This window comes from Mobula hypostoma, chromosome 13 (assembly GCF_963921235.1).
Source record: "Mobula hypostoma chromosome 13, sMobHyp1.1, whole genome shotgun sequence".
Classification (NCBI taxonomy): Eukaryota; Metazoa; Chordata; class Chondrichthyes; order Myliobatiformes; family Myliobatidae; genus Mobula; species Mobula hypostoma.
This window is the reverse complement of record NC_086109.1, coordinates 59,645,635-60,222,350: the sequence shown is the minus strand read 5'-3', so window position 1 is coordinate 60,222,350 and position 576,716 is coordinate 59,645,635. Positions and strand designations below refer to the sequence as shown.

General features: G+C 43.2%; 6 protein-coding genes and 2 long non-coding RNA genes across 19 annotated transcripts; 4 read left to right on the top strand and 4 right to left on the bottom strand.

Annotated features, from left to right (window-relative positions):
• Positions 1-52,600: 52,600 nt before the first annotated feature.
• On the top strand, positions 52,601-93,886 carry minar1 (membrane integral NOTCH2 associated receptor 1). Of its 2 annotated transcripts, none has more exons than XM_063065783.1 (4): positions 52,601-52,802; positions 53,230-55,369; positions 79,628-79,855; positions 90,685-93,886. In XM_063065783.1, exons 2-4 carry the CDS (start codon positions 53,246-53,248, stop codon positions 90,880-90,882), a joined length of 2,550 nt encoding a protein of 849 aa, XP_062921853.1. In that variant the 5' UTR covers positions 52,601-52,802; positions 53,230-53,245; the 3' UTR covers positions 90,883-93,886. The 2 variants fall into 2 exon arrangements, with proteins under 2 accessions (XP_062921853.1, XP_062921855.1); XM_063065785.1 differs by lacking the exon at positions 52,601-52,802 and adding an exon at positions 52,807-52,867.
• Positions 93,887-239,748: 145,862 nt separating this feature from the next.
• Positions 239,749-286,606, bottom strand: mthfs (5,10-methenyltetrahydrofolate synthetase (5-formyltetrahydrofolate cyclo-ligase)). Of its 2 annotated transcripts, none has more exons than XM_063065782.1 (3): positions 286,511-286,606; positions 273,170-273,431; positions 239,749-241,066 (listed from the first exon to the last, which is right to left on the bottom strand). In XM_063065782.1, the coding sequence occupies exons 2-3, from the start codon at positions 273,375-273,377 to the stop codon at positions 240,843-240,845; spliced, it is 432 nt and encodes a 143-aa protein (XP_062921852.1). In that variant the 5' UTR covers positions 273,378-273,431; positions 286,511-286,606; the 3' UTR covers positions 239,749-240,842. The 2 variants fall into 2 exon arrangements, with proteins under 2 accessions (XP_062921852.1, XP_062921851.1); XM_063065781.1 differs by lacking the exon at positions 286,511-286,606 and adding an exon at positions 281,931-282,103.
• LOC134355624 (uncharacterized) lies at positions 244,793-269,851 on the top strand. Its single transcript, XR_010020136.1, has 4 exons — positions 244,793-245,107; positions 245,189-245,266; positions 249,841-249,931; positions 253,083-269,851. It is a non-coding gene; the product is annotated as an uncharacterized LOC134355624 (long non-coding RNA).
• Positions 286,607-296,583: 9,977 nt separating the features above from the next.
• LOC134355621 (bcl-2-related protein A1-like) lies at positions 296,584-298,454 on the bottom strand. Its single transcript, XM_063065780.1, is given in 3 exon segments — positions 296,584-296,953; positions 297,931-298,410; positions 298,413-298,454. Coding segments are annotated over 3 exon segments (636 nt in total). The 3' UTR covers positions 296,584-296,839.
• A 20,290-nt stretch (positions 298,455-318,744) lies between these two features.
• On the bottom strand, positions 318,745-335,247 carry LOC134355622 (uncharacterized). Its single transcript, XR_010020135.1, has 3 exons — positions 335,145-335,247; positions 325,821-326,148; positions 318,745-318,838 (listed from the first exon to the last, which is right to left on the bottom strand). It is a non-coding gene; the product is annotated as an uncharacterized LOC134355622 (long non-coding RNA).
• Positions 334,904-402,705, top strand: zfand6 (zinc finger, AN1-type domain 6). Of its 6 annotated transcripts, XM_063065774.1 has the most exons (9): positions 334,914-335,029; positions 355,391-355,516; positions 356,899-357,067; positions 364,726-364,888; positions 371,218-371,326; positions 383,776-383,871; positions 395,423-395,532; positions 397,389-397,505; positions 401,835-402,705. In XM_063065774.1, exons 4-9 carry the CDS (start codon positions 364,741-364,743, stop codon positions 401,981-401,983), a joined length of 729 nt encoding a protein of 242 aa, XP_062921844.1. In that variant the 5' UTR covers positions 334,914-335,029; positions 355,391-355,516; positions 356,899-357,067; positions 364,726-364,740; the 3' UTR covers positions 401,984-402,705. The 6 variants fall into 6 exon arrangements, with proteins under 6 accessions (XP_062921843.1, XP_062921849.1, XP_062921844.1 ...); XM_063065773.1 differs by lacking the exon at positions 355,391-355,516 and having other exon boundaries at positions 334,904-335,029; XM_063065775.1 differs by lacking the exons at positions 334,914-335,029; positions 355,391-355,516 and adding an exon at positions 335,060-335,236.
• A 23,689-nt stretch (positions 402,706-426,394) lies between these two features.
• On the top strand, positions 426,395-496,236 carry fah (fumarylacetoacetate hydrolase (fumarylacetoacetase)). 2 transcript variants are annotated; one of them, XM_063065771.1, is made up of 14 exons: positions 426,399-426,655; positions 438,952-439,062; positions 442,892-443,013; positions 448,132-448,181; positions 450,386-450,476; positions 461,949-462,046; positions 473,288-473,340; positions 481,501-481,600; positions 482,982-483,112; positions 486,836-486,911; positions 488,063-488,109; positions 490,788-490,889; positions 491,854-491,971; positions 495,773-496,236. In XM_063065771.1, the coding sequence occupies exons 1-14, from the start codon at positions 426,575-426,577 to the stop codon at positions 495,850-495,852; spliced, it is 1,260 nt and encodes a 419-aa protein (XP_062921841.1). In that variant the 5' UTR covers positions 426,399-426,574; the 3' UTR covers positions 495,853-496,236. The 2 variants fall into 2 exon arrangements, with proteins under 2 accessions (XP_062921842.1, XP_062921841.1); XM_063065772.1 differs by lacking the exons at positions 473,288-473,340; positions 481,501-481,600 and having other exon boundaries at positions 426,395-426,655.
• A 16,356-nt stretch (positions 496,237-512,592) lies between these two features.
• Positions 512,593-573,238, bottom strand: LOC134355961 (cortexin domain-containing 1 protein). 4 transcript variants are annotated; one of them, XM_063066518.1, is made up of 3 exons: positions 571,859-571,875; positions 569,716-569,910; positions 512,593-513,837 (listed from the first exon to the last, which is right to left on the bottom strand). In XM_063066518.1, the coding sequence occupies exon 3, from the start codon at positions 513,793-513,795 to the stop codon at positions 513,604-513,606; it is 192 nt and encodes a 63-aa protein (XP_062922588.1). In that variant the 5' UTR covers positions 513,796-513,837; positions 569,716-569,910; positions 571,859-571,875; the 3' UTR covers positions 512,593-513,603. The 4 variants fall into 4 exon arrangements, 3 of the variants coding, with proteins under 3 accessions (XP_062922588.1, XP_062922587.1, XP_062922585.1); XM_063066517.1 differs by lacking the exons at positions 569,716-569,910; positions 571,859-571,875 and adding an exon at positions 572,442-573,238; XM_063066515.1 differs by lacking the exon at positions 569,716-569,910 and having other exon boundaries at positions 571,859-571,977.
• Positions 573,239-576,716: the final 3,478 nt, after the last annotated feature.

Genomic DNA, 576,716 nt, shown 5'->3' with positions numbered 1-576,716 from the left:
AGGAGGGTGGCTAGATACCCTGCAGGACGAAGAACAAGACCTGTCAAAGGGCGGATGAACCCTCTTGTAGGGTCAATGGCCATCTAGCAAACACATGCCGTGAAGTGCGGAAAGGGCATCCCTTGCATCGAAGCTTGGTCTGGCCATTCACTGCAACAGAACTTCCCCCAGCTGTCATTCTGCTGGATCCGGGAGGGAAGGTCGAGAGGGGGGTCTGGACCTGTGCAACCCCCTACTCACTTAAAATCCACTCGCGCACACTCTGTTCCCTTCTGAGGAGTGGGGTACCACCCCACTGACTGACTGATAGGAACCATCATCATCCTATCAGATGGATAGCCAGAGAGAGAGAGAGAGAGACTTTACAATAGGGATGGTGTTACCTGGCTGATGCACAGTATTAGATTTATGCCACACGTACTGCTAAGTGTTGAAGCCAAAAAGTTCCACTTTGTTCTCATCCAACCACAAAACCTTCTTCCACATCTTTACAATATCTTCGAAGTGGAGATTTGTAATGTCTTTACGTGCAAGGATATGACCCTTTTTAGCCAGGGCTTCCTCCTTGACACTCTGCCATAAATACCCTTTTTGTGCAAGACCTTGGAGATTGTGGAGCCATGAACCTCGTCTCCAGTAGCAGCCACTGACTTCAGCAGCTCACCCAGAGTGACTGTCGATATCACAGTAGCCAATCTCACAAGTGCTATTCTTCTCCGGTGACTCAGTTTAGAGGGGCATCCTCAGTGGCTCTGTGGCTGTGGTTTCATATTTTTTCTCTTTTCCGTGATGGACTGCACTGAGCTCCAAGGTATATTTAGAGCCTTTGAGATGATCTTGTACCCTTCCCAGAGTGTGCCTCTCTATTATCATTTTCCTGACTTGTCTTGAATGCTCTTTGGTCTTCATTGTGGTTTGGTCTGTTGAAAATATACTATCCTGTTGGATCTTGTGGGAGGGGGTAGTAATTTTTATTAATAACCAGGTGATCCTCCAATTTCCTACATCAACAAATTGGGTGATTTGTTAAGGTAATATTGAGGAAGGTTGGCATAGTAATTACAAAAGAGGATGTATACCTTTTTAGCCTCACAATTTGGTTTTTAATTTTTAGTGAATTGTTGACAGGTTTTGGAATTTTTCTTTTGATTTGACATGATGCATAATGCTTTGAAGATTAGCTCAAAACTCCCACTTCAATATATTTTAAATTTAGAAAATGAGAGAGTAAAATATGAACATATTTGTTGCAGATGAATACTTATTCCAGGCACAGTATAATATAGCAACAGTTAGTGGGAAGGTAAAGGATTGGGAAACGTTTCGAAACCAACAGAAAGCAACAAAAAAGCCATAAAGAGAGGACAGATGAAATATGAAGATAAGCTAGTCAATAACATAAAAGAGAATACTAAAAGATTTTTTCAGATATATGAGGAGTAAAAGACAGACAAGAGTGATATCAGTCTGTTGGAAAATGACGCTGGAGAGTTAGTAGTGGGAGACAAAGAAATGGCTGAGGAACTTACTAAGTATTTTGCATCAACCTTCACTGCGATAGACACTAACAGAATGCCATAGATGCAAGAGTGTCGGAGGGCAGAGTGAGTGCCATTGCTATTAATAGGGAGAAGGTGCTTGGGAAGCTGAGAAGTCTGAAGGTAGATAAGTGGCCTGAACCAGACAGAGTACGCCCCAGGGTTCTGAAAGAGGGAGCTGAAGAGATTGTGGAGGTATTAGTAATGATTGTTCAAGAACCACTAAATTCTGGAATGGTTCCTGAGGACTAGAAATTTGATAATGTCACTCCATTCTTTCAAAAAGGAGGGAGGCAGAGGAAAGAAAATGTTGGAGATGTTGGAGAGGATGAAGTTTGGGGGTATTCAAGGCACATGACAAAATATACCAAAGTCAGCATGGTTTTCTAAAGGTGAAATCTTGCCTGACAAATCTTCTGGAATTGTTTGAGGAAATAGCAGGCAGGATAGACAAAGGAGAGTCAGTGGTTGTTGTTCATTTGAATTTTTAAGAGGTCTTTGACAAGGTGCCACACATGAGGCTGCTTTAACAAAGTAGGAGTCCTTGGTATTATGGGAAACATACCAGAATGGATAGAAGGAGGAGGCAAAGAGTGGGAATAAAGGAGGCCTTTCTGATTGGCTGCCAGTGACTAGTGGTGTGCTGCAGTGGTCAATGTTGGGACCACTTCTCTTCACATTGTATGGCAGTAATTTGGATAGAGGAATTGGTGGTTTTGTGGCAAAGTTTGCTGGCAATATGAAGACAGGTGGAAGGACAGATAGTGTTGAGGAAGCAATGTGTCTGCAGAAGGACTTGGATTAGAGGAACAGGCAAAGAAGTGGCAGTTGAAATATAGTATAGGGAAGTGTATGCTATTGCACTTTGGAAAAAGGAATAAAGGGGTGGACTATTTTATAAATGGGGAGAAAATTCAAATCTCAGAGGTGTGGAGGGATTTGGGAGTCCTCATGCGGGATTCCCTATGGGTTATCTTGTAGGTTGAGTCAGTGGTAAGAAAGGAAAATACGTTCATCTTGAGAAGACTAGAATACAAAAGCAAGGATGTAATGCTGAGGCTTTATAAGGCATTTGTCAGACCACACTTGGAGTATCGTGAGCAGTTTTTGGACGCTTATCTAAGAGGTGATGTGCTGTCTTTAGAGAGGGTCCAGAGGGGGTTCACAAGAATGATGCTAGAAATGAAAGGGTTAATGTATAAAGAGTGTTTGATGTCCCTGGACCTGTACTTGCTAGAGTTTAGAAGAATAAGGGGGGGGATCTCTTTGAAATCTATTGTCTGTTGAAAGGTCTGGATAGAGTGGATGTAGAGAGGATGTTTCCTATAATGGAGGAGTCTAGGACCAGAGGGCACAGCCTCAGAACTGAGGGGTGTTCTCTTAGAACAGAGATGAGGAAACAGCTCTAGAGTCAGAGGTTGGTGCATCTGTAGAGTTTTTTGCCACAGATGGCTGTGCAGCAGGAGTCATTGAGTTTACTTAATGCAGAGGTTAATAGGTTCTTGATTAATCAGGGCATCAAAAGTTATAGGGAGATAGCAGGGGAATAGAGTTGAGAGGAATAATAAATCAGACACAATGGAATAGCAGGGCGTACTCAATGGGCTGAATAGCTTAATTCTGTTCTTAAGTCTTGTGGTCTTATGAATATTTGGAATGAAAATTAAAAATCATATACTTTTGGTTTTATTTATTAATTGAAGGATATAATGAATTACATATAACTAAGACTTTTTCACGTTTCAAAAACTTTTTCTAGTCTGTATTACAAATCCATTGTCCGGGTCAATTTTGCATCCGGATGAAAGGTGCATCTTAATCCTCATTAGACTATCCAAATGTTCCACCGCTAGTCTGTTTCTGGATTTACATTTGATTGAATCCACATTCACAGTCAGCACTAGAGGCTTGAAATATTCCAATAACGTCAACAAGAATTGACAGTTCTTCAAGTTCTTCGTTTCTAAGCATGTAGTTCAAGTTATCAGTGAACGTCTTAATTGAATCAATCTTAACTTTCTCAGAAAAAACAAATTTGAATTCACAGTATTGGCCAATATTTTTGATGCAACGCTTTCATTGTCATTTGTAATGGTAGCCGAGTATTTTATTGTCAGTCGTACAACAGTCTCTTTTCGAAACTCAAAACCGGTTGCATTTGCAATAGCAACAGGGTCAAAAGCTTGCCATTCTCTTAACTTATTGTCAATAAACCTATTATCCAAATGATTACACACACATTGAATGAATCAAATAAAAGGCACGGTATCAACATCAGGACTTATAGATGTAAACTGATCTTTCACTTTGTCACTCCAATAAATGGTAATGCCAAGATACTGTAATGTCTTTTTTCCTTTTGCATACTGCTTCAGTTGGATTCAAACAGCCTTCCTGAAAGTATTTTCAGAGAGATGTTAGATCTTCTGAAACATCATTAAGGATAGTTAATGCTACTCAATATTGTGGATATTGACCTTCAGGCAGTAGTTGTTGATTGGATCGTTACATTCATTAACTTGCTGTTTGCAATACAGGATCAAAACTTAATAATTCCTCATTAAAGCAGTGACAGCAAAATGTCTTGTCAGCCTTCTCACTTCGCTTAGTGGTTGACACAACATCACATTCTGTGACATTAACTAGCTCTTTCAGCTTTTAGCCTTTAACCAACGAAGTGCTGAACATTGTCTGCTCTATTCATAGCAGTGTTTCCATATCCTGCATAATTGATATTTTTTTCCATGTGTCATCTACTCCCAGGATTTCTGTGTACAACGCAGCATTGCTCAGACAGATGCCTTGTTTCTCCACGAAGAATTGCTGACACACCGTTATTCTTTACAAGCTTAACATTTGCCGATGTGAACATGACCAACTATCGAATATCAAGATTGTTATTAGAAACATAGAAACATAGAAAACCTACAGCACAATACAGGCCCTTCGGCCCACAAAGTTGTGCCGAACATGTCCCTACCTTAGAAATTACTAGGCTTACCCATAGCCCTCGATTTTTCTAAGATCCACGTACCTATCCAAAAGTTTCTTAAAAGACCCTATCATATCCACCTCCACCACCATTGCTAGCTGCCCAGTTATTGATATAATTTTTTTTATTGCTTCAAAAATAGTGATACTGTCACATACAGTTAGTTTCAAAATACCCACAAACATGAACTTAAAGGAAGTTTAATTTTCTGGTCGAAACTTCAAGGACAAAGTTAATACTTTCTGTACAGAAATGTCTATATTTTTTATCAACGATTAGTGTATGGAAAGCAGATTTTCGCAGTTCTTCCATTACCCGTTTGTGAAGCACAAAGCTGATGCGGTTAACAAATTCAAACACATAGTAGTGGCTGCACCACTATAATTACATAATTGGCCATGTGCATGAATTTCTTGCACGGAATGCATAGAAGCAATCAATTTAATTGCTAAAATAATGTTGCCAATGACCACTTTGACCGTATCAGAGTTAGACTTCTTTTGTGCATCTTGTTTCAGTCTTGCTCTATGCTCTTTTTGGAGTTTGTTAACTTGCACAAACTTCCACAATTCTTCTGGATGTGTAATTTGGTGACTGCATCTATATGAATTCTCTGGTTAAAATGTTGTTCAAAGTAATCCAAGTTCCATTCTTCCCATTTCTCCCCTGACTGAACTCACCTCCAACATTCGCTTCTACACAAATGATGGATACAACATTGCCAGTATCTTGATATGTAAAAATATCAGCAATTTGAAGTTGTGTTTTTGAGGTGAAGACAATGGTTCAGTATTTGAGTTGCAAAAGCCATTCTACCTTAAATTTTTGCACAAACTTCATTCTTCAGAGCATTTAACTCCTCTTCTGCTTTTCTTTTCCATACCCTTAGGATACTAAAAATAATATTATTTGAAAAATTACACAAGGTAAGTCAAAAAATATATAATTTTATTAAAGTAACCTAAATCGTACATACAATTTTATACACATGAATTTTTACCTTGTACTAACAGTTTTTTAAGTTTCAAAAAAATCTTATTAGGTTACAATTTTTTTGAAGGATTACTGACCAAAAAAGTTAGAATATAGATTCTTTCACATCAAACAAACACAAGCCACCACTCGCAACACAAGTAAATGATGTCAGCCAGTCAAAATCACTGATAGGCACAATGACAAAAGTAAATGTTTTGACTAGATGGCTTTGGTGTCCAGCAGGCCAGCAGTTTATTAATAATGAGTTACAGACTTCCATTCTGTAATACTCACAAAATGCTGGAGGAACTCAGCAGGTCAGGCAGCATCTATGGAAAAGAGTAAACAGTCGATGTTTGGACCGAGAGCCTTCACCAAAACGTTGACTGTTTATTCTTCTCCATAGATGCTACCTGGCCTGCTGAGTTCCTCCAGAATTTTGTGTATATTACTTTGATTTCCAGCATCTGCAGATTTTCTCTTGTTTGGTCTTCCATTCTGTGTTTATTGTTACAATTTGTAAGTGTTATAATTTGAAACACCAACTAAGTACATATGTTGAAGTTCTAAAAATGGTTCAAAGTTAAGGTTGTGATACAATTATTATTTAGAAAATCCATGGATTATATTCATTAGAACATAATTAATTACAGGGTATTTCACAAAACATAATTTCAAAATTATATTGGCATTATATTGTCATAGAAAACTACGGCCCCTTCACAGAAACAGGCCCTTCATCTGATCTAGTCCATGCCGAACCACTTAAACCACCCAGTCCCATCAACCTGCCCCTGGACCATATCCCACCATATTCCTCCCATCCACGTACCTATCCAAACTTCTCGAAATTGCATCCACCTCTAGCGCTGGTAACTCATCCCACTCTCTCACAACCTTCTGAGTGAAGATGTTTCCCCTCAACTTGCCCTCCAACTTTTCACTTTTCACCCTTAACACATTTCCTCTAGCCGTAGTCTCACCAAACCTTGGTGGAAAAAGCCTGCTTGCATTTACCCTATCTATACCCTTCATACTTTTATATACCTCTATCAAAGCCGCCCTCAATCTTCTATGCTCCAGGGAATAAAGTTCTAACCTATTCAATCTTTCCTTATAACTCAGGTCCTCCAGTCTTGGCTAAATCTTTGTAAATTTTTTCTGTACTCTTTCAATCTTATTTACATCTTTCCTGTAGGCAGGTGACCATAACTGCACACAATACTCCAAATTACCCCTCGCTATCATCTTATACAACTTCAACATAACGTCCCAGCTTCTGTACTCAATACTTTAATCTATGAAGGCCAATGTGCCAAAAGTTTTCTTTATGGCCCTATCTACCTGTGACAACACATTCAAGGAATTATGAATCTGTATTCCCAGATCCCTTTCTTCTACAACACTCCTCAGTGCCCTACAGCTCACTGTGTAAGACCTACCCTGGCTGGTCCTCCCAAAGTGCAACACCTCACATTTGTCTGCATTAAATTCCATATTTCATTTTCCAGTTGGCCCAGATTCCGCTGCAAGCTTTGATAGTCTACCTCACTATTCGCTACACCCCCAGACTTGGTGTCATCTGCAAAATTGTTGATTCAGTTAACCGCATTATCATCTCTAGATCATTGATATAGGTGACAAACAACAACGGAACACAGCACCAATCCCTGTGACACTCCACTAGTCACAGGGCTCCAGTCAGAGAGGCACCCATCCACTACCACTCTCTGGCTTCTCCAACAAAGTCAATGTCTAATCCAATTTACTACCTCATGTTGAATGCCAAGCAACTGAACCTTTTTGACCAACCTCCCATGCGGGATCTTGTCAAATGCCTTACTGAAGTCCATGCAGACAACATCCACTGCCTTGCCTTCAACTTTCCTGGTAAGTTCCTTGAAAAACTCTATAAGATTGGTTAGACATGACCTACCAAGCTGACTATCCCTAATCGATCCCTATCTATACAAATACTCATTTATACGGCCCCTTAGAATACTATACAATAGCTTTCCACTACTGATGTGAGACTTCACTGACCTATAATTTCCTGGTTTATTCTTAGAGTCTTTCTTAATCGGTGGAACAACAATAGCGGTCCTCCAATCCTCCGTTACCTCATTTATTGCGAAGGATGATTTAAGTACCTCTGCTAGGACTGCAATTTCTACACTTGCCTCCCACAAGGTCCAAAGAAACACCTTGTCAGGCCCTGGGATTTGTCCATCCTAATTTGTCTCAAAACAGCAAAACATCTCCTCCTCTATATACGTATGAAGACCAATGTGCCGAAGTGCTTTCCGCACTACTATAGATGATGTCCATCTCGCGAGCACATACAGATGCAAAAATCCATTTAAGATCTCTCCCATCCCTCTTGGCTCCATGCACAGATTGCCATTCTGATCTTCCAGAGGACCAATTTTGTCCATTGCAATTGTTTTGCTCTTAGCATAACTGCAGAAACCCTTGGGATTCTCCTTCACCTTGTCTGTTATAGCAATCTCATGCCTTCCTTTAGCCCTCTTGATTTCCTTCTTAAGTGTTCTCTAGCATTTCTTATGCTCCTCAAGCACTTTTTTTGTTCCTACCAGGCTATATCTGCTCAAGCACCTTCTTTTTTTCTTAACCAGGGCTTCAATTTCTCTCAAAACCAAGGTTCCCGAAATATGATATCCTTTCCTTTTATTCTGACAGGCACATACAAGCTTTGTACTCTCAAAATTTCACTTTTCAAGACCTCCCACTTACCAAGTACGCCTTTGCCAGAAAAATAACCTGTTCCAATCCACAGTTGCCAGGTCCTTTCTGATACCATCAAAATTGGCCTTTCTCCAATTTAGAATCTCAACCTGAGGACAAGACCTATCCTTTTCCATAATTACCATGAGACTAATGGCATTATGATCACTAGATGCAAAGTGTTCCCCTACGCGAACTTCTGTCACCTGCCCTGCCTCATTCCCTAATAGCAGATCAAGTATCACACACTCGCTTGCAGGGACTTTTATGTACTGATTTAGAAAACCTTCCTGAACACATTTGATAAACTCTATCCCATCTAGTCTTTTTACAGTATGGGAGTCCCAGTTCAAATCACCTCCTATAACAATCTGTGATCCCTACAAATTTGTTCCTCTAAATCCCTCGGACTGTTTGCTGGTCTGTAATATAGCCTCAATAACATGATCATATCTTTCTAATTCCTCAGTTCCAACTCACTAGACAAGCTCACTAGTCTGTTCTGACTGAGCACTGCTGTGATATATTTCCTGACTAGTTATACCTCCCCTCCTCCTTTAATCCCTCCCCCTCTAACATGTCTAAAACAACGGACCACCAAAATATTGAACTGCCAGTGCTGCCCCTCCGCAACCTTCTCACTAATGGCTACCATATCATAATTCCATGTGTTGATCCATGCCCTGAGCTCATCCGTCTTTCCTACAATACTTCTCGCACTGAAATATACACAGCTCAGAACATTATTTCCACCATGCTCAACTCTTTGATTCCTCACTTTGTCTGTGGTCTTAAGAACATCTGTCTCCACGACCACTCCACTATCTGTTCTGGCACTCTGGTTCCCAACCCCCTGCAGCTGTAGTCTTACCACCAACTCTGCCAACAACCACCCCCCCAACCCGTGCAGCACTAACAAACCTTCCCACTAAGATATCGGTCCCCCTCAAGTTTTGGGTGCAAACCATCTCTTCTGTACAGGTCCCAACTTAACTGTAAGAGAGCCCAATGATCCAAAAATCTGACGCCCTCCCTGCTACACCAGCTCCTTAGCAATGTGTTAAACTGTATGATCTCTTTCTTTCTGGGTTCACTAGCACTAGGAAAATTCCAGCTGCGCAGCAACAATGGCTATGTGCGAGGGAGCATTTCAGTCACTGTGCGGCTTCGAGGGAACAGTGATCATTACTGGACAGTGAGCAAAGAGGCTCACAACATTTTGTAAGTATTTGGTTGAGCACTTGAATTGCTGAGGCAAGGAATCTATGGACTAACTGCTAGAAAATTAATTTGTATGGATAGATATTTGATAGTTAGCATAGACAGACTGGATTGAAGCACATCTTTCTGAGCTGCCCAACTTTACCTAAAATTGGCAAGTGGAACTTTTAACTTAAGTGTGAGGAAGTGCATTTTGGAAAGAACAACAGAACAAGGAAGATTCAATAAATGGGAGGATGCTAATGCTGTAGGGGAACATAGAACATTACAGTACAGTGCAGGCCCTTCTGTCCACAATGTAGTGCCAACCTTTTAATCTACTCTAAAATCAATCTAAACCTTTCTTCCTACAGAGCCCTCCATTTGACTATCTAAGAGTTTCTCAAATGTCCCTGATGTATTTGCCTCTCCTAGCATTGCTGGCAAGGTATTCTAAGCACTCACCAATCTCTAAGTTAAAAAAAACTTATCTTTAACATCCTCCAATGCTTCCTTCCAATCACCTTGAAATTAGGCACCCTTGTATTAGCCATTTCCACCCAAGGAGAACATTTCTAGCTATTGACCCAATCTATGCCTCATATCATCTTGTACAACTCTATCAAGTCTCCTCTTATCCTCCTCTCCAAGGAGAAATGCCCTAGCTCACTCAACTTTTCCTTATAAGATATTCTCTTTATTCCAGGCAGAATCCTGGTAAATCCCCTCTGCACCCTCTCTAAAGCTTCCATGCCCTTCCTATAATGAGGAAACCAGAACTGAACAGAATATTCAAAGTGTGCTCTGAACAGACTTTTATAGAGCTGCAACAGTACCTCGTGGCTCTTGAACGGAATCCCCTGACCCCTGAAGGCTAACACACCATATGCCTTCTTAACAACCTGATCATCTTACATAACTACTTTGAGGGATCTATGGACATTGACCCCAAGATTCCTCCATTGCTAAGAATGCTGCCATTAACCCTGTATTATGACCTCAAATTCGACCTTCTAAAGTGAATCATTTCACATTTTTCTAGGTTGAACTCCCATCTGCCACAGCTCAGCCCAGCTTTGCATCTTGTCAATGTCCCATTGTAACCTATGAGAGCCTTCTGTCCTATCCATAACTCCATCCACCTTCGTGTCATCTACAAACTTGCTAACCTACCTTTCCACCTCCTCATATAAAAGCCACAAAGAGCAGGGTCCCAGAACAGATCCGGAACACCGACCCCTCGGCAGAATATGCACCATCTACAACCACTCTCTGTCTTCTAGGGGCTAGCCGATTGGGAATCCACACAGTCAAGTTTCCCTGGATCCAATGACTCCTGACTTTCTGTATCAGCCCATCATGGGGAACCTTGTCAAACTCCTTACTTATATCCATATGCACATATCAACTGCTCTACATTCATCAATGTGCTTTGTAATATCTTCAAAGAATATAATCAGGCTCGTGTGGCATGACCTGCCCCTCACAAAGTCATCTTGACTATCCCTAATTACTCTATGCTCTTCCAAATGCTCATAAATCCTGACTCTAATAATTTTCCTACCACTTAAGTAAAACTCAATGGTCAATAATTCCCAGGGTTATCTTCACTCACTTTCTTGAACAAGGGAATGTCACTTGCCACCCTCCAGTCACCTGGTATTACTCCAGTGGTCAGTGAGAACAGAAAGATCATTGCCAAAGGCACAGTAATTTCTTCCCTAGCTTCCGAAGGGAATATTCTGTGTTCTACAGTATATTGTATGTTTGATGTTCCATTAGTTAAACGACAGATCCGATCATAACTTTACAGGAGTCACACACACAAAATGCTGGAGGAACTCAGCAGGCCAGGCACAGGATTACAGGAGTGTTGTGATTGTATGCTAGAGGGTGCAGAGGAAATTCACAATGTTGCTAAGAGGATTGTAAAATGTTATCCATCAGGAAAATTGTGCCTTAAGAATTCCTGACTTATGGATGAGCATTTGAACGGTTCTAATATTATTAAATTCAGAAGTCCGATACACATCCGTCTGTTGGTTCCTACAAAGGACAGAACTAGCTTCCTCTTTCATTCCATTTTTAATAATTGTTCTTTCTTTTCAGTCCTTTGTACTTTCATGCCATTCATTACAATACTGTGGAGATATGGTTACCATATTAGGTGTTTTGTTTTTGCGTATTTTCTCACTGTTCATAACCCAGAGGTGGCCTATAGACAGCATTGGAGCAGAGGATACTAAAAGGAGCATTCACTGACAAATGCAAAGTTATGAGGAGCCTAGAGGGTGCATTATGCAAGCTGCTTTACTGAATTCACTGCTTCAGTAAAGCAACCAATATCATCAAAGACTGCATCCACCCCAAATGTTCTCTCTTCTTCCCCTCTCCCATTGAGCAGAAGATACAAAAGCCTGAAAGCACGTACCACCAGGATCAAGGTCAGCTTCTACCCTGCTGTTGTAAGACTATTAAATAGTTCCCTAGTATAATAAAATAAACTCTTGACCTCACAATCTACCTCATTATGATCTTGTTTACCTGCACTGCACTTTCTCTGCAGCAGTTACATTTTATTCTGTGTTATTATTGTTTTACCTCATAGTACTTCAGTGCACTGTGTAATGAATTGATCTGTATGGACAGCAAGCACAGCAAGTTCCATACTGTATCTCAGTACATGACAATAATAAACCACTTCAATTATCAAATAGCAGTGGGATTTCAAAAACCAGCATGCACATTAAAAAAATAGTTGGTAGAAGGATGAGAGAGGAAATGCTTTGCACCCAGAAGGTGGTGATATTCTAGACTCAGTGTCAGAAAGGATGATGGAAGCAGAAATCTTCAGTACTGAAGCCACGACAAGCCAGACTATGGACCCAGTGCTGGATGGTGGGCATGAGCAAAGATGGACATCAGGGACAGAATGGCCTTTTCTGTACCATAACTTATGTTTGATTCTACGATTTAAAAACCAATCAGCTTTATTTTTATAAGGATTAAAACTAGACAAGATAAGGCAAAATTAGCCCACCTCTGAAAATGTTACACCTTTATATGAGAGTCAGGCTGTAAAATTGCTCCAATGTTCTAAGATACTGTATATCTATTTGTGTTTCAGAGCAAAATGAAGAGAAAGAGTGACTACTCCAGGGTCTATGTCTCTCTGTTGTAATATTCATTTGTCCCTGCGTTCCTTTCACAGTGAGAATCTACGTGATAAGGTTTATAATAAACCGGGGTAAGCAATTGGAAAACCTTGCCATGAAATTACTGGCAGGCAAAATGTATCTCTCACATGCTTCTCCTGTATAAATGAGCTAATGATTTATTTATCAGTCCCTATTATTACTGTCTGAGACTGGAAGCAAATTGGCAGAAAATCAAAACAAGTCTCATTCGAATTTACCCTAACAGTATTTTCATTATTGTCGCTAGTAACATACAGACCAGGTGGGTGGGAATCCTAGTTTATGAATGTTACTCTATGATTCTATTCCTGATCTGCACCACATCTCCTGATGGAGGGTGATATGATTGCCTTTACAAACCTACCAACCATCCTTTCTTTGTTTTGATGTAAATATCCCAATGTGTGTTTTATTCTCTCAGGCTAAAAAGAGAAAAAGAACCACAGGAATTAATCATCCATGGTAGGTGTTACAACTAAAAGGCTTACACTCCAAAGGAAATTATAATTAAACCAGTCAAAACACTGATGCTGTTGTCAGTAATTTATTCTGGCACTTTGAGACTCGTATTTTCTTATCAGCAGACTGCCAATCTTTTCTCTGTTACTATGCTACAGTGGGTTCACGGAGCAGATTCCCGGCAGTGCTGGTGGAATGATAATGTTTAATGTGTTTCCAAAGGGAAACAGACATCTTCAGAAAAAAAACAAAAGTGGATTCAAGCTTATTAGAAATGGACCTAGTCTGTATACTAGGACGGTAGAGTGTACTATTGTATGTCCTGTCCTGCTACAGACCACAATAAGTACCAAATAATCATTAAAAATGTTAGATTTTTATTTAAAAGCCAATCAAGGTTTCTACAGATAGTAGAGAATCCATGGGTGATTATTGCTTATACTTCCCCATTATGGAAATTGGTTCCATTCTAAAATAGATTGCTGAAGTGTACTGGAAAGTGACAATTTCACTGGCTGCTTCCAGGTAATTATTTCAGCAGCTTATTAGAAACTCAATGCTTATATTTCATTTGAAATAGCCTATTAAAACATAGAGTGCATTGATGCATGCTATGCAGCACCATTAAATCGAGTGCAGAGGGGCAGATCGATGGTTTACTCCTTCCAAATTTTCATTTCTCTTTTGCCTTGTTCATTCTCAGGATTAGAACAAGACTAGCAATTATTGCCCAACCTTAGTTACACTTGGTAAAAAGGCTGTGGGCATTCTTCTTAAAATAGTTTTTCTAATATCCTTAACATAGTCCCAGTACTTGAGAATTAAAAAACTACATTTGCTGAAGCTCTGAAATTAAAAATAAAATGCTGAAAAATACTCCAGTTTTTGTTTTGTCTCAAACATCACATCGTCACAGTAATTTTCCAGAGGTCAGGCAGTATCTGTGGAAAAAGGGAAAAAAGTTTACATTTCAGGTTAAACACCCTTCATTAACAGAATGTCAAGGCAAGCTGGTTGTAAATTGCAGGAAGGGTGAAGAATAGGATATATCAGAGGGAATATCTTTGATAGGGGTGAGGACAGAGTTGCCTAGGTGCTTCTGCTTTATATATGGAGCTATCTGGTTGGCAAAGAAAGACAAATAAAACTGAACAAGCTGGAATCTGAAACAAAAAACGAACATGAAATACTGAAAGAACTCAGTCAGCCAAACAGCATCCGTGGAAAGAGCAACTAGTTAACGTTTTGGGTCAGGCATAATTCCTCAGAACTGGAAGGAGGGGGCAGACTAGAGAGCTCACAGTTTTCAGAACAGAGCTGGGTGGAGGAAAGAACTGTGAGACAAAGGGGTCCAGGGAGATTAATGAAGAGACACAAGGTGATAAGGAGCATCTACACTGACCATTGGTGGGAGATTTTATAGAAATGAGGTAAACACAACACTGGGAAACTACAAGAGTGCAGATTACCTGCAGTTAGAACATTCAGTTAGAGAGGAACATGTTACAGCTCTAATTACAGAATATCAACATATCCACTTAACTGATTTTTATCTCCCCTCATTAACCTATGAACCTGACAGCTCCATAAACAGCAGAATTATCTCAGCAATCCTGACTTCATGATAGCAGAGATATTCCCCTGGATCTCAATCCTCCCCCTCCTTCTCTGCAACTTCAAACAACCTTATTTGTTACTTCCTTAGTCCTTTAGGAGGATAGAGTCAGAGAGCATTACAACAAGGAAACAGGCCCTTTGGCCCATCTAGTCCATGCCCAACTACTATTTTGCCTAGTCCCTTTGGCCTTCACCGTGACCATAGTTCTTCACACCCCTCCCATCTATGTGCCTATATGAACTTCTCTTAAATGTTGAAATCGAGCTGGCATGCACCACTTCCACTGGCAGCTCATTCCACACTCACCACCCTCTGAATGAAGAAGTTTCCCCTCATGTTCCCCTTAAACATTTCACCTTTCACCCTTAACCCATGACCACCAGCTCTAGGCTCACCCAAACAGTGGAAAAGTATGCTTACATTTGCCCTATCTATACCGCTCATAATTTTGCATATCACTATAATATTCATTCTCCTACCCTCCAGGAAATAAGATCCTAACCTATTCAACCTTTCCCAAAAATTTAGGTCCTCAAGTCTAACAATATTATTGTAAATTTTCTCTGTACTCTTTCAGTCTTATTCATGTATTTCCTGCAGTGGGTAACAAGAACTGTACACAATACTCCAAATTAAGCCTCACCAATGTCTTATATGACCTCAAAATAACACCCCAACTTTTCCACTCAATGATTTGATTTATGAAGGCCAATATGGCAAAAGCTCACTTTATGACCCTACCTACCTGTGACGACACTTTCAAGGAATTAGGGACCTGCATTCCCCGATTCCTTTGTTCTACCACACACCTCAGTGTCCTACTGTTCACCGTGCAAGACCTACCCCCAGTTTGGTCCTACTGAAGTGCAACACCTTGCACTTGTCTGCATTAAATTCTATCTGCCATTTTTCAGCCCATATCTCCAGCTGGTCCTGAGCTTGCTCCATGCTTTGATAGCCTTCCTCACTGTCCACTATGCCCCAAATCTTGGTGTCATCCGCAAATTTGCTGCTCCAGTTTACCACAATATCATCCAGATTGTTGATATAGATGACAAACAACAATGGACTCAGCACCAATCCCTGCAAAACACCATTAGACACAGGCCTCCAGTCAGAGGGGCAATAATCTGCCACCACAGTCTAGCCTCTACCTTGAAGCCAATGTTGAATCCAATTCACTACCTCATCTTAAATGCCAAGTGACTGAATCTTCTTGACTTGCCTCCCATGGAAGAACTGGACAAAGGCCTTGCTAAAGTCCATCCATTCCCTTCCCTTCATCAGCTCTCCTGGTAACCTCCTCAAAAATCTCAGTAAGATTGGTTAGACATGACCTACCACATACCAAGTGTGGGCGTGGTGGCATCAGCACCGGACTTCAAGCCCACATTGTTGTTCTGACCCTCAAACCCTGTCTCCCATATAACCCCCACCCACCTTAAATTCCTCCATTTATCTGTCTAGTAGTCTCTTAAACTTCACTAGTGTATCTGCCTCCACCACTGACTCAGGCAGTGCATTCCACGCACCAACCACTCTCTGAGTAAAAAACCTTCCTCTAATATCCCCCTTGAACTTCCCACTCCTTACCTTAAAGCCATGTCCTCTTGTATTGAGCAGTGGTGCCCTGGGGAAGAGGCGCTGGCTATCCACTCTATCTGTACCTCTTAATATCTTGTATACCTCTATCATGTCTCTTCTCATCCTCCTTCTCTCCAAAGAGTAAAGCCCTAAATCTCTGATCATAATCCATACTCTCTGAACCAGGCAGCATCCTGGTAAATCTCCTCTGTACACTTTACAATGCTTCCACATCCTTCCTATAGCGAGGCGACCAGAACTGGACACAGTACTCCAAGTGTGGCCTAACCAGAGTTTTATAGAGTTGCATCATTACCTCGCGACTCTTAGACTCTATCCCTTGACTTATGAAAGCTTACACCCCATAAGCTTTCTTAACTACCCGATCTACCTGTGAGGCAACTTTCAGGGATCTGTGGACATGTACCCCCAGATCCCTCTGGTCCACAGATCCCTCTGCTCCTCCACACTACCAAGTATCCTGCCATTTACTTTGTACTCTGCCTTGGAGTTTGTCTTGCCAAAGTGTACCACCTCACACTTCTCCGGGTTGAACTCCATCTGCCACTTCTCGGCCCACTTCTGCAACCTATCAATGTCTCTCTGCAATCTTCGACAATCTCCTACACTATCTACAACACCACCAACCTTTATGTCATCTGCAAATTTGCCAACCCACTTTTCTACCCTCACATCCATAATAAAAATTTCGAAAAGTAGAGGTCCCAGAACTGATCCTTGTGGGACACCACTAGTCACAACTCTCCAATCCGAATGTAATCCCTCTACCACGACCCTCTGCCTTCTGCAGGCAAGCCAATTCTGAATCCACCTGACCAAACTTCCCTGGATCCCATGCCTTCTGACTGTCTGAATAAGCCTACTGTGTCGAACATCTTCCAATAATTTATCCACTAGTGATATAAGGTAAACCAGTCAATAATTTCTTCACTTATTCTCAGAGCCTTCCTTAAACAACGGAACAATGTTAGCTATCTTCCAATCCCCCGGTACCTCAGCCGTGACTAAGGGTGTTTCAAACCTCTCTGTTAGGGTCTCTGCAATTTCTGCATTAGGTCTGAGAGGACATCTTATCAAGCACTGGGGATTTATCCACCTATCCACCCTAATTTGCCCGAAGACAGCAAGCAGTTCCTCCTCTGTAATCTGTATATAATCCATGACCTCATTGCTGTTTTGCCTCAGTTCTGCAGACTCTGTCTGTCTCCCAAGTAAATACTTCAGATCTCTTCCATTTCTTTTGGCTCCAAAGATAACCACACTGATCTTTGAAAGGACTGATTTGGTCTCTTGCTATACTTTTGCTCTTAATATGTGTAGAAGTGCTTAAGATTTTTCATCATCCTATCAGCTAGAGCAACTTCATGCCTTCTTTTAGCCCACCTGATTTCCTTTTCATCTGTATTCTCTTGCATTTCTTATACTCCTCAAGTACCTTGTTTGTTCTTCCCTGCAATGCACTTCCTTCTTCTTCTTAACCAGGGCCTCAGTATCTCCCAAAAGCCATGGTTTTCTAGACAAATTATCCTTGCCTTTCACTCTGTCAGGAACAAACAGACCCTATACTCACAACATTTCACTTTTGAAAATCACTCACTTACCAAGCACCCCTTGCCACAAGATAACTTATCCCAATCCACACTTGTCAGATCATTTCTGATGCCATCAGAATTGGTCATTCTCAAGTTTAGAATCTGAATCCAAGGATCTGACCTATACTTCTCAATCATTACTGGACAAAGATTTTGCTTCCTGAGTACTTCTGAGTGTATCTTATGGATCTTGGGCTACTGATCATGTAAAGCAAGATAAAATTTCCAAATCACACACCATCTTTTAAAAAATCATCTATATTAGTTATTTCAATTCATAACTCAAGTCAGAATAACTGATGCCATGATTAAGGAATAATCTTGGAAGGTGGTTTTGTTGGTCCATAAATCAAACAGGTCATCAGTGACAGGCAATGCAAAGAACTTCTTGTGGGACCGGAGAAAATCACATGGAAGGCATTCAATGACGTTGCTGAAATTTTCCTGACAAGAACAGAGCATCAAACTAGGTGCAGCTGATTGACAACATGCTTCAAGCATACAAAACTATGAAGAGCAACATGTCACTATAGATTCATTTTCTGCATTCCCATTTAGACCTCTTCCCTGCAAATCTTGTTGCTGTCAGTGTCGAGTATGGTAAACGGTTTCACCAGGACACTGTGGTCGTGGAGAAATGGTATCAGGGAAACCAGAATCAATCAATGCTGGATAATTACTGTTGGACACTTAAATGAGAAGCCTCAGACACTGAGTACAAATGAAAATTATCAACAAAATACTTTCAGATTAGTTGAACTATTGCAGTGCGTCAGCACCTTTAAGCACATTATATTCAATAAAAGTTAATTTCTTGTTTCTGCAAATTCCTACATGATACAAGTAGTCTGAAATTATATTTGTGTTCAGCTTCAAGTGGTTTATCATTAAAAAAAATCTGAGCCAACAACACTTCTGAAAAACATTTGTTGTCCAGTATTACCATGAAACTAATGGAATTATGATCAGTAGTTCTAAAGTGTACCCCTATACACACTGTGTCACCTGCCCTGTCTCATTCTCTAACAGGAGATCCATTATCACATGCTCTCTGGTTGAAACCATTATTTATTGAGTAAGGAACCTTTCCTGAACATATTTGCCAAAGTCTATCCCAACCAGCCATTTTACAGTACAGGTGTGCCTGGCAAGATGTGGAAAGCTAAAGTCACCTATTATCACATCCTTATGTTTCTTGCAACTGTCTGCAATCTCTCTACAAATTTGCTCCTCTAAATCCCAATGACTAATGGATGGTCTATAATATAAATAATATTAACACGGTCATCCTTTTCTTATTCCTCAGGTCCCCCCATATAGAGTAGTGCTAGAAAGTTTGTGAACCCTGTAGGATTTTCTCTATTTTTGAATAATTATGACCTAAAATGTGATCAAATCTTCATGTAAGTCCTAAAACTAGATAAAGAGAACCCAATTAAATAAATAACAAAAAGGCAGAGCTTAGGAGGGTTAATGGCGCCTAAAGATGACTACTTTGCTTGCATCTTCAGAAACAGCCCTATTTCCATCTTTAATACCTTTATTTTCCCCTTTCGGGGTTGACCCACTCTCGGGGTTTCAGAACCGGCCATTGTTCAGCACACCAAGGGCTCAGCCTGAGAGCTCCACTCACCCTCGGAGGCCCTGGATCTCGTGGCTCTGGAGATGGGGAGTTGGAGGTTGGGGCCTCTGCAGGAGATCGGTATGTCATTGGAGATGGAAGATCTCTGGCTGTGTGCCCAGAGACCTGAGATCTTTGGGCACAGAGCTCGGAAAAAGCGATGCAACAGAGTTTTAATATTGTAAACCAGCAAGTTGTTTGTTATGTCTCCCCTCTCGCTGTGAAACAGAGACACCTCTCTCTCCCTTATTAGGGAGAGAGCGAGTCTGTGGTATGCTGAATGCCAGGTGAACAATGTAGTCGTTGGAGTAACTGCAAGTCTGTGTCTTTGCTGTTGCTTTGCTCATGCTTGAGTGCTTGGTGGCGGGTGCCGATGCTTTTTTTGCCGGTGGGGGAGGGGGGATTGTTGCTTGCTGTTGCTTATGCGTGGGAGGGGGAGCTGGGGGGACTTTGGGGTTCTAACATTTAACTGTCATTCATTCATTCACACAAACCACAAGGCTACTAAACAGCTTCCTCCCACAGGCAGTCAGACTGCTAAATAGCTGCTCCACCTGACTCTGCTTTGGACACTTTTAACTTGCACTGGACACTTATAACTGATTTTAACTGACATGTGGCTGTTGTGTTTTACTACTTATTGTTATGTTTATTATTTAATATTGTATTTGTTATGTTATGATTGCACTGCCCCTGAGAAACGCTGTGTCATTCTGCCCTGCAGAGCTGATGTATGGTTAGAATGACAATAAAGTTTTTTGAATCTTGAATCTTTGAATCTTGAATTCTTTGGGGGCACTCCTCTGTTTTCGTGGATGGTTGTGAAGAAAAAGCATTTCTGGATGTATATTGTATACATTTTTATGACATTAAATGTACCTTTAAACCTTTGAAAAACATTATACTTGTTCATTTACTTATTGAGAAAAATGATCCAATATTACATGTAGTTCATGGAAAAAGTATGTGAACCTCTAGGGTAATGCCTTCTACAAAAGCTATTTGGAATCAGGTGTTCCAATCAGAGATGAGATTGGAGGTGTTACAGGTGCCCTGCCCTATAAAAAAGGCACACAAAGTCATGTTACTGACAAAGCCTGCTCTTCTCAAGAAAGATCTGTATGTGCACCATGTCTCGATCAAGACAACTATCGGAGGATCTTAGAAGAAGAACTGTAGAGATGCACCAAGCTGGAAAAGGCTACAAAAGCATTTCTAAAGACCTGAGTGTTCATCAGTCCATAGTAAGAGAAATCTCTTTTAAATGGAGGAAACTCAGTACTGTTGCTACTCTTCCTAGGAGTGAACATCCTGCAAAGATCACAACAAGAGCACACCATGCAATGCTAAAGGAGGTGAAAAAGAACCCAAGGATTAACAGCAAAAGACCTGCAGAAATCTCTACAACTTGCTAAAGTCTCTGTTCATGTGTCAACTATAAGAAAAACACTGAACAAAAATTATGTTCATAGAAGGACACCACAGAGAAAACCACTGCTCAGCAAAAAAAATACTGCACATCTCAAAACCACCTAGATGTTCCACAACACTTCTGGGATAGTGTTCTGTGGATAGATGAGACAAAAGTTGAACTTTTTAGCAAAAATGCACGTTGCTATGTTAGGAGGGAAAAGGGCACTGCACACCAACACCATAACCTCATCCCAACTGTGAAGCACGGTGGAAGGAGCATCATGGTTTGGGTGTGCTTTGCTGCCTCAGTGGCTGGACAGCTTGCAATCGTTGAGGAAACAATAAACTCAAAATTGTATCAAGACATTTTACAGGAGAATGTCAGGGTAGCAGTGCATCACCTGAAGCTTAATAGAAGTGGAATAATGCAACAACGCAATGATCTGAAAGACAGGAGTAAATCAACAACAGAATAGTTTAAAGAAGAAAATTCATGTTTTGGCCGAGTCAAAGTCCTGACCTTAATCCCACAGAAATGTCATGGAAGCAAACAGTTCATACAAGGAAGTCCACCAGCATCCTAGAGTTGAAGCAGTTCTGTGAGGAGGAATGGACTAAAATTCCTCCAAGCCGATGTGCAGGAATGATCAACAGCTACCAGAAATGTTTGGTTGAAGTTTTTTTTTCTTTTTTTAATTTTTTATTAAACTTAAAATACAGAATTTTATTTTTGTTCTCACAAAATCAATTTACAACACTGGCAAAAAAATAAATTCACAACTGAGAACATACAAATAAAAGTGTGGCTGAAGATCTGGTACTTGAACAAGAAATGCCCTTTTCTGTACCAACTTGTGCACTTAGTTCTGCAAGTAATTTTGCCAGTCTCATATTTCCTTATCTATATTTAAGATGGTTTGGCTGTGTGACGATCATGTTCAGTCCATCATGAAACTATCATTCGTGGTGCAATACTCATTGACGTTAATTCCTGAAAGAGAAGTTTACAGGTATAGAGTTGAAGTTATTGCTGTACAAGGGGATCACACCAGTTACTGAAAGTAAAGGTTTACATACTTTTTCCAACAAATACATATAATATTGGATCATTTTTCTCAATAATTAAATAAATGAACAAGTATAATGTTTTTTATGTTATTTATTTAATTAGTTTCTCTTTATCTAGTTTTATGACTTACATGAAGATCTGATCACATTTTAGGTCATGTTTATGCAGAAATATAGAAAATTCCACAGGGTTCACGAACTTTCTAGCACTACTATAGTCTCCGTGACAAGCTCTCCAGTCTGTCCTATCTGAGCACTGCCATGACATTTTCCCTAACTAGGAATGCCAGCCCTCCCTCTTTAATCCCTTCAGTTCTATCATGTTTAAAACAAAAGAACCCAGAATACCCAGCTACAGGTCCTGGCCATTCTGCAAACAAATATCACTAATGTCTACAATGTCAAAGTTCAAAGTAAATTTATTATCTAAGTACATATATGTCACCATATGCAAACCTGAGAACCATTTTCTTGCGGGCATACTCAGCAAATACAAGAAACACAATAGAATCAGTGAAAGACCACCCCCAACAGGACAGACAAACAACCAATGTGCTAAAGACAACAAACTGTGTGAAAAATAAAGAAAAAATAAGAAGAAGTAGTAAGCAATAGATATCGAGATCATGAGATGAGAAGAGTTTGAAACTGAGTCCATAGATTGTGGGAACAGTTCAGTGACGGAGCGAGTGAAGCTGGGTGAAGTTGTCCCCTCTAGTTCAAAAGCCTGATAGTTGAGGGGTAATAACTTCCTGAACCTGGAGGTCTGGGTCCTGAGGCTTTTTCTTCCTGATGGCAGCAGTGAGAAGAGAGCATGGCCTGGATGGTGGGGGTCCCTGATGATGGATGCTGCTTTCCTGCAACAGTACTCCACGCAGATGAGCTCAATAGTGGGGAGGGCTTTACCTGTGATGGACTGGGCCGTATCCACTACTTTTCGTACATATTTCCATTCAAGGCACCGGTGTTTCCATACCAGGCCATCATGTAACCAGTCAATATGCTCTCCACCACACATCTATAGAATTTTGTCAGAGTTTTAGATGACATGCCAAATCTTTGCAAACATCTCAGAAAGTAGAGGCGCTGCCATGCTTTCTTCATAATAGTATACATGGTGGACCCAGGACAAATCCTCTGAACTGAAAACACCAAGGAACTTCAATTTGCTGACCCTCCCCAGCTCTGGTCGCCCGATGAGAACTGGCTCATGGACCTTTGGTTTCTGAAGTCAATAATCCTCTCCCTGGTCTTGCTAACATCGAGTGAGAGGTTGTTGTTGTGGCACCATCAGCCAGATTTTCAATCTCCCTCCTGTATGCTGGTTCATCACCACCTTTGATTCAGCCAATGACAGTGATGTTTTCAGCAAACTTAAATATGGCATTGAGGCTGTGCTTAGCCACACAGTCATAAATGTAAGGCCAGTAGAGCAGGGGGCGAAGCACACAGCCTTGAGGTGCACCTGTGCTGAAGGAGATCGTGGAAATGTTGTTGCCAATCTGAACTGACTGGGGTCTACAAGTGAGGAAATCGAGGGTCCAGTTGCACAAGGAGGGATAGAGGCCAAAGTCTTGACGGTTATTGATTAGTTTTGAGGGGATGTTAATGTTGAATGTCAAGCTGTGGTTAATGAACAGCATCCTGATGTATGCACCTTCGCTGCCCAGATGTTCCAGGGTTGAGTGAGGAGGCAATGACGTGGCACCTGCTGTTAACCTGTTGTGCCGGTAGGCAAATTGGAGCAGATCCAAGTCAATTCTCAGGCAATAGTTGATACGTTTCATCACCAACTTCTCAAAGCACTTCATCACAGCGGACGTTAGTGCTACAGGGCAATAGTCATTGAGACAGGTTACTGGGTTCATCTTAGGCCATGGTATAATTGAAGCCTACTTAAAGCAGGTGGATATCTGAGACTACAGAAGTGAGAGGTTAAAGATATCGGTGAACACTCCTGCCAGATGATTAGCATAGGTCTTTAATACTTGGTTAGTTATCCCACCTGGGCCAATGCTTTCTGTTGGATCACTCTCATGTCGGCCACGGAGACTGAAATCACAGGGTCATTGGGGGCTGTGGGTGTTCATGAAGGTTCCTTCATGGTTTGACACTCAAAATTGGCATAAAAGACATTGAGCTCATTTGGGAGCAAAATCATGTCACCTACTGTATGCCATTTGGTTTCACTCTGTAGGAGGTGATAGCATTCGAGCCCTGCTACAGCTGTTGAGCATCCTTCAGTGATTCACATTTGGTTTGAAATTGCCACTTCACATGTGAGATGGCTTTCTGGAGATCATACCTGGATCTCCTTTGGTCACCAGATCTAAATGCTACTGATTTGGCCTGCAACAGATTGCAGATCTCATGGTTCATCCAGGGTTTTGGTTGTGGTAGATTCTGAGTGATATTGTGGGAAGACACTCATCTACAACTGTTTTTATAAAGCCCATGACAACCATGGTGTACTCATTCAGATCCTCTAATGAGCCCTTGAACACAGCCCAGTCCACTGACTTAAAGCAATCCTGCAGCCACTCCTCTGCCTCCTGTGATGACTTCTCTGTTGTTCTCATCTCTGGAGATTTGTTCTTTAGCCTCAACCTGTACACAGGTCGAAGAGAACAGGCAGATGATGAGATTTCCTGAAATGCAGTCCAGGCATGAAGGGCATCGAGGTGGGCTGTCCCTTGTTTGCTGATTGCGACATTCAATACATCAAGTGCCTGGTCAGCATCAGCCTTTGGCAATATGTAAACTGTGGTCGGGATCACAGAGGAGAACTCTCCCAGTAAATAGAGTGGTCAGCACTTAATCATTAGATGTTCCAGGTCAGGAGACAAGAGTGCGACAAGACTGCTGTGCCCGAACACCGCAAAAAGTGTAACATTAAACACAGACCCCACCTTTCGCCTTCTTCAAATCAGCTGCTCCATGTACTGAGTTCATCCACTTTACCAACAATACTCCTTGTATTGAAATAGACCCAACTCAGAACACTAGTCCCACCATACACAACCTTTTGATTCCTGTCTTTGTAAATAGGCTTACCAACATCGTTCCCTACACCCACTCCACTATCTGCCCTGACTCTCTGCTTCCCACCCACCTGCAGCTCTGGTCTAAGCCCCCCTGAGCAATACTAGCAAACATTTCTGCAAGGATATCAGTCCCTCTCCAGGTCAGGTGCAAACCACCCTTTCTATACAGGTTATTCCTTCCCTGGAAGAGAGCCCAATGATTCAGATTTCTGAAGCTCTCCCTCCAGCACTTTCTCCTTAGTCACATGTTAAACTGCAATATCCTCCTATTACTGTAGGTAACCGTATTATTCATCCCTAATAGGCCGTTCAACAGACTCAGTGGGCCAAATGGCCTAATTCTGCATCTATGTCTTATATAGTCTATTCTGGCCTCACAAACATGTCGCAATTTTGAGATCACAGCCCTGAAGGTCCTGTCCTTTAACTCAGCACTTAACTCCCTGAACCTACTTTGCAGGACCTCATCAAGCTTTCTGCCGATATCATTGGTACCAACATGGACACTCTCTCACTTAAGAATGCTATGGACTCAATCTGAGATACCCCCTGACTTTGCATCTGGGAGATAGCATACTATCCAGGAATCTTCTTCTCACCTCGAGAAACTTCGTCTCCCCATCACTACAGCTCTCCTCATCTCCCACTGTCCTTCTGAGCCCAGAGCCAGATTTATTACCAGATACCCATGGCTTTCCTCTTCTAGGTTATTATCCCTCCCCCCTCCCCAACAGTACTCAATAGACAATAAACAATAGGTGCAGGAGTAGGCCATTCGGCCCTTCAAGCCAGCACTGCCATTCACTGTGATCATGGCTGATCATCCACTATCAGTATCCAGTTCCTGCCTTATCCCCATAACCTTTCATTCCACTATCTTTAAGAGCTCTATCCATCTCTTTCTTGAACGCATCCATAGATTTGGCCTCCACAGCCTTCTGGGGCAGAGCATTCCATACATCCACCACTCTTTGGGTGAAAAAGTTTTTCCTCAACTCCATTCAAAATGGCCTACCCCTTATTCTTAAATTGTGGCCTCTGGTTCTGGACTCACCCATCAGCAGGAACATGCTTCCTGCCTCCAGTGTGTCAAATCCCCTAATAATCTTATATGTTTCAATAAGATCCCCTCTCAGCCTTCTAAATTCCAGAGTATACAGGCCCAGTTGCTCCAATCTTTTGATATATGACAGTCCCACCATCCTGAGAATTAACCTTGTGAACCTACGCTGCACTCCCTCAAGAATACAAGAATGTCCTTCCTCAAATTTGGAGACCAAAACTGCACACAGTACTCCAGGTGTGGTCTCACCAGGGGCCTTTACAGCTGCAGAAGGACCTCTTTGCTCTTATACTCAATTCCCCTTGTTATGAAGGCCAGCATGCCATTAGCTTTCTTCAATGCCTGCTGTACCTGCATGCTTGCTTTCAGTGACTGATGTACAAGAACACCTAGATCTCGTTGTATTTCACTTTTGACTCCATTTAGATAATAATCTGCCTTCCTGTTCTTGCCACCAAAGTGGATAACCTCACATTTATCCACATTAAACTGCATCTGCCCACTCACCCAGCCTGTCCAAGTCACTGCATTCTCATAATATCCTCCTCACATTTCACACTGCCACCCAGCTTTGTGTCATCTGCAAATTTGCTAATGTTACTTTTAATTCCCTCATCTAAATCATTAAAATGTATTGTAAACAGCTGCGGTCCCAGCACTGAACCCTGCGGTACCCCACTGGTCACCGCCTGCCATTCCAAAAGGGACCCGTTAATCGCTATTCTTTGTTTTCTTGTCAGCCAGCCAATTTTCAATCCATGTCAGTACTCTGCCCCCAATACCATGTGCCCTAATTTTTCCCACTAATCTCCTATGTGGGACTTTATCAAAGGTTTTCTGAAAGTCCAGGTACACTACATCCACTGGCTCTCCCTTGTCCATTTTCATAGTTACATCCTCAAAAAATTTCAGAAGATTAGTCAAGCACGATTTTCCCTTCATAAATCCATGCTGACTCGGACTGATCCTGTTACTGCTATCCAGATGTGTCGTAATTTCATCTTTTATAATTGGCTCCAGCATCTTTCCCACCACCGACGTCAGGCTAACCGGTCTATAGTTTCCTGTTTTCTCTCTTTCTCCCTTCTTGAAGGGAAGGACAACATTAGCCACCCTCCGTCCACAGGAACTGATCCTGAATCTATAGAACATTGGAAAATGATTACCAATGCGTCCACGATTTCTAAAGCCACCTCCTTAAGTACCCTGGGATGCAGACCATCAGGTCCCGGGGACTTATCAGCCTTCAGACCCAACAGTCTATCCAACACCATTTCCTGCCTAATATAAATTTCCTTCAGTTCATCCATTACCCTAGGTCCTTTGGTCACTATTATATCTGGGAGATTGTTTGTGTCTTCCCTAGTGAAGACAGATCCAAAATACCTGTTCAACTCGTCTGCCATTTCCTTGTTCCCCATAATAAATTCACCTGTTTCTGTCTTCAAGGGCCCAGTTTTGGTCTTAACTATTTTTTTTTTCCTTTTGACATACCTAAAGAAGTTTTTACTATCCTCCTTTATATTTTTGGCTAGTTTACCTTCGTACCTCATTTTTTTCTCTGCATATTGCCTTTTTAGTTACCTTCTGTTGCTCTTTAAAATGGTATATTTGTTATTGAGGGGAATGGCCAGAGGAACTCTGCAAGGAATGATTATCCCCTTTCTCTCTCCTGATGGCCACCCAGTTACCCATGCCCTGCACCTTAGGTGTAACTACCTCCCTGTATCATCTGGCAATCAACCCCTCTATCTTCTTAAATCCCTGGAATTCATCTACGTCCAGCTCCATTTCCTTAACACGGTCTGTAAGAAACTGCAGCTGGGAGCTCTTTGTGCAGGTGTAGCCATCACGGATACTGGAGGTCTCCCTGTTTTCCCATATCCCATAGACGGAGCTTTCCACTACCCTGCCTGGCATTCCCCACTCTCTAACTGTGCAATAAAAAAAGGGAAGAAAGAAAGTTACTTGAAGTCTATCTACAACCTCCGTCTCTCCTCACTGAAGCCTCTTTAAGCCAAAGTCTCAAGTTCCACACTCTAACACTGTCCCACTCACACTACGGATTCTCCCACAATGGCTGTTCCACCCACTTTTGGCCGTTGCCAAGTACGTAATTACCCCAGGATCTTCGAGCTGAAATATTAACTGTTTCCCTATGACTTGCCAATATTTTTTATTCCTGTATTACCGTTATTCTTTCTAATGATAAACTACAATGAAGAGTCTTTCCTGACTGGTTCAGAAGGCAAATGAGGGCCCAGAATCAGAATCAGTTTTATTATCATAGTCTTATATGGCATGAAATATGTTGTTCTGCACAAGCAGTGCAGTGCAATGACAAAATTAACACAAATCCCAAAATAAATACATAATGTAAAATGTGAGCAAAATAATGAGGTAGTGTTAATGGGTTTGTGGACCATTCAGAAATCTGATGGCAGAGTTGAAGAAGCTGTAACTAAAACATTGAGTGTGCATCTTCAGGTTCTTGTAACTCCTCTCTGACGGTTGTAATGAAAAGAGGGAATGTTGTGGATGGCGAGGATGCTTGAAGATGGATGCTGTCTTCTTGAGCAACCACCTCTTAAAGATGTCCTTGATGGTGGGGATGGTTGTGCCATGAATCTACAACCTTCTGAAGTCTCTTTCGATCCTGAGCATTGGAGTCTCCAAACCAAGTTGTGATGCAACCAGTCAGATTGCTCTCCACCATACAGTATGTCCATAGAAATCTGCAAGGATATTTGGTGACTTACCAAACCTCCTCAGACATCTAATGAAGTAGAGCCATTGGCATGGCATCAATGTGTTGGGCCCCAGAGCAGATCTTCCAAAGTGCTGACACCCAGGAATTTAAAGCCACTCACCCTGTTGACCACCGGCCCCTGGATGTGAACTGGTGCATGCTCTCGCGATTTCTGCTTCTGAAGTCCACAATTAAATCCTTGGTCTTGTTGCTGTGGTGACACCAACCAATCCAGCTGATCCATTTCACTCCTGCTCATTGCCATCTAAGATTTTGCCAACCACCATGGAAACCATTCTGGTGTAAGTCTGGAGATATAAATTCTGAACTCTGCAAGTTTCTTTCAGTCTTTGCGTATTTTGGTGCCATTCTTCCACTTAAAATTTAAAGTGTCCTGTCTCTGATTCCATGGTCAGAGAAATTTAAGTTTGCAGCAAACAGCAAATCTGTGTAACACAATGCAACATCTTTTGATGGACAAACATTTTGATAAAGTATTGAGGAAAAATATCCCTCAACTCTAATCCTTTGTGCATTATCACGTGTAAGTGACTTAATTTTGCTGCCTGATTGCAAATACACCAATCTTTCTCTCATCGCACACTTCAACAGTCCAAGTGGGGTACATTAAATTCATTTGATTTCTTCCCCCTTGATGTTGCTGCTTTGTTATTATAATAACTTTAAAAGCGTCTCATTTTTGGAGCACTTCCTGATTATTTTTAATTATATTTCTATCTCTAGACATTTTGTTTTCAAATATTTTACTACACGTTCCAGTGTTTATTCTGCTCTCAAAGATGAACAAAAAGCAGATTCAATCTCATGTTTAAACACGTCACTTTTACATATGCCTTTCTCCAATTTTCTGACATCTTTTTTTTAAACTGAAATTTTTGTGGCAAATCTGAGAAATACTTTCCTGTTACTGCTATTCTGAAGCTGCCTAAACATCACTGAGTATAAATACATTATTGTGTGGAAAAGGTATTATTCTGCACCAATATTCGCAGACGTCCGTATTTGTCCCGTGTTGCTACTATACCATTAAAGTCCTATCCAAGTGTTCTACCATAGTCTATACAATGCTCGCATACTTCCAAGCCATTCTCACAGCTGGAATGTAAACCATCCTCCTGGACGTGGCCAGGAGATGCTGGTTTCTCTAACACAAACTCGGCAAGCTAGTCCTGTTCAGGATCCCAACTGTGGCTGGATATAGTACTGAAGATGATGTCACATGACCTTTGAGTTCTGCCAACCCACTTGCTCATCCAATCTTTCTCAAATCTCTGCCAAATGTTTTACTTCTTTTGCTTTGCCTCTGGGTTTCTGCAGATTAATGGAGACTCCAGGATTGGCACCATTAACTTTAAGTGAAGGATGGGGAAAGAGCCTTTGCAAGTTTGACATTGAAACATATTCCTCCCCCACAGGTCAGACCGATCATTTTCACGAACTTAAGCAGCTCACAAACAGCATTAGTATTAAAGGACCAACACATTTCCAGTATTTGCCACACTCTGATTAGAGTGCCTGTTTATCATTATAAATCAGGTTTTCTAATCATAATGAAGAGAAAGGTACGCGTGTCCTCCAGCCTGCCTTGTCAGTAAAATTATGGCTGATCTTGCACTTTAAAGTAATAACAGGAAACTTATTATCCACAAGATACCATGGACATACAAAGCAAGATCAAGGCTAACCACATTGTGATAAACTTGATGAGACTTCCAGCTTTCATGGTTGTGGAATATTTGTGATCAAGTAACCTGTCGGGAATCATTCTAGAAATGGACTTCATTGCAATGCTTAATGCCTGGGGTATACAGCACCTTAAGATACTCAGCCAACCATCCTCTTGAATGCACATGGAGCTGAGTCCTGCTTGGAACAGGCAACTATGTGATAATGTCACAACTGTGTTGCATGCCTTATTCTGAAAGTACACTGCAGACCCAGTCCCACACAAATAGCTGCAGTGTTGAGGACAGAGTCATAGAACACTACAGCACAAAAACAGGCCCTTTGGCCCATTTAGTCTATGCTGAACCATTAATTTGCCTCATCCCATCAACCTGCACAAGGATCATACCCCTCCATATACCCCTCCCATCCAGGTATCTATCCATTTTTCTCTTAATGTTGAAATCAAACTGCATCCACCACTTTCACTACCCTCTGAGTGAAACGGTTCCCCTTAAACATTAAACATTTCACATTTTACCCTCAACTCATAATCTCTAGTTGTAGTCTTACCCAACCTCAGTGGAAAAAGTCTACTGCACTTACCTTGTCTATACCCCTCATAATTTTGTATACATCTATCAAATCTTCACTCATTCTTCAAAACTCTAAGGAATGAAGTTTAACCTGTTCAAGCTTCAAATCCCAGAAATACCCTTATAAATTTTCTCTGCAATCATTCAATATTATTTAGATCTTTCTGGTGACCAAAACTGAACAATACTCTAAATTAGGCCTCATACAATTTCTACATAGCATCCCGACTCCTCTACTCAATACATTAATTTATGAATGCCAATGTGACAAAAGCTTTGCTTACAACTCTATGTACCTCCTGTCCGTCCACTCTGCCCTGCTGTTCAGCAAGGTCATGGTTAATCCTCCACTATTCACTTACCTGTCCCTCTTGGGTACGTTATTCTTCAAAAACCCATCTTGCTTTTCAATAGACTCAAAAACTGAATACCCACAAGGAAGTAGAGAATTCCAAATGAAAATGAAAACCAACCAAATGAAAACCATTCTCCACATGGTTTACTCCCACCACCCCAAATAGAGTTTGTACCTCTAGTTGCAGACTCTCCGGTTGAAGAAAACACTCTCCATCTTCACCCCTTTTCAGTATCTTGTGTTTGCAATGAGAGATCATCTCTAATTCTTTAAACTCCAGTAATTATGGCCAACCTTACTCAATCTCGCTTCGTAAAATAGGCTATTCATCTCAGGAATTAGCACTAAATGAAAATCATTAATACTGTGGACTTGTAATAAAACATTTCTACAAAGTTTCTGGCAACTAGTCAGATATTACTTCTTCATCCTCAGCTATAAATTGTTATTATTCGTGACCAGAAATTCCTCAGCACTTAGCAATCAATAGCACTAAATGTGCTACATTGTACCTGCAGTTTGTTATATTCTAGATCCGAGATTAGCTTCCACTGCCATAAAAGGAGCATTCAGTGTCACTGGCTGGGAATAGATTCCCAGGACATTTATAAACATTACTTCTATCTATCTCACTATAGTTATAAACAAATCCCAATGTTCACCAATCTCCAAGCATTTAGTTCTGTGTACCCAGTTAATAACAATCAGCTATAAACCAATAGCACTGTGTACTTAATTATAGTACATGAACAGAGACTTAGTCCTGGTATGCAAATGACTAAAGCCATTAGTGAATATTCCATTCCAGATCTCAGCAGCAATCCCTGGGCAGTGTCTCTATGCCTTCATTGCCCAAACATTGAAGGGGGGGGGGGTCAGACAATGCACAACCTAGAAATGATGTCTGACAATGATTTGAGCCTACACATCTCCATCAACCAAAAACACCTACTCCTTCCTCCTTAATATCGCTTGACCTTTCCCCTGACTGAACACATCACTGCCGAAACTCTTACCTGTTATTCCTGGAATTGATGTTTACAACAATTTCCTAGTTATGTTATCATTTACCAGTACTTCGTAGTCTTCTATATTTAGGCAATTCAAGGGTTCATCCAAATAAATGTTTAAATGTGTGAGCACTTGCCCCCCCCCTACTTTCTCAGGTAATGTATTGCAGATCACAGCAATCCTCTGGATCAAAAAGTCTTTCCACAGACCCCTCTAAACCTTTTACTGTCAGGAAACATAGAGGAGGCTTAACCCAAAACAGTTGTTGTTCATCCTTCGTCGTCAATGAAGACCTCGACACCATCGATGGTGTTGAGACTAGTGCATGATTTGGATTTAAGTGAGGGAGAGTTGCGCAGCGTCAGCCTCACTCTCTCTTCCCAATTCCCATCTGGATCCAATGGCAAGACAGAGTCTAGACAGCTGGAGATGGGACTAGGCGCAGTGGATGACCAGGACACCTTCTGTGTCTTGTCATGCTCTACACATTCCACAACGCTTGCAGAGACCGCCTTCTTGACCGTTGGACCTTCCATTGGTCTCGTCCGCTCATTCCGCCGAAGTCTGTCTTCACATGCTGGGATAGACATCTCCCTATCTCACCGAGGGTTTGAGACCCATCGGCTACCCTCACCTGGTTTAGCCGGCTTGTCGAAGCTGTTGCCCGGGGTATGGCCGCTGTCGCATGCAAACAGCTACGAGGAGTGCTGAGAGCTGAGTGCCAGGTAGGGACCAAAGGTGCACTAACCATCTTGAAAAGGACGCAACGTGTTCCCCCAGCAGAGGTGCTCCCCCTCCCTGACACCCCATACACCCCAACCCAAAACAAGAGCAGTGGAGATGGCTCAGCAATAAACAATAACTTTACTAATAGGCAGCAAAATAACAAGCCACAAGGGGCCACAAAGCAAGAGAGAACGGAAACTAAACACAATGGACAACAAGGTAAACTTTAGGCAGAGAGAGGGCAAGCTAGGAGCAATTGATTGAAGCCAGCTGATTCAACAAGAAATGGGGTTAAATAGGCTGCAGGTGATGAGTCTGGAATGAGAAGCAGGTGAATCCTTTAACTAGGTGGAGATGGGGAGGTGTCAGAGGGAACAGGCCTGACAGGATCTTTCCCTTCCCTCATGACTGGCTCCAGCAGCCCAGATGGGTCCAGTGGAACTCATCAATGAGCAATGAACCCATGATGTAATGTATCAAGATGGCACCCATGACCTCTTCTCCGGGCCGCACCCTTCCCAGTTGACCAGTCACTGTGCACCCTATCCACGGTGATGTGAATCCATCAACCAGCGAACAGCCTTCCATTATCCAAGGTTCCGGAGGTGCAGTCTCAGGTGAGTTTAGTAGACAGTGGGTTTGAGGCAGGACATGTGAAAGGTAAATATGATCCAGACGTGCTAACTGTCTGGATTGATGCGATGGGTGATAATGAAGGGACCAGTGAACTGGGGTGAGATCTTACAGGAGCTGGTGCACAGGGGCCAATCTCAGGTAGACAGCAAGACACGGTTCGCAGACTGGAGTGGGCTAGCTGGGTGCTGCCAGTGGTTGTTCTGGCAGCAGTAGATGTGGCTGGCAACTAGATTAGCTGTCCCTGCCCTCCGCCAAGCATTTTGGCATCAATAAACCAGGGACTTGATGGACAGGATTTCTACCCTGTGTTCTCTGTGGGGAACAACATGGTTTGTTTGGCAGACATGAAGCACTTCAAAGAGTAACGTAACTGTGGAAGAGGAGGTGTGTAGATTGTGGGGCAGTCAGCCCAGAGCAAATACTTCTTCTCTATGAAAGGGTTAGAGTTGGCAACACGCTGTGGAAATTTCTCCACGTTCTCATTGATTGTTTGTCTGCACTTGGAGGCCAGAGGACAAACTCACTGTGATGCGGAGGAGGAAGCAGAAGGCTTGTCAGGTGTGGGAGACAAGTTGTTGGAGGACCTGGCCCGCCGCCTTAGTGTGTTGATGGACCCCTGGGGAGGGCAGTGAAGTGGGCCGCCTTGGAGAAATGGTCAACCACTGTCTCGATCACTGGGCCCCATTGGAAGATGGCAAACCTGTGATGAAATCCATGGCAGTGTAGGACTATGGGAGTGGTCGCAGGAGCCCAGAGGGCTGATGGTTGGAGGAACAGGACTGGGTGCATTGAGGGCAGAAACAAATTTCACAACATGTAGTACACCAGTGATGTTAATTCTGATTCTGAGAGCAGGCAGCGACAAACTGACGTACATCTGAGATCATGGTCGGCCACTAGAGTCATGGAAAATCCAGGGTCCATCGTGTGCCTGGATGATTGGAGCGGGGTGAGGACGGGGACCACTAGAGTCTGTCAGAATGCATGGCTGCCAGGATGTACCTGCGATTGTCAGGTGTGTTGGCCAGAGCAGGCTTGAGCTGTAGGGCCCGGTAGATCTGGTTCTCAAGGTTCCAGGTGATAGGGGCAAGCATGGAATGATGGGCCAAAGGTCGGTCTCTGTTTCAGCTGGGTAGAACTGTTATGACAGGGTGTCTACCTTTCTGTTATTGGAACCGGGTTGATAGGAGATGGTGAAGTTGAATTGTTCGGAGAAGAGGCCCAGCAGCCTGACATGGGCTGAGTTGGTGGATCTCTTGTATGAATTTGAGGTTCTTTTGGGTCAGTGCAGATTAGGAAGGGCTCAGTGTTTCCCATTAGCTAATGATGCCAAGGCCCAATTGACAGTGGGGAGCTCCCTGTCTGCTACTCCAAAATGGCCCTGTGTAGGGTTTAAAGTCCTCGCTGGGAGAGGACGTCTCGGTGCCCTTGTCAGATGTGTCTACCTCTATCACAAAAGTTCTGGAGGGGTTCAGATGGAGGAGAATGTGCGAGTTGGTAAAGCGTCTCCTGAGCTCCTGGAAAGCAAGGTCCGCAGCGGCAGACCAGGTTTATCTGTGAGGTAGATCCCTTGGGAAGGGAGGTGAGAGGGACAGCAACTTGGCTGAAGTTTCTGATGGAACAATGGTTGAAGTCGGAAAAGCTCAAGAAGTGCTGTAGCTGATTGAGGGGGTGTGGTCAGGGCCGTTGACAGCACACACTTGCTCTGGTCCATGATAATGCCTTGGGGTGAAAGGGCATGGCCCAGGATGGAAATGACTGGTGTGTGGAACCGACATTTTCCTAAACTGCAGTACAGTTGGTTTTAAAGGAGACACTGGAGGACTGAGCAGTGGCAGTTCTCAATGGTGATTTTTTGGGACCATGGTAGTCAATGCAGGGATGAAGACTGCCATCTTTCTTTTTGATTCAAAGAATCCCGCGCAAGCTGCGGACCAGGATGGTAACTGAAGCCATGCTGTAGCACTTTGGCGAAGTAGTCATTAGTCATTCATGGCTTGGTCTCAGGAGGAGAGAGAAAAAACAGACAGCCTCGGGGAGGGATGGTGCCAGGAGAAGGTCGATCACACAGTTGTGTGGTCTCTGAGGTGGCGGGGTGCCGGCTCCCCTTTCTCTGGAGAAAATGGCTACGGCGTGATATTCCTGTGGGAGTTTGGTGAGGTCGAAGGCTTCCTCTGTCTCAGCAGATTGAAGGGGTGAAGTCAACTGAGGCTTCAGGAAGTTGGTCTGGTGTATGGGCCCCCAGCACAGCAGTGCACTGGATGACCAGGCAAAGTGAGGGTCATAATTGCAGAGCCAGGAGTAACCCAGGATAAGAGGAGCGTTGGGCGAGGCGAACAGGAGGAACTGGATGGACTCACGGTACTCTCCGATGATCAAGTGCACGGACCTCGTGTGTGCCCTGGCTATCCCAGACCCCAACAGATGCCCATCAATAGCCATTACATTAAAGGGGGGAGAGATACGTTTGGTAGGGTGTCCAAGCTGCACGCACAGAGCCTGATCCAAAAAGCTGCCTGCTGCACTGGAATCCACCAAAGCCTCCTGTTCACGCAGAGCCAACAGAGGGTGAAGGAAGGCAGACAGAGTGAGACAGGCTGTGGTGCTGGAATGAGAGGCCAGGGAGCACGTCTCTCATCTTTAACTGGAGGTTCCATTTCCCAGACGCATGGACATTTGATATGTAGGTGGTGGGCTGCTCCCTAAATGCATGGGTATTGGTAGCATAATTTTAAACATACATATACCCCCCGGTTATTAAAACATCTCTGCTATGGGGAACAGGAGCATTAACAAAGTGAGAGAAACTGTTTCTGGGTTTGAAAATGCCTCTTTCCACTGAGCCAATGAGGTCAGGATGTCAACAGCAGAGTACCACACACAGAACGTTTGAGTAACTCATCAGGTCAGACAACATCTATGGGAAGGAATAAAGAGTTGATATCAGTCTCTGCCATGGCACACGAATTGCCTGATGGAGTAAGTGGGAAGGTAACTAATGAGGTAGTACACCTCCTTCCTCAGTTTAAGTCTTAAGGCCCTCATAAATGCCTCTTCCCGAGTAGTCATGGACTAGGAGTCAGTGGGGATGTTGGATATTTTTAAGGAAGCGTTGAAAACATCCTAGCCTCTCTTTCTGGCCGCTGGTAATCTCTTCCTGTGACAACATGCGAATACGTGCAAGAGGGTTGGAGCGGTACTTTATTAAGGTGCCTTGGTGGCAGCAAGAAAAGAATAATACAGCTGTGAAAATGACAATTAGAATCAAAATGGATAAATCCACATGATAATAATGTGTGGTTTACAGAGCTTCAAATAGTGGAAGGGAAGGGAGAATATCAAACAAATGAGTAAAATTAGGTAAAAAGCAGAATGGAAAAAAGTTCCAGAGCTTGGAGTCATGCCAAAACACTTTAATGCAATAAAGCTTTTCCTTAGGTTGCAATGTAGAGAACCAACACACAGTAATATTCCACAAACAAGCATGTGACAATGACCAGATGAACTGTTTTTATTACTGGATGATCGACTTTGGTCAGTGCATCAGGAATAATTCCAAAGCTATTCTTCAACTTTATGTATGGGATATTTTACATTCACTTGAGAGGGCAGACAAGCATTTCCATCAGTACAGACCTGCATGGATTTCAGAGTGGTTATCAACCACTCTGAAATTAATTGGCTAGTGAAGAGTCAATCGACAGGGCGTGGATCTCCTATGACAGAAACTGGAATTGAAATTGGTTTATTATTGTCACATGGACCAAGACATAGCGCAATATTTAGTTTTGCTTGCTATCCATTCAGATCAGTTCAGAAACATAATTACTCTGGGGTAGTAGATGGGAAGAGCAGTAAAAGAGTGCAGAATATGTAGAGACACAGTTACGGAGAAAGTGCAGTGTAGGTAGGCAATAAGGTAAAAGGACAATGAAGAGATAGATTGTGAAGTCCTGAGCTCAACTTAACATACCAGACGTCTGGTCAATAGTCTTATAACATACCAGACATCTGGTCAATAGTCTTATAACATACCAGACATCTGGTCAATAGTCTTATAACAACAAACCAGATGTCTGGTCAATAGTCTTATAATATACCAGACGTCTGGTCAATAGTCTTATAACATACCAGACGTCTGGTCAATAGTCTTATAACATACCAGACATCTGGTCAATAGTCTTATAACAACAAACCAGACGTCTGGTCAGTAGTCTTATAACATACCAGACATCTGGTCAATAGTCTTATAACATACCAGATATCTGGTCAATAATCTTATAACAACAAACCAGATGTCTGGTCAATAGTCTTATAACAACAAACCAGAAGCCCTTCTTGAACCTGGTGGTGCATGTTTTCAAGTTTTTGCATCTTCTGCCGGATGGAAGCAGGGAGAATTGAGAACGTCTGGGGTGAGTGGGTCAGCCCACTGAGTTCCTGCAGCAGATTCTGTTCAGGATGCCTTTCTAATGCAAAAGAACTGGGAAGGGTGGATTTGCTACTAGATCTGATAATAGAATGCCCAAGAAGTGGTGTACACAAAGGAACATTACAGACCACCTTTTGCATTACCACAGACATGCCTCTGATTTTGCATGAATGATTTGTTCTATGGTCATTTTTTCCTCTTCACTGCATAAATTATCTATAATTTACACTCTACGTGTTGCCTGTATCTACGGGTCTGCAGGGTGTTGCAAGCAAAGTTTTCATTGCACCGGTACCTCATTACACTCGTACACATGACAACAAATTAGACCTGACTTAGATTCACAGAAACAGGCCCTTCAGCCCATCCAGTCTATGATGAACAGTATTCTGTCTAGTTCCTTCAACCAACAGCTGGACTGTAGTCCACCATACTCCACTCATCCACTTACTTAGTTTAAATGCTGCAAAAGGGCCTGAAATGAGCACTTCCACTGGCAGATCGTTCCACGCACAAATCACCCTCTGAGTGACGATTTCCAGCTCCCCTCATTCTCCCACGCTCCAAGGAATAAAGTCTTAACCTATCTAGCCTTTCCCTATAACTCAGGCCCTCAAGTCCTAACAACATTTTTGTAAATTTTCTCTGCACTCTTTCAATCTTATTGATATCTTTCCTGTAGGTAGGTGACCAGAACTGCACACAGTACTCCAAATTTGGCTTCACCAGTGTCTTACATTGTACACCATCATCGTAACAGCCCAACTCCTGTACTCAGTAATTTGATTTTTGACAGACAATGTTCCAAAAGCCCTCTTTATGACCCTCTTTGCCCGTGATGCTGTGCTCAAGGAATTATGAATCTGTATTTCTAAATCCCTCTGTTCTACAACACTCCTCAAAGCCCAACCATTCACTTTGTAAGTCCTACCCTGCTTTGTCCTTCCAAAGTTTTATATCTCAAACTTTTCTGCATTAAGTTCTATGTACCAGTTTTTCAGCGCATTTTTCTAGCTGCTCTGCATCCCACTTTAAGTTTTGATAGCTTGACTTGCTGCTCTCTAAACCCCCAATCTTGGTGTCATCTGCAAGTTTGCTGATTCAGTTTACCACATTATCACCCAGATCTCTGATATACATTGATGAAAAACAACAACAGACCCAACTCCGATCCCTGTGGTACACCACTAGTCACAGGCCTCCAATCAGAGAGGCAACCATTTACCACCACCTTCTGTCCTTTATTCAAAATTAATGTCAAATCCATTTTACTGCCTCATCCTGAATGCCAAACCTTTTTGAGCAGCCTCCCATGGGGAACCCTATCAAAGGCCTTGCTAAAGTCCACGTAAACAACATCCACTGATTTCTCCTCATCAACTTTCCTGATAACCTCCTCAAAAAACTTGATGAAGTTGGTTAGACACAACGTACCATGCACAAAGCCATGTTGACTATTCCTCATCTGGTCCTGTCTTTCAAAGTTCAAAGTGTATTTATTATTAAAGTACATTCATTTTCTTGTGGGCATGCTCAATAAATCCAATAACTACAATAGAATCAATGAAAGGCCACATCAACAGGGTGTACAACCAGTGTTCAAAAGATAACCAACTGTGCAAATACAAAAAGAAAGAAAAAATAAATAATAATAACAATAAATAAATTAGCAATAAACATTGAGAACATGAGATGTAGAGTGCTTGACAGTGAGTCCATGGATTATGGGAACAGTTCAGTGATGGGGCAAGTGAAGATGAATGAAATTATCCCCCCTTGTTCAAGTGCCTGAGGGTTGGGGGGTAATAACTATTCCTGAACCTGCTGGTGTGAGTCCTGAGCTTCCTGTTCATTCTCCCTGCAGCAATTCTCCATGTAGATGCTTGCTTTTATTAGTCAAGGCATTGAGTTAAAAAGTCAAGAGGTTATGCTGCAACTTTATAAAACTCTGGTTAGGCCGCCGCTGGAGTATTGCGTATAGTTTTGTTACCCCGTATAGGAGGTCTATTCAGACTTTGCAGAGGGTGGAGAAGAGGCTTACCAAGATGCTGCTTGGCTTAGAGGGCATGGGCTATCATGAGAGGCTGAACAATCTTGAGTTGTTTTCTTTGGAGCAGCTGAGGGGAGATCTGACAGTGGTTTATAGAATTTTGAGTGGGATAGATAGTATGGACAGGGTTGAAATATCTAATATCGGAGGGCATGCATTGAAGGTGAGAGGGGGTAGTATCAAGAGGGATGTAAGGGGTAAGTTTTTTACTCAGAGAGTGGCGGATGCCTGGAATGCACTGCCTGGTGTGGTGGTAGAGGCAAATACATTTGGGGCTTTGAAGAGATGTTTGGACATGCACCTGAATGTGAGGAAGATAGAGGGATATGGACATTGTGTAGGTTGGAGTGATTAGCTTTGGGGGGGGCGGTTTGATTTACTTTTTATCTGGTTCGGCACAACATCGTGGGTTGAAATGCCAGTTCATGAGCTGTACTATTCTATTAGTAATGGAATGATTTTTTGAGAATCACTTGATTCTTGAATGGCTCCGGAGGGGCTGGAGAACTGCAAATATCACTCCACTCTTTAAGAAGGGAGGGAGGCAGAAAAAAGGAAATGATAAGCCAGTTAGCCTGACCTCAGTAGTTGGGAAGGTGTTGGAGTCTATTATTAAGGATGAGGTTTTGGGGTACTTGAATAAAATAGAATAAAATCAGCATGGTTTCCTTAAAGGAAAATCTTCCCTGACAAATCTGCTGGAATTCTTTGAGGAAACAACACACAGGGTAGATAAAGGAGGATGTTGCTTACTTGAATTTTCAGAGGGCCTTTGACAAGGTGCTGCGCAGGATAAGAGCCCACTGTATTGCAAGAAAGATGCAATTTGATTGGCTAATTGGCAGGAAGCAAAGATAGAAATAAAGAATGAATAGTGGTGTTCCACAGGGGTCTATGTTGGGACCACTTCTTTTCACGTTATATATCAATGATATGGATAATGGATTGATGGCTTTGTGGCCAAGTTTTCAGGTGATACAAAGATAGATGGAGGGGCAGGTAGTCTTGAGGAAGCTGGGAGTCTCCAAAGGATTGGGAGAATGGGTAAAAACATGGCAAATGGAATATCATGTAGGGAAGTGTATGGTTATGCACTTTGGTGGAAGGAATAAAGACGTAGACTATTTTCTAAATAGTGAGAAAATTCAAAAATCAAAAGAGAATTGGGAGTCCTTGTGCAGGATTCCCTCAAGGTTAGCCTGCAGGTTGAGTCAACGGTAAAGAAGGCAAATGCAATATTAGCATTAATTTTGAGAGGGCTGAAATATAAAGGCGAGGATGTAATGCTGAGGCTTTATAAAGCATTGGTTAGACCACACTCGGAGTACTGTGAGCAGTTTTGGGCCCCTTATCTAAGAAAAGATGTGCTGGCACTGGAGAAGATGCAGAGGGGGTTCATGAAAATGATTCCAGGAATGAAAGGGTTAATGTATGAGGAACATTTGATGGCTCTGGGCCTGTACTCACTGAAGTTTAGAACAATGAGGAGGAATCTCATTGAAACCTGTCGAATATTGAAAGGGCTAGATAGGGTGGATGTGGAGAGAGTGTACTGAAACAGTGGAATTAATTTCCACAGATGGCTCTGGAGGCCAAATCATTAAGTATATCTAAAGTGGAGATCGACAGGTTCGTGATTAGTCAGGGCATCAAAGGCTACGGGGAGAAGGCAGGAGAATGGGGTTGAAAGGGGTAATAAATCAGCCATGATGGAATGGCAGAGCATACTTGATGGGCTGAATGGCATAATTTCTGCTCCTATGGTTTTATGGTCTTCACCTTGTCTGCCAGAGCAACTTCATGGCATCTTGTAGCCCTCCTGATTTCCCTCTTAAATGTTCTCTTCCATTTTTATACTCCTCAAACACCTCATTTCTTCCTTCCTGTCTCCTCCTCCTATGCAACTCCTTCATCTTCATAACCAGGGCTTCAATACCTCTCAAAAACCAAGATTCTCTAAATCTGTGAGCCTTGCCTTTTATTCTGACAGGTACATACAAATTCTGTACTCTTAAAATTTCACTATTGAAGCCCTCCAACTTACCAAGCCTCCATTTGCTAGAAAATAACCTATCCCAATCCACTCTTGCCAGATCGTTTCTGAGGCCATAAAAATTAGTTTTTCTCTAATTTAGAATTTCAACCTGAGGTCAGTCCTATCCTTCTCCGTGGTTATCTTGAAACTAATGGAACTATTACCATTAGGTCCAAAGTGTTCCGCTACATACACTTTAGTCACCCGCCTTGTTCCATTTCCAAATAGGAGATCCAGTATCGGCCTCTCTCTAGTTGGGACTCTTTATACAGATTAAGGAAACTTTCCCCAACACATTTGACAAATTCTATCTCATCCAGTACTTTGACAGTGTGGGAGTCACAGTCAGTATGTGGAAAGGGTAAGATGAGGGAACACACACCAGTCCTCATCGAGGGATCAGAAGTGGAAAGAGTGAACAATTTCAAATTCCTGGGTGTCAATATCTCTGAGGATCTATCCTGGACCCAACATATCAATACAGCTATAAAGAGGCACAACGATGGCTGTATTTCATTAGGAGTTTGACATTTGGTATGTCCGCAAAGACACTCGTAAATTTCTACAGATGTACCATGGAGAGCATTCTAACTAGCTGCATTACCGTCTGGTATAGGCGGGGGTGAGGGGGTGCTACTACACAGGATATCAAAGTAAGCTGCAGAGAGTTGTAAACTTAGTCAGCTCCATCATGGGCACTAGCCTTTGTAGCTTCCAGGACATCTTCAAGGAGCGGTGCCTCAAAAAGGTGGCATCCATCATTAATGACCCCCATCACCCAGGTCATGCCCTGTTCCTATTGCTACCATCAGGGAGGAGGTACAGAAGCCGGAAGGGACACACTCAACAATTCAGGAACAGCTTCTGCTCCTCTGCAATCTGATTTCTGAATGGACATAGAACCCATGAACACTACCTCACTACTTTTTTATTTCTATTTTTGCACTACTTACTTAATTTAACTATTTAATGTATATACTTACTGCAATTCATATTTTTTCTATTACTATGTATCACATTGTACTGCTGCCTAAAATTCAACAAATTTCACGACATATTCTAGTGATATTAAACCTGATTCTGATTCTAAAAGTTAAAATCACCTTCCATCTCAATTTTTTTTTGCTGTGTCCCTACAAGTTTGCTCCTCTAAATCCTGCTAACAATTGGATGTTCTATAATATAATCCCATTAACGTGGCCATTCCTTTTTTATTCCTAATTTCAACTAATACAGTAGCCTCAGTAGGTTAGCCCTCCAGCCTGTCCTGACTGAGCACTGCCATGATGTTTTCCCTGACTAGTAATGCCACCCTGTCCCCTTTAAACCCTCCCCCTCTATCATGTCTAAAACAACGGACTCACCAAACGTTGAGCTGGCAGTCCTATTGCTTCTGGAACAAAGTCGCTCTAACAGCTACAATGTCATATTTACACATGCTGATCCATGCTGCTCATCCACAATACTCCTTGCATTGAAGTAGATGCAACTCAGAACATTAGTCCCACCATTCTCAGCCTTTTGATACATTTCATTGTATGTAGGCTTAACAGCATCTGTCTCCAACACCACTCCACTATCTGCTTTGCCATTAGCAAACCATCCTGCAAGGATATTGGTCGCCCACAATTTCAGATGCAAACTGTCCCTTCTATACATGTTCCACCTTCCCTGGAAGAAAACCCAATGATCCAAAATTCCAATGTCCTCTCCTCTGCACCATCTCCTAAGGTATATGTTAAACTATATTATCTTCCTAATTTCCAGTCTCACTAGTACATGGCATGGGTAGCAATCATGAAATCACAACCCTGGATTTCTTGTCCTTTAACTTAGCACCTAGCTCCCTGAATTCACTTTGCAGGACCTCAGCTCTCTTCCAGCCTATATCATTGGTACTGATGTGGACCACAACCTCTGTTTGCTTACCTTCTCCCTTAAGACTCATATTTGAGGTACAATGGTGAAGATCATGGTGGTATCAGACTTGTGGGAAATGATCCTGAGTAAGTGAGAACAAAGAAGGATAAAACCGACAACAGTATTGGCAATCCTGATGTAGATCAGTATTAGTCCAGCGTTCCAGCATCCGTTAATGTTTAATATACCTTTCCAGATCTTTTCAGCATTCCATGTGTGGAGACCCACAGATCTTATTGGACCAACACTTTTAGATTTCCACTGTTTAGAAAACTGCTGCTTTACTTTTTTATATCCATGCATTCACCTGTGTGAATATTAATTTTCCTCTGTTTCACAATTGTTTAATCTATTGGGCCAAAATTATCTTCTTATATATACCACTAATTGAAGAAAAGGGTCCAAATTTGCCTTTTGTGTTTCCTCCTTTGACAATTTGCTGCTAAGCACAAGCCCAGTCATCAGTTGTGAAGTGCATGTAAGTGCCATTCTATTGGAGAAGGGATGTATAGGACAATCTCTGGCTATCAAACAGCTGAATTTTAAAAATCACAGCCAGGAAACTCACACAAATTAGCTTAGCCAGCTGTCAAACAAATCAAGGCTTTCAATATCTCTGATTTCAGAACTGGTCAAAAACATTGAAAAAAGTTATTGTAAATGAATTAAACAACCTGAACATTTAAGTATTATTAAGAATTAAAAGAGAGTTAACACACCAAAAATATTTTAGTACCAACAGGAAAGTACTACTGAATAATGCCCAGCAGGCTGGGAATTTACTTATTCATGCTGGGATTCTGAACTTGGATCCATCACTGTGTAGAAATTGTGGAAGCTTTGTATGGGAACTGTTGGCAAATTACTGCAATTTCCAGTACCTCTGTGTCTCCATATATTTCAAGTTTACATCTGCCCCGCTTATGATACTGTCATTAGCTAATTAGGATCCAGTGCTTTTTCTCCCCTCATTTAAGTTGCTATTAAATGCAATGAACAATGATGCTTCCTACATTGCACTCGGCACAATATACAATGATCCTCACTCTTCTGGTTCTGCCTCCAGTTCTCAGCCAGTTTCCAACTAGGATAATTATCAACAAAACCTAACCTAACTTTTGCTAACAATTCCTTATGTTTCTTTTTATTAAATAGCTTCTGCATGTACTATCACCCATGGATCCTGTCCACTGCTTCAGACAACATTCACAAGGGAAATCATTCAAGGTCTTCAGACACAGCCAACAATTTTCCATTATCTAATGAAATGATTGGTAAGAAGGCTTACCTCTGACCTTATGATGGCGTCATTGCTGAAGAGCTGATGATGTTTGGGATGCAGTACATTCCTTCAACAACCTCCCATAACTAATGTTCGGCTCCCAACAACAAATGACATCTTCCTTTGCATAGAGAACGATCTAACTGCAGGACATTATGCCCCTGGTTTCCAGTGACTTTTGTCTCAATGATGACCTATTTGGTCAGAACCTGATCTGATATCATGAGCCATCACTCAGACCTCATCAGTAGAATTCAACTCCTTTGTCCGTATTTGGTTTAAGACAGTAATGAGTGCATCATAGAGCCACAGGATTCTGAGAAATGCCAAAATGAGCATCTATAAACAGGTTATTAGTCAGTAAGTGCCTCTTCATAGTACTTCTGGTGAGAATTTCTGTACTTTACTGATTATTTTTATAGTCTGTTCAAACTGCAATTGACAATTAAACGGAGACACAAGAGACTGTAAAAGCTACAATCTGGAGTAAAAAAAAAAGCTGCTAGAGGAACTCAGTAGGTCAGGCCGCATCTGTGGAGGAAAATAGACAGAGGACATTTCTAGACCCAAAATGTCAACAGTCTATTTCCTACCACAGATGTTAGCTGACACACAGAGATCCCCCAGCAGCTTGGTGTTTGCTGAAATTGTCCAACTACATAGTTAAATGTTCACTATTAGTGCTGTATTTTAATGGTAGACGGAAGTTCTGTGTGCTTAATCATGCGCTGTTAATGTTGTTTGTTTAACCGCATATTTTATTTTAAATACCCTATTAGACTCTTATTTTCTAAGGTACATGCCGCCTCCTCAGTTCTCCAATCTTGCATTTATCTACATTAAAATTCGTGGCCAATTATATGCTCATTCTTATTTCTTATAATTACATATATCAAACTTCATTCTCATTTTAATATCAGAGAATTTTGATTCCTGAGTCCAATCTTCAATGCAGATTGTAAAAAACTAGTTCCACAAAGATTAACAAGGCCATCGTGATGGGATGTTGCTGCCTCCACATGCCCTCGCATTGGTCAGGAGCCCAGCATTTACCATTAATGCAGCACTGCATTTTCTTTGTTGCTTCAGAAGTTTTAATTTCCAATTGCTGCTTATACCTGGGGATGCAAAATGCTGGAATTTGGTGCAATCGTATGCTTGGGGAACTAAGATCATCAAACAGTATCTGATGCAGGACTTTGACCCAAAACGTTGACAGCTCCTTTCTCCCCATAAGTGCTAGTGTACCTGCTGAATTCCTCAAACAGATTGTTTGTTACTATTTATACATTTCTGTTGCTAAACTGAAACAGTGATTTTCAATTCTATCACAATACAGGTTTTTTTCGCAGTCATGTCAGCCTCATTTCCCATAAAACTACCCATGCAGTAATACTTTCACTGTATTGATTATAGCAAAATGGTAGTATACTTGCGTACCTTTTAACCCACAACCAACTCTCTCTTCAAGGTACCCCAGCATCAGATGTAGATCTACCCTTGAAATAATTATATGTTCATTTTAGGTAACAATTACAGATTAAGCACAGACCCTTAATTCAGACAATTCACATTGCTCTGAATTGAAATAATAATATAGATTGGCACTTTAATGCAGCATGAAATTTCAGAGAAGCCAGGATGCTAAAGATCCTTTGTAATTATGTCACAATTATATATTTTTATGTAACCTCTCAGGATTGAGGATAACTTACTTGGTATGGAAACACCAATGCCTTTTGTACAAAAACACCTACAAAATGTAATAGATACAGCCCAGTCCATCATGGGTAAAACCCTCGCCACTATTGAGCACATCTACACGGAGTGATGTCGCAGGAAAGCAGGGTCCATTGTCAAGGATGTTCACCATCCAGGCCGTGCTGTCTTCTTGCTGTTTCCATCAGGAAGGAGTTATAGAAGCGTCAAGACCCACACAACCAGGTTTAGGAAGTGTTATTACCCTTCAACCATCAGGGTCTTGAACCAGAGGGGACAACTTCTTTGTGCTGTCTTTCTTTTTGTATTTGCACAGTTTGTTGGATTTGTTTGCATATTGGTTGTTGTCCATCCTGTTGGGCACGGTCTTTCATTGATTCTATTTAGTTCCTTGTAGTTACTGTGGTTGCTTGCAAGGAAATAAGTCTCTGGGCTGTCATATATGCACTTTGATAATAAAATTACTTTGAACTTTGAACTCCAATCCCAGTTCTGTGGGCTTTGAGTCTCTGATGAGTCCAGTATGGGCCCTGCAGGTTCTACCACAGATGGAGAGGGAGAAGCTTGGTGGGTGGGCAGTTTGGTAGGTGGTGTGGACCTTCCTCTGTTGATTTTGGGTTTCTATGTGCTCTGACGTAGGAGCTCTAGGGGTTCAATGCTAATCCTCTGTGCCTCAAGCATTCACATGGCACATTCTTCAAGGAGTAGTGAAGATGTTGTACTTCCTTGGAGAGGTTTTGAGCACATCCTTAAATCTTTTCGTATCTTCACCATGGTAACCACTTGCTCTTACAAAGCATGGTTTGGACTCATATTTTAAGCATGTAAGTGATGTGATCTGCCTGGCAGACCCTTATGGTGTGACTGGGTCCTCAGTTCTGGAGACCTTGCCTTGGATGGCACTCTGGCATGGCTCACTTGTTCTTTCAGTGTTCTACAGATACAGCTCTGAATGAATTTCTTCACTTCCTTATGGTGTCTACTATAGGGAGTCCAATTTACAGAAACACATTGGAGGACAAATATCACTGATGCAGGTAGACCTTGAGGTCCTAATCTTTAAGCACGTTTTTCTTCAGTGCACACCCAGTGAAGGAGATGACAAATGTCATCATCCATATCTTCCTTCACTGACAGGTGGCTCCCAACGTAAGGGTTGTGATACAACTTTGCAGAGTTTTATCATGGACCTTAATGTTGCAGAGCAGAGTTTCCAAATGGAGCAGGGTGGCAGGATCAATGTTAAGCAGAAAGTGCTTCAGTGAATGATTTGCAATGACTGTGTTATCTGTATGCCACTGCTTAGACACTGAATCTGGGTTCCCTTGGTTCTGGAGTAGAGAGAACATAGGTTAAACAGTTTCCCAATAATACTGTGGGCTTGCTCCGCACTGACACAAGGATTTATGAAGATGAATTGAAGTATGGCAAACATATGTCAGAACCGATGTCCTATATTCTCCCCATATACACACACAAAAACACATACACACATACACTTCTGTACACAAAGACAGACTTTGTATACAAACACATACACACATCACACACACAAACACATGCATGCACACAGATACACATACACTCACACACAAACAAGCCCTTGCCCACAATCTACCTCTTATTAATCTACCTTAATCTCTCTTAATCTACGTTTTACTAACTCTCTGTTTGGGGGATCAGCATTTATGGATTGGGTGTTGTGCAGTGAACCAGAATTGATTAGAGAGTTAAGGTAAAAGAACTCACAGGGGAGAGTGATCATAATATAATTGAATTCACCCTGAAATCTAAGCAGGAAAATCTAAAGTCAAATGTATCAGTATTACAGTGAAGTAAAGGGAATCACTTCAGCCAGCCGGTGGTGTAGTGGCATCAGCACCAGGCTTCAAGGAAAATGGTCTTGTGTTCGAATCCAGCCAGCTCCTTGCATCCGTGCTGGGTTGTGCATCAAGCTAGCAACTCAGCCTCGTAAATAAAACAGTCAAGTGCTACAGAAATGGCAAAAATGCCACCCAATGCTCCACAGAGGTGTGCAAAAGGAACAACAAAGGAAATTACAGAGGCATGAGAGAGGAGCTGCCCAGGCAATGGGAAAAGAACACTGGTGGTGATGATGGCAGAGCAATGATGGCTGGAATTTCTGGAAGTAATTTTGAAGGTACAGGATATTTACATGCCGAAGAACTAGAAGTATTCTAAAGGAAAGATGACACAACTGGGGCTAACAAAAGAAGTCAAAGCCAACAGAGAGACATATGATACAGCAAAAATTAGTGGGAAGTTAGTGGATTGGGAAGCTTTTAAAAACCAACAGAAGACAAATAAAAGAGTAATTAAGAAGGTAAGCTAGCCAATAATATTAAAGAGGATACCAAAACTTGTTTTTCTAGATACATGAAGTGTAAAAGAGGCAAGAGCAGGTATCAGACTGCTATCCAATGATGCTGGAGAGATAGTAATGGGGACAAGGAAATGGCAGGTGATCTGAATAAGTACTTTACATCAGTCTTCACAATGATAGACGCTAGCACTATTGTGGAAGTTCCAGGTATTGGTGGTCATGAAGTGCATGAAGTTATCATATCTATAGAGAAGGTTCTTGGGAACTGAATTGTCTGAAGTAGATATGTCACCTGGACCAGATGGTGTACACCCCAGGGCCCTGAAGGAGGTGGCTGAAGAGATTGTGGAGGTATTAGTAATGATCTTTCAAGAATCACTAGATACTGGAATGGTTCTGGAAGGTAGGAAAATTGCAAAAGTCACTCCACTCTTCAAGAAGGGAGAAAGGCAGAAGAAAGGAAACTACGGACCTCAGTGGTTGGGAAGATTTTGGAGTCGATTGTTAAGGATGTGGTCTCAGGGTACTTGGTGGCACATGATAAAATAGGCAGTAGTCAGCATGGTTTCCTCAAGGAAAATCTTATCTGACAAATCTGATGAAATCCTTTGAAGAAATAGCAACCACAATAGACAAATGAGAATCAGTTGATGTTGTGGACTTAGATTTTCAGAAGCCTTTGACAAGGTGTCACACATGAGACTGCTTAACAAGCTATGAGCCCATGGTATTACTGGAAAAATTCTAGCATGGATAAAGCAGTGGCTGATTAGCAGGCAGAAAAGAATGGGAATAAAAGGAGCCTGTTCAGGTTGGCTTCCGATGGCTCGTGGTACTCCACAGAGGTCTGTGTTGGGATCAATTCTTTTTACATTATATGTCAATGATTTGGATGATGTAATTGATGGCTTTGTTGCAAAGTTTGCAGATAATATGAAAATAGGTTGAGGGACAGATGGTTTGAGAAAGTAGTGAAGCAAAGGAAGGACTTAGACAGACTAAGAGAATGGGCAAAGAAGTGGCAGATGAGATATAGTGTGGGGAAGTCTATAGTCACACACTTTGGTAAAAGAAATGAAAGTGTAGATTATTTTCTAAATGGAGAGAAAATACAAATAAAACTGAGGCGCAAAGGGACTTGGAAGTCCTTGTGCAAGATTCCCTAAAGGTTAATTTGCATGTTGAGTCTGTGGTAAGGAAGGCAAATGCAGTGTTAACATTCATTTCAAGAGGATTAGAATATAAAAGCAAGGATGTAATATTGAGACATCATTAAGCAGCGGTGAAGCCTCACAGAGTATTGTGTGCAGTTTTAGGCCTTTTATCTTAGAAAGGATTTGCTGAAACTGGAAAGGATTCAAAGGAGGTTCACAAAAATAATTCCAAGATTGAACAGCTTGTCATATGAAGAGCTGTCAGGGCACTGGAACAGGGATCCAATCGCAGACCCAGTACTGTGCACACAGTGATATTAATTGAGTAACAAATCCCAAGGTGCAAACAAAGTCGGCATCAAAGTTCAGGCAGAGATCAAAACATCCAGAGAAATCCAAAAACCAGAATCCGGAAACAGGCAGAGTCAATATTCAGACAGACAGAGTACAGATACAAATGCTGGAAAGGCTCAGGAATATTCACTGCCACAAACAGGTGAAAACACAGGACTGAAATACACTGAGCAATAAACAGAGAGGCAGATGATAGGTGGAGCACAATGAGACAGAAGTGGCAGCAATACAGGTAATAATGAGAAACAGATGAGAGACAGAGTACTCAGTAATACAGGGGCAGGAGTAGAGCGGGAGAACATGGCGATACAAAACCACAGACTGACAGCTGGGGAAAACACACAAAAAGACAAGAGTTCAACTGGAGGTACTGACAAGAGCGTTTGATGGCGCTGGGACCATATTCACTAGAGTTCTAAAGAATGAGGGGTAACCTCACTGAAACCTATTGAATGGTGAAAGGCCTTGATAGAGTGGATGTGGAGAGGATGTTTCCTATGGTGGGAGAATCTAAGACCAAAGGACACAGCGTCAGAATTGAGGGGCATCATTTTATAATGGTGATGAGGAGGAATTTCTTTAGCCGGAGAGTGGTGAGTCTGTGGAATTCTTTGCCATAGGCAGCTGCGTAGGGCAAGTCTTTGCGTATATTTAAGGCAGAGGTTAATAGATTTTTGATTGGTCAGGGCATGAAGGCAGAAGATTGGAACTGAGAGGAAAATTGGATCAGCCTTGATGAAATGGAGGAGCAGACTCGATGGGCCGAATGGCCTAATTCTGCTCCTATATCCTATGGTCTTATGGTCTTATGACTGAAAGCGTTTCTTCCCGGGTGAGACGAAAAGGAACCGCCTCCCAGCAAGGCGAACTTCAGGTAATCATTTCCAAAGTATTGTTTGGCCAACGAAAGGAAGTGTGGATTCTGGGGTCAAAGCTGGTGCGGGGGATATTACGGACCAGCAGAGGTGGAACTGAAAGGCGGAACATCTCCCCATCCCAGTTCAACCTTCATACCGGGTCGTTCTCCCGGTGCCCTGAACAACGTCCACCCGTCTCGCTCAGGCTTTACTCCCTGAGGAAGATCCCTCTGTGCATACTTTCCGGACCCATTCCCCACACAAGTGCGGTGGATAATCTGAAATCTGTGGTATCCCGAGCAGTGTCGGCACCAGCCCCTCTCTCTTTGACGGGATGTTTTGTTGATGCCGTGGTTGTGTTGTGGTTCAGCGGCTGGGTTTCGAAGAGTAAGTTTGAAGTGTCCTGCTCCCCGCAGCCCGGAGCTGAGCCCAGCTCCCTTCTCGCTCCCTGAAGCCAATCCATTGGATTGACTGTCAATGACGTAATGCCGGAGAGAAACAATGTGATTCCGATTCTTTCGGCACCATCCACTCCCCCTGCCTGTGGCCGCTCCCTCCGCCAAACATGCCACTGACCGGTCAGGGGGTTTCGGCGCTGCTCGGCGTTTTCATCGAAGGACATCGCGTTGTGTTTCAGCGTCTGGATATGAAGGGGACGAGACGAGGAGAGTAGACTGGCTGGCTCTTTTCCTAGGAGTTATTGATCATTATTGGTTGCGAATGAATTGTGAAGCAGGATTGCAGGCAGCTACGGAGACTGCACACGGTATGTACAGGGCAAGAACTGGGCATTTGCCGGCTTCGTGCACAGTGCGCTGGGGTAAATATATGGTATGTGCATGGTATGTCCGGGTGTGTGCAGGGTGCGTTCGGGGTAACTGCATGATATGGACAGAGGATGTAAAGAATCTTCACAGAGCAAGTGCAATGCATGCATTAATGCATAGAATTTGTGCAGTATATCAATCGGGTGTATAACAGTGTTTGTATAGTGAATCAGTAAGGTATGCACAATTCTGAGCTCTTTAATTCGAGAGGGGAGAGACCGTTTAGACACCGAGTCACCAAGGGAGCATTTATTGTTTCAGAATGTGTGCATTAGTAAAAGCATCTGAGCGAGTTATAATCCGAAGTAACACGATGTGTAATTCATTGGAGGAAGGGTGGAAATCAATTTTTTTTTCATTCTGTAGATCGCGGACGAGGAAAATGGAAGGGTCCCCGGAATACTCTCTGTTTCTGGTGCGGATACTGGAAGAACTGGACGCGAACCGCGGCACGGTCTCCTACCAGGACCTCTGCAAACTGCTGTGTGCCCGCTTCGATTTAACTCACCTGGCGAAGCTGAGGAGCCTCCTGTTTTACACCGCTTGCCTGGACCCCAATTTCCCAGCCACTCTCTTCAAGGAGAAACTGCGCTGCAGTGTGGACAACACACAGTCCAAGAAGATCATGATCGCCGCCGACATCGTGACCATGTTTAACCTGATTCAGATGAACGGCGGGGTGGCGAAGGAGAGGCTCCCTCACCGGCACCAGCAGAAGGTGAGGAAGAACGAATCCTTTGAGTCGTGTCGATCAGACACCGAGATCAGTCGGATCCGCTCTCCCGGCTATGCTTGCAACCACGACCCGGCTAGCAGAGAACACGCCGCTTCCAGGCGTCCCAGCAGCTCCCCGGCGTCCGACTGCAAAGATTGCCAACGCTTCATCTGCACTTCCGACCCCAATTTTTTCCTCGGGGTGAGGAATGAGGCAACACTGGAAAATAACGGCAGGACCACGTCCTTGGACAGATTGCAGGCTTCTCCGACTTTTAATGGGATCGACCCCTCAGACTGCGTTATGCAGTCCACATATTTCCCCATGGATCCGGGTCAGGAGTCTAACTCTGACCAAGACTCCCCCAGCAGGAAGGCCGACAGGAATGGGACTTTTGATTCCAGCGACGAAGCATTCGCCATCAGCCCGTGTGCCGAGGCCACGTCAGTATTCAACAGCGAGCTTCAGGACATGCTTCCTTGTGTCAGCAAGTTGGTCTCGATGGACAAAGAGTCGGAAGACGAGGACCAGGATCCGCACATCCCAAACACCTCGTCGAGGTTCTCAACTTTTTTCAGCAACAGTTTTGAGGTGCCATACAGTAATCCGTACTGTGACACCATCCCTACCAGTAATCACGAGAAAAGATACGTCAAGCATGAGAGTTTGGACGACCTACAGGGGAGCACTTACTTTGGCCCAAGCACCATATCTCAGGAGCCCCAGAACCTGTCCAAACAGAGCAAGCCGGCTTCCTGGCTCCTGAAGAGCTGGAGCCTCAACACCGAGCAGGCAGAGGACGGGCAGAAATATTTTGGTAGCGGGAAGCGCCCTGGCATGGGTCACCAGTACCAGGCCAGTACCAAGGAGGAACTGATGGCCGAGGCGCGCCAGCGGCAGGCGGCCGCCGCGGCCGAAGCCATCAGCACCATGGACAGGGCTCAGACCTACTTCCAGCAGGCGGACGATAGCGTCCATTTCCCGCCGGCGGCCGCCGAGCCCGCCGGCTCCTCCAACCCTAGGAAGCTGAAGGAGAAGGGTTGCAAGACACCGAGCTTGGAGCAAACGGCTAGTGTGGGCACTCAGACGGAGCAAGTTAGCCGGGCCAGGGGGCAGGCGATCGGACGCTGTGCCCGTCCTAAGCCCGGGGAGAAGGCGGGTGTCCGGCAGTCGGACGAGGACTCGGAGGCTCTGAGCGACGACATCAGCGATATTTTCAGATTTCTGGATGACATGAGTGTCAGCGGCTCGACGGGTCTCCTACAGTCTTGTTACAACAGCAACGGATCTCTGTCCCGTCTCCCCAAGACAGACGGGGGTAGTCCCGAGAAGACTCCGGCCAAGGGAGGAGGTCCACAAAGTGACACCGTCCAGGGGCATCGTCCGTGCCAGTCAGCTGATGAGGAGCTCAAGACCAGCGTGTGCAAGCTGGTGCTAAGGGTAGGCGAGATCGAGAAGAAGCTGGAGACCCTTTCCGGGGTTCGGGACGAGATTTCCCAGGTCCTGGCCAAACTCAACCACCTGGACCAGAAGATTCAGGAACCGGCGGCAGAGAAAGTATCTCCGGACAGCAACACCGACAGCCTCCGCGTCAAAGCCCTAAGAAAAAACTTGTTTGTACGGAGATCTTCCAAGTCCCTGACAGAAGAAAACAGCGCGACGGAGTCCAAAATCGCCAGCATTTCCAACTCGCCCCGAGACTGTCGGGCGATGGGCTGCGGAGGCGAGACGGGCCAGAGCAAGCGCCAAGGCACGGCAGACAGTAAGGACTGGCAACGTAAACACAGAGAGGTATTTGCATCACTTTCTGTCGCCGTGCTCTTTATCCGATCCCATCGTATTCCCCCGGAGTTCCAAGTCGGCAGGTGGGTTAGGAATTGACTGTGGCGAGCTCCAGGCAACTGGGAAAGGTTGGTGTGTGTAAAACGTCCTAACCTGCCAATCGAAACCCCTTGTTTGGTCAATGGGCACTTAAATTCCTTAGTAATTCATCTAAGTCAATGACCAATCACTGCAAATTTTTCTAGAGATGGTCGGTGATCAAATATCAACAATAGAATTGTAGTCAACGGGGAGACATGTGATATTTACAGTCAGTGCATGTCAAAAGCAAAGTAAAATATATTCTAATTACAACGTAACTACCGTTGAACCGGGAATGGAGGCCGGTAGCGCACGTTAAGACATCTCGGTAACTGCGCCACGCGGGGGCTCGTCACTGGTTCACACCTGGGCGGTTGGTGGACAGCTAAATATTCCTAGCGTCAGAAATCTGGATTCCACTGGATCCAAGAGGGGTGTAGGTTCATCTGCCTTTTGTTTAGAGAGTGAATCTTAGTGATAAATTCTTTGTCAGAATAAAAATCTAAACGATGGTTGGAACCAAGAGAAATAGGTCCGAGGGAAGGAACGTTACATTCAATCTTTTCAAGTTGACAGTTAAGATATTGTTTCAAACTAATACCAAGTAAATCAGTGTCCAAATATAATACTCATGACTGGAATGTTTGTAGTTAGAAATGAATTAATGGCAGTTTTCCCTTCCCTGACCCCTGCATCCCAATATCCACCAAATCATACCCTGACTTTAGTTCTTAATTTGAACAATGGGTCATGGAAGGAGATGTGGTTGCATGACAATTGGTGTGAGACAGAATCAGTGTTAATCCAGGATACTGTCACATTTGTCACCAATAAGGACATTGCAAATCCTTTCAATAAATGCTTGAAATGATGTGACTATAAACTTAAACTTAAAATCATAAGGAACCAAAGAAGGAGTTGGCCATTTTGTCCCCCACACCTGAACCAACAGCAATAAGTTCATGACAGCAATAAAGGAAAATGGACATCTGTCCAATTTGGGATGATGGGAACCTCAGAGGGAGAGATAGGGGGAACATGGACACCCATCCAATTCAAGATGATAGGAACCTCGGTGGGAGAGATAGGGTGATATTTTTGCAGTTATTTTTCTCTATGGATGTGATAAATGGAAATGCTATCACCTACAGTGACACATGGGTTACTACTGTAGGCGGCCACATTGTGACTATAATGGAAGAGGTGGATGTTGTGTTCAAAGCCAGTTCACAGCTCAATTCTGAATGGTTTCTGAGATTCCTGAGTATTGCTGTTTCCCTCCTAAGAACCAGCAAGGATTCCCGCAGACTCCAGACCAGCATTTCTGATAGTGTACTGGAGTTGATGGTTCAGAAAATGGGAGTTCTTTTGTGGAAGAATACACACCTTCTAGATGACTTTTGTATGTGCCAATACTGATGTAAATATAATTGCTAACATTTTTTCCAAGCAGTGCTGCTTCTCAAATTTATAAATTATTGGGGAATGAGTGCTGGATTAGCTCAGACAGACATCCCGGAATCCTGGATGGTATGGAGAAGATAGACTGAAGGACCTATATCCATGCTCTCTGTCACTATGGCGTTAAGAAAATAATGTTCCTGGAGGTGCTTACCATGTCACAGTCGAGTTTAAAGGGACAAACTATCAAGCCAGGTTCATTTGAGTCAGAAGGCAGAGGTGTGATTTAATTGAATAGTTTTATAATCAAGAAAGTTGACGGGGTAGATACAGAGAAACTACTTCTACTGGTGGTGATATTCTGAAGCAGGAGACATAATGACAGGGCCAGATTGTTAAGGTGCTTTCATACTGAGGTAGTTCAAATGTAGAGTGCTTTCTTCATGAACCTCACTCAAATGAATATTTTAAGGGTGCGGCTAGGTGGCAGCAGTGAAAGAGCAAAGATAGATTCAAAGTGCAGGTAATTTATGGACTAATGGAAATCAAAATTGTTGAAAATGTAGAGTTAGGAACTATTGTCCCTACAATTAAATGTTGAAAGTCACAGTTTTTTCCATTGGGAGATGGTCCTTGCTGGATAGTGACCAGACAAGGCCAGTACCTGGCCATGGTGACTGTTGGAATTTTGATCTTAAAAAATAGACTCATTCCTGAGATATGTGAGCCTCTCTTAGTCTACAAATGTTGCTGCTTAATATCATGCAGAGTGAAGTGACTAGAATGAGTGCTGAAGTTTATTAGGGTGGGACTTGGGAATGAAGATAGGCAAAGGCCACTCTGTAATTAGAGAAACAAAGGCTGATCAAACAGTAATTGCTTCTGGAAAGCAGAGAATAACAACTTGCTCGTATAAAATCAATTATTTCCCCTTGGTTTGGAAATAAACATACACTGGACCTGCCCTGTCCTGCTTCAGATGACAATGTGTATTTGGATGTAAATTATGGAAAGCTGGGAATTAGAAGGAATGAGGGATTGAATTTAGTGAGATTACAATCTCTAGGGTAGTGGCACCCAAACAACAACTGGAGCTGTGGGCTGGCAAGTCTCAGGTCTTGTTGGCTTTATGCAAGGATCATGAATGATACAGTCAGCGAGAAAGTCAATGCATTGCTTTTAAATTGGCAATATTCATTCTTTTGGGGGAAGGCTCATTTAAAACAGTAACCTATGAATGGGTGTGGAGTGACGACCTTAGTGCTTTACTATAAGAATAAAGCCTGCCACTGACCTCAACTCAGAATTTGGATGTTAAAGATCATTTGCATGCCTAAAGGTAAGATGCTATCCTGGTTGAAAAGAATTAATTTCTCTTTCTCTGCACCCTTGCCACCCATAAGTCAATAACCTACATCAGTCATGACCCTTGCCATATTCCACTACAACATGAGGATCTTTATACTTCTGTCAGGCTCACATTTCACAGCTTTCACATGATGCTGGCTAATTAACCATGATAAACAGGCCACCCAAACATTACATGGCGCTCAGTGACACCCCTTCCACACCCTTACAGGACAAAGTGGTTCAATAGGCAGTGATAATTGACTACAATGGGATAGTCATAGCTGCTCATCACCTTACCCTCATGGAATCGATGATGTTTAAAATATTTGGATGATAGTTTCAGAAATGAGAGCCAAGAACAGAACAAGACATGAATCTCCAAAGGTGTTGATCTCCTTGCACCCAACCCTCGTCCTCCTGTCCTACTTCCTTTCAACCCATTATCAATTCCAATGGGTTAAGCATTATCCTCTCAATTTCTTTGCCTCTCTTACTCTACTTCAACCCTGCCCCAATACCTTTGTTTAACTTCAGTTTGGCAGCAAGCACTCCAACTCAACTGGGTAATAGTTGCATTCACTCAATGGGTGGTGTGTTTCTTCAGAAGTATAGATGCACTCTACACTTTCCTTTGGGACTCAGCATTGCATGTTTCTAATCTCCTATTGAGAGATCCTTCCTCCTTCTTCCTTTACCGGAAACTGGTGTGTGCTGTCTGCTCATCTTCTCTGTCATGTTGTACTCCAATGGCAGTGCTTCCTCAACATTGTCTGGGATTGGATTATTTGTCTAGAAACTTAAAATTAAAACAACTCACAAACTGCAGGAGGAACTCAGCAGATCAGCCAACATCTATAGAAAGGAATAAAGAGTTGAGGTTATGGGCCAAGGCCCTTCATTAGGACTGGAAAGGAAGGAGGGAAGAGGCAAGAATAAGAAGGTGGGGAGGGGGAGGAGCACAAGCTAGAAGGTGACTGGTGAAGCTGAGGATGGGGGGGCATGGGGGGGTTGGGATGAAGTCAGAAACTGGAAGGTGATAGATGGAAAAGGCAAATAGATGAAGAAGAAGGAATCTGACAGAGGAGCAGAAAGGACCATGGGAGGAAAGGAGGAGGAGGGAGCCTAGAGGGAGGTGATAGTTGGGTGGGGAGAAGAGAAGAGATAAGAGGGGAGGCAGGATGGGGAATGGAAGAAGAAAGCAGGGGGATTTGGGGGGAGAAATTACTGTAAATTAGTGAAATCAATGTTCATACCATCAGATAAGAGCTATCTAGATGGAATATGGGGTATTACTGCCTCAAAATGACTTTGGCCTTATTGTGGCAGTAGGAAGGCCATGACTGATGTGTTGAAACAGGAATGGGGACTGGAATTAAAATGGTTGGTCACTGGGATATACTGCTTTTTGCAGATGGAGCAAAGGTGCTTGACAAAGTGTTTCCCCAATCTGTGGCGTGTTTCACTAATGTAGAGGAGGCTGCAGTGTGTGGATTGCATGCAGTAGGTGATCCCGACAGACTCACAGGTCAGGTGTTGCTTCACCTGGAAGGACTGTTTGGGGCTTTGAATGAAAGTTAGGGAGAGGCAAAGCAACCGGTTAGCACTTCTTCCACCTGCAGCATTAAGTGCCAGGAGAGAGATCAGAGGGGACGGATGAATGAACAGGGGAATCAGAGAGAGAGCAATCACCCTGTGGAAAGTGGTGAGTTTTGGGGGTGGGTGGTGGTTTAGCGTCATGTTCGGTGGTTGGATCCTGTTGCAGATGGCAGATGTTGTGGAAAATGATATGCTGGATGTGATCGGTAAAGACAAGAAGAATTCTATCCCTGTTCAGGCAAAGGGAAGATCAGATGAGGGCGACGTCCAGGAAAAGGAGGAGATGTGGGTGAGGGCAGTATCAATGGTGGGGGAAGGGAAATTCTCTTCTTTGAAGAAGGAGGATATCTCTGAAAATGAAAGCTTCATCACGGGGACAGATGCAGCAGAGAGACAGAGGAACTGACGAAAGATAAATTGGAGAGCTCAGCATGGGTGCAGGAAGCAGCACCAATGCAATACAGTGCAGAAAGAGTTGGTGAGCATAACTAGCGAAAGCATGGAACATGGACTGTTTCACCTAGCCAGCAAAAAGGCAGGCATAGCTGGAGCCCATGTGGGTTCCCATAGCTACTCCTTGGGTTTAGAGAAAGCTGGAGGAGCTGAAAGAGAAATTGTTGCCAGATGGTGGAGGGGAACTGCTGAGATCTGTTGTCTAAAAGAAGTGAAGAGCTTTAAAGCCTTCTTGATAAGGGAGAGAACTGTATAGGAATTGGGCACGCCTGGTGAAAGTGTGGCTATCAGGGCTAGGGAATGAAAAGTTGTTGAAAAGACCAAGAGCATGTGAAGTTTTGTGGATGTATGTGGGAGGGGACTGAACCAAGGGGGTAAAGTGGAGTCAATGGACACTAATATTCATTGATACATGGACGGGACACCCAGATTCTCTGAACACCAATAACTTTTCAAATTTCTCACCATTTAAAAATAACTCTTTGTTTCTTTTTTTTAACCAAAGTGTGATACCCCACAGTTTCCACATCATATCTGACCTGACATGCTCTTTGCAATTCATTTTACCTGTCACATTCCCTGCTGTAATCTTCTTGCAACTTACATTTCCATCCAAATTTGAATAAATAAAATAAGATTTGGATAAATTATACTTGATCCCTGCATCCAATTCATTGTTTCCAGATTGATCCATGCATTCCACTAATCATAGCATCCTAAACTGAACTATTTATTCCTATTCTAGACTTGCTGACAAATAATTAGCCTTTAGTCTACACCATTACATCAAATCTTAATTGTATTGCAAGAACTTTTGAATTGCAATCAGAGATGAGATGCCAGCATGTCATATGAATAGGACCATAAGGTATAAGAGCAGAATTAGGCCACTTGGGCTGTTTCATAATGGCTGATCCATTTTTCCTCTCAGCCCCGGTCTCCTGCCTTCTCTCCATATCCCATCATGTCCTGACTGATGAAGAATCTATCAACCTCTGCCTTAAATATTCCCAATGGCTTGGCCTCCACAGTTGCCTGTGTGTGGCAACGAATTCCATAGATTCACCACTCCCTGACTAAAGAAATTCCTCCTCATCTCCATTTTAAATGGCTGTCCTTCTATTCTGAGTCTGTGTCCTCTGGTCCTAGACACCCCCATCATAGGAAATACCCTCTCCACATCCACTCTATTGAGGCCTTTCATCATTCGATATGTTTCGATGAGATTCCCCCCCATTCTTCTAAATTCCAGGGAGTATGGGGCCAGAGCCATCAAACGCTACTCATATGATAAGCCTTCCAATCCTAGAATCATTTTTGTGTACCTCTTTTGAATCCTTACCAATCTCAACATATCCTTTCTTAAATAAGGAGCCCAAAACTGCTCACAATAGTCCAAGTGATGTCTCACCAGTGCTTTATAAAGTCTCAACATTACATCCTTGCTTTTATATTCTAGTCCCCTTGAAATGAATGATAACATTGCATTTTCCTTCCTCACCAAACCCAAACAGAATATTAACCTTTAGGGAATCCTGCACAAGGACACCCAAGTCCACTGGCAACTCAGATTTTTGAATTTTCGTCTATTTAAAAATAGTTTATACTTTTACTTCTTCTACAAAATTGCATGACCATACACTTCCCCACATTGTATTCCATCTGCCACTTTTTGACCTGTCTAAGTTCTTCTGTAGCCTCCCTGTTTCCTTAACATCACCTTCCCCTGCAACTAACTTTGTATCATCAGCAAATCTGGCCACAATAGGCAGCAATTCTATCATCCAAATCATTGACATATAATGTAAAAAGAAGCAGTCGCAACCCAAACCCCTGTGGAACACTAGTCACCAGTAGCGAACCAGGAAAGGCTCCCTTTATTCCCTTTCTTTGTCTCCTGCCAATCAGCCAATGCCCTATCCATGCTAGTATCTTTTATGTAATACCATGGGCTCCTAACTTGTTAAGCAGCTTCATGTGTGGCATTTTAGCAAAGGACTTCTGAAAATCCAAGTACACAACATCCAGCGATTTAAGCAAAGTTATTCAATAATGTTGTCAATTCAACCATGCTGGTAAGACATTTAAATTACCTTCAGCTGTAATTGCAGCTTATCAAAGGGTTTCAGAAAGTACTAAAGCGTCACATCCATTAATTTTCCTACCTGTCCTATTAGTTACAGTTTCAAAGAGCTATAGTAAATTACTCATGCATGATATACTTCTCATAAATCCATGTAGACTCTGCCAAATCCTATTGTTTTTGTTTAAATACCTGCCTGACAATTCCTTATAATAGAATCCAGTATTTCCCTTTTATTCATGCAGTGCACTTTCCTGATTTCTGTCTATCCACCACCACCACACCCCGACCCACACAACCCTTTCTTAATAAAGCAGTTATATTTATTTCCACTTTATGGAGCCTGGCCAAGTGTCTATGGAGTTTTGAAAGATGACACCCAGTGCATCCATTATCTCCATCTCCACCTCTCTCAAAACCTTGGGGTGCAAGTTCTCAGGGCTTGGGCATTTATCCATTTCTGATCTCATTCATTTCTCTGCTTCTATTTACTAATACGACTTTCTTTTAGTAGGTGTGAGTGGAGGTATGGTTGGGTGTGAGTGTGCATATGAGTGGGGAAGGGTGTGTGTTAGAGTGGGTGTGAATGTGTGCATGTTTGTGAGCATAAGTGTGGGTGTAAGTAGAGATGTGATTGTGGGTGAGGGTCTGAGTGGATTGGGTGTGGGTCTGACTGTAGGTATGGGTCTATGAATGGGGATATGAGTGTGGGTGAGGGTCTGAATGGGTTCGGTGAGGGTCAGGCTGTAGGTATGGGTCTATGAATGGGGATGTGAGTGTGGGTGAGGGTCTTAGTGGGTTCGGTGTGGGTCTGGCTGTGAGTACGAATGGTTGGAGATGTGAGTTTGGGCCTGACTGTGGGTGAGGGTGAGTGTGGTTCTAAATTGGGGTATGGGCGTGATTGTGGGTGTGTGTTGGTATGGGTGTGGGTGTGAGGGTGTTTGTGTCTGTGTATGAGTTTGGTTGTGACTGTGAGTGTGAATTTACATGTAGGTATGTGAGTGTGAATGTGTGTGTGTGTGTGTGTGTGTGTGTGTGTGTGTGTGTGAATATTTGTGTAGGAAACTCTGAGCGTGTGAGTGAGGGTGTACATGCATGGTTATGATATATGTGAGTGTAGTTCTAAGTTGGGATATGGGTGTGAGTCTGGGTGTGAGGGTGTTTATGTTGGTGCATGAGTTTGTGAGTGTGACTATGAATGTGTGTGTAGGTATGTGAGTGTGTCTGTGTGAATGTTTGTGCGGGTGTGGTGAGTGTGGTGGCTGGGTGTGGTGTGAATGTGAGTGTGCGATGTGTAAAACTGTGAGTGTAGTGCGTGGGTATGAGTTTAAATATGAGTGTGATGTGTGTGTTGTGTGTGAGTGTGGGCTGTGAGTGTGAGTGTGCCGTGTGTGAGTGTGAGTGTGAGGGTTAATGTGTGTGTTTGGTGTGAATGTGTGTGTGGGTGTATGGTGTCTGAGAGTGGTCTGTGGTATGTGTTAGTTTGAGTATGAATGTGAGTGTGGTGCGTGTAGGTGTGAGTGTGAAAGTGTGTGTGGTATGTGTAAGACTGAGCGTGAATGTGAGTTTGGTGTGAGTGTGAATGTGAGTGTGGTGTGTGTAAGAGCGAGTGTGAATGTGGGTGTGGTGTGTGTAAGTGTGAGTGTGGTATGTGGGTGTAGATGTGGATGCAAATGTGAGTGTGGAAGTGAGAGTGAGGGTGGGTTTAAGTCTGAGCATGAGTGTGGGTGTGGATGTGCATGTGGGTGTAGATGTGTAAGTGTGGGGTGTGTGTGAATGTGAGCATTGTTGTGAGTGAGTGTGATTCGGTGTGTTGGCATGAGTCTGGATATGAGTCTGCGTGTAAGTGTGTGTGTGTGTGTGTGTGTGTGTGTGTGAGTCTGGTTCTGTGTGTGATTATGGATGTAGATGTAAGTTTGGGGGCAAGTGTGATTATGAGTGGGATGTGCATGTGTGTGTGTGGGTGTGAATGTTGATTGAGCATGAGTGTGGGTGTGCGAGTGTAAATGTGCACGTGTGTGTAAGTGTGGGTGGGAATGTAAGAATGTGGGTGTGAGTGGATCTGACAGTGGGTCTGTGAGTGAGTGTGTGGGTGTGAATGTGTGTATATGTGGATGTTTGTAGGTGTGAGTGTGCATGGAAATGCATGTGTGGGTGTGGGTGTGAGTATGAGTGTTGTGTGTGACTAACCAAGAGCCCAAGTGGTAACCCTTCAGAGGTACATAAAGTAATAAGAGTCACAGATAGGGTAGATTGTCGGAATCCTTTTCTTCTGAACAGGTTATCAAAACAGGAGGGCATAAATTTTAGATGAGGGAAGGAGTTTTAAAGAGGTTGTGAGGGGAAAGATATGCTACTAGAACATGGTTGATATCTGGAACCCACTGCCAGTGGAAGTGGTGGAACTAGATATTATTTCAACACTTTAGAGGCATTTAGAACAGGCACTTGAATAGGCAAGGCCTAAATGGATTGAAGCCTGATAGGATTATGGTAGATGGGTGAAAGATGTGAATTGGACTTCTTTTCTGTACATCTGTCGAACTCTGTCTGGAGCAGAGATGCAAAGAGGCTCGGGTGTTCTGAACCCTTGTCGTCACCATTTAGCTATTAACCACCCTCATTCTTCTCCACTTATTAGGGACAGAGGTGTTGCTTCCAGCCGGATTTCCTGCCTGTTGGTTTCTGAATGAAGTGAACTTGGAGTGAGTATCAGGTTAAGTTTGAGGTTTGGGCACAGGCAAGGATGAGGGATGTCACATTGAATGTGACGAGTTGAGCTCAGGATGTTGGACGAGGAGTGAGAGGCATCAGTGGTTCATAAGGACAACATTCTTTGTTATTGTGGTTCGATGTTAACTTGGTATTTGTTTGTCCGGCAATGGACTCTGGATTTAAGTTCAAGTTCAAGTTTAATTGTCTATCAACCATGAATACAGCCAAACAAAACAGTGTTCTCCAGGGCTCGGGTGTAAAGCACAGTACCAACAGTCCTACACAATGCAAGGCACATAGAGCATGTATAAGATAGCAGTAAACATACAGTCACACAAAAAAAATAAGTCCCTGTGTGTCACATCCTGTAGATTGATGGTGCATGGATGTTTTTGGCAAGAACATGTTGATGGCGGTCCGCAGGCAAATGCAGTCCAACTTGTTTTCCACCGAGCAAACACTGGCAGCAGCACTGATGGGAAGGGCAAGCCCCCAGCCCAGCATGGATGATGCACCACAGGCCTCTGGCGTCTCCTCTCCTGGGGCGGCCACAACGGGCGACCCTGCGGCATGAGGCCTAGTCCGTGCTGTAACTGAGGCCACGCAGCTCCCCCACCATCGTTCTTTCCAATAAACCAGTAAGTGGGGCTTGCAGCATTCTATGTTACCAATATTCAGCAGGGTCTTGTGACCACGAGAAAAATGTCCAAGGCAACCACTGGCTGTTGGCTTGGACACTACCTTCACGCATCAACTCCAACACTTTTCTGTAACAGGCAACAACACAATCCGCGCCAAGTCCAGCTCCTCTGCTATTGAGCAATTTGCTGATGGGGTCGACCTGTATTGCTTGAAGTTCTTAATATTCAGCGGTGCCTTGCAATCATAAAAGAGACGTCTAAGCGAGACAGGAATACCTTTGATTGGACCCGGAGAGGCCGCTGCGTTCGAGTGCGCCACCGTCTTACCAGAAAGCAAAACAAGCTACAAACTGCACCACCATCAGATAAGCTGTCCTCACCATCTATACTCTGCACACTTACTCAAGTGAGCGGAACGTAGATGGGGAGCAGCCCTTACCAAGAGCAGGTTGGCCACTGGAGGCAGAAGTTTTCAGTCAAGCACAATCAGTGATTTGGCTCCTGTCTGATTCAGATCTGGGTTGAGATGTGTTGTGGAGGATAAATGTAAAGTTGTTACTGGTAAGGATTTGCTTGGAGAAGAGTAACAGGAAGGAACTGCACTGCAGACTGCTGAGATTAATGTGTTCAAAGTTTGTGCCTGAAAGCGCGTTAATCTCCTGGAATGTTACAGTTGTGAGTTTCCCTTGAGGTGGTGAAGCTCCTCGCATTATGACAATCACCCCCAACAATGTGATATTCAACAGCTTACACTACATGGTAACTTATTCCAAATATCTTGTCATAGAGTTGAAATTACGCCACGTTAAATGATGAATTGATGGAGTCGAGGTCGTCTGTGAATTAACTCAGACCAGACACGCTACTCTGAATTTCACTGTCATACAAACCTAGCTGGGACTTCAAGCCTGGTCTGAGGTGGAGAGTCTGATGTGGCTGCAATGTTTGTTTATATATTTACCAACATTAAAGGGGGAAAGAATTAAAGAATTAATAAGATGTAGGATGGGGTGGGAGGACCCTTGTGCAAATCCCAAACACCAATAGGCCAGTGATCCTGAGTGGCCTTGGCTCTGCAGTAAGATGCACACAAAGTGGAACATAAACTAAATATGCTCTAATACAAAATTACTATTACAAGTGATTTGTCACTTTAATTTTATCAGTTTCGTCCGAGTTTAAGTGAAAACAATAGATTCTCAGTTTGATGCTGAACCTCTAGTGCAGGCAGCTGGTAGCACGGTGCTGCAGTGATGAATGCAAGTATGCTCAGTACTGCATGCATTGCTCTGAAATTTCTAAGGGTCTCTTTGGTAGGACAGGGGTCAGCATGGCATAGATCGGGACAGGGAGATTAGGATTATGACGGGGTAGAACAAGCAAGTTAAAATAAAGTGGTTTCAATGTCTGATGGATCTGGAAGATGGGGGTAGAGATATATGATTTGGATGACAGAATTGATGGCTTTGTGGCCATGTTTGCAGATGATACGGTGCATTGGCCTTCATCAATCGTGGGATTGAGATTAGGAGCCGAGAGGTAATGTTGCAGCTATATAGGTCCCTGGTAAGACCCCACTTGGAGTACTGTGCTCAGTTCCAGTCACCTCACTATAGGAAGGAATGTGAAAACTATAGAAAGGGTGCAGAGGAGATTTACAAGGATGTTGCCTGGATTGGGGAGCATGCCTTATGAGAATAGGTTGAGTGAACTCGGCCTGTTTTCGTCGGAGTGATGGAGGATGAGAGGTGACCTGACAGAGGTGTATAAGATGATGAGAGGCATTAATCGTGTGGATAGTCAGAGGTTTTTTCCCAGGGCTGGAATGACTAGCACAAGAGGGCACAGTTTTAAGGTGCTTGGAACACAGAGAGGATAAGTATTTTACACAGAGAGTGGTGAATGCGTGGAATGGGCTGCCGGCAACTGTGGTGGAGGCAGATACGATAGGGTCTTTTAAGAGACTCCTGGACAGGTACATGGAGCTCAGAAAAATAGAGGGCTATGGGTAACCCTAGGTAATTTCTAAGGTAAGGACATGTTCGGCACAGCATTGTGGGCCGAAGGGCCTGTATTGTGCTATATGTTTTCTATGTTTCTATGATACGAAGATAGGTGGAGAGGCAGGTAGTTTTGAGGAAGCAGGGAGTCTGCAGAAGGACTGAGACAGACGAGGAGAATGGGTAAAGAACAGGCAGATGGAATACAGTGTTTGGAACTGTATGGTCAGGCACTTTGGTGGAAGAATAAAAGCATAGACTATTTTCTAAGGGCCTGGGAGTCACCGTGCAGGATTCACTACTGGTTAATTTGCAGGTTGAGTTGGTGGTGCGGAAGGTAGATTTCAAGAGAATTAGGATATAAAAGCAAGGCTGTAATGATGAGGCTTTGTAAGACACTGGTGAGGCCTCACTTGGAATATCGTGAGCAGTTTTTGTCCCCTTTTCTAAGAAAATCTGTGGTGGCATTGCAAAGGGTTCAAAGGAGATTCACAAAAATGATTCCAGGATTGAAAGGCTTATCATATGATGAGCATCTGACGGCTCTGGGCCTGAACTCACTGGAATTCAAAAGAATGAGGGGTGATCTCACTGAAACCTATCGAATGTTGAAAGACCTCAATAGTGTAGTGGATATAGAGAGGATGTTTCCTATGATGGTGTTAAGGGCACCTCACTGGCCTAACTGCAAACTTCAGTTATTCCTGAAGGGGGGGCCTGAGTAAGTCTCAGTCATAGCACCAGTCACCAGCCCAGATGGATGGTCATGGTGGAAGGAGTGATGAGGGAGCCTGAGAATCCACAACGGGATGGTGGTGGAGATACAGGTACTGGAGGGAGCTCAGCACTGGCAGGTGGATCATAGAACATAGAACAGTTCAGTAAAGGAACAGGGCCTTTGGCCCACAATGCTGTGTTGAGCTAATAATCAAAACAGCAAAAGTCAGAAATACTCAGCAAGTCAGACAGCATCTTTACATAAAGAAACAGCGCTATCATTTCAGTTTATCAGGTCAAGCAGCATCTGGAGAGAAAGAGATTAGACTTTCAGATCAATATTGCCCTCATTGATCTGAAATGGTAACTCGGTTCCTCTCTGCACCAGTGCAGCCTGATCTGTTGTACTTCATGTTTCTGCCATGTTTGGTTTTGTTTCAGATTTCCATCATCTGCAGATTTTCTATTTGCCAACAGTGGGATCAGGGAGTCTTTGGGACATGAGGTACTCTGATGACTTTTGGAGAAAGGCAGCAAATTGAAAGACTGTTGCCTGAACTGGAAGGTATTGTTGGGTGAAGGGGCAGCAATTGTAGAGATAGCAACAGTATAGATATGGAAGCTCACAGTACGGTGTACTGTGGAGGGCTGATGTTGGCAAGCTGTGACCCGAGTATTGCAAAATAGCTCAGGGACTTAGCCAACAGGATTTGCCTCTATTGTTGCAATAGGAAGACCTAAATGTTCCCAGAGTGACAAACAACGTTTGCTCACAGGACAACTCAGACCTAGTTCCTGAAAGACCACTGAACAGGGAATGATGTGGACCTGTGCAGAAACTATATCAGAGCACAGTAATGAATCAGAGCTGGAAGTGTCCAGCTGGATTTCTGGCGCAATGTATTATGACTAGAAACTTTAATGAATGTGTTTCAATTCAGAAGTCCTTTGCAGAAGCAAAGAGCATAATGCAATTAAGCTTCGAGCCTCTTATGCACAGATCTGCATAATGAAAGTCAGTGTCAAAGCAGAGGGCATGTCAACAACTGAATATACTGTAGATTACATAGGAGGATGGGATGATGTTCCTTGAGAGAAGGATAGGAATATGCAGCTCAGACTGGTTTTATTGAATACCTGCTCCTACTCTGTAGTCTTTCTGAAATTCTATGTGTCAGTTTCTAGGGTGTTTTGATTGCAACGCTGCATTGGTTGTACAAGGTTAATCTCAATTAAGACCCTGCTGTGGGCGGCATTGGTGCATAACCATACTCAAGATTCAAATTAGGTGATGGCTGTAGATTAGCCGAAGGGAAGCTTGAAATAACCATGCAGCTTTACATGAATAATAAATAATGTTGGATGAGAGTTAAAACTAAATTAAGTTATCTTCTTTGAAGCACCAGTTTATGAATTTGAATGCACCCAATGAACGTGACGTCACTCCACTTTAGTTCATTTAGCTGAACCAATTTTCATTGTGTGCTCTCAAAATGGACAGAAAAGTCTCCGAAGTCAACCCACTCAAGCAGAGAGAAATACTCAAGTTGTTCTTTGTTACAAGGGACTTGGAGAAACTAATGAAGGCTTTTGAAATAAAACAGAAAATGTTGGATGCTTTCAGAGTTCTGTAGAGAAAGAAACAGAGTTACGTTTCGGAGATGTGACTATCTGCTCCACCTACTCTCATAATGAGACATTAAGACATTTGGCCCATGAACTCTGCCCTGTGATTCCATCATGGCTGATTTATTATCCTTCTGAACCCCATTCTTCTACCTTCTCCCCATTACATTTGACACCATTACTAATAAAGAACCTATCAAACTCCACTTTAAATATTACAAATGACTTGGCCTCCACATCCATCTGTGGCAATGAATTCCACAGATTCACCACCCTCTGGCTAAAGAAATTCCTGCTCATCCCTATTCTAAAGGGAATTCCTTGTATTGTGCTGCTGTGCCCGCTAATCCTAGTCTCTCCCACTAACCGAAACATCCTCTCCATATCCAATAGTTTTCAGGAATGATAGTAAGACCCTTACTGTTGAAGATTGTCATTGTCGCCTGGCCGATTGGTCAAAAGTGGTGTTGAATGAGCATATAGGGGGGAGATTAGCAATCTGGCTGAGTACTGCCACGACAGCTTCTCAATCAATGTCAGGATGATGACCAGGGAGATTATTATTGACTTCAGGAAGAGGAAACTGAAGGTCCATGAGCCAGTCTTCATTGGGGGTGGCGGGAGTGGGATTCAGAGGTGGAGCGGGTCAGCTTGTATCTTTTGTATTTGCACACTTGTCCATCCTCATGGGTGCAGTCTTTCACTGGTTCTATTGTGTTTCTTGTATTTTCTATGAATGCCACAAGAAGGTGAACCCCAGGGTTGTATATGGTGACATATGTGTACTGTACTTTGATTAATCACTTTGAACTTTCAGGCCATGCCTGAGTGTTTCTAGGTCATGCTGCACACTGACACGGGCTGCTTCACTCACTGCAGAATTGTGAATGGGATTGAGCACCAACAGACACCCCACTTCTGGCCTGGTAATGAAAGGAAGAGCATTTGCGAAACCTCTGATTGTACATCGGACCACAGAGGATCTCTTACAGAGATGTCCTGGGGCTGGGATGATTTATCTCCAGCATCCTTTGTGTGAGAGATGACTCCAACCCTTAGAATATTTCCCCCTTAATGCCCAGTCATCAGAATGTTCTGATGCACATAAAGTCAGATGTTGCCTTTAGGTCAAGAGCGGTTTTTCTCACCTTATGCCTGGAATTAATCTCTTCTGGGAGCAAGACTGTGGTGAGACCTGGTGCTCTGTGACCTTGGAGAAACCCAGCCTGTGCATCAGTAAGCTGACTATTGGTGAGTAAGTGTCATTGCTGGTGTTTCCTTCCATTACACTGATGACTAAGAGCGGGCTGACTGGGTGGCAGCTAGCCAAACTGGATTGAGTCCTGATGCAGGGTTTCAACCTAAACTATCAACAAATCCTTTCCTCTCACAGACGCCACTCATTCCGCTGAACTCTTCTAGCGGATTGTTTGCTGTTCCAGATTCCAGCAAACACAGTCCATTGTGTCTCTTTTATTGGATTTATTCTGCTTTTTGTGAAGCAGCATTCCACATTTTCCACACCACTGGTTAATGTAACTGCAATGGAGCAGACCCAATCATATTGGATGTCTGGCAGGCTTGAGGAGCAGATGGCCCACATCTGTTTATTTTTTTTTTGTCTGTGTGTCAGAGTAAAGAAGAAATTTTGGGAAGGTAACAATAAATAGAGAAAATTTAAAAGGTGGGCAATCCTTCAAGAAGCAAAGTTAGCTAGTCTGGGTTGGATTAATGAAGGGAAGGATAAACGGCAAAGTTTCTAACTGCAGAGTTTCACTCTTGTTTAGAGTAATCTTGCAAATATTATACTTGTGTCCAAAAATAGACAAATAGGGTAAAGTTAATTTATAAGTAACAATGGGTCAAGCTTTAGTACTCATCATCTGGAAGTAAATTCATTGTGACTTGGAGTAACATGTATTAATAACTGACAAGAAACCGAGATTTTTTGGACACAAATTGCATCAGACAAACTTGAGTGAGTTACTTGATGAATCAATGGACAGGGTTGACGAGGTTAGTGAGAGTTTTTGTGTGCATGAACTTCAATCGGACATTTCGTGAAGTCAGCAAAAGTGAAGTCTGTGAATTGAAAGAGACCCTGTGAATGAGGGGTTGCAGAAGGCAGAGGAGTGATAAACAGTTCTGGTTTCTGGCAGCAGGGAGGTATTTCTGGGACTGCGGATCACGTCATTGTCTTCTCATCAATATTAATGGTTAGGGCCCACCGTCAAAATGAAAAGCTTGAAGGAACTAAATTAATTGTGCATAAAACAGTAAGAAAGTCGAGAGTAGGTCCGAGGATGACTGAAATACACTGCTGGAGTGATGACAGATGGCAGATGAAATTGAATACAAAAAATCATGAAGTGATATATTTTCAAAGTGCCTGCACTGACTTGGTATAAGAACTGTCCAACTTGTCTCACTGCCCATCTATTGTCTTATTGCTTTGGCAATCCTTTCTTTTACTGGTACATATCAGATTTTCTTTCAAAGGTTGCTCTGTTCTGCAGCTTCCACTCTTAGTCAACACATTCCAGATAATAACAATCTGTTCTGCACTAAAATATCTTCTTCACTCCTTGGATGATATTGTCCCAGAACTAAGGCTCTTTATTATTGACCCTCCAATGTTCTGCACCAAATGTTCCATTAACTTTTGCACTGTGAAAAAAATAGCTTCACTTCATCTGGTCCCTCCATGAGGTCCAGGTAATGTTCTAGCAAATCTCTGCTTTGGAAATCTTCCTAAAGCACCATGACTTGAATTGAACAAAATGTAAGGAATGGTTTATTAAGGAATCACGAAAATTCTTTCTTTTCTCCTTGTATGCCTGTAAGTAAAGTCACTGACTGAAGATGACTCTGCTTTTAAAATGCTTCATCATACTCCACTATCTTCCAAGCCTTGATTGTACACACCTTCAGAACCCTCAGCTCCTCTAGATGGGTAGAATTATAGTATATAATTCCAAAGTCCTTCTTCCAACACACCTTTACCTCTTTGTGGAATATTAAGCTTTCTTTTAATATGAGGCTATTACAACAGCTGGACAGCAGAATTCACAGAGCTCCTGTTCTCAGAGCCATTATGACCTTCAAGGCCAATTGCCAACAATTACTAGCTTGGATCTTGCAACACTCCTTGCCTGAGTCAAAAAGATGTGTTTCCAACCGCAGTGAAGTTTCCAACCCCTTACTGCATCAGACTGTACTAAATAGTAACTTTCAATTCCCACCGCTGCCTGTAAGAGTTTGTACGTTCTCCCTGTGACCACGTGGGTTTCCTCCGGGTGCTCTGATTTCCTCCCACAGCCCAAAGACCTACCGGGTGATAGGTTAATTTGTCATTGTAAATTGTCCAGTGATTAGGCTCGGATTAAATTGGGGGATTGGTGGGCGGCATGGCTCGAAGGGCCGGAAGAGCTTATTACCTGCCGCTTCTCAATAAATAAATATTGTTTTGAGAAGTTTGCATATCAGAAGAAAGAATTGGAGTAGAAGGCAAATTAAGTATTACATTTTTACACATCTAGAGGCACAGAATTCCCTGAAGGTGTACATAATCAAAACTTCAAAAGTGGTGAAAGTTGATGAAGCTTCAAAAAAGGAGAGTGATTTAATTTAGAGGCATGCAGTGAGAAAACAATTAATTATTAGGATTCCTTAATAAATCACTGACTACATTTTGTCTAATTGTGATTACGGTGCTTCCAGTTGACCAGTGAGATGTTAAATCCTGAGGCTTTTCTTGACAAAGAGATCTCCATTCACCAGCTGGCTTAATGAATCATGTAAAAAAAAATCATCTGCTTGCTCTGTGCTCCTTGTGTTGTTCAGTGCCACGTAATGGCTACACATGGCAGCAAGAGGGAAATTGTACAAGCCCATCCAGAATATGGGAGAAACACTGGAAATACCAGCACCTGTCAATTTGGCTCCTCCCTGACCACATTGCAGAAGAACTGCTCCCCAGATTAGTGTTGGCGGTCTTGGTTCACTGTTCTCTGTTCTGTTCTGCTGTCCAGCCAGTAACTAAGAATGATGCCCATGCATAGCAGGAGAGCCACCGGTAGACTCATTCCTACACTAGCAAGCTCCCTCATTGCTCATATCCCCTCATCCCTTTCTCAGAGTCAGAGTCACCTTTAATATCTCCAGCACATGTTGTGCAATTTGTTGTCTTTGCAACAGTGGTACATAATAATAGGAACAAATGGGAATAATGCTAAGTATATATATATATTAAGTAGTTAAGTTAAATAAGTAGAGCAAAAATAGAAATTTAAAACGTAGTGAAGTAGAGTCCATGGGTTCATTCAGAAATCGGATGGCAGAGGGGAAGAAGCTGTTCCTGAATCGTTGCGTGTGTGCCTTCAGGCTTCTGTACCTCCTCCCTGATGGTAGCAATGAGAACTGGGAGACGGGGGTCCTTCGTGACGGATGCCACCATTCTGAGGCGTCACTCCGAGAAGATGTCATGGATACTACGGAGGCTAGCGCCCATGATGGAGCCCATCACTCATCACTCACCAGTAGACCCATCCCTGCACCCAAAAAGCGGTCCCCTCATTCGTGTGTAGAGCTGTTCCTTTCATTTTCCAATCATTACCCAGTTCATCTTCTTAGTCCTGGTAAAAAAAACTGCTGACTGGCTGACAACCCTGTAAACTGTAATTGCCTTTATTGTATCATTTAGTTTGCCATGGTCACTGCAAAATGATTCTCACTTTTTCCTCTTAGACTGAGAATACTTATTGAAATGACATAAGCTGGCAAAATAGTTTGTGATTAAGACATTACTATTCAAGTGAGATCTTCACTCATTCATAAACCTTTAGGTACTGGTTCAAATCAGGAAACAATAATCAGCCTAAAGGCTAATAGAATTACGTTGGAAATAATCTTTTTTGTTGAACATCAAAGCAGTGGCCAGCTGCCTGTGGATTTGCTCATTAGCATACCATGTAACGGGCTATTGTGCAGTCTGGAAGTTGGCAAAGCCATCTGTAGAAATCCATGGTATTGTACAAGTTCTAAGAACTGCTCTTCAGACTAGTGGCATATAATTTCAAACTGAGAGCTCCATTCTTATTGATCGGTATTGCCTTATTATAAGTGGCATCATGTGCTACTTGTAATTTCCTATCTCCTTGAGGTGCTTAACAAAGCCTGTTTGTAGAGCTCATGCTGATCACCACGTCTGTGAGTTTAATAGACTGTGTAAGAGAAAATACTAAACCTTAGTGGATTGATTTCACCCATATTTGCTATTTTCTTCTGACAGAGAAAGAGGCCATTCGGCCCATCAAGACTATGCTGGACTCAGAGCAACCCCCATTACCGGTCTATTACTTATTACCTAAACAGGTGTACACTGAAATTGGTAGCCTGCCAATGGAAATGCAGCAGGTCATGTAACCAGGCCAGTCATTGGATGTTTTTGCTACATGTGCATGGAGATGGGAGGAGAAACCTTTGGGATAAGTGAACTCACCACAGTCATGTTTATCCTTCATCACCAAACAATTTCAGCCATAGAGATAAAAGCCCAGATTCTGAATTTAGATTATAACATTCAAAGATACAAAGTTCAGAAATAACCTGCAAATGAAAATCTGCAAACTGGAAATACAAAGAAAAAACCCAGGGCTTTCTGAAAACATGCAGACCCTTCACTCTGTGGTCTTTGACCCAAAGCATTAATTCCCTTTCTCCCTCTACAGTTGCTACTTGACTTGCTGACTCGTTCCTGCATTCTATATTTTTGTTTAAGTAGTCACTTCCTGAAAGACTGGTATATCGCAGGCGTTTATCGTTCGCCTGGTGTGGGGAAACTGAGCCTTCCCACATTCATGCACAGACTGTATTGTAGTCGGTGCGAAGCACAAACTAACACACTGCCTCATCAATTATGTTTTATTCAGAAATACGGTGTGAAACAGGTCCTTCTGGCACTTCGAGCTACTGTGCCCAGCAATCCCCATTTAATCCTAGCCTAGTCACGGGACAAAACTGTAATGACCAGTTAACCTATGATCCAGTACACATTTGGACTGTGGGAGGAAACTGGAGCACCCGGAGGAAACCCACGTGAATGCAGGGAGAACATACAAACTCCTTACAGGCAGTGACGGGAATTGAACCCAGGTCACCCGTACTGTAAAGCGTTGTGCTAACTACTATGCTACCATGCAGTAATGATTCTAATTTTTTTTTAAGATTTGTAATTGTAAGGAGCTACATAAGTACTTTGTGGCAGACCTCACTGTGGGAAACGCAAGTAACATACCAGAAGTTGAAGAGAGTCAGGGGACAGAGGTGAGTGTAGTGGCCATTGCTAAGGTGAAGGTGCTGGGGAAGCTGAGAGGCCTGAAGGTGGATAAATCACCTGGACCAGATGGACGACAGCCCAGAGTTCTGCAAGGACTAGCTAAAGATACTGTGAACTCATTCGTGGTGGTCTTTAAAGAATCACCAGAGTCAGGGAGGGTTGTGGACAATTGGAAAATTGCAAATGTGACTCTCCTGTTCAAGAGGAGAGGCAAAGGACAGGACAGTTAACCTGACCTGCGTGGTTGGTCAGAATTTGAAGTCCATTACTAAGGATGAAATTTTACAGCAGTGTACCCAGAAGTATATTGACAGGGTGCCACACACAAAGTTGTTGAACAAGGTAAGAGCTGTGGTATCAGATGGAAGGTACTAAATTAGAAGATTGGCTGATTGGTTAAGGTCAGAGTGACAGATAAAGGGATCCTTTTTTAGATGGCTCCTGATCACTGTGAATTTCTGCAGGGTTAAGCGTTAGAACTGCAACTTTTTACTTTATATGTTACTGATCTAGGATGAAGACTGGTGGCATTGTGGCCAGGTTTGCAGATGATACAAGGATGGGTGGAAGAACAGGTTGTGTCTCGGAGGCAGGGAAAAGAAGTGGCAGATGGAATACAGCACAGGGACATGTGTACTTATGCACATTGCTAGAAAGTTAGAGATGTGGTAATGTGGGAGACAACTTAGAAATCCGGAAGTACAAAGGGGTTTGGGGTCCTGGTTCAACTTGCAGATTGAGTCAGCAATAAAGAAGACAAACACAATGTTAGCATTCATTTTGAGAGAACTTGAAGATAAATTCAAAGGTGTACTGCTGAGGCTTTGCAAGGTATTGGTCAAACTATATTTGGATATCTAAGGAAGGATATGATGGTCCTGGAGAGATTTCCGAGGAGGTACACAAGAAGCTTAATTAATGAAGAATGTTTGATGTCTCTTGGCCTATATGAGATGGAGTTCAGAAAGGTGAACCAATTGAATTGAAACCTACTGGATACTGAAAGCCTGGATAGAGGAGAGGATGTTGCCATTAGTAGAAGAGTCTAAGTTCAGATGATACAGCCTCAAAATAAAGGGCTGTCCCTTTAAAACTGAGATGAAGAGGAATTTCTTCAGCCAGGGAGAATCAGAATCAGGTTTAATATGATTGACATATGTTGTGAAATTTGTTGTTATGTGGCAGCAGTACAATTCTTATAAATTATAGTTTTTGTATAAGTTAAATTAAATAAATAGTGCAAAAAGAGAAAAATAAGTGGAGAGCAGCGATTCTGTGGAATTCATTGGGCTGTAGAGGTCAAATCATTGGATCTATTTAAGGCAGAGATCGATAAGTTCTTAATGGGTAAAGGAGTCGAGCGTTACAGGCAGAAAGGGGAGAATGAGATTGAGAATAAACCCATCCTGATTGAATGGTAGGTTAGACTCAATGGCGAAATAGCCTAATTCTGTTCCTATATCTTGTGGTCACACAAGACTGCTGTCTCCTACACTCCAATTTCTGCACACTGATGGATGCAATGACTGGTCTTTATATCATCACCGTGTTCACAAGAGTATTATTCATAACTGCAGACCAATAGTATCAGTCCTCGGAATGGACTGGTAGCTGAGCATCCCTGGTTCCATCAGGCACAGTGTTTATGAAAGGGATAACCACTCAAACCGAACAGTGATACAGGGTGACATGAAGCTGATCTGTTTGCAAGCAAGAGAAGCCTAAAGCTCAGTGTCAGCAGCCTATCTCATCCACCGATGGAAAGGAAATTTAATGCAATGAAGTACAAAGGCAAATGGGAGTCAAATCAGACACAGAAAGGGAATAGAGGAAAAAGGAAAAATTGGTTTGAAAGGGGAGCTGAGGTAAGAAAAGAACATGTTAAAAATAGAAATGCTTAAAATTTGTAAGAATGACTTTGCATGCAAGTTTAAGTTTTTCCCTTAGCAAGTATGCTTGATTAACATAGCATTAACAATTATCACCTTTTCAGTGGAGTGGTCAAGATTTTGTAATTTATTAGTACTAATTACCTCTTGCAATTTTAATTGGTATTTAATCTGATAATCCAGCAAATTTTTAAAATTAGTGGCAAAGTCAAGGACAAGTCTTTATTCAACATGGTGGGCAATGGTCAGCCTTTATGGGCCTTCCCCAACTATCCTTGAGGATATGCTGCCAAGTCACTTTCATGAACCCCTGCAGTCCTCCTAGTGAAGGAGCTCCCACAGAGCTGTGGGATTGGGAGTTCCAATATTTAGAACCAGTGATGATGAAGGAATGATGTTATATTTCCAAGTCAGAATGGTGTAGGACTTGAGAGGAGCCTGCAGGTGATGATTTCATACTCCTGCTGTTCTTGTCCTTCTTGGTGGTGGAGGTCATGGGTTTGGCAACAGTCAAAGGAAGGAACTGCATCACATTTCGTGGAAGCTACACAATGCTGCCACCATCCCCAGTTTGTGTAGGTGATGAACATTTAAGGAGGCTGGTTGGATGTCAGTCAAGTAGGCTGTTTTATCCTGAACAGTATCAGGCTTCCTGAGTCTTGTTGGAACTGCACACCTCCTGGCTTGCGGGGACCATTCCATCATACTTTGTACCATGTAGATTATTTTGAAAGCTCTTTAGTGTGTTGGGATGTGAGCTACTACCTAGCTTCTGACCTATGCTTGTAGCCATGGTGTTAGTGAGGCAAGTTCAGCTAAGTTGCTCACCAATCGTGCTAAAAATGGGGGACTTAGAGAAGGTAATGCAATTGACTGTCAAGGGTGGGCGGTTATGCCTCTCCTTCTTGGACATAGTCTTTGCCCATCATTCCAGTACAAATAGTGCACTGATGTTATTTGATCGCCAACCACTCAAAGTGAGCCCCTTCATGCCCTGAACTTGCAACCGATTTTATATCAATAGTGAGAATGATGAACTCAAATTTTTTTTCAACTGATCGATTTGCATTGAAGGTCATTTGTAAAGTAGTCCAGAATGAATTTTGCAGTTCTGTACCCCACATGTCTTTTTAAGACTTCTGTAATAATTTTAAAATCATTTACCCTTCAGCCAGGAAAACTGAAGTTAGTTTAAATTTTCTGCCGGGCATTCACCTCACTGTTGAGGAACAAAGACCCCATGGAATCACTTCAGCATTTTGGAGCTGTTAGATATTTTACTTGCGGCAATGTTTTTTTTATCTGAGTCACTGCAACTTTTAATGAGATGTTACTTTCTTCTTTGCATTGCACTGCAACCCTTTAAATTCTTTTCTAGGCAGATCGGCGCTGTGTCACCTCACAATCGCATCGGCCATCAAAGCCCGGGAAAGATTCCCTTTTAATTGAACAAGTCTTCAGCCCTCATGTGTATCCCAATTCCATGAAATCCCACATGAAGAACAATCCGCTGTACACAGATCTCCGGCTGACCGAGGTCCTGGAGCAGAAGCAGCCTCAGCCATCGTGGGCTATTGAGGAGTACAATAGGAACACCAGTGAAAAGGTAAAGGTAATAGCTCTGGAAATCTAGGTGAGCTTCAGTGTTTATGCTTTCTTCCCGCTACTGTCCCTTAAGCTTCTTTAAAATTCTCCTGAAGTCAGGCTCAGTGAAGTCAGCCTGCCAAACCTTAGTTGGATTGGGTTGAAAGAAGTCCATCAGACTCGGGGGAGGTTATTGACCCTGTCCACCCTTATACGATGAATGATCTATGTCTCCATCAATCTGCATTGCGTCTGTGACTTTAAAAACATTCCCTAACAAAAACTGTGAGCAGTTTTGGGCCCCTTATCTAAGAAAAGGTGTGTTGGCATTGGAGAGGACCCGGAGGAGGTCACGAGAATGATCCCAGGAATAAAAGGGTTAATGTATGAGGAGTAATCTGATCATTCTGGGCCTGTACTCATTGGAATTTAGAAGAATGAGAGGGGAGATTGAAATCTATTGAATATTTGAAGGTGGTACATTATATTTCTAAGTAAAGTGTTGATTGATGTTCTAATAATTTATTATATTAACAGATGCAAGTGAAAACCACCTGAAGACCTCAGCTAATTCCCACCCATTTCAGTCTAATTAGAATAAGTAAACTTTTTCCTGCATATCTAACTCACAGGAAATTTCAGATTGGAATCAACTACTGTGGCTTTGAGTCTCGTCTAGTGCCACCCCTGCCGATGATTCAGGACATCTTAAGTAACACTTATCTGGTGGGTCTCGGTTGAGAAGTTCATTTATCGGACAGAACAGACAGCAAACATAGCAGCAGATGTTAAATGCTCACTGCATACCCCAGACCGCAGAGTTCAGGCTTCCCAGACCCTTCTGTAAAACAACTGATCTAACAAGGAATCAGGGCAGTCTCGGGTCGCTAATGGTAGTTACAATAGACAATAGACAATAGGTGCAGAAGTAGACCATTTGGCCCTTCGAGCCTGCACCGCCATTCTGAGATCATGGCTGATCATCTACTATCAATACCCGGTTCCTGCCTTGTCCCCATAACCCTTGATTCCCCTATCCATAAGATACCTATCTAGCTCCTTCTTGAAAGCATCCAGAGAATTGGCCTCCACTGCCTTCTGAGGCAGTGCGTTCCACACCTCCACAACTCTCTGGGAGAAGAAGTTCCTCCTCAACTCTGTCCTAAATGACCTACCCCTTATTCTTAAACCATGCCCTCTGGTACTGGACTCTCCCAGCATCTGGAACATATTTCTTGCCTCTATCTTGTCCAATCCCTTAATAATCTTATATGTCTCAATCAGGTCCCCCCTCAATCTCCTTAATTCCAGCGTGTACAAACCCAGTCTCTCTAACCCCTCTGCATAAGACAGTCCAGACATCCCAGGAATTAACCTAGTGAACCTATGCTGCACCTCCTCCACAGCCAGGATGTCCTTCCTTAACCCTGGAGACCAAAACTGCACACAATACTCCAGGTGTGGTCTCACCAGGACCCTCTACAAATGCAAAAGGATTTCCTTGCTCTTGTACTCAATTCCCTTTGTAATAAAGGCCAACATTCCATTAGCCTTCTTCACTGCCTGCTGCACTTGCTCATTCACCTTCAGAGACTGATGAACAAGTACGCCTAGATCTCTTTGTATTTCTCCCTTAGCTAACTCCACACCGTTCAGATAATAATCTGCCTTCCTGTTCTTGCTTCCAGAGTGAATAACCTCACACTTATTCACATTAAACGCCATCTGCCAAGTTTCTGCCCACTCACCCAGCCTATCCAAGTCACCTTGAATTTTCCTAACATCTTTATCACATGTCACACTGCCACCCAGCTTAGTATCATCAGCAAACTTGCTGATGTTATTCACAATGCCTTCCTCTAAATCATTGACGTAAATCGTAAACAGCTGTGGTCCCAATACCGAGCCCTGTGGCACCCCACTAATCACCACCTGCCATTCCGAGAAACATCCATTCACTGCTACCCTTTGCTTTCTATCTGCCAACCAGTTTTCTATCCATGTCAATATCCTCCCCCCAATGCCATGAGCTCTGATTTTACCCACAAATCTCCTATATGGTACCTTATCAAATGCCTTCTGAAAGTCAAGGTACACCACATCCACTGGATCTCCCGTGTCTATCTTCCTGGTTACATCCTCGAAAAACTCCAATAGATTAGTCAAGCATGATTTGCCCTTGGTAAATCCATGCTGGCTTGGCCCAATCCTATCACTGCTATCAAGATATGCCGCTATTTCATCTTTAATAATGGACTCTAGCATCTTCCCCACTACTGATGTTAGGCTAACAGGGCGATAGTTCTCTATTTTCTCCCTGCCTCCTTTCTTAAAATGTGGGATAACATTAGCCATTCGGCAATCCTCAGGAACTGATCCTGAATCTAAGGAACATTGGAAAATGATCACTAATGCATCTGCAATTTCCAGAGTCACCTCCTTTAGTACCCTAGGATGCAGACCATCTGGACCTGGGGATTTGTTAGCCTTCAGTCCCATCAGTCTACTCATCACTGTTTCCTTCCTAATGTTAATCTGTTTCAGTTCCTCTGTTACCCTATGTCCTTGGCGTATCCATACATCTGGGAGATTGCTTGTGTCTTCCCTAGTGAAGACAGATCCAAAGTACTTATTAAATTTGTCTGCCATTTCTCTGTTTCCCATAACAATTTCTCCCAATTCATTCTTCAAGGCCCAACATTGTTCTTAACTATCTTCCTTCTCTTCACATACCTAAAAAAACTTTTGCTATCCTCCTTTATATTCCTAGCTAGCTTGCGTTCATACCTCATTTTTTCTCCCTGTATTGCCTTTTTAATTAAATTCTGTTGCTCCTTAAAAATTTCCCAATCATCCGTCTTCCCACTCACCTTAGCTCTGTTATACTTCTTTTTTAATGCTATGCTATCTCTGACTTCCTTTGTCAACCACTGTGGCTACTTTCCCCCCTTTGAATCCTTCCTTCTCCAGGGGATGAACTGATTTTGCACCTTGTGCATTATTCCCAAGAATACCTGCCTGATCACCTTAGGTCAAGGGAACTGGGATCAGCAAACCAAAGCTCCCACTTCACCACTGCCAGGGCCACACTGGCAGATAATGGTGAGTTATAGATGTGCTTAGCTGTGATTGTGTGCAATGTGGGAACTGCTGGCAGAACTGCTGACTCACCAATAACCTTCTCACCTGCTGCTCAGTTTGGTTTTGTGCCAGTAACACTTGGCTCCAGAGCTTGATGCAGTTTCAGTTCCAACATGGACAAAGGCTGTGAAATCAGGAATCAGAATCAGATTTATTACCACTGACGTACGAGGGGTGATTGATAAGTTTGTGGCCTAGGTGGAAGGGGTCAATTTTAGAAAACCTAGCACATTTATTTTTCAATATAGTCCCCTCCTACATTTACATACTTAGTCCAGTGGTTGTGAAGCATACGGATCTTGGACCTCCAGGAAGTGTCCACAGCAAGGGTGATTGATAAGTTCATGGCCTAAAGTAGAAGGAGATGAGTTATGCAGGTCAACTCTTTGAGCAATGATGCAGAAAGTTTGAAGTTAATAACTCATCAGTTAATAACTCATTAAGGGTGATTGATAAATTCGTGGCCGAAGGTAGAAGGAGATGAGTTATTAACTTCAAATTTTCTGCATCATCACTATAAGATCCTCCGAGGAGCTGATAGCCAGGAACTTGAAGCTGACCTTTTCCGCTGCTGACCCGTCGATGGGGATTGGTTTGTGTTCCCTGGACTCCCCCTTCGTGAAGTACAGTACACCCTAAGTTCCTCAGTCTTACAGAGGTGAGGTGCGATGATCTGCTTTTCATACCAAGATATTAAATATCCTATTGACATTGGAATATTCAAAATCAGAATTATTATCACTAACTTGTATCATGTGAAATGTATTGTTTAAAAGCAGCAAAACAGTGCAAAGACATAAAAGTTACCCTGAATTTCAAAATCAATCAATAATGCTAACAGACAGGAATAGCAAGGCAGTATTCATGGGTTCATGGACTGTTGAGAAATCTGATGGCAGAGGGGAAGAAACTGTTCCTGAGTTATTGAATATGGGTCTTCAGGCTCCTGTACATCCTCCCTAGTGGTAGTACTGAATGGTGAGGGTCCTTAGGAATGGATGCCACCTCCTTGAGGCACTGATGGTAGGGAGGGCTTTGCCCGGGATGGCTGTGATGCTTCGCTCCCAGATGAGCTCAACACCTTTGATGCATCCTTTGAGAGAGAATGAAACTACACCGGTGCATCATCTGGTGACCATGTGATCTCTGCTCCAAAGGACAACGTCAGAACATCTCTCAAGAGGATGAACACTTGCATGGTGTTGGGCAGTGATGGCATACCTGCTGGGGCTCTGAAAACCTGTGCCAACCAACCAGCGGGAGTGTCAAGGACATTTTGAATCTCTCTCTGCTGCAGTCAGAATTTCCCATCTGCTTCAAAATGGCGACAATCATACCAGTGCCCAAGAAAAGCAAGGTGCCCCTCGTCAATGACTATCGACCAGTGACATTCACTCCTATTGTAATGAAGTGCTTTGAGAGGTTGGCCATCATTAGAATCGACTCCTGCCAAGGCAAGGTCCTGGACCCACTGCAGTTTGCCTGCCTCACACTAGGTCCACAGCAGATGTAGTCTCACTGGTTCTGCACTCACCTGGGCTCAAGAAATACCCATGCCAGGCTGCTGTTTATTGACCACAGTTCAGCGTTCTACACCATCACACCCTCAGTTCTAGTGAACAAGCTCCAAAAACCTGGGCCTCTGTAACTGGATCCTTGACTTCCTCACTGGGAGAGCAAAGTCTGGGAGGATCAGAAATGACACCTCCCTCTCGTTGGACAGTCAACACTTGTGCACCTGAAGGATACATGCTAGCGCACTGCTCTGCTCTTTATACACCCATCAATGTGTGTCGAGAAATTTGCCAACAATGCCAGTATTGTTAGCAGAATTTCAGATGGTGATGAGGAGATGGTGAGATCATCAGCTGGTTGAGTGGTGTTGCAGCAACACCTTGCACTCAATGTCAGTAAGACCATGGAATTGATGGTGGACTTCAGAAAGGGGAAGTCGAGGGAACACATACCAGACCTTATTGAGGGTACAGTAGTAGAAAAAGTGAGCAATTTCAAGTTAATGGGTGTCAACATCTCTGAGAATCTATCCTGGACCCAACATTCTGGTAAAATTACAGAGAAGGTATGTGTCACTGCCTTCAACAGGTCTAAAGAAGACTCAGTCCATCTGGCTGTCTGCTCTGCTTTGGAGCATCTCAACAGCAGTAAAACATACATCAAACTGCTGTTTGTCAATTACAGCACAACTCCACTTGGAAGCTTGTTGGAGGTGAGGTTCAGCATTGCAGTGAGACATGTAGAAAACAATGCTGGGGCGATGATACATTCTTGCTTGCTCTTATCTGCACCAACATTTGTTCTGTTCACTCAGTCAGTCAGTCAGTGGGAGCCGAACCGAATCCGGGGTTGGCGGCAACGTGCTTCCATCTTCTTCCATCTTGCGACAGCACCGAGTACAGCCTCTCCTCCAGTTTGTTCTCGCTGGCCGCCTTGGCACCACCCACCACCACCCCCACCGAACTCGAGCCCAAGACCGTGTCGGCCTCCAGCCATGGCTGCTTCTTTGAGCTCAGCCCTTCCTTAGGCGGAGGCCTTAGGCAGGTCCAGGCACACGGTGCAGTGCCCAAGTTCACCATATCTCTTCTAACTAAGTGCATAGCATACGATTTGTATATACGTGGTGAGGCTTTAATCTCTTCCACGGAAGATGGCCGTTGGCTCACAAGGAGCTCATCCACCCTTTGTCAGGTCTTGTTTTCTCTAGTCCTGCTGGGTGACCTCACACCCTCCTCACCAGACTAAGTCTGGTGGGGGAGCCGGCCCAAGTTGCCGACCATTTGGCCACGGCCCCCAGCCGAGCGCTGAATCTCTCCGAGTGTCCGGTGCCTGACTGAAAACCATGGTCGAGCGGCCGGTGACCAAACCAGAAGCCTGTTCACTAGTCTATTCAAAAAACCCACAACATCACCACCACAGCAGAGCAAGGACCACCTTAAGCATAGTAGTAGAACTAAAGTTCACAAAAGGTTCTTGCTTACACAGAAGCTGAGCTCCATGTTTACTGAAGCATAGAAGTGGTTGACTTTACACTCAACATCTAAGACTTGCTCTGTTGCAGATCCAATGGTCAGGGTTCTTTACCAATCTGATCCAGCCCTCCAGTACCATTCCAGAATTTACTGATTCTTGAAAGATCATTACTAATGTCTCCACAATCTCTCCAGCTATGCTGGGGTGTAGTCCATCTGGTCCAGGTGCTCAAACTATCTTCAGACGTTCAACCTTCCCAAGCACCTTCTCCTTAGTGATAGCAGCATCACTCATTCTGCCCTTGAAGCTCTTAAATTTCTGGCATAGTGCTAGTGTCTTCCACAGTGAGGACTGACACAATATACGTATTAAGTGCCTCGACCTTTTCTTCATGCCCTTTATTACCTCTCCAGCGTCATTCTCCAGCAGACCAATATCCACTTTTGCCTCTCTTTTACTTTTTATATTTTTGAGAAAACTTTTGGTATCCTCTTCTAAATTATTGGGTAGCTTACCTTCATATTTCATCTTTTCTCTCTTTATGGCTTTTCATTGCCTTCTGTTGGTTTTTCAAAGCTTCCTAATCCTATAACTTCCCACTAATTTTTGCTATATTATATGCTCTCTCTGTTGTTTTGTGCTGTTGTTGACTTCCCTCGTCAGCCTCATCCTCCCTTTATAATATTTATTCACCTTTGGGAGGTATCTATCCTGCCCCTTTCGAATTGCCTGGTGAAACTCCAGCCGTTGCTGTTCTCCCATCATCCTGCTAGTATCCCCTTCCAAGCAGCTCATCTCTCATGCCTCTGTAGTTTCCTTTACTCTACTGTAATGCTGATACACCTGACTTTATCTTCTCCTTCTGAAGCTGCAGGATGAATCCTATCACATTATGATCTCTGACTCCTGAGAGCTCCTTTACCTTAATCTCCATAATCAAATCTGGTTCATTACACTATACCCAATCCAAAATTGTCTTTTCCCTAGTGAGCTCATCCACAAGCTGTTCTAAAGAGTCATCTGTAGGCGTTCTACACGTGCTTTCTCTTGGGATCCAGCGCCAACTCAATTTTCCCAATTGACCTGCATACTGAAATCCCTCATTACTATTATAACACTTCCTTTTTTACGTGCCTTTTCTATTTCCCATTGTAAGTAGCAGCCCACATCCTGGCTACTGTTCGGAGGCCTGTATATAACTCCAATCAGGATCTTTTCACCCTTGCAAGTTTTTAACTCTACCCACAAGGATTCTACATCTTCCAGTCCTATGTCACCTCTTTCTAAAGATTTAATCTCATTTTTTACGGACAGAGCCGCCCCACTCCATCTACCTACCTGTAGTGTGTATTGATCAAAACCAATGCACAACTTGATACAATGTGTATCCTTGGATTTTATGTTCCCAGCTATGATCTTCCTTCAGCCACAAATCAGTGATGCCTACAACGTCATAGCTGCCAATCTCTAACTGCACCACAACATCATCTGCCTTATTCTGTATACCCTGTGCAGTAAAATTTAACCCCTTCATCACCCTTTATGATCTTGCCCCAATGATACTCTTTGTCCCACTGTCTGCAATTTTGCTCTATTATCTGAAAGTCCTTCCTCACAGTCCCACTATGCACTGCATCTACTTGTATGCCAACTGCCACACCCTCAGCCCTATCACTCCAGTTCCCATTCCCGTGCTAAATTACTTTAAATCCCCCCCAACTGCTCTAGCAAACCTGCCCACAAGAGTATTGGTCCCCTTCGAGTTCAGGTGTAACCCGTCATTTTGTACAGGTTGTACCTTCCCCAGACGAGATCCCAAAAATCCAGAACTCTGAAACCCAGCCCCTGCACTAATTCCTCTGCCTAATCATCCTATTCTTACCCTCACTGGCATGTGGCACCGGCAACAATTCAGAGATTACTATCCTGAAGGTTCTGCTTTCCAGCTTTCTATGTAACTCCCTATATTCTCTCTTCAGGACCTTCTCCCTTTTCCTGCCTATGTCACTGGTACCAATATATACCATGACTTATGGCCGCTCACCCTCCCCATTTAGAATGCTGCGGATCCGATCTAAGACATCCCTGGCTCTGGCACCTGGGAGGCAAGATACTCTCCAGGTGTTTCTTTCATGTCCACAGAATGTTCTGTCTGTTCCTCTGACTATGGAATCCCCTATCACTACTGCACTTCTCTTCTTCCCCCTTCCCTTCTGAGCCACAGAGCCAGATTCCGTGCCAGAGACCTGGTCGCTGTGGTTTCCCCTTGGTAGGACAACCCCCACCCTCAACTGTTTCCAAAGCAGTATACTTATTATTGAGGGGAACGGCCACAGGGGTACCCTGCACTGGCTTCCAACTATTGCAAACCTGCAATTATCTGCTAACAGTTAGCTACCAGAAAATGTCAAAGGATTTCTACTGCTCCTGATTGTTTGTTAAGAACAAGTAATGATCAACTCTTTCAGTTCTAGCAGCTGCAGTGTATACGAAATGCCTTCTCCAGGGTCTCATTTGAGGGCTTTATTGTACAATTCTCTTCCCTTGACACAAATGAGATACATATTAACTTTCATCTGTCCTGATTAATTGGCTGTAGTCAGCTCTGTGTAGACAGCACAAACTCTTCCTTCGCTTTCTCCAGTCTGTAGATAAATTGGAAGACTGGTAGCTCAGGCAGGTTTATTTGTTCAACTGAATTTCACAGCTCGCTGTCTCTCAAAGCGCGTTCGCATATTATCTCATTTAGGAGGGATCCCAGCTGGTGTGCCATGTTGTAGATTGGACAGAGCAGTTAAACTCCCAGTTTCTTTGACTTCATTTTGTCTCCTTGTCTCAGAGTCTCTCTCTCTCTCTCTCTCTCTCTCCCTCTCCCTCTCCCTCTCCCTCTCCCTCTCCCTCTCCCTCTCCCTCTCCCTCTCCCTCTCCCTCTCCCTCTCCCTCTCCCTCTCTCTCTCTCTCTCTCTCTCTCTCTCTCTCTCTCTCTCTCTCTCTCTCTCTCTCTGTGTGTAGGCTACTAAAGAATAGCTGGTAATTAACAAAACAAAGACGCTTTATTATTTTAAAAAAACTTACAGTACATCGTAGAAAGCAGCAATTATAACATGGACACAAAGTCTGCAGATGCTGGAAATCCAGAGCAACACATACAACATGCTGGAGGAGCTCTGCAGGTCAGACAGCATCTATGGAGATGAATAAACAGTCAACGTTTCAGGCCCAGACCCTTCATCAGGACTGAAGCATGAGCATTATAACATGGACCTTTTCCACAGAGACAGGCTATTTCTGACAGTTTCTACAGGAAACCCACATTTTTTTTGGTATCCTCCACACCAAAACAATGCAAAGCCACGTCATCTATGCGTGTGCCCAGAAATGCGAGTTGAAAAAAAATCGAGTTATTTTTTCACATAAATTCAGTGAGAGTGTTCATTAGACAGTGGTTTGTGGATTCCGGAAGGGTGAATTCCCATTACATAAACACATGTAATTCAGGGGTCACCCGTATTTACTTCACAGCTGCAAAGTCCTGTTCAAGCCTGTCTCCTTTCAGGCGATGCTGTATAATCTAATCCCACCGCATTTTCCAAAGAGGGCACTCCAGATATCACCAGCATTTTGCCATCTACCTCTTTACCAAGTCTGAATGAGGGGGTTTCACTGAGGTGAGCAAGGCTCCGAGAGGACTGCCTGAGTGATGTTGAGGAACAGTTCCCTCAGGCAGAAGTGGGGGGCCTAGTTTCCCAACCGTTCAGGAGGGAGAGAATCAGAACTGTCCATGGACCTAGAACATTAATGCTTTCTCTCTGTCCACAGATGCTCCCTGATCTGCGGAGGAGTTCCAACGTTTTCTGTTTTGTTTCAGATTATAGTTCTTACAGTAGTTGAACTGGGACTCAGTGAGACCACAGCCGGATGCTTAAACTGATTTTGTCCCATTACCGCAGAAGAAGTCCAGCAAAGTTTGACCAGTCTGGTTCCAGTGACGGCAGAGATATTGAGTAACAAAATCCCATTTCATCCAGAATGCAATGAGATCTAACTGAACCTTACAAAGTTCTTACAGGATTTGACAGGTTGGATACGGGGAGGGTGATGAGACCAGGACCAGGTATCACAGTCTCAGAACAAAGGACAGGCAATCCAGGACTGAGATGAAGGGGTATTTTTCCACTCAGAAGGTGGAAACAGGAGTCGATGGACATCGGGGGAATGGAGGGATATGGGGATTGTGCTGGAGAAGGGCCCAGGGTGGAGGGTTGCTGATCAGGCTTTGCTGGTCAAGTAGCCTCCTCCTCCTTCTCCCATTCCTTACAGTTTTACATTTATATTCCAGCCTCTGTGATTTTTGGCTTTTAGAGATTTCTTTACGCTGAGGTTTGTAAATCCTTGAAATTATCATATGAGAGGGTGATGTCTTCTCGGTGAGGGAAGGGACTGATCTGTTTATGTTAATGAAGTCAGAGAGGAGTGGGAGGGGGAGAGTGTGTGAGGGAGGAGACTGTGATCCTATTTAATATGAGAGTAGGCTACCTTCTACCCTTGTTTCATGCGTTACTGATTTTACTTACCAGAGAAAGAATTGAACTGCCATTAATCCATTAAGTTTTACCCTCATTTGGATTTAGTGGGACTAAATTACTATTGTTTAAGACAATCTTCTCTGTTTTACGTAGTCAGCTGGAAATGACATTGAGAAGACTTTCTGTCTCCTTACAGAATCAAGAATCTTTGAATCCTAATAATTTAGAATACTGGATGGAGGATATTTACACTCCGGGATATGACTCCTTGCTGAAACGGAAAGAGGCAGAATTCAGGAGGGCTAGGATTTGTAAGATCGCTGCCTTAATTGCAGCAGCTGTCTGCACTGTGGTTTTGGTCATTGTCGTCCCAATTTGCACTATGAAATCCTAATGCTTTTATAATACATGTATCAAAGAGTCTGAATAAATGTCAAAAGTCTCAGATCAGTATGTGCATTTGGGACTGATATTGTTCACTGTTTTATCCTTCTGCGTGCTCTATAAATGGGTTCACAGGATCAGACTCTAAGGTTTTAACTTCACCACAGTGAGCAACAAGTCAAAATGTTTGCATAATCTTCCTCTGTGCAGTGTTTTACTTCAATTACTGAAAAAGAATCTCAACGGGTGACTCCATCAAACAATATGTGCGACACTGTGCTGGAAGGAGTTACCCAGTCTGCAGGTTGAGTGTCAAAATGTCTATGCGATGTTAAAATGAAGACACTGAAAGTGAATTAGGTTCCTGGAAAAACAGCAATGCAGTGATAACTGCTGCAAAGAGCAATGCCTGAGGCCAGTTATGTTTTGACACCAGAATTTGAAGCAGAATACAAATGGCTGACTTTGCTTGTTCGGGAAATACCAGGAATTGAAGCAGAGCCCCACGAACCTCAGTGTGGACCAAATACCAACCTCCACAGGCTCATCCTGGAGGGAAACAAAGCACCGTCAGTCTGCAGCTCACTTTGGACGATGATGAGGCACGAAGCTGGTGTTTACTTGGTTCCCAGGACTGTGCATCAATCACAGGCACACCTATGCTATAATAAATAGAGTTAGGTTTCACGGGGCCAGTTCAAGCACAGCGGTGAACAGTGGATCTGTCACACGCAGAGAAATAAATGCAGCAATAAAGCCATTAAATTGTGTTTCTGCTTGCCTGGCCAGTAAACTCCTCTGGCTGCCAAGGAGCAAAATTATTTGTTATAGACTCCTAAAATTCAGCACCCTGAACTTGCCAAGGTAGAATTTCTGTAGGCAGGGGGTGGTGAATCTGTGGAATTCATTGTCACAGACAGCTGTGGAGGCCGAGTCCTTGGTGATGCCTAAACCTGAGGTTGACAGGCTCTTGGTTAGTAAGGGTGTCAAAGGTTATCGGGAGAAAGCGATAGAGTGAGTGGAGAGGGAAAATAATCAGCCGTGATCAAATGGCGGAGCAGACTCGCTAGGCCAAATGGCCTAATTCTGCTCCTATGTCTTATGCTCTTATGGATTTGTTACCTGTTTTTTTTTCACACTGTAATGGTATTTGAGATAACTAAGAGTGTAAACTGATAACTGGCTGGCTGAGAAACAAACCTGAGACCTGGTGGGTCCAAGGTTCTCTCAGTTTTCCACTGAAACTTAAGCGATGGTGAAGTGAAAATAGCAAGGAATAAAAACCAATAAATTAAGGACAATAGATACCAACAAACACATGGAGAAAAAGGCCAAACTAAGAGAATTAGTGGGGAAAGGAAAGTACATTAAGAAATGTCACAGGCTGAAGTCAGAGGGTTTATTGCTTGGCCTGCAGTTCCGTGCCTGCCCATGTGCGTATGGTTTTGATGCAGTGAACCAAACAATCTGGCGTCCACACCCGAGGATGGGGTCTCTTTGGCAAACCTACTCTCCCTCTTACCCTCCCGGAGGACCCAAGAGCCTCAGGCAGGATGCTGGAACAAATACTCATCTCCTGCAAACATATAAGGGTCTTTGTAACAGTTTTTAAGTCAATTAATAGAAATGTTTAAAAAAATTATATGGCTTAGAGGGATATGGGCCAAAACGTGGACAATTGAGAGCAGCTTAAGTGAGCGTCTTGGTCGACATGGATGAGTTGGGCTGAAGAACTTGGTTCCTTACTGTACGACGTTACGACTCAAAACTTGCTGTAAGTAATTTTTAAATAGAATATATTAAAACCCTAATAAATAGCTTAAAGAACAAGCATGTCAAAATAAATAGATTGGGGATCCTGATTTAAGCTGGTTAGTGTCTCCACTCCCACACCAGGTCCATCGATGTTTGGCAGTCTCGGCAGCGTCAGGTTCTATCTTCAGCTGAAGTTAGGTCCAAGGTGACTGGAGCAGAGTTTGAAGAGCTGCTGCCTTGCGACCTCAGCAAATCGGGTTCAATCCTGACCTTGGGCAATGCCTGTATGGAGTTTGCACATTCTCCCTACAACTGTGTGGGTTTTATCTCAAGGGCGTGCAGATTAGGGATTGAGTTGTCCACTGTAAGATACCTCCAGTGTGTTGGGGACCAGCAAAATCTGCAGTACGTTGATTAGTGTTCGATTAGTGTAAACTGGTGGTTTATGGTCATCACAGATACAGTTGGCTGAATGGCCTGTGTATCTGCCTAACTTCTCTATGACCCACTTGACCCTATGACCCTACGTCCCTGGCTGGGTGGAGCAGCCAGAGGGAAACTGGCCAGGTAGCTGTAACTGAATATATCCGCTCTTCCTGCCATTAAAGGTAAAAACAGAAGCATAGTCTGATGGGTATTGTAACTTGCCTACATGTTGCCCATGCCAGCACTCAAACTTGCACTGACAGATCCAGACAATAACTGCCATTTGTTTGTAAAATTGTAGTGGAGGGTGTTAGAACTTCTAGAAGCTGCTACAGTATAAAAGCAAAAGGACCATGGAAACATGGAACCCAGGGAACAGAAACATATCTGAAGAGAAGAAATGTCCATTTGGTTAGCCATGCTGGTGATGATAATAGGGAAGCTGACCAAAGCTGGGAATCTCCCTTTACTCACCAGTCTGCAACTCAACTGGACTTGACAGGAGAAATTTGGTAACCTTTTGACCCAAGAATTAAAGTCATTCTTTACCATCTGGACATCCCACCTTAAACATGTCAGCGCAGTCTGATCTCGTTTATGACTAGATCAACGTGACGTGGAGAAGGAGACCTCACGTTGTCAGTGCAGGGCTTGTGAATTTGCCCCTTTAATATGTGCAAATATGGAATACATGCATTTCACCATAATTATCGATCATTAGCTGTGAACTATAAAGTGTGTTCAGTCCTGCAATCCCACGTGAAAACTGTGAACTATTACAACTGAAATGAATAATTTTGTATATAATCAGAAAATAAACAGAAATGAATGTAATACCACTTTGAGCATTATAGTGTATAAAATTATTCAAAATCATTCCAACTGCTACTCTGAAATGGTACATTATCTGTGTAAATCATCAAAATAATAGGTGACAAGCTGATAATAGGAGCAAATTAATCTGTCACATGAACTTGAAGGAAAGTCTATCACCAGTCCTTTGCCGCAGGAAAGCCCAGATGAAAATATGCTGAAATATTGAAGTTACGTTCCAATTCAAACTCTACTCTGGCTGGAGTAGGATGATCAGCACTTTACAGCAAAAAAAGCAAGGGTAGGATGGTTTGGATAAGGACGTATGGGCCAGATAAACCTGAATTGTGGGGGTGAAGTTGCTTCCCCAGCGACTGTACCACCTGCCCTCATTGAATGAATAAGCACTCAACAGTCCTGAAGATTCAATCAAATGTGTGGAGCAAATGGCCCGCTCTACAAACCTGCGAGGTCTGCACACCTGGGACAATCCCCTGAACTGGTGGTTCCCACAAACCCTGACTCAGGGAATAACCCCACGAGATTACCCTGCAGCCCCACGGGAGCAGGGGAAAACATGTCAACTTAGCATCCTAAATCAAGACTCATAATCCCCACACTGCCCAGTACCAAAAACAGAAAGAATGCTCGCTTGTTATTCCTTCCATTGCTGGGATGGGAATTCAGCACGCCAATGGAAATTTAGAATGCCAATGGGAATGGGTTAGAGTGAGTGTGGTGTGAGGAATGGGAACTTTACCGGCTGTGTGGGACAGCCTCAGCCGTGCCTAGGATACACCCTGGGATACCCATCCAATGGATTCAGCTAGTGACGCTACACGTTGTACTGGGACATTGGCAGGTCATGGAATGGTGGGGATGAAAGGGTCAAAATTAGGAATGTAGAGCCCCCAGAGGAGCAGAACCAATGTTTTTCCTTTCCTAGGGTTTGGACACTTCAGCAGATCAGTGAACACTATACAGCACCCTCTCTGCTTAGCAGATCAGGCAGCATCTATGGAAAAGGGAAAAAAAACAGTCGATGGTTCAGGCCAAAATCCTTCAGCAAGTCTCACCACATATGTTGCCTGACATATTGAGTTCCTCTAGTATTTTATGCCTGTTACTCTGGATTTTCAGCAACTGCAGAATCTCTTGTGGTTATGACTCCCTCTGCTCTCCTGGATGTTTCCATAATTAAATGCATTTCAAATGGCGGCAGTCCGTCATTACTAAGCTGGTGCCTTCATTTGGAGTCAACTCCTTGTGTAACGCTGAGCTCTCAGTTCAGGGCCACAGGCCAGCATGGTCTAGAATAGACCCATACACCGGAGGTGAGACTGCACTCTCCTTCATTTGAATTAGATATAATTATGGATACCTCATTTGTGTCCAACTTAATCAAATAGCCCCTTCTCCTCTCCAATATTATCTTGGTTAATGTAATATTCTAGGAAAATGGAAAAGTAATGGATAGCATTTTAACACTCTGTTATTTTCCCTGTGTTGGCGCGTGGCCAAGTGGTTAAGGCGTTCGTCTAGTGATTTGAAGGTCGCTAGTTCGAGCCTCAGCTGAGGCAGTGTGTTGTGTCCCTGAGCAAGGCACTTAACCACACATTGCTCTGCGACGACACCGGCGCCAAGCTGTATCGGCCCTAGTGCCCTTCCCTTGGACAACATCGGTCGCGTAGAGACGGGAGAGTTACAGCATGGGCAACTGCTGGTCTTCCATACAATCTTGCCAAGGCCTGTGCCCTGGAAACATTCTAAGGCACAAATCCATGGTCTCATGAGACTAACGATACCTATTAAAAAATATTTCCCCTGTGAATTTTTTGCTGCACCATTCCAGATGTCTGTCTTGAATGACACTAAACAAGAGGTAATTACTTGGTTAGATGCAGAGAATTCAACTAGGGCGTATATGGGACTTGGTTTTTATTGGCTGCAACCTTCCCCAACCCCATCTCTCAGTACAAGGTGAGTAAGAAGACAGTAGATTTAAAATGCTGTTTTATAAAAGGTTGGAATAGGTGTCTTTATCCAGCTGACTCTAAGCCTTGACCTGCATCTACAAAGACACAATAGAAATTTCTTTGGATTAGTGAATTTTTAAAGATCAGCTCTGCAATATATAGGACTGAATTGGAGCAGGGTATAGGAAACACGCGGAAAAAAGCCTATGGAATATTACAGGAAGCCCACTGAGACAGAAGTTCCTCATTTATCTTCTCCATGGACTGCTCCAGGTTAAAGCTACAACTAACATGGTTAACAAGGGAAGGGAAACTAATGGAAATAGCCAGTAATTTAAAACAAATTCTCTACTGGCTGTGGCTGTGTGGATGATATTTCTCAGTCAAGGCATCAGGGCCAGGGACACAGTCATGTTCGGGGAGAGTTGGTGAGACAAGACATGACACATGTCAGAGAGAAAGATAAGAGCAAGGGGTTTCACTAGGATTAGTTTAGTCTCCCCTTGGCAGAGGCCAAAGAGAGCCCTATTAGAAGTTTGTAAAATGATGAGAGGTATGGGTAGGGTAGATAGCTGGTATCTATTTTCCTCAGTCAAATGCTAGAGAGAGCGCATTTATGATGAGAGAAGCCAAGTTCAAAGGAGATGGGCATGGCAAGTTTTAGTGCAGAGAATAGTGGGAGCCTGGATGTGCTTCCAGTGATGGTAGTGGAGACAAATATGATAGAGGCATTTATGTGGCTCCCAGATAAGCACGTGACTATGCAGAGAATGGAGGGATATGGACAGAAGGGATTAGCTTAGGCATTTAGCTTTGAGCCTAAGTAGTTGAACACAACCTCACGGAATGTACTGTTCCACGTCTATGTTGAAATGGAAGGCTCCACCGAGCTGAATGACAATCTCTTGAGGCTGTGGTAACTGTGACACATTTCTCATGTGGAGGAGCCGCCTGTTTTGCTGAACACTTCGAACCTCTCGCCAGTCGTTGTCACCAATAACCCACATTCTGCTCTTTTCTGCAACTAATCACGTTTGATTTGCTGTTATAAACGGGGTCCTTTGTACATTGTGTAATAGTACATGTCAGCAGTCCATGGCACAGCTCTCCTCAGAGTGTGGTTATTGGCCGCAGTGAGCAGCGGGCAGGCGATAGCTTTACAACATCCGAGGGCTAACACAGCGACTCAGACATCTACTGTGAAAAATCTGATTTCCACTATTGTAACTTCGGATAGCAGCATCCAAACGATTTTGAGCGTGTCAAAGGTTACCGAGAGAATGGACCTGTGGAGCACAAATGATTTCTGGTCCCTCAGAATGACAATGGTCATGTTGCCCCACCGTCCTCACTTCCAGTGCCCTTGTTTGCATAAGGACTTTCCAGGCTGCTTCAGGCCATTGTCAGTTTCACAGCAAGTAGGAAGACAATGCAGATAGAAATCTCTGTGCACCCCAGCATCTGCCCTCAATGGGCGTGGCCCCAGCGAACTGCTGAAAGTGTTCTGTCTCGGTCTTCAGCAGGGTGGAGAGGCCCTGGGCAAGGGAATAGGTGCTGGGGGCCAGATCAGCAAGCAAGCTTGCTGGCAGGGAAGTAAGGGGGAACTGCAAACAGGGTTGTCGCTGGCGAGAAGGTCTCCAGGAAGAATCACGGCCAATATGTGTAGTAGTACCCTGTTTCCCAGGGCAGGAATAGCAAACACCAGAGTGCATTTGTACAAAGTTAAGGGAGAGAACTTTAGGGGAGACATCAGGGGTAAGATTTTTACACAAAAGGTTGTGGGTACCTGGAATGACTTGGCAGGGATGGTGGTGGAGGCTAAAACATTAGGGGTATTTAAAAGCTTCTTGGACAGGCACATGGATTAAAGAAAAATAGAGGGTTATGGGGTAGTGTGGGTTTAGTACATTTTTTTAAAGGAATATAAAGATCGGCACAACATTGAGGGCCGAGGGGCCTGTATTGTGCTGTAATATTCTAGTGTCTAGTGTCTAGTGTCTAGTCTTAGAGGTTTTACCCTCCCTTGGTATCTCAGGATCATAGCCTGTGATCAGAATTTGGCTCAGACTGAATAAAAGGGCTGGGAAACTTGCTTGGGCCTTAAGGGATTTTTTAGAGGTATTAAAAACCAATTGTACAAGGAATGTCCATTGTTGGCCACCTCCAAAGCAGCTTGGGTGTATTTTTACCCAAAATGCTCCAGAAAGGTTAGTTGCCTTGGAACTGATTGATAAGAAAATCACATTCAATATTAAAGTCTGGTCAGATTTCCAGAGTGGTGTGGGATAACCTTGGGAATTGTTATTATTGTGCTTCACAGGGATAAAGTCAATACTAAGTCTGGAACATTTTGCAAATCAATCTTTCTTCTTAGATTATTAAGTTTGATTTACAGCTCTCCAGCTTCAAAGGAACAACCTGTTTACCACTTTATTTTATATCACTGACTGCTATGTCTTCAAGAGCCTTCTACTCCTCATCACTTTGTCAAATCAGTAAAGTCCTTAATGTCCAGTGTACCAAGAACAAACTGGAATATGGGAGCAGGAGTTGGCCACCTCGGCCCTTAGGCCTGCCCAGTCTTTCAGTGTCAGCATTGCTGACCCACAACTGCCTCATGTCCTTTTCTGTGCTCGTTCCCAACAGCCATCCACTCCTCGATCTTTCAAAAATATACTGTATCGTCCTCCACTCTAAATATTTCCAATGACCCAGCCTCCACAATCAGCTGGGGCAGAGAATTCACAGTCTCACCATCTTCTGCATAAAAAAAATTCTAAGGCCAGTCTTGTAACTATGACTTGTGTTTCTATAACATATGACCTTGTAACTCTGCCCCCTCACTTCAGAGTATCCCATGATTTGAATGAGGGTGACCTCATTGAAACAACACATTCCAGGAGCCACAATAGGACAGATATGGCCCCTGGAACATGTTGTGTCAATGAGATTACTCACCAAACTTCCGAAGAATATAGTGTGATTTCGACCTGTTTAGTATTTCTTTATAGGATAACCCTCTCATCCCAAGGATTAGCCTAGTGAATCTCCTTAACACTCTGTCCATTGTGACTATATTCTTTCCCACTTAAAGGGACCAAAATCATGAACAGTCCTCCAAGTCTGGCCTCACTAGCAATTTATACGATTGTGAGAATACTTCCCTGCTTCATAACTTCAAAACCTTTGCAATGAAGGGCATGGGACCATTTGTCCTTTCAACTACCTGTTGCACCTTCCTGCTTCCTTGTGTCTGACTTGTGGTACAAGTATTCCTCTGTACTCCACTCATTTACAGTTCTGCTCCATGTTGACAACAGTCAGCATCAGGAGAGAGGAACTAATGCTTTTTATTAAAATCTTTAAAAAATTTTTTAAATAATACCTACACTAAAAAAAAACAAAACAAAACAAAGGCTAGGCTGCCATGTTTCATTAGTTAAAATCATTATTTGTCATTAACTCCACTCCTCTATACACAAACAAAAAGTTATTGAAAAGGATTCGGATAAGTCAGCATATGAAAACATTGAATAAATGGCCTCCGAGTTTCTTCAAATTTAACCAAAGAATCGATAGTGCCACTCCTAATTTTTTCCAAGTTTAAACATGTTATAGTTTGGGAAAACCATTGGAATGTAGTAGGAGGATTAGAATCTTTCCATTTTAATAAAATGGATCTTCTGGCTATTAATGTAACAAATGCAATCAAACGCCAGGCTGAAGAGGATAAATGATTAGAGTCCATCACTGGTAATCCAAAAATTGCAGTAATAGGATGAGATTGTAAATCAATACACAAAACTACTGAAATAACATCAAAAATGTCTTTCCAATATTTTTCCAAAAGAGGACCAGACCAGAACATATGTGTCAAGGAAGCTATCTCAGAATTACATCTGTCACAGACAGGATTTATATGGCAATAAAAACGAGCTAACTTAGCCTTGGACATATGAACCCTATGAACCACCTTAAATTGTATCAGAGCGTGTCTAGCACACATCGAAGAAGTGTTAACTAGTTGGAGAATTTTCTCCCATTTCTCTATAGGTAAAGATGCCTGAAGTTCTCTTTCCCATTCACTCTTAATTTTATCAGATATACCTAGACGTATTTTCATTATTAAATCATAAATAATTGCTATTAAACTCTTCTGAGAGGGATTTAAACCTAAATTTTTTTCTGTAATTTCAGTTTGATGTGGTATCAGAAAAGTAGGTAAATAACATTCAAAAAGTTTCTAATCAGTAAATATCTGAAAAAATGTGATCTAGGCAAATTATATTTATTAGACAACTGTTCAAAAGACATGAGACAATTATCCATGAATAAATCATGAAAACATTTTATTCCCTTCGTTTTCCATAAAAGAAAAGCTTGATCAATTCTGGATGGTTGGAAAAAAATTGGATATAATAGGACTTGATAGGATAAATTTATTCAATCCAAAAAATTTACGAAATTGAAACTTTAGATTCTATTATTGGGCAATTAATATTCGATATCTAACGTTTTGGACACAAGATTTGGATGAAATTCAGTGTCCACAATGGGTGAACCTGGAGGGCAAGTCTGTACAAGGGTTCTCATTGGCTTCTATTTTAGGGGCTTCGCTTCCCTTTGCACTTACTAAACAGAATAAACAAACGATTAATCCAATAATTAAACATACAATACGAATATGGTTTCAATTTCGTAAATTTTTTGGAACTAATGCTTTCAACCAGAAACGATTTCCTTCAAAGAATTAGTCTCCAGAGATCTCGCATCCACATGATGGTTAAGTTCCACATCATTCGCCCAGGAATTCATACGCAGGAAAGCCAAGGTAAAAATATCATTTTGGGTAAAAACTAACACAATTTATTGAGAGCACCAGTCGGTAGAAAGATGTGACATAGGACTGGAAGATATTGAAACCTTGTGAGTTGAGTTCAGAACCTGCAAAGATAAAAGGACCCCGATGACAGTTATATACAGGCCTCCTAATAGTAGCTGTGATGTGGACCACAGATTACAACAGGAAATAGAAAAGGTGTGTCAAAAGGGCAATGTTATGATAGTCATGAGAGATTTTAACATGCAAGTTGATTGGGAAAATCCGGTTGGCAATGGATCTCAAAAGAGTGAGTTTATTGAATACCTACGAGATGGCTTTTTAGAGTTTTTGTTGTTGAGCCTGTTAGGAATCAGCTATACTGGATTGGGTGTTAGGTAATGAACTGGAAGCAATTAGGGAGCTTAAGGTAAAGGAGTCAGTGATCACAATATGATTGAATTCAACTTCAAATTTGATAGAGAGAAAGTAAGTCTGATGTTGTCATGGTCCAGTCCGTGAAGTCCATTCCGGTTCACGGTTCAGTCCGTTGATTCCTTATTCTGGGTTTTCCTGTTTTCCCTTGTTCCATTGGGTGCCTTAATTGAGGCACCTGATTCTCATTTTGGGCTGGCACATAAATACCTCTCAAACCAAGGATTCCCTGCTGGACTGTTCCCTTCCCCTTCCTTCTGAAGCCTCGCCTGCATCCCCGTCAAGTTCAACTGCCAGAGTGAGACCGGAGCCTTGCCATGCCAAGATAAGGAACTATCTATTGTTGAGTTTGAAACTATCTCTTTATGTCCCTGTGTTTAGTGTCCATGTCAAAGAAGAGTCCTGGCCCTAGGTCCTGTTCCCAAGGAGGGGTCCCGGTTCTGTGTTCTGTGTTCCAAATTCCAGGTTCCATGTTCCAGTCCTGTCCAAGTCAAGGCTTCATGTTCTCGTCCTGTCCATGTGCCTCGTCCAGTCCAGGAGTCCTTCATCCAGTCCAGGAGTTCTTCAGCAGTTCCCTCGGCAAGCGTCCTCAGCGGTCATCCCGGCCCTGCATCCTAGAAAGGGTCCTGGCCCTGTGCTCCAAGGAGGAGTGCTGGCTCCATACCCTAGAGCCTAACCAAACCTAGTCCAAGAGTCTCGTCCTACCCTGGAGTACCTTGTTCAGTCCAAGGTACTGATGAGGGTTGGATATAGGACGGCTAGAAAATGAGGCCAGAGAAATAATAACTGGGGACAAGGAGATGGCAAATGAACTAAATGAGTATTTTGCATCAGTTGTCACTGTAGAAGAGTCTAGAAGTGTGTAAGATGTTGAAGGGTTTGAGGGAAGAGAAGTGAGTGCAGTTACGATTGCAAGGGCGAAGGTGCTTAAAAAGCTGAAAGACCTAAGGGTACGCAGACCTGATAACTGCATCCTAGGGTTCAGAAAGAGGTAGTGTAGAGACTGTGGAGGCATTAGTAATGATCTTTCAAAGATTATTGGACTCTGGCATGGTGCCAGAGGACTGGAAAATTGCAAATGTCACTCCACTCTTTAAGAAAGGAGGAAGGCAGCAGAAAGGAAATTATAGCCCAGTGGTTCTGACCTCAGTGGTTGGGAAGATATTGGAGTCAATTGCTAAGGATGAGTTTATGGAGTACTTGGTCACCGATAAGATAGGACAAATTCAGCATGATTTTCTTAAGGGAAAATCTTACCTGATGAACCTGCTGGAATTCTTTAAAGAGATTACAAGTAGGATAGATAAAGGAGATGTAGTGGTTGTTGTATATTTAGACTTTCAGAAGGCCTTTGTCAAGGTGCTACACATGAGACTGCTTACTAACTAAGAGCCCATGGTATTACAGGAAAGTTACTGACATGATTAGAGCATTGGCTGATTGGTAAGAGGCAGCAAGTGGGAGTAAAAGGATCCTTTTCTGGTTGGCTGCCAGTGACTTGTGGTGTTCTGCAGAGGTTGATGTTGGGATCGCTTCATTTTACAATGTATATCAACGATTTAGATGATGGAATAGATGGCTTTGTTACAAAGTTTGCAGATGATAGGAAGATTGGTGGAGGGGCAGGTAGTGTTGAGGAAACAGGAAGGCTGCAGTAGGACTTAGATTAGGAGAATGGGCGAGAAAGTGGCAAATAAAATACAATGTTGGAAAATGCATGGTCACGCACTTTGGTAGTAGAAATAATGTGGATCCAAAAGTCTGAGGTGCAAAGGGACTCGGGAGTCCTGTGGAGAACACCCTAAAGGTCAATTTGCAATATGAGTTGGTGTTGACGAAGGCAAATGCAATGTTAGCATTCATTTCAAGAGGTCTAGAATACAAAAGCAGGGAGATGATGCTGAGGTTTTATAAGTCACTGGTGAGGTCTCACCTTGAGTATTGTGAACAGTTTTGGGCTCCTCATCTAAGAACAAAATGTGCTGGCATCGGAGAGAGTTCAGAGGAGGTTCACAAGGATGATTCTGGAAGTGAAAGGTTTATCGTACAAGGAATGTTTGATGGCTCTGGGTCTGTATCTGCTGGAATTTAGAAGGATGAGGAGGGAACACATTGAAACCTTTTGAATGTTGAAAGGACTAGACAGAGTAGCTGTGGAAAAGATGTTTCCCATGATGGGGGAGTCCAGAACAAGAGGTCACAGCCTCAGGATAAAGGGATGTCCATTTAAAAAAGAAACGTGGAGAGATTTCTTTAGCCAGAGGGTGGTGAATTTGTGGAATTTGTTACCACAGGCAGCTGTGTAGGCTAGGTCATTGGGTGTATTTAAGGAAAAGATTGATAGGTTCTTGATTGGTCATGGCATCAAAGGTTACAGGGAGAAGGCCAGGGAGTGGTGCTGAGGAGGAGAAGAAAGAATCAGCCAAGATTGAATGGTGGAGCAGACTTGAAGGGCCAAATGGCCTAATTCTGCCCCTATGTCTTATGGTCTAAATAGATGTATCCAAGGAGTACTTGGGACAGTTTCTCCATCGGCTCTGTAACCTATCCTGTGGATCTGTAAGTTTACAGGTGCCTTCTGAGGTGAAGTGGTAAGTTTAGTTAGTTAGTTCAGAATCAGTCCTGGCTGTATTCTTTGTCCCAAGGCTTAGAGTCATAGAAGCATAAAGCAGGGAAATAGGCCTTTCAGCTAACCATTCAAGCTTCAGTTGGTTTAACTGTAAACTCTCTGGATTAAGACAAAAAAACAGCATGAACTTTTAGGGCCAAGACTTCATGGTGGGGGTGATATCGACAGAGGTTTTCAATTGTGAGCTTTCATAAAGAATGCAGCATACCAGAGTTATCTCCTGTTAGCTCTCTTAAATATAAAAATGTAGCAGTGATAGCATCACAACGTAATTCTTTAAAGTAATCTGGAAGATAAAGTAAAAAACTGATACAAAATATTTTTCTTATGATGCAGACATTGATCAGTGATAATAGGATGGTGAGAAACAGTCTAGTCTATCAGCAACAGACACCATCATGGAAGTAATGGAGTCTGATAGTCCCATGGTCTGATAGAGTCTGTTAATACTGTATTCATCTTCCTGGGTGGTTGCCATTGTCTATTAGTAACTGACATGTAAAAATAGGAGAGATTGAAAAACAATGTTTTGCTAAAGATAAAGTATGTACTAAAAAGAATTAGTATAGCTTCTGATGCTCTCAAATCTGGAAATGAAAATAAATTGTGTTATTTCCTTTCCAAAGGGGCATTTTTACTTTAGCTTTTCTACACAGGGGTGAGTGAATGGAACTTAACCAATATTTCATTATCATGTGGATGCCAGTATGTTCCTCTGGAGTCTGATTGTTTGAAAGAAATTGTTTCAAGTTAGCAGTATCAGTTCCTGTCTCCTGATGCTGATTTTTCTCAACATGGTGCAAAACTGCAAATTAGTTTTTTTTTAGTTTTGCTTTTGAAGATAGTTCAGTGTTGCATAAGTAGAAACGTTCCCTTCCCACCTCTTCCTCTACCAACCTAGAAACAGCTCTGATGAGGTATCTTATTGTACTCAACATCTTTTTTTCTTTCTTTGCTGGGACAATAGGCTGATCTTTAGCTTAATAGAAAATAGATTTTATCTCTGATGACAAATCACTGTCCTATCGAGTAATTACCAGTAAACTTCCATAATTCACTGTCTGACCATTAGGAAATGCCAATGCAAACACGAGGAAATCTGCAGATGCTGGAAATTCAAGCAACATGCACAAAATGCTGGTGGAACGCAGCAGGCCAGGCAGCATCTATAGGAAGAAGCACAGTCAATGTTTCAGGCTGAGACCCTTCGTCAGGTCTAATTGAAGGAAGAGCTAGTAAGAGATTTGAAAGTTGGAGGGGGAAGGATGGAGCCAAGAGCTGGACAGGTGATTGGCAAAAGGGATACAACACTGGAGATGGGGGAGGATCATGGGACGGGAGGCCTAAGGAGAAAGAAAGGGGGAGGCGAGTGCCCAAGGAAGATGGAGAGAAGGCAAGGAGTTATAGTGACAGGGACAGAGAGAGAGAAAAAAGGAAAAAAAAAATTTAAACTAACTAAATAAATAAATAAATAAATAGATAGATAGATAAATAAATAAATAAATAAATAAGGGGTGGGGTATGAAGGGGGGTGGGGCATTAATGGAATTAGAGAAGTCAATGTTCATGCCATCAGGTTAGAGGCTACCCAGGTGGAATATAAGGTGTTGTTCCTCCAACCTGAGTGTGGCTTCATCTTGACAGTAGAGGAGGCCATGGATAGACATATCAGAATGGGAATGGGATGTGGAATTAAAATGTGTGGCCACCAGGAGATCCTGCTTTCTCTGGCGGACAGAGTGTAGGTGTTCAGCAAAACGGTCTCCCAGCCAATGGCTCAGTGCCTGACTCACCAACTGATGTTTCCTACCATCTTCTGTCCACTAGCAGCAACTCTCAGTTCTCATCCTCACTTGAAACTTCCTGGTTCGTTGGAATGTTATTCTGTAATATATAAAAACATGAAGCAAAATTGCTGAAATAATATCTGATGGTTTGGAAATCCTATTAGTCTGGCACCACCAAATTCCCATCTGTGCTGGACTAACAGTGTTGGGCTGTGTTTGGAGATGAGGAGCAAGTTACAACTATCAGTTACATCAATTCATTAAATGCTGCAAAACTTTTTAGCTTGAATGGTATTGGTTGTTTCCTGAAGGTTCCCATTGCATCTCCTCAGTGTGTAAAGCAGTACATACCTGTAGGCAACAAAGCCTAGACAACATTTGGACGTGGGTTGATAAGTGGCATGTGACACTACTAAGCCCCTACTAAAAACCCCACTAAACAAGAAAAACCCATTAGGTGTTCAACCCCAGAGCCATGCATCATACAAAAAGCTTCTAAAGATGAACATTAAACTGCCAGCAAGAAAAAAGATGTACCAAAAATTTACAATTAGATCGTGGAGGTAATCTATCAATTAAGTCAAATGATAATATCAAGCAAATGAACCCCATCTTCTCTCAAAATCAAACATAGGTTCAAAGGTTCAATTTCTAATTTTCTCCAAACTAAGACATAGCATCACTTGAGAGAACCATTGTGACAAAGTGGGAGCTGATGTGTCCTTCCACTTCAACAAAATGGCCCTCCTAGCTATCAATGTAACAAATGCAATAACATGTTGGTTAGACAAAGAGATACCACGGATATTTTGAGGAATTATTCCGAAAAGCACAGTTAATTTGTTAGGTTGTAAATTAATTTTAAGGTGCTTCAGAAATTGCTGAAAAAACTGAGTTCCATGGCGGAGGATTGGATGCAGATTCTGAAGCTGGTTAACTATTCTTCGAGCTGTGCTAGTCATTCACTGATTCAATTTAAAATTGTACATCATTACCATTTGACAAAGGAGAGACTGTCTAAAATGTTTCCTAATGTTGATAGTTATTGTGATAGATGTAAAACCGAGACAGCTACACTGACACACGTGTTTTGGTCTTGTTCTATACTGGAACAGTTCTGGAAGTCAGTTTTTTTTCGGACAATTTTTTTTTTGAGTCCCCACATTCTATGGGTCACCATTCACCAGACTGACCCAGCTACATAAATCGCGCAGTCCTAAGGCCAGATCAGAAGCTGGGTGTCATGATTGATCCTCACAAAGCCTAAGTCCTTTCATGATGTAGGCCAGAGCCTGAGCTCAGCATCAGCAGCTCTCGAAAATTTGACACTGTCCAGGTCGAAGCACCCCTTCAACCATCCATTCACTGCCTCGAACTCTGACGCATAGTGTGTGTGCCACTTGCAAAATTTACTGCAGTTTCTTGCCTAGGCTGTTCCCACAGAATCTTTCACACCTGTGAATCTCTCCCTCCAGGAAGATGTAGGAGAGATGCCATCCACATATTCCCCTGCAAGTCACACACCATCTGAACAGTCCTCCCTCACCACTGAGTCAACACATTGGAAGAGCACTGTGGGAGGGAGTCCTTCCAGCAGGACTGTCGTGGTTTGGGAGGGTAACATGTCCCCACTTTGACAGGCAGCAAACGTTGGCCTTGTCAAAGATGCCCAATCCAAAAGATAAATCAAACAGAAACCTTTTGCTGAGCCTGGCTCCTGATACCCCAGCTCGGGCAAACATCTTGCCAGCGAGTAATTTGTCAAGCGTCATCGGTATTTTGTACCTGCAGTAAACTGAAAGACGGTGTTGGCTCATTCCGCTAAATTACCCTTCATCGGGTAATTACCACAAACTCCTCGCCACCAACCCTTATCCCACCATCCCCTCCCCCACTAACCCTTCTCCCACCCGCCTCTTCCCCACAAGCCCTTCCCCTGTAAACATCAACCCCACCCCGTCACAGGAATTGGAATATCTTGATAGTACTCAGCAGGTCGGGCAACAACTGTGGAAAGAGAAATGCAGAGATGGGTATCTAATTCCACCTCCTTTGGCACTAGATGTGTACTAGATAAGAACCACTCTCCGGGAAAAATCTTAGTTCTACTGTCTGAATGTCCCCAGAATTCCCTGATTTTATTTGAATACATTTAGTGACTTGTCTTCCAGTGCTATCCATGACAAAAGGCCGCCCCCGCCCCCTGAATCCAGAAATCCTCTTGATCTGTTTGGTCAGGATAACATATAAATTGGTACTTAAGACATCAGGTTCCTGAACTGGCAGGAATAACTTCAATAACCACAGTTTTGAGCTGATTCTATGACCTAAAGACTCACTTTCAAGGGCTCTTTACAACTGATGTTCTCAGTATTATTTTACATATTTGCACAGCTTGTCCTCTTTTACACATTGGTTGCTTGTCAATCTTTGCTGTTTGTGTATAGTTTTTTGTAAAATTCAGTTGCAAATGCCTGTAAATGTCTGCATGAAAATGAATATCAGGGTAGCATATAATAATATAAATATACATTTTTAATTCAAATTTTTATTATTATTTATCCTTATTTTACAAAGCAGCACAGCATATCACAGGGCAGAAACAGTACAGCATATTTACACAGCCATCCCATGAGAGGAAAACTTATAAACAGAATAAATAAAACTTAGAAACAGAAAGAAGTTCTAATTTAAGTTTAAATTAACATAAAACCAAAACTGGTCCCACGTGTCTTGCACTTTCCCCTCACTGTTAATCCTTCCCAACATGTGTTTATATGATGAAATCTTAATCATTTCCTCAGTCCATTCCTTCACAGTGGGACATCTGGGTTTTTTCCAGTTTTGCAATATAATTCTTGTAGCTGTGATGAGACCCACCTTTAAAATAGTAAATTTGTCATTGTTTACATTAAGTATCATTGTCCTGTCACCCAGGAGACAAAGCCGTGGACACAAGGGCAATGTGGAACCCGACCAATTCCCCAACAAACCAAGAACTTCAAGAACTTTACACTAAAATGGACGAACCATAGAGCACTCCCAAATCATGTGAAAATATGATTTTCACTTTGGGGTTCTCGCGTTTGGCTGTCATTCATTCTTTGGGGCACTTCTCTTTTTTCAGGATGTATATTGTATACATTTCTCTGACTAAATTGGACCTTTGAACCTTTGAACCCCTGTGTGAAAATCTTACCCCTCAGATCTCCTTTACACTTCTCCCCTCTAACCTCAAACCTGTGGCCTGTAGTTCTAGACCCACCCACTCCCCCTTGCCCTAGTAAAAAGATGAAGTATAAGTTGAGAAGGGTAGAAATTTTACAGGTTAAGTGATAAGTTTTCTACACAGGGGATGGTGGCTATCCGGAGCAAACTGCCAGGAGTACTGGTAGAGGCAGGTTCAACAACAATTTTGAGAAGACATTTCTCTAGGTACACGAAGAGGGTAAGGTTTAAGAGGATGTGGGCCAAATGCAGGCAAAGGGGACCAGCTCAGGATGGGTGAGGAGCCTGTTCTCATGCCGTAGAACTCTATGACCTGCCAAGGTTGCCCCTCAGGCTCCTACATTCTGGTGATGGAGGGGGCACAGCAGGGGAAAGTAGAGGCAACAGCAGTGGGGATGGGCACCATCTGTATCATTGGCATCAGAAACCTGCCAGAGAGTAACGTGAGCACTCATTCCTGGTCTCAACCTCCTGCAGCACAGTCTGAGAATTATGTTTTGCTTTTACAAAAAAATAATTGGATGCTTGCTAAATATCCCAGTCTGGATAGGTTCATTCCAAATGCAGCTTCAATCTGTGCCTCACCAGGGATCTCAGACGTATAACCAGGTCCCCCATAATCCCTGGTTACACCCCAATCCCCACCACCACCACCATATTCCACCTGACCCAGCTTGAAACAGTGATCACCAAGATAGACAGTGTCCCGATCAGTAGCTGCAGGGCAGGAAACCCTGGACCCATTGAGAAACTCTTAATAATTCCCATCCAGCCTCAAGCATTGAGAAACACATAGGCAGAATATCTGCAGAAACAGTAGCTCCTCAACAAACAAGCCTTTCAACAATGCTCATTTGCAGTTTCTTCTGTAAATAAATACATTTTGCACTTTTTACATTTTAATTGCTCTGGAGGTAGTTACTGGCTGGCAGGTTTTTAACATAGATCAGAAATGTTCCGCTGTCAGGGAAACTTGTATTCATTAGCTGAGCACTCAGGCTGTGATGCTATCATCCTGTTTCAAATTCAACTGATGTTCAGCTGCAGAGAAAATTGGGCTGTGTCACGGCTGGAGAAGAGAAACTTGTTTGTAAGAACAGAGCAAAGTGGTTGGAGAACAGTATGTGAAATATAATAATTTGTTCTAAATAATCCTCAGCAAAAATTAGCCTTGGAATGCATTGGTGTCTAACCCTGGGCACAAACCTGATTGTCAACAGCTGACCAGCAAACAGACTGCACAAATTACTTTGTTGAAGCACACTGGAAATTCCAGTGCATCCCCAGAGAGTACCAACACACCAAAACTGCCAGTGTATCCCCAGAGAGCACCAACACACAAATGCCAGTGTATCCCCAGAGAGCACCGATGCACTGGGAATGCTGGTGTATCCTCAGAGCACCAACACACCAAAACTGCCAGTGTATCCCCAGAGAGCACCAACACACTGGAAATGCCAGTGTATCCCTGGAGAGCACCGGTGCACTGGAAATGCCGGTGTATCCCCAGTGAGTACCGGCACATTGGAAATGCCAGTGTATCCCCGGAGAGCACTGATGCACTGGAAATGCCATTGTGTCCCCAGAGTGCATCAGCACATTGGAAATACCACCAGTGCACCCCCAGGCAGGAACAACATCCTGGGAATGCCAGTGCATCTCCAGTGAGGACCAGCACTTTGAAAACACCTTCCGTGCACCCCTAGAAAGGACTCATACATGGAAACGCCAGTGTGTTCCCACAACTGTTGACACAGGTGGGTGACACAGACGATGCAAACTGAACACCATTAGTGGAGCAAACAAGTTCACTGTGTGTACTTACAGGTTGGGCAGAGACACACAGTGACAAAACGCATCTGTTTTTAGTTTTTACAAGTAGCCTTCAGCAACCTTTTAAGTACTCCTTCCAGATAAGACACTTCACCTGCAAATCTGCTAAGGTCGTCTATTGTGTCTGGTGCTCCCAATGTGGCCTGCTGTACGATGCTGAGACCCATCGTAAGTGTAGATGCCAAGATGAGGTTACCCTTAGGGTGGAGGAGCAACATCTTATATTCCGTCAGAGTAGCCTCCAACCTGATGACATAATTATTAATTTCTACTTCCGATAAAAAAAAATTTCCTCCCCCATCCCCTCTTCCTCTATTCCCCACTCTGGCCTTTTACTTCTTTCCACCTGCCAAGCACCTCCCTCTGGGTCCCCTCCTGCTTCCCTTTTTCCTATTGTCCACTCTCCTCTCCTATCAGATTTCTTCTCCTCCAACCCTTCACCTTTCTTCATCTATCTGGCCTGGCTTCTTCTATCACCTTCCAGCTAGCCTCCTTCCCTTCCCCCACCTTTTTAATCTAGCGCTTCCCCCTTTTCTTGTCAGTCCTGAAGAAGCATCTCGCTCCAAAATATTGACCGTCTATTCATTTCCACAGATGCTGCCTGACTTGCTGAGTTCCTCCATCATTTTGTGTGTGTTGTTCTAGATTTCCAGCATCTACGGAATTTCTCATGTGTATGACTTTTGAAAGACTGCTGTTTAGCTTCTGTCTGCCCGGAAGTGTGGCCTCAGGTTTCACACACACGCAACTACCGACTGCAATTCAGTGGCAGCCGTCAGGTTTCCAGTCATGCTGCCCATGGGCCTCGCCGTGGAGAATCTGATCAGTTCAGCAACAGAGTGTCTCGGTGTACTGTCGATGCCAATGAGTCTGTCAGTGTACTGTCGATGCCAATGAGTGTGTCAGTGTACTGTCGATGCCAATGAGTGTGTCAGTGTACTGTAGATGCAAATGAGTCTGTCAGTGTACTGTCGATGCCAATGAGTGTGTCAGTGTACTGTCGATGCCAATGAGTGTGTCAGTGTACTGTAGGTGCCAATGAGCGTGTCAGTGTACTGTAGCTGCCGATGAGTGTGTCAGTGTACTGTAGGTGCCGATGAGTGTGTCAGTGTACTGTAGCTGCCGATGAGTGTGTCAGTGTACTGTAGGTGCCGATGAGTGTGTCAGTGTACTGTAGGTGCCAATGAGTGTGTCAGTGTACTGTAGGTGCCAAGGCCAATGAGTGTGTCAGTGTACTGTAGGTGCCAATGAGTGTGTCAGTGTACTGTAGGTGCCGATGAGTGTGTCAGTGTACTGTAGGTGCCAAGGCCAATGAGTGTGTCAGTGTACTGTAGGTGCCAATGAGCGTGTCAGTGTACTGTAGCTGCCGATGAGCGTGTCAGTGTACTGTAGGTGCCGATGAGTGTGTCAGTGTACTGTAGATACAATGAGTGTGTCAGTGTACTGTAGGTGCCAAGGCCAATGAGGACCTGAAGCACTTCTGCCCCTGAATAAACAACCATTGGGTGCAAATTTGAGGGCTTGATTAGTCTTTCTAAAGAAAATCCCTTCAATGCAGTTTGTCCAACATCTTCTGCCTGTGGCTCTTTTGTTAGCGTGAGAAACCCAGATGAAGAAAGAAGACCTTTCCCACAGTTGCAGCTTAATGAACTGGATCTGACTTGAGCCAGCCCACACCCCAAGCTCACCCCAAACCTATGCGCAACTTCCTAAGCTTCCTTGATCTATTCTAATTATGCAAATCCAAAACTCAAGACCTGTTAAGCATCTTGTGTGTCTGGCCTACACAGGCAGGCACCACCCAGTCTCCACCTGGCTAAAAGGAGTCACCTGCCATTCGTTTTCAACTCATCACCTGCAGCCTATTTAAACCCAGCTCCCATCCAAAATTCCTCTTCACTCATACAAACCAAGCAACCTCAACCATTTGCTCCTGGACTTCAGTTACCTTGTTGCCTTGTCATGTTAAGTATCTGTCCTCTCTGGTTTTGTGACCCCTTGATTTTCCACCTTCTGGCCAGAAACATTCCTTCTCATCTCTGTTTTAATTTTCTCTAATAACTGGAGACAATTAAAAGCCACTGAAGTAGATTTAAATATTACATGCAATTTAAAGGAATTTATATATTTTAAAGTATAGTTATCTTACATATAAACTCTTCTTGGGCTTCCAGCCAGGTACAGGTATCAAGCTTAACAGACATTTTGATGACAAACTCGGCCATCTTCGTCAGGGATGATGCCTGGGCATGTCTAGTCTAGTGGTACATATACCCTTGACATTACATCCTTCCTGATTGGTTGAGGAGTAATCAATCAGGTTTCCACTGTTCCACTTTGGTTACAATGGAATTCCAGTTCTTACTTAGAGCAAGACTTCATCTCTGTTAAAATTCTTGTTCTCAATTCTTATTTCAATGGCTTCCTACAAATGGCAGTCCCAAAAGTTACTGGCACGCCACAGAAGTTTGGTGTTGTTTTAGACAAGATATTTATCTTGTCTAAATTAATAAAAGTCCAAAATATAAATTAGCATTAAGAGAAAAAAGTAAACCACCTAAATTTTGCATCAAGATCAGTGACTGCATTCACATTAGAGGGAGTTTGCCAGGTTATCAGTCCTGGCTGGGGTCAACCAGAAGGACTGTCTTGCGTTGAGGTATTTGAAGGAGGACAGATGCTCTGGCATCTCACTTCCATCATCTCCTGACCTTGTACGTTACAATGCTCACTCGTGGAAATCAGAATGCACTGACACCCACACTGCAAGTGGTTCACCCAGGAGCACTGGCCAACCAGTGCACGAGAAGACCTGTGATTTCCTGCAGTGGAAGCTTTTGTACTTAAATAAAGTACTTTCAGCCTCAGGTGTGTGCGGAGTAGTCATCGGGAAATGTTCCTTAGTCAGTGTTGTTATTCGTTGGTTTCAAAGGACATTTGTTATCAAAGTATGTAAATAGTACACAACCCTGAGATTCAGCTTCCTCACAGACAGCCACAAAACAAAGAACCACAGAACCTGTTCAAAGAGAAGACCTCAGGCACCCCTCCATGTGCAAAAAAAAGCAACAAAAAATAAATGAGCAGAAACACAGAATATAAAGCACAAAATCAAAAGGCATATTTAAGTTCAGCTCAGTGTTTATTATCTGTAGGCCTCTCTGATTCAAACATCGCCCAAAAAAATAGCAACAAAAAAAAGGAGCGATCAGAAACTAGATCACATCATAAATGTGAATTAGTCCACAATCCACAAACCGTGCTGATTAATCCTTGCTCCGGCATCATCCTCCGACAGCACTGAGGGAGAGAGAGATCACTCAGTGCAAGGACCTTCCCTCGGCAGCAGCGAGGGAGAGGCTGGTAGAGAGTGCTGAACACTCACTCGCCCTCAGCACCTGCCTCCGTGATTTCAATCTTCCTTGGTACTTTAATCAGTGAGAGGTGGGGTCAATCATGGGCTCCTGCCCCGTCTCCAGGCTTCCTGAGCTCCATGCCACACACAGCCTTGTGCAATCCTCTCAGAGACAGCAAAGCCCGAAAACTCACCACCAGAATGTAGATAACAGGTTCTAACAGTGGCAGGTCCATGGAAAAAATAAAAACAAGACATCACAGAGGTGAAGGGAGTTGCTCCGTGAACTGTCTTGAGGATCTCTCCTTTGCTAGTGTTATTCTTCCGGAAGAATGCATACATCCTCGGAGACATTTCTTGTCGAAGAAACTAGTGAGGGAAGATAGATTACTCTACAGAGCTAAAAATCTGCAGTGCTTGAAGTGCTTTCCTTTAATCCTAATTCTGACATTTCACCAGATAAAGACATTACATGAGCTTGCAGTTTACAATCTCAAAAAGCAGTTAACTTTGTTCAAATGAATTCTTTTGGGAAGAGATTCAGCATATTTCTACATATGATAAGAACATAAAAGACTGTCCGGCTGAAGAGAAGCATGGACTAATTATCTTTCAAAGGGATCCTGATTCCACATTACTGCACCATTCTCCCAGTTCCCTCATTCATTACTTCCTTCCTTCCATCTGTTGTGTTTGCCCCACCACCACTCTCCTTTTCTCTCTCTCTCTTTCCACCCACCCCTCATTCTCTTTCTCCTCCCCACACACCCTCCTTCTCTCTCTCCTCCCCACACACTCTCCTTCTCTCTCTCCTCCCCACACACTCTCCTTCTCTCTCACCCTCTGTCTCTTTCACCCTCTCTCTTCCCCTCTCCCATTTCTCTCTTTCTCCCTCCCCTTTCTCTACCCCTCTCCCCTCTGTCTCTCTCCTCTCTCCCCGCTCTCTCCCCTCTCTCCCTCCCTCTCTCCCTCTCTCCCTCCTGCTCTCTTTCCCTCTCTCCCTCTCTCCCTCCCTCTCTCCCTCCCTCTCTCTTTCCCTCTCTCTCTCCATCTCTCTTTCCCTCTCTCTCCCCTCTCTCCCCCCTCTCCCCCTCTCTCCCTGCTCCCTCCCCTTTCCCCTCTCTCCCTCCCCTCTCTCCCTCCCTCTCTCTCTCCCTCTCTCCCTCTCTCTCATTCCCTCTCTCCCTCCCCCTCTCTCTCCCTCCCTCTCCCTCCCTCCCTCTCTCTCTCCCTCCCTCTCTCTCTCCCTCCCTCTCTCTTTCCCTCTCTCTCTCCCTCTCTCTTTCTCTCTATCACTCTCTTTTCCTCTCTATTTTCCTCTCTCTCTTTTCTTATCTCTCTCTGCTCCCCCTCTCCCTCTCTCCCTCTTTCCCCTCCATCTTTACCCCGCCCTCTTTCTCCCCCTCACTCTCTCCCTCCCTTCTCTCCCTCTCTCCCTCTCTCTCTTCCTCTCTCTTTCCTTCTCTCTCTCCCTCTCTCACTTTATTTTCCTCTCTCTCTTTCACATATTTATTCCTCTCTGCAGATCTCATCAATACCACACCAGTACTGTGTTTCTGTTTTTCAAATTAATCTACAATATGTGTTAATAATTTCTTATCGAGGGTTGCAATTAGTCAGGCAGATAGCAAGCTGGCTACCAAAGAGACAGTGGATGATAAATGTAAGTCTCATTCTGGCTGGAGTGCAGTGATTAGTAGCACTCAATTTGCAAAAAGAGAAAGTGTCAGAAATTGAAACTATTGTTTCAAAAGGACACCTACCTCAGGACTGTCTGAGAAGGTGTTGGATAAAATGCAACTGTTCAGCATAGCATGATTTCAGCATGGAGTGAAAACTTACGTAGAAAGATGATAATACGGTCTTCCTGTGAAGAATTCATAGGCTGACATATTGGCCTCATCACTAGCCACAGATGAGGTGCCAATAGACTGGAGGGTAGCAAATGCTGTGCCTTTGTTTAAGAAGAGAGGTAGAAGAAACTTGCATCTACAGACCAGTAAGTCTAACATCTGTGGTGGGTAAGTTTCTGGAGAAGATACTGAGGGATAACAAATGGACTTCGCCAAAGCCTTTGATAAGGTTCCACATGGCAGGATGCTCTGGAAGTTTAAATCGCATGGGATCCAGGGACAGACAGCTAACTGGTTTGATGGTAGAAAGCAGAAAGTAATGGCTGTTTCTCAGACAGGAGTCTCGTGGTGTGCCCCAAGAGTCAGTGCCGGGCCGTTTGTCATTTATATCAGTACAAGGCATGGCTAGAAAATTTTATAGGTAATATTGTAGAGAATAAAGAAGGTTATCAAAAATTAGAGGGAGATCTTAATCAGCTGAGTTAGTGGCCGAGACACCTCATATTTATCTGGATTAAATTCCAATTGGAAGTGTGAGATGTTGCATTTGGAAAGTCAAATCCAGATAGGACTTTCACTGCAAAAGGCAAGGCCATGGGGTGTGTTGTAGAACAGAGGGACCCTGGAATATATGGTTCCCTGAAGGTGGAGTCACAGGAAAACAGGATAGTAAAGATGCTGGCCTTCAACAGTCAGAGCACTGAGTATAAAAATTGGGAGGTAATGGAGCAGTTCTACAGGATGTTGGTGAGGTTATACTTGCAGTATTGTGTTCAGTTATGGTCACCCTGGTTTAGGAAAATGTTATTACAGTAAGGTGGAAAGAGTGAAGAAAAGTTTTACAAGGATGCTTACAGCCTTGTGGGCCAAATGGCCTGTTCCTGTACTGTATTCTTCTATGTTCCATGTTCTTTGAAGCCAGAACTTTAAGGACTGGGTTATTGGGAGAGGTTGGGCAGCCTAGGACTTTATGCTTTAGACCATACAAGACTGAGATGTGATCTCACCAAGCTGTAGAAAAGCATGAGAGGCAGATAAAGTGAATGCAATCAGTTTTTTTTTCCCCAAGAGATGTGAATATGAAGGTTGAAAGTGAGAGGGAATGATTTAGACCATGTAAGACCATAATATATAGGAGCAGAAGTAGGCCCATTAATCCTGCTCCACCATTCAAACATGATCCAATTCTTCCAGTCAAACCCAATCCCCTGCTTTCTCCCCATATCCTTTGATGCTCTGGCTAATCAAAAACCTATCTATATCTGCCTTAAAAGCAAATGACTTGGCCTCTACAGCCGCTCGTGGCAACAAATTCCACAGATTTACCACCCTCTGACTAAAGTAATTTCTCTGCATCTCTGTTCTAAATGGACACCCTTCAATCCTGATGTCGTGCCCTCTTGTCCTAGACTCCCATACCATGGGAAATACAAACATAACTTTGCCATATCTAATCTGTTCAAGCCTTTTAACATTTGGATTGTTTCGATGAGATCCCCCCTCATTCTCCTGAACTCCAGGGAATACAGCCCAAGAGCTGCCAGGCATTCCTCATACGGTAACCCTTTCAATCCTGGAATCATTCTTGTGAATCTTTTCTGAAACCTCTCCAATGTCAGTATATCCTTTCTGAAATAAGGAGCCCAAAACTGCAGACAATAATCCAAGTGTGGTCTCACGAGTGCCTTATAGAGCCTCAACATCACATCCCTGCTCTTATATTCTATACCTCTGGAAATGAATGCCAACATTGCATTCACCTTCAGCACCACTAACTCAACCTGGAGGTTAACCTTTAGGGTATCCTGCACAAGGACTCCCAAGTCCCTTTGCATCTCTGCAGTTTGAATTCTCTCTCCATCTGCCCATTTATTTCTTCCACCAAAGTGAATGACCATACACTTCCTAATATTGTATTTCATTTGCCAATTTTTGCCCATTCCCCTAAACTATCTAAGTCTCTCTGCAGGCTCTGTGTTTCCTCAACACTACCCGCTCCTCCACCTATCGTTGTATCATCGGCAAATTTAGCCACAAATCCATTAATACCATAGTCCAAATCATTGACATACATCGTACAAAGCAGTGGTCCCAACACTGACCCCTGTGGAACTCCACTGGTAACTGGCAGCCAGCCAGAATGGATCCCTTTATTCCCACTCCATTTTCTGCCAATGCTCCAACCATGCTAGTAACTTCCCCATAATTCCATGGGTTCTGATCTTGCTAAGCAGCCTCATGTGCGGCACCTTGTCAAAGGCCTTCTGAAATCCATGTACACCACATCTATTGCATTTCCTTTGTCTACCCTGCTTGTAATTTCCTCAAAAAATTGCAGTAAGTTAGTCAGGCAGTATTTTCTTTTCTGGAAAGCATGCTGGCTTTGGCCTATCTTGTCATGTGCCTCCAGGTACTCCATAATCTCATTCCTAACAATCGATTCCAACAATTTCCCAACCACTGATGTCAGGCTAACAGGACTATAGATTCTTTTCTGCTGCCTCCCACTCTTCTTAAATAGTGGAGTAACATTTGCAATTTTCCAGTCATCTGGTACAATGCCAGAATCTATCAATTCTTGAAAGATCATTGTTAATGCCTCTGCAATCTCTCCAGCTATTTCCTTCAGAACCCGAGGGTGAATTCCATCAGGTCCAGGAGATTTATCCACCCTCAGACCATTAAGCTTCCTGAGCACCTTCTCAGTCATAATTTTCACTGCACATACTTCACTTTCCTAACACTTTGAATGTCCAGTATACTGCAGATGTCTTCCACTGTGAAGACTGATGCAAAATACGCATTCCGTTCCTCTGCCATCTCTGCATCTCTCATTACAATATCTCCAGTGTCATTTTCTATTGGTCCTATATCTACTCTCGACTCTCTTTTACCCTTTATATATTTAAAAAAGCTTTTAGTATCTTCTTCGATATTAGCCTCCAGCTCCCTTTCATAATTCATCTTTTCCTTCCTAATGACCTTCTTAGTTTTCTTGTGCAAGATTTTAAAAGCTTCACAATCCTCTATCTTCCCACTAGCTTTGGCTTCCTTGTATGCCCTCTTTTTTGCTTTTACTTTGGCTCTGACTTTACTTGTCTGCCACAGTCTTGTCCTTCTTCCACTTGAAAATTTCTACTTTTTTGGAATATATCTGTCTTGCATTTCCCTCATTTTTCACAGAATCTCCAGCCATTGCTGCTTTGCTGTCCTTCCTGCTGGCGTCCCTATCCAGTCAACTTTGGCCAGTTCCCCTCTCATACCATTGTAATTTCCTTTATTCCACTGAAATACCGACACATTAGAATTTAGTTTCAGTAAACTTTAGTAAGAAGAATACGTGGATAGGCAACTCTCTTATACAAAGAGTAGTATCTACTGTATCTGCTAGAGGAGGTAGTTGAGGCAAGGGCAATTTTTAAAAGGCATTTTGACAGCTACATGGATCAGAAAAGTTTAGAATGTTGTTGGCCAAATGGTGGCAAATACAGCTAGCTTGGATGGGGCATTTTACTCCACATGGGTCAGATGGGCTGAAGGCCCATTGCATGATTCTATTACTCTAAAGGGTTTTTTTGGGCTTGTAAACTGGAGTCTCCTGTATTTATTGTAAACAAAAATGCGACTCTTGATAAATCCTTCAAGCTCAGCAATATTTTATTTCTCTAAACTCATATGTCCTCCAGAAAATATCAATACACAGATAACTGCACCATGAACGGTCCCAAGCCCGGCTGCGAAAGGAGGTGGGGAGGAGTTGGGCATGGGGCTCGCAACCCCATCCCGTAAAAGCCCGGAGCTGCAGGAATAACCTCGTCCCTGGGAGAGGATGAGCTACGCCTGGGGTAACGTGAAAGAGTGGCCCAGGATGGGGCACTCTGGCGATCTGCTTTCGACAGCCTGAGCCCCAATAAGGGTGATAGGCTAAAGCAGGGTGTAGATCTAATTCAGCTCAATTACAAAGTTAAGAAACGAGAATTAGCCAGAGTGAAATAGGAAACTGGATCAAAAGTTGGGGTGGAAGAAAAGCAGTGGCAGACATTTAAAGAGATATTTCACAATTCTCAGTAATGCTGCAGTATTTTCCACTGAGGAAGAAAGACTTTGAAAAGGATAATCCATCATGGCTAACCAAGATGGCATCAAATTGAAAGTGCCAAATAACCCAAAGGTTAGTGATTGGTTAGAAGATGAGTAACATCTTGGAAACCAGCAGGGGGTGACTAAAAACAAGAAATAGATTGTAAGAGAACAAGTTAATGAGAGCTTCCCCAGTATAAAAGATGAATAAGGTAATTCAGATAAACATCACAGTCTCAGACCAAAAAGTTAACATTTCCCTCCATAGATGCTGCCTGACCTGCTGAGTTCCTCCAGCATTTTGTGTGTGTACTCAAGTAAACACTGGTCCTTTGGAGTGGAGTTAATCATGGGAGGTAAGAAAACGATAGCGTCTTTAAGCAATTCTTTTTACATTTTTTTTGGTAAGACATTAAAAGTATCAGAATAAGAGCAGAAATTCAAGGGCAAAAGGGACCGAGGAACTTTGACCAATCATAATTACCAAAGTAAACAGCTCATCAAACTAATGGGACCAAAGACTGGTGTGTACTCTGGGACTGATTGTGATCTTTCAAAGTCGAAAGGTCTTGACCCGAAACATCGACTGGCCGTTCCTCTTCACAGATGCTTCCTGACCTCCAGCAGGCTGCTTGTTATTCCAGATTCTAGTATCAGCCATCCCTTATGTGAGTTGGAAAACCACAAACGAAATCCCCACCCTCCCCAAACGCCACACGATGAAGACAAGGGCAGAAAATGAGAAATCCTGGATCAGTAAGTCTGATGCTTGAATCCATTATTGAGGAGTTGATGGCAAACGATTCACTGAAAGTCAACATGCCCTTATGAGAAGAATATGGTTTTCTGAGGATTTAATGAGCAGCATGGATACAGGGGAACCAGCAGATGGAATTGGATGAAAGTATATGGAGCACTGTCACAAGAAAGCAGCACCCATCATCAAAGCCATATTCATGAACAGTATTACCACCCTACAGCCATCAGGCTCCTGAACTGGTGGCATGGATAACTTCAATCAACACAACTTTGAACTGATTCTACAACCTACAGACTCACTTTCAAGGACTCCTTACAACTCATGTTCTCAGTTTGCCTTTACTTGCACTTTGGTTGCTTGTCTATTTTTGTCAGTTAGTGTATAGCTTTTCATAAATTCTATTCTATTTCTTTATTTTCCTGAAAATGCCTGCAAGGAAATTAATCTCAAGGTAGAATGTGGTAACATAGAGATACTTTGATAATAAGTTTAATTTGAACTTTGAACTTTGGATTTCCAGAAGGCAAATCAGTAAGATGTAAAATATGCCACGGAATACCTCAGGATGCTAAGAAGTAATTAATAAGGGCAGGGAATTAGCTGTTGGAAAACAGAATTGGGATAAATAATGGATCACTTACCACTTGGCAAGTTGTGATTAGAGGACAAAGGTCAGTGCTTGAGGCTCTACTAGCAACAATCTATGTTAATGACTTGGACGAAGGAACCACATTAGTTGACGGGATGTGAGCTGGGTGGGTTAGCAAGTTCTGGGAAGGACATGAAGTGCCCACAAAGTGATACAGAGATCTGGCAGGGCATAATATTAGGTTATAAAAGGAAATAGATTATAAAAGTGGAAAAGCCTCATTGCTGCTGTACCTGGGGTGGTAAGATCTTACCTGGAGGACAGTTTTACACTCATCCTGTAAGGAAGAAAGTATTTTTAGTGAAAGCAGCTCAAAGAAGATTCAAAAATTTGACTCATGGGAGAAAGGATTGTCTTCTGAGAATGATTATGAGGTTGTGCCTGTACACCAGAGGAGGGAGGAGCTGATATGTCTGAAACTTAAGGGATGCTGAGATTACCTGACAGGCTAAATGTTGAGGAGCTGTTTCTTCTCATGGTGAGAACCTAAAAGCACGCAGGCATAACTTCAGAATGAAGGATCACCAATTAAAGAAACATGCAGAGGAATTTCTTCCCTCATAGGGCAATGAATCAAAATTCTCCAACCCAGACAAGGTATGCAAGCTGAGCCACTGAGTATACTAAAGCAAACACAAGGAAATCTGCAGATGCTAGAAATTCAAGCCACACACACAAAATGCTGGTGAATGCAGCAGGCCAAGCAGCATCTATTGAAAGAGGTACAGTCGACATTTTGGGCCAAGACCCTTCGTCAGGACTAACTGAAAGAAGAGATAGTAAGAGATTTGAAAGTGGGAGGGGGAGGGGGAGATCCGAAATGATAGGAGAAGACAGGAAGGGGAAGGATGGAACTAAGAGCTGGTAAGTTGATTGGCAAAAGGGATACCAGGCTGGAGAAGGGAGAGGATCATGGGACGGGAGGCCTAAGGAGAAAGAAAAAGGCTAAAGACTAAAATACTAAAGACTGAGATTGACAAACTTTGGTCTATGGGGAGGTGAGGGAATCAAGTGGAAGAGTGATGGTAAGTTCGAGATCAATCAGCTGAGCTCTTAGTGAATGGTGCAGCCAGTTTGAAGGCCCTCGCGGGCTTACTCCCAGTCTTATCTTCTCACATTCTAGTAAGAATTTCAGAAATGAGAAAAGGTCAACAGAGAAATAAATAGATAACAGCAGAATGCAGTATACAATGGAAAGGGAATCTTCAATCCATATTCTTATTCCACTTGACTTTCCTTCTATCCTTGTTCACCTAATTCCACCAGTGCAAATTTATTTATCTCTCATTTCCTGTTTAGTCTTTCCTTAAGTGCACCTGCATACTTCACCTCAAGTATTCCCTGCTGTGGCGGCAGATCCATATTCTCATCATTCTCCAGGTAAAGAATATTCTTCTGAAATTCCTACTTGTTTTTCAGTGCCTAACGTATTAATACGTATTAATAGTCTGTTGCTATGACACACTTGAAAATGTTTCCTCTGTCATTTTCTCCATCAACATTAGTACTTTAAGGATCTCAATGTTTCACTTCTCTTGCAAGGTGAAGTGTATCCCAAACAGTGCCCTTGCACTGGTGTCAATGTTTATCTTGCTGTTCTGGTGTTATCCCTATATCTCAGCTTCCATCCCCTCCAGATCTTATAAATCTATTTTAAAATGTGACATCCACATTTTTCTACTGTTCTTGTCAAGAATAAGATATAGGAGCAGAATTAGATGATTTGACCCATCTACGTTGCCATTTGAACAAGGCTGATTATTATCAACCTCATCTCCCAGCCTCTCCCCATAACCTGTAACCTCCTTGTCAATCTAGAATCTATCAGTCTCTGCCTTAAAGACCCCAAATGCCTTGCCTCCGCAGCCCTTTGTGGCAACAAATTTCACAGACTCATCACCTTGTGGCTGAAGAAATTCCTCTTAACCTCAGTTGTAAAGGGGTATTGTTTTTTCCTGGATCCTGGACTCTCCTACTAATGGAAACATCCTCTATCCGTCCACTCCATCAAGACCTTTCATTATCCAGTAGGTTTCAATAAGATCTCCCCTCATCCTTCCGAACTTCATCAAGTACAGGTGCAGAGACATCAAACACTTCTCATATGTGAAAACTTTTATTTCTGAGGACATTCCTGCAAACCTCCTCTGGACTCCTTTCAGGACCCAAAATTGTTCACAATATTCCAAGTGTGAGATGACCAATGTCTTATAAAGCCTCACTGGTAGGTCATTATCTTTCAGCTCAAGTCATCATTAAAAAATGTTAACATTGAGTCCCACTGGAGAGTTTAACCCCGAAACATCGACTGTTAACTCTTTTCTATAGATGCTGCCTGGTCTGCTGAATTCCTCCAGCATTTTGTGTGTGTAACATTGTACTTTCCTTCTTTACAACTGACTCGACCTGCAAGTCAACTTTAAGAGAATGCTGAAGCAGAACTACCAAATTTCATTGCATCTCAATTTCTGCATTGTTTCCCCATTTAGAAAATAGTCTACACCTTTATTCGTCTGAGCAAAGCACATAAGCCCATACTTCCCTACACTGCATTCCAGATGCCACTTCTTTGCCACTCTTCCCCAAACCTGTCCAAGATCTTCCACAGACTCCCTCCCTCTGTGACACTATCTGTTCCTCCACCTACTTTGGTGTCATTTGCAAACTTGGCCTCAGGTGCCAACATTTTCCTTCAACCTGATCGTGAAAGCAATAAGTTCAAAAGCAAGGCCACGTCATCATTCCTCCCCCAAAGCTTCAGCTCAGCTTCAGTAGGCTCCCAGTTAGAGTGGGGTCTTCCCAATCAGTCCATCTACTTGACTGACCGAGAACTATTCAACCTGTGTCAGTTCCTTGCTCAAACCACGGTCACCCAACCTCATTGGTGAACTACAGTATTCAAGGGGCTTTCTGACATATGTGTCCTTGGAGCCAAGCTCCAATTTATCATCAGCAACTAAAGAATCTCTTGTGTTGCCAAGTTATCATCAACTATTTACTAAAGTGATGTGAGGATGACCTCCAATCAACATCCATAAAACTAAGATGCTTCACCAATCTGCTGCTGGCTCTTTAACACGTCTTTGACAATAAATGTCCACGACATGACACCAGAAAATGTGGATCATGTCAGTGAAGGTAGGCAGCCATAATGAAATTTACCATCGCCTTCATTGCACCTGGGCAGCCTTTAGCCGATTGAGGAAAAGTGGGTCTGAAGATGGAGAAATTGAGATTAGCACACAGCTCATTGCTAGCAGGCTGCTGAAATCCGCACCACTGGAACACCTGACAGATCTATCTGCAGGTGCAGCCTGGAAGATGTGTGTCTTCGGGCCGCGGCCCCATGGATGACCCAGTTCCTCGCCAATGTCACCGACTAAAGCATCGCAGGAGATTGAAACATCGAGATAGTGCTGCTGTCAGAATACCCCTGCACTCTCTCGCGTGCTCTCTCTCTCTCTCTCCTTCCCCATCCCCCTCTCCCTCCCCCTCCCCCTCTTCCTCTCCCTCCCTCCTTCTCCCGCTTTCCCTCATCTGTCAGTCCTCAAGTCCGGGGAGTTGCACAAGTAACGCGGCAGATTGTAACGCTGATATAACGAGCTGCTGTTCTTCCGCACTCGCTGTTGCAAGAACCATATTTCTCTCTCCTTCACTAGTGAGGAAGAGCCTATCTGAGATGGCAAAGTGTTGGGATGGACGGCAGTATTTTGACGGACTCTGGATCATGGTCTCTTTGGGGGCCTTGCGGTTGCTGGATGGTGGGTGGTGGGGGCTCGGTGCTTCGCTGGAGCACATGGTGTGGGGGAGGGTTTATACTTTTGCTGATGCTTGTGCGTCGGGGGGGCTTGGGGTTTCTTGTAATGAAGTTTCTGTCATTCATTCTGTGGGGTTTTTTGTTCCATGGATGCATGTGAAGAATAAAAATTTCAGGTTGTATACTGAATATATTCCCAGATATTATATTAAACCATTTGAGTCACTTGCAACAGGAACCTCGTAGACTCGTGGGGTCATAGAGGGAGAGAGATAGTATAGAAATAGAACCTTCAGCTCACTAAATCCACACCGACCATCAAACATCCATTTATACCAATCCTTCATCAATTCCGTTTTCATCCTGCTCACGTTCTGGACTGCAGGCTGACCCCTCCCCCCTGTATATCAATGGCTTCTCAGTAGAGACAGTCAGGAACACCAAGGTGTGCACGTTACTGTCAATCTCACCCCGACCAGCAAGCCACCAAGAGAGGACACCAGTGGCTCTACATCCCTGAGGTGTCTGACGAACGTTTCCACTCACCTCCCATCCTCACCATCTTCTACTGGAGCATCATTGAGAGTGTCCTGACCAGCTGCATCACCGTCTGGTATGGGAATCGCCACGTATCAGATTGCCAGACCCTGCAACAGGTAGTGTTGACTATGAAAACATCATTGATCAGAAGCACTGTATATGCAGTGCCTCCACCATTGTCAGTGATCCCTCCCATCCTTCCCACAATCTCTTTGAGCTCCTTTTATCAGGCAGAAGGGACCACAGTAAAGGACCCAGTATTATCAGGCTGGGTAACAGCTTCTTCCCTGAGCTGTTAGACTTCTTAACATCCTGATGGCACCCAGCACCAGTGCACCTCCTGTCTGGGTGCCTTGCCCACCAGACCCCTAGACTCCCTGACTCACTGTCATCCTGCACTGGGCTCTTCTCATTTTTTGGTGCTACTGTTTCACATTTTGATATAATTGCTTGTTTTATTACAATAGTGCCAGTAATGTGTATCCTCTCGCTCCAGCTTGTACTCAAGTCGCAATGGAGCACAGAACTTAAACCCCTAGTTGCCTGGATTGATGCAGCCCCATTGAGTTAACATATGCAAACATCTCATGGTCACTTTATGCAAACCATATCTCAATCTGTTGGCCACCTTGTGCTTTCAACTTCAATTTATTGCTTGCAATTTACAATAACAACTTAAGACTGGTTCTTGCATGAGTTAATATCTGATATATTCAGATAACTCCAGGACACTCCCTAGATGCTGGAAACATTCAGCAGGTCAAGCAGCATCTGCAGAGAGAAAGCAGTTAATATTTCAGGTCATAGACTCTTCATCAGAAATTGACAAAAGTCCCCAACCTGAAATGTGAACTTTAACAGCTGCTGCGTGTTTCAGGATTTCATTTTCACTTCAGACTTCCAGCACTTGCAATATTTTTGATGTTCGCAGTCAATTGGCTCTTTTAGGCAGGCCACATTCCTCACATGCCTGACACAGACTCCTGAAACAGGGACTCTGTTCTGAACTCTGACATGAGAAGAGGTTATCAGGTAGACAGAGGAAAAGATACAAGGATGTCTTGAAGAAATGCAACATCCACACGAGCCCCTGGAGATCCCTGATTAATGACTGCTTTGAAAGTGGAAAAGGCACCTTGAGTTCATGCCTTGGAAGCATATGAGGTGGTGGAAGGAGGGCAGAAGCTCTCAATGTTCTTACCCTGCCTCCCTTTTGGGCATCTGCCTAGACTGTGGGTTGACTCTGCACATCTCATAAGGCCTCATTAGCCACTTTAGAACAATAGAGTCAGGCTAGAACTCTGTGGAACAAGAAGAAGATATGCTTCTTCAGGACTGGTCACTGTTTTCCATTTCCATCCCTTCAGAAACAAACGGTCATCTTTGTTTGCTATTTTATAGCATTAGCAACCTGTGGTGAAAATTTGTGTACTGCATCCTTTTTTTTTCATCCCCCAATCTTATTTTTCAAGTAATATCTGACCTCTGAGAAAAAAAATCACTCTGAAGTGTGTTGTAATTCCAAACGGAGCAGTTAATGCATGCCCGATACCACTTCCTTCCGACCTCTAACGGAATGGCTGGCTTTCAGCACCCCGACATCCAGTTCTACAGCTGTGATTTCCACACAACCACCTGACTATCCTTTAACACCAACTCTGCCACCCTCACCCACTGTATTTTTAGATCACTTCCAAATTCAGAAGCACAACCAGCCTGGTTTTATTTATGTCATTCATGTCAGTTACATTTTTGTTAATTAAAGTTCCTTTTACAAATTCTCTTCCAATGTGTGAATTGGTTGTAATCGCTCATCAAAAAAAATTCCAAACCCTGAGCAACAGCAGAGTTTAATGAAATGCTGTCAACAAAAGTATCTCAAGCACCAATCTGCTTTATTTAACCTATTTCCAAAAAGAATACACATTGCCTTTAGACCTGAGCAGAACCTTTGAGTAGCCCTGGTCAGAAGAAGGTATCACACCTCCAAACATTTTCTGAAGCCTGATACTGTATCTTGGCATAATCGATTAACTGGACTCTGAAAACTCAAGCTCATTCCTCGATCATTTACTTATTTATGCACAAAGACAACACAGTGAATTCTGAACAGAGAAATGCCACTTTTATACAAAATTGACAAACAGTTACAGATATTGACCATTTGGTAAGCTATGTACAGTATGTTTGAATTGCAAGATTAATCGCCATTCACAATGCACATGTTAAAAGTCAAAAGAAACCACAAGCTAACAACCGTTTATACTTTTATGTTAATAAAGTCATTGTCCCTTATTTGGTGGATGTGTTTCATATTTTTCTGTTACATTCTTACTCCATCTCCAGTAAGCAGAACGGCTCCAGTAACCTGCTATGCAAAGGGAAGCTTAGCTCTTCAAAGACCTTTCTTGCCCAGGCTGTTTGCACTCTGTCAGCAATCTATCCTTGCCTGGACATTGCGTTAATCCTTATAACCATATAACCAAATAAAAATTACAGCACGGAAACAGGCCATCTCGGCCCTTCTAGTCTATGCCGAACTCTTACTCTCACCTAGTCCCACTGACCTGCACTCAGCCCATAACCTTCCATTCCTTTCCTGTCCATATATCTATCCAATTTCACTTTAAGTGACAACATCGAACCTACCTCAACCACTTCTGCTGGAAGCTCGTTCCACACAGCCACCATTCTCTGAGTAAAGAAGTTCCCCCTCATGTTACCCCTAAACTTTTGCCCTTTAACTCTCAACTCATGTCCTCATGTTTGAATCTCCCCCACTCTCAATCGAAAAAGCCCATCCACGTCAACTCTATCTATCCCCCTCATAATTTTAAATACCTCTATCAAGTCCCCCCTCAACCTTCTATGTTCCAAATAATAAAGACCCAACTTGTTTAACCTTTCTCTGTAACTTAGGAGATGAAACCCAGGTAACATTCTAGTAAATTTTCCCTGTACTCTCTCAATTTTGTTGACATCTTTCCTATAATTCGGTGACCAGAACTGTACCCAATACTCCAAATTTGGCCTTACCAATGCCTTGTACAATTTCAACATTACATCCCAACTCCTATACTCAATGTTCTGATTTATAAAGGCCAGCATACCAAAAGCTTTCTTCACCACCCTATCCACATGAGATTCCACCTTCAGGGAACTATGCACCATTATTCCTAGATCCCTCTGTTCTACTGCATACTTCAATGCCCTACCATTTACCATGTATGTCCTATTTTGATTAGTCCTACCAAAATGTAGCACCTCACATTTATCAGTATTAAACTCCACCTGCTATCTTTCAGCCCACTCTTCTAACTGGCCTAAATCTCTCTGCAAGCTTTGAAAACCTACTTCATTATCCACAACTCCAACTATCTTAGTATCATCTGCATACTTAGTAATCCAATTTACCACCCTATCATCCAGGTTATTAATATATATGACAAACAACATTGGACCCAGTACAGATCCCTGAGGCACACCACTAGACACCGACCTCCAATCTGACAAACAGTTATCCACCACCACTCTCTGGCATCTCCCATCCAGCCACTGCTGAATCCATTTTACTACTTCAATATTAATACCTAACGATTGAACCTTCCTAATTAACCTCCCATGTAGAACCTTGTCAAAGGCCTTACTGAAGTCCATGTAGACAACATCCTTGCCTTACTGCAGCTTCCACAAAATCTGTTATGGGAGCTTGGAGAATGATACAGTTGGACCCCAAGTTTCATTGATTCATGTGTTTGCATATTATATACCACGAGGAAAGTTTCAGCTCACACGGTGCTCAGTGTCCATTGAGGTCTCAAAATCCAGTCAATTAGTCACCAGCCTCATTTCTCATTAGAAAGGCATCGAAAAAAGCTTATAACATTGTGCCCAGAAGAATGCACGAGAATTGGCCCAGGACACAGAAATCCCCGAGAACTTCAGAGAAAGTTGTGCCCATTGCTCACTGTTACTTTTTAAGTAAATTAGCTGTTTGTGCATTTAATAGAAGTGTACAGATTAGAGACTTCACGAAACCAACAACTCCAGGGAATTTGGAAATACTGCTGGTGACAGGTATTCCTCACTTGGATAAAGTACAGAAACTGCTTAACCTTTGGATCAATGAAGTGTCCAATCACTTCAAAGCCTCCCCCAGTCAAACAGTTGGGAGAAGTGGAGTTTGAAGGTATCAAGGATGGGGGGAGTGATCAATTGATTAATTCTCACTATGGATACAAATATACATGGATCTTGTGCAGCTTGTCACATCCAGCATTGACAGAGAGGCAGAGGAAGAAAGAGCCAGATGAGAAAGCCATCATCTCAACAGCCAAAGACCATAAACTTGAGTGAAGAAATTGTGGACCATAACCCCATTGTCTCTATCCCGAAACTTTCATGAAATTGATTCTTCCAGTTACACTGTTTCAATTTTCTATTGTTTTTCAGGAATTCGTTGTCCATATAATTGAGGATTTGATTAAATTGGCAAATGGGAAAGTTTGAGAGGTTGGAAGACGACAGTGAATGGATTGAAAACTAGGGGTATAGAGAGACACTGGAAGGTTCAAGAATGATCAATAATAGAGCTGGGAGGTTGTAAAATAACAGAGACAGGCCTGGAAGTTGGAGAGTAATAGGGAAAGGACAGAGAGGTGAGTCAATATTAGAACTAGGATTGCAAGATTGAACATTAGTGGGGAATGGATTGAAAGAGGTGAAGTGATGGAGATTTGGAAGGTTTGAGTATGATGAGAAATTGTATAATGGTGTCAGAATTGGGTGGTTGACCAACGTTGAGGAACTGATTTAGAAGCTGCAGAAAGGGGAACAAATTGGGAGGCTGGAGAATATTGGTAGCAATTTTGAAAGGCAGTGAATGACAATGGCAGAATTGGAATGAAGAAGATTTGAAATGATGGAGACAGAACTGGGAGCTTGCTGTGTAATAGAGATGGTCAGGGGGTGACTTGGAAGATGGGAGATTGTTGCAAAAGAGTTTTGTGAAATTTTGAGGGATGATGCCAGGAATGGAAAACTCTTAGTATGTCACATAATTAGTAAACCATTGTAAACTTTTGTAATCATTTCCATTTACAGATCAAAAAACCCACTGCTACCAAAATAACCCGCAAAACCTGGATGGAATATTCATTCCTCATGCCTTTTTATCATTTGGGCACAGATCATAGGACATGTACTGTATCATAAACTCTTGTGTCTATTTATAATGTTCTTGGACACGTTTGTCAAATATTTGCTGCCTATAAGGAGATCTAGCATCAGGTTAAATAACATCGGTGGTCAAGCAAGTCTGTCTCTTTCTCTGTCTCTCTCCATGGACACTGCCCAATCAGCTGAGTGCTTATATTGCCAGGTGTTGTAGGATTCTCCATCAAGTTCAGTCTCCATGGAACGCTAGCAGCCTCAAAGTTTCTAAGATTCAAAGTACATTTATTATCAAAGTGCATATGCAGTATACAAATCTGATATGTGGAACAGACAGTCACGAAACAAGGAAGAAGCATGGAACCAACCCGTTCAAAGAAAAATATCAAACATCAACACTCCTCCCCCGACAAGCAAAAAACATTTGCACAAACGGCAACAAAAAGAACAAACAAAAACACAGAATTTAAAACACAATATAGGCATACTTCAGTTCAATTCAGCTCAGTGTTCATTATCCGTAAAACACCCCAGTTCAAAAATCTTCTAAAAGGAGTAACAGAAAAGAGCGACGATAACTAGAACTAGAAATAGAACACATCATAAAAACTGCATTATAGTCCAAACCTACAATCTGTGTCAATTAAACCTTGCGCTGGCACCATCCGCTGACAGCATCGCGGGAAAGAGAGATCAGTTGAGTGAAAGGACCTTCCCTTGGGATCAGCGAGCAACTTCACCCACAAACGCAAGGAAGGAAGAAGACATGTACAACACTTGCCCAAAGATTATGTAACTTGATGATTAGTTATCATGCATTTGGCATATTGCATACATCAGCATGTCTTTTTTAGAATGTTACCTTTCTGCAAGGATCAGCCAGCAGTGGTCAACAACAGAGGTAAGGCGAGCCGTGGTTTCCCGGTTATTAAGATTAGATGAATTCCATCATGGACAGGTGGTGGCAACCCAACATTTTGTTTTGATCTACGATACTTCAGGCAGGCATTAGGTAATTTTCTTATCAAGGTGGCAGAAGATACAACTTAACCACAATGGGTGCACCCCTAATATTATTACATCATTGAATTAGTCTAAGCAAACAAATAAACAACTAATTCATTGTGAGATCATCCAAAATGACCAAGCTCTGTGAGTAGCCATCTTTTTATTAGTGTTGTTGGATAGTTCTCCAGGCACCAAGTGGTGCTATTGCCAATGTAAAGGTGCACTTTGTGGCATTTAAACAGTGTGCGTGGGGTCCGAGGGCCCCAACGTTACCACAGTCAAATTGGTCCTATCACTGCAACCAAATGAAAAGGAAGTGTGGAGCTACATTCTGATAGCTAAGACATTAAACCTAATGTGATATTGCAACGACGAAGTAATTGTAACCACCACACCCTGCTGGGTCTGCACAGCAAGCTGGATATAAATGAGCAGGCAGGATCTAAAGATCCAAGGGTGACCTTAATGACTTCTCAGACTTGGGGAAGAAGTGTTCCTCAGGGATTGGTACTGGAAACACTGCCATTCAAAATTTTCTCTAATAATCTGAATTTAGCAGTCAGAAGATGTTTCCAGAGTTTTGGGCTGGTGTCAGATTGGAACATACAGTTAATTTTAAAAAATGTCATTTAATTTCAGGAATAAATAGGACTCTGTAATGTAATGCAAAAATGTAATATTTGAACTAACTGTAGCATGTCACTCACTGATGCAGAAAGCACACATTCTGTCTAGGTAACACATTGTATATTCTCCAAAAGCAAATCAAATATGAGCCACAAGTCTTACAATGTAATTAAGAATATGAACTCTGTGTGTATTAGGAGTAACACAAACTAGAATGTGACCAAATAAGAGTAGCTATTAATAACTTTATAGAATGGACAAGTAATTGGCATGAATTTAAATAAAAATATAGAACAGTTAGGCAGACAATTCTCATATTGTTTTGGTAATAAAAGTCAAAATTGGGTAGAGAAACAGTGGGATGTAGACTCACAGAAACATACGTCAAATGAAACAGCAGTTAATGAGGCTTAACAAGGCAATAAGCTCAAGCACAAGTATTCATTTCTAGTGAGACAAAATGATCAACAGGGAAGTTAAATTTGTGTCCAACTTCAGTAAGACAACGCTTGCGTCTAGTGCATAGATGCAAATAAGGTTCACGGGGTGGCCAGCAGGACAGAAAATTCTCAGCAAAAGAGAACAGGTCAAACAGACCATGACATGTAGAAAGAGATTGGTGATATCAAGTCCAAGTTTAGTTATAATTTAACTGCACACAAAAATAGCCAAACAAAACAGTATTCTTCCAGGGCCAAGGTGCAAAACACATTACCAACAGTATACAGCACACTGCACATAAAACATGGCACAAATAGCACATATTTCAGAAAAACATTCAATCACAAAGGAAAATATATAACCCAAGTCCCCGGGAGGCACACGTGTAAACTGGTCTGGTCCAGCCTGTTCTTCCACTGTGTGAACACTGGAGGGCAGCAAAAAAAGGTGATTTTGATAGATCATCACAGAAAAAATATTTCCATCCAAAACCAGTGGTCATAAATATAGTAAACACAAAAAGTGAATTCAAAAACAGCACAGCATACCGAGAATAGTAGGGAAGTAGGATGTGTGATCTCAGGCCATACAAACAGCCTGTAATTTGGTCTGCAGAAAGTGAGAGGAACAGAAGGAGATAATGTTCATGACACACTACAGGAGGAGCTGAATGCTCTGGAGAGGGTGCAGACGGGATTTATTGGGATGGTGTTCTGGGAGGATTTTAACTGTGAGAAGACGGTTTGTTCTGCTTTGAGCAGAGGAGAATGGAGGGGAGAGCTCTGGCTGAAATCTTCAGCATTGGTGTTTCTAATCAAAGGGCATTGATTTAAGCAAAGGAGTAGGAGATTTAGAGAGCATTAGAGATAGAACATCTTACACCCAAATGATAAAGTGCACTGTCTAAGGGTGTGGTAGAGGCCAAGTTCATCACAACTTTTGAGATGTACTTAGATGGGCACTTTCCTGTAGCCTTTATGGCTTCAAAGAAAGAGTGCCAAGAACTGGGACTAGTACAGTTAGGTAGTTGATAGCCAGCTGGTACACAGAACTTTAAGGTCAGCTATTGGTGGACAGGATTTGGTTAAGCTTCTATCTAAGGGAGAAATTAATTGGACCATCCTGGGTGAGATGGTGGAGCAGACAGATTGTATGTCCAATGTGAAGATGAGTTGGTTGGGACCAGGAAAAATGATCTGTTTCCCACGGTTGAAATGTCTAATACCACAGGGCATGCATTGAAGGTGAGAGGGGGCAGGTTTAAGGGGGCTGTGAGGGATAAGTTTTTTACTCAGAAAGTGGTGATGCCTGGAATGCACTGCCTGGTATGGTGGTAGAGGGAAATACATTGGAGGATTTGAACAGATGTTTGGATAAACACATGAATGTAAAATTTCTATTTTAACTTCATCAGTCCACAGGGCTTGTTTCCAAAATGCATCAGGCTTGTTTAGATGTTCCTTTGAACCTTTTGAATAGAACTTTTTGGCCGCAATGAGCAAAGGTATGTTTGGAGAAAAAAATACACCTCAAAATCCACAATAGACTACGTCAAGAGGTGCAAGCTAAAGGTTTTGCCATGGCCCTCACAGACCCAGACCTAAACATCATCAAGAATCTGTGGATAGACCTCAAAAGAGCAGTGCATGCAAGACAGCCCAAGAATCTCAGAGAACTAGAAGCCTTTTGCAAGGAAGAATGGGCAAAAATCACCCAAACAAGAATTGAAAGACTTTTAGCTGGCTACAAAAACCATTTACAAGCTGTGATACTTGTCAAAGGGGATGTTACTAAGTACTGGCCATGCCGGGTGCCCAAACTTTTGCTTCAGGCCCTTTTCCTTTTTTGTTATTTTGAAACTGTAAAAGATGGAAATAAAAAAGTTTTCTTGCTTAAAATATTAAAGAAATGTGTCATCTTTAACTTTATGCCTTTTGGAAATCAGTTTGTCTTTTACTCACTTAGCTATTCACAGTAACATAAATTTTGACCGGGGTGCCCAAACTTTTGCATCCATTGTATTCTGATTTTATTTCTGTTTTCCAGCATCTGCAGCTTTTTGCTTCTCTTCCCGCTCTTGAGCCTGAAGTACTTTCCAACTTTGACACTGTGGCCAGGGGTTACGAGAAGATAATGCTTCATTTAACTCTGCTGGATGCAATGTTGCCACCTTCCATTTATATACAAAACAAGTACAGCTTCTGGTCATTAATAAAAAAAAGACAACTGATGGTGCAGTTAATCCTGATCAATTTAAAATAGGTCAATCAAAGGTAGAATCCTACAAAGACTTCATGTGCTTCACCATCAGGAAGAGCAACATCTCATATTCCATCTGAGAAACCTTCAACCTGATGGCATGAACATAGATTTCTCCTTCTAGAAAAAGGAATTCCTAACACCTATCTTCTTCCTCTATTCTCACTATGGCCTCTTACCTCTTCTCACCTGTCAATCACCTCCCCCAGGATCCTCTCCACCTTTCCTTTCTCCTATGGTCCACTCTCCTCTCCAATTAGATTCTTTCCACTCCAGCCCTTCACCTTTCCGACCCACTTGGTTTCACTTATCATCTTTCTTCCCCTTGCCCCATTTTTTTATTCCGGAGTCTTCCCCCTGCCTTTCCAGACCTCAAGAAACTCTGACTATTTATTCATTTCCATAGATGCTGCCTGACCTACTGCGTTCCTGCAATATTTTGTGTCTGTTGCTTTGGATTTCCCGCATCTGCAGACTTTCTTATTTATGCTGAGCTTCATGAAGATGGCTTAATTTAGGTGTTTGGGTAAACAGCTTCTCAGGACTAGGCAGCAATCTCTTTGGCCCTGCCAGCTGGCACCTCACAAAGCTCGAATGGCTTTGCATCTTTTTCTTCTCTGTCTCTTATTCATTTCAGCTCCCACGCCTGACAGAAATGTTCAGCTCCCCGGACTGTCAATAGTGTTGGTCTTTGCCCTAATTCTCAGAGAACATGCACTTGAGAATTAGCATTTCTCCAGAAAGAACATTTGTTTCAGGAACAGCTTTTATTTATCCTTTACTCTTGTAACCAATATGGTTTCTATACACCAGAATCAAATTTCATATCATTAATAATTGAACAGCACATACACAGGTCTCAAAAGTACTTCACTAAAATATCTAAAAAATCAGAGTCAAGACAAGGAAGATACTGGGAAGAGGGGTGGAATTTTTTAGGAAAGAGACATGGAAGGGATGGCCCTCAAAGGTGAGTACGGGAGGGGGGTAGGAAGTACAAGCGTTTGGAAACTGACCAGCATTGGTGACACTCTGATACTTAAAGTTAACTTGCTCGAGTAATAATGACATGCCCAGCAGTGCTCAACAACATCTGTGAAATTCCAAAGGAATATTCTGCATGACTGGCAGCAGTACCAATAAGCTGGAAACTTCCGTTGAAGTAAGATGTGCAAGGGATACATTGCTGCAATCCTAGTGATCTGGATGAAGAAGCTGAGCAGATCAGAAGGCCCAGGTAGTGCAAATGTTCTTATGATACTTCATCACACTCAGCACTCTGCAATAAAACCATTCACTCACATCAGGTATTACAATGCATCTTCAGAAAGTAAACTGCAGTCAAACCATCTACAATGATTTTATGTCTCCAAGAAGGCCTGTCCAGAAACAATGAAGGAAGGAGATTAACAAATGGCTTTCAGTAAGGATCATTGAAGAAATTGGGGGAAAGAACGCAGAGTCCTGGCCAGCCCCTTAGATCCCAGAGACCTGCTGGTGAGTCTATTTACAGATATCCTTAACTTCTCCCTACTCCAGCCTGAGGTTCCCACCTGCTTTAAGAAGACCTGGGTCATGGCAGACACCATCTCCCTGGCTTGGAGCATCTGGACAACAAAAGTTGCAAAATACACCTGCTGGTGCTACTTGGACACGTCTTCAGTGATGAACCCAGGGTCATAGGGTGTTTCGGGTCTTTAATCATCAGACACCCCTCCCAGGTTGACCCAGCAGGGAGTGATCAGCCCCCGACTTGCGTCCAAGTGGCGCACTAATACACGGACCCCCCCCCCCCCGGATCCACAGCCACCGCGAGGCCTTTCCAGCAGCCTCCAGAACGTTCTTGGTGGCTCTTCTGCACTGCAGTCCTTTTAGAGTCCGCTGTGATGAATGGCCAGCAAAGCCCTGGCACCCAACTTCGACTGGCCCACAGCAAGCTCTCCAGCCATTGCTCCAGCATTCTGCAACAAGATTTGTGTATCTAGCCCTCTTGCACTCATTGGCCTCTTCAATCCGGTCTTCCCAGGGGACAGTAAGTTCCAGCAGGACCACTTGCTTTGTAGACTCTGATATTAACCCCATGTCCAGGTGGAGCCGAGTGGCTGTGATGTTCTCTGGGAACTTGAGCTGCCTCCCTGGGTCGACTTGGAGCTGCCAGTCCCGTTCAGTGGCAAGAAGCCCTCCCGAGGAGCTAGGCCAATGTTGAGCCTTCTCCCCCGCTCTAATAAAGGTGATGGACTGTTTGGGAGCATGCTGATTTTTGTCGTCTTGAATCGCTGTGCTGATTGTGTCCACCATAGACCTTAGAACTTGGTCAGGGTGCCAGCGGTATCGCCCTTCCCCCAACGCCTTTGGGTTGCAACTTAGGATATGCTCCAAGGTGCCCCTCTTCTGGCACAGTTGGCATGCTGGAGTGTTTGCCATGCCCCACCTGGCAGGTTGGCCGGGCTTGGGAGAACGTCGTAGGCAGATTGGATGAGAAACTTGATGCGCAATGGTTCGGCTCTCCAGAGCTCTGTCCAGGTGAACCTGAAAAGATTCTATATCAGATAGTTATTTACTTACTATGGCTTCTCATCCAACGCAATAATTCCAATTTACCTCACCTCCATATTTCCATACCACAACTCTGCATCCCCTCCTAGGTGTAAACATCACTAGCAATCTTTTCTAGTCCAGCCTTCTGCATGCTATTTCCAAGAAAGCTCACCAATGCCTCTACTTCCTCAGAAGGCTAAGGAAATCTGTCATAACCCCAGTGATTCTTACCATTTTTTTTCTGATGCATGATAGAAAGCATCTTATCGGAGTGCATCACAGGCTGGTGTACCAACTGCACTGCCCAAAACCGCAAGAAGTTGCAAAGAACATAGCCCAGTCTATCGCAAAAACCAGCCTCCCCTCCACTGGCACCATCTATAGCTCCTGCTTCCTTGGGAAAGCAGCTAAAATAATCAAGGACCCCTCTCAAACCAATAATTCTCTCTTTCCCACCCCCCCATCAGGCAGAAAAGTATAAAAATTTGAAAACTTGTACCAGTCTCTTGAAAGGACCTCTTAGACATTAAGGATAAACTCTCGATTTCCATATCTATCGCATCGTGGCTCTTGCATTTTATTTGTTCACATGAGTTGTACTTTTGCTGTAACATTATATTCTACAATCTGCTGACTTTTTACTACCTAGATGTACAGATGTATGAAATGTTTTGAGGATATGGCATGCATACAAAATCTTTTCACTGTATCTTAGTACATGCGGCAATAGTACAACAGTACCAATCTGTGACTTCCGAATGCCTCACATGAAGGTGGGGCTCACTGTCATATTCCTTACTCAGAACCACTCCAACAGGCTGATGACTTCCGCTGAAGGTGAGAGCACTTCATAGAGTCACAGAGTTACACAACTTGGAAACAAGACTTGTGGCCCAGCTCAAGCTTGCCAGCCAAGTCACTGAACAGAGCTAGTCCTATTCGCCTGTGTTTCACCTGCACCCCTCTACACTTGCCCTATTGATCTAACTATCCAAATACCGTTCAAATGTAGTAATTGGTCCTGCCTCCACCACTTCCTCTAGTAGCATTCCATGTACTCGCCAGCTTCTGTGTGAATAAATTTGCTCCTCAGTTCCCTTCCACTCTTAGTTCAAATCCATGCCCTTTAGTTTTGGATTCCCCTACTCCGAGGAAAAGGGCTTTGGTTACTCTCACCCTGGATCCCATGTGATCTAACTTTCCAGCTAGGCCTACCATAAGGTATCTTGTCAAAGTCCATGTCAACGTCTATTGCACTTCCCTCAATAATCTTTTCTGGTCACATTTCAAAAAACTCAGTCAGATTTGTGGAACATGTTTTCCAATGCACAAAGCCATGCTGACTACTCCTAAACAGCCCTTGGTATTCCAGATGATATAGATGCTATCTCTGAATCTCCTCCAATAACTTACACACAGCTGGCTTAGACACTAGTCTGCAGTTCCCAGGCATTTTCTTGCAGCCTTTCTTAAACAAAGGCACAACATCTACTGCATGGATTTGGCATTGGCTTGCCCACATAAAGCAGACTGAGGCAGTTGATGGAGACTATTCTGTCTGGAGATCAGTGATTCACCGTCTTCCACAGCGATCTGTTCTGGACAAGGAAATGGAAGGGTGGGTTCAAATAGCACAAAGATCAGTGGTGCTGTTGATAGTGTTGAAGGTAGTTGTAGGTTACAGTGGCATAGACAAGATGCAGATATGGACAGAGAAGTGACAGATGGAGTTCAATCTGGGTAAATGTGAAGTGATGCACTTTTGAAGGTTGAATTGAAGGCAGAGTACCAAGTTAATAACAGGATTCTTAACTATGTAGGGTCAATGTCTACAGATCCCTCAAAGTTTCTGAACAGATTGATAGGGTGGATATGAAAGCATATGCTGTTTTGGCTTTCATTAGTGTGGGGCCCGAGTTCAAGAGCTACGAGATAATATTGCAACTTTATGGAAGTCTGGATATCATACTTGGAGTATTATATTCAGTTCTGATCAACTCATTATAGGAAGGATGTGGAAGCTTCAGAGGAGGGTGCAGAGGAGATTTACAGGATAATGCCTGGATTAGAGAGCATGTCTTATGAGGATGGGTTGAATGAGCCAGGGCTTTTCTCTCTTGGAGCTGAGGAGAATGAGAAGCAATTTGATAGAGGTGTACAAGATGACATGAAGCATAGAGTATATAGCCAACACTTTCTTCCCTGGGCAGTAATGGCCAATACCTAAAGACATCCATTTACAGTGAGTGGAAAAATGTTTAGGGGAGATGCCAGAGGTAGGTTTTTACACAGAGAGAGCTGGCTGTCTAGAACAGAGTAGCAGGAGTGGTGGTTGAGGCTGATACAGTAGGGACATTTAAGAGACTCTTAGATAAACACATGGAAGTGATAAAATTAGAAGGTTGTCGGCTGTGTAAGGAAGAAGCATTAGATTCATCATGGAATAGGTTTATATCGGTTGACAAGATATCACAAGCCAGAGGATCTGTACGTGCTATACTGTGTGTTCTATATTCTATGTTCTAAAATTAGCCACCCTTCAGTCTTCCATCACCTCACTTATGGCTATCGATGATACAAATACATCTCTACAAGGTGACCCTCTTTTTTCTGTATCTTCCCATGATATCCTATGATACACTTGATCAGTCCCAAGGAATTTATCTACATTAATGTGTCCTATGGCTTTCAGTATCTCCTCTTCTATGACGTGGACTCACTTCAATCTCCATGTCTTTCTCCATGGTAATGGCTAACTCCCATCTCCCCAGACAGATTCTTTACTCCCAGTTGAAGGAAGGTCAGTGAGCTCCTGTTAGGCAAAGGAAATGCTTCAAAGACATCACCAAAATCAGTCTGAAGAAATTCCACGTTACATCTAAAAACTGGGTAGACATTGCACTCAACAGATACAGTTGGAGGAAATCTGTTCAAAAAGGAGCTGTGCTACATGAGAACAACCTCAGAGAGCAAACAGCAGAAAACAAAGAGTAGCTGTGAATGGAGAGAGAGAACAAAATTAATCATCATATCCAGGCGCCTTTGGCACCTTTTGAGGACCTGATCAATGGTTTGACCATGTCAATGTGGACCCTGTTGGTCCTCTTCTCCCCCGCAAGCCCCCACAGTTTCACACACCTCCTTACCATGGTAGACTGTACCACCTGGTGGCCAGAGGTCAACCCTCCAGCACTGATGATGGCCGCAGAATGATTCGGGCGTTCATCAACACCTGAATCGGTGGCCTGTGCAAGCAGTTTCACCTTTCCTTAAAGGAGGATGAGTGTTGGCATGATCGTCTCCCGTGGGTCCTGCTGGGGCTCAGAACAGTTGTCCACAGCTGAGCTGGTATACGGGCAGCCATTATGAGTGCCAGGAGATTTTATTCCTAATGTCGCAGCTGCCTGGTCAGACCCTCAACAGCGTTCCATCCTCCTCAGTAAATTCAGTTCCTTTCCAGCTATTCCTACCTCCCATCATGGCTCACTGTTCGGTTGCTGTCGATCTACATTCTGCCTCGTTTGTTTTTGTCAGCCGTGATGCTCACCAAAAGGCCCCCTTTCAATTGCCCGTTCCGTGTTCTCATGGAACATAACCTGAACGTACTTCAGTAGATCACCTTAAACTGGCCCACTAACATTTGGAGTATTCCTCTTCCACACTCCTGCCGTCACGGCGTGACCATGAGAGTGTTAACACACCCCTGGACGAGCCAGGGGCTCCTGCTGCTCCTCCACCCGTGGAACACAGGACCCGAGCTGGGCGGATCGTCCAAGCTCCAGACAGGCTCACAGCGCCAGTTTTAGTGAATTCTGGGGGGGCCTGTGTAGGGTGACGCAAATGGTGGAAATGTACCTAATTCACAACCACCAACATTGAGTTGAGGTTTCACTTTAAGAGGCTTGTCTGACGTGATGATGTAATTACTAAAAGGGTTTTAGAGCACTTTGTGTTCAGGTTTCAGAGTTGAATAAATACGTTACGGTTTTTTCTTAAACATGAAATGCCTCACGCAGTTTTGTTTGTAAGGACCTACAATATCACCACTGTTGTTCTGGCTGTGTTGTGCCAGCGCTCAGCTCGAGCGGGTGAAGAGCACATTGGATTCTCCTGGGAGACGTGCACTGGAATCTCCCTGCAGGGTGATTGAGACAGAGGTTCTACCCAGGAGATAGCACGGCATTTGCAGATGGCACAAGTACACGGGGGAGGCAAAGAAGCAAAATGAACAGTTTACTGAGTTTTAGTAAGGACCTTGCAGAACAGGGCTGCTAACTAAAACTCTCAAACTACAATGGTACACCATCGCTGAGGCTCCGAAGCAGTAAATTAATACTAAATTAATATTAATTTACTTGACTAAACTGAAACGAAAGGAAGGGTGTTAAATACCAGCACGAAGAACCCCTGATTGGCTGGAATGCGCATAGTCACGAATGGGATTGCTCAACCCTTTCAGCTGCCCACCTGTGAGGGCACCCAGACTCCACGGCACGGTCCGTGGTTGCGACAGGAGTTGTGCATGCACCTCCAGGACCTTCTTCTCATCTTTCATGTTGAGCCGCACGTTGAGAGGATAGAAACCTTTGCTGTGGCAGGGAAGTCCAAGTTCCTCCATGGACCTGATTACAACAGGGCAAGGGGAGCCTCCAGCGGAGCAAATCCCAGCAACCAAGATGCCATCTGCTCCACACTGAGATCAAAACAAAAAAAAACTCCCTGAAATTACAGAGTCTGGGTGTTCTCACTGATGCAGTGTGAACTCAAATGTTGGGGTGTCAGGCAAATGAATGATAGGGCCCTGGGAAGTGTGGTCGAATATCAAGACTTAGGAGTCCATGTACGTAGCTCCTGGAGTGATGTCACAGCTGAAGAAGATTTTTAGCCATGACAATGAATATAGAAGTTGTGATGTTATGTTGCAGCTGTAAACATAGGAACGTAGAAAATAGGTGCAGGAGTAGGCCATTCAGCCCTTCAAGCTTGCAACGCCATTCAGTATGATCATGGCTGATCATCCAACTCAGAACCCCGTCCCTGCCTTCTCTCCATACCCCCTGATCCCTTTAGCCACAAGAGCCATATCTAACTCCTTCTTAATTATAGCCAATGAACTGGCCTCAACTATTTCCTGTGGCAGAGAATTCCACAGATTCACCACCCTCTGTGTGAAGAAGTTTTTCCTAATCTCAGTCCTAAAAGGCCTCCCCTTTATCCTCAAACTGTGACCCCTCATTCTGGACTTCCCCAACATCGGGAACAATCTTCCTGCATCTAGCCTGTCCAATCCCTTTAGGATTTTATACGTTTCAATCAGATCCCCCCTCAATCTTCTAAATTCCAACGAGTACAAGCCCAGTTCATCCAGTCTTTCTTCATATGAAAGTCCTGCCATCCCAGGAATCAATCTGGTGAACCTTCTTTGTACTCCCTCTATGGCAAGAATGTGTTTCCTCAGATTAGGGGACCAAAACTGCACACAATACTCCAGGTGTGGTCTCACCAAGGCCTTGTACAATTGCAGTAGTACCTCCCTGCTCCTGTACTCGAATCCTCTCGCTATAAATGCCAGCATACCATTCGCCTTTTTCACCGCCTGCTGTACCTGCATGCCCACTTTCAATGACTGGTGTATAATGACACCCAGGTCTTGTTGCACCTCCCCTTTTCCTAATCGGCCACCATTCAGATAATAATCTGTTTTCATGTTTTTGCCACCAAAGTGGATAACCTCACATTTATCCACATTAAATTGCATCTGCCATGAATTTGCCCACTCACCTAATGTATCCAAGTCACCCTGCATCCTCTTAGCATCCTCCTCACAGCTAACACTGCCACCCAGCTTCGTGTCATCCGCAAACTTGGAGATGCTGCATTTAATTCCCTCGTCTAAGTCATTAATATATATTGTAAACAACTGGGGTCCCACACTGAGCCTTGCGGTACTCCTCTAGTCACTGCCTGCCATTCTGAAAAGGTCCCGTTTATTCCCACTCTTTGCTTCCTGTCTGCCAACCAATTCTCTATCCACATCAATACCATACCCCCAGTACCGTGTGCTTTAAGTTTGCATGCTAATCTCCTGTATGGGACCTTGTCAAAAGCTTTTTGAAAATCCAAATATATCACATCCACTGGTTCTCCCCTATCCACTCTACTAGTTACATCCTCAAAAAATTCTATGAGATTCGTCAGACATGATTTTCCTTTCACAAATCCATGCTGACTTTGTCCGATGATTTCACCGCTTTCCAAATGTGCTGTTATCACATCTTTGATAACTGATCAGCATTTTCTCCACCACCGATGTTAGGCTAACCAGTCTATAATTCTTCGGTTTCTCTCTCCCTCCTTTTTTAAAAAGCGGGGTTACATTAGCCACCCTCCAATCCTCAGGAACTAGTCCAGAATCAAAAGAGTTTGGAAAAAAGATGTTTGTCAGGCAGCACTTGGAATAACACACATAAAAGTTGCTGGTGAACGCAACAGGCCAGGCAGGATCTCGAGGAAGAGGTACGAGTATTGTCTTTTGGTCTGTTGTTGCGTGAATGAAGTCACTGGAGAAAAGTATGAGTAGATACGAAGCAGCCTCTTTGTTCAACAAAACAAGGTACAGCAGGCATCAAAGAAAATTCAGGACATCCATTTACATTCTTCCCACCACTACACCCAAAACAAGTGCTCATCATTGCCGCATCCATGCCGTGGAAGGTTGACTGGACTCGTGCATATGCAGACAATCAGCTAAGTGCCTGTTTCCTGCTCGGCCTGGTCTGTGAATCTATTCAGAGCTGCATTAAAATCAAATCCACGTCACATATTCAGGTGTGAAGAATAGTAGACAAAGTCATTTGCTAAATGTAAACGTGCCAAACCCAAAAGTCACTCTAACAGGTCACCCTGAGGGAGGGAAGATGCCAGTAAGCTTGAAAGAATGCAGGAAAGCTTTACAAGGATGTTGCCAGACCAGAGGGACTGAGTTACAGGGAGAGATTTTGCACAGTAGGACTTCATTCCTTGGAGTTTTGGAGACTGTAAAGGTGTATAAAATAATGAGGGGCGTAGTGTAGGTTGGGTGAATGCACAGAGTTGAGGAATCAGTGGGCATAGGTTTAAGGTGAGAGGGGAAAGATTTCAAAGAGATTTGAAGGGCAACTTTTTCACATAGAGGGTGGGTACCTGTATGGAGCTGGTTGCCAGAGGATATCGTTGAGGCAGTACAATAACAACAGATAAATATATTTGGGTAGGAAAGGTTTAGACTTTAGAGGGGTTTGGGTCAAACACTGGCAAATGGTTTTAATTGTAAGCAATCTCCACTGGGATCCACATGATCCTCTACAGTGCGGGCATCTGCTAGGCACTGCATTCAATGCATTTCTCTTCAGTGTTATCCAAGGCCACACTACATCAGCATGGTGAAAAGTTGTTGCTACGCAAGGTTGTCCCACCGGGCATTCAAGTGCCCCCTCCCTTGGGGAACATCACATGCAGCAGGAGGAGCTAATTGGGGGCAGCATAATACATGTTATCAGAGTTCAGGCAGCACAAGACAGCAGATCATTGGAAAGCTAACTAGTCAACAGAAGCAACAACAGATAGATGGTAAAAAGAAAATCACAGAGCACTGCAAATTTATTCTTCAGCTAATCGCACAGCTCATTCATTTCCTTCGATTTGTGTTCATGTGCCAGTAAGGCAGATGTTCAAACTGTAACTTACGTATTAAACTCTTGATGCATTAGCTTCTTCAAAGTACTTTGCACAGCAAATAATTCAAACACAACTCACTGACACATCGGTTATCACTGTGGATGTGCTCAGCAAATTGAAAATGAATAAGAGGGCTTGTCTAAATGTACAAAATATCTCATAAAATAGCACAACAAATCAGAAAAGCAGAAGAAAAAAAAACATGCTAGAAAGCAGAAATAGAAACAAAATATGCCAGAAAGACTGAGGAGTCAGGCAGCCTCTGTGGGGAGATAAACCGAGCTATGGTCAGGTCAGTGAACCCTCCGCCAGAGTTCTGTTTTTGTTCCCACAGTTGCCGCTTGACCTGCTGACCATTTTGAGCATTATGTGTTTTTGTGTTGGTAATAGATCAGAACTAAAAGGAGAACCAAGATTATAGTAGTTTGGCTCTTTTTAATTATCTGGTCCTGGAAATTCTTGCCTATAAGAGCATGCAGCAGGAAGAAGATAAGGCTGACCATGGGCTTGACCATTGTTTCACTTTGGTAATGCCCTGCCCTTCCCCACAGGCTGATGCAAATTATGCATTCAGCTATTACACACAGTATGCAGCAATGCAAACTCTGTCCAGGAACCTAAAGTATAACTTTAATTTCCTGTCTAAGCTAACAGGCCTGGAAGACCTATCAGTCAGTCTTCTAGTTGCCTCATGGTCCAATGTCAGTCAGCTACCATAAAGGTTTGCATGCAGCAATGTACTCAGCAGGAAGCAGCCCCAGAGCTGAGTAGCGTTCTGGAGGAGGAACCGAAAGCTTATGTTTGCTGTTCTTCAGTCGTTTAGTCAAGTCCAACTCTTCGCGACCTCATGGACCATAGGGTCCATACAGCACGATACGGAGGTAGAGTGCGAGGCCTTTCTTCTGTGCAGATACTGCTACTGGGACCCGGCTGGGTTTAAAGTCAGGACGATCTGCCTTGAAGTCTACTATGCCACCAGCAGCCTTTACGTAGTTCTGCTTTAGTGATATTGGATAAATGTGTCATGTAGCTGTTGTCAGTCACTTGGTAAATGAGGGTGATGCACTGGTTGATAATTGCCGAAGTTATCAGTGCTCTGATGATGTCTCCTTGTATGGTGATGAAACGTTTGCAAATGGATTGTCAAGATTGAAGAACAACTCATCCCAACAGCAGATGATTTTTAAGCCAACCAGACTGGGTGAAAAATCATTCGAATTAAGGGAGATGTTCTTAAAATTGAGTGATAATGCTGTAAAGTGGTTGCAATTGGCCCTGCAAAAGGAGGAATTATTGTATCCCTATCAGGCAGAGCAATCAAAGTCTCAAAAAGATGTGACGGAGAAAGGGGCCATTTTAGCACAATATATTTGCACCTGCCCACTTTTGTTCTTTAAAGAATTCAGTACTTTTAACTATACTTGTCACTTCAGCTCATATGCAAAAAGGTTTGGGGTGATAATCAGAGAAAGCACATTCCTGAAGTTAACCACCTCAAGTCCCCTGTAGATAAACTGGTGTTGACTGACAACCTTAAACTCACCCTTCTCTACAAAGTGAGATGCAGCTTTAGGTAGGATTATGGTGGGAATGTGCAAGGGTGTAGAAGGGGTGGAACAGCAGCTAGAAGCCACAACTCACTAACCTGCATGTTCTCTTATTTCCTACTCAACCCTTACATGCTGGGGACAGGCCCTGGCAAGGAGTGGATGGGGTTAGGGTGATGGGGTCATTCCTGGGACTGGAAACAGAGGAGAGAGAGACTGCTGTAACTGGGAGAAAGGTACATAAATCACAACCACTGACACTGAGCTGGAGCTCCGCTTTAAGAGGCTGGTCTGATGTGATGATGGCTATATGTAACGGGTTTTTTGCGTGCTTTGTGTTCAGATTTTGTGGTGTTCAATAAAAGAGTTGCTATGGCTTTTCTGAAATATAAAACACCTCCACCATTTTATTTGTGAAAACCTACACAGTGAAAGTCTTTTACAGCTACAAAATGTAATTCTGCATTTGATTACAATTTTAAACCAATTGGCCATTTGAAAGTTTAAAGATACTCAGCTGATACAAGGATCTGTTAGCCAGTACTAAGTTCGGTGAAGTCTGGCATCGTAAGTCCCTCAGGTTTATTGCCCACATCCCACACCCTGACATAAAAGAGATGGAACTAGCAGGCTTTTTCCACCTTTACCATCAAAAGGTTAACTCCACTGGGACACCGGAGGCGAAGCAGGTCTCTTTGTGCCCCCTGAGTGATGGACGAGCGGGGGCTCAAGCTGCTTCCTGTGCTTCCTGCCACCTGTAGTGTTTCTTGGCAGTCTCAGGATGAATGTGCCCTCCCGATCCCTGATCCAGCCTTAGTGGTCCTAGGAAGATGGTCCAGTGGATGAGAATGTGGTTTGTTTGCTGATGGAATAGTAACATCATCTAGGAATGAAGCCCTTCAGATAGAGATAACTAATTTTATGCTCTGGTGTTGTCAGCAGGGCTGGGGCAACTCTGGATTAAGAATGAAATAGACAATGAAGAATGCAAGTCTTTCTTAAAATCCAGTTTTAGTTCACAGTTTGATCTTGTCTGGTGTTAATGAGGATCCAAACTTTGCTATAGGTGCTAAACCCACAGAAGTAACACCCAAAACTGTTTTGGTGCAGTGGTGTCTGTGAGCTCCTCACACCCATAACACTGAGAGCTGTGGGGGTCAGGGTGTAAGGAGAAGACATGCAGGATGTGGGACACAGTCCAAGAGATTGTACTGAGGCAGGCCAGAGGAGAAAAGGCCTGGCCTGCTACTCCACCAAGAGGAGTTCGATTTGACCTCCTCACGTACACACTGCCACTCCTCAGCCAGGGTTTGTGACTCTCCACTCCCTGTCAGATACCGGGGCCCAAAATGAGGCCCTCCTGGTGGTGCCTTGATGTGTCCAGGTAAGTGGAGCAGTTCCGATGAAAAGCCTTCAAACTGAAACATTAACTCCATTTCTCTTATCACAAATGCTGAATACTTACAACAGCTCTAAAATTCGGTGAAGTCCTCCCGTAATTTTAGCAATGAACGTTGCTTAAGTGTAACTGAAGTTCAGGCAAGGAACGTTTGAAGGCTTTGTCCAGAACAATGGCCAGAAAGGATGAAAGTCAGCAGATTATTACAGATGTAAAACCTTAGCAGCACCTATAGAGTGAAATGGACGATCAACATTTTGGGTTTAGGCACTTCATCTGGACCGCCAGATAGACGGGAGATGTCCAATATAAAAAGGAGGAGGGAAGGGATGGAGCATAAGCTGGGAGTGATAGATGGATCCAGATGAGAATGTTTGCTTGGCCATTTTCTCTTTCCTTTGTATACAACAGCATCAGAAGCTCATCAACTATGGGCCAAAATTCCTTGAACTTACTTCTACTATAGTTATTGAGAACTCTGATGTTGTCCACCAGCTCCCACAAGACCTCAGCTGTGTTGCCCTGTATGTTACAATTTCTTTTATTTAATTGTGAACGAGTTCTTACAACCTGTTATTCAAGTGACTGCTTCTATCCCAGACAAGGCAGGATCTGCCAGAAACACTCAGTAGGTGAGGTAAATTGATGGAGAGAGTCATCATCTCAGGTTCATAACACTTCGTTTGAACTGTACTTTCAGATGGGCAGTAGCATCCCCAGCAACGAGGCCACCTTCAAGAAGTGATGCCTTAAAAAGGTGGCATCCATCATTAAAGACCCCCAGGACATGCCCTCTCCCATTAAAGACCCCCAGGACATGCCCTCTTCCCATCGCTACCATCAGGGAGGAGGGACAGGAGTCTGAAGACACACGCTCAACCATTCAGGAACAGCTTCTTCCCCTCTGCCATCAGATTTCTGAAAGGACATTGAACCCTCGAACACTACTTCACTAATTTTTTTTCTATTTTTGCACTACTTATTTAATTTAACTTCTTAAATATATATGCTTCATATACTTCTTGCAGTAATTTACGGTTTTTATTATGTCGAGGAAGTTGTAACATTCACTTTGCCTCCTCAAAGTGTCTGTGTGGATTAGTGGACCTAGAGGGAGATATTTCAAGTGATGAAGGTAAATGTTACAGGTCATTTTTCCATTTTGGGAAAGGGTAAAGCCAGAGGCTGTAAATGAGAGGGAAGTGAACAATAAAGGAGAGAACTCAGTTGTGGCTGATCTCCCTCAGGCCTTGATTTCTCTTTTATGCCACTTCAGCATAAACCTCGATTCCCTGATCTTTCAAACATTTATCTACCTTCACTTTAAATACTTGCAGAAACCAATCCTCCACAACCTTTTGTGAAAAGTAATTTCTGTGTGCCTTAGTGTGAAATGATCACTTCCTAATCTTGCAACTGTGACCCCGCTTTCGAGATATGCCCATAAGTGGAAACATCTTACATCTACCCTACCCTAGGCCATTGGGATCTTCAGTGTTTCATTTAGATCAACCATCATCCATCTAAACTCCAAAGAATACATACCCAATATCATTAGCCTCTCGTGATAGTACACCCCTCTCATCCTAGGAATTAGTCTGTGAGCTTTCAATGCTACTATATCCTTTCACAAAAACTGCAATACTCAAGTATGTCTTCACCAACACCCTATATAATTCTAGAAATGTCTCCCTTTTTCTAAACTTCAAACCCCTTGTAATAAAGGTCAATATGCCATATGACCCTCTAGCATCTCCTGAGTCTTCTTTGGCATTCATGAAAAAGAAACCCAGCTCCCTCTGTGCTTAACTCATTCATAGTCTCACTCAACTAAGCTAAGAGTCTGCCTTTTGATTTCTCTTATCAAGGTGCATGACCTCACACTTGCCAAATTTTTACGTACTCACTCAGTCTATCTTCATTTTGTTATAGACTCACAAGATCCTTAATGCAACATGCCCTCCTGCCTCCTTACGTCATTGGCAAACTTGGTCACTTACATTCTGCCTCCTTCCTGCAGGTCATTGACAGAAATGGGAAAAAAACTGGTCTGCGCTGGCCTATTAAGGACAATACTTATCATACAGAACATCAAATCCGTATTTTCATCGTGTCATTTTAATAGTACAGAATCCATTATCATTCAGACACAACCCTATGATTCATGTGATTTTATCATAGATTCCAACCAATAAGTTTGCAACAGTGCAAAGGCTTTAAACTGGCTTCAGTAGACCTGGAGCTTGGAGCTGGCCACTTCACAACACTTAGTCTCGAATGACACTTCACCCTGGAAGGTTAGTGAGTTTGGGGCAGGACAGAAGATGACACTTACACAATTCTCATCCTTATTTTCAAATCTGCCCAACTGCCTTGCTGTAAAACCCCAAACTCAGCATGATAGGGTCACCAAACAAAGCTCAGTGTGACACAATCAATAGTAGGTGGAACAAGGAACTTGGGAATACTTTATCCAAAGGTGGTATGCATGTGGAACTGGAAACACAAAGAGAAATTAACTTCTTTGGTGTATCTAAGCGGAAGCTGATAAAGAGCTTGAGGGAGAGGGGAACAAATGAAGTTACAGAGCAAGTCAACTGAACTGGAGTAGGCACAGGATGATAACTGGAGCAGTTTGTCTTGATGAATGAATTTGACATATGGGTCTTCCTTTAATGAAACTGTGTTCTCCAGCTTGGCACAGTTGCTCAGGTACTTGGGTCAATGGATCATCATCATCATCAGGTGCCATGCCCAGTTTGAGCTTTGACTGGCATGGCCCACACACTCCTGTTTTGGGTCAAGTGGATCAATTCATTGGTATTCATTTCCAGTTCTCTGGCTGCTGTCTCCATCATCATTTGTCTTTGCCTTCCTCTTGCTTTCTTCCCTTCAATCTTTCCCATAATTACCGTGCATTCTAACCCTTCTTTCCTAATCACATGTCCAATGAAGTTACGTTGCCTTTTCATGATCTCATACATTATTTCTCTTTTTGTGTTTGCTCTGTTCATGACATCCTCGTTAGATATTCATTTCATCCATGATATTCTTTGCCTCCTCCTCAAAAACCACATCTCTGCTGCTACAATACGTTTCCTCATGTTACTAGATATTGTCCAACATTCTGAGCCATATAACATAACTGGATAAACGTAACATTTCAGTACTCTGAGGCGGGTTGTCATGCCTAGTTTAGTGTTGGTCAGTATACTCTTCATTCTCGTAAAGGTGTCTTTTGCCATCCCTATTCTTCTTTTGATGTCCATGTCACACCTGCCATCTGACCTCACCCAGCTTCCTAAGTCGTAAAAGTTCTGTACTTATTCTACGCTTTCCCTGTTTATTCTCAGCCTGCAGATAGAATTCTCCTTTTTTTTTTGGATATCGCCATACATTTTTGCAATTGATAGATAGACCCATTTTTGCACTTTCTTCAACAATTATATCAATTAAGTTTTGTAGTTCTTCGTCCGTACTTGCAATTAACAGTGTCATCTGCATATCTGAAATTATTGATGTTTTCACCCCCATCTTCGATTCCCAAGATGCCTCTTACTTTTTGTAATATTGTTTCACTGTACGCATTAAATAAATGTGTATTTATTATAAATAAATGTATTATTTATAATATAAATATATACTTATGATAAATAAAATATGAATAAAAAGGTCAATGGATAGTTCTTCCAAATGTGATCCTCACTGTTAGTTGTTCTCTTGGGCCAGTTCCCGTACAGTAGGGCTCCTGCTCTGCAGGATTAATGATCCAGCCTCCAGCATTTCTGAGGCGGTCGTCCTGAGATGGCAAGTGGTCTTCTTCTTGGAAGCATCCTCTTTCATTATGACCACGTGTAACTCGGTGTATGATGGTATTGAGACAACACTCCCTTCCACATGTCGGTGTTTTGCTGATGTTGGCTTCATCTTCACTCCATCTCCAACACTTGGAGGTGACAGGCTGCTGACACTTCTGCTGTCACAGTGTGATTGTCTGGCCACCCAATTACCATTCTCCATGTCTTCACACATAGTTCTGGCAGCCTTCCTGTTGCTAGAAGCTGGATTATTGTTCATCTCGGCACAGGAGTGCTCATTATCTTGTGGGCTGGGGTGTTAGGGAAGGATAGTAAGCTCAAAGTGGGGACTTCACAGCATTCTCTGCCTTCCTCTACTCCGTAAATGGTGAGGTGATGCTGTGTAGCATTATCAAAGTGGCCTGTCATTAGAGCGTACTGTGCCCATTATCCATGGTCTGCACATCTACGGCTTCACTTCTCTAAACGGCTCTAAGAGACCGTCAATGATCTTGAAGAATAGTCAGCAGACAACACACATTCTGCATTCTTGTTTTTCTTCTCATAACTCGATGTTCTGATGTCTGACATGATCTGACCAGATGGCACACAAACAAATATTTTCACTACCTCATGGTACATTTGTCAGTGATAAACTAATACCGATACCAATGCCTTTCCTTCTGTTGCTCGGGCAGACCAGATCCACCTCTTCCCCAGGAATGCATCTGATTGTTGAGGAGACTGAAACATTTTCTTTGGATTGCTTATTTTTAAATATCTGCTGGTGTCAAATTTCTGTACACGTTGCTATTGTCCCCATTCAACCCTAGCCAGGAAATGCATCCCTCCTCCTGCGGAAGCAGCTGTTCACCTCCCCGTACGAGGAATACATGCACTCGCTAATATTGTTCCATTACAGCGGTGAATGACCCTTCCACCCCTGTGCTCCACCCGCCTCTGACATGCAAATGTGGTCTGAGGACATATTCAGCCGCACATCATGACTCTTTCCATCCTGTCGAAAGAATGCATTTCAACCGTTGTACTATTCCGTCCTCCAATAGATTCCTCAGCCTCTGCTTCAATGATGGAAATACTGGGATATTTTTCACAACATTATGAAAACAGCAATTCTAAAAACAGCTGTCAGACAGCATCCAGAGAACTCCTTATTTTAGGTTTCCAGTATCAGCAATCATTCTCTTTTCATTTTAATTTACTGTAACATCTACTACCCTGAGATTCATTTTCTTGCAGGCATTCACAGTAGAACAAATAAATGCAACAGAATCAATGAAAAACTGCACCCAGTGGATCTCTGTGAAGAGTATGAATTTCAGGTTGTATACTGTATACGTTCTCTGATATTAAAAGGATCCTAAAGACTGACAAACAACCAATAGTCATTTATTACGTTCATAGTACAAATCTCTGCTGAAGGGAATCAAGGCATAAACTGGGAAATGTCATTGTGGTAAAATATCAACCATAATCATCATAAATAGAAGGCCTAAAAGGCTGGTAGTCCTCAGTAAGTTATAATTGTCCATAACATTTCAACTACGCCGACTCTCAACACTGATGTTCCCCAGGGTTGTGTACTCGGTCTCCAGACCTACTTCCTGTATACCCATAACTGTGTGGCCCAATACAGTGCCATTTGATCTTCATGTTCCTCAGTTATCAACTAGGTCAACAACAACGATTAGCTGGTGTGCTGGATACTGAACCTCTATGGAGGAGAATAAACAGTCAATACTTCAGGTCGAAACCTTTCATCAAGGCTCACGATCGTCCAGCTGAAGGGTCTCGGCCCGAAAGGTCCTCTGCTTATTCATCTCCATGGATGCTGTTGTGCAAGGTTTCTAGCATCTGCTGAATCACTTGTGTTTAAGATAGTGAACCTTGTGTCAATGGTACCAGTACAACAACCTAACCGTTAACTGCAACAAGATGAAAGAGCTGATTGTTCACATTAGGTAGCCATAGTGGTGAACACAACCTTGTCCTCATTAATGATGCTGCTAAAGAGATGGGTGACAGCATCAAATTCCTTAGCATCCACGTCACCAGCAGCCTCACCTGGTCTCTTCTCAATGAGGCAGTGATCAAGGAGCTCATCGGCATAATTACTTTCTTGGGTGGTGTTGTGTATTTAATATTGCAGTAATATTTGAGCCATATTGTAAATATTTTGCTCGATTAAGCATTCTTTATTGTTTACATAATTCATTACAAGTGACATTAACAGTATGTGAGTGACATACGCCATTGCACCACTACATCATATGAGTGTGTCTCAGTAACATAATTAAACTAAGCATGCACATTCTCCCAGTCTCCCTGTGCTTTTGTGCAATTAGTTTTATGTTTTGTCATTACAAAACAGAACAGTAGTGAAGAGTAAGCTTTAAACAAACCCAAAATGACTACCTGCCTGTTAAAGAGCAGCAAGACATTTGAGTTTTTAAAAAAAGCAGAAGCAGATGAACTTAGGTTCATAAACTTTAGGTTTAAATGTGAAACTTCCAGAAAATGCAACAAAGTAGGACTATAGAGAAAGCATGTTGGGCAGACAATAATAAATGGACTGCACAAGGTACAGAAAAAGATAAAAAGTCAAGTTGCAGTGTCAAAAAGAAAATGTGAAACCCAACGTCAATTAGTTATATCAGACTGCACTACCCTTCTCTCAAAGGGTAACGGGTCACCCCGTTGTCTAGTATGTAACAAGCATTGGATAAGTAATATGGCTAACATCAGAAGAGAACATCAAATTAATTAAACTGGAATCTGACACTGCTTGGCTGGTACAGTCATTCCACAAAATGGGGTTGAATGACATTTAAAAGATACTGAACTGAAGCCTGCAGATATCCAACAAAGAACTTATACTCAGAAAGGATAACTCCTGTGGGAATGACAAACATAACAGTGAAATGCAATAACCAACAAGTCACATTAGGCTTGTTTGTGGTAAAAAGATGAGGGCCATCTTTATGGGGTCATAACTGGCTGAGCCAACTACAGCTTGATTGGAGTTCCATCCACCATTTACATGCCACAACACTTGCAACAGAGTCAACTGAAAGTGAATTATGAAAGGTACCGGATGGTAGTAGTGTTCAAAGATGGCACTGGAAAACAAACAAATCAAGGATAAAACTGTGCTAAATGGAAGTGCCACATCGACGTTTTTAAAAGCCTATAGTGTCCCTTATACCATCTGTGATAAAGTACCCAGTGAGCTAGATCGAATGGAGGCTGAAGGAATTTTTTCGAAATTTGAGTGGAGCCCATGGGCAATGTCAGTTGTCCCAGTAGCCAGGAGGAATGGGTCTGTCAGGATCTGTGGTGATCTTAAAGTCACCATCAACCCAGTACTGAAAGTAGATCAATACCCTCTGCCCAGGGTATAGGATATCATCCTTTCTGGAGGAAAACACTTCTGCAAAGTGAACAGCTGAGGCCTACCTACAGATGGAGATGGTCCAAAGTGTTTCTCACCATAAACACTCACAAAAACCATTATCACTATAACAGGTTTATTTTTGGAGTAGCGTCCGCACCTGCACTCCAGCAGAAAGCTAGGGACAAGTGCTGTGAGGCTGCCCAGGCACTCAGTGTATCCTGGATGACTTCATTGTCACCAGTGAGGGTGACAAGGAACATCTCCAAAATCTCAAGACAGCATTAAAAAGATTAGAAGGCTATGGCCTCAGGGAACAATGCAACAAGTGTGAATTCTTTAAACCGAGCATCACTTACAGTGATCACACCACTGACGCACGAGATTTAGATAAGTGTGCTGAAAAAGTTCAAGCACTGGTGCATGTCCCAAGGCTAAAGGACATGTCATAGTTGTAGTCCTTTTTGGGATTTGTCAAATACTATAACAGGTTCTTTCCAAACCTGGCTACTGTTCTCCATCTCTTGAACCGATTATTGGAGGTCGGGAAGAAATGACAATAGAAAAAACAGTGTGAGGTGGCTTTCTAACAGGTAAAGGAAATGCTGATACCTGAAAACTGTACTCACACATTATGATCCACAGCACCCAGAGAAGCTTGCCTATAATACTTCGTCTTATGGTATAGATGCAGTCATGGCACATGTTATGAGTGATGGAAGTGAATGCCTCATTGCCTTTGCATCACAGTCCCTTGCCTCTGCAGAGAAAAATTTCACATAGATTGATGGAGAGGCCTTGAGTCTGATTTGGGGTATAAAACATTTCATCCAGTTTCTTGTATGGAGGAGAGTTTACCTTCATTACTGATCATCAACCACGTGTTCAATTTCAATCCACAGATGGGAGTTCTAACAGTGGCAGCGTAAATGCAGAGATGGGCTCTGTTTCTTGGAGGACTCAAGTGCAAGATCGAATTCAAGAGGACAACTATCATGAAAATGCTGATGGATTGTCCTGTTTACACTTGGAAAAGGAAGTACCTGAAAATTTTGCAAAAGAAGACCCTCCTCTTAACATATTCTTGAGTACAGTGTCAGATGTCACTATTTCCTTTGGAAAGCCACCTCACACTATTTCTTCCATTTCTTCCCAATCTGTAATAATCACTTCAAAGGGTGGAAGACAGTAGTCAGGTTTGGTAGGAACCTGTTATAGTACTTGACTTATCTTACAATGGACCACAACTGACAAGTGCTTTAGCCTTGGGGCTTCCAGCACTGCTTGAATTTTCTCAGCACACTTGTGTAATTCTTGTATGTCAATGGTGTGACCACAGTAAGTGATGCTTGGTTTAAAGAATACACACTTGTTGCATTGTGCTCTGAGTCCATAATTGTTCTAATTTTGAACACTGTCTTCAGAATTTGGAATTTCTTTGTCACCCTCGCTGGTGACGATGAAGTCATCCAGGGGACACTGAGTGGCTGGACAGCCCCACAGCTCTTGGTCCATAGCTTTCTGCTGGCGTGCAGGTGGAGATGCTACTCTAAAAATAAGCCTATTATAGTGATAAAGCACTTTCTGAGAAGCATTTTGGTCTCTTCTTCCTTTTCCATTGGTAGGTAGGTCTCAGCTAAGTCCACTTTGCTGAAGTGTTCTCCACCAGAAAGGTTTGCAAAGATATCCTCTATCCTGGTACTGATCTACTTTCAGTGGGCTAATTGTAACCTTAATATCACCACACATCCTGATAGATCAATTCTTCTTAGCTACAGGGATCACTGGCATTGCCCATGGGCACCAATGTAACCAGATGAGCTTTGCAAAAATTGGCTGTGACATTTTCATCTAATACCATTTTACCCTTTTGAGTTTTCCAATCCCATCCTTGAAGCTTGTTGCATCATCTGGTACCTTTATTAATTTGTTTTGAATTGGGCCTAGTGCAGGGGTGTGGCATTCAAATGGTGGATGGATCCATTCAAATTGAGGAGGAGGGAGGAGAAGATGGCGACGCGACGCAGCGCACGCAGCCGTTCCGAATGATATCGTATGTGTTAACTAGGGGCCATGCACAATCCTGATTTGATGGAGACAGCCATGAGAAGCACGGAGGAACACCTGAAGAAACTTCTGAAATGCCCGCTTTGCTGCCGCTGCTACTGTGCAATCGAGAATCTCTGGAGGGGAAGGCCCCAAATCCTCAGCTTTGTCTATTGCCTATTGCCTCTTGCCGGGGCCGGGGTCGAAGCGCTAGGCAGAGATGGTGCTCAGTGCTCGGTGTCGGAGAGCTGGTCGGAAGCTCGGAGTTTTCGGACGGACTCGGAGTCGGACTGTGGTCGGATGCTTCCAGGATGCTGCATTGGCAAGTTTGCGGCGCTGGAGGTTCACCGTCTGCATGGGATGATGGGACTTTTGAGAGACTTTGAGACCTTCTACCGTGCCCATGGTCTGTTATTTATCAAATTACGGTATTGCTTTGCACTGTTGTAACTATATGTTATAATTATGTGGTTTTTGTCAGTTTTTCAGTCGGTTTGTCATGTGTTTCTGTGATATCATTCTGGAGAAACATTGTATCATTTCTTAATGCATGCTTTACTAAATGACAATAAAAGAGGAGTGTGTGTCCTCATAATCTTATCTAATCTAATCTAATCTTCACTGTAGTTTTAGACGTCTCTGCCAATTAGTTCCCCACAATCCTGGCTCTCCTGATTTATCACATTCAAGTCTAATGTGACTTATTGGTTGTTGTATTTCACTGTTATGAATATTATTCCCAAAGGAGTTATCTTTTCTCCAGTATGGGTTCGTAGTTTGATATCTGCTGGATTCAGTTCGGAATCCTTGAAATGCCATTCAAACTCATTTTGTGGAATGACTGAAAGATCCAAGTCAGTGTCCAATTCCATTCTAATTAATTTGCTGCTCAATTCTGGTGTAAGCCATATTGCTTGTCACTTGTTAGTTTGCACATTGTAAATCTCAAGGCTACGCAGTCCTGTGTCATCCAGATCATTATCAGTTTTTTTATCAATAGTATGCAAAACTGCTCTTTTCAAAACTGCAGCTTAACTTTTCATCTTTTTCTCTTCCCTGTGCAGTCCATTTATTTCTGTCTGCCTGACATGCTCTTTGTATGTGTCCTACTTTGATGCATTTTCTGCAAGTTTCACCTTTAAACCTGCATTGGTCTGCTGTATATGAACCTCTGCCATGATGGTAATACAATTTGTTCGAGCAGAATGGTTTCTGTTTAGCTGTTACAATTTTGTTCATGCTCACTTGCAACTGACTGCAACTTGATTGTATCTCCATCTGCTGTTTCCATTGAAACAGTGATTTCAGCTGCTCTTTGAAATGTGAGTTGTGCTTCAGTTAGGAGAAATTTTTGAATGCTTTCTTGTAAAATTCTACAAACTAAACAATCTCTCAGTGCATCATTAAACCTATTATAGAACTGACAATGCTCATACAATTTCTTCATCTCAGTACGTAAGCTGAAAGGGTCACCTGTGCCCTTTGCTTCCTGAATTAATATCAGGAAAGCTCATTTCAGCTAGTTTGGTTGGACCAGCCAAACCTCTGTGTAAACTGCATGCCTTTCAACCTAATGAATTCAGCAAAACTGGCACTTATTTTTTATTGGTTATTTTATTTGCTTCAAAATACTGCTCAATTTACTCAATGTACATCAGCCAGTTATCTTTTGTGCACTCGTACGAGTCAATCTTTCCATTGTAGTCAGCCATTTCTGTGTTTTTATTTATTATTATTATCACCCAGGACTCATTGTTTAGGAATTGAGAATTTCGTCTATTTTCTGCCCTTTTTTTCTCAAATGTTTCATTGCACTTCAACAGGTAGGTAGTTATTTTTTGTTTGATTAAAGATTCCTCGTCACCACTGTTATAGAAACATAGAAACATAGAAAATAGGTGCAGGAGTAGGCCATTCGGCCCTTCGAGCCTGCACCGCCATTTATTATGATCATGGCTGATCATCCAACTCAGAACCCAGCCTTCCCTCCATACCCCCTGACCCCTGTAGCCACAAGGGCCATATCTAACTTCCTTTTAAACATAGCTAATGAACTGGCCTCAACAGTTTGCTGTGGCAGAGAATTCCACAGATTCACCACTCTCTGCGTGAAGAAGTTTTTCCTAATCTCGGTCCTAAAAGGCTTCCCCTCTATCCTCAAACTGTGACCCCTCGTTCTGGACCTCTCCAACATCGGGAACAATCTTCCCGCATCTAGCCTGTCCAATCCCTTTAGGATCTTATACGTTTCAATCAGATCCCCTCTCAATCTTCTAAATTCCAACGAGTACAAGCCCAGTTCATCCAGTCTTTCTTCATATGAAAGACCTGCCATCCCAGGAATCAATCTGGTGAACCTTCTTTGTATTCCCTCTATGGCAAAGATGTCTTTCCTCAGATTAGGGGACCAAAACTGCACACAATACTCCAGGTGTGGTCTCACCAAGGCCTTGTACAACTGCAGTAGTACCTCCCTGCTCCTGTACTCGAATCCTCTCGCTATAAATGCCAGCATACCGTTCGCCTTTTTCACCGCCTGCTGTACCTGCATGCCCACTTTCAGTGACTGGTGTATAATGACACCCAGGTCTCGTTGCACCTCCCCTTTTCCTAATCGGCCATCATTCAGATAATAATCTGTTTTCCTATTTTTGCCACCAAAGTGGATAACTTCACATTTATCCACATTAAATTGCATCTGCCATGAGTTTGCCCACTCACCCAACCTATCCAAGTCACCCTGCATCCTCTTAGCATCCTCCTCACTGCTAACACTGCCACCCAGCTTCGTGTCATCCGCAAACTTGGAGATGCTGCATTTAATTCCCTCATCCAAGTCATTAATATATATTGTAAACAACTGGGGTCCCAGCACTGAACCTTGCGGTACCCCACTAGTCACCGCCTGCCATTCTGAAAAGGTCCCGTTTATTCCCACTCTTTGCTTCCTGTCTGCTAACCAATTCTCCACCCACCCCAATACCGTGTGCTTTAAGTTTGCACACTAATCTCCTGTGTGGGACCTTGTCAAAAGCCTTTTGAAAATCCAAATATACCACATCCACTGGTTCTCCCCTATCCACTCTACTAGTTACATCCTCAAAAAATTCTATGAGATTCGTCAGACATGATTTTCCTTTCACAAATCCATGCTGACTTTGTCCGATCATTTCACCGCTTTCCAAATGTGCTGTTATCACATCCTTGATAACTGACTCCAGCAGTTTCCCCACCACCGACATTAGGCTAACCGGCCTATAATTCCCCGGTTTCTCTCTCCCTCCTTTTTTAAAAAGTGGGGTTACATTAGCCACCCTCCAATCCTCAGGAACTAGTCCAGAATCTAACGAGTTTTGAAAAATTATCACTAATGCATCCACTATTTCTTGGGCTACCTCCTTAAGCACTCTAGGATGCAGACCATCTGGCCCTGGGGATTTATCTGCCTTCAATCCCTTCAATTTACCTAACACCACTTCCCTACTAACATGTATTTCACTCAGTTCCTCCATCTCACTGGACCCTCTGTCCCCTACTATTTCTGGAAGATTATTTATGTCCTCCTTAGTGAAGACAGAACCAAAGTAATTATTCAATTGGTCTGCCATGTCCTTGCTCCCCATAATCAATTCACCTGTTTCTGTCTGCAGGGGACCTACATTTGTCTTTATCAGTCTTTTCCTTTTTACATATCTATAAAAGCTTTTACAGTCCGTTTTTATGTTCTCCAAAACATAAAACCAATCAAAAGAAAAACATGGGAGCCTGAGGATAAAACATGTCTACTTTGCTTTTACATTTCTCAGGCACTCAAAAATAATGTAATGGTGTAGTAACATATGCCATTCACTTACTTCGTACATATAACCCAAAATGTGTTATGTAAACAACAAAGAATGCTTAATCAAACAATATGTTTACAATATTTTTTAAATCTTACCGAAATATTAAATACACAACAGATGCCTGCCACCCTAGCCATTATTTTACCTTCTGGGAGAAGATCCAGGAGATTGATAGCTCAGACACACAGACCAGGAGCTTGATAACCCAGACATTTGATTAATTTTATGTCTTGGGGTTACAAACCATAGCAGTGGCATTAAGGAAGTTTTAAATGAATCTGAGACAACGACCTAGCTGTTGAAGAGCAGGGAGATGGTCAAGTTTTTAAAAAGTTCAGGAAGACTTCTGAATTTTAAAAAAGTGCAGCACGTGTTTCTTTAGAAACGGTCGAATAAAAAAAAGGCAGAAAGCAGATGATACTCATGGGATCAGAAACAGTGAGTACCAAGTGATAATAATAATAAATTAAAAATGCAGAAGTGGCTACTAAATCAGAAAGATAGACTCATTCAATTGCACAAAAGATAACTGGCTGAAGTATACTGAGCAAATTGAACAGTATTTTCAAGCAAATGAAACTGTTTCTTTCTCACTTCCACCAGAATTCTGAAACAATTACCTCTCACAAAGTAATCAGATTCAATTCTACCCCTCTCAATTATTCCATTATTGACACTTTTGCAGTTCTTTTTGCACCACATCAGATTTCGATTCCACCTACTGTTTCACACTCATTGTATCTGTTATTACCATGTATACTATTTACTTTATGAGCTTCACACAAGCGAGGAATCGCTTTGCTATCTGCTACATATGATAATAAACCGATCTAATCTAATCTTATTCCTAAACACTAGAGATTCTGCAAAAACTGAAAAGCTAGAGAAACACGCACAAAATGCTGGAGGAGCTTAATAAATCAAGCCTACTCTTATTTCTAATGTTCTCTTGGAAACAGAAAGATGCCACACAGACAATGTCCAGTGTGGGAGGGGAGGGGGTGCAGGAAGAAAATTATTAGTTGTATTCTTTACTGAAGTGATCAATAAAATAACCTCACTTCTGTACCTACTATGGTTTCCTAACATAGACCACAGTTGGGATTTCTCAAATGTTTCGTTAATTAACAAACTCTGTCATTCATATTTAAAGAAGTACTTTTACTTCATAATCTTCAAAAGGTCAGTAAAATTTATAGCCCTCATAACAGCAAAGATTCCTCATAATTTTAACTAGATAGCCACTTTCATCATATTTTGAAATGTCACATTGTCCATAAGTATGTATGAGCTCATTACTTGCATGGATCCAAACCATTCCTTGCCTGGCCACCTGACCAGATTGATAGCATGGCAACCACTTGAACTTAATTTATGGGGAATTACAATTTATGCAACACATTAAAATTGCCAGCGATTGAATAAATGAACTTGATAAGCACATTTCTTCTAAGCGTTTTTCCTACTAAAACCCTGAAAATGGGTTTTTTTGATTTAGGATCAAAGAACCCCAAGTCATTATATACATACTTCAAGAGCCAGAGGATAACTAGGGAGAGGGTGGAACAACTCAAGGATAAAGGTGGCTGGAGGTGGAGGATATGGATATGATCCTAAATGACTACTTCACATCAGTATTCAACAAGGAGAAGGACATGGAGGATAGTGAGATCAGTGCAAAGCCAACTAATATGTTAGGGCATTTTAAGATAAAGAAAGAAGTTGATATGTCCACATGGATTTTAGGAAGGCACTCGACAAGGTTCCTCATGGGAGATTCATCAGGAAGATTAAGATGTATGGGATCCACAGTGAACTGGCCATTTGGCTAACCCACAGAAGACAGAGGGTAGTGCTCAAAGGGTTTTATTCTGGCTGGAGTACATGAGGAGTGGTGTTACACAGGGGTTCGTACTGGGACCTCTGCTGTTTGTGATATATACTGATGACTTGGATAAAAAAATGGATGGGTGGGTTAGTAAGCTTGCTGATGACATATAGACTGGTGGTGGTATGGATGGTGCAGAAGGTTGCCAAAGGATACAATGAAAAATACATCTGTTGCAGATATGCACAAGAATTGGCAGATGAAGTTTAATCCAGGTGTTGCACTTTGAGAGATCAAGTGTGAAGGGAAAGTACAGCGGGGCCCTTACCAGCGTTGATGGGGTCCAAGTTCATACCTCGCTGTAAGTGGTTGCACAGGTCAACGGGATGATAGAGAAGGCATATGCCTGCCTTCCCTTTATTGGTCAAGAGGTAGTCAGTTACATTGCAGTTTTATAAAACTCCGGTTGGCCACGTTTGGGTATTGCATTCATTTCTTATAGGAAGGATGTGGAGCCTTTGGAGAGGGTGCAGAAGAGTTTCACTAGGATGATGCCAGGACTAAAGGGCATGTGCAGTAAGGAGAGGTTAGACAAACTTTTTTTTTCTGGAGCAGCAGAGGCCAAGGGGGAACCTGATAGAAATTTATAAAATTATTTGAGGCACAGATAGAGTAGACACCCAGTATCTTTATCTCAGGGTTGATATGTCCAATATTAGAGTGCAGGTATTTAAGGTGAGATAGGAACATTCAAAGAAGATGTGTAGGGCAAATATTTTTTCATATACAGAGAGCAATGGGTGCCTGGAGCAGACTGCCAAGGGAGATACAATAGTGTCTTTTGAGATGCTCTTAAATAAACTGATGAATATGGATCATATGTGGGCAGCAAGGGTCTGGTGTCATTAGGGTAATTGTTTTGGCACAACATGGTTGGCCAAAGGCTTGCTCCTCTGCTGCACTGTTCTCTGTTCCAGGGCTCAGCCTGACTCACCGAATGTCCCTAGCACTTTCTGTCTCTAATTACGTAAATGTAGATCCTGTTCCTAATGAGTGTTTCCTCAGTGGAACTGAACACACAGGTTACCACGACTGGTTACTACATGGCACCCTTGAAGAAACGTAAAGCTGGCTAAGAAAACAGCATTTTCTGTTTTTATCTCAAAAGCCTTAAGTGCACATCAGTGCAAGTAAACGTGTGCATTAGTACAGGTGAACTGCATGTCATGTAAATATTTGTTGAATTTAGTGCATATTAGCCAGCTGGTGGCGTAGTGACATCAGCGCCGGACTTCGGAGCGAAGGCTCTCAAGTTCGAATCCAGCCAGCTCCCTTGCACGCTTTCCATCCGTGAGGGGTTGAGCGTCGAGCTAGCAAGTCGGCCTCGTAAAAATAAGAAAGCCTGCTAAAAAAAACAGCGTCCTGATGGCTCCACTCAGAGTTAAGGGTTTTCTTCCTTTTCTTCTTCTTCTTAGTGCATATGGCACCCAAGAGGTTGGGTTCTCAACTTACATATTTGATAGAACATATTTAAGGATGTAAAGTTTTGGAATCTCCGGACCTTCAGCAAGAAATTTACTGGTTGTTCTTTGGGTTGGGAATTTTGTACTCTTCCAGACTACTGCTCTTTAAAACTGTTGAAGAAGTGTGGCACACGCAGCTCGTGTCTGATTTCTGCCCATCTTCCACGGTAGGAGCAAAGGAAATTCCCGCAGGAACGGCAGATCCTGGAATAAGTCACCCTCGGCGAGGCTTGCTGGGGATAGGAGGAAGATTAGAAATTCATCCAATACCGGAGGGAAAACTGAATTTCACAAGTAGTGGGAGCTGGAGCAGATGGCTCCTGACATGTGGGCACTGTGTAAGGATATTGGTTGCTAACACACTTGCTGCATAATTAATAAATATTGGATTTATTTAAATGATCGTAATCCCCAAGGAACTGACAGTACAAATCAATGTGAAATGTACAACCCAGTATTACGTTGCACTCTGAAACCAGACAGAGTGTATAGCTGTTAATTAAGAACAACATTGGCTTTAAGATTTTCAGGGCATTGGAATATATCACTTGCAATTAAACACGTAATTTTTTAAAAAAGATACCCTGGTTTTCTTGCTTAGGTACAAATAGAGATGGAAATGCTGCTTTTCAGAAAGTGGACTAAATTTAAGTCAGAGACCATACAGTCAGGGGGCATTATTAATTCATTTTGACCAGTCTGCAGTTTATGTGAAAACAGAAGCCTGCAGGGGTGGTGCGGATATAAAAATTTTGCTTTCAACGTCAGGGCCTGAGAATATACCATCCTGCTTTTAACACAGATGCCATTTACAACACGGCCACTTTCAGAAATAAATACCACAATAAAATGTCTATAAGGACCACCTTTCTCTGTGAGACTGCCGAAGAGAAACGTGTACAGAGAGTGATCTGTCATGTCAGAAGAGAAACATAAAAGACAGTCTTCAATTAATGGGTGAGCCAGATGGTGCCGAGGAGAAGGCGGTGAGAGGGGATTTGATGTATTAGCAGGAAGTAATAAAATCAGCCCTTGCTGTTCGGACAGCATGAGGAGCTACAGAAAGCAATAAGGACACAGGTGGAAGCAAAGAGAGAAAATAAGGTGCTGACAGTAGAAATGAGCAAAAGAAAATGACAGAGTGGGGCAGTGATGCAGGATATGATGGAATGACTGAACAAAATGATGTGGATAACCAAGAAAAGCCATGAGTTTCAGAATTTCTACATTTTACATGGTTTTCTTATGTATGCACACATATATGTGATTAAATCAGCAATTGAAAATTAACACAATATTACTATCGTTATAACCATGGTCTTAGATAATATGCAACACCACAAAGAAAAAAATGCCTGAGGTCACCTGATGCAAACTTTTCACAGTTCATATATATTAACTCACCTATTATTAGCAACAATTTAAGACAAAAAGAGCAGCATCAAGGACCCTACCTATTTCTAAACTGCACTAATGCCATGCCTTTAATACAGTAAACAGTCCCAGATTGATATACAAGAGTATTATCAACAGCTGTTTGACACCAAGTACATGAGGAAGGGTAATAAATAGCTGAAAGCTTGGTCCAAGAGGTAAGTTTTAAAGAGTATCTTAAAGGAGTCAAAATAAATAGAGAGACAGTGGTGCCTTAGGAATTCCAGAGCTTGGGCCTTCAGCAACCAAAGGCAAGGCTGTGAATGATAACATGGTTAACACTGCATACAGTCACCAGGACACAGATGGAACAGAATCAGGTTTATATCACCAACATACGTTGTGAATTCCGTTAACTTTGGACTAGCAGTACACTGCAATAGTGATAAATATAGAAAATAAAACTGAATTACAGTTCATATATATATATATATACACACACATCTATAGATCTGTACAAAAAAAACAGGTATGACTTGTGGAGGGCTACTTCAAGAGCAAAGGTACAATTCCGAGCAAGGTTGGAGGCGACATCGGATGCACGTCAACTCTGGCAGAGTTTGCAAGACATTACTTCCTACAAAGCAAAACCCAATAGCATGAATGGCAGTGGTGCTTCACCTCTAGATGAACTCAATGCCTTCTATGCCCGTTTTGAAAGGGAAAATACAACTACAGCTGTGAAGGTCCCTGCTGCACCCGATGACCCTGTGACCTCTGCCCTGGAGGCCAATATTAGGCTGCCTTTAAGGAGAGTGAACCCTTAACCCTTTTGGCAACCCCACTGACACTCGAGCCAACCAGCTGGTGGGAGTATTCAAGAACAATTTCAATCTCTCACTGCTACAGACAAGCTCCCTCCTGCTTCAAAATGGCAACAGTTATACCAGTGCCTAAGAAGAATAATGTGAGCTGCCTTGATGACTATCGTCCAGTAGCTCTCACATCTACAGTGATGAAATGCTTTAAGAGGTTGTTCATGGCTAGAATGAACTCCTGCCTCAGCAAGGACCTGGACCCACTGCAATTTGCTTATCGCCACAATAGGTCTACGGCAGATGCAATCTCATTGGCTCTTCACACAGTCAAGTCAAGTCGCTTTTATTGTCATTTCAACCATAACTGCTGGTACAGTACACAGTAAAAATGAAACAGCGTTCCTCCAGGACCATGGTGCTACATGAAACAACACAAAACTACACCAGACTACCTGAAACAACACAAAACTACATTAGACTTCAGACCTACACGGGACTACATAAAGTGCACAAAACAGTGCAAGACAGTACAATAATTAATAAACAAGACAATAGGCACAGTAATGACTTGGGGGAAGAAACTGTTAACACAGTCTGGTCGTGAGAGCCCAAATGTGTGAAATAAAAGGTTTATTAGTCTATGTTAGTAAATACACTGCTGTTAGTATTGTAAGATACAATGCAGAATACAGTACAAGAAGTTAAGGTGTTTTTTTCAATTTATCTCATGATTGTTGCACTGTAAGAAGAGCATACCTAGAGGTATTGTTTTGTTAATTCACAGTGTTGTAAAAAAACATCTTGAGAAGGGGTATGTAATGTATTGTGTGAGTATTCGTAGTGTCAGAGTGCGTATGACGTCAGGACCTGAGAAGTAAAAATGGAAGTCTGTTGAATAAATATGGTTGTTCAATCTACAGCGCTGTCTGAGTCACATCAATATTACATTTTGCCAGATGGCAGGAGGGAGATGAGTTTGTATGAGGGGTGTGTGGGGTCCTTCACAATGCTGTTAGCTTTGTGGATGCACTTAAATCAGTTGGACAATATGACATCTATGATAGGATGCTGTTCGTTGACTATAGCTCGGCATATAACACTATCAGAGGAGAGGAGAAGTTGGCACGACGCAGCGCGCAGTGGCCTCTCCGGTGATGAATATCTGTTATTTGTCAAGTAGGGTGCTGTGCACAATTCTGATTTGATGGAGGTAGACGTGAGAGCACGGAGGAACATCTGGAGAAACTTCTGAAATGCCTATTTCGCTGCTGCTGCTATTGTGTGATCCAGAATCTCTGAAGGGGAAGGCCCCGAGTCCTCAGCTTTGCCTGTTGCTTGGCAGCCGGGGCGGGGTGGAAGCGCTCGGCAGAGATGGTGCTCGGTGCTCGGTGTTGGAGGCTCGAAGTTTTCAGACGGATTCAGAGTCGGCTGTGATCGGGTGCTTCCAGGGTGCTGCATCGGCAAGTTTGCGGCGCTGGAGGTTCATGGCAGGGAGAGTTTCTCCCTTCAACCGTCTGCATGAGATGATGAGGCTATTGGGACTTTGAGACTTTTTTTTACCGTGTCCATGGTCTGCTCTTTATCAAATTATGGTATTGCTTAGCACTGTTGTAACTACATGTTATAATTATGTGGTTTTTGTCAGTTTTAGTCGTGGTCTGTCCTTTGTTTCTGTGATATCATACTGGAGGAACATTGTATCATTTCTTAATGCATGCATTTCTAAATGACAATAAATGAGGACTGAGTGTCCTCATAATCTAATCATTCCCACAATCCTGATCAATAAACTACAAAACCTGGGCCTCTGTACCTCCCTCTGCAATTGGATCCTTGACTTCCTAACCAGAAGACCACAATATGTGCAGATTGATGATAACATCTCCTCCTCGCTGACAATCAAAATTGGTGCACCTCAGGGATGTGAGCTTAGCCCGCTGCTCTACTCTCTATATACCCATGACTGTGTGGCTAGGCATAGCTCAAATGCCATCTATAAATTTGGTGAAGATACAACAGTAGTTGGCATAATCTCAGACAGAGATGAGAGGGCATACAGAAGAAAGATATACCAGCTAATTGAGTGGTGTCACAGCAACAACCTTGTACTCATTACGAGTAAGCAGAAAGAACTGTTTGTGGACTTCAGGAAGGGTAAGACAAAGGAACATGAAGCAATCCTCATAGAGGGATCGAAGTGAAGAGAGTGAGCAGCTTCAGGTTTCTGGGTGTCAAGATCTCTGAGGATCTAACCTGGTCCCAACATATCAATGCAGCTATAAAGAAGGCAAGACAGTGGCTTTACTTCATTAGGAGTTTGAAGAGATGTGGTTTGTCAACTAAAACACTCAAAAACTTCTATAGATGTACCGTGGAGAGCATTCTGACAGGCTGCATCACTATCTGGTATGGGAAGGGAGGTGCTACTGCACAGGATCGAAAGCTACAGAAAGTTGTAAGACTAGTCAGTTCCATCTTGGGCACCAGCCTCTGTGTTATCCAAGCCTTCTTCAAGGAGCAGTGACTCAGAAAGGCTACCTCCATTATTTAGGACCCCATCACCCAGGACATTCCCTCTTCTCATTGCTACTGCCAGGTACATTAACCTGAAGGCACACACTCAGCAATTACGGAACAGCTTCTTTCCCACTGCCATCTAATTCCTAAATAGTCTTCTGTTTCCTTCTAGAAAATTGACCTAACAATTTCTTCTCCTCCACCACCCTCCTCTATCTGGCAGAACTGGCTCTCACCTTCAACAATTTCTTTTTTGGCTCCTCCCATGTCCTTCAGCTCCATAGAGTAGCCATAAGCACCCACATGGGCCCCAGCAATGCCTGTGTTTTGTCAGCTATGTGGAACAGTCCATGTTCCAAGCTGGTAAAGCTCTACAACTCTATCTATGCTACATTGACAATGGCATTGGTGCTGCTTCCTGCAGCCATGCCGGGCTTGTCAATTTCATCAACTATAACTTAAACTTTCACCCTGCCCTCAAGTTTACTTGGTCCACCTCTTTCTCCATCTCCCTGTCCTCTATCTCCAGAGACAGACTATCTACTGACATCTTTTTACAAGCCTATTGACTAATACCCAGCTTGGGAAATACCCAGCTTCCCTACTTGGGCAAATGCTACCCTTTTATCTCAGTTCTTCCATCTCTGCCACATCTGTTGTCAGGATCCGGCTTTCCATTCCAGAACATCTGAGATGTCCTCCTTCTTCAAAGAACGGAGTTTCCCTTCCACCATTATCGATGCTGCCCTCACCCGCACCTCCTCCATTTCCCAGACATCTGCCCTCACTCCATTTTCTTGCTGCCATAACAGGGATAAAGTTCCCTTTGTTCTTACCTACCACTCCACAAGCCTCCATATCAAACACATCATTTGCTGTAACTTCCACTATCTTCAATGGGATCACACTATCAAACATATGTTTACCTCCTTTGTGCAGGACACAACACTTGGCCCTCCCCACTGATCTCCCTCCTGACATTTATCCCTGTAAGTACTACAGCTCCTCCCTCATCATCATTCAGAGCCTCAAACAGTCCTTCCAGGTAAGATGATGGCATGAACATTGATTTGTCTAACTTTTAGTAACCACACCACCTCTCCCTTCTCCCTTTTTCCAGATCCCATTCTGCCTCCCCTCCCACCCCTTCTCTTCTCCTCACCCTCCCATCACCTCCCTCTGGTGCCCCACCTCCTTCCCTATTCCCCATGTCCCATTCTCCTCTTCTATCAGATTCCTTCTTCTTCAGTCCTTTACCTCTTCCATCTATCACCTCCTAGCTCCTTACTTCAAACCCCTCCCCGTCCACTCAGCTTCTCCCTCACCTGGTTTCACCTATCACCTGCCAGCTTGTTCTCCTTCCCCTCGCCCCCACCTTCTTATTCTGGCTTCTCCCTGCTTCCTTTCCAGTGCTGATGAAGAGTCTTGATCAAAAACATCGACTGTTTATTCTTCTCCATAGATGCTGCCCGACCTGCTGAGTCCCTCTGGCATTTTTGTGTGTGTTGCATCAACAAATGCAACTTGTTGAGAGTTCTGCAAGACCTCCAAATAAAATACGAAAGATATAGAGGAATATATTGTCCTTGCTACAAGTTAATCTGGTTAATTTCAGTACATTCATCCTGAGCACACGTACCATTAATATGGCACTGTTGGGGGCATCTTTAATTCTTAAGACTTCTTAAACAGGTCACTTGTTCAATAAGTAGCATCAGCAGTTTTTGACACTTACACTAGCCTACAGATTCCTTTTAGGATTTTTCACTGAAACCTCAATGAAATCAAGAGCCAACGCTGTACGGCCCTGACCAATGAAACTGAAGAATCCATACAGAGACATCTGGCATTGAAACAGGAGAGGCAAGTTGGAATAGTGATTTGAATATCTGATCAGGCATGGAAAGAGGAATGATAGAGAGGAAAGAGAGGGCTATGAGACAGGACTAGAAAGGCAAAGAGGATATTTAAATCTGCTTCAATCTGATGGCATGAGACTCCACAATTGCACAAGTTATGTTCAGAGAGTTTGATTAAAAGTAATGATCACTAATTGTGCTACTAACTGGTCATGTGGACAAAACTAAACAAGACCTGTTTTGGGCTTTGCATGTCCTTTAGACTGGATTCACTTTCATGATTTTCACTCATTAATCTATAAATCAGATGACTCTACATACATTGGAATCCCCATGGCAACTCTGACCTCACCCTATTGGAGATTCCATTTGTCCTATCCAATACTTTCCCACCCTCTCTTCAACTTAACACTTTTTAAGTCGCTTTTCTCTCTTCCCCGTTCCAACCTGAAACATTGGCTCTGTTTTTCTCTCCACAGATGCTGCATGACCTGCTGTGCGTTTCCAGCATTTTGCAATTTTATTTCAGATTTCCAGCATTTGCAGTTTATTTTGATTTCCAACCCTGTCATGTCCTGGACAGATTAGTTTTTATCTGAGGCAGCTTTATCCTTCTGAATGCATGGTCAGATAATGCTGCAATCAGATACTCTGCTATCAAATGCCTTCAGGAGCAGAAAGGAATTCAGGCAGTATTGCCTCGATTTATGCTTTTTATTTGAAAATGCTATAAACAAGTCACAGTCTATTTTCTAGATAACTAGAATGAAGGTCTGTAGTCTGTCAGTTACAACAAAAACCATCTCAAGTATCAACAACACGATTTTCAAAGTATAGGAGTGCCGTGTATTTAATATTCCAGTAATATTTGAGTGATATTATATATGTATCGGTTGATTAAGCATTCTTGTTCATTTAAATAATTCATTACAGGTTATATGTATTGTGAATTGCATATGTCATCAAGCTACTACGTAATATATGCACACCTCACTTAAAATAAACTTAGTTAGACCGCATTCCCAGACTCCCGTGTCTTCGTTTGAATTAGTTTAATATTTTGAAATTTACAGAACATAACAATGAGGGACAAGTGGTTCAGAGTATGAAGTGAGTGAGTGCTCAGAAAAGGAAAAACTTCTTGATTGATCACAAGAAAGAGGAAGAATGAGAAGATTTTCCTGCAATATAAACGAAAAAGAAAAATGAAAAAAAAATAGCTACAGATGCTGGTAATCTGAAGTTTGCAGTGATTTAGGATGACATCTAAAACTTTGACAAGCTTCTATAGGTATGTGGTGGAGAGTACATTGACTGGTAGCATCACGTCCTGGTGGGGAAACATCAATGCCCTTGCATGGAAAACCTTGCAAAAAGTAGTGGATGTGGCCCAGTTCCTCAGGGGTAAAGCCGTCCCCACCACTGGGCAATCTACATGGAGTGCTGTCACAGGAAAGCAGCATCCATCATCAGAGACTCCCACTATCCAAGCCATGCTCTCTTTTCCCTCCTGCTATCAGGAAGATGGTACAGGAACCTCAGGACCTACACCAGTAAGTTCAGTAACAGTTATTACCCCTCAACCATCACGTGATAACTTTACTCGCCCCACCACTGAGCTGTTCCCACAACCCATGGACTCGTCATCTAATGTTCTCGATATTTATTGCTTATATATTCATTTTCTTTTATATTTACGCAGTTTGTTGTCTTTTGCATATTGGTTGTTTGTCCATCCTGTTGGGCACAGTCTCTCATTGATTCTATTATGTTCTTGGGCTTACTGTGAATGCCCACAAGAAAATGAATTTCAGGGATGCATACGGTGACATATAAGTACTCTGATAATAAATATACTTTGAGCTTTTCTTGAAATACAAATACAAAGTCGTGTAAACACTCAGCATGCGTAACGAGAGAAAATGTCAACATGTTAGGCTGAAGACCTTTCATCAAAAAACAATGTTGAAGTTCTGATGAAGGGCCTTTGATTACTTCTCTCTCTCTGTAGGTGCTAGCTGAGCCACACTGGGTATTTAGGCCCTTGACCTAAAACATTGATTACTTCTCTCTCTCTGTAGGTGCTAGCTGAGCCACACTGGGTATTTCCAGCATTTACTGTGTTTGTCTCTGCTTCAACAACCAGGGATCCTTGTAGCTAGTTGATCAACAGCACCTTCCGGGCTGAAACAGGTGATGGAGCACCTGGAAGTGAGGCTGGCCGGGGAGCTCTGTGCATCTCCCCGGAGGCCTGTGCTGTTATCCTGCCTCACACAGGTGCTTCAACACCCTGCTGGTGGAATGGTCTTTGGGAAGAAAATGCCAAATGAGCAGCAACCAACAACGTGGGATGAAAATGGCCTGTAGTCTGAACAAATTAACATCCTGTCTTGGTATTTGGGCACAAAATGCCTTTTCAAAATTAGGTATTTTTGCGGTAGGATGGCACCATTTTGATCCCCATTTCACCTGGAATGAATCAGAATCAGGTTTATTATCTCTGTCTTGAATGACATAACATTGTCGCTTTGCAGCAGCAACACAACACAAAAGCGTAAAATTACCTGAAATTACAAAATAAGTAAATAGTGCAAAGGAGTTAAGGGGTAGTGTTCATGGGCTCATGGACCATTCAGAAATCTGATTGTGGAAAGGAGGAAGCTGATATTAAATCATTGAGTGTGGGTCTTCAGGCTCCTGCACATCCTCCCCAGTGCAAGCAGAGCATTCCCTTCTTCAGACATTTCCTTTGAAGAAGTCCTCAAACTGTCAGTGCTGGTGACTTCAACATGGATGGGCTGGCCCTTGACCTGAGTGCTGGCTTCCTGTTTCACTGTGGTGTGAAGCTGTCGTTTCTGCACCCTTTTTTGCTTTCTTACTAATGATACAGATGCAGGCCATTCAGCCCCTTGGCTCCATGCCAGCACCCAGTCCCTTTTCAAAATCGGAATCAGAATCACAGGCACACACTGTGAATTGTGTTACTTTGCGGCAGTAGTACATTGCAATACCATAAGTCCATAAGACCATAAGACAAAGGAGCAGAAGTAGGCCATTCGGCCCATCGAGTCTGCTCCGCCATTTTATCATGAGCTGATCCATTTTATCCTATTTAGTCCCACTGCCCCGCCTTCTCACCATAACCTTTGATGCCCTGGCTACTCAGATACCTATCAATCTCTGCCTTAAATACGCCCAATGACTTGGCCTCCACTGCTGCCCGTGGAAACAAATTCCATAGATTCACCACCCTCTGACTAAAAAAATTTCTTTGCATTTCTGTTCTGAATGGGCGCCCTTCAATCCTGAAGTCATGCCCTCTCGTACTAGACTCCCCCATCATGGGAAACAACTTTGCCCATCCACTCTGTCCATGCCTTTTAACATTCGAAATGTTTCTACGAGGTCTCCCCTCATTCTTCTAAACTCCAAGGAATACAGTCCAAAAGTGGACAAACGTTCCTCATATGTTAACCCTCTCATTCCTGGAATCATTCTCGTGAATCTTCTCTGTATCCTCTCCAACATCAGCACATCCTTTCTTAAATAAGGAGACCAAAACTGCCCACAGTACTCCAAGTGAGGTCTCACCAGCGCCTTATAGAGCCTCAACATCACATCCCTGCTCCTATACTCTATTCCTCTAGAAATGAATGCCAACATTGCATTCGCCTTCTTCACTACTGACTCAACCTGGAGGTTAACTTTAAGGGAATCCTGTACGAGGACTCCCAAGTCCCATTGCATCTCAGAACTTTGAATTCTTTCCCCATTTAAATAATAGTCTGCCTGTTTATTTTTTCTGCCAAAGTGCATAACCATACACTTTCCAACACTGGACTTCATTTGCCACTTCTCTGCCCATTCTTCCAATCTATCCAAGTCTCTCTGCAGACTCTCCGTTTCCTCAGCACTACCAGCCCCTCCACCTATCTTTGTATCGTCAGCAAACTTAGCCACAAAGCCATCTATTCCATAATCCAAATCGTTGATGTACAATGTAAAAAGAAGCGGCCCCAACACTGATCCCTGTGGAACACCACTGGTAACCGGCAGCCAACCAAAATAGGATCCCTTTATTCCCACTCTCTGTTTCCTGCCAATCAGCCAACGCTCTATCCACGTATGTAACTTTCCCGTAATTCCATGGGCTCTTATCTTGTTAAGTAGCCTCATGTGTGGCACCTTGTCAAACGCCTTCTGAAAATCCAAATATACAACATTCACTGCATCTCCCTTGTCTAGCCTACTGGTAATTTCCTCAAAAATTGTAATAGGTTTGTCAGGCAGGATTTTCCTTTAAGGAATCCATGCTGAGTTCTGCCTATCTTGTCATATGCCTCCAGGTACTCTGTAACCTTATCCTTGACAATCGACTCCAACAACTTCCCAACCACCGATATCAAGCTAACAGGTCTATAATTTCCTTTTTGCTTCCTTGCCCCCTTCTTAAATAGCGGAGTGACATTTGCAATCTTCCAGTCTTCCGGAACCAAGCCAGAATCTATCGACTTTTGAAAGATCATCGCTAATGCCTCCGCAATCTCCACAGCTACTTCCTTCAGAACACGAGGGTGCATTCCATCTGGTCCAGGAGATTTATCGACCTTTAGCCTATTCAGCTTTCTGTGTACTTTCTCTGTCGTAATGGTAATGCGCTCACTTCTCTTCCCTGCCACCCTTGAGTGTCCGGTATCCTGCTGTCTTCCTCAGTGAAGACTGATGCAAAATACTTGTTCAGTTCCTCTGCCATCTCCTCATCTCCCATTACAATTTCTCCAGTATCATTTTCTATCGGTCCTATATCTACTCTCACCTGTCTTTTACTCTTTATATACTTGAAAAAGCTTTTAGTATCCTCTTTGATATTATTTGCTAGTTTCCTTTCATAGTTAATCTTTTATCTCTTAATGACCTTCTTGGTTTCCTTTTGTAAGGTTTTAAAAACTTCCCAATCCTCTATCTTCCCACTAATTTTTGCTTCCTTGTATGCCCTCTCCTTTGCTTTAACTTTGGCTTTGACTTCTCTTGTCAACCATGGTTGCATCCTTTTTCCACTCGAAAATTTCTTCTTTTTTGGAATATACCTGTCTTGCACATTCCTCATTTTTCGCATAAACTCCAGCCACTGCTGCTCTGCCATCTTCCCCACCAGTGTCTCTTTCCAGTCAGCTTTGGCCAGTTCCTCTTTCATGCCACTGTAATTTCCTTTACTCCACTGAAACACCGACACATCAGATTTTGGCTTCTCTTTTTCTAATTTCACAGTGAACTCAATCATGTTATGATCACTGCCTCCTAAGGGTTCCTTCACCTCAATCTCTCTAATTACCTCCGGTTCATTACACAATACCCAATCCAGTACAGCCGATCCCCTAGTAGGCTCAACAACAAGCTGTTCTAAAAAGCCATCTCGCAGACATTCTACAAATTCTCTCTTGAGATCCAGTGCCGACCTGATTTTTCCAATCTACTCGCATGTTAAAATCCCCCACAATTGTCATAACACTGCCCTTCTGACAAGCCTTTTCTATTTCCAGTTGTAATTTGTAGTCCACATCCCTGCAGCTGTTTGGAGGCCTATAAATAATTGTCATCAGGGTCCTTTTACCCCTGCTATTCCTTAGCTCAATCCATAAAGATTCTGTACCTTCCGATCCTATATCACCTCTTTCTAACGATTTAATATCATTTCTTACCGATGAAGCCACGGCTCCCCCTCTGCCTATCTTCCTATCCTTCCGATACATAATAATAAAAAATACAAATTACAATAAGAAAAGGATATGTATATAATTACATTAAATAAGTAGTGCCAAAAGAGAGCAAAAATAAAAGTGAGCTAATGTTCATAGGTTCATTGTCCATTCCGAAATCTAACAGTGGAGGGGAAGAAGCTGTTCCTAAAACATTAAATGTGTGTTCTCAGGCTCATGGCATGTCCTGGGTGATGGGGGTTCTTAATGATGGTTGCAGCCTTTTCAAGTCATCGTCTTTCAAAGATGTCCTCAATACCTTGAGGGGCCTCAGTCTGAAACTTTGAGTCTTTATTCCTCTCCATAGATGCTGCCTGACCTGTTGAGTTCCTCCAGCATGTTTTATGTATTACAGAAACTGAAAAGTGCCAATGTTCAGGCAACCTGGATCCCTAGATACTAACTACCTGTATTGAAAGTTGCCACTGACTGATCCTGACATAAGACTAATGTTGGCCACAAGTAAAGATGTCTTACTCCAATTATATAGGGCACTGATAAGGCCTGGAACATTTGCCATAGTGTGCAACAAATTGATCTATGGGATACTGTACAAGGCAAAAGTAAATAGCATAGGTCTTTAAATTCTTGAGTTTCAGAGAATGTGAAGTGCTTTCATTGAGGTAAACAACATCCTTCTAGAGTTTGATGTGGTTGATAAGGGAGAACTGGAGTGATTACCTAGAAATATAGAAAACCTACAGCATGATACAGGCCCTTTGGCCCACAAAGCTGTGTCGAACATGTCCTTACCTTAGAAATTACCGAGGGTTACCCATGGCCCTCTATTTTTCTAAGCTCCATGTACCTATCCAGGAGTCTCTTAAAAGACCCTATCGTATCCACCTCCACCACCATCACCGGCAGCCCCTTCCACGCACTCACCACTCTCTGCATAAAAAACTTACCCCTGACATCTCCTCTGTACCTACTTCCAAGCACCTTAAAACTGTGCCCTCTCATTCTAGCCATTTCAGCCCTGGGAGAAAGCTTCTGACTATCCACATAATCAATGTCTCTCATCACCTTATACACCTCTACTAGGTCATCTCTCATCCTCTGTCACTCCAAGGAGAAAAGGCCGAGTTCACTCAACTTATTCTCATAAGGCATGCTCCCCAATCCAGGCAACATCCTTGTAAATCTCCTCTACATCCTTTCCACATCCTTCCTGTAGTGAGGCGACCAGAACTGAGCACAGTGCTCCAAGTGGGGTCTGACCATGACCCTATATAGCTGCAACATTACCTCTTGGCTCCTAAACTCAATCCCACAATTGATGAAGGCCAATGCACCGTATGCTTTCTTAACCACAGAGTCAACCTGCGAAGCAGCTTTGAGTGTCCTGTGGACTCGGACACCAAGATACCTCTGATCCTGCACACTGCCAAGAGTCTTACTATTAATACTATATTCTGCCATCATATTTGACCTACTAAAATGAACCACCTCACACTTATCTGGGTTGAACTCCATCTGCCACTTCTCAGCCCAGTTTTGCATCCTATCAATGTCCCGCTGAAACCTCTGACAGCCCTCCACACTATCCACGACACCTCCAACCTTTGTGTCATCAGCAAATTTACTAACCCATCCCTCCACTTCCTCATCCAGGTCATTTATAAAAATCACAAAGAGTAGAGGTCCCAGAACAGATCCCTGAGGCAAACCACTGGTCACCGGCCTCCATGCAGAATTTGACCCATCTACAACCACTCTTTGCTTTCTGTGGGCAAGCCAGTTCTGGATCCACAAAGCAATGTCCTCTTGGATCCCATGCCTCCTTACTTTCTCAATAAGCCTTGCATGGTGCACCTTATCAAATGCCTTGCTGAAATTCATATACACTACATCTACTGCTCTACCTTCATCAATGTGGTTAGTCACATCCACAAGAAAATCAATCAGGCTCGTAAGGCATGACCTGCCTTTGACAAAGCCATGCTGACTCTTCCTAATCATATTATGCCTCTCCAAATGTTCGTAAATCCTGCCTCTCAGGATCTTCTCCATCAACTTACCAACCACTGAATTAAGACTCACCGGTCTATAATTTCCTGGACTATCTCTACTCCCTTTCTTGAATAAGGGAACAACATCCACAGCCCTCTAATTCTTCGGAACCTCTCCCATCCCCATTGATGATGCAAAGATCATTGCCAGAGGCTCAGCAATCTCCTCCCTTGCCTCCCACAGTAGCCTAGGGTACATCTGGTCCAGTCCCGGTGACTTATCCAACTTGATGCTTTCCAAAAGCTCCAGCACATCCTCTTCCTTAATATCTACATGCTCAAACTTTTCAGTCCACTGTAAGTCATCCCTACAATCGCCAAGATCCTTTTCCGTAGTGAATACTGAAGCAAAGAAATCATTAAGTATCTCTGCTATCTCCTTCGGTTCCATACACACTTTTCCACTGTCACACTTGATTGGTCCTATTCTCTCATGTCTTATCCTCTTGCTCTTCACACACTTGTAGAATGTCTTGGGGTTTTTCTTAATCCTGCCTGACAAGGCGTTCTCATGGCCCCTTCTGGCTGTCCTAATTTCATTCTTAAGCTCCTTCCTACTAGCCTTATGATCTTCTAGATCTCTATCATTGCCTAGTTTTTTGAACCTTTCGCAAGCTCTTCTTTTCTTCTTGACTAGATGTACAGCCTTTGTACTCCACGGTTCCTGTACCCTGCCATCCTTTCCCTGTCTCATTGGAACATACCTATGCAGAACTCCACGTAAATATCCCCTGAACATTTGCCACATTTTTTCCGTATATTTCCCTGAGAACATCTGTTCCCAATTTATGCTTCCAAGTTCCTGCCTGATAGCCTCATATTTCCCCTTACTCCATTTAAAGGCTTTCCTAACGTCTGTTCCTATCTCTCTGCAAAACTATGGTAAAGGAGATAGAATTGTGATCACTATCTCCAAAATGCTCTCCCACTGAGACATTTGACACCTGACCAGGTTAATTTCCCAATTCCAGATCAAGTACAGCCTCTTCTCCTGTAGGTTTATCTACATACTGTGTCAAGAAACCTTCCTGAACACACCTAACAAATTCCACCCCATCTAAACCCCTCACTGTAGGAACATGCCAATCAATATATGGGAAATTAAAATCTCCTACCGCAACAACCCTGTTATTATTACAACACCCTTCTAGGATCTGTCTCCCTATCTGCTCCTCGATGTCCCTGTTACTATAGGGTGGTGTATAATAAACACCCAGTAGAGTTATTGACCCCTTCCTGTTCCTAACCTCCTGCCACAGAGACTCAGTAGACAATCCCTCTATGACTTCCTCCTTTTCTGCAGTCGTGACACGACCTCTGATCAACAGTGTCACACCGTCACCTCTTTTGGCTCCCTCTCTATCCTTTCTGAAACATCTAAAACCTGGCACTCAAAGTAACCATTCCTGCCCCTGAGCCATCCAGGTCTCTGTAATGGCCACAACATCATAGCTCCAAGTACTGGTCCACGCTCTAAGCTCATCCGCTTTGTTCATAATACTCCTTGCATTAAAATAGACACATCTCAAACCATCGGTCTGAGTGCGTCCCTTCTCTATCACCTGCCTATCCTCCCTCTTGCACTGTCTCCAAGCTTTCTCTATTTGTGAGCCAACAGCCCCTTCCTCCGCCTCTTCAGTTCGATTCCCACCCCCCAGCAATTCTAGTTTAAACTCTCCCCCATAACCTTTGCAATCTCAGAATGAGGAGTCGGCCACTCAGGAATGAGAACTGTCCCCACTCAGAGCGTGGTGAATCATTAAAGCGCATTCTCCAATCAACGCTGGAGGCTCACGGTAGGTTCAAGACAGAGATCAATAGATTTTCGGATATTGAAGGAACCAAACACAGCTATTATGGTCATTCCGGATATTCACCCTTACAGAATTAACAAATCACCACTGAAAGATTTGAATATAAAATTCATTCTCAAGGAAATTGTGCATAAAGAAAGTAAATAAGTCAACATAAGAATTATATCTTTGCAATTTGTTCTTCTTGACCCAGGCACAGATGAAATGGCTTCTTGTTGCAGACCCACAGGCTGTAACTCAGGGGCTGCCTGTACAGTCCGTTCTCTCTAAGCTGCACAAGGTGCACGGCCGCGTGGTAACGGAAATGCTTCCACACACATAGACTTTGTTGCCACGCAGCTGGAATAAAAACAGATGAGAAAAAGTTTACAAGATGTGGAAGGGATCGTTGGCCTGCACTGTGAGGATACAACAGTAAAATGGTGTTGTGACCCTATTGAATGCCGGAGCAGGAATGAGGGGCTGAATGGTCTCCTCTTGCTGTACTTACCAGACTCACTCCAAAGCCCCAGCATGCCTGTTATCACTAACCCTCTCTTCTCTTCAACCCCCTGAAGCCCACCTTGGCAGAGGACTGGTTGTTTCTTTGTGTACAGTGCACACAACACAGCAGGACTGTGACTGAAGCAGCCACAGCTACAACACTTAACAGTGCATAGAGCACCTGCTATACATTGCTGCACTAAATCACGTGTGTGTGTGTGTGTGTGTGTGTTTGTGTGCAAACGGGCCGTCGTGTTTACTACATTCCAGCTATTGCTGCTGCTGATGGGTTGAGTACTGTTCTGGGAGACCCTGAGTTCAGGAGCAGTGAGAACTCTTCACAGCCTGACCTTTTCTCCAGGTCAGTGTGGCAACCAATCGCCATTTAACTTTCTCAGACAGACTCAAAACATTTGGCCAATTTCTCTATCAATGAAGGGCGAGAAAAACAGTATGAATCAGCGCATAAGAGGGAGATTGAAAATCTGACGGAGTGGTGCCACAACAACAATCTCTCGCTCAATGTCAGCAAGACTAAGGAGCTGATTATTGACTTCAGGAGGAGGAAACCAAAGGTCCAAGAGCCAGAGCTCATCAGATGTTATTATTTTGCAGGGCCTGAGCCCAGCACGTAAGTGCAATTATGAAGGAAGCACAGCAGCTCTTTTACTTCCTTAGGAGGTTGTGAAGATTCAGCATGACATCTAAAACTTTGACAAACTCCTATACAGAACGGAAACTGACCCTTTAGCAAACTTACCCATGCTGACAGAAGAGCCTAACTAAGCTGGTCACATTTGCCTGGATTAAGCCTACTATTACTACTACTACATTGACTCAGGCCTAGGGGGCCGGCATCGGGCACAATGATGGACTCTCCACTTCTCACTCTCCCTCATCAGTGCGTTCAGTTCATCCACATTAGCCGCGCCGCTGTCTTCTAGGAGCGTGTTGACCATAGTCTTGGAAGGGTGCCCAGGGTTCATCCTCCCACACTTGGGCTCCCATATGATGACTAGGCTGGCAGGTAGCTCGGGGTGGCGTAGACATTGCCCCGCTAGTTGCAGTCTTCTCGCCTTGGTTTTAGTGGTGAGCATCGGTAGGTTGTTATAGAGCTCGACGTTCGTCACGTGCTGTTGCCAACTCATGTCAAGAGCCATCCAGAGCATTCGTGTACAGCAACCATCTAGAGACTTTCGCATCGTCTTGGTGAGTGTCCTCGTCTCGCATCCATACGTGAGAATGGACTCTATGACTGCTATGAAAATCCTCTTTTTAAGCCCTCTGGTCAGGTTCAACTTCCAGATTTCCTTCATGTCATTCATAGCCCTCCACACCAGCGCCTTCCGTATCTTTATGTCCTTCTCCAAACTCATCATTCTTGACCCAAGGTACTTGTAGTCAAAGACTTTCTTAATGATATCATTCTTTACGGTCTTGAGAATACCTTCGTCACAGTTAAATGCCATGTACTCTGTCTTTTTAGCGTTTAGGTGAAGTCCAACTTTATTGCATTCAATTTCCATTTTTGTCAGTAGCTGCTGTGCTTCCTCCATCTGGTCAGAGAGCAGGACTATGTCATCTGCAAAATTGAGATCTGTGAGCGTAACTGGTCTGACTTTTTTGGTTTGTCCTGGTTTTATGGTAAAACCAAAGTTGTCACAATCTTTGGTAGCTTGACGTAGAGTGTAATCAAGGACGATTATAAAGATGTAGGGTGCCAGAGTGTCTCCTTGCAGCACATCAGCTAGGAGCTCGAACACTGCTATTTCTCCATCTGGTGATACAACTTTCGCCATGGTTTTGGTATAGCTGGACTCTATTGCTCTCAGTAAATGGTCTGGCACTCTGTAAGCTTTCAGGATCTTCAGCATTTTACCTTGGTGAATGGAGTCAAAAGCTTTGTCATATCTCTGTATACCTTTCCTATCCATATTTCTGTCAAAATATCTTCTAAACATCTCAGCTATCCCCCATGGCAGTTCTTTCATGTTGTTCATCGTTATGTGCTGTGTCATATGATGTAGATAATCATGGTCTTTCCATGACCATGATTGTTCTTGGCAAATTTTTCTACAGAAGTGGTTTCACATTGCCTTCTTCAAGTCAATGTCTTTACAAGACAGGTGACTTCAGCCATTACCAACACTCTTCAGAGAGTGGCTGCCTGGTGTCAGTGTTCGCATAACCAGGACTTGTGATATGCATCAGCTGCTCCCGTGGCTTCACATGACCCTGATTGGTAAGGAGGTGGGGTCTAGGCAGGTGCTACGCCTTGCCCAAGGGTGACCTGCAGGCTAATGGAGGGAAGGAGTGCTTTACACTTCCCTTGGTACAAGGAGTTCTGCAGGGATGTGTAGTTAGCCCCCCCCCCCCGTTCTACTCGCTTTACACCTATGACCATGTGGCTAAGTACAGCTCCAACACCATATACAAGTTTGCTATTGACATCACTGTTGTGGGCTCTATCAAAGGGGGTGATGAATCAGCACACTGGAGGGAGATTGAAAAGTTGGTTGTGTGGTGTAATAACAACAACCTCTCAGTCAATGTCGATAAGACCAAGGAACTGATTGTAGACTTCAGGAGAGGGAAAGCAGAGGTCCATGAGCCAGTAATCATCGAGGATCAGAGGTGGAGAAGATCAGTAACTGTAAACTCCTGGGTGTCACTATCTCAGAGGACCTGTCCTGGACCCATCATATAGATGTAATTGCGAAGAAAGCACAACAGCGCCTTTACTTCCTCAGGAGTCTTTGGCATGTCATCAAAAACCTTGGCAAACTTCTATAGATGTGTGGTGGAAAGTGTGTTGACCGGCTGCATTACAGCCTGGTATGGGAACACCAATGCCCTTGAACGGAAAATCCTACAAAAGGTAGTGGATTCGGCCCAGTACATCATAGGTAAACCATCCTAACTATTGAGCACATCTACATGAAACATTGCCGTAGAAAAGCAGCATCCATCATCAAAGATCCTCACCACCCAGGCCATGCTCTTTTCTCGCTGCTGCCATCAGGTAGAAAGTACAGGCACCTCAGGACTTGCACTGGCAAGTTCAAGAACAGTTACTATCCCTCACCCAGCAGGCTCCTGAACAAAAGGGGATAGCTACACTCATTTAAGGACTCTTATATTGTTAATTCATGTGTGTTATTTATTGCTATTTATTTATTTTGCACAGTTTACAGTTAAAACTTCCTGATGTTTACAGTTCACAGTTATTGTTCTACAGATTTGCAAAGTAATAAATTTTACTTCAGACTTTGAACTTTGGTAGAGACATTATCTCCACCCCAACTTTCATATACTCACTAAAAGAAACATACCCCTCAGGCCTGCTTTAAAGCATTGCTCTTTCACTTTAAACCTACACCCTCCAGTTTCAGACTCTGTTGTAAGCTGTGTTGAGGTGTTCTAGGAATGTGAAAGGTGACAGAAATCCAGTTTAATAGTTACTGCACTTCATTATCCATGAACAGAAATTCTTGTTCATGTTCGTTTCCTGCTGGAATAATATCAATTCCAAGAAACCTGTAGTTATAAAGACCGGAAATTCTTTGGACATAATTCCTTGACATTGTAAGAGATTACAATGATTGCCACAGCGGTCTATAATTTTGCCAAAGACACTCTCATAGACTCCTGGTTGTGCTGTTGATGTTGGTGTTCTTTAGTAGAAGTAACCTGGCTTTTGTACTGGTGTCTGCTGGTGACCAAGGGATCCCAGCTATTTGCAGAGCACAACTTGGCCCGAACCAAGTTCCCAGAAATGGAGCACTCACTTCTATTCCCGAGTTCTGTGAAACTGTGCCCTCTGTTTGTTGCACCAAGCAAAGGGTGTGATTGACCACAAACACGTCTCTGTTCCCTTTTACAATGTAGTGGGGGGGAGAGGGGAGGGGTGAACGTGTGTGCTCCAAAGAGAAAACACGGTAAAACATTACATTATGCATGTATCACCAATAATACAGTAAGACTCTGATAACCTGCTAATTAATGACCCAGAAATTCCAATGCTTTGGGATCTGGCTTACTAGATAAGGTTTGTACAGTTCCCTGACTCTCACCAAGGCACCTTATCCCATGTTCCCCCAACAAGTTACTAGGATTCTGGTTCCCGGCCAATCTCTGGAGCCTGGTCCTCATATTCCCCAACCAATCATTGAATCCATAGTCCCCATACTCGGGCCTTGCTCCATACTCCCAGCCAATCACTGGGGCATGGCTCCATACTCCCAGCCAGTCACTGGGGCCTGGCTCCATACTCCCAGCCAATCACTGGGGCCTTGCTAGGGGATCGGCTGTACTGGATTGGGTATTGTGTAATGAACCGGAGGTGATTCGAGAGATTGAGATGAAGGAACCCTTAGGAGGCAGTGATCATAACATGATTGAGTTCACTGTGAAATTTGAAAAAGAGAAGCCGAAATCTGATGTGTCAGTATTTCAGTGGAGTAAAGGAAATTACAGTGGCATGAGAGAGGAACTGGCCAAAGTTGACTGGAAGGGGACACTGGCGGGAAAGACAGCAGAACAGCAGTGGCTGGAGTTTATGCGAGAAGTGAGGAAGGTGCAAGACAGGTATATTCCAAAAAGGAAGAAATTTTCGAATGGAGAAAGGATGCAACCATGGTTGACAAGAGAAGCCAAAGCCAAAGTTAAAGCACAGGAGAGGACTTAGAAGGAAGCAAAAATTAGTGGGAAGACAGAGGATTGGGAAGTTTTTAAAACATTACAAAAGGAAACTAAGAAGGTCATTAAGAGGGAAAAGATTAACTATGAAAGGAAGCTGGCAAATAATATCAAAGAGGATACTAAAAGCTTTTTCAAGTATATAAAGAGTAAAAGACAGGTGAGAGTAGATATAGGACCGATAGAAAATGATGCTGGAGAAATTGTAATGGGAGATGAGGAGATGGCAGAGGAACTGAACAAGTATTTTGCATCAGTCTTCACTGAGGAAGACATCAGCAGTGAACCGGACACTCAAGGGTGGCAGGGAAGAGAAGTGTGCGCAGTCACAATTACGACAGAGAAAGTACTCAGGTAGCTGAATAGTCTAAAGGTAGATAAATCTCCTGGACCAGATGGAATGCACCCGCATGTTCTGAAGGAAGTAGCTGTGGAGATTGCAGAGGTATTAGCGATGATCTTTCAAAAGTCGATAGATTCTGGCTTGGTTCCGGAAGACTGGAAGATTGCAAATGTCACTCCGCTATTTAAAAAGGGGGCAAGGAAGCAAAAAGGAAATTATAGACCTGTTAGCTTGACATCGGTGGTTGGGAAATTGTTGGAGTCGATTGTCAAGGATGAGGTTACAGAGTACCTGGAGGCATATGACAAGATAGGCAGAACTCAGCATGGATTCCTTAAAGGAAAATCCTGCCTGACAAACCTATTACAATTTTTTGAGGAAATTACCAGTAGGCTAGACAAGGGAGATGCAGTGGATGTTGTATATTTGGATTTTCAGAAGTCCTTTGACAAGGTGCCACACATGAGGCTACTTAACAAGATAAGAGCCCATGGAATTACAGGAAAGTTACATACGTGGATAGAGCGTTGGCTGATTGGCAGGAAACAGAGAGTGGGAATAAAGGGATCCTATTTTGGTTGGCTGCCGGTTACCAGTGGTGTTCCACAGGAGTCCGTGTTGGGGCCGCTTCTTTTTACATTGTACATCAATGATTTGAATTATGGAATAGATGGCTTTGTGGCTAAGTTTGCTGATGATACGAAGATAGGTGGAGGGGCTGGTAGTGCTGAGGAAATGGAGAATCTGCAGAGAGACTTGGATAGATTGGAAGAATGGGCAAAGAAGTGGCAAATGAAGTACAATGTTGGAAAGTGTATGGTTATGCACTTCGGCAGAAAAAATAAACAGGCAGACTATTATTTAAATGGGGAAAGAATTCAAAGTTCTGAGATGCAACGGGACTTGGGAGTCCTCGTACAGGATACCCTTAAGGTTAACCTCCAGGTTGAGTCAGTAGTGAAGAAGGCGAATGCAATGTTGGCATTCATTTCTAGAGGAATAGAGTATAGGAGCAGGGATGTGATGTTGAGGCTCTATAAGGCGCTGGTGAGACCTCACTTGGAGTACTGTGGGCAGTTTTGGTCTCCTTATTTAAGAAAGGATGTACTGATGTTGGAGAGGGTACAGAGAAGATTTACTAGAATGATTCCGGGAATGAAAGGGTTAACATATGAGGAACGTTTGTCCGCTCTTGGACTGTATTCCTTGGAGTTTCGAAGAATGAGTGGAGACCTTATAGAAAAATTTCCAATTTTGAAAGGCATGGACAGAGTGGATGTGGCAAAGTTGTTTCCCGTGATGGGGGAGTCTAGTACGAGAGGGCATGACCTAAGGATTGAAGGGCGCCCATTCAGAACAGAAATGCAAAGAAATTTTTTTAGTCAGAGTGTGGTGAATCTATGGAATTTGTTGCCACGGGCAGCAGTGGAGGTCAAGTCATTGGGTGTATTTAAGGCAGAGATTGATAGGTATCTGAGTAGCCAGGGCATCAAAGGTTATGGTGAGAAGGCGGGGGAGTGGGTCTAAATGGGTGAATGGATCAGCTCATGATAAAATGGCGGAGCAGACTCGATGGGCCGAATGGCCGACTTCTGCTCCTTTGTCTTATGGTCTTATATCCCCAACCAATCTCTAGGGCCCTGCCCCCCATAACACACAACAAATCTCTGGAGCCCTGATCCCCATACTGTCTAACCAATCACTGGAGTTCTGCACCATACTCTCCTGCCAGCCACTGGGACCATGACCCCCATATTTCCCAAACAATCACTGAGGCCATGGTCCTCATACTCCCCAGCCAATCACTGCAGTCCTGACATCACCTATATGTCCTTCCACTCACTGGAGTCTCGGTTCCTGTACTCCCTCCAAACTGAACTCGTTCTGTTGGACACTTTCCCTTGAAACTTAGCGTGTTTCCTGAAACGTTGCTGCGTTATACATGTGTTTGAAAAGGGAATTAAGAGGTTAATGGAATATTAATGAAGTAGAATCTAATAGTCTGGAAAATCAGCTGGTCTGCAATACTGAAGTTCTGAGAGTTTCAGAGTTATGATGTGCTGTTAAAGAGTGCAGCATTCATTTCATTTTCTATGTTCACTTCTTCAAATTATTGCCATTTTACAGAGGTTCAACTGACTTTATGCAAAATAATAACAGAGGGTTCTGTACGACTTTTCTTTCTCGATTTCTCCATTGAATGCTGTCCCTTCTTATACATATTTCCAAACTGTGAACATAATTTTCCAATTTATATTCTGTGTCTGTCGGTATTCCACATGGATTTCATTAAAGTCTATGGTGAATTGCTCTGTCAGGAAGGGTTATCTTTATTCATGTACTCTGCTGCACTGATAGAATTTAGTCGCCATTAGAAAGAACTGCCCAACAACCTGACACTCATCCAGTCTTTCTGTGTACAATGACACTCTGCAATACTCTCAAGCTAAAACATACAGATTGCTTTATTTAGCTATATTGCAGTAAAACAAGAAGGATTTTGCAATCTGACATGCCAGACCAGCAAACAATTCTCTCTCTCTCTCGATGAGATCTATGAATTGTGAACTCCTTCCATGCACTGTTCAATCCTCATAGGAAAACATTACAGAGCCACAATTACCATGGAGTAACATTCATAAATTGTCACATGATAATGTTTGCTATTCTTCCTCGCACAACTTTAAAAGGATGGGAAGGCTAAAGCTGTAAACTAATTTCTTTAAATGCTTAAAATAGTATCACTGACACATAGTTAACTAAGTTAATAGAAAACTAAGTTGACTTAGTTAATAGAAAACGGAATATTGGGAACAGTGGATTAGCTGTCGGAGGACTCTATACTCAGTGAATTTCTCTCTCTCCTCCACCCTCCTTCTCTCTCTCCCCCCTCTCTCCGCCTTCTCTCCCTCCCTGCCTCTCTCTCCCTCTCTCCTTCTTTCTCCCTCCCTCTCTCTCCCTCTCTTCCTTCCTCCCTCCCCCACCTCTTCCTCTCTCTCTCTCTCATTTGCTGCTGATTCTCAAGTCAGAGAACTTGAAGCAAAGTGAAGCAGCAGACTTTATCAGTGTAATCAGCGAGTTATACTGTTTTTGTCTCCGCTCTCACTGAGTGACAGCTCTCAGCCCCTTTCTTAGGGAGAGAGGGAGGGCCTGTCGCATGTTGAATTGTCGGAAGAACGATTAGTTCTCCTGTACTGTAGATCATGGTCTCTCTTTGGGGCTTTGCAATTGCTTGCTTGGACAGTGGTGGCTGCTGATGATTTTTGCTGCAATAAGTGGGGGAGGGGAGGGTTGATGCTTTGCTTTGCTTGTGCATGGGAGGGGGAGAATGGGGTGGCTTTGGGATTCTAACATTTTTACTGTCATTCTTTGGGGGAACTCCTATTTTCATGGATTTCTGCGAGGAGCGAGAGTTTCAGGTTATACATTGTAAACATTCTCTGATGTTAAACAGAACTATTGAACTACTGAAAGAAATGCCAAAAATCTCCCGTCAAGTTGGTGAATTTTAAATGGTGAGGGGAAGACAGAGAATTCCAGAGTTTAGAGGCAAGGCAGGGAATGGACAGATGCCACTCCTGGGGCAAAGGGATGGTGACGGGTTGAAGGAGGTTTCAGTGATGTGGATACTGAGCTGTAGTCAAAGTCAAAGCTGGGTTTATTGTCATATGCACAAGTACACGTATGCATAGTTACAATGACAGAGTTACCTGCGTCAGCAGCATATTGCATCAGATAAGTCATCATCATCATCATCATCATCATCATCATCATCATCATCAGGTGCCGTGCCCAGTTTGAGCTTTGACTGCCATGGCCCACACGCTCCTGTTCGGGTCAAGTGGATCAATTCATTGGTATTCATTTCCAGTTCTCTGGCTGCTGTCTCCATCATCATTTGTCTTTGCCTTCCTCTTGCTTTCTTCCCTTCAATCTTTCCCATAATTACCGTGCATTCTAACTCCTCTTTCCTAATCACATGTCCAATGAAGTTACATTGCCTTTTCATGATCTCATACATTATTTCTCTTTTTGTGCTTGCTCTGTTCATGACATCCTCGTTAGATATTTGTTTTGTCCATGATATTCTTTGCCGCATCCTCCTCAAAAACCACATCTCTGCTGCTTCAATTTGTTTCCTCATGTTACTAGATATTGTCCAACATTCTGAGCCATGTAACATAACTGGATAAACATAATATTTCAGTACTCTGAGGCGGGTTGTCATGCCTAGTTTAGTTTGGTAAGTAAACTCTTCATTCTCATAAAGGTGTCTTTTGCCATCCCTATTCTTCTTTTGATGTCCAAGTCGCACCTGCCATCTGATCTCACCCAGCTTCCTAAGTAGCAAAAGTTCTGTACTTGTTTTATGTCTTCCCCATTTATTCTCAGCCTGCAGATAGGATTCTCCTTCTTTTTGGATATCACCATACATTCTCTCTTTTTGCAGTTGATAGATAGACCCATTTTTGCACTTTCTTCAACAATCATATCAATTAAGTTTTGTAGTTCTTCAATGTACTTGCAATTAACACAGTGTCATCTGCATATCTGAAATTATTGATGCCAACTTTGATTCCCAAGATGTCTCTTATTTTTTGTAATATTGTTTCACTGTCCACATTAAATAAATCAGAGGAGAAAACACACCCTTGTCTAACACTTCTCTTGATTTTCATCTATTCTTACAGCGGCAGTTTGTTTTCAGTACAGATTTCTGATTAGGCGGAGGTGGTTCGAATCTAGATAGAAACATAGAAACATAGAAAATAGGTGCAGGAGTAGGCCATTCGGCCCTTCGAGCCTGCACCGCCATTTATTATGATCATGGCTGATCATCCAACTCAGAACCCCGCCCCAGCCTTCCCTCCATACCCCCTGATCCCCATAGCCACAAGGGCCATATCTAACTCCCTCTTAAATATAGCCAATGAACTGGCCTCAACTGTTTCCTGTGGCAGAGAATTCCACAGATTCACCACTCTCTGTGTGAAGAGGTTTTTCCTAATCTCAGTCCTAAAAGGCTTCCCCTTTATCCTCAAACTGTGACCCCTTGTTCTGAACTTCCCCAACATTGGGAACAATCTTCCTGCATCTAGCCTGTCCAATCCCTTTAGGATTTTATACGTTTCAATCAGATCCCCTCTCAATCTTCTAAATTCCAACGAGTACAAGCCCAGTTCATCCAGTCTTTCTTCATATGAAAGTCCTGCCATCCCAGGAATCAATCTGGTGAACCTTCTTTGTACTCCCTCTATGGTAAGGATGTCTTTCCTCAGATTAGGGGAACAAAACTGCACACAATACTCCAGGTTTGGTCTCACCAAGGCCTTGTACAACTGCAGTAGTACCTCCCTGCTCCTGTACTCGAATCCTCTCGGTATATATGCCAGCATACCATTCGCCTTTTTCACCGCCTGCTGTACCTGCATGCCCACTTTCAATGACTGGTGTATAATGACACCCAGGTCTCGTTGCACCTCCCCTTTTCCTAATCGGCCACCATTCAGATAATAATCTGTTTTCCTGTTTTTGCCACCAAAGTGGATAACCTCACATTTATCCACATTAAATTGCATCCGCCTTGAATTTGCCCACTCACCCAACCTATCCGAGTCACTCTGCATCCTCTTAGCATCCTCCTCACAGCTAACACTGCCACCCAGCTTCGTGTCATCCGCAAACTTGGAGATGCTGCATTTAATTCCCTCATCCAAGTCATTAATATATATTGTAAACAACTGGGGTCCCAGCACTGAGCCTTGCGGTACCCCACTAGTCACCGCCTGCCATTCTGAAAAGGTCCCGTTTATTCCCACTCTTTGCTTCCTGTCTGCTAACCAATTCTCCATCCACATCAATACCTTACCCCCAATACCGTGTGCTTTAAGTTTGCACACTAATCTCCTGTGTGGGACCTTGTCAAAAGCCTTTTGAAAATAGATCTAGAGTTTCCTGTAATATTTCAAATAACTTATTGTGCTTCACTTTATCAAATGCTTTTGTGTAGTCGATAAAACAAACAAATCTTTTTGCATTTGAATAGCTCATTCTGATAGTATCCTTAACATCAATATTGCGTTTCTTGTACCTTTGTCTTTCACAAAACCACGTTGTTCTTTACCTGTTTCAGCTTGTGCCTTACTTTCAGCTCTTATCATCAAAATTCTTAAAAGTATCTTGGTGATATGACTCATTAAACTTATGGTCCTATGTAATTCACATTCTATTGCTCCAGGTTTCTTAGGAAGAGTGATAAATATTGATTTTTTCATCTCTTCTGGTATTATTCCAGTCTCATAAATGTCAGTGATTAAATCAGTAAGTTTTTCAATTCCATAATCTTCAAGGGCAATAATTTGTTCTATTTCTAATTCATTAGGACCTGCTGCCTTTCCTTTCTTCATCTTACTTATTGCATTACAAACTTCAGATTTTAAAATACTTGGACCTTCGAAGTTCTTCTTAATTTCTGGTTTTTCGCCTCGATTGTCTTCAAACAATTCCTGAATATACTCAGCCCATCTGTTCATAATCTCATCTTTTTCCATAATATTGGTACGGTCCTTTGCTTTCAAACATCCACCTGAAGAACAGAGGAGCTTTTTACCAGTGATATTCCTGATTTGATCAGATAAGTAGCATTCCCAAAACAAATATAAATTTGAAAAAATGTTTATAGGAAAGAACATAATTGGAACAAAAAAAACACAAAGTCAATTTCAGTGCACACCTGAAGATTTGAGTTGAATCACACAGGGCAGTCCAGCACTGACTGTAATGATGCCTGGGCCCACCTCTTCAAAGTGAAGGCATTTTCTGGGGCCAGTCCTTCATTTCAGTTAACTGGATATCCATTTCTTCCCTTTGTCGATTGCTTTACAAATGCCCCATGAGTTCGGTCCACAAAGTAGTCATAGCATGAGGCTCCATTGCCACTTGTGGCCTATCAAGGATGGATTCCCACCTCTTCAGGGATGGGAAGTTTATATTTAAGTTGCTGGCAAACAGAATAGGTCAGAGGTCATTGCCCATGCTCTGCTTGCCCTCTTCACTGGAAGTTGAGGCGCTACTAGGTGTTCAGAATCAGAATCAGATTTACTGTCGCTGAACTATATCGTGAAAGTTGTTGCCATGCAGTAGCAAGAAATAAGAACTACTATAAGTTACCAAAATAAAAAAATACTGCAAAAGATGGGCTCATGGGTTCATCAACCAATCGGAAATCTTATGGTGGAGGGATAGAAGCTGTTACTAAAGCATTGAATGTGGGTATTCAGGCTCCTGAACCTTCTTTCTAATGGCAGTAATGAGACAAGAGTATGTACCAGGTGGTGTAGAGTGGCTGTTGTTTAGGAATAGAACCATTACTACGTGTTTGCTGCTTCGGGGATGCGCATGAGTTGTGATGCTTACTTGAGACCCTGGTTTTGTTCACACCTGAAAATTTGAGCAGAATCACAAAGGCCAGCCCAGCACTGATTGTAATAATGATTAAACTTGCCTCTCGAGCTGAGGGGAGGTGTTCCGGGCCCAACTCATAAATGTCATTGATTAAATCAGTAAGATTTTCAATTCCATAATCTTCAAGGGCAAAAGAATAAACCAAGGAAGGTAGTGCACCCATGGCTGACAAGGGAAATTAGGGATGTATCAGTTCCAAAGAAGAAATATACAAATTAGCCAGAAAAAGTGGCACACCTGAGGGCTGGGAGAAATTCAGAGTCCAGTAGAGGAGGACAAAGGGCTTAATTAGGAAAGGGGAAAAAAAAAGATTATGAGAGAAAACTGGCAGGGAACATAAAAACTGACTGTAAAAGCTTTTATAGATATGTGAAAAGAAAAGATTGGTTAAGACAAATGTAGGTCCCTTACAGTCAGAAACAGGTGAATTGATCATGGGGAACAAGGACATGGCAGACCAATTGAATAACTACTTTGGTTCTGTCCTCACTAAGGAGGACATAAATAATCTTTTGGAAATAGTAGGGGACCGAGGGTCTAGAGAGATGGAGGAACTGAGGGAAATACTTGTTAGTAGGGAAGTGGTGTTAGGTAAATTGAAGGGATTAAAGGCAGATAAATCCCTAGGGCCAGGTGGTCTGCATCCCAGAGTGCTTAAGGAAGTAGACCAAGAAATAGTGGATGCATTAGTGAAAATTTTTCAAAACTCTTTTGATTCTGGACTAGTTCCTGAGGATTGGAGGGTGGCTAATGTAACCCCGCTTTTTAAAAAAGGAGGGAGAGAGAAACCGGAGAATTATAGACAGGTTAGCCTAACGTCGGTGGTGGGAAAAATGCTAGAGTCAGTTATCAAAGATGTGATAACAGCACATTTGGAAAGCGGTGAAATCATTGGACAAAGTCAGCATGGATTTGTGAAAGGAAAATCATGTCTGACGAATTTCATAGAATTTTTTGAGGATGTAACTAGTAGAGTGGATAGGGAAGAACCAGTGGATGTGGTATATTTGGATTTTCAAAAGGCTTTTGACAAGGTCCCGCACAGGAGATTAGTGTGCAAACTTAAAGCACATGGTATTGGGGGTATGGTATTGATGTGCATAGAGAATTAGTTGGCAGACAGGAAGCAAAGAGTGGGAATAAATGGGACCTTTTCAGAATGGCAGGCAGTGGCTAGTGGGGTACTGCAAGGCTCAGTGCTGGGACCCCAGTTGTTTACAATATATATTAATGACTTAGACAAGGGAATTAAATGCAGCATCTCCAAGTTTGTGGATGACACGAAGCTGGGCGGCAGTGTTAGCTGTGAGGAAGATGCTAAGAGGATGCAGGGTGACTTGGATAGGTTAGGTGAGTGGGCAAATTCATGGCAGATGCAACTTAATGTAGATAAATCTGAGGTTATCCACTTTGGTGACAAAAACAGGAAAACAGATTATTATCTGAATGGTGGCCAATTAGGAAAACGGGAGGTGCAATGAGACCTGGGTGTCATTATACACCAGTCATTGAAAGTGGGCATGCAGGTACAGCAGGTGGTGAAAAAGGTGAATGGTATGCTGGCATTTATAGCGAGAGGATTCGAGTACAGGAGCAGGGAGGTACTACTGCAGTTGTACAAGGCCTTGGTGAGACCACACCTGGAGTATTGTGTGCAGTTTTGGTCCCCTAATCTGAGGAAAGACATTCTTGTCATAGAGGGAGTACAAAGAAGGTTCACCAGATTGATTCCTGGGATGGCAGGACTTTCATATAATGAAAGACTGGATCCACTAGGCTTATACCCGCTGGAATTTAGAAGATTGAGGGGGGATCTTATTGAAACGTATAAAATCCTAAAGGGATTGGACAGGTTAGATGCCGGAAGATTGTTCCCAATGTTGGGGAAGTCCAGAACGAGGGGTCACAGTTTAAGGATAAAGGGGAAGCCTTTTAGGACTGAGATGAGGAAAAACTTCTTCACACAGAGAGTGGTGAATCTGTGGAATTCTCTGCCACAGGAAACAGTTGAGGCCAGTTCATTGGCTATATTTAAGAAGGAGTTAGATATGGCCCTTGTGGCTACGGGGATCAGGGGGTATGGAGGGAAGGCTGGTGCAGGGTTCTGAGTTGGATGATCAGCCATGATCATAATAAATGGCAGTGCAGGCTCGAAGGGCTGAAATGCCTACTCCTGCACCTATTTTCTATGTTTCTATGTTTGTGGCTGAAGGGATCAGGGGGTATGGAGAGAAGGCAGGTACAGGGTTCTGAGTTGGATGATCAGCCATGATCATACTGAATGGCAGTGCAGGCTCGAAGGGCCAAATGGCCTACTCCTGCACCTATTTTCTATGTTTCTAACTCTTCGTCTGCTTCAAACATATATCCATTTGTACACTTTGTTTTCTATTTTACAAATGCCCCATGAATCTGGCCATCCTAGCACTCACTGCCCAGGATGGGGAAACCCATTGGAGCCCAGTCTTTTTCCTGCATCATTTTTTAAAACAGTCGCACGACATTTCCTGCTTTCCAATTTACTAGGACCTGCCCAGAGTCCAGAGAATTTGGATTAAGTTATCTCAAATGTACCTGCTATAACCTCTGCCATTTCTTTCAGTAACCTGGGATGCACCCATCAGGACCAGGGGATTTGTCTATCTTTAGGCCCACTAGTTTGCTCATTGCTACCTCTTTAGTGACGTCAATTGTCAACGTCTTCAGCTATATAACTTTTCACTTTGGCATGTTAGATGTGTCCGCCATCATGAAGACTGGCACAAAATTGCCGATCAAGGCCTTGGCCATTTCCACAATATCCAATATTAATTCCTCACTTTCGTCTTCCAAGGGACCTACTTTCACTTTGGCCATCTTCTTTTGATTTAGATAATTATAAAAACTTTTACTATCTTCTGTGCTAGTTTACTTTTATAATCTAAATACCCACTTCTTTATTGCTTGCTCAGTGGTTCTTTGTTGTTTTTAAAATTTTCCCAATTTTCCCATTTCCCACTATTCTTTCAACTTTGATGCCTTCCTTTATCCAAGGCTGCCTCTCCCCAATCTGATTGTCCTTGCTTTTAATTGGAATATATTAAAGAGTACCTTAAAAATCTTTTTGAAAGTTTTCCACTGTTCCTCAACTATACCACTATATAGCCTGTTTTCTCAGACTACCATAAACATGAAAAACCTACAGATGCTGGAAATCCAGAGCAACACACACAAAATACTGGAAGAACTCAGTAGGTCAGGCAGCATCTATGGAAACAGTCAACGTTTTAGGCTGAGTCCCTTCTTTGGAACTGAAATTGAAGGGGAAGACGCCAAAATTGAAAGGTGGTGGGGAGGGGAAGGAGGATAGCAAGAAGGTGATAGGTGAAGCCAGGTGGATGGGAAAGATAAAGGACTGGAGAAGAAGGAACCTAATAGGGGAGAAGAGGAGAAAGGGAAGGAGGAGGGACCCAGGGGAAGTGATAGGCAGGTGAGAAGAAGTGAAAGGCCAGATTGGGGAATCGAAGAAGAGGGGAGGGGAAGGGAAATTTTTTTCTAAGTTCACGTTAGCCAGCTCTTGTCTCATCCCGTTGTCCCTTGTTTGGGCATAATACACTGGTTTTAGATCAAACTATTGTACCATCCATTTGTATGAGAAATTGAATCTTAGTGATTTTTCTTTCCAAGAGGATCCCTAACAACAAAATTGTTAATTTTACTTGTCTCATTGCACAGGACTAAGGTAGCATATTGCCTTGAAAGTTCACTAACATGTTGTTCAAGAAAGCTATCAACAGATGTATCCTCAAGGGTGCATCAACCAGCTCGATTTGCCATTACGTTCTTACATGCATCAGATATTTCTTGGCTCATTGCCCATGCCACTGTGAAGTTACTAACTGGTGGTCTGTAGACAACTCCTGCCGTGGTGTTTGCCTAAACTATTCCTAACCTCTACCCAGATGGACTCAGCATTCTACTCCTGAGCCCATATCACAACCTTAATTAAGAGTGCTACCCCACCGTCCTTACCTTCCTGCCTATCCTTCCGTATTACCTGCTAACCTTCAAGATTTAATTCCCAACCATCTCCGCCCTGCAAGCATGTTTCTGTAATGAACACTAAATCATTATAACCCCAGTGACACAAGCTCACTGACCTTGTTTAAAACACTACAGACATTCAGATAAAGCGCCTTTTTAGAAGATATTTTTCTCACCTTATGCACAATATACAAAGTCACTCACCCAGGCCTCACACACAGATCCCTGATTGCAGAATCAGAATCAGGTTTATTATCACCGGCATGTGTTGTGGAATTTGTTAACTTAGCAGCAGCAGCTCAATGCAATACATAATATAGAAGGAGAAAAAAAAAGAAAAAATGATAATAAATAAATCAATCAATTACAGTATGTGTATATTGAATAGATAAAAAATCATACAAAAACAGAAATAATATTTATTAAAAAAGTGAGGTGGTGTTCACGGGTTAAATGTCCATTTAGGAGTCGGATGGCAGAGGGGAAGAAGCTGTTCCTGAATCACTGAGTATGTGCCTTCAGGCTTTTGTACCTCCTACCTGATGGTAACAGTGAGAAAAGGGCATGTCCTGGGTGCCAGGGGTCCTTAATAATGGACGCTGCCTTTCTGAGACACCACTCCTTGAAGGTGTCCTGGGTACTTTGTAGATTAGTACCCAAGATGGAGCTGACCATCAGCAGTTGTGAGCTAACAACACTTCCTGAAGGCTCCCCTCCAAACGGATATATCACAGGTCTACCATTGTCACTGGAGTTAAATGCTGACATTCCCTCCCCAATAGCAGAGTGGGAGTACCTTCCACAGGAGGACAACAGTAGATCATCACCCCCTCCTCAAGGGCAATGAGGGCTGGTCCTACACATAGTGATGGGGATGGATGCTCCAGCAGTTGCTGAGTTTGAGATGTCCTGCACCATGTACAGTTTCACTGATCGTCCTCAGAACAGCACCTTTCTGTGGGACTGCGCTCGAGGCCACGCTGGAAGAAAGAGCACATCTACTCCGCATTCTTACCGGCCACAGGGAGGAATATGCCCAGATCATCTGTCATCCTTCATCGCTCCACACTGCACTGACCTCCCATAAGCTCCCAAACTCTGGTGCACCCTCCTACTCCAGTGTCCCCCGCACCTCTTGGCATGAGCCATCCACCCCACCTCTGCTCACACTTCACCCTGACTGCCCGCCTGCCAGCCTGCCGACAAACTCCTATCTTCTGACAAGTTGCTCCCAGTTATTTCCCCTTCAATCTGTAGATGTGCTGAAGTCTGCAGTCCAAATCTTCCAGAAAACAGGCCCAGCCCACCGATGCCTTGTGGTGACGCGTACAGAGTTGTGTCCTTGTACAGAACACCGAGCAGCATAGATTCTGTTGGGAAATGTGCAAAATTTAGCCACGTGTGCCTGAGGCTGTTACATGCACTCTGCTCTGTACCATTCTGTGCACCTTTCTGGGAGCTTCAGAATCTCAGTGCAGAGGGATTTATGATCCCATTGCACTGGGCACATCAGTTCTGGAAAGCCATGAAATATGTCACCAACACTAGCAGATCAGGCAGCATCTGTGGAGAGAGAAACATGGTCAATGGCCTTTCACCTGAACTAAGGACAGAAAGCTTAGGTTCTCCAGCGAGTTCCTAGAGCTGTTAGGGACAACTAACAAACATCAGTTTGTATCTCTGTGAGTAATACATGTTTAGAGTTAGAAAGAGATTTGTTAGGATAAATGCAGGGAAGATACTTTCATTGTATCTTAGACAAGGATTTTAAAAACGTTGACTGTTCGTTTCCATGGATGCTGCCCAACCTACTGAGTTCCTCCAGCGTGTTGTGAGTGAAGCTTTGACCCCAGCACAACAAGTTTATACAGCTTTAAATGCTGAGCAAGCACTGAATTATGATACTGTGAAGCAGCATATATTGAAGGTGTATGAATTAGTTCCGGAGGCGTATGGAGAAAGATTCAGAAATTTGAAGAAATCTGTGGAAAAAACTTACGTGGAATTTGCCTACAAGAAATTTGTGTTTTTTAAGACCATAAGACCATAAACAAAGGAGCAGAAGTCGGCCATGCGGCCCATTGAGTCTGCTCCGCCATTTTATCATGAGCTGATCCATTCTCCCATTTAGTCTCACTCCCCCACCTTCTCACCATAACCTTTGATGTCCTGGCTACTCAGATACCTATCAATCTCTGCCTTAAATATACCCAATGACTTGGCCTCCACTGCTGCCCGCGGCAACAAATTCCATAGATTCACCACCCTCTGACTAAAAAAATTTCTTTGCATTTCTGTTCTGAATGGGCGCCCTTCAATCCTTAAGTCATGCCCTCTCGCACTAGACTCCCCCATCATGGGAAACAACTTTGCCACATCCACTCTGTTCATGCCTTTCAACATTCGAAATGTTTCTACGAAGTCTCTCCTCATTCTTCTAAACTCCAAGGAATACAGTCCAAGAGTGGACAAATGTTCCTCATATGTTAACCCTCTCATTCCCGGAATCATTCTAGTGAATCTTCTCTGTACCCTCTCCAACGTCAGTACATCCTTTCTTAAATAAGGAGACCAAAACTGCCCACAGTACTCCAAGTGAGGTCTTACCAGTGCCTTATAGAGCCTCAACATCACATCCCTGCTCCATTTCTCTATTCCTGTAGGAATGAATGCCAACATTGCATTCGCCTTCTTCACTACTGACTCAACCTGGAGGTTAACCTTAGGGGTATCCTGTATGAGGACTCCCAAGTCCCGTTGCATCTCAGAACTTTGAATTCTTTCCCCATTTAAATAATAGTCTGCCCATTTATTTTTTCTGCCGAAGTGCATAACCATACACTTTCCAACATTGTACTTCATTTGCCACTTCTTTGCCCATTCTTCCAATTTATCCAAGTCTCTCTGCAGATTCTCCGTTTCCTCAGCACTACCAGCCCCTCCACCTATCTTCGTATCATCAGCAAACTTAGCCACAAAGCCATCTATTCCATAATTCAAATCATTGATGTACAATGTAAAAAGAAGCAGCCGCAACATGGACTCCTGTGGAACACCACTGGTAACCGGCAGCCAACCAGAATAGGATCCCTTTATTCCCACTCTCTGTTTCCTGCCAATCAGCCAACTCTCTATCCACGTATGTAACTTTCCACTAATTCCATGGGCTCTTATCTTGTTAAGTAGCCTCACGTGTAGCACCTTGTTAAAGGCCTTCTGAAAATCCAAGTATACAACATCCACTACATCTCCCTTGTCTAGCCTACTGGTAATTTCCTCAAAAAATTGTAATAGGTTTGTCAGGCAGGATTTTCCTTTAAGGAATCCATGCTGAGTTCTGCCTATCTTGTCATATGCCTCCAGGTACTCTGTAACCTCATCCTTGACATTCGACTCCAACAACTTCCCAACCACCGATGTCAAGCTAACAGGTCTATAATTTCCTTTTTGCTTCCTTGCCCCCTTCTTAAATCGCGGAGTGACATTTGCAATCTTCCAGTCCTCCGGAAGCATACCAGAATCTATCAACTTTTGAAAGATCATCGCTAATGCCTCCGCAATCTCCACAGCTACTTCCTTCAGAACACGTGGGTGCATTCCAGCTGGTCGGGGAGATTTATCTACCTTTAGACTATTCAGCTTCCTGAGTACTTTCTCTGTCGTACTGCGCACACTTCTCTTCCCTGCCACCCTTGAGTGTCCGGTATACCTGCTGATGTCTTCCTCAGTGAAGACTGATGCAAAATACTCGTTCAGCTCCTGTGCCATCTCCTTATCTCCCATTACAATTTCTCCAGCATTATTTTCTATCGGTCCTATATCTACTCTCACCTGTCTTTTACTCTTTATATACTTGAAAAAGCTTTTAGTATCCTCTTTGATATTATTTGCTAGCTTCCTTTCATAGTTAATCTTTTCCCTCTTAATGACCTTCTTAGTTTCCTTTTGTAAGGTTTCAAAAACTTCCCAATCCTCTGTCTTCCCACTAATTTTTGTTTCCTTGTATCCCCTCTCCTTTGCTTTAACTTTGGCTTTGACTTTTGAGAGATGGGTTTCCTCTAAAAATGTGAATGGGGAGTATAATAAATTAAAAGAGTTGATTTAACTGGAGGAATTTAAAAGGAGCATTCCTGTTGAAGTAAGGATATACCTAATTGAAAGGGACACCGCTACATTGCAGGAGTCTGCTAAATTAACTGATGAGTATACTTTAATTCATAAGAATAAATTTTCTCCAAGTAGGACTTTTAAAAGGAGAAATAGCACAGAGAGTCAAGGTAAACCAGAAATTAAATCTGAAGTTGGAGAGAAAGGTAAGGATGAAGGGAGACATGTGAAGGAAAGACATTTTGGCATTATTTGTAAATATTGTAAGTTTTTCCTGATGTACATTTGACAATAAAGCCTGTTTTCCTGAGGAACCACAGAGGGATTCTAACACGGATTCTTCCTGTGTTGTAACCCGAGCTATGGCTAAGAAGACTGAAGTACAGGATGAGGTTGTTACCCATGGCTGTTCAACTCAGGATGCAAATTTTGAGAATGTGTCAGAAACTTTCTTACCTTCATTATTTGATCAGGATTTTGGTAGTAAGTTTGACCAGGAAGATTTATCTTTATCTCAGAAGAAGATGATAGCAGAACAGGGTGGAGATTCTGAGATAGTTAAATTAAAGGAACAAGCTCTTCCAGATAGTGAAATTAAGAAGGTGCCAGTAGGATATTATTTTGAAAAGGGAGTATTAATGAGAAAGTGGAGATCACCTACAATTCCTGCAAGTGAGGAATGGGTAGTTAATCACCAGGTAGTTGTTCCTAAAGTTTACCGAAATGAGATTTTAACTATGGCTCATAGTAATCCTTTGGGTGGTCATCTAAGTGTAAAGAAAACTATGAACAAGGTTTTTAAACATTTTTATTGGCCTAGTTTAAGAAAAGATGTGGCGACATTTTGCATAACGTGTCATATGTGTCAAATTGTGGGTAAACCTAATCAAGTTACTCCAGTGGCCCCGCTGCAAACGATTCCAGCACTTGGTGAGCCGTTTTCCAAAATTATTATAGATTGTGTAGGCCCATTGCCAAAAACTAAAACTGGATATCGATATTTGTTGACCATTATGTGCACAGCGTCTAGGTTTCCAGAGGCAATACCTCTTAGAAATATAACAGCCAAAACTGTGACAAAGGCTCTTATAAAATTTTTTACTTATTTTGGGTTGCCTAAGGAAATACAGTCAGATCAAAGTAGTAATTTTATGTCTGGATTGTTTCAGCAGATACTTTATAAATTGGGAGCAAAACAGATTACCTCATCTGCATATCATCCAGAATCACAAGGAGCCTTTGAAAGATTCCATTCTACCCTTAAAAATATGATTCGGACTTATTGTTTGGAAAATGAAAAGGACTGGGATTAAGAAGTACATTTACTACTTTTTGCAGTAAGAGAGGCGGTGCAGGAATCATTAGGTTTTAGACCTTTTGAACTTGTGTTTGGACATAGAGTTCAAGGACCTTTGGCCTTGTTAAAGGAACAGTGGATTAATAAAGAGGTACACACTAATTTGTTGGATTATGTTTTGAAATTTAAAGAAAGATTACATAAAGTTTGTAGCTTGGCCAAGGAAAATTTAAAATCAGCTCAAGGGAAGATAAAAACTTGGTACAATAAGGATGCTAGAATGAGGTCATTTAAGCCTGGAGATAAGGTGTTGGTTCTTTTCCCGGTGCAAACGAACCAATTACAAGCTAAATTTCATGGTCCCTATGAGATTAAATCTAAAGTAAATGATGTGGATTACGTGATAAAAACTCCAGATCAAAGAAAGCCAACACAACTGTGTCATATAAATATGAATGAGAGAGAAGCTGCTACTATGACTTGTGGTCAATAATGAGTCTGATCTTACTAAAAACTTAATGAATGATTCATCTGAAACTCATTTTAAACCCAACATTATTTCTGCCAGGTTACCAAATTCAAAAATTCTGGAAAATATTGATGAGAAATTAGCTCATTTACAGCCAGAGCAGAGAGAGCAGATGAAACAGTTAATTTTTAAATATAGGGATTTATTTCCAGACTTTCCTAGAAGAACCACCATAGCTACACATGATGTAGATGTTGGAGATGCAAAACCCATATAACAACATCCATATCGGATGAATAGGGAAAAATGTGAAATTGCTGAACAAGAAATTAAGTATCATAGTCATAGTCATAGTCATACTTTATTGATCCCGGGGGAAATTGGTTTTCGTTACAGTTGCACCATAAATAATAAATAGTAATAGAACCATAAGTAGTTAAATAGTAATATGTAAATTATGCCAGTAAATTATGAAATAAGTCCAGGACCAGCCTATTGGCTCAGGATGTCTGACCCTCCAAGGGAGGAGTTGTAAAGTTAGATGGCCACAGGCAGGAATGACTTCCTATGATGCTCTGTGTTGCATCTCGGTGGAATGAGTCTCTGGCTGAATGTACTCCTGTGCCCACCCAGTACATTATGTAGTGGATGGGAGACATTGACCAAGATGGCATACAATTTAGACAGCATCCTCTTTTCAGACACCACCATGAGAGAGTCCAGTTCCATCCCCACAACATCACTGGCCTTACGGATGAGTTTGTTGATTCTGTTGGTGTCTGCTACCCTCAACCTGCTGCCCCAGCACACAACAGCAAACGTGATAGCACTGGCCACCACAGACTCGTAGAACATCCTCAGCATCGTCCGGCAGATGTTAAAGGACCTCAGTCTCCTCAGGAAATAGAGACAGCTCTGACCCTTCTTGTAGACAGCCTCAGTGTTCTTTGACCAGTCCAGTTTATTGTCAATTCGTATCCCCAGGTACTTGTAATCCTCCACCATGTCCACACTGACCCCCTGGATGGAAACAGGGGTCACCAGTACCTTAACTCTCCTCAGGTCTACCACCAGCTCCTTAGTCTTTTTCACATTAAGCTGCAGATAATTCTGCTCACACCATGTGACAAAGTTTCCTACCGTAGCCCTGTACTCAGCCTCATCTCCCTTGCTGATGCATCCAACTATGACAGAGTCATCCGAAAACTTCTGAAGATGACAAGACTCTGTGCAGTAGTTGAAGTCCGAGGAGTAAATGGTGAAGAGAAAGGGAGACAAGACAGTCCCCTGTGGAGCCCCAGTGCTGCTGATCACTCTGTCGGACACACAGTGTTGCAAGCACACGTACTGTGGTCTGCCAGTCAGGTAATCAAGAATCCATGATACCAGGAAAGCATCCACCTGCATCGCTGTCAGCTTCTCCCCCAGCAGAGCAGGGCAGATGGCGTTGAACACACTGGAGAAGTCAAAAAACATGACCCTCACAGTGCTCGCTGGCTTGTCCAGGTGGGCATAGACACAGTTCAGCAGCTAGACGATGGCATCCTCAACTCCTAGTCGGGGCTGGTAGGCGAACTGGAGGGGATCTAAGTGTGGCCTGACCATAGGCCGGAGCAGCTCCAGAACAAGGCTCTCCAGGGTCTTCATGATGTGGGAGGTCAATGCCACTGGTCTGTAGTCATTGAGGCCGCTGGGGCGCGGCGTCTTCGGCACAGGGACGAGGCAGGACGTCTTCCACAGTACAGGAACCCTCCGGAGCCTCAGGCTCAGGTTGGATACATGGTGAAGTACTCCACATAACTGAGGGGCACAGGCTTTGAGCACCCTGGTACTGACACCATCCGGTCCTGCAGCCTTGCTTGGGTTGAGACGTTTCAGCTGTCTTCTCACCAGTAGAGCTGCGAAGCCCACCATGGTGGTTTCATGTGGGGAAGGGGTATAGTCATGAGAGCAGGGTGGGGGACTGTGAGGAGGGGTAGGAGGGGAGAGTGGAATATGTGTTGGTTGGGGGCCGACAACAGATGGCTCATGTGTGGGATGGGCAGGGGCCACAATGTCAAATCTGTTAAAAGAACAGTTACGTTCATTGGCCCTGTCCACATTGCTTTCCGCCCCTCTGTTGTTAGTTTGCTGGAACCCAGCGATGGTCCTCATGCCCCTCCAGACCTCTCTCATGTTGTTCTGCTGGAGTTTCCACTCAAGCTTCCTCTTGTAACTGTCTTTAGCCTCCCTGATCCTGGCTTTCAGGTCCCTCTGTATTGCCCTCAGCTTGTCCCTATTTCCATCTCTAAACGACCTCTTTTTAGCATTCTATGTGCTAGAGAATAATATTATTAGACATTCTAATTCGAATTGGAGTTCACTGTGTGTTATGGTGCCGAAGCCAGACAATAGTATTAGGTTTTGTACAGATTACAGGAAGGTGAATACTGTGACAAAAACTGATGCAGATCCAATCCCTAGGGTAGATGATTGTGTGGATAAAGTTGGACAAGCCAAGTTCCTTACAAAGGTTGATTTGTTAATAGGTTATTGGTGTGTTCCATTGACTGATAGAGGTAGAGAGATTTCTGCATTTGTAACCCCATCTGGGCTATATGAATATAATGTTCTTCCATTTGGAATGAAGAATGCACCAGGTACTTTCCAGAAGATGATTAATAGTGTGATTCATGGGTTAAAAGATACAGATGCCTATATTGACGATTTAGTTACAGGAAATAATACGTGGAAAGCACATATTACTGCGGTGGAGAAACTATTTGAGAGACTTTCAAAAGCTAACTTAACTATTAACTTAGCTAAAAATGAATTTGGCCATGCCACAGTGACCTACCTTGGTTATGTTGTGGGTCAAGGAAAATTAGCTCCTGTTCAGGCAAAAGTTCTGGTAATTTTAGAAGTACCCACTCCAACCGGTAGGAAAACTCTTCGAAGATTCTTGGGTATGGTAGGATATTACAGAAAATTTTGGAAGAATTTTGTGAACATTGCTCTTCCATTAACTAACTTCTTGAAGAAAAATGAAAAGTTCATTTGGACATAACCTTGTTAAGAGGCCTTTGATAAATTGAAAACTATAGTATGTAGTTAACCTGTACTCAAATCCCCTGACTTTGGAAAATCATTTTCATTCGCTGCAGATGCTAGTGATTAAGCTGCAGGAGCAGTGTTACTTCAAAGAGATGAGTGTGATGAAGTTGATCATCCGGTAGCTTATCTTTCTAAGAAATTTAATGCCTATCAAAGGAATTATTCAACAAAAGAAAATGAATTATTATCTCTTGTGTTGGCTTTACAACATCTTGAAGTGTACGCTGGTACTACTCAGAAACCACTCATAGTTTACACCGATCATAATCCGTTAATGTTTTTGAGTAAGATGAAAAACAAAAATAGAAGATTATTAAATTGAAGTTTGATGTTACAGGAGTATAATATTTTGATAACCCATATTAAAGGTAAAGATAATGTGATCGCTGATTGTCTATCTAGATGTTAAATGTACAATGTAAATTTTTTATGGAGTGATATTTTAACCTTTGTAACACTCCTACTGTATATTAGTTTGTAAGGTGCTGTATGATGATACTGTGTATGTTGTAAATTTTATACATTTGTTTTTTCTGTAAATAGTTAATTGTTAAAATTTTGCTCTTAAAAGACCAAAAATTGTTTTTGAAGGAAGGTGTTACATACCTCATGGATATCTTGTGACTGTCTTATGAGGATGATGTAATGGTCTTTTGGAGGTCACATGATGTAATTTTCCCGCTGATGTGAGGTCACGTGATGATATGTTCACCACGGGTATAAAAGGAGACCCCTGGGGTGACACAGTTAGTTTTCCAGTTAGAACGTTAGCCAGATACTCCGCTCTGCTGCGTATTTGCTTTATGACACAGTTTCCATTTAAAATGGAATTTTACGTTCTATTGGAAGGTACAACAGTGTTAGGCTGGCAGTTTAGTCGATCACTGCCAGGTTGTTGATGTATCTTTTCAGTAGTATTGGAGAGTGAAGACAGGAACCTGAAGGAGTCTTTCGACAGTTGAAAGGATCGACCATTATTGAAATCGTTCAAGAAAAAGTGATCTGCAAGAGATAGCCTCTACTAAAAGTGGCAGAAAAGGCTGTGCAGGATCTAGTATCTAGAGGGAAGGTCAGTGCCTTTAAACCGTTTTATTTCCGTCATCGTGAATCCTGCGGACAAGGCAGGATCCGGCTGGGACTGGCGTGACGTCATGTCTTCGAGGAATTCTTTACTTCAGGAAAGTCTCTCCTAATTGACTGTATAAATCTCTTGGAGTTTCGAATTTACCATTCTAAGAACTGTGTTTGAATTTACCGCTTTAAGAACTGTTTTCGCATGTACCGCTTTAAGAACTAGTACTGAGAGACGGTTTGTTAAGTGGCCGCATAGCAGTTTACTTCCGGTTAAGATTTTCGTTTGTTTATTTTTTTATATATTGAGCAGAGTTTAATAAGTGTTTGATTGTTTTATAAAACCTGACTCAATTCAATTCTATATTCATTGTTGCCAGTCACATGACAGTTTCATGATCAGCTCATTGTGGGGCACAGATGTGATGGTTCTGTCCCAGTTCGGCTCACGCAATCTAGAAAATCTAGCGGCCAAATGTCATCCATTTTATAAGCCGAGGGAGTTTTCCACTATCATCCTGGTAGCAGCATACACTCCACTTCAGGCCAATGTCAGGCAGGCACTGGAGGAGCTGAGCACTATAATCCGCAGGCACGAAACACTCCACCTTGACGCCACCCCTATCACTGTGGGGGTTTTCAACCAAGCCAACCTGAAGAACTCTGAACAACTACCACCAACCTATCTCTTGTGGAATCAGCAGAGACAACGCACCTTACCACGGTTATACCACCATCAAGAATGCTTACCGTGCCATGCTGTGTCACCAACTTCATCAAGACCTGTGCGGATGAGTCTGTGCCTTCGGGAACATACCAAGCATAGCCAAGCCAGAAGCCGCGAATGAACCAGGAGATTCGCAGTCCGGTGAGGGATAGATCTGTGAAATCCAAGACCGGTGATCCAGAACTACACAAAAGTCCAAGTACAAAGGCTACTTTAAAAGTGAAAAGGTAATTTTGATTGAAGACAGAGACTGAATCAGATGCATGTCGACTCTGTCAGGGTTTGCAGGTCATTACTTCCTACAAAGTGAAACCCAACAACATGAATGACAGTCATGCCTCACTCCCAGATGAGCTCAATGCCTTTTAAGCACACTTTGAAAGGGAGAATAAAACTACAGCAGCGTGAATCCCTGCAGCATTTGGCGACCCTGTGAGCTTTGCCTCGGAAGCCGATGTCAGAACATCTTTCGAGAGGGTGAACACTCGCAAGGCGTCAGACCCTGATCTGGTAGGGCTCTGAAAACCTATGCCCACCTTCTGGCAGGCATGTTCAAGAACTTCTTTAATCTCTCATTGCTGCAGCTAGAGGCTCCCACTTGCTTCAAAAGGGTGAAAATCACACCAGAAGAACAGGGTGAACAGATTCAATGACTGTTGCCCAGTTGCACTCGCATCAGTTGTGACAAAGTGCTTTGAGATGTTGCTCATTACCAGAATGACCTCCTGCCTAAGCAAGGACCTGCACCCACTGCACTTTGCCTGTCGCCACAATAGGTCTACAGAGGATGTACTCTCACTGGCTCTCCACACAGCCTTGGATCTCCTGGGCAACAGCAATACCTACATCAGGCTGCTGTTTGTTGATTACAGCTCAGCGTTCAACACCATCACGTCCTCAGTAATAATCAACGAGCTCCAAAACCAGGGCTCTGTACCTGGCTCTGCAACTGAATCCTTGACTTCCTCATCAGGAGACCACAGTCAGTGCAGAGCAGAAATAACCTGTCTTCCTCGCTGACAATCAACACTGGAGTAGCCCACTACACTACTCTCTCTACACCCAGAACTGTGTATCCACGCACAGCTCACATACCATCTACAAATTTGCCAATGACACTATTGTTGGCAGGATTTCAGATGGTGACAAGGAGGCATACAGGATTGAGATAGATCAGCTATTTGAGTGGTGTCGCAACAACAACCTTGCACTCAGTAAGACCAAGAAATTGATTATGGGCTTCAGGGAGGGGGAGTTGAGTGAACACACACCAGTCCTCATCCAGGGATCAGCGGTGGAAAGGATGAGCAGTTTCAAGTTCCTGGGTGTCAACATCTCTGAAGATCTATCCTGAGCCCCACATATTGATGCAATTACAAAGAATATTACACAGTGGTTATATCTCATCAGGAGTGTGAGGAAAGTCACCAAAGACCCTTGCAAATTTCTACAGATGCACCGTGGAGAGCACTCTCACTGGTTGCGTTGCCTTCTGGTATGGAGGTACCACCGTACAAGATCACAAAAAGCTGCAGAAATTTGTGAACTCAGCCAGCTCCATCATGGGCACCAGCTTCCATAGCATGGAGGACATCTTTAATAGGTGGCATCTCGCGTTAAGGACCCCCTTTCCTCCTTGAGGGGGAGGTACGGATCCTAAAGTCACACAGTCAATGTTTTTGAACAGCTTCTTCTCTTCCGCAATCTGATTTCTAAATGGATAATGAACATTACCTCAGTATTTTTGTGAATAACTACCTCAGTATGTTTTATCTGTCTTGCTCTCTTTTTGAACTACTTATTTAATTTAATTTTTTTTTAATATTTCTTTTTGTAATTCTAACATGCTGTAAGGTTTCACTGATAATGTAATGGTTTCTCTGTAGAAGCAAAGGTTTGGTTATGACTAGAGATTACGGGGTTTGGAATGCTGTTGTTCTTTCTTGTGAGTCTGGAAGACAGATTTTTCGCGGGCTTTTGCTGGGGAGAGATGAGGAGAGAAGACGCGAATGGAGAGAACTGGTAGACCGCCGGACGGGGTGAACTTGGAGCGAGGGTCCGAAGGGCAGCGACGATCGGAGGAGTTCGATGGTCGACAACCGGCTTATCAGTGAGTTCCAACACTGAGCAATAGACTGTTTCATAAGAATGGGCCTTTTACTTTTTTTTCATTTTCTTTGCTAACCATATAGTCAAAGTAAGAATTATAAAGCTTAATCGTTTAATCGCATATTTTGTACTGTTTGTTATTTCGTGGTACTGATTTGTAACAGAGGACACAACATGCAGCATCCACCCAAATGAGATTCCTTGTATGGCTGGGCTGGGGTCTATCACCCCCTATATTAAGCCACAAGCCGAAGCGAAAGTTACAATTGTGGGGGCTCGTCCGGGATTGATTCCGTTGGATGCTGTGTGATTACCTTGAGCAATGAACCAGTGGGGCAGATATTTGTACTCCGGATGAATTGTTAATTCACCTGTTAAGTACTGTTAAAGTTGCAATTGTGGGGGGGATGTTTGATAAAATGGCTGGTGCAGCTCTCGTTTTAATGCAGACCAGTGCTGAGGTAGCGGTAGCTGGAGGTGGAGATTTCAAAGACAGGGTTTTATCGTTTCTGAGAAGGAGGGGACGGATTTGGAATGTCTAATTAGTCCACATATCCCGGTGAAGAGTGAGAATTCTGTGTTAGTATCTGCCCTTACTTCTCTGGCGAATAAATGGAAAAATAAGATTCAAAGTTCCAGCTAGGGCAGGCTCTGCCTATTCTCTGGAACAACGCCCACCCTTAAAGGGGAGGAGGAGTATGAGACTTGGGCGGAGCAGATCTCTCAGTTGTTAGACGAGTGGCAGTGCTCTGATGGTGAGATTGGTTGGAAGTTTGAGTGGGCGGGATGCTGACGTTGTGAGAGCTCTCAGGTTGCGGTATCGCGTAGCGACAGCTGCCAATTACATGCAAGCACTGGACAATGCTTTTGGCCCGACTGGAAGCCCAATGGAGCTCATGATGGGGTTTCAAAGCATGCATCAGGAGAAGGGGGAGAGGCTTTCTGTTTTTATTTTTCGGCTGGAGAGGGAGTTAAATTGCTTGCAGCGCAGTGGGGTCATTCAGGCGGCTGAGGTGGATCAGTTAAGAATGGACCAGATAGTTAAGGGTGCCCAGTCCCAGGACCTGATTGCTTGGGGTCTCCGACAGCCTCGTAAGACATGCCCCCCTCCATCTTTTGTTGAGCTGATCAGAGAGGTACGGGAAGAGGAGGATGCGTTGGAGGCACGGGAGGGCTCCGTCAGCAGGGTACAGTCGTCGGTAGTAGTCCCCTGTGGTGAAGTGACCACAGATAGCCTACCCCGGGGAGTGGAAAAGGAGATTGTGGCAGAGTTGAGAATGGAGATACGTCGGCTGTTATCAGCGGGTGTGACCCCCCCCCATATGATGGGGCTGATGGGGGGTGGATCCCCCAAGGGGACGAACAATGTGGAGGGCTGCTGGCAGCAGGTGTCACACCAGAAGGAGAGTGAGCCCCCGGGTATCTAAGCAGAGAGAGTTGTTGGGAAAACCTGAAGGAGACCCAGTGAAAGAACAACCTGGTGTCTCTGGGGGAACACGTTCCCAGCAATATACCAAGGAACCCCTGAAAGCAAAAGGCCCAATTCCTGAAGGCTTAGTGGGTCCATGCTCCAGTGTGTCGCTACAGATAGAGGGTATTTATGCTAAAGCCGCACTCGACACTAGGTCACAGGTCACGTTGTTTTACCATTCGTTTTACAACTGGTATCCGAAGCATTTACCATTGACACCATTCAGGGCACTGGAGATCTGGGGGCTTAGTGCTAGTGATTATCCATATGACAGTTATTTGTCAGTGAAGTTGGAGTTTGCAGAGGCCAATGTGAAAATGTCTGAGGTCCTTGATACATTGGTGCTGGTTTGCCGGACCCTGTTGAGAAGGGCGGCGTTTCAATTCTGGTGGGGATCAACACCCCTCTTATGAGGAGGCTCATGGGGGCCTGCAAGGAGAAGGCTGGCGAGAGCTTTCTGGGAACATTGTCCGTGTACCCGGGGTTTCGAGCTGCTTTTGAGGAAGTGTGTGGCTGCATCAGGCCAGATACCGAATTTAGACAAGGGACTGTGAAGATCACCCATTCAAAGTCAATGATAGTACGGCCCAGGGAAGTAGTGAGAGTGATGGGAACCCCCAAATTTCTCAGAGTGCCTGAGAGTGAGCCCTCTTAGTGGATGCTCCGGAAGACCACGAGGGGGAGTCGGGATTTCCTGATGGGGTACTGGTGAGGCCCAAATTGCAGAAGGCCTCGGTTGTACAGGAATGCAGGATGGCAGTGATTGTCAGGAACACTACGAAGAGGGAGGTTACCTTCAAGTGGGGGATGCCCCTGGCGCGTTTGTTCCCAGTGACGATAATGTCTGGTGTCCCTGTGAGACAAGCCGGAGAGAAATTATTGGAAAAGGGGGAAAGTTGACCGCTGAGTTATTCAACTTTGGGGATTCCCCGGTTCCTGTGGGTTGGAAGAGGAGGCTGGTATAAAAGATGTTGAAGCTGGAAGGCGTCTTTTCCACTGACGAGTTTGAGGTGGGTTGTTCCAAGAGCACGGGTCAGACTATCCGGGTGACCGAGGGTGCCCCGTTCAGAGAAAGGTCGTGGCAACTGGCCCCTGCAGAGGTGGAGGACGTTCAGCAATATTAGTGTGAAGGAAGCTGGGATCATCACCGAGTCCCGAAGCCCCTATGCATCCCCAGTAGTAGTGGCCCAAAAGAAGAATGGGGAGGTACAGATATGTGTGGACTATAGGACTCTGAACAGGCACACCATCCCTGACCAGTATACTGTCCCAAGGATTGAAGACATGCTGGACTGTCTGAGTGGTGCAAAGTGGTTCACCGTGCTGGACTTGAGGAGTGGATATTACCAGATCCCCATCAGTGATGCTGACAGAGAGAAAACAGCATTTATATGTCCCTGGGACTTTTCCAGTTCGAAAGGATGCCCCAGGACATCTCAGGAGCTCCTGCAGACTTCCAGCGGGTCATAGAGAAGGTGGTGGGGCATATGAACTTGCTTGAGGTATTGGTGTATCTGGATAACCAAATAGTATTTGGATCCACCTTGGAAGAACATGAAGCGAGGCTGCTGAAGGTGCTGGGCCACCCAAAAGCTGAAGGGTTAAAACTTGCCCTGGACAAGTGCCAGTTCGGCCAAACATCTGTTAGCTATGTTGGGCACATCGTCTCATGAATGGGGTAGCTACAGACCCATCTAAGATCGAGGCTGTGACCACTTGGCCAAGACCCCAGACTGCGAGCACTCTGCTGTCATTCCTTGGGTTCTGTGGTTACTATCAGAGGTTTGTGAAAGACTAACCGAAGGTGAGTCACCTTTTGAATCAGCTTCTGTGTGGATACCCTCCCTTGGGGAAGAAAGGGACAGGAAAAAAGGCCAGGAGGGTGGGGAATATCTTAGCCTGTCGGAGCCCTTTGGACCGAGGTGGGATGCAAAATGTGAGGAGGCCTTTCAGTCCGTGAAGGAACTGCTGACCCAGGTACCGGTGCTGACTTTTGCAGACCCCCAATTACCGTATGTACTGCACACGGATGCCAACCGAGAGGGTTTAGGGGGCGTCCTGTATCGTGATCAGGGCTCCCGGTTGAGGCCCATTGCGTTTGTCAGCTGGAGTCTGTTGCCCTCCGAGGAAAAACTATCCCACGCATAAGTTGAAATTTCTGGCGTTGAAATGGGCGGTGGTGGATAAGCTGAGGGACTACCTCTGTGGGGCCAAGTTTGAGGTGAGGAAGGACAACAACCTCATAACTTATATCCTGACCTTGGCGAAACTGGATGCCACAGGCCATCGGTGGTTGGCGGTGTTGTCTGCCTATGATTTCAGCCTGAAGTACTGGCCGGGAAGCAGGAACATTGATGCTGATGCTTTGTCCCGATGTGCACATGAGAGGCTGGTCAGGGACGAGGAGTGGGAGAGAGTTCCTGCCCCGGGGGTGAAGGCCCTGTGTCAGTTTGCCATCACCATGAAGGCAGAGGAAAAGGAGGGGCAGGAGTGAACAGTGGATTAACTGGGGGCTTCTGTTGACATCATCCCCCAAGTTTATTGTAACCTGACTGCTCTGAAGACACATCAGCTGTTGGAATTGAGTTCTGGGGAAGTGGCAGCTGCTCGGCGAGATGATCTGGGCATTGGTACCATTTGGGCAGCAGTCGAAAAGGGAAACATGGCTCAGGCGGAAAGGATGAAACACACATTGGTGCCTCCATTACTACGAGAATGACCTCGGTTGGAGTTAAAGAACCAGATCTTATACCAGGTCACGTCACCCCCAGAGCAACCTTGGCATTGCCAGTTGGTTCTGCCCGAGAAGTATCAGAGGATGGCGTTGAAATCACTTCATGATGATTCTGGACTTTTGGGGGTGGAAAAGACCTATGAATTGCACAGAGACCAGTTTTATTGGCCCCAAATGAAGTTGGAGGTCGAAGAATACTGCAAGTCATGCATTCGCTGCATACGGCAGAAGACACTGCCTACGCGGGCAGCTCCCTTGTCCCACCTGCAGATTGCGGGGCCTAGGGACCTGGTGTGTATGGATTTCCTGTCAATAGAACCTGATGTCAGCAACTCAACGAATGTCTTAGTCATCACTGACCACTACACCAGATATACTCAGTCTTTTCCCACCAAGGACCAGAGTGTGTCTACGGTGGCAAAAGTGTTACGGGAGAAGTATTTCATTTATTATGGCCTTCCCAGGTGAATACATAATTATCCAAGACAGGATTTTGAGAGCAGGCTCATCCATGAGTTGCTGGGCATGCTTGGAGTCGAGAAGTCGAGGACCACACCCTATCACCTGCAGGGTGATCCCCAGCCAGAGAGGTTTAATCGGACCTTGCTAGACATGCTCGGGACCCTGGAGATCAGCAAGAAGAGCAGGTGGAGTCAACATACTGGGCACCTGGTTCACAGTTATAATTATACATGAAATGAAGCTACTGTGTACTCGCCATATTATCTGATGTTTGGGTGCAAGGCAAGGTTGCCCATTGACCTTTGTTTTGGGACTAATGAGGGTGACTTACCACCGAGGACTTATCTGAAGTATGTGTCTGACATGAGAAGAGAGTTGAAAAGGGCTTATGAATTAGCTGGGGTCGCGGCTGCCAAGCAGAATCAAGGGAATAAGAGGAGGTATGATCAAAAGGTGAGGTTCTCCCAACTCCTGCCAGGTGACCGAGTCCTCATAAGGAATTTGGGGCTACCTGGAAAGCATAAGTTGGCTGACCACTGGGCAGCTAAGCCCTAAGTGGTGGAGAGTCAGATGCCAAACCTACCAGCTTTCCAGTAAAACCAGAGGATGGGAATGGGCCTGTCAAATTTCTCCGTCAGAACCACCTGCTGCCCCAGGACAAGAGGAGCAGGTAGACCCAGAGCCCGACTTGGAGCCTACACCTAGTAAGAGGACTCAGCGGAAACATGGGGTAACTGCAGGGCCCACAGCAAGTGAGGCTGGGCCGGGCCCCGCCCCTGGGAGGGATAATGATTGGGAGGATGATGATCTGGATGTGTGGTTCGTGCTGCCTGTCGCTAACTCCCCAGCGAATGAAGAAGAGACTCCCGACCCTTCTCCCATTGAGACAGGTGAAGTGGGGGGGGGGTGCTATCTGTGGGCAGCCTAGGTTACAGCGGGACTCTGCAAGGGAGGAAGTGGGGTTTGATCACGGGACAGAGGGCTCCGAGTTGCAGGCGGAAGTGAGTGGTGGGTCGGGGGAGGCCTCGCCAGGTAGACCAGAAGTATCCCCAGTAGTGTCGGAACCTGAAGAGTTAGATGATAGGGTGTGGAGGTCTCGGAGAATTAGGAGACCACTGGATAGGTTGGTCTACGTAGCACCAGGGGAACAGAGTGTGACCCCTACTGTGTTGAGGAGCTACGTCACTGCATTTTACACCTGGATTGTGCTTTGTGTTCTGCAGGAAGGATTGGCAAATTATCTCAATGTCATGAGGACATGACTAAATTTGGTGAGGGTAGAGTGTAACATGCTGTAAGGTTTCACTGATAATGTAATGTTTTCTCTGTAGCAGCAATGTTTGAGTTATGACTAGAGATAACAGGGTTTGGAATGGTGTTATTCTTTCGTGTGAGTCTGGAAGAGACTACCCCCGACCCACAGTCTTTTGCCGGGGAGAGATGAGGAGAGAAGACGCGAATGGAGAGAGCTGGTAGACCACCAGACGGGGTGGATTTGGAGCGAGGATCCAAAGGGCAGTGACGATTGGAGGAGGTTGATGGTCGACAACCGGCTTATCAGTGAGCTCCAACATTGCTCAATAGACTGTTTCATAAGAGTGGGCTCCTTTTCTTGACGAAGGGTCTCGGCCCGAAACGTCGACTGTACCTCTTCCTAGAGATGCTGCCTGGCCTGCTGCGTTCACCAGCAATTTTTATGTGTGTCGCTTGAATTTCCAGCATCTGCAGATTTCCTCGTGCTTTCCTTGTCTTTTTTTTCATTTTCTTTACTAACCATATAGTCAAAGTAAGAATTATAAAGCTTAATCGATTAATCGCATATTGTGTACTGTTTGTTATTTCGGGGTACTAATTTGTGACAGGGGACACATTGTGCAGCATCCACCCAAACGAGATTTCTTAAGTTTGGCTGGGCTGGGGGCTATCACCCCCTATATTAAGCCGCTAGCCGAAGTGAGAGTTACATAGTCTATATATGCATTGCAACGTACTGCTGTTGCAAAACTACAGATTTCACGACATATGCCAGTGATAGTAAACCTGATTCTGATCTGATTAGTTACAGACAAAAAGCATAGGAATCGATGTTTGTTCTCAGGTTGGGGGCCATTGAGCAGTGGGGCACTGCAGGGACGGGTTCCAAAGTTCTAGATGTTCATCGTTTATACCAGTGACCTGGTCAAGGGGATCAAAACTGATATTGATTCACATTTTCTGATGATACTTAGTTGTTATTCCTTGAGGCTTCTCTGCATCCTCCTCAAAGTGGGTTATGAGAATACAGAGACATCTCAGGCAATCTGGTATTGGAGGGGCTACTGCACAGGACCAAAGTTAAGTTGCAGAAAATTGTAAAATTAGTTAGCTCCCTCATGGGCACTAGCCTCCATGGTATAGTCATAGTCATAGTCATAATCATACTTTATTGATCCTGGGGGAAATTGGTTTTCGTTACAGTTGCACCATAAATAATTAAATAGTAATAAAACCATAAATAGTTAAATAGTAATATGTAAATTATGCCAGGAAGTAAGTCCAGGACCAGCCTATTGGCTCAAGGTGTCTCCACAAGGGAGGAGTTGTAAAGTTTGATGGCCACAGGCAGGAATGACTTCCTATGACACTCTGTGCTGCATCTCGGAGGAATGAGTCTCTGGCTGAATGTACTCCTGTGCCCAACCAGTACATTATGTAGTGGATGGGAGACATTGACCAAGATGGCGTGCAACTTGGACAGCATCCTCTTTTCAGACACCACCGTGAGAGAGTCCAGTTCCATCCCCACAACATCACTGGCCTTACGAATGAGTTTGTTGATTCTGTTGGTGTCTGCTACCCTCAGCCTGCTGCCCCAGCACACAACAGAATATCCAAGGAGCGATGCCTCACAAAGGTGGAATCCATCATTAAAGATCCCCATCAGCCAGGACATGCCATCTTCTCACTGTTACCATCAGGAAAGAGACACATAAGCCGAAAGGCACACACTCGACGATTCAGAAACAGCTTCTTCCCCTCTGCCATATGATTTCTGAATGGACATTGGACATTTAATCCATAAGCACTACCTCATTACTTTTTTTAGTCCTGTTTTTGAACTACTTATTTAATTTAACTGGGATGTATGGGGTGTCAGGGAGGGGTAGCATCTCTGGTGGGGGAACATGTCACATCCTTTTCAAGGTGGTTAGTCCACCTTTGGTCCCCACCTGGCACTCAGCTCTCACCTGTGGCTCCCCGTATCTGTTTGCATGTGACAGTGGCCACACCCCGGGCAACGGCTTCGACAAGCCGGCTAAACCAGGTGAGGGTAGCTGACGGGTCTCAAACCCTCGGTGAGATAGGGAGTTGTCTATTCCAGCATGTGAAGACAGACTCCGGCGGACTGAGCGGACGAGACCAATGGAAGGTCCAACGGTCAAGAAGGCTGTGTCTGCAAGCGTCGTGGAACGTGTAGAGCAGGACAAGACACAGAAGACGTCCTGGTCATCCACTGCGCCTAGTCCCATCTCCAGCCGTCTAGACTCTGTCTTGCCACTGGATCCAGATGGGAATTGGGAAGAGAGAGTGAGGCTGACACTGCGCAACTCTCCCTCACTTAAATCCAAATCACGCGCTAGTCTCGACACCATCATAATGGTGTCGAGGTCCTCATCGACGTCAACGATGGACGAACGACTAATTTAACTATTTAGTATTTACAGTATATATACTTACTGCAATTCACAGTTTTTTTCTATATTATTATGTATTGCATTGTACTGCTGCTGCAAAGTTAACAAATGTCATTACATACGGCAGTGATATTAACCCTGGCTCTGATCTACACAGCTGAAGTAAATTGGCAAGGACATGGCTGAAGGAACGGGTTGACGAAAAGAAGAAAATTTAAAATAGAAGGAAAGTGTATTCTTTTTTAAAAAGTGAGATTAGGGAAGACGATTGGAGTTCAGAGGGACGAGGGTATTCAAGCATACAAATCACCGAAGATTAATATGCTGGGAGAGTAAGCAATTGTGAAGGTCAATAGTAACTTAGCCTTTACTGCAATAGGATTTGAGTACAAGAGTTGATACATCTTGCTCCAATTATATTGAGCACTGGGAGATGGCACCTGTGTACAGGTCAGGTCTCCCTTCCTAGGGTATGATATACTTACCATGGAGGCTGAATCCTGGAACGAGGAGGATTTAGCAGACAGCGCTGACTCTGAAAATCAGAATCAGGTTTATAAACACTGACATACATCATGAAGTTTGTTCTGCAGCAGCAGGACAATGCAAGGCATAAAAACTACCGCATGTAACAAAAGTAAGTAAATAATGCAAAAGGCAAATAACAAGATGGTGTTAATGAGTTCACGGCCTATTCAGAAATCTGAGGGTGGGGGTGAGAAGCTGTTCCTAAAACATTGGGTGTGGGTCTTCAGGAACCTTACTTCTTCCCTGATTGTGTAAGGTGGAAAGGGTTTGTTCGGGTGGTGAGGGCCTTTAATGATGGATGACCCCTTCTTCAGTCACTGTCTCTTGAAGATATCCTCGATGGTAAGGAGGGTTGTGTCCATGAAAGAAATTCTACAACCCCCTGCAGCTGCCTGTGATCCTCCGCATTGAGGCTTCCTATCGAGATGTGATGCAATAGTCAGAATGCTCTGCACGGGACATCTGTAGAAATGTGCAAATCTTTGGTGACAGAAAAATCTCCGCAAACACCTCATGAAGTAGTGCCTTCTTGAGGTCTCTCGTGTTAAGCAGAATTTTTCAATGAGGCCTGACAAGGTAGATGTGGAGCAGATGCAAACTGTCAAAATCAGATGATAAGAGGTTGGCCTGTCAACACCAGGTAGGAAGAAATTTCTTCGACAAGAGGGTGGCAAATGTTTGAAATTCTCTGGCGAAAAGAGCTTTGAACTCCTTATTGGGGGAAAAATGCTCTTGCTACAAGAGGGACTGCAACGAAGGATTATTAGCCTGGTTCTTGGAATGACTGAACTAAGGCGTAAGGAGAGAATGGGTTAGGTAGTGAAGCATAGAAGAATGAAATCTATAACATTGCAACAAGACCAGACAGATGAGATGCAAGGAGGATGTCCCCTTTGGCAGGAGAATCCATGACCAAAGCTCACAGCCTCAACCAACAATAATTGCCAAACAGTCATTTAGAGACATTGGGAAATTTTCTACAACCAGAAAATGGTGAATGTGGGGAATTCTCTGCCACATAAGGCCAAATCATCAAATATCTTCAAGAAGGAGGTAGATTTACAAATACTAAAAAGTTCAAGATGTATGCAGAGAAAGTGAGAACAGAGCCCTGGACAGCCATGGCCATACAGAATGCTAGCATAGGAGAGAAAGGCCCAACAGCCTTTTCTCTCCTGTTCTCTATGTTTCCTTGTTTTACCTAGCCCCTGGTACTCAACATATTCAAAGTCAGAGATAGATTACAGGAATCAACGAACAAGGGGTTAGTACAGGAGGTGGAGCTGAGGCAAAAAGCCCTATGTGATCTTATTAATTGCCAGGCTAGAAAAGAGGAACTGAAAGGCCTGCTTCTGTTTCTTATATTGACAAGTTAACAGTGAGCTTTAGCGGGTGACAAAGTTCTTCACAAATAATGAGGGACGTTTGGAGTGGGGTCACTGTGCTAAGAGCAGCTGCAAGTATGTTCTCCAACAGCAAACCTCACAAACAGCAACGTGGCAATGACCAAGTACAGTAATCTTCTTGACTGAGGTGCGTAGAGTAAGTGCTGACCAGGACTGCACTGACAACCAGCCTCCTCTTCCCAAAGAAAACATGGTTATCAAGGTCCCACACAGGAGATTAGTGTGCAAACTTAAAGCACACGGTATTGGGGGTAAGGTATTGATGTGGATAGAGAATTGGTTGGCAGACAGGAAGTAAAGAGTAGGAATAAACGGGACCTTTTCAGAATGGCAGGCGGTGACTAGTGGGGTACCGCAAGGCTCAGTGCTGGGACCCCAGTTGTTTACAATATATATTAATGACTTAGATGAGGGAATTAATGCAGCATCTCCAAGTTTGCGGATGACACGAAGCTGGGCGGCAGTGTTAACTGTGAGGAGGATGCTAAGAGGATGCAGGGTGACTTGGATAGGTTAGGTGAGTGGGCAAATTCATGGCAGATGCAATTTAATGTGGATAAATGTGAGGTTATCCACTTTGGTGGCAAAAACAGGAAAACAGATAATTATCTGAATGGTGGCCGATTAGGAAAAGGGGAGGTGCAACGAGACCTGGGTGTCATTATACACCAGTCATTGAAAGTGGGCATGCAGGTACAGCAGGCGGTGAAAAAGGCGAATGGTATGCTGGCATTCATAGCGAGAGGATTCGAGTACAGGAGCAGGGAGGTACTACTGCAGTTGTACAAGGCCTTGGTGAGACCACACCTGGAGTATTGTGTGCAGTTTTGTTCCCCTAATCTGAGGAAAGACATCTTTGCCATAGAGGGAATACAAAGAAGGTTCACCAGATTGATTCCTGGGATGGCAGGACTTTCATATGATAAAGGACTGGATGGACCAGGCTTATACTCGTTGGAATTTAGAAGATTGAGGGGGGATCTTATTGAAACATATAAAATCCTAAAGGGATTGGACAGGCTAGATGCAGGAAGATTGTTCCCGATGTTGGGGAAGTCCAGAACGAGGGGTCACAGTTTGAGGATAAAGGGGAAGCCTTTTAGGACTGAGATTAGGAAAAACTTCTTCACACAGAGCATGGTGAATCTGTGGAATTCTCTGCCACAGGAAACAGTTGAGGCCAGTTCATTGGCTATATTTAGGAGGGAGCTAGATATGGCCCTTGTGGCTAAAGGGGTCGGGCTTACGGGGGGAAGGCTGGTACAGGGTTCTGAGTTGGATGATCAGCCATGATCATACTGAATGGCGGTGCAGGATCAAAGGGCCAAATGGCCCACTTCTGCACCTATTTTCTATGTTTCTATGTTTCTATCTTATTTCCCATTCACTGGATAGAGAGATATTTCAAAAAGACTACACTGGATTCAGTGCAGACTTGATGGTGCGCTGCGGCTCTAGTACTGCACTGGAGGATATCATCTCATTCACATCGGTTGTCCCCAACAAAGATGGTGGTGGCTGCTAGAGGTCGATCATCCCAGTTCCAGGACATCACTGAAGAGTTCCACAAGACAGTGACCAAGGCTCAACCATCTTCAGCTGCTTCATCATTGACCCTCTTTCCATCTTAAGGTAAGGAGTAGGGGTGTTCACTGATAACTGTTCCTCCACACATGAAGCAGCCCATGCCTGCAGGCAGCAAGACCAGGGCAATATTCTGGATTGGGCGAATTAGGGGCAAGAAATGTATCAGAGAAGTTCCAAGTAAAATCCATCTCCAACACAAAAGTATTTAATAACCTAGGCTTGAGGTACAATGGCATTACCATCACTCACTTCCCCTGAGGGTCACTACTGACCTGAAACTCTACCGTACCAGCCACGTAAATACTATGGCTAAAAAGGAAGCTTCAACAACTCTCAAGAAACTGAATATCATCCAGGATAAGTCAGTTTGCCTGATTGGCACTCTGCCCACCATCCTAAGTATTCATTCCCTCCAGCACCAGCATCCTGTGGCTGCAGTCTGTACCATCTGCAAAAAGGTTACTCTCCCATGCTACTTTGGCAGCATCTGCTAAACCCACATCTTCCAAAGAGGATGGGGATAATTGTCGCAAGGGAGTGTTGGGAGAGGACCCAAATGTGAGACACAGACATTGAAGTACTAGGAACAGGACAAGGTTTATCAAGAAAGCAAGGGGAGGCAGGAAGGAACAATGCTGGACATAAACACAGGCCCTGGGCGAGACAAGGACACTGGGCCTGGGCTAGGACTAAGACTAGGAAAGCGGGACCAGGACAAGGAACTTGGAACTAGGAGCCTGGGCTAGGACTCTGAGCCAGAGACTGGACAGGGACCCAGAACCTGCGTCTTGACTCGGGCTCGGACCCCGGATCCAGGTGAGGACGAGACATGGCTACAGGACTGGACGTGGAACTCCTGCACAGAACGAGGCATATGGGCAGGACGAGAACGAGAACACAAAGCCTTGACTTGGACAGGACAAGGTCCTTGGACGTGGCTTGGACAGGACGAGAGACTCCAGGAGAGGACGAGGGAACTCCAGCACTGGGCTGGGCGAGGTATTCCTGGGCTGGGTGAGGAATCTCCAGCATAGGGCGAGGAATCTCCAGCACTGGGCTGGGCTAGGAACTCCTGGGCTGGGTGAGGAATCTCCAGGACAGGACGTGGCTCTTGAACTAGATTTTGCTTGGCTCTTGGACTTGGCTGGGTTAGGCTCTAGGGTACAGAGCCAGGACTCCTTGGACGCAGGACCGGGACCCTTTCTAGGACACTTGCCGAGGGAATTGCCGAGGTAAACTGCCGAGAGACTCCTGGACTGGACGAGAGACTCCTAGACTGGACGAGGCACATGGACAGGACGAGAACACAAAGCCTTGACTTGGACAGGGCTAGAACATGGCACCTAGAAACTGGAACACAGGAACACAGAACACAGAGCTGGGACCCCCCCTAGGGAACAGGACCTAGGGCTGGGACTCTTCTTTGACACAGACACAAAACGTGGGGACACAAAGAGATAGTTCCAAACTCAGCGATAGATAGATCCTTATGATGGCATGGCAAGGCTCTGGGCTCACTCCGGCGGTTGAACTTGACGAGGATGCAGGCGAAGCTTCAGAAGGAAGGGGAAGGGAACAGTCCAGCAGGGAATCCTTGGTTTGAGAGGTATTTATGTTCCAGCCCAAAACGAGAATCAGGTGCCTCAAATAAGGCACCCAATGGAATAAGGGAAAACAAGAAAACCCAGAATAAGGCATCGATGGACCGGACCGTGAACCAGAATGCAGAGTTCACGGACTGGACCATGACAATAATAGGTGCATAGACCACCATCTCATGCAAGTTCCCCTCCACCATCTTGACTTGGAAAGATATCACCAATGTCTCATAGAGCAAAAACCGCTGCCTGAAATTTCTTCCCTTGGTTTCCACGTCACCCTGTCATATTTCTAAGTTCTACCTATATAGCATCAGTGCCTTCATCATCACTGGTTCAAAATGGAACTCTCTCTGAAACGGTACTGTGGGAGCTCACTCACCAGAGCAGCCTTCTTGGTGGCTCATCACTAAATCATCTAGGGGAATTAGATAACAAATGGTGGGAGATACAGACACCAAAAATGAATATTTTTTAAAAATGCAAAGAAAAAAATGTTACTATAGAATGGATTTGCACAACTCCATTCATTAGTATTAAATCCATGGGTATAGTTTTGTCTTTTTTGCCCTGGTCAACATGAAATCTCACTTGGTTGATTTAATGCAAAGCTGCATATCAGATCATAAACTCTGTTTACTAATTGATTGCACAGAACTCCCAACCTGTTACTAATGCTTCGACAATTTGCCTTTCCCATATTAGTCGGAACAAAAGAATATATTTCATATTTTCAATTGACTTGTTACGCAGATAATATTTGCAAAATGTCACTTGTTATTGTTGATTTATGCTCAGCCACTTTCCAGAAGGAACAAATTAGCAACTACAAATTGGCTGTAAAGTAGTGTCCACCACTTGGTTTGAACCTGTTCTCTTATCAAGGTCAGAGTTAAAGTGATTTAGTCAGCCCACTATGATCTTTCCATAAACAAATAAGACATAACTCATGTTTAAATTTATGCCAGACTTGCAAAGTTACACCAAAAGCAGTGAGAGAACCGTGTAATTACCTCCTTTCCCAATTGAGGACGAAGTATTTTCAGGCCACATTGCTTTGTGATACAGCTGTCTGATCAGGAGAAGGTTGTAAACTTTACTCCTACAAATGAAATTCAATGCTAGATGTTGTACTTACCCTGAGCACACTTTCAAAGGCAGTCAAATCACAATGAACAGTTCAGATTTTCTGTATTAATTGAATTGGCACACAGGTCGTTTTAACTTTTGCAGGAGTCCATTAATCTGTCACTAATGTGATTACTACCACCTCAGTATAGTCATCATGTGTATGCAATCTTAATGAGAAAGAGATTTACTCTGCTGTACAAATCTTTCTTTTAATTTACACAGAATCTGAGTGAGACATTTCTGTAGAAGAGTGAGCAGGATTACTTCATGGATTTTGACTATTGACACCATTTTGATGTCTCTCTCATTGACAACTAGTTTGAAGGTCAATACAGGGGTGTACAAGATGGAACATCATCCCCCAGTGCTTAGGCAAGGTGAAGGTATCTGGGTCAGGCTATTCTTTATGTGAGGTGCAATAAAAGTGCAAATTGCGGCCACTCCAGTGGAAGGTGCATCCCTGAGGTTTAGGTTTATCACTAAGTAGGCATCAGTGAATGGCCACGCAACTCTCAAGGACCTGGCTGTCTCACTCCTACTAGACAGAGAGCCATGGACAGCAGATGCTGAGGTCAGCTGCACAACACCCTGATAGCCTTCTGATAGCTCATACATCAATGCCATTATCCACTTTTCATTACTGAATGATAAGATGGACTCTTGACCTCACAATCTACCTCATTATGATCTGGCATCATCATCATCATCATCATCATCATCATCAGGTGCCGTGCCCAGTTTGAGCTTTGACTGCCATGGCCCACACACTCCTGTTTCGGGTCAAGTGGATCAATTCATTAGTATTCATTTCCAGTTCTCTGGCTGCTGTCTCCATCATCATTTGTCTTTGCCTTCCTCTTGCTTTCTTCCCTTCAATCTTTCCCATAATTACCGTGCATTCTAACCCTTCTTTCCTAATCACATGTCCAATGAAGTTACGTTGCCTTTTCATGATCTCATACATTATTTCTCTTTTCGTGCTTGCTCTGTTCATGACATTCCCATATTTGTTTCATCCATGATATTCTTTGCATCCTCCTCAAAAACCACATCTCTGCTGCTTCAATTTGTTTCCTCATGTTACTAGATATTGTCCAACGTTCTGAGCCATGTAACATAACTGGATGAACGTAACATTTCAGTACTCTGAGGCGGGTTGTCAAGCCTGGTTATGTTGGTTATGATCTGGCACTTCATTGTTTACTGGCATTGCACTTCCTATGTAGCTTTTGCACTTTATTCTGCATTATTTTAGCTTGTTGTGCCTCAGTGTACTATGTAATGATTTTACCTGTATCAACAGTCTGCAAGACAAGCTTTTCACTGTATCTTGGTTCATATGACAATAGTAAACCAATGCTAGTTTCAATAATATATCTGATGATGAGATAAAGCTAAAACAAATGGAAATAATTTCTAAAATACTTAAGATTTCAAAAACCTTTACAAAATAATTTATAATCTCAATTTATTAATTAAAACATTAAAATTAATTGAAATAGAAGAAATGGGGAAAAGCCACTTACTTTAACTTCTCCTTTTATAGATGGTAAAGACCTCCCCGCGACTGAGCGCATCTACACAGAGTGCTGTCACAGGAAAGCAGCATCCATCATCGAGGACCCCACCATCCAGGCTCTGCTTACTGTACAGGAGCCACATGACCCACATCACCAGGTTCAGGAACAGTTATTACCCCTCAACCATCAGGCTCCTGAACCAGCGTGGATACCTTCTCTTGCCCTATCACTGAACTGTTCCCACAACCTATTAACTCACTATCAAGGACTCTTTATCTCATGTTCGTAATATTTATTGTTTATTTATTTATTTATTTGAATTTTGTATTTGCTGTTTGTTGATTTTTGCACATTGGCTGTTTGTCCATCCTGCTGGATGTGCTCATTCCCTGATTCTATTGTATTTCTTGTATTTACTGTGATTGCCTGCAAGATAATGAACCTTGGGGTTGTATATTGTGACATATATGTATTTCGATAATAAATTTACTTTGAACTTTGAATTCCACCCAAGTGATCGGGTCTTATTGATGCTCCAGCCATGGCATGATTGGGGTAAAGCTGAGAGGACAGACACAAGCTGCACATGTGTCCTCAGCTCAGGATGTTACACAACAACCTGGACTTGGGGATGGGGATGGGGGTGGAGGGGGCAAGAAAAGATGTACCTACATCTGACCAGCATGTTCTAAACATCACTGCTGCCGTGCAGTAGGATTTAGAGATGTCTTGTTATATACAGCCGGGAGATTTGGTACCCAGACTATTGTGTATAGATCTGGTCTCCCTTCCTCGGGTATTAAATGATTGCTGCTGAGGGGCTACAACAAAGTTTCAGCAAATTGATTCCCTGGATAAGGAGGCAATAAGCAGTCAGGTTTAGCAGAACAAAAGGTGACCTCGTTGAAACATAAAAGATTCCTGAGGCCTAAGAGGGTAGGTGCAAGGGTTATTATTCTGTGAGTGAGGTGTCTTGAAACAGCAGTCACAATCAAATAGGTACATGCTACGCCAACTGTTTTCTGCTCCACTTAGCCTGGAACCTTCACTCTTAGAAACAATCCTGTCCATGGAAGAGTCACACAGCTCATCTGTGTTTAACCTTCCTTTCAGCATTTATGGCCTGTAAAGAATAACCCGGTTTGTCCAGTCCAGCAAGATAACTTTCAAAATGGGGTTGAAAAAGAAAAGTATTCAGGGTGACAGAGAGTGAACAGATATGTGGGAGAGTTGCTCGAAGAGCCAGGATTGACATAATCGTCAGACATGGGACCATCCTGGGGAATCTCTGCAACCTCTCGCAGGCCTTCCCAACAGCACAGCTCCATGCCGCCTCCAGGATGTGTGATGTTATCTGTAGGGGAACAGACAGACCCTTGGGCCAAACTGTTCCTCTTTCTGCTTCTTCCAGCTGATGAGCCCAGTTCAAGTTAACGAGAGAGGTGGGATTCACTGGGCAGGTGACTCTGAGACTGGGAAAATTGAGATTGGGAGGCACAAAGGAAATGTTCTGGATTGGCTTGTGAAGAGAACCAGTCCCTATGAGCTCATTTATCTTTATTTCCAAATCCTGCCCCTTTTTAACCCTTTGCTGTCAGTGATCATACAAGTTGCTAATCCCATGAATGGGCAAGAATTGCAGGAGAGTTTTGGGACTCCCAGGAAGTGTCCCCAAGCACCCATTGGGAGCCAAAGGGGAGCATTCAGAATCGATAGCCAGCTTCTTGTATTTCAACACAACAGAAGTAGTTGTCTGGCTCCTTCCACAAGGAAAGTGTCCCAGGTATTCTTGGAAACTCTTCAAAGAAAGTATGAATTATTAGGAGAAGGGTAGCTTCATAGATGAAGGGTTTACAGTTGGTCTAACAGACCAGAAGGAGCCAAGGCTCAGTGAGGCACACAGACTTTCCATGGCAAACATAACTGCTTAAAATGTGACCAAGGCGATCAATTGAATTTGAGGAGGAAACTACAGCACTATGTGGCACTTTCTTTCACCAATACTGTTGACAACTTACTCAGTCCAGCAAAATGAACACACCTAAACTGGTTTAATATAGCAATGGCAAACTGTAAGGATAGGCTCTAAATCCATTGCTTTTCTTATCCAGCAAGCGTTGCTGAAGTCACCCAATTTTCACCTTACAAGGTAAATAGGTTATGAACTGAGAAACATGCTTCTCACAGCTCTCTCTCATTGTGGTTGCTTGAGTCCATGTGTAACCACATATTTGCAAAAACAAGCTTTGGTGTAGTACAGAATTATGTTTTGAAAATATAATTATATGTTTCAAAATAAAAAATCCTTTTGAGTTACAGTACACATTATTTATACATGAACTAAACTGATGTGCTTATGGGTACATGCCTATCCTTGCAAGAGAAAACCTCACTGCAAAATAACTAACTAGTATCACTGACAAAGACCTCATTTCATTGCTCTATCTCCAGAACATGACTTCTAATGCTCGGTCCACTGAAGCCCAAAGTTAAAGACACAACCCTAGCACCAACGCAGCCACACAGGCTATGTGGCTAATTGGCACATTCCTTTCAATTATATCAGTGCAACTATATAGCTCAGCATTTCTTACGCACAAACTTCACAGAAACCCTCGATTGAAAGTTGATGGGATGCAAAGGATGGATAAGCAGGAAGAATGCATGGGATATAGTTGGAACAGGCACTACATAGATGTGTCTTCCAGCTGGATTTCATACTTCCATGTAATATAGAGGCTATTTGGCCCATTAGATCTATATGAATACTATAGCAACCCATCAATCCCAATTCCCAACTCATTTCCATGTAACCTCTCCTCTGTCACATGCCCATGAACTCGCCAATGGTCCTCCTGCCATCCACTTACACCAGGGACAATTTACAGTGGCCAATTGATCAATCTTGGAGACCTGGGAAGAAATGAAAGCACACAGAGGTAACCCATATGGTCATGGGGAGAACATGCAAACTCCACGCCAGCAGCACTGGGGTCAGGATCAAAGCCAAGTCAATGGACCTGTGAGGTACCTGCTGTGTCACTGTGCTACCCTGGCAGTGCATGTAACTGATGGAATTGTCAGTATCTTAGGCCTCTGCTATGGCCAGAGTTATAGCAAGTTAACCATAATAATGTGTAATTGTACTATTGAGAGATTATTTGGGACAATGATCCCAAATAATCCCATAACAATGATGCTCGGTTGGCTTAGTTTTTATGCCTGTGTCTACAAAATGGCAGCTAAATCACCTTCACTAACATTGCTACAGAATACATTATAATAAATTGATTGTCAATTCCCCTTTGATTTTGTAGACTGCAGTTTCCTATAACTCTAAATTTCAACTACACAAATGGAATAATCAATACTAGAAAGTGACCCATGTAATTCCTAAGTGAAGAGATAACCAACAGTTGTCTGTCATGATTGAACTGATAAAACTGATGCAGAATGTGAGCTTGTTGGGGCCAGGTCTCATTTGGTCATTATGAAAGGGTTGATAAATGCCTATTGCAGAATGTCTTATTCTTCCCAAGCCCATCAATTGTACAGCTGTCACCATGAAAATCTTCTCACCTTCACACAAGTCAGTATGTCAAAACACGGAGTGGTGCTGCTGAGTACTCTTCCCTCCACGGAGCCTGTGTCAGCTCCTAGGAAGGGTAGGAACACATGCCTCTGAAAGAAAGCACCAACACTTCACCTCCAAATTATTTCAGGGTCTATTGTGTCCAGTGCTCCTGATATGGCCTCCTTTATATTCGTGAGACTCATTGTAAATTGGGGGACCATTTTGTTGCGCACCTCCACACCGTCCACCACAAGCGGGAGTTCCCGGCAGCCAAATATTTTAATTCTGATTCCCATTCCCATTCTGTCACATCAGCCCATGGCCTCCTCCTGTGCCAAGTAGAAGCTATCCTCAGGCTGGAGGAGCAACACCTTATATTCTGTCTGAGCAGCCTAAAACCTGATGGCATGAATATTGATTTCTCCTTCTGGTGAACAAATTCACCCCACCCCTCATCTATTCCAAACTCTAATCTTCCACTTCTTCTCACCTGCCCATTAATTCTCCTGAGTTCCTTCCTCCTTCTCTTTCTCCTATTGTCCACTCTCCTCTCCTGTCAGATTCTCATATCCAACCGTTGACCTTTCTCTAGCCCAAAATGTCAACTGCTTACTCTTTTCCATAGATTCTGCCTGGCCTGCCATGTTCCTCCAGCATTTTGTGTCTGTTGTTGTGGATTTCCAGCATCTGCAGATTTTCTTGTGGTTATAAATTAAGTACTAACAGTTTTGTGCATTGTTGCATTGTCTATAATGGCTTACATGCAGAATGTATGAACAAGATTCATACGGGAGTAAACTAATGGGCTGTGATAAGGAATAGATGTATACACACAAACTGTACAATTCCTAAATTCTCACAGTCATTACTCTTGAAGAACGACACTCCGTGGTCGCTTCATTAGGTACAGGAGGTGCCTAATAAAGTGGACACAGAGTGTATTTCTGGAAGTTCTGTGGTCTTCTGCTGCTGTAGCCCATCCATTTCAAGGTTCAAAGTGTTATGCATTTAGAGATGCTGTTCTGCACACCGCTGTCGTAACATGTGATTATTTGTGTTAACGTTGCCTTCCTGTAAGCTTAAATCAATGATCTCTCTCATTAATACGCATTTTCGCCCACAGAACTGCTGCTCATTGAGGGTTTTCCCTACCATTTTCCATAAACTCTAGAGACTGTTGTGTGTGAAAATCCCAGATCAATAGTTTCTGAGATACTCCAACCACCCCATCTGGCACTAACAGTCATTCCACAGTCAAGGTCACTAAGTTCACATTTCTACCCTATTCTGATATTTGGTCTGAACAACGACTGAACCTCTAGACCATGTCTGCATGCTTTCATGCATTGAGTTGCTGCCACATGATTGGCTGATTAGATATTTCCATTAATGAGTAGGTGTACAAGTGTACCTAATAAAGAGGCCTCTGGATGTACAGTATATGACACGCTTTAGATCATCCTGGGTTATTGCGCTGCTTTTCAGCTAACGATTGCAGTGCATGAGTTGGCTGGTTGCCAACTTCTTCCGTTTTGATTGCAGCTCAGATGTCAGGAGGTCAGGTGACTGCTCAGTCTGCCGGGATGATTGACATTTGGTGGAGAGGAGGGACTCAGATGTGCTAAGAGACAAATAACATTCCACCCCTCACCCTACCTCAGGCATGTTAGTCTATGCAGTGTGTCACACACTCATGAGAATAGGGTCAAAGGCAAGTGTAAATAAATTGTATGCTCTTAGGGTTTTTTTTATTTTACTTAATCTTCATGTTTTTAATTAATCTCTATCATGTAAACATGTACTTATGAAGCATCGAATGAAGCAACATGGAAACAGGCACTTCAGCACTTCAGCCAACCACGTCCATGTTAGCCTTCAAGTTTCTGTCTATATCACTTCCATTTACCAGGATTTTGTCCATAGCCTTCTATGGCTTGTCAATTCAAATCCTCTTTGTAATTATTCAAGAGATGTGGGCTTCGTAGGATGAGCCAGCATTTAATTGTCCATCTTAATTGGCTTTGAGAGGTGCTAGTGAACCACTGCATTCCTTAAAATGTTATGGATAAACCTCCAGAATTTTGACCCAATGACAGTGAAATATCTCCAAGACAGGATGATGCATGTCTAAAGGGAAGCTTCCAGGTTCCCATTTTTTGCTGCCCGTGTCCTTCTAACTGGTAGAAGGTTTGGAAGGTGCTGTCTTAAGGAGTGTTGGTGAGATGCTGCAGTATGTTTGCAGATATTACGAACTGCTGTCTCTGTGCATCCAGACACTTCTTAAATGTGCAGGAGTACCTGCCTCCAACTTCTCAGGCAGTGTGCTCCAGACTGCAAACACACTCTGGGTGAAAAGGTCCTTTCTCAAATGCCCCTGTGAACCTTGTCATCTTAAATCTATTCCCTCTTTCTTTAGGCACCAAAGTAGCCTTATTGTATTTTATTTCATTTTTAATATGGTCATCTTTTCATTACTTAAATCTATTTCAACTGTTTTAAATGCCTCTTGATTGTAAAAAACGTGAAAAGTTAGACATTCCTTGATGACCTGACAAAAAAGTATCTTTTTCCGTCCACCAGCATCTCCTGATAGCCACCGATTTCAATTCTACTTCCCATTCCCAGTCCAGCATGTCAATCCATGGCCTCTTCTTCTGCTGCAATGAGGCCACACTTGGGTTGGAGGAACAACACCTTATATTCCATCTGGGTAGCCTCCAATCTGATGGCATGAACATCAATTTCTCGAACTTCCTGTCATTGCCCACTCCCCTCTCCTTTACCATTTCCCGTTCCCATTTCCTTCTCTCACCTTATCTCCTTATCTGCCTATCACATCCCTCTGGTTCTCCACCCCTTCCCTTATTTCCATGGCCTTCTGTCCTCTCCTATCAGAGTCCCCCTTCTCCAGCCCGTTACCTCTTTCACCAGTCAACTCCCCAGCTCTTTACTTCATCTCCTCCCTCTCTTCCAGTTTCACGTATCACCTACCACCTTGTACTTCTTCCTCCTCTCCCTCCACCTTCTCATTCTTTCTCCTCTTTCTTTCCAGTCCAGATGAAGGGTCTTGGCCTGAAATATCAACACTGACTCTTTTCCATAGGTGCTGCCTGGCCTGCTGAGCTCCTCCAGCATTTTGTGTGTGCTGCTTTGGATTTCCTGCATCTGCAGGTCTTCTCATGTTTGTGAAAAAGGTATCTGAGTGATTTCGAGCAAGGTCTCAGGATCAGCAGGATCAGCCACCTGAGACTAAGATGCCGTTTGTGCCTGGTCTGCAGCAGTGATTCCATGACAATCCCTGAATCTATGAAGCAAAAAGTGTGGCCACAGAAGTAGCACAGGGTTCTGGCACAACTGATCTAGCATTGTCCTTATTTCCACCCAGAACATGCAGAGAATGCAAGTACTGTAGAGCAGTGAAACATTTGGGAATAGGGGAAGGTGAAAAAATTGATTAGGAACATGAGGGGTAACTTTTTCACTGGGTAGGTGGTCTATATATGGAAAGAGCTGCCACAAGAAATGCTTAAGGCAGATACATTAATGTTTAGAAGTTACTTGGACAGGTACACAGATAGGAAATGTTTGGAGGGATATGAGCCAAGACAAGCTTAGATGGGAATCTTGATCGACATGAACCACTTGGGCTGAAGAGTCTGTTTCCAAACTGTACAACTCTATGAGACCAAAATACAAATCATTAAAACTAACAGACAGTTGAAGAAAGCAGAAGGTTAGCAAACTGTTGGCTTTTACCTCAAGTGGGCTGGAATGCAAAGGGGAGGAAGTCACAGTTCAAATATGTGGAGTCTTTATCAGTCCACCTCTGGAGCCTTGTTTGTTCCTTGAAAGTCTGATAAAATGTCATCAACCTGAAATTTAGTCACTGTTTGTTTTCCCACAGTTACTATGTGATCTGTTGGCTGTTTCCAGAAATATTTTCTCTGGAGATCTGTATACTGTTCTAGGAACCAACATCAGGGAACCTATTTTGGACTTGCAGAGAATGCTCTGCAGATTCACCAGAATACTAAATAAGGTTAAAGTGGTAAATTATGATGACAGGGTAAATAAATGTGATGTATTCCTTGAGTGGAGGAGGCTGAAGAATAATCTGACTTTCCTGTATGAAAAGGACCGTCTATGATGGATACAGAGAAACTTGGAACAAACTTCTGCAGGAAGCTCCAGCTGCAAGTGTGGGAACGTAGGATGGAAGGGTAATGAAGGGATGGCTGAGTATGCGGTGTGGTGGAGAGTAAGTAAACTTGGGGGCTTTGTGGAGGGAACGCTGTATGTGGGATAGGCTGGTTTGTGGTTTGTGGAGAAGGAAGGATGGGAGCTTATTACATAGGGTGGAGTGATCAGGTATGATGGGGGGATGTAAGATACTGGTTGGTAATTGGAATTTCAACAGTAAGCTAGATTTATTTTTGTTGAGTGGGCACTCTTGGTTAGGGGTTTTTGAAGGCTGTGGAACCTATTGGTTGGTGAATTTGCAGGATCTGGGGATTTCCCCATCAGCTTCACTTGGACTGGACACTAATTATGTCAAAGGTTTTGAAAAATTCCAGGGTGAGCTCATTCTTTGTAGTACTGATGAAGATAGGGTTGAAACTGATCAACACGAGGATGCAGTCATAGAACATAGATAGAACACCCATGGTGGGTATAGTTTACAGTAGCTCGATTGCAGAAATGGCAACCAGCAGACAATGTATTATATTTTCTTTTTTCCTTTCAGTTCTTTAAGAACAACTTGATAACATCCACAGTCAGAGCAAGTTTATCCTATTGAGCCTGTCCAACCTCAGGATCTCCTCTAAAATAGTCAGGCTTTTGGTCGCAGCCTCAATCAATTCTTTCACTAGTATCCACAGTTTGGACTATCTGATGGGAGCTTTCATCTTGCTGTGTAAGCAAACACAGTGAGACAGCCCTGTCTGGAGGGCTTTCAAGCAGAACAGAGCAGCCTCCACAAGGTTACAATTTCTACCCGCCAGGGACCCCCACAGACATCTGTTCCTCAGATCATAACATGGATTCTGCCCATGTAGAGACATGGTCATTACAATGTAACTCCAAGGGAAATGCAGGGAACTGCATCAAATATGTGCAAATATGTTAGATTAATTAGTCACTGTAAATCGCCCCCAGTGCATAGGTGATCGAATATGGAGGGTAGAATTGATGGGAAAGGTTTAGCTCTCATTCAGTACATGGTGCACACTTTATAATGTTCAATACGGTGCTCAGTGTATTGTGTTGTAGTTCCTCTCTAGTATTCCGTGTACAATGCTCAGTTGTAACGAGCCCTCCTTCAGTCCCATTCAGTGTTCTGGAAGTGCCTGCTGCACTGCTAAAGAAAGAAATTAAAATTCATGCTGTGTCGACATGCTGTTGTAAAGCATTAGCGTCATACCCTGAGGAGCATAGGGAACACAATGAGAGAAAATCTGGATCAATGACTGTTACTTCTGCTGCAGCCCCTTTATGAATGTTAAATAGGAGGAGAGCAAGATTGTAAAGAACTTATGCTGTGTATGCGATGTGTACAGGTCTATGATATGTAGATAAGTTAGAAAGAATAATAAATTATACAAAACTGTGCCGAGTTGAGAATAGCTTGTTAACCAGACAGCTTGCTGATGAACTGGGGAAGGAACATAAGTTTTTGGTTATTGGAATATATGCAATTGACAAAAGTTCACCAAATATAACTCGGAGGGTGTTCAACTAAAATTACATACACACAGTAGCACAGTGACAGCGGGACCTTTAAAATCCTTCCCTTCTATTCTTGGCCTCTGCATGAGTGGCTCAGCAGGAAACTTTTTTGTTTCCAGCTAAGGTCCAATTCTAATGTGGTGGTTGGATCCTAAGGCACACAATGCGTACGATACTGCTGGTGGTCAGTATCCTTCACACAGGAACTGAAGTACTGGTGTTATGTACCACTGTCACACTCCATTTAACCTTATAACTATATATTTTGCAGTTACAGCAAATGATCAGTTAGATAAAAAGGGGTAGAAAAACGGTTTAAATTCCAGCATTTCTTCCTGACAAAGCACATCTAGATGTCATTCACATGGAAAAGACCTAAACCACTTTACGTACAGGACATTTTATCAATTGCAGACCAGAAAACAAATTGTCTCTCCCCTTCGACAATCACCCTGTTTGTGTAGCCGCATGCCCCATCTCAATGAGCACACAGTTGGTAGCTGAGAGGACCTTTATTCCTGGCTGCTTGGCAGCTACAGGTTTCTGACATTGTACACAAAAAGCCATGACAAACGGAAACAAAGTGATGGATTGCCGTTAAAGCAAAGCCCTAAAAGTGCTTCTCTCTCTCTCTCTCATGCTAAGTTTTTCCTCATTTCCAGGTTCATCCCACCTCCACCTCAGCAATCTCCATCTTCTCAGTCAGTTTCTCAGAGTCGGCAGGAGAACAGGCTTACTCTCTCGTGTTATGGGCTTTGAGGTGTCTGATGAGGCCAAGGTGGAAGCCACAGGCGGGAATCATAGCACAGAAGCAGAATTTATCAGCACATCTCATCCACGCTGACCATATCCTCCTACATTAATCCCATCTTCCACTTTAAGAACCATTCTTTCTTATCTAAGTACCTGTCCAAACACCATATAAACAATCTAATTTTTAGTCTCTGTGCCCACTATCTAGTCAAGTAGCTCGTTCCAGGTAATCAGCACCCTCTATGTGAAAAATTTACCCCTCAACTCCCCTTTAAATTTTTCCACTCTCACCTGAAGCCTGTGCCCTACTCTCCAGCCTTGGTAAAACTACCTTACTATGCTCCTTATTATTTTATAAACATCTATAGTGTCAGTCTCCAGTGTTCTAATGTTAATAAACCCACCCTATCTAATCCCTCCCTATAACAGTCCTCCAATCCAGGCCACATGCTGGGGAGTCTCTTCTGCGCTCTCTCTGTTGCAGCCTTCCTTTAGTGTGGTGACCAGAACTGTGCTACTATCCGGCAACAACTCATGCTCAATGCCTCAGCCTATAAAGGCAAGCATTCCAAAAGATTTTCTTGCTACTCTATTCACGTCACCACTTTCGGGAAGCCATGGACCCAAGATTTCTCTGTTTATCAACTCTCTTACGGTCCCTGCCATTTACACTATGTGTCCTATCAGAATGTAACCCTCCCTCCCCACCCCCCCAGATGCATTATTTCAAATTTGTCTGGATTAAATTCAATCTGCCATTGCTCCACTCAACTGCTCAGATGGTCCATGTCCCTCTGTGTCCTTAGACAGCTATCTTCTCTATGACTCCACCAAATTTTGTGTCATCTGCAAACTTGCTCACCTTATCCTACATTCTCATCCATTCATGTATATGAACAACGAATGCTCATTGCACTGATCCCTGAGATACACCTCTTGTTACAGATTTCCAATCAGAAAAACACCCTCCACGCCCAATGCAATGCTGTTACAGCTCGGGTTGTCATAGTACAGAGCTCAATTCCAATACTGTCTATAAGAAGTTTGCATGTTCATTCGGTATTGGTTTCCTCTGGGTGTTCCAGTTTCCTCCCACAGTCCAAAGACATACCAGTTAGTAGGTTAATTGACCATTGTAATTTGCCCTGGATTAAACTAGGGTTAAACAGATGGGTTCCTGGGCAGTGCAGACCTTTTCTGTGCTGTATCTCTAAATAAATAACTTACTAAACTCTCTGCCTCCTATCACCAAACTGATTTTGGATTCAGTTTGCCAACACACCTATATCCCTGTTTGCTGGTGAAAAAGCTCTGTCAGGGTAGATTGGCACGTCCATTGTATGCTGGATAATAGACTACCTGACTGGCAGATCAGTTTGTGTGGCTTCAGAGCTGTGTGTCAAACATGGCTATAAGCAGCACTGTGGTCCCACAGGGGACTGTATTGGCCCCCTTCCTGTATAACTCGGACGTTAGATACAACACTGAATCATATCATCTGCAGAAATTCTCTGGTGACTCAGCAATAGTTGATTGTATAAAGGGAGGATGGGTGGAGAACTTTGTCAAATGGTGCAAGCTGAAGCATCTGCAGCTCAACATCAGTAAGACAAAGGAGATGGTGATGGAGTCAGGAAGACTAAGCCTGCACTGCTCCCTGTTTACTATTGACGGTGAGGACATGGATGCGGTGAGGACCTACAAGTACCTGGGGGTACACCTGGATGACAGGCTTGAATGGAGCAGCAACGCAGAGGCTGTGTAGAAGAAAGACCAGACTCGCCTCTAGTTCCTGGGGAGACCGAGGTCCTTTGGACTGAGCAGGCCTCTCCCTTACACGCTCTACCAGTCTGTTGTCGCCAGTACAATCTTCTATACGGTGCTGTGCTGGTGAAATGGCATCAATACAGGTGATGCCAACAGGCTCAATAAACTGATTAGAAAAGCTGGCTCTGTTATACAAATCAATCTGGACATACTGGAGGCTGTGGTGGATCAAAGGACCCCATGGAAAATCCTGGTAATTCTGGAGAATGTTTCTCACCCTCTGCATGCCACCTTGCCTGAATGGAGGAGTGCTTTTAGTAATAGACTAAGACAATTGTGCTGCTCCAAAGAGTGCTATATGAGGTCATCCTTACCCTTGACCATTAAGCTCTAGTCAAGCTATAGTCAGGGAAGTGATTACCCACTTCTGTTAGACAGTTCAAGGTAACTTATTTTTTATTCTTTCTTACTTCTCTTCTAATATTTGTATATCTGTGCAATTGTGATGCTACTGTGACACTGTAATTTTCCTTTGGGATCAATAAAGTATGTACCTATCTATTCTTTGTGCCTTAACATTCTGAACCAGTCTACTATGTGGGACCTTGTCAAAAGCCTTACAAAAATCAATTAGACAACCAAGCAACATTAGTTATCCTCCAGTCCTCAGTCACCTCACCTGTGGCTAAGACTATTTTAAATATCTATCCAAGGGCCTCTGCAATTTTGGAACTAGCCTCTCATAAGGGCCAAGTGTGGAGTGGATTGCAGCAGACCAGAATGCCATTGCCAACAAGTCCACTGATAAGTACATCTGCATTATAGACCTTGATATGGTTGTCATGTAGAATTGGTGTTAAACAGTGCAGGAACAGAAAGTGGAGGCCAGAGCCAGACTTACAACATCATGACGTGTAATTTCATAGAACAATGAAGAATGAGTTTTCTTGTTTTACTAGAACAAAGAAATAATTGAACAAGTTGCTATAGCAAATCTTTTTATTAATTTAAAACGTTAAATTAAAATGTTAATTAAAGATGTATTTTATTTTCTTCATTTAAAAATATATAAATGTATTTATTTATTTTTCAACATACAGCATCGAGTAGGCCCTTCTGGCCCTTCACTGTAAATACAGAGTTGATTCCATTTAATTGGGACACATCAGGAACAGTACATTTTGATCTACTTAAGCGGCTGCCCCTATTAGCCAAAGTTTCATGAAATTAATTAAAAAGTATAAAAAAGACAAACTAGTCTTTAACTCATTAACAAATTACTTAGATGAAATACAGAACAAATCAGAACACTATCAATACTACCATAGTACTATATAACTGTATTATTAGTTTCCAATAATTATTGACGGAGGAATTCCACGTACATTGCCATGTTCTTTTGACTGACCGCAAATAAACAAACTTAGCTCATGTAGATAATGGACTGCCTTCAACAATGCTGTCCGATGATTGCAACCTCCAAATCTTCATTTTCATTGTAATATTCAAGATGATTGTCAGTACTTTCAAATTCTTCATAGTTCCTAACTTGTTGAAATAGTGAAATCCTCTCATTTTCACTCCCGCCGCTTCTGGCATCTCCAACCCTGAATGCTTGAAATCACAGTGAGCAAAACAATTCTACATTGTCTTACTGCTCATCTCTTGCCAACTATCAGTGACAAAATCACTGCTTTTTGAACACAATCACACGCAACTGACACTATTTAAAAACTGTTTGCTCTAGGCACGGTGCAGTATGTGTCTGACACTACTTAGAAATTGTTCAGCAACAATTTCCTGCCCAATTAAGTGCTATAGTGTCCCAAATAAAGAAAAGGAATCACAGCTAGGTTCTGTTCTTTAAGTTGTCCCGAATAAGCAGCTGCACCCATTAACCAATGGCCCAATTAATCAGAATCCTCTGTATTTTTCAAGCTTTATGAAGCAATTCCTTAGGTATACTCTATTTCTTATCATCTGTGCCATCAATGTTTTTCACAACAGATCAGCAGAAATTGAGATTGCTTTCCTATTAACATTAAATAATTTTTGCAATTAAGTGATTATTCTTTTCAACATTCATGGATAATTAGTGTCCTTTATTTAAAATGAACTTCCTGTCTAATCCGCAGGCTCTGATGGACTCACCTATAGCATCTCGTACAACACTTCATCAATTGGTTTATCACTTTCAGTTATAGGTACTAGATCACATATCTGCTCCTTGAAGGCCAAGGCAATAGTGTAGGGTCTGCCCTTTGGATGCGTCACACAACGCTCCAGGTAAGTGTCATAGTAACCTTTCCCTCTTCCCAATCTGTTACCATGTTTGTCGAAACCAAGACCGGGCATTAGGATTAGATCAAGGCCTCCTGTTTGAAAGAGAAAATAGCATTAATGACCTAACAATACCAAGGTTAAGAGAGCACTATGCTATAACTGCATGTCAGAAGAGAGTTGCTAGCTAAGGAACCTGCAGAAATACACTCAGTGAGCACATGTTTGGGATCTTCTGCTGCTGTAAGGTTCAAGGTTTGACATGTTGTGCATTCTGAGATGTTCCGATGCACACCACTGTTGTAACACGTGGTTATTTGACTTACTGTCACCTTCCTGTCAGCTTAAACCAGTCTAGTCATTCTCCTCTGATCCCTCTCATTAACAAGGCATTCTCACCCACAGAACTGCCCCTCAGTGGGTTTTTTTGTTTTTGTTTTTCACACCATTCTCTGTAAACTCTGGAGACTGTTATGCATTAACATCCCAGGGGATCAGCAGTTTCTGAATACTCAAACCACCCCATCTGGCACCAAAGTCACTTAGATCACATTTCTTCCCCATTCTGATGTTTGGTCTGAACAACAACTGAACCGCTTGACCACATCTATATGTTTTTATGCTTTGAGTTGACTGATCAGATATTTACATACAATGGGTGTACCAAATAAAGTGGCCACTGAGTGTACATCGGTTTTTCTTTTTCATTTGTTGCATGGGCTGCTGTCAAATCTTTTTGTAGTATAGCTGTGTCATTTTTATTCAATACAGTAGAAAAAGATAGTCTAAAAGAACAATGTAAGGATTTAGTAAAGTTTAATAAAGCTGCTGTGAAATATCTCAGGATTTTAATTAAAAATAATGCAAGTTGTCATTGTTGCCCTTGGGATATCTGTTGGGCCAACAAAATTACAGTTAACTCCTTGTCTAACATACCTCTGTTGATGTGGAGGTATTAGACTGTTTAGACAATGATACTGACAAGGGAATGCTGGACAGGACATTCTAGAAAAAGCTCTGCACAATTTTAAGAAATAATAAAACAAAGCCCTGGTATCCTAAAGGTAAAAATTTTGCAGATGAGGAAAACTGTAGTAAGAACAGAAAATACTCACATTTTAGGCCTTTCATTAGAAATAAATATAAACTTTTTTAAGACAAGAAATAAGTGACACTATTATTAGTTTCAGAAAATGTGAAAGGTTGAGAAAATATAAAGGTTACTGTTAACAGGTTTGTAAAAATGTCATTTTCATCTTTTTCATGGTATTTTAAGGTTTTTTTACAGTTGCTTACTTGTTTCAGATGAACAGATTTCTGAACATTAATGGATATTGGGATAATAGAGTATACCAGCCATTATCTTGTTGCTGGCAGAATTTCAGAAAGCTTGCACTCAGCATCAGACAGATCAGGAAACTGATTGTGGACATCAGGAAGAGAAAGCTCCGAGAACACACGCCAGTCTTCATCGAGGAATCAGCAATGGAAAGGTTGAGCAGCTTCAAGTTCCCAGATGTCAATCCTGGGCCCAACATGTTGATACAATTATGAAGGGGGCATGCCAGCAGCCAGAGTTGCAAGAAAAAGTTTGTGAACCCTTTGCAATTACCTGCTTTTCTGCATTAATTACTCATAAAATGTGGTCTGATCTTGCGGTCACAATAATAGACAAACACAATCTGCCAAAACTAGTAACACACAAACAATTGTACTTCTTCATTAATACTGACAACACCATTTAAATAATTAAAGTCTAAGTTCAAAAAAAAGTATCTGAACCTCAGGGGATAATGTCTTCTACAAATGTTATTTGGAGTCCGGTGTTCCAATCAATGAGATGACATTGAAGGTGGGAGTTGTACAGATGCCCTGCCCTATAAAAAAGACACACAAAGTCAGGTTACTAAGAGCCTGCTCTTCTCAAAATAGATTTCCTTATGTACACCATGCCTCGATCAAAACAACTTTCAGAGGACCTTAGTAGAATTGTAGAGATAGATCAAGCTGGAAAAAGCTACAAAAGCATTTCGAAAGATCCGAGTGTTCATCAGTCCACAGTAAGAGAAATTGTCTACAAATGGAGGAAACTCAGTACTGATGTTACTTTCCCTAGGAGTGGGCATCCTGCAAAGATCACACCAACAGCACAATGTACAATGCTGAAGGAGGTGAAAAAGAACCCAAGGGTAACAGAAAAGACCTGCAGAAATCTCTACAACTTGCTAAAGTCTCTGTTCATCTGTCCACTATAAGAAAAACACTGAACAAGAATTTTGTTCATAGAAGGACACCATGGATGAACCCACTGCTCTCCAACAAAAACATTGCTGCACGTCTCACAAGAGACCACCTGGATATTCCACAACACTGCTGGGACAATGTTCTGCGGACAAATGAGACAAAAGTTGAAATTTTTGGCAGAAGTGCATACCGCTGTGCTTGGAGGAAGAGCAGCACTACACACCAACACTAAAACCTCATCCCTCTGTGAAGCGTAGTGGAAGGAGCATCATGGTTTGGGGCTGCGTTGCTGCCTCAGCGCCTGGACAATTTGCAATTGTTGAGGGAACAATAAATTGAAAATTGTATCAAGACATTTTACAGGAGAAAGTCAGGATAGTGGTCCGTCATCTGAAGCTTAATACAAGTTGGATGATGCAACAAAACAATGATCCAAAACACAAGAATAAACCAACAACAGAATGGTTTAAAAAGAAGAAAATTCATGTTTTGGAATGGCCAAGTCAGGGTCCGGGCCTTAACCAATTAGGATGTTGTGACATGACCTGAAGAGAGTTCTCCCAGAAATATTGATGAATAGAAACAATTTTGTTTGGAGGAATGGTCTAAAATTCCTCCTCGTCATTGTACAAGTTTGATCAGCAGCTACAGGAAACATTTGGTGAAGGTTACTGCCACTTAAGAAGGTTCTACTAGTTATTAAATACAAGGTGTCACATACTTTTTCCTGCCTGCTGTAAGTGATGAAACAATGCATTCAATAAAGACATGAAAAGTACAATTGTTTGTGTGTTTTTAGTTTAGGCAGATTGTGTTTGTACAATACCCCGACTTGGGCGAAGATCAGACCACATTTTATGAGTAATTAATACAAAAAACCAGGCAATTGCAAAGTATTGGCAAACTATTTCTTACAACTGTATATTTCATTAGATGTTGGAGTAGATTTGGTATATCACCAAGGTCTCTAACAAATTGTGGTGAGCATTCTGACTGGTTGCATGACCATCTGGTATGCGGGCACCAATGTACAGAATCAGAAAATGCTACAGAGGGTTGCAAACTTAGTCAGCTCCATCATGGGCGATGCATCAAGAATGCAACAGCCATCATTAAAGACCTTCATCATCCAGGACATGTCCTCTTCTCATTATTAACATCAATGAGGAGGTACAAGAGCCTGAAGACACACACTCAACATTTTAGGAACAGCATATCCCTCTCTACCATCGGGTTTCTGAACAGTTATTGAATACACAAACACTATCAGTACTTTTCTCTCTTTCTGCACTACTTTTTTTAAATATATATACCTCGTTGTAACTTATAGAAAGTTTTATGTATTGCACTGTATTGTTACTGCAAAACAACAAATTTTGTAACATGTCAGAGATAATAAACCTGATTCTGATCTTCAAACAACAGTGGAATTTGCTCCTGCTCCAGATTGTTATGTAACTTAGAAGAGGGTTAGGGGGATCAAAAGCTCCCCTAATAAAAATGCTTTGGGGAAGAAGAACTGGAAGCTAGCTGGAGAGGATAGGTCAAGATGAAGATGTTAAGGTTATTATGTTTGTGCACGTGTGAGGTGACAATAGCACTGTCCTTTTCAGACGACTGTACAGGCTACATTTTGTTTAGCAACAGTGTCACAGCCTGGCAGACTCTGGAAACTGTGCCTAAACATTTAGGGCTTATTTATCAATAAAAAAAAACTGCTACCAAGGAGGTGGGACTTATACATTTGGAGGAAGGGTTAAGATCTTATCAAAATCTCATCCTATGATGCTTAAAAGGTGAGATCAAGGAAGAATTACAAACTACAGAACCTGAAGTCCGAACACACAAGTTGAACAAGAAGTGGAGAGAAGAACGTTGCTCTGCTGAAAATGGTATGTGAAGTTGCACCAGCAACATTTTAAGAATGTGTTTCTTTATGGATAACTTAGAGTATGTGCTTTATTTTATTTCAGAGAAACCTGCTGTATTTGATCCTCTTTCACTGTATCTGTCAATCCAGCACACTGGAGAATGATATTGAAGATTTTCTGGTAAGGACAGAAAATTAAATGCCTACATTTTCTTACATTCAGTTTGGCTTACACTAGTTATTTCTTTCTCTGTCTGCTTCCCTTCCTGTCATAATCTTTCAGTCTATTTTTCACTCTTTTCCTTCACCTTTGACTCTCTATATTTATCTTTGATTTGGCATCAGCTTTCTGTAACTCACTAGCTTGCCTCTACTTGGGGCTGTTTTTCCCCTTCTTTTCTCTTTCTTCTAGTCCTATGTTCCTTTTCTCCTTCTATGTTTATTCTTTTTTCACCTTATTTTTTCTTTCTCTCTGACTCCCTTTTTAGCTGTTTCCTACATATCCTATCTCAACCGTCACCCCATCCAATTCTATCTTTGTTTTGGAACCCCAGCTTGGCCATGTCCCTTCCTAACCATGCAATTTCCACTGCAAAAGTTGCTCTACATAACCCATGACAGAAGCAAGACAGATATATCCTGGGGTAACAGCTAAAAGTAATTTTGTACTTTAAACTTCATGGCAATACGAAGTTTAAGAAATAAGAGTACTTTCTTACTCCATCCATTAGGCAAAGCTCAGGTTCTCTGTTTGGAGAAGAGGGAATTGTGAACAAGCATCAAAAGCCTTCAAAATTACGCAAGCATCAGGAGAGAAATTTTTCCCATTGACAAGCTAGTTAAGAACTTGGTACAAAGACTGAATGTGATTGGATAAAAAGACAAAAGGTGAAAGGGGTAATTTTACATAAGCAGTAATTAGTATCTGGAATGGACTGCACAGAAAAAGAAGATTCAATTTGTACTAATTAAAACAGAGATAGATAAATACCTGGAAGGAAATATTCTGCAGAAGAAAATAGAAAGTACTGGGAAGTGGGATCAACTACACTGTCGTTACAATGACGCCTTGTAAAGTGACGGTCAAATGGTCCCCTTCCAATCTATAACACAAGAAAATCTGCAGATGTTGAAAATCCAAAGGAACACACACAAAATGCTCTAAGAACTCAGCAGGCCACACAGCATCTGACTTCTTCCCCTTCCTTTCCAATCCTGATGAAGAGTTGCAGCCTGAAACATTGACTGTTGACTCTTTTCCATTGATGCTGCCTGACCTGCTGAGCTCCTCTAGCATTTTGTGTGTGTTGCTTCCTTCTAATCTATAATACTTTCGTGATGCAGGATGGAAGTTTTCTTAAGTGCCAACCCAGTTTGAGCTGATTTTGAAATTGTTTAAATATAAAAAACACAGGACAGGTTGCACTGTGAGGGGGACCAATATCCTGGCAGGGAGGTTTGCAAAGGCTATTGGGGAGAGTTTAAACTAGAATTGCTGGGGGGTGGGAACCGAACTGAAGCAACAGAGGAAAGGGAGGTTGGCTCACAAATACAGGAAGCTTGGAGACAGTGAGAAAAGGAGGATAGGCAGGTGATAGAGAAGGGATGGACTCAGACCAATGGTTTGAGATGTGCCTATTTTAGTGCAAGGAGTATTATGAATAAAGTGGATGACCTTAGAGCGTGGATCAGCACTCGGAGCTATGATGTTGTGGCCATTACAGAGATTTGGATGGTGCAGGGGCAGGAATGGCTACTTCAAGTACCAGGCTTTAGATGTTTCAGAAAGGACAGGGAGGGAGGGAAAAGAGGTGGGGGCACGGCACTGCTGATCAGAGATAGTGTCACGGCAGCAGAAAAGCAGGAAGTCAGGGAGGGATGGTCTACGGAGTCTCTGTGGGTGGAAGTTAGGAAGAGGAAGGGGTCAATAACTCTACTGGGTGTTTTTTTATAGACCACCCAATAGTAACAGGGACATCGAGGAGCAGATAGGGAGACAGATTCTGGAAAGGAGTTGTTGTGGTGGGAGATTTTAATTTCCCAAATATCGATTGGAATCTCCCTAGAGTGAAGGATTTAGATGGGGTGGAGTTTGTTAGATGTGTTCAGGAAGGTTTCCTGACACATGTAGATAAGCCTACAAGAGGAAAAGCTGTACTTGATCTGGTATTGGGAAATGAAACTGGTCAGGTGTCAGATCTCTCAATGGGAGAGCATTTTGGAGACAGTAATCACAATTCTATCTCCTTTACCATAGCATTGGAGAGGGATAGGAACAGACAAGTTAGGGAAACATTTAATTGGAGTAAGGGAAAATATGAGGCAGGAACTTTGAAGCACAAATTGGGAACAGAAGCTCTCAGGGAAATGTACGGAAGAAATGTGACAAATGTTGAGGGGATATTTGTGTGGGGTTCTGCGTAGATGCATTCCAATGAGACAGGGAAAGGATGATAGGGTACAGGAACCATGGTGTACAAAGGCCATTGTAAATCTAGTCAAGAAGAAAAGAAGTGCTTATGAAAGGTTCAAAAAACTAGGTAATGATAGAGATCTAGAAGATTATAAGGCTAGCAGGAAGGAGCTTAAGAATGAAGTTAGGAGAGCCAGAAGGTGCCTTGGCGGACAGGATTAAGGAAAACTCCAAGGCATTCTACAAGTATGTGAAGCGCAAGAGGATAAGACCTGAGAGAATAGGACCAATCAAGTGTGACAGTGGAAAAGTGCGTATGAAACCTGAGGAGTTGGCAAAGGTACTTAATGAATACTTCGCTTCAGTATTCACTACAGAAAAGGATCTTGGCGATTGTGGGGATGACTTGCAGCAGACTGAAAAGCTTGAGCATGTAGATATTAAGGAAGAGGATGTGCTGGAGCATCAAGTTGGATAAGTCACCAGGACTGGACAGGATGAACTCCAGGCTACTGTGGGAAGTGAGGGAGGAGATTGTTGAGCCTCTGGTGATGATCTTTGCATCATCAATGAGGACAGGAGAGGTTCCGGAGGATTGGAGGGTTGCAGATGTTGTTCCCTTATTCAAGAAAGGGAGTAGGGATAGCCCAGGAAATTATAGACCAATAAGTCTTACTTCAGTGATTGGTAAGTTGATGGAAAAGATCTTGAGAGGCAGGATTTATGAACATTTGGAGAGGTATAATATGATTAGGAATAGTCAGCATGGCTTTGTCAAAGGCAGGTCGTGCCTTACGAGCCTTAATTGAGTTTTTTGAGGATGTGACTAAACACATTGATGAAGGTAGAGCAGTAGATGTAGAGTATATGGATTTCAGCAAGGCATTTGATAAGAAACCCCATGCAATGCTTATTGAGAAAGTAAGGAGCCATGGGATCCAAGGGGACATTGCCTTGTGGATCCAGAACTGGCTTGCCCACAGAAGGCAAAGAGTGTTTGTAGACGGGTCAAATTCTGCATGGAGGCCAGTGAACAGTGGTTTGCCTCAGAGATCTGTTCTGGCACCCCTACTCTTCGTGATTTTTATAAATGACCTGGATGAGGAAGTGGAGGGACGGGTTAGTAAATTTGCTGATGGCACAAAGGTTGGGGGTGTTGTGGATAGTGTGGAGGGCTGTCAGAGGCTACAGCGGGACATTGATAGGATGCAAAACTGGGCTGAGAAGTGGCAGATGGAGTTCAACCCAGATAAGTGTGAGGTGGTTCATTTCGGTAGGTCAAATATGATGGCAGAATATAGCATTAATGGCAAGACTCTTGGCAGTGTGGAGGATCAGAGGGATCTTGGGGTCCAAGTCCATAGAAAACTCAAAGCTGCTACGCAGGTTGACTCTGTAGTTAAGAAGGCATACAAAGCATTGGCCTTCATCAATCGTGGGATTGAGTTTAAGAGCAGAGAGGTAATGTTGCAGCTATATAGGACGCTGGTCAGACCCCACTTGGAGCACTGTGCTCAATTCTGGTCGCCTCACTACAGGAATGACGTGGAAACCATAGAAAGGGTGTAGAGGAGATTTACAAAGATGTTGCCTGGACTGGACAGCGTGCCTTTTAAGAATAGGCCTTTTCTCCTTGGAACGACGGAGGATGAGAGGTGACCTGATAGAGGTGTACAAAATAATGAGAGCCATTGATCGTGTGGATAGTCAGAGGCTTCTTCCCAGGGCTGAAATAGCTAGCACAAGAGGGCATAGTTTTAAGGTGCTCAGAAGTAGGTACAGAGGAGATGTCAGGGGTAAGTTTTTTTTACGCATAGAGCGGTGAGAGTGTGGAATGGGCTGCTGGCGGCGGCGGTGGAGGAAGAAACGATGGGGCCTTTTAAGAGACTCCTGCATGGATACATGGAGTTTAGAAAAATAGAGGACTATGGGTAAGCCTAGGTAGTTCTAAGGCAAGGACATGTTCAGCACATCTTTGTGGGCTGAAGAGCCTGTGTTGTGCTGTAGGTTTTTTATGTTTCTATGTTTAAATTTGAGTTGGAAAAAAACTGGATGTAGTTCTATAATGCACATGGCCAATAGTATGTGGAAACCAGTGCACGTAAAAATCCATAAAGGAGTATGAAAAATTGCTTTGGTGGGAGGTATTCTCCATAGAGTAGCTCAAAGGAATACAAAGGAATATCTGCCCCTTCTTTAGCATTTAACATACCCTATTCTTTTGTGTAATGCCTTAAAGTGTTAAAATCTTGGTTTGGTAGACAAGAATTCCACACAGTTTGGAGGCTTATCTAAATTTTCTGACAGTAAGTGTTTTCTTCCAATTTTTAAAATGGTTCCAGGACACAACTGATGAAGAAGTAGACATAGAACCACTGAAAGTGATCTCCGAGGCAAAAGCCGGAAGTGCATCTGCTTGCGGTTGCTGGGGTGGTGAGTCTTTATTTGCAAGAAGATAGTTCATAGGTGGAACAATGGTTGCTTGTCATGAATCCCAACTGATGCATAATAAGTGATCTATTGCAGCGGTCCCCAACCACCGGGCCGCAAAGCATGTGCTACCGGGCTGAGAGGAAGCGATATGATTTGGCGATAGGAGTCAGCTGCACCTTTCCTCATTCCCTGTCACGCTCTGTTGAGCCATTACGCACGCGAGGTCATTACCCATGCGTCATCCATGTCAGCGCGGGAAGAAGATCAACTCCTCGAACTTGCAAATGACGGCGAGATGAAAAGTACGTTTGACATAACATCTCTGCCGGTATTCTGGATCAAAGTCAAGGCTGAATATCCTGAGATAGCCACGAAAGCACTGAAAACGTTGCTTCCATTTCCAACATATCTCTGCAATGAATGCAACGAAAACTAAGTTGCGGAACAGACTGGACATAAGGAACCCCCTTCGAGTATCGCTGTCTCCCATCACCCCTTGACGGCACCATCTTGGTGCAGGGAAACAAGCCCAGGGCTCCCACTGATTCAGCGATATTGGTGCATTGCAATGATTTTATATGTTCAAACGGGGAAAATATGTGCTGTGTGTTTAATATCCAAACGTTACTTAAAATGTTATGATACTATTGACTTACTTATATAACCATTTAACAATTACAGCACGGAAACAGGCCGTCTCTGCTCTTCTAGTCCGTGCTGAACGCTACTCTCACCTAGTCCCACCGACCCGCACTCAGTCCATAACCTTCCATTCCTTTCCTGTCCATATACCTATTCAATTTTTCTTTATATAATATCGAACCTGCCTCCACCACTTCTACCAGAAGTTCATTCAACACTTACTTCAAGCTCACCTGATAATTGACTTATCACTATATTCATGCAAGGAAAATATGCGCTGTGTTTAATGCTAAATTCGTTAGATAAACCCTTTTAGAAATGAAACTGAGTGTATTAGCCACTTACCACCGACATTCCGGTCGTGATTCACACCCCTCCCCCAAACAGAATCGCCAAAAAGGATTTGCAGAAAGAGGGGGGAGAAAATCGGAAGGTCACGACGCGCATGCGCACTTGCGCCCGCGCAAGGCTTCATGGTCATTGTAGTCTTTTTTTGGGTAAACACAGCCTACTTGACTGCTACTCTTGTCCGTTGGCAACCCTACCCTCCGCCCGCCCGCACCCCCCCCCCGAGGTTGGCCGGTCCGCAAGAATATTGTCAATATTAAACCGGTCCACAGTGCAGAAAAGGTTGGGGACCCCTGATCTATTGAAACATTCACATCTAATGTCAAATTTAACAAAGGCACTAAATGTGGTTTTAGAATCTCCAGGTTGGGACAGGAGGATTTCCATCTGGTGGATGGCCATTGAATCTTCCGCAGATGGAACAGATGTGGGATGAAGTCAGGTTAGATCCTGGTTTACTGATTTCCAAAGTTGAATATTAATATCCAAATAGGGAACTGGATGTTACTGTGAAGCACACATTTTTGTCACTTCTGTGTTAACTCAACCTCAAACTGCCAGGACCTGTAGCTACTAGGATATGATGTCCTGTTGAAATTTCTCGTCCTGAAACGTCAACTGCTTTTCCTGTCCATAGATGCTGCCTGACTTGCTGAGTTCCTCCAGCATCTTATGTGCGTTGCTCAAGATTTCCAGCATTTGCAGGATACCGTGCTTATCCTACGGTACGGTATCCTAAGAGTTCTCCAACTCTTTATTGAGAACCATGACTGAATCTCTCCCTTTATCACCTTATCAAGGATAGTACATTACAGATCATACATAATTTCTGAATGAAAGAGTTCTTTCATGTCTTCTTTCATTCTTTTTACAATAACTAAAATTCTGTCTGTATACTGACACTTCAACCAATGGTAATTTTTTTAATTTACTATATCTAGGTACAGAAGTCCTTGCTTCACTTATATTGACTGCTTGTGCACTTCTATTTTGCCTTTTCATTTCCCCTCTAATGTTTTCATATGCAGTCTGGTTGTATACAATATTAATCCAACATCTGCATTACATCCCCCCCCCCCCTCCTGATTCACCTTGCTCTCATCCCTGTAGTTACTCAGGAAGCTCAAGCTTTGATTAACATGTCCTTTTGTCACATGAATGCACCCATAAATGGTATTCAAGATCATTCTTTCTTTTTAAATCTTTTTATTGAATAAGTATACAAAAAGGTAAACCATATAAACATTAATACAATGTTAAAATATAATAGAATTCCAGAAGGTATCAATACCAAAAAAAATACTACAATGTAATTTAAACATAAAAAACCAAGATAACATAATAGTATACTAAATTTTATATATATATCAATGGAGAAAAAACAAAAAACCCAAAAAAAAACCCACCGTGCAACTAACTAAAAGCAAAGCAAAGCAATGGGCTAACTTGAAACCAAACAGAGTTAAACTTAAAATCACGTCCTCAATCCCGACCTCCTTTAAAGGTATTCAAGATCATTAGCACACAAACATAAGTGATGTACTGTATATTAATTACCTCATGACATTTGGATTGGAAATGAAAGGAAGCGAACAGCACTCTGGGTCAAAAGTGTTTAATTGGAGGAAGACTGTTTCAAAGAAAAAACAATGAATAATATAAAATAAGCACCCTTTATAGAGGATATGCAACACTCTCTGACTCTTGTATCCCAGTTCAGGCAATACATTAGGTATTAATGTACCTAATCTATCTATTCCACTCTCTAACTCTTGCAGCCCAGTTCAGGCAATATATTAGTATGAACATACAGACAACTGCATTCCAGAAAGAGACTGTACTAAGAGATTAGGGGGGAACTGCAAGAAAATGAGTTGACAGAGTCCCTCTTCAGCACATCAGCATAAAAGTGAGAAAATGGGGGAAGTTCAGATGGTGAAAGAAATTACAACCCTCCAAATTCTATTCATTCAGTGACTCAATGCAGACCTCTCTGTCAATGTCAGCATTTGCTGACCATTCCAAATATATTTAAATATTCTCTGCCTATAAATCAGGTGGTAGGGGCTCCACACTTTGATTATTGCATCCTCAATTAGGGCAGAAAGTGGAATTAGTTGTATTGACATTGAATTCTAATCTACAATTTTTATTTTCACAGGCTTTCGTGTGGCATTTGATGTACAAAGCTCCACAATGAATCATATGGTGATACCCGGAAGATCCATAGTTTTTAATAAGATCAATCTCAACCTGGGCAGGGCATACAACAGGCATTCTGGGATGTTTGTGACTCCCAGATCTGGCATATATTTCTTCAGTTATTCTTCGCTGCCATTCAGAGGGCTGCATACTGATGTGGTCCTGGTGAAGAATGGACTGAAAATCAGTAAGATCCACAGTGTGCTTTCAAGAAATGCCAGCCAGCTTGCTAGCAAGAATGCAATATTGCAACTCAGAAAAGGAGATCATGTGTGGGTCCATCTTGAAAACGGGAAACTCTGGAGCAGAGATGGATCAGTTAGTTTTCAGGGATTCCTACTGACTCCCTTTTACTAAGTAGCCAGCTGAAAATGTCAGGGCCATTCTTATTGCTGCAGCACAAGAGCTTGATGGAGTAGAAGGCAACATATCAAGCAAGCCATTGAATATTATTTCTGTAGTCAGAAAATAGCAAGCCTAATTTTACATGCAAGGAATTTGTCTCACCACACTGAAAAGAAAATGGGCTGTCCCTGGCAATCACAGGTGATTTCAAGTGAAGTCGTGCTTTAAAAATGCTTAATAATTTGTGCTTTTGCAGTATGTGCTTGAAACATTGATTTAGTTCACAGATAGTGGCTGAGTTCGAGGCAAAACAAGAAGCTAGTTAAACAGAATAACCAAAAGGGGGAAACAAAGGCACAAAGCACTGAAGACTGTGAGTGGAAGTTAAATTAAGACCTGCTCAGCCGAGATACAAAATAATTCCATCTTCAAAGATACAAAAATGATGCACACAAACTGTATTTTTAACAATGTAATCAGTAGCTTTCGCTGTTTGCAAATTCATCAATAAAAACCAAAGCACTGGCACTGGAGTTTGCGTACAATTTTCACAAAACAAATAATGACTTCTGATTTTAACTAAAATGTCACCAAAATAATGGAAGGTTATAAATATTGCAATTAGCTTTAAGAACTCCATCTTAAACCAATGATTTGAGGATGGGAGGTAATGATAGGATCGGACCATGATTAGAAACTTTTTCCATGGACTGAGCCATACCCCATCAGAGAGTAAGCAGCCACTGAGGAGTGACAGGAAGGCAAGTTGGGGGTGGGGGATGTGAGGAGAGTCTGGAGGCAGAGTTGGAGAAAAAGTTGGAATGGGAAATCTATGGAGGATGGGGTGGGAAGAAAGTTGGAATGGGAAACCTTTGGAGGATGGGGAGGGTAGAAAAGAGAGAAGAGAGAGAGAGAGAGAGAGAGAGAGAGAGAGAGAGGGATTTTGACCTTAATCCAATCAAATATGGCAAGACCTCAAGATTGCTGTCCATCATCACTCCCCAAGTACTTAAAGCAATTTTACACAGAGGAATGGGTAAATTTTGCTCCTTCATGTTGCGCAAAGCTTATCCAAAAAGACTGCTGGCTGCAATCGCCGCGAGGGGTAATTCAACCAAGTAGTGAGCAAAGGGGGATGAATACTTTTGAACTGCTATCATTTCGGTTTTTGATTTTTTAGATTTTCATGCTTTACAATTATGGGTTTTTTTTTGGTCTACCGTGAAAAAAGAAGCATGTGATTCACGAATAAAATTCTCAGTTAAATTGATCAAAACCCCTGCTTGTAACACTCATTTATGTGATCAAACGGTTAGGGGCTGATTGCTTTTACAAGGCACTTTGTAGTAGTTATCTAAATGCAATGTGATTCCAAAAGATGTCATAGAAGACAAACATGAGATGAACAGAATGGATTGTTCTAGTCAACAATGGAGGAACTCAGCAGGCCAGGCAGCATCTAGGGAAAGTTGATTAGTGAAAGAGATACAGAGCTGGAGAAGGGGAAATCTAATAGGAGAGGACAGAAGACCATGGAAGAAAGAAAAGGGGGCAGTGCACCAGAGCAAAGTGAGGGGCAGGTAAGGAGAAAAGGTGAGAAGGAAAAGGGAATGGTGAAGTGGGGGGGGTGGAATTACTGGAAGTTAGAGAAATCAATGTTCACTTCCCCTTCTCCAGCCCTGTATCTCTTTCACCAATCAACTTCCCAGCTCTTTACTTCAACCCTCCCCAACCCACTCCCCGGTTTCATCTGCCACCTTGTGGGTCTTCCTCCCCTCCCCCACCTGCTAGCTCTGACTCCTCGTCTTTTTTTTCCTTCAGTCCTGATAAAAGATCTCAGCCCGAAACATTGACTATACTCTTTTCCATAGATGCTGCCTGGCCCGCTGAGTTCCTCCAGCATTTTGCGCGTGTTACTTGGATTTCCAGCATCTGCAGATTTTCTCTTGTTTGGATTGTTCCAGTGACAATGAATGAGACAGTAATTCCATTCAAGCTTGACAGCAGAGCCCAGGTGAATCAGTTGGCCATGGAAGATGACAGGATTCTCAAGGTTAAGAGCAAGATTTACCAATGCTGTTTGTCTTTATCGAGAACAAACATAACAAGGATAACTAAGCACATCTTTCCCTCCATCCTACTTTTCACATTCCACAGGGTTCGCTCCCTACATGACTCCCTTGCCCGCTCGTTCCCCCCACCGCCCCCCCCGATCTTCCTCCTGGTGTTTATCCTTGCAAGCAGAACAAGTGCCACACCGCCCCTACACCTCCTCCCTCACTACCATTCAGGGCCATAAACAGTCCTTCCAGGTGAAGCAACACTTCTCCTGTAAGTCTGTTGGGGGTCATCTACTGTATCTGGTGCTCATGCTGTGGCTTCCTATATATTGGTAAGACCCGATGTAGATTAGAAGAACACTTCACCGAGCACCTACGTTCCATCCGTCAAAAAAGGAGGGTCTCCCAGTAGCCACCCATTTTAATTCTACTTCCCATTCCCATTCCGACAAGTCAGTCCATGGCTTCCTCTACAGACACGATGAGGTCACACTCACGTTGGAAGAGCAACGCCTTATATTGTCTATATAACCTCCAACCTGATGGCGTGAACATTGATTTCTCGAACTTCTGGTAATTTCTCCCCCACCTCCTTCCCAAGTCCCCACTTGTTTCCCTCTCTCATCTCATTACTTGCCAATCACCCCCTCTGGTGCTCCTCTTCCTTCCCTTTCTTCCAGGTCTTCTATGATCAGATTCTCCCTTCTCCAGCCCTTTATCTCTTTCACCAATCAACTTCCCAGCTTTTTACTTCACCCATCCCCCTCTCCTGGTTTCACCTATCACCTACTACCTTGTATTTCTTCCTCCCCTCACCCCCATTCTGACTCTGACCTCCCCTTTTTTACCAGTCCTAATGAAGGGTCTCGGCCCAAAACATTGACTGATTACTCTTTTCCATAGATGCTGCCTGGCCTGCTGAGTTCCTCCAGCATTTTGTGTGAGTTGATGTAGTGGAAGATACTCCCTAAATTGTAACAATCTATAATGTCCTGCAAAATAAGATGATGAGGGCAGTGGAAAGTTGCCTGATATAAAAATGAATTCTGATTTGGTTAGTGATGAGGGAAGCAGTGAGAGGTCCCATTTTTCCTGCTGATACTACCTCAGTATCCCCATCTTACTGAACCAATTATCTCCCACTAATACCCGCTCACTTGCTCTCTCCCCAGAGGAGACACCAATTTCATCTGCAGAAAATTAAATTCTTTAGTTCACCTCAGGGTGGTGGATCACAGGAGAATGTGCTTTAGAGGAGCACTGCAAACTATGCCCCTCACTGCTCCTTACCAAAATTTTCCAGTCCAACTTCTGTACCCATTCAGCACAGAGTAACATTAGATCCACCCAACTTCAGATTTTCTAACAAAATGCCAGTAATCTAAAATGTTAATATATATCCCTCTCTCTTCAATTGAGATAAATCAACAGTTTTTTTTCATTTCTAATGAGACCTGACATCCATCCTAAAAAGTGTGCATAAGATTTGGCCACAATATTAAATACCTGTCACATCGACCCCTAGCCTCCTCTGAAGTATCAGACCTGTGCCAGTGGTTGTTGGGGAGGATAAAATATACAAGGTAATTTCAATTTACTATCATAAATAGGTTTGTATAGTAGAGAGTATCAGGATTCCAGAGAATTCTGTAACAGGGCAATAGAACACTTTAGCACCCCATCTTTCTTCTGAGCATAAGCCAGCCTTCCAGAGTAAATATCAAATTCAACAATTTCAGGCAATTCACTCACTCATTTTATAACGAGTGATCAGTTCCACTGCATCTGTGACATTAATTCTCTCCAATAATACCTGCCTGATGTTAACTGCATTTCATACCTTTTACATGTTCCTTTATTTTCTTTCTAACTTTCCTCACTAACCTAACAACTTATTGGCTTCATCCATAGCTTATCATTGTGGCAAGACTAACCACCCACTGTCAAAAGAGACACAAGTAACTGATGGTGCTGTAACTTGGAGCAAAACAAAACTCAGCAGGTAGAGGAGCATCCATAGGGGTAAAGGAATTATCAACGTTTCATGCTGAAACCCTGCATCATGAGTTCAAGGCAGCACAGTAGCGTAATGGTTAGCACAACTAGCTGTAAGACTGAGGTTTGATTCACGCCACTGTCTGTAAAGGTTTATACGTTCTCCCTGTGACCACATGGGTTTCCTCTGGGTGCTCCAGTTTCCTCCCACATTCCAAAGTCTTACAGTTGAATTGTGAACATGCTATGTTTGTGCCTTAAGCGTGGCAACACTTGCAGGATGTCAGATGTCCAATACAACCTTCACTGATTTGATTTGATGCAAAACGACACATTTCACTGCATGTTTCGATGTACATATGACAAATAAAGCCAATCCTTAATTTTATAGAACATAGAACATTGAATAGTACAGCACAGTACAGGCCCTTCGGCCCACAATGTTGTGCCGACCCTCAAACCTTGCCTCCCATATAACCCCCCATCTTAAATTTCCCCATATACCTGTCTAGTGGTCTCTTAAATTTCACTAGTGTATCTGCCTCCACCACTGACTCAGCCAGTGTATTCCACACACCAACCACTCTGAGTAAAAAACCTTCCTCTAATACCCCCGTTGAACTTCCCACCCCTTACCTTAAAGCCATGTCCTCTTGTATTGAGCAGTGGTGCCCTGGGGAAGAGGCGCTGGCTATCCACTCTATGTATTCCTCTTAATATCTTGTATACCTCTATTATGTCTCCTCTCATCCTCCTTCTCTCCAAAGAGTAAAGCCCTAGTTTCCTTTATCTCTGATCATAATCCATACTCTCTAAACCAGGCAGCATCCTGGTAAACTCGAGGAAATCTGCAGATGATGGAATTTCAAGCCACACACATAAAAGTTGCTGGTGGCAGGCCAGGCAACCTGTTGCATTCACCAGCAACTTTTATGTGTGAGGCATCCTGGTAAATCTCCTCTGTACCCTTTCCAATGCTTCCACATCCTTCCTACAGAAACATCAACAGATCCTTTCCCCTGCAACTGCTGCTTGACCGACTGAGATTTTCCAGCAGCTTGTCAGGTCCCAACCTGTCAAAGATGCTTCCTATCCAAGCTTCCCCATTTCCAATTCAAAACTAATTTGATTTCCCTTTTCCTTGCATTTGAGGGCCATGGTAACTCCCTTTCTACAGATGCTGCTTGACCTGCTAAGTGTATACAGCATTCTCTATTTTTATTTATTTATAACACCAGGAGATTTACCATGGTGTTGTTTGAGGTGGAATCATTCAGTTGTGCACAGAAACTGGACAGGCTGGGTTTGTAGAAGCCTGGAAACCTTGGATATTTATTCACCAAGATATCTAATACCTCCTCCTTTTCCATGACAATTTGCTCCAGAATTTCATCAACCTTAACTGTCCCTGAAATCTTTAACTACAAAGTCCTTCTCTATTATAAATACAAATGAAAATAAATCATCTGGCTCCAGGCACAGATTACCAGATAGGCCCCATGGTTTTCAATGGAACTCACTTGACCTTATCCACCAGTGCTATTTTATCTCCACTTCCTGTTCTCCTATCTTTTCTTTGTTCCTCCACAGCCCCCTCCCACAATCTTTATACTCCTGAACGGCCTTCGCTTCATTCAGATTTCTGTACCCACCATTGCCCACTTTATTTTTCTTTATTCAACTCCCAAATATTATTTGACATATGAGCTTCTTTGGGTCTGCTGGCCCTAACATTCATCCCTATATGAACAAGTTCCATGTTTTAATTGTTGAATGACTCTCACTGGTTGCACGTAGAGTTTCCTGCAAGTAGTTACAACTGTTTCATTTTTCCCAGATTTTGTTTTATCATTTAGAAGTCAGCTTTCCTGTAAGTTAGGACTTTGTTCCTTTTGTTAACAATTTTAATACCAACAGAGTTATCGTCACTGTCTCTAAAATGCTCTCGAACAGGAAAATGATGCTCTGGAGTGGCATGTATTCCGAGAGCACCTGCCTGGCTTTCTTCCTCTGCCTGGTGGTCAGTCATTCCCTCCCTGCCTTTGTTCCTTAAGCTTTGAAGTTAAGTCTCAGCACTGTTATGCCTTCAGGAATCAAGAGATCAAGCTGGTCAAACCAGTGACATTCACTACAGATGTGGTCATCCCGACCACAAGGAATGCTTCAGAATTCCCATAGGCTGCAAGTCATACAAGACATTAGGGATCTTGCTTCCAGCCAAAGTTTTAATGAAAAAGTTGAATTATCCCATCAGCCCACCCTCAGCAACGCCGCTTCATTCACTGCAGTCCACACTGGCAACTGCTGTGTACATGCTGTGGTTTCTGAGCCTCTCTCTTCAAAAATTCAAACAACATTAGCCTAGTCAGCTGACTTCACTTTCTTTCAGATATAAGTTCTCAGTAGTTTTCACAGTAAACACTGAAGAACTGATTGGCCCTTAATTAACTGTTGATTCAAGCAGCTTTTTAAGTTGAAGGATGCCTAAAAAGTGAGAGATCATCATATTTGGTTGCAAGGCCAAGTTAACTTTTGATTTAACTGAAGTAATCTTATACCCTGACATTTGACTTATAAGCAGCTTCACCTTGATTTAGACTCACTACATAAAATCACCTCATTGATACCAGAACTCCAAAAGTGCATATATTCAAAAGTGGATTGCACTATTATCTTTCTGACACTTTCACTGATATAAACACTGTTACAGTGGTTCAGCCCGCACCACCACGAATTGCTTAAAACACAGTTGTAATGCAGCAGAATGGCTGCACTAACCTCACAGAATTCAATGTTATAGCACAAAAACAGCCAGCTCAAAACAGCTTACAAGCAGGTCTCTGTTCAAAATCAGGACTTCCACAAAGAAACATGGGTAACTATCAGCAAAAGCAGGCTACTCCATGGAAGTCAGCACCAAGAGCAGTTCACAAAAACCTGTAGTGCACTGCCATCTGCTGGGAGACAGTCAGAATTTTCAATGACCATGACAAATAAATCAGAATAATTACATATGTGATAATTATTTATAAAGTTATCAACTATAAAAAAATAAAGGTTATTTAAGTGTCCCTATGCAGAAAAATAGGGATTGGCCATTCTGATGAAAGGCTCTGCCCAGAAGTGAAATTATATTGAATTGTTCTGCAATATATTTAACACACACAGATCCAAGTTCTTTTATTGAAATGGCCACAAGTTGGATTTGGCCACATTGTTTCAGTATGCCTCTCACAATACCCTCTCCAGTCCACAGGGGACTAGTGACACCCTAATGCTGGTTCCCTTTACTGTAGCTTAGTTAACAGCAACCTTGTCCCCGAGTCAAAGTCTTTGGTTTTGTGATCCGCCTGAGAACAGTATACAAAAGAATCTTGTTTGACAATCTAGTCCAGCAGCAGGATGTCACAGCGTCACGTTAAACTAACCCCTTCTGTTCTCTTCCAGATCAATGTAAAAGATCACGTTGCATAATGTCAAAGAAAGTCAAAAGCATTCTCTTCACTAAGAACAGAACAAATAGAAGCAAGGGTAGTAAAGGACCAGTTGACCCTCATGTTTGCTCCACCATTTAATAAAAACCTGAAGATATTTCATGTCAGCACTGCATTCCTGCACAAAATCCATGTCCGTTGATTCAGGAGGAACTAAAAGCCTTCTGATCTTTGTAACACATGCAAAATGCTGGAGGAACTCAGAGGCCAGACGGCATCAATGGAAAAGAGTAAACAGTCGACAAGTAAACCTGCTGAAGGGTGTCAACCCGAAATGCTGTCTGTTTACGCTTTGCCAGAGGAGCTGCCTGACCTGCTGAGTTCCTTCAGTATTTTGTGTGTGTTGCTTGGACTTATAGCATGGACAGATATTCTAGTCTCAGCCTACTGATCTCAGTTCAGTGACTTGAGTCACCACACCCTCTTGGGAAGCAAGTTCCCAAGATTTAACAGCAACTGAGTGCAGAAAGAAAGAGAGAGAGAGAGAGATTCGAGTGTGAGAGTGTGAGAGTGCGTGTGCACGCTAGTTAGAAAACAAAGGTAATGTTCCATATGGGAAAGGACATACTAAGTAAGAGATGAGATCCAACATAGGTATGAAATTGAAACTGTGTGGGGAAAGGGAGGTGCTTGAGGGAACACATAGAGATAGGATTGCAATCAACTGCTGGGGTTGGTGGAGCCAGAGATAGGATCCATTATGGTGGTGAGAAGTGGAGAGATCACATTACCTGGTCAGACTGATGCCACTTAAGTTACATAGAGGATGGCATCTTACAAAGTGGAGATAAACTCCTCCATGGACCATGCATATGCAAATGAATTTTGTGGAGATGGACAGAGTGAGGTGAATACCTGGAATGAATTACCTCCACTGCTTAAAGATGTGTTGCTTACCACATTTAAGTAGTATCTAGGATTGCACTTGAATCAGCTTAAGCATAGAAAGCTCTCCCAGTCAGCATGGACAAGCTGGGTCGAACGGCCTGCCAAGAAAACCAAGGTAGCATGCCTGAACAACTGGCGCCCTGTCGCACTCACCTCAATTTTAAGCAAATGCTTTGAGATGCTGGTTAAAGACATCTGCAGCATCCTACCAACCACACTGGACTGACGGAACCAGTCTACTGATGATGCCATAGCCACACCACTACACATCGTCCTCGCTCACCTGGAGAAGAGGGATGCATACGTTTGAATGCTGTTCTTGGACTACAGTTCAGCATTCAACACCATAATTCCCTCCAGACTTGACAGGAAGCTCAGAGACCTCAGCCTGCATCCCACCTTGTGCAGCTGAATCCTAGACCTCTTATCGGATCACCAACAGGTGGTAAGGACGGGCCCCTCATTTCTGCCCCCCCAGGGTTGTGTCCTGAGTCCCCTTCTCTACTCCCTTTACACCCATGACTGTACTGACACACACAGCTCCAATTTGCTGATCAAATTCGCAGATGACACGACTTTGATCAGCCTTATTTCTAGCGGTAATGAGTCAGCCTGGAGGAGAGGTTGACACCCTGACACAGTAGTGCCAGGATAACAACCTCTCCCTCAATGTCAAAAAAGCCAGAGCTGAGTGTGGATTACGGGACGAATGGAGACAGGCTCGGCCGATCAACATCAATGGTTCTGCAGTTGAGAGGGTGAGTAGTTTCAAGTTCCTCAGTATACACATCACCGCAGATCTCACCTGGACTGTACACACTGGTTTTGTGGCAAAAAAAGCACAACAGCATCTCTTCCACCTCAGGCGACTGAGGAAGTTCAGCATGGACTCCCAAATCCTCAAGATCTTCTACAGGGTCACCAATGAGAGTATCCTGACTGGCTGTATCACCGCCTGGTACAGGAATTGCACAGCTGGGCACTGCAGAGAGTGGTATGGGCAGAATGGGCATTTGTGGGTGTGAACTTCCCTCATTTGAGGACATTTATAGCAGCAGGTGCAGAAAGGCGGCCTGGAGATAATCGGGGACACAAATCACCCCAACCATAAACGGCTTCAACTGCTTCTGTCTGGCAAACAGCTCCACACCATTAAAGCCATGACCAACAGGCTACAGGACAGCTTCTTTCCACAAGCCACTAGACTTTTAAATTCACATGTCCGTACATTGCAACAGAGTCATAACACAAAGATGTTTACTCCCTCATGTTCTGTGATAGATGTAAGATTTAAATAAACTCTAATTCTAACTCCACGCTGTACGATTCTACGACTCTATGAGAAACACAGAAACATAGAAAACCTACAGCACAATACAGGCCCTTTGGCCCACAATGTTGTGCCGAACATGTCCCTACCTTAGAAATTACTAGGGTTACCTATAGCCCTCTAATTTTTCTAAGAAATGTGTGTTCAAGCAGCTATAAACAAAAGGGCAATATATCCCCAAAGTTCTTCAAACAATTGGCTATCCCAATACATGATCAAGTTAGAGAATCATAGTACAGCATGGAATAAGGCCCTTTGGCTCATACTTGTCCATGTCAACCAAATGTATATTCAAATTAATGCCAATTCCTAACACTTGGCCATATCCCACTTTCCAACTTAGTTAATCTTTCCTATAACATGGTGACCAAAACTGAACACAATACTACAAGTGTGGTCTCATCAGCATCTTGTACGATTGCAACATAACCTCCCAACTTCTATATTTGGTGCCCTGACTGATGAAGGCAGCATGCCAAGGGCTTACATCACCACCTTGACCACTGGTGATACCATTTAAGAGAACTGTGTACCTGTACTCTGTACCCATTTTACAACTGTATCCAGGAGCCTTACATTCAATGTAAAAATCCTACCTTGATTTACCTTTCTAAAACATAACACTCCACACCTGAATTAATTTCCATTTGCCATTCCTCCACCTACTCACCCAGTTGATCTTGATACTCATCTTCACTGTGTGACACCATCTACTTTCATGTCATTTGCAAACATATTAACTATTCCTCATATATTCTCATCCAAATCATTAATACAGAATACAATTAGCAAATGGCCCAGTGCTTTCAGTCCTCAGTCTGAGAAGTATTATCCTGTTTTTATTATCCACTTTTATCCTGTTTCCTACCACGCAAACAATTTTGTATCCAGTTTGCTAGCTATGCAATCTAACCTTCCAGAGCAGCCAACCAAACAAAACCTTACCAAAACTCTTACTGAAATCCATATATACGACATCTACTACCTACCCTTCATGTCAATCTTTTCCTCACTTCATCAAAAACTTAAATCAAATTTGTATCACAAAATCTCCCATGCATGAAGCCATGCTGGCTACCCGTAATCAATCTTTGCTTTTCCAGATGTAAGAAATTTTGTCCCTCAGAATGCTTTCCAGCAATTCATCTACTACAGACATTAGGCTAATGGGTCAACAAATACCAAGACTTTTAATTATAGTCTTTTTTAAATAAAGGCACATTTGCTATCCTCTAGTTTTCCAGCTCTCACTAGATGTTACAAATATCTCAGTGAGCGCTCTCACAATTTCTTCTCTAGCTTCCCATAATGTTGTTGGTTATACAATATAATCATGTAACATATAACAATTACAGCACGGAAACAGGCCATCTCGGCCCTTCTGGTCCGTGCCGAACTCTACTCTCATCTAGTCCCACCAACCTGCACTCAGCCCATAACCCTCCATTCCTTTCCTGCCCATATATCTATCCAATTTAACTTTAAATGACAACATCGAACCTGCCTCAACCACTTCTGCTGGAAGCCCGTTCCACACAGCTACCACTCTCTGAGTAAAGAAATTCCCCCTCATGTTACCCCTAAACTTTTGCCCTTTAACTCTCAACTCATGTCCTCTTGTTTGAATCTCCCCGCGTCTCAATGGACAATACCTTGTCCAGATCTGGAGATTTATATATCTTCCTAAACATTAACACATACTCTTCTGTAAAATGAACTGTTCCCAAAACATCTCTACTCACATTGTCAGGCTCTCAAGTCTTCACATTTCTTCATGGTAAAATAGAGGAAAAATAATCATTGAGAACTCTGCCTGCTCCAGTCTTGGATTTCTGGTCTCTGAAGGTCACTGTTCCCTCTAAGCTGCGCGGATGTGCAACTCCACAGTAACTGAAATGCTCCCATATGTAGCCTTTGTTGCTGCACAGCTAGAATTTTCTTTTATGTAATGTTAATAGTGAAATATCCTGTAATTATGTGTTAATGAATATTTTCTAAATATTAAACATTTGAGACATTTTAGAGCTTCAACATTTTTATATTGTGTTTCAAGTTACAACATTGTTACAAATTGTAACGATAAACACGGAATGGAAGGCGAAACAAGACACCCAGAATGCTGGAGGAACTCAGCAGGCCAGGCAGCATCTGTGGAAAAAAGTACAGTACTGTACTTTTTTTCCATAGATGCTGCCAATCTGCTGAGTTCCTTCACCATTTTGGGTGTGTGATTGGATTTCCAGCATCTGCAGATTTTCTCTTATTTATGGAAGTCGTACGCTCATTGTTAATAATCCGCCGCTTCACTGAATGCCGACACCATTTACTTGTGTTGGACTTATGGTTTATGGTTGCTTGATGTGAAAAATTCTATACTGTATTCTGACATCGCTGTGACATTTCAAGCTTCTAGTGCTGACTACAAACTTGGATTTAGTCTTATGAATTCAGTCAAATGTAAATCCAGACACAGACTAGAAGTTGAACATTTGGTTGATCTATTAAGGATTACAATATGTTTTTCACTTAAATGAAAAATTAACCTGGTCAGTGTGTGAGACCCTCCTCTTGTCGGGGTCAACCATGGATATTGCATCCTAGCTGTCTACATGATACGCAAGCCAGCACATACACCAGGGTGGTACAATATGGAGAGCAAGCTGTTGCCCATGTAACAAGCTCCCCCTCTCCATAGCTGATGAATCCAAAGAAACGGCAGAGACCAATACAGTTTGGCACCAGCAGCGTCACAGGAGTAGCCAGTCAGCATTGAATTCAAAGTAGGACTGCTTTTGGTACTTCAGCTCTAGGTTTTTCTTCGGGGTTTACTCCCGAAACCTTCTTCATGAGTGGGCATAGCCATAAGGCAGTGGAGGTTTGTGATGAACTGCCAGCCACTGCTGATGAACACCTTCTGCCTGAAACAAATGGTTTTAAGGCACCAGTAACCCATCTTTACCCCTTCTCTTGTCAGAAATAGTTCCGCCAGACTTAGTAGCTAAGTCACATGTGAAGGCCAGGAGCTGAACTTGGTTGTCAGAGGCTATTTGAGGTGCACGCCATTGAGAGCATTTAATAGGTAGTGGAAGCTTACCCCATTACCACACCCAGCTATTAGAACTTTAAGGAACAGTGTTTATAGACAGTGGATTTGTAATAAAGACAGACGAGAAAAAGTTTACAAAATGTAAAAGTTTTTTTGTTGTACTGTATTTCATTATACTCTTCAGTTAATAAATAAAATCAAAAGTATGCAATTTTTCAATTTTCATTCTAAATATTCATAGTATGCATATTGCAAAAAAATTTCATTTTAAATGCCGAGCAGTTTTCAGGCTGTGTAAATATTTCCTGCTCAGAGCAATGGTTTGTTCATGCAGTTGTAAACCAAAATATAGGGGAAACTTTGCTGAGGGACCTTATTTTCCCTTTATATACTTTAAAAATCTTTTGGGATTCTCCTTAATTTTCTCTGCAAACCCACCTCATGGCCCAACACTGCCCTCTTAATTTCACTTTTGCATATATTCCAGCATCCTCTCTATATTTCCAATGGCTCACTTGATTCCAGCTGTCTGTATCTGACCCAAGCCTCTTTTTATTCTTGAGCAGAGTTACAATATCCCTTAATATCCAAGGTTTCCTACTCCCAGCACCTTTGCCTTTTCTCCTCCACAGATTGTCACCTCGTCATGGTGGAGAAACTTGTGTGGTCCTGTGATCCCAAGAGCAATGCCCTCTGGAGCTATGCTCCTGATAAGGTCACCCATGGTGGTAAGGTCGAGGGTGAGGTCCCTGTGGAACAGGTGGACGAAGTTCCTTCGAATTCAACGGCTGTGAAGGCAGATGAAGGCTGTAACAAATCCATCAGCTCCAATCGCCGTGGTTTCCATGCCATTGGAATCAGTTGGTTGATTTGTGAAGTATCGTGTGCTTCTTGGAGTGCAACATCAAGTACACGTTAAACAAATACATGCACAGATGTCTTCACTCTGTGGGCCACTTCTTCAGAACGAAGACCATTATCCTTGATCTCGAGGGATAGCCACGACGACGACCTTTGCCTTTCACCTTAATAGGAACATGAATAAAAGCAGAATCTTTCTGCATCTCAGACATTTGTGGAAAGAGGAAAAGTTAAGGCCTGAGCTCAAAGGCCCTTGAGCAGAACTGAGAAAGAAAGAAGTTAGTCAGTCAAGATATCAGAGAAGGTAGGAGACCACAATGGGTGGAACAAAGGAAATTCCACTTATTGTTAAAATTACATGGCACTTAAAATCAAATTAAGCTTCTTTGTCTGTGTAATGTTGTTAATGTTGTACAATCTCACCCACTGTGACAAGCCCAGCAGACCAGATACTTTTTATATAATAAAAAAGGCAAGCAATAATGACCACTTCCATACAAACAAAGAGACAGAGCAAATTATCTAAAATTGAACAACATTACATTGAGTACTGCAGGCTGTAATATGAGGTATCATTCCTTGAGTTTGCATTGGACTTTATTGTGACATTTTAGGAGGCAGCACACAGACAGAAATGTCAGAGTAGGAGTAAAGCTCAGGTTTACTCTTGCAGACTGAGTGGATGGGTGGAGAAAAACAACCACACAATCCAGACTTGTTTTCTCCAGTTTAGAAATGCAAACACTCTGTAGTGTACATTGGTTTGGATGGAGTGCAAGTGAAACACTTCTCCACTGAAAAAGACTGCCTGAATCCCAGATAATGAAAAGGGAAGATGTGAAAGTATGGGTGTTGCAACTCCCTCCTCCAATGTACCAGAAAGCACACTGATAGCTGAGGAGTGGACCAAGAGACTATAAAGAAAGCAATTCCAATAAAATGCTGAAAGCATATCCGGTGATGGAATCTTGTTGGAACCAACAGACATTCCCTAGAATTTTCTTTATTTTATTACTGGGTGTCTTAATCTGCTTTAATTTAGATTTCCAAAATCTAGGATTTTAGAATTATTTATTCTTTAAAATAATGTTGTTTAATGGATAACAGAGAAATCTATAATTGTAAAAACACAAAACTAGGAAGATGACTAATGTAAAATAAGATCTGGGGATGGAAGAGATGTCACAGAGGTATTTACAGACTTTGTATAAGTCTTAACAGTTGCAGCAAAAACTAGGTCAAGATTTAATTAAATAAATGGATGTGGGGAGAGAGGAAGCAAATGGGCCATGGAATATGTTCAGCAATTAGGATTAGGATTTTTTTATTTGAAGATTAAATGTCATCATAACGGTATTGTCTGCATTTTCTGTTGTCATAATACAACTCTATGCATTCTATAAAATAACTTTGATTTTATTTTAACTCTAAATCACTTCCAGTTTAAGATGGTGCTACTGAAGATGTGACAGCTCACTGGTAGTTTGAAAGCAAAGGAATTCAGTAAGAGCCATTATTAACACTTTTTATCACCGCAAGCAATGAAGAAATGAGCAAGGGCAAAGTGAATTTGCAGGAAGTACCCTGCTGTTGCGCTGCAAAATCGACACATTTAGAGTTCAAGCCATGCTGGTTGGAATGAATGATACAGAGGGGAGAAGATGGGACAGAAGAGTTGCGATGCTCATTCAACTAACCTTGCTATGGGAGTTGGGGATCGCTCTAAACATCAAGCCAAATTGGAGAGGTCAAGAATGGCTTCTTCAGCAGTGAAATCCAAGTCCAAAGCAATTTGATGGGAGGTGTGTTGAAAGCCCAGAGCGACTCACTGCAGCCAGGCCTGGGTCCTAATGCAAAGTACAATCCATTGTTTGGATAATCTAAATGTCGGTCCATATAGACTGGAAAGGCAGGGTGTCAAGAGATGGACGAGGTTGGATCGCTCAGGGTGCTAAGCCAATTTGGAGAGGTCAAGAACGTCTCCCTCAGCAGCAAAATCTAGGTCAGGAGTGATTCGCCGGCGGCAGGGCCCAGCTCCTAGTGTGAAATTCAGACAATTGAAATGCCAGCCCAGATAGACTGGGGCACCTCCCTCTGCGACACTAACGTTGTGAAACTGCCCCCATTGCTGCACTTCATGTCTGCGAACTCTGCGGCCATTTGTGCTACTAATATACTGAACTTAACACTGAGGCTATGGGCCAACTCCAGGCTGCTCCAAGGACACAATTTGGTTCAGAATGCTGTTGTTGGTGTTTATATGATTTGTTTTGTGTTTTTTTCTGTCTCTGTGAGCAAAGGGAGGGGCGATTGGTCTTTTTTTTTTAAATTGGGTTCTTTCGAGTTCCTTGCTTTGCAACTGCCTTTAAGCAAGCAAATCTCAAAGTTGTATAATGTATACATTCTTTGATAATAAATCCACTTGATTATGCATAAGCAATTTTATTAAGAGAATCTTTATTGAAGCAAGAAGCTCATACTATTATTTTCTCACAAATCAATGGCAGGACAAATTATTACATAGATTATACCAGCGGTCCCCAACCTCCGGGCCATGAGGAAACGATACGAGTCAGCTGCACTATCACGCACCGTTGAACTTGAACATAGGGTTGCCAACTGTCCCATATTAGCCAGGACATCCCGTACATTGGGCTAAATTGGTTTGTCTTGTATTTCCCCCGCTAAGGTAGAGCATTCCTATGAAACCTTTCGTGCCGAAATGGTGCGAAGCGAAGAAGCAATTACCATTAATTTATAAGGGAAAAATTTTTGAGCATTCCCACACCCAAAAAATAACCTACCAAATCATACCAAATAACACATAAAACTAAAAATAACACTAACATATAGTAAAAGCAGGAATGATATGATAAATACACAGCCTATATAAAGTAGAAATAATGTATGCACAGTATAGTCGGGAAAAGCGATTTGTGGGGGGAAAAAATCGGCACGTATGCACATGCGCACACAGGTGCAAGGCTTCATGGTCATGGTAGTCTTTCCTGGGGTAAAGTATCCCGGGATTTGACTGCTACTTTTGTCCCTTATTTGGGAGTTAGAAAGTAGGAAACCCTAACTGTAAAAGACATGGTGAGGTGAGTTTAACCCTACTTGAACACCACCTTCCCCCCCCCCCGCCCCCACACCCAGGTCGGCCAGTCTGCAAGAATATTGTCAATATTAAACCGGTCCGCGGTGCAAAAAAGGTTGGGGACCCCTGGATTATATGTTGAACTACAGGACGAATCCCAATAGCACAATGAAACAGACTGACACTCTGGATAAATGTGAGGTAATACATTAAGAAAGAAAGAACATCGTTTAAGCATCTTATCACAAGAAAAAAATACAAAAAATAAAAAGTCACCAAGGTTAAAACAAAGTCATAAGTAATTATTTTACAAGGTAGGGCTTAGTTTTATATAAGATTGCCAAGTGTAGCGGGTTTTAGAAGTTATCCAGTTTGGTTGCAAGAATAGAAAAGCAGAATATTGTGTAAACAGAGAGAGACTACAGAATGGTAAAGACAGGTCTAACAGTCCCCATTCAAAAAACACAGAAAGTCTGCAAGTTGGTGCAACAAACAACAGATCAACCATGATAAAATGGCAGAGCCACTCAATAAGCCAAATGGCTTAATTCTCCTCCTATATTTTATAATTAGGAACACAAATGGTGCATTGGCCTTTATGACAAAGTAAGGAAGTCTTGCTGCAACTGTTCAAGAAATCGGTGAAACAACACTCTGAATACACTTTTTACACTTTGGTGTCCTTGCTTAAGGAGGGATGTAATTGCATAGAAGCAGTTCAACGTGGTTCCTATTAAGTTGTAAACACAGAAGGAGAATATCACGTGCCTTTCATGGTAACATACATCAAAGTTGCTGGTGAACGCAGCAGGCCAAGCAGCATCTATAGGAAGAGGCGCAGTCGACGTTTCAGGCCGAGACCCTTCGTCAGGACTAACTGAGTTAGTCCTGACGAAAGGTCTCGGCCTGAAACGTCGACTGCGCCTCTTCCTATAGATGCTGCTTGGCCTGCTGCGTTCACCAGCAACTTTGATGTATGTTGCTTGAATTTCCAGCATCTGCAGAATTCCTGTTGTTTGCCTTTCATGGTCTTTTTTTCAAGTAAGTCAATTGTCTTCAAAAAGGAAAAGTTCCAAAAGCCATAAGAATCAGATAGAAGAGTAGACTTAGAAAAGTTAAAGATTGGAGAGAACGCGGGGAGACTCTGATTAGGCTGTCAGATATTAAAGGATATCTAGAAGGAGCAGCAGAGTGAAATTAGATCTGGAAAATATAAAAGAATATTGGGAATACTAGACACACTTCCACAGTTTCAGTGCACAGCCTTATATATCCAGTGCGCAATGAAGTGCTTCACATGAGAAGTGCAGTGCATTAGAACGGCATCATTTTATACCTGTCTGCTGCTGAAACCATATCAGATGCACAATGTGACTCAGGCCAGCAAGTGTCAGCTTGAATTTCCAGTGATATGGAGCGATTTTCTACTTCAATCTCATAGCTTTATTTTATCCGCAAGAAAATGGACAGATTATTTTATTTTATTTTTTTTTTTTTACAGTGAATCAAACAGCAATCTGAAACCAGAGCAAGTAGGCAATATTTGGGCACTGCTGAGGAACCTGTGGGCAATATTCTGTCACCTTGTCCAGAAATAAAACAAGACCCCAACATCATTTATCTAAATGTGTTCTATTTCATTTGAAACACTATAGGCCAACAAGCAGCTTTCTTTGGACCCAAAGAGTTGTAAATATCACCTTTTTGGAATTCCAGTCACACATTTTGCCATCCTTTTTCTTTTGACTTTTATAAAAAGGATCTAGTGCTTTCCCAACATATCTGATGAATAAATTCTTCTCAGGCTTCCAGTCGGGTACAGGCATAGATTTTAACCGATGTTTCAATGACAAACTGTCACCTTCATCAGGGATGAAGCTTAGGCATGTCTAGTCCGGTGGTATATATACCCCCATCATCCGTCCCTCCTGTTTGGTTAGTCCTCGTCCAATCAGGTTTCCACTGTCCCACCTTGTTTACAATCGAATTCCACTTAAATACAATAGTACTTACAGTTACTAAGAAATTGAGGTTTCACTAATGATGCAAAGACAAACAGATTTAAGTTCATTAGTTTTGGTAAGCAACCAAAGTTCATATTAACCAAATTCTATGTTGGTGAAATATAACAAAGTAACAAAGCAAATAACCAGCAGAACAATACGGACAGAAGCTTAAAACCATGAATTACTTCTTGAAAACATACATTTCTGTTTCATTAATAATCAAGCCAGATTTTCACCACAGTGAACCAATCATGGGTGAAATTCACATGCCTTAAAGTGAATTATTTTAGCAAACAAAACTGAATTGGAGGAATAGGCAACAGACACAAAATGCTTGAGGAACTCAGCAAACCAGGCAGCATCTATGCAAACGAGTAAACAGTTGACGCTTCGGGCCGAGACCTTCAGCTGGGTGCTGCCTGGCCTGCTGAGTTCCTCCAGCATTTTGTGGTGTGTTGCTTGGATTTCCAGCGTCTGCCGATTTTCTCTTGTTTGTAATTGGAGAAATAGGTATTTCTTACTTGGGAGTATAGTGGTCAGAAGAGGAAAACAGTTGTAGGGCTGGAAGAGGTCATGAGAAAAGGGAAACGCTACTTGAACACAGATGAATTATCAAGATCAGGAGTTTGCTGCTTTAGCAGTCAACATTGTTCACCCAGCAGAGGGATTAGGTTAACGAAGGGTGGAAGGTGGGAGCCCAGCAATGACAACATTGAGTAAGGAAGTCTGGACGAAATAAACCCACGGATGAGGATTTCACCAGAACCTGCGCTCAGTCAGGGCAAAGGCATATAAAAATACAGGAAACCAAGGTCTGTTTGATGAGGAGAACATAGTTTCAAAGACCAATGCCTGGGTCAAGCAGAGCACTGAAGATTTAAAGTGTTTGAAATCTTAAAGCTATTAATTGCAAGTTTAACAAACCTGTGTTTAAAGCCTCCTCAAGCAAATCATCTTCAGCAGGTTGCTGAATATTCCAGGATGTCACAGGCAGGTTGCAGATTTCTTCAACTGAGCTAAGCTTTACCATATCCATATGGTTGCTTCCAGTCTTGTACCGTGGAATGAAGCACTCTTTGCTACTCTGGAAAACGTCTTTTATTATATCTTCTGTCTGAATTTCATCAGACATGCTCAAAAAGACAGCAATTCTTTGGCAGTTCTGGTATTTGGGATGAGCCAATAACTGAAAGAAAAAGCAGATAGAAGTAATATAGAAAGCCACATGGAAGTTTTAATTAGATCAGTCGGCTAATCTAACAGTTGAAGGAGCCAACACATAGTCATGATTTGAGATCACCTCTTTGAAAGGGTAGTGGAATCAAGTTCAATAATAATTTTCAAATGAGAATTGACCAATTACGTAAGAAATATATAGCAACACAGCAATCAGTAAAGACAAAGTTCAAAGTAAATTTATTATCGAAGTACATATATGTCACCACATGCGACTCTGAGATTCATTTTCTTGCAGGCGTTCACAGTAGTTACAAGGAAGCATAACAGAATCAATGAAAAAATATAGTCAGCCCTCTTTATCCGCGAGGGCTTGGTTCCGAGACCCCCTTCCGGATACCAAAAAACGCGGATGCTCGAGTCCCTTATTTAACCTGTCTCAGTGTGGGTGGACTTTAGGACCCAGGGCAGCACAGGACCCGCCGCAGTGTTTCTGATCCGTTGACTTATAATACCTAATACAATGTAAATGCTATGTAAATAGTTGTTATACTGTATTGTTTAGGGAATAATGACAAGAAAAAAAAGTCTGTACATGTTCAGTACAGACGCAACCATCGTAGCTCTTCTGGGAACGCCGATGCCGCCGTGGCATCAGCTGATTCTGATTCTCCAGTGATCTTTAAGTTCTTGAGGCTGTAGCACTTTACATAGCCAGCCAGCCATCCCTAGCGCTAACACTTCCACGAATTTCAGCTTCTTTCTGCTTTATTATGCGAATCCTTGATTCGTTCTACCCGACCTTACGGCCCACTTCAGAATGCGACATGCCACTTTTCAAAAGATCTAATATTTCTAATTTCTCGGTGAGAGATAGCACTTTACACTCCCTCATTGCTTTGACCACATAATTGCTTTTTAGGAGCCATTTTTTCACAGAAACAAAGTAGCGAATGAACGAGACGCGAGGTAAACAATGCTTGAACGAGTGCTGGAGAGAGAACTTCCGGGTTTCCCCAATTCGCAGTTGGTTGAATTCGCACATGCGGAACTCCCGGATAAGGAGGGCTGACTGTACACAAAGCCAGACAAACAACCAATGTGCAAAAGACAAACAGTGCCAAAGCAAAACTAACAAAATAATAACAATAAATAATTAAATAATACTGAGAACATGAGTTATGGAGTCCCTAAAAGTGAGTCCATAGTTTGTGGAATCAGTTCAGTGTTGAGGTAAGTGAAGTTATCCAAGCTGGTTCAGGAGCCTGATGGTTGAAAGGTATAACTGTTCCCGAACCTAGTGGTGGGGGACCTAAAGATCCAGCAACACTAGTGCCCTGTAAAGCTGTGTCCTCAATTCTTTGCTATACTCCCTACACAGTCAAAAATGTGTTGCCAAATTCTGTTCTAACATCACCCTTGTGGGCCACTTCCAAACAACAGACAGAAAGAGAGAGTCCAGCAGCAATGTGTCCGGACAACAACCTCTTCTTCAGTATCAGCAAAATGAAGAAGCTGGTCAATGACTTCAGGAAGTGGAGTGGAGAACATACCTATGTAAATGGTGCTGAGGTGAAAATAGTTGAGAGCTTCAAGTTCATCAAATATTTCAGCTCGAGTCATCAAAGTCATCATTTAAAGTATAAACAGCAGAGAGCTACAAACACAGCCCAGTCCATCACACTCATCAGCCTCACCTCCATTGACTTTGTCTACATTTCCCACTGCCTCAAAGAGCAGATAATGTTAACAAGGACCCCCTCTTCATTCTCTCTCCTCTTCCCCTACCCCTCAAACAGCAGAAGATACAAGTGTTTGAGAGCACGTACCACCATACTCAAGGACAGTTTCTATCCCGCTGTTATTAGACTGATACTTTAAAAAATAAGATCCTGATCTTTCAATGTACCATATTAAGACTTTTGCACTTTTTTTGATTTGCATTGCACTTTATCTGCAACACCATATTGTGCATTGTGCATTCTTTTTATTTGCATGAACGATCAGTTTTCTCAATCACTATCTATCTGATGGCTGTTTACTTATTTCCCTGCTCTTCTAAACATGAAAGAAAATATGAATTCAGTCATACAGTACCTGTGCAAGTCTTAGGCACATATAAATGGCTAGGGTGCCGAAGACTTTTGTATAGTAGGGTAGGCAGCCATCAATCCCAGGGGCCATGGGTTTGCACCTCTGGTGGACCATGTCCTCCCCAGGGCGCAAGCCTGAGCAAAAACATGTGAAGAACCATTGCCCGTGCAGCAGGTTTCCCCTCTCCACGTCACTGATGTAATCCAAAGGAAGGGCAAGCGCCAATACAGCTTGGCACCAGTGTCGCTGCAGAGGCTGCCAGAGTGAAGTTGTAAACAATACCAAACTGCCTTAGTTCCAAATTTCTTCCTCGGGGTTTACTCCCAAAGCCTTTCCCATGTGTGGGTATGGCCACAAGGCAGCGGAGGTTTAAAATCAGTTTTCCATTTCTTTGGTGGGCTGCTGTCCAAGGCTGACGAGCCCCAGCTGCCCGAAGCAACTGGTTTTGAGACACCAGTGGTCGGCATTTCCCCTTCTCTTGTCAGTAGAAACAGTCCCACTGGGCCTAGTAGCTAAGCAACACGTGAAGACCAAGAGTTGGACTTGGTTGTCAGAGGCTGTTAGTGACGCACTTCATAGGTAGTGGGAGCTTATCCCCACTACCACCCCCGGCTAGGACAACCTTAGGAACCTTTACAGTAGTGTAGTAATTTTATGTCTTGCATTGTACTGCTGCTTCAAAAAAAAAGCAAATTTCATGACGTATGTGAGTGGTGATCAACCTGATTCTGATATTGTCTCTCTTGTGGACTGAGAGTGGGAAGGGAGCAGGGAGAGGGGAGGAATCATGTTTGGGGAAAGAGGAAGGGAGAGGAGAGGGAGCAGGAAGTACCAGAGAGACATTCTGTAATGACTAATAAACCAATTATTTGGAATCAAATGACATTGTCTGGTGTCTCAGGGCTGGGTGTGTCTGCACCCGTACCACAACCCGCCCTGGTACTCCTTCTCTGCCACCTGTCCCACAGCACTCCACCCTCGCCATCCCCAAGATCCTTTGCTCCTGCCAGATTTTGACAAATACAGTATATGCAAAAGTCTTCGGCACCCTAGCTATATACATATGTCAAGACTTTTGCACAGTACTGTATGTATAGTCACAAATATGAAGCCTGAAGGAAGATTGTTTGAACTGATGCTGGTGTTCACAGATTTGGTTAATCAAGATGGCATTGAGGTTTACAGGAATGGAAATCTAGCGTTCATTTTGTCAATGACTAAAAAGGATCTTGTACCTTCCTTCTTAATCAGCAAGATCTGTTTGCTCATGGGCATAAAAAGAAAGCATTTCATTTGTATCTTGTGATAAGTAAGGTCATCCTTTATAGTCATAAAGCACAGCAGCACAGAATTAGGCCTTTCCATGTCAAACAGCTATTCTGCCTAGATCAGGGGTTCCCAGCCATTTTTATGCCATGGACCCCCTACCGTTAACCAAGGAGTCCATGGACATCAGGTTGAGAATCCCAGGCCTAGAACATGGACCTGCACCTAACCCACAGCCCTCCATACCCCTCCCATCCATGTACTTATTCAAACAACTCTTAAATGTTGCAATCAAATCCACATCCACCACTTCTGCTGGCAGCTCATTCCACACTCATAGCTCCCTCTGAGTGAAGACGTTCCCCTCAGGTTCCCCTTAAATCTTTCACTTTTCACCCTTTCCAATTGTAGTCTCACCCAACTTCAGAACTGGACAGACTACTCCAGATTTGGCCTCACTGGAGTTTTATATAACTTCAACATAACATCCCAACAAAACATTCAGTTCTTTGCGGGAATGGGACCTGCTCTCAGAGTTTCACGCCTGGCCATTATTCGACATGCCAAGGGCTCAGCTCACCTTCGGAGGGCCAAGATCTCATAGCTCTGGAGACGGGCAGATTAAAAGTCAGTGTCTCAGCAGGCGATCAGTGTGTCATGGGAGCCAGAAGATCTATGGCTGTGTGCACAGAGACCTGAGATCTTTGGGCACAGAGCTCGGAAAAAGCGACGCAACGGACTTAAAACATCGTAAACCAGCGAGTTGTTTGTCTCCCTTTTCGCTATGAAACGGAGACACCTCTTTCTCCCTTATTAGGGGGAGAAACAGAGAGCCTGTGGTATGTCGAATACCAGGTGAACAAGTAGTCTTTGGGGTACTGCAAGTCTGTGTCTTTGCTGTTGCTTTGCTACACACTTGAGTGCTCAGTGGTGGGCACCGTTGCTTTTTTTTTGCTGGTGGGAGGAGGGAGATCATTGCTTGCTGCTGCTTACGCACGGAAGGGAGGGAGGGGAGCTGGGGGGAACTTTGGGGTTCTAACATTTAACTGTCATTCATTCTTTGGGGGCACTCCTCTGGTTTTGTGGATGGCGAAGAAAAAGCATTTCAGGATGTATATTGTACACATTTCTCTGACATTAAATGTACCTTTGAAACCTTGAAACCTTTGAACTCCTGCACTAAATGCTCTGATTTAAGAAAGTCAATGCAATAAAGATTCTGTGGACTCGATAGAGACACGCAGATGGTATATTGCCTCCCAGGTATCAGGGTCAAGAATATTCCAGATCCTGTCCTCAGCATCTAAAGGGGGGAGGGTGAGCTGCCAGAAGTACAGTATTGGTACATATTGGCATCAATGACAAAGGTAGGAAAGGTGAGGAGGTCCTGAAGAGAGATTTTAAGGAGATAGATAGAAGGCTGAAAAACAGGACCATCAGGATAGTAATCTCTGGATTGCTACCTGTGCCACATGCCTCTGAGGGTGAGAAAAGGTGCATTTGGCAGATAAATGCGTGGCTGAGAACTGGTGCATGGAGCACAATTTCAGATTTCTGGATCATTGGGATCTCTTCTGGGGAAAGTACAACCTGTATAAAAGGGACGGGATACCCCTAAACTTGAGGGGGACCAATCTCCTTGCGGGCAGGTTTGCTAAGGCTATTCAGGAGAGTTTAAACTAAACTGACAGGGGATGGGAACCGGAGTGATAGGGCAGATAGTTTACACACAGAGGTAGTGTGTAGTGAGACTGCTAGCAAGATAGGCTAGAGCAAAATTGCAGTCAACAGGATGAGTTGCAATGTAAAAGATGGACAAAATTGAAAAGAGTGATGAATACAGAACTGAAGGTGTTATACTTGAATGCACACAGTATGCGGAACAAGGTAGATGAACTTGTAGCATAGTTACAGATTGGCAGGTATGACATTATGGGCACCACTGAGTTGTAGCTGGAAGACAATTATGCAGTGCCTATAAAAAGTTTTCATTCCCCTTGAAGGTTTTCAGGTTTTGTTTTACAACATTGAATTACAGTGCATTTAATTTGGCTTTCTTGACACTGATCAACAGAAAAAGACTCAAACTCTTCTCAGGCCTCAAACCAGGTACAGGTAACAATTATAACCAACGTTTCGATGACAAATGCTGCCATCATCTTCAAGGATAATGCCTGGACATGTCTGGTCAGGTGGTATTTATACCCCTACATTCCATCCCTCCTGATTGGATGAGGACTAACCAATCAGGTTTCTGCACTCCTACCTTGTTTACAATCCAATTCCAGTTGTCCATCTTTGTTAAAATGCTTTTCTTCTAGTTTTATTTCAATGACTTCCTTTACTCGGTGGTCCCAAAAGCCACTGGCATGGCACAGTAGTTTTGATTTCCTTCACCTTGTAGCCGTTCTGTATAACAGCCACCATTACGCCTCCCCAACGTAGGTAGCCTCCAACCTGATGGCATGAACATTGACTTCTCTAACTTCCGCTAATGCCCCACCTCCCCCTCGTACCCCATCCATTATTTATTTATATACACACATTCTTTCTCTCTCTCTCTCCTTTTTCTCCCTCTGTCCCTCTGGCTATACCCCTTGCCCATCCTCTGGGTTCCCCCCCCCCTTTTCCTTCTCCCTGGGCCTTCTGTCTCATGATCCTCTCATATCCCTTTTTGCCAATCACCTGTCCAGCTCTTGGCTCCATCCCTCCCCCTCCTGTCTCCTTCTATCATTTTGGATCTCCCCCTCCCCCTCTCAAATCTCTTACTAGTTCTTCCTTCAGTCAGTCCTGATGAAGGGTCTCGGCCCGAAACGTCGACCTGTACCTCTTCCTAGAGATGCTGCCTGGCCTGCTGCGTTCACCAGCAACTTTGATGTGTGTTGCTTGAATTTCCAGCATCTGCAGAATTCTTCATGTTTACGTGGAGCAGTTCTTTCTACTTTGATTAACCGTGCAAACACTATTTCGGACCCGGAGAGACTGAAGGAGGTAATAATGCACAATCTTCTACAGAATTACACACAACGTTCCTGCAGAATGGCTACAAGGTGAAGGAAACCAATTGAACCCTTAAAAGGGCTGACAGAAAAACCAGGAAACCCAACAATGAGGAACCCATCTCTACCGCCTGTCTTCCCCATGTTTCCCACGGTTTCTGGAAGGATCACCAGGATCCTGAAGAAATACTGGATTAATATTATCCACAAACCTGTAAGGAAGCTCAAGTCACAGCTTATGCAGGTCAATGACGACTTGGGACTCAAGGTCAGCGGGAGTTTACAGGATTCCCTGACTAATTGGCCAGATGGAATGCACAGCGGAAACCCACATCAAGGAGCACAGCAGGTATATCTCTTTGGGTTATCCAGAGAAATCGACGGTAGCAGAACAATTGCATTTGCAATGGCCATACGATTGACTATGATGGCACAAAATTACTCTGCCATGCCTATGGCATTTGAGACTGCCTAGTAAACAAAGCGATTTCAAGTGAGTTTTTTTTCCGAACAGGGGCTTTGTCTTTTCCCCTCTCCCATAAAGCTGTGACTGGTGAAGCACTCGGACAACAGTCACTGTATGCACAGTTTCTCCCAAGTCATCCACTGAACCTTGTAACGACTCCAAAGTTGTCATAAGTCTCTTGGTGGCCTTCCTCACTAGTCCCCTTCTTGCATGGTCACTCAGTTTTTAAGGATGGCCTGCTCTAGGATGTAATGTTGAGGCTTCCTAAGGCACTGATGAGCAGTTATGAGTCTATTATCAAAGAAAGGATGTGATATTGGAGAAGGTTCAAAGGGGGTTCACAAAAATAATTCAGGGATTGTCACATGAAGAGCATTTGATGGCTCTGGACATGTATTCACTTGAATTCAGAAGAATGAGGAGAATCACATTGAGACCTATCGAATGTTGAAAGCCCTTGATAAGATTGGATGTATAAAGGATGTCTCCTATGGTGGGGTGTCTAGGAAAGCACAGTCTCAGAAGAGAGGGATGTCCATCTAGAACAGAGACGAGGAGGAATTTCTTTAGTCAGAGAATGAATCTGTGGAATTCATTATCACGTGTGGCTGTGGAGGTCAAGTCATTGGGTAGTTTTAAGGCAGAGGTTGATAATTTATTGATTAGTCAGGGCATGAAGGGTTATGGAGAGAAAGCAGGAGATTGGGGCTGAGTGGGAAATGGACCAACCATGATGAAATGGCAGTGCAGACTCGATGCACCAAATGGCCTAATTCTGCTCCTGTATCTTATGGTCTATGGTCTTAAAAGAAAATGTGTCGTCAGTATTGAGTTTGAACCGAAGAAATAAACATGAGCAATTTTTATTACTACCACAAAACAATTGTAATTATTTGGTGATTAATTGCATCAGTGAGGATAGCATGATTTATGTATTCTACGTGGACAACAGTAATAATTTTAAAGAGGCAAAAAAATATCAGCCCACAGAATCCACACAAATTGGTGACATGAGGTCAAGGCTTGTCATGTGTACCAACAATCAGAATGGGAATGAGTGATGGAGGTAGGATTGACAAAACTGCAAATGACACAAGAATTAGAGCTGCTGTTGTAGAGTTGTCTCGTTTTTACTGTGTATCGTACCAGCAGTTATGGTCGAAATGACAATAAAAAGTGACGTGACTTGACTTGATTTGAGTTGGCCAGCGTCGAAACTGGCTGTTCAGCCCTCGACAATCATGCCAAACTTTCAGTCCTGATGAAGAATCTCGATTGGTCTTTTCCCTCCATAGGCATTCACCTCGCGTATGCCTGATCTGCTGAGTCCCTCGAGCATTCTGTATGTGTTATCCATCTACACTAATCCAATTTGCCTATATTAGGGCCGTGTCCTTCTACATTTTGCATATTTAATGCCCCACTAAACGCTGGCATTGAGGAATATTATTTTTAGTGAGGAATAATATTGAGTGGGTGAAAAGGGCGAGGAGTGCGGACAGATCATAAAACCCATGAGGAACGACTGTTAAGATAAGGCATACTCTGAGGAACGGAGCGTCGGTGCACAAGCCCCAGGTCGCTGAGGCTGGTGGCACAGGGAAATAAGAAGGCACACGAGTGTTGTCTTCAATGGCCCCAGCACCAAACCATCCCGGGAGAGTTGGGCGGACCCCATACTCACCTGCCGGCTCACAGCCACTGATTGCCTATGCTTCTCGGTGTCGCTCAGCGCCGCTACCCTCCGCTTCATCTCCAGGCGCAAGGCCTTCTTGGCGGCCCGTAACGCAGCCATGTTCCCGTCGTAGTTCATCAGCACCGAGGCCCCGCCCAACGCGCACACGTGTGCACGCCCCCTTCACCTCCCGCGGACACGCACGGGCACAACTTCCTCGTGACTACGCGGGCTCGGGGGCACGATTCGTTCTCCCGTTTGCCGTGACCTTTTAATAATTTTCAGATTGTCCAGTTTCAATTTAACGTTGTGGTCTTGTTGCTGATAGTCAGTGTTTCAATGCCATGTCTCACACACCTTTACTCATCTCCCTCTTTACAAAGACTCCGATTTATCTCTGTATCACTGTCGTTCCTCAGATTTACTCCAGTTCTAAACTATCTGCCCACTAGGATGCTCCTGTCACTTACGGTGGGTGTGGTGTGACCAAATTAGTTACCAGTTAAGGGGCTAAGTTTCCTTTTGTCACCTATGAGATTTCAACTTTATTTGCTATATTTATGTTTTTAAAAGTGCCATTTTTTCTTTGAAACCCAGTGTCATCTTATTGTTCAGAACAGATCTGTGAGATTCTCACTAGCAAAAGTAAATTAGTATTAGCCAAACCCAAATTTATGCTTTTCACAATATTGGTCAGGTAAACCCTCGCTCTAACTTAAACAAAAAGAGCGAAAGGAAATCTACAGCACATTACAGGCCCTCAGCCCGTAATATTGTGCCGATCATGCAACCTACTCTAGAAACTGCTTAGAACTTCCCTACCGCATAGCCCTGTATTTTTCTAAGCTCCATGTACCTATCTAAGAGTCCCTTAAAAGACCCTAGTGTCTCCGCCTCCACCACCATTGCACCCACCATTCTCTGTGGAAAAACATACCTCTGACATCCCCCTTGTACCTACTTCCAAGCAGCTTAAAACTATGCCCCTCGTGTAAGCCATTTCAGCCCCGGGAAAAAGCCTCTGACTATCCACACAATCAACGCCTCTCATCATCTTATACACCTCTATCAGGTCACCTCTCATCCTCCGTTGCTCCAAGGAGAAAAGGCCAAGTTCACTCAACCTATTCTCTAAGGCATGTTCTCCAATCCAGGCAAAATCCTTGTAAATCTCTTCAGTACCCTCTCTATAGTAGCCACATTGTAGTCAGGTGACCAGAACCGAACGCAGTACTCCAGGTGGGGTCTGATCAAGGTCTTATATAGCGTTAACATTACATCACAGCTCTTGAACTCAATCCCATGGTTGATGAAGGCCAACACACCATACACCTCCTTAACCACACTGTCAACCTACGCAGCAGCTTTGAGTGTCCTATGGCCACAGACCCCAAGATCTCTCTGTTCCTCCACACTGCCAAGAGTCATACCATTAATATTATATTCCGTCTTCAAATTTGACCTACCAAAATGAACCACTTTATACTTATCTGGGTAGAACTCCATCTGCCACTCCTCAGTCCAGTTCTGCATCCTATCAATGTCCCACTGTAACCTCTGACAACCCTTCAGACTATCCACAACACCCCAACCTTTGTGTCATCAGCAAACTTACTAACCCACCCCCCTACTCCCTCATCCAGGTCATTTATAAAAATCATGAAGAGGATGGGTCCCAGAACAAATCCCTGCGGAACGCCATTGGTCACCATCCTCCATGCAGAATATGAACCATTTACAATCACCTTTTGTCTTCTGTGAGCAAGCTAATTTTGGATCCACAAAGCAAGGTCCCCTTGGATCCCATGCCTCCTTACTTTCTGAATGAGCCTTGCATTGGGAACCTTATCAAATGCCTGACTGAAATACATATACACTACATCTACTGCTCTACCTTCATTAATGTGTTTAGTCACATCCTCCAAAAATTCAATCAGGCTCTTAAGGCACAACCTACCTTTGACAAAGCCATGCTGACTATTCCTAATCATATTATGCCTCTCCAAATGCTCATAAATCCTGCCTCCCAGGATCTTCTCCAACAACTCGTCCACCACTAAAGTCAGACTCACTGGTCTATAATTTCCTTGAAAAAGGGAACAACATTTGCAACCCTCCAATCCTCCATTACTTCTCCCGTCCCTATTGATGATGCAATGATCATTGTCAGAGGCTCAGCGATCTCCTCCCTCACTTCCCACAGTAGCCTGGGTACATCTCTTCCAGACCCAGCAACTTACCTAACTTAATGCTTTTCAAAAGCTCCAGCACATCCTCTTTCTTAATGTCTATATACTCAAGCATTTTAGTCTACTGTAAGTCATCCCCACAATTATCAAGGTCCTTTTCCCCGGTGAATACTGAAGCAAAGTATTCATTAAGTACCTCTGCTACCTCCTCCAACTCCGCGCACGTTTCCACTATTACTCTTGATTGGTCCAATTCTCACACGGCTCATCCTCTTGCTCTTCACATACTTGTAGAATGCCTTCGGGTTTTCATTAATCCCGCTCACCAAGGCCTTCCCATAGTCCTTTCTAGCCCTCCTAATTTCATTTTTAAGCTCCTTCCTGGCAACCTTGTAATTTTCTAGAGCTCTAACAGTCCCTAGTTTCTTGAATCTTTTCTTTTCTTCTTATATAGATTTTCTACCTACATCATACACCACAGTACTTTTAACCTACCATCCTTTCCTGCCGTAATGGAACATACCTATGCAAGACACCATGCAAATATTCCCTGAATATTTGCCACATTTCTGTCATGCATTACCCTGAGAACATCTGCTCCCAAGTTTCTGCCTAATAGCGTCATATTTCCAATTAAATGTTTTCCCAAATTGTCTGCTCCTATCCGCTCCAGTGCTATGGTAAAGGAGATAGAGTTGTGATCACTACCTCCAAAATGCCCTCCCACTGAGGGATCTGACACCTGACCAGGTTCATTTCCCAATACCAGATCAAGTACAACTTCTCCTCTAGTTGGCTTATCTACATATTACGCCAGTTTACCTTCCTGAACACACCTAACAAACTCCACCCTATCTAAACCCCTTGCTATAAGGAGATGCCAATCAATATAAGGAAAGTTAAAAGCACCCATCACAACAACCCTGTAATTATTGCATCATTACAGAATCTGCCTCCCTATCTGTTCCTCGATGTAGCTGTTACTATTGGGGGGGTCTATAAAAAACACCCAGTAGAGTTATTGCCCCCCTTCCTGTTTCTGACTTCCACCCACACTGACTCAGTAGACAATCCCTCCATGACTTCCTCCTTTTCTACAGCCATGATACTATCCCTGATTAGCAATGCCACTTTCCCACTTCTTTTCCCTCCCTCCCTGTCCTTTTTGAAACACCTAAAGCCCGGCACCCGAAGCAGCCATTCCTGCCCTTGAGATATCCAAGTCTCCGTAATGGCCACAACATCATAGTTCCACATATTGATCTACGCTCTAAGTTCATCCGCCTTGTTTATGATGCTTCTTGCATTAAAATAGACACGTCTCAAACCATCTGACTGTGCGTCTTTGCTCTGTCATCTACCTGTCCTTCACCACAAACTCCCTACAAACTGTCTCCACTTGTGTGCCAACCGCCCCATCCTCTGCCTCTTCAGTTCAGTTCCCACTAACCCTAATTCTAAACATTATATCATAATGCAAACTGCACATCAGATTTAACAGAAACAAATGCACACAAGATTTAACAAAATGGTAATATACAGAGGCTAAGAAATCTGGGGTTATCTGCACTGTGAAAAGTTAAAGCATTACTTAAGCAACACACATAAAAGTTGCTGGTGAACGCAACCTCCCTCCCTCCCCCTCCTGTCTTCTTCTATCATCTCAGATCTCCCCCTCCCCCTCCCACTTCCAAATCTCTTACTATCTCTTCTTTCAGTTAGTCTTGACAAAGGGTCTCGGCCCGAAACATCAACTGTACCTCTTCCTATAGATGCTGTCTGGCCTCCTGTGTTCACCAACAATTTTTATGTGTGTTGCTTGAAATTCCAGCATCTGCAGATTTCCTCGTGTAAGCATTACTTAATATGTTTTCAAAATTATAGAGTACTTGGAGTAATTGAAAAAAGAATAAATATTGGCGGAAAGGTCAATAACCAGAGATTCAAATAATCTACATGGATATCAAGGGTATGGGATTTTTTACACTGCATGCTGAAGGTAGAGAGAGAGATTATTGAATGTTTGCAGGAAGTTGGGACAGAGCCAGAGTGCAAAGTACTGGGTAGCTCTTTCTCAGATCCAACATATATGAGGCTTATTTTATGCGGGTAGGTTCTGCTAAGCAAATTACAGGCCAGGAGCTGAACATTTAATCACATCTATGTTGGGTGTTGAAGAGATGGGGGTTGGTGATATGGTTGTGATAACAGAAGACGCAACTGGCTTTGGGATATCGATGAGCAATTGTCATTCACATTCCAGTCACTCTCTCACAATTCAACAAGTTCCAAATTCACTGTTCATTGCTCACTCAGACTCACTACTGAGTCCTATGTCCTTCCTGGGAACTTGCCTCCACTACCATCCTGTGACCCTCTCACCCCGTCTCTTCTCCTCACCTGCCTATCACCTCCCTCTGGATCCTCTCTTCCTTCCCTTTTTTCGATGATCCACTGTTCCCTCCTATTGGATTCCTCCTTCTTCAGCTTGTTACCTCTCCCATTTATCCCCTCCCAGCTTCTTACTTCATTTCCTTCCCCTCAGCTGCTCTCACCTATCACCTGTCAGCATGTACTCCTTCCCCTAACCCCACCCTCTTATTCTGCCTTCCGCCCTCTTCCTTTCCAGTCCCGATGAAAGAGCTCGGCCTGAAATGTTAACTGTTTATTTCCCCCCACAGATGCTGCCTAACTTGCTGAGTTTCTCTAGCACTTCGTGTGTGCTGTTCACTATTTCTTTGACATAAACAAGCTACCATTCCAAGCTTTGGAAACAAAAGCTCAAAAAGCAAGCAAAATGGAACCATAGATTTTGCTACAAATTACATTTTACTTTATTTCTGTAATAACAACCTGCAAGGTACCAAATGTGTCCCCGAGAACACAGAGTTGGGGCTTGAGAGCAGAATTAGAAGGGGTAAAGAGCTAAGCAAGGATTTTGTTGAAGGGTATTCAGACAAATTTGAGTGCCAGGTACGGATAGAATGAATCAGGAAGGAGGTAGAGTCACAGTGTCATTGAGCTACAGAGGCTCATCTCGTCCATACCCACCATGATGCCCATCTACAGTAATCCCACTTGTCTCCAATAGGCCCATCTCTCTCTCTCTTCTCCTTTCGTAATCAAGTACCCATCCAAATGCTTTTAAAAGATTCTCGTTGTTTCACCCTCAACCACTTCATCAGGCAGCCCCTTCCATATAACTACCAGCCGCTCTGCAAAAATCTTGCACCTCAGACCCCCTTTAAACTTCTCCCCTCTCACGTTAAACCTATACCTACTAAATTTGAATTAATCAGGTTTAATATCACTGGCATACAGTATGCCATGACATTTCCTGTTTTGCAGCAGCAGTTCATTGCAATACACAACAAAAAATATAAACCACAATAAGGAATACAAGAATTAAATGAAAACAGTAGTGCAAATAGAGAGTAAAAATAGAGATCGTGCAAAAGGTTCATTGTCCATTCAGAAACCTAATGGTGGAGGAGAAGCTACTCCTGCAAGGTTGATGTAGTGTATTTCATATTTCAGCAATATTTGAGTAATATTGAAAATATTGTTTGTTTAGGCATTCCTTGTTTGTTTACATAATTGATTCTGAGTTATATGTAAGAAGTACATGAATAGATACGTCATTACACCATCGCGTCATATGTGCGCAACTTACTAAAACAAAAAGGGAAAAGAAAAACTAAGAAGGCAAGTATCCTGGCTCCTATGTTTTTCTTTCAGATAGTTTCTGGAGATATGAAACACAACAGCAGGAACGAGGAAGCTTTAAAATTAACCTCAGACAACTACCTACCTGTTGAAGCACAGCACATTTTTCTTTGATAGGGGAAAGAGACATTCAAGTATTTTTTTAAAAGCCGGAAGCAGATGAAATTAACAAGCAGCAAGTATGGCCTTGGGTTCATAAACAGTGAGAACTGGGTGATTATAATAATATATTTTTAAAAAGCAGAAAAGGCTGGCTACATCAGACAAACAGATATGACCGATTGCACAACAGATAACTGGATGATGTATACTGAACAAATTAAGCTGTATTTTGAAGTGAATGAAACAGCTGATGAAAAATGAGTCCCACTGTTGCTGAGTGCAATGGGTGGAAAAGCATACAGTATGCTTTGAAGTTTAACTGCTCCAACCAAATCAGCCGTAATAAGCATTGCTGATATTGTGAATGTAATCAGGAACATTTAGAACCAAAACCATTGTTGATTGCAGAACGCATTAAGGTTTCATAAGTGGAATCAAAAGGAAAGGGAGTCTATTTCAGCTTAGTGACTGAATTGAAGAAATTGTCAGAGCATTACCAGTTCAGTAATGGGCTTAATGATGCTCTAAGAGATTGTTTACTTTGTGGATTCTTACAAGAAAGTATTCAGAAGCAGCTCCCCACTGAAGCACAGCTCACATTTAAAAAAGCAGTTGAAATTGCCCTATCAATGGAAAGAGCAGCTAGAGATGCTGTGGAGTTGCAGTCAAGAATGAAAGTGAGCGCGAACGAAATTGCGACACCTTAAGCAGAAACCTGCCTGGCTGAGCAAATTGTTTTACTGTTGAGCAGGGGCTCACATACACCAGACTAATGCAGGTTTAAGGGCTAAACCTGCAGAAAATGCAACAAAGTAGGACACATACAAAGAACATATCAGGCAGACAAAAATAAATGGACAAATAGTTGAGGCAGATTGTGTTTGTCTATTATTGTGACTTAGAAGAAGATCAAACCACGTTTTATGAGTAATGAATGCAGAAAACCAGGACATTGCAAAGGGTTCACAAACTTTTTCTTTCAATTGTACTTCAAGTGCAACTAAACCAACATTTTGTACAGTTGCAACCTGATGTCCCCACTTACACATAGTGTCTTAGTCTATGAAGGCAAGAATGCCAAAATAGTTTTTTCACTACCTTATACACCCAACTTGAACCACAAAGTTTCTCTGTATATCTAACCCTAAGGCCCCTTTCATTTACTGTCCTGCCATCGCTTGACATCACAAAATTTATTACTTCATTCTTATCTGGTCTGAATTTCTGCACTCTACCCAAACTTCCATCTGATTTCAGGCCCTGTGTAAACTTAGATAACCTCATTTGCTATCATTGCCTCCACTATTTTTTTGTTTTGCCAGCAAACTCACTAATCAGACCAGCAACATTCTCAGCCAAGTCATTTATATAAGTCAAACAAAGGTCTCAGCACCTTTGCCTGTGGAGCACCACAGGTTACAGATTTCCAGTCAGTAAAGCAAACATCTATCACCGCCATCTACCTCCAGTCACCAAACAAAGACAATTCTTTCACCCAAATACCTTGGATTCTATGTGGTTTATCTGGCACAGCCTGTGAATTTACACCAAAATTCTAGCTAAAGTCTACGTATACCACCACACCCTTCATTAATTTTCTTGGAACTTCTTTTTTTGAGGAAGCAACTATCAGATTTCTGAGATAGGAGTTCCCCTGCATAAAAACATGCTGACTTCCTCTAAGGAGTCCCTGCCTTTCCAAACAATAAAACTGCACCCAAGAAATGTTTCCAATAATTCCTAGACAGCTAAATGCAAGGCACACTGGCCTGAGATTTCCTGACTTATTCCTACTGCCCTTTTTGAACGACGGAATAACATTTGCTATCCTTTAGTCTTCTGGTACATCAACTGGAGCTAACAAAGTGTACAAGCATAAGAGTGCACCAGCAAGCTGAATCAGACTAAGAAAACAGGATAAGATTAAAGAGAATAAAGCACAAAGTGGAAGACAATTCACTTATCAACAGGCCATTTTCTCCCACACCATCCTCGACCTTATCAGCTCTGGGGAACCAGGCCACTGTCTCCCACACCATCACTGACCTTATCAGCTCAGGGAATCTCCCATCCACTGCCACCAACTTAAGAGTTCCCACACCCCACACTTCCGATTTCTACCTCCTACCCAAGATCCACAAACCTGCGTGTCCAGGTAGACCCATTGTTTCAGCTTGCCCGTGCCCCACCAAACTCACTTCTGCATATCTGGACACTGTTTTATCCCCTTTTGTTCAATCCCTTCCCACCTATGTTCATGACTCTTCTCATGCTCTGGATTTTGTCAATGATTTCAAGTTCCCTGGCCCCCATCGTCTTATTTTCACCATGGATGTCCAATCCGTATATACCTCCATCCCCCACCAGGAAGGTCTCAAAGCTCTCTGCTTCTTTTTGGATTCCAGACCTAACCAGTTCCCCTCTACCACCACTCTCCTCCGTCCAGTGGAATTGGTCCTTACTCTTAATAATTTCTCTTTTAGCTCCTCCCACTTCCTCCAAACTAAAAGTGTAGCCATGGGCACCAGTATGGGTCCCAGCTATGCCTGCCTTTTTGTTGGCTATGTGGAACAGTCCATATTCTAAGCCTACACTAGTATCTATCCCCCAATGTTCCTTCACTATATCGACGACTGCATTGGCACTGCTTCCTGCACGCATGCTGAGCTCGTTGACTTCATCAACTTTGCCTCCAACTTTCACCCTGCCCTCAAGTTTACCTGGTCCATTTCTGACGCTTCCCTCCCCTTCCTTGACCTCTCTGTCTCTGTCTCTGGAGACAGCTTATCTGCTGATGTCTACTATAAGCCCACGGACTCTCACAGCTACCTGGACTATTCCTCTTCCCACCCTGTTACTTGTAAAAATGCCAACCCCTTCTCGCAATTCCTCTATCTCCACCGCATCTGCTCTCGGGATGAGGCTTTTCATTCCAGGACGAAGAAGATATCTTCCTTTTTTGAAGAAAGGGGCTTCCCTCCCTCCACCATCAACTCTGCCCTCAAATGCATCTTTCCCATTTCACGCAATCTGCTCTCACCCCATCCTCCCGCCACCCCACTAGGAATAGGGTTCCTCTTGTCCTCACCTACCACCCCACCAGCCTCCGGGTCCAACATATAACTCTCCGTAACTTCCACCGTCTCCAACGGGATCCCACCACCAGGCACATCTTTCCCTCCCCCCCCCCTGCACTTTCCGCTTTCCGCAGGGATCGCTCCCTACACGACTCCCTTGTCCATTTGACCACCATCCCTTCCCAACGATCGCCCTCCTGGCACTTATCCTTGTAAGCAGAACAAGTGCTACACATGCCCTTACACTTCCTCCCTCACCACCATTCAGGGCCCCAGACAGTTCTTCCAGCTGAGGCGACACTTCACCTGTGAGTTGGCTGATGTGATATACTGCGTCCAGTGCTCCCGATGTGGCCTTCTATATATTGGCGAGACCCGACGCTGGCTGGGAGACCATTTCACTGAACACCTACGCTCTGTATGCCAGAGGAAGCAGGATCTCCCTGTGGCCACACATTTTAATTCCGCGTCCCATTCCCATTCCGATATATCAATCCATGGCCTCCTCTACTGTCAAGATGAAGCCACACTCAGGTTGGAGGAACAACACTTCATATTCCGTTTGGGTAGCCTCCAACCTGATGGCATGAACAATTATTTCACTAACTTCCATTAATGCCCCTCCTCCCCTTCTTACCCCATCCCTAATTTATTATTTTTTAAATATTTTACATTTTTTTTTCTTTTTTCTCTCTTTCCCTCTCACAATAACTCCTTGTCTATTCTCTATCTTCCTCTGGTGCTCCTCTCCCCCTTTCTTTCTTCCAAAGCCTTCTGTCCCATGATCCTCTTCCTTCTCCAGCCTTGTATCCCTTTTGCCAATCTGCTTCCCAGCTCTTGGCTTCATCCCTCTCCCTCCTGTCTTCTCCTATCATTTCAGGTCTCCCACTTTCCCATTCCCTCTCCCACTTTCAGATCTCTTACTATCTCTTTTTTCCATTAATCCTGACAAAGGGTCTCGACCCAAAACGTCGACTGTACTTCTTCCTTTAGATACCGCCCGGCCTGCTGCAGTCCACCAGCATTTTGTGTGTGTTGCTTGAGACAATTCATGTTAGATATTAGCCTAAGCATTTTATTGAGGTCCGTGATAATAGAAATGCCAAAACTAAAATCGATTTTACCATGAAGTGTGGTAAATAATGTTGATGAACAACAGGCACTAATGGTCATTTGGGAAGATAATGTGACTGCAATTATAGAAATTTGGCTGAAAAAGGAGCAAAACTGGACGTTATATATTCAGGGAGGCATAGTGTCCTGGAAGGTCGGGAAGGAACGAGAGGGCGGTAGAGAGAATTTAACTGAGGGCTCAAAGAGAGCATTTGGTTACTGCTAAACAACGGTGGAGGGAAACAAAAACAAGCTATGTGTTTGGCTGCAACTACAAAGCAAAGTAAAAACAAGGCTGATTATAGATATAAAAAACAAAGGACCTTTTTTATTTTTATCTTCCCCAGTATCTCTTTCATCATTGAGGACTTCCCCCCACTTTTGTCTTTCATGGGAATGTGCTTTAAAACTATTTATTCCTTTAAAGGTCAGCATTTCTTCTGGTAATGTGCTGCCTATCAACTTCTAGTTTCAAATTAATGATTCATTCTCAACTCACTGAAAATTGTTTTGGCATCTCTATTATCACAGACCTTCCAAGCAGTATTTTTTCCTCTCCATTTCCTTTTTCTATTGCTAACCTGGTGTTATCACGAGCTCTGAAAATTAAAATAAGCAAGGTACAAATGAAGAAATATTACCTGCAAGAGTGTTCTGTGGGCATAATAAGCAAGTAGTATTCAAGAATTGGTGCATGGAGGAGCTGGACTACAGAGGACAAAAATGGGAACTTGCATACAGATGTGGTTGTTTTGTATCTGTCTTCGCCAGGGAAGATGTTGCTTCTACAGTAATGGTAAAGGATAAGGTAGTTGTGATACAAGATATATTAAAAACAGGGGTTCCTAACTTGGGGTTCATGGACCCCTGCTTAATTTTATTCATCCATGGCATAAAAAAGGTTGGGAACCCTTGCCTTAGAAGGTGATCACAAGGAGGTGTTGAAAACTAGATTGAACCTGGTGTAGATAAGTAACCAGACCAGAAGAGGACATTGGGGATTCTGAGCCAATCATAGAGAATTGACCACAATATCTCACTGTTCTTCAGTTGTGCTGGTGATGGCTGAGAATTAACAAATAATGCATGTTATTCCCTGCTTCAAGGGATGGAGTGAGGATAAGCCATGGAATTACAGACCATTCAGTTTAACCTCAGTGATGGGAAAGCTTTCAGAAACATTACTTCTGAGACAGGATACGTAATTACCTGGAGGGGAGATGGATTAAAGGCAAGTCAGCCATAATTAATGTTTTAAGGGCAATTTGTAAACTAATAATATAGAACTGTTTGATAATGCAGTGGACTTGACGTACGTTACCAAATAGAAGGGAAAACTTAAGGTCTGGAGACTAAAGGGATTGTAGATGCTGAAATTGGAGCGGTAAAACACACTACTGAAGGGACTCAGCAGATCAGGTAGCATCTATTGAATGAAAGAGACAGTCAGCTTTTTGGGTCTAGACCCTTCATCGTGATCTGAAAGATTCAAAGATGCCTTGCACATTCCCACTGACTTCTGCGTACCTCTATTCAAAGTGGAGAAGGAGCATTTCTATTGGTATGGAGAACCTCTAGGCTATACTTTAGGAGCACACAGAGGCCCTGTGCAGAGTAATACAACTTAGAAACAGACCCTTCTTCCCAACTTGTTTATGCCAACTATGGTACTCACCTAGCTAGTCCCATTATCTTAAACTATCCACCTACCCACCTCATCAGCCACCTCCCATATTAGACTCTGCAATTCCCACTCATTAACTACCTCAGCAACCCACAAAGCCAGAGTGAAGGCAAGTCCTCAAATCCAAAGGGCCACCTAAAAAAGGCAGATAGACTTCCAGCAGGCTTCTGATAAGATGCCAATTAGAGCTTATTATTAAAGTTGAATCACATGGCATAAAATGGGCATTGATAGCACACGTATGAAGCTAACTAAGTAACAGACAACAAGCTATTGTGGTGAATAGTTGTTTTTCACAGCAGGAAGTTTTTAAAAAAATTTATTTATGAGATGTAGGCATCGCCAGCTAAGCCAGCATTTATAGCCCATCCCTAGTTGCCCTTGAGAAGGTGACGATGAGCTCCCTTCTTGAACCGCTGCAGTCCCTGAGGTGTAGGTCCACCCACAGTGCTGTTAGGGAGGGAATTCTATGATTTTGACCCAGCAACAATGAAGGAACAATGATATGTTTCTAAGTCAAGATGGAGAGTGACTTGGAGGGGGATTTCCAAGTAGTGGTGTTCCCAGGTATCTGCCATTCTCATCCTTCTAGACAGTAGTATTCTTGGGTCTGGAAGGTGCTGCCTTAGGAACTCTGGTGTGTTGTTGCAGCGCATCGTGTAGATAGTACACACTGCTGAATCTGTTCATTGATGGTTGAGGGATGGGTTGCTTGTGGAAGGGGTACCAATCCAGTGGGCTGCCTGGTACTGGATGGTGTCGAGCTTCTTGTGTGTTGATGGAGCTGCACTCATCCAGGCGAGTGGCAAGCATTCCATTACACTCCTGCTCTAAGCCTTGCAGATGGTGGACAGGATTTGGAGTCAGCAAGTGAGATACACACTGCAGGATTCCTAGCCTTTGATCTGCTCTGGTAGCCACTGTGTTTATATGGCTAGACCAGGATGTTTCTAATAGGACACTCAGTGATGGCGATGCCACTGAATGTCAAGGGACAATGGTTAGAGCCTCTCTTGTTGGAGATTGTCATTGCCTGGCACTTCCGTGGCTTGAATGTTACCTGCCACTTGACAGCCAAAGCCTGGATATTGCCCATGTCCTGCTGCATTTGGGTATGAACTGCTTCGCTATCTGAGGAGTCATGAATAGTGTAGAACAATGTGCAGTCATCTGCGAACAACCTCACTTCTGACCTTATGACAGAAGTTTATTGATTAAGCAGCTGAAGATGGTTGCCCTAGGACACTTCCCTGAGGAAATCCTGCAGTGATGTCCGAGGATTGAGATGATTGACCTCCAACTATCTTCCTTTGTGTGAGGTACAATTCCAGCCAGCGGAGGTTTTTGCCCCCCCCCCACTTCCCCCATTTCCATTGACTCCATTTTAGCTGGGGCACATTGATCCCATACTCTGTCAAACGCTGCCTTGATGTCAAGGGCTAGCACTCTCACCTCACCTCTGGTATTTAGCTCTTTGGTCCATGTTTGGACCAAGGGGGTGATGAGGTCAGGAGCTGAGTGGCCTTGACGGAACCCAAACTGGGCATCCATAAGCAGGTTATTGCCGAGTAGGTGCTGCATGATAGCACTGTTGATGACCCCTTCCATTACTCTGCAGATGATTGAGAGTAGGCTGATAGGGTGGTAGTTAGCTGGGTTGGACTTGTCCTGTTCCTTATGTACAGGACATACCTGGGCTATTTTCCACATTGCTGGGTAGATGTTGGTGTTGTAGCTGTACTGGAACAGCTTGGCTAGTGGAGTGGCAAGTTCTGGAGCGCAAGTCTTCAGGACTATTGCCAAGATTTTGTCTGGGCCCATAGCCTTTGCAGTATCCAGCACTTTCAGCAGTTTCTTGATAGCACATGGAGTGAATCAGATTGGCTGCATAGAGACATCTGGGATGCTGGGACTTCTGGAGGGAGCCGAGCTGGATAATTTACTCGGCATTTCTGACTGAAGATTGTTGCAAATGCCTCAGCCTAAAGGCTGATTTATACTTCTGCGTCAAATCAACACCGTAGGTACAGCATAGCCGCAAACCCTACGCAGAGCCTACGTGGATACCTACGCCGTAGCCTAATGCGCACCTCTCCCAAAATGTAACTACGCATCACAGCAATGCAGACCACAACAACTGTGATTGGTCCACTTGGTAGCATCGCATTTCCTCCTACACTGCAATAGCTTCCCATTGGGCGACTGAAGGGCAGGGAAGAAACGCTGGCTGCAATGCTTTCCATAAAGCTTTACAAGCTAGACCTCCGAAATTATGGAGGACATATTTCGCTTTTATGAAAAAAGATGCTCGCTTTAAACTTGTTTACCCCGAGAAAGATTACCATGACCATGAAGCCTTGCACGGGCAGGTGTGTGCGCATGCGTGACGTGCACGAATTGCAGAGTGATGCAGACACACCAACGCACAAGTATAAATGCTCACAACAGCGTTGCCCACTTGCGTAGGCTACGGCGCAAGCCTTGACATCAGCCTTTATCTTTTGCACAGGTGTGCTGGGCTCCTCTATCATTGAGGACGGGGATATTTGTGGAGCCGCTTCCTCCAGCGAGTTTGATTGTCCACCACCATTCACGACTAGAAGTGAAGTTTCATTCCTTAGGGTTGGTGTTAAGATCATTCCTTATTTTGTTCTCTTAATGACCCAGAATTGGAAATATGCAGATGGCTCAAAATCTAGGAAAGTTCATGGGCTATGAACAGAAGTGATAAATTGCACACAAGGAGTACTGAAATGGATGTAAAATTGTATTGAGACATCCCAAGTTCATGAAAGGAAATATACAAACAAATATTACTTGCTCCTTACATATTTAAATAAAGCAACCCAAATTCAAATTGCTACAAAATAAATCTGATTTTATTGCGCTTAAACACCTCATCTTTGCTTGGATTCAACAAACTTCACAAAAGTTAATTAGTCCAAGTCCTGTACCAGGTTCTCAATTCAAGGCAGAATGTTCACCTGCTGCATCAGTTTCTAATGTGCAAAGTCTACTGCCACATCTTCACTGCTGGTAGATCACAAAGGAAAAAGCAGCAACTATCCCCGTTACAGCAGCTATCTTGGCATAGAAGTGCGGATTCTTTTTCTCCTGGAAGTGTTCCACAAAGCCCTTCTCCTGTTTAAAAAAAGTACATACACTCAGTGGCCATTTTAGGTACATCTGTTCCTTAATACAAATACTAATAAGCCAATCATGTGACAACAAATCAATGCACAAAAACATGCAGACATGGTCAAGAGGGTCACTTGTTGTTCAAAGCAAACATCAGAAACGGAAAGAAATATGATCAAAGTGAATTTGACTGTGGAATGATTGTTGGTGCCAGATGAAGTGGTTTGAGTATCTTAGAAACTGCTGATCTCCTGGGAATTTAATACATGAGTGTGTAGAGAATGGTGTGGAAAAACAAAACATCCAGTGAGCAGTAGCGGTTTCTTTTGGGGGGGATATATATAGAAATAAAAGAGGAGAATAGCCAGACTGGTTCAAGCTGACAGAAGGTAATCACACGTTACAACAGCAGTGTGTAGAACATCATCTGAGAACACATAACACATTGAACCTCGGAGTGGATGGGCTACAGCAGCAGAAGACCAGGAACATACACTCAGTAGTCACATGGTTAGGTACAGGAGGTGCCTAACAGAGTGATCACAGTGTATATACACCAATGAATGTAGCAAATCACTTCTCACGTTTCTACATATTTCTTCCTACACAGGACCAGTTTTACAATTCCTGATACTAATTGCTATCCTACATGACGAAAGCATATTGTGTTCCTTCTCTTCAGCCCTAATAATTTCAACTTCAAAAACTCCAGATCTGTCAAGTCAGTTTTTAACAAATTATTAAACCACATTAACCCTGCCTAATCATGTTGTGTGCTGTTGTGGTACTAAACCAGCAAAATGAACCAGCTGACTCATACCAGCTCACAAGTAAGAAGTGGAACTTAGCCACTACTCTGGTGTGGGAAATTCTACCATAATATTAACGGACAATCCATCTCCAATTTAAATACAAAAGATGATGAGGTGATTACGTGAACGGACACATTAGATCAGACTGCGACAAAAGTTTACTCTTACCCAGCCACCGTTGTTCTTGATCCAGGCGCCTTTGTGAGTCCAGGTGTACTGAGCCACCCACTGAGCTACGCCCTCAACCAGCTCTCGCTCCGGGACGCCTTTCTCTTTCAGGTGCCTGACCAGGATTCCACAGAAGGCGAACAGAGTCACAATCCTTCCCCAGTTATCAATTCCGTCCGAGTAAACTTCTCTCATCAGGTTGGGGAGCACTCGTTGTGCCTCTTCAAGAGAGCTTAAGTTGAGACTGTCTATACAACGCTCCAACTCCTGGCCGGATGCATACAAGGAGGAGCCAGATCTGCGCAGGGTTTCTGCCACACTGTTGGCTGCTGGCTGAGCTTGTGAACCGTGTAACACAAAGCGAAAATAATCGTCCGCCAAAAAGTAGCAGAATCCTTCGGAGTTTGGCTGTTGGTAACCCATAATATTTACAGGTGTTTGAAATCCAACGAACAACAGTAAAGAAAGCCCTACATCCTTGGTCTATTATATTCACTGCCCACGACAATGGTGGGACTTCCCATCAGCTGACGTAGAGAAATGGCTAGACCCAATTTCCGTTTAAAAGCGCCTTATGCTGACCTCAAGTGGAAAGTGGAAATAACAATCCGATGCAGTTGCCCTTTCTGGAACACACGTATTTTTTTTTCCTCAGAAGTTATTTAAAACTTAGTTTCTGCGTACTTTCTCCTACCTTTATTTAATTTCAGTTCTAAATATTAGCTACTTAAATAGTTTGGAAGAGGAAAAAAGAGCCTACGGTACACAATAATAATCTTTCTTGAGCTTTTACACCAACTCAGCCAAAAATGGTTTGAGATGCAGAACAATCAGTGTGAGCACAGAATGAATTAAAACACACACACACACACACACACACTACTAGAGGAACTAGGCAGGTAAGGCTGCATCTATGGAAGGGTATAAAGATCTGTTTTAGTGAAGTGGATTAAGAGACCAATATTTATTTATAGAGATACAGCACAAAGTAGGCCTTTCCGGCCCGTTGAAATACCCTGCCCACCAATCCCTGATCAGAATCAGGTTTATTATCATCGGCATGTGTACACCATGGATACCTCAGGGAGATGGTACGTAGAACTGACACCATGGATACCTCAGGGAAATGGTGTACAGAATTGGTGCGATAGATGCCTCAGGGACATGGTGATTTGAACGCTGGAACAAATGGATTGAAAAGGCAGTGTGCTGGGACCAGAGGCAAGGGCAAGGCCAGTTCTGCTCGCTGATCCGCAACGTTGGCTCCGCTCTTGGCTGCACTGAGGCTGTGGCCTGCTCTGGCTGCTCTATGCTTCATGTCTGAGTACTCACTTTCACTCTCAATGCTATCACTTACTTTTCTTGTTTGCATGATTTGTTTTTTTTCTGTCTCTCTGCACATTGGGTGTATTGGAACACACACACAAAATGCTGGTGAACGCAGCAGGCCAGGCAGCATCTCCAGGAAGAGGTACAGTCGATGTTTCAGGCCGAGTCCCTTCGTCAGGACTAACTGAAAGAAGAGATAGTAAGAGATTTGAAAGTGGGAGGGGGAGGGGGAGATCCAAAATGATAGGAGAAGACAGGAGGAGGAGGGTTGGAGCTAAGAGCTGGGAGGTTGATTGGCAAGAAGATACAAGGCTGGAGAAGGGAGAGGATCATAGGACAGGAGGCCTAGGGAGAAAGAAAGGGGGAGGGGGAGAAAAATCCAGAGGATGGGCAATGAGTTATAGTGAGAAGGACAGAGGGAGAAAAAAGAGAGGGGAAAAAGGGGAAAATAAATAAATATATATATAAGGGATGGGGTACGAAGGGGAGGTGGGGCATTAAATGGAAGTTAGAGAAGTCGATGTTCGTGCCATCAAGTTGGAGGCTACCCAGACGGAATATAAGGTGTTGTTTCTCCAACCTGAGTATGGCTTCATCCGGACAGTAGAGGAGGCTGTGGATAGACATGTCGGAATGGGAATGGGACGTGGAATTAAAATCTGTGACCATTGGGAGATCCTGCTTTCTCTGGCGGACAGAGCGTAGGTGTTCAGCGAAATGGTCTCCCAGCCTGCGTCGGGTCTCGCCAATATATAGAAGGCCACATCGGGAGCACCGGACGCAGTATATCACCCCAGCCGACTCACTGGTGAAGTGTCGCCTCACCTGGAAGGACTGTCTGGGGCCCTGAATGGTGGTGAGGGAGGAAGTGTAAGGGCATGTGTAGCACTTGTTCCGCTTGCAAGGATAAGTGCCGAGGGGGAGATCAATGGGAGGGGATGGGGGGGACGAATGGACAAGGGAGTTGCGTAGGGAGCAATCCCCGCAGAAAGCAGAAGGGAGGGAGGGAAAGATGTGCTTAGTGGTGGGATCCCATTGGAGGTGGTGGAAGTTATGGAGAATTATATGTTGAACCCGGAGGCTGGTGGGGTGGTAGGTGAGGACAAGAGGAACCGTATCCCTAGTGAGGTGGAGGGAGGATGGAGTGAGAACGAATGTGCGTGAAATGGGGGAGGTACGTTTGAGAGCAGAGTTGATGGTGGAGGAAGGGATGCCCCTTTCTTTAAAAGAGGAGGACATCTCCCTCGTCCTGGAATGAAAAGCCTCATCCTGAGAGCAGATGCGGCGGAGATGGAGGAATTGCGAGAAGGGGATGGCATTTCTGCAAGAGACAGGGTGGGAAGAGGAATAGTTCAGGTAGCTGTGAGAGTCCGTAGGCTTATAGTAGACATCAGTAGATAAGCTGTCTCCAGAGATAGAGACAGAAAGATCAAGAAAGGGGAGGGAGGTGTTGGAAATGCACCAGGTAAACTTGAGGTTGGAGGCAAAGTTAATGAAGTCAACGAGCTCAGCATGCGTGCAGGAAGCAGCGCCAATGCAGTCGTCGATGTAGTGAAGGAAAAGTGGGGAACAGATACCAGTATAAGCTTGGAACATGGATCGTTCCACAAAGTCAACAAAAAGGCAGGCATAGTTGGGACCCATACGAGTGCCCATGGCTACACCTTTAGTTTGGAGGAAGTGGGAGGAGCCAAAGGAGAAATTATTAAGAGTAAGGACTAATTCCACTGGAAGGAGGAGAGTGGTGGTAGAGGGGAACTGGTTAGGTCTGGAATCCAAAAAGCAGCGAAGAGCTTTGAGACCTTCCTGGTGGGGGATGGAGGTATATAGGGACTGGACATCCATGGTGAAAATAAAGCGGTGGGGGCCAGGGAACTTAAAATCATTGAAAAAATTCAGAGCATGAGAAGAGTCACGAATATAGGTGGGAAGGGATTGAACAAGGGTGGATAAAACAGTGTTGAGGTATGCAGAAGTGAGTTCAGTGGGACAGGAGCAAGCTGAGACAATAGGTCTACCTGGACAGGCAGGTATGTGGATCTTGGGTAGGAGGTAGAAACGGGAAGTGCGAGGTGTGGGAACTATAAGGTTGGTAGCAGTGGTTGGGAGATCCCCTGAGCTGATAAAATTAGTGATGGCGTGGGAGGCAATGGCCTGGTGCTCTTTAGTGGGGTCACGATCGAGGGGTAAATAAGAGGAGGTATCCGTGAGTTGTTGCTGTGCTTCAGCAAGGTAGAGGTCAGTACACCAGACTACAACAGCACCCCCCCTTATCGGCGGGTTTTATAGTAAGGTTAGGATTAGTGCGGAGGGAGTGGAGAGCAGAGTTTTCGGAAGAAGTGAGGTTGGAATTGGAACAAGCAGGGCTGGACTTTAGGCTGGGCTGCAGCCCAGGGGCCAGAGCTGCAGAGGGGCTCAAAATACGTAGCTATCATCATGGCGGACAAAAAAAAAGTACGAGAGCGGAGCACAGCAAAGAGAAAAGAAACAAGAAGAAGAGGACCATGAAAAAGAAGCATGAAAAAAGACATTGAAATTAACAGAATTTTTTAAACCTGTTCTCGATGATGCAGCAGTACCATTGCTCTTGTTACAGTCTAAGACCGGTGGACAAATGGAGACTTGTTCAACAGCTAGCACTAGCACCAGCATTAGTACGGGACCACCGTCCTTGCCACAGTCAGCAGCTAACATTGAAGAGGCAGAGAGCATGACGTTGGGATTCCCAATCACAGAGGCCTCCGAACAACCATGTTGGGCCACCGTTAGTGTTAACGTTACCACACTACTGAGGATCCTTACAGCACTGATCCTGCTCACTGGGGAAAGGAAACGTTAGATGACTCAGTCCAAGCCTACTGGGCTAAGAAAGGACCAGAGTCCTGCCAGCATAAGGATGTGGATATCAAAGCTTTGGAATGAGTATACAAACAGCAGAGATGTTTTTTCTCCAAATTTCACTTCAAACACAAGCTCATATCAAGGCAATGGCTCTTATATTCCCCTTCCACCGGCTGTGTGTTTTGTTTTGCATGTCGCATCTTCAGTGATGGTAACTGTCAGTCCATCTTTGAAACTGGCTTTAGCGACTGGAAACATGGCGCTGAGCGCATAGGAGAGCATGAAAATAGCGAACACCGCAGGAAAACAATACTGACCTACGTTACACTAGCGTCTCACAGCAGAAGAATAGGTACAGAACTGCAAAAACAGTTCCAGTCAGAGTGTATCTACTGGACCAACATATTGAGAAGAGTGTTGGTGGTTGTGAAGTTTTTGGTCGAGAGAGGACTGGCTATCCGAGGCTCCAGTGATATATTTGGCAGGCCTGATAACAGCAACTACATAGGCTCAGATCCACAATGGGACAGGTACAGGCTGAGTCACCTTAGTCTGATGTCACTTGAAATGACCTTGTTCGGAAACTGGACTTTAGTGATCTGATCACGGACTTTGCTGCGAAGAAATCCAGAAGAATTAGGCTTTAATTTTGAAAAACAAGCATCTGACTTTGTAAATATCTAGGCTTGTGTGTCAGTGCTGTTCCTGTTTTTGTGGCAATAGGCTAATAGTTGACTGTTTACAAACATAGTAAGTAATAAGTGGTCTTTACTCTGCAAGCCACGTAGTACAGCAATAGGTTAGTATGTGCTAGATCTCATCTTTCAAAAAGATTGTTGGAGTATTGTCAAGTTTCCTAGTTTGCCATAGTGCTATCTCTCTTGGCCTTTTTGTCTCTCATTTCCATTTTACTTTCTCAGAACACACGGTCGAGAAAAATATCTAGATAAAAATGCTTTGGCATTGTTTGAGAGATAAGGCCTATGGTATGTGCAGCAACAGCTAAATAAAGATTTAAGATTGGGTACATCATACTTTGTCTCCCTCATTACTTTACTAAGCTAACTAAGCCTTGGTTAATTTTTGAGTGCTTTCGATGCTGTCCTTCAAACTAAGAATCTGCATTACTTTCTGTCCTCCCTCTTATGGCCTGTAAGCTTATAGCCTATGTATTGTACTAAACCAATGTCTTGGTCCACAGCTTTGATAGTTAGACCAGTACGACCTTTGCTCTTGTTCTTGTCTTTTTTTTTGCTTGGTACAGCAACATTTTACAGTGTCGGCAGGGGCCCATCAGGGCCTCCAGCCTAGGGGCCCAGGCCCCATTAAATCCAGCCCTTGGAACAAGGTGTGGTGAAGTTGAGACGGTTGATGTCCCGTCGGCAGTTAGCAATAAAGAGATCCAGAGTAGGCAGAAGACCAGAGCAGGGTGTCCATGAAGAGGAAGAGGGTTGAAGACAGGAGAAGGGGTCCTCGGTGGGGGTGAGAGAGTCCTTGCCAGAGAAGTAGGCTCGAAGACAGAGGCAGCGGAAGAAGAGTTCAGCATCATGGCGAACGCGGAACTCGCTGATGTTTGGGTGAAGGGGGACATCATCCCCTCTGACCTTCAACTCTCTGAGGCAGAGTGCTCTGTCCTCAGTAAGGACCTTACCCTTGGCCCCCTTTGCCCACACCTCAGCGAGTCCCGCGTTCACCATGACGTGATTTATCACACAATCAGTTCCGTAAGAATCTATGCAAGAAAGTATGAATACACCAGTCTGCTTCTCAAATTATTCCCAGTGGTACCATAGCTGATTCAGCCTCAACATCACTTCTTCATTCTTTCTCCCTGGAACACCCCCAGCTTCTGGTTTAGCATCTACTGAAAGCCGAGTTTTCCCAGAACCAATGTTAGTGGACGATTTCATAGAAACATAGAAATCCTACAGCACAATACAGGCCCTTCGGCCCACAAAGTTGTACCAAACATGTCCTTACCTTAGAAATGACTAGGCTTACCTATAGCCCTCTACTTTTCTAAGCTCCATGTACCTATCCAAAAGTCTCTTAAAAGACCCTGTCATATCCGCCTCCACCACCGTTGCTGGCAGCCCATTCCACGCACTCACCATTCTCTGAGCAAAAAACTTACTCCTGACATCTCCTCTGTACCTGCTCCCCAGCACCTTAAACCTGTTTCCTCATGTGGTAACCATTTCAGCCCTGGGAAAAAGCCTCTGACTATCCACACGATCAATGCCTCTCATCATCTTATACACCTCTATCAGGTCACCTCTCATCCTCTGTCACTCCAAGGAGAAAAGGCCGAGTTCACTCAACCTATTCCCATAAGGCATGCTCCCCAATCCTAGCAACATCCTTGTAAATCTCCTCTGCACCCTTTCTATGGTTTCCACATCCTTCCTGTAATAAGGCAACCAGAACTGAGCACAGTACTCCAAGTGGGGTCTGACCAGGGTCCTATATAGATGCAACATTACCTCTCGGCTCCTAAATTCAGTTCCTCGATTGATGAAGGCCAATACACTGTATGCCTTCTTAACCATAGAGTCAATGTGCGCAGCTGCTTTGAGCATCCTATGGACTCGGACCCCAAGATCCCTCCAATGCTCCACACTGCCAAGAGTCTTACCATTAATACTATATCCTGCCATCATACTTGACCTACCAAAATGAACCAACTCACGCTTATCTGGGTTGAATTCCATCTGCCACTTCTCAGCCCAGTTTTGCATCCTATCAATGTCCTGCTATAACCTCTGACAGCCCTCCACGCTATCCACAACACCTCCAACCTTTGTGTCCTCAGCAAACTTACTAACCCATCCCTCCACTTCCTCATCCAGGTCATTTATAACAATCACGAAGAGTAAGGTTCCCAGAACAGATCCCTGACGCACTCCACTGGTGACCGACCTCCATGCAGAATATGACCCGTCTACAACCACTCTTTGCCTTCTGTGGGCAAGCCAGTTCTGGATCCATAAAACAATGTCCCCTTGGATCCCATGCCTCCTTACTTTCTCAATAGTCTGGCATGGGGTCCAAGGGGACATTGCTTTGTGGATCTAGAACTTATCAAATGCCTTGCTGAAATCCATATACACTACATCTACTGCTCTTCCTTAATCAATGTGTTTAGTCACATCCTCAAAAAATTCAATCAGGCTCGTAAGGCACGACCTGCACTTCACAAAGCCATGCTGACTCTTCCTAGTCATATTATACCTCTCCAAATGTTCATAAATCCTGCCTCTCAGGATCTTCTCCATCAAATTACTGAGGTAAGATTCATTGGTCTATAATTTCCTGGGCTATCTCTATTCCCTTTCTTGAATGAAGGAACAACATCTGCAACCCTCCAATCCTCCGGAGCCTCTCCCGTCCCCATTGATGAAGCAAAGATCATTGCCAGAGGCTCAGCAATCTCCTCCCTCGCCTCCCACAGTAGCCTGGGGTACATCTCATCCGGTCCCGGCGACTTATCCAACTTGACGCTTTCCAAAAGCTCCAGCACATCCTCTTTCTTAATATCTACATGCTCAAGCTTTTCAGTCTGCTGCAAGTCATCACTACAATCACCAAGATCCTTTTCCATAGTGAATACTGAAGTAAAGTATTCATTAAGTACCTCTGCTATTTCCTCCGGTTCCATACATACTTTCCAACTGTCACACTTGATAGGTCCTATTCTTTCACGTCTTATCCTCTTGCTTTTCACATACTTGTAGAATGCCTTGTGGTTTTCCTTAATCCTGCCCACCAAGGCCTTCTCATGGCCCCTTCTGGCTCTCCTAATTTCCTTCTTAAGCTCCTTCCTATTAGCCTTATAATCTTCTAGATCTGTAGTATTACCTAGCTCTCTGAACCTTTTGTAAGCTTTTCTTTTCTTCTTGACTAGATTTATTACAGCCTTTGTACACCACGGTTCCTGTACCCTACCATAACTTCCCTGTCTCATTGAAATATACCTATGCAGAACTCCACGCAAGTATCCCCTGAACGTTTGCCACATTTCTTCTGTACTTTTCCCGACTTAAGCTTCCAATTTCCTGCCTGATAGCCTCATAATACCCCTTACTCCAATTAAATGCTTTTCTAACTTGTCTGTTCCTATCTCTCTTCAATGCTATTGTAAAGGAGATAGAATTATGATCACTATCTCCAAAATGCTCTTCCACTGAGAGATCTGACACCTGACCAGGTTCACTTCCCAAAACCAAGTCAAGTACAGCCTCTCCCCTTGTAGGCTTATCTACATATTGTGTCATGTTCTCTGGTTATTTGTATTATGATTGCTTCTGGGACCTTGTTGTAAATAAACTGACTGTCTCATTTGAGAACACACAACAGTCGTTGGTGTGAACTGCTCCAAGATATTCCAAGAATGTAAAAGGCATAAAAAGGAAGGTTTTCATTTTAATTCCACTTGAGTTGGGCACTTTCATTTCCTTTATTGGTTTAAGTAGAAACAATGTACAATTCTTAAGAAAATATTTTTGCGATATTTATTGCTATAATTATACTCTATTCTTGGTTATTGCTATATTTATACTCTATTCTTGGTTGGTGCAACTGTAACGAAACCCAATTTCCCTCAGGATCAATAAAGTATGACTATGACTACTTTATGGAGAAAACAAAGATAGAAGAGTTTGCAGATGCTGGAAATCTGAAGTAACGTACAAGCACTAAAAGAATTCTGTGTGTCAGGCAGTATCTCAAGAGGGAAATGGACAGTTGATGTTTCAGGTTGGGACCTTCCATAAGGAAAAGGGGAAATAGCCAATATAAAAAGGTGGAGGGGCGAGCTGGAGCAAAAGCAGGCAGCTGATAGGTAGATCCACATGAGGGGATATGATAGGCAGGTTAGGGAGGGGGAGAGGGGGATGAAGGGAGAAACTGAGAGGCGATAGGTGGAAATAGAAATGGGCTGAAGAAAAAGGACCATGGAATAAAAGGAAGGAGGTAGGGAGAGACATTTGTGGAAGGAAGGAGTGGATGATGGGAAGATACAAAGGTCAGGGAATGGGAAATAGATGCGGTCAGTGGGATAAAGAAAATCCAGGAGGGACATAGGGGAGTGGTTACCAGAAGTTTGAGAAATTGATGTTCATGTCATCAGAAATACGGGGTGGTGTTCTTCTAAGCTGTGTGTAGCATCAGCTTGGTAGTAAAGGAGACCAGGGACAGACACAGTGGTGTGGAAATGGGAAGAGAAATTAAAATGGCTGGCCACCAGGAGATCCTGGCTGGTGCAGCAGATGGAGTGAAGATGCTCAACAAAGCTATCCGCCAGCCTGCAATGGGGCTCAGTAATGGAGTGGAGGCCACACCGGGAGCACCAGATGCAAAAAGTGACACCAATGGATTCCACATGTGAAGAACTGCCTCACCTGGAAGAACTATTTAGGGCTCCAAATTGTAGAGAGGGAGGAGGTGTAGAACTTCATGCAGATGGGAAGCAATGAGTGGCCAAGGGTGTCACTGAGTGACCACAGCCTGCAGGGAAAGACGTGCCTGGTGATGGGATCCCACTAAAATAGCGGAGCTTGCAGAGAATGATGCGTTGGATGCCTAGGCTCATTGGCTAGTAGGTGACGACAAGAGGGACGCTATCCCCATTATATCATGGAGGGGTTGGGGGGGGGAATGAAGCAAGGGCAGATGTATATGGGAAATAGGAGAGATGCAGGCGAGGGAAGTAGTGATGTCAAGACAGTTAATGTCTCATCAGCAGCTAGGAATGAAAAGATCCAGAGTTGTTAGAAGGACAGAGAGGGGGTGTCCAAGAGGAACAGAAAGGCTTGAGACAGGAAAAAGTCTCATCAATGTGGTGGGGTGGGGGGGGGGGAAGAAACCCTTGCTGAAAAAATAGTCATGGAGGCAGAGGCAACACTCGAAGAGCTCATTGTCATGGTGGGCAGGGATCTTGTTGAGGTGTTGTCACAAGGGGATGAGGTAAGACCCCTGCTGAGGACAGAACATCCTGCCTCTGGGAAGGGAAGTGGGAAGGAATAGGGACGACACAGCAGGGCTTGAAGCTAGGGTCAGGGAAAGTAGGGTGGGAGGAAGGGGAGGGATCAAGGGGAAGAATGTAATTTACTTACAGTGTTTTGATGCCTAACCATTTATGACATCAATATAAAGTCCACATTACTGATAACATTCAAAACCCAAACCAGATGTATCACATCCGTTTATCGAAGCATGTGATCTCATTACTATAGTTTGGATTAAAATAGCACCAGCTACTTTTAAAAATAAAAAACCCATGAAGTGATTCAGCATCGTACTGTCCAGCGAAGGCACTTTGCTGCTTTCATACCGTAAAGAACTTAAAAGAAGGTGCAGTGAAATGCAGAGATATATCTCTGGTACTTAGATTGATGTACTATATCAGAAATATAAACCCAGATGATGGTGAAACTATCTGTACTTCCCACCGCTGTATCATGAAACTGACAGTAATTTAACAGTTTTTACATCGGTGTGCAAATGCAGAAATCACAAAGCTGCTATCAGTGATTCATTTGAGCAAGTAGCCTGTAGAGTTATACCTGATTCATTACAGAATCCAACCAGGGAGTGAAAGTTTGGACAAATTGCCCATCACTTAGAGCTCAACAAAGAATTACCAGTCATAAACTACCTCTATGGCTCAATTGTGTGCAGTTAGGAGGAGATGTAAGATCTTTTCTCCTATTGATGTAAGTGGAAAAGGAATAGTTGAGCTATTAAAGAATTTGACATTTAAAAGGACAATCAATTTTTTCATTGATTCAACTCTTAAACCTTTCAAAGATTTGAAATTTTAAAAAGTGGTTTATTAATTTGGATTTTTACAGCATTTAAAAGTGATTAAAATGTTTTGAGATTTATTGTGTTTTCAAGTTTAAAACACATTCAAAATCTTCTAAGATATCTCAGCTGTACTCAAAAAGATTTAGGAGCCTTCGTCTGGGATTGTGATTTTAGTTTCTCGGCCTGAATTGTTGACTGTTTATTCTGTGATGCTGTCTGACTGCTGAGTTCCTCCAGCATTGTGTGTGTGGCTTTGGATTTCCAGCATCTGCAGATTTTCCGCTCCCTCTTTGTAGCTGGGTGTGGTTTCGACCATCCTACCTGATGTTTCTTTTGTACCATCCTTCATTTACTATAGACAATAGGTGCAGGAGTAGGCCATTCGGCCCTTTGAGCCAGCACCGCCATTCACCGTGATCATGGCTGATCATCCACAATCAGTATCCAGTTCCTGCCTTCTCCCCATAACCTTTGATTCCGCTATCTTTAAGAGCTCCATCCATCTCTTTTTTGAAAGCATCCAGAGACTTGGCCTCCACAGCCTTCTGGGGCAGAGCATTCCATATATCCACCACTCTCTGGGTGGAAAAGTTTTTCCTCAACTCTGTTCTAAATGGCCTACCCCTAATTCTTAAACTGTGGCCTCTGGTTCTGCAGAACATGCAGCAGGAACATGCTTCCTGCCTGCAGTGTGTCCAATCCCTTAATAATCTTATATGTTTCAATAAGATCACCTCTCAGCCTTCTAAATTCCAGAGTATACAAGCCCAGTCACTCCAATCTTTCAACATATGACAGTCCCGCCATCCCAGGAATTAACCTTGTGAGCCTACGCTGCACTCCCTCAATAGCAAGAATGTCCTTCCTCAAATTTGGAGACCAAAACTGCACACAGTACTCCAGGTGTGGTCTCACCAGTGCCCTGTACAGCTGCAGAAGGACCTCTTTGCTCTTATACACAATTCCCCTTATTATGAAGGCCAGCATGCCATTAGCTTTCTTCACTGCCTACTGTACTTGCATGCTTGTTTTCAGTGACTGATGTACAAGAACACCTAGATCTCGTTGTGCTTTCCCTTTTCCTAACTTGACTCCATTTAGATAATAATCTGCCTTCCTGTTCTTACCATCAAAGTGGATAACCTCACACTTATCCACATTAAACTGCATCTGCCATGCATCTGCCCAATCACCCAGCCTGTCCAAGTCACCCTGCATTCTCATAACATCCTCCTCACATTTCACACTGCCACCTAGCTTTGTGTCATCGGCAAATTTGCTAATGTTACTTTTAATTCCCTCATCTAAATCATTAATATATATTGTAAACAGCTGCGGTCCCAGCACTGAACCCTGTGGTACCCCACTGGTCACCGCCTGCCATTCCGAAAGGGACCTGTTAATCGCTAATCTTTGTTTTCTGTCAGCCAGCCAATTTTCAATCCATGTCAGTACTCTGCCCCCAATACCATGTGCCCTAATTTTGCCCACTAATCTCCTATATGGGACTTTATCAAAGGCTTTCTGAAAGTCCAGGTACACCACATCCACTGGCTCTCCCTTGTCCATTTTCATAGTTACATCCTCAAAAAATTCCAGAAGATTAGTCAAGCACGATTTCCCCTTCGTAAATCCATGCTGACTCGGGCCAATCCTGTTACTACTATCCAGATGTGTCGTAATTTCATCTTTTGACTCCAGCATCTTTCCCACCACCGACATCAGGCTAACCGGTCTATAATTCCCTGTTTTCTCTCTTCCTCCCTTCTTGAAGAGAGGGACAACATTAGCCACCCTCCAATCCACAGGAACTGATCCTGAATCTATAGAACATTGGAAAATAATTACCAATGCGTCCACAATTTCTAAAGCCACCTCCTTAAGTACCCTGGGATGCAGACCATCAGGTCCCGGGGACTTATCTGCCTTCAGACCCAACAGCCTATCCAACACCATTTCCTGCCCAATATAAATTTTCTTCAATTCATCCATTACTCTAGGTCTTTTGGCCACTATTACATCTGGGAGATTGCTTGTGTCTTCCCTAGTGAAGACAGATCCAAAGTACCTGTTCAACTCATCTGCCATTTCCTTGTTCCCCATTTACTCTTCCGAATCTTTCCAGCATTTTGTGCACATTCCCTATGGGAAGGTTACAATAGCTGTATATTTCTTTACAGAAGTCAAACTTCAGGAACTACAACAGTAGGCCATTCACTGGAATCATGGCTGATCCAACATTCCTCAGTCCACTTTCCTGCCCTTTTTCCATAATCCTTTACTCCCTAATAAATTAGAAATTTATCTCTCTCAGTCTTAAATGTACAAAAAAGACTTTGCCCAACATCTCTGTGATTAGGAATTCCAAAGATTCTGAAATTTCAAGAAAATAAATTCTTCCTCATTTTCATCTTAAATGGATTTCACCCTATTATTCTGAAACCATGTCCTCTGATTCTGGACTTTCCAATGTAAGGAAACTTCCCTGCAGCTTTTATCTTGTCTAGTCTCTAAGAAAATGATATATTTCAATAAACTCACCCTGTCGTCTTCTAAACTCCAATGAGTAGAGTCCCGACATGTTTAATGTTTCTTCATTATATAACCCTTCAACAACCAATCCAAGTCTAGCTTCTTTGAATGGTCTCCAATGAAGACACCTCTCTAAAAAGGGATACCAAAGTTGTTCTCGGTACTAAAGATGTTGTCTCACCAGTGCCTTGAACATGTGTAATGAGACCTCCCTGCTTTATGACTCTAACCTCCCCCCCCCACCCCAGCCAAGATAAGGGCCAACATTCCATTGGCCTTCCCTCATTGCTGCAGTCAGAGGTTCTCACCTGCTTCATAAGGGCGACAATCATACCAGTGTTCAAAAAGAGCAGGGTGAGCTGTCTCAGTGACTATCACCCAGTAGCACTCACATCTAATGTGATGGAGTGCTTTGAGAGTTTGGTCATGGCTAGAACTAACTCCTGCCTAAGCAAAGACATGGGCCCACTGCTATTTGCCTGTCGCCACAATAGGTCTACCGCAGATGCAACTGCACTGGCTCTCCACTCGGCCGTGGATCACCTGGACAATACCAATACCTACGCATGCTTCTGTTTACTGATACAGCTCAGTGTTCTACACCATCAGACCCTCAGTTCTAATCAATCAAGCTCCAAAAATGCCTGTAAGACTAAGGGATTGATTGTGGACTTTAGGAAGGGGGAGTTGAGGGAACACACAACAGCCCTCATCGAGGGATCAGCAGTCGAAAGAGTGAGCAGTTTCAAGTTCCTGGATGTCAACATCTCTGAGGATCTATGCTGGCCAACATATTGATGCAATTACAATGAAGGCACAACTGAGGCTATATTTCATTAGAAGATTGAGGAGAATTTGGTATGTCACCAAAGACACTCACAAATTTCAACAGATGTACCATGGAGAGCATTCTAACTCATTGCATCACCGTCCAGTATGGAGGAGCCACTTGCACAGGACTGGAAAAAGCTGCAGGAAGTTGTAAGCTTAGTCAGCTCCATCATGGGCTCTAGTCTTTCCAGCACACAGGACACCTTCAAAAGGCGATGTCTCAAGAAGGACCATCATTAAGGACCCCATCACCCAGGACATGCCCTCTTCTCATTGCCACCATCAAGTAGGAGGTACAGGAGCTTGAAGCCACACACTTGATATTTCCAGAACAGCTTCTTCTCCTCTGCCATCAGATTTCTGAAGACAATGAACTTTTGAACACTACCTTAGTGTTTATTCTGTCTCTTCCTGCACTACTTACTTAATATAGTTTTTTTCTTTATATATACTTCTTATTGTAATTCATGATGAATTAGTAATAGAATGAATTATCGCCCTTGGAGATTATGGAATTGAAAAACTTACTGATTGAATCAATGACATTTATGAGACTGGAATAATACCAGAATGTAGGATGTATGATGATGATGATGCTGAGGACTTATCTGATGATGATGATGATGATGATTGTAACTCATAGTTTTTATTATTATATACTGCAATGTACTGCTGCAAAACAACAAATTTCATGACATATGCCAATGATATTAAACCTGATTCAGATTCTACTATGCGTTGTACTTGTGTGCCAACTTTCTGTGTTTTGTGTGCAAGGGCCTCCAAATCCCTCTGTGTTACAGATCTCTGCAGTCTTTTTTTGTTTAAGCAATACAGGGTTTCTCCAGGTTGGATAAGAGTCCTGAGGACTGTCTGTTCACTGAACTTTCAGTACGTCGAAAGCAATTACCCCAAAAATTCTAATGAGAAATCATTAGCCTTGACAGCTCCTGGGGACAAATTTGCAAAGAATAGACTGGGGAAAGTCAGTGTAGGTAGTAGGAGTTGTTACCAGCAAGTGAATGGTGCCAAATGTTTGACTGAATACAGCCTGGGAAGGGTGACAAAGGGGCTGATCTGCCAGTTCGCAAGAAAACTATCAGAAGTTTAACAAAAGGAAGTGTGCGTTAACAAGTGTCAAACAGTCAGGAAGTTATGTTACAAATTTATAAAATTCTGGTTAGGCTCCATCTGGAGCATTGCATTCAATTCTGGTCATGGCAGTGTGCTCAGAGTCTATGCAGGGCAGTTGGCCGGGGTCTTCATGGACATTTTTAATCTGTCCCTGGCCTAGGCAGTTGTCTCCACAAGCTTCAAGGTTGTCACCATCATGCCAGTGCCAAAGCATTCCACTGCCACGGGCCTGAATAACTTCCACCCAGTTGCTCTCACCCCCATCATTGCAAAGTGCTTTGAGAGACTGGTTCTATCACATCTGAAATCCTGTCTGCCCACTACCCTGGACCTCCATCAATTTGCATACTGCACCAACAGGTCAACAGAGGACGCCATCTCCACGGCACTTCACTCTGCCCTGACCCACCTGGACAGCCCCAACTCTTATGTCAGAATGCGCTCATTGACTTTAGCTCGGCATTCAATACTATGATCCCCTTTAAGCAGATTGCCAAACTTCGCAGCTTAGTATCAGCTCATCCTTCTGCAAATGGACCTTGGACTTTCCGACTAACAGAACCCAATCAGTTAAGGTAGACAACCTCTCCTCCACTCTCACCCTGAACACCCACGTGCCTCAAGGCTGTGTGCTGAGCCCTCTTCTGTACTCCCTTTTCACCTATGACTGCGATCCTGTACATGGTTCTAACTCCATAATCCAGGTCTCAGATGACACCATGGTGGTTGGCCTGATCAGAGGGGATGACGAGACGGCCTACAGGTACGAGGTCCAGCACCTGGCCGCATGGTGTGCCAACAACAACCTGGCCCTTAACACTCAGAAGACCAAGGAGATCATCGTGGACTTCAGGCATACTAGGAGCCACAGTCACGTCCCCATCTACATCAACGGAGCTGTAGTGGAGCATGTATCAAGCTTCAAATTCCTTGGTGTCCACATTTCTGAGGATCTCACCTGGTCTCTGAACTCCTCCATCCTGATCAAAAAGGTACAACAGCGCCTTTATTTCCTGCGGAGCATCAATAAAGCTCACCTCTGTCCCAGGATACTGACAGACTTTCACCGCTGTACCATTGAGAGCATACTCACCAACTGCATCTCAGTGTGGTATGGCAATTGTCCTATATCGGACTGCAAAGCACTCCAGCAGGTGGTGAAAACTGCCCAGCAGATTATCAGCACTCAGTTACCCACCATTGAGAACATCTACCATAAACGCTGCCTGGGCAGGGCAAAAAGCATTATCAAGGATGCATCTCACCCTAACCATGGACTTTTCACTCTCCTCCCATCTGGTAGGAGCCACAGGAGCCTCCACTCCCACACCGGCAGGCACAGGAAGAGCTTCTTCCCTGAGGCTGTGACGCTGCTGAACCTCACATCACAGCGCTAAGCAGTGTTGCACCCATATTGTACTGTCTCAGTACTTTTATATTTGTGTGCTGTAGCACTTACTTTTTATTCACAGTTATTTTGTAAATAACATTATTCTTTGCATTTCTGGTCAAATGCTAAATGCATTTCATTGGCTTTGTATCTGTACTTGGCACAATGACAATAAAGTTGAATCTCATCTAATCTGTTATAGAAAGCATGTGGAGACTTTGGAGAAAGTGCAGCAGAGATTCGCTAGGAGACTGCCGAGACTAGAAGGCATGCATCCTGAGCAAAGGTTTCTCTGGAACAGCAAAGGCTGAGGGAAGCTTATGAGATTATGAGGTATAGATGGAGTAGACAGCGTTCTTGCGCCCCGGGGTTGAAGTGTCTAATACTAAACGGCATGTATTTATGGTGAAAAGGGTAAATTCAAAGGAGATGCACAGATAATGTTTTTTATTAACACGGTGAGTAGTAGGTGCCTCGAACAAGCTGCCAGTAATGGCGGTGGAGGCAAGTGCAATAGAGGCATTTCAGAGGCTCTCAGACAGACACATGAATGTGAAGGAAATAGAGAGATATGGAGCTATGTAGCCATGGGCACTTGCATGGGTCCCAGCAATGCCTGCCTATTTGTTGAAACAGTGTATGTTCCAAACCTAAACATGTATCACTCCCCAACTTTTTCTACATTACATCAACGACTGCATTAGTGCTGTTTCTTGCACCCATGCTGAGCTCGTTGACTTCATCAACTTTGCCTCCAACTTCCACCCTGCCCTCAAATTTACCTGGTCTATTTCTGACATCTCTCTCCCCTTTTTTGATCTCTCAGTCTCTATCTCTGGAGACAGCTTACCTACTAATGTCTATTATAAACCCATTGACTCTCATGGCTACCTAGACTATAGCCCTTCCCATCCCGTTACTTGTAAAAACTCTCCCTCTCTCAACTCCTCCGTCTCTGTCGCATTTGCTCTCAGGATGAGGCTTTTCTTTCCAGAAATAAGGAGATGTCCTCCTTCTACAAAGAAAGGGGCTTCCCTTCCTCTTCCATCTAAGCTGCCCTCAACCACATCTCTTTCATTTTGTGCATGTTTACCCCCACCCCATCCTCCCGCCATCGCACCAGGGATAGGGTTCTTCTTGTCCTCACCTACCACCCTACCAGCCTCTGCGTCCAGCACCTAGTTCTCCAAATCTTCCGCCATCTCCAGTGGGATCCCAGCATCAAGCACATCTTTCCCAACCCCCCACCCGCCATACTTTCTGCTTTCCGCAATTTCCCCTTCCTAAAGAACTGCCGATATGGCATAATTGAACCACAATTTTCCAAATGTCCTGCAAATCCTTCCTTCATTTTTAACATTTTTCCAATAATGGATGTTAAGTTTATTGGCCTATAATTGCTCACTTGTTGCTTCCCTCCCTTTCTGAATGGGGGGTGTCTCACTGGCAGTTTTCCAATTCTCTGGTACCACTGCAGCTCTGGCAGCTGGCCACGCTCTGTAACAAAGGGCCCACTGGCTTGTAGCTTGTTGGATAAATAACAGGAACACACACTGTTTTGAGTAGGCTTCAAAACCTGGAATTTCTTAAAAGTGCAAATAATTACAAACCTTTTAGTACAAATTTACTAAGTACAGCTGAGACGTCATGAGATGCAAAGTTCTCAACAAGTAGTTACATGGTTTTTGAATGTTCCAGAGATAAAGGCATAGTCAAACACAAAGATGAGAACTCAGATCTGAGTTGGCAATCAACTAACTCAGATTTAAGTATCTGAATTGTTTAAAAAAGAACAGCAGATAAAAAAGCCAACTCAAAGCAAGAGGCATGGACATGCAAAACTTCATGTTTCAGTAGGGGAAGAATATTACAATCACCTGAAGTTAAAAAAATAAGCACAGTCTAGGTTATATCAACAACTGAATTAATACAGGAGGAGAAAAGTATTATGGAAATGGAAATGGATTGTCTTTGCAATGGGGAAATAATGGGATTGGACTCCTTTTGCCATATTGTTTCTACACTTGTTTCTACACTACTCTTTATTAGGATCATCTCCCAAACTCTAGGAAGAAGATGTTAGTTCATTTCAAGTTTGATTAGGATCTACAATAAGTTCATAAGTTTATTACTTATTCACACATTACTTTTTTTTTACAGCATCTGGGCATCCATGCCTATGCTGGGATGTATTTGCCATACCTGATTGTCTTTAAAACTATGGCAGAGAACACGTTCCAGTTGAACTGTCACAGCTGTGCAATTGAAACGCCTGGTTTCCTCGGCTGCGTAAGTCTAGGGGAAGACAACCTGGTGAGATTGAGGTACTCTCCCATACCAAGCCCCTGTTTGTGTGGCTGCTGTGTCCTCTGCTACCCCGTTACAAAGTAGTGCCGTGAAGTAACAGACAGTACACCACATATGATTAAAAGACTATATTTATGAATCTTAATTTGACTAAAGGGTTAGTAAAGAAAAGAACAAAAAAGGAAAGGGCCCATTTAAATGAAACAGTCAAATGTGCACAAGTTGGAGCTCAGTCTCTCCATAGTCACCGATCCTCAATCAATCTCGCCCATGGCTTCGTTGAATCACGGTCCCGCTCCAGGTCAATTCCTACGGCCTCTTCTCTCCTGTGTCTTCCCTCTTCACCTCCTCTCAAACAAAAGCCCCAAGCCCAACCTTAGTGTCCCTCACCAGAGAAACCTCCCCTTAATCCGACCATCCTAACTGGATGGCACACATTTCTCCTCATCTCTTATCTTCAACAATAAACCAAACAAGCTGAAAACAGAATGGGCTGCTCTTACAGAACTGCTAAATTAAATACATACAGCATAACAGTAAAAATATGAACCAGGACATTACACAATGGAATATGGTATTTAAAACAATGAAGAAATGGTGATATATATCCAAATCAGAAATCTGCAAGACTTAAAGATCTTTATCCTTGCCTTCCTTGCTGGTAGAGGTCACAGGTTTGAAAGTCAGCATAAACTAGGCAAATGACTGGAATGATTGTAGATGACCCACTGTATAGCCATTGTGCAAATAAGCATTTAGGGTACTTGATGGAGTTCCACTCAAGCAGTCTGCTTGGTTCAGAATTACAATGATTTTCTTGAGTGTGTTGGTCCTGCACCTAGCCATCCACTTTCTGATTTATGCTGTTAGATTGCAGATTCAAGGTGCCCTTCTACACTTGTTACTTATCACCTACTTGCAGGTGAATCATGCAGCCAGGTAGGCAAATAGCCGTTGATTGTGAGAGAATTGGAGGGCTTACTGTAATTGATAAGACTACATCTAGAGAGTATTGTATGCAATTACCTTAGGACTGCAGGGATGGCAGATTTGCCATTCAAACAGAGATTGAGTTGCATAACAACTACCTCAACATTCTTTCTCTCACTCTCCTTTTTCTCCCTCTGTCCCTCTGAATATACCTCTTGCCCATCCTCTGGGTCACCCCCCCCTTGTCTTTCTTCCCGGACCTCCTGTCCCATGATCCTCTCGTATCCCTTTTGCCTATCACCTGTCCAGCTCTCGGCTCTATCCCTCCCCCTCCTGTCTTCTCCTATCATTTTGCATCTCCCCCTCCCCCTCCAGCTTTCAAATCCCTTACTCACTCTTCCTTCAGTTAGTCCTGACGAAGGGTCTTGGCCTGAAACGTCGACTGCGCCTCTTCCTATAGATGCTGCTTGGCCTGCTGCATTCACCAGCAACTTTGATGTATGTTGCTCAATATTCTTGGTCTCTTTTTGCACTACTTATTTTTCTTTATATATCTTTATAGTATTTATTATGTATTACACTGTACTGTTGCCAAAAAACAAAAAAAATCTCATCATATGTCAGTGATATTAAACCTGATTATGATTCTGATTAGGCCTGTATGCTCCAGAGTTTAGAGATCTCAATGAAACTTACTCAATTCCAACAATGTTTGACAGACTGGATGCAGGAAAATCAGCAGTTCGTGAATTCAAAGCTCATTTCCAGAAGTGTGGCACCATCTCCAGTCATAATTGGATATCAAGACTGCAAGGAGAGAGGGGATTACAGCAAGTGGGCAGTGAAATGGAACACACAAATTACAAGCATTAGAAATAGGTGTAGAGCATGAGTTAAAGTTTAATGGGGATCACTGCAATGTAGTCTACCCCAGTAAATGGGGTGATGCAATATTGTGATTAAGGTAGAGTGAAGAAGGGAACAGATAGGTAGATGGGAGTGAAATAATAAAAGTTGATCACACAGGAAGGGGGAAATGCCATGTGGAGTAGACTAGCTCGGGAGGGGGTAACACAAAGGGGAAGCTAACACTCCAATTTGAAAAAGGTCAGAATATTTTGAGAAGATAGGAGGATACATAAATTTGAATTCAACCGCATTGAATAGGCAGGCTGATACAAATCAGGAAATGATTTACTTAGAGTTAATAAATATGCTAATCACATTGTATCAGCAGGAACAATGTGGGTACAGGGAAATACAAGAATTTACATCACACTCCAGAACTATTTGCATACGTTTGAAAAACAAAGAAGTGAAACAAGGAAGGGAAATTGGCTTCAGAAACTCTGCAGGGAAGAGGAGGTGGGGAAACAACTTGTTGGTATCTGAGAAATTCAGAAAAAAATTCAAAGCCTATTGAGGGGTAAAAGAAACCAATGAAGTCCAAAGCATGAAAAATTCTATTTCCAATGAAGTAGGAATATTTGGGAAAAGAGGAAAGATGTCAGAGAAACCCAATGAAACCAAGGATGATGTAATTTGTAATATCCATAGAAGATAGTATTGAACAGCAATCTCACGTTTTCAAAGCAATCAGTGGATCTACAAAGGAAGATGGTTGTGTTTGACTGTCCCCTTATTTTACAGATCTCTCACAAGTGAAAACATCCCAATATCTAACCTGTCAACCCTCACTGGAACCTTACAGGTTTAAGTAAACTTAGCCCTCAGTCTTCTAAATGCAAGGAACAAAGGTCCAAGCTGTCTAATATCTCTTGATAGGATGTGGTTATTTAAGGTAGGATCTAGTTTTGCACATATTGTTTTCTTCTTTCTAAATGAGCAGAACAGCAATGTATTTCCAGAGGTTCACTGAATGTGTAGCATTTTGGGATGCAAGGATCTATACAAAAAAAGGTTCTCCTCCTCAACCCATCACTACTGACGTATATTAGTTTAGATTAGGATCTCCCATTCTATATTCTACCATTATTCAGTCTGAACTGTTTAACAGTGGCTGCCTTTTGTTTTCAGATTCAGATTATTTTATTCATCACATTTATGTTAAAATATAACATAACAACCAACACAACCTAAGGATGTGCTGGGGCACACCTCCAATCTCATCTCATTGACTGGAACACCTGGCTCCAAATAGGTTTTGTAGAAGACATTACCCCAGAGGTTCATATACCTTTTCCAACAAATAAATGTAATATTGGATCATTTTTCTCAATAAATAAATGAACAAGTAGAATGTTTTTATGTTATTTATGTCATTAATTGAGTTCTCCTTATCTAGTTTCTGTCATGGTCTGGTCCGTGAAGTCCACATTCCGGTTCACGGTCCGGTCCGTGAACCCAGGACTCCGGGTCTTCCAGCTGTCCCTCGTTTGGTTGAGTTAATCCTAGGCAACAGATTCCCATCTTTGGGCTTGGAATATAAGTAGCCTTGGGGTTGAGTGTGGGCTGTTGGTTTGTCTTGTCAGTCCCCCCTGGAGCAACTGGTTGATGCAAGGCTAGTGAAACCATTTGTGATCTCCAGGCCTGGTTGGAGGACCACTGCTTCATGGAGCCTTGTTGCCACTTGTTGGAGTGGTCATTGTGGTATGGATTTGGCTGTTTCTGTAGCCAGCCAAGGTTGCTGGCTGCCCTGAGTCTCAGAGCCACCCTGGATTGAGCTCCTTTCCTGTCCTTGCCTCCGTTGGGTAAGCCAGGCTGTAATTGCTGTTACCCTGTGGTTGGTTCTGTCCCTTCCTGTCCCTTGCATCTGTTAGGTAAGCAGGCTGTTTGCTGGTACCCTGCAGTTGGGTCTGTCCCTCTCTGTCCTAGCCTCTGTGGTGTGAAGATCTGTGTCCTGCCCAGGAGAAGCTCCAAGAACCCTAGCCTCGAGGATCCCAAGCCAAGCTCAGGACCTGAGGCCCCAGCCTGCAGCCAAGCTCAGGACCCAAGGCCCCAGCCTCATCCTGTCCTTGCCTGGTTCTAGGGTACGAGCCCAAGGCAAGATCCAGGTTCTGGGGCTCGGAGTCGAAGCCTTGTCTCCTAGTCCATGGTTTCTAGTCCTGGTCTCGCTTTCCCTAGCCCAAGTCTGTGTTCTTGACCCTGCTCCTGGTCTGTATCCTGTCACGTCCCTACTCCAGTCAAGTCCTGTTCCTGGTACTTCAGTGTCTGTGTCTCGCGTTTGGGTCCGTTCCCAGCACCCCCTCGTGACAGTTTCAGGACTTGCGTGAAGATCTGATCACATTTTTGCCATATTTATGCCGAAATAGAGAGAATTCTACAGGGTTCACAAATTTTCCAGCCCCACCGTAAATGCTGCAGCTGAACCCACATCCACAATTTTCACCGGCAGCTCATGCCACACTCGCACTGCTCTCTGAGGGAAAAAAGTTCCCCCTCGTTCCCCTTAAATATTTCACTGTTCACCCTTAACCTATGATCCCTAGTTCTAGACTCATCTAGCTTCAGTGGGAAAAGCTTGTTTGCATTTACCATATCTACAGTATACCCCTCATAATTTTATATACCTCTATCAAATCTTCCCTCATTCTCCTACGATCCAGGGAATTAAGTCTTAATCTAGTGTTATCCGGAAAAAGTTGACACTTTTTATAGATTTTATAGGAAAGATGTGGAAGCTTTAGACAGGGTGTAGAGGAGATTTGCCAAGATATCACCTGGATTAGAAAGCATTTTAGCAAATTCCTAATGCATGTTTTTAAAACAAAATCACACAAAAAATTGAGAATGCGGAACACTATCACAGGCAGGTGAAGTGAATGACATAGAAGTTCAGTGGAAAGTTATTAAGCCCACAGTGAGGAAGGAGTACAAGGATGTGGGTTGAGGAATACAATTCATTTCCTTTAACTATACGTAATTCTATGCAAAACCTCTTCCTTTTCTCGATATCCACACATAGCTAAATGCGTTGTAACAGTTGCAATCAAAAGGAAAATTTTATGTTTGGCAGAATTTAGAAAATAATTGCATATCCATAGTAGTCGAAGTCAAAAGGTCTATGCACAAGTACACGTGTGCCCAGGGGCAATTAGAAACTGAATTGTGGCAGCATCACAGGCACATTGAATCACATAAGCAGCGTTCAAAAGAAAAACATAAATTAAACATGTACACAATTTTCACATCCTTGGAGCACCCCAAGGTAGTCTACAGGTCAGGAACGATGTATGGAACAAAAGTATGCCATCATGTTATGCACAGTACTTTTATGTTTTGTAACTCAAAAATGAAACTAATTGAGAAAAATAAGGGAGTCTAGAATGCATGTTTAACTCACCTATGATGTGCCATGATGACATATGCCAGTTAAGTAACTTTACATATAATCCATAATGAATAATTTAAATAAGAATGCTTAATTGAATATAAATTTACAATATTAAACAACACTCCTCCCCACTTAGCTATAAACTCCAAATTAACATAGAACAAATCTCAGTTTATATGCTGTACAAATACAGTACACTATGTAGTATAACTATATAGACATCCACAGCATAGTAAATTTTAAATTGTCCCATTCACACCTATAGATTGTACAGGATTTCTTACTGTTGTGGGATAATGTCTTTCCTGACCAGGGAGGTCATTTTGCTTGTCAGGTGAGACTTGTGGCTGTGTAACCAGCGTCAGTTCTGGGACCTCCTCCGTGCCGGTTGTAGGAGTTGACTCTGGCACTGCAGGAAGTGGTTCTGACAGCTCTGGGTACCTTCCTTCCAGACATGCTGGCATCCTGAACAGCACTGAAGCTGCTCAATCTGCTGATCCATCCCAGGCCACCACACAAAGCTTCAGCCAACATTTCATTTTGACCACACCTAAATGACCAGCATGTAGCTCCTCCAACACTTTAGTTCTCAGCTTGGATGCTACAACAACTCTCAATCTCCACAAAAGGCAACCTCTGTCAAGGGCAAATTTGTCCCAGTGCTGGTAAAAATAGGGGAACTGGAGTTTCTGCTGCAGATTCCAGCCATTTTGGGTGGCCATGTAGACCTGCGTTAGTGTGGGGTCTTTTCCAGTTTCTCTTTGGATCATCTCTGCTCCAATAGAGAGAATTTTGATTTACATTGGGGAGAATACTTCAGGAGGAGTGTCCTTTTTGTAAGTTTTACAGCTATTTCCTTTTCCAAGGGTAAATGGGATGATCCATCAGCATTTCAATTAGTTTTCCTCTTGAATTTGATCTTGTAGTTGTGACTTCCAAGAAATAGAACCCATCTCTGCATTCGTGCCGCTGATGTTAGTGGAACCACCTTCTGTGGATTGAAGATGGGCACTAGTGGTTGATGATCAGTAATGATGGTAAACTCTCTCCCTTACAGGTAGGTGCTGGTTGAAACATTTTACACCCCAAACCAGACTCAAGGTCTCGCTGTCAGCCTGAGCATAATTTTTCTCAGCAGCAGTGTTGCAAAGGCAATGGGGCATTCACTTCCATCATTCATAACGTGACATTACTGCACCTACTGTATACCATAAGGCAAGGGATTAGATTAGATTCAACTTTATTGTCATTGTGCCAAGTACAGATACAAAGCCAATGAAATGCATTTAGCATCTGACCAGAAATGCAAAGAATAGTGTTATTTACAAAATAACTGTGAATAAAAAGTAAGTGCTACAGCACACAAATATAAAAGTACTGAGACAGTACAATATGGGTGCAACACTGCTTAGTGCTGTGATATGAGGTTCAGCAGGGTCACAGTCTCAGGGAAGAAGCTCTTCCTGTGCCTGCTGGTGCAGGAGCGGAGGCTCCTGTAGTGCCTACTGGATGGGAGGAGAGTAAAAAGTCCATGGTTAGGGTGAGATGCATCCCTGATAATGCTTTACACCCTGCCCAGGCAGCGTTTATGGTAGATGTTCTCAATGGTGGGCAATTGGGTGCTGATAAACCGCTGGGCAGTTTTCACCACACGCTTGAGTGCATTGTAGTCCGATATGGGACAATTGCCATACCACACTGAGATGCAACTGGCGAGTATGCTCTCAATGGTACAGTGGTTCCATTCACACGGGCATCATCACAGGCAAGCTGCACTGGATGATGTGGATCATAATGTGTGAGTATAGAGCTTGATGTCACAATTTTCATTACCTTTTTGAAAACCACTTCACACACACTTTGTCCATTGCCATTTCTTCCTGATCTGTGGGAATGAGATCAAGGGGTGGAGCACAGTAGCCAGGTTTGTTATAGTAAGTTACAAATCCTAAACAGGACCACAACTGTGACACGTCCTTTGGCCTTGGGGCATCCACCACTGCTTGAATTTTCTCAGCACACTTGTGTAATTCTGGTGTGTGAATGGTGTGACCACAGTAAGTGACACTTGGTTTAAATAATTCACACTTGTCCAATTGTGCTCTGAGCCCATAATCTTCTGATCTTTTTAAAACTGTCTTGAGATTTTGGAGATGTCATCCTTACCGGTAACAATGATGTTATCCAGATAACACTGGGTGCCTGGGCAGCCTTGCAACACCTAGTCCATAGCTTTCCGCCAGAGTGTACGTGCAAAAATAAGCCTATGATAGTGATAAGGTCCTTTGTTTATGGAGAGAAACACTTTGGACTCTCTCCCATCTCCACCTGTAGCTAGGCCTCAGCTAAGTCAACTTTGCTGAAGTGTTTCCTCCAGGAAGATATCCTCTATCCTGGGCAGAGGGTATTGATCTGCTTTCAGTACTGGGTTGCTGGTGACCTTAACATCACTACAGATCTTGACAGATCAATTCTTCTTGGCTATTGGGACCACTTGTATTGCCCATGGGCTCCACTCAACCTTGGAAATAATTCCTCCAGCCTCCATGTGATCTAGCTCACTGTCCACTTTATCACAGTATAAGAAACCAGACAGACTTTGTAAAATTTGGGTGTAGCACTTTTAGCTAACACTATTTTCCCCTTGATTTGTTTTGAGTTTTTCAGTGCCCAAGTTGAAAACTGTCATAGCATTTGCAGTACCTTTTTTAATTCACTTTCCTTTGCCCCTATTGCGGGGGATGTGGCATGCAAATGGTGGATGGATCTCCAATCAAGTTGTAGTTGTCTCAGCCAATCATGGCTCCATAATGCTGACCCTCCTGTTTTTACCACATACAAGTCCAATGTGGCTTGTTGGTTGTGCTGCACTGTTATATTAAAACTTGAACATCTTGCTGTGTAAGTTTTGTGACTAATTGAAAGAAAATCAAGGAAGTCTGGAATGCATGCATAACTTTGTTTATACTTCTGTGAGGTGCACACACATGATATGGTGTGATGATGTATGCCATTCATGTGCTTTTACATGTAATAAAAAGTAAAGTAAGGGCATCTGTTAGTCTTGCGAGACCATGGATCTGCACCTAGAAAGTCTTCACTCTCCAGGGCGCAGGCCTGGGCAAGGTTGTATGGAAGACCAGCAGTTGCCCATGCTGCAAGTCTCCCCTCTCCACAACACCAATGTTGTCCAAGGGGAGGGCAAGGGCCAATACAGCTTGGCACCAGCGTCGTCGCAGAGCACTGTGTGGTTAAGTGCCTTGCTCAAGGACACAACACGCTGCCTCAGCTGGGGCTTGAACTCACTCGACCTTCAGATCGCTAGTCGAATGCCTTAACCACTTGGCCACGTGCCCACACTGTAACCCATAATGAATTATTTAAACAATATAGTTACGATATTATTGAAATAGTAAACACATTGCAAGTAAGATCCCATTAGTTATCTGAATATTAATATTATTTAGTGGTATGGCTTGAGAGAAAATGGTTTACCAGGAAATGTGAAATTGTGGAGGGAGCAGCTCAGAAAGATGGTTCGGGCAGTTTTCACGGACACAGGTGACTTCTTCCAGTTTGTCCACAAAACTGCTTATTCTTCTTCTCTTGTGTCTTTTCTCTTTGCAAGTTGGTTGGGGTTCTGTTGGAGCCTGTAATCTACAGTTCAGACTGTTCTTCTCAAGCAATGTGTTTTTCGGACTGTCTGTGTGGCCTGGCACTTCACTGTCTGCAGAAACAGCCTGGAAGATGTGCGTCTTTGGGGAATGGCCCTGTATATAACCTGGTTCCTTGCTGATTTCACCAACGGAAGCATCACGGGAGACTGAAACAAAGGGACAGAAAACAATGTGTGCTGCTGTCAGAACCCCCACACCCCCCCCCCGTATTCGAGTGATCCCCCCTCTCTCTCTTTTGATGGTGAGTGAGAACCTGTTGGTCCTCAAGTCAGGGGTTTGGAGGAACGACACAGACGTGTGTGTGTGTGTGTGTGTGTGTGTGTTTGTGTGTGTGTGTCTCAGACACCACAGACCTGTGGTTTTGGATGGACTCTGGATCAAGGTCCCTTTGAGGGCCTTTGCTATTTCTTGCATGGTGGGAGTTGGGGGAGGCCAGTGCTTCTGCTGGCATAAGTGGGGGAAGGGCTGATACTTCTGCTTGTGTGTTAGGAGGGAGGGGAGGTGAGGCTTTGGAGTTTTGATGTTTCTATTGTTCATAATTTGGGGTTTCTTGTTTCGTGGATGTCTATGAAGAATAAGAATGTCAGACTGTATATTGTATATATTCTCTAATATTATATTGAACCATTTGAATTCCAATGTTCTTTTTCAAATAGTCCGTGGGTAACAACATCCATGACTGTGGAGTGCTCAGAACTAACTAATTGGCTCAGCTTACAACTTTGGATGGATGTCAGAGGAGGTCTTGAACCTACTCACTCCAAATGGGTCATAGTTGACAACGGGGCAAGAGCAAGCTGAGACAATGGATCTACCTGGGCAGGCAGGTTTGTGGATCTTGGGTAGGAGGTAGAAATGGGAAGTGTGGGGTGTTGGAACTATAAGGTTAGTAGCAGTGGTTGGGAGATCCCCTGAGCTGATAAAGTTGGTGATAGTGTGGGAGACAATGGCCTGGTTCTCCTTAGTGGGGTCATGATCAAAGGGTAAATAAGAGGAGGTATCCGCGAGTTATTGCTGTGCCTCGGCAAGGTAGAGGTCAGTACACCAGACTACAACAGCACCCCCTTTATCGGCGGGTTTTATAGTAAGGTTAGCATTAGTGTGGAGAGAGTGGAGAGCAGAGCATTCGGAAGGAGTGAGGTTGGAATGGGAACAAGGTGTGGTGAAGTCGAGACGGTTGATGTCCCGTCAGCAGTTAGCAATAAGGGGATCCAGAGCAGGCAAAAGACCAGAATGTGGAGTCCATTAAGAGGAAGAGGGTTGAAGACGGGAGAAAAGGTAATAGGTGGGGGTGGGAGAGTCCTTGCCGAAGACGTAGGCTCGAAGACGGAGCCAGCGGAAGAAGAGTTCAGCGTCATGGCGAATGTGGAATTCGCTGAGGGGTGGGCAAAGGGGGAGAAAGGTAAGGCCCTTACTGAGGACAGAGCGCTCTGCCTCAGATTTGAAGGTCAGAGGGGATGGTAAAGACCCGGCATCGCCCCCTTGTTCAATCCCTTCCCACCTATGTTTGTGACACTTCTCACGCTCTGAATTTTTTTCAATGATTTTAAGTTCCCTGGCCCCCACTGCTTTATTTTCACCATGGATGTCCAGTCCCTATATACTTCCATCCCCCACCAGGAAGTTCTCAAAGCTCTCCGCTTCTTTTTGGATTCCAGTTCCCCTCTACCACCACTCTCCTCCGTCTAGCAGAATTAGTCCTTACTCTTAATAATTTTTCCTTTGGCTCCTCCCACTTCCTCCAAAATAAAGGTGTAGCCATGGGCACCCATATGGGTCCCAGCTATGCCTGCCTTTTTGTTGGCTTTGTGGAACAATCTATGTTCCAAGCCTATACTGGTATCTGTCCCCCTCCTTTCCTTTGCTACATCGATGACTGCATTGGTGCACTGCACACATGCTGAGCTCGTTGACTTCATTAACTTTGCCTCCAACTTTCACCCTGCCCTCAAGTTTACCTGGTCCATTTCCAACACCCCCCTCCCCTTTCTTGATCTTTCTGTCTCTATCTCTGGAGACAGCTTACCTACTGATGTCTACTACAAGCCTACGGACTCTCACAGCTACCTGGACTATTCCTCTTCCCATCCTGTCTCTTGCAAAAATGTCATCTCCTTCTCGCAATTCCTCCATCTCCACCACATCTGCTCTCAGGATGAGGCTTTTCATTCCAGGACGAAGGAGATGTCCTCCTTTTTTAAAGAAAGGGGCTTCGCTTCCTCCACCATCAACTCTGCTGTGAAACACATCTCTCCCATTTCACGCACATCTGCTCTTACCCCATCCTCCCGCCACCCCACTAGGAATAGTGTTACCCTTGGCCTCACCTACCACCTCACCAGCCTCCGGGTCCAACATATAAATCTCCGTAACTTCAGCCATCTCCAATGGGATCCCACCACTAAGCACATCTTTCCCTCCCCCCCCACTTTCTGCTTTCCACAGGAATCGTTCCCTACGTGACTCCCTTGTCCATTCGACCCCCCCCATCCCTTCCCACCGATACCCCTCCTGGCACTTATCCTTGTAAGCGGAACAAGCGCTACACATGCCCTTACACTTCCTCCCTCACCACCATTCAGGTCCCCAGACAGTCCTTCCAGATGAGGCAACACTTCACCTGTGAATCGGCTGGGGTGATATACTGCGTCCGGTGCTCCCGATGTGGCCTTCTATATATTGGTGAGACCCGACACAGACTGGGAGACCGCTTTGCTGAACACCTACGCTCTGTCTGCCAGAGAAAGCAGGATCTCCCAGTGGCCACACATTTTAATTCCACATCCCATTCCCATTCTTATATGTCTATCCACGGCCTCCTCTACTGTAAAGGTGAAGCCACACTCAGGTTGGAGGAACAACACCTTATGTTCTGTCTGGGTAGCCTCCAAACTGATGGCATAAACAGTTATTTCACTATCTTCCATTAATGCCCCTCCTCCCCTTCTTACCCCATCTCTAATTTATTATTTTTAAAATATTTTTTATATATTTTCTTTTTTCTCTTTCCCTCTCACAATAACTCCTTGTCTATTCTCTATCTTCCTCTGGTGCTCCTCTCCCCCTTTCTTTCTTCCAAGGCCTCCCGTCCCATGATCCTCTCCCTTCTCCAGCCTTGTATCCCTTTTGCCAATCTACTTCCCAGCTCTTGGCTTCATCCCTCTCCCTCCTGTCTTCTCCTATCATTTCAGGTCTCCCCTTCCCTCTCCCACTTTCAAATCTCTTACTATCTCTTTTTTCCGTTAATCCTGACGAAGGGTCTCGACCCAAAACGTCGACTGTACTTCTTCCTTTAGATACCGCCCGGCCTGCTGCATTCCACCAGCATTTTGTGTGTGTTGCTTGAGACAATTCATGTTAGATGTTAGCCTAAGCATCTTATTGAGGTCCACGATAATGGAAATGCCAAAACTAAATTCGATTTTACCATGAAGTGTGGTAAATAATGTTGATGAACAACAGGCACTGATGGTCATTTGGGAAGATAATGTGACTGCAATTATAGAAATTTGGCTGAAAAAGGAGCAAAACTGGACGTTATATATTCAGGGAGGCATAGTGTCCTGGAAGGTCAGGAAGGAACGAGAGGGCGGTAGAGAGAATTTAACTGAGGGCTCAAAGAGAGCATTTGGTTACTGCTAAACAACGGTGGAGGGAAACAAAAACAAGCTATGTGTTTGGCTGCAACTACAAAGCAAAGCAAAAACAAGGCTGATTATAGATATAAAAAACAAAGGACCTTTTTTATTTTTATCATCCCCAGGATCTCCCAGTGGTCACACATTTTAATTCCACGTCCCATTCCCATTCTTATATGTCTATCCACGGCCTCCTCTACTGTAAAGGTGAAGCCACACTCAGGTTGGAGGAACAATACCTTATATTCTGTCTGGATAGCCTCCAACCTGATGGCGTGAACACTGACTTCCCTAACTTCCGTTAATGCCCCACCTCCCCTTCATACCCCATACCTTATTTATTTATTTATTATTATTACATGTGTTCCCTCTTTTTTTCTCCCTCTGTCCTTCTCACTATAACTCCTTGCCCATCCTCGGGGCTCCCCTCCCCTTTCTTTCCCCTTAGGCCTCCCGTCCCACGATCCCCTCCTTTCTCCAGCCTTGTATCCCTTCTGCCAATCAACTTTCCAGCTCTTAGCTCCATCCCTCCCCCTCCTGTCTTCTCCTATCATTTTGTATCTCCTCCTCCCCCTCTCACTTTCAAATCTCTATCTCTTCTTTCAGCTAGTCCTGATGAAGGGTCTTGGCCCGAAACGTCGACTGTACCTCTTCCTATAGATGCTGCCTGGCCTGCTGCGTTCACCAGCATTTTTTATGTGTGTTGCTTGAATTTCCAGCATCTGCAGATTTCCTCGTGTTTGAGTTTGCATGTGTTGTTCACTTGACAAAAGATCCTTCTAAAATACATATAACCTAGCAGACTTTGGAAGATCATTTGGTAATCACAAAGTTTGTGTGATGAATTGAGTAAATCAGATCTCCTATGTTCACATTAACTACAAAAGCCAGAAAATGGTGCACATTGCTGCAGTCCTGTTCAAGGTATTCAAGAATTGCCATTGAGAAATCCAGACTTAATTCCAGAGAATAGAAATGTTAATCTTACTAACTACATACGATAATAAGAACAACTAGATGATGAGTCATTATTTGTCTTTCTCCAAAGACTGAGAATATTTAACTACTTTCTGATTCCAGAGTTTTGGCCCACAACCAAAACGAAGACTGAAGGCAGTAAGTTACTGGACAATCACAACATTTTGTTTAACTTACTCATGACAACAATAGGATTTAATGTCCATGCCTATTGCCTTTTAGAGGGTGTTGATGAATGGCCTCAAATAATTGGTGTCCATCTGACGCTGGAATTTTGAAACTACTGCTAGGGTGGGAATACTGGAACATTGATGCAATCATGATGAAAAATTGGCAACAAAATTTTAAAAATCAAGGCACAACTTGGGAAGAACATTGAAAGTGGTATTTCCGTGCACCTGCTGTCCTTGTCCTTCAAGATGCTAGAGATCACAATTTTGGGACGTATGGCTAAAAAAGAATTGACAAGCTGATGCTGTGCCTTATTAATGTGTCAGCACAAATTGACACTTTAGTCAGGATACATCCAGTCTGGAGGACATTAATGAGCAAAAAATTGGTTCATTATGTCCAAGATGCAGTTGAGATTTTTAAAACTTGGAGATGAACTCAACAATGCAAGTGAAGAGTGTTTCAATCCACATTTGTGTCAAAACTTTCAGATGATAGAAAGACTTTGTGGAAGTCAGATGCCATGTTACTCACCACAGGATAACCAGCCTCTGGCTTGCTCTTGTAGTCACACTAAATTTCTGTTAACAGTAACACCACAATGTTGATGGTGGGGCATTCAATGACGGTAATATCATTGCACAGTAAAGGTAGGTGGTTAGGATTTCTTGTTAGAGATTGTCATTACCCGGCAGACGTGTGCTCTTATCAACATAAGAAATATGAACTAGAGTCGGCCACCCTGCCATTCAGAACTGCTCTCCCATTCAAGATTATAGCTGTTCTACTATCTTGTCTTGTCCATACTGGACCAACTGCCGCCGCTGGGCTATAAACGTGCTGGAGCAATGTGTGGTTAAGTACCTTGCTCAAGGACACAACACACTACCTCAGCTCCAGCTCGAACTCGTGACCTTCAGATCACTAGTCCAACACCTTAACCACTTGGCCACGCGCCAACACTTTCTTCAAGTCCCTCCATTTCTCTAACGTCTAAAGTGTTACTTTGCCTCTTACAACTCTTAAAAATCCACTATCCTTTGAGAGAAGAAATTTCTCCTCATCACGGTCCAAATAACATCCCTATTCTGAAATTGTATCCTCAGCTTAAACTCCTCAGCCAGGAAACATCCACCCTGCAACAAGCCCTGTAAATGAAATTCCTTTCATTCTCCTAAACATTTCAGAGCACAGACTGCCACACTTACAAAGTGATATGCTCTGATGCAGCTGCAAGCAAGTTTTTCGTTGCACCTGTGCATACATTTAATTGTACAAGGGACAAAAAACTCGACTTTGACTATTTTGCAAAGGTGGTTTCTGTCTTAAACATGCGTATAGCATAAAAATCATCTTTACTCATTGTAAATTCCTGTCAGAAGATGCAAACGATTCTTCTTTGCTTATGCACCTGTGTGTTGGGCTCTAACATTAATAAGAATGAGTATGTTCATGAGCAAGTCTCCTTCCTTTAGCTGCCTTGATCCGAAACGTCACCTTGCCTCCACTGTTGCTGCTTTGATCTACAAAAATTCTAGATCATATAACAAGGAACAGTATAGTACAGGAACAGGACCTTCAATCCACAAGGCTGTGCTGAACCAATTAAACAAGTAATCAAATGGCCAGCTAAACTAACCCCTTCATATCCTTCACATTCATGTGCCTATTTAAACATTTCTTGAAGTGCCTGATGTACAGTGTCTGCCTCTACCACCATTCCAGGCACCCACCTCTCTCTCTGTAAAAAAAGATCTTTCACATCTTCTTTGAACTTATCCCCTCTCACCTTACATGCATGCTCCCTTTGGACATTTCAACCCCAGGAAAAAGACATTGTCTGCCTACTCTATCTACACCTCTCATAGTCTTAAAAACTCTATCAACTCTCCCCTCAGCCTCCATCGCTACGGAGAAAACAACCCAAGTTTGTCCAAATTCTCATTATATCACATGCCCTCTAATCCAGACAGCATCCTGGTAAACCTCTTCTGCACCCTCTCTAAAGCCTCAACATCCTTCCTATAATGGGGTGACCAGAACCGTTTGCAAAACTCCAGATTCAGCCTGACTAGAGTTTTATAAAGCTGCAACATAAATTTATGACTCTTGAACTAAATTCCTCAACTAATGAAGGCAGGCATGCCATGTGTTTTCTTATCACCCTATCATCATGAGTAGCCACTTTTAGGGAGCTATGAACTTGGACTTCAAGGTCCCTCTGTTTATCAACACTGTAGAGTACTGCCCTTAACTGTGTATTGTTTTTTTACATTTGATCTGCCGCTTTACATTTGTCTGGGTTAAACTCCATCTACCATTTCTCCGCCCATACCTGCAACTGATCTATATCGTGTGGTATTCTTTGCCAATCTTCTGTGCTATCCACACCACCACCAATCTACAGATCGTCTACAAACTTACCCAACCATTTACATTTTCTTCCAGGTCATTTATATACATCACAAACAGCAGAGGTCCCAGCACAGATCCCTGCAGAATTCCACTATCACCAACCTCCCTTCTTCCATCAGCTTGTTTCTTGCTCCTTACTTTAGTTGTGTAATGATGTACTGTGATTCATAATAGGATGCGCCAAGGTTGTCTGAGCTTTGGTCTCACCTGTGGGATGTAAGATTGTTTGCATGTGCATGCAGCATGATGCTTCAACTGTTTAGTACTTGTAGTCTTGTCTAGTTGGCATCCAATTTTTAATTCTATCTCTTGCATGCTCTTCAACATTCTTTGAAGGCTGTGTCTTTAATGATGTGGCCAAATGAGGATACATAAAGCTACGAGGATACAGTTCGTGATGGAACAAAACTGTATTGCACAGCAATCAATGGACCTCCAGTTTTGAGTTGCTATTTCTATTCTGAGTCCACTGAGTCAACAAATTCACAGTCTTGTTTTGCTCTTTCATCAGCATTCTTTTGAAAAATACCATAATTAAACATGATCTCACGCAGTTGAATGATAGGGTCAACTTCACCCTTAGCAAATTTAGCAGGATCAAAAGTTCAGTCTTCCCCCTGTTACCACATAGATCAGACATATAGAAACGCTGCAGCCAGCACAGCAAGGTACTTGCTTCCTAATTTTCATGAGTTATATCTTTAACATATCATTGAGATCAAGGGGGTCTCATTGTAACAGAAGTCAACCATGTTGGTCTGTACCAAGCTTTGCAACTGATCATAGGAGCCTCCAAACTATTTTATAAGGCAACAAGGTCTTTTACAAGAGGTGAGCAAACAGGATATTATTGCACAGTATTCAATAGACCTCCAGTTTCGAGATGCTAAAAATTCTGCAGATGCTGGAAATCTAGAGCAACAGGCACTAAATGCTGAAGGAACTCATCAAGTCAGGGCGCATCTATGGAGAGGAATAGATGTTTGATGTTTTGGCTTGAAAGATCGACTGTTTATTCCTCTCCATAGATGCTGCTTGACTGCCAGCATTTTGTGTTAAGCAGAATATGATTAATACATACTAAAGGCCATTTTATTCCTCATTCCAGAAACAACTTAATTCCTCTGATTCCTAATAAATGGGGGGGGAAGCTAAAGTATCATACTAAAATAAAAACAAAATTTGTCCTTTGAAATGAGGACCAATTTACATTTCTTAAGTCCACTTCAATAAAGTTCTTTTCTCTGGTAAAATTTCAGTTCAATGTCAACCTGACTTAATCAAACACTTTGACGAGTCAAGCAAATGCTTTTTTTAAAACAGCTAACGTCAGCTCTTTTCAAACAGATTAATAAAAAAGTTACTTTCAGAAGGCCGTGACGCTTCGCCTCAAAGTAATCGGTAGATTTTTATTCTATATGGAGCGCGTCCACACCTGAACGTTGGCCACCTAATTAATTGTATTGGGGTGGCTAGTGTAGAGGCAGAAGGGGGGAAACAAAACTTTTTGGGATTACACCATTAAAAAAAGGGTTCACCGCTGAAAATAGGAATAGAGATGTGCAATGTTTCCGGAAAACACATCAAAGTTTCACTGAAGAGGTTTGGAAAACCCAGATCGCGTGATTGACAGTCCGTGTCACTGCCAGGCGCAAAAGCCGCTCGTGCGGGGGCAATGCACCACCTGCACCGGCAGCCAATCGGAGCTGTGCTGCCGTGTGACGTCAAGGGCAACTAAACGGGCTGCTTTGTCCGTGTAAACAGGGCCGGGCGGGCGGACACAGGCCGCTCGCTCCTTTTCTTTGTCTGTTATTTTGTTTCAGAGGTAGGTCGCTGTCACCGCGGAATTCAGGCGGGATTGCTCCCAGTCAGTTTTCCTGCAAGAGGGACGTTGAGACATGCCGGGCCCTGTTGCCGATGGAACTGACTTGGCTTCATACCTTTCTCATTATTCTCGGGTACCGTCAGCCGGCCGCTGCGGGCCTGGCACTCCCCACTCAACCCAACTCGCCGCCGGAAGAGCCAATAGGGGGTGGGTCTGATCGTGTGGGGTGGGACTTAGCGATCTGATTGACGGGCTCTGAGCCACTAGGTACGGCGCGATGTGAAGATTGGCGGCGCTGTGGTGCGATTGTGATCAATGGGGAGCTGGTGACGACGGAGGCGGGCTTTCCTGCTAGTGGGTTAGGTTGTGGAGAAGCTGGGCCGTGACTCGTTCGGGGTGTTGACGTGCCCAGGCGGGGGCAGAGCGAGGCCCCCGGGTCGGTAATAGTGGAATGGTCTGGCGAGCGGAGCTCGACCCGCTGTTTGGGCTCCTGTTTGAGCATCCTTTCCCACCCCACCCCCCTTTACCAGAGCGAACGTTCTGTCCACATAATGCCAGCTGGGCAGAGTTGGTCTCGCCCTTTGTGGAGGCGCGCCCCGATGGGTTGGGGGCGGGGGGGGGGGGTCAAACCAGTCTGCTGGAGATTCGAGCTCCAGCTTGGCATCAGGAAGCATCTAATGCCTTCGGAGCAAGGCCGCGCCCGGGGCAGGGGCGGGGCCTAGTCTGCACCTGCCTTCTGTGGTATATGTGGGGTATCACTTTTCGGTACAGTATAAGATGCAAGTGGGAGGGTGGTTTCCAACTTGTCTTCAAGACTGTTTCCCTTGAGTGCCAAAGCTTATGAAGTGGTGTCATAGCACCAAAAGTAGAACCGCATAGTTTTGTTATTAGATTAAAGGTAATTGAATGGACTTTTATTTAACAATATCACAAGGTTGGGCTAATGCTGGGAAAAGCAGGAGCCTTTGTTTCATTAGGGTGCTGTATTGAATGTGTGAACACTGTAGTCTGCAGAACCAGTAAGCTTTCTGCTATAACCGCTGTACAATTTACTTAAGAACAGAATCTGCCTACTGTGTCCCTGCCAATTAACAAGTATCTGTCTAAACCTCCCAATTCATAGTCTGTAACTTTCTAGCTGACTGAAGTGCTTGTCTAAAAAAAGATAGTTTTGAGGGTCTCTGCTTGCTCTGGCAGTGTGTTCCATATTCCAACCCCCATAAGACTATAAAACCTTCTACCTTGTATATCTTCCCCTCCCCCTAGCTTAATCTGGCTTCTTCCCCCTTTCCAATCATGATGAAGGATCTTGTCCTGAAACACTGGTGCTTTATTCCTCTATAGCTGCTGACTGACCTACTGAGTTCTTCCAGAATTTTGTGTATGTTACATAAGACCATAAAACATAAGCGCAGAACTAGGCCATTTGGTCCAGCAAATGGTGGTTCTTCCTTGGGTTGCCACTAAATTGCTTGCCCTTATCCTAAACCTTTGCGATCTATGCTCATAAAATTGTATACTTGAATCAAGCTACCACCTCCTTGTCTCCCCTGTTCCAAGTAAAACAATTCAGCCTCTCCAGCATCTCCTCACTGCTGAAATGCTCCATCCCAGGTAATGTGAATAAAACTATAAGACATGAGAGTAGAATGAGGCCAATCGGCCTGTTGAGTTTGCTCCACTCATTATGGCTGATTTATTATCCCTCCTAACCCCATTGTCTTGTCTTCTCCCTGTAGCCTTTGATGCCCTTGCTAATTGTACAAGGCATTGGTGAGGCCAAATTTGGAGTGTTGTGTACAGTTCTGGTCACTGAATAAAAAGGAAAGATGTCAACAAAATTGAGAGTACAGAGAAGATTTACTAGAATGTTACCTGGGTTTCATCTCCTAGGTTACAGAGAAAGGTTGAACAAGTTGGGACTTTATTCTTTGGAGCGTAGAAGGTTGAGGGGGGACTTGATAGAGGTATTTAAAATTATGAGGGGGATAGATAGAGTTGACGTGGATAGGCTTTTTCCATTGAGAGTGGGGGAGATTCAAACAAGAGGACATGAGTTGAGAGTTAAAGGGCAGAAGTTTAGGGGTAACATGAGGGGTAACTTCTTTACTCAGAGAATGGTAGCTGTGTGGAACGAGCTTCCAGCAGAAGTGGTTGAGGCAGGTTCGATGTTGTCATTTAAAGTTAAATTGGATAGCTATAGGGACAGGAAAGGAATGGAGGGTTATGGGCTGAGTGCAGGTTGGTGGGACTAGGTGAGAGTAAGAGTTCGGCACGCACTAGAAGGGCTGAGATGGCCTGTTTCCGTGCTTTATTTGTTATATGGTTATAATCAACAACCTATCAACCTCAGCTTTAAATATACCCAGTTACCTGGTTCCACAGCTGTCTGGCAACGAATTCCACAGATTCACTACACTTTGGCTAAAGAAATTCTCCTAATCTGTTCTAGATGGATGTCTCTCTATTCTGAGGCTATGCTTCTGATCCTATACACATCCACTTCAGAAAATATCCTCTCCACATCTATTCTGTCTAGGCCTTTCAATATTCAATAGGTTTCAGTGAGATTCTCCACTCATTCTTCTAAACTCCAGTGAGTACAGGCCCAAAGTCATCAAATGCACCTCGTACATTAACACTTTCCTTCGTAGAATCATTCTTGTGAATCCTGGAATCTCCTGCATCTCAGTGCAATCGCATTCTTTGTGTAATAGTGACCAGAACTGTACACAATACTCCAGCTGAAGCTTAACTAATGTTTTATAAAGTTGTTCCATAATGTCCCTGCTCTTTTATTCTATTCTTTGTCAATTAAAGCTAAGTATCATGTGCCTTTTTCACCACCTTTTCTACTTGTAAGTGTAGGGATGTTATAAGCATTGGGACCTATGCTTATAAGTGCAAGTATATCTGAAGGTGGCAGAGATTGGTTTCATCAATACTCTAGGCCAGTAACAGTCATTGTGTATGCCTTACTCTTGGTGCTCTCCAAATGCATCACCTCACTTATTGATATTAATTTCCATCTGCTATTGCACTTCCAATCTTGTCTTCTAATCAATATCGTCTTGTACCCTTTGACTATCCTCAATATCAATAACACCAGCCATTTTTTTTTGGTCATTTTGGTATGATATGTCCTACATTTATTAAATTGTATATATAACAAACAGGAAGAGCCCCAGCACTGATCCCTGTCATACATCACTGGTTTCTTTTCTCAAAATAATTCTGCCAAATTACCCTGATAAGGCAAATTTTGGATTCATTTTGCCAATTTGTCCCATGGACTCTTGACTTTTTGAGCAATTTGCCCATGTTAGTGTCAAAGCTTCACCAAAGTCCCTGCAAACTATATCAACTATACAGCCCTCATCAATACTTTGTTACCTTTTCAAGAAATTCCGTCAAACTGGTCAGACAAGATCACCCCTGTGCTATTTTTCATTGATCCTTTTCCCATGAAGCAAGTGTAGATTCAATTTTGTCACACTGAATTTTTTTAAAATTCTGAAATCTTCCTTATTACTGATGTTCATGTTGAACAATGGGTGCTCTTCTGTGTTAATCCCATCTCCCAGAATTTGGACCGTAGCCTTCAACACCTAGACAATTCAAGTATTCATCGAGACACTTTTATCAGTGCTGTCATAAACCAGCTTTGACTGTACTCAGGCAGTGCAATCCAGGTACTTCCTCTTTATGGGTGAACATCCTCCTTGTATGCCCTATAACTGTATGTCCTCTAGTTTTATCTACCTCTGGCATAGGAAAAACTTCCTGCAGTCTACTCTGTATATATCCCTCATAATTTTACATACCTCATTCATGTCCCCTCTTAACATCCCCTAGCTTCTCCAGTCTCACTTCACAATTAAGCTGCTGCATCTTAGGGCAACGTCCTGGAGAATCATCTTTGCACCTTCTCCAGTACAAAGACATCCTTCCTCTGGTACGCTGATCAGAAGTGCACACAGTACACCATCTGAGGTCTGACCAAGATTCTATAAAGTTCAGTCATAACTTTCCTATTTCTGTGTTTGATGTCCTGTCTAGTTGTAGGCAGCCGTCGATCTCAGGGGATCATGGGTCTGCACCTGTGCTGGATTGTGTTCTCTCCAGGGGCAAGCCTGGGCAGGAAGATTTGAAAAACCTGCTGTTGCCCATGCAGCAGGTTCCCCCTCTCCACGTCACTGATGTAGTCCAAGGGAAGGGCAAGTGCCAATACAGCTTGGCACCAGCGAAATCGCAAAGTTGTAAACAACATCAAACTGTCTTAGGGACCCCGGTTCAGGATTTCTTCCTCGGGGTTTACTCCCGAAGCCTTTCCCATGGGTGGGTATAGCCACAAGGCAGTAGAGGCTTAAGATCAGAGTTTTTCCTTTTCCTAAGCAGGCTGCCATCCAAGGTTGACGAGCGTCTGCATTTGCCCCTTCTCTTGTCAGTAGAAACAGTCCCGCCGGGCCTAGTAGCTAAGCCACAAGTGAAGACCAAGAGTTGGACTTGGTTGTCAGAGGCTGTCAGTGACGCACACCATTTGGAGCACTTTATAGGTAGTGGGAGCATATCCCTGTTACCATCCCTGGCTATGACAACCTTAGGAACCTGTCCTGACTAATGAAGGCTATCCTTTATGTCCAGGACTATTAGGTAACGAGACCTTTGAGCTTGACCTGGCATTTTTTTTTTGCTTAGACCAGTTTGCTGTTTGATTCCCATACTACCTTAAATGTATCATTATTGTCTGTATTCACCAATGAGAAGGATGTGGAGGATAGTGAGTTCTGGGAGGGGTGCATTGATAGTACGAAGTTTGTCAGTGTTAAGAAAGTGCAACTGTTAGATATCTTGGAATGTATAAGATTAAATCTGGGTCCAATTGAGATCTATTCCAGAATGCTAAGCAAAGGAGAAGGTTGCTGGGGCTCTGATGGAGACTTTTGCATCCTTGTTTATCATAGGCAAGATACATAAAGACCGGAGGATATCTAATTTTTATTTTAAGAAGGGCAGCAAGGATAAACCAGTGAGTCTTGTGTCAGTGCTAGGAATATCATTGCAGAAAATTCTATGGGATAGGGTTTCCAGAATTTGGAAAGACGGAGCGATTGAGGGTTGTTTTCTGCAGGGAATTTAATCTCACTAATTTATTTCACTTTGTCGAGATTTGTCTGTGTGGACTTTATTAAGGCATTTGACAAGATCCCACGTGATAAATTGATCAAATGCTTGAGACACATGAGATCCATTGTGAGTGGGCTAAATTGATTCAAAGTTGGCTTGGTAATAGGAGGCAGAGGGCAGTGATTGAAGGATGTTTATCTGATTGGAAGTCTGAGGCAAATGGTGCGTACAAGAGATCGGTGCTGACACCTTAGCTGTTTGTAATATGTATTAACAACTCGGATATGAATGGTGCTCTGGCTGGCTCTGAGACTCAGCAGAGAATGGTAAAGTTGGGTAGAGCGATAGTGATAGACTCAATAGTTGGGTGAATGCACAGGACATTCTGTGACTGCGAAAGAGATACCAGGATGGTGTGTTACCTCCCATGTGCTAGGGTCAAGGATGTCTCCGAGCAGCTGCAGAATATTCAGAAGAGGGAGGGTGAGCAGCCAGAGGTTGTGGAGCACATTGGCACTAATAACATAGGTAGGAAGATGGAAAAGCCCTGCACAGTGAGTATTGAGAGTTAGGAAAGCGGCTGAAGAGCAGGACCTCCAAGGTAGTCATCTCTGGATTACTTTCAGTGCCACATTCTAGTCAGGGCAGGAATAGGATGATAGTGCAGATGAATGAGTGGCTGAGGAACTGATGCAGGGAACAGAGTTTTAGGTTTTTTGATAGTTAGAACCTTTTCTGGGGTGGGGGTGACCTAAACAAGATGGATGGGTTGTACATAAACTGGAGGAGAACCAGTATCCTGACTAGAAGGTTCGTTCGTGTTACTCGGGAGGTTTTGAACTAGTTTGGCGGGCAGGTGGGAGCCAGAGCTCTAGATCAGAAAGTGGAGGGATGAAGAGGAAGGTTGATGTCAAGGCCAGTAAAATCAGACAGGAGCAAATTAATAGATATGATGGGATGGTAGTTTGAAGTGTATTTTTTAATGCTAGGAGTATAATGGGTAAAAGCAATGAACTTGGAGCTTGGATTAGTACTTGGAACTCTGACATGGCCATTAGAATCTTGGTTGAGAGAGGGATGGAAGTCAGTGCTTAATATCCCAGAGATTCATTGTTTTAGAAAAGATAGGGAAGTAAGAGGTGGGGGGGGGGAGAGTTGCACTACTTATCAGGGACAATATCATAGCTACACTCAGGGGACATAATGGAGGTCTGGTCCACTGAGTCAATATGGCTAGAATTCAGAAATTGGAAGAGTGGACTTGCCTTAGGATTGTGCTACAGACCCTCCAAAAGCCACTGGGACATTGAGGAACAGATAAGCAGGCAGATTAATAGGATTGTTGTTATGGGGAACTTCAACTTCAACTTCCCTAGTATAAACTAGGACCTTCTCAGTGCAAATGGTTTGGATGGGGCAGAGTTTGTTCGTACATTCAGGAGGGTTTATTAAATCAATATGTTGAGTTCAACAAGAGGAGACACTGTATTGAACTTGGTCAGATGACTGACCTTTCAGTGGGTGGAAAGTTAGGGAACAATGATCACAACTCGAGCTTTAAGATGGTTATTGATAAGGATAAGTATGGACTTTGTGGAAGAGTATTAAATTGGAGCAGAGCAAATTGCAGTAGCATTAGTCAGGAACTAGGGAGAGTTAATTGGGAATAGCTCTTTTTGAGTCCACATCTGATGTGGAGATTGTTTAAAGACTGTACAGAGTGCAGGATAAGGAAGGAAGGGCAAGAATGGCAAGAGAACCTTGGATGTAGAGGGTGGTGATGAATACAGTCAAGAAGAGAAAAGAAAAATATGTAAAGCTAGTATCAAATAGAGTCCTTGAGGATTATAAAGAAGCCAGAAAAGAACGAGAAGCAATTAGGGAATCCATGGGGGGAGCCATGAGAAACCCTTGACAAGCAGGATTACGGAGAATTCTAAGGCATTCTGTACATGTCTGAAGAGCAAAAGAATAATTGTGGAGAGGGTAGGACCACACAAGAATTAAAAAGAGGAACGTTTCCTTGTATGCGGAGAATGTGCGTGAGGTCCTTAATGAATACCTCATATCAATATTTACCAATGTGAAGAATGGGGCGATCAGTGAGTGTTTTTGATATGCTGGGGCTTTTTGAGGTGAAGGAAGAGGTAGTATTGGATCTCTCAAAGAGCATTAATGTGACTAAGTCCCCAGGGTCTGATGGGATATACCATAGGTTATTGAGAGAGGGAGAGACGAGATTGCTGAGGCCTTGACCAATATCTTTGTGTCGTCTCTAGTCACAGGCGAGGTCCCGGAGGATTGGCAAATAGCCAATGTTCCATTATTCAAGAAGGAAACGAGATAATCCTAGAAACTAAAGACCAGTGAATATCACGTCAGTGGCAGGAAAGTTACTGGAGAGATTTCTTAGGGATAGGATTTATGAGCATTTGGAAAACGGAGAGCCAGCATGGTTTTATGGGGGGCAAATGATGTTTTACTAACTTGACAATTTTTTTGACAAGGTGACAAGGGTGATTGAAGTTAATGTTGTCTACATGGATTTTAATAAAGCATTTGACAAGGTCCCTCATGGGAGGTTCATCCAGAAGATTAAGATGCGTGGGATGCATGGTGAATTGGCTGTTTGGATTCAAAACAGGCTTTCTTGTAGAAGACAAAGGGTAGTGGTCAGAGGAACTTCATTCTAGCTGGGAGGTCTGTCATTAGAGGTGTTCTGCAGGGATCTGTACTGGAACCTCTGCTGTTTGTGATGTATATCAGAGAAATGAGAGATGGTGTTTAACCTGGACAAATGTGAAGTTTTGCGACTTGGTAACTCAAATGTAAAGAGATAGTTCACTGGCAAGAACAAGTTACATAACAGTGTTGATGTACAGAGGACTCTTGGGGTCCAAGTTCATGGTTCCCTGAAAGTGGCTACACAGGTTGATGGGTGGTAAGAAAGCATATAGCATGCTTGCCTTGATTAGTCAAGACATCGAGTTCAAAATCAGGAAGTTGTGTTGCAGCTTCATAAAACTCTAGTTAGGTCACATCTGGAATATTACATACAGTTCTGGTCGCCCTATTATAGGAGCAATGTCAAGGCTTTGAAGAGGGTGCTGCAGAGGTTTAAAAGCATTAGAGGGCATATGCTATAATGAGAGATTGGACAAACTTGGGTTTTTGTTGGAGAGGTAGAGGCTAAGGGGAGATCTGTTAGAGGTTTAAAAGATTGAGGCATAGATAGAGTGGACACAGTATCTTTCCCAAGTGTTAAAACGTCTAGTATCAGAGAGCATGCATTTAGTATCACAGAGGGTAATTTCAAAGGAAATGCTAGGGGTAAGTTTTTTTTACACAGTAGTGGGTGCCTAGAATGTGCTGCCTGCAGTGTGGTAGAGGTAGAAACATTAGAGACTTGGAAAAGACCTTTAAATATGAGGAAAATGGAAGGATATGGACATTGTGTAGTTAGCCATTTGATTATTAATTTAATTGGTTTGGCACAACATTGTGGGCTGAAGGGCTATTCCTGTGCTGTACTGTACTGTTCTTTGTTATATGTGAATGCAAGAGGTACAGTTTTGCAAATGTCATGAAAATTAGTGGTGGTGTGGATCACAAAGTATATTGTCAAAGGCACAACAGGGTGTGGATCAGATATAAAGTTGGCCTTTAATCACAATAAATGCAAAGTGTTACCATAGTAAATGGTGAGGCCCTAAGGAATGTTGATGAATAGAGAAATCTAGGTATCCGGGATCATAGTTCCCTGAAAGTGACAATACAGGTCGATAAGGTAGTGAAGAAGACATATGGAATGCTTGTGTTTCTCAGTCGGGGCACAGAATATAAAAGTTGGGGTGTTGTGTTGCAATTTCACAAAACACTGGTTAGACTGCACTTGAATTACTGTGTGCATTTTTGATTGATGCACTATCGAAAGCATGTTATTGTGCTGAAGAGAGCATAGAAGAGACTAGCCAGCATGTAGCCTGGATTGGAGGACTTTATGGGGAGAGATTAGTTGGGGTGGCTTGTTTTCCCTGGAGAAAAGGAGACTGAGAAATGACCTAATAGAAGTATATAAGATTATGAGAGGTAGAGATGGGGTTGATTAAATCTTTTCCCTGTGGCTATCATCATCATTGTGCCGTGTTGTATGATGTGGGCATTCCTAGGTTGGTCTTCTGTCTCTAATCTGAGAAGTTCGAATAAGCTCTTCAAAACTTTTGCCTGTCCATCCTTTGACATATCTCATGAATGCTACATGCTGTTGACCGTGACTTTTTCTTCCATCAGTTTTTCCTGTCTCTGCAAGATGTTTGAGGTTCTTTCTGTAGTACATGTCCCATGGTACAGGTAACAAGCAGGTATACAGGTATAGTCCTGGTGTGGGAAAATGGGATTAGTATAGATGGGCAAAAAGTTCAGTATAGATGTGACTCAGTATATGACTCTTGATTTCACATTGTTTCCCAAGATCTGTCAATCACGATTTTGTTTTGAAACCAAGGGTTTATTAACATGACTGAGTAAAGGAATTTTACTGCATCTCAGTGCTGACCCCTTGCACTGAGATTGTCATACAGTCCTTGACTGTCTAATCTAAGGAACCATATGACTTGGCATCTACCCTATGAATAGCTTTTGGAATCTTTTGCTTTTCAGTAAAACTATTGTTTATTCTTCTAAAACTCCAAGAATATAGGTGAGCCTTATTTCATCTAACTAATGTAAGTCAGACCCTCACCTGAGGATTCAGTATAGTAAATCTTGTTACATAACCCCCTAGACAAGAAGATCTTTTATTGGGTATGCAGGACAAAACTGTACCCATTACAGTGCCAGTTCAGCAAGAATTATTTGTTGGCAGTAAAGAAAAATGTATTTGTTCTCTCCATAATTAGTAGCTATATTAGCACAATTATTTTCTGCTTATCATGAATCAGCATTTACCAGATTGTTTTTCCATTATTGTACTCTCATCAGCCATCTCCTTGCTATTCATTTGACTTATCTATATCTATTTGGGCTCATAGCTAACTCTGCTTCATAGTTTACCTTCATCAGCAAACTTGAATATATTTTGCTTGAATATATTTTACTTGAATACCTTCATATGCAAGGCATTAAAGTAAAAGACCCAGTAGTGATCCTTGTAACTCGAGTAGCAAACCTACAATCAAAAAAGAAATGTTTTCCCTTTTTCTGTCTTTAACCATTCCTCTGCCCAGGCTAATATACAACCACAGCCTGTTAACTTTTATTTATACACTGTTTTGCATAGAACTGTATCAAATGCTTTTTGAAATTCAGATAATCCATATTCACTGATTTCCCTTTCACCTCCTTAGGTTAAGTCACCAAGAAGCCTAGATTTAATAATTAAATGTTTTCAATTCTGCCTGAGTGTCCTTGATAGGCCATACAGCTGCTTGTACTTGTCTGCAAAGCTTGCACATACCATTCCCAAACTCCAATATCATTACTGCATTAGATACTACCAGAAGAAGGTTACTTGGGGAGTTTTTTTGAGTTATCATGTGTTATAAAAGCTATTAGGTTGTAAATTCTAGAAATGACAACATCTGGGACTAGTTGTGCAGAAGGCATTAACTTTCCTTCACTGGAAAGTGTTGCAGTTCAAGATAATGGGGGTGATTAGCTTGATATATTGTGAGGAGTGATTGTGAACTGCCAAATACGGATTAACACCTGGAACAAATGTAGTAGTGGAGTGGTGGTTATGATCTGAAAATATTCTGCTTATTCATTCCAGAAGCTTCTAAAATGACTTATTAATAGAGTAAGCATTGTTGTGTTGCATTTGATTGAAAATGTGTCAGCAGGTGAAGACAGTGGGGTGAGAATTAACTTAAAGTATATGAAATAGGAGAGGAGTAACCCAATCATACCTTGGCACCATTTTCCTGCATTATTCCTATATCCCTTGGCTTGCTTTATATCCAAGATTGTTAAGTTTTAAATAAACTCAACATCTAATCTTCTAGGATAGAGAATTCGACAGATTCACTACCCTCTGAGCAAAGTTCTCATTTTAATTCTCAGGGGTCTATTCCTCATCCAAGAGAAAATCCCTGCTTGCATCCAATCAGTTGTGCTACGTAGGTTTCAATAAGATTGTCTCATTTAAAACTAGAGAATGCAGGCCTACTTATTCTCTCCTCGTACAGCAAACCTGTCACCCTCCAGCCAGTTCAGTGGCAAGCACATCTTTCAGTTAAGGAGACTACAGCTATGCAGAATACTGTAAGTGAGATCTTGTGTTGGTCCTATAATCACTGAAGTACGTTATATTTACTCTCCCCAAATTCTGTCATTAAAAAAGACCAATGTATAATTTGCCTTCTGAATAGCTTGCTGCACCTGCAGATTAGATTTCAATGACTTGTACACCAGGACATCCAGGTCCCTTTGAACACTAACAGTTACTAATCCGTTGCTTTTTTAAAAAAAAAGTTGACCAAGGAATGACAAGCAACTAGAAGTTAAAGGTCACATTTCAGGAAAATAAAGAAAAACAGTCGCACAATTTGGTGGAACTGATAGGAATATTGAATGTGAAGGCTTGTTTGAGGAAGGATGGACATGGCTTGGCATTATGCAGAGAAAATTTGCTAAATTTATTCCCAAAGTGATGGGGTTATGTTAAGAAGGCTGACTGAAAATAAAGTTGTATTTCCTTTTGCCATGGAATGTCATTGCTGAATCTGTCAGTTCCTCACTTGGTGTATTCTCTCTCACATGCCTATTATCACCACATCATCTTCCCCCACCCAACCCCACTTCAGATTCTTCCAGCACAAGCACTTTTCCGTGAACCTTTGGGAAGTGGGAGGAAACTAGAAATTCAAAGGAAACTCTTGGATTCGCATGGAAACCATGCAAACTGCACACAGGTGGCACTGGAGATCAGAACTGAACTCTGGTTGCTGGAGCTGGGAGGCAGCATCTTGACCTTCTGTGCTAAGCGGCGGTCCCTGTGCTTGCTGGAATGGAAGTTGGCAGACTGAGAAGTGATCTTATTGAAATGCAAGCTTCTGAGTGGATTTAACAGTTAAAGGTATTTTTCCTTTAGGGATATTTAAGACTAGGAAATGTCATCATAGGGTAAAGAGTCATCCATTTGGTACCTAGATGAGAATTTTTTTTCTTGGGGTTTTGAATCTTTGGAAATGTGGATGCTGAGGCATAAAGTTTAAGCAAAGATTAGATGGAGTGTTGAACTATATTGTGACAATGAAAATTGTATAGTCCCCATGGCAAAATGTGAATGGAAAAATTGTTCAATGCCAGGACTAGCCTAGGCAGAGGAGGTCTGAATAAAATCTGAAACTACTCATAACACTTGAGGGGTCAGAATGCATCTGTGGCAATAGGAATAGAGTTGGATTTTGATGTCAAAGACTCTTTTTTAGAGTTCTGATTGAGGGCCTTCAACCTGAACCATTAACTCTTGATCTTTCCACAGATGCTACCTAACCTGCTAAATATTTACAACATTTTCTGCTTTTATTTCAGATACTTATTTTCTATTTTCAGTAGATAAGAGTTTAGTTGACTTTTTTTCCATTGAAGTTAGAGATTCCTTGGGCTGTCCCAGTTGAAAGTAGATGTGCAGTATACCTAGATGCTGTTAGTAGAAAAACGGTGCTTCAGGGCAGAACTGGCTGCAAGTATTGAAAGAGCATGTAAGTGGAATAGATGAGACAAAGGCAGAAGTAGTAAGAGAAGAAATAGATTGTGTGAACAGTGGATTGAAATGATGAATATCTTCAAAGGGAGACCTGATGATGGGATGTAGGTTAGTCAACTCCTTAAGACTAAACAACGAATAAGTAAAATCACAGCTAATCAGTGTCCTAAATTTATGAAACTGCCATTGCCCCTCTTAACTATTGACCTAGCACCAATTCCATTTATAGAAGGGAATTCCAAACTTTTTTTTTACCTTTTTTTTGTATGTACAAGGAACTTATTCATTTAGATTCTGGACACCACGCTCTCATTATGTCAAATGTTGTTGAATAATTCCAGAGAGCCAACATTGTCATTTTGTATCAGAATTGGCCATCCACAATCAGCAGCATGTTCTCTTCCCCCAGATGTTGTCTGACCAGCTAAACATTTGCCAACTTCTGCTTTTATTTCAGATTGTTAGCACTTGTAGTGTTTTGTTTTGTACTTGATCTTCACTGGTGCTGTCATGGCTTAGGGGAGGTGAGAGTAAATATCTTGTACATGGGTAGTTTACAATTGATTATCCGAGTTGGGGTAGATCAAATGTGCCACCTCTGTAGAAGCCATTCTTGTGGTATGATCAAATGTATAGTAATTGTCATATTATAATAAGCTTGGTTAAAGCAATGAAGTTTAAATAGGGGTTTATGAATGTTTATACATGTTCAACCTTCTATCAAATGAGGTACATAAAAACACTGGGTTTTAAATCTATTCCAATAATCCTATAGTCTTGTTCAAAGATTTCTCTATAAATAACTACTCTAACATTGAATTTACAATGTGTGTGCACGTGACCCATTATGCACTCACACAAGGGTAAATGTAAATAACTAGTTATTAAAGCAGGAAGCGAACATGTATAACTTGATCTGTTTCTGACTTCTAGTGCTCAAATTAGAATGAAGTCAACCACACCATCTTGCAGTGGTATTTTCTTTCTATATGTACAGCCATTGGTGGTAGAACTAATAATGCTTTCCTAACCTAAATGATGAGAACTATATTCCAGAGCTATATTTTAATTTTATGATATGATGGCCTAGATTAATTCTAATTAACAGAAGTATTTTTGTCCCTGAGTAATTATCAGAGAACAATTTTGATGAAAATTAAAACTACTTTAGAATTTGGCCTAAAATTTCAATGTTCACTGCACCTGTTACGAGGTTCCAAACTCAGTCTGAATGTTAGAGTAGTTTATTTATAGAGAAATCTTGAAACAAGACTGTAGGATTATTGGAATAAATTTAAATCCCAGTGTTTTTTTATGCACCTCATTTGACAGAATGTTGAACATGTGCAGGTATAAATATTCATAAATCCCTATTTAAACCTCTTTGCTTTAAATAAGCTTGTTATAATATGACATTTACTATATGTTTCAGAATATCATACAGTAAGAATGGCTTCTACAGAAGTGGCACAACACTGAGTGGAGAAAATGACTTGTTAGCGGCAGAGTCTAAAGGAATTTGCACAGTTAGTGTAGGAAGATCTGAGATTGTCCATTTTGGTAGATAAAATAATGATACATGTATTTGATTAGTTGAAAACCAACAGCATTACGTTTTCATAGGATTTTATTGACATAATTTTAACCCGTGTGTCTTCATAAAGAATATTGCTGTTCTCCGATTCATATTAGCAGGCATAGATTTCAATGTTCAGTGATATGATACTATTCACACCCAGACTTAATCTATATTAGTTTAAGATATAACATCTTGTGCAAAGTGGTTGGCCACAACAGCGGAAAGGGGCTTTCTTTGTTGGGAGTAATCATTTAACAATACATTCAGGTTGCAGCAGAATAAATCTTTAGTTAAAACTTTAAACTAGTTAATGGGGACATACAAAACAGAAGCAGGAGTACTGAATTCTGCCCTTCAAGACTGCCCTGCCATTCAACAAGATGAAGCCTGATCATCTACCTCAGTATGATATTCCTGTTGGGCCTCTTTCATCTTTGATTCCTTTAATGCAGGGAAGTTCATTCATCTCTTTTGATGGCAATGACTCAATTTCCACAGCCCTTCAAATGAGAGAACTCCAAATATTTCTCCATCTTCCAAGAGAGAAAAAGATACTGTTATTGGTTCTAAATTGCCCAGCCCTTCTGATTCTGAAAGTGTGATCTTCGTTTCTAATTCTTTAGGCAGATGAAGCATCCTCCCTGCCACTATTCTGAAAAGACATTTGAGAATTTTGTGCACTTCAGTGAGGTCACCTCTCGTTCTTCTAAGCTCTATAAAGAATGAAGGTCAAGTACACACAATGTCCTCCATATTGTTTAGATTTGAATTCCCTGCTATTTGAAAAATGTGTATTACACTGGAAAGAGTGCACAAAAGATTTACAAGGATGTTGCGTGACTTGAGGATTGATGTTACCTGGAGGGGTGAGACAGGTTTTATTCCTTGGGGTGAGATGATCTTATGGAGGTGCATAAAGCCATGAATGGTGTAGAAAAGTTGAATGCATTCTTTTTTTTAAAAAAGGGTTCATGAATCAAGAACTAGAGGGCAGCGGTTTAAGATGAGAGGGGAAAGATTTAATAAATGCTCAAGGGGCAATTTTTTTCCCATATAGAGTGGTGTCTCTGGAATGAGCTGCCGGAGGAAGTGATTGAGTCAGGTGCAGTAACAGCTTTTAAAAGATAATCGGGCAGGTGCAAGGTTATGGACCAAGTGCTGGCAATGGGGCTACCTTGGATTAGGCAGGTTGGTCAGTAAAGCCAGTAGGCCAAAGAGCCACTTTCCATGCCACATAACTCTCATTGATATTCCATTATGTGAGAGTTCTACTATCCCAGAAAGTTCAAAGTAAATTTATTATCAAAGTGCATATTGTATATGTCAACAAATGCAAACCTGGAATTTGTTTTCTTGCGGGCATACACAAAAAATGTAAACACAATAGAATCAATGAAAGAGCACACTCAATAGATGGGCAAACAACCAATGTGCATGGGACAAACTGTGCAAATACAAATGAGAGGAAAAATAAATATCGAGAACATGAGCTGGAGTCCTTGAAAGCAAGTTCATATTTAATGGGAATTGTTCAGTAATGGGGCGAGTAAATTTGAGTGAAGTTATCCCCTCTGGTTCAAGAGCCTGATGGTTTAAGGATAATAACTGTTCCTGAGCCTGGTGGTGTTTATCCTGAGGCTCCTGTATCTTCCTGATGGAAGAGAGCATGACCTGGTTGGTGAGGGTCCTAGATGATGGAAGCTACTTCCCCACAACAGCATTTCATGTAGATATTCTCAATGATGGAGAGGGCTTTTCCTGTGGGCTACACCATATCCACAACTTTCTTGTAGGATTTTCCATTCAAGGGTATTAGTGTTTTCATACTATGACAGGCTATGATACAACCAGTAAATATACATCAGACATTGTCTCACTGTTGGCCTATATAATTCTATGAGATGTCTTTATTCTTGTACTCAAATCCTCTTGCAATAGAGGCTTTGATAATACATTTACTTTGAACTTTTTCTAGTTGCCAGTGCCATCTGGATGTTACCTTTCAGTGACTTGTACGCAATGACATCCCTTTGGATATCAATATTTCTTTCTCTGGTCATTTTAAAACAATTCAGCATTTAACAAGGTGGATAACCTTTCATTATCACACATTGTTCACCATCTCTCGTTTCCCACTCACTCATTCTGTCTATATCCCTTGGTGTTTTTTGCATCCTCAGTATTCACACCTCCATTGTTTTATGTCATGAGCAAAATGGAAATATTACATTGCGTTCTCTGATAAATTTGGAATATTTTGAGTCTAGGCACTGATCGCAGATGCCCACGAGTCACAAACAGTAAACCCAAGTACGTGTATGTTCCAACTCGCGTTTTCATATTAATGAACTCAATATATTACCACTAACTCTGTGTTTTAACTTTGTTTACCAACCTTTTTTTTGAGCGATGTTATCAAAAGCCACATAAAAAACGACTATACCCGTATCTTCTGTTGGATACATCCCCACCCCCCCCGCCCCAAAGAATTGGCTAATTAATCAAACCTGGCTTCTCTGTCACAGACACATTTACTCTGATCAGTGATAGTCTCTTGTAACTGTTGTGCTGCCACATTTTTCATTGTAGGTTTCAGCATTTTTATCTCTTCCATTGCCAAACTAACACATCTACAATTGTTTTCTCTCCCTTCATCTTTATGTAAAATAGAGTCACATCAGACTTTCCAATCTGCAGGAGTTATTCAAAAATCTACGGAATATTGAAAGATGATGATAGACTTCTCTATGACTAGCACTTTCAAAAACATAAGCCATCAAATCTTTGAGATTACATATAGTTTTTAGGCTTGTTAACTTCTCTGATTTTTTTTTAACTAATGCTAATTCCTTATTAGTATCAGCCCCTGTTTGAACTTTTTTTAAAACTTGTATTGTCTTTCCTAAAGTCAGATAAGAAAAATATTTGTCACTTCCTCATTATAAATATTCTTGTCAGTAATTTATTCACATTTCCCCTCACTAGACTTTTCCCTGTTACAGATTTTCCAGTATTTTTTCCTGATTGGTTTACTTTTGTATTTGATTTTCTATTTTTAAGTGATTTCTTAACCATCTTTTTGAAGTTTAAAGTGCCTTGGCTTATTTTTTTTGGCAAATTTACAGTTCTTTTCCTTGGGTTTAATATTGCCTCCAGTTTAATCACTTTTCCTGTCATCTTTCAGTATTTTACTGTATATTTGTTGCAATTCATGCATTATTATTTAAATACTACTCATTATTTGTCTCTTTTAATATTGTTTCCCAATCTACCATAGCCAACTTTTCCCTTTTATGTTCATTTTCTTTTGTTTAGATTGAATACCCTGATTTCAGATTGAACCATTTCACCCTCAGACATAATGTAAAATTCTGGAATGAAAACAGAAAATGCTGCACTCAGCAATTCAGACAGAATTCTTTTGGAAGAATAAATAGTTAATGTGTCAAAACTGAAAGAAATGGAAGTTTTTAGGTGGGGAAAAGGTGTGGAAGGATGTGTAAAAGGGAATATCCCTGATGGATTGGGTCCAAGTGCTTATTGGGGACAAGCTGCAAGCATATTAAGCTTTGTTTCTGTGATGTGGTTTAAGTGGTGAAGCTATGGGAGATCTCTAGTAGATGATATAACAGACTGTGCCAGCATGACAGGATGAAATGACCAGACAGTGAGCTACATGAAGTTGATACAGAGTTCTGCAGGCAGCAGTGTGCCCACGTTGAAGAAGTAATCTTGTTCCCCAAGCTTGCATTAGGTCTCACTGTGATAATGCAGGAGTTCAAAGAGGTCAGAGTGTGTCGGTGTATTAAAGTGGGAGACATCTCTTCAGATCACTCCTCTACTGTCTTCACTCAAAGAAGAGCATGGCAGATTATGAATATTGAATATACTACACTAGATTGAAGAAGTGAATTGCTGCTTCACCCAGGACTGTTTAGATCCCTGAATAATGGGAAAAGGTCAGGTGAAAGGACTGGTGTTGCATATGCTGTGGTGGTATGGGGTAAGTGCCAGAGGATGTGGAATACATATGGATGGAAGAGCGAGGCAGAGAGCTATGAGGGAACCAATTCTTGCAAGATGCTGAAAGGGGTAAAGGGGAATATGTGACTGGTCTTTAATTTTTTTTTGGAGCTGGCTGAAATTGTGGAGAATGATCTGTTGAATGTGGAGGCTGGGCGGTCAGGTAGAAGGCAAGGACTATGCAAACTCTATAATGCTAGATCTACAATGATCTGTTCCTTGCAGTTTTTACATACCAATCTGAAAATATTACAGAAATTTTAGTACCAATTTATTTTACTAATTTGTGTACATGTGCTTTAGAATCCTTCATATTAACTATTTCACCCTGTTGCACACACCTCTATTTACTTTATATTGTAATCCACATTACAACCACTATTTGAAAGCTAGAAACAGTGTTTTCTGCCACCTGTGGTTGCTTAGCTTCATGTAAACAAATACCAGTTTCACCCGAAATGTCAAATGTTTACTCCTCTTCATGCTGCCTAACCTGTGTTTCTCCAGCACTTTGTGTATGTTTCCTCAAGATTTCTAGCATCTGCAGAATTTCTTGTGTTTCTGATAAGCACAATATGGTTTTGTTGTGGAGCATAAAGACTGATCCTTTGGCCCACCATGTTCTTTCAAATATTAAGTACCTATTGAACAAGCCCCACTTTCCAGCACGTGGTCCATTTCTCAGCATATCTATGGGATAGATGGGCATGAATTTAGGAAGTGATAAATTTAAGCATTTGGGGGAGCGAAGGAAGGTTGAAGCGGCAGAGGGGAGTTGCAGCTTTATTTAAAGGAAGCAGTTTCCGCTAATGGTTTTGAAATGGCGTAACTAAAAACTCGGTTAAATATGTTCCTTACTGAATAGTAATCATGAGAACAGGTCAGACTGGATATCTTGTGACAAGTGATCCTTCTGAAATGCCAAGACCTAACGTTTTCAACTCCATGACACAAATTGGGTGTATGATGGAATACTTTTCACACACTTGGATGAGTGCAAGTCTAAATGCACTCAAGGAGCTTAACACCATCCATAGTCGCCTCAACGTGCACTACAGTTGCACTAACAGCACCTCCCAAACCCATGACCTGTACCACCAAGAAAGGCAAAGAATTCAGACTCGTGCAAACATGTCCACTTGCAGGTTCTTTCTTGTTAAAATTGTGTACAATTTATGTTTGTTTTTCTTGATGCTGCTTATCTGGCTCTGTGCCGGTGATTCCCTGTAAGCAATTTTCACTGTACTTGTACATACACATACCTGTGCATATGGCAAACTTGACTTTGCTCTTTGCACACCGTGCTGACTTGGAAATACATTTTATCATCTCTGGGTCAAATCCTAACAACTTTCTCCTAATGTAGGCATACTAGATGCTTCAAGACTATGGTTTGCTATTACCTTCTCAAATAGTGTCCTCATCCTGGAAAATGAAGTAGTTTAAAAAAAACGTAATTTAGAGTTCTGTAGGAAAATATGTAGATTGTGATTGGTGGTGGCCTAGAGCTTCAGAAGGAATTAAGTTCAGGGGATCAGGTTGTGGGACTTGTGGGCAAGGTGGTCTGGAAACAAGGGATGAGAGAAACTAGAGAAGAATATGGACTACAGAGGACTTGAGGACATTTTGGGAAAAGTGAAGCATCTGTTCAGTTGGTCACTCATGACAAAAATAAATGTGGCCTTGTATTAAGCTGTGTGTGATGTTTCAAGGAGACAAAAGTGGGGTGAGAATTTCAGGAGTTAGTCTGCTGTACAGAAAGCACCTCAAGAATATCCTTTTGCCAATAGGATAGTCCTGAAATGATGAGCTTGGGCACTGGAGTGTGAAGCAAGATGTAGTTATGACTCATCTGGCATAATGGACAAACCAATTATATGCGTGAATGTTGATAAATGGATTGAAGAAGATTTTCTTCTGTCAGGAATATTTGACAGTGAGTGTGGTTGGAAAAATGAGTCGGTAAATATGAAGAGAATTCCAAAGGAGTGATTGGTGGTGGCCTTATCTCTGTTCCAGGGATGGCATAAAGTAATACAAGGATGAAAAGGTACTTTTTAAAAAAACGTATGTGTTTTATTCCTTTTATGAGTCCAGGGGAAAAAAAGTGACACAAGTCTCTATACTTAATTAGTTGTTCTAGTTTGTTCCATTAGATTTAATAAATGCTTCTGTTGGTTTCTACTTTTTCACTTCTGTCCATTGACAGAAAACTCACCATTGAGTTTTGTTCACTTTGCCTTAAAGTTTTATTTCCTTGGGAAATTAAATCCTTTGAGTTGATTTCCTTATGGGAATATTCACAGCTTGAAATAGACCATTGATTTGATGTCACTTGTAAACAATCTGTGTATATGTGAGAAGATGTAATATTCCTATCTTTTGGAACAGTTCTGTGACTATAATAATTCTCTCTAGACCAACCTGCAGAAAATTAGATCCATTGTTTAAGTTCAGCATAACTGTATCTTTCACTTTTTAAAAAAAAATCCATATTTGACTAATGTGAAACAGTGGGTGGGGCTTGCAGAAATGACATCACATTGACTGATGGCTAGTTGTGCTTACTAAACAATAAAGTATTAAACCTGGGGGAGGGTGATAACTACATCCAGTCAGGATGCAGATAATACACAAATCAAGAAATTGAGGTATATGCTGCGATTTGTTTTTATTTTTTTAAACTTGAAGAATTGATTGGTAAAAGATGAGCGGGTTTACAGTTTGAGAATTAATTTCTAGAGCCTGAAGTTGTTTTAAAGTCTGTTCTGAATTACCGTCAGTAAACTAACTTTCTCTTATTTCTTTGTATATATTTAACATTATGCTATTGCTTTGTTTTTAGCTGGTGACAAGCTTTATTTGAATAGGTTTCTTCAGTGTAGTAACTAATGGTTGATGTTAAATGAATTAATTATACCAGCAATAAATATCACATTACAAACATTTAATTTAATGTGAGTACTTTGTGATGTTTGATACTTGACTGAAATGCTAATCTAAGTTACAATCAACCAGACTAACATTACTTCCACTCTAACTCCTCCCTCCTCAGAGCCAAAACAAGGAAAGGGTCTCCTCCATCCCCCCCAGCCCCCTTGTCCTCACCTACCCCTCCAGCATCCGCATTCAGAGGATCATCCTCCGTAGTTTTTGATACTTTCAGTAGGATTCCATCGTCAGACACTCCTCCTAACCTTGCTTCCACTCTGAACATTCAAATGGAATTGTCCCCTCTTTAATTTCCTGGTCAGCTTTTCCATCTCCATCAACTATTCCCCTTCTTGGGGCATTTCCCCAAGCAGATACAGGAGATGTAACACCTGCTCTTTTTTTTTTTACCTCTTCCTTTGCACAATCTAGGCACCATTCCAGGGAAGGTGCCAATTTACTTGCTCCTCTCATTTAGTGTACTGTATTCTGTACTTTCAGTGTGCTCCCCTCTACACTGGAGAAGCCAACGACTGGGTGACTTTGCAGAACACTTCTACTCATTCCTGAGAAAATCTGAGCATCTATTCATTTGCCACTTTAGTCCCAAGATCTACTCCCAATCAGACCTCTGTCTTCGGCCTCCTAACTTACTCCAGTGCTGTCCACAGTAAGTTCAAATAGCACCTTATCTTTATTGTAGGTAATTTGGATAGGTATATTTTTTATTTGTATATTAAGATCAGTTTGTATATTGTAGCTTGGAAGGTATGAAGTATTAAATGTACATATATTATCAAAAAATATATAAGTTATACAACCTTGAGATTTGTTTGCTTACAGGCAGTCACAAAGCAAGGAACCCAAAAGAACCCAATTAAAAAAAATAAAGACCCACCCCCAATGCACACAGAAGTGGAGAAGAAAAACAAATCGTGCAAACAACAGAAGTGAGCGCCAACAACAGCATTCTGAACCAAATTGAGTCTTAGCTTCGTGGAGAGAGGAGCCTCCAGTATATCTGGGCCAGCATTTAAATTGTTCAAACAGCAGATTGTACCTTGCACTAGGAACCGGGTCTCACTGTGGCAAATCAATCTGGGCCTACAGTTCACTGCAGAAGAAATTGTTCTCAACCTCTCCAAATTGGCTGGGCACCCAGTGCATTGCAACCTCGCCCTGCCCTTCCAGTCTGTATGGACCAGCATTTAGATTGTCGAAACAGCAGATTGTACCTCACATTAGGACCTGTACCTTGTTGCCGCAAATTGCTCCGGGTCTAGAACACGCCGGCCAGCAATTCACTTTGGACCTGGATTTTGCTGTTAAAGACCTCTCCAAATGGGCTCGTCATTCAGAGCGATATACCTCTCACCTGGGTTAGTTGGACAAGCATCAAAACTCCTCTGTCCTGTCTTCTCCCCTCCGATTCGTACACTCCAACCCCACAGCTCCAACTCCGTGTGTCGAATTTGCAGCGCACCAGCAGGCCACATCTCTCAAAATCACCCGCAATTCACCTTAATAGTTCACCACAATTCACCTTTTTAAAAAAAAAATTATTCGTAATGTTTTTAATCAAATTCCTTAGCTTTGAAACTACCAGTAAGCTGTCACATTTCTTCGGTAGTGCCATCTTAAACTGGAAGTTTAAAATGGCAACTGAGGCACATTAACTTTTTTCCATAGACATTCATAATTCACAGGCTTCTAGGAAAGTAGGTTGAGGCTATATATCCAACTACTTTGTTTGAAATCTCTTTTACTGTCGTCTTTAATTAGGGAACAATGTATTTTTTAAGCGGTAATAGTCTTTTCAGTTTGAAATTTGTAGCATTGCTGAATTGGTCTCAGTAACTTATCCAGGCTTATTTTTACATGAAACAAGATGCAACAAGCTTTAATGTTCTTTAAAGTCATTTTAAACTAATTAAAGGTAATTTTGTAATCGTATTAAACTGGATTAGAAGAAGACTGCATTACAACAAAAGGGAAAATTAATATTTGCAAATAACTGCAGTATATACACTCAGCGGCTACTTTATAAGGTACAGAAGTGAAACCCAGTAAGATCTTCTGCTGCTGTAGCCCATTCACTTCAAGGATCAAGGTGCTGTGCATGCAACTGTAGTAATGCATGGTTAAGTAAGTTACTGTCACCTTCCTGTCAGCTTGAATCAGCTTGGCCATTCTCCTCTGATCCCAGGAGATGAGCAGTTTCTAAGATACTCAGATCACCCCATCTGGCACTTATAATTGGTCAAAGGCACTTGGATCACATTTCTTCCCCATTCTGAAATTTGGTCTGTGCAGCAACTGAATCTCTTGACCATGTCTGCATGCTTTTATGCATTGAGTTTCTGCAACATGATTGACAGATTAGATATTTGCATTAGCAAACAGGTATACATAATAAAGCAGCTACTGGGTATATATTTGATCTAAGGAGTTTTAACTGTAAACCTTATCTTTGTTTCTTTTGAATGAGTTGCTTTTCTGACAACCTAGATGGCAGCATGAGAGTTGAGAAAGGCCTTCACATTAGCTATTCTTAGTTTGAAACTAAATCTGTCAAAATGGCCAGACTAGCTAATGTGACTGGGCTACTCAGCTGTCTTAAAAATATAAATTTCCCTGCGTAGTTAAGAGTGGTGAGCAAAGTTTTCTTTTGTTTTAACAGGAGAAAAGCAGTGCAAATTTGAAGTAGAGCTAACTAGTGTAAACATGACTTCCCTTCCCTGCCAGCCACCTACACTCTCCCACCCCTCTAGATTCCACGGCTACCACTCTGGTTGAATGTACTTGGCGGTTTGAGTGAAACTTGCTTGTGTTTTGAATAATGGAATATTTGCAGCTCAACACAGGTTCACCCTTTTATTCACTGATGCAGTGGATGAGTATTGCCAAGGATGTTCCTTATGGTGAAATAAGTATAAGAGATTCAACTATTTTTCTCAGTTCATGTGATGCAAATGCACATAACACTGTAGTAATAACAAACTGACCTATGTAAGACTGTTTATTGATTTCAGCTCAGCGTTCAACACCATCATACCCTCAGCGCTAATCAACAAGCTCTGAAACCTGAGCCTCTGTACCTCAATCTGCAACAGGATCCTTGACTTCCTCATTGGGAGATCACAGTCAGTGCAGATGAGATATAACATCTCCTTGCTGGTGTACCTCAAGGATTCATGCTCAGCCCACTGCTCTACTCTCTACGCTCATGACTCTGGCCAAACACACCTTAAATGACATTTGTGAAGTTGCCAATGACACACCATTGTTGGTAGGATTTCAGATGGTGATGAGGAAGCGTACAGGAGAGAGATAGATCAGCTGTTTGAATGGTGACACAACAATGACCTTGCACTCAACATCGGTAATGTGAACTTCAGGAAGGGGACGTTCAGGAACACACCAGTCCTCATTGAGGGATCGGCGGTGGAAAAGATGAGCAGTTTCAAGTTACTGGGTGTCAACGTCTCTGAAGATCCATCTTGGGCCTGACATATTGATGTAATTGCAAAAAAGACACAGCAGTGGCTATATTTTATTAGGAGATTGACTGCACAAGATCAGAAAAAGCTGCCGATAATTCCAAGCTCAGCTCCATCATGGGCACTTGCCTCCTTAGCATTAATGACATCTTCAAAAGGCAATGCCTCAAAAATGCGGCATCCATCATTAAGGAACCCCTTCACCCTGGACACATCCTCATCTCACTGCTACCATCAAGAGGAGGTACAGGAGCCTGAAGAGACACACTCAATGTTTTAGGAGCAGCCTTTTCCCCACCACCATCCGATTGCTAAATGGACAACGAGCCCATGTACACTACCTCAAATTTTTTTGTACTCTCTTTGCACTAATTTAATTTAATTACATATTATTTTAATTTAAAGCTTTTATTATATATTGCAGCCTTCTACTGCAAAACAACATATTTACGACATACCAGTGGTATTAAACTCGATTCTGATTTCTCAGCTGTCCATCCAATTGTTTCATTGGTCTAGATTTCAGATCATGAAAATAATAGATAAGCATTTTGTATTACACGGCCATTGATCTTTCACTGGGCAATTTGTTGAGATTTTAAAAAATAGTGAACAATAATTAGAAAATTGAAAATGCAATAATAGTTATAGAAACATAGCTTGTAGGTTCCTGTGCTGCTTCCATATGCAAATCACTTAATTAAAATTACAGGTCCAGTGGTACCAAATCATCCACGATAACAGCACTCGTCCTGCTGTGTACTGGCATTCACTATGATCTGGGGAATGCAGCTTTGTGAAATATATGTTGGGGAATTTGCATAAACCAAACCTGTAGAGGAAATCTGGGGCAAAAATATAATGGCTTACTGATACAGGTCACAGATAAAGAAGAATTTCTTTACCCAGAGAATAAGCATATGTAAGCAAAAGGAACTGAAAAGTATCTTACTCAGTAGGAGAAATGGTCGTCAAATTGGGAAAATTGCCTTGTACGCAGCAGAATAGTTGGGCCAAATGTCTACTTTTAATTTTGTTAGTTTTATGTTAGACTGTTGAACTATATAATAGAAAAATTTTGAATTCTATAAATGTTCCAGAAATGTGCAGCTTTAATTTGTTGCTTTCAGTTAAGACTTCAGACATTAACCAGTAGTTGTCTTTATGTATGATTCTGTTTGAATATAAGAATGGCTATAAAACTAATAGCATTTATTTATTGTTGTAGACCTCCATTTTAGTAGCTTGAGTTTCACAAATGAAATAATGTCTGTAGACTCTTATTTCTCCCATGAGTAGCTAAGTAGTTACATTTCAATTGATTTTGCAGTTAAACAACCTTGTGTTGAAATTCCCAAAATTCAGATAAATTTAATATTTAAGCTGATCAGTTTTTGTTTAAATTTTTATCTGTAATGACTTGTCAATAGTGTCCACATGTTGCTAGCAAAATAATAACAAATTTTAGATGGCTTTTTGTTAATGTATAGATCAGCCAGTATGTTATAACAAGGAAAATATTCCCAGTAAATAGCAACTCATTTGAAGATGTTTAATTAACATTACTGCATTGTTAACGTCATAGGAACAATACCTCAGCCTAAACTTTCGATTTACACATTTAATTCAAAACTGAGCTAATGTAATTATTAGTACAATGTTAATTGTTAATGTAATACTATTCAAGCTCCCTAAGCCAGAAAGCAAACTGTTTAAATCTGGTCGTTCTTGTGTTCAGTCTTTCTTTCACTTTTGCACTTCAAATAATTCACCTTCAAAAATAGAGGGCTATGGCTAAGCCAAGGTAGTTCTAAGGTAAAGCCATGTTTGGCACAGCTTTGTGGGCCGAAGGGCCTGTATTTTTCTATGTTTCTGTTTTCAATATTTTCTGGTTTTCTTTCACCTCTCAAAGTTGGGCTTTTTGGCTACTATAAGTTGCCTCTTAATATAATGGAATATCAAAACAGTAAGGCAGGGGTGGCCAACCTTTTACATTCCATGCGTCAATCTTTTTATGCACGAGTTCAGATGTGCCATACAACTCTCGTACCCCCATTCAATTCTTGTAAAAATATGTTAATATAGACATATTTAGCATTTTTACTTGATATGTTGATTTAATATAAAAACAGGATAACATTACTTACCTTAACGAGACTTTTAACAAATATATTTTCTCGTCTTTTGATTTCTTCCTTTTTCTTAATCACATTCTTTCTGTAACTCAGACCCAAGCACTAGCTTCAATTTTTCTTCTATTTCATTCTGATGTTGTGATTTATTGTGTCTATTAAGATCTTGTCTTCTATTATGTGAGAAACTGTTTTCATAAACAATGCACAATGGTTTTCCTGACTGACCCACTATAAATAAGAACTCATTTTCCCACTGTTCATTGAATTCATATTTACTATCACTTTCTGCTTTTCTTTTGCTCATTTTCTTTTGTGCTGTTGTGGGTAACTGAATGTAAAAATAAGACTTATTTTTCGAAAAAGTACAAAACTGCAGATGTTCACAAAGGATGAACAAAGCACTACTCCATAGCGCACGACTGTCAATTGTAAACTGGCAAAAACCTGCAACGCACCTCTGGTGCAGATGCCTGGCGCCTCAGGATTAAACAAGTATCAAACGTGTATTGAACAGTTATGGAATATGGAATGACTGCAGAACAAAAGTCCTTCTTTCCTAGTTTGACTCATTGAACATTTTTAAAATTTAAAACAGATTAATATGAAAGAAAATAACATTTGCCAAAAGATGTGCACGAAATAATAAAATCACTAAAAATCATTGCTAAGTTTTAGATTTATTCTCAATAAAACCCATTTCTAGCTCTAAACTACTTGGAATTCCTGTTATAGATTTTTTTTTCTACAATTTGGTTTTTGGTTAATACTTGTTGCATGAGTAGGCTTTTTTAAATTATCACTGGGGTGCAATGCGCCATAGGTTGGCCATCCCTGCAGTAAGGGAAACTTGATGGGTGACTAAGAGATTATTTTAAAACTACAAGGGAAATGAGTGGGGAGAGACATCACACTGGAATTATTCTGTTGAGAGTGAACATTGAAATGATGGGTTGAATGGTCTGTCTAGTAAACAACAAGTTCTGTGCTCTGATGGCACTATTAATAACTTGTAGTTCAGCAAATGAGGGCAAACCAAAACTTGAAATGCAGGTCGAGTAAACTATCTGACAGTGTATATCATTTCACAAGGTCTTTGACTCCACGAAGCTTTCATACTTCATACTTCTGGATATTTGAGCTTTGTAAATAGCATTCCCAGCAAACTATCTTGAAGTTTGTTTTCTGTACGATGTTGCATTCTGTTATATTGCAAAGTACTAGTAAATGTATGTTTTAAAGAAGTAGTAAAAGTTTAAAATGCAAGAATTCAATTTCCATGTAATTTTATTTGAGCCCATTTGTTCAGAATATCTTAAGCTGATGGCAAGAAAAGGTCACTGTTCGGTTCCCAATCTCTGATGCAGCTGGTCTGTTTACTAGAATTGATAGAAATAATTAACTAGCTATTTGTATACCTATGGGGAATACTGTTTCTATAATTTTAGGAGATGTCTTGCCTAGATTCTTTCAATACAGCTAAATGTACAAACTTGTTGCATATACATTTACAAAAAATAAGTAATTGTGAAAGAAGTAAAGCAGTCAAATGTTATGTACCCCTCAGCTTCACTTTGCTTGTTCTGTGCTGTTGATTGGATTTTTTTATTGTAACACGTACTGGGGTACAGTGAATAGCTTGTCTTGCATATTGTTTATACAGATAATTTCATCATATAACCATATAATCATCACACAGTGAATTGAAGTAGTGCAAGGGTAAGGCAATAACAGATGCAGAATAAAGTGTAACAGCTATGGAGAAAGTGCAGTACAGGTAAGCAATAAGATGTAGGACCATAACAAGGTGGTTTATGAGATCAAGAGTCCCTTTTATCATCCTAGTGAACCGTTCAACAGTTATATAACAGCAAGGTAGAAATGGTCCCTAAGTATGGTGGTATTTGCTTTTCATGTTTTATCTACTTCCTGATGTAAGAAGGGAGAAGGGAGAATGTTCGGGGTAGGTGGGGTCTTTGATTATGCTGGTGGCCTTACAGAGGCAGCAAAAAGTATAGACAGTCCATGGAGGAAAGGCTATTAGCACAGTTCTCTGCAGTTTCTCGTTGTCGTGGGCAATGCAGTCATCGTACCAAGTTGTGGTGCATCCAGGTAGGTTGCCTCTCTATGGAGCATTGATTAAAAATTGGTAGGATTTGAGACAAGACACTGTCAAATTACTCTGCAGATGCATTTGGAAGTTTTGTTCAGTTTGCTGATTATAAATTGCAAAAGCCCATCAATTAGCTGCTTGTGGGCAACATTGAATTGGTTGATTGCTTCCAATTTTACAGTTGACTTTTGTGTCGTAACTTAATGTGTAAACTCAATATTGCTGTCCCTGGCATCAGTTACTCCCTGAGGTAGTCAAGTGGAGAATAGTTTGCTTTTAATATATTCCAATGTCCCCTCCCCTTTCTTTTCACCCCTCCCTCCATAGTGTTTCTGCAACCATATGCTGTAGAGGATTGCAGTAGACAGCATGTTATTCTGGTACAGTGAAGACTTTGGGAAAGGGTGGAAAATAGTAGCTGTATATTGCTAAGATGCATTCAACAAACACTGTAACTTGTTCCTAATTTTTAAAAATTTTTCTGCTTGTAGTGATGTCAGTACAATCTACAACAGCAATGAGTGTTTTCACTGTTGTATCTTGGTGACAATGATTCTTAACATTTTAAAAACTTGTTTTAAAGGTCTTTTGGAGGAACATGGCTCAAGAAACCAACCAGACTCAAGTGCCTATGCTGTGCACCACTGGCTGTGGATTTTATGGGAACCCACGAACGAATGGCATGTGTTCTGTTTGCTATAAGGATTTTCTTCAGAGGCAAAATAATAATGGCAGAATCAGTCCTGGTAAATACCTTGCTATTTAAAAAAAAACACAATTCATTCTACTTTCTAATCAATCTGCACCAATTATTTTACTTGTTTTTGGTTATCATTTTCATTATTGTACATTCAAGATTCAAAAGTTCCTACCATCTTATTGAACAAAATACCTGTTAAGGTGTTGCCACAAATCAACGGGCATATGGGTGCTCTGATTTCCAAATACCAAGAAGTTTGCCTAAAACTTGAATTGCAAGATATCTCCCAATGTGTTTTTATCTGATTACTTCCAAAACTTAGTAATTTTTCAATTTGGTGTTTTAAAACAAGTATTTTAATTTTGCATATTTTATTTGCATCTTTAAAGAAATTACTGTTTTCTAGCTATAACTGGTTTCAGTTGATAAGCATTTAGTTTTGCTTTAATAGAGTATTAAGTTCAGTATAAACCTTGCCATAACTTTTGAATATCCATATAGTTTGCAGTACTTTAATATAGATTCCTCTATGTGCAGTTATTCCAATGGTACGTTATCCCAAATCACCAACTATCATTTTCCATAAGATATTGGTGCTACCAGCTATCATAGTTATGAGTTCTCATTAGCATTAAGACACACTCTGTTAATAAGTACTATAAGGTTTTGATGCTAATCTTGATCATTCCTGTAGATTTGTTCCATGTTGCTGATGAATGTTCTGGGAAGGTCAAAGTTGGGCATAGAAAAGAACTGTCCCATCATAGAGCAGTTGGTCACTCAGAGGTGGTAGATTGTGAATCAGACTTTTGCACTAACTATTTAATTGTATACCTACCTTTGAGACATTTTAAACATGAAGATTGCTGATACATTGTAAAACTATACTTGTGTATTGCAGCTGCTGCTTAATCTTTGAATATCAGATGAAGTTTATTCCAAAGCTTTGTAACTGCAGTTCACCAACAGCAGTCAGGAAAACAGTTAACAGTGCAGGAAATTACATCCTCAGGAAATTGAGTAACCCCACTTCTTAAGGAATTCAGCTAAAGTTCCTGATGTGAACAGTATTACCCTAGCATAACTGTTAGTGGGGTAACACTCTATAGTTGCTTCCATGAAAATAAGGTTTTATTCACAGAAATGGGAAATGATTTCATCATCACATAGTAATGTAGATAGCTAGTAACTGCACTGCCTTCAAATGATTGTATAATGTCATTTATGACAAGTTCTTTTACATGTTTTAAATTTGGCTAAAGGGCAGAAAGAATGGATAAATATTGCCATATCAATTTTTTCACTATTAGATGTGAATGCAAGTAACTCTTATCTTTTGCGAATCTTCAGTTAGTAAAATTAATCTGCAGGGTCCTACTAAGAGTGGCTATTGTTCTGGTGGTCTATTTCTGTTTCTCCTTGAAGAATAAGGTACACTATCCACTTCCGTTGTCTTCATTCCCTGAGTTGTGGAAGCAGTGTTATTACTATTTTTGTTTATTGTAGCATCTTTTTGGATATCCTGAGCCCATTCTGTCTCTGGACCCCAAATCTGAATGAACACACAAATTGAAAATAAAAGCTGGCTCTTGAGCCTGATTTTTTTTTTCTCTCTCATTCAATAAGGCTACAGCTAAGATGCTTACAACATCAAGATTTTGTTGTTCCCTACACCCAAATAACCTTCCACTTCTTTGCCTATCAAGAAGCTATCTGTCATAAAAATAATCAAAGGCTACTTTTACTGTTTTTTAAGTAAAATAGTTCCAAAGACACATGCATGATCCTCTAAGAAGAAAAAAAAAGTTTCCTATTTTCTGTCCAAAATGGATGACCCCTCGATTGTACCAGAGCAGGAAGCATATTCTCCACATCGTCAATTCAACACCCGTCAAATCTTTAATGTTCAAATTAAGTCACCTCTGTCTATTCTTAAACCTCAGCACATTCGATTAACCATTTCCCACACATTCAAAGTATCAGTCTAGTCACAAACTTTTGAAATACTTTTATTGAATAAGGAGATCAATATGGTGTACAATTAATGAAAATGTAAAAGGAAACTACAGTTGCTGGAAATCTGAAAGAAAAACTATGTTAGAAATGCTCAGCATTCAGACAGAATCTGGGATGAAAACTATAATCACTTCAGTCCATGACGTATAGTCAGAATTGTAAAAGGAAAGGTACAAATAGTTTTTATAGCAAGGAAGATATGAAAAGGGTTTGTAGGATTATCAAAGTTGATAGTAAATTTATTATCAAAGTACATGTGTCACTATTTACTACCCAGAGGTTCATTTTCTTGCAAAACAAAGAAACAATAGAATCAGTGAATACACAATCAAAAACGGACAAGTGACCAATGTGCAAAAGATGACATTGTGGAAATAGATACATAAAAAACAATAATTAATAATATTGAGAGCATGAGTCATAGAGTCCTTGAAAGTGAGTCCTTAGGTTGTAGAATCAGTTCATTGTTGGGGTGAGTGAGGTAAACCACTGTGGTTCAGGAGCATGACGGTTGAGGGGTAATAACTGTTCCTGAACCTGGTGGTGTGGCACTTATGGCTCCTGTGCCTTCATCCTGAAGGCAGCAGCAAGAAGAGAACATGAAGGGTCCCTGACAGATGTTGCTTTCCTGCGACAGTGGTGGGGAGGGCTTTACTAGTGATGGACTGGGCTGTATCCACTACTTTTTGTTGGCTTTTCCATTCTAAGGCATTGGTGTTTTCATACCAGGCCATGATGCAACCAGTCAGTATACTCACCCCTCTATACATCTGTAGAAGTTTGTCAGTTTTTGATGACATGACATAGCAGTCGTCTTCTGGGAACATCTTATAGGGTGACACCAATGACTTAATATGGCAGCTACACGCTCATTAAGCTCCCTTTTCTCTAATGTGTTTCTTAATAGCAAGGCTGTGAACGTGTCCAGCAGGCCAGACTACATCAATAGAGGAAAAAGAATAAGCCAACATAATACAGGGATGAAGGGCTAGTTCTGATTTAGAGAGAAAGCGTTTGCTACCTAAAGTTCAAGAATTTGAGTAGCAAAAGTTGCAGCATGCTAAGATAAAAGATGAGAGATTGTTCTTAAGCTTTCATTGGGTCTTTTTGTAGCAGTCCTACAAGCTACAGCGAGACGTGTCCGAATATGATTGGGATGGGGAATTAAGATGGCAGACAACTAGAAATTTAGGCTTAGGCTTGGTCTTGCCAACTGAATTTGGGTGCTCTCAAAGCAATTGCCTTATCTGCATTTAGATTCTGTAGTATAGTGATGTCATTCTGAACACTAAATGCAATAAACTAGATTGGAATAAATGCAAATGAATTGCCATTTCAGATGGAAGTACAGTTCTGGTTCCTGGATGGTGAGAAGGGAAGAGATGAAAGGATAGCACATATTACAATAGATGTGGATAATCAGACTTTTTCTCCCTCTAACTTGAATTACATTCACCATAAAGGCAGAGAAACTTGAGTTTCATCATTGCCCAGAGGAAAGCGCCCAGAAGATTCAGCTTTAACATAGAAGTTAAAAGATAATATTGTGTGCTAGTGCCTAAAATATGCAATAGTTAAAGAATTGAGAGCAATAGTTAAATGAATAAATTCAGCAAAATATCTATTTCCTTTCGACTCTCTATAGATAACTTTAACATCCATGTCCAGCATTTTTATTGGCAAAGGTCTTCATGAAGTTACAATACCTTGGAAACACTGCTCATTTACGGGGCAGTGATGTGATCCCAAGTACGTAAAATGATTGAGATGCTGATTGAATTTCCATCTTCCTTCCATTCTCATTTCTAGCTTTTCACTCGTATCAATTTATTTTGAAATCTACCCTGTACATATTAATATTTACAACCCTTTCAATTTTAAGTGACGTCTTTTAAAGACATTAAAATGGTAAAAATTATATTGGCTGGGGATCCATCCAGTTTGAGGATTTATTGGATACAACTTTTTGGGCTTGTTGTCAGAGCAACAGCTGACCGACATGGAAATCTTGACTCTATTGATTTAACCACTATTGAGGAATTAGTTTATGAAAGTAACTTTGGTTCCCTTTCTATTTCCTCCTCTTTTGCTTTCTAAGGAAAAGATTTGTGACCAATTCCACCAAGTTCCCTTTGACTTTCACTGGAATAAAAAATGGAGCAGATAATCTTAATGTGTGTGATCCAGTTATTGTAGATTTATAGTAACTGACTTTAAAATATGTAGTTTTAGAAATTAGTCCTCACTTGTTGGCTTACAAAATACTTTATCCTTTAACTGGACTAATAGTTGCTTAAAATGTATCTCAACTAGGAGAAAAATTCTTAATGGAGCAGATGGAAGGGAAACAATAGATATAATTCAACTGGATGTAATATAGTGTTCAACATGGTACCAAACTTTGTAAGAAACAAGCCTGCAGTGCTAAATGATAGTATGGATGGAAGATTAGTTGACTCATGGGTAACAAGGAGTGGAGAAATAAAGGTATTTTTCAGGTTGGCAACCTGTGACCATTAGATTGCAAATGGATCGGTATTATTATAATTAACATCAGTGATTCAAAGTACAGTCGTCCCTCCTTATCCGCGAGTTCCGCATGCGCGAGTTTAACCAACTGTGAATCGAGAAAACCTGGAAGTGCTCTTCCAGCACTTGTTGTTCGAATATGTACAGACTTTTTTTTTCTTGTCATTATTCTCTAAACAATGCAGTATAACAACTATTTTACATAGCATTTACATTGTATTAGGTATTATAAGTAATCTAGAGATGATTTAAAGTATACGGGAGGATGTGCGTAGGTTATCGTGGATCGGGATTGAAAAAAAATGGAAGTTCTCTTAAAAATGTAAGTCGGAACAGGTACATTCGGTATTATTTAGCATCAGTTAGTCAAACATTTATCTTAGTATACAGTATATATTTTACCTTTCTATGCATATAAAACACTTAAGAAATGAATGTTTCAGCGCCTGGCCTGGGAACTCAAGTTCCCAAGTTCGATCCAGTAACAGACTGCTCCCAAGTGCGCTCTTCATTCGTGCCGGGTTGACGTGGAGGATCAAAAACCTAAAACCCAATAATTAAACCATTGCGTTGCTTAGTAATAATAGTAGCTTTCACCGGGGCAGGGCCTTTTTCATTTTATCCTTTAAGATTGTTCTGATCATTGACCGACTATAGCCTAATGCTTTTCCAGTGACCGATGGCGTTTCACCTCTTTCCAATCGCTTTATTTCCACTTAATTTTCAATCGTGATTATTTTCATGAACAGAAACACTGCAGATTCTGAGCTTCGCCACCAGGTCCTAATGTCCACCGCACTGAGACAGGTTAAATAAGGTCCGGAGTTCCGCTGGGTCCTAAGGTCCACCACATTGAGACAGGTTGAATAAGGGACTTGAGCGTCCACATTTTTTGATATCCGCGAGAGGTCCCGAACCAATCCCTTGCGGTTAAGGAGGGCTGGCTGTAGTGAGCAAATATCATAGCCAAATGTGTGGATTGTGCAGAAGTACATGGGACAGCAAGAGGGTTATACAAAAAGCTTACAGAAAGATACTAATAGGTTAAATGAATGGGCAGAGCATTGGCAACTGGAGGAAAATGCTGAATATGTCATGGTCAATTTGGATGGAAGATTGATTAACAAACTGTTATTTAAATGGAGAGAGACTGCCAATAGCTGCAGTGTAAAGTAATTCAGGATGACTAGTACATGAAACAGACATCTAGTGTACTAAAACTATGTTTTAGTCACCATATTCAGAAGGTACTTTATAGTTGAAGGCGGTTTAGGTTGATGAAACCAAAAAATCTTTTCTTCTGCAGATGCTGCCTGACTCATGAGTATTTATAGAATTTTCTGTTTCTTTTTCTGGTTTCTGCATTTACAGTATCTTGCTACTAGCCAGACGTTTTTGTTTAGTGATGCTAATTGAGAGATAAATGATCATTGCCAGTAAGCTCAAGAAAATTCTTGTATAAAGCCAGAAAATACTGGAAATGCTCAATAAATCGGGCAGCATCTGTGGGGGGAGAGAGAGAGAGAACAAACGAACAGTAAACATTCCAGAACCAAGGCTCTTCATCAGTGTTTGCCTTCTCGATATGGATAGAGCCTTGGAATCAATGTGAAAACCCAACAATTGTAATTTAACGCTTCATCTAATGGAAGTTATTGACCTGAAGTCTGCTTTAGCTTCTCTAAAAGTATTGAGGATCTGACACCTGACTTCAAACTGCTCTCACTGACACTGAAATCTTTTGACCATAACTAATTAGATGCTAGACACACTATATTAACCATCTTTCACAATACAATGTATAATTTATTCACAACTGTTCTTTTATAGGATCTGCCAACTTGAGCAGTTTAACAGATGTGTATCCTGTTCAATGCACAGAAGGAAGCCCCTCAGAATTATCATCATCATTCTCTTCTTCTACATCTGGCCATTCTAGGTAATAAAGATAATTAAGTAATGGGGAGCAAATGTGTAATTTTAGCCACTGTTTTGGTTGAGCAAATCAAAAATGTAAAAGCTATGTGATTATTTAGTAATTAAGAAGTATTCATAACTAGCAAATGCTTTATCAATTTTGTGAGATCAATTTGTCCGAATGTTAACAGTGGAATAATCAACTGGTCACAAAGTAGGGTATGTTTATTTTGGTTTCTGATGATTCAGTTAATTTCTTGTAATCTTGAACAGAACAAACATCACTAGTTCTCTATTCAGTTATGGAGGGCAATGTCTCCATGCCTTTTATTCAACATATTTTATCTCTTAGCATAAGTGCCTTCTGCATTATGAAACTATTACTCATTTAGTTGTTTTATGAAAGATTCAGTACTTAAGAAATTGGAGCAGGTAGGAGTAGGCTAGCCAGCCCTTCGAGCCATCTCTTGTCATTCATCAAAGCAGAATGTCTACCTCTATTACCATTTTCCAGTACTTTTCCCATATCTCTTCACTCTCTTAACATCCAGCTATTTATCACTGTTTTCATTGAAGTTGGAGAGCCTCCCCAGCCTGTTCTGAAGGTAGAGAATTACAAAACATTGTGCGGTAAAACTTTATGCTCATATTAGTCCAAAAAAGCCTCTGCTCCTCTGCCAGAGGAATCTTCCTGCATTTATTGAATTATCCCCATGGGGGGTGGGGTGGGGTGGAGTAAGTCTTAAGGTCTCATTTGTTTACTTAATTTCTCCTTGGATAACAAAATGATCAGGCTTGGAGCCAGTTTAGTGACTCTTCACTCTGCTCCTTCTGTGACAATATTTTTTAAGCTAAAAGGATCAAAACTATGCACAGTACATTAAGTGTGTTCTTTAACCAAGATGTCTGGTTTCTACTTAATGATTAGATATTCTTGTTCTCCTCTCCTCCGTGCTCATCTATTCCAATTCTTCCATTACTGCTGTGTGTCTATTCTCTTATTAACATGGCTTCAGTCATTTTTATTAAGGATGTTATTTAAAGTGCACATTGGCACTATGCCTTTGGGTTTCTGTTTCAAGAGCTATTGCCTTGTCATAATAAGGCTCGAAGAGTTTTCATAAATCTTTGGTGGGGGGCGGTTTATCTGAAATTCAAATTTATTTCTTCCATGCCAACATACAAATGCCTCTTTAAAGGAATTTTCTTTAACTGTGTGGTATACTGCAGTAAGCTCAAAATAAATTTCATGTTTATTAAAACTTAAGATCCAGATAAATTGCTCAGTAGAATCTGAGTGTGAAAGTCTTGTGAACTCATTACAATCATTCCCAAGAAGCTAGTGGGAAAGCTGTCCATGTTGTGTCTCAACATCTCTCTCTCTGTAACTGGATCTTGGACTTCCTGACAAAGAGACCACAGTCCATATTCACAGCAACGTCTTTGGCTCCAATACATTGAGCACCGGTACCCCACAGAGCTGCATGCTAAACCTGCTGTTGATCACATTGTTAATGCGCAACTATACTGCCAAGTCCAGTTTTAACTACATCATTAAGTTTGCTGATGATGCAACACTGGTTGGCCTCATCAACAACAGTGAAACAGTATAGAGGGAGGTGGTAGAGGAGCTTATGGATTTGTGTAAACACAATAACCTGAGTCTTACTGTGGATAAAACTAAAGAGATGATTGTGGACTTCAGGAAGATGTAAGCTAACTACTCCTTACTGCACGTCAATGGCTTCTAAGTGGACAGAGGCAGGAGCACCAAGTTTCTTGGTGTTCACATTACTGACCATCTCACCTGGTCCCTGAACACACCCTTTTAGGCCAAGAGAGCACAGCAGCACCACTTCCTGTAGAGACTGAGGCAAGTATGACTCCACAGCTCCCATTCTTGCTACATTCTACTGGAGCACCATCAAGAGTGTCCTGACCAGCTGCATCACCATCTGGGTTGGGAGTTGCAATGCATCAGATCGCAAGACGCTGCAATGGATTGTGAGGACTGCTGAAAGCATCACTGGGGTCTGTTTCTCCCCGCCACTCCAAATTCGGGACATGTTTCAGAAACACTGCTTGTGCAGTGCCTCCAGCATTGTCAGTGACCTCTCCTATCCTTCTCACAATCTCTTTGACCTGCCAGCAGGCAGAAGGCACCACAGCATAAGAACCAAAACTGTCAAGCTGGGTAAAGAGTTTTCCCCCCAGGCTGTTAGACTGCTGAACACCCTGCTGCCCTCAGCACACATGAACACCCTGTCTGAATTCCCTGATTTTCTTCCCCCACTCCTCTACACAGACACACTCTCATCCTGCACTCATCACTTTTCATCTTTTATTGCTGCTGTTGCACGTATTTGTACTACTGCTTATTTTATTACAATAGTGCCAGTGACCGTTATACTGTCTAACATGAGCATGTACCTCACACTTTGTCAACCGGTCACTCGCCAGACCAGGCCTCTCAGGGATTTGTGCTGATATTATTTTGTGACTCCAGGTGCCAGATCATAACTGCTGTGTGTGTTTCACACCTAGGTCCCAGAGGAACAATGTTTCATTTAGCTGTTTGTTTGAATAACATTGAACTTGAAAGAGATGAGTAGGTGTGGGCCTTATTGCTCTGCTAATCTGCACGTGACATGGTCATAGTTTATCTTTTGTCTCAACTCCCCTTAATTCTCATAAATTCTATAAAGCAATTAAATAATTTTATTTACCCATAAATTGATTGGAATCTGGAAAGCACCACTTGAGTTGGTGGTGCAAGCAGATCCACTTGTAACATTTAAGTATCTGGATGTGCTTGTGAGTTGCCAAGGCACAGCTGCTGACAAATGTGACTTTGCAGATGAATAATTGATGGTTGTCCTGGATGTGCTGGAACGAAGTTCCTATTTCTGAGCTTTGTGACTTATGAGACTCTTAGCTGTTGACACAGTTTTTCTTATTAAAGATCTTCATGACTTGGGAACATTGGGTGGGGAAAGAGTCAAACCTAAGAATAGTGGGAATCTGGAATGCAGTACGTGAAAGGCTGGTGGAAGCAGACACTTGCCACATTTTGTAAAATTGTAGTCAGATGTGTATTTGAAGGACAAGGCTGTAGTCATTGAGCTGGGTACTGAGATGAGTGATTTTTTTTTTTGGTTAACTAACTTGCTCTTAAAGCAGCAGTTGTCCTCAGTGGAAAACAAAGCAACACAATATCCATGCTGTTCTATGGTTACTACACATACATTATGTAAGTATAGATTAGAGTCATACCTCTATACATTGCAAAAACAAGCTCTTTGGCCCATTTCACCCATAGCAACTATGATGCTTATCTAAATCAGTCCCACTTGCCTATGTTTGACTCGCATCCTTATAAACCCGAGGTTCCCAACCTGGGGTCCATGGAGCCCTTGCTTACTGGTATTGGTGAATGGCATAAAGGTTGTGAACACCTTTAAATGTACTTGTCCAAGAATTTAAGTGTTTTAGTTGTACCTCTCTCTACCACTTCCTTTGGCATGCTGATAAGCTGAACTCATTTCTGAGAACTGAAGGAAGGCTTTTTTAAAAAACTTTATTCTTTGAATTTAATATGTGAGAAACGTGTTCAGTTCTAAGAGCTATACATTGCTGAACTGGCCCTTCATCTCACCGTATCCATACTGACCATCATACTAATCCTATGTTCTAGCATTTGCCCATAGCTTTCTAAGCCATGATGTTTTAAGTGCTCATCTAAATACTTTTAATACCTTTAAATTTATTAGCACGTTTGCGTCCATCTCTACCTCAGATGGTCTGATTCAGATTCCAACCACCCACTATAGGGAAAAATTCTTCCTTGGGTCTCTCTAAACATCTTGTCCCTAACCTTAAACCTATTTCCTCTAGGTTTAGATGAGAGGTTTCATACTATTTACCTCATCCATGCCCCTCATAATTTTGTGCATTTGTCAGATCCCCACCAGCCTCCTCCACTCTAAGGAAAACAAATTCAGCCTGACCAGTCTCTAAGTTCCATAACATGTGACGTCCTGGTCAATCTCCTCTGCACCTTCACCTGTGCACTCATGCCCTTTCTGTACCGTGCTCCACAATGTTTTGTATTGTTATATCATAACATCCTGTTCTTCCTCTCCTGTGCACCAGCCAGGCAAATATCCCAAATGCATTAACTGTCTGTGCTGCTGTCTTCAAAGACCTTGAACGTGTACTCCGAGGTCCTTCTGTTTGCCAGTGCTTCCCAGGGTTCTACATTCACTGCTGTTCGCATCGAAGATTTCGTAGTGTGTTTTTACCATAACTAAGCAGTTAGGTTATTTCATACATAGTACTTCTGTAGATTTCTCTGCTATTTAATTGGTCAAAGGTACGTTTTTTTTTGCCACTGAACTAATAGTAGGAAGTGGAACAGTCAAATTACCCCGTTATGAATCCTGAAATATTTGAACTCTCCTAAATATGTTGCAATAGGGCAGTTTTTAACACAGTTAATAATCTAGAAAACTAGAATAATAGGAGTTCAATCCCCATAATTTTTGAATAAGAATGAAAAATAAATTCGAGGAAAGGAGTATCACCTAGCTAATGTTCTTTTAGAGAGGAACACTTCATGAACTTGGTCAGTCCAATGTACATATGGTGCTAGATGTTACCTTCTATGCTGAGTGGCAATGACAACTGGATCCAATGCTGCAACTCCCACAGGATCTCACCAAGCTACCTGCAGAGCAGTAGGAGACTGTAACGTTGTGAGGAAGTGCTATATAGGTAGTTCTCCTGACATTTTCTGGCTAGGATGTGAGAAATCAGGTTTTGATCAATGTGGCTTTGCTGTCAGCAAAGGGGGATATCTCTAAAGAACGCTAGTGACAGCTGTCCAGTGTGCTGTCTGGGAGAGAGCAGATGGGCAACAGTTGGAGTATGGGATAAGGACAGGTTGTAAGGAACAGGGAAGAAAGCTGAGAAGTTGAGAGGGGAAGGGATAAAAGGAAGGAACATGAAACTGAGAAAAGCCAAGGGTGAAAAAGAGGCAGTAAGACAAACAGGTGAGGGGCCAGAACGGGGCATCAGACGGTGCTGCAGCGGAGTTTGAGGAAGAGGCTATGGGTAAGATTGTCTTACCCATAAGAGCGTGCATGTGTAGTCAATAAATGGTTATGCTAATTCTGCTTGAGCCTTGTCTTCTGTCTTACTGTATTTCATTCCCTTTGGCCCTTGGACCCGTAACTCCTATGCAAATATCAACCCATGTTTAAAGTGTTCATGCACATGCATCTTCTGGTGCTCAAAACTGCAATGAAAATAAGTCGCCCTCGACTTCAAGGAGCTAATATAAAGAGAAATGTTAAACAAGAGAAAATCTGCAAATGCTGGAAATCCAAGCAACACACACAAAATGCTGGAGGAACTCAGCAGGCCAGGCAGCATCTATGGAAAAGTACAGTCAACATTTCGGGCCAAGACCCTGTGTGTTACATAAAGAGAAATGTGATTGATTCACGGTTCCCTGTGAAATGCCCCAGTGAAGCACTGAGTTTTAATACAAATGAGGTATAAATTCAGGTAACCACTTTTCAAGCAGGCTGCAGCTTTAGACTTGAGGGTCCACTTGGCCTACTTGACTGTGTAGAATCTTCACTAAATCTGTACTGTTCTACAGTCATTTCAGTAGAGGCAACATGTATTCAACAGAGTCGACCAATTCCATAATGCCTTAGACATAAGAGTAGAATTAGGCCTTTTGGCCCATTGAGTCTGCTCTGCCATTCCATCATCTCTGATTTATAATCCCTCTCAACCCCATTCTCTTGCCTTCTCCCTTTAACCTTTGGACCTATCAATCTCTGCTTTAAATATAACAATTGGCTTGGCATCCACAGCCGTCTGTGGCAGTGAACTGCACAGTTCCACACCTTTTGGCTAAAGAAATTTCTCCTCATCTCTGTTCTAAAGTGACACCCTTTTTTTTTCCCTGAGGCAGTGCCCTCTGATCCTAGACTCCACTACTGTAGGAAGCATCCTCTCCACATACATAACAAAGCTGATGCAAAATACTTAAGTTTGTTCCCCGTTTCTTTGACATCCCCATTGCTAGCTCTTTATCATTTTCCAGCAGTCCATTCTCGCCCTTCCTTTATTCTTTATAGATTTGAAATTACCTTTGGTGTCCACTTTTATACAGCCAATTCCCTCAACCGGTGATCAGATCAATGCCCAGTTTTGTCATGAATGCTGCTGTACAATTGAGCAACAAATTGGAGGAAGAGACTTCGAATGCTTACATCGTAATTGGTAGTGTTCACTCTCCTGACCTTGTGATGGAAGGAATCAAAACTATTGCCCTTGGCCTCTGTCATAAAACTGGCTCTTTCGTCTCTGACTCCATTTCTTGTCATTTTAAATTTCAAGGTGAGCTTAATATTGTATATTTATGATGTTACTGACATTGAGTACTATATAACATCCCTCTGCTCCAGGATAGGGCAGCAGGAGTTTTCTTATGAGTAATCTGAACCTACATTGCTTCAAGCGTTTCATCAATGATATATTTTCTTCTAAAGAGTAGAACTTAGCTGTTCATTGATTGTACAATGAGTTCTTTAGGTAATGAAGTAATCCATAGGTGCAACATCCAGGCATGCTCCGATGAATAATGTAATATTGGCACGCAAGTGTCGGACTAGTAATCCTACCAGTACTACCAATAAGAGAGAGCTATCTTCTTTCCATGACACTCAGTCATATTACCATATTTCCCCTGGTCCTCACCTACCACCCCACCAGCCTCCGGGTCCAACATATTATTCTCCGTAACTTCCGCCACCTCCAACGGGATCCCACCACTAAGCACATCTTTCCCTCCCCCCCCCCGTGCATTCCGCAGGGATCGCTCCCTACACAACTCCCTTGTCCATTCATCCCCCCCATCCCTCCCCACTGATCTCCCTCCTGGCACTTATCCGTGTAAGCGGAACAAGTGCTACACATGCCCTTACACTTCCTCCCTTACCACCATTCAGGGCCCCAAACAGTCCTTCCAGGTGAGGCATCACTTCACCTGTGAGTCGACTGGGGTGATATACTGCGTCCGGTGCTCCCGATGTGGCCTTTTATATATTGGTGAGACCCGACGCAGACTAGGAGACCGCTTTGCTGAACATCTACGCTCTGTCCGCCAGAGAAAGCAGGATCTCCCAGTGGCCACACATTTTAATTCCACATCCCATTCCCATTCTGACATGTCTATCCACGGCCTCCTCTACTGTAAAGATGAAGCCACACTCAGGTTGGAGGAACAACACCTTATATTCTGTCTGGGTAGCCTCCAACCTGATGGCATGAACATTGACTTCTCTAACTTCCGCTAAGGCCCCACTTCCCCCTCGTACCCCATCTGTTACTCATTTTTATGCACACATTCTTTCTCTCACTCTCCTTTTTCTCCCTCTGTCCCTCCTAATATACCTCTTGCCCATCCTCTGGGTCACCCCCCCCCTTGTCTTTCTTCCCGGACCTCCTGTCCCATGATCCTCTCGTATCCCCTTTTGCCTATCACCTGTCCAGCTCTCGGCTCTATCCCTCCCCCTCCTGTCTTCTCCTATCATTTTGCATCTCCCCCTCCCCCTCCAGCTTTCAAATCCCTTACTCACTCTTCCTTCAGTTAGTCCTGACGAAGGGTCTCGGCCTGAAACGTCGACTGCACCTCTTCCTATAGATGCTGCTTGGCCTGCTGCGTTCACCAGCAACTTTGATGTATGTTGTCATATTACCATTGTTGTCTTCTCTACCACCAACATCCCGGAGGCAGCTGTTGATTGGAATCTTGTCATTTATGTGGCTTGCGTTTACCTGACCAGGTAATATTCTCGGTTTTCCTCTGCTCTCCGTCAGTGGTAAGGCAGGCATCAGCAGCATAATAGCATAACATCAGAAGCGTTTGCCGGGATGCAGAAGTAGTTTCTGTCCAGGTCAGCATCATCCAGAGCCGCAAAGTACAAGTGACATTGTAAAGCTGGTTAGAAATGGGAATTGGAGAAGAGGGAAGTTAGGAAAATTATAATCAGGAAGAGATGCAGAACAAATTGTAGGAAATGGTTGGAAAATACTAAATGTAATTCCTTGAATCAAAAAAAGCGAGAGGAAAGTTGGAAACAGGTTGAGTTTGCTTAATGTAGCTTAATAATTATAAGCTTAATAATTCAAGCAAAGTCAATATGGTTCTGTAAAAGGGAAATCACAATGGATCAAATTATTGGAGCTCTTTTGAAAAGTAACATGCTGTGGATTTAAAAAGGTGTTATACTCGGATTTCCTGAAATAATTCAGTAATGTGCTGCATCAAAAGTCATTATGAAAATCAAGCCACATAGCACTGGGGAGAATGTATGGCATGTAATTAGAGTCACACAGCCATAAGGCTGCTCCCTGTACTAATCTCTTTTACCAAGTCTTGATCTGTAGCCTTCTTTGCCATGGCAATTCATATGCTCTTCTAGATATAGTAATACTAAAATTCAGCCAGTGCATTCCAGATTCTCACAACTCACTGGTGGATCAACCTTAAATCTCATACCCCTTACCCCAAACCTGGTTTTAGAGGCCTCTGCTATGAAGAAAAGTTTCTTGCTATCGTACCTATCTATTCTCCTTAATAGTTTTGGTAGATTGGCTGTCTAAGCAGAGAATAGCTTTTTAAGGCCATTTTCCAGTTAAAAAAATTGAGTAGTGAACAATGGGAACAGGCCTCAAATAATTTATATAAATACAAGTTGAATGGAAGCAATGATTGTATGGTTGGAAAATTTGCTGATGATACTAAAATAGGCATGAAAATCTGAATGAAAGGCTACAAAAGAAAGAATAGGTTAAGTGGATGGACAAAAATTTAGTAAATGGAATATAATATGGGGATGTGAAATCATCAGGAAAGAAGGTGCATTATCAAAATGAGAGATTGCAAAGCTGTGAAGTAGAGGGCTTTGGTTATTTTGGTGCATGGTTTGCTAAAGGCTAGTGTTGGGTGTTGCAAATGATTAGAAAAGTAACAGATTCTTACTTTGTTTCAATGAATACAAAACTTAAGGATTTATTTAGGATGTTGAAAGGTCACATCTGGAGCTTTGTGTACAGAGGTAGAAAGTTATTACTCATACATTACATGATAAAAGGGTAAGAGGATATGTGGGTAGTTGGGGACAAGATGTTGAGGTTGCAGTCAAATCTTTGCAGATGTACTCAGACTTCTGATTGAATACAGTGGATTCTGTTTAATTTGGCCATCGATTATTCGGAGCAATCACTTATTTGGGATAACTTCTACAGAACAAAAAACTAATGGAGAAAAATGCAGGGATTCCCTTTATTTATTTTGGAGACTATTCTGCTTAATTGGGAAGAAGACTTGCCAAATGGGTTCTAACTAACGTCAATCACACACATTTGCATGGCTTTTCGATGCTGCACCGTGCTTAGTGCGAAATGTTTTTAAACAGGATTTGTTACATGTGTTTGTGTTTTTTTAAAAAAAACTGACTTTTGTCACTGATAGTTGGCGAGAAATAACCAGGTAGAAAATTCCGAACTGTTTTGCTCACTGCGATTTCAAGCATTCAAGCTTGGAGATGCTAGAAATGGCCAAGAGTAAAAATGAAACCATTTCACTGCTTCAGTAAATTAGGAACTATGAAGAATTTGAAGGTATCAACAATCATCATGAATGTTACAATGAAAATGAAGATTAAGAGGATGCAGTCATCGGGTAGCATTGTATGAAGGCAGTCGATTACTTGCAGTAGGGATCTGCTTGGTTTTGTTCATTGTGTACACTGGATGAATTCCTTTAGTATCTTATTAGGAACTAATACAGTATAGTACTGTAGCATTATTGGTAGTGTTCTAATTTGTTCTGTATTTCATTTAAATACATCACTTGTTACTATGTTTGTCTTGTATACCTCTAATTATTTCCATGCAACTTTGGCTAATTGGGTCAGCCACATAATTGGGCCAAAATGTATTTGTCCTGATGTGTCACAATTAACTAGAATCGACTGAACTCTTGTAGTTTCTGCCAGCTGCATAATGCATGCTATACAGTTAATTTGGATTTAGAACAAAAAGCAAGCTGCTGGAGGAATTCTGCAGGTCAAGAAATGGACAATACACATTTATCTTGGCAGATGCTGCCTGACTCCAGGAATTTCTCTAACAGTGTTGCTTTTGCTCCAGATTCCTGTAGCTGCAATCTCTTGTGTCATCCATTCACCTGTGCTTCCAGGGCAGAACCACAAGGTGTGATCCCTGCCACCACGACAATCCCGCCTTCCAGTGCTGTCTGTGTGAAGTGTGTCTGATCTCCATGTAATTTCCATTGGTTTAGTTTCTTCCGAGATGCCAAAGATGAGTGGGTTAATTTAGTGGGCCTAACTGACTGCTATAAAATTTCCCCTTATAAAGGTAACTGGTAAGATTGATGGGAATATAGGGAGAATAGGTTACAGGGAAAAGAAATTTGGGGAATGTGGTTTTAATGGGTTAAATGACTATGTGTGACTTAAGGAAATATGGTAACATCATTACCACCGGGTTGAGAGTAAATGCTGACCTTGTTAGCAATATTCCTATCAGAATTGTATTTTTTAATTGTCAGGATTTACCACTGGTCAAATGCTTTAAATATGAAAGCATGGTATAGTGTCTTTGGATTTGAGAAGGTAATGCAGTACAGACCTTCCAAAGGTTTGAGTATAAGATACAAAAATATTAAAAATGAGCAGTTCAGTCTCAAACAAAAAGTTCTCAACCAATTCAACGAAGACTCTACAATTTTTATCAAAAGTATGTATATAGAATACAACTCTTAAGATTTCTCCTCTTACAGGCAGCCATGAAACAACCATGGTACCTGTTCAAAGAAAAAAAAACATCAAACTTCCACGGGCATGAAAAAATAACAAATTATACAAACGACGACAAAATTGAGCAAAAATACAATATGTAAAACACAAAATCAAAAACTATATTTCAGTCATTCAACATCAAACCAGGAATCCAGAAGAATTTAGTTTGGTTCAGTTCACTGCTACTAGCCAACTGCAGGCCCCAGAGCCAATCTTCGCCAAAACACCCCAGTCTACATTGATTATCCTGATCAAACTGGGGAGGGGAGGGGGAAAAAGCAAAAAAAAACATAACTGAATTCAGAAACACATTCAACATTGCATTATGAGGAAGAACTGGGCAGAAGACAATACTAAGACAACATTCCTCTATTTTTGTGATTTTTCTCTTCGAAGTTCATAAAGATAAGGTCCTTGAAATTATATGGCAAGTGAAACGGTAGGCAATGTTTTTTTTTACTAAGCCTCAAGTTTGATAATGACCAAAATTGGCAAGACACTGACAATTTATTACATTTCTTATTTCTGATTTTTGAAATTTATGCAGCCTCTTTATAAGCTTTTTGCAGCTTCATCCTGCATCTAAATTAGGATATTTCTTTTGCTTTACAAAAAATACACTTGGTTTGAGATTTACCTTCAGCTTCTACATACTCATCACTGGGTTAATGCACCACCTAAGTAAGTTCTCGATCTTCATTACATGCTGGAAATTCAAAAGTAGTAGCTAATTAATGCTTTAATGGAACTTGCTCAATTTTCCTCTCTCTATATCTTTCAAATTCAAACTTTTTTTTAGGAGTGGTTTGGGGGGGGAGGGGGTTCAGCTAGAAAATTTTTTAGATTGTTAACCTTACTGCATTTTATATCCTTGGCCTTTAGGACTCAATAATACCAAAGTTTGTGGAAATTCTTTGCACTTGAAAATGCTTTTTTTTAAAGAAGTGAGCAGGTCAACCAGGACCAATAGAGAACAATAGAGCTAATATTTCAGATCAGCAGCCTTTCAACAGAACTTACCAGCTCATCAGCCTAAAATATTAAATTTTTTTCTCTGCAAATGCTGTTAGTCCTGCTGAATATTTTGTATTTCAGCTTTCCAGAGCTCGCTGTTTTCACTGTTTCATTGGATAATGCTTGGAATGATATGGCAAAGAATTTCCCACTCAAATGTCCAAAGTTATTGCAGCTGCGTGTTATTTTGTAGGCATCAACATTTTGCTGCATCCCAAAGTAGCCAAATGCAGTTGCTAAAGATTAATATGGATATCTTCCTCATACCAACCCATCTGTGAGAGGAAATTGATCAAAATCAGTATACAGCAAGTAATGCAAATTAAAGGATTCTCTCCCCCCCCCCCACCGTATATTCTCAAATAGTGGTCACCTTTGAGCAAACTAATAGCTACTCATCATTATAACTATATCGTAAATTGTATTTTAGATTAAGGTGCATGTTTTTTTAATTTTATAATTTTGTTAATTTTATTTTAAAACATAGTAAATATAGTAAGGTAATAAATGGAGAAAGGATGTGTGAAATGTTGTATGTTTACTCATCCTTCAGTCCACAACCTGTAATGGGAAGAGGGAAAAGGGGAAGAAAACAAAAAGAGAAGAAGGGAAGATCTATTAAAAAAGAGGGAAGAAAGGGAAGGAAGAGGTAAGAAAAAGTAAAGGGGCTAGAAGCGAAGTGAAATTAAATAAGGGTTAAGGAAAACGTAGGAGAAGTTAGAAACTAAGATTTTATGATTTGATGAAATGGGCAATGTGTATAGTGAAAGTATTTTGGTGCATTTTTAAAAAAAATAAAAGTATATGGCGATCCTCTCCACTAATAGAACTTCAGTAAATATTTGAAACAAAGTACAAAAACTGTCAATGTTAGAAATCTGAAATATCTGAAATGAAAGCAAAATTGTGGAGATCCTAAGCAGGTCAGGAAGCATCTGTGAAGAGAGGTGCTGAGTTAGAGATCAATCAGACCAAAAAATTAAGGGTTGTTAATCTGACACATTAATTCTGCTTCCCTCTCTGCAAGTGCTGTTTAACCCTCGGTATTTCCAGCTCTTTTTGATTTTGTTGCTAGTTACTTGTTAGCTTTCAACAGAACTGTACTAGTGAGACTAATACGAGGAAATCTGTAGATGCTGGAAATTCAAGCAACACACCTAAAAATTGCTGGTGAACGCAGCAGACCAGGCAGCATCTCTAGGAAGAGGCACAGTCGATGTTTCAGGCCGAGACCCTTCGTCAGGACTAACTGAAGGAAGAGCTAGTAAGAGATTTGAAAGTGGGGGAGGGGGAGATCCAAAATGACAGGAGAAGACAGGAGGCGGAGGAATGGAGCCAAGAGTTGATTGGCAAAAGGGATATGAGAGGATCATGGGACAGGAGGCCTAGGGAGAAAGAAAAGGGCGGGGGGGGACCCAAAGGATGGGCAAGGGGTATAGTGAGAGGGATAGAGGGAGGAAAAGGAGAGAGAGAGAGAAAAAGAATGTGTGGATATAGATAATGGATGGGGTACGAGGGGCATTAGCGGAAGTTTGAGAAGTCAATGTTCATGCCATCAGGTTGAAGGTTGTCCTTCTTTAAAGAAAGGAGTTTCCCTTCCTCCACCATCACGAGGGAGATGTCCTCCTTTTTTAAAGAAAGGGACTTCCCTTCCTCCACCATCAACCCTGCTCTCAAACACATCTCCCCCATTTCACGCACATCAGCTCTCACTCCATTGTCTTGCCATCCCACTAGGAGTGGGGTTCCTCTTGTCCTCACCTACCACCCCACCAGCCTCCGGGTCCAACATATAATTCTCCGTAACTTCCGCCACCTCCAACGGGATCCCACCACTAAGCACATCTTTCCCTCCTCCCCCCGTGCATTCCGCAGGGATCGCTCCCTACACAACTCCCTTGTCCATTCATCCCCCCCATCCCTCCCCACTGATCTCCCTCCTGGCACTTATCCTTGTAAGCGGAACAAGTGCTACACATGCCCTTACACTTCCTCCCTTACCACCATTCAGGGCCCCAGACAGTCCTACCAGGTGAGGCGACACTTCACCTGTGAGTCGGCTGCGGTGATATACTGTGTCCGGTGCTCCTGATGTGGCCTTCTATATATTAGCAAGACCCGACGCAGGCTGGGAGACCATTTCGCTGAACACCTACGCTCTGTCTGCCAGAGAAAGCAGGATCTCCCAGTCGCCACACATTTTAATTCCACGTCCCATTCCCATTCTGATATGTCTATCTACTGTCTACCTCCTCTACTGTAAAGATGAAGCCACGCTCAGGTTGGAGGAACAACACCTTATATTCCGTCTGGGTAGCCTCCAACCTAATGGCATGAACATTGACTTCTCAAACTTCTGCTAATGCCCACCTCCCCCTCGTACCCCATCCGTTATTTATTTATATCCACATATTCTTTTTCTCTCTCTCTCTCCTTTTTCTCCCTCTGTCCCTCTCACTGTACCCCTTGCCCATCCTCTGGGTTTTCCCCCCTCCCCCTTTTCTTTCTCCCTCGGCCTCCTGTCCCATGATCCTCTCATATCCCTTTTGCCAATCACCTGTCCAGCTCTTGGCTCTATCCCTCCCCCTCCTGTCTTCTCCTGTCATTTTGGATCTCCCCCTTCCCCCTCCCACTTTCAAATCTCTTACTAGCTCTTCCTTCAGTTAGTCCTGACGAAGGTTCTCGGCCTGAAACGTCGACTGTACCTCTTCTTAGAGATGCTGCCTGGCCTGCTGCATTCACCAGCAACTATTGCATGTATTGCTAGTGAGACTAATGTAACTTTTTGTGAAGATATTTGCAGTAGTGTCACATTTTTGGGTCAAATTAGCGTTAATCTTTTACTTGTGTTTCCTCACGAGCCCTGCATGGAGAAAAAAATTATTCCAATGTTAATGCAATCTTGGCTTGTAATCAAAGAAAGAGAAAATCGAAGTGGGAGTGGGCCTTTCAGTGTTTTCATTTAACATGGTCATCAATGTGAGCATCCATTCCAGTACCTTATGCTTTCTCCTCATGTCCCTTGATCTATTTAGCATTCAGAGATCTAACTACCATCTCCTTCGATATATTTAATTCTAAAATGAAAAATTCCAACATCTCTGATAAAGGAAACTTTTGCTTTTCTCTTGAAAACACTAAGTGATTAAAAGTATGGAGTGGCTTCTACCAATCCTCTTGCATTCCCAATATCCACTAAATTGAAGATGTAACCTGTATGAAATGGCATTAGAATTCAAACTCTGAATAAAGGGCAATATTTTATTCTGCAAAACAAGAAATATACTGTACATATATTATTTTCCTAACTTAAGCAGCTATAAAGATACTTCAGGTTCTGTAATGTTTTGGGTATGGAATTGATGTGCCTGATTGAATTTGTTTTTTGTAATATGCCCTTACCGTGTAATCAAGAGACATTAATGAAACAATTACTTCAGGGAAATTTCTGGAAACACAAGAACTCAGAATAAAGAACTGTGATCCATTATTTTTGTGAATTTTGATTTGAAAATAGTGATTCTTTTATTTAACTTTGATCGGACCAAGAAATTGGGGATTTTTGAAGTTGTGGAGAAGGGAAATACAGTATGAATTCCAAGTTGAAATGGAATTTTCCAAGCTGTTTGGTTCCTTTAAAAATAATGAGCAGCATTTACAAGTCATACAACATGAAAACAAATCCTAAGGCCCACCAAGTCCTCCCCAACCATCAAGTAACTTTTAGAATATTAATGTTATAAGTTTGTTCCTTTATTCATACTGATTTTTTCCCTCCTTGCCCATTACAGTAAATTTTGTTTGTCCACTGAGCCTGTTTTGCCAAATAGAGGGGAATTTGCTTAGAGAATTGAAGTGCACTATTGAGGCTGAGGTTAGCTCTGATTCAAAATGATACTTTTGGCTGTTCTTGTGAAGATTAGAGAGAAAACCATAATTGATTTTCACACATATTAAAGTGATGTGTCCATTGTTTATTGTAGATTTCATAACAGATTAATTAGGGCCCTGAGGCAAGATTTAAATCATGTAAGGCAACAATGGCCAAAAATATATTTAATCTCTGAGGTTGTAAACAAGAGGTTTCAAGTAAGATTGTGGTGATGAAGAAATTATATATAAGAAACTGATTTGAGAAGGGACAGTGTGGAACAAAGAATCATATATATAGTGTACACTATATACACACAAGGGCACATCAGGACCAGTACATTTTGGCCCAATTAAGTGGCTGCCCCATTTAGCCAGGTTCATGGACCTAGTTAAAAAGATTTTTAAAAAAAACAAACTGAGTAACAATTTATATATTTCAATAAAATACAGAACATTGCCAATATTACTACGTTGCTATAAAACTGCATTAGTTTGCAATAGTTGTCTACAAAGGAATTCATGTGATGTACGCTGTTGAGTATGTGGTGTCCAGGGAGGACTAGCACCTCTAGTGAAGGGGCTTGTGATGACCATTCTGGAGCAGCTCATTCACCTTTGGTACCCAGTAGAAACTCAGCTTTCACCTGTGGCTCCAAATAGCTGTACGCATGTGACAGTGGCCTGGTACATTATTTTGACAGGCAGGCAAAACCAAGTGAGAGTAGCCAACTGGCCTTATACCCCAGTGAAATAGGGACATGCCTGTCCTTGTGTGCGAATCAGCTCTGGTGGACTGAGTGGCACAGCGGTGAGATCCAACTACTACAGAGATGGTTCTGAAATGCTTTGCAGAGAGTGAAGGGCATGATAAGGCAGAGAAGTTATGGGTATCCAGTGCAACCAAGATAGACCCTCATTTGTGACGACTACTCGTACCACTGGACCCAGACTTCCGAGGTCGAGACTTTGGAACTGTGCCATGGCAACAGCTTTTCCATTTTAAAACTCTCCAGCACACGTTCTACTGTCATCATCAAATATGATGGACAACCAACACACAGCTGTTCTTTTGATTGAGTGTATATAAACAAAATTACTACCGATGTCTAGAGCAGATAATGAACTGCCTCATATAATGCTGTCAAGGTTATCGTCAATACTTTAATTCTTTGTAACTTGTTGAAGTAGTGAAATTGTTTCAGTTTCACTTCTGGTTATTTCTGGTATTTCCAAGCCTGAGTACTTGAAACTGCAGTGAGCAAACAGTTCTAAATTGTCATGCTACTTATTTCTCAGCAACTATCAGTGACAAACATTACCTGATTTTTGAGCACTGACACGTGCAAATGATTCTATTTAAAATTTGTTTGGTGTACTGTCTAAAGGTCACACAAACTCGTGTGATTGAGTAGTTAGAAACTGTTCAGCAACAGTCTCACAAAATGCTGGAGGGAGGGAGGAATAGTATACCATGAAAACCAAAAATTAAAACATTACAATGTCAGCCGTTGTTAGGTATTCATCCCCTTTTGCTCAGTACTTAGTTGAATCACCTCTCCAGCTATTACAGCCAGTAATCTTTAAGTCTCTTATTTGCACAATGTGATGGAGCAAGATTTGCCATTCCTCCTTGCAAAATTGCTCGAGCTGTGCCAGGTTAGTTAGGGAGTGGCAGTGCACAGCAATCTGGAGGTCCTGCCAGAGATGTTTGATCAGGTTAAGGTCGGGACTCTGACTGGGCCCCAAGGACATCAATTTCCTTCATTTGAAGCCACTCCATTATTGCTCTAGCTGTGTGTTTTGGGTCATTGTCCTTCTGAAAGATGGACATGCTCCCCTATTTGGGCTTTCTAGAAGAGACAAGCAGGTTTTTATCCAGGATCTCTCTGTATTTAGCAGTATTCACCTTCCCATCAATCCAGACCGTATTTCTAGCCCCTGCTGCTGAAAAGCATCCCCGTTGCATGATGCTACCTCCACCATACTTTACAGTAAGGATGATGTTATCTGGCTGATGTGCCATGTTAGATTTACGCCACACATACTGCTTAATGTTGAGGCCAACAAGTTCCACTTTAGTCTCATCTAACCACAAGACTTTCTTCCACATATTTACTGTATCTTCTAAATGAAGCTTTGCAAAGTCTTTATGGGCAAGGATATGCTTTTTTTTTTAAAAGCTAGGGCTTCTTCCTTGCCATTCTTCCATAAATACATTTTTGTGCAAGGCCTTAGAGATTCTGGAGCCATGAACCTCATCTTCAGTTGCTGCCACTGACTTCTGCAGCTCACTCAGAATGACTGTTGAACTCACAGTAGCCTCTTGCAAAAGCCATTTTTCTCCAGTGACTATGTTTAGAGGGGCTGCCTGACCTAGGGTAGCGTGACTGTGGTTTCATATTTTTACCAATTTTTCGCATTGGACTGCTCTGAGGTATGTTTCTTGAGATGACCTCCTTCTTCTATTACCCCCTTTCTGCTGGGCCCCTCACTTCTATCCCCTAATCCTAACCTAGCACATGCTTCTCCTCTCCAGTCCCTCAGCTCCATCCCCTAACCCTAATCTTAACTCCTACCCTCCAGCCCCCTCTCCACTTTAGCCCCTCCCCTCCATCCCCTAGCCCTGTGCGTATGTGTGTGTAATGGATTCCAGTTAATTGGGCTATTGTTTGATTGGGGTAATGCTTATATGAGACAACTCTTGCAGAAGAAAAGCTAATTGAGAAAACTACTGGGATTCCCTTTGTATATTTGGACACTATGCTGCTTAATTGGGACAGGAGACTGTTGCCAAATACATTTTTACTAGCTTCATTTGTGTGCACTAATGTGACTATTAGATACTACACCATGCTTAGAGCAAATACTTTTCAAATATGGTCCGTTGTGTGTGTTTGTATTCCAAAAAGTAGTGATTTTTGTCACTTGATAGCTAGCAAGAAATAAACAGTAAGACAATTTGAACTGTTTTGCTCACTGTGGTTTTAAGCATTTAGGCTTGGAAATGCCAGAAACACCTGGGAGTGAAAATGAAATGATTTCACTACTTCAAGTTAGGAATTATGAAGAATTTGAAGGTATCGACAATCATCTTGAATATTACACTGAAAATGGTGACTTGGAGGATGCAATCATTACTAGCTTTGTATGAAGGCGGCCCATTATCTGCACTAGGTGTTTGCACTGATTTTATTCATTGGGTACATTGGAATACTATTGGTGGTGGTGTTTTAATTTGTTCTGTATTTTAAATACAATTTGTGACTCAGTTTGCTGTTTTTATACCTTTTTTTAATCATTTCTCTGAAACTGGCTAATTGGGGCAGTTGGTTAAATGGGCCAAAATTTATTGGTCCCAATGTGCCCCAATTAAACGGAATCCACTGTATATGTACTGTATGTGTGTTTGTATTAAAAGTCCAACAGTCCAAATAGCAGTGGGAAGACTGTAAGAAGGAAAGTAGCATAATTGCAATTTGAAGTGGCGGGGGGGGGGGCGGTGGTTGGTAGAATGCCTCGAAACAATGCTGGTCTCAAAATAGGAACAAGATTTAGTAGACACAAAGTGCAGACTGAAATGGATTGCAGCAATGTTTTTCATGCAGGATATTTCAACAGATGGAGGAAATAATATTGAATGCAAAATCCAAGTTGTTCCTAGCTTGAACCAATAACTTCAATAAGATCTATTACAGTATGAAGGCTTTATAAATACGAACTTATTTGCAATAGTTCACAATCGATACTTTTGGAAGTGTCTAGAAACTGACAGGTAACAATTCAGAACTACTTACAACTTGCTTGAGAAGTAAATGGAAAGTGGTTCGGAGAATGAAATCAAAATATTTGAGTCAGGATGTAACTCGGTAGGGAAGTTGTGAAGAAAGAACGATGGTAGCTAACAGTACAGATCTTAGTGAAAAGAGAGAAGTTTTGAAAACACGAGCAAACTGAAAGTGCATAAATTGGTGGTGTGTATTTTAGAATTAATCCAGAATGTATAAAGAGAAGGGCCATTTCTAGGGAAATAAATGAAAAATGAGGACTTAAAATATAAAAAAGGCAAAGTTAGTGAATTAAACAGTCACATTGGGTTGCAGTTCCAGTCAAAATGGCACTCAACTGCAATGTCTCCGACCTGATTGTTTGTACAGGTTTGTAGTGATAGTTTTGGGGACAGTGTGACAGTTTAGGGACAAGGATTGAGTTTGAGTTCGAGTTCAAGGGCAGTAAATGAAGAGTCAGAAGCAGGAGCTGGTGTAAGATGGTGTCGAGCTGAGATGACTGTCATTGTCATGGCTCAGACTTGGTTGTTTTTTTAGGTCTGTAACAGTGGTTTTGGGGACAGTGTGGGGAGTCATGATTCAGGTTAGAGTTTAGGACCAGGAATGAGGGAGAGCTAGAGGTCAAGGACAGTAAATGAGTTCCAGCAGGAGTCAGTATTAGAATCCATAGTCAAAGATCAGTGATCCCAGATTTTGAACCACAGGTTCTGAGGTAGTCAGCGATCTTCAGTTTGGCCATCCTCAGTGCTGGATCAGAGGATTTCAGAGTATGGGCAGGAGTCTCAAGTACTGGTGACTACCTCCGGTCACTGGAGTTGGAAGTCCATGTGAGTCTGAAAGTTGAGGCCTGAAGGTCAAACTCATGATCACAGAGTTCAGGGGTCGACGCCAATGGTCAAGCGTATGATCGGGGAGTCCCAAGGTTAATACGAAGAAGTTGGTAAAATCTAGAGAGCAAAGCTTAAAGTTGATGTCCAGTGCTCATTGAGTCCGGAGGTAGAAGCACAAAGTTACCAGGTCTGGAGGTAGAGGCTCAAAACTCAAACCCCCTGGGTTGGCTTGTCCAGAGATCAGAGGCTGAGGTTGTGAGTCCAGGCCAGGGACTGGAGGTTGGAGGCCTGATGTCAGTGGGTCTGAGTCCAGGGTCAAGGACTGGCAGCCCAGAGGCAGCTTGTCCTGTGGTTTGAGGTCTAGCTGTGTGTATAAATGGACAGGCATGGGGAAGAGGGTGGAAATGAGACTCATGTTGCTGATTTTGTTGTTACTGCTTGTGTTCTGCTGAACATTGTGGATGTGCGATGTTGGCGTCAGAATGTGCGGCGCCACTTGCATGCTGCCTCCAGTACATGGGTGCCACAGTAGCATAATGGTTAGCACAATGCTTACAGTACAGGCATCCCAGATTCATTTCCCGCTGCTGCCTGTAAGAAGTTTGTACGTTAACCCCATGACCGCGAGGGTTTCCTCCCACAGTTCAAAGACGTACCAGTCGGTAGGCTAATTGGACATTGTAAATTGTCCATGATTAGGCCAGGATTAACTTGGTGGATTGCTGCTCAGCACAGCGCGAATGGCTGGAAAGTTCTACTCTGCACTGTACCTCAATAAATCAATAAACCTTTTGGGGAATGTTGGTTGTTAGCAAAAGCTATCCATTTCACTGTAAGTTTCAATGGACATAAATAAATCTAATTTGAAACCGAAATGGAAAGAAAACTGCCAAAAACCTGGATGTTTTTTGAGTAAGTTATGTAGCATGGAAGCAGACGTTTCAAGCCATTGGGTCTGTGCCCTTTGACACTAAACCTTTCCTAATCTTCCCCATCAACTCCCCAGAGGTTCCACCATTACCTTTCACATGAGCGGCATATTTATTTGGCCAATTAACCTGCATACTGGGAGGTGGGAGGAAACTGGAACACTTAGAAGAAACCCAATGCAGTCATGGAATGTACGTTTACCCAGGCAGAACAGATTGAGGTTTGAACCTGGGTTTACTGGTCCAGTGAGATAGCTGCTTTACTAAATGTACCAGTGGACATTTAGTCCAGTAAGACACAAGAACTTCAAAGTGAAATAAATTTATTATCGAAGTACATATATGTCACCATATTTATACCTTGAGATTCATTTTCTTGCAAGCATTGACAGGAGAATAAAAATACTATAAAATTTATGGAAAAGTATACATAGACAAAGAAGACAAATTGGGCAAATATATATTAAAAAAAATACTGAGAATATGAATTGTAGAGTCCCTGAAAGTGAGTCGGTAGGTTCTGGAATCAGTTCAGAATTGAAGTGAGTGAAGTGATCCACACCAGTTTAGGAGCCTGATAACTGCTGCTGAACCTGGTGGTGTGGGACCTAAGGCTCCTGTACCTGCTGACAATGGTAGAAGTGAGAAGAGCCTAGATGATGGGATATCTTTGATGCATGTTGCTTTCTTGTAGCAGTGCTCCTAGTTAGTATGCTCAGTGGTCAGGAGGGCTTTACTTCTGATGGAGTAGGCTGTATCCACCATTTTCTGTAGACTTTTCCATTGCTGGCCATTAGTGTTTCCATTCCAGGCCATGATGCAACCACTCAGGATACTCTCCACCGTGCATCTATAGAACTTGAGGCAGAAGCCATTTTTATATGTGGTACTCAATTCTGTGGTGAAATGGGGGCTGCGGTGTTTCAAAATTTAAGCGGTTCTAAATTCCTTTTACCACTATTAATTGTGTGACACAGCTGCTTTGAGGCCTGCTCAGATATTCCCCTAGATTTGGAATGAGATTAGGTGATGGTGGCAGATCAAGTGTTTGCTTTTCTGATAGTGAAGCTATGGTTTAATTATGTATTTATTTAATGAAGTATAAGTAAAGTCTAAAGTATAAGTATTTTAAAGAGGGTTTGATTGGAGAAAAACAACATTAATTATATGGATGAACAGAAATAGTGAATAAGATTTTGTGAATGGATGGCTTTCATGGCCTGATAGAATAGCAAGGTGCATTAATTTACATATGTTTGTATAAATCTTAAAGGTAAACAAGGCTAATTGTGATGTATTGGATCAGTGTCTGAATTTGTTTATGATGAGGAATAAATGTTTAATATGGTTTAATATATTAAACTGTGAACAAGAATGCAGGTTGCTGTTGAAGTATTGCAGGGTTCAGTGTACGTAACAAAATATGTGGATAGGTTTAAAACAAATGTTTGACTTGGAATTGTGGATATTTTGCTATAATTCTAAATTCAGGTTTATGTTGAATTCGGGAAATAGTTGGCTTTTTCAGCAACATAGTATGTTACAAACCTTAAAGACATAAATTAGAACAAAGTTCAATTAACATAAATTGTACAGAAATTTCATGACAAAATAAACAAAAATAAACATGAGCATTAGTGCATATTTGTATTAAACTGCACAATTGCATGTCAAACATTTGTTTTACTATTTTTAATCTACCCTTCCAACAGTAACCTGTTTTTATTGAACAGGCAGAAGTGCTGGAGAAACTTAATGGATCAGGCAGCATCTGTAGAGGGAAAGGACAGTCAATGTTTCACATCACAGCCTTCCATAACAAATGTGGTGACGGTCTTTTTCCCTCCATAAATGCTACGAGACCTGCTAAAGTTCCTCCAGCTCTTTAGTGTGTTGTTCCCGATTCCAGCATCTGGAGTCACAGTTTGATACAAAGCCTGTTACTCTTAAATTGTAGAGTCTTTGGTTTGCTAAAGGAAGCCTGTGGGGCCTTATAAATCTAAAGAATGACTGAGGAAGGATTCACAAGTCAAAATAAAAGAACTTGATAAATGGCAATTATTTATGGTGATTAAATGAGCTGTGGTCTTCAGGTCAACAAAAGTAAATGGGAGATCAGAACACAAAATAGATTCCCTTTGTTGCAAGCCAGTTACACTAAATATACAAAACATCTGTCAGAGATTGCAAATTATTTATTCAGACAACACTCTGGGGGCATTCTATTGATGTAGAATCTGAGGCTGGGGTTGTCAGAAAAAAAGTCTTTGCTTCTCGCAGAAATAGTGTTGTCTGAGGGAAGGATGTATGATAAAATAGACTTCTCAGCAACTTTCCCAGTGGGCTGGGCCTGAAAATTCATTGAGCAGCATGAATATTGAAACATGCTGCTACATTTTCCCCATGCCACATCCTGCACTGATTAATGATAAATTCAAGATGGTATTCAAATTCGTAATTAATTCAATAGGTGGTGAAGAAATTAAGTATTGCACTTGTGAAGACGAGCAGAATAAGAGCTCTTATAAAATAGTTGAGGAAATGAAACCTAGCACAGAGAAGTAGAGCCTAATGCAGAGCTTCCCAGCCTCTTATGCCATGATCCAATACCACTATGCAAAGGGCCATGGACCCCAGGCTGGAAACCCCTGGCCTAATGGTTTCCTACTCCTAAAGGATTGGAAGGTGTTCTTCTACTTCCAATTATGAATTAAATTCTATTTAGTTCTGCTGAAAAGCTATTAAATTTATTATTTGTTCAAACCTGCTGTTTTCTTTTATAGATCGGTGTCCAATCAGTTGCTGCTAGTATCCCAAGAATCTGTAACAAATCCCCAAAGCGATGGAGACCATACAGAAGATAAACAAGAAATATCCAAAAAAGAATTACAGGGTAATTTTATTTCCAAATATCATTTAAAGGCCGTTTGAAAACAAAAGGCATATTTTGAAATGGGATTGAATGCACTAGGATAGTAGATACTTGTTAGAGCAAGCCATCCTATGGAAAAAATAAGGATTGATATAACCTGAGACTTGCAGATTAGGAGTAAATACAATTGTATAATATTGTTAATTTTGTCAAGAATAGTTCCTCAGTTGCGTTGTGTGAAGCCTCACTGTACAGTTACTTGTAGTCAGGCAAAATCTCAACTGAATGGATTGCTCCACTTTCCTTCCATTTTTGTCTCCTGCTCTTCCTCTCTTTAATGTCTACCCTGCTTTTCAACTCTACCTACCTCACTCCCTTCCCCTAATGGTTTAATTCCCCATTTCTCTCTACTCTTTAGCCCCACAGACCTGCTCTGTCTGGTTGTTTACAGTAGTTTGACATGCCTGGGTCAGTTTTATAGAGCACAAAATGAGAGTGGCCTGTCTGCTGCTATATCTTAACTGCTGGAGAAACTTAGTAGTCAGGCAGCATTGATGAAGAGAAATGCACAGTGAACATTTTGGATTGAGATCCTTCAACTCAACTCAGTTCCTCTAGTACTTTTTGTATGTTTCTCCAGATTCCAAAATCTCCCATTCTCTTGTGTCTTCGCTGGGTTAACTTTATGTTTGAAGGAATCTCTTTTTGAATTCCTTTGAAAATTCCTTGCCCATGTCGTTAACTGGTCCTGATTCTAACCAAATATTTTGTCCCATTTTCATTTGAAATTGGGAGGGAGGTGGAAGGGGAGCAGATGGTGAATCATCAGGAACACTCAGCATATCAGACAAACTCTTCAAAGACTTGCTTGTTTTTAGTGAATTTTACATTCCTTTCATGCAATTTCACTGGCGATTTTTCTCAGACCACACTTGGAGCCTTCAAAATTTGTGAATTGAATCATATTTCCCCTTGGTTCGTTATTGAACAATGTGACAATTTACCCCTTTAGCTAATTTAGAACGCTCTCTGCATCATTGTGTTTCTCTATTGCAATAGCTGAGCTAACACAGTATTTGACCTGAATCCATGTTGACTGTTAGAGGGGAAAATAATCCATGTTTACATTATCCTTGTGGAAACCTGTCTCCTGTATACAAGCCAGAAGTAGCTGGATCTATCAAATTTTAGCTTATATAGTTAGAGTAACCATTTGAGCGTATGTCTGATGGTAACTAAAACTAGCACGATGGTACCTTCCAGAGGGAATGAAGTTTTTAAAAAAAAATTGTTAATAAATTTTAGTTTAACTTTTGAAAATTAAGCTATTCACATACCTAAAATATATAAATATTTTGCAGATAACAAGAAACTCATTTGTGGAAATGGTTGTAGCAAAGATTAAAGTAGTATAGTGGAACTGATTTTCATTTTTTTTTTTTAAAAAGTGCCTGAAATTGAAAATGGTCTGATTCTTGTGGCAGATTTGGGTGGGAAGCAACAGTTAGAGAAAGCAACGCTGGACAGTTGTGACAAATCATTAGTGGACAATAATGGTGAAAACTTTTCCATGGATAGTTCAGATTACTCCAGTTCATCCAAGAACACAGACACAGGGTACAGCTATGATGCTAGCACAGAGAGTGAGGCAGACGACTACATACCGCTGGAAGAGGTTTCACGGAGGACTAAGAGAAAATTAGAGGAGTCATTCACAGATCTAGGTAAAACAATTTCTCCTTGGGGCATGTACTTTTGTGTGATAAAGCTTACCAGTTCTTGCTTTCCCTGTCTCTCACCTCTCTTTCCCATAGAGATGTCATTGTGAGATTAATATGCAATTCTGCCTTTATTGAATTTCTATTTATCTATTACAGCCTCTACGTCAAAAGAAATTGCACAGACTTCTTCTGATGGACAGGACAAGTCCCCTGAAAAACCCAAACAGAAGAAGAATCGTTGTTTTACCTGCCGCAAGAAAGTGGGACTTACAGGTCAGTATGATCCACAGAAAGAAAATACACACCAGGCAGATGTGTTGAGTGATTAACTCTCGTACTGGGGGGAGAAAAAGTAGGAATCTGTCACCCTTCTATCTTTCCAATTCAGACGAATGGTCTCGACCTGAAATGCCAATTGTTCGTTTCCCTCCGTAGATGCTACCTGATCCACTGATTTCCTCCAGCTCTTGCTGTAGCTCCAGTGTACCTTCATTATTACTAGATCCAAATCCTGGAATTTTCAATTCAACAAAACTGGAAGATGGTATTGCTTTGTAAACATGCTCCATCACTATCTTCTCAAGGATGGGCATTGAACATGAGCTTTCCCAGTATGGCTCTCATCCCAAAAAATACACAAATAAAGAAGACCAGATTTACAACTGTGGTGTAATACACACATTGCTGGAGGAGCTGAGCAGGTCAGGCAGCATCTCTGGAGGGAAATGAATGATTAACATTTTTGGCCAAGACCCTTCATCTGGACTGGAAAGTAAGAGGGCAGAAGGATGTTTGCGAAGAAACAGCACTTCAGGATGTATATTGTATACATTCCTCTGACATTAAATGTACCTATTGAATAAAAGGGGAGGAGCACAAGCTAGGTGAATCCAGGTGACAGAGGAAGGTAGTTGAGTGGGTAGGGGGTAAAAAGGGAATGATGTGAGAAGCTAGGAAATGTAAGAAGCGATAGACCATGGAATAAAGGGAAGGTGTAAGGAATGAGTATTTTGTCTGTGGTGTTCCAGATTTCTAGCATCTACAGCCTCTTTTGTGTCACTGTTACAAATGTAATGTTTAGTACTGCGGTGAACATTTGCTCTGACAACAGAACTCCATTTATATACTAGTTATCACATAGATTCCTGCTTTTCCATCTCGGACACTGAAATTTTAATACACTCCTTCGCCACCCTACCATTATTTCAATCACTTAGTTCATAATAAAGACAGTCCAAAATGGTGAATAACACTTAACAAGTTGGAAAAAAAAGTTCTTGGTTGAGGAAGTGGAACGGTGGGTTAATAAGTTTGCAGGTGACACAAAGGTTGGTGGTGGTGTGGATAGTTTAGAAGGTTGTTGAGGTCATTGATAATATGCTTAGTTGGGTGAGAAGTAGCAGATAGAGTTTAGCCTGGAAAAGTGTGAAGTGATTTATTTTGGAAGGTCAAACTTGAAGGCAGAATACAGGGTTAATGGCAGGATTCCTAACAGTGTGGAGGAACAGAGGGATCTTGGGGTCCATGTCCATTGATCACTCACCTCGCAGGTTGATTGGGTTGTTAAATCATATGATGTATTGACCTTCATTAGTCAGGGGATTGAGTTTAAGAGGCACAAGGATATTGCTTATGAAGCCCTGGTTATACCATGCTTGGAATATTATGCTTAGTCCTGCTCATTATAGGAAGAATATGGTAGCTTTAGGGAGGGTGCAGAGGAAACTTGCCAGGATGGTACTTTGATTGGAGAAGTACCATGTGACTTGATAGAGGTGTAAAAGATATGAGGCATAAATCAAGTGGACAGCTAGAGACTTTTTCCCAGGGCAGAAATGACTGATATGAGGAGGGTATACTTTAAGGTGATTGGAGGAAAGTATTGGGGAGATGTCAAAGGTATGTTCTTCACAGAGAATGGTCAGTGTGAAACAGTCACCTTAAAATTGTTCTGGTTATTTCCATTATTATAGTAATCAGTGTTTGCGGATATCAATGTCAACAAGGTTCCTCGCTCTATATACAGAACCTTTGGTTCTGTCTGGAGGTTCTTTTGTTGGAAACTAGAGTATCTTCAAATTCGGCTGGAAAAATTAATCTCCATTCTCTGCTATGTGATGGCACAGTAGCTATCCTTATAACTAACTGGTCAACTGCTGACTTAATCGCTGTGCAGATGGGCGACAGGCAAATCTGTCATGATTCCAGCCCTTAATCTTCCTTGCCACAATATCTACACCCCACCTCCCAACAAGCTGCCTACTTGAATGAAGCTCAACTATAGGGCAAATGGAAGTTGCTTATTCTAAAATGCTTATCGTTTGTCCTGTAGGGGATAGTTTTTTCATTGATTCTATTATGTTTCTTGTGTATATTGTGAATACCCACAAGAAAATGAATCTCGGGGTTGTATGTGGTTTCATATATGTACTTTGATAAATTACTTTGAACCTTGTACATCTCCACTTCAGAACCAAGATCACTCCAGCTCTGGTCACTCAGCTGTAATTTGCTGCTGGTGCAGAGCTCCAATCATTGTCATCTGTAAGGGGGTTTGTCGTTAGAGTCAGCATCCACATACAAAGGTTCTCTATTGACAAGCCCCTGCTGGACAGCACCAACATCCACAGTAATCTGACAATGAATACCCTGTAGAACATTTTTCCCCCATTATCTTGGGAGCCATCTCTGAACAAAAGCAGATATTAGTGATGAAATTCCCCACTGACTTCAGTGTGCCAGCTCAGCCTTTAGCGATCTGAGAAAGAGTTTGAAGATCAAAACTTCAGTTCTAGCACAAAACTGATGGTCCAGGTAATAGTACCACAGACCTCTTGAAATTTGGAGGCATTTTGGAGCACTGGAAACAGTCTTTAGAAAATCATTCAAACCAGCTTGCTGGATGTAACCGGTGTCAGCATCTTTCCAGGCCAATGTCCCCAGCATTGCAACCCTAACTGCTGTCAGCTGGCAAACTACTTGTATCTAGGCCTCGCACTCAACTTCTGAAATGGAGACTCTTGTTGTGACAGGAGGAAGAGAGGATTACCAGGTGGACAAAGGTTATTAACAAAGCTTGCTTGAGGTAGTGTAACATGCTCACTGACATGTATGCAACCCTGACCTAAGTCCTCTCGAAATGGAGAAGGAGCCTTCCAAATGACATTGAGAACTTTCGAGTCCCTACAACATCATCTGGAATCTCATCACAAACAACAGAGGAAACGCTTTGCCTCCCAAAATGCTAGTTCACAATAGTGATTCCTGCTAATCCCACATTGGCCTCTGTAACCACCTTGGAACCCACAGAATTGAACTGAAACCCACACAAGATACTGGAGGAAATCAGCAGGTCAGGCAGCATCCATAGAAATAAGTACACTTGATATTTCGGGCCATGACCCTTTATCAGGGCAGGGGTCTTGGGTTGCAATGTCAACTGCTTATTAATTTCAATAGGAGCTGCCTGACTTGTTGAATTCAAAACAGCCTTTTGTGTGCGTTTCTCTGGATATCCGGCAACTGTAGAATCTCTCATGTTTATGAATGAAAGAGTCATCTTCAGCCCTGAGGAGCTGCCAAAGAGGACAGGATTTCCAGAATTCATAATTATGGTCGATGGAGACATCTTTTCTTGGAAACCATTAGTGATGTGATAATGAGAATTTGCCACTTTGTAGTAATTTCTTGTACATTATGTCAAATTATTAGCTGCATAAAATTAAAAAACACTTTTCAATAGCTTGGGCTACTGAATCCTCCTTCAATTAACTCCATAAGCAAACAAATCAACTTGTTGAAGGGACGAGGGGTAAAATAAACTCCTGGAGGAATTCAGCAGGTCAGGCAGCATCTGTAGAGGCAAGTGGGCAATCAATGTTTTGGCTCGAGACCCTTCATCTGGTTTAGATTAGAAGTCTTGTCCCAGAATAGTGACTGTCCTTTTCCTTCTATAGATGCTGCCTGATCTGCTGAGTTAGACCAACATTGCCTTTTTGTAGGATTTCATTGGACAACTTTGCTATCACAGGTGCTAATAGCTTCCTGCAGAAGGAGCAGCATGGTAGTGTAGAGGTTAGCACAATCGCTTTGCACCACGAGAGGTTGGAAGATTGGGGTTCAATACCCAGTGCTCTATAAGGAGTTTGTACATTTTCCCTGTCCATTGTATGGGTTTCCTCCTACATTCCAAAAAAGTTCGAGCTAGGATTATAAGTTGTGAGCATGCTATGTTGGCACTGGAAACATAGTGACATTTGCAGGCTGCTCCCAGCACAATCTCTGACTGTGTTGGCTCTTGACGCAAAACAATGCATTTCATTGTATGTTTCGATGTACATTTGACAAATAGAGCTAATCTTTAAAGTCTTCTTTTCAGATCTTGTGGAATACTTGGGATAACCCAAAACATGAGGGCACTTTCTAATTAGTTTGTAATTTTTTAATATTTTAATAAAACTTTTGAGTAAGAATATAGATGTGGTAAGAGGCAAAATACAGATGCATCAGAACTGGCTTGTTAAAACAGTGAGTTAGAGTAGAGTGATTTCGGTCTATGTCTCGTGTTGTGAATACTTACTCTCTTTGTATTTTTGTTTCCAGGATTTGATTGCAGATGTGGAAATCTGTTCTGTGGATTACATCGTTACTCTGATAAACACAGTTGTCCTTATGATTACAAAGCTGATGCTGCTGAAAAAATAAGGAAAGAAAATCCTGTTGTAGTTGGAGAGAAGATCCAGAAGATTTGAACTGCTACTTAGATTAAATTTCTTTTTCTTTTAAACCACGTGAACCTAATTAAACAGCGGAGAGGATAAGCTGAGCTTTGTAGTTCATTCTGGGAATTTGGAGCATTGTACTTGCATAGATCTTTAAATCATGCATGCACGGACAATAGAGTCTGAGAAATGACTGAAGAGTTCTTTCACTTTTCTTTGAATATTCTGTGGTTGGAAAATTACTGCATATTTAGAAGCATCCATTTTACAGCCATATTAATCTTAGTTAAGTGTTGATCTTATTTTTAAAGCAAAGTAGAAGTATTGGAGGGCTGTGCTTTTCCAATATTACATGCATGGTTCAGGTTTGCATTTCTTCTTTTGTGTATGTGGCCTTTCTCTGCAGCACGATTTTCTAACATAGCAGGGCACAAATGGGCCTACCAGTAACTGAATGTATGCTAATCTCTGCTTTCTTCTGTTTATGAGAAGGCCCTCATGCGTTGGCATCCTAGCTTGTTTGCTGCTCCATTTCATTATTTATGTACTTCAAGCAAATGTATGTGGTTTGATTTTACAGTATGTATCCTGATTGGAAAGACTTCATACACACTTCAGTGCTGACTACAAGTATAATCAGAAAAACGCCAGTGATGCTTAACTCTGAGCATACATGAAACAAGGATGGTAATTGTGCTGTATTTATGTTAGTTTATTCACTGTCTTAACTTTGATTAAATAAAATTATAAAGGAAAACCACTGAGTTGTTTATTTTAATCTGCCATGGAAACTATGTGCCTTAAATATGAGATTTTGGTTAAATTATTTTCTGATTACATACACCCCTCCCTACCTTCTAGATTTAGCAGTGTATTTTTGATTATTTCTGCATGTTTGCTTACTTGAGTAGAAGGCGGGCTAAAATCAGGAGGGCTAAAAGAAGGCATGAGGTTGCCTTGGCAGTCAAAGTGAAGGAGAATCCAAAGAGCTTTTACAAGTATATTAAGAGCAAAAGGATTGTAAGGGATAAAATTGGTCCTCTTGAAGATCAGAGTGGTCGGCTTTGTGCGGAACCAAAGGAAATGGGGGAGATCTTAAATAGGTTTTTTGCGTCTGTATTTACTAAGGAAGCTGGCATGAAATCTATGGAATTGAGGGAATCAAGTAGTGAGACCATGGAAACTGTACAGATTGAAAAGGAGGAGGTGCTTGCTGTCTTGAGGAAAATTAAAGTGGATAAATCCCCGGGACCTGACAGAGTGTTCCCTCGGACCTTGAAGGAGACTAGTGTTGAAATTGCGGGGGCCCTGACAGAAATATTTAAAATGTTGCTGTCTACGGGTGAAGTGCTGGAGGATTGGAGAGTGGCTCATGTTGTTCCGTTGTTTAAAAAAGGATCGAAAAGTAATCCGGGAAATTATAGGCCAGTGAGTTTAACGTCAGTAGTAGGTAAGTTATTGGAGGGAGTACTAAGAGACAGAATCTACAAGCATTTGGATAGACAGGGGCTTATTAGGGAGAGTCAACATGGCTTTGTGCGTGGTAGGTCATGTTTGACCAATCTGTTGGAGATTTTTGAGGAGGTTACCAGGAAAGTGGATGAAGGGAAGGCAGTGGATATTGTCCACATGGACTTCAGTAAGGCCTTTGACAAGGTCCCGCATGGGAGGTTAGTTAGGAAAATTCAGTCGCTAGGTATACATGGAGAGGTGGTAAATTGGATTAGACATTGGCTCGATGGAAGAAGCCAGAGAGTGGTGGTAGAGAATTGCTTCTCTGAGTGGAGGCTGTGACTAGTGGTGTGCCACAGGGATCAGTGCTGGGTCCATTGTTAATTGTCATAATCTATATCAATGATCTGGATGATAATGTGGTAAATTGGATCAGCAAGTTTGCTGATGATACAAAGATCGGAGGTGTAGTAGACAGTGAGGAAGGTTTTCAGAGCCTGTAGAGGGACTTGGACCAGCTGGAAAAATGGGCTGAAAAATGGCAGATGGAGTTTAATACTGACAAGTGTGAGGTATTGCACATTGGAAGGACAAACCAAGGTAGAACATACAGGGTTAATGGTAAGGCACTGAGGAGTGTAGTGGAACAGAGGGATCTGGGAATACAGATACAAAATTCCCTAAAAGTGTCGTCACAGGTAGATAGGGTCGTAAAGAGAGCTTTTGGTACATTGGCCTTTATTAATCAAAGTATTGAGTATAAGAGCTGGAATGTTAAGATGAGGTTGTATAAGGCATTGGTGAGGCCGAATCTGGAGTATTGTGTTCAGTTTTGGTCACCAAATTACAGGAAGGATATAAATAAGGTTGAAAGAGTGCAGAGAAGGTTTACAAGGAGATGTTGCCAGGACTTGAGAAACTCAGTTACAGAGAAAGGTTGAATAGGTTAGGACTTTATTCCCTGGAGCGTAGAAGAATGAGGGGAGATTTGATAGAGGTATATAAAATTATGATGGGTATAGATAGAGTGAATGCAAGCAGGCTTTTTCCACTGAGGCAAGGGGAGAAAAAAACTAGAGGACATGGGTTAAGGGTGAGGGGGGAAAAGTTTAAAGGGAACATTAGGGGGTGCTGCTTCACACAGAGAGTGGTGGGAGTATGGAATGAGCTGCCAGAGGAGGTGGTAAATGCGGGTTCTTTTTTAACATTTAAGAATAAATTGGACAGATACGTGGATGGGAGGTGTATGGAGGGATATGGTCTGTGTGCAGGTCAGTGGGACTAGGCAGAAAATGGTTCGGCACAGCCAAGAAGGGCCAAAGGGCCTGTTTCTGTGCTGTTGTTTCTATGGTTTCTAGAACAGGTCAGTTGTATACACAATAGGAAATATACACACAGATCTCAATTTTGTCACTTGCCTTCAAATCTGAACCAATGAATAACACTACTATCATTACTGTGAGATTCACGTGAAGAGTTATTTAAAGTATATTTTTAAATCATATGTTTCTTTAAAACAATATTTTTTGATTTCATAAAGTGCTTATTTTTTTTCTCTTGAGACTAACCTGTGCTACTGATTCTTCAACCAATCAGCGAAAAAAATCTGCAAAAGGTTTGGTGTCACCTTTATTGTTCCCTGAAATCTGAAATTGGGCAAGAGACCCACTGGCTCTGTATTTATATACAGAGAAATGAAAATTAATTATGAACTATATGCGTTGTGTTGTAAGAAAGAAGTGAATGTGTAATTTTTTCCTTGGGTAGTTTTGATGAGTTATGGAAGTGATTCAATTGTTACATAGCACAAATGCAATCTAAAGACTTGATTTCAAAGTGAAGGTGACAATGTTCTTTTTTGGCTTGGCCCTGATCCGGTTAATGCTCATTCACATTTAAATTTAAGCATGGTTCAGAAGTCAGAATTGACTATTGGGTATTTAGGTCTTGCCTTTGTAAGCCTGGAATAACAACCATAGTCACCTGATCTTTCCCATATCCATGAGCACCTCCGGTTGGAGTTTGATGAGCAGGATTCTCAGCATTCTCTAGTCCTCTGACTAAGCTCCAGTTACTTGATTTAATGAATCTGTGCCACCTCCAAACAAAACAAAACCTTTCTAACCAGTAGTGTAGGTATATTAGCATAGTAACTTTTGTAGGGGTGAAGTATTCTGTTTAGCCAAACTGTTTAACTAAGCTAACATATTATTGTTCACAGGTTATCAGGTCTAATTTAATCTCTTGACTATAGCCTTTTGTTCCCTGTACTTGGTTATAAACTTAGCTCAGATCCCTAGAAGGCCATAAAGTAGTGGAGCAGAATTAGGCCATTCAGCCCATCAAGTCCTCTCTGTCATTCTATCATGGCAGATTTATCTTCCCTCTCAACTCCATTCTTCTGCCTTCTCCCCGTAATCTTTGATGTAGTTACTAATCAAGAACCTATCAAGCTCCATTTTAAATATCCCTAATAATTTGGCCTCCACAGCTATTATTGGTAATGAATTCCACGGATTCACCTCCTGACTAAAGAGATTCCTCCTCATCTCCACTAAACGAACATCCTTCTATTCTGAAGCTGTGCCCTTTGATGCTAGACTCCCCCTCTACTGGAAATATCCTCTCCACATCTACTCCATGTAGACCTTTATGTACATTTGTATTCATAAGCAGAGTAGCACTCCTACTTCGTAAAATTTACATCTGAATTTGAAGCACTGACGATGCAGAAGGTCAAGTCAGATTCAAGTTAATCTCGCTGTTATAATGTTGAATTCAGTGATACCAACTAAAAAAATATAACCACCTTAAATAATAATTCAACGCACATTTGTTTTAATGTATTTTCTGCAGTGTCATTGATATATCTGTGAATAAGAATAATTATATTTCTTTGAAATTCCCATTTTGAGTTTATTATTAGGTTTTAACAGAAGTAACTATTTGCTGAAACTATTTGTCATAATGTATTTAATTTTGTCTGGAATCTGAATATGAAAGAACTTCGCAACATTTCACTTCCCAGTATTGTAACTCTGATATGATTTTTTTTTAATGACTATACTTATAGATAGCCAGAATTATTGTAAATTGAAGATAGCCAGGGTTATTGTATTTTTTTTAAATTACTAGTAAGATCACAGTCTTGTATTTCAGACTGGAGACCAGAACATTGCCATTTACAGCTAGACTTCAGGAACAATCCAAATTGGTGGCTGCCATAAAGGAGCGTGGTCATTTGCCAATAAGTTAACAGCTGACTAGTTTCCTTCTTATGATCCACCAGCAGAATTCTGAATAGACAATGAACTGACCAGTGAAGACTACCTCACTATTTTGCTCTCTTCTTGCACTTTTAAAATTTAATTTTATAATATATAAAATGTATGTGTATGTATATATAGGCGTGTGTGTGTTTTTTTTTACTTGCACTGTACTGCTGGTGCAAAACACTATAAACCATATTCTGATTTGGTAAATTCACATACTCATCATTTGATGTATGCAACAAATATTGTACTTGTTCCTTGTTTTGCTTGTTTTATGTAAATAAATTTGTTTCTTGGCTTTAGGCCTATTAGTGGCCTAACATTATGAATCTATTGTCCATCAAAACACAGTAACACTCATTCCTTAGTGTCCTCACTAGGGAGTAACTGCTAATGCCATATAACAAAAACAGGAAATATTCAGCAGGTGAGGCTGCATCTGTGCAAAGAGGAACAATCAATGTTTCTCTTCCCACATTGACTGTTCTAATGCGGGAAGAGGAACACATCATTAGAACTCAGAAGGAAAGAAAAGCATGTAAGAAGCTGGAAGAGGAGAATGGAGAATGTCTCTGATAGAGATGAGCTGTAAACAAGGTTAACTGGTCATGAGTGAAAAGGAGCAGTTAGTGAGTGAGACTGCAGACAAGGAGTCTAGGAATGTGAGGTACAGAGCTGGAAGACCTGCCTAGCAGGCCAGCCTGAGTATATGCTCTGCTCTAGAAAGAACAGAAGAAAACAAAAATTGATCTGAGCTAATACTACTGTGCTAGAGGCAGAAGTCAAGATTGCTGGACAGCTCAATATTGAGTCCAGAAGGCTGCAATGTACTCAGGTGGAAGATGAATTGTTATTTCCCCAAGCCTGGATTAGACCTTGTTGTACCCATACTGGAGGCCACAGACTGTGGTGTGAGAGAAGGAAAGAGATGAAGAACTGGCAAAATGTTTGGTACTCAAGAACAACATTGAGCTTCCTCTTGCCCGTGTCAGTTGTCTGGCTGGGCACGAGTTCCTGCTCTGCATTTCATACTCATACATTCTTTTGTCTGTGTTCTCGCTGACTAGATAACCTTGTTTACAGCTTATCCCCACATCAACTCAGAATTTTATCCTATCAGATACCTATCTATGCCCCCACCTTACTGCAGTTTAACAAGTTTCTTTTTGGCTCTGACAGTGCCTTTGACCGAAACCTGTTGTTTCTGTTCCCACAGATACAGCCTGCCCTAAGCACTTCCAGGATTTCCTGGTTTTATTTTAGATTTGTATTTTTTTTTGTTTCATTGCCCATTCAAAATGTGTTTGCCATAGACTGTCCACATTTTTCTCATAGGGCATCTGTAAATGTTGCCTTTATGCCTGAGTATTAGAAAGAAGTTAAAACTACCCAAACTCTGTGACTAACTCAAATAAAATTTTCACCAGCAACTTTGATGTGTGTTGCTAAAATTTTTGGTATGTAAATTGCTTAATACTGGATGCATGATACTGGTTGTATGCACTTTGCCTGTGTGAAAGAGCTCATGAGTGATCCATGCTTTATGTCCTTTCCTGGAACTCAAGCATACTAAATGCCCCTAACATACGTAGAACAAATAGGGCCTATCACAAAGTTAGGTCAATCAACCTAATAAATTTACCCCATTTTATATCCATGAAATTGGCAATCTCATCCAATCTGTCATTCATTCAGTGTTAAATGCTATGTTTTCCAGTTAATTGGGCCATTGGTTAATTAGGGCAGCTGCTTATTTGGGACAATTCTTAAAGAACAACTAATTGATAAAATAAGTGGGATTCCCTTTGTTTATTTGAGACACTATGCCGCTTAATTTGGCCAGGAGACTGTAGTGTCAATTCCGTGTGCTTGTGTTAAAAAGAACAGTGATTTTTGTCACTGATAGTTGGCAAGAAATAAGCAGTAAGACAATTCCAAACTGTCTTTCTCACAACACACATAAAAGCTGCTGGTGAATGCAGCAGGCCAGGCAGCATCTCTAGGAAGAGGTACAGTCGATGTTTTGGGCCGAGACCCTTCGTCAGGACTAACAGAAGGAAGAGTTAGTAAGAGATTTGAAAGTGGGAGGGGGAGATCCGAAATGATAGGAGAAGACAGGAGGGGGAAGGATGGAGACAAGAGCTGGACAGTTGATTGGCAAAAGGGATATGAGAGGATCATGGGTCAGGAGGCCTAGGGAGAAAGAAAAGGGGGAGGGGGGAAAAAGCCCAGAGGATGGGAAAGGGATACAGTGAGAGGGACAGAGGGAGAAAAAGAATGTGTGTATATAAATAAATAACGGATGGGGTACAAGGGGGAGGTGGGGCATTAGCGGAAGTTAGAGGTCAATGTTCATGCCATCAGGTTAGACTACCCAGACGGAATATAAGGTGTTGTTCCTCCAACCTGAGTGTGGCTTCATCTTTACAGTAGAGGAAGCCATGGATAGACATATCAGAATGGGAATGGGACATGGTATTAAAATGTGTGGCCACTGCCACCTCATACCCCTTTCATTATCTATTTATATACACACATTCTTTTACTCTCTCTCCTTTTTCTCCCTCTGTCCCTCTCACTGTATCCCTTGCCCATCCTCTGGGCTTTTTCCCCCCTCCCCCTTTTCTTTCTCTCTCGGCCTCCTGTCCCATGATCCTCTCATATCCCTTTTGCCAATCACCTGTCCAGCTCTTGGCTCCATCCCTCCCCCTCCTGTCTTCTCTATTCATTTCGGTCCTCCCCCTCCCCCTCCCACTTTCAAATCTCTTACTCACTCTTCCTTCAGTTAGTCCTGACGAAGGGTCTCGGCCCGAAACGTCGACTATACCTCTTCCTAGAGATGCTGCCTGGCCTGCTGTGTTCACCAGCAACTTTTATGTGTGTTGTTTGAAATTCCAGCATCTGCAGATTTCCTCATGTTTGTGTCTTTCTCACTGTGGTTTCGTGCATTTAGGCTTGACGATGCCAAAAAGGCCGGGAGTGAAAATGAAAATGAAACAATTTCACTACTTCAACAAGTTAGGAACTATGAAGAATTTGAGGGTTTCAACAATCATCTTGAATGTTACAAAGAAATTGACAGTTTGGAGGGTACGATCGTCGAACACATTGTATGAAGGCAATCCATTATCTGCACAAGGTGTCTGCACTGACATGTTCACAGTCAATCAAAAGAACACAGCAGCATACACTGTGGGCGAATTCTTCTGTTGATAGTTATTAGGAACTACAGTTTTTCAGTACTTTAGAAGTATTGTTAGTGTTTGAACGTGTTCTGTATTTCACTTAAATACATATTGTTACTCAGTTAAACAGTAGTTTGTCTTTTATTCACATTTTTAACATGAAACTAAGGTTAACTGGGCAGCTGCTTAATTGGGCCAAAATGTATTGTTCCCCATGTATCCCAGTTATCTGGAATCCACTGTATTCATTAGAAAGATATAAAAACAAACAATTGTATCTATGCATGAAACAGTCTTGAAGAAAATCTGGTACTGTAAATTCACAATGCAGAGTTTTTCTATCCTCCTGTTAATATGCTTTAACCTGTGTAAATAGCTCCTTCATCTGCTGCTTTAAATAATATTTATTTACCAAGCTAAGAGTCCGTCTAAGTAGGCAGAAGAGATCTATTGGGTTTTGAAACATATTCTCGCACTGGAAGATTGTGTTAATTTAAAACTTATTTGTAACTGTAAATGACTGTAAGAAAAGGAAAAGACCTTGGTGCCTACCTTAGCAAGGCAGGTAGCAAAATCCATGATCTGTTGCTCAATAAATACATATGCCCCCTCCAGGAGCTTGAGAGTACTGCGAGTCTGTAAAAAGGAATGCTTTCAGCTATCAAAATTAACCAACATATATGTTTTTCTAATCATATATTTAACCTCCCTCAAGAGACTTGTCTGATCTCCTCATTAAACCAAGCCTTTAGTTAATTTGTAAAACCTATCTCTTACCTTTTATATTCCAGTTACCCATGGCTTCTGATTCCTTGTGATAGAGCGTCTACTCTGCAAAGACAATATCCAAGTAGAACTCTCTTTTTGCATGTATACTATGTGATCCTGTAAACTGAGGAATTCTGCTCTTTTGCAGTGAAACCCCTTAATTTCCTTGGCCGTGCAAGTCTAGAGAAGACACTCTCTGATCCTGCCAAACTCATGAGATTGAGATGGCTCTACCACCCCAAACCCCGGTTTGTGTGGATGCTGTGTAATTTGCTACCCTGTTACAACTCAGTGCCACAAAATAACGGACAGTACACTGCATAGGATTAAAGGAATTATATTTATGAATCTTAACTAAAGGGTAAGAAAAGAAAAACAAAAAGGGCCCATTTTAATTAAAACAGTCAAATGCACACAAGCTGGAGCTCATCTTGAACTTCTCTGTCGCTCACGCACTGGGCCCTTGGTCATACGCCACCTTCCGCAATCCATCTTGAAGAAATGGGTCTCCTGCTGGGTTGTATCCTACAACCGGTGCTCCCCAGTGTCTTCTTTCTTCACCTCCTGCTGAACCAAACAACAAACCCCGAGACCAAGGCCAAGTCCCTTACTATGAAAACCTCCCCATAATTCTACCATTCTAATTGGATGGTACACATTCCTCATCATCCCTTATCTTCAACAATAACCCAGACAGGCTGAAAACAGAACTCTTATTGCTAAATGAAATACATACTGAATAACAGTAAAAATATGAACCAGGGCATTACAGCAGTTTAATTGTAGTGGAGCAAAATGATTGTGTCAACCCATGCCAGAAACTCATCTTCCATAAGGTACAATTTAGTTGAACCTGAGTGTTGGTCCCATTAGAAATTATATTTGCCATCACTTTGACATTACTGATTTACACTGGCAGATATGGCCAAATCAGTACATTTTAAATTATTTTATTCATCTTCAAGTTCATCTCCAAAACTTCACCACGATGCACATCTACAGCAGCCTTGATCTAGGCAATAAGCCAATGCATTACTAAAGGAATGCTTTCATGTTGCTCATTCTGTCTTCTGGCAATGCCCTGATATCTTTCCTTTACTAACAATAGATTCCAACATTTTCCAAACTACTGGCGTCAGCCTAATAAGTCTGTGTTCCTCATTTTCTTCTCCCTTCTCTCAAGCCATCTTCAAATCAGTAAGAACTGTTGTAAGATTTATGGAATGTTAGAGGATGATAACCAATTACTTCACCCCTCCCCCTGCTTTTATCCATCACCTTGCGTTTCTTCCTCCCCGCCTCCACCTTCTAACTCTGACTCTTCATCTTTTTTCTCTAGTCCTGATGAAGGGTCTCGGCCCGAAACGTCAACTGTACTCTTTTCCATAGATCCTGCCTGGCCTGCTGAGTTCCTCCAGCATTTTGAGTGTGCTGCTTGGATTTCCAGCATCTGCAGATTTTCTCTGGTTTGTGATTGAACTATTTGTTGCTTAGCCATCATCTGACTCCCAAATACAACTTCTCCTACCTCAGTTTGTAAGGAGTTTATTAACCCTTTATACCTTTTGTTGATGGATACTTTACATTTGTTAATGTTTCTACATTTTTCATTAATTCTCACTTACTGAAGCAATTTTCTCTTGTATTTCCTGCACTGATTCTCTTGGGCTTGAAGTGATTGACCTCCAACAATCAAAGGCATCCTCTACTAATCCATGTGTGAGTCCATCAACTGAGGGGATTTTTCTCTGGTTACTAATGGTGTCAGTTTCACCAGGACTTGATGCAACACTTCCTCCCCATGTGAGAAAGAAATAAACAACTAAATAAGAGGTAAAGAAAGGACCCTGGGAATTGAAGAAATTGTATTCACCGAGGTTGTCACCTGAAATTTTAAAGATTTCTCCTCCTGCTCAATCTGTCGTGTGTCTCCAGCACTTCCTGTTAAGTAATGCATTAACGTCAGGTTTTCACAAACTGTTCAATGAATACTTTGTGTAATTAGATATTCAGCCTAACTGTGACCATAAATCTCAAAAACATCAGTGGATATAACTGATGTGCTAATCTGTTAGTTTATTTTGATTAATGGAAGAGGACATTCAATTGAGAAAGTGGTCAAGAACCCATTGTATTGATCATGCAAAAGATTTTATCGGCTAAAGTACTTGAAAAGCAAACTGCTGGAAATCTGAAACATAGAAACATAGAAACATAGAAAATAGGTGCAGGAATAGGCCATTCGGCCCTTCGAGCCTGCACCACCATTTATTATGATCATGGCTGATCATCCAACTCAGAACCCCACCCCAGCCTTCCCTCCATACCCCCTGACCCCCATAGCCACAAGGGCCATATCTAAGTCCCTCTTAAATATAGCCAATGAACTGGCCTCAACTGTTTCCCGTGGCAGAGAATTCCACAGATTCACCACTCTCTGTGTGAAGAAGTTTTTCCTAATCTCGGTCCCAAAACGCTTCCCCTCTATCCTCAGACTGTGGCCCCTCGTTCTGGACTTCCCCAACATCGGGAACAATCTTCCTGCATCTAGCCTGTCCAATCCCTTTAGGATTTTATACGTTTCAATCAGAAGCAAAAAGTGCTAGAAGTACTCATGTAACACACACACAAAATGCTGGAGGAACTCAGCAGGCCAGGCAGCATCTATGGAAAAAAGTACAGTTGACGTTTCGGGCCGAGACCCTTCGGGAGCAGCTTGGGCAGCACCTCAAATGTTAACTCAGCTTCTCTCTCCATAGATATTGTCGAACTTGTTGAATATTTCAGAATCAGTATCAGGTTTATTATTACTGGCCTATATAACACGAAATCTGTTGTCTTCATAGTCATAGTCATAGTCATACTTTATTCATCCTGGGGGAAATTGGTTTTCATTACAGTTGCTCCATAAATAATAAATAGAAATAGAACCATAAATAGTTAAATAGTAATATGTAAATTATGCTAGTAAATTATGAAATAAATCCAGGACCAGCCTATTGGCTCAGGGTGTCTGACCCTCCAAGGGAGGAGTTGTAAAGTTTGATGGCCACAGGCAGGAATGACTTCCTATGACGCTCAGTGCTGCATCTCGGAGGAATGAGTCTCTGGCTGAATGTACTCCTGTGCCCAACCAGTACATTATGTAGTGGATGGGAGACATTGACCAAGATGGCATGCAACTTAGACAGCATCCTCTTTTCAAACTCCACCGCCAGAGAGTCCAGTTCCATTCCCACACCATCACTGGCCTTACAAATGAGTTTGTTGATTCTGTTGGTGTCTGTTACCCTCAGCCTGCTGCCCCAGCACACAACAGCAGACATGATCGCACTGGCCACCACAGACTCGTAGAACATCATTGGCATCGTCTGACAGATGTTAAAGGACCTCAATCTCCTCAGGAAATAGAGACGGCTCTGACCCTTCTTGTAAACAGCCTCAGTGTTCTTTGACCAGTCCAGTTTATTGTCAATTTGTATCCCCAGGTACTTATAATCCTCCACCATGTCCACACTGACCCCCTGGATGGAAACAGGGGTCACCGGTACCTTAGCTCTCCTCAGGTCTACCACCAGCTCCTTAGTCTTTTTCACATTAAGCTGCAGATAATTCTGCTCACACCATGTGACAAAGTTTCCTACCATAGCCCTGTACACAGCCTCATCTCCCTTGCTGATGCATCCAACTATGGCAGAGTCATCAGAAAACTTCTGAAGATGACAAGACTCTGTGCAGTAGTTGAAGTCCGAGGTGTAAATGGTGAAGAGAAAGGGAGACAAGACAGTCCCCTGTGGAGCCCCAGTGCTGCTGATCACTCTGTCGGACACACAGTGTTGCAAGCACACGTACTGTGGTCTGCCAGTCAGGTAATCAAGAATCCATGATACCAGGGAAGCATCCACCTGCATCGCTGTCAGCTTCTCCCCCAGCAGAGCAGGGCAGATGGTGTTGAACGCACTGGAGAAGTCAAAAAACATGATCCTCACAGTGCTCACTGGCTTGTCCAGGTGGGCGTAGACACAGTTCAGCAGGAAGACGATGGCATCCTCAACTCCTAATCGGGGCTCGTAGGCGAACTGGAGGGGATCTAAGTGTGGCCCGACCATAGGCCGGAGCAGCTCCAGAACAAGTCTCTCCAGGGTCTTCATGATGTGGGAGGTCAATGCCACCGGTCTGTAGTCATTGAGGCCGCTGGGGCGCGGCGTCTTCAGCACAGGGACGAGGCAGGACGTCTTCCACAGTACAGGAATCCTCCAGAGCCTCAGGCTCAGGTTGAAGTACATGGCGAAGTACTCCACATAGCTGAGGGGCACAGGCTTTGAGCACCCTGGTACTGAAACCATCCGGTCCTGCAGCCTTGCTTGGGTTGAGACGTTTCAGCTGTCTTCTCACCTGTTCAGCTGTGAAGCCCACCGTGGCGGTTTCGTGTGGGGAAGGGGTATAGTCATGAGAGCAGGGAGGGGGACTGTGAGGAGGGGTAGGAGGGGAGAGTGGAATATGCATTGGTTGGGGGCCGACAACAGATGCACTGCTTTTGCCAGCAGTGCAGTGCAAAGACATAAACTTACTATAAATTACAAAAAAAATGTAAATAGTTTAAAGAAAAAAATAACAAAGTAGTGTTCTAGGGTGGTGGGGAGGGTTGTGCCTGTAATGGAGGTTATTGAGTCTTCATCCCTCTGCAGCCTCTGTGATGCAGTGCATAGGAGCCCCCACACCAAGCTGTGATGTAACCAGTCACAATGCTCTCCACAGTAAGTCCAAGAGTCTCTGATGACATACTAAATTTCATTAAACTCCTAATGAAGTAAAGCTGCTTCCTCTGTGATGGCATCAATGTGTTGGCCTCAGATTAACTCATCGAGGTCTGTATAACAGTTTCTGTTTTCACTCAGAAGATGGTGATGGTATTAGATAGCGTCAGCATGATTTTGGAATGGAAAATCACATTCGGCAATTGTGGTAAGAGTTTTATGAGATTGTAACCATCAGAATAAATAAGGGTGAAGCATTTCATGTGGCATCTGGATTTTTAAAGACCTTCAATAATGTGGTACACAACAGGTTCAGAAACAAAATGAGTGACTGTGGGATTGGGATAGTACAGCAGAGTGGGTTGAGGATTAGTTAATGGATAGAAAATAGTGTAGGAAAAATGAATAGTTTTTGGGTTTCAGATATATCTAATGAGACGTCACATGGATGGATGCTGGGATCTCAGCCATCTGCGATCAAGAGCAATGGTTTAGGTGAGGTGACCAATTGCTAAGTACCTGAGTTTGTTCACGATGCACAGTTCCCTAATCAGTGGAAGTAGTGAGGAGGATGTATCCTGCTGTTGGGGTTCACTGGGGTGGGTGTGGAATGAATTTTCAACAACACTGCAAAGCCAAAGTCCCAGATTTCCACTTCAGCAAAAAAAAGGTAGCAAGGCGGAATTATTTATTAAATAGTGAGACTCTGAAATATGTTCAGAGAGACCTGAGTCTCGAATGCTAAGCCAAAGGCTCAAAAAGAAATCAGTAAGGTAAATAGTATGTTGTCCTTCACCCCTTACTGCAGCTATATAGGGATGTGGTGAGATCTTATCTGGAATATTACGTATGTACAGGTCTGGCCTCCCTATCTAAGGAAGAGTTTACTTGTAGTAGAGGGACTGAAATGAAGATTGCCCGGGTTGAAAATTGTCCAAGATGAAGTCCCACTTGATTACTAGAACTGGAGTGGTTGCTTTATTAAGGAGAAATGAAGAAGATTAGACCTATTTTCTCCTATAAGGGAATATACAAAAATTCCAGTGGCCTGACAGGGTAAATAAACAAATGATATTCCACCTGGCTGCAATGCCTTAGTCCAAGGGTCATTGTAAATTGGTTCACTGTTGTCGTATGTACCAACGTACAGTGAAAAGTTTGTATTACATACTGTTCATGCAAATCAATTAATTACAACTGTGAATTCAGGTAATACATGGTAAAACAATTACAGAGTACAGAATAAAGTATTACAGGTAGAGAGAAGTGCAGGTAAATAAGGTGCAAGATCATAATGAGTTAGACAGTGAGGTCAAACGTCCATCTTATCATACTAGAGAACCATTCAATAGTCTTATACCAGAGGGATAGAAGCTGCATTAAGCCGAGTTGTGCATGCTTTCAGGCTTTTGTTATCTTCTGCCAAATAGAAGCCGGGGGCTGGGGGGGTGGAGAGACAAAATGTCTCTCTTAAGTGAATGGCCATCACTCTCGATGGCGTCAAGGAGAAATGTCTTCACCTGGAGGATGGTGAATTTTGAATATTCTCTAATCAAGAAGGCCGTGATAACAGTCTCAGTGAATGTTCAAAGCAGGCATCAATAGATGTTTAGGAAATGTGAAATTAGAGCAGGAAAGTGGAATCTAAGTGAACACTAATAAATGGCAGAACAGATATGAGTGTTAAATGGTCTATTCTTTAGTTTACTTTCTATGTTTTCAAAATGTTGGAAATACTCGGCCATTTGGAAAGAGAAACAGTATCAACTTTTCAGGTTAATGTCCTTTCATAAGAAATAGAAAACATTAGAGATATAACTAATTTTGCAGAAAGAATACAAGGATAGGTGGGTGATAGGACAAGAGTCGGGGATTAAATAATATCCTTAAATAAATGTTAGGTTTCCTGTGATCCCCTGTAGCCTTCTGGGAAAGAACTTTAAAGATTCACTAACCACTAGTTAGTGAATTTCTTTTCACCTCAGTCTTGAATGGCTAGCCACATATTTTGAGACTGTGACCCTGATTCTAGACACCCTGTCCAAGCAAATATTCATAATAAACAAAGGAAGGTCGCTTGGATTCATAACTCCTCAGATAATGGGGCTTGAAAGTTGTCCATGCCTTGCCCCACACATAGACTGGCAAGTAGCTGGTGATGACCACCTGCAACAAGACCCGCCTGACCATCTCCCCTTGACATTCAACACCATCAGCATCACTAATTTGCTCATCATCTACGTCTGAGGTCAGCAACATCCAGGAACTTACCATCATTCACTATGTGTAAAATGTGACTATGGAGGTGGGTAGGGGTGGGGTGTAGTCTGATGGTATGTGGAGGTCAAACCATGCTGATGGTATCCCATTCCCAGTGATGCATCTTGTCCCTCACTGAAGGTTCGCCATCATTTACCGTGCAGAGTTCAGGAATACTTTGAACACTTGTCACTTGTTGCAATTGGTGGAGCTCCCACAACATTTGAGGTGGGACAAATGGTCCACTGGATGAGCATTCAGTTCCTCCACCCAGGACCTACATGGATGCAGTGCATGTCACCTTGTGTTCGTCCATCGTCAACGTCGATGAGGACCTTGACACAATTATAATGGTGTCGAGACTAGCACATGATTTGGATTTAAGTGAGGGAGAGTTGCACAGCGTCAGCCTCACTCTCTCTTCCCAATTCCCATCTGGATCCAGCAGCAAGACAAGAGTCGAGATGGCTGAGATGGGACTAGACACAGTGGATGACCAGGATGTTTTCTGTGTCTTGTCGTGCTCTACATGTTCCATGACGCTTGCAGAGACCGCCTTCTTGACTGTTGGACCTTCCATTGGTCTCGTCCGCACAATGTACCAGAGTCTGTCTTCACATGCTGAGATAGACATTCCCTATCTCACCGAGGGTTTGAGACCCATCAGCTACCCTCACCTGGTTTAGCCGGCTTGTCGAAGCCGTTGCCCGGGATGTGGCCGCTGTCGCATGCAAACAGCTACGGGGAGCCACAGGTGAGAGCTGAGTGCCAGGTGGGGACCAAAGGTAGACTAACCTCCTTAAAAAGGACGCGACATGTTCCCCCAGCACAGGTGCTACCCCTCCCTGACGCCCCATATGCCTCGCGTGTCACCCACACTGCAGCAAAACACCATCAGTCACTTATCCAAACCCAGACAGAAGGACAAGGGAGCATACTTGATTATCACCACTTACATTTTCCCTCCAAGTCACTTTATCTGTGAGCAGTGCAATGGTGCAGCAGTAACTGCTGTGGCCTCTCCGCTCCTGTGGCCTGGGTTCAATCTGGACGCATGCTGCAAATGGGGATTTTGAACGTTCGCCATAACCAAGTGGGTTTTTCTGGGACTTTTTGCATCCTTCCACATCTCAATGATCTGCTGCTAGGTTAACTGGCTGCTGTAAATTGCCTCTAGTGCAGGTGGGCAGCAGAAGAACCAAGGTAGAGTTGATGGTCTCCTGGTGCGAAGAGGTTACTGGGAAGTAAGCGTGGGAACAGGATCCAGGGGTAGCTCCAGAAGCTGGTAAGGTCTGCAAGGGTTATTCACCAGGTACTGGAAATCCAGAGTGATATACACAAAGTGCTGGAGGAGCTCAGCAGGTCAGGCAGCATCCATGGAAAGGAATAAAGAGTCAATGCTATGAGCTGAGATTCTTCTTCAGAACTAGAAAGGACGAGGGAAGAAGCCAAAATAAGAAAGTAGGGGAGGGGAAGGAGTACACGCTATAGGGTGATAGGTGAAGCCAGGTGAGGGGTAAGGTAGGTAAATGGAGGAAGGAAGCTGAAGTAAGAAGCTGGAAGGTGACAAGTGCAAAAGTTAAAGAGTGGACCATTGGAGAAAGGAGGACAGGCACCAGAGGGAGGTGATAGGCAGGTGAGGAGAAGAGAAGAGGTAAGAAGGGAACACAGTAGGAGGAGGGGAGAGAAATTACTGAGGGAGGGGAATGCCGAGGGAGGGAACGTCGACTCAGACCATGAGAGGCCTGCATCAGGCATTTTCATGCCTTACAAGGCGCAGATTGGAAGTCTGTGTGGGGCGCCACTCCTCGCACAGACTAGAGCAATGTGTGGTTAAGTGCCTTGCTCAAGGACACAAACACGCAGCCACAGCTGAGGCTCGAACTAGCAACCTTGAGGTAACTAGATGAACGCCTTAACCACTTGGCCACATGCCCAACACACTACTGAAAGGTAGTAAAATTGATGTTCATGCCGTTGGGTTAAAGGCTACACAGATGGAACTTGTGAGTTGACTGATTATGGGAGCAGAGGAGGCCAAGGATTGACATATCAGAATGGGAATGAGCAGTGGAATTGAAATGGTTGGCCACTGGGAGATCTTGCTTGTTGCAGATGGAGGGAAGATGCTCGACAAAGGGGTTTCCCAATCTCCGCCAGGTCTCACCAATGTAGAGAAGGTTGCACTGGATACAGTAGATGACTGGCAAGTGAAGTTACCTCACCTGAATGGAGTCCTAGGGGCCCAGGATGGTGGTGAGGGAGGAGGTACTTATTCTGCTTGCAGGGGTGATGGCCAGGAGTGAGATCAGTGGGGTGGGATGAATGGACAAGGGAATCATGGAGAGAGCAATTACTGTGGAAAGCGAAGAGTGCAGGGTGGGGGAGGTAAGTTGTGATTAGTGGTAAGATCCCATCAAAGATGGCAAAAGTTACAGAGAGTGATGTGCTGGATGCGAAGGCTCTTGGGGTGGTAGGTGAGGATTGTAGCCTTCTTCTATGCCATGGCTAATATTTCTGTAATTTGCCAATCTCTGTTGATGAGTCTAAATCCTCCTCAATAATGGAAGGTGATTAAATGCTGATGTTGTCAGAAACTGCCAAACCTCAAGTGTAAATCAAAAGTCAGCTGGTCAACAAGCAGACAGGAGGGCAGATTGGCTGCACAACAGGGGACAACCAACAACCTTCAGCGGAGCAGATCTCCCATCTTCGATATGACTCCAGACCTATGTCATGTGGTTGGCCCTTATAAGCCCTTTCAGTTAGCCTCCCAGTTACAAAAGAACTGTTAAACTGAAGTCAAGAAGAATAAAAACCGGATGTACTACCCAGCATCAATCCAGGCACTGAATTCACACTTCACTGTCATCTTTGATGATATGCCATATTATAACAAGAGCAGAAACCTGATTGGACGAGGACTAACCAATCAGGAGGGACGGACTATAAGGGTTTGAACACCACCTAACATGACAATAGACAATAGACAATAGGTGCAGGAGTAGGCCATTCAGCCCTTTGGGCCAGCACTGCCATTCACTGTGATCATGGCTGATTGTCCACTATCAGTATCCAGTTCCTGCCTTATCCCCATAACCTTTGATTCCGCTATCTTTAAGAGCTCTATCCATCTCTTTCTTGAAAGCATCCAGAGACTTGGCCTCCACAGCCTTCTGGGGCAGAGCATTCCACATATCCACCACTCTCTGGGTAAAAAAAGTTTTTCCTCAACTCCGTTCTAAATGGCCTACCCTTTAATCTTAACTGTGGCCTCTGGTTCTGGACTCACCCATCAGCAGGAACATGCTTCCTGCCTCCAGCGTGTCCAATACCTTAATAATCTTATATGTTTCAATAAGATCCCCTCTCAGCCTTCTAAATTCCAGAGTATACAAGCCCAGTCGCTCCAATCTTTCAACATATGACAGACCCGCCATCCCGGGAATTAACCTCGTGAAACTACTCTACACTCCCTCAATAGCAAGAATGTCCTTCCTCAAATTTGGAGACCAAAACTGCACACAGTACTCCAGGTGTGGTCTCACCAGGGCCCTGTACAGCTGCAGAAGGACCTCTTTGCTCCTATACTCAATTCTCCTTGTTATGAAGGCCAGCATGCCATTAGCTTTCTTCACTGTCTGCTGTACTTGCATGCTTGCTTTCAGTGACTGATGTACAAGAACACCTAGATCTCGTTGTACTTCCCGTTTTCCTAACTTGACTCCATTTAGATAATAATCTGCCTTCCTGTTCTTACCACCAAAGTGCATAATCTCACATTTATCCACATTAAACTGCATCTGCCATGCATCTGCCCACTCACCCAGCCTGTCCAAGTCACCCTGCATTCTCATAACATCCTCCTCACATTTCACACTGCCACCCAGCTTTGTGTCATCGGCAAATTTGCTAATGTTACTTTTAATTCCCACATCTAAATCATTAATATATATTGTAAACAGCTGCGGTCCCAGCACTGAACCCTGCTGTACCCCACTGGTCACCGCCTGTCATTCCGAAAGGGACCCGTTAATCGCTACTCTTTGTTTTCTGTCAGCCAGCCAATTTTCAATCCATGTCAGTACTCTGCCCCCAATACCATGTGCCCTAATTTTGCCCACTAATCTCCTATGTGGGACCTTATCAAAGGCTTTCTGAAAGTCCAGGTACACTACATCCACTGGCTCTCCATTTTCATAGTTACATACTCAAAAAATTCCAGAAGATTAGTCAAGCACAATTTCCCCTTCGTAAATTCATGCTGACTCGGACCGATCCTGTTACAGCTGTCCAGATGTCCAGATGTGTCATAATTTCATCTTTTATAATTGACTCCAGTATCTTTCCCACCACCGACGTCAGGCTAACCGGTCTATAATTCCCTGTTTTCTCTCTTCCTCCCTTCTTGACGTGCTGAGGCATCACCCCTGATAAAGATGGCAGACTCTGTCATCGAAACATCGGTTATAATTGATACCTGTACCTGACTGGAAGTCTGAGAAGAGTTTATTCATGATAATGCATGTTATCAGGACTGTGATTTAGGGAGAGGCTGAGCTAGCTAGTGCTTTAATCCTTGGAGCAAAGGAGACCCAGGGGTGATTTTATAGAGGTATATAAAATGACGAAGGGAAAAGTTAGGGTGAATGTGCACAGACTTTCCCAGGGCTGGGGTACCAAGACCCAGAGGGCACAGGTTTTATGTAAGAGAAGAAAGGTTTGATAGGAAGCTGAGAGGCAACCTTTCTCCATAGAGGGTGGTCTGTAAATGGAATGAGCTATTTGAGGAAATGGTTCAAGCAGGTACATTAGCAACATATGAAAGGCATTTAGACAAATACATGGATAGGGAAGGTTTAGCATACAGACGTCAGGATAGTGTGTTGCCTCCCAGATGCTAGGGTCCAGGATGTCACTTAGCAGTTGCAGAATATTGTTGAAGGGGAGGATGAGCAGCTGGAGGTCGTGGTACATGTTGGTACCAATGAAATAAGCAGGAGAGGGGTAGAGGTCCTGTGCAGTTAGTTTAGGGAGTTAGGAAGGAGGTTGAAGAACAGGACCTCCAAGGTGGTAATCTCCAGATTACTCGCAGTGCCACAAGCTAAGGAAGGTCAGAACGGGAAGATGGCACAGATGAATGAGTGGCTGAGGAGATGCTGCAGGGGGCAGGCCTTCAAGTTCTTGGATCATTCTTTTTTTTTTTCTTTTTAATTTTGCCTTCCCCCTCTTGCCCCGACCCCCCCCACCCACCCCGCACAGGAATCATTCTAACCTTTTTCTGGGGAAGGGATGACCTGTACAAGTGGGACAGGTTACACCTGAACTGGAGGGGAACCAATATCCTGGGAGGGAGGTTTGCCAATGCTATTGGGGAGGGTTTAAACTAGATTAGCAGGGGGGTAGGAACTGAAGTGAAGAGGCAGAGGATGCAGCAGTTGATGCACAAGTAGAGACAGCTTGTAGGGAGGTTGCGAGGAAGGATAAGCAGATGATAGAGCAAAGAAGCACTCCGCCAGATGGTTTGTGATTTTAATGCAAGGAGTATCATAAACAAGACAGATGAACTTGGAGCGTGGATCAATACGGGGAACTATGACGTTGTGGCCATTACAGAGACTTGGATGTTTCAGGGGCAGGAATGGCTGCTGAGTGTGCTGGGCTTTAGATGCTTCAAAAAGGACTGGAAGGGAGGAAAAATAGGTGGGAGAGTGGCATTGCTAATCAGGACTAGTAGCTTGGCTGTAGAAAAGGAAGAAATCATGGAGGTATTACCACTGAGCCATTGTGGGGGGAATTCAAAAACAGGAAGGGGGCAATAATTCTACTGGGTATTTTTATAGACCCCCCAATAGTAACAGAGACATCAAGGAACAGATAGGGAGGCAAATTCTGGAATGAGGCAATAATAATAGGGTTGTTGTGATGGGTATTTTTAACTTTCCTAATATCGACTGGCATCTCCTTAGAGCAGGGGGTTTAGATGGGGTGGAGTTTGTTAGATGTGTTCAGGAAGGTTTCCTGATGCAACATGTAGACAAGCCAACTAGGGGAGAGGCTGCACTTGATCTGTTATTGGGAAATGAACCTGGTCAGGTGTCAGATCTCTCAGTGTGAGGTAGTGATCACAATTCTATCTCCTTTACCATAGTGCTGGAGAGGGATAGGACCACACAATTTAGGAAAACATTTTATTGAGGGATGGGGAAATATGATGCTATTAGGCAGGAATTTAGGAACATAAACTGGGAGCTGATGTTGTCAGAGAAATGCATGGCAGAAATGAGGCAAATATTCAGGGAACATTTGCATGGTGTTCTGCATAGGTATGTTCCACTGAGGCAGGAGAAGCATGGTAGGATAAAAGAACCATGGTGTACAAAGGATGTGGAAAATCTAGTTAAGAAGAAAAGCTTACAAAAGGTTTAAGAAACTAGGTACTATTAGAACTCCAGAAAATTATAAGGGTGCCAGGAAGGAGCTCAAGAATGAAGTTAGGAAAGCTAGAAGGAGCCATGAGAAGGCCTTGGCGAGTAGGATTAAGAAAAACCCCAGGGCATTCTACAAGTATGCGAAGAGCAAGAGGGTGAGCCGTGTGAGAATAGGACCAATCAGGTGCGATAGTGAAAACGTGCATGGAGTTGGAGGAGGTAGCGGAGGTACTTAATGAATACTTTGTTTCAGTATTCACCAGGGAAAAGGCCCTTGGCAATTGTGGGGATGACTTACAGTAGACTGAAACACTTGAGTGTATAGACATTAAGGAAAAGAATGTGCTGGAGCTTTTGAAAAGCATTAAGTTAGGTAAGTTAGGGTCTTGGTCTGAAATGTTGACTGTTCATTTCCACGGATGCTGCCTGACCTGCTGAGTTCCTCCAGCGTGTTGCTTTGACCCCAGCATCTGCAGAGCATTTTGTGATTAAGTTAGGTAAGTCGCCTGATCCAGACAAGATATACCCCAAGCTACTGTGGGAAGTGAGGGAGGAGATTGTTGAGCCTCTGGCGATGATCTTTGCATCATCAATAGGGACAGGAGAAGTATTGGAGGATTAACAGGTCGCAAATGTTGTTCCCTTGTTCAAGAAAGGGAGCAGAGCTAATCCAGGAAATTAGAGACCAGTGAGTCTTACTTCAGGTGTGGGCAAGTTGTTGGAGAAGATCCCGAGAGGCAGGATTTATGAGCATTTGGAGAGACATAATCTGATTAGAGACAGTCAGCACGGCTTTGTCAAGGGCAGGCCATGCTTTACAGGCCTGATTGAATTCTTTAAGGATGTAAAGAAACACATTGATGAAAGTAGAGCAGTGGATGTAGTGAATGTGGATTTCAGTAAGGCATTTGATAAAGTTCCCCATGCGAGGCTCATTCAGAAAGTAAGGAGGCGTGGGATCCAAGGAGACCTCACTTTCTAGATCCAGAATTAGCTTGCCCATAGAAGACAAAGAGTGGTTGTAGATGGTTTGTATTCTGAATGGAGGACTGTGACCAGTGGTGTTCCACAGGGATTTGTTCTGGGACCCCTCCTCTTTGTGATTTTTATAAAAGACCTGGATTAGGAAGTAGGGGTTAGTAAGTTTGCTGATGACACAAAAGTGTGGTTAGTCTGGAGGGTTGTCAGAAGTTAACAGTGGGATATTGATAGGATGTAGAATTGGGCTGAGAAGTGACATGTGGAGTTCAACCCAGATAAGCATGAAGTGGTTCATTTCAGTAGGTCAAATTTGGTAGTTAGACCCTTGCAAGTGTGGAGAATCAGTGAGATTTTGGGATCCGTGTCCATAGGACATTCAAAAGCTGCTGTATAGATTGATAGTACTGTTAAGAAGGTGCATAGTGTGATGGTTTTCATCAACCATGGGGTTGTGTTGAAGAGCCATGAGGTAATGTTAAAACTATATAAGGCCTTAGTTAGATCCCACTTGGAGTAGTGTGTTCAGTTCTGGTCACCTCACTACAGGAAGGATGTGGATACTATAGAGAGAGTGAAGAGGAGATCTACAAGGATGTTGCCTGGATTGGAGAATGTGCCTTATGAGAATAGGTTGAGTGAACTTGGCCATTTCCCATTGGAGCGATGGAAGCTGAAAGGTGACCTGATAGAGGTGTATAAGGTGATGAGATACATTAATTGTGTATGCTGAAATGGCTAACACGAGGGGGCGCAGTTTAAGGTACTTGGAAGTAGGTACAAGGGGGATGTCAGAGGTAGGCTTTTCACACAGAGAGTGGTAGGTGTGTGGAATGCACTGCCAGCAATGGTGGTAGAAGCGGATACAATAGGGTGTTTTAAGAGACTGTTAGATAGGTATGTGGAGCTTAGTAAAATAGAGGGCTATGTGGTAACTCTAGGCTGTTTCTAAAGTAGGTTACATGGTCGGCACAACAATGTGGGCCAAAGGGTTTGTAATGTGCTGTAGGTTTCTATGTTCTATATAGGTCAAATGAGGGCAATGGAACTAGCTTGGGTGGGCTCTTGGTCAGCATGAACGAGTCGGACCGAAGGGCCCGTTTTCGTGCTGCGCGACTCAATGATATCTGTGACAAGCACCGTCCCTGGGTGAATGAAGAGTCCACAGCGCCCGCCTATCCTAATACGCGTTCAACAATAAAACGCAGCATATTACTGCCTTAAAATTCCCAAATAACTTGGAAATCAAAACACTGCCAATGTGGAGCATGCGGCCAGAACTCGGCAGGGTCGTGTTTCGGAGACTGGCCGGAGTGGATTTTAGCTTCTCATTAACTACTACAGTAACTCCTCCAACAAGCTCGCAGCTCCAGCAACCCCGGGCAGTGGCCGGAGCCCAGGGCATGGACCGGAGAGCGACGGCGGATCACGGGACTGGGCGGTGCGGTACACCGCGCTGCGATTGGACCTTCCCGGTTTAACAGTCACCGGGGCCGCCGCCGCTGTCACCAGTGCCACCATGTCCTTCCTGAAAGTAGCGGAGAACTCGGACTTCCCCATCCAGAACCTTCCTTACGGAGTCTTTTCCACGGCAGGCAATGTAAGTGTCATTTCACGTGGGAACGAAGTAGTTCATCTCTTCGGGTCCACAATTGGCGCAAGTTCTCGCGACAACTTAGTTTCAACTTCCAGCCGCCGCGAGCATCAGCTGAAGCAATGTTTCCCGATCTTTTCTTTAACCCAACGCCCCCCTAAAGGATCTTCATATTTGCCAACACCCCTCTTACTTTCCGGAGCCCCCATGTCTACCACATGCTAACATGAGAAAAATGATTCTGTTTAAATTTTTTATTTGTCCTTAAACCTAGCTTACACAGTACCTGTGCACTATACAGCAGCTTCGATATCAATGTGATCCTTGAGCCTGATGGTTTTTAGCAAGGGTTGAAGTATCTGGCTCAAGTTGCGACAGCAAAAGCCTTAAGTCCCCATGTGTAACAATGTCCAAGCGGTTTCTGATTTTTGTGAGTATGTGGTTCACTGCACTGAACCCTCTTTCAATAGGGAGGCAAAAGTTTAGGGGTAACATGAGGGGGAACTTATTTACTCAGAGAGTGGTAGCTGTGTGGAATGAGCTTCCAGTAGAAGTGGTGGAGGCAGGTTTCATATTGTCATTTAAAGAAAAATTGGATAGGCATACGGACAGGAAAGGAATGGAGGGTTATGGGCTGAGTGCAGGTTGGTGGGACTAGGTGAGAGTAAGCGTTCGGCACGGACTATAGGGGCTGAGATGGCCTGTTTCCGTGCTGTATTTGTTATATGGTTATAATAAGGTAGGACAGGAGTCCCCAACCTTTTTTGCACTGCAGACCGGTTTAATATTGACAATATTCTTGCAGACCGGCCGACCGGGGGCAGGGGGGGGGCACGGGTAGGGTTGCCAACGAACAAGAGTAGCAGTCAAATGCAAACAACAGGAATTCTGCAGATGCTGGAAATTCCAGCAACACACCTCAAAGTTGCTGGTGAACGCAGCAGGCCAGGCAGCACCTCTAGGAAGAGGTGCAGTCGACGTTTCAGGCCGAGACCCTTCGTCAGGACTAACTGAAGGAAGAGTGAGTAAGGGATGAAAGTTGGAGGGGGAGGGGGAGATCCAAAATGATAGGAGAAGACAGGAAGGGGAGGGATAGAGCCGAGAGCTGGACAGGTGATAGGCAAAAGGGATACGAGAGGATCATGGGACAGGAGGTCCGGGAAGAAAGACAAGGGGGGGGTGACCCAGAGGATGGGCAAGAGGTATATTCAGAGGGACAGAGGGAGAAAAAGGAGAGTGAGAGAAAGAATGTGTGTATCAAAAAAAGTAACAGATGGGGTACGAGGGGGAGGTGGGGCATTAGCAGAAGTTAGAGAAGTCGATGTTCATGCCATCAGGTTGGAGGCTACCCAGACGGAATATAAGATGTTGTTCCTCCAACCTGAGTGTGGCTTCATCTTTACAGTAGAGGAGGCCGTGGATAGACATGTCAGAATGGGAATGGGATGTGGAGTTAAAATGTGTGGCCACTGGGAGATCCTGTTTTCTCTGGCGGACAGAGCGTAGGTGTTCAGCAAAGCGTCTCCCAGTCTGCGTCGGGTCTCACCAATATATAAAAGGCCACATCGAAAGCACCAGACGCAGTGGGGTGATATAATGATAAGTCAATTATCAGGGGAGCTTGAAGTAAGTGTTAAACGAACTTCCAGTAGAAGTGGCAGAAGCAGGTTCGATATTATCATTTAAAGAAAAATTGGATAGGTATCTGGACAGGAAAGAAATGGAGGGTTATGGGCTGAGTGCAGGTCGGTGGGAGTAGGTGAGAGTAGCGTTCGGCACGGACCAGAAGGGCCGAGATCGCCTGTTATTGTTATATGGTTATATAGGTCACTTATAAGTCAATAGCATCATAACATTTTAAGTAATATTTGGATATTAAACGCACAGCACATATTTTCCCTGTATGAATATATAAAATCATTGCAACACACCAATATCGCTGAATCAGTGGGAGCCCTGGGCTTGTTTCCCTGCAACAACACCGTCCTATCAAGGGGTGATGGGAGACAGCGATACTTGAAGGGGGTTCCTGACGTCCAGTCTATTCCGCAGTTTAGTTTTCGTTGCATTCATCGCAGAAAACTCCACTTCGCAGAAAAATGTTGGAAATGGAAGCAACGTTTTGAGTGCTTTCGTGGCTATCTCAGGATATTTAGCCTTGACTTTGATCCAAAATGCCGACAGAGATGTTATGTCAAACATACTTTTCAGCCCATCGTCATTTGCAAGCTCGAGGAGTTGATCGCCTTCCCGCCCTGACACGGATGACGCGCAGGTCATGACCTCGCATGCGTAATGGCTGATCAGTGGCCGTGACAGGGTATGAGGAAAGGTGCAGCTGACCAAATCATGTCGTTTCCTCGCGGCCCGGTAGCGCATGCTCTGCGGCCCGGTACCGGTCCGCGGCCCGATGGTTGGGGACCACTGAGGTAGGGGGATGGAAATGCAATGAAGAGCATTTTCGCTGTTCTCCAAAGACCAAGACAGTGTAGCCACATACCACAAAAGCCGACATTTTTGAAAGGCATTTTTGCTTCGTCATCATTCTGAATTTCGATCATTTCTTCTTGCAAGCTCTCTTTCTGTTCTTCCACCTTGCAAAGAAATGGGTTTATTACCCAGTTTGGAATTTTCAGATTGTTCAAATCATAGAACCATAGAACATTACAGCACAGAAACAGGCCTTTTGGCCCTTCTTGGCTGTGCCGAACCATTTTTCTGCCTCGTCCCACTGACTTGCACACGGACCACATCCTTCCATACACCTCCCATCCATGTACCTGTCCAAGTTTTTAAATGTTAAAAGTGAGCCCGCATTTACCACTTCATCTGGCAGCTCATTCCACACTCCCACCACTCTCTGTGTGAAGAAGCCCCCTCTAATGTTCCCTTTAAACTTTTCCCCCTTCACCCTTAACCCATGTCCTCTTTTTTTTCTCCCCCAGCCTCAGTGGAAAAAGCCTGCTTGCATTCTCTCTTTCTATACCCATCATAATTTTATAAACCTCTATCAAATCTCTCCTCATTCTTCTAAGCTCCAGGGAATAAAGTCCTAACCTATTCAACCTTTCTCTGTAACTGAGTTTCTCAAGTCCCAGCAACATCCTTGTAAACCTTCTCTGCACTCTTTCAACCTTATTAATATCCTTCCTGTAATTTGGTGACCAAAACTGCACACATTACTCCAAATATGAGAATATCAATATTAATACAAGAATTCGAGGTTAAAGACCCTAGCCTTGCTAGTTCTTCAGGATAAAAGGTTATACTAGCACCTCCATCATCCCACAAGCAGAGGAACCATTCAGTCAGTGATTCCCCAGACCTTTGTTCAAAACGAGCAGCCATCTCAGATAGCTCCTTATCATTATACTTGTACCCGAGAGTCTGTACTCCCGGCTGCCCATGGACATTTTTCTGAGAAGTCACCACAACAGGCCGAGCCAGCAATGGTTCTGGGGCCAAAGCAGTTTCCCCCTCACCAAAGGACCCATTATCATTGTACCATATATCCCCATCCCAGGCGTCTGGGTCTCCCCTGGATAGCAACATCGATCTTATCTTCATGGGATCGGGGGGGTATAATTCTGGCAGTGGGCCGCCTCCTGATGTTTAATTTGCACTAGCCTACATGCCATCTTAGTTCCCTTATCCTCAGCTTCCTGTGCCCTATTCTGACTGGTCCTCACCACCTCAGTCATTACTGAGCACCTCTCTTCAAAGCATTCACTTCATACCGTGCACAATCCTGATTTGATGGAGACAGACGTGAGAAGCACGGAGGAACGTCTGGTGAAACTTCTGAAATGCCCGCTTCACTGCCGCTGCTACTGTGCGATCGAGAATCTCCGGAGGGGAAGCCCCCAAATCCTCGGCTTTGCCTATTGCCAGTTGCCGGTTGCCGGGGCCGGGGCCGGGGTCGAAGCACTCGGCAGAGATGGTGCTCGGTGTCGGAGGCTCGAAGTTTTCGGACGGACTCAAGAGTCGGCTATGGTCGGGTGCTTCCAGGGTGCTGCATCGGCAAGTTTGCGGCGCTGGAAGCTCATGGCAGAGAGAGTTTTTCTTCCTTCTACCGTCTGCATGAGATGATGGGACTTTCGAGAGACTTTGAGGCTTTTTTTTTTACCGTGCCCATGGTCTGTTCTTTATCAAATTACGGTATTGCTTTGCACTGTTGTAACTATATGTTATAATTATATGGTTTTTGTCAGTTTTTCAGTTGGTTTGTCTTGTGTTTCTGTGATATCATTCTGGAGGAACATTGTATCATTTCTTAATGCATGCATTACTAAATGACAATAAAAGAGGACTGCGTGTCCTCATAATCTAATCTAAATCCCTCAATTTATCCTTTTCTTGTTCCACTTCATGGGTCCTTTTGAAATGTTGGTGCAAGGCTGTGGCCAGCTGCCAACAGCCATCAGTATGAGAACCCCATTTTGATGGAAAATTTATTTCTCACAACAATCTAGCCATTTTACTTCCCAATTTCTCACCAGGATTATCTAGGCGATCATCCCAATTTATGGGAGGTCCCAATTTGGCAAGGGTGTTAGCAAGTGCAGCAAACCCATCAGTATTGTCTGTCCAGCAACACACATCAAAGTTGCTGGTGAACGCAGCAGGCTTTGAATCAATTTTGAAAATCCTTCTTCAGTGACTGCAGGTATAAGCAGTACCCTTGCAAATAACTGTCTGTGAAAGAGAGTGCCATACTTTCCATGCAGGGAAACTGAGAACATTCTTCTCCCAATGTTTTCCTTGTATTTTTCCAATGTTGCAATAAAAGTGGACACTGCACTTTTTGCCTGGATTAAATTGAAATTCTCACCCTGCAGTTTCATATTTAGAATGTTCATTTTGTCATACAGATTGGCTAGGTATGCCAAATCTCCATGTAGAAGTTCAATCTTGTTTCTCAAGCTTTTGTCAGCTTGGAGCAAAAATTCAAGCACAGTGTCAAAAAGATCAAAGAACCATTTTAAGCAGCAGCCTTTTGACAGCCAATGCACCTCAGTGTGAAGAAGCAAACGTTCAAACTCTTCATTGTTATCTTGGCATAACTGGGGAAATATTCTGCTCTTTAATAGATGAGCTTTAATTTTGTTGATAGCAGATATTACAAGAGTTATGCTTGAAAAAAGTCACTAGTTGAGTTTTTTTGGCAGAAAGATGTTGATGGTGAATTATACAATGGATTGCAAACAGACTTGGAATTTCTTTTTTCATAAATGTCACTAAAGCAGCATAGTGACTTGTCATATATTGTGCACAAGAAATCATATTCCTAATCGGAATACTTTTATCCTCAATATACATTCTGTGCTCATCGTAGATTGATTCTCCATTGATATTTGTTTTAATTTTTTACAAAAGAGAATCCCTTCATAAACTTTCCATTTTTGATAAAATGTACATGTGCAGTTAGCAATTCCGCGTTGTCTCACACAGTTAAATCATTCAGTTGTATCCCAAATTCTGTTTTTTTGTAGCTCTCTGCATAGTTGATACTCGATGTCTTCACTCATTTCATCAATATGATAAGCTACAGTTATTACTCAGAAGAATTAATTTTAAAGTACTGGTGTCCATTCTGAGAACAGTTGTGAGCACTTCTGACACCAATTATGAGATTTTCCACACTTCCCATCATTTTGGAAATATTATAAGAAGCAATGAGACCCCTATCCAGGTCACTTCCAGCTTCCTTGGCAAATAACTTGAGTGTGCAATGCTTTTCCAATGCTTCTTTCATCTTCTGGAATTGAGTAATACCACAAGCAGCCTTTTTAGGGTGTGTTTTACAGAAGTGTTCCTGCAATCTTGATGGTTTCATGGCTTCATTAGACATACAGTATTACAAATAAGACACATGGGGCATCACTGATCTGATGGGAGTGGAATAAAACCGTTCTCCAGGTTTGTAACATTGTATTGACAAACTTTCTGTAGTTTCTGTTTCGTAGCAGGATTAGAATTCAAGGCTTCATTGCCTTCAGACTTGTAGAGATCGCGCAGTACGTATTTATCCATCATTAATGGGGCTAAATTAAAATAAAAAATTAACACAAAATGGGAATGTCTATCAGATGCTGACGATGACAGTGAGTTGAGGAGGATGGAATGATGGTAGTGGCAGACAAAGGAACGGCGAGGTGAAGATGAAGACGATCACAACAGTGAAAATTACGTTAACAAGGATTCAGACTGGAATTTGAGTGTTAGTCGGGATAGAGCTGGTGTTCGGCAAGTTACCTTTATACTATTCCAGTTAGTGCGATTGACCAATCACGTAAAGTCTCATAATCTCCAAAGATGTTCCTTGACCACCCTTTGAACACCTCAAGAGGAATCCCCATGGTCAGCAGGTTCACTGATTGGCTCTGTTTCACCGTTTGGTTTTGGCCAGTGCTGTATCGTTGCACAACCTGTTTTCTGTAGATCTGTAGAGAAAGTTGAGAGGATGTACTTGACCTGCCAACTGTTAAATTGCATGAACTCATTTTGTGCTGCGAGTCAAGGGGAACTGTTGGGCACCCTGGTTGCTAATTTATGCATCCCCAATAAGTCTGGTTGGTAAGGTCGAATGAGATTGCCGAGTCAAAGATACGTTGTGACAACGAGTGCTCACCGCCTGCAGAGCTTTGGTTCTTCTTGTGTTCCAGTGCCTTGTCCTTTTCTTTGGAAGTGCCTCAAGTTAGGGCGCCACTTACCGCCCCTCCCCCCAAGAATCGTGAATGCTCCCTGAGGACTTCTCTTTCTCCCAATGCCCCCTTAAAACACGTAACTGCCCCCTTTGGAGGTGGGTCTTACTGCCCCCCTTGGGAATCACTGAGCTAAAGTAAAACCAGCAACCTCCAGAAACTCTCGGTGTGTCAGGCAGGATCTGTGAAGGGAGAATCGAGGGTAACGTTTCTTCTGAATTTCCTGCCTGGTGTTAGCAGCACTGTAACACTGTAGGATAGAAATTACTCAGAGTACAGGTTGATCTTTTGAAATGTTAACTTTCTAAATCTACAATATTAAAATCTTTACAACCAATTTGTTTATTTTTGTTTTGAAAGTCAGTGTTTTAAAATGTGCCCTTGCTAGAGATGTAGATCTGTGTACAAAGATGAAAGTGAAGGCTTGTAAGGAGGCAGGATTTTCATATCCTGACAAAGTTCAATCTCTCATCCTGTCTGGTTCCTGTAATGGAAACGGAAATTGCTGGAAAGCATAGGGAGTCAGGCAGCAGCTGTGGAGAGGGAACATTGCACTTTCAGGGCCTATAGGGGCAGAGCAATCAGATCCAAGTGGGCAGAGAAACAAATGATAATCTGCTTTCTTTCATGTGATGCTGTTTGAATGGGAAATGTTGGCTCAGGCTGGGAAAGAGCTATCACCGACTTTCTCTGAAATAGACTCCACTCCAGAAACAGCTCAGAACAGATGCAAGGGAAACAGTTTGGACTTTCCTAATACTGCAGGGGATGGGGGGGGGGGGGCGCGTGCAGGATTGAAGTAGCTTTATTTGGGCTGTCCGTCCTCAGAATTTTTACATTAATCCCAGAGCTACTGTTGAGCAGTTAGAATGTACAGTATGAACATTGTGAGGAAGGTGTGCACCCTTTACATACGAGAATATCTGCTATATATCATTGTCTTTGATTAAACTGCATTCAGTGATGAAGTATCCTGAGATAATTTTGAGAAATGGTGAAAGAACCTTGAAGTGATTAGGCAGAGACTGCTACAAATGTTCATCAGGTCTGCAGAGAGAGCGAGTTAATATTAGGCCAATGCCCTTTCATGAGAACAAGGAAAAGTAGTTGTAAGTGGCAGAAAAAGTGGGGGCAGCTAGACACCAAAGGGAAAGGTCTGACAGAGTGAAAATGAGGATGTTGAATGGGATAGATGGTGAAGGAGGCAGCTGTGAGACAGCAGTGATTAAACCTGAGCTGTGTCTGATTAAATTACTGTAAGAAAAGCAGAGAAACAGTGACTGCTAGAGATGTGAGATTAAAGGACAGAATGGTTGATGAAATGAAGTTGCAGAATTGCAAGTTGTTACCAATAGGGTGTGTAATAGTGGATGTGAATGATCAATGTAACTCCAAAAACTCAGACATCTTTAAGGATTGTGACTAACCACTTTATAGGTTCCAGCAATGTTCTTTTGTAAATTCTGGAGGCAGGCTTGAATAAATGTCACCGTTTGAACTCTCCCATGGTCAAACATTTGTAAATGTAAATGTTCATACATTTGTCGTACAGGTTAAAACCTCATTGTGGTGAGTCTTTGAGGCTGATGTTCAATCGAAGGTGAGCAGATTAGAGATCAAGAAGAAAGGGGGCATTTACAAAGATCTGAATTTTAAAACAAAAAGAATTTTCAGTCTCTATTTCAGATTTCCAGCATCTACAATTTTTTGATGTTCATCTTCAAAGTTTGGTATGAACATGACAGCGAAGATCAAAGGGGAAGACAGAAGCAAATGTTGCCCTGGTCACACCTCAGCTGTGATGGGAATCTCAACAGTTTCAACCAATGAAGGAGTCCTTCCATTCCAACTGGCCAAATAATGCCATTAAAGGAGAGGGTAAAGGTGAATGTGTTGACCTTCGGGGTGAGAGAGAGAGAGAGAGAGAGAGAGAGAGAGACCTGAGCAAGACTGAAGCAAGCAGCATTTCATGCATGCCACAGAAAGGTTCACATAACTGGGAGCGACGTGGGTTCCCATTGCTACAACTTTGATTTGGGAGCAAGTGTGAGGAATTAAAGGGAAGTTGTTCAATGTGAGGATAAATTCAGCCAGGTGAAGAGGGAGGGTGAGGCAGGAGGGTGCATGGTGAGGGCAGTGGTTGGGGGAAGAAGACAGTGGATGATGAGGGTTTGGCTGAAGAAAGAAATGTTGGGTTGGGGGCCATTGGATGAAGAGGATGGTAGGTCATAAGGGCACTGGGTTGGGGGGGAATAGAGTAGGAGGGTGATGGAGGAACTGATTAGTCTCAGTACTATGGAGAAGCAAAGACCCCTCAGGCTATCCTGTTGTGGGATGGAGGTGTCGAGGAGAAACAAAGTAAGCTTCAGGATACAGACTGCTCAAAGTGCAATCCAATTAGGAGTACCATCAGGTCCAGCAATGTGTACTCAGAACATTCAGTAACCTGATACTGAAGTGGTTAAACTTGAAAGTTAATGAGAGACCCCACCAGTAATCAGTGACTGCATTTGCAGTGAGTGCAAAGGTTTACTGTACTTTGCCAAAGAGCGTTATAAAGTTTGCAGTGTAAGTTTTATCGGCTGGCCCATTTGGGACCTTGATCATGTTGGTCTGTTGGCCTTGGATTGATCATCAAGAGTACATCTCCTCATCAATCATTGTCAGACCAGTCAACAAAAACTGCTTGAAATAAGGGAAACTGCAGACAATATGTAACTGATTTATACCCCTGATGGACCTAACAGGCAGAGAATATAAGTGCTAAACTATTCAGTCTATGAGATGAAAGATTCCTACGTCTAAACCTAGAAAATACTTAGTCTCAAACACAAAGGATTCTCCAGATTCTTGAAATCTTGAGCAACACACACAAAATACTGGAGGACCTTAGCAAGTCAGGCAGCATCTATGGAGGGGAATAAACAGTCGACGTTTCAGGCCGAGACCCTTCATCAGGACTTAGTATAGGTCGACCTTCACTAATCTGGCACCATTGGGACCTGAGGAGTGCCGGACTAGTGAAAATGCCGAATTACAGAAGGATCACATTAAGCATAATCAGTGCCGGATTATCGAAGGAACCGGATTACAGGTAGTCAGATTAGTGAAGGTCGACCGGTACTTACTTTTGTTCAGTTTACTCATGTAATGATTCAATGAGTAACATTATTCTGCGAACTAGACTGAGATTGTGATACTTTGCATCATCTGAAATCACTGAAGTTGGTGTTGGGAGAGTAATCTCTCTGTGGGTGCTGCTGTTGTTGCTTTTTGTGCCCTCTGGTGCATCAGGCAGCATTCTTGCCGTTTCTGTAGTATTTGATGCTCAAGCCAGCACAGATGGAAAGCGTGCAAGGAGCCAGCCGGATTCGAACTCGGGACCATTCACCTTGAAGTTCGGTGCTGATGTCACTACACCATCGATGGGCTTTGCAGTGCTATTGAAGAGAAGGAAAACATCGGGTACATTGGACAAGGGGAAGTGCTGAAGGCCTTTCCACGACACCAGTAGTATCACAAGCTGCTGTATTATCCAAAACGTAGGCAGCTGGGTTAGGGGAGTCAAGGGAAAAGATGACAGCAGAGTTGCAAATGGCAGGATTGATCGGATGATGGATGGTATCCAGCTGTCTCCCATAATAAAGGCACTCACCCTGATCAACACCACAGCTTAATCCAATTCATAAAGATATGCTACTTATTTCTTTAGGTTTCTTCTTCATGCAACAGGTGGTGAGCTAATTTAACTCCCAGAAAGAACAACATTAGGTTTTTATTAAACTTCATCAGGCTATTAGATAAAGAAGTTTTCTCTAACATCACTTTTTTCTTAAAAGCCCATTCAGAATATGTTGCAATATTGGGCAGGTTGGGAGAGGCAGATTCACTGGTCACACAGTACTGAAACAGGCCCTTCAGCTAACCGAGCCCATGCTGACCATGAAGAACTAGCCCCGTTTTCTTCTGGGCACGGTCCCAAAAACTACGCCCGGCACCTTCCACTCACGCACAAGTGGAACAATTTGCAACGGTCAGTTGAAGTGCTAACCGGCGCGTCTCTGGGATGTGGGAGAAAGCTAGCGCAGTCACACTAAACCCACATTGTCACAGGAGGAACGTGCACACTCCACGCAGACACTGCTGGAGATCGGGATTGAATCTGGGTCACTGGAGCTGTCGGCAGCAGCACTACCCGCCGTGTCACTGCACCACCCTCTCCTGCTGCAGCTACTGCATACAAATAGCTCCAACGTTTTATCCCCATTACCACAGCAACTTCTTTAAAACATTTAAGAGATACTTTGCACGTTAATCTCTTTTTTACTGCTGCAGTTAAAGCCTACCAAGTTTAACTAGTAACTATAGGTAACAGTGAAAGGGCAGTTTTTATTGCATATTTATTAGTTACCTACTTCCAAGACGACCACAAACTTGTCACAGGGTTTAGAGGCTTGCATACCTCAATGGCCCAGAGAGCTCTGTTGTCTGGAGTCAGGGCCTTGTGCTTTCGGTCTTGGTGGGTCACTCATGCCAAACAGGTCAAAGGGTAGAGGCCAGACTAAGAGTGGTCCACTGGTCCTCCAGGTTCGGGAGTTCAGCTCAGGACTAACAACCCTGACTGGTCAAACAAAATTATTATGGAAACAGCAATGAAGAATCCTTCTTTATCTATGTGCGACTAAGAATACTGAACCATACCAGGGGCACGATGGAGAAGATGACCAAGGACAAACAGAGGTAGAGGACCTTCATTGCTGCCCTAAATGCCAGCGCTGCAGCGGCCAATAAGTATTAGTTATCTTGAGGATACTGAACTGACCACATTGTCTACGCTCCAAGGCCCGACACTGCCGGTGTTGTCCACATCACCCAGAATCTGTGTCCGCCAACCCATCTCCACTGAGCATCCCTTCCAGTGGGACATTTTGGAACTGCTGATGCAGATGATGGATTCAACACTTAGAGTAAAGTTTTCTACAAGTCTTTTCTCCAGGAGGCTGGGATAACTGGAGCAGAAAAGTCTATGTTAAACTTTCTAAGTGTTGCAATGATCAATGGAGTTGGATTCACCTTCACTAATTTCTGTCAAAGGACACCCTGGTCCCTCTGAGTAGCCGCACCTGTCAGTGTCAGTGGATTGTGATGGCAACTTCAGCTTTTTTACATGTTACATTGAGGTGTGGTCACGGTGTTTGTTACCTCCCGCTGTGCTGGGCTGTGCTGTCTGGAAAGGACAGTGAAATAATCAGTAGTGGAAGGGTGTATCTGCAGTGGTGTGAGATGCACATACTTTTTAGAGCAGGGTTGAAGTCTTCGTGTGGAAAGAGGTGTTGACCACTTTGAACATTCTGAACGTTGGTGGCTTTAATCCCATAAGATAGAGGAGCAGAATTAGACCATTTGGCCCATCAAGTCTGCTCCAGCATTTCAGCGTGGCTGATCCAATTTTCTTCTCAGGCCCAATCTCCTGCCTTCTCTCCATAACCTTTTGTGCCCTGATCAATCAGGAATCTAGGATCAAGAATCCCATCGCTCTTCCGTTGTACATTTATTAACATCTGTCTTTTATAATCTCTACATTTTTATCTTGTCCAGCCTATCCATAGAATTGGTGTTGCCATTGGAGACCAGATATTGGACCTTAGCATCGTAAAGCATCTCTTCACTGGTCCTGTTCTATCCTCAAGCCAACATGTATTCACTCAGGTAACAACTGCATCAGGCGCGGGTCTTGGTGCAAAATAATTGCTGGCTCTTTGGAGCTCATTGAAAGGGTTGATTTACCTTTGACGCAGAAGTCGTATGGGGTTGTGCAGTAGTGTGTAGTTAGTGTAGCTGGTAGAGCCTGGAGAGTATGGTTTCCCTTGGTTCACTTTCCTATCCACTCCCTTCCCCATGGGAGCTTCTCCATGGGAGTTTTGTCGAGTGTGGCAGAGGGTCACGGATCAGGGGTTTGACTGGGTAGGGTGCCAATGGACAGGCAGAAATTACTGCTCTCTCAAGGTGATGTTAGAGGAATTTGGGCTTACTGAAGGACAAAGGTGACCTGGGTCAGATGTCCAGGAATTCCAGGATGGAATTGGGGATTGGAAGCTTTGTCCTTTCAGGGATCAGGTAACTGGAATCTGGGGACAATGCCTATGGTTTGGAACCCAGGCTGATGAGCTGGCTGTGAATGGCTGTTGGGGAGAGAAGCTGGTTAATGTTATCCTCTGTAAACACGAGGAATTCTGCAGATGCTGGAAATTCAAGCAACACACATCAAAGTTGCTGGTGAACGCAGCAGGCCAGGCAGCATTTCTGGGAAGAGGTACAGTCGATGTTTCAGGCCGGGACCCTTCGTCAGGACTAACTTAGGTCCAAGGTCCAATATCTGGTCTCCAATGGCAGGACTAACGTTTGTCCTGACGAAGGGTCTTGGCCTGAAATATCGACTGTACCTCTTCCTAGAGATGCTGCCTGGCCTGCTGCGTTCACCAGCAACTTTAATGTTAATTATATTCAGAGCAGGTTTAGAAGTCAAACAGGTTTGAAGTTACAGTGAAGGAGGAAAGATGGAAAGAGCAATAGTTATCTGCCTTGTTCTGATCTGTCTTGTAACCATTTCTACAACTATTAAATAATTCAGTCAGCACTTTTGGATGATTTATTTGTAACTCAGACATTCATAAAGGCATTCTGATGTTCCCAGCAGAGGGCACCCCAACCTCATAAGACTGCATATACCTCCTGCAACGCTGACAATTGGTTCAGCAGTGGAACAGAATGAGTTTTTCTGAGATAGGTTCTGTACATCACGTGCAAATCCAGTATTTATTACCCATCACTAATTACCCTTCTGAGGGTGGTGGTGGGCCCCTGCAGTCCTTTGGGTGAATGTGCTCCACAGTGTTATTGTTTCAGGACTTAGACCGGGCGGTGATGAAGTCGGGTGCTCATGTTGGAACCAGTAGGTGCACCTGCTGCCCTTGTCCTTCCTGACACATTGAGGTCCTGGGCTGGGAAGTGCTCTCAGGGTAGCCTGGGTGGGGAAGTACAATGAACTTTGTAGCCCTCTGCACCAGTAGTGCAGGCAGGGAGTGTTTAGGGTAGTTGATGGAGGGTCAACCAAATGTCCTGGGTGGTGGTGAGCTTCCAGAGTTGTTGGTGCTGCACTCGTCCAGTTAAGTGGAGAGAATTCCATCACAAGGCACAGATCAGGAAGGTGAACGATGAAACTTTGTGGTGTCAGGTGATAAGTCACTTGCCTCAGAATACCTGGTCTTTAACCTGCCCTTGTACCCTATGGCATCTAGGCGCCTGCTTCAGGTGAGGAACTCCCAGATGAGGGAAATAGTGATATCAAGAGTGGGTAGTCAAAGATGCCGCTTGTTTGGCATTTTTGTAGAATAAATATTACTTTTCACTTATCAGCCATGCCTGAGTGTTGTCCACCTCATACTGTGTGTGTGTGTGTGTGTGGTGTGCGTGTGTGTGTGTGGTGTGTGTGTGGTGTGTGTGTGTGTGTGGTGTGTGTGTGTGTGTGGTGTGCGTGTGTGATGCGTGTGTGGTGTGCGTGTGTGGTGTGTGTGTGGTGTGTGTGTGTGGTGTGGTGTGCGTGTGTTGTGTGTGCGTGTGTGTGTGTGTGTGTGTGTGGTGTGTGTGTGTGTGCACGTGCGCATGTGCAGAAGTATTGGTGAGGAGTTGCAAATGGAATTGAGTGTTGTGCATTTCGGACCTTTGAAGGAGGTTTGTGATGATGGTGGTTTAGTCCAGGACACGGACACGGCTGTGAGGAGCTGCTTGGGGAATAAAGCTGTTCAAGTGGATGGAGTGGCTGTGGGAGAGCATTTGGAGAAAGTGATCATAACTTAATGCATTTTAAAGTGGTCAAGGGTAAGGATAGGATGGACCAGTAATAAAGGTTGGGATAGACAATTTACTAACACAAAGGAGTACATGGCAAAGGTAGACTGGGAGCATCTATGTGCAATAAGTCTACATCTGCACAATTAAAGTGATAACAGAGCTAATGAGTGGAGCTGCAGGATGAAGGTTGCAGTGAGTCACCACACTCCAGGGCTGTCTTGCCACGGGATGGGAGGATTCCAAAGGAGAATCAACAACAATTCAAGGCCCAAAATGTCCCTTTAAGGGTAAAAGCGCAGGATAGGGAATAGGAAATAGGTACCTGGATATTGAGGGTGGAGTAAGGAGAGGAGAGGGACGTCAGACAGGTTTGGGGACCTAATTGTAAAAGAGGTCTGTCATGAGAATGAGCAAAGGGGGGTGCTGAAATAGAAAATGTAGAATGCACAAAGGGGTCGTGAAAGCTCAGTGAGAGACAGAGGATGTTCAGAGCAAAAGGATAACTAAGGAAAGAGTACGGCCCATTGGGGCAACTTGGACCCAGAGACACAGGTGAGGTCTAATTAATAATTTGTTTAGCGGATTCCAGTTACTTGGGAAACAATGGGACCAGTACATTTTGGCCCAATTAAGTGGCTGCCCTAATTAGTTGAAGTTTCATGGAACTAGTTAAAAAGGTATATAAAACTACTGTGTAACCAACTAACAAATTATGTATTTAAATGAAATGCAGAACAAATTAGCACACCACCAATATCATTACAGTGCTATAAAACTAATAGTTATTGCAGGAGGAATTCATAATGTGTACACTGCTGTGTTCTTTTGATTGAGTGTAAATGAACAAAATCAGCACAGACATCTAGTGCAGGTAGTGGACTACTTTCACATGATTGCATCCTCCAAATTTTTTTTTAATTGTAACATTCAAGATGAATATTGTTACCATCAATATAGTCGTAGTTCCTAACTTGTTGCAGTTGTTTCATTTTCACTCCCAGCCATTACTAGCATCTACAAGCCTCAAAGCTTGAATCCGCAGCAAGCAAAGCTGTTCTGAATTATTTTCGTGCTTATTTCTCATCAACTATCGGTGACAAAACTCACTGCTTTTTTGAACAGAAGCACACGCAACAGATGCTATTTTAAAATTATTCACTGTAAGCACAGTGTAATGATTAATTACCAAACAAGTGCACATGAGTGACACTAGTTAGAAATTGCTCAGCATCAGTCTTCTGTCCCAATTAAGAAACGTGTATCCCAAATAAATGAAATGGAACCAGAGCCAATTAAACAATGGCCCAATTAACTGGAATCTTGGGTATTTGTAGAGTTCAGTGAAGGCAAAGTGAAAATCTAGTGCAGGTCTCCATAAGTAAAGAAGAGGTACTCAACACCTTGAATTGAAGGTGGATAAATCCCCAGGACCAGATGGGTTGATCCTGGGTTACACGGGAGTGAAGGGAAGAGGGTGCTGGTGTTTCTGCTCAGTTCTTTAAACCACTACAGCCTTGCTCTGTTGCAGCTCAGCCAATTAATTTCCAAGGTTCCCAGAAGAAAAGATGTTTCATCTGTACACACTGGAGGGTAGCATTGGCTTAGTACTTGCACTGACTTAGATTCACAGCATAATACAGTAGGCAGGAAGTTACTTGGCTCATTGTTCCCTGGATTTATTTTCCAGCCGACTCTGAACTCCTTCATGGCTCTGGGACGGGATGCCTGGAGGGAAGCTCGAGCCTTTCTCCAGAAACTTCTGTCAGCCAATGAACCAGCTCTGCGGGATAACAAGGAACTGCGGAAGAAGTAAGTTACGGACCTGATCATGAGATGATTTCGATTCCGGTTTGAATCTGATGTAGCCTGTTATGATAACGTGAAGTTAGGAACTGCAGTGTAAACCCACACAACTTGTTACTCCTTTCATTAATAATGCAAAAAGAACCAAAATTTACTATTTTGTATTTAGTATTAGCAAACTAAATTTAGTGCTGGACCATGCCAGGGGAAATTAGGTACAATGAACATTTAGAGACAGAAGTTTTGACAAGTTTTTGAGTGTGTGAGTGTGTGTGAAAGAGAGAGAGCTGGCAAGGAGAAGTTAGTTGTGTGGTCTTTGGTCTTGGTATCTGAGAATCATAGAATTACACAGAGATACAGCAGAGAAAAAAGCCCTTCACCACTGAGTCCACATCTATCTTCAACCACTCACTTTTGCACTAATTCCAAAATAATTTACCTTATTTTTCCCACATTCCCATTAACTCTTCCAGATTCCACCTCACATCCATACTCTAAGGCAATTGACACCAGACAATTAATTTACCAGTCCACACATTCTTGAGATGAGGAAGGAGACCAGAGCATATGGAGGACACACAGTCACAGGGAGAATGTGCAAACTCCACACAGACATTACCCGAAGTTCGGGATTGACCCCGAGACCCTGGCACTGTGAGGCAGCAACTCCACCAGCTGCGAATGTGGGCTACCTTTACGGTGCAGCCACTAATGATGATGGTGTCATATTCCAAGGTAAGAACTGGGGCAAATCGACATTGTGAAATTCTGTAGGTCAGTGGAAGATGATGGAGATGGAAGGGTACAGAAGAGTTTGAATTGTCAAGGTAGCGCTGAACCAGAAGGCAATACTGGTCGGTGAGGAGGTGGCTGTAAGATTTGGTGCATTTTGCGTATGGTCTTATTGGGTGCATCAAAATGCAAACATGACCTTGTATTCAGTCTATCTGTTGAGTTCATTCCAGGATAAGGTTGCTTCCTAAGTAAGCCCATCAACCCCTTTGCCTCAGTTACTTCTCTCCAACCTATTGTCTCAGACTTGCCCTTGAATACTCCCCACCCCCTCCACTCCTCCTCACTGTCAAGGGTAACTTTAAAGCCGCTAATTAACCAGCCAACCTGTGCATCTTTGAGATGTGGGAGGAACTCAGAGGAAATCCACACAGTCAGAGGGAGAATGTGAAAGGCCCACAAAGGCTGGACTGGAGGTTGGCATTTGCTCCAGGTCACTACGGTTGTGAGGCATCAATGTTTGGGATTTTCCTCAACAATTGTACCACAGGAAGACGGCTATAGCTGAGTGGCCGCTCCTGTAGTCCTGTACTAGGTGGAATAAAACCATAAGACCATAAGACAAAGGAGCAGAAGTCGGCCATTCGGTCCATCAAGTCTGCTCCGCCATTTTATCATGAGCTGATCCATTCTCCCATTTAGTCCCACCCCCCCCCCGCCTTCTCACCATAACCTTTGATGCCCTGGCTGCTCAGATACCTATCAATCTCTGCCTTAAATACACCCAATGACTTGGCCTCCACTGCTGCCTGTGGCAACAAATTCCATAGATTCACCACCCTCTGACTAAAAAAATTTCTTCACATTTCTGTTCTGAATTGGCGCCCTTCAATCCTTAAGTTATGCTCTCTCGTACTAGACTCCCCCATCATGGGAGACAACTTTGCCACATCCACTCTGTTCATGCCTTTCAACATTCAAAATGTTTCTATGAGGTCTCCCCTCATTCTTCTAAACTCCAAGGAATACAGTCCAAGAGCGGACAAACGTTCCTCATATGTTAACCCTCTCATTCTCAGAATCATTCTAGTGAATCTTCTCTGTACTCTCTCCAATGTCAGCACATCCTTTCTTAAATGAGGAGACCAAAACTGCCCACAGTACTCCAAGTGAGGTCTCACCAGCACCTTATAGAGCCTCAACATCACATCCCTGCTCCTATACTCTATTCCTCAAGAAAACCTGGGAGAGGAAAAGGAAGAGGGGACCAACAGGATTGACTTTGGAAAGTTGCAATTGTGAGTTTGAGAGGAGGAGTGTGGGGGTAGAAGGAATGGGGAGTTGGTGATGAATTGATGTTGGAGAAGTTGGCAATTGGAAAGCGAAATGGCATGCCTCTAATGTGTGAGAGTGTTGGAGAGAAATGTCCTGCACCTTCCTGAATGTGGGATCTGTACATGGGGAAAACCAAGACGTCCAAAATGTGTCCCTCTCAGTTGGGTCTGCACCCCAGCCACACGTGGCGTAAGATCTAAGATGCTGCTCATGTTCTCCATTGAGTGACAGGGTTGGGTCTGGCAAAGGATCTGTACAGTGTCCGGCAACACCTTTTCTGATGGACATTTCAGAAATCCGCTGTCTGAGAGTGGTGGATGCTGGATCATTAGAATTAGTTAAGTTGGAGGTAAGATAAATATTTTTTTAGATTAAGGGACTGACGGTTATGGGGAATTGGTAGAGAGGGCTGTTGACAGCAATGTGGATTAACCATCTATCATAAGGGAACAGACCCAAATGCAAGACACAGACACTGAACTACTAGGAACAGGACTTGACTAGAATAGGGACGTGACAGGATACAGACAAGGAGCAGGGATGAGAACACAGACTTGGGCTAGGACATGAACTAGACAGGGAACCCAGCCAAGGAACTATGAACAAAGAGCCTGGGCTTGAGAAAGTGGGACCAGGACTAGGAACCATGAACTGGGAGCCTGTGCTTGGACTCCGAACCAGAGATTGGACAAGGACCCAGAACCTGGGTTTGGCCTCGGGCTTAAACCCCAGAACTAAGCAAGGACATGACATGGCTACAGGACAGGAGAGGCAACAGGACTGGACATGAGACTCCTGGACAGAACAAGGGAACCCCAGCACCGGGCTGGGCGAGACACATGGACAAGACAAGAACACAAAGCCATGGTTGGAAAGGACAAGGTTCTTGGATCATGGCTAGGACTGAATGAGACCCCGAAGCCTTGACTTGGTCAAGGGAGAGACAGGAACGCAGAGCCAGGACCCTTCCTTGGAAACAGGACATAGGGCCAGGACTCATACACAGAATGCAGAATACAACAAGACAGTTCCTAACACAAGGTAGCAGCAGACAGCCAGACCTACCAAGCAAAGGTGTGGACACAGAGACAGTTCAAAACAACAATAGACAGTTCCTTATCTTACTCCAGTGATGGAACATGACAGCAGTGCAGGCAAAGGTTACAGGCAAGGCTTCAGATACAGGTTGCAGGGGCATGGCAAGACTTCAGGAGGAAGGGACAGAGAAGGGATTCAGACAGGGCGTTAGAGCAGGAACACTCCAGCAGCCAGAGGCTGAATCCTGAAGCTATTTATGAAGTCAGCCTAAACAAGAATCAGCTGCCTCAACAGAAACTGGGGAAAACCAGAAAACCTGGAATAAGGAGCATGGACCGGACCGTGAACTGGAATGCGGATTTCACGGACTGGATCATGACACCATCATTATATTAAATGGTGGGGCAGGTGTGAGGAGACTGGTGAACACTGTTCCCTTAAAACTGCGTGGGTGTGCAGTTGTGTAGTAACTGAAATGCTCTTGCGCACGTAGCCTTTGCTGCTGCACAGCTGAAATTTTCTTGGCATTTATACATTTAAAGTGCTATGCAGTTTTCAGGCCATGTAAAAATTTCCTGCCCAGAGCAATGCTTGGTCAATGCAGTGGTGAAAAAATATTAGAAGGTATGTTACTGGTGACCCGCCCCTGCTCCTATTTCCTTGCATTCTTGTGTCCCATGGGTGCTGACCACAAGCTTCAACATTCAAATTCCACAGGAACATAGACATTTACAGCAGGTAAGGCCATTCAGCCCACAGTACTCAGTCCAGCCAAGCACAGATGAGGTTAATTACCTTTCCCCGCTCTCTGGCCTACACCCTGCGGATTATCGATCTTCAAGGACAGTCAATCCGGGCACTTGAGAACCATGTGAATTAGAAGGAAGGCAGCCTTCCCCGTTCACTGTGAGTGGAAAGATGGGGCAACTATGACCCACCATTTGATCTGGGGTACAATGGGTGAAAGCCATACTTGGAAATTGCACTGATTCGGTGCCATAGCCTCATGTTGAGGGGGCTACATGTTTTAGACCTCAGGAACCCATGCTCTCTGACTGGCTGAGTGGCTGACTGCAGACTGCCTCTGGGCCCTGACCTCCATCCATAGGGCATCCAGTAACCTCAGTGAAAAGAGGCAGTGATGGAAGTGGAAGTGAAGTTCAGGCTGAATCCCGCTGCCTGGGATGACCCGCAACCCGGGATGACCCGCAACCCTGAATATGTCGGGCCTCTGGCAACGTTACCCCCAGGCCTGAGTAAAACACAGACTGGAGGAGGGTGACAGCTTTGCTCAGCAGTTTGTATATGTAGAAATGAGGTTTTGACTTGAACTGTGAAACAGGTGTAAGACTCGCTTTGCCTAGTGGCATGATCTCAGGTGTGGCGCCCCCTACCCGGCCAAACTTTAGCACTCTTGTTTGGGAGGATGCTGCATGTTGTGTCCCCTGTGTAACATCAGTACCCCAAAATAACATTCCGTCCACAATGTGTGGTTAAACGATTAAGATTTTATCTTTAAGTATGGGGTTAGTAGAGAAACAAAAGAAAGGGAAAACAAATAAAAGGCGCCAGTAATGTCATAAACATGTCCAGTGCACAGTCACGGATTCCCTTTCGCTGATCCTCCTTCGCTTGTCGTCGAGCCCTGGGCTCCCACCCCGAGCCCAGGCCCAGCGGGTCCAGCAACTGTCTTCTCAAGCCACGTCTTCTCTCTTCATCCTCTTCGTGCCTTCTCCCCCAAGCCCGTGTAAGCTAACAGCTTTCACACAGACAGAAAGAATAACATCTATCCTAATTGGTTAGCAAATGAATACAAATCCTGTTATCGCTAACTATAACCCAAACACGCTGCTACAGAGAATATTATCTCATCAGTTAACATTACAGAGAAGCCATTTTATTATTAGCCTTAGCAAGGAACATGAAAGAAGAAACCCTTACACAGGACAGTGGGACAAGGTTTCACATGTGAAGGGGTGTACGCATGTGTCACTGAGCTCTGTCTGTTTTTTTTTGTAGGGCGTTTATCTCCCAGGATTTGGCAACTATGCACCTTCCAGCAGACATTGGTAGGTTGGGTCCTGACAATTCAATCCAGACCTCAGGGTTGTAGCTGTGGGGAACATGGAAGCCAGTGTAGACAGATGAGCTGAATGAACAATTCCTGATTCCAGTGACCGAGCACTCTCACCTCTCCCTCAGCCCCTCGAGTTACAGTAGGCCCTCCACCTGCCCGCATTGGTCTTCCTCGTGGGTGTAAGTAGAACTGCCACACAAGGTCAAAACCACATCCAGCAGGGATCAAACTTAACAATTATTTTATATTGGATTTAAGATTTTTAGCTGAGATACTGGGAAGAGAAATTGTTTGACTTCTGATTTACAAGCTACAAAACAACAGAAACCTCAGGAAACAATCAGCAGCACAGGCAGCATCTGTGGAGAGAGAAACAGAACTACAATACTCCATCGTAGCCAGAAACCACAACTTCACAAGTTATCTTTTGTTATTGAGAATCAGGTTATTAGGCTGAGAACCCGGACACTGACTGGAATTTTTTTTATGTGATAAACCTTTTCTGAAGGGTGTGTTAGAATGTGAATGCAAGATATGTTCAGATAGTGTCTTCAGGATGTGTTCAGACTTTGCAGGGTGTGTTCAGACAGTTGGCAAGATGTCTGCAAGATGTATTCAGACTGCAGTCTGTGGGCTGCATTTGGATTTCCATCTGCGGGGTGCTTACAGACTGCGTCTGCGGGTCGCATTCAGACTGTCTATGGAGCGCTTTCAGACTGTGTCTATGGAGCGCTTACAGACTGCATCTGAGGGGCGCTTACAGACTGCGTCTGCGGGGCGCTTACAGACTGCGTCTGCGGGGCGCTTACAGACTGCGTCTGCGGGGTGTTTCAGACTGCATCTGCAGGTAGCATTCAGACTGTCTATGGAGCGCTTTCAGACTGTGTCTATGGAGCGCTTACAGACTGCATCTGAGGGGCGCTTACAGACTGCGTCTGCGGGTCGCATTCAGACTGCGTCTGTGGGGTGCTTTCAGGCTGTGTCTATGGAGCGCTTTCAGACTGTGATCTGCGGGGCGCTTACAGACTGCGTCTGCGGGGCGCTTACAGACTGCGTCTGCGGGGTGTTTCAGACTGCATCTGCAGGTAGCATTCAGACTGTCTATGGAGCGCTTTCAGACTGTGATCTGCGGGGCGCTTTCAGACTGCGTCTGCGGGGCGCTTTCAGACTGCGTCTGCGGGGCGCTTTCAGACTGCGTCTATGGAGCGCTTTCAGACTGTGATCTGTGGGGTGCTTACAGACTGCGTCTGCGGGGTGTTTCAGACTGTGATCTGTGGGGTGCATTCAGACTGCCATCTGCGAGGTGCATTTAGACTGCGTCTGCAGGGTGTGTTCAGTCTGCCGTCTGCAGCATAGTCTTGGTCAGACTCTCACACTTGTCTGCCTGACACTAATATATGTTCCTGGATGCATCAATTAAAGCCCTGTTGTATATGTTCTGAGATGTGCACATTTTCTGCAATTCCCCCAGGGTGGCCACTTTCGATACGCTGATCCAAGCCCAGCCCACATCACTGTTGGGACCACCCTCTCACTTGTCTACAGGGGCTCACTAAAGGATCGGGCTGTGGAGTTAATGGCAGTGAGCAGGGTGTCCCAGAGGAGGGTGATGGTACTGAAGTACGACCACTATTGGAGGGGCCCTAGGAGGCACATAATCCATACAAAAGCCTCGGTATGTGTCCGTGTCCTGAATGGAGATGTGGACAGAGCCCCACCTGTCCCACAGGTCCTGTGGCTCTGAAGTGACATGAGATTCAAACCTCAGTTTCCAAAAATAATGGTTATTTATGAGAACTTGATTGGTTCTGATTTGATTGAACATGGTAAGGGTTTGACCGGCCAAGGGAGCTCGGTAACAGGGTCTGATCTCCACCAATAAATCTGACAAGGTCACACTGCTGTTCACAGATCCCATGTGTTCCACTGCGTCCGTTTGGGATGCTGTTTTATTCCCTGGGATATCGTCACTGAGTGGGTGTTTTGGCGGGTAAAGAGTGCTCTCTGCATGGAAACTTCCCGTCAGTCACTGAACGTTTCTGCTGGAGATCACACTGACTCAACCGAGGAAGTGCCTGAGTGAGGAGTACCTTCTCTGAGTGACGCTTTTCAGAACAGAGTCTCTGCGGGCAGAAATGAACGTCAATTTGATTAGGAAGTGCTGTTCCCAGTGTAATTGTACTGTTTGATTTTCAGGTGATTATACAGACTTCTATTCATCCCGCCAGCATGCCACGAACGTTGGAGTGATGTTTCGCGGCAAGGACAATGCCCTTATGTCTAACTGGTCAGTGCACCTCCTTTCACCTGCGTCTGCATTCATCCAGAAGTTGTTGGCGCCTTTCTGTGCAGTAATGTAATGATTCCCGAAGGTTGTATCACATCAAATGAGGCAAATTTTCATCTCCGCCCTATCAGAATTAATAAAGGAAAACTGTGGGGGAATTCCCGATAGATTCCGAGATTCATGAATTGCACGAACTGGAAACATGGCCTTTAGTCTAACTTGTCCATGCCAACCAGGATGCTTGTCTATGCCAATCCCATTTTCCCATACCCCTCTAGACCTTTCCTATCCCTGTACCTATCTGTATATATTTTAAACATGGCCATTGTAGTCACCTCTGCCACTTCTTCTGGCAGCTCGTTCTGTGTATCCACCACCTGCCAGTGAACACCCTCCTGCAGTAGTCCCCCTTGGTCCTTAGCTGTCCACGGCTGAGTGATTGTTAAATGCTGTTAGTGGCCCTGCCTTAACCAGTCATTCCAGGCTCTCTCCACTCCTCTCCTCTCGCAGTCAAGAAGGCCCTCACAGATGCCCTCTAAGTCTCTTTCTCCCTGACCTAAAATCAATGTCCCCTATCTATTGCTGATATTGGAAATGCTTCCTGTAGAACATGCTGTCGATATCCTTCATAATTTTATATACCACAATCATAACCTCTCTACCACTTCCACTGGCAGCTTGTTCCATTTCCCCACCACCCTGTCTGAAAAACTTGCCCCTCAGATCCTCTTTCAATGTGACCAATAAACCCTGAGAATTTATAATCTTCTACAAGATCATCCCTCAGCTTCCATCGTGCCAAGGAAAACAGTCCCAGATCTCTCCTCCATAACTCAAACCCTGCAACATCCATGTGAATCTTTCTTGAACTCTTTGCAGCAAAGGTGTAAGACTTCTTTCAAAATCTATTGGATGAGTTTTCAGTTCTGGACAACCCTTGAGAGTTGGCAAGCTCTTACCATGCCAGTAGTGCAGTGAAAAATCTAGACAGAGTGGATGGAGAGAGGATGTTTCCAATATTGAGAGAGTCTAAGACCCGAGGGTACAGAATAGAAGACATACATTTAGAACAGAGATGAGGAGAAATTTCCTCAGCTAGAAGCTGGTGAATCTGTGAAATTCCTTGCCGCAGACAGCAATGAAGACCAAGTCATTGGAAATTTTAAAGCCGAGGTTGATAAGTTCTTGATTAGCAAGTGCGATGGTGGTTTTGGTGAGAAGGCAGGAGAATGGGGGTGAGAAGAATAATAAATCGGTCAGGATTGAATGGTGGAGCAGACTTGATGGGCTGAATAGCCTAATTCTGCTCCTGTGGTTGTGTGGATATTTCGGACTGTTACAGCGAGTGCTTATCCCTCTGCTGCAAGTAGACTTAAACCTCTGATGGGGCTGGCATTATCGGTGTGAAACCCTCCATTTGATCCACCCCACTAAACCAGACAGTCTTGGCACACAAGTTCCTACCCAGCAAGCAGTATTACCTCTGTCTATGTAAAACTTCTGGTGGCTGTCTCAGACATCTTCCTACCCCTTTCATGTATGTGCTTTTCCCCACCACTGCCCCCTTTGGCTCCGCACAAAAGTCCCATGCAATTTTTCCACCCCTGAGGAGTGATTTCAAGCAAGTTCTGGCCTAGAGCTCTAAACCAGAAGTTGGTCAGCGAAAAGGGCGGGGGGGGGGGTGTGTTACTGGAGAGAGAGAAGTCTCATCAGTACAGTTCAACAGCCCTTCTTGTCCTCAACCAAGCTTCAAATACACAGCATCAGGAGGGATTAAGAAGGGATAGATAGTGGATACTTTGTCCCTTCCATAGTGTCAATGGCCAGAGAGCTTAGGTTTAAGGTAAGGAGTAGGAAAATTTGATGAGATTTGAGGAAAAATGTTTCCAGTCAAAGGTGAGTAGAATCTGGAACATACTGCCTGAGGAGGTGGTGGAGGCAGGCATTGTCCTAACACTAAAAAAGTATTTAGATGATCACTTGAAACATCAAAGCATGGAAGATCACAGGTGGTGCACTGGAAAATGAGGTAGGTATCTCATAACACACATAAAAGTTGCTGGTGAACGCAGCAGGCCAGGCAGCATCTCTAGGAAGAGGTGCAGTCGACGTTTCGGGCCGAGACCCTTTGTCAGGACTAACTGAAAGAAGAGCTAGTAAGAGATTTGAAAGTGGGAGGGGGAGGGGGAAATCCAAAATGATAAGAGAAGACAGGAGGGGGAGGGATGGAGCCAAGAGCTGGACAGGTGATTGGCAAAAGGGATATGAGAAGATCATGGGATGGGAGGCCTAGTGAGAAAGAAAGGGGGAGAGGAGAAGCCCAGAGGATGGGCAATAACGGATGGGGTATGAGGGGGAGGTGGGGCATTAACGGAAGTTAGAGAAGTCAGTGTTCATGCCATCAGGTTGGAGGCTACCCAGACGGAATATAAGGTGTTGTTCCTCTAACCTGAGTGTGGCTTCATCTTTACAGTAGAGGAGGGCGTGGATAGACATATCAGAATGGGAATGGGACGTGGAATTAAAATGTGTGGCCACTGGGAGATTCTGCTTTCTGTGGCGGACAGAGCATAGGTGTTCAGCGAAACGGTCTCCCAATCTGCGTCGAGTCTCGCCAATATATAGAAGGCCACATCGGGAGCACCGGATGCAGTATATCACCCCAGCCGACTCACAGGTGAAGTGTCGCCTCACCTGGTAGGACTGTCTGGGCCCTGAATGGTGGTGAGGGAGGAAGTGTAAGGGTATGAGTAGCACTTGTTCTGCTTACAAGGATAAGTGCCAGGAGGGAGATCGGTGGGGAGGGATGGTGGGGGGGGGGGAACGAATGGACAAGGGAGTCGCGTAGGGAGAGATCCCTACAGAAAGCAGAGGTGGGGTGGAGGGAAAGATGTGCTTAGTGGTGGGATCCCGTTGGAGGTAGCGGAAGTTATGGAGAATAATATGTTGGACCCGGAGGCTGGTGGGGTGGTAGGTGAGGACAAGGGGAACCCTATTCCTAGTGGGGTGGCGGGAGGATGGGGTGAGACCAGATGTGCGTGAAATGGGAGTGATGCGTTTGAGAGCAGAGTTGATGGTGGAGGAAGGGAAGCCCCTTTCTTTAAAAAAGGAGGACATCTCCTTCCTCCTGGAATGTAGGTCAGGTAGCATTTGTGGAAAGAAAAGGAATTAACGTTGATAGTCAAAGACCCTTTATTGAAGATACAGGTTCTGATAAATGTTGGTTATTCTTATTTCTGTTTCTCTCTCTGCTGTTGTTGCCTGACCTGCTGAGTTCCTATTCCCCAGTAGTCATGGGCCCAGCATGGGCTTGTGGGGCTGAAGGGCCTATTTCTGTGATTCTGTGTCAATTATCCCTGAACCAACTTCTACCTCACCTTAAGAGATACTTGGCTGCAAGGCACCCTCCATTGTGGCTGATGAGGCAGAACTGAGGGTGTCTGAGAGGCAAAAGGGGCACAATTAGACTCAACTCATTTCCTTGCAGTCCAAAGCAACCCTGGGCAACCTTATACCCTCCCCCTCCCCCCCCCCCCCGCAGGAAGAATCCCTCTGATGTGTGATTCCTTTCTTTATATTTAAACTGATACCAAATCTAAGGAGACTTGTAACATTCTGACCTGGAACTTCAACCATGTGTTTCTGGTTCCTGGTCCTTCCTTCCTTTGTGCGATTTTGATTGGGGCGGCCTGCAGATAACGAACGACACAGCGTAAGATGGGTCTGAACTGAGCCGTACTGAATATACCTGGACTCTTTCAAAGATGACTTTGTGTGTTTTATATTCTGAGTTTTTCACTGGTTTTTTTGCCGTTTGCGCAATTTGTTCTTTTCTCCCCGCGTATTGGGGGTAGGCAGTCGATGTTTTCCTTTGAACGGATTCCATAGTTTTCTTTGTTTCATGACTGTCTGTGGGGAAGATGAATCACAGGCTTTTATAATAAATGTATTTCGAATCTTATAACATTAATATTACCTTTCATGTTAAATCTAAGGCATCCCTGGGTGTATGAGTCTAACCTGTTCAATGGACATTTTATTCTTGATTAAAGCAAAAGATAAACTGCTGAACGAGCTTAGTGGGCGGGATCTGTGCAGGGAAAGGATGGTCATTGTTTCAAATGGAGACCCTGCATCAGAACTGGGAGAGTAGAGACCGAGGGCTCCTTTCAGCTTAGTTATTTGGCTGTGTTAGTCACTTAATGCATTGAATTGCTCTTCAAATGCATGTGAAAACCCTTTAAGTGTTGTTCTGTTCTGTACTTGTTTCCTTGGAAACTGGCTCTTTCTGTAACTCTTTGGAAGGACAAAACGTTGAACAAAAACAGCCTCAAAAAATTGCTGGTTAAAGAGCCATAACCTCAGAGTGGTGAGCTGGGTGGGGTGTCAATCAGTCTCTCCTTCAATTGAAGCAATGAACTGCCTGAAATCCATGAGCAGAAATTGGTGGGATAGACAGAGGGCTGTGCAGTTTCAGTGGAGAGAAAAAAAACGAGTTTAGCTTTTTGGTTCAATAATCCTCCATCAGAACTGGAGAGGAGAGAAGGCGAGTGTGTTTTAAGTTGCAGAGCGGAGGAGGAGTGGATACACAGGGAGACAAAGATGTTGTTAGTTGGTCTGAGAACCCTCTGGGACGCTGGTAATCGGCTCCTTGGCATTTATCAGTTTGCTGGTTCACTGACTTCCCCAGTAGAACCTCTTGCTAATTCTGATTTCTTCTATTTCCACTGAACTCTTGCCTCTCCAGTATTAACAGGAGACGTTTCGTGTCTCGATGAAAACACATAAAATACTAGTGCCATTTCTCTGTGACTTTGTTCCTCCACGTAATGACATTCTTCCATCCTCAAGGACCCACATTCGCCCTCCTTTCTCATCATACCGACAGAAGCTTTTACAGTCTGTTTTGATGTTTCTCCTTATCAATTTTATGGCCCTTGTTTGTTGACTTTGTGAATTCTGCCAGTCATCAGATGTACTGCCTTTCCTGGCAGCATTATAAGGCTTTTCCTTAGATTAAATAATAACTTCCATTACTCCTGTATCCAGAGTTTTTCATAAGATACCAGAAAAAGAGGAGCATAGGTATCTAGCAAGATTTGTGAGGCAGGAGATGCGAGAGCGAGGGGCTGGTGAGGCTGAAGAGGGATTTAAAGAGTGGAGCTTGCGGCTGAGGCACCCCTGATGCAGCAAACTTAGCATGATGGCACAGTGAGGTTTGGGTGGGTGGACTCGGGCAAGGTTTTGAATGTCCTCACTTGCTAGGGGTTACACAGAGGGAGGCGAGGGAGTATTTGTAAAACTCAGATTGTTAAATAGTGATTTGAACTTTCAAGGCAATGTAGAGTACCTCATGGTAGATACTATTTCTACAGATTTGTGCGTACAGGAACAGAGTAGAGAGAAGGAGGATGCAGTAGAAGGCAGGGAGAAGGGCAGGAGTGCATGAGAGAGAGGGGGCAGGAGAACAGGAGAGAGAGAGAGGGGACAGGAGAACAGGAGAGAGGGGGGCAGGAGTAAATGAGAGAGAGAGGGGCAGGAGTAAATGAGAGAGGGGGGCAAGAGAACAGGAGAGAGGGGGCAGGAGTAAATGAGAGAGAGAGGGGGCAGGAGCAGAGGAGGAGAGAGGAACAGGAATAGAGAAGAGAGGGGGTGGGGCAGGAGTACAGGAGAGAAAGGGGCTAGTGGAGGAGAGAGAGAGGTGGGGCAGGAGTAGAGTAGATGAGAGAAAGGGGGCAGGAGTAGATGAGACAGAGGGAGGGGGCAGGAGTAGAGAAGAGAGAGGAACAGGAGTAGAGGAGAGAGGGAGAGGCAGGAGTCGAGAGAGAGGGCAGGAAGAGAGAGATGGGCAGGAGTAGAGGAGAGAGGGAGAGGGGGCAGGAGTAGAGGAGAGAGGGAGAGGGGGCAGGAGTAGAGGAGAGAAGGGGAGGGGCAGGAGTACAGGAGAGAGAGGGGACAGTAGAGGAGAGAGAGGGGCAGTAGAGAGAGAGGGGCAGTAGGGGAGAGGAGAGAGGGAGGGACAAGAGTAGAGAGGGGAGGGGCAGGAGTAGAGGAGGGAGAGGGAGGGTCAGGAGTAGAGGAGGGAGGGAGAGGGGCAGGAGTAGAGGAGGGAGGGAGAGGGGCAGTAGTGGAGGGAGAGGGAGGGGCAGGAGTAGAGGAGGGAGAGGGAGGGTCAGGAGTAGAGGAGGGAGGGAGAGGGAGGGGCAGGAGTAGAGGAGGGAGGGAGAGGGAGGGGCAGGAGTAGAGGAGACAGAAGTTTAGGAGTATAGGAAAGGTAGCAGGTAAGCCCATTACAACATTGGTGTTTTGTGCAGCATTGAAGGTCCTTCATATCTGGTGGTGCTCAGAGCTTCTTTCATTGTGCCAGTAGCTTCTTCTCAGTTTTCACTGCTGTCAGTCATGCAAATTCCGGGTGGATACCCAGGAATACCAACACACTCAGATGTAAAAGGAATCTTCATTGCTGTCAGTGTAGCAATTTTGTTTTAGTTGTTAGTCTTTAGCTGAGCCCCTGAACCTAGAGGACTGGTGGACCACTCAGTCAGACCTCTACCCTTTGACCTGATTGGCATGGGTGACCCTACCAGTAGCCAAAGCATAAAGTCCTGACTCCAGCCAACATAGCTGTCCGGGTCACTGAGGCACACAAGCCTCGAAGTGAGGAAAAGGTGGGCTATGGAGTTAGGTCACTTGCTTTCTATGGCACGTTCTCAAGTCTGAGGATGACTTATTTTCATTCCAGTCTTCTGAGTTCTCTAAGGCCATAGCCTGGTACAAAGTTAAACACTGGGGACAGTAGAGCTTCGCTTCCAGATGAGCTCGGTGTCTCCTATGCTCGCTTTGCTCATCAGAACATGTAGGAACCATCATACACCCATGTCTCCTAATGGTCCTTTGGTCTCAGCATCAGAAGAAGATGTGCAGTCTACCTTCAAGGGAGTGAAATCAAGGAAAGCATCTGGTCCAGACAGAGTACCTGGCCAAGTACTGAATACCTGTGCCGGTGTGTTCATGGATATCTCCAGCAGTCTGAGGTAAGCACATTATTCAAGTAGGCTTTAAATATACCGGTGCCTAAGAAGAACATTGTAATGTGCTTCAGAGACTACGCCCAGTGGCACTTCCATCCACAGTGATGAAGTGTTTTGAGAGGCTGGCGTTGAAGCATATCAGCTCCTGCCTGAGTGGTGACTTGGATCCGCTCCAATTTGCCTACCGAACCAACAGGTCTACAGCGGATGCCTTCTCTTTGGCTCTTCACGCAACCCTGGAACATCTGGACAGGAAAGAAGCACACATCAGGATGCTCTTTATCGATTACAGCTCAGCATTTAACACCACCATCCCCTCCAAGTTAATCAATCCTAGCCCTGGGCCTCTATACCCCCTTGTGCAATTGGATCCTGGATTTTCTCACTTGCAGACGCCAGTCAGTTCAGATTAGCAAAAGCATCTCCACAATCTCCATCAGCACAGGAGCACCACAGGATGTGCGATTAGCCCCCTGCTCTACTCGCTTTACACTTATGACTGCGAGGCTAAGTACAGCTCCAACACCATATACAAGTTTGCTGATGACACCACTGTGGTGGGCTGTATCAAAGGTGGTGAATCAGCATTGAGGAGGAAGATTGAAAATTTGGCTGAGTGGTGTCATAATGACAATGTCAGCAAGACCAATGAACTGATTGTAGACTTCAGGAGATGGAAAGCAGAGGTCCAAGAGCCAGTAAATATCAGAGGACCAGAGGTGGAGAGGGTAAGTAACTTTATATTTCTGAGGGTCACTATCTCAGAGCACCTGTTCAGGATATAAATGTAATTGCAAAGAAAGCACAACAGCATCTCAACTTCCTTAGAAGGCTGCAAAGATTTTACATGACATCTAAAATCTGGACAGACTTCTATAGATGTGTGGTGGAAAGTGTGCTGACTGGCTGCATTCTGGCCTGGTAGGGGAACACTAATGCCTTTGAACGGAAAATCCTCCAAAAGGTAGTGGATTTGGCCCAGTATATATGGGTAAAAGACTCCCAACCATTGGGCACATTTACATGAAACACTTTTGTAGGAAAGCAGCATCCAGGCCATGCTCTTTTCTTGCTGCTGCCGTCAGGTAGAAGGTACAGATGCCTCAGGACTCACACCTCCTGGTTCAAAAACAGTTACTACCTCTTAACCATCAGGCTCTTGAACAAAAGAAGATAATAACACTCATTAATTGAGATGTCCCCATAATCAATTATCTCAATTTAAGGACTCTGTCTTGATACTTCATGCTCTCATTATTTATTGTATTTATTTATAATTACATTTCAACAGTTTGTTGTTCATTGATTCCATTTACAGTTACTATTCTATACATTTGTTGAGTATGCCCACAGGAGAAAAAATCTCAGGGTTGTACGTGGTGATGTGTACGGTATGTACTCTAATAATACTTTGAACTTCTGAGGTGACTGATGAGGCCCGTGTGTGAACTGCAGACGTTGCCAGCATGGAAACAGGGGGTGACTGGTGGGATGTGCTTGTGCAGCCTTGTGATCTGCTGTGCTCCCACTACACTTACACAGGGCTCTGTGTGTCACCAGCATTCAGCCTTGATGCTCCCTTTCCACTTTGAGCATTCACGGATCAGAGATTCACACAAATCAGTGGAAACGTTCCTAGTTTTCAAGGAGGCTTTGGAAATATAATTTCTTTTAATTCTTGAGATACAGAAGAGAACAGGCTCTTCTGGCCTTCGAGCCATGCTGCCCAGCAATCCCCTGATTTAATCCTAGCCTAATCATGGGGCAATTTACAATGACCAATGATCCTACCAACTGGTACGTCTTTGGACTGTGGGAGGGAACCGGAGTAAACCCCACGTGGTCACGGGGAGAATGGACAAACTCCTTACAGGCAGCGGTGGGAATTGAACCTGGGTCGCCTACACTGTAACCACTACACTATCATGCCACCTACCTCAAAATGCCTGCTGTCCACCTGGGATACTCTTCCTAAGAGAGAGCCTGGGGAAGACTTTCTGTCGCAGGGATGCAGGTAAAATGGCCTGGCAAATGTAATTGCCTGAGTATAACAAGGGCATTGATGCGGGAATATTGTCCTGGGGGAGGATACCGATATGGATAACTGAACTGCCAGTAGATTTGAAGGATTTTGGAGCGGCAGCATTAGTGGCATCTCTGCTGAACCCTGAAATATCTGCTGTAGGCAGTATAAGTCCCAGAAACAAAGGGGCAGCAATCAGTCTTCCCAGTAGAATGTGAGTTTCAATTTCACATTTATTTCATGATGGCTGGTGAGGACAGGATCACAGATCAGCACTTTCTACAGATGGATACTTTATTGATCCCAAAGGAAATTGCAGTGTCTCAGTAGCACTACAAATGCACAGATATACAAATATTAGAAGAGAAGGAAGAAAGAATAAAAAATAAGTTACCATTAACAGTCGCCGGTGGGGGAGGTCATCACTTCCCTGGCTATAGGTTGACTCATTATAGAGCCTAATGGCCGAGGGTAAAAATGGCCTCATATAGTGTTGTTTGGAGCGGCACAATTCTTTTAGTCTATTACTAAAAGCGCTCCTCTGTTCAGGCAAGGTGGCATGCGGAGGGTGAGAAACATTGTCCAGAATTGCCAGGATTTTCTGTCAGATCCTTTGTTCCAGCACAGCCTCCAGTTTGACTCCTATAACAGAGCCAGCCTTTCTAATTAGTTTATTAGGCCTTTAGCATCTCCCATTTATGGTTCTAATGGAATGACAGGACGTAGTGAGACCTGGTGTAAGAATACACATTGCTGTATGAAGTTTGGTGTGTAGATACAGAAGCATAATTCCAGAGTCAGAATGAAAGGGGAGAACTAGCTTTTTGATTTTAAAAGGAGAATATTTCTGGTTTGAAGGTTTATAAAATGGTTAACGATGTGGAAAAGGTAAATCTGGAAAAGTAACGAGGCACCAGTTTCAACAAATAACAGGAAAGTTCAGACTGGTTCAGTAAGTTTTGAGGAATGGCAAATGTAGTTAATTCAGATGAGTGCGGGGTGCTTTGGAAAGTCAGGTTCAGGTGGGAGTTTCACACTAAACAGCAGGGCCCTGGGGAGTTTTGTAGAACAGAGGGCTCTAGGACTGCAAGTACATTGGTCCACTGAATGTGGAATCACAGTTAGACAGGGTGGTGAAGAAGAATTTTGGCATGGCAGCATTCATAAATCAGGGCATTGAGTTTACAGGTTGGGAGGTCATGGTGTGGTTATACAGGATGATGGTGAGGCCGCATTTGGAGTATTGTGTTCAGTTTTGTTTACCTTTATGTACGAACAATGTTAATAAATTGAAAAGTGCAAAACAAATCAGTGAGGGATGCGCTGTGGCAGTCCACAGGTATCGCCACACATCCAGTGCCAACATATCATGCCTACAGTTAACCCTTACCACACATCCAGTGCCAACATATCATGCCTACAGTTAACCCTTACCACACATCCAGTGCCAACATAGCATGCCTACAGTTAACCCTTACCACACATCCGGTGCCAACATAGCATGCCTACAGTTAACCCTTACCACACATCCGGTGCCAACATAGCATGCCTACAGTTAACCCTTACCACACATCCGGTGCCAACATAGTATACCTACAGTTAACCCTTACCACACATCCAGTGCCAACATATCATGCCTACAGTTAACCCTTACCACACATCCAGTGCCAACATAGCATGCCTACAGTTAACCCTTACCACACATCCGGTGCCAATATATCATGCCTACAGTTAACCCTTACCACACATCCAGTGCCAATATAGCATGCCTACAGTTAACCCTTACCACACATCCGGTGCCAACATAGTATACCTACAGTTAACCCTTACCACACATCTGGTGCCAACATAGTATACCTAAAGTTAACCCTTTCCACACATTTTTTCAACGTGGGAGGAAACTGGAGCACTCACAGGTTTAAGATGAGAGGGGAAAGATTTAGTAGGAACTTGAGGGGAATACTTTTACACAAAGGGTGATAGATGTAGATATAGATATATAGACACACACACACGTGTATAGAGCGAGAGAAAGAGCTGCAAGAGGAAGTGGTGTAGTAACAATTTTTAAGACATTTGGGTAGGTACATGGATTAGAAAGGTTTAGAAGTTTATGGGCCAAAAGCTGGCAAATCAGATGAGCTAGGATTGGGCATCTTGGTCAGCAGGGATCGTTTTCCACATGGTATATCTCTATGACTCTATGACTAAACACAGGACATGGTTTAGATTACATTCATTGATGGGCTGAATGTTGTCCTGCTGGTGTATGTTGTGACTGATATACTTGCCACATGCAAGAGTCCAAGGTCAGGTTGGTCAGGGTGAATAAGTTCATCTGCCCTTATCATACGTGATCACAGTATGAAGGTGGGCATTGCAGAGTTTAAACTAATACTCTGTGTGGTACCTTCTCAGGTTGTATTTACCTGTTGGCTACCATGGCCGTGCATCGTCTGTTGTTGTGTCCGGGACCCCTGTCAGAAGACCCCTGGGACAGATGAAACCCGACGACAGTGAGTATGAGCCAATACAGAATTAATTTCAGTGAGCCCCTGGCTGGTGAGAGCTCTTGATAAGCAAAGGAATGCAGTTTAAAAATTGTCGTATGTCGAAGGTAACTCAATTAATTGAATAATTTTTCGAAGGTGACTTCAGAAAGGGCAGTCCGAATTTGGATTATAGTAGCTTTATTGATGGTGTTGAAACTGTATCGACTATTGTCACTGATGATAGATTTATGTGACCCCATGATATTGATTTTATGTTTGGAATGCCCTTCAGTTGCTAATGATGGTGCAAGTTTTTGAGCGTTGGACGTCCTTTAATAGAAAATTACCTTCATAATTCTAAACACTTGCGAGAGGGCAAAATTAGTCAGCTAAACATGCACAGTGTCTGAAATAGCTTGCGTTGATATAATGCATCAGGCAAGATTTGGTGCCCAAGGACAGTTCAGCACGAGCTGAGTCAGGGAGGTTGTCCCTGCTGTGCTTTGAAGGAGAGCCAGAAGTGGAGAGCAAGAGGGTTTAAGGAGAGAAATCTGGACATGTGGAAACTGAAGACATGCCTGTTCATTACGGATGGAGTAAATTCAGGGATGGACATCTGACCAGAAGCAGAGCTGTGCAGATATTTAAGGCTGGTGAAGGTCCCATGAATATACGATTTAGGAACAGGAAGAGGACACACAGCCCAACTAATCTGCTCCACTGTTAAATAAGATGACTGCTGATCTGATGCAACTTTAATTCTGCATTCTCCACCCTTTCCCACCCGCTCTCTATCATAACCTTTTACCTCCTAGTGTATCAAGAATTTCTATACTTCTGCCTGGAAGGTTCCTGAACTTCCACAATCCTTTGAGGAAGAAAGTTTGAAAAATTGAACCTCGTTCCAGATTCTCCCACAGGAACAATCCTCTCCACGTCCACCCAGACAAGAACTGTCAAGATATTCTGTTTCAATGAAGTCCCCTCTCACCCATCTAAACTCCAGTGGGTATAAGCCTTGCCTGTCCAGCCTTTCCTCATAGGCCAGACCACCCAGTTCTGGGTGTTCATCTAGTCAGCTTCTCTGAACTTTGAACGCAGTAGCATCCCATCCTGTCCACGGTCCTGCAGATGTGGTTTCACCAGTGTCCTATATATATGATGTATAACTTCCCTAATTACATGTTTAATTCCTCCAGGTGAAAGTAAGCAGACAGGGCTTGGAAACATGTAGGTATAAAGATGGTCATTGTAAGAGTGTAACCATGATGAGAGGGAGGATTCAGAGGCAGAAGATTTGGGTCTTGGTGATGGGGCATGTGTATGCTGTGGATGGCATGGGGTCACATAGGAAGCCATGGTTGCAAATGATGTTTCACCCTTCAATGGGGTCAGGAGTCAAGGAGTCTTAGAGAGACACAGCAGGCAGACAGAACTTAGAGAGACACAGCAGGCAGACAGAACGTTTGGTTGCTTGAGTCCTTGCCAACTATAAACAGCCCATTTACACTAATCTTAACAATAACATCTCACTTTTATCCTCCTCACACTCTCATGAGCTCCTGCCAGACTTCACACTTGAGGCCATTTACAGTGGCTAATTAACCTCCAAAGGAAGCGCAGATAGTGACAGGGAGAATGTGCAAACTCCACTCAGACAGCACCGGAGGTCGGGATTGAACCAGGGATCCCGCCACTGCGAGGCAGCAGTTCTACCTGTTGTGCCACTACGTTGCCCTCAGTGGTGGTGCTACCCAGTAAGTTAAAGTATTGTTGTATCACTCGTAGTCAAGGTCTCCAGGGGCAGACTGCATTGAACCAAGAAGAGGATCAGCATCGATGAGTATGCGCGATCTGTGACTGGGTATACAGAGAAGTGCATTGAGGTTATCACCATTATAAAATGCATCTGTTTAAGAGCTCTGTGAAGGCAGAAGCCAAGGCTGACAGCAGAGGTCCCAACTCACTGAATGATCAGAATGCTGCCTTCAGATCGTGGGATAAGATGGCTGTCACGTCAGCATGAGTTTTGTTTTCCTGTGCCGTCAGGAAGGCGAGACAGGATTATTCACAGAGAATATACAGCCCCTTCTGTGACACCAAGTGCGAGGCACATGCAGCAGGACAAATGTGTTCAGGAAAGTTTTCTAAGTCAACATATAGAGGGACCAAGTAGAGGGGATGCAATATTGGATCTCCTGTTAGGAAAGGAGTTAGGACAGGTGACGGAAGTGTGTGTAGGGGAGCACTTTGGTTCTAGTGATCATAACACCATTAGTTTCAACTTGATCAGGGACAAAGACAGATCTGGTCCTAGGGTTGAGGTTCTGAACTGGAAGAAGGCCAAATTTGAAGAAATGAGAAAGGATTTAAAAAGCGTGGATTGGGACAGGTTGTTCTCTAGCAAAGATGTGATTGGTAGGTGGGAAGCCTTCAAAGGAGAAATTTTGAGAGTGCAGAGTTTGTCTGTTCCTGTCAGGATTAAAGGCAAAGTGAATAGGAATAAGGAACCTTGGTTCTCAAGGGATATTGCAACTCTGATAAAGAAGAAGAGAGAGTTGTATGACATGTATGGGAAACAGGGAGTAAATAAGGTGCTTGAGGAGTATAAAAAGTGCAAGAAAATACTTAAGAAAGAAATCAGGAGGGCTAAAAGAAGACATGAGGTTCCCTTGGCAGTCAAAGTGAAAGATAATTCAAAGAGCTTTTACAGGTATATTAAAAGTAAAAGGATTGTAAGGGATAAAATTGGTCCTCTTGAAGATCAGAGTGGTCGGCTATGTGCGGAACCAAAAGAAATGGGGGAGATCTTAAATGGGTTTTTTGCGTCTGTATTTACTAAGGAAACTGGCATGAAATCTATGGAATTAAGGGAAACAAGTAGTGAGATCATGGAAATTGTACAGATTGAAAAGGAGGAGGTGCTTGCTATCTTGAGGCAAATTAAAATGGATAAATCCCCAGGACCTGACAGGGTATTCCCTCGGACCTTGAAAGACACTAGTGTTGAAATTGCAGGGGCCCTGGCTGATATATTTAAAATGTCAGTGCCTATGGGTGAGGTGCTGGAGGATTGGAGAGTAGCTCATGTTGTTCCGTTGTTTAAAAAAGGATCGAAAAGTAATCCGGGAAATTATAGGCCGGTAAGTTTGACATCGGTAGTGGGTAAGTTATTGGAGGGAGTACTAAGAGACAGAATCTACAAGCATTTGGATAGACAGGGAATTATTAGGGAGAGTCAACATGGCTTTGTGCGTGGTAGGTCATGTTTGACCAATCTATTGGAGTTTTTCGAGGAGGTTACCAGGAGAGTGGATGAAGGGAAGGCAGTGGATGTTGTCTACATGGACTTCAGTAAGGCCTTTGACAAGGTCCCGCATGGGAGGTTAATTAGGAAAATTCAGTCGTTAGGTATACATGGAGAGGTGATAAATTGGATTAGACATTGGATTAGACATTGGCTCAATGGAAGAAGCCAAAGAGTGGTAGTAGAGAATTGCTTCTCAGAGTGGAGGCCTGTGACTAGTGGTGTGCCACAGGGATCAGTGCTGGGTCCATTGTTATTTGTCATCTATATCAATGATCTGGATGATAATGTGGTAAATTGGATCAGCAAATTTGCTGATGATACAAAGATTGGAGGTGTTCAGAGCCTGCAGAGGGACTTGGACCAGCCAGAAAAATGGGCTGAAATATGGCAGATGGAGTTTAATACAGACAAGTGTGAGGTATTGCACTTTGGAAGGACAAACCAAAGTAGAACATACAAGGTAAATGGTAAGGCACTGAGGAGTGCAGTAGAACAGAGGGATCTGGGAATACAGATACAAAATTCCCTAAAAGTGACGTCACAGGTAGATAGGGTCGTAAAGAGAGCTTTTGGTACATTGGCCTTTATTAGTCAAAGTATTGAGTATAAGAGCTGGAATGTTATGATGAGGTTGTATAAGGCCGAATCTGGAGTATTGTGTTCAGTTTTGGTCACCAAGTTACAGGAAGGATATTAATAAGGTTGAAAGAGTGCAGATAAGCTTTACAAGGATGTTGCTGGGACTTGAGAAACTCAGTTACAGAGAAAGGTTGAATAGGTTAGCACTTTATTCCCTGGAGCGTAGAAGAATGAGGGGGGATTTGATAGAGGAATATAAAATTATGATGGGTATAGATAGGGTGAATGCAAGCAGGCTTTTTCCACTGAGTCAAGGGGAGAAAAAAAAAACAGAGGACATGGGTTAAGAGTGAGGGGGAAAAGTTTAAAGGGAACATTAGAGGGGGCTTCTTCACACAGAGAGTGGTGGGAGTATGGAATGAGCTGCCAGACGAGGTGGTAATTGCGGGTTCTTTTTTAACATTTAAGAATAAATTGGACAGATACATGGATGGGAGGTGTATGGAGGGATATGGTCCGTGTGCAGGTCAGTGGGACTAGACAGAAAATGGTTCGGCACAGCCAAGAAGGGCCAAAAGGCCTGTTTCTGTGCTGTAGTTTTTCTATGGTTTCTGTGGGGTCTATTCAATATACGTAATAGATTTACTTGTTCGTTTATTATTATTATTTTTTCTCTCTCTGCTAGATTATGTATTGCATTGAACTGCTGCTGCTAAGTTAACAAATTTCACATTACATGCTGGTGACAATAAACCTGATTCCAATTCACATTCTGACTGTGTGGCTAAGCACAGCTCCTGCGCCATATTCAAGTTTGCTGATGACACCACTGTCAGAGACAGAAGCAAAGGTGGTGGTAAATCAGCATACAGGAGGGAGATGGTGATGGTGATGAAAGGTGATGGTGAATCAGCAGACAGGAGGGAGATGGTGATGGTGATGAAAAGTGATGGTGAATCAGCACATAGGAGGGAGATGGTGATGGTGATGAAAGGTGATGGTGAATCAGCATACAGGAGGGAGATGGTGATGGTGATGAAAAGTGATGGTGAATCAGCAGATAGGAGGGAGATGGTGATGGTGATGAAAGGTGATGGTGAATCAGCAGACAGGAGGGAGTTGGTGATGGTGATGAAAGGTGATGGTGAATCAGCAGAGAGGAGGGAGATGGTGATGGTGATGAAAGGTGATGGTGAATCAGCATACAGGAGGGAGATGGTGATGGTGATGAAAGGTGATGGTGAATCAGCAGACAGGAGGGAGATGGTGATGGTGATGAAAAGTGATGGTGAATCAGCAGATAGGAGGGAGATGGTGATGGTGATGAAAGGTGATGGTGAATCAGCATACAGGAGGGAGATGGTGATGGTGATGAAAGGTGATGGTGAATCAGCAGACAGGAGGGAGTTGGTGATGGTGATGAAAGGTGATGGTGAATCAGCAGAGAGGAGGGAGATGGTGATGGTGATGAAAGGTGATGGTGAATCAGCATACAGGAGGGAGATGGTGATGGTGATGAAAGGTGATGGTGAATCAGCAGACAGGAGGGAGATGGTGATGGTGATGAAAGGTGATGGTGAATCAGCAGACAGGAGGGAGATGGTGATGGTGATGAAAGGTGATGGTGAATCAGCAGATAGGAGGGAGATGGTGATGGTGATGAAAGGTGATGGTGAATCAGCATACAGGAGGGAGATGGTGATGGTGATGAAAGGTGATGGTGAATCAGCAGACAGGAGGGAGATGGTGATGGTGATGAAAGGTGATGGTGAATCAGCAGACAGGAGGGAGATGGTGATGGTGATGAAAGGTGATGGTGAATCAGCAGACAGGAGGGAGATGGTGATGGTGATGAAAGGTGATGGTGAATCAGCAGATAGGAGGGAGATGGTGATGGTGATGAAAGGTGGTGAATCAGCAGACAGGAGGGAGTTGGTGATGGTGATGAAAGGTGATGGTGAATCAGCAGACAGGAGGGAGATGGTGATGGTGATGAAAGGTGATGGTGAATCAGCAGATAGGAGGGAGATGGTGATGGTGATGAAAGGTGATGGTGAATCAGCAGACAGGAGGGAGATGGTGATGGTGATGAAAGGTGATGGTGAATCAGCAGCTAGGAGGGAGATGGTGATGGTGATGAGGTGGTGGTGAATCAGCAGATAGGAGGGAGATGGTGATGGTGATGAAAGGTGATGGTGAATCAGCAGACAGGAGGGAGATGGTGATGGTGATGAAAGGTGATGGTGAATCAGCAGACAGGAGGGAGATGGTGATGGTGATGAAAGGTGATGGTGAATCAGCAGATAGGAGGGAGATGGTGATGGTGATGAAAGGTGATGGTGAATCAGCAGACAGGAGGGAGATTGAGTGAGAACTTGTTGATATGAGACCACTCAGCCAGATTTTCAATGTCAGGAAGACCAAGGAGCTGATTATTGACTTCAGGAGGAGGAAACCAGAGGTCCATGAGCCAGTCTTCCTTGGAGGATCAGATGTGGAGAGGGTCAGCAACTTTAAAGTCCCAGGTGTTATAATTTTGGAGGACCCATCCTGGGCCTTTCATGTAAGTGCAATTATCAAGAAAGCACAGCAGTGCCTCTATCTCATGAGGAGTTTGTAGAGGTTCAGCATATCTAAAGCTTTGACAAAGTTCTACAGATGTATGATGCAGAGCATATTGACTCATGCATCAAAACCTGGTGTAGACATACCAATGCTCTTGAATGGACATTCCTACAAAAAGTAGTGGACATGGCCCTGTCCATCATGGGTAAAGTCCTCCCCACCGTTGAGCACATTTATATGAAATGCTATTGCAGAAAAACAGCATCCATCATCAGGGATCCCCACCAACCAGGGCATGCTCTCTTCTTGCTGCTACCATCAGGAAGAAGGTAAAGGAGCCTTAGGGTCCAAGCCACCAGGTTCAGGAACAGTTATTACCCCTCAACCAGCAGGCTCTTAAACCAGAGGGCATAACTTCACTCAATGTCACTTGCCCCATCATTGAAGTGTTCCCACAGCCATCAAAGACTCTTCCTCTCATGTTCTTGATATTTATTGCTTATTTCTTTGCTTTGTATTTGCAATTTGTTGTCTTCTGCCCTCTGGTTGAATTCCCTAGATGAGTGGTCTTTTATTGATTCTTCTATGGTTATTATTCTATAGATTTACTGAGTATGCCCACAAGAAAATGAATCTCAGAGTTGCTTATGGTGCCATATGTGTACTTTGAAAATAAATTTACTTTGAACTTTATTGAACTCCCTGCCACTACCCAGATCTCATCATGTATGAAGCACCAGTTGCGTTATACTGTCTACTTCCTAACTTGTGTTGTAAGTGCACCTTATGTAGCCCCCTCACCGAGGCATGTAACAAACTAGGCTCGTTAGCTAACTTTGGCTATGTGAGTTAGTATTGGATGGGTAACAGGAGGCCTCCTTTATTAAACAACACACATCTAGGGTCGGTTTGATTCAGGTTCAATCAGATAGGAAATTTGGACTGTTCCACTGAGGGAATGAAAATTGGGTGAATGCTGTATCAATATTGCCCCATGCAAAGTTATCATTTGCCAGGAAATAACAGACCTTATACCGGCATAAAATTATTAAAGTGGAAGTATGTTTCCAGGTATTTCAACTTTAACAACAGTTAATAGAAAAGAAAAGAAAAGGGTCCATTACAGTTAAACCAGTCTAAATGTGCACATAAACGTTGGAGCTCCTTTCCGAAGTAGTCGGTTGTATTGTTTTAATTACTCACAGCGCTGAACCCCTGTCACCAGCCACAGTACGAACTTCCCATGAAGAAAGTTATGAACAAACTGCTGACACAGAAGTATTGGCACTTTCTGCTTGGAACCATTCGTCTGCATAATGCGCTTCTTACAACAGCGTCTCCCCTTCGGGTGGGATTCAGCGAGTGTCTTCCCTTGTGCTCTTCTCCGCACCTCCTCATTCTTCCAACACCTGCCAACAAAGGCACAAAAGCAACCCACTGTCCCTCAGAAATCTGATGCCGCCCAGCTCTCTGAAATGCTCATTGCATCCCACTGGACAGCACGTTACCGAGTCAAACCCGATCGGCTGACTCAACATGCCTCAGCTGAGTCAACGTCTCCTCATCTTAGCGGAAACCAAAATAACTAGTCTACGAAGCTTAATTACCAGAACACACTGTGTTTTACAGGAAAGCTGCTGAAATTAGATTAGATTAGATTATGAAGACACACAGTCCTCTTTTATTGTCATTTAGTAATGCATGCATTAAGAAATGATACAATATTCCTCTGGTGTGATATCACAGAAACACGGGTCAGCCCAAGACTGAAAAACTAACAAAAACCACATAATTATAATGTATAGTTACAACAGTGCAACAATACCATAACTTGATGAAGAACGGGCCATGGCACAGTAAAAAAAGTTCAAAGTCTCTCGAAAGTCCCACATCTCACGCAGACAGGAGAAGGAGAAAACTCTCCCTGCCATGCCCGACCACAGTCCGACCCTGAGTCGTCCGAAAACTTCGAGCTCTGATCAGTCCTCCGACACCGAGTACCGAGCACCAAGCACCATCTCTGCCGAACACTTCGACCTCAGCCTCGGTCACCAGCAGCAGGCAAAGCCGGGGATTTTGGGGCCTTCCCTCCGGAGATTCTCGATCGCACAGTAGCAGAAGCAGTGAACTGGGCATTTCAGAAATTTCTCCAGATGTTCCTCTGCTTCTCATGTCTGTCTCCATCAAATCAGAATTGTGCACGGCGTCCTACTTACAGATACGAGATCATTTCACCGGAGAGCTGTGCGCACTGCGTGGCGCTGCCATCTTCTCCTCCCGCCATTTAATACTTAAATAAAATGCTTAACAGCATAGCAGCAGGAATACAATAAAACATGTTCTTAACTAGGGCATTGCACTTATTTGCAGTAATCCAGGTTGTGTACCCCTTATCCGAAATTCCAAAATCTAAAAACCTCCAAAATCTGAAATTTTTTTGAGCACTGACATGATGTCACAAATTCCACAAGGCACTGGGAAAGTCCCCAGGCAATGTGCGAGGTTTTGCGCACTGCAGGCAGTTCTGAGAAGTGACCTCACGTATGTAATGATGAGAAGTTAATGAAAAATAGAAAAGCACTGCGTACAGTGAAAAATGAAGATCTCGATTGTGTATTGGAAGAGTGAATCCATCAGTGCAGAAATGAATATATGTTGCTTAATAGTATGCTAATCATGAAATAAGCTAAGACCTATCAGGATGAACTGAAGATTGAAGATAATTGTGAATATTCAGCAGGCTGTTAGCAGAAATTTAAGAAAAGGCTCAGCATTAAAATTTTAAAGATTTTTGGTGATAAAGCGCCTGTTGATCATGAATTCATCGATGAGTTTGCCAAGATAGCCGCTGATGAAAACCTAGCCTGCTGAAAGGCTGCATCACTGCATATGTGTGATGAACAACTGATTACCAGTAGCACTTAAATTCAGTCAGGAATGATGGCGATCCCAAGCTAACTCATTATTTATTCAAACATGCAAAAGAATCCAAAACTCTTCTGTCCCCAGATATTTTGGATAAGGGGTACTGAACCTGAATTACTTTATGTGTTATGTGTGTGAGTTATATATTGTGCACCTTGGCCTGGAGAAACACTGTTTCATTTGGCGGTGTACTGTACATGCATTTGTATGTTTGAATGAAAATAAACTGAACTTGACTTGATTTTTTTGTTGACCGTTTGTATGAACTGCTGAGATCCTTCAACAGTTTGCATGTACTGCTGAATAAATTTTCCACACTTTTACCTCAATGGCCTTTCAGGAGGTATTGTTGCTGATATTTGTACAGTTTCACACTGGATTGTTCAGAAGAGACGCAGTTTGTTTACTTTCTCTCACAGCGCTGTGGTGTCTGTGCGACAATCCAAGTATTGTCGACTGACAAGTATTCACTACCAAATGATGCATCCCAAAATTTCAAGGTCATCTCATTAATCCCTTTCCTTTCTGTTCATTCAAGTGAAGGCCTGCCAAGTTTGATGAATGGTGTATGTTCCTAATTTTGACAGGATGTAGAATCTCATTACTTCTCTCAAAACCCCATGCCACGGCTTTATCCAAGCCTGACCAGAGAGCACTCCAGTCCCATCTTGCTTGCTGCTGTGTCTTTTTCTGTGAACCAGACTCACTCAGACTTCATACAGGTCATTTGGGAAGTGAATGCCACAAATCTGGAGCTCTGGGTGACAGAACAATCACTATGACATTTTAATTTGTTATTTACTGAGATACACCATGGAATAGGCTCTTCTGGCTCTTTGAGCACTGCCGCCCAGCAATCCCCTGATTTTAGTCCTAGTATAATCACGGGACAGTTTGCAATACCAATCCGGCTTTGGACTGTGGGAGGAAACTGAAGCACCCAGAGGAAACCCATGCAGTCACAGGGAGAATGTACAAACAACGTACAAACTACTTACAGGCAGTGGTGGGAATTGAACCCAGGTCAGCTGTACCGTAAAGTGTTGTGCTCACCACTACGCTACGATTTGTTTGCTTTTTAATCCACTTTATCCATTGTTAGGGAATGGAGAGTCTGCAGTGCATTAGACCAAACGTGGGCATCCACTGTACTCTGCCCTACTGTAGTGACTGAACCATTAAAACCCAAACCATCCATTGCTCACTAATGATCGCAGAGTCGTAGAGTTAAATAGCACAGAAACAGGCCCTCCGAACAATTAATCCATGCCAACCAAAATGCCTGTCTACGCTAGACCACGCTTGGCTCAGATCTCCCTAAACATTTCCTTTCCAGCCACTTGTCCAAGTGCCTTTTTGGATGTTGTTAATGTACCTGCCTGGACAACCTCCTGTGGCACCCTGTTCCATATCTGGACCACCCTCTGGGTGGAAAAAGTTGGCTCTCAGGTTCCTGTGAAATCCCTTCCCTCTCACCTGTGCTGGTTCTTGATTCGCCACCATGGGAAAAGGAGCCACATTCTTGCTGAGTTGGAGCCCAATGCAACAGGTACCTAGAAACAATAAAAATAGCAGCAGAATCGGCCATTTGGCTCTTGGGACGTGGCTCTGTTCCCAGCTTCTCCCCATATCCCTTGATGTCTTGAAGTATATCTACCTCCTTCCTCAATATATTTAAAGACTTGGCCTCCATAGCCTTCAGCAGCAGCCATCGGGAACATCCTCCCTGCACCCAACGTACCGTCGCTGTGCCGGACATCTTTCAGTAATTTTATCTGCTGAACATGTCTGTACAAATGATCATGTTTAAAAATTCCATCAGAGCTAATGCTTTGAAAAGTATTTTCCATGGTGACGTTTACAGCTGAAAAATGTTTCCTTTTCAGCAAAGCCGCCCGTGTTCGGAGCCTGCAAACTTCTGGACTTTGAGTTGGAGATGGTAAGTCTGGTCCATTCCTTCTTGGCCTACAGCAGCAACAGAGAGGCAGATGTGTAACCTGCTGTGTCAGGCAGCAATTGGAAAGCAGGGCTGATTAAATATAGGACACAGAGTTGACGCAAGAAGCTTCTGCTAAGTAGAGAAATCACTTTGAAACTAATCCACAGTCTGCCAGGATAGTGGACACAGAGACGCTCACAACAGTTGGGAAGAATCTAGGTGAATCACCAAGGCAAGGAAGGCAATGGGCCAGGAGCTGATAAATGGGATTAATATGAATGTGTACTTGATGGTCAGCATGGAAAATGATGGGCTGAATGGCCTGTTTTACGCTGTGTGATGTTTTGACTCTTCATGATTGAAGCAAGTGTTAAAAGGAGCTCGAAGTATGGTAGTAGAGGAGTGGTTGAATTATTGCATCAGTCAACCAGAGGCCTGGGATTACACTGCAGAGACATGAGCTCAGATCCTACCAGGAAAGACTTTATTTGGAATTGAAAATAAACTCATTAGTTAATTCGTTCATTATGTGCTGTGTCATATGACATGGGTGATCATGGTCTTTTCATGACCGTTATTGTTCTTGGCAAATAGTTGTACAGAAGTGGTTTGCCATTGCCTTCTCTGGGTAGTGTCTTTACAAGATGGGTAAGCCCAGCCATTATCAATACTCTCCAGAGACTGTCTGCTTGGCATCAGTGGGTGCATAACTAGAGTTTGTGATATGCACCGGCTGCTCATACAACCATCCATCGCCTGGTCCCATGGCTTCATGTGACCCTGACTGGGGGGGTGGGGAGCTCGGCAGATGTTGCACCTTTCCCAAGGGTGATAAGGGGCATCTCACACCTCCTTTGGTAGAGATGCATTTCCACCCCGCCACCTGTAAACTCGTGAGGGGTAGTGAAATGGAACACTAGGTACTGGCTTGTTGCCAAAGCACACCGGGCTCACAAATCTCCCCAAGAGAAGGAAATCTGTCCTTTTCTGGTGATGGAATGGAAATGTATAATTATAAAGGAGGGGAAGAGAAAGGATAATGTAGAATGTTCAAAAGTGAAAAAGCAGCAGAAAGACAACATTTTACAGCTCCACAAGAGAAGCAAAGAGGGTGGGACTATTTCGATTGCGCCTACATTGAGCTAGTAGACTCAGTGGGCCAAATAGCCTCCTGTGTTATATTTTACTATGATTCTGCAAACAAAATGCATTTATTCCAAGAAATTGCAGTGAATGAAGGGAAATCCTATCATTGCATGATGCAATTGATCCCACCCATTTTGGAGGTGTGTTTTCAAGTGAGATTAGAGAGAGCAACACACACAAAATACCAGAGGAACTCAGCAGGTCAGGCTGCATCTATGGAATTGAATAAACAGTAAACACTTTGGGCCAAGGCCCTTCATCAGGACTCAGCCCAGAACACCGACTGTTTACTCCCTTCCATAGATGCTGCCTGACCTGCTGAGTTCCTCCAGCAGTGTTGCACTGAATTAATAGCAAATGCAGAGTCTCAAGTGCTTTAACTTTAGAAAGAGATTTGGTCAGGAACAGTGTTGTCACAATTTCCCATGCTCTGATTGGGCCACGGTGAACCATTCTCTTTAAATGCTAAAAAACACAGAGGCACAGTGATCTGGTTCAGTGCTGACATCCCGTGTTACCTGTATGGAGTTTGTTTGTTCTCCCTGTGACTGTGTGCATTTCCGTGTAATGTTGAAATAGGATCACGGGCTTTGTGAGAAACAGATACTCAGTTCAAAGTGGGCTCAGAGCGCACCTTCCCAATGGTTCTGTGAGGCATGGCAGAGGGAGGAGAAAGAGGGGGAGAGGGAAGGAACTCTATACCCTCCACAAGGTGCCTGGAACCAGAAATGGGCTCGTAGCACGCAAACTGTTACTCTATGTATGTGTATCAGTTAAAATAAGTGATGCAAAAACTGAAATAACAAGTAGTGAGGTAGTGTTCATGGGTTCAATGTCCATTTAGAAATCTGATGGCAGAGGGAAAGAAGCTGTTCCTGAATCGCTGAGTTTGTGCCTTCAGGTCTCTGTACCTCCATCCTGATGGTAACAATGAGAAGAGCACATGTCCTGGGTGATGGGGGTCCTTAATGATGGACCTCCTTCCTGAGGCACCGCTCCTTGAAGATGTCTTGGCTAGTACCCATGATGGTGCTGACTAATTTTACAGATGTAACTGGTTCCTGACTTTTACTGTGTCTTATCTACCATCATTTTTTAGGACTCTATTGGCGACTCTCATCAATTGTTACTGTCTCTTGCTGCTTCTTAGCTCGAGCAATGCTGGCTCTATTTCTTAATCTTCTGAGCCTAGATCCTTTCTCTGTAATCGCTTTATCTAATCTCTCTCTCTACTCTAAAGGTTAAGCATCTTGGAATAATTAATTCTGAGCCCTGGTCACTTTGCAACCATATCTCCCTGATGGCTGTTGGACCATGTACTTAGGTATATTTGTGCCATCAATTTGTCTCACTTATCACAAGTCCTGCATGCATTTAGATAAACTGCCTTCAGTTTGTTTTTATTTACCGTTTTCCTCACTGTGACTCTACTCTCTATACACTCTGTGCCTTCCTGACTGATTCCGAAAATCATTACTCATTTCAGTGCAACTATGCATCAGTTTGTCCATTCTCTTTAACTTTATAAACTTCCCTCTTTATCCTTCACCCTTCACTTCTCACAACCAACTACTTAGTTTAAAGCCTTTTCTGCACCCCGAGCTGATTTGATAGAATACTGGTCCCAGCCCTGGTAAGGTGAGGCGCTGAACTTCCCCAATACTGGTACCAGCATTACATGAACTGAAGGCCATTCTGCCCAAGCCAATCCCCAGGACACATAGTCAACTTTCCAATGGTATTGGCCTTTACCAAATTACGCATGGATCAGGTAGTAATCCAGAAATTATTGCCTTTGGTTGACTTTAAACCTTAAACGTGTAAAATATCTTAACAGAGCTCCACCACTGTTCTTTCTGTGTTATTGGTTCCTGCATGGACCACCACATCTGGAAGTGAATAATTATGGTGAATAGGACATAATAAAGGTCAGGAACTAGTCCATTACGAATTCCTTTCCTGCCCCAGTTGTCAGTTTTGGCACCAGTCGGGAAGTACTGTTGGCTCAGACAATTCAATAACCCAGTCGGCCCGGACAATTTGTGAACTGGCCCAGCCCGGACAATTCATTAGCCAATTCAGCTCAGGCAATTTGCTAACCAACTCTGCTCTAGCAGTTCATGCACTACGTCCAGCCCCAATGATTTGCTGATCGACTCAGCGCTAACCAACTCAGCTCTACTGCCTTTGGGATTTACCTTCATGCCTGTGGGTGTCTCTCCCCTCTAAAGTCATAGTCATAGTCATAGTCATAGTCATACTTTATTGATCCCGGGGGAAATTGGTTAAATATACCACTCCCAGCACTGCTATATTTTACACTTTCACAAGGCAAATGGTCATGTGTACTGCGGTGCTGTGAAAAGTTTACTCATCACCCCTGGAGTGACTTCAAGAATTCCATGGCTCAAACACACGTAAATGGGGCGAGGCTCTCCTCGAACATTGCCTTCTGCCATATCTGCATCCCTTGCAGTCACACTTAGCAGTCCTTTCGACTAACACAACAAAAAATGCTGGTGAACGCAGCAGGCCAGGCAGCATCTATAGGAAGAGGTAGTCGACATTTCAGGCCAGAACTTCTCGGCCCGAAACGTCGACTGTACCTCTTCCTATAGATGCTGCCTGGCCTGCTGCGTTCACCAGCATTTTTTGTGTGTTGCTTGAAATTCCAGCATCTGCAGATTTCCTCATGTCTGAGTCCTTTCTACTGACCATTTTGGCAGTGCTGAATCAAAGGGACAAAGCATCCAGACAACCCTACCCCTCCTTGTGCTTCAGTGTTCAAATCTCAGACTCAAGCTGGTCAACTCTGAGCCGAAGCTGCCCGAGCTGCAGATGTGGTTGCCATGGACGACACCAGTCTGCATCAGTTTTGTGGTCTCCAGCTGCAGCTCAGCACTTTTTCAGTTCCAAGGGTCTGCTGTGACACATCACCCGCACTCGGTGCACGCCTTCACTTAATTGCTCGATGTACTTGGCTAAGCAATTGGTTATCCTCTGGCTATTTGTCTTTTCGCTAACTCTGCTTCAAGATGCAAGTTTTAATTAAAGGTGTGTAGTAGATTAGAATTGAGAGCAAACCCCCTCAAAGATGGAGTGAAAACTGTAATCACACCAGCCAAATGATCCCGGGTTCACCATCAGGTTATCTCAGTGAATTAAAAAGTTGCATTTGATCCAAAATAGGGCCTTTAAGTAGATAACCATGCCTCACCGAGACTCTTCTCTCCTCAAAGTCTACGCGCCGGAAGAACTGTGGATGTTGACTGCTGCACCCTCCAATCTGAAGTCTGGGTTGGTGACACCTCTACACCACACTGGCTCCGCTCGCCACTGCTGAGCAAACAGTGCAAGTCCTAGCTCCTTAAAATCTGTAGCAGCATAATAATTCAGAAACCACGCCAGAGTTTCCAAATTTGACAAATTCTATTAAATATTTGAGATCTGTTTGATTTATTGATTCCAGTCCAGACGAAGGGTCCTGATCCAAGACATTGACTGTCCATTTTCCTTCACAGATGCTGACTGACCCGCTGAGTTCCTCCAGCGACTTGTTAATTGCTGCAGGTTCCAGCATCTGCAGTCTCCTGTGTCTTCCTCCTATTTAATCTAATCTCCTTCGAAGACTGCACGCTGTAATCTTAGCTGAGTGGGCAGGGCCTTGCTGTGTGCTGGTGTTGTATTATGAAGCACTCTTGCAGTCTGATGCTCTGCTGCAGGACCAAAGGCCTGCTGCCTGATCTGCTGTGACACCCTGTGAATGGGGCACCTAACCCACTTCACGTGATGTAAGAAGATCCAGTGCATCCGTTTAAAAAGAGGGACAAGGAATGTTGCTTTATTTCTCCACTAGTGTCCTCACATCTGTACTCCCAGAGTCCAGGACTCCACCGGGAGCTTATTTCACTGTGAATTTATTTCTGAGGCAGAAGTTTAAAAGGGCAAGTAACAGCTTAGTTCTGTAGGTGACAGGACACTGAACTTGCCAAGGTACCAGGCTGCCTGCAAAAGTTAGCTAAACATGTCTTTGGCAAGTAAGGTGAAAATAAATCCAAACGGTTTCTACAGTTATATTAATAGCAAAATGATAGTGAGGGATAAAATTGGTCCCTTAGAGAATCAGAATGGACAGCTATGTGCGGAGCCAGAAGAGATGGGGGAGATATTGAACAATTTCTTTTCTTCGGTATTCACTAAGGAGAAGGATATTGAATTGTGTAAGGTAAGGGAAACAAGAAGGGTAGTTACGGAAAGTATGATGATTAAAGAAGAGGAAGTACTGGCGCTTTTAAGGAATATAAAAGTGGCTAAGTCTCTTGGTCTGGACAGGATATTCCCTAGGACCTTGAGGGAAGTTACTGTGGAAATAGCAGGGGCTCTGACAGAAATATTTCAAATGTCATTAGAAACGGAGATGGTGCCGGAGGATTGGCGTATTGTTCATGTTGTTCCATTGTTTTAAAAGAGTTCTAAGAGTAAATCTAGCAATTATCAGCCTGTGGGTTTGACATCAGTGGTGGGTAAATTGATGGAACGTATTCTTAGAGATGGTATATATAATTATCTGGATAGACAGGGTCTGATTAGGAACAGTCAACATAGATTTGTGTGTGGAAGGTCATGTTTGACATACCTTATTGAATTTTTTGATGAGGTTACTAGGAAAGTTGACAAGGGTAAAGCGGAGGATGTTGTCTATAGGGACTTCAGTAAGGCCTTTGACAAGGTTCCACATGGAAGGTTAGTTAGGAAGGTTCAATCGTTCGGTATTAATATCAAAGTAGTAAAATGGATTCAGCAGTGGCTGGATGGGAGACACCAGAGAGTAGTGGTGGATAACTGTGTGTCAGATTGGAGGACGGTGTCTTGTGGTGTGCCTCAGGGATCTGTACTGAGTCCAGTGTTGTTTGTCATATAAATGATCTAGATGGTGGGGTTGTATATTCCGTGCCTCTTCTGGTATCTGTCCCCCACGTTTCCTTCGCTACATCGACGACTGCATTGGCGCTGCTTCCTGCACGCATGCAGAACTCGTTGATTAACTTTGCCTCCAACTTTCACCCTGCCCTCAAGTTTACCTGGTCCATTTCCAACACCTCCCTCCCCTTTCTAGATCTTTCTATCTCTGTCTCTGGAGACAGCTTATCCACTGATGTCTACTATAAGCCTACTGACTCTCACAGCTATCTGGACTATTCCTCTTCTCACCCTGTCTCTTGCAAAAACGCCATCCCCTTCTCGCAATTCCTCCGTCTCCGCCGCATCTGCTCTCAGGATGAGGCTTTTCATTCTAGGACGAGGGAGATGTCTTCCTTTTTTAAAGAAAGGGGCTTCCCTTCCTCCACTGTCAACTCTGCTTTTAAACGCATCTCCCCCATTTCACGTACATCTGCTCTCACTCCATCCTCCCGCCACCCCACTAGGAATAGGGTTCCCCTGGTCCTCACCTACCACCCCACCAGCCTCCGGGTCCAACATATTATTCTCCGTAACTTCCGCCACCTCCAACGGGACCCCACCACTAAGCACATCTTTCCCTCCCCCCCTCTCTCTGCATTCCACAGGGATCGCTCCCTACGCCACTCTCTTGTCCATTCGTCCCCCCCATCCCTCCCCACTGATCTCCCTCCTGGCACTTATCCGTGTAAGTGGAACAAGTGCTACATATGCCCTTACACTTCCTCCCTTACCACCATTCAGGGCCCCAAACAGTCCTTCCAGGTGAGGCAACACTTCACCTGTGAGTCGACTGGGGTGATATACTGCGTCCGGTGCTCCCGATGTGGCCTTTTATATATTGGCGAGACCCGACGCAGACTGGGAGACCGCTTTGCTGAACATCTACGCTCTGTCCGCCAGAGAAAGCAGGATCTCCCAGTGGCCACACATTTTAATTCCACATCCCATTCCCGTCCTGACATGTCTATCCACGGCCTCCTCTACTGTAAAGATGAAGCCACACTCAGGTTGGAGGAACAACACCTTATATTCCGTCTGGGTAGCCTCCAACCTGATGGCATGAACATCGACTTCTCTAACTTCCGCTAATGCCCCACCTCCCCCTCGTACCTCATCTGTTACTTATTTTTATGCACACATTCTTTCTCTCACTCTCCTTTTTCTCCCTCTGTCCCTCTGAATATACCTCTTGCCCATCCTCTGGGTCCCCCCCCCCTTGTCTTTCTTCCCGGACCTCGTGTCCCATGATCCTCTTTTATCCCCTTTGGCCAATCACCTGTCCAGCTCTTGGCTCTATCCCTCCCCCTCCTGTCTTCTCCTATCATTTTGGATCTCCCCCTCCCCCTCCTACTTTCAAATCCCTTACTCACTCTTCCTTCAGTTAGTCCTGACGAAGGGTCTCGGCCTGAAACGTCGACTGCACCTCCTCCTACAGATGCTGCCTGGCCTGCTGCGTTCACCAGCAACTTTGATGTGTGTTACTTGAATTTCCAGCATCTGCAGAATTCCTGTTGTTTACTAGAATGTTGCCTGGGTTTCATCTCCTAAGTTACAGAGAAAGGTTGAACAAGTTAGGTCTTTATTCTTTGGAGTGTAGAAGGTTGAGGGGGGACTTGATAGAGGTATTTAAAATTATGAGGGGGATAGATAGAGTTGATGTGGATAGGCTTTTTCCATTGAGATTGGGGAGATTCAAACAAGACATGAGTTGAGAGTTAAAGGGCAAAAGTTTAGGGGTAACATGAGGGAGAATTTCTTTACTCAGAGAGTGGTAGCTGTGTGGAACGAGCTTCCAGCAGAAGTGGTTGACGCAGGTTCGATGTTGTCATTTAAAGTTAAATTGGATAGATACATGGATAGGAAAGGAATGGAGGGTTATGGGCTGAGTGCAGGTCAGTGGGTCTAGGTGAGAGTAAGAGTTCGGCATGGACTAGAAGGGCCGAGATGGCCTGTTCCCATGCTGTAATTGTTATATGGTTATATGCTTTGTGCTTGTGATAATCAGAAGGAAAACAAACTGTAACTTCTCATCTTTTTTTCTTCCTAAATTAGGGCTTCTTTATAGGACCAGGCAACAAGTTGGGAGAGCCTATCCCCATATCCCAGGCACATGAGCATATCTTTGGCATGGTTCTTATGAATGATTGGAGTGGTAAGCTGACCATTTCGTCATTGTCTCCCCAGTCAGGTGTTATGTCCGTTGTGGAAAAGACCCATGATGTGCATGAGAAAGAGATTTGTCTAAGTACGATGCTTGAAACCGTAATCATAGTTTCTTATGTCATTCTGCTCATGCTGCTCTGAAAGTTAGTTCTGGATGTCTGGAATGGAAAGGGTAGAAGGCTGGGGAATGCCCAGCAGGTCATTCGCTGCTGGAAACAGAAAGGATGATGCATCATATTTTTCTTCCTGGTGTTAATGGAACTAGTTAGAACTTTCAAGGCCCCTACAGAACCTGTGCTCCCTACGCCATTGACCAGTTCCAATCATGTTCTCTCATTGGCCTGTCATATCTTCTATTACCACCAAACTGCTGCTACTTAATTGTTGGTCTTCTTCAGTTATCATCCCCAGAACTGAATCTAATGCCTGGCTCTTTCTGGGTTAGTTCTCCCTGCCTTGGGTCTGTTGCCCCATTTTATAAGATCTTGACTTCATTGGATGTAAACCTCAACTCCACGTTCCTGCCAACCTCCCAGAAGCCTCAACCACAGCCCACATCCTCAGTAAGTAGACAAAATGATGAGAGAAGTCTGGACACTGGGGACGGGTGATTATAATTTCCTTGAGCTCCTCCATTCCTTTCAGTTCCTAATTGGAGTTATTATGATGTTACTTGTATCCTCCGGATGGAAGGTTAATGACCACTCAATACAACCTCCATCTACTTGTTTCCCAAAGTTAATTTCCCAGAATTGCATTCTGTAGGACCAATGTTCACCTTGTCAGCTCTTTTTAAATATCAGTGGAAACTCTTACTGTCATATTTCTGGCTACCTTTATATTGTGCTCTGATCTTGATTTGAACTTCTATCTTCATTTTCATCATGAAACTGACCTTCTCATCTCTATTCTCAGTCCACATCTTCAATCCTACCATCACTCCGCACCATCTGTTCTCCCACCCCCACGCCTATCTGCAGCCTGCATTCACACTCCTAACCTGCCCCCATCCTTGCTCACCTCCTCTTTCCCATGCTACGTGCACACTATCATTCCAATGTCATTCCAATCTTCCCGTCTTTACTCAGAATGTTGGGCTGAGATTACTGGATTCATGTACACGTCCTGATGCATTCCGATTTTATCCACTGTTCTCACACTCAGCCAGTACTTAACCTTCCCTGTGAGCCTCAGTCCATCCAAATATTGCCTTGCCTTGTTGTCAAAAATGTCACTGTTAAAACTTGGTTCATTCAAAGGATTGTAACTTGGTAGAACTTGGAGAGAGGGAGAGAGAGATTAGTGCCAAGGCTGTTTCACCTTGCTATCGCTTGCTGCTTTCAGCCTGAAGCTGGTTTTCTATTTTACAGCCCGAGATATTCAAAAATGGGAATATGTTCCCCTTGGACCATTTCTGGGGAAGAGTTTTGGAACGACCATCTCTCCCTGGGTCGTAACAATGGAAGCCTTGCTGCCCTTTGTAGTGGCCAATCCAGTACAGGTAAATGGCAAGGTTACTAGGTAACTGGCTGGCTTCATGTCAGTTTAACCATAACAATATTCCTGATTTACTTGATTAGAATGAAAGCTTGGCTTTGAGGTGTGGCCTCTGTTGTAAAAGATTGCAGTTAATTTACTGCGGCAGTTTACCGCAGGCCACAATGAAATAAATATCAGATTTCAGTAATGATGGTGGAGGATGAAGTATCATTTGTTAGATGGCAGACAGCTACCAATGCTCTCTGGGATTGTACATTGGAATATTTATTCTCTGCAATGTTCTTGGTTTGACTTTCCCTGCCACTGCTTTCTTCAGCAATGCAAACCCAGTCTGGATCTTGTGCTCAAGTCTCTGCTTTGGGAACTTGGACCCACATTGTGTTGAGTTCAAAGTGAGAGTGTTTTCCTTGAACCACTACCAAATACTCTATCCATATGGCCCATTTCTGCTAGCCGCCTGTGGAACAATCCCATCAGCTTCCATTGCAACACATATAAAAGTTGCTGGTGAACGCAGCAGGCCAGGCAGCAGCTCTAGGAAGAGGTGCAGTCGACGTTTCAGGTCAGGACTAACTGAAGGAAGAGTGAGTAAGGGATTTGAAAGTGGGAGGGGGAGGGGGAGATCCAAAATGATAGGAGAAGACAGGAGGGGGAGGGATGGAGCCAAGAGCTGAACAGGTGATAGGCAAAAGGGATATGAGAGGATCATGGGACAGGAGGCCCAGGGAGAAGGACGGTGGGGGGGGGGGACCCAGAGGATGGGCAAGGGGTATAGTCAGAGGGACAGAGGGAGAAAAAGGAGAGTGAGAGAAAGAATGTGTGTATAAAAATGAGTAACAGATGGGGTACGAGGGGGAGGTGGGGCCTTAGCAGAAGTTAGAGAAGTCGATGTTCATGCCATCAGGTTGGAGGCTACCCATACGGAATATAAGGTGTTGTTCCTCCAACCTGAGTGTGGCTTCATCTTTACAGTAGAGGAGGCCGTGGATAGACATGTCAGAATGGGAATGGGATGTGGAACCAAAATGTGTGGCCACTGGGAGATCCTGCTTTCTCTGGTGGACAGAGCGTAGGTGTTCAGCAAAGCGGTCTCCCAGTCTGCGTCGGGTCTTGCCAATATATAAAAGGCCACATCGGGAGCACTTTACGCAGTATATCACCCCAGCCGACTCACAGGTGAAGTGTTGCCTCACCTGGAAGAACTGTTTGGGGCCCTGAATGGTGGTAAGGGAGGAAGTGTACGGGCATGTGTAGCACTTGTTCCGCTTACACGGAACTTGTAAGTTCTAGCACTTATCCGTGTAAGCAGAACAAGTCTGGCACTTATCCGTGTAAGCGGAACAAGTGCTACACATGCCCTTACACTTCCTCCCTTACCACCATTCAGGGCCCCAAACAGTCCTTCCAGGTGAGGTAACACTTCACCTGTGAGTCGGCTGGGGTGATATACTGCGTCCAGTGCTCCCGATGTGGCCTTCTATATATTGGCGAGACCCGACGCAGACTGGGAGACCGCTTTGCTGAACACCTACGCTCTGTCCGCTGGAGAGGGCGGGATCTCCCAGTGGCCACACATTTTGGTTCCACGTCCCATTCCCATTCTGACGTGTCTGTCCACAGCCTCCTCTACTGTAAAGATGGGGCCACACTCAGGTTGGAGGAACAACACCTTATATTCCGTCTGGGTAGCCTCCAACCTGATGGCGTGAACATCGACTTCTCTAGCTTCCGCTGGTGCCCCACCTCCCCCTCGTACCCCATCTGTTACTTATTTTTATACACACATTCTTTCTCTCACTCTCCTTTTTCTCTCCCTCTGTCCCTCTGAATATACCCCTTGCCCATCCTCTGGGTCCCCCCCGCCCCCTGTCTTTCTTCCCGGACCTCCTGTCCCATGATCCTCTCATATCCCTTTTGCCTATCACCTGTCCAGCTCTTGGCTCCATCCCTCCCCCTCTTGTCTTCTCCTATCATTTTGGATCTCCCCCTCCCCCTCCAACTTTCAAATCCCTTACTCACTCTTCCTTCAGTTAGTCCTGACGAAGGGTCTCGGCCTGAAACGTCGACTGCACCTCTTCCTAGAGCTGCTGCCTGGCCTGCTGCGTTCACCAGCAACTTTTATGTGTGTTGCTTGAATTTCCAGCATCTGCAGAATTCCTGTTGTTTGAGCTTCCATTGCCCTGCTCTTGCCCTGTAAATCTGTATTGAGTTCCCTGTCAGAACTTCACTGATTCTGCTTCCACACCCATCTGGACACCAGGTTCTAAGCCATCATCACTCTCTGCGTATATTAAACCTTTTGTTCACAACTACCCCTCACCCCGCCTTGTACATTTGCTCAAAATTCTTACAGAGTGGCCCCATTCTTTGAACCACCCATTTATGGGAACTGCTTCTCTCTGTTTACCCTGAATTAAACTGATGACTCTGTCGTCTTCCAGGAGAACGACCCAACTTCCCATGTAACCCTGGAGCTGAGATGCCCCAACCTGCAGCCATCACGTCGGCACTCTCTCACCTTCAAGTCCCCCTATAGCTGGATGATTAGAATTGGAGACAATAGTCTGGTCTAGTGTTGAGCTGGCCAGCATTTTACAACAGCTCAGCTTAACCTGCTTCCGGCTTCTTCCCCCTTTCTTCGCAGTCTGATGAAGGATCTCAGCCCAAAACATTAACTGTTCATTCATCTCCGTAGATGCTGCCTGACCTGCTGAGCTCCTCCAGCATTTGGTGTGCATATCTCAGCTAAACCTTCTACTTGTATACTCTGTGCTTGGGTTGTGAATCCTGGATCACCATGTGTTTTACAAGCCACACACTCAGCATGCCTTGCTACTTTCAAAAATGCAGATGCACCTACACTCTGTACAGACCCACACACCTTTTGGATCTACATCTCGATTCACTAGTGTCCTGACATCTGCAAAAGAGATTCTACCTGCATATCCCGGTCATCGATATGCATCACAGAAAGCAGAGTGTCAGCACTGTGCTCTGGAGAACACCCCTGGCTATCTTTTCAAGGCTGAGAAATATTCCCTTCAACGCCACACACAAAATGCTGGAGGAACTCAGCAGGACAGGCAACATCTATGGAAAAGAGCACCTTCAATGTTTCAGGCTGAGACCCTTCATCAGGACTGGAAAAAAAAGATGAGAATATTCCCTTCAACCTGCTTTGTTACCCAATCAAAAGGCTCATTCAGCCTTACATAAATACACTTTGGAGGACTTTTATCAACTCTGGCTTCTGCAAATGCATATTAGCATTGTCCATCATACTGTTTCTAAATGCTTCCCCACCACTGAAGTTAACTGACCATCTTGTGATTGCCAGACATGACCTTGAACCTTGCTTTGAGCAGGGGTATTGAACCTCTCCTGGCAATCCCCCTGTGTCCAGGGGGAATTGAGAGATTGTGCTGCCTTCACACCTTCCTCAATATTGCCTGTTTTTTTCTGCACCTTCTCCTCATCATTTTTCGCCATAATTATCTCTGCCATCTTCTTTCCACCCAGAATTTGGTGCAATCCTACTTGGCAAAAACAGATATTTATCTGGTATTCCAGCTAAGCCCTCCACCCCTTTGCTAGCCCAGTAGACATCCATTACTGTATTTAAGCACAGAATCAAGACTCTGACGGAGTGGGCGTTGAGTTTTAAGTATCTAATGCAGCTTGGAATGTCAGTTGACTTCATTGTGTTGACGTTTGGATTGTATAGGATCCCACGCCTTTGCCCTACCTACAAAGTGAAGATCCGTACACATTTGACATCAACCTTTTTGTTTCCATTAAAGGTGAGTTACAGAAAACTTCAATGTGTCATGCGTCACTTTTTAAATTTGGGGCAATGATATCAATTGATAATTTTTTAAAAATTCAATATTGTAACCTTATTTATCAACATCAATTTGTAAATACAGGCTGTTCCCAGCTAATGATGGGTTCCATTTTAACAAGCGTCCATTATTCCAAAAGTACTGCAAATCACTCAGTATGGTAACTGTCCCACTACAGTACCTCCAGAGGGTGGGGAGAGGGAGAGAGCTAGTTTTGCCACTCGTAGGAACAGACGTGGGTATGTACATCACACACTTTTGAGCTTAATAACATCATGGGAGCTTGCTCATATATACGGTGTCTATAAGTTGGCTGTTTCTAACCTGGGGACATCCCTTTACCTAGTGAGGGTGTTTCATTTCAGTTACTGATGGAAAGGATTGGTTCCTAATGAAGGATAAGAATGGGAACTTGTACATGAATTCTCAGGTCAGTGTTCAAGTGCTGAGAGAGTACTTTGCAACTGTCATTACCAGGGAGGAGGGTGCTAATAAAGTAACAGTGAACGAGGAGGAAATTGAAACACTGGATGCTTTAAAAATTGATAGCATGAGATGTTAGAAATACTGCCCAAAGGTATTGACTTGGAGATGAAAATTTCATGAAGAGAGGAATTAGAAGCAGATTTGAAAAGGATTAATAATAGGAGGAAGGTTCTTGAAATGGGAATAGGGAAGACATATCCAGATAAGAGTTAGCCAACGTCCGGTCAAATTGGGCTGAATCAGTGCTCTAGCTATGCTTCTTGCAATCACACACCTGGAGCTGACGTTTTACCTCACTGGATTTATTGGAAGTCAGTTGACTGAGAAAAAGGCCTTTGTTTTGTTGGAAGCCCTTGTCTCAGAGGGAAGAAACTACAATTTGTTTTAATGGAACAGTCTGTTTTCTAAATGTACAAAGAATGATGTTTGCTTAGGGGATGTAATCTATCAAATACTTCATAAAGTTTAATGTTCGCCCTTGTGTGCTTGAATCTGTTTAAAAATACAAATACATTTCTATGAAGCATTTTTGCTATTCCATTGACTTTTTAAATCCAGTAATTCAATTAATCAAACTATTGATATCTGATCTGGCTTCAAGAATTTTTTTTGTGTTGGTGCAGGTGAAGAGATGGCAGAAAAGGCAACTATCTGCCGGACCAACTTCAAGGTGAGATTGGTGCCCTGCATCCCATCATTTTCCAGTCACTGAATCCTCCAACCCCACAGCAGGCCAATCAGCCCATCTTGCCCCAGACAACTACCCAACCTGTTTTGCACTTTACCAGCAACAGCGTAGAATTTTCTGATTTAAATGAACTTCCAATTATTCAATTTAATGTCAGAGACCATATACAGTATACAGCCTGAAATTATTGCTCTTCACAGATATTCACAAAACAGAGAGAAAAAACAAACCCCAAAGAATGAAAGACAGAGAACGTGAGAACCCCGAAGCCCCCCCACGCACAAGCAGCCCCAAAGAATCAACCCTCCCCCTCCTCCTCCCTCCACTTGTTCCAGCAAAACGGTTCAGACTCCCTGACTCCGCCCCCACTATGCAAGTAACAGCAAGTCCTTGGAGACCATGATCAAAAATCAATCAGAAACCACTGTCCATCCCAACACTTCGACATCACAACATCCCTCCTGAAAATTACAGATGAATCTGCTTTATCATTCCCTCCAGGAGGGTGTCCCTGACCCTAGAAACACTTCTACTGCTGTCCGTGACTCCTCAGCCCTGAATCCTCTGGTTACTGAGATTTCAGCCTCCAGACATGGGCTGGATTGCACAGAAATTGAATTGCACTAAGGTTGCTATTGATATCAGATCTGTAGCTCCCAAAGTAATCGTGAAATTGCCGGAGGGAAACGTTAGTGTAATTGGCACTTACAGTGGAGGTCGGGCAAGGAGTGTGGAAGTTTCATTGCTGCGTTGCTGAGCAGTGGAGCAGCTGATGATGTGCAGGGGGAGCAGGAACTGCCAACAATCAGGAGAGATCAGAAGCCAGGATTGGTACAAAGGGGCAGAAAGCCACTGCGGAGCAGGGGAGTCACCGGTCCGGAAGTCAGGAGGTGTAATGGTGCAGAGGGGGCTGGTTATCAGTATCGAGCCGTGGGGGCCGGAGCAGAGGAGGCAGGGAATGAGTTGGACTCTCAGAGAAAACCCTACAGTGTGTCATCAACACTCCGATTAAATTAAAGCTCAGCTGAAACTGAGACTACTTCGTGTAAGGAATGCACCAGCGATATCCTTTTAAAACAAACAGGTTTCACTACTCACAGAGTAAAGTACGCCTTTCTGAACTGAGTGTGAATGATTAAGGTCATAAATCAAAACCTGGATTTTCTGGATCTCCCCCTGTCCCTCTGGTAGGTCACATTCACCCCAATCCCTCTGGTAGGTCACCTTCACCCTTGTCCCTCTGGTAGGTCACCTTCATCCCAGTCCCTCTGGTAGGCCACCTTCACCCCAATTCCTCTGGTAGGTCACCTTCACCCTTGTCCCTCTGGTAGGACACCTTCACCCTTGTCCCTCTGGTAGGTCACCTTCATCCCAGTCCCTCTGGTAGGCCACCTTCACCCCAATCCCTCTGGTAGGACACCTTCACCTCTGTCCCTTTGGTAGGTCACCTTCACCCCAGTCCCACTGGGAGGTCACCTTCACCCCAATCCCTCTGGTAGGACACCTTCACTCCAATCCCTCTGGTGTGTCACCTTAACCCCTGTCCCTCTGGTAGGTCACCTTCACCCCAATCCCTCTGGTAGGCCACCTTCACCCCTAGTCCCTCTGGTAGGACACGTTCACCCCATGTCCCTCTGGTAGGACACCTTCACCTCAATCCCTCTGGTAGGCCACCTTCACCCCTGTCCCTCTGGTAGGTCACCTTCACCCCAATCCCTCTGGTAGGCCACCTTCACCCCTAGTCCCTCTGGTAGGACACGTTCACCCCATGTCCCTCTGGTAGGACACCTTCACTCCAATCCCTCTGGTGTGTCACCTTAACCCCTGTCCCTCTGGTAGGTCACCTTCACCCCAATCCCTCTGGTAGGCCACCTTCACCCCTAGTCCCTCTGGTAGGACACGTTCACCCCCTGTCCCTCTGGTAGGACACCTTCACCTCAATCCCTCTGGTGGGTTACCTTCGGAGCTCCAAGCAAACAAAATAGATACAGAATGAACTCATGTGATGGGTGACTGAGTAGTCTCAGTCTCTAAGGATGAAGTACAGGGCGTGAGATTTGAATTAGCACTGCTGGTGCAGAAGTTGCCCATCAGGAACAGTTAGAGAAAAGCTGCTGACATTCCATCAAATACCTGGAGCAAATGTTGTGGGGCTGCAGATTTCACACTGCCATCTACATTGATGGACAATCCTGCCCACCTGTACATGCTCACTATCCTTGCATTCAAACCCCTCCATGCCCTTACTCTGTCTGTGGAGCCTCTTCCTACTCCCGCACTCCCCAGTATCTCTGCCTTCCTGGTGTTCTGGTGTTTTGCTCATTCCTGGTGATGACATTACTCCTTCCTCACTGTTACTCCATACTTGCTTACCATGCTGTCAGCTACCCAGCCAAAACCATGAACTTCCTCCCCAATCCCTTCTCCTTGCTGCATCCTTGCAATTCATTTCCTAAGACCTGCCTTCCAGTTACTCGTGACTTCTCCCTATCTCCTTGTCAGATGTTCTCTGGTGACACTTTTAAGGATGGCCTTCCGACCTTTTGGCATATTAAAAGTGACCAACATATGTAGGGAATTGCTTTTATAGGGTTTGCTGAATACACTTCTTTTAAAACAGAAATTAATGTGTTCTAATTCTGTTCTTCACTTTTCCTCAGAACATGTATTGGACAATGAAACAACAGTTGGCTCACCATACAATTAATGGGTGCAACATAAGGCCTGGAGACTTACTGGCATCTGGAACTATCAGTGGCCATGTGAGTATCAGTCTCTTTCTCCTATCTCACGTTTCTAACAACTAACTGGAGGCCACTTGGTCCATTGAGTCTATTTTGGCTCTCAGATCAATCCCACCCACTTATTCCCCTTTAACCTATGAACTCTTCCCCAATTCTTCTGCCACCCGCCAACGCGAGGGGAAATTTAGAGCAGCCATTTGGCCTACCAGCCAGCACAAATTTGGGATGTGAGAAGAAACCAGAGCACCCCAGGGAGTCTGACATAGTCACTGTGGAAACATGCAAACTCCACACCGAAAGTGTCCAAGGTCAGGATGGAATCCAGGATGCTGGAACTGTGACACAGGTGCAGAGCCACTAGGCTGATCCCTGTCTCACCCAGTGGCAAAAGAATCCATGGATATTCACAGATCCAACAACACTGGAAAATGATGTGGTATTCTTACTGATTACACACTATCTTTGCCGCATTTCTCTGCGCTTAATATGAACCTGCAGCTGCCTTTGCAAGAATAATTGTTACAAAATGGCCACAAGATGCTGGAGGTTATGAGCAGAGCCACATATTCCCCTGTGAGTATCAGGAGGTTTGGGATTCCATGCAACTTTGCTGACATCTCCACCCCGAGACTTTCCCATCTATGCTGGTTGCTACTGCATGGTCAGAAAAGACACGATGGGTTGAAGGGCTGCCTTCTGTGCTGTACGAGTGTTACGCATGGGTGGTTGGCACGGAACTGGCTGGCTGAAGACCTTTTCTGTGCTGTCTAACTCTCTGATACCTGGTGCACAAACTCAGTACAGTTACACTGTGAGAATGACGAGCACTGGTTAACACATTACTTACTTCAGATCAAGCTGTTTTATGGTGTCTAAGATTTTGTATCTTTTGATAATTAATAATTTTTCAGTTTTCTTAATTGATAGCTTTTAAATGTTCTTGAACATTATGTAATGGAATGTATCTGGCCGTGTACTGTAGAGCCCAGAGAACTTCGGCTCAATGCTAGAGCTGTCGTGGAAGGGAACAAAAGCCATTGACCTGGGCAGTGGACACAACCGCAAATTTCTTCAGGATGGTGACGAAGTTATCCTAACTGGTATGGCCACAGAGAAAATGGCATCGCAGGGCTTGCAGGGACTGGAGGGCTGTGAATCCAGACTGGCTTGCATCAGGTGTAAAGAAATCGGTGGGGGGGGAGGTCCATATCCCCTGAAGCTGTTGGTCTGTGTGTGCTCGGCTCTCCAGCCTCTGTCCCTGATCCTTGGGCTATGTACATGCCACGCAAACGTCTGCATAGGAACTCAAGATCATTAATGCTGGCTCTCGTGAATCCAGCCTCACATTATTTGCCACAGCCGAAGATTATACAAGAAACCAACCAGTTGAGTGAGTAGGCAAAGATCTGGCAAATGGAGCATAATGTGAGAGAATGTCAAATTGCCAGGAAAAAAAACCTCAAAAATATAATGTCTAAATATTGAGAAATTGCAGAGCTCTGAGACATGGAGGGATCCGGATATTCTTCAATTTAATATCAGAGAATGTATATAATATACAACCTGAAATTCTTACTCTACGCAGACATCCATGAAACAGGGAAAAAACTCCAAAGAATGATTGATAGAAACATGAGAACCCCAAAGCTCTCCCTCCCCCCCTACACACAGGTGGCAGTAAAAGCTTCAATCCTCCCTCTCCTCCTCCTCCCACTTGCACCAGAGAAAGCATCAGATCACACCCTCCCCCCCCCCCACCACCACCCACTATGTGAGCCATAGCAAAGCTCCCAAAAAGACCATAATCCATCAGAACTACAGTTCATCCTAACACTTCGGTATCTCAGACAGTCTCTCTCTCCATCGAGGGAGGAAGGTGTTGCTCCTGCAACAGTGAGGGCGGGAGACTAGCAGCTTGCTGTCTCGGTGTTACTATCTTCTGCCTTGCTTCTCTGAGACCCTGTAAAGCTGATACCCAGGTATTGCAAGTGTTATCATTTATTATGAGAGAAATTAAATACAAAAAGTAATGCTTCACTTATATATAGTATAGGTGAGACCACATCTGGAGAACAGTGAACAGTGTTAGTCTCCTGTTTAAATACATCATAATTGATTCGGAGAAGGTTTACTAAACTCCAACCTAGAATAAGCAAGTTGTTTAATGATCTAAAGATTGGATAGGCTGGGCTTGTTCCCGCTGGAATTTAGAAAAGGTGAGAAAAAGTTTGATTGAAACTTATAGGGTCCTCAGAGATATTTCCTCTTGTGAGAGAGTCTAGAAATGGGTGTCAATATTTAAAGATCAATGGTCATCCAATTAAGAAAGAGATGTGCAATTTTTCCTCTCAGATGGCTGTGAAACTTTGAAATTCTCTTCTTCAAAGTGTGCAGAGAGATATTCTCGATACAAAATGGTATCTAGGTGAGGTAGATCACTGATAAACAGGAATGCGGAGTTGGGGTTACAATCAGGCATGATCATATTGAAGAGTGGAGCAGGGTTGGGGGGGCTAAGTGGCCTTTTCCTGCTCCTGATCCCAATGTTTGTCACTCCTATCTGGTTTTGACTTCTTCACTGACAAATGCTGGCCTTCAAGCTTGAAGTGAAAAGGAAACTTTGATGCTGGCCTGAGTTTTCCTTATAATGGAAAAAAGTCAAGTCATCTCTGGAACTTGTAACTTAAGGGTGATCCATTTATCTTCTGGATAAATTACAGGCAGATAGATCTTACAAAGGCACATGGCACAAGGAAGGGTAGGGAGAGAAATAAATAACACCCCATATGCAGGAAGGAATGTAGAAAGGTAGGTGTTTACCCGAGGTTCTCATAAGGAGGGTGGTCACCTACCTTACCCTCGTTCTTCACAAAGTGGGTGGTATGTACTGTTTATGGAAGAAGTTGCCAGAGGAAGTGATTGAAGCATTTACAAGAACAACATTTAAAAGACATTTTGACAAATACATGAATAGGAAAGATTTTGAGGGAAATGGGCTAAATTTGGGCAAATGGTTAGATTGGGCTGAAGGGCCTGTTTACATGCTGTATTAGTCTAGGTCTCTATTTCAGCATCTGCAGTGCCTTGTCTTTCCAAAAAAATATCATGGCTAGGTATCCTGCACTGAGTGACTCACCTTCTACCACCCTAAAGCCTTTCCACGATCCACAGGGCACAAGTCAGGACAGTTTTGGAACACTCTCACCTTGCCTGGATAGTCTAAGAAGTACCACATCATCCTGGACAAAGCAGGCCACTTGATTGTGATGGGAATAAGGATAGAGTAAAATGAGATGAGTGCAAATGAGTGTTGTATGTCCCTATACAAAGGATGCTCAGCATGGGATGAAGGGCCTACTTCTGTGCTGTATGACCCTGTGCAGACGATAGTCAGCATGGACTTGGCTGTCAACCCTCATTCCCTCAACCAGTGTTCCACAGCAGCGGCAAAGCACACAGAAAGAACTTGCTGAGGTCTCTTCCGAGCCTTTCCTCACCTAGTGTGTCAGGACAAGGGCAGCTACTGAGCAGGTACAAGGGAACATTACCTCCTGCTGTTCCTCTCCAAGCTGCACACCACCGATCAGATCTGGGAATGCAATCTTCGTCACAGGTCTATGTCCTGCAATCCTCACCCCAACATCACATTCACAGAGAGAATGCACGGGTTCCAAAAGTTGCCTCACCGCCCCCTTCTCCTGGTCAGTAAGTGCCGGCTTTGTCAGTGACACCCTCCTTCCATAAGTAACAGAGAAAATCCCGGCAGTACCGGGGAAATAACCATATAACAATTACAGCATGGAAACAGGCCATCTCGGCCCTTCTAGTCCGTGCCGAACTCTTACTCTCACCTAGTCTCACCGACCTGCACCCAGCCCATAACCCTCCATTCCTTTCCTGTCCATATAGCTATCCAATTTAACTTTAAATGGTGGAAATACTTTATACTCAGCCTCTAATTCTTTACCTTGAGCTGTGAGTTCAGTGGTTCTCTCTGTTCTCTGGTACAGAAAGAAGGAACCTTCCCTTAAAAAATGGAAAATAGTTTTTGATCTTCTGAAAGCCAAATGACAGATAATTACATAATAATCACTACGGCATATAAAGAAAACAAAAGGCTTGCACCTGCCTGGGGTCATACAACACACAAACAGGCTCTTCATTCCACCAAATCCATGCTGACTCCCCACCCCCATTCACCTACACAACAGGGGCAATTTACAGGGGCTGATTAACCCCCATATCTTTGGGGTGTGGGAGCAGGCAGCACATGTAAATCCCACATAGGCAGTACTGGAGGCCGGCAGGGGTGGGGAGGGAACCAGTCATTGGAGATGGAGGCAGAAGCTCCTCTCCCTGTGACACTGAGGCTGCTCCTGGTAATCGGATAAGCAGGGTGAAGCAGAGGGGGGCTAGCAGTGAGCGGGCATCCAGCAACAGCCCCGGTAAAGTCACGCCGTTTTCAGGCGCGCCAGGCGCTTTGTGTATTGAGCTGACAGCTGAGTTTGCTCTGCCTCTCCTCAGTGCGGGGGGGGGGGAATGTCAAAGGTATCACCTGGCATCAGTGCTACCTGAGGGAGAAAAGCTGGGTGGCGAGGCAGGGAGAACAAGGGGCACACCACCCCTCAACAAAGTACCTTCACTGTGGAAATGGGCTTGGCCGCAATCTATAATCTGACAGTAGTTCCACCTTGTTTTAAATACACTTGACGCAGTTAAAAGCAACTCAATGTAAAATAGAAACCAGACTGTTGGAGGAGCTTAGCAGGCCAGGGAGCATTAGTGGAGGCAGAGGGATGGGCCTGATCTACTGAGATCTTCCAGCACTTTTTTGCTCCAGATTACAGCATCTGTCATCTTCTGCGTCTCCAGTGTTAATATGATTTTCCTTTTGCTTTTAGGATTTTGCCAGGGCAATGGTTATCGAGTCGGCTTCGGGGAATGTGCTGGGAAAGTGCTTCCTGCAGTTCAGACGTACTGAGCATGCCGTGACTGAAGACCGAGGGATGCAGCCCAGTTTCCCCCGCGACCATTACTTGGTGGAATTGCTCTTGACTGACTGCTCCCTCGGTCCACATTTACAATTTATGGGGTTGCTCATCTCGTGATTGAATGCTGTGATTTGTAATACTTTTTTTAATCCAACCTGGGATCCACCGACCTCTTGTTTAGTGGTATTGATCCAAAGCACAAAGCAGGTTGGGGACCCCTGAAAACACTATGCTCTTAAAGAAAATCCTAATGATGTCTTATTGTGAGGAAGGGATACATTTATTCTCTGCTGAATTTTAAGCCAAACATTTCAGAGTGTATTTCAGAATTAACTGTTGTGAAGTGATGATATTATAATAAAAGTTGTCATTGAAAGGATGCTTGTGTCTGGAGCTTGTACTAGATGTATATAAGAAATCCTTACATTTATATATCACCTTTAATGACCCTTCAGATGCTCCAGGGTGCTTCACAAGATCTGACGTACTTTTGTAAGAGTTGTAATTTAGGGTTGTCCAATCTGGCCAGGATACCCTGCAAACACCAATGGCAGATAATCTGTTTCAGTGATGTAGGCTGAGGATACGCAATAGAGCTCCAATGCCCTTACTCTCGGAGAGCACAGAAATCAAACAGATTGAACATGAATTTCACACCTAGAACCACTCCGTATAATCAGCCACTGAGTAATGGGAATGCTTTAGGTGCTTTAGTTACTAAGGTTATCAGAGTTGATTGTCACTTAATTATTGAATGCTTTTTGAAGGATATTTGGTGGACACACCTCAGGATGGGATGGAAGAGCATCATAAGAAATATTTAGCAGGAAAGCTGTGGATACTGGAACTTCTACCTATGTTTAAGAAAGGTGATGGAACATGTTATAGACCGTCTCTGGGTTATGAACACCCAATGTTTGGAGATCCCATCCCCATGAAGGAGTTCTTATGAATATTATTCCATCTGAAGGAAGACCGGTTTTGTAAAAGAAAATCTGTTTACATGTAACCTCCCCACAGCAATTAGTCACCATTGCCTCTTAAGAGCACAGGCTGCCAGTTTCACTGCGGGAGGCACTTATGAGATTTGCTTTGGACGTTGACAAACAATCACTTGTATTGTTACCTGTGCAACCCTACTCTGTCCAACAGTGTAACATCGACTGATACCTCAGGTCCATCAAAACCGACCACTGAGTGTGGGGCATCCTGATTCTGTGCCACTGAAACTAGACAAGGGGAAGACAAATAAAGGTCATGCTAATTGACTCCCTTTGACACCATTCTTTACAATGCTGTGGGTGTGTGTGTACTCTATCAAGTGACTTTATTGTATTTTACAATTTATCGTCAAAATTGACTCATAAAATGGCGTCTCCTTTGCTTGCATCTTTGGAAATGGCTCTATTTCCATCTTTAATATCTCTATTTTTCCCTCTCAGGGTTCTTTTAAAGACCCTGACCTGGAGTTACGCACTGACTATGGTTCTTTGCAGGAATGGGACCCACTTTCGGGGTTTCAGGAATGGCCGTTATTCGGCGTGCCAAGGGCTTGGCCTAAGAGCTTCACTCATCTTTGGAGGACCGAGATTTCGTGGCTCTGGAGATGGGGGGATCAGAGGTCAGTGTCCAGGCAGAAGACTGGTGTGTCATGAGAGATGACACGATGCTGGGGGAGTCCAGAACCAGAGGCCACAGTTTAAGGATAAGGGGTAGGCCATTTAGAATGGAGTTGAGGAAAAACTTTTTCACCCAGAGAGTTGTGGATCTGTGGAATGCTGTGCCTCAGAAGGCAGTGGAGGCCAATTCTTTGGATGCTTTCAAAAAAGAGTTAGATGAAGCTCTTGAAGATAGTGGAATCAAGGGATATAGGGAGAAGGCAGGAACAGGATACTGATTGTGGATGATCAGCCATGATCACAGTGAATGGCGGTGCTGGCTCGAAGGGCCGAATGGCCTACTCCTGCACCTATTGTCTATTGAGATGGAAGATCTAAGTCTGTGTGCCCAGAGACCTGAGATCTTTGGGCACAGAGCTCGGAGAAAGTGAGGCAACGGACTTTCAACATCGTAAACCAGCGAGTTGTTTGTTATGTCTCCCCTTTTGCTGTGAAACAGAGACACCTCTCTCTCCCTTATTAGGGGGAGAGAGAGAGCCTATGTTATGCTGAATGCCAGGTGAACAATGTAGTCATTGGAATACTGCAAGTCTGTGTCTTTGCTGTTGCTTTGCTCATGCTTGAGTGCTTGGTGGCGGGTGCCGATGCTTTTATTTTGCCGGTGGGGGGAAGGAGGATTATTGCTTGCTGCCACTTAACCGTGGGAAGGAGGGGAGCTGGGGTGAACTTTGGGGTTCTAACATTTAACTGTCATTCATTCTTTGGGGGCACTTCTCTGTTTTCATGGATGGTTGTGAAGGAAAAGCATTTCAGGATGTATATTGTATACATTTCTCTGACATTAAATGTACCTTTGAAACCTTTGATAAAAAACAAAACCTGTTGGAAAGCCAGGGACTGCCTGTATAGAGTCATACAGTAACTCCTGTTACGTACCCTGTAACTGGGTTGCCAAACCAGCAGAAATGGATCACTCAGTTGGAGTCTGGATTACTGGAACTAAGAAAGTTTTATTAAAGAAACAAGCAACACAGTACTCTAATCAAAAGGATAATAAATGCAACAGTTCAGCATTGATAACCACACATGTACACAGAATTAGGATAACAGGATCAATCAAGCTCTATCGTCGTCTAGGGGTAAATAACCAGTTTCAAAGTGACGCAAAGTTCAGTTCAATTGAGTTCAGTTCAGTTCACAGTAATCACTGCCGTGGCGATGGACGGGGGTGGGGGGGGGGAGGCGAGAGAAAGCACAAGCGAATGAATATTCAAACGGCTTCCACACAGACCTTCGATATTCTTCGCAGTCAGCTTTCGGGCGAGCCCTTTGTAATGTCTTCTGAGGTCACCAACTGTGACCCCTCCGTTTCCAGATACGATCGTTTCTCTGCGGTGAACCTGGCACCCAAGCAAGGGTGGACACACACCAGGTTCCCGCCGATCATACCTTTCCACCCTGTGCGTCTATGGCTTGGTCCCGTGAGCAGCCCTCCAAAACTCCCACCGACTTGTGGGAGGCGCACCGCTTCCAGGGTCTCGTTACCTCGTGGTGTCGTGTGTGTCTTGCCTTAGTGAACCTGTCCCTTTTTATCCCTCTGCTGGGGTATCGCCTGTCCATTGCTTCAAACAGTTCAGGGTTCAAAGAGGAGCCGGTCTTGACAGCTCTCCCGTCTCTTCATTAACATCTCCGAATGCTGCTCCATTGTTTCCCTTATCTCTCTTTCTCCTGAAGACAGGTGGCAGACCAACTGCTGATCCCACTGGTGCCAGCACAGGACAGTTAACATCTTAGTCTATGTGTACTTTCGTCACACTCCATAAAAATTGGTAGGCCACATCTGGAGTATGGTGTGCAGCTCTTGAAACTGCACCGTAAGGCGGACGTGATTACATTGGAGAGAGTGCAGAGGAGATTTATAAGGACATTGGCCTGCTTGGAGAGTCTGAGTTATGAGGGGAGACTGGGTAAGTTGGAGTGAAGAAGGCTGATAGGGAACTTGACAGAGATATACAGAATTATAAATGCATAGATATATATAGAAGAGAGAAAAATTCCCCCTCCCCTAAACAGAGATACCTGGAACCAGGAGGCACAGGTTTACAGTATGGAGTTGGAGACTTTGAGGAAATGAAGATTTTTTTTCATCCTGGGGTTGTTAGAGAATATTGTACCACTGCGGAACGGGTGTTGAAGAAGCATTTAGATCAGCACTTGAAATGTATGAAGTAGAAGGCTACAGGCTGAGTACTGGAATTGAGATTAACTTAGTTAGGCACCTGATGTCTGACACAGACATGATGGACCAAAGGCCCATTTCTATGCTGTGTGACTTTGACTTCCTATTAATAAACTTTAAGAATATGAAAATGGTTTTTAGCACAGTTGACTGTGTGGTGTAGCATCTTGGTTAGACAACCACCATAAACCTACACTGTCTCTGCTCTATTCTATTATATATTTCATGGCATTCTGCTATTACATGCTCTATTCTAAATTCCAGCTATTTCCCTGCTATTGATGTTCGCCTAATAGGCTGGTAGTTCCCTGCTTTCTCTCTCCCTCCCTTGCATCACCTTTCAAATCATCTGATCAGTTCCAGAAAATATGGATTTTCAGAAGATGATAACTAATGCATTAATTTTCCAAATAGTTACTTCTTTCACAGCTCTGTGATATGATCATTGGACCCTTGGGATTTATTGGCTATTGGTCTCACCAATTTCTCCTTGACTAATACTTTTGTTCCTCACTTTTACTAGATCCTTCATAAAGGACCTTTCAGTCCTTTTATCATGTTTCTTGCTACTTACTTGCAAATTCCATTTCTTTCCTTATCCATTTCTTGGTCCCCCTTTGTTGGATTCTAAAATTCTCATAATCCTCAATCCTATGGCTACCTTTGGCAACTTTATAAGACTCTTCCTTCAATTTAGTACTAACTTTAATTTTTCTTGTCAGTCACTTGTGGACCACTTTTCCTGCGGGGTTTAGGTGTCTGAATGGAATATATATATTTTGTGTGAGTCAGACATTTTATTTGTTTAATTGTTAACCATTGCCTGTCCACCTTACACCTTGTGTCCTCTTAATAACATTCATACCAGGTTTAGGTTTAATTTCCCAATTTTCCATTGAATTACATTACTTTCAAACTTACTTTCCACAATGGGATTTGTATGTAGGACTTGTGAGTGCTCCCAATGCATTGACTCAGCTCAAATGCTCCTTCTTCACTTTGAGCACTCATGAGCCAGAGGGTCCCAGGAGTCAGTGAGACTGTTGTATTTCTTAAAGAAAGTTTTGAGTACATCCTAGAGTTTTGTTCTCTGTTCACCTGGTAATCTCCTCCCTTGGCAGTTTGGAACACAATGACAACTTCATCAGTATGGTGTCAGAACAATAACGACAAGCAGACTAACCTCTCTGACAGAGTGAAAATAAGCTCTAATATTGCAGGTGTCCGGTATAGGACACTAACACTGGTTCACTTATCCTTCTGCGAATGTGCAGAAGTTTAAAGTGAAACAGTGAGAAAACTGGGCCAAATTTACTGAAAGATTGAAAGGATATTAAGGAATATTGAAAGTTGGATATTAACATGTATTAGGGAAATAACATGTTTAGGGAACTGAAAATGGGGGAGGCTCATTAGGAGTATGGAAGGCCTGTTGTTATTCAGTCATTAAGTTGAGTCCGACTCTTCGTGACCTCATGAACCATAGGGTAGAGTTTTCATGCAAGATACAGAAGTAGATTGCCAAGGCCTTCCTTCCACTCAGATACTGCTGTTGCCCAGCTTGGGACCCAGCTGGGTTTGAACTCAGGACCATCTGCTTTGAAGTCCAGTGCTGATCCCACTACATCACCAGCCGAAGGCCTAGGGTACTTAAGGGAATAGGAGGGCAAAGTAGTTCATATGGTCACATGAAGAGTTGGACTGAAGATCCTGTTTCTGTACTGTATGACACAATGTCTCCAAAGAGGGGGCATGAAATATCACTAGCAGAAAATATAAGTCAATCTTTAAGCATATTGTAAATATATTAAGGAAAAAAAGAGTGACCGGGGAAGAGTAAGGCCTATAGGGGCTAAAGGGGTATCAGTAACTGACGATGTGGGTGAGATCTTATAGTAATACCACCCATCTGTTTTCATCTCTGAGATGGAGGAAGGAAATTCAGGAAGGAGAACGATAAAATTCTGGTGCAAGTTACTCTTAGAAAGAAGAAGTTGTTGTGTTTCTAAGAAGACTTGGATATGTATATATCACCAGTACCTGAACAGCTGTACCTGAGGTTGCTATTGCTGGTCTCTTGAGGGAAAATACTAAAGAACACCGGGGGCAATAAAGTAGGGGTGTTCTGTGCATGGAGTCAAACAACAAGAATGCACTGCCGAAGATTCAGTGTAGACTCACAAGTTGTCTGGAATGGAACATTTCAGGAGCAATATGTTTGGCTGAATTTGTTCTCTTTGGTTAGAAGAGGTAGATAGACTAGGGTGATGGTTGTCTTTGTGATCCGAAGCCTGGTGACTAGTGCTTTACTGCAATAATTCCTGATGGGATCCTTACTGTCTGTTATACACATCAACGATTTGAAACGAATGTGGGAGTATAATTAGTCAGTTCAGAGAAGACACAATTTTGGTGGTGTTTTCTGTAGTGATATAGATGTCTTGGACTACCAGATAATATTGAATCAGAATCAGATTGATTATCATTGATACATGACATGATTATGTGTTGTTTTGTGGCTGTAGTACAGTGCAAAGATATGAAAATCTATAAATCACAAAAATAAGTTGGTAGTGCAAAAGAAAGGAATAATGAGGTTGTGTTTATGGGTTCATGGACGGGTCAGAAATCTGATGGCAAAGAGGAAGAAGCTGTTTCTGAATCATTGAGTGTCGGCTGTCATGCTCCTACACATACTCCCTGATGGTAGTAATGAGAAGAGAACATATCCTGGATGGTGGGGACCTTAATAAGTCGGTGCAACGAACAGAAAATAGAATTTAATCCAAGGATAGTATGTGAGGCAATGTTCTTATGGAGGATCCGCGATCTCCCTCAGCACAGGAGCATCACAGGGCTGTGTGCTTAGCCCCCCCGCTCTACTCACTTTACACCTGTGACTGTGTGGCCAAGCACAGCTCCAATGCCATATTCAAGTTTGCTGCTAACACCACTGTTGTGGGCTGCATCAAAGGTGGTGCTGAATCAGAAACCTAGCTGAGTGGTGCCATAACGGGGACCTTCTACTCAATATCTGAAAGGCCAAGGTGCTGATTATTGACCTCAGGAGGAGGAAACCAGAGGTCCATGAGCCAGTCCTCATCAGAGGATTAGAGGTGGAGAGAGTCAGCAATTTTAAATTCCTCCATGTTAGTATTTCAGAGATCTGTCCTGGACCCAGCTTATAAATGCAATTAATAAGAAAGCATGGCAGCACCTCTACTTCTCACTCCTTTCTCGCTGCTGCCATCAAGAAAAGGGTACAGGAGCTTCAGGACTCACATCATCAGATTCAGAAACAGTTATTATCCCTCAATCATCAGGCTCTTGAACCAAAGAGGATAACTTCATTCAAGGACTCTTCATCTCATGTTTTTGATATTTATTGTTTATTTATTTATCATTATTACTATTTCTTTCTTTTTGTATTTGCACAGTTTATTGTCTTTTGCACACTGGTAGAATGCTCAAACTGGTTTTATTATGGTTATTATCCTATGGATTTATTGAGTATGCCTGCATGAAAAAGAATCATGAGGTTGTATATGGTGACGTATATATGTACTTTGGTAATAAATTTACTTTGAACTTTTGAACTTTGAACTTTGAACTAGTGTCAGGACATACAGAGAGAGTATTGAGGATCAGGGAAATCTTGGTGTATCAATCCAAGAATCCTAGCAGGTGGCTGCACAGGTTGATAAGTGGCAAGGAAGATATAAGGCACTTTCATTAAATAGGACATAGAAAATAAAAGTAGCGAGAATGTGGTGCAACTTCACAAAGTGTTTGTTAGGTCACATCTGGAACGTGCAGTTCTGCTTGCGTAAAAGGTACGATGGTACTGGAGAGTATGCAGAGGAGATGTCCCAGAATTTTATGACAAGAGACTGGATACTCTGAGTTTATTGCCCTTACGAGGAGGAGGCTGAGGGAGAATATGATTGAGATTACAATGTCAACGGGCATAGATAGGGTCGATAGTAAGGTAGTCCTTCCCACAGCAAGCAGAGAGCCAAGGTTTAGAGTAAGGTTAAGACGGTATTTGAAAAAGACATTTGAAATCTGGGATGCACTATGCTAAGGGAGGATGTATTCTCACAATGTTTAAGTAGTAATTAGATGGGCACTTGAAATGTCAAGGTAATGAGCCAAATCCTGGAAAATGAAATGAGCAGAATGGATGGTCTGAAAAGCCAATTTCTGGGTGTACGACCCTATGCTTTTGTAGTGCTATCATTCCAGTGCTTTGAGTTGGCTGTTGTAGTTAGTCCCAACCTCAGAAGCATATAGATCACTGCTAGCCTGTAGACCATGTATTTGTGCCCAGTGGAGATCTTGATCTTCAGATCCCTTTTTCTCTCAATCAACCAGAAGCTATGCTGCGACGTTAAGGGTGGTAAAGCATTTTGTGATGTGAGTATGGGATATGGGAAGTGGTGTACCTTTACCAAGCTCTCGTCATCACCTTTTATTGTCCAGGGACAGTGTGGTGCAATGAGAGCAGCTGGCCGAGGACTTGGGTCCTGTTAATGTTACACATTAATACTGCAAAGAAACTAATATTTATTATTAACAAATTAATCTAATTGATACAGAGACAGAAGGCCAATAGATTACAGAGGGGCAGAGTCTCAATCAATGGAAATTGTACTGAGAAGTTGCAGAGTTCTTCAGAAACCGGATCTTCTGTAGCTACGTGAACTGAGCTCCAGTGGGACTAACACCTTGAATACATGCACAGATGTAACCATTCTCTCTCCATTACAGTTTATCAACCTCCTCAGTCTTTCTGTATAAATCTACCGAATTACAATGGCATGTGTTGTGTATCTTCATTCATTTCCTTAATGAAAGGAGTACATTTTAAAGACTATGGCTAATTGCCAGGATGAAACCTAATAAGTAAGCACTTAAATATCCAGCTCTCTGTGACATTCACTCTGAGCTTCATGTAGTAATTTGTTTCCTTTCACAAGCTAACATTTTTCTGGCACCACTCCATTTTGTAAGGTTAATTTTCAGTCCAGAGATCCCGGAATCATAGCTCAGTTGAATTTGCCCCTGAAGAAATATGACGTAATGAACATCTTGCTCTTTTGTTCAGAGCAAATTCCATTGACCCAAGTACAGGTCGACCTTCACTAATCTGACTACCTGTAATCCGGTTCCTTCGATAATCCGGCACTGATTATGCTTAATGTGATCCTTCTGTAATTCGGCATTTTCACTAATCCGGCACTCCTCAGGTCCCAATGGTGCTGGATTAGTGAAGGTCAACCTGTACATTCTGAAAAAGACTTCTAGCCATTGCTATTCCATTAATTATTCTTAATTAATTTTCATTAACTTGGTTAACTCAAGACAGTAAATAGGAACAGCAGTAGGCCACTCAGCCCCTCAAACCTCATCACTGATCGTTGCTGGCCGCAGCCCTTCAACTTAATGAATGCAGGGTACTATGAACAGATTGAGTGATGAATCAAATTATCTTCTACATTACCCAGCTACAGCCCTAAAAACTAAGTTTGTGTTTCCTATACCTCTCTTGAATCCAGCAGAACAACTTGAGTAAACTTTGAAGTAATGCTATTGGTTGTTGTTGAGGGAAGATTTCATTCCAGTAAATGTCTACAACTAATCAATCTCTGCTCCATGGGCTAGTGTCAATGTCTGCAGCAGTTAATTTCAGACAAGTTTACCTGCCAAAATAGCGAATGGAAGACAACACACACAGAATGCTGGAGGAACTCAGCAGGCCAGGCAGCATCTAGGAAAAGAGTAAACAGTCGACATTTCAGGCTGAGATCCTTCGGCAGGACTGGAGAAAAGAGCAGAGGAGTAGATTTAAAAGGTGGGGGGAGGGGAGAGAGAAACGCTAGGCGATAGGTGAAACCTGGAGGGGGAAGGATGAAGTAAAGAGTGGGAAGTTGACTGGTGAAGGAGACAGAAGGCCATAGAAGGAAGAAAAGGGGAGAGGAACACCAGAAGGGGGAGATGGGTGGGCAGGGAGGTAAGGTGAAAGAGGGAAAAGGGGATGGGGAATGGTGAAGGAGGGAAGTGAGGTATTACCGGAAGTCTGAGAAATCAATGTTCATCCCATCAGGTTGGAGGCTACCCAAAAGGAATATAAAGTGTTGTTCCTCCAACCTAAATGTGGCCTCATCATGACAATGGAGGAAGCCAAATATGGACATATTGCAATGGGAATGGGAAGTGGAATTAAGAGGATAGCCTCTGGGAGATCCCGCTTTTTCTGGTGGACAGAGCTGAGGTGCTCAGTGAAGCGATCTCCCAATCTACATTGGGTCTCACTGATATACAGGAGGCCACACTGGGAGCACTGAACACAGTATATGACCCCCAACAGACTCACAGGTGAAGTGCCACCTCACCTGGAAGGACTGTTTTTGAGTTAGTGGACTGGACAATATTCAGGGTTCCCTGTTTTCCCATGTCCCTCAACCTTGGTGATTAGAGGCAATTTACTCTCGGCTGAACCGGTAGTTTATAGTCTCTGGCTTTCAGCTGTTCGGCATGAGAGTGTCTGCAAAGTCACTAAAGTCACGGCATGCCGATGTCATCTGGCTGGAGCAAGCCTAGTCTCTGCCGAAGCGAGTGCCAGTAATTCGCCTTTCCTCACCGGAGCAACCCTGTCCAGTTACCTCGCCGAAGCAAGCCTGAAAAGTTTCCTCACCGAGGTGGGTCCGTCAGTTAACCCATCGGAGGGAATCAAGAACCGCTGTTGACTGTTCCCGGGCCGAGTCGAGATCTTGCCACTACCTGGAGGCACCAAGTCAAGCCCTGGCCCTGACGGCATTTAAGCACCAAGTCAAGTCCTGGCACTAGTGGCTTCCCAGTTCCGAGTCAAGTCCTGGCCCTGGCGGTTTGTGATTCCTGTCCTACCCCCTTGTCTGAATCCCTTCTCTGCTCCTCTCGCCTCTAGCCCTCGACTGCAGCCCCTGCCTGCACTTTGATCTAGTTCCATCACTGGAGCTAGATAGGTACTGTCTGGTGTTCATTCGTGTTGGTCTTGTCTTGTCTTGTCCTCGCCTCCGTGGGGTAGGTCAGGCTGTCTTGCTGTTGCCCCGCAGGGGGTCATGTTCTGTCTTGTCTTGTCCTCCCCTCCGTGGGGTAAGTCAGGCTGTCCTGCCGTTGCCCTGCAGAGGGTCATGAGTCCTGGCCCTATGTCCTGTACCCAAGGAGGGGTCCCGGCTCTCTGTTCTGTGTGTGAGTCCCGGCCCTATGTCCTGTACCCAAGGAGGGGTCCCGACTCTGTGTTCTGTGTATGTGTCCATGGTTCCATGTACCTGCTCCCCGAGACTGAGGCTCTGTGTTCCCGTGTTCCTCCTCTCCCTAGCCCATGTCATGTCCTTGCCTGGTTCTGGGGTCCGAGCCTGAGGCAAGACCCAGGTACTAGGTCCTTGCCCAGTCTCTGGCTCAGAGTCCATACCCCAGCCTCCTCATGTCTCCTCTAGTTGTGGGATCCAATTCCAAGTCCTAGCCCAGACCCCTTGTCCCAGCTTAGTCGTAGTCCTGAGTCCTTGTCCAGTTCGCTATTCCTGCTCCTGCCTTGTTCTCCTGGTATCGAACAATAAACTAAATCTAAGTAACCTCACAAGATGTGTCTTTCATTTGGGTCCACCCTTGCTCCCAATGCCCCGCCATTGTAACAGAACGCTCTCGCCAAACCTGGACCCAGAAGGCACAAACTGTTTTTCCAAACTCTTGTCAGCCTGAAAGTCAAGGTAGTGTTGTTCTGTTTTGCCCACTGGCCAAATCCCCCCACCCACCCGGGTCATCGATAATACAGGCAAATCTGTTGGTCGCCTGGAGGCTCCCATTGGGAGGGAGGGTATTGTAATGGTCCGGATCGGGGTCCCTTTAAATTTAGCTTGTTTATGTTACGATCTGGACAGTTGATTCCCTGTTTTCCGGTGTCCCTCAACTTTGGTGATTAGAGGCAATTAACACTCAGCTGAACCGGTAGTCTATAGTCTCCGGCTTTCAGCTATTCGGTTCGGGAGCATCTGCAAAGTCATCCAAGGTACGGTGTGCCGATGTCATCTGGCTGGAGCAAGCCTAGTCTCTGCCGAAGCGAGAGCTGGTAATTCGCCTCTCCTCACCAGAGCAACCCTGTCCAGTTACCTCGCCAAAGCGAGCCTGAAAAGTTGCCTCACCGAGGTGGGTCCGTCAGTTAACCCGCCGGAGGGAATCAAGAACCGCTGTCAACTGTTCCCGGGCCGAGTCGAGAACTCGCCACTACCCGGAGGCTCCAAGTCAAGTCCTGGCTCCGGCGGCATTCAAGCACCAAGTCAAGTCCTGTCCCTGGCGGCTTCCCAGTTCTGAGTCTAGTCCTGTCCCTGGCGGTCTGTGATTCCTGTCCTACCCCCTTGTCTGAATCCCTTCTCTGTCCCTCTCACCTCTAGCCCTTGTCTGCAGCCCCTGCCTGCACTTCGGTCTAGTTCCATCACCGGAGCTAGATAGGTTCTGTCTGGTGTGCTTTCGTGTTGGTCTTGTCTTGTCTTGTCCTCGCCTCCATGGGTTAAGTCAGGTCGTCTTGCCGTTACCCCGCGGGGGGTCATGTCTTGTCTTGTCTTGACCTCGCCTCCGTGGGGTAGGTCAGGCCATCTTGCGATTGCCCCGCCGGGGGGTCATGTTCTGTCTTGTCTTGTCCTCACCTCCGTGGGGTAAGTCAGGCCATCTTGCCGTTGCCCCGCGGAGGGTCATGAGTCCCGGCCCTATGTCCTGTACCCAAGGAGGGGTCCCGACTCTGTGTTCTGTGTATGTGTCCAAGGTTCCATGTACCTGCTCCCCAAGACCAAGGCTCTGTGTTCCCATGTTCCTCCTCTCCCTAGCCCATGTCATGTCCTTGCCTGGTTCTGGGGTCCGAGCCCGAGGCACGACCCAGGTACTGGGTCCTTGCCCAGTCCCCGGCTTGGAGTCCATACCCTAGCCTCTTCATGTCTCCTCTAGTTCTGGGAGCCGATTCCAAGTCCAAGCCCAGACCCTTGGTCCCAGCCTAGTCGTAGACCTAAGTCCTTGTCCAGTTCGCTATTTCCTGCTCCTGCCTTGCTCTCCTGGTATTGAACAATAAACTAAATCTAAGAAACTTCACAAGATGTGTCTTGCATTTGGGTCCACCCTTGCTCCCAATGCCCCGCCATTGTGACAGAGGCAAGGGAGGGGATTGCTGAGACTCTAGCAATGATCTTTGCATCATCAATGGGGACGGGAGAGGTTCCAGAGGATTGGAGGGTTGCAGATGTCATTCCCTTATTCAAGAAAGGGAGTAGATACAGCCCAGGAAATTATAGACTAGTGAGTCTTAACTTCAGTTGTTGGTAAGTTGATGGAAAAGATCCTGAGAGGCAGGATTTATGAACATTTGGAGAGGCATAATATGATTAGAAATAGTCATCATGGCTTTGTCAAGGGCAGGTCAAGCCTTTATGACTTTTTTGAGGATGTGACTAAACACATTGATGAAGGTAGAGCAGTAGATGTACTGTATTTGGATTTCAGCAAGGCATTTGATGAGGTACCCCATGCAAGGCTTACTGAGAAAGTAAGGATGCATGGGATCTAAGGGGACCTTGCTTTGTGGATCCAGAACTGGCTTGCCCACAGAAGGCAAGGAGTCGTTGTAGATGGGTGATATTCTGCATGGAGGTCAGTGACCAGTAGTGTGCCTCAGGGATCTGTTCTGGGACCCCTACTCTTTGTGATTTTTTATAAATGACCTGGATGAGGAAGTGCAGGGATGGGTTAGTAAATTTTCTGATGACACAAAGGTTGGGGGTGTTATGGATAGTGTGGAGGGCTGTCAGAGGTTTCAGCGGGACATTGATAGGATGCAAAACTGGGCTGAGAAATGGCAGATGTAGTTCAACCCAGATAAGTGTGAGGTGGTTCATTTTGGTAGGTCAAATATGATGGCAGAATATAGTATTAATGGTAAAACTCTTGGCAGTGTGGAGGATCAGAGGGATCTTGGGGTCCAAGTCCATAGGACACTCAAAGCTGCTGTGCAGGTTGACTCTGTGATTAAGAAGGCATACGGTGCATTGGTCTTCATCAATTGTGGGACTGAGTTTAAGAGCTGAGAGGTAATGTTGCAGCTATATAGGACCCTGGTGTACCTGGTAGGGGTCTGAAAACCTGTGCCAACGAACTGGGGGGAGTGTTCAAGGACGTCTGTAATCTCTCACTGCTGCAGTCGGAGGTTCCCACTTGCTTCAAAAGGGTGACAATCATACCAGTGCCCAAGAAGAGCAGGGTGAGATGATTAACAACCAGTGGTACTCACACCTATTGTAATGAAATGCTTTGAGATGTTGCTCATGGCCAGAATCAACTCTTGCCTAAGCAAGGACATGGACCCACTGCATTTTGTGTCATGGTCCGGATCAGGGTTCCTTTAAATTTACTTTGTTTATGTTATGATCCGGACCGTTGACTCCTTGTTTCCCTTTGGTTCCCTGTTTTCCCATGTCCCTCAACCTTGGTGATTAGAGGCAATTTACTCTCGGCTGAACCGGTAGTTTATAGTCTCTGGCTTTCAGCTGTTCGGCGTGAGAGTGTCTGCAAAGTCACCAAAGGTACAGCGTGCCGATGTCATTTGGCCAGAGCAAGCCTAGTCTCCGCCCGAAGCGAGTGCCGGTAATTCGCCTTTCCTCACCGGAGCAACCCTGTCAAGTTACCTCACCAAAGCAAGCCTGCAAAGTTTCCTCACCGAGGTGGGTCCGTCAGTTAACCCACCAGAGGGAATCAAGACCGCTGTCTACTGTTCCTGTGCCAAGTCAAGAGCTCGCCACTATCCGGAGGCTCCAAGTCAAATCCTGGCCCTGGCAGTCTGTGATTCCTGTCCTACCCCCTTGTCTGAATCCCTTCTCTGCCCCTCTCACCTCTAGCCCTCGTCTGCAGCCCTCGCCTGCACTTCGGTCTAGTTCTATCACCGGAGCTAGATAGGTACTGTCTGGTGTTCATTCGTGTTGGTCTTGTCTTGTCCTCGCCTCCGTGGGGTAAGTCTGGCTGTCTTGCCATTGCCCCGTGGGGGGTCATGTCTTGTCTTGTCTTGTCCTCGCCTCCGTGGGGTAAATCAGGCCGTCTTGCTGTTGCCCCACGTGGTGTTGTGAGTCCCGGCCCTATGTCCTGTACCCAAGGCGGGGTCCTGGCTCTCTGTTCTGTGTGTGAGTCCCAGCCCTATGTCTTGTACCCAAGGAGGGGTCCCGACTCTGTGTTCTGTGTATGTGCCCATGGTTCCATGTACCTGCTCTCCCGAGACCGAGGCTCTGTTTTTCCATGCTCCTCCTCTCCTTAGCCCATGTCATGTCCATGCCTGGTTCTGGGGTCCGAGCCCGGGGCAAGACCGAGATACTGTGCCCTTGCCCAGTCCCCGGCTCGGAGTCCATATCGTAGCCTCTTCATGTCGCCTCTAGTTCTGGGATCCGATTCCGAGTCCAAGCCCAGACCCTTGTCCCAGCCTAGTCGTAGTCCTGAGTCTTTGTCCAGTTCACTATTCCTGCTTCTGCTTTGCTCTCCTGGTATCGAACAATAAACTCAATTAATGAACCTCACAAGATGTGTCTTGCATTTGGGTCCATCCTTGCTCCCAATGCCCCAGCACTGTGACATTTTGCCTATCTCCACAATTGGTCTACAGTGGATACAATCTCACTGGGTCTGCACACAGCCTTGGATCACCTGGACAATAACAATATCTACATCAGCTACTGTTTATTGATACAGCTCAGCGTTCAACACCATCACAACCTCAGTACAAATCAACAAGCTCCAAAACCTGGGCCCCTGTACCCCCCTCTCTAACTGGATCCTTGACTTCCTCACTGGGAGACCACAGTCAGTGCGGAAATAACATCTCCTCCTCGCTGACAATTGACACTGGTGCATCTCAAGGATGCATGCTTAGCCCACGGTCTACTCTCTTTACAGCCACAACTGCGTGGCTGGGCACACCTCAAACCCACAACGACATATTTCATGACGTATGCTGGTGATTTTAAACCGGATTCTGGAGGACTGGAGAGTGACTGATGTAGTACCATTTGTTTAAAATGAGTAGCACAAATAAACACCGGTGGTGATCAATTGCTGGAAGGAATTCTGAAAGACAGGATTTACCAACATCTAGAGAGCCAGTGTCTGATTTGGGACAGTCAGCATGGCTTCCAAAAGGGTAGACAAGGCTCTGGGACAGTCAACATGGCAACCAAGAGGGTAGATAAGGATAGGGTAGTGGATGTTGTCTATATGGACTTTAGCAAGGCCTTTGGCAAGCTCCCACATGCTTGTCAAAGGGGCTGCTCTCCATTGGACACAGGGAGAGATGGTGCTTTGTATTTATAATTGGCTCAGTGGGAGGAAGCAGAAGGTGAAAGTCAAACCTGCAGAGCGCTTCCAGCATTTTCCCTCTTCATTTCGGATTTCCGGTGTCTGTTGAAATTTGCTTTGGAACTAGTTTTGTGATAAAGTAATTTCCACTTGGACGGTACGACTTTTCAAAAATCTCCACTCTGAAGCATAAGGAGGAATACATTTTAAAGTTACAGTTAAAATGCTGTTTTTTGTGTCAGGAAAGCTCATGGTAAAACAGATTACAGCAACTTTTCGATGTTGAACAGAAAGAGTTTCAGGCAGACTTGGTCGGCTGACGTACTCAAAGTGGGCATTCTCTTTCATTGTTTATAATTAGATGAAAATGTTTCAAAGCAAGATGTTGTTGAGTCATTGAGAGACCATTTTATTTTTCATTACCACAGGGGCACTTAGACGCAATGAAACCAACAGCCATCATGTTCACTGTGACAACTCAAGACTATATGCACAATACACTGCACTGCAGTAAAACATACACACCAGGTAAAACCGGGTGAATAGTGTTTATGCATAGTCTTTTGGAAAGAACTGCTGCAAACTCTGAGATTCACAAGCCATTCCAAATAGAAACCATAACAGGGAAGAACTAACCGAGTCCAGTGAAGCCATTGAAGATGTGGGAAAATACCCTCAATATGCACGAATTGCTACCATTTAACAATGGACTCACATTGAAAGTTTTAAAATTGCCTTTATTATGCTTGTTAAATACTGGCATTGGTGTTGGAGTTAGGATGGCAAAGTGGCTCACAATACTGGTTGGTTGGTTGCTCTTTTACACAAAGTGGATGTACTGTATAACTAAGAGTCATGTGATGTAGTCCAGGGTCAATGATCTGATTAACCAAGTGGGTTATAATGGAAGGGGTTGCTCAATCATTCATCTGCTGAGACTTACTTTCAGAAACAGGAAGCAAATCTTCTTGAGAAAATTAGCAAGTGTGGCTGTAATGAGAGCAAGGTTACAAGTCGAGAAGCACCAATGATTGTAAACATTTTTCATTAACAAGTCTGATTCTCATCACACTCTCTCTCCTTACCGGAATTAAGGTAAGCACATTCACTACAAAGCATTCCAAACTGATATCTTCACTAGATATTGCTTATAGAAAGTATTAGGAATCTTGACCATAGAATTTAGCAGGCATAGGCCAAGACTTCATTATATGTTATTTTTATATTTGATTGCAGATAATTGACTTGTGTTTATCCTATGCTACCCTAAGACAACAGACGAAGTGTGCCAGATATATGGTTCTATTGATTCAGTGCATTGCACAATATTAACACAAAGGTCATCTGAGACAAACACAACATTTTAGTGAGGCACTTATTCACATGCAATTTTCAGTAAACACTTCCACAGAATTCTAATATTCGGCTTGGTAAATGGTTCCGTTCTCTCCCACAGACCCAGAAGCACAGGACTCCTTCCCAGCTGCCCGTGGAGGAATCCGGTGAGCTCCTCTGCCCTGGCATTGTCATCAGTCATCGAGATGCTGCTCTTCCCACGTGGATGTAGGGATGGCACTGTACGGGTCCATGATCACCTTAGCACATCGGACAATCATCACGATTAGGAAGAGGCACAGGAAGACAAAGCAGGCCAATGTCAATCCTTTGTCCACATCGACATAAACTGGTTCAGGGGTCGCATTCTCCATTGCTTTGGACATTTTTCATCAGGCTGGCTTGTCACTGCTCCCATCCTGAAATTCCTTCAAATAAAAAGGAGGTAGACATGTCAGATTTTAATTCAGGATTACATTAAGAAAAATAACTATATTCTTATAATGTCTACTTATAAGACCATAAGAGATAGGAGCTGAATTAGGCCATTTGGTCCATTGACTCTCCTCCACCATTTCATCATGGCTGATTCATTTTCAATCCCCTTTTCCTGCCTTGTCCTGTAACTTTCACACGCTAATCAAGAACCTATCAACCTCCACCATAAATGTACCCAATGATCTGGCCTCCACAGCAGCCTGTGGAAACGAATTCCACAGATTCACTACACTGTGGCTAAAGAAATTCAATCTCATCTCTATTCTTTCCGTTCTGACACTGTTTCCTCTGATCCTAGACTCACCCATATAGAAAACACCCTCTCCACATCCACTCTATCTAGGTCAATCAATATTTGATAGGTTTCAATGAAATATTCCCTCATTCTTCTAAATTCCAGTGGTACAGGCTCAGAAACATCAAACGCTCTTCATACAATAATCCTTTCATTCCTGGAATCATTGTTGTAAACCTTCTCTGAACCTTCTCCAATGTCAGCACATCTTTTCTTAGATGGGGAGCCCAAAACTGCTCAAAATACTCCATGTAGGGCCTCACCAGTGCCTTATAAAGCCTCATCATTACATCTTTGCTTTTATATTCTAGTCCTCTCTAAATGAATGCTAACATTGCATTTGCGTTCCTCGCCATCAACTGAACTTGCAAGTTAAACTTTAGTGAATCCTTCATGAAGACTCCCAATCCCTTTGCACCTTGGATTTTTAAATTTTCTGTCAGTTTAGAAAATGGGCTCTATGCTTTTATTCCTTCCCCAAATTGCGTGACAAAGTGCATTCCATCTGCCACTGCTTTGCCCATTCTCTGAATCTAAATCCTTCTGCAGCCTCCCTGCTTCCTCAATACTACCTGTCCCTGAACCTATCTTCATACCTTCTGCAAATTTGACCACAAAGCCATTAATTCCATCATCCAAATCATTGATATATAACGTAAAAAGAAACGGTTTTAACACCAACCCTTGCGGAACATCACTAGTCACCAGCAACCAATCAGAGAAAGCTTCCTTTATTGCCACTCTTTGCCTTCTACCAATCAGCCAATTCTCTATCCATGCTGGCACCTTTCCTGTAATATCATAGGCTCTTACCATGGGGCACCTTGTCAAACGTCTTCTGAAAATCCAAATACATAACATCCACCAATCCTCCTCTATCTATCCTGCTTATTTCTTCTTCAAAGAATTCCAATCCATTTGTCAGACAAAATTTTCCCTTAAGGAAACCATGCTGACTTTGGCCTACTTTATCATGTGCATCCAAGTACCCTGAGACCTCACCCTTGACAATCGACTCCAACATCTTCCCAACCACTGAGGTCAGGCTAACAGGACTACAATTTTCCTTGTTCTGCATCCCTCCCTTCTTGAAGAGTGGAGTGACATTTGCAATTTTTCAGTCCTCCAGAACCATTCCAGAATCTTGGGATTCTTGAAATGTCATTACTAATGCCTCTACAATCTCTTAAGCAAAATTTACTATGAAATGCATAATTTGCAATGAGGATGTGCTGGGCACCAAGTGTCAGGTTTCTGGGGCCAACATAGCATGCCCACAACTTACTAGCCCTGGAATGTGGGAGGAAACCAGAGCACCCAGAGGAAACCCACACAGTCAGAGGGAGAATGTACGGACTTCTTACAGACAGCAGTGGGAATTGAACCCTGACCACTGCCACTGTAATAACACCACACTAACCCCTACACTACTATGCCACCCAGAAGATCAATGCCCAGATCCCTGGCCAAGAAACTGGAGGAAAAGGCACAATGCTGGAGATGCATGTGGATGGCCATACAGTACAGAAATAGGCCTTTTGGCCCTCCGTGTTCATGCTCACCCACACTAATCCTTCTACCAGCACTTGGCCTGAAGCCTTCTATGTCCTGGCCATCAAGTGTTCATTTTAAATATTGTGAGGGAATCTCCTCCTTCACCCGTTCAGGCAGCACATTTCAGATTCCAATAACCCCAGGGGTGATAACAACCCTCTTCTGATCCTCTCTAAACTTTCCAACCTTTTCCTTTACCCTAAATCTCTGTCCTCAGGTGTCTAGTTTCTGATTCTCTTCCGAACCATGCCCCTCATAATTTTGCATATTTAATAAGGGCTCCCCTTCAACCTCTTCCACTCCAAGGAAGACAAACCCAGCCAACCCAACTCAGTGCAGTAAAGCATCCTGCTGACCCTCTCCAGTGCACCCCATTGATGGACCCGGGGTAAGTGTAGGGGCAGCGGGAACTCCAGCATTGTCTAGGGTGTGCTGAAAGTCACCCACGGAGGAGAACACTTACCAGTAAGCCCCATGTATCCACTCTTGCTCCTCATGCTTGCTCAGAAAAAACATTTGAAACATATTTACACATGCTTCTCATCTTCGGAGTGATATCTGCTCAGTTCCTGAGAAGTCACTCTGTGCATTCCCTATCCTTCCGGGTTCCTGAGATGGACAATTGTCACTCTTTGTCTTAATCTGAGACTTAGTTCCCTCTGCTCAATCCCATGTTATACTCTGTTCTAGCAATGATATTCTTGTAGCCAGGATGTGAAGGTAAACACTGATGAAGAAGCCTTTTAAGAATCAAGTGCATCATTTATGTTAAATCCATACTCAATACAAAAAAAAATGATGACAAGACCAGTAAAAATAGGAAAAATAGTTGTAGAACATGGAACAGTATAGCACCATTCAGCCCATCCTGTCTGTTTTGACTGATCTAACTAATCCCATACATGGTCCATATCCCTCTAGTCCCTGCCTGTTCATCTGCTCTCATACCCGTTTCCACCACCTCCCTTGCAGCTGCTCCAGGCCCCCCTATTCACTTTCTATGTGAAGAACTCACCTTGCAAATTTCCCTTAAACCTCCCCACTCTCACCTTCAATCTATGCCCTGCAGTGTTTGACCTTTTCACCCAGGAAAAACTCTGATCACCTCTTCTGGCAGAGTCAGAATCTGGTTTAACGTCACCGCCAAATGTCGTGAAATCTGTTAACTTCACAGCAGCAGTACAATGCAATAGATGATAATAGAGAAAATAAATGTGAATTACAAAAAGTATATATAGGTTGTGATTATGGGTTCAATGTCCATTCAAATATCAGGTGGCAGAGGGGAAGAAGCTGTTCCTGAATCATTGAGTGTGTGCCTTCAGGCTCCTGTACCTCCTCCCTGATGGTAGCAATGAGAACAGGGCAGGTCAGAATCAGAATCAGGTTTATTATCACTGGCAGGTGACGTGAAATTTGTTAACTTAGCAGCAGCAGTTCAATGCAATACATAATCTAGCAGAGAGAGAGAGAGAGAGAGAGAAAATAAATAAATAAAATAAAACATAATAATAAATAAGTAAATCAATTATATATATTGAATAGATTATTAAAAAATGTGCAAAAACAGAAATACTGTATATTAAAAAAAGTGAGGTAGTGTCCAAAGCTTCAATGTCCATTTAGGAATCGGATGGCAGAGGGGAAGAAACTTCCTGAATTGCTGAGTGTGAGCCTTCAGGCTTCTGTACCTCCTACCTGATGGTAATAGTGAGAAAACAGTGGATGATGGTGATCGTATCATAATTTTATATACTGTTACCGGGCCTTCCCTAGTCTCCAACACTGTACGGACGGGAGCTGTGATATGATAAATGTCTATCAAGATTGATTTCCACCATTCTGGTTGTTCCGTGCTAAAATAAGAATAGAGTTATTGACTAATCATGTAATTAATCTCTCCATGTCAGTCTGCAACAGATCCAGGCACAGTGGGACTGTTTCCCCACTGGCCCAATGTTCTTCCTAATCATGTCTCATGTACCTCATGTCATGCCTCACATTCTTCTTTTATCGTACCATATTCGTTATTTTCTAAACAGAAATCTAATTTGTTTTTTGAATGAATTAACACCAGCTGCTTCCACCATCTCCCCTGGGGGCTACTTCTAAAGAGGAATCACGTTGTCATTGAAAATGTTTCCTGATTCAGGTTCGAGTTTATCCTCTGCAGCCGTGTGATGGGAGCCTGGTCCTGCTGTTCTAAATAAACTCAGCAGACCATTCTCAGAGTCAACATTACCAGGAGCTTACAGCCATCCTTTCATCACAACCCCTCTTTCCTGCGAGAACAAGTCCAGTGTGTATAATCTTTCTCAAAATCTACTTCATCCATCCCTCTCTCACTCAGTCTTTCTCTCTGTATCCGTCCAGAATCAGAATCAGGTTTAAACTCACCGGCATACGTTGGCTTCCTGGCAGCAGTACATTGCAATGCATAATAATCGAGAAAAGTATGAATTACACTAACTATATAAATACATTAGATAGTTAAATAAACGGTGCAAAAATAGGAAACAAAAATGGTGTTCATGGGTTCAATGTCTATTCAGAAATCAGATGGCAGAGGGAAAGAAGCTGTTCCTGAGTTGTTGAGTGTGAATCTTCAGGCTCCTGGTGCAATCTGCTTTTCATAAAACAGAGACCAGATACCAAGCAAAGTTCTCCAGGGGCAGTGATATTAATATTCATCAATGTGGTAGGATTATCTCATCCATCGATTTGCTTTACTTTTTCCTCGTTTGTAAATAAGGATGTAATCTCTTTTATTTGGAATGCAAATGATTTCCCTTTCCATCCGGAATTCTTTCTCAATGTTGTATATTCTTCTTGCGCATAGGCTTGAGATTGAGGGCAACTTGTTTCCAGTCCAGGTCTGTGAATGTTGAATGATGACGCCAAAGTGGGAATTGTAGACTTGTGCACAGTTGGGGCAGGAGCTGTCAGGGTGGGAACTGGGGGGATGGAGGTGATGGGATTAGCTTGTGAGGCGACGTGTGTCCTCTGCTGCTGACGTAAGGTTTTGTGTGTCCTCAGTGCACAGTTTCGAGATTGTAAATGACATCCTGAGTGCTCCTTCTCTGCTTTGAGTGCTCAAGGACCAGCTCTTGAGGATATCAGATTAAAATATCCCTTCAAGGTTTTCGTTCTTCTGACACGAGCCCTCGCCTGCAGTAGGATCAGGAGTAGACCAGTGTTCCATATCTATGCACACAGGGTATCTGTAACAGATCTCTATTACATGATACTGCTGTCTGTTCAAAGCCTGCTGCCTTCAGTGAAGGAAGTTCTGTTTACTTGCTTATGCATGCAGCAACAAGAAATAAACCTCCAGCCATGACGCCCTTCAGGAATTTGCTGCTCTGGGCATGCCAAGGCAGTTGGAAGGAAACAGAGAAGTACACGTGGTAAAATTCCAATAATGCAGCATCTGATCGTATGGAAATGCTGTTGGTCCGACCTCTGGCTCAGTCACTATTCTGGAATGTGAACCAGGGGTCTGGGTGTGTGGCCAGAGCCGAGTGGGGGGATTGATTAGTTTGGAATATAGCAAAGCTGGGATCTGGATGCGATTGGAAGTAGGTTGGGATCTGTAACACAACAGGTCTGGAACATGGGTGGGTTTACAGCTGGACTAGGTTCTGGAGTGTTTGTATATTTCCCACTCCCTTTAAATTCACCAGGCTCATTAGAAAATTATACTATTGTGTAAAACGTGAAAAAAAAAAGAAATTGAAGTGTGTTTGGTTTTTAATAGAAGTAATGGTCTGGAAAATCTGCTCGCTAGCACTACCAGTGCTGGGTTACTGGAGCTTTACTGCATATGGAATGAGTTGGAATGTATCTGAGGGCAAACTACATCTGGAGAAAGGTCACAGGAAGGGGAATGTGGCAATAGACAAGAGGAAGGAGAACATGAGACATTGGAGATATGTGAGGTAATATTGGCCGACTACGAACAAAGGTTCACGTGAAAGAAGAGTGAAAGAGTAATTTTAATCAAACAACATCAGACTTTTTCAAGGCTCTGTGCAGACCTGGGGAACAGAACAGCTGGTGAGCATGCAGTTAGGGTGAGGATACAAACAATTAGAGAGTATATTTTTAGATCAGAAGATGCCAGGTCACCTGATACGTAGTGTGACAAAGGAATCAATGCTGCGTGTGTGGGATGGTCACCAGGAGGGAGACAGACTTGCAAATGTGTCATACTGTTAGCGCAGGGCATGGAGCCCTGGGATAAGCAGAGAGAGACGTCAATAGCAATGTGGACTTCACTGCAGCCAAATCACATGGATGTGCAGGCAAGATCTCAGCAGATCACACATTGCAAAGGGCGGGGGATCTTACCTGGTTTCAGAGTGACCCATCAAAATGGCCCAGGCTGCAATTTTCTCAGAGCAGTGCACTTTGCACAAGAGGTGCAGGCTCCTGTGGAATGTCAATTATCTGGACACAAGGGGGAACAGACTCACTGGGGTGCTGTGCTCTTGGCAGAAGAAGGCAGAAGCAGCAATGGGGAATGGGATCTATTGCACCCTGGAGGAGGGTGATGAAGACACAACATTTAAGGCCACCTTTTTGGTTGAGGGAGAACTACAAACATCTGTACTGATATGCAGTGAGTGAGCTTGGTGCAAACCAGGCCATGCCTCTGAAACAACGCCACCTCTCCCTGCCACTTTGGGTGCTAACATATGAAAGGGAGGGAGCCTCCAGGTTATGGGGAAGGTGAACTGTTGGGTCCCTGGGAGAAAAAGATGTGTCTAGTTACCCCTCACAGTTAAGGATCTCACAGCTGCGATCTCAAGGGAGTTATTCAGAATGAGGGACTGTGTGCACGGCCTGGGGCAGTGAGGGGCCTCACTCTGCGGGGTGCACTGACCCCACCTAAGCAGACTGCTGGTCAGATGGGCTTGGGAGGCAACAAGGAGTCTCAAATCCACCCATAATGCCAGCTGAATGTTACCGAGCGTGAATTCTTTATAAAATGGTGCTTTCTTGGCCCATTATGCTCCACCTGGGATGGTGAGAGAAGGACCACAAGGGTACGAGTGTCTCCCTCCATTCAGGCGAGCGTGGTGTCTGAGGTGGAGGCAGCAATGGAGCTGGAATCTGGTGACCGCCAGGCTGACAGAAATGAAAGTCAAGTCAAACAGTGGAATTGCAGAGTTTCTTAGGAGGGGATAAGGCAGTTACTTGCATCCATGGTTTGCTGAGAGAAAGCAAGAATGTTCGCAGGCAGCAAATAGAAACTAGTTCTCTCAAGATATGGGCTGCAGAAAGAGTAGACGATGTGAACAAATAGACTAACAGATGTTCAACATCTCCCCCATTCCAGAACAAAGGTCACCCCAACCTCACTATTTGACAAGGCAGACATCAAAAGTCAAACTCTAGGCTACCATCGACTCTTTCACAGAAGCCTACAGGTGATTGGCTCTTATACTCAACTGTTAATACTCAAACAACGAAGACATGTTTTTCTTTGGTTTAAACAGCTTTCCTTTCAACATTTCTGTTCAATACATGAGGGTCGCCATCTTTTATCCCACAATTCCCCCTCTCGCCTCCAGCACGCTTGCTCATAACGGGGAATGTGCGTGTCTGTTAACTACTTACATTGAGGAGGCATCTCTCAATAAAGGCAGACACCCTTGATCAAATTCACCACCACTTGTGCACCAGGACATCTTTAGCCAACTAAGGAAATAGTTTTTGAAGTTACAAAGCTTATGACCCACTGGGCAGCAGTGACTGCTGCCCAACTACAGTATGTTCTTGTGAGGATTGCACTACCAAACAGCGGGCACCTTGAGGAACTGGACACGTCTCCACAATCTCTTCCAGATCCACTGCAATGACCAACATCAGTGGCCTCTCGCAGGCCAACGTCACCAACAGTGAATACTTATTTATCCATAATTGGCTCTGTAAGGCAACCCTCATCATTTGCAAAATCGGCATCAGACTCCCAAAGAACTATGCTCTATGACAGGAAGTGATTACAAGAAAAAGACTCATAGGTGTTCTTAAGATACCCTTAGAAAAATGTAGTATCCCCTTTGAATCCTAGCCCATGACTCACTGCTCAGAGTGGAGAGGAAGCATTTGGAATGGTTTTGAGAAACCCAAATCCATGTTTGAGGACCAAACAGAGGTCCAGTATAAATTGGGAAATTGTTTTTTTATTGTCACCTGTACTGAGGTACAGAGAGAAGCTTTATGTTGCATGCCATCCACACAGACCATTTCATGACATCAGTACATCTAGGCAGCACAAGCAAAAGCAATAACAGAATGTAAAATATGGTTACAGGGAAAATGCAGTGCAGGCAGACGATAAGCTTCAAGGTCATGACAAGGTGGATTGCGGGGTACCATTTTATCATACAAGAAGTCTGTTCAAGAGTTTTATAACGATGGGGTAGAAACTGTCCTTTACCCTAGCGGTACTTTCTTTCTGGCTTTTCTACCTTCTGCCCCAGTGGGGTGGGGGGGACAAATGAAAAGAGAAATGGTAAAATGGTAGAGGGAACGCACCAACCCTCAACTACCAAGCTGCCTACAACATTAGGCCCCTTCTTCCTCATTGCAGGAGGGTTTGTGATTTCCTCATTGGCCTCATCAGCCGCCTCCCAGAAGCACAGAACCCCGGCAGTGATTTATCCTCGACGTTGATGTGCCACCTGAGATGAAAGGATCAACAACGCAGTGATGGCATGAGGTATTAAAGTGAGGGGATATCAGCTGAGTCAATCCAAATGTAAAGTGTGATAGCTTATTGATCTGTCTTTCTATCTTTAAAAAGCTGTGGACATTGCAAGTTTGCCCTGCATTACTCCTGAGAATTCCCTAACAGAGGTTCCTAAACAGCGAATCTTGTCGTCAGCTTAGTCACGGAGACTGTCAGTGACTTCAAACAAGTCATGTTGCCCTCCTCCCCTTTGTACCCCATCCCTTATTTATTTACTTACTATTTATTATTTTTACCCCTTTTTTCTCTCTATCTTTTTTCTCCCTCTGTCCCTCTCACAAAAACTCCTTGCCTGCTCTCCATCCTTTGGGCTCCTCTCCCCCTTTCTTTTTCCCTAGGCTTCCCAGCCCATGGCTTTTCTCCCTTCTCCAGCCTCGTATCCCTTTTGCCAATCAACTTCCCAGCTCTTAGCTTCATCCTTCCCCTCCTGTCTTCTCTTATCATTTTGGATCTCCCCCTCCCCCTCCCACTTTCAAATCTCTTACTAGCTCTTCCTTCAGTTAGTCCTGATGAAGGGTCTCAGCCCGAAACTTCGACTGTACCTCTTCCTATAGGTACTGTCTGGCCTACTGCGTTCACCAGCATTTTGTGTGTGTAAACACAAGGAATTCTGCAGATGCTGGAAATTGAAGCAACTCACATCAAAGTTGCTGGTGAACGCAGCAGGCCAGGCAGCATCTCTAGGAAGAGGTACAGTCGACGTTTCAGGCCGAGACCCTTCATCAGGACTAACTGAAGGAAGAGCTAGTAAGAGATTTGAAAGTGGGAGGGGGAGGGGGGAGATCCAAAATGATAGGAGAAGACAGGAGGGGGAGGGATGGAGCCGAGAGCTGGACAGGTGATTGGCAAAAAGGATATGAGAGGATCATGGGACAGGAGACCCAGGGAGAAGGAAAAGGGGGGGGACCTGGAAGATGGGCAAGGGGTATATTCAGAGGGACAGAGGGAGAAAAAGGAGAGTGAGAGAAAAAAATGTGTGTATATAAATAAATAACGGATGGGGTACGAGGGGGAGGTGGGGCATCAGCGGAAGTTAGAGAAGTCAATGTTCATGCCATCAGGTTGGAGGCTACCCAGACGGAATATAAGGTGTTGTTCCTCCAACCTGAGTGTGGCTTCATCTTTACAGTAGAGGAGGCCGTGGATAGACATGTCAGAATGGGAATGGAATGTGGAATTAAAATGTGTGGCCACTGGGAGATCCTGCTTTTTCTGGCGGACAGAGCGTAGGTGTTCAGCAAAGCGGTCTCCCAGTCTGCGTCGGGTCTCGCCAATATATAGAAGGCCACATCGGGAGCACTGGACGCAGTATATCACCCCAGCCGACTCACAGGTGAAGTGTTGCCTCACCTGGAAGGACTGTTTGGGGCCCTGAATGGTGGTGAGGGAGGAAGCGTAAGGGCATGTGTAGCACTTGTTCCGCTTACAAGGATAAGTACCAGGAGGGAGATTAGTGGGGAGGGATGGGGGGGGGAACGAATGGACAAGGGAGTTGCGTAGGGAGCGATCCCTGTGGAAAGCAGAGGGGGGGGGGAGGGAAAGATGTGCTTAGTGGTGGGATCCCATTGGAGGTGGCGGAAGTTACGGAGAATAATATGTTGGACCCGAAGGCTGGTGGGGTGGTAGGTGACGACCAGGTTTGTGTGTGTGTTGCTTGAATTTCCAGCATCTGCAGATTTCCTCGTGTTTGCCTCATAATGTATACCTCCCGTGTCCCTAATTGTAGTGTTGGGCAGAGTTTTGACAGCCTGCTTTGTACAGTTTGGAGTCGGAACTTGCTGCACGATGGCCTGTGAAGTTAAAGATGTGCCTTCCATGGGAAGCGGTATCAGAAATATCTCAGACACACGTTAAGGCAAAGACACAGTTCACCATTTTCATCTATTGTGTTACAAACCTTCTTCTGATTTCTAATTTCACTGATCAATCAAGGAACTGCCTGGCAGTCGTGCTGAGTTTTAAATGTGAGATTGCACACAGCCGAGTGCTCAACACCACAGTACTCTGCATCCGACAGAGCGTTTGATAAACTGAGTCCCAGGTAAAACGACAGGACTGCAGTACCAGCACTTTCCCTGTTGTGTCAGTTTGTCCATTTGAAGAGGACCAAGGTTTATATGCATTGGGCAAGGAGCCAAAATTAATCAATCATCACTGCTTCAGTAATGCTTTTTACTTCCAAACAGAAAGTTCAAAGAGATGTGTTCACACACCGTGCTGCAGATAACTTTATAATTATTTTTATTGGTAGCACTGAATATCTTGGGAAAGCACTTTTGAAATACTATTCATGCATTCTTCATAGCACTTTCTTTTGTTATCTGAAATCTATTCAATTCCTGTTCCCATTCCAACCTCACTCCTTCGGAACGCTCTGCTCTCCACTCCCTCCGCACTAATCCTAACCTTACTATAAAACCCGCCGATAAGCGGGGGTGCTGTTGTAGTCTGGCGTACTGACCTCTACCTTTCCGAGGCACAGCAACAACTCGCGGATACCTCCTCTTATTTACCCCTCAATTATGACCCCACTAGGGAGCACCAGGCCATTGTCTCCCACACCATCACCGACTTTATCCGCTCAGGGGATCTCCCATCCACTGCTACCAATCTTATAGTTCCCACACCCCGCACTTCCCGTTTCTACCTCCTACCCAAGATCCACAAACCTGCCTGTCCTGGCCGACCTATTGTCTCAGCTTGCTCCTGCCCCACCGAACTCGTTTCTGCATACCTCGACACGGTTTTATCCCCCCTTGTTCAATCCCTTCCTACCTATGTTCGTGACACTTCTCACGCTCTTACACTTTTCGATGATTTTAAGTTCCCTGGCCCCCACTGCTTTATTTTCACCATGGATGTCCAGTCCCTATATACTTCCATCCCCCATCAGGAAGGTCTCAAAGCTCTACGCTTCTTTTTGGAATCCAGACCTAATCAGTTCCCCTCTACCACCACTCTGCTCCGTCTAGTGGAATTAGTCCTTACTCTTAATAATTTCTCCTTTGGCTCCTCCCACTTCCTCCAAACTAAAGGTGTAACTATGGGCACCCGTATAGGTCCTGGCTATGCCTGCCTTTTTGTTGGCTTTGTGGAACAATCTATGTTCCGTGCCTATTCTGCTATCTGTCCCTCACTTTTCCTTCGCTACATCGACGCTGCTTCCTGCACGCATGCTGAGCTCGTTGACTTTATTAACTTTGCCTCCAACTTTCAACCTGCCCTCAAGTTTACCTGGTTCATTTCTGACACCTCCCTCCCCTTTCTAAATCTTTCTGTCTCTATCTCTGGAGACAGCTCATCCACTGATGTCTACTATAAGCCTACTGACTCTCACAGCTATCTGGACGATTCCTCTTCTCACCCTGTCTCTTGCAAAAATGCCATCCCACTCTCACAATTCCTCCGTCTTCGCCGCATCTGCTCTCAGAATGAGGCTTTTCATTCCAGGACGAGGGAGATGTCTTCCTTTTTTAAAGAAAGGGGCTTCCCTTCCTCCACTATCAACTCTGCTCTCAAACACATCTCCCCCATTTCACGTACATCTGCTCTCACTCCATCCTCCCGCCACCCCACTAGGAATAGGGTTCCCCTGGTTCTCACCTACCACCCCACCAGCCTCCAGGTCCAACATATTATTCCCCATAACTTCCGCCACCTCCAACGGGATCCCACCACAAAGCACATCTTTCCCTCCCCCCCCCGCTTTCCGCAGGGATCGCTCCCTACGCGACACCCTTGTCCATTCATCTCCCCCATCCCTCCCCACTGATCTCCCCCCCAGCACTTATCCTTGTAAGCGGAACAAGTGCTACACATGCCCTTACACTTCCTCCCTTACCACCATTCAGGGCCCCAGACAGTCCTTCCAGGTGAGGCGACACTTTACCTGTGAGTTGGCTGCGGTGATATACTGCGTCCAGTGCTCCCGATGTGGCCTTCTATATATTGGTGAGACCCGAAGCAGACTGGGAGACCGCTTTGCTGAACACCTAGGCTCTGTCTGCCAGAGAAAGCAGGATCTCCCAGTGGCCACACATTTTAATTCCACATCCCATTCCCATTCCGACATGTCTATCCACGGCCTCCTCTACTGTAAAGATGAAGCCACACTCAGGTTGGAGGAACAACACCTTATATTCCGTCTGGGTAGCCTCCAACCTGATGGCATGAACATTGACTTCTCTAACTTCCGCTAAGGCCCCACTTCCCCCTCGTACCCCATCCGTTATTTATTTATATACACACATCATTTCTCTCTCTCTTTCCTTTTTCTCCCTCTGTCCCTCTGACTATACCCCTTGCCCATCCTCTGGGTTCCCCCCCCCTTTGTCTTTCTCCCTGGGCCTCCTGTCCCATGATCCTCTCGTATCCCTTTTGCCAATCACCTGTCCAGCTCTTGGCTCCATCCCTCCCCCTCCTGTCTTCTCCTATCATTTTGAATCTCCCCCTCCCCCTCTCACTTTCAAATCCCTTACTCACTCTTCCTTCAGTTAGTCCTGACGAAGGGTCTCAGCCCGAAACGTCGACTGTACCTCTTCCTAGAGATGCTGCCTGGCCTGCTGCGTTCACCAGCAACTTTGATGTGTGTTGCTTGAATTTCCAGCATCTGCAGAATTCCTGTTGTTTGCAATTCCTGAGATCCAGCTCTGTAGAAATCGACATGCTGATTGTATTTTAGAGACTTTGGGCAGCAGTACTCAATGTAATGGATCAAAATTTACATCTCCCTCTAAGCTGATTTGATTTCATCCATGAAGTTAAAATAATTTCAGTCCAACAAAGGATTTATCTAATTTTCACTGATAACAATATGTGTAATCTGGGACAACAAATAATCTGTTGGAGGTAATCAGCAGGTCAAGCAGCATCTGTGTGTGGGGGTGGGGGGCAAGAGGAACGTGAGACCGAAACCCTGCGCCAGGACTAACCTGAAGTGTTAACAATGTACGGTACACAGGGAGATACACAGGAAATGGTGAGTGTGCCCAGTAGATCAGGTAGCGACATTGGAGAAGAGGAGCAGAGCTAGTGTTGCAGAACAAGGAAAAGTTAGGGGTTTAGTGCAGGGAATAGAGTCCGGGATGGGCAGGACAATAAGGGGCAGGGCAGCAGTGTAGGTTTGTGACAGAGGGGAAGAGAATAAACGGCAAAGGGACTGATAGTCTAAGAAAGGTAATACAATATAGATAAACTTTAATAACATTGTGTATTAGGCAGATTGACTGTTTACAAGTCCTTTGCCCATCTATCCATACCAACAATGGTGCCCACTAGACATCCCAATTGCCAACATCTGCCCCGTCCTCCTCTAAATTCTTCCTATCCATGAACTTATCCCAACATTGTTATCAGCTGAGCGTGAATGTCTTCAGTGAGGAATGTGTTACTAGTACCTCTATCCCAAGCAACACAAGAATACAGTATCAGTGCAGTGACTAGAACACGAGGCTGCTGCTTGAGCGAGGACTTTGATCTGAGAGAGGTAACAGAGGACAGGGTTCTCTCAGTGCAGCAGCAGTGATGGAGAGATTCAGCAATTCAGCTTGCACACGGAGTGAGAGAAAAAGTTCCAGAGGGTGAACCAGATCATAGGGGTCGCAGGGAGGACAAGGAACAGAGAAATATGTTCAGGATGTCACGCAATGCCCGGAAGCTGAGGAGGAGGAGGGCAATGACCTCTCTGACAGAACCATACCAATTCTACTACTGTCAGGAGCTAGAAAGGAGGGATCATAGCAGGACAGAATGAAACGCTGAAAAAGTACTTTAATGCGGCCATGTCAGGCATTCTCGGGAGCTGTAGGTTGGTCACGTGCAGTCAGGGGCTTCAGGAATGGTTGGTGAATGCTGGTCAGGATGGGGCAATCAGCAAACGGTTGAAATGATCAGACCTTCATACATTCATAGAGTTGTACAGTATGAAAAAAGGCCCTTCAACCCATTCTTCTCCGTGAAGACCAAGATGCACATTCAAGCTAATCTTATTTCCCAACGCTTGGCCCATATCTCTCTAAACTCTTGTCACCCACGTTCCACTTCTTAATTGTATATAATGTACCTCAGCTACTTCTTCTGGTAGCTGTAACATACAATTCCACCTTCTGTGTAAATAAAATGTCCCTAAGGTCATTATTAAACCTTTCAGCTCAAACCTTAATATTATGTCCTCTAGTTTTCAATTCAGCAACCCTGTAAAAAAAACCACACACATTACTCCTCCTAATTTCATTTATTTCCATGAGGAATCCAAGGAGTAAGGGCCCAGCCTGTCGAAGCTCTCCCTATAACTCAGTACCCTGAGTCCCGGCAGGAGAGAACATCGACTCGGACCATGAGAGGCCTGCGTTGGGAATTTTCATGCCTTACAAGGCGCAGATTGGAAGTCTGTGTGGGGCACCACTCCTCCCGGCAATATCCTTGTAAATATTTTATGTCCTGTTTCCAGTTTAATCATAGGGTGACCAAAGTGAATTAATACTGCAACTGTGGTCCCACCAATGACTTGTACACTCACAACTGTGATCTACAGATTGGTGGTGTGTTTTCGGGCCGATTCAGGCTTTGCTGCTTCCAAGAAGGTTCCGGGAGGAGAGCGGCCTCCTTGAGAGCAAGAAGCTTGGAGACAGGGCACGAGCCCTTGATCGACTCCATTTCCCGCTGGCCTCACTGATCAAAGCATCGAGGAAAATTGAAAACATCAAGGCAAATGCGGAAGGCAAGCGAGTGTTCAGCGCCATCTACCAGCCTCTCACTTGCTGCTGCCAGAGAAGGTGGCTGTGTGATGGTCTCTCTCTCCCTCTCACTCGCTGCTCCTGAAGGAAGTTGCCCACTTCTGAGTGATCGCTCTCTCTCCCTCGATGCCCTCAGAGGACGGTGTCAGAGCACGGTTTCAGCGACGCTGTTTGTGGATTGGACTGTAATTCATGTTATGATGTATTTTCTGGTTTCTGGTCACTCCTCTTCCTGTTACTATATTTGGGCGATTTTGTATCGGGGCGCACTGCAGATAGCGAACAGTGAGCTGAAGTGAATATAGACTCCTTTGTCTTTGTGGTTTATATTCTGTGTTTTTGCCCATTCTTTTTTGTTGCTGTTTGCGCAATTTCTTTTTGCACATTGGGGTTTGATGTTTTCCTTTGAGTGGGTTCCAAGGAGTTTGTTTGTTTCATAGCCGTCGGTGGGGAAGATGAATATCAGGGTTGTTTACTGTTATACAGACTTTGATAATAAATGTAGCTTGAATGCACCCGCTCAACTCCTATACTCGGTGCCTTGGATGATGAAGGCGAGTGTGCAAGGAGCCTCCTTCACTGCCCTATCTATCCGTGATTCCACTTCGTGGAAACCATGCTTCTGTACTCCAAAGTCCCTCTGTTTTACAACTACCCAAGACCCCTCTGTTCAATGTAAAAGTCCTGCCTTCATTTGTCCTTCAAAACTGGAACGTTAGTTGCTGAGTGGCTGAGGAGAGAACTTGGGTAAAATTTACTGCTGTTTACTCTTTACCTCTCCCAGTTTCTTACTTTATCCCCCCTCCCCCACACAGCAACCTTCCTTTCCACCTGGTCCCACGTATCACCTGCCAGCTGGTATTCCTTCCCCTCCCCCAACTTCTTATTCTGTCTCCTTTCCCCGATGATGGAGCTCGGCCCAAAACGTCGACTGTTTATTCCTCTCCATAGATGCTGCCTGACCTGCCGAGTTCCTCCAGCACCTTGTGTGTGTTGCTGTGGACCTCCAGCATCAATGGGACGTCCTGCGTTTATGGCTTGGGTAAAGCCGCCTGACATAGTGGACCCAGTAGCTGCTGAAGTGTGGCAGCACTGAAGGGTGTATAACACCACTCGGGACAGGGAACAACTCAATTAAATGCTAATGACAGTAAAGGCTGATTTATACTTCTGCATCAAATTGATGCGGTAAGTACAGCGTAGCTGCAAACCCTACGCTGCGCCTACGCCATAGCCTGACGCACACCTCTCCCAAAATGTCGCGGCAACACAGACCGCAACAACTGTGATTGGTCCGCTTGGTAGCATCGCATTTCTTCCCACGCTGCAATAGCTTCCCACTGGGCGACTGAAGGGCAGGGAAGGAACTCTGGCTGCAATGCTTTCCATAAAGCTTTACAGACCTCCGAAATTATGGAGGACACATTTCGCTTTTACGAAAAAAGACGCTCGCTTCAAACTTGTTTACCCCAAGAAAGACTACCACGACCATGAAGCCTTGCACGGGCAGATCTGTGCGCGAATTGCAGGGAAACGCAGACACACCAACGCACTAGTATAAATGCTGACAACGCGCGTAGGCCACTTGTGTAGGTTACGGCGTCAAGTTGACACAGAAGTATAAATCAGCCTTTAGTCTCAGAAACAGGCCACAGGAACAGTGGAGATCCCAGAACATAGAACAGTACAGCATAGTATAGGCCCACAACATTGTGTATGACATTGTACTAATCTCATTTATCCACACTTGGTTCATAGTCTTCCACTGTCTTGGTGCTCATGAATGTTGTGAGAGATTCAGCCTCCATCAACCATTCAGACAGCATTTTCCGGATTCCAACCAGACCCCTGGTGAAAAAATTCCTCCTGAGGTCCTCGCTAAACTGCCTATCCTTTACATTGAGCCTACGCCCTCTGGAGACCTCTGCTACGGGGAAAAGTTTCTTATAGACGGCACGGTAGTGTAGTGGTCAGTGTTGCACTATCACAGCACCAGTGGCCCAGGCTCAATGTCTGTGAGGACTGTACATGTTCTCCCATGGACTGTGTGGGTTTCCTCCGCGTTGTCCGGTTTCCTCCCACATTCCAAAGACGTAGGTTAGTAGTTAATTGGTGACAAGAATGCAATTAGGCTGTGCAGCCTGCTGGACCAGAAGGCACTGCTACTGTGCTGTATCTCTAAACAGAAAAACAAAAGCCCCATTTCCAAACGGGCTAATTCCCCCTTTCTATCCTGTTTATACTGTCATAATACTAAGCTCCTGTACCAAGTCTCCATTCAGCTTCCTCCGCTCTGACAACCACGACTGTACAAATAAATACTGCAGATGTGGTCTAACCAACGTCAAATAAAATTTTATATATGCTCTTCTTGTCTTCCATAAATATTTTACATGGTTCACTGAAATCATTCCTCCACTCAGGGGAATATAAGCCAGGTTTATGCAACATACCATCATAATTCATCATTTTAAACTCTGTCCATTTTTATTACAGTGAAACTGCAATCCATTAAAGGAATCCAAGTTGTAGATCTCAGATATTACTAATACAATCAATATTTATAAAATATATCTAATGCCTTAGAATAATGGAAGTCAGTGGGAGAATTCCTGATTTAAGTCAGGAAGGGAAAGGTCAGACACTGAACTCTGAGTTCCTTTGTGTTGCTTCAAGCATTAGAACAATAATGAGATGGGTAGGCACAAACAAGACCAACTTCACTAAAGGCAGTAACTCACAGCTAAACTGGGTTGTCAGGGTATAGTGATATATCCGAAGGCATACCACCTGATTCAAACTTTTTTTTGAAGGTCCCCTAGACATATATTCAGTGGCCACTTTATAAGGTACCTCCTGTACTTAAAAAAGTGGCAACTGAGTGCATGTTTGTAGTCTTCTGCTGCTGTAGCCATCCACTTCAAGGTGTGGACCTGTTGTGTATTCAGAGATGTGTAGGTTTTTGAGTTACTATCACCTTCCTGGCAGCTAGAACCAGTCTGGCCATTCTCCTCCGACCTCTCTCACTAACAAGCCACTTTTGCCCACAGAACTGCCACTCACCGAATGTTTATGTTTTGATTTTCGCACCATTCTCTGTAAACTCCAGAAACTGTTTAGCATGGAAATCCCCAGAGATCAGCAGTTTCTGAGATACTCAAACACTCTGTCTGGCACTAACAATCATTCTACAGTCAAAGTCACTTTGAACACATTTCTTCCCGCTCGAATGTTTGGTCTGAAGAACAACCGAATCTTTTGACCACATCTGCATGCTTTTATACATTGAGTTTTTGTCACATGATTGACTAATTAGATATTTCCATTAATAAGCAGTTGTATAGGTGTACCGAATGAAGTGGCCAAAGGGTGTATATACACTACAGCCACCGGGAATGTTGAGCTCCTAATGATGAATTTAAAGTTGGGATTATATTGATGGAGACTCCTGTTAGCAATGAATCCATGCACCAACTGCATTCTAATTGTCAAAGTGGTGCCTTAGCAAGAAGCATTGGTTAAGAAGTTCAGCTGCCAAACCTGCCTTTCTTTTGATTTTCTCAACTCAGACTTGGCTTGCATCCATGTAAAAATGAATTGGAAATTAACCAACTGCATAAACCATGTGTAAACATCTTGTTAAAGGTTTACTTGCCTGATCTTTGCATTGCAGTCCAAAGAAAAGGTCAGCTGAAATGACTGCACACGAGATAGATTTTGTTGTGGTTGAGTTTTCAGAATGATAAAAGAGAACTGCCGGGTATGCTGATGGTCATTCCTCCTACTGGCCCACTCAAGTATGATTGTGATGTACGTCAGGATATTAAGGCAGAATAAAGATTGATTTACAACACAAATGTGATCTTAGGCGGTTAAGGTTGGAATTGGAAGAGTCAGGTGTGACGTACTTCAACAAATCGAGGATATCTGGAAAACAACTTCATATCGAACAGATATTTTTCATGTAGTTAAGACCGACTCCAGTGTCAGAAGGTAGGCTGACGCCTCAGTGAGTACTGAAGGAGGGCTGTGCTGTTATTGTGGTATCCCTGTCCCTGTTTGCCCTCTCAAGTGGATGGAAGAGATCCATGGCATTATTCGAACAAAAGCAGGGCAGTTCTCCTTAGTATCATAATGAGCTTTGGGTTTGGTCATTCTTTCTTGGGAGGTGTTTAAGACGATCTGGCAAAGTGTAACTTCTTTGTTAATTGTGTACTGTCCTAAATCCACTGACTCTGTCCACACTTCCCACTGCCTTGGAAAAGCAGCCAACTGGATTGAGGACCTCTCCCACCCAGTCATTCTCCCCACTCCTTCTATCAGGCAGAGGATACAAAAGTCGAGTTGATCCTATTTATAAGCCAATGTGGGCAAAATTTCAGACCACCACGCACAGAGTTCGCCACGCAACCAATGAGCGATGAAAACCCCTCCCTACGTCGCAATTGAGTTTTCGTAATGCTGTTTCCTCTTCTGTCTACTGGCAGTTTTTAAAGTAATCGATACCTTGATATTCTTAAACTGCTCACTACACAGATATTCCTTCTGTTTCCTTCAACTCTCTCCATATCTGCAACTTAAAACACATTTATTTTCTAACATTTCCAGTCTGATGAAGCTGAGACAGTTACTCTCCCTACAGATGCTGCCTGATGCACTGAAAGATTCCCCCCCCACCACCATTTTGATTAATAGTTCAGTCATTGGTCTTGAAATTAATGACCAGAAGAAGCAGGTAAAGAGGGGAATGGAGTAGAGTTGCCACATTATACTTGTAATTCCTTTCCAAATCATGCCTTCAAGAAGCTCAACATGCATCTCTTCAAGCCCTGCTCCATCATTCAACAAACTAATTCTCTACCTCAGCATTACTTTCCTGTCCTATCCCCATGCCCCTTTAATTCCCTAATCTACTTTTTGACCAATCCCCTCTGGCCCCCTGGTGGATGATGAAGAAATCTGTCATCATTTTAGTCTTAAATTTTGCAAATATGAACACTAATTCTACACTCCTTAATCAGGGGAACCATCCTCTCGGTAACTACCTTGTTAGGCGCTTTGAGAATGTTGCACATTTCAGTGAGGTCATCTCCCATTTCTCTCAACTTTATAGAGGCTTGGCTTAATAAGTCTCTCAGCATAATGGCAGACCCAGCATCTTATGGTGAAACTTCACTTCACTGAGTCTTTTAAAGATAAAAAGATAGGATTGTACACAATATTCCGGGTGTGCTCTGATCGAGTTTCTCCCTATTCCCCACTCTAGCCTCTTACCTCTTCTCCTTACCTGCAAATTATCTTTCAGTGACTTGTATATAAGGACCCTCTGGGCTCTTTGAACATCAGCACTTCCTAATCTTCCATGATCGGAAAAAGTTTGCAGCATTTCCATTTTTAGCCTTACACTGTACTCCATCTGTCACGACGTTGCACACACTCTCACCTCATTCACATTCTTCTGAAACCCTGTCATATTCATCATGTTCACTAGGAACGTTACATTTGCTCCCCTCAGCCAAATGTATTGACCCACATGGTATCTCACCAGTACAGGCCCAAGAAAGAACTGCTCCTTCTGACATTTGGCTTTCTATTTGTTAACTGACTCTCAATCATAAGACCATAAGATATAGGAGCAGAATTAGGCCATTTGGTTCTTTGTGTCTGCTCCGTCATTTCATCATGGCTGATCCAATTTTCCTCTCAGCCCCAACCTTCAGCCTTCTCCGCATACCCTTCATGCCCTGACCAATCAAGAATCTATCAAAACACAAAATAATCTGCAGATGCTGGGGTCAAAGCAACATTCACAACACGCTGGAGGAACTCAGCAGGTCGGGCAGCATCCGTGGAAACGATCAGTCAATGTTTCGGGCCAGAATCCTCTTCAGTCCTGACGAAGGGCTCTGGCCCGAAATGTTGACTGATCGTTTCCACGAATGCTGCCCGACCTGCTGAGTTCCTCCAGCATGTTGTAAGAATCTATCAACCTCTGCCTTAAATATACAGAAAGACTTAGCATCCAGAGCTGCCTGTGACAAAGAATTCCACAGATTCACCACTCTCTGGCTAAAGAAATTCCTCCTCATCTCCATTCTAAAAAGACGCCCCTCTATTCTGAGAATGTGTCCTCTGCTCCTAGACTCTCCCTCCATAGGAAATATCCTCTCCATATCCACTCTATCAAGTCCTTTCACCATTCGATAGGTTTCAATATAGCAGACATCTCACCTCTCCTGGAAGTTCCAGGAGTCTCCCGCATATTAATAGTGGCTCCCTGATGCCCGCAAATTATATACAATGCCCCGGAAATCAATTTTTTTGAGAGCGAGCGAGTGAGAGAGAGAGAGAGAGAGCGAGCAAGACAGAGACCACGAGAGAGAGAGCGCCATGGCAGAGTATTCCAAAAAAAGAAAATATAAAACACACTTCACCCCAGACTACACTAAAGTGTACCCCTGCCTAATAGGGGTCAAAAATAATGCCAGTGTTGCTCGCTGCACTGTTTGCAACAGTATTGCCCGTGACGACTGTAAGAGACATGTTGAGGTGAGTTTAACAGGTGTCATTCATTCATTAGCATAGCTAACATTATTTAAACTAGCTGGCTAGCTGCTAAGGAGCTACTTTATCGCAGACATCCCACCTCTCCCGGAAGTCTCCCACAAATTGATGGTGCTACCTCCTTGAAATGAATTTTTGCAGGGTGGAATGTCTGATATAGTCACTCCTCATTCTTCTGAATTCTAGTGAATACAGGCCCAGAGCTATCAAACACTCTACATATGACAAGCCATTTAATTCTGGAATCATCTTCATAAACCTCCTTTGACACCCTCTCCAGTTTCAGCACATTATTTCTCAGATAAGAGCCCAAAACTGCTCACAATACTCCAAGTGAGGCCTCATTACATCTTTGCTTTGATGTTCTAGTCCTCTTGAAATGAATGCTAATTTTGCATTTGCCTTCCTCTCCACAGACTCAACCTGCAAGTTAACCTTTAGGGAATCCTACACAAGGACTACCAAGTCCCTTTGCACCTCAGATTCTTGTTTGTAGTTTCTCTCCATTTAGAAAACAGTCAAATCTTTCATTTCTTCTACCTAAGTGCATGACCATACTTTTCCCAACATTGTATTCCATCTGCCATTTCTTCGCCCATTCTCCTAATCCGTCTAAGTCCTTCTGTAGTCTTTACTTCCTCAAAACTATCTGCCCCTCCATTTATCTTTATATCATCTGCAAACTTTTCAACAAAGCCATCAATTTCCAGACGAACTGGTCCCACCACAGAACCCTGAGGAACACCATTAGTCAACAGCAGCCAACCAGAAAAGGCTTCTTTTATTCCCACTCTTTGCCTCCTGCCAATTAGTCACTGTTTTACCCATACTAAAATCTTTCTTGTAATACCATGGGCTCATAGCTTGTTAAGCAGCCTCGCGTGTGGCACTTTGGCAAAGGCCTTCTGAAAATCCAATTCTCCTTTGTCTATTTTGCTTGTTATTTCTTCAAAGAATTCCAACTGATTTGTCAAGGAAGGTTTTCCCTTGAGGAAACCATTCTGACTATGGCCTATTTTATCATGTGCCTCCAAGTACCCTGAAACATCATCCTTAATAATCGACTCCAACATCTTTCCAACCACTGAGGTCAGACTAACTGGCCTATAGTTCCCTTTCTTCTGCCTCTCTCCCTTCTTGAAGAATGAAGTGACATTTGAAATTTTCCAGTCTTCTGTAACCATTTCAGAATCTCATGATTCTTAAAAGATCTTTACAAATGCCTCCACAATCTCTTCAGCCACTTTTTCAGAACCCTGGAGTGTACACCATCTGGTCAAGGTGACTTATCTACATTCAGACCTTTCAGTTTCCTAAGAACCTTCTCTCTAGTAATGGTAGTTTCACACATTTAAACCATAAGACCATAAGACAAAGGAGCAGAATTAGGCCATTTGGACAATCAAGTCTGCTCCGCCATTCAATCATGGCAGATCTTTTTTTCCCTCCTCCTCAGCCCCACTCCACAGCCTTCTCCCCATAGCCTAATAAGCTTTGCCTTAAATACACCCAACGACCTGGCCTCCACAGCTGCCTGTGGTAATAAATTCCACAAATTCACCACCCTCTGGCTAAAGAAATTTCTCCACATTTCTGTTTTAAATGGACACCCCTCTATCCTGATGCTGTGCCCTCTTGTCCTAGACAATCTCTCTTTCCGAACCCCAGGATGCAATTCATCCGGTCCCGGTGACTTATGCACCCTTAGATCTTTCAGCTTTTTGAGCACCTTCTCCCTTGTAATAGTAACTGCATTCACTTCTCTTCCCTTACACCTTTCAATGGGCTAGTGCCTTCCACAGTGAAGACTAATGCAAAATATTCACTTATTTCATCTGCCATCTCCTTGTCCCCTGTTATTATTTCTCCGGTGTCATTTTCTGGTAGTCCTTTATCCACTCTCATCTCTCTTAAATTTTTAACAATCTTGAAAAAGCTTTAACTATCCACTTTGATATTGTTTGCTAGCTTGCTTTCATACTTCATTTTTTCCCTCCTAATGCTTCTTTAATTTGTTCTCTGTAGGTTTTTAAAAGCTTCCCAACCCTTTGTCTTACCACTAATTTTTGCATTTTTATATGCCCTCTCTTTCGCTTTTACATTAGCTTTGACTTCCCTTGTCAGCTAGGGTTGTACTATTTTGCCATTTGAGTATTTCTTTGCTTTTGGAATATATCTATCCTGCACCTTCCTCATTTTTCCCAGAAACTCACAGCATTACTGCGCTGCTGTTATCCCTGCCAGCAACTCCTTCTAATTTACTTTGGCCAACTCTTCTCTCATATCACTGTACTCCACTGAAATATTGCTACGTCAGACTTTACTTTCTCCCTATCAAATTTCAAGTTGAACTCAATTACATTGTGATCACTGCCTCCTAAGGGTTCCTTAAGTTGCCTAATCACCTCACTTTCTCCCTCAAATTTCAAGTTGAACTCAATCATATTATGAAATCTGCCTCCTAATTGTTCTTATATCTTAAGGTCCCTAATCACCTCTGGTTCCTTCATGCCTCCTGACACCTGGAACTTTCACCTCCTGTTAATGTCTTCTACAGTGAAACCAGACGCAAAATACTTGTTCAGTTCTTCTGCCATTTCCTTGTCCCCCATTACTACCTCTCCAGCATGGTTTTCCAGCAGTCTGATATCCACTCTTGCCTCTCTTTTACACTTTATATATCTGAAGAAATTTGGTATCCCCTTTAATACTATTGGATAGCTTACTTTCATATTCCATCTTTACTTTCTTAATGACTTTTTTTAGTTGCCTTCTGTTGGTATTTAAAAGCTTCCCAATCCTCTAACTTCCCACTAATTTTTGCTCTATTATATGCCCTCTCATGAGCTTTTATGTTGGCTTTGACTTCTCTCCTTAGCCATGGTTGATATATCTTTCCTTTAGAATACTACCTCTAACTAACGAATCCCCTATCACCACAGCATGCTTTTCTCCTTTCTCCTTCCATCCCTTCTGATACACAAAGGCAGGCTCAGTGCCAGAGACCTGACCACTGTGACCTTCCTCTGTTAGGTCATCACCCCTCCCCCACCGCCCTGCCTGTATCCAAAGCGATATACCTGTTGTTGAGGAGAATGCCCACAGGGGTACTCTGTGCTGGCTCCTTAACCCCTTTCTCCTTCCTGACTGTCACCTAGATTCCTGTGTCCTGCACCTTGGGTGTAACTACCACGGTATAAGTCCTATCTATCACCCCTTCAGTCTCCCAAATGATCCGGAGTTCATCCAGTTCCAGCTCCAACTCCGTAATGCGGATTGTTAGAAGCTGCAGCTGGATGCACTTCTCACAGTTGTAGTCGTCATGTATACTGGAGGTCTCCTTACCTTCCCATATCCCACAAGAGGAGCGCTCCACTATCCTGTCTGGCATCTGCGGACGCCTCGAAGAGCCAAAGCCTCATGTTCTCCAGTCTGACACTATCCACTCAGACTGCAACGATGGCCTCTGCCTTCCTTTTATTTCCTTTTGCTAATCAATCATAAATGCCGATTGATTGCTGGTCAAAGCTCGTTTTCGCTGTACCGACACGCTGCTGCCTTTTGTACTCAGACATTGTACCTGATTGAAGTCCCCTCCTCTCAAAACTTCCAATATTCAGATTGTTTGCTGGTCAAAACCATGCCTCCAATTCCACATGCTCCAATTTTGATCACCAACCTCTAGTATGGGATCTTATATAAGCCATCAAAAAAATTCATCTTCATCTACACTACTAGGCCAAATGCCCTAATTCTGTTCCTTTGTCTTATGGTTTTATGGTCATAAAAAGAAAGAGTAAGAGAAAGATCAAATAATGAGAAATAACATCTTGCTCCAATTATACAGGGCCCTGGTGAGCCCTGAAATACTGTACACGTCTGGCTGCGTTATATATGGAAGGAGATACCTGACCGAGGGACTGCAATTTTGTATAGAACTTATGTAATTGAATGTATATAGTTGCATGGAGTTTCACTTCTCCACCATTGATGTTTCCTTCAACCACAGCTCCTCCATTTCCCAGACATCCATTCTCACCTCATCTTCTTACTGCTCTCACAGAAATAGGGTTCCTCTTGTCCTCACCTACCACCCCATGTGCCTCCACATTCAACACATCATACTCTGCAACTTCCACCATCTTCAATGGGATCCTACCACCAAACACATCTCACTTCCCACTTTCCACAGGGATAGCTCCCTCTGTGGTGTTGTTGTCCATAACTCGCTCCCCACTAATCCTCCTTCCCGTTACATATACCTGGAAGCGACAGAAATGCTACATCTGCCAACTCACCTATTCCTTTGCTTCCATTCAGGGCCCCAGACAGTCCTTCCAGGTGAGGCAACATCACCTGTGAATCTGTTGGGGTTATCTATTGTATCCAATGCTCCTGATGTGGCATCCTCTACATTGGTGAGACCTGACGTAAATTGAGGGAACGCTTTGGCGAGCAGCTCTGCTCCATCCACCAACAGTGGACTGTCCTGGTCCAAACATTCCCATTCCCATTCTGACATGTCACTCCATGGCCTCCTCTTGTGCTACCATGAGGCCTTTCTCAGGGTGGAGGAGCAACACTTTGTATTCCATCCTGGTAGCCTCCAACCTGATGCATGAATATCAAATTCTACTTCTAGTAATTTTTTCTCCCTCTTCTTCTATTCCCCACTCCGGCCTCTTACTTCTTCTCCTCACCTGCCTATCACCTGTCTCCTGCCCCTCCTTTCTCCTATGGTTCAATCTCCTCTCCTATCAGATTCCTTCTTCTCCAGTCCTTTCCCTTTCCCACCCAACTGGCTTCACCTAACACCTCTTAGCTATCCTCCTTCCCGTCCCTCTGCCCTTTTATTCTGGTGTATTCCCCATTCCTTCCCAGTGCTGAAGAAGGGTCTCAGCCTGAAACATCGACTGCTTATTCATTTTCATACATGTTGCCTGACCTGCTGAGTTCCCCAGATGTTCGTGTGTATTGCCCTGGATTTCCAGCATCTGCAGAATCTCTTGTGTTTACAATGGATATTGCTCTCCTTCATGCAGTATGGGTCATGGTGCTTTTAAGGGTTTATTTTGTGTAATCATCTTGATAATTGCTAGATCCCATTTTGTCCCTCTCTATGAAGTCAGTGTTTGCAGACATGAGAACTCAGTGGACTTAAATAAAATTAACTTTCTAAATGATGAAACATAGGCTCCAACTTTTTGGATATTAATAAATAACATATTGGCGAGGAAGGAAACTGTTCCTAAAATCAAGAGTGACTGAGAAGTAATTTACTTAGCCAAAAAAAACGTGGGGGAGAGTAAAGTAATACAGCCCTTTCAAAACAAATATAACAAGGAAAGGAAAATGCCCACAATATCAAGCCAATTGCAACATATGAGTCTCAAGTCCAGATATAGGAGGGGAATAGAAATATGGTCAGATTCAGACTAAAGGAAATGGGAGTGAGGAATTTTTTGTTGTGTTAGCATATGTTCAATGGGCCGAATGGCCTTTCTCTGGTTTGTGATAAGTAAGTGAAGAACTGCTGACCCCAGCTAGCAAGGTTCATTACTAATGTTTACTGTAAAAAGAGACAAAGATGTTCAGCTTTGGTTGTAACTGAATGTGTGAAGCTGATAAGGATCAGCACATTAACCTCCTGTTTGCTTGGCACACTGACTTTCTCACCATAGTTGTAAGTTATACTCAAACGCTCCAGATCAGCCATTTTGCCAGCTGGGGTAGGCAGTATCCTAGCTGTTGTGCGACAGTGGGCAAAATACCCAACACAGCATCAAACACAAACTAGCTCCCAGGAACTCCCAGATGCCTTTTCTACAAATGTTAGAGAAATCAGTAACTAATGCACTAAGACTATTGTATAGCCCGACCTCGAACACTGCTCTGTGCCAGGATCCAGCCTGATCAGCATTATCCCTATGCATTGGGTCATTACTGGCACTGAAGCTGTACGTCTTAAGCCAACAATTACGCAGTAAATCAGAGCTCCTTGACTCCTTGCAGCACTCTCTGTGCTTCATTGGAAAGCAATGCAATTTTAATTAAATGTTTTAGTACATTCAGAAGCTATTATTGATTCATAATCACTTTTTAAAATTCATTGTATTGATGGACACGGAATTAAAGTATTAGTCAAATACTTCTTTGTTCTTGTTACCACTATCGCCAGCTTTCGGGTTTTGCTGTACCCCTGAACATATTGGAGAGATTTAGGGAGCATCCAGGCCTGACTTACGCTGCATCTGCAGTTGTTCCTGCTGAATCTCCACAAAATGCCTACTCATTCCTGGGAGATAGATGAAGCCTTGACACACCCTGAAGCGAAAAAAAAATCAGGCTGGTTTTCCAGTAGGGTTGCCTGATCCTTTCTGCCAGCTTTCCCAATGATAGCTAATGCACAGAACATGAGGAGAATTTTAATAAGGTAAGAATAGGAGCAGGAGAAAGCTATTTTCTCTGATATTAATCAACAGAGCTTATAGGTCATTATACAATCGGTGGCTACTTTATCACACACTGAGTGTGTGTCGGGGTCTTCTGCTGCTGTGGCCCGTCCTCTTCAAGCTTTGGCATGTTGTGGGTTCAGAGATGCTTTTCTGCACACCGCTGTTGTAACACGTGGTTATCTGAGTTACTGTCACCTTCCTGTCAGCTTGAACCAGGCTGGTCATTCTCCTCTGACCTCTCTCACTAACGAGGCACTTCTACCCACAGAACTGTAGTTCACTGGATGTTTTGTTTTTGTTTATCACACCATTTTCTATAAACTCTGGAGATTGTTGTGTGTGAAAATCCCAGGAGGTTTGAAGTTTTTGAGATACTCAAACCACCCCATCTGGCACCAACTATCATTCTACTGTCAAAGTCACTTAGGTCACATTTCTTCCCCATTTTGATGTTTGGTCTGAACAACAACCGAACCTCTTGACCATGTCTGCATGCTTTTATGCATTGAGTTGCTGCCGCATGATTGACTGATGAGATATTTGTACTATACAGGTGTACCTGATAAAGTGGTCACTGAGTGCAATTTTCCCGGTCAGTGCCAATCTCACTTAAGTCCTTACATTTCCAATCATCTTTAAGTCTCAGGTTTGAATTAATTCAGTGGCTCAAATCTCCACAACCGTCAGGAAGAGAGATTTTAAAGTGTTAAGTGAAGAATTTTCTTGCCATTTCAGTTGCTAATTGCCTGCAAGTCCTGTCAAATCTCAGGCACATTCCCGTAGTGGTGCAGTTGATGCATCTACTCCACACTAGATCAACGGAGCATAAAATCAGCAAGTGTAGAATAAACATGGTTATTGAGGAGTACAACACAGAAACAGGCCCTTCAGCCCATCAACTCCATGCTGACTGTTAAATGAGGATTTACAGCCTAAAGAGGTAAGGTGGGGAAAGCCTTAAGGAAGGGTTTGAACAGCGAAATGCTAATTTAAAAAATCAAGACAGGTTCATTTAATGTATTTATCGAGAATGACCCCAACACTGACTGAGCAGATAAATGCACTGTAACTTTGATTTTGTTTGCTTTCCAGAAGATTGCAGCTTTTCCCAGCTTTTGCTCAGTTTCTTCTCTTTCTGTTAGACCCCATCAACCAGATGGCCTTCACAATTGATCCCTTACACAGTTCTGGCCTCACCCTATTGTGAATATTCCCCTTGTCCCATCCATTCCTCCCTTACCGCCTTTGTAACTCAACGCTAATTACTTTGTTTTTCCCTATTTTCCAGTTCAAACAAAGGGTATTCAAATGAAACTTTAACTCTGTTTCTCTTTCCACAGATGCTGCCTGCCACACTGGGCATTTCCAGTGTTTTCTGTTTCTGTTTCAGAATTCCAGCTTTTGCAGTTTACTGCTTTCCATTGTGGCAGATGATTACAGAAGCTGCAGTTTCTGCATTACTGCAATTAAAGCAAAGCTTCACTCATAGGTTGTGGGAACAGTTCGGTGTTGGGGAAAGTAATGCTGAGTGAAATTATCCCCACTGGTTCAGGAACCTGATGATTGAGGGAAATAGCCCTCCCTGAACCCACTGGTGTGGGTGTTGGGGCCTTCTTCCTGAAGGCAGCAGCAAGAAGAAAGCATGACTTATGTGACGGGGGTCTCTGATGATGGATGCTGCTGTCAATGCTCCTTGTAGATGAGCTCAATAGTGACAAACTGCTAACAGTAGAAGTGCTGCCGTGGTTTCTTCGTTATTACACCTACGTGCTGAACCCAGGACAGATCCTCTAAAATGACAACACTGCAGCATATAAAGTCACTGACTCTCTCCACCTCTGATCCCCAATGAGTACTGGCTCATGGACCACCAGTTTCCTCCTCCTGAAGTCAATAATCAGTTCCTTCATTTCGCTGCCATTGAGTAAGAGGTTGTAGTTATGGAACCACTTAGCCAGATTTTCAATCTCCCTCCTATATGCTGATTTGTCACCACCTTTGTCAGCAAACTTAAATACTGCATTGGAGCTGTGCTTAGCCTCACAGTCCCAAGAGCAAGTTACCTAGAGTTGGATAATTTGACATTCAGCCTTCTGCGGAGAAAGTTTCATACTGAAGTAAATGCAGGAACTGGGAAAATAGAATGGAAGCTCTCCAGGAGGCAAGGTGAAAGGAAATATAGTCCAGATAATAGTGGGATGCTATGGGTTTGTAATGGACATTTGTGGCCAGCTTGTCTCCTGAGATGGAGACAGAGGGATCAAAGGGAGAAAAGAGTCCGAGGTAGAGCATGTGAAGGTGAGCAGGGTGGAGATTGCAGAGAAAGTGATGAAATTTTCATGTTCTGATTGAGCGCAGGAAGCAGTTGTCAATACGCCTGATGAGTTGAGAGAATGGGCCTGGGTAAGACTGAAACAAAAACTACTCCACATAGAAAGACAGGCATAACTTGGCAATGTGCAAGTGCCTGTGCATACCTTTGATCTGGAGAAAGTGAGTGGAGTTGAAAGAGAAGTTGTACAATGTAAAACCAAGTCCAGCCAAGTATGGTTGTGGAGAAAATCTAAAACAAGAGAAAATCTGCAGATGCTGGAAATCCATGCAACATACAGAAAATGCTGGAGGAAAGACTAAACAGTCGATGTTTCAGGATGAGATCCTTCATCAAGGCTGGAAAGGAAGGGGAAGAACTCAGAGTAAGGATAACTCTGACTTATTCTGTCTTCTCATCTCTTTTCTCCAGTCCCGATGAAGGGTCTCAGCCTGAAACATCGACTATTTACTCTTTTCCATCGATGATGCCTGGCCTGCTGAGCTCCTGCAGCATTTTGTGTATGTTGCATGGAGATTTAGTTGGCATTCTGTTTCGGGAAGAAACTCTCTGATGTGGGACTCACCTGACTTGTGGTGGAAGTATAGAGGGATTGACCACCCATGTTGAGGTGAACCAGCTGGGACAAGGAAACTGGATACTTCCATCATGGCCGAGAAGTGAGTGGAAAATCAAAGTACACAATGTCACATCAACATCCCTCTTCCAAAATTCTCAATTCACCTTCACTCTCCCTCTGGTCTCTTACCACCTTTAAATCGATTCATTGCTTGTTGCCCCTTGCTCCATGATTCCTGATCCTCTGAGCTTGCAATAACAGTGTGCCACCAGTGGTGTCACCACTGAGTGAGTTGCTCAGTCGCTGCTGACGAAACCACCTCTGGACTTTGGCAGTTGTCTGAGCAATCTTTAATTGAGTTCTAGGCGTACCCTGCATCAGTAGAGTGCAACTCAGGCACAAAGGAGGCTTACTGTGCTCCCCATCTTCCCGAGACTATTCCACATCACAGACTGTTCCTTCAGCTCTTCACAAAAAGGACTGAGGAGCTTTTTTGAGTGACAATTGGTGTCTTGCATGGGCACAACAGCAGATCTGCTAAAGTGGGCCAGGACCAGTTGTGACTACTAAAACTGCATAACTGGTAACCTTTTCCACTTGAAATCATGCCAATCAAATTTACTCATCAAATGGATAATAGACTATAGAAAGCTAAAAATAAAGACAGCACATGATCCAATTTCTAGGCCATTGATCTTTACCTGAACTTTTCTGTGTGAGCTCGTCAACGTTCTAATAAAAATCACTGTAAGGGATAACCTCTCCTTACACTCTTAAAGCCAGCATTGAATTGATGGCTATTTACCTTGCGTCCGTGTTCAGAAATTTCTCCATTCACCTTTTCATAACGCTATGTAAACATTTATTTGCATCACTTCGTAATCTTTTGCACCCTCAAGTAACTTGGACTTCTCTCTTTAACTTTCTAATCAATGTTGAACATTCTCTATGATTTCAACATACTCTGCATAATGACATATTCAATACTGTACATAGTGCTCTGACTGGAGCTGTAGGACAGACCGGGAAGCTGACTGTTAATCTTCACAATCACAGCTTTTCCTGTAAATTGTCCAGAGCATTTACTAAGCAATAAATTCTTGTTTCAAGTACACCAGGTGGATATAGAGCTCAAGATCTGTTCACAACTGCCTGCTAGAGAGGGCAGAAAGCACAGACACCACCTGGAAGTTACTGTACGACACTGAGCTCTGGACGTGACTGGGGGTTTTGGTAACTACTGGGAAACAAAGTTGGAATAATGGGGTATTTTAGGGTTGACAAACTGTAACCAGGTCAAAGTATCACCAAATTTGGTGATTATGCAAAGAAAGGTATAAAGTAAGTTGTGAGGAGAATCTTATATATGGGTTAAAAAAGTAATGGAAGTTTGGCAGATAAGATTTAATAAAGAGAACTGAGAGATCAGCAAGATTGATGGGAAGAATAGATAAGCTTAATGTCTGATTTTCAGATTGGAGGCTTCTGATTAATTGTGTGTCACAGGGATTGGCGCTGGGCCCCTTGCCATTGTCATATATATTAATGACTTGGATGAAAATGCAGGTGGCCTGTTTACCAGGTCTGCAGATAACACCAAAATTGGCAGTGTGGTGGACAGTGAAAAAGGTCGTCTAAAGTTAAAACACAATCCAGATAAATTGGGAAAGTGGGTCAAGGAACGGCTGATGGAATTTAACTTGGACAATGCAAAGAGGTGCATTTTGGAAATTTAAACCAGTGTAGGATATACTGTATACAGTGGGTGACAGGGCACTTGGAGTGTTATAGACAGAGTGACTGAGAGTACAGGGTTCACTGAATGTGGTGACGCAGGTGGGTAAGGTAGGGAAGAGGCATGTGGCATTGAGTGGGGTACTGAGTACAAGACTGGGATGTTATGTTACATTTATAAAAGATGCTGGTGAGATCACGGCTGGAGTATTATGTGCAGTTTCACTTGACACACTACAGGAAGAATGCCATTAAGATAGAGTGAGTGCAGAAAAGCTTCACAAGTCTGTTGCCGGGAGTGGACGGTTTAAGTTGTAAGGAGAAACTGGAGAGGCTGGGACTGTTTTTCTTGGAGAATTGGAAGCTGAAGGGTGACTCTTTTGAAGTCGATAAAACCACGAGGGACATAGGTAAGGTGAATGATCGCAGTCTGTGTGTCTGAACTTGAGGGCACAGGCTGAAGGTGAGAGGGAGAGACTTAAAGGGGACTTAAAGAGTAAGTTTTTCACACAGGTGGTGGTGGGTATGCAGAACGAGGTGCTAGACAACCTGGTGGAGACAGGTACAATTAAAGGTTTAAAAGACATTCAGACAGAAACGGTTGAGAGAGATGTGAGCCAAACGCAGGAAAACTGGACTAACTGGGGAAAACATCTTGGTCAGCATATACAATCTGGGCTGAAGGGGCTCCTTCTGTAATGCATAACACTAATGTTTAAATGTAGACAGGCTTAAAAAATCAAAGTGCAGAGGGATCTGTGTGTTGCCACACGTCAAATAACTTTAAAGTTAGTGTGCAGGTATGGCATCTAATAGATGGCCAGTGGGGGCCTTAATTATAAGGGGATGGAATATTAAAATTTTCCTACATCTGCAGAGAGAGATGACACCTGGGAGGATTGTGAAACCGTTGATCTCATTTATGGAGGGATATACTTGTACTGAAAGCAGTTTATTCAAAGTTCACAAGGTTAATGGGGATGTATTATTGGCATTTCAAAGGAGGAGAGGTGACCTAATTCTGAAGGGTCTCCACAGGATGAATGTTCAAAGGATGCTTCACTTCAATGAAGAACTAAAGGCCGGTGTTTCAGAGTAAGGACTAACTCATTTCAGGCCAAGGGGAGAAGGAATCTCTTCTCTTAGAGAGTCTGGAACCACTGGAATTCTGAACCTCAGAAAGCAGTGGAGGCAGTGTGACTGAATATATTCTAGCCAGAGTCAAGGGAAATCGCGGGGAATGGAGTTCAGGCCAAGATCAGATCAGCCATGGCTTGTTAATGACAGGAATATCATTAAGGTGGTTATGTTCTATTGTTGACATAATTTAACTGAAAAGGAAAGGTAGACATACTGTAGCAATTTTAAAAGGATGCATTGTGACAGAAAAGCCATGATAGTGTGGCAGAAGTGAAGCTTTTAGATAGAAACCTTGAGGTTTATAGTTTATCAGAGAGAGGAGGTGATTCAGGGAATGGAGGAAAGCTAACTATGAGGGCCTGAGTGTTAAAATTCTAGTTTATAAATTTCTTCCTTCTACCTTCCACTTTAATATGACACTGTGAATATCTTAAAGCTAAAATATTCTGAATTCATGCTCTACTCCTAAGACTTTAGTACCAAAAATTTAATTGAAACATTTGTTTGGAGTCAAGAGAGGACCATCTTTTGAACAAAATATTAAATCAAAGCCCTATCTGCTCTCCCAATATAAAACTATCCCATGGAACTGTTTCAAAGAAGGTCAGGGGAATTATCCCCAGTGTCTTGACTAGTATTTGCCCTACAGCCAATACCAAGTATAATAGTAAAATAAATCTGTACGTTCACACATTGACGTTTGCAGGACCTTGTCAGCATCCTGAAGGAGACATGAAAATGCAGGTATTTGTCTTCTAGACATTTCCATTTTCTCCACTGCCTGGAGGTACTTGGGTAGCAGGCACGTGGGTAACCACTCCCCCAACCTGCCCATCTTCAATTCAGATACAATCCTCTGGACCCTCTCCAATCCCTTATCTGCTCCTTAGATAAGGGAACCAAACCAGCTCACAATACTTCGTGTGGTCTGACCAGTGCCTTATAAAGCCTCAGCCTCTCATCCTTGCTCTTATATTTGAGTCCTCTCGAAATGAATGCTAACATTGTATTTGCCTTCCTCACTACCAACTCAACCAGCAAGTTAACCTTTAGGAAATCCTTCACAAGGACTTCCAAGTTCCTTGCACCTCTGATTTTTGGATTTACTTCCTGCTTAGAAGATAGCCTATGCCTTTATTCCTTCTAGCAAAGTGCATGGCCACAATGTTATAACCTGTCAATCTCTTACTGCACTACAAAATCATTTGCCTTATTCTGTACACTCCATGCATTCAACTACAACACCCCTTGGTCCTGTATTCATCACCCTTTTTAATCTTGCCCCCATGTTACACTCCAACTCATCCCACTGCCTGTAATTTTTCCCATCTTCTGCCTGTCCTTCCTCACAGTCTCACTCACAATGCATTGACTTGTATACCAACTGACCCATCCTCAGCCCAATCTTCCTGGTTCCCATCAACCTGCCAAACTAGTTTAAACCTTCCTCATCAGACCTAGCAAACCTGGCCACAGGATATTGGTTTCCCTCCAGTTTAGGTACAACCCATCCATCTTGTACAAGTCACTCCTGGCCAATTATCCAAGAACCTGAAACCCTGACCCTTGTACCAGTTCCTCAGCCACTCATTCATCTGCACTATCATCCTTTTCCTGCCCTGACTAGCATGTGCTACTGGGAGTAATCCAGGAATGACTACATTGGAGGTCCTGCTCTTCAGCGTCTCCTTACCTCCCTATACTCACCGTGCGAGACCACGTCCCCTTGTCTACCTGTGTTATTGGTGCCAATGTACACGTGACCTCTGGCTGTTCACCCTCCTTCTTGCAGCCGCTCTGAGACATCCTGGACCCTAGCACCTTGAAGGCAACACATCATACTGGCTTCTCTCTCACGGCCACAGAACCTGCTGTCTATCCCCCTAACTAGCGAGTCTCAGAGTACATAGAACAGTAAAGCAGAGGAACAGGCCATTCAGCCCACAATGTTGTGCTGAACCAGCTAAAAAAGTAAATCAAAAACACCCCAACACTAATCCCTCCTACCTACACCATGTTCGTATCCCTCCATCCTCCTTACAGTCACGTGCCTATTCAAATGGCTCTTGAAAGCCTCTAATGTATTTGCCTCTATCACCATACCAGGAGGCACATTCCAGGAATCCAGCACTCTTTGAGTAAAAAGCTTACCCCTCACAACCCCTTTGAACCTACCCACTTCACCTTCAATGCATGCCCTCTGGTATTAGACATTTCAACCCTGGGAAGCAGATACTCTCTGTCCACTCTATCTGTGCCTCTCATAATCTTGTAAACCTCTGTCAGATCTCCCCTCAGTCTCCAGCACTCTAGAGAAAACAACCCAAGTTTATCCAGCTTCTCGTGACAGCACACACCCTCTAAACCAGGCAGCATCCTGGTAAACCTCCTCTGCACCCTCTGCAAAAACTCAGCATCCTTCTATAGTGGGGTGACCAGAACTGTATGCAATACTCCAGATGTGGCCTAACTAGAGTTTTATAAAGACGCAATGTAGCCTTCTGACTTTTGAACTCAGTGCCTCAACTAATAAAAGCAAGTATTCCATAAGCCTTCCTAACCACCCTATCAACCCGTGTAGCCATTTTCAAGGAGCTATGAACTTGCATCCCAAGATCTTTCTGCTCAGCAACACAGCCTCCTATCACTACAGCTCTGCCTGACTTCACCCTTCCCTGCTGAGCATCAGAGCTGGCCACAGTGCCACTGGCCTGGCTGCTGCTGCTGGGCCTGGATAGGTCAACACCACCACCCCACCTCCCAGCAGTATCCAAAGGGGTATACTTGTTGCTGAGGGGGATACACAGAGAGCCCTGCCCTGACTGCTTACTCCCCTTACTACTGGTGGTCACTCATCTCTAACTGAAGCCTGCACTCTGGCTGTGACCACCTCGGTAACGGTCTTATCCATGCAGTTTTCAGCCTCCCAGAGGATCCTGAGTACATCCAGCTCTGGTTCCTTGACCATGTCAGTCAGGAGCAGAAGTTGGGTGCACTTCCTGCAGATGTAGTCATTAGGGAGGTTGTCAGGCACCCTGGAATCCCACATCTGAAAATATTGCATACATTTTTAAACCGACTTTCCTTCAAAAGCTGCTGAGAAATTAAACATTGATTCAACTTAGAATGAGAAATTGGCCAAAATGGAAGAGTGATTGTAGCTTGACCAAGGGTAGAGGGCACAGAAATCTGTTTTGTGTAGCACTGTAGACGTTAGACTGGCTGAATTTTAGATTTTTGAAAGCAGTTTAGCATAATGGTACGGCATTATATGAAGTCTACAGACTCCCAGTCTGAGCAATCAGCACCCTGTCTGATCCAGAAAAATGCTTAAAGCAAATATTGGCACATGGGTTCAGCAAGAGCTGTATTTACAATTCATAGCAGCTCTCAAGAAGGCGAGATATACGATTGGGGCAAGCACACTTGTGTTGCCATTTTATTGAAAGTTCAAAATTCTGACACAGCAGCTGCAAAGGAGCTGCAGCGTATGTTCACCAGTGCACGGGGTGGTGGCCACGGTGTTCCCGCGTACCGCTGTCCTTGTCCTTCCAGTCGAGAAGGTCAGAGATTTGGAAGAAACCTTGATGAGTTGCTGCAGTGTATTCTGTTGACAATGAGCTACTGATGGAAGGGGTGGAGGTACTGTACAACACATCAATACAGGATGCATCTCAAGCTGGCTGCTACATTTTAACAGCCTCTGGCTCCACGTCAAATTTTTCCCATCTAGAAGAGATTTAGAGTTACATCCTTATTTATTGCATAAAATTATAAACCACTGAAATTATAATCCATTGTGTATATATACTTACATTTGTTCTCAAGACTACAAAGTTGCTGCGCAAGTCGTTGGGGTTTTTATGGCGCGTTGGCCACAATTAGTCTCAGGTGATTGAGTTCAAGAGCCACAAGCTAGAGCTGAACCTCTATGAAACACTGCATGGACCACCTTGGATTATTGTATTCAGTTCTGGCTGCCTCATTATAGGAAAGATGTGGAAGCTCTAGAGATGGTGCAGAGGAGATTTACCAGAATGCTTCCTGGATTAGAGAACATGTATTATGAGAATAGCTGTGACCTAGGGCTCTTCCCTTTGGAGAGAAAGAGGAAGAGAGGTGATTTGATAGAGGTGTACAAGATGATAAGAGGCATCGATCAAGTGGATAGCGAGAGACATTTCCCAAGGCAGGAATGGCTAATACAAGGAGGCATAATTTTATGGTGATTGAGGAAAATATAGAGGGGATGTCAGAGTTACACAGGGAGTAGTGAGTGCATGGAACATGCTACCAGGGGTGATGGTAGAGGCAGAATCATCAGGGACATTTTAGAAACTCTTAGAAGGGCACATGGATGATAGAAAACTGGAGGGCTTTGTAGGAGGGAAGGGTTAGATTGATCTTAGAGTAGGTTAAAAGGCCAGCACAATACCGTGGGCGAAAGGGCCCGTACTGTGCTGTAATGGTCTTTGCTCTATTCGCCCATTATTGTGGTCAATAGGCTCGTACTCTGCTGTAGTTCTATTTATGAGAAAGGATTTCATTTGATCAGCTATTAAACCCAATACACTGGAGGCACTGACAAAATTGAGCGGAATAAAGTTGCTTCCCCCAACTAGGAAGGAGGGAAGTGGGAATCTCGTATCAATCCCTTCTGTGACACTGTGCTGGGAGCTTAGCTACACTCAGGAAGACTACTGCACCGAATAGAAAATCTAAATGTGAAATGAAAACAGCTATTTTAACATATGCAGTTTTGGATAACCATCTGGTTTTATTTTCCCACAGTTCTGTCCTGCACTTTAAGGTAACACTCATTGAAACCTCTCCTGAAAAGCTTTGCTTACATCAGTGATTTGAAGCCAATATTCATTGATCAAGCTAATAATTCACGGGCTCTCAAATTCCAATCCACTTCAGGTTTGTGATATGGCTGGTTGCTAGTTTATAGCTGCAGTTATAATTAGAATGCTATTGTGGTCCCCAGGAGATTGCAGCCATGGCAACAACATTAGCATTTTAATGGGAAATTATATTTGACACTCATGACCTGTCATCAAGGCAAAGTGGTTCTGAGGCATTGAATCACATACACACAGAGATTAGAATGGTACTTTAATGATGATTCAGTCAACTGAAGGTTTTCATGTTTCCAAATTAAGCACCTGAATTAGGTGGACATGTAATTTAAACTGCAGCGAACTGCATCGTCACTCTGCCCACTTTCTGACAGACTACAGCATTGTTTCTATTCAGTGTACTTTCAAGCTAGTGACCCAGACTTTTCTGTAGCATAAATGATCTGAATTGAAACTTCAGTGATCCCATCTTTAAGAACTTACCCCTGTGCTTCTAATGAGAATCAGAAATCGCACACAGATAGTTAACAGAACTGTGTCCCATCGCGCACACTTTGATATCAGGTCAGTGAATATCTCAGAAAAACTGCCCTCTAGCTTGTACAGTAGGGCTTCCAGCAGCGTGCCCAGCTTGAGTGACATTTTGCTACCTTCACAAGAATATAAATAGGAATAGGAGTGTGCCACCAGGCCCTTCAAGCCTGCCCATAGCCCCCACCTCCCCATTTTATCCATACCGGCCTCAGTTTCTCCTCTGTGTTATTTCTCCATTGCCTCTGTTCCACAATCGACCAGACATTTATCCAGCTCCACTTCAAATATTTCCAGTGTTCTGGCTCACAACCCCCACTGAGGCACAGAATTCCAGTGGTTTGTCACCTTCTTTGAGACGAAATTTCTACATGCCTCAGTGTCAAATATCAAGTCCCTTACCTTGTAGTTACATCTCCTTGTTAAAGACTTTCCGATTAGTGATAAAATGCCAACAGCTACCCTGTCAAGCCCCCACGGGAACTTAAGTGTTTGAATAAGGTCACCCTCTTTCTCCTATCCTCCAAGGAATACAAATACAAACTGTCTAGCCTTTCTTGAGAGAACAACCCTTTTATGAATTAGCCTGGTGAATCTTCTTTGCACTGTCTCCAATGTTATCATTTATTTATATTTTTCGGTAAGGGAGCCAAAAACACCCTCTACCGCCACCAATTTTGATTGCAGTCAACTGACTCATCGTATATCCCATCTGATCTAACTTTCCAGACCAGCCTACTGTGTGAGACCCTGTCAAAGGCTTTGCTAAAATACACGTAGACATCATCTACCACTCCTCTTGGATACCACTTCAAAACCCTTAAATTCATAGGACGCAATTTCCCATGCACAAAGCCATGCTGACTATTCCTGATCAATCATTGCCTTTCCAAATGCAAGCAAACTATGTCTCTCAGAATCCTTTCCAATAACTTTCCCACTACCAATGAAAGGTTCACTGGCCAGCCATTCCGTAGCTTGTTGCAGTACTTTGGAACTAAAGGCACAGCATTAGTCACCATCCAGTCTTCTGGGCTCTTATGCATAGCTAAGGAACACAAAAGTCTCTGCCAATGTACCAACAATTTCTTTAATTGCTTCCTGTAATATCCCAGGAGACATTTAATCAGGCCCTGCAGATTTATCCAGCTTTATGCACTTCACAAACATCAACAACTCCTCTTTTATAATATTGATAAGCTTCAGGACATCACTGCTCTTTTTCCTAAACTTCTTTGCCTTTCTCCACAGTAAATATAGACAAAAAGTATTCATTAAGACCTCACCCATCTCCTGTGACTCCAGACACAGATAACCACTATGATCCTTAAGAAGACCTATTCTCTCCCTAGTTACCCTTTTGTTTTAAACATAGTAATAGATTCATTTAGATTTAAACTTGGCCTTGTCTGCTAGGGATTCTCATCCCTTCCCTTCCTCTCATCATTTCCCAGACCCTGAGCTGGAAAAGAACTGTAGGCACACAATTTACTCCTCACAACATAAACCAGCAGGCTCAGATATCTGTGACAAGACATAGCCACACTGCAAGACAATAATTTCTTGATAGTCTGAAAGTTGGGGGGGAAGGATTGATTAATTTTTGATTCCTTTCTTAGGATCAAAACAGCACTACGGATGCCAGCATTTAATCCCCATCCCTATCTCTTCACAGGAAAACGGTGGTAGGGGCCTTTGCTCAATGCTGTTGGATGGGAGGTTGCAGGATTTAGACCTAGTGCTGATCAGTTATATATTTCCAATGAGAATGGGAAAGCTCCAGGTACACCTACTGTCTTTTCTCTTCTTGGTTAGGTGTTGACAGAGTAGCTCAGGCTACAGTGGCTTAGTGGATGGTACTTCCTGCAACCACGTGGTGCCAGTGGTAGAGGGAATAACTGCTCAGGATGTTGTTGGATACAAAGTGAGCTGTTGTGTCTCAAATAATGAAGAGTTTAAGAGCATTGTTGCAGCTACAGCTCGTGCATGAGTAAGGCTGTGTAAGGCCGATGCTTAACCGGAACATGGGAGAGCTCAGTTAATTTAGACACAAGTAATTAAGAGGATTCAATGGGTTGACTAACTGGCATCAAGCTTTCTGTGTGAGAATTTGCTGTCTAGACTGATATCAAGCTCTATGAATGGCTCCACTCTGACTCTGTTGGAATTCTGAGACTTACTTGGGCAATTAGGTACAGAGGAGATGTCAGGGGTAAGTTTTTTACACAGAGAGTGGTGAGTGCGTGGAATGGGCTGCCAGTGATGGTGGTGGAGGCGGATATGATAGGGTCTTTTAAGAGACTCCTGGACAGGTACGTGGAACTTAGAAAAATAGAGGGCTATGGGTAACCCTAGGTAGTTCTAAGGTAAGGACATGTTCGGCACAGCTTTGTAGGCCAAAGGGCCTGTATTGTGCTGTAGGTTTTCTATGTTTCTATGTAATTCAGAGGAGAGTTAAGAAACTGGGTGTTGTGGGTCTGGAACCATATGGAGGCCAAACCAGCTAAGGAGGAGAGATGTCCTTCCCATCTGCTTCACTGATGACCCAGTAGTGTCATGGTCACCACCTTAAAAGTCTAAGTTTTAAACATTTAGTAACAATTTCTGTTTCCCAGCTGTGGTTAGAAGTCAAGTCTGTGGATTTTTGGTTTAGGTTTTGGGATAACCAGTCCATTAATGGTGGAATATGTGTGAACATTAGCAAAGGTTGGTGCACAAATGCATCTGTAATTAGCAGTCACTGTTCTGGGGCAAAGAAACATCTTACAATTAAATGCCAGCCACACTTACCTGCCCAGGGGGTTTACTGTTCTGTTCATCACTGCTGTTTACAGGCCCCCGAGCGTGAGTGCCGAGAATGCACTCGGAGGGATTTATAGTATTATCAGCTCTCTACAAAACAAACATCCAGGTGGTCTCTCCATAATTACAGGAGGCTCCAACCATGTTAACATGCAGGACATTTTACTCGAATTCCACCAAAATGTCAACATGGCCACTGGCCGGACCATGTTTATAAAAACAGACGCGGCACTTGCAAGGCCATCTTGGCCTCTCTGACCACATCTCCATCCTGAGGCTGCTGTACCTCCTTCCTGATGGCAGCAGTGAGAAAAGAGTATGACCTGGGTAGTGGGGGTCCCTGATGATGGATGCTGCTCTCCTGCTCAGTGGTGGGGCGGGCTTTATCCATGATGGGTAGGGTCGTATCCACTACTCTGCAGGGTTTTCCATTCAAGGGCATTGGTACTATCAGACCAAGCCATGATGCAACCAATGAATATACCCTCCACCGCACATCTATAGGAGATTGTCAAAGTTTCAGATGACATGCCAAATCTTTGCAAACTTCTAAGGAAGTAGAGGTGGCACTGTGCTTCCTTTGTAATGACACCTATGTGCTGGACCCGGGCAGATCATCTGAAATCATAACACCAAGGAATTTAAATTTGCTGACCCTCTCCATCTCTGATCTCCCAATGAGAACTGGCTAATGGACCACCAGTTTCCTCCTCCTGAAGTCAATAATCAGCTCCTCGGTCTTGCTGACATTGAGTAAGAGGTTGTTGTTGTGGCAATACTCAGCCAGAATTTCTATCTCCCTCCTATATGCTGATTCATCACCACCGTTGATTCAGCGAACCACAGAAGTATCATCAGCAAATTTGGATATCTATGGCTTTGGAACTGTGTTTAGCCTCACAGTCATAAGTATAAAGTGAGTAGAGCAGGGGGCTAAGCACACAGCCTTGTGGGGTGCCTGTGCTGAGGGAGATTGTGAAGGAGATGTTGTTACCAATCCAAACTGACTGGAGTCTGCAGATGAGGAAATTGAGGATCCAATTGCTCAAGGAGGTATTGACGCCTAGGACTTGAAGCTTGTTGATCAGTTCTGAGGGAACGATAGTATTGAATATGGAGCTGTGGTCAATAAAAGACACCTTCACTATCCAGACATTCCAGGGTTGAGTGAAGAGCCAATGAAATGGCATCTGCTGTTGACCCGTAGGCAAATTGGCCGGTAGGCAAATTGGAGAAGATCCAAGTGGCTTCTCAGGCAGGAGTTGATATGTTTCATTATCAGCCTCCCAAAACAATTTCATCATGGATGGAAGTCCCCTGGATAATGGTTATTAAGGCAAGCCACCACATTCTTCCTAGGCACCGGTATACTTGAAGCCCACTTGAAGCAGGTGGGTACCTCAGACTGCCAAAGCGAAAGGTTAAAGATATCGGTGAACACTCCAGCTGGTTGATCAGCACAGGTCTTTAGTACTCGGCCAGGTACCCTGTCTGGGCTGGATGCTTTCTGTGGGATTCACCCTCATGAAGGAATTTCTCATGTCGGCCTCAGACTGAAATTACAGCTTCATCGGGGGCTATGGGAGTTCGCGAAGGTGCCTCCATGTTTTAATGGTTAAAGTGAGCATAAAAAGTATTGAGCTGATCTGGGAGGAAAGTCTTGTTGTCACTTACAGTATGTCGCTTGGTTTCGCTTTGTAGGAGCTGTTGTGCATCCTTCAGTGATTCAGGTTTGGTCCAGAATTGCCACTTTGCACGTGAGCTGGATTTCTCAATGATGGACCTCTTGTATTTTACTTGGTCATCAGACCTTAACACCTCTGATCTGTCCCTCAGCAGATTGAGAACTTCATGGTTCATTCAGAGCTTCTGGCTGGAGAAGATACTGAATGATTTGTGGGGATATACTTCTCTACGACTGTTTTTATAAAGTCCATGACAACCGTGGTGTATTGGTTCAGATTTTCTAATGAGTCCTTGAACCTGGTTCAGTCCATCGAGTCGAAGCGATCCTGTAGGTGTTCCCCTGCCTCATGTGACCACCTCTTTGTTGTTCTTGTCTCTGGAGCCTTGTTTTTTAGCCTCGGCCTGTGTGCAGGTAGGAGGAGGACAGCCAAATGAACAGATTTCTTGAAGTGCCATCTAGACATGGAAAAGTAAGCATTCCTAATCATAGTATAGTGGTAGTCAAGTGTATTGGGACCCCTGGTGCTGATATTAATGATAACTGGGAGGAGATTTCTTCAAACAAGCCTGATTAACATCCCTGACAATGATTTGAAAGGCATCGGGGTAGGCTGTTTCTTGCCTGCTGATGGCATTACTCATTACATTGGGTACCTGTTTAACACAGGCCTTTGGTGGTATGTAAACAGGAGTCAGGATCACAGACGAGAACTCTCTAGGTAAGTAGAATGGTTGGTGCTTAATCATTAGATGTTCCATGTCGATGGAACAAGAGTGCAATAAGACTACTGCATCCGAGCACCACAAAAAGTTTATCATGAAACACAGACTACCACCCTTTGCCTACTCCGAATCAGCAGACCAATCCATCCTGTGTATCGAGTAGCCCTTTGGTCTTACCGACATAACTGATGTGTCCAGAATGAGCCATATCTCCATGAAACAGAGAATGCAGGAATTCCTCATTTCCCTCTGATATATCAATCTAATTGGCAGATGTTCAAGAAGGCTGCCATGAACAGAGAGGACATAGACGTCAAGGAATATGCCTCATCTGTCACCGGCTATATCTGTAAGTGTGTAGAAGCCCTAGCTGATTGCAGCCTTGTGCTCTCTACTAAAAAGCACAGGATGGTGCCTTAAATTCTGGAGAGAAGGGCTCCCAGAGAAGCCAGGAGAAGTCTCTTCTCAGGCATCAAGAGAGTAAAAACCATCTATGCTCAAAATATTCAGGAACACCTGTCCAATAACAACCCCCAGTATGTGGCTGGATATCAAAGGCATTACTGACTACACAAAGAAAAACAGCATCACCTGTACCAATGATGCCTCTCTCCTCGATGCTCTAAACAACTTTTACACATGTTTCGAGGCATGTAACACAATGTCGGCCACAAAAGCTACTCAACTTCCAGGTGAGCAACCACTGCCTGTAACAGCAGCTGACTCTGCAGAGTCAAGTCCCATGAGGTGGCCGGGCCAGGCAACATCCCAGGCCGAGTACTCAGGGAGTGCACACACTAGCTCACTAAAGTCTTCACGGACATCTTCAACACTTCACTATCCAGACTGCTGTTCCCACATGCTTCCAATCAGCCACCATCATCCCTGTACAAAGAACACTACACCTCATGGTGCATATCCGCTCCTCCCTCCCCATCCCCTTCAACACAGCTGCCACCCCTCCCCACAGGGCTACTGCTCATACGTGACTGCACAGCCAGATACCCGGGTATCACATTGTCAAGTTCGCTGATGACACGACAGTGGTGGGGATCATCACCAATAATGATGAGATGGCCTATAGAGAAGAGGTGGAAGAGCTCGAGGCTTGATTGCAGGCATATAACCTCTTCCTCAATGTCAACAAGACAAAGGAGATGGCTATCAACTTCAGGAGGGCCCACGGCACTCACACCCCTCTTTACATACATGGTACAGCTGTGGAATCTGTGAGCAGTTTCAAACTCCTGGGAGGCCACAGCTCACACAACCTCTCATGGTCCCAGAACATTTTCGACACAGTCAGGAAACCTCACCTATCCTTCTACTTTCTGAGGAGGCTGAAGAAAACAGGACTATGCACATCTGAGCTTACAATCTATAGATGCATCCGAACATGCTACATCTCTGCATGGTACAGAAAGCGCACTGTGGCAGAAAGATAGGCTCTACAATGAGTAGTCAAAACTGCCCAGCGCATCACTGGCACCAACCTAACCGCCATCAAGGACGTACGGTATATAAAGGTGCTGATAACGAGCAGTAACATCATAAAGGATCCTACTCTCCCTGCTCATGGACAGTTTGTCCCATTCCCACTAGGAAGGAGGCTGCATAGTAGCCACACCAGGACCACAAGGGTTAAAAATAGTTACTTTCCCCAAGCAATGAGGCTGGTCAATACCTTCACCTTCTAACCCACTCCTTCACACCTCCCCCCAGCTCACCATTTCCTGTCAGAATCTCCTTATGTTCAGACACTCCTTTGTCTAGTGTCACCTTATGGACATACAATCTATGTACATCAGCTATGAAGTTATATTTATTATTTTTAATTATTGTGTTTTTTTATCTTGCTGTGTTTCTTTTTGTGCTGCATCAGAAAAGGAGTAACAATTACTGCCTTCTCCTTTACACTTGTGACCTGCAAATATTATAAAATCTTGAATTACAAACTGCCACCTCCCTTCACAGGTTTTGATCTAAGTAATGGTAATGGTGGAGTGACAAACTATATCATAACACATGACAATCTGCAACTCATAGATTTTCTGTTTCTACCTACAAGATATTAAATAATTTATGAACTATTGGAGATCAACCTTGCCATTCCTTACGCAGGATTTCATAACTCACAAAAAAAATCCCTTTTTTAAATTAACACACATCAAAGTTGCTGGTGAACGCAGCAGGCCAGGCGGCATCTATAGGAAGAGGCGCAATCGACGACGAAGGGTCTCGGCCTGAAACGTCAACTGCGCCTCTTCCTATAGATGCTGCCTGGCCTGCTGCGTTCACCAGCAACTTTGATGTGTGTTGCTTGAATTTCCAGCATCTGCAGAATTCCTGTTGTTTTCCTTTTTTAAATTAACATAGTACAGCAACATCCTCATAGACCATGGCTTGTATCTATGGAAAGCTGGAGACTTCTCCCAGTATACACATTATGGCAGCAGGGGCTACTGCTATTGATTAGATTAGATTAGATTCAACTTTATTGTCATTATGCCGAGTAAAGATACAAGGACAATGAAATACTGTTAGCATCTAACCATGCAAAGAATAGTGTTATTTACAAAATAACTGCGAATAAAAAGTAAGTGCTACAGCACACAAATATAAAAGTACTGAGACAGTACAATATGGGTGCAATACTGCTTAGCGCTGTGATGTGAGGTTCAGGAGAGAAAGGTTACATATACTTACTCGTGCATAGACTGAGTTGCATTAATTGGTTCGTTTCCAACACGATATCACACCATTTTGTCCCAAAGCACTTGGGTTTGTCCAGATGTCTCAGTGATGGAGAAATCCATATCTTCCTAATTTTACTTTCTTTAGAATAACCAAGCATTTTAACACCTTGATCTTTGCTAGTTGTATTCAACTCATTCAGATAAGGGCATTGCAGATGGATATTGAGGATGGTAGATGGATGATGCTTGTTTAGTTTAATCATAATTAAACAGTTTGCCTCAGCAGCAGATCTCAGTACAGCCAAAGAATAACTGGGGAGGTCCACTAGTTCTTTTCTCCTAGTCCTAAGTATCTCCAGCTACCACTTTCTCAATTTCTTTCAGAATCATATGGTTTTCAATAATCACCTCTCATTCTTCTAAACTTGTTTCTTTAATAATATTGTCCACTTAAATTTCTTCCAATGTGGACAGAGGATCAAAATTTGAAATGTCAACTTAATGCTTTAAATAGTTTTGTGTTACAGGTCTCTTCTGTTATTTTATTGTCAGCACCCAGCATTAGTGTAACATTTAAGACCACTTAGTCTGACAGATGAGGCCTCCTTGTGACAAATAATTGTATATTAAAGTTGGGAAGCAGCAGGAAAGCAAAACAGAAAAGTAGCCAATAATGAATAAATCATTTCACTACATATGATCAAACCTTCAATTTCATCTCAGGCAAAAGTGTATTTAAATCTACCACGACAGAATAATCAATAATGAAATGAGCATGTGGGGAATTACAAGAATGTCCATATTGTGGAACACTGATTTCAATAAATAAATTTTAATATTCAACATTTGACAGGATTTAGATGAATGCAATCAAAATGCATCCCTTTCTCCTCCATTCACATTCAAGTTTACAATTCACCTCTCCTTGATGCAAAATGTTGTCTGTGAACCTAAGATCACTGATTGGTGGTTGAAATATAAAATTCTTACTCAAAAGATAAGAATGGAAGAACATGCATGTTGAGAGGTTGCCATTTGATAACAGTGATGCACTATATTACCATCGGATACCCATGTAGAACACTATTGTTTCATTAAAAAGTGAAATTATATTTTTAAAAGCATATCAGACTAAAAATCACCAAATATTGAAAAACTGCTTCAAAAAGTGCATGACACCCAAAAGACTGTCAGGCAAGAAATGGATAATTAGAGTAAATGTCAAGAGAAAAATAAGCGGCTACATTGAAAATGCAAAGCATCATCATTCTGAGTCCAGAGGTATAATCATTAACCCTTTATTAATACTGACTATCATTGATATGAAGCACTCAAGGTTAATTCTGCGGATGGAAAAGGCATCATATAAATACAGTGCAGTTTCTGGCAGTCCTTAGTTCCAGCTGTAACAAGTAAACTAGTCAAGGGAGAACTTATGGATGTGATGCAAATGGACATGGGATTAGGCACTGATATTGGTAAAGAGCAGGATGGACAGCAGGAAACAAAGGGTAGGAATACAGTTAAGTTTTTCTAATTGGCAGGTGTTTACTACAGGATTGCCAAAGGATTCAGTGCTGGGACCCCAGCTATCCAGAACACATGATAACGATTTGGATGAGGGAATTAAATGTGATATCGACACGTTTGCAGATGTCAGTTATTTAGAGGATGGAATTGATGGCTTTGTTGGCAAGTTTGTGGACAATACAAGGGCGGATGGAGAAACAGGTAGTGTTGAGGAAGCAGGGGATCTGCAGACGGATTTAGACAGATTGGGAGAACGGGCAAAGAAGTGACAGATGGAGTACAGTGTAGGGAAGTGTATGGTCATGCACTTTGGTAAAAGGAATAAAGGCTAAATGGAGCAAATTCAGAAACTGGAGGACAAAGGGACTTGGGAGTCCTTGTGCAGGATTCCTTAAAGGTTAACTTTAAGGAAGGCAAATGCAATGTTAGCATTCATTTTGAGAGGACTAGAATACAAATCCAAGGGTGTACTGCTGAGGCTTTACAAGGCATTCATCAGACCACACTTGGAGTATTGTGAGCAGTTTTGGGCCCTTCATCTAGGAAAGGATGTGTTGGCACTGGAGAGCATCCTGAGGAGGTTTATGAGAATGATTCCAGGAATGCAAGGGTTAATGCATGAGGAGCATTTGATAGCTCTAGGCCTGTACTTGCTAGAGTTTGGAAAAATGAGGGGATCTCATTGAAACCCATCGAATATTGAAAGGCCTAGTCCTAGACACAGTGGAAGTGGGGAGGATGTTTCTAATAGCGGGAGAGTCTTGGATCAGAGGCACAGCCTCAGAATAGAAGGACGTCCCTTTAGAACAGAGATGAGGAGGAATTCCTTTAGCCAAAGGGTAGTGAAGTGTAGTGGAATTATTTTGCCACAGACGCTGTGGAGGCCAAGTCACTGGGTATACTTAAAGTGGAGATTGTTAGTTTCTTGATTAGTAAGGGCACCAAAGGCAGACTCAATGGAACGAATGGGCTAATTCTGCTCCTTTCATAGTCTTTAATGCCTTATGACGCAAAGTTCAATGAGAGGGAGGGCCTTGAAAATTGGTTGGTTCAGTAAAGTCGATGGAGTGAACAGATGTAGAATATGCATCCAGATGTGAGGTTATCCACTTGGTTCATAAACGTGAAGACAGATGATTATTTGAATGGCAACAGTCTGGGAAAGAGGCAGCAACAGGCAATCTGCTGGTAGAACCTGACGGGTAAAGCAGCTTCTGTCAGAGGTGCTGAAGGTCTGGGTTGAAACTCTGCATCAAGATAAATCCCTACAAGCCCTGGCGTCCTTGTACATCAGTCATTGAAGTTAAACACACGGGTGCAGCAGGCAATTAGGGCCAGAAATTCTATTCTGGACCTCATATGGAGAGGATTTGACAAGAGGAACAGGGATGTTTTGCTGCATTGTACAGTGCCTTGGTGAGACCACTCCTTGAGAATTGTTTGCAATCTTAGGGTTCTTATCTGAGGAAGGACATCATGCTTGGAGGGAGTTAAGTGAGGGTTCACCAGACTGAATCCTGAGAGACATATGAAGAGAGATGGGCTGCATTCACAAAAGTTTTGAAGAGGAGAGGGGGATCTCCTTCAAACCAACAGAATTCCAACAGTACTGGACAGATTTGATGCAGGAAGGACTTCACCCTTGGGAAAGGTACCCCGAACATGGGGTCACAGATTAAGGATGTAAGGGAAGTCATTTGGGACCAAGACAAGATAAAATATATTCTCTCAAATCAATAAATATATTTAAGAATTTAGATACTGTTACATAATACAGGAAGATGCTGTTTGCCCACCATGTTCATGCTCGCTAACAACTATTCACCCATTTACCAGTACCTGATCCACAGCCTTCAAAGCCTTGGAAATCAAGTATTGGTACAGATACTTCTTAACTGATGTGATAGCCTCAGCCACTCCGACAGTGCGTTCCAGATTGCAGCTATGCTCTGGGTGAAAATCTTCTTCTTCAGATACCTTCTAAACCCTTTATCCTCTACTCAGGAGGCTTAGTTTTAGATGCCTCTGCCAATGGGGAAAAGTTTGCTATCTACCCCATCTATGCCCCTCATCATTTTGTATATTTTACCTTAGCCTCCTCTGCTCCAAGGAAACCAAACCAAGTCTATCGATCTCTCTGAAGCATTCTGAAGTGAACCCATGTGTTCTCCAGTCCCCCAAGATCAACTGCCTTACTAGTCGGACTCCTTAGAGTAGATGCAGTTTAGTCTAACATTCTTTCTATTTGCCTTACACACTTACAATACGTCTGCTTTGCCCACTGAAGTGACATGGTTTTCCTTTTGTAGTTTGACTGTACTTCTCAGCTTTTAATCTGTTTCCCATTTCCTGCCAAATTAGTTTAAACGCTACCCATCAGTGTTAGTAAACCTCTCTGCAAGGATATTATACTTACTGTGGCCCAGATGCAACCTGTCCAGCTTGTGGAAGTCTCACGTTCTCCAGTACCAGTCCCAATAATCTAGAAATCTAAAGCTCTTGCTCCTACGCTATCCCTGTATCCATCAGTCAACTAAACTCTTCTCCTATCTTCCTTTTCTTTCACTCAGTAGCAGATACACCAGAGGACATCATTCTGGATTCATGTTTATCACCTCAGAAGCACCTTGTCATTGCCAAATCTCCCATCACACTTGCCCTTGAACTCTGACTCCTCCCACTCACACAGCCAAACCACCACAATACCATGATCTTGGCTCCGGCTGGTCTCCTCAGTCACTGGAAGGAGAAAATATTCGTCCACATCAAACCCAACCTGGTTCAAGACACGACCAGTTGTTATTCCTGGTCCAACTACCAGATTCTACGAATACCCTAAGCCAGTTTCCATGATAATTACTATCGACTTAGTGACATCTACACACCAAAGTTGAGGTGTAAAATTCTTTTACTCTTTTTTTGAGTAAAATTCACTTCTGAAATGCAACTACAGATTCTGCTTTATGTACTCCAGATCATAACTGATTATGCAGAAAACTCATCTCACTGGAAATTTTGGAAATTATTCCACACCTGTGTCCCTGGTTACTGACATATCTACCAATGGAAGCACTTTCTCCTTCCTTTTTCAGGTAAACCAAAGCACAAAAAATTCCAGTTGGTAAAGTTGATGAAAGCATTGCACTCAGATTTATTTTGAAGACCGGGAGACTTCCTTGATTAAAAGTCACGTGGTTTACAAGACGTGAAATACTGTGCTAACAGAGCTCTCTGAGCAGTAGCAGTACATCCTGTCTGCACCATAGTTGAAGCTGTGGCCATTTGTCTTCTCATGGATTTGCTTCAGTGCGCTAACAGCTGCTCCTCTCTGGCAGAGATGGCACCTGCCTATCATTTATTCCCGGCTCCTGATTGGCTCGTTTGCTAGGGCAGGGAGTTATCTTTCAACTTATTGCCTATTCCAAACCATCTGCGGGTTCTAAAGGGAGGATATGCAAGCTATGGCTATAATTTACTGATTTTCTTTATTCCCCCACCACATTTTGTAAGGTTAAACTGAAGGGGACTCCATTAGAGATTGCATTTCATTCTAATAATTTTTAATTTTCTCTTTTGAAAAAGAGCTAATTCTGAAAAGCTGGAATTTTGAAAAGTCAGAGTGATACACCATGGAAACAGGCCCTTTGACGCACTGAGTCTGCACCATCTATCATACACACTTTCAGACATTACACATTACCATCAACAGCCTCAGATCTACACGAGCATGCCACACAGCTATACACATGAGCACTGGTTGACAGTGGCCAGTAAATCTACACAGCAACACGTCTTTGGGACATGGATAGAAATGGGAGCCCCTGCTGGAAACTTACAAAGGAAGAATCTGCAAACTCCACGCAGAGGTCAGGATTGAACCTGCTTACTGGAGGCCCCACTAGCTGCACCTCTGTGCTGTCCTAATTTATACTGAGAGCTCAACATTCTTATCCTTACATCTAACAACTTCATCTTTTTATTTATTGAGATACAGCATGGAACAGGCCCCTCCGGCTCTTTGGGTTGCGCTGCCTAGCGACTTCCGATTTAACCTCAGCCTAACACAGGACAATTTACAATGACCAATTAACTTTCCAATGAGTACATCTTTGGAATGTGGGAGGAAACCGGAGCAGCAGGAGAAAACCCACGAGGTCACGGGGAGAACGTACAAACTCCTTACAGACAGTGGCAGGAACTGAACTTGGGTCACCGATACCATAAACCATTGCACTAACCACTACACTACCGTGCCGATCAATGGTTTTTTCCCAATTTTTCAACAGAATTCTGCAAAACAGTCATAAACTATCAGCACTTGTTCAGTGCTTAATTTGCTGGTTCAAATCTCTCTGGAGCCTTGGCAACATGATCAAATTTGGTGTTGCATTGTCTGAAGTATTACCTTTTTGATAAAATGTTAGACTACAGAGCTGTTGCATTTTCGGATCTGTGTAGAAGACACCATGACATGGTTCAAATAAGATAATCTGTTGTCATTATGAAAATAGGTTAACCAGTAATATCTTTTACCTATTGCATTGAGACCTTGTATTCAAATTGTCTAATATTTTACCTCTACTATAGCACTAACAATCCTTCACAAACCATTTTCGATCATTCCAAAGATATAAGGAGGTTTGACAGAAATACTTGATTGCGTGCTTCAGATTCACATCATTGATTTCTCCCAAATTGCATTTCAGCTCCATTAGACACAAAATTCTTCAAGACTTTCCAAGACTGAAAGATGACAAATACTGTAAAAACAAATCTCATTTCTTCTCCCCAAGGGCATAATTTTAATCTGAGAAATTCCACAAATAATGATTTGCATTTTTCTGCTGAAACGATCCTCCTTGTTATTAGCTCAAAGTTAAACAATGACAATAAAAATATTTATCGATAGTGCTTACAGTTAACTATACCCCAGTGAAGGACTGCTACTCAAACATCCTTCAACTTTATCCACAAGACCATTCTGAAAAGAATACCAGCGAATTCTAGAAACATTTGACAGGTCAGACAGCATCTTTGCAAAACATATAAATTAAAGCTCCTTTCAAGCCTGCTCCTGTTGACACCTCCTAGCCTGCAGATGCAGGCAACTCCCTTCTCCACCCAGCTAATAGGATTCACTTGTCTCTTGTTTCAGACTCATTACCTGCAGCCTATTTAACCCCAGTTCTCATCCACAGTTCTTGTTCACTCTTTGAACTGGCTGGCCTCAAAACTAGTTGTTCCTAATTGCCTGTGGTGATTAGTTTCTGTTCTTCCACATTGGTTCATAGCCCCTCATGGGTTGTTATATTGCTGTCTAGTATTACAGTTATTGGTTATTGCTGAACTGTCTCTGCTGCTCTGCCTTTGGGTCAAGCCTCCTCAACATTTCCTGACAGTTCCAAAATAATCTGTGAGAACTGGGAACAGTTAGAGATGTAACAAGTTTAGGCAAGTATCAGACCTCTTTGTTTCCTTGGGATGACCAAAAGTTTGTCAATTGTTAAGTATTGGAAGATGAGAATATGGTACAGAAGTGATAATGGTGCTAGGCAGTTGACGAGACACTGTATATTTACAGAAACTATTGAAGAGCTAGAAAGTGGCTAAAGCAAAATTACTAACAGTCCTACTGTCTACCACTTTGTTCCCAACCACCAGTTTCCTCAATGTTCCAAAGTTGTTATACTCGGTGTTGAGTCCAGAAGGCTGTGAAGTGTCAGATTGAGACTAAATTGTTTTCAATTGGGTCCAATGGATGGATGGCATCCGTTAGTCTCGTGAGAGCATGGATCTGTGCCTAGAAAGTCTTGCTTCAGTCTCTGCAGGGTGCAGGCCTGGGCAAGGTTGTATGGAAGACCGGCAGTTGTCCATGCAGCAAGTCTCCCCTCTCCATGCCACCGCTGTTGTCCAAGGGAAGGGCAAGGGCTGATACAGTTTGGCACCGGTGACGTCGCAGGAGTTGCCAGAGTGAGTTTGAAAGCAACGTCGGACTGCCTTAGGGACTCCAGCTCCGGGTTTGTCCTCAGGATTTACTCCCGAAGCCTTTCCCATAAGTGGGCATGGCCGCAAGGCAGCGGAGGTTTGAAATCAGAGTTTTCCCTCTCTTAGATGGACTGCCTTCCCAGACTGATGAACTCCATCTACCCGAAGGGTCCAATGGAGCAGCATACAAAAGTGGCAAAAAACAGACACTTGAGTGGAGGCAGGGCAGGTATTGACTGCTGACTGCTACTCCAGGGCCACTCTTGTGAACTGTTGTGTACTTTCTACATTGAACAAGATATGCCACCTAACCTGTTCAACAAAGATTTTCTGATCATTCCAAATACCCTTCATCCTGGGTTCCACAGTTCGCTGTTACTACAGCACTCCCTCAGAAATCGGAACAAGACAAAGTAAAGAGAATGTGTTTATGGCTGAAATCCTTCAGGGAAGAGAAAGCTTTATAAAACATCCTCAGTCAATTGCCTTCAGCTTGAAATGCAAACTAAAAACCAAGTCAAAGTCGAGTTTATTGCCTTATGTACAAGTACAATGGAAAAACTTAGTTGTAGTAGCATCACAGGCACGGACAGTCATATGATGCTAATGATGGATACTGCTGCAAAACTGCTTTCTGAATTTTGGAATTGAGTTGTGTAATTCTGTTTATATTGCATTGGAAGTTTAATGTTTAATTATGTTAAGTTTAGAATACCGTGTTTGTAGTGTACCATGTTGAGCTACTTCTCCTGGCATTTATACCACATGCCTATGGAAAAAAAACTTAAAATTCTGCTTGTCACCCTAAGAAGAGTCTTAGCTCCATTGGAAAAAGTATAGGTTCTGATATCATCCTGTGTTTCACTCACCTTGTGAGAATTTGCAGGAACTAGATGCTGCACATCTGCATGAAAGAGAGCTATGTCCATCATTTGATGAAAGAGAGCTATGTCCATTATTTGATGATGGGCCAAGTAGCAGCAGGAGGATCCCCTCATTTCATTTTGACCTTGTGGCTCATAGGCATTGACTTAAAAGTATGTCTGAGGCTTCCGAGATATCTTCTATAAAAATGCCAATAAATTTAAATATGTTAATGACTGGATCCCAGAGAAAGTGAGGTAATTGAAAAGTTATCAAGACAGGGAGGGAGATCACAAAGAACCCCAACCTTTGGTGTGCTTATCAGAAACAAAACATTTGGAATATGAAGTGCAAGGCAACTACTGAATGCAAGGAGCAGGAGAGGTATTGCTCAGAATTGTTCTGAGTGGTATATGTGATTTCCTGGGGATCAGGTACTCCCGATTTAACTTTCTTCTAGTTTCTTAACATATTAGATTATCTTGATTTAGGGTTTATGAAAAGATTCTTTATTCTTTTACCTTAACAGAGTTAACCTTAAAAAGAGGTTGTGCAATATTTGAGCCTTCTGCAATATTCTCCCTGGATCAGAACCAATGGTCTACTTTGGTGAGCAGAAAGTTTAGATATATTTGTAACATAGCACACAAGATCAAATCACACATTTAAGGGGAAGCTAGGTAAGTACAGGAGGGAAAAATGAACAGAAGGTATGGTGAAAGGGTTGGATGGGGAATGATGGGGACGCTCCCTGTGGAGCATGAATTCTGGTATAGACAAGCTCCGCTCATATCATTTCTGTGCCGGACAGTCAATGTCACTCTGTATCAGGAACTTGTCTAAAACAGAAGCACAGTATTAAAGGAATAGTATTTATAGAAGTAAAATAGTAATACCAGACATAAAGCAGAATGGGGTAGAAAAAATAAATAGAAGTAATACTGAGAAGGGAGACTAAAAAAAAATCGAACGAAAGGAGTTGAAAACATTTGGAAGACACGAAATGGAACCAGCAATTAAATTATTTTGGTCAATCGAAATGGAAATCAGCTCCGATTTCAAAACTGGGGACAGAATCCCGCCGTTTTGACCTCCCTCTCCACCGCTCCCCTTCCTCTTTTTCTCCGAAGTTACTTTTGTTAAGGCAAAGGAGCAGAGTCTTTTCCTAAATAATGACAATCCAATGTGGCAACAATCTAGAAGAAAGTAAAATCAAGTTTACACGATCACCCGTAAATGACACGAAACAAAATTCCACCCAACGAACGGTTGTGTTCGGTGTATCTCCTGCTCCCAGGGTCAGCAGTTGCCTGGCACTTCATATTCCAAATGTTCCTTCCAGCTACAACTTGCGGTTTACTCAACTGTTCCGCCACAGTTAAGTTTTGAGACTGTTAACAAGATGCACCTCCTCTGCTGGTGAAGGCGCCGGGGTTGCTGGTACCGATGACAACGGAGGGCGGACTATTATTGAAGATCCCACCACCGCCCCGCTTCCACCCTGCATTAAGGGTTAAAGTGATCCTGTCCGGTACTGCTTGTACTCACCGCACCCGGACGAATAAATACTGAATCTCAGGCTTGGGGAGGCATATTAATTGGTAAGACAATGTCAGCCGTGGGGGTGGGGGGAATAAATCTTCAATAAATTACATATGAGCCGCCCCAGCTACTGAATGGGAAAAAGTTATATTTAGTTTATACGGAGGGGGTTATGCAGATGTTTCAGTAGGGAGGGTGACATTTCTTCTTCACTCGTAAATAGATCCAATATTACTCTTGAGAATCTTTCCCATCTAAAGATCAAGAATAGGCAAGTCTCCAGCTGACATTTTACAAATAGGCAGAGGCCGGGGCTTTTTTAAAGAACTTAATTTCAAGTTTAATGTCTAAGCTATAACCATTCAGCCGAGAGATGGCAGCTTTACTTCTATGGGACAAATAATATATTTAATATATGGCGGATTCATCACTGGGACCGCCCTAGTATAAAAGGCTTTGAAGAAGTTAGAGTTAAGACGACCAAACTTTCAGTTTTTGCTTAATGCAGTTGTCCCGAGAAGCTTCCCAAACTCTAAAGATTCGCCTATTTTAGAAGACGGGTATGGGTCTAATATAGAAAACATTCAAAGAGTCCCGGGGTCTCACCTTGTCCAGTAGCGTTTCCAGGGGTGCGTACAGCTTTACTGAAAATCTAGGATCCCTCGCCCATTTCTTTCCTGCCGTTCGGCACATCAGCGTCAGTCATTTGCATTCGCCGCTCAATAAAATGTGCTCAGTACTGAAGAGGCCAGTCACCGGGTAATACGTGCTGTGTATAACCGAGCCCATTCTGCCTGCTTTGACAGCAGACTTCTCCTGCCTAATATTCTGACCCTACCTACTTGTAATCTCTCACACGTCCGAGACATTTAAAAAACTGAACCACTCTCCGCTTCCCTCAAATATGAGCCAGGGATATCCTATCGATTATTGGTGACTCGGCACAGGTTGAAACAAACTAGCTTCATGCTAGCTGGCTCCGCTGCTTTTACTGTCTAAAGATTACTCCTACAGAGCTAAACTATTTAGACAACTTTCCAACTATATAATTACATCTACTCGGAAGCAGTCGGGGTGACATAAAACAAAGCTGATGGTGAATGCTAACAATAATTTCATGTTTAGAATCGTATTTCCCTGTCACTATCCCCATTCAGGAATAAAATTAGAGAAAAAAAACACGACTGACCTATCTGCCTAAAGTTTGCGACTGGAAACATCAGACTTTATCCTGTGCGTCGTGAACAAGGCGTCGCCTGGCCGCAAGCGGTTCGCCCAGCATTAATTGCTCTTCAAGCCGCACTCCGCAGAGATGCTAATTCCAATGGATGCAGCCGGCTTGGAGTAACACCTTCACTAGCTCATTCAACTTGTTCGCAAGCTAGCTGGCTGGGCGGAAGCTCCCGGCTGCAGTGTGACCGCCACTTACTGCATTGACTGCTCGGTGCACTCCGCAGCGTCCGGCCCGTCCCGCGCCACATACTCGGCTGGGCTTGCAGCCTCAGCGCCAGCGGCTCCACACCGGCCCGCTCATGGCTCCTGTATCTGCCGGGTAAGCACTCGGGGAGATTGTACCGGTGAACCAGCTCCAGGTCAGGAGAGCATGCCGACTGTTCCTACGTTACAACAGCAGCCTGCGTACGAAGGGCATCAGGAACAGGCTGTCAGTTCGTTTTTAACCAAAGTAAAAAAAAATAGGCGAGTGCTGGTCCGATAAGCGTTGAGTGATGTGCAATTTCCTTGGATGTCCAGATGAATAAAATAATCTTCACCGAAGCCAACATCCAGCTAGCAGGCAGGCGCCTTAAGCGCGGCTCAAGGCCATTCCTGCAGCCAGACTTTTCCCCTGAGTACCGAATAGGTCCTTTGAGTCACGAATATCATTTGGATTACTGAAGCAAAAAAAATCTCTTGCTTCACCCTCCGGCTGGTCGCAATAATTCGCTCCCCTTGCGAAGAGAGGGGTTGTTTTTCTACATAGGAGGACGAAGCCTCATCTACAGGGAATGCGGGGTCCAGCCCCTGCGTGAAGGGAGTACAGGCGTTACTCCCGAGCCGGCAGCGAGGCCCTCTCAAGAATTAAGTGCAGGAACACAGACAGGACAAGTCACATAGTTTGATCATTTCCTGAGTAGATCGGACAAAACATCCCGAGTCAGCCCAGTTCACTGAGTAACCCCTTTGCCTCAAAGTCGGAAGGATCTGGCCCCACCTGGAACCTAGTCGGCCCTCAGCGTCGAACCGAGGGCTGCACTCGCTGCGCGGTGTTCCTGTGGGAGAGGGCGTCTCTGTCTCTCACCCAGGTGCATTTGAAAGGTCCGGTGCCGCTGTTGTGAAGAAAAACGGGGAAATGGTTCAGCATCCTGACCATTATTAATCACAGCCCGTATTTTAAAAGATATTTAGTTATTAGAACTTGGTGTAAATTCGATTTATCTTCATCAATGTCCTCCTGTTCTGAAACATCTAAGAGAGTGGGTCAGACAGCTAATGGCCACATACAAAGGCCCACCAACAATATGCCCTGCGGTACAATACGGCTCTCTGACAGTAAAGGTCCATCTTAGAACCGGTAGAATGTAAAACGCTTCCCATAAATTGGGAGCCACCTCCCAGTAGAGATGAAAGTGGCAGGCTCAGGTAAAACAAGCAGATTAAATTGCCTATGCTAACAATCCCTATTTAAGTTACTTTCAACCTTAGTGCCTCAACAAAGGCTGGCATTAATGATGATGAATGCTAACAATAAATTTACGCTAAGAATCCCATTTCCTGACACTGTCCGGATTTTATAATACAACCATGGGCAAATGAAACTAATTTAGACTAACATTTGGTCAGCATGGATTAGATGGGCCAAAGGGCCCATTTCTACACTGAATGGCTCGATGACTCTAAATAGGTCAGACCCGGTACTGTCTACCAGGCAGCGATGATCCATGTTCTTCTGTAGGCACTGAGACTTGAATTACTGACAGCGGGCACTTCAAGGTCTTGGAGGGATACCAGCAAAGCTGCTCTTGCATAATCCACTGGCAGCCTCAGTGTCCTCCCCAACGACTGCATCGGACCCTAGTTATATTCAGTAAGGTCTCATGGGCAGGCCGAGCTTTTCAGATGCCCAACGCCTGACTATGAAAACAGGCACCATATTCTTAAATCCTCCTTGCCAAAAAAGTGCAACATCCCTAACCAACAGTAAAGAGGGAGCATTTGGCATGACATTGCTAACCAGGTCAGAAACACACAGAACACAGACCACATCTCAAACTAACAATCTAACCCATCACTTTCCTCCTTCCCATCTGTGGCAGAGTCTATGGGTCTCACCTCTTGTGACCTTTGAGAACATCTCAAAATACTTTACATCAAATTGAGTACTTTAAATGTTTGAGACAATCACTTGTTGAATTGCCTTCTGTCTAGATCAACAGGTTCTCAAACTTCTTATGCCATGAGCCATACCATTAAGCAAGGCATCCGTGGACCCCGGGTTGGGCACCCCTGGTCTTGATCCTGATCTTGAACCCACAGAATGCAGTGAAAGCAAGTCAAACATGATCCCAGAGGACATCCTAAGGAGACAATGAAGTACTTAATCAGTAATCTACTTTAAGATATCCTAGAGGTCTTGGAAGGTGCTACACAAAGGTAGGATTTTATGTTTTCCCACATGATTTGTAACACTCCAAGAAGTCATGTATTTTTCCAAAGGAACAACCTGTGCTTAGGTATTCACATGGGTGTTCAGTCTGATCTCAGTCTGATCTGGCCAGACAATAACTACAGTATATAGACAAAAGAAAAAATACAATTGCCATTAATCTAGCTCAATGGGACCTTTCCTTTTTTCACTTCTCATCCTCTGACACAGTGGGATAATCTCAATCTCTTGATAATTATCTAATAGGCAGATGCTAAGGGAGAGGAAAATATGATACACTTCATGCTGTTCACCAGAGAAGACATTTATATATATATAAAGGTTTCCTTCTTTTCATTAATTAGATTGAAGACCAGATTGGGAATAGAGTCCAGATTTGGCTCCTTATGCACTGGGTTTTTAAGAGGTTCAGATGAGAACTATAAGAATGATTCCTCGTTAAACTGGATATGCTTGGTCCATTTATTTAGAGCAACATAGGGGCTCTAAAATTAGGAAAATATTGCATAATGTGTAATTGATAAAAGTTTATCAGACTGACAGATTAGGGAGGACCCGCAGAAATAAATTCAGCCTCACAAGGGGAGGAACAGATAGGTGCTGCATTTCCTGAAGAAACTCTAAGCCTCCAAAGTACATGATGGATGGAGTGGATGGATGTTGGCCATTCTCAGCCTGCCTCAAAAATGAACTAGATCAGATCTTCACCAAATCATTTCATATACTGACTGCACTAGCTTCGACAGCCTCAAGAGATCCAAGAGGAACTTACCATAGTTCTGTTCCTTCTTTTTGGTCCCACTTCCATAACACTCAAGGAGGTGTATGGCTGTGAAGCTGGAAAGTGTCATGTGAGGAAGTTCCAGCAACAATACTTCTCAATCATCATTTTCTTGGGTTCCTGTCTTTGTCATGCAGGCACCTCCCATTCTCCACCCAGCTAACAGGATTCACCTGCAGCTCAATCCAGACTCATCACCTGCAGCCTGTTTAACCCCAGTTCTCAGCCACAGTCCCTGTTCACTCATTGAACCAACCGGCATCAACCAGTTGCTCCTCGTTGCCAGTAGTATTTAGTTGTTGTTCTCTCTTGGTTTGTGGCCCCTCATAGCTTGTTATTTTGCTGTCTAATATTAAAGTTATTGGTTACTGCTGAATCATCTCAACTACTCTGCTTTTGGATCATGCCTTCTCTACATTTCCAGACAGGATGAGTGAACCATCGATTGACCCAACAAAATATGCCTGCCCCAAGGAAGTACTCCCCCAACATGAGCACACAATCCAGAAGCAGCAGGAAACCATTGAACATTTTCACCCAACTTTCTGCCTCAGTGCAGCAACTCTGTGACAGTTATCCTTCTCCCCCTAAGCCTTGGATTCCTGAGCCCAAACACTTTTGTGGATCTCCAACCCGATGCCACAACTTCCTGTCCCAGCGGGCCTTAAACTTCGAGCTCCTCTTCTCTCTGTATTCTACAGACTGGACCAAAATGTTTTCCTCGTCTCTCTTGACTGGGTAAGCTCTAACTATTGGGCCACCATTACCTGGGACACCACTGGCAGCAGTAATGAGGATTTCAGCAAGGAGATGCACCCAGTTTTCATCCATCTGGGAAGGGGGAGGGAAGCTGTGGATCTGATAACTTCACCTGTACCAAAGCAGCTGGATTAAACCATGGAATTCAGGACCCTCATGGTGGAGTATGGCCCATTACCATTACAGCTTCTCAGAGTTTTTGAAAGACAAATGTCTATCCGGGAAATGCCCACCAAACTCAAAAGCCTCATCACCGTGGC

What these genes read in the sequence shown, in the direction of transcription:
- mthfs (XM_063065781.1), bottom strand. Translation starts at nt 282,059, where the DNA reads ATGAACTACGACGGGAACATGGCTGCGTTACGGGCCGCCAAGAAGGCC. An exon ending in CAGTGGCTGTGAGCCGGCAG is followed by an intron (nt 273,432 to 281,930) that starts GTGAGTATGGGG and finishes TTTTTCTTTCAG; the next exon opens with TTATTGGCTCATCCCAAATA. An exon ending in TGAGGAGGCTTTAAACACAG is followed by an intron (nt 241,067 to 273,169) that starts GTTTGTTAAACT and finishes TCTTTCAAACAG; the next exon opens with GAGGCCTTGATCTAATCCTA.
- minar1 (XM_063065783.1), top strand. Translation starts at nt 53,246, where the DNA reads ATGGAAGGGTCCCCGGAATACTCTCTGTTTCTGGTGCGGATACTGGAA. An exon ending in GGCAACGTAAACACAGAGAG is followed by an intron (nt 55,370 to 79,627) that starts GTATTTGCATCA and finishes ATTCTTTTCTAG; the next exon opens with GCAGATCGGCGCTGTGTCAC. An exon ending in ATAGGAACACCAGTGAAAAG is followed by an intron (nt 79,856 to 90,684) that starts GTAAAGGTAATA and finishes GTCTCCTTACAG; the next exon opens with AATCAAGAATCTTTGAATCC.
- LOC134355961 (XM_063066517.1), bottom strand. Translation starts at nt 513,795, where the DNA reads ATGTCCAAAGCAATGGAGAATGCGACCCCTGAACCAGTTTATGTCGAT.
- zfand6 (XM_063065773.1), top strand. Translation starts at nt 364,741, where the DNA reads ATGGCTCAAGAAACCAACCAGACTCAAGTGCCTATGCTGTGCACCACT. An exon ending in TAATGGCAGAATCAGTCCTG is followed by an intron (nt 364,889 to 371,217) that starts GTAAATACCTTG and finishes GTTCTTTTATAG; the next exon opens with GATCTGCCAACTTGAGCAGT. An exon ending in ATCCAAAAAAGAATTACAGG is followed by an intron (nt 395,533 to 397,388) that starts GTAATTTTATTT and finishes TATCTATTACAG; the next exon opens with CCTCTACGTCAAAAGAAATT.
- fah (XM_063065771.1), top strand. Translation starts at nt 426,575, where the DNA reads ATGTCCTTCCTGAAAGTAGCGGAGAACTCGGACTTCCCCATCCAGAAC. An exon ending in TCTTTTCCACGGCAGGCAAT is followed by an intron (nt 426,656 to 438,951) that starts GTAAGTGTCATT and finishes TATCTTGTCCAG; the next exon opens with CCTATCCATAGAATTGGTGT. An exon ending in TCTGCCGGACCAACTTCAAG is followed by an intron (nt 488,110 to 490,787) that starts GTGAGATTGGTG and finishes ACTTTTCCTCAG; the next exon opens with AACATGTATTGGACAATGAA.